A 576,716-nucleotide genomic window follows, 5' to 3' on the forward strand; every position below is an offset into this window, starting at 1 on the left:
GCTGCGGCTTCCATTCGACAATCTGCTGGTTTGGTGATGAACAACATGCTAGTGGTCATGGTTCCTCATGCTGTGGATACACTCATGAATCGAACCAAGACGCAACACCTTACCAGCGCTAGATTATCAGGTTATGAGCTGACATTGCTAGCTAGTCATATTCAAATCAAAAGATGCAATGTATTGAATCCAGCAACATTGTTGCCGACTAATCAAGAGTCGAGTGATTCTGAACCCCATGATTGTTGTTTCAGAACCGAGGAAGAGACTAAAGGACGAATTGATTTGAAAGACACTCCGTTGTCAGATCCAGATGGCACGTTGTATGTTGATGGATCGTGCTTTAAATTGGAGAATGGTGATGTGTCTGCTGCCTATGCAGTAACGACTTTGAGTACAATTGTGGAGACTGCAAGAGTGAGTCAGAATTCTGCCCAAGCTGCAGAATTAATTGCTCTAACGAGAGCGTGTGTTTTAGCAAAGGGAAAGAGAGTAAATGTGTTCACAGATAGTCAATACGCATTTGGCGTGGCCCATAGTTTTGGCCGTTTGTGGAGAGAAAGAGGTTTCATTACGTCCCATGGGACTAAGATTCAACATGGTCAGCCAGTTAACGACTTGTTGGAATCTCTAACCTTGCCGACTGAAGTTGCGATTGTAAAATGCAGTGCTCATAAAGCAATCACGGATGATGTTGGTCGTGGAAATGCTTTTGCTGATGAAACCGCTAAACAGACAGCTAGAAATATGATGAGTAGGATGTATGTTGCAACGTCTGCAAGATGGATTTCCGAGTCTGGAATGTGCGAGGATACAGTGGAAAGTGTGAAAGAGATTCAAAAAGAGGCAACCGAGGAGGAAAAGCTTGCATGGAAAGAGAGTACGTGTAAATTGGACTCGAGTGGATGTTGGATTGATTTGTCGGAGCAACAGCGTTGGATGTTGCCTGATGCGTACGTGCTTGCAGTGGTAACAATGGCACATGGAGTAGCACACATTAGTTCTAAAGGAATTTGCAAGATGTTGGCTCCAGTTTGGAAGAATGATGGGATTAGTAAGTGTGCAGAGAGAGTGGTGAAAAATTGTATGGTATGCCTGATGCATAATCCTGGCAAGGGAGTCCCAACACCTGCTGGTCACTTCGCTCCTCCCTCTTGTCCCTTTGAAGTGATTCAGTTAGATTTCATTCACATGGATCGTTGCAACAACCTAAAATACGTCCTGGTGGTAGTTTGTGCTTTCTCCAGATGGATCGAAGCATATCCACTAAAGGACAACACTGCCCTATCAACTGCCAAAATCCTTCTTAAGGAATACTTCCCTAGGTATGGAATGCCACGGATTGTATGGTCAGATAACGGAAGTGAGTTTGTAGGGAAAGTTATGCAGAGTGTGTGTGCCGGTTTAGGGATCAAGCAAAAATTCCACAGTGCAAACCATCCCCAGTCTGCTGGTTTAGTTGAGGGTTACAATGGCACCCTGAAGCTGAAACTTGCTAAAATACAGGCATCCACGGGTTTGTCCTGGCCAGACGCGCTACCCTTGGCTTTGTTATCAACAAGAGCGACTGTACATTCTAGAGTTGGGATTAGTCCCTACGAGATAGTTTTCGGTCGTCCCGCTAACGTTTGGGGAGTGCCTAGGCCGAAAGAATTCTGTTCTCTGGAATATCCAATGTTGATTGATTACCTTTACGACTTGACTGCTAAATTGAGTCTTATTCACCAACAGGTTTGACGCATTGCCAAAGCCACCGGAGAGTCCAGGCCATCAGCTGAAACCTGGCGACCACGTCGTGGTACGGAACTTTGCGAGGACGAAGAACCTTCAACCCAGATTTGTTGGCCCCTATCAAGTGCTACTAGCAACGAGAACTGCTATCCGAGTGGCTGGACGTAAAAACTGGATCCACACGACGCACGTCAAACGTGTGCCCTTGCCGCTTCCTTATGACAACTGGGTGAAGAAGGGAATTGGTGCCTCTGAGTGTGAACGAACGCCCAGGTTTACCCCTTTCAGCGATGCCGAATTGATAACTGACACATCAAGCTCTCCTCCTGAAACTACTTCTTTGACTTCTGAACACCTGCCCTCTACATCAGAAGAAACTTTGCCTTCTGCGAACTTGAACATTGTAACCCCTGCTGATGAGACATTGTTTCCAGATCAAACAGCTCCTGCAAAACTGAGATACAATTTACGGTCTCGCAATATGGACAAATAAAGCAGGAAACTGCCTATTGTAATATTTGAACACTTTTGCCTTCAGCCAGGAAGTTTGCTATTGTTTCTATTGTTTAAAATTGCCTTGCCGTCTGGGTAGCCGTAGGGTCGTGGCTGTGTGCCTAGTTGAATCTGCGGGGGTCAGACACAAGGTCGATCTTTCTGTTAGTTCTGGGAACTCCCAGGGCTGATAGAGGCATTTTCATCTATGTACACATCATCAGTGGTCGCGAGCGGATTGTAGAAGATGGAGCTTCCTGCGCTGCAACGAGAAAATGTGATTTATGTTCACAGAAACAGACTGTACAGAATTCTCCACAGCAAATGCTTTTTGATGCAATGTGCTATTACATTTTTAATTGTTTTGATAACATTGGTGGGTGGAATCGTCTTTGGTGTAAATTTGATTTTTATGCCAGTAACTACAGTACCTCCCCTTGATCCTGCTACTTCTACTGTTTCTTCTATGCACTCTTTTCACTCGTTTCCTGAACATGAGCAAGCTCGACGCTCAGAATTCATTAATAACACTTTTGTACAGCTCTTGCACCAACACCAACTGGTAGTTAACACTACAGACTGCTGGGTGTGTGGCTTGATACCCCACACTATGGATAAAGGCATTCCCTATCTGGTGTTGCCTTTTAGCTATAATGGATCATTTCAGGCCCTTCAGACCATTTTTGCTTATGCCCTTGAAACCTATCCTCCACGTCCACCACGTTCCACTAAATATAACTCTGTCAACAAAGCTTTAGTTCAGGGAATTATTGACATGATTAGAGACGTCAATAATACTCCATCTTACCCTAGAGATGAATTACGAGTATATTTGAGTTGGAACTCTTCAGAGTATCGCCTTAGTTTGGGAGAAAGCAAGCGTAAAAGCTCAACTCCAATCTGGGTCGTGCCTCACCGAGGTCAGGTCTGTTTGCAAGGAAATGGGAGAAATCCGAGAGCTCAGCTAGGGAGGAGTGAGTGCGTTGAGACTTACGTGTTTCCGTCTAACTCTTCCCCTGCTTTTCTTACTGCTAGGGGTACCTACTTCATCTGTCAAGACAGAGCGTATACATGGTTGCCTGCTGACTTTTCAGGTTCATGTTATATTGCTCGATTGTTGCCTCCAACATACACTGCTTCGTCTGATTATCACAAGACCAGAGTAGCAAGAGGTGTTTTCAGTAAGGAAGATACCGCTGGTCAGGAAGCTGGAGACTTCTTCAAAGGTTTCCTTCCGTTCTGGGGGCCTATAGCCAATAGTAGAAACATACGTCAACTAACACGGGTAGTTGAATCTACTATTACCGAAACTGCTGGTGCCCTTAGCAACTTGACAGCTGAGCTTCAGGCGGATCGACTCATGACGTTGCAGAACCGTATGGTTCTTGATGTAATACTTGCAGATCGAAGTGGGGTATGCAGAATGATCCAATCGAGCTGCTGTGTCTTTATTCCCAATAATGCTCCAACCGTTTATGAGGCGATCTCTAAGCTACACAAGATTTCCGACTCTATTCATGTAGACAAGGGAAACTGGTCCTTCATGGAGTGGTTTTGGACTCTGATATCAGCGTGGGGATGGAAGGTTCTGATGGTCATTGGTGTCATCCTAGTATTCCTGTTCTCGTGTTGCCTGATTATCCAGTGTGGTCCCGCTCTGTGTAGTCTTTGTGCTGCAACCTGCTTTAGAAAACCACCTGCGTTTGGAGAAAAGGCGCAAGAAAGGATGATGATACAACAGCATGTCATTGACCTGATGAGCATAGAACTAGATTCTGACATAGACTGAGTAATTGCCTATGTAAGGGCAAAAGGAGGGTCTGAGGTTCCGTGACGATTTTCAACATTGTCGTAAATACATAATTTTGGTATCAGTGAACCGCAAATGGTCCATTTAGCATATCCTGGTGTTTTCGCTGTGCTACGAGCAAGAGTACTCCTGTTACAAACACATTTTCGAATCTACCCATGGCATTCATCTTAGATAATGGCAGCCATTTTGTGTTTCTTGCCCTCACATACGCAATGACCTCTGATTACTTCATTTCGATTAAGGACACGTAAGCTTAGCCAGAGATTCACCTCTCTAGTGACACGTGCACCTTAGAACAGAACACGCTGTGGCTGCATGACTCGACAAAGGCTGCCTCCTCTGCCCGAGGCCAGTCCTGCTATACTGGTTCTCGTGTTCGTTGGCCTGATCATGATTAGGCGGCCGAAGCTGGTAGCCTTGCCCATTTACAACCCACAAACATCTCTTATCCTGCTTTTCTATCTCCTACACCTGGCCCTGTTTCTTTCTTTCTGGACCTTTATTAGGGGGGAGGTAACGAAATTTACGATGAGGCGGTCCGGCTCTTGAATGAAATGTTGACACGGGATTGTGATGGAATAGTGGGAACCCCTCTTCGTAATGTTTGACACCAGATATTATCGACGATTCCTGTGCAACGCCAAATATTTATTGTTTAGGACACAAAGGTTTGGGAATGTACCAGCATGTAAAGAATTTGCCTGAAGGCCAATATTTAGTATATAAGGAGCAACCCTTCTTGTACAAATCGAACAGGCTCCTGGTTACTGCCCGTGTGTAGTTTCTGTGACTTCTGTGTCCCTGCAGTAATAAACCTTTGGTCTTTGACGCCACCATCGAGAAGCCCGTGTTTCTGTTTATTTGTGCACCGAGACAGGTATAACTCCGGGGTCTTCGGGTGTTATCCCTGACACCTCTGGACGGAACCAAAAAGTCCAGAACTCCAGGGTTGGCCTAACCATCAAGGCCAGCAAGTTCCAGATTGGACAGGGATTTGTCGTCTACCTGGGACACCTGGCCGGCGGGGGTAAGGTGCAACCCCTCCAGGCCAAAATCGAGACCATCTTGGCATGGGAGCCCCCTAAAACCCAAACTGAGGTCCGGGTTTTCCTCGGCCTCACGGGTTACTACCGTGGGTTTGTCAAGGGCTATGGAACCATCGTAGCCCCTCTGACTGAATTGACACCCAAGAAGCAACCACGCAAGATCATTTGGACAGCTGCCTGTCAAGAAGCTTTCGACACCCTCAAGCACGTGATGTGCACTGCTCCGGTGCAGAGGACTCCGGAAAATAATTCATTGTGCAGATAGACGCCTCTGAGCAAGGCATTGGAGCTGTGCTCTCAACTGAATGAGGAAGGCCAAGACCAGCCAGTGGCCTTTATCTCTTGAAGGCTACTCCCTAGGGAACAGCGGTGGAGTACTATTGAACGCAAAGCCTTCGCCTTGGTTTGGGCCCTGAAGAAGCGGTGGCCATACCTCCTTGGCTCTCACTTTATTATTCAGACCGACTACTGACCCCTTCGCTGGCTCATGCAGATGAGAGGCGAAAACCCCAAATTGGTGTTGTTCAGGGTATGGACTTTAGGGTGGAACATCGACCCGGAGTAGGCCAGACCAACGCTGATGGTCACTCTCGGTTTTTCCGCCTTAGTGATGAGTACACCCTAGAGTGGGTAGCTCTCCCCACTTTCGGCTAGACCTGTCAACCCTAGGGTGGTCTTACCCATCATTTTTTCCCTTTGCGTCTCATTTTTGCCACCATCTTTTTGTTGGACCTAGGCATCTGGGCGCCTTACCACTGCCAAACAGTGCTGAGGTGCAGGTGCTCTCTCTAATAACATGGGTGCCACAGGCCCCTGTTACTGCGGAGTGACCATTGAACATACACTCACCAGTAGTTAGGTGCAGGCTGGGACATACTGCTACTGACTGAGCTTAGGCCCTGCTGTACCCAAGATAGCTGAGGGATTCTGCCAGCCTGCTGACCTTGGCCAGTGAGGGGGAAACCCAGGATACCAACTTCAGTGTGCTGTCCCCAGGATGCTGCAATCAAAGAACCTGTAACTAAGACCTACCAATAACTAGCGCTGGGTCTGAAGCGCTGGGGACCCTGTGAAAAGGTGCTGCTGCTGCGGGATCAACAGGTAAAGCGCTGTGCCCACCTAGCGCTATATTGCCAGAACTGTGCCCTTTGAGGTCTGTTTGCCCCCAGATCACAGCTGCAGCCCAGGACTTGGCTGCACTGCTGCTGTGCCCCTGCATGCTGAGATTCAAGCGCTGTGAATTCCAAGGGCTATACCACCAGATTCCTGCTAATGCTCCCGAGCACGGTGCAGGCCCAGAACTCCCACCTACTGCTGGGCGCCGTGATCATGAAGCGCCAGACAGCCGAAAGCCTGCAGGTGTCTCTAAGCACTGTGATAGCGCGTTAATGGCTAGGTACCTGCTATCCAGCACTGTGTTCAAAGTAGCGCGCCTTGGGCCCAGGAACCACCGCCGCGACCCAGGCGCCGCGTTAGAGGAATCCGCTGAGTGGCCAAAATCACTGCTGAGGTCCCAGGCCGCCACAGGAGAAGAGCGGGCAGTCTTTGGCACCGCCGAGGCCCACGTAGCAAAGGGAGGGCCGCCGCGCTTGCTGGATAGGCCGCGCCTGGCCTTGGGAGCAGCCGAGGAGCATTGCGGGGCGCCAGCAGCATCATAGGCCGGGCCCCCGGTGAGCCGCGCTAATGGTTGAGGCTGCCGCGCCCCTTAAGGCCGCGCCCTGATTGGTTCCCCGGCTGGGGACGGCGGGTGAAGGCCCAAAGATGGTCCAGGCCTCAGCGCGGGGGCTCTGAGAGGAGCGGGAGCCCCCCACCTCACCCAGCCCGGTTCAGAGTAAGTGGAGGCCCGGAGTGGGAGCGCAGAAGCAGCAAGGGCCTAGCCATGAATGAAGCCCCAGGTAACCCCCGGGGAGGGAGGCGAGATCTTTATCAACATCAGGGCTGCCGGGGAGCGCAAAGAGAGAGGGGTGGCAGCCCCGTAACTCTGAAGGGAACGGAAAGGAATTTAACTCTCTTCTGGTCAGACTTGACGTTGTGTGCCCTGTTGGAACTGCTAGGGGCTGGGCCATCATTAAACACCTGACTGCCCATAGCCAGCCTGAGTACTAGTATTAACCTTCTGCCACAAGAGATAAGATGTTGCTGGTACCTATATTACTCACCTGCATAGGAAATGTTGTGCATGTTACTTTTATGACACCCAGGCCTAAGATCGGTTACCTAAATGCATCATACCTAGGAAATGTTTTGATGTTATACTGATGCCCATGAAGTGTTCCATTGATGTTCCCTATGCCTAGGAAATGGTACTTGAATGATTTCCCCCATCTGGGCAATGTTTTGAGGTTGTATTCATGCCCCCAAAGTGTTGCCTTATTGGGGAAGTGCAGTGGGGATGTTGCCTGTATTAATGTTGCATAAGAGATGTTGCCTATATAGTCCCTGCACAACAGAAGTGTTATTTTTATTGAATTTATGTCTGAGAGATGTTGACCCCATTAGCCTAGTATCCAAGAAGTGTTACCTGCCTGAACTAAAAATTAGATAAAGAGTCTTGGTTTATAAAACAACCTGGTGTGGTGTCATTCTATTGCTTGAGAGTTACTGTCTCAGTGCGAGTGTGTGCTGCATCACTGCTTTACACATTGCCTTTGGATGCCTTCCTGTCTCGCGCCAAGCTACCGTTTCGGAATTGGTCAACCCAATTCTAACAGTATGTATCCTGCTTGAGAAAGTATCTCCAAGGGCTTGGAAGTGGAGCATGCCCCCTTTTCAAGAGGTCTCAAGAACAGCTAAGACCTCACACTACTACTGGGCACCATTTATGGAACCGCTGGTTTCAGCTACCGCATAAGAAAGGAGCAGCCGACTGTCACAGAGTTGGTAGCTGGTTTCCATGTCATGAAGGCACCTCAGAAGGCCCGCCGTACTTCTCACCACATCCTTGGTCTCACGGACGCCATCTGGACGATTGTCACCGAGCCGCTGCTTGCACCTCGTCCTATGGGCGCCTCACTCCACACCGCCTCGCCTAATCCTGCCTAGACGTCACGGACAATGTCGCTGCACGACCCAAACACTGACCGGCTCTGCCATCTGCACCGCAACCTGCCAGCACAGCATCGAGCAAAGCATCACCCGCACCATAAGCCTTGGTCTCACCTACGCCATCCAGATGATCATCACTGGACTGTTGCCTGCACTGCGTTTTGCAGGCACCGCACCCTACACAACTTCCAGGTAGCCACGACTGACTCGTACCATGTCAGCCGCAATGAGAAAGGTACTGTCCATGAGTTTGTCAATGCTTCAGCTGGTCCATACTGATGCAGTCGTCTGGAACTGTTAGACTCTGTTGTTTTCAGCATAGCGATAGCCCCAGATGGAGCTACCGACTCCGAAGAACTGTGTTTTTCAGCTATATCTGCAAATTAAAGGTTATATTGCATAGTAACTATTTTTACAGTATTGTATGTTGGATTTTTGTAGTATTTCGTCTGGTTGGTTTAAAGTTTTGCTTATTTTTCGAAACTGGTGTGGTGGCCATTTGTAGTGTTTTCACTGTGTTATTGTATGCATGCCCAAATGCTTTACAAACTGCCTCTGAGATAAGCCGGTCAACCAAGGAGGTGAGCAGGCGTTATTTTAGAAGTGTATTCCCCTTACCCTGACTAGGAAGAAGGGTCACTACTTGGACAAAAGGTGCAAACCATTGGCAACCACCATTTCTAAAATCGACCTTAAGAAAACTCCTTATTTAGTTTAATCTCCCCCCTCCTTCTGGTGGGATCCTTGCCATTCCTTGTGGTGATTGCCTCCCCTCCACCCCGTTTCCGATACCTTCAGACAGTCCAGCTCCATGGCAAGCTCTCTGAGGTCAGTGTGTTTGCTATCAATCAGGTGTCAGTGCAGATCTGCAAAACAAAGACTGAATATGTGCTCTCTTGCCATCAAATTGTACAGCCCCTGGCAATCTTTTACTTCATGGCCCTTTACCTAATCACCCACTGCTTTGCAAAAAGAAACCACACAATCCACCCAGGACTGTTGGGGCAGCTTCTGACTGTCCCTAAACTTCTGCCTATACTTCTCTGGGATGAGGTCATACTTCCTGGCAAGAGTGGCCTTCATGGGGGAATAAGTCATCCAGGCCCCCTTCTCTAGTGCCTGTATGGCATACCACCCTTCACTACGTATTTGTCTCCAGACACTGCCCTCCTCAATCCTCCTCATGGAACTTCTTCATCTCCAGAGCAACCACATAGGTTTCAAACCACGTCCTCCGCCACAACACAGGCATCAGATCTTTTGGAATGTGAATGAATGGATGAATTGTGTCTTATACCGCGCTAACTTAGCCCAATGGGCTTCAAGGCGCCTACATCAAATAAAGGAACTAGCCAGGTCAGACAGCAGTATCTCATTGGTAGGCTCTGATGAAGTACCAGGTTTTAAGGGCCTTTTTAAACAGGTCGATGGAGGGTAAGGTTTTGATCTCCACCGGAAGGGAGTTCCAAAGCGGAGGAGCGGCAACAGAAAAAGCTCTCGCTCCCCATCTGGTCAACCTAGCGCGGGGCACTACCAATTGGTGTTGGCCGGCCGATCGTAGGCATCTCGTGGGTACATAGCGGGTGAGCAGGGTACCAAGTGCGTCCGCAGGGACAGCCGCAAGTGCTCTATATGCGAGACATAGGAGCTTAAAGGTGATTCTAAACTGGATGGGGAGCCAGTGAAGATTTCTCCTAGCAATGGTGGTGGATGATGCTATGGGAAGGGCCAGGACGAAGCGCGCAGCGGCGTTCTGTACAGTTTGCAGTCGATGGATAAAGCCCTTGTTGGACTCCACATAAAGAGAGTTACAATAATCAAGCCTGGAGCCAACAAGAGCAATCGCAATCTGTTTGCGCGCCTGGAAGGAGAGATAGTGGAGAATTATTTTTAAGATCTTGATGACACCCCAGCAAGTGGCCACGGTCCTATTCACTTGGAGCGTCATGGAGAGTGAAGTGTCAAAGATGACGCCGAGGTTTCTGGCTGATTGGGAGGGAGTGGGGCAGGTGCCGAGAGATGAAGGCCACCACTCGCTCGACCACACGTGTTGGTCTTTACCGAAGACCAAGACCTCTGTCTTGTCGCCATTCAGCTTTAGGGAGTTAAGGATCATCCACTCCACCACACGCTGATGCATGACCTAAAGCTGAATGCGGATGTACTGACAGAGTGGGCCAGCGACACCATGACTTGGGTGTCGTCAGCGTAAGACACCACCTCCATCCCCTGCAAACTTATTAGTCTAGCAAGGGGGGTCACATAGATTTTGAATAGGGTCGGGTTAAGGGCCGACCCCTGTGGCACCCCACATTGCAATGATTTGGCAGGGGAGAGGAAATCTCCGAGCATGACTCTCTGTTCTCTGTCATGGAGAAAGGAGTTAAGAAGACTCAGGGTCGGTCCAGTAACCCCTGCCTCCTTAAGCCGAGATGTTAAAATGGCGGGAGACAGAGTATCGAACGCAGCCGTGAGGTCTAATAGGACCAGCACTGTGGTTTGGCCAAGGTCAACTTTGCGGCAAATGTTATCCACCACAACAGTGAGAGCGGATTCGGTGCTATGATGTTTTCTGAATCCGTGCTGCGAGCTATCAAGATACTCACTAGACTCAAGAAAGGTGGAAAGATGTGTATTAAGGTGCGCTTCTAACATCTTTGCCGGGGCTGGAAGTAAAGAGATCGGCCTAAAATTCTTAAGGAGGCCCGGGTCCAGGGTCGGTTTTTTAAGGAGAGGCTTCACTGTAGCCTTCTTCCACACCGGCGGAAAAGAACCCTGGACAATAGCCCCGTTCATGATTTCAAGCAGAGGCGGAAGAATGCTGTTTCTGCACTCCTTTAACTTTTTTAGCGGTACAGGATCCATTGGGAAGGAGGATTTAGTCCTGTCTAGCAGGAGATTAAGTCCTTCCAGTGAGAGTGCTGGAAATTGGGTGAAGGATTCGGAGGGGCCTTCAACCAAAGTATCAAGGTTGGCTATAGTGAGAGGAACATCATCGTCCAGGGAGTGGCGTTGAGCTTCTAAGGAAGTGTGGATATCCGCGATTTTACTATAAAAGAAATCCGAGATGTTATTACAGAGATCTTGTGAGCTCACCACTGGATCTGGAAGTTGGAGAGAGCACAGTGAATCAGCAATTTTGAAGAGTTCTCTAGATGAAGTTAGAGAACTTGTAAGATTGGAGAAATACTCCTGCTTTTCCATGATCACTCTCTGTTTGTATTCCCGGAAAGCGGACTTGTGTTCCTCCCGGTCCTTCATATCCCAAGATTTCCTCCAGCTTCTCTCCTTACTCCTACAGCTCTGCCTCAGAAGTCTCAGATGTTCAGAGAACCAGGGAGCAGTGGGCTTCTGCCTCGCCACATAGCGGAGAGAGGCGGGGGCAAGCTTCTCAACTGCAGTAGTAATGGAGTCCGCGAGTTCTTGAGCTGCCTCACCCGCCTCCCTTGAGGAGGAGGGCTCTGTGGCCCGAAAGTAAGGGGCAAGAGCTTCGTCGGTGATGTTTCTATAATTTCTCCTGAGAGCATATGTGGTGGCGACCTGGTTAGCCGTGACCGAGGCAGGGAGAGCAAGTTCTAGTGGCACTGCAAGATGGTCTGACCAGACCAGCGGCAAAGGGGGGCCAGTGGATAATCTTGAGTCACTGGAAAATACCCCGTCCAGAATATTGCCAGCCTTGTGTGTTGGGCTGTTCACCATCTGAACGAGGTCACAGGCTTCAAGTGACTCAGTTAGTGTAGAGGTGTCCTTTGAACCAACTTTAACAAGGTGGAAATTGAAATCGCCCAAAATAGAGAGACAAGATTTTCCGAAATAGGGTTCAAGGATTCTAAGTAGATCTACACAAAAACTAGCTCTAGGACCAGGCGGTCTGTATATAAGTATCCCGGTGAATGAGACAGATGGGGCACACAGAATGCAGAAGTATAATGCTTCAAAACGGTCTTGGGGCATCGATAGGGGTTTGATGGTGCAAGAAAGGGAGGATTTATAGAGGATGGCAAGTCCTCCACCTCTACGGCGCAATCTGTCCTGCCTGTGGAGAGAATAGCCATCAGGAATGGCCAGAAGTAAGTCATGACCGGAGGAGTCCGAAGCCCAGGTTTCCGTCACAAAGACCCAGTCTGGCTGTCTCTCTTCCACGAACTCGTGGAAGGCAACATTATTTTTAATGAGCGAGCGCGCGTTTATTAGGAAACCCGTTCTAGGAGGGATGGTAAGATGTTTTCCAAGGCGCGAATGGGGTCTTTTAGGAACGGGAGCGGGGAAGCGAAGGGGGGCTCTGCATGTAAGACAAAAATTGGAATGTAATATCCCCTCTGGAGTGAAGCAATAATAGCAAGAATGCGCTGACGGTTTAAGAGCCAACAGCTCAGAAATAGAATATTGCCTAAGTACCTCAAAAGATGGAGGAGGAGTGTAAGCCGAGTCCAGCCCGTCCTGCAGCGAGTCCTCAGCGCGGACGGGCGCAGACGGGCTGAACTCAGGCGTAACTCCGGCCGGATATCCGGCAATCCCGCTGAGCGATACCGCTGCGGGTCGGCATGGCTTGTATTTATGTTGGTCTAGCCTCCTAGTGAGAACTAGACCGCTGGAAGCCTCAACCCTCACTCAAGATAGCCGCCAACGAGACGGGGCAAGGGACCCGCAAAGTGCGGTGTTCTTCCAATTATAGTGCAGGTGAGCGGGTCAGAGGTGCAGGTTAAGCGTGGCCGGCAATTTAAAACCAAGGAATAAGTGATACAAAGTAAAAGTAACCAAGACAAAACGGGGAATTTTAAAAATTCACAAGAGCTGCGCAAAGGTACAGCGGTGTCTAGTAGTGCGCCGAGGCTAGTAGGGGCGCTCACCTGGGATTTGCCTTGTATTTATGCTGGTCTAGCCTCCTAATGAGAACTAGACCGCTGGAAGCCTCAACCCTCACTCAAGATGGCCGCCAACGAGACAGGGCAAGGGACCCGCAAAGTGCGGTGTTCTTCCAATTATAGTGCAGGTGAGCGGGTCAGAGGTGCAGGTTAAGCGTGGCCGGCAATTTAAAACCAAGGAATAAGTGATACAAAGTAAAAGTAACCAAGACAAAACGGGGAATTTTAAAATTCACAAGAGCTGCGCAAAGGTACAGCGGTGTCTAGTAGTGCGCCGAGGCTAGTAGGGGCGCTCACCTGGGATTTGCCTTGTATTTATGCTGGTCTAGCCTCCTAGTGAGAACTAGACCGCTGGAAGCCTCAACCCTCACTCAAGATGGCCGCCAACGAGACAGGGCGAGGGACCCGCAAAGTGCGGTGTTCTTCCAATTATAGTGCAGGTGAGCGGGTCAGAGGTGCAGGTTAAGCGTGGCCGGCAATTTAAAACCAAGGAATAAGTGATACAAAGTAAAAGTAACCAAGAAGACAAAACAGGGAATTTTTAAATTCACAAGAGCTGCGCAAAGGTACAGCGCTGTCTAATAGTGCGCAGAGGCTAGTAGGGGCGCTCACCTGGGATTTGCCTTGTATTTATGCTGGTCTAGCCTCCTAGTGAGCACTAGACCGCTGGAAGCCTCAACCCTCACTCAAGATGGCCGCCAACAAGACGGGGCGAGGGACCCGCAAAGTGCGGTGTTCTTCCAATTATAGTGCACCCTCTTGTCTCCAGAACACACTGTGGCTATGCTGCCATCATTATTGCTGGGCTCTACTCGTTTAGCTTCGATGCCCAGCTCTGAGACTTCGCTCATGTGCCATTCCCCTCTCCACCATGGTAGTCTCTTTTCCTCCAAAGTTGTCTCAGCTTCGTCCTTTTCTTGCTGAGGCTCTCTCTGCCTCAGGCTTCTCCTTCTCCACTTCTATGGCCAGTTTCCTTTCCTACATCTCAAGCTCAGCCATTTGCAGCCTAAACTTCCTGCCTGCCTTCCGGTCCACCAGCTCTTCTGTGGACAGGCCTTGTGAAGATACACTGCTCTCCGCTCTAGCATGGTTTTCTAATTCAGGAGACAAGTCATCCTCCTCGCCTGAATGCTGCATCTCAGGGATAATATCCAGGTACTGTTCCTACTTCTCCATACTCCCCATCCTGGTAATCTGTGGCTGTCAGTCTATGGTGACCTATCAGCCAGGCCCTCAGAGCTTTCTGATGTTCCAACTTCTTGGAGCCTTTCATTGTTATAAGTCCACTTTCCTTACAGAGCTGCTGGAGTTCAACAATAGTGTAACCCTCCAGGTTGATGAGCTCACATCCCATTCTTCCAAGGGTAGCCACAGAGTCAGGTAGAATGAGAGTAATTTAGGAAAAAGCAAAAGAGTTTAACAAGGAGAATGGAAAAATATGTTTATCAAATTATTTATCTGGGATTTTTAGTGTAACACAAATTCACTAAATGGCACTGCACAAAAACGTCCTAATCTCACCACTGAATACTAATGTTGGAAATTGGGATACTGTTTGAGGGGGGGAGAAACCCTACTCAAGCAGCAACCACAGTCTGTCAGAATGAATCACAAGCAAACTACAAATTAATCTGTGCTTAACCCTCTGGTAGCTTTGCACAAAAGTAATCAGATTTAACTTAGAGGCAATGTGTATTTATGCAGCACTTACAACACTAAATGAGCACAAAACACAAGAAAATGTTCACACCAATTTAGAAATAGAAAGTAAAATCTAATAAATAATTTGAAAACAAAGACAAAAACTCCAGGCATTAGAATCAGAGATTTGCAAATTCAAATCTTTAAGTAAAAATAGTGCCTGGAAGCAAACTGTGGTTATCTGGTCACTCAAGACCAGGACAAATACAAACGTTCAGGTTCATCACGATGGAGAGCGGGCCAAATACAGGAACCCAGTTAGGCCATCTGAACAAAGAACCTTAAATCCTGGTTTGTTGAGCATTGCATGACCCGCGTTGAGAATGCGCTGTGCAGCAGTCTTTCTGAGGAGCAACAACGCTATGATCCGCAAGGATGCTGTTGACAAAGGAGCTTGTGATGCAAAGTCCTGTGACGAAGATGCATCGCTCATTGGCGGTTATGAGGAATCTGCAGGGCTGTGATGCTGAGCCCAGAGTTGTCATTGAGGATGCAGTTGACGAGGGACTTGCAATGCGAAGGCCTGTATTGAGATGCGTTGTGCAGCAGCAGTTCAGAGGAGGTTGCAATGTGAGGTTCAGCATCTAGGATACAGCAATTGTAAAGCTGAGCTGTGTGAAGATGTGTTGAGCTGGACCTGTCCTGCCCACTAGACCACAGCTGGGCTGGCAGAGCATGTTCAGACCCACTTCCAAGGGTATAGGCCTGAGGTGGCACCACCTGAGGGTTAGGACTCACAGCTGGTAGAATCCAGGGGGTGGGTGCAAGACAGTTGGAGCCTTTACTGTCCCCAGGCTCTGATTAGGAGGCCAGTCAACCAGCCCTTGTAGTCACTCTGGTGGTCCTGTGTTGAAGTGATGGAGTGCTCAAGCTGCAGGGCAGGTCTCGGGGGTTTAATGGCATGCTTCTGGCAGCAAACCAGTCCTATTTGCAGCAAAGCAATCTTATGGAGTACACAGCAGGCCAGAGCAACAGGCAGTCCTCAGATTCCTTCCACAGATCCAGAGAGTGAACTGAAGAGTGGGTCTGATGGTCCCTTTTTTATATGTGGTGCCTTAATGAAGTAGGATATGTTTCTTGAAAAATCCCTTTGAAGTGTTAGAAGCTTCCTGACTTCCCTGCCCAGCTCTAAGCTGACCGCAGGTCCAGTCCTTTTCACTAAGGCAGCAGAGTAGCAGTCCTTCTTGCAGAGAGGCTTAGTCTTCCATAAGTCCAAAAGAGTACTGAAGAGTTGGGTCTAGGGGTCCAAAATGAATACCTGGTGCCCACTTTGAATTAGGAGAAGGTTTAGGAGGTTTCCATTCCCAGAGGTGTCTGGAATTTCCTGCCTTCCTACCCTGGCCCCAGCTTGCCTGGGGTCACAAAGTAGTATCAAACCCTTTGCTAATGCGTCCAGGCAGAGTCCTTGACAATCAATCAGTTTTATATAACGGTGCTCTTCACCCCTTAGGGTATCCGGGCGGTGAGGTATAGTTGATCTCAGTCAAAGACCCAGGTCTTGTGTTCTCTTCTGAATTCCGCCAGGGAGAACGATGTTTGTAGGTGGAGGGGCGAATCATCCCAGGCCTTTGCAGCAATGTCGGAGAAGGTGCAGCCCCCACTGTGGCTGCAGCATATTTGGGGGTGTGGGCGAGGCCAGATCGGTGAAGCGCAGGTGTCTGGTGGGTTGGTGGAAATTCATGCAGTGGCTGAGGTAAGCTGGTCCCTGGCCATGGAGGGCTCTATAGGTTTGAGTCAGAAGCTTGAACTACCATTTCTTCTGGATGGGTCTGCTGCGTTCTGTATGGTCTGGAGTCTTTTGAGGTGTTGGGTGGTGGTGCCAGAGTACAGCACATTGCTGTAGTCAGGGCTCGAGTTGGGGGTATATGAGACTGGACGGCATCCACCCACTCTTTTCACAGGATGGATGCAGTCTACCCTGCCAAGAAGTTGAACCCCACTCTAAAATATGCTGAACTCGTCCCGGTGTAATTTGAGACACAGGGATACATTCAGCAGTGGCCGCTTGATATCTGCTTTCCTTCCGAGCTGTAACATGTAGAAGGGGAGGGAGGTTGTGTCATTCAGCTGAGCCATAACAAAGGCCGAGATGAAGGGCCCATTTGGCCTTTTGTCCAAGTATACAGGCAGGGGGCTACCTGTAGCCTCACACCTAGATGTAAATGCAGAAGAAGGGAACACAAGCAGCAACTTGTTAACACTTCAACAGCGCATAAGAGAGGAACAATGTTGACTTACATATTGTTGAAAAGTGGATTATTGGTAGGGGCAAATGAGGTTCTGCCACTGGCAATAAGGCCACTAACACGTGATAATACTCAGCATAGGTCTTAGAAAATTATTCCCATGCTCAACCCTTGGTAACGTGGTTGCGAACAGACAGGCTTAACTTCAAAGACGGGTATGTAAAGCATTTTAAAACACCAATTCAGTAAATAATTAAGACACAACACACAAAATAAATCCAACACCAATTTATAAAAAGAGGAAATATTTTTATCTTTAAAATTACACCAAAACAACACAAATCCAATGTAGGGAACTGGAGATATGAATTTTCAAAGTATAGCACTTCGAAACATATAGCGCTTTATTGGGATATCTGGTCACGATAGACCAGCTCAAAGTCAAAGTTGCAGGCCGACCACGATGGAGCTCTGAGTGGCTACCACTTGCGGGAGGTGCCGGTCACAGTTTTTACCTTCGGACTTAGAAACTTTTCTGGAGCTTTTCTTCCCGTGGTCCCTCGAAGCTATCAGCCAGTGCGGATTCGTTGAGGGTTCGGCAGATGGCCTTGCGATGAGCTCCCGGTCAAACTTATGGAAGCGGAGCGTTTCAGCAGGGCAAACCCAGGATCCAGGCCGACACACTGTTGAAGGCAGGCGGCTTGGTTTTCGTGGTTGCTCCCAGTCACCTTTTCTTCGTTCGGACTTAAAAAATTTTACTGAGCTTTTTCTCGCAGGGTCCCTCGATGCTCTGCACCAGGCCGGATTCGGTGAGGGTTTGCCAGCCTTGGCTTTCTTCTACTTCCAGTCAAACTCTGGAAGTGGGACCTACGGAGCTTTGAGCGGGACGAACCTGGATAGCATGGCCAGCTCGCAATTGAAGGCAGGCGGAATGGCTGGCCAGGTTGAGTCGGTCCCCTTATGGAGCTTTTGTTCAAAGTTGCTCCCAAGTTCTCCAAACTTCTGGAACTTCTTCCTGAAGTACCCCAAAGGGTCCCAAAGTGTCTCAAGCTCACTCAAACGGGCTGCAAGCTCCAAGATGGCTCTTGAAAGTTGAGGACCTCAGTTTCCACAATCCACTTGGACAAAACCCTTACAAATCCACTGGTATTTCTCCAGGTTGAGGATCCTTGGTGGTGACGGTCCAGGTGAGCTCTGTTAACCTGTAGCGAGTCGACTCTTTAGTTGTTTTACAGCAAGGTAATCCACAGGGCTGTAGTTTCAGCTGGTACAGTAATCAGAGGGCAGGCCTTAGAATTTGCACCCCAACTTCTCAGCATGGCAACATCTTGCTTCCTTAAGTTCCAAGCAGCAGATCTGAGAGGCTCTGCCCTTCTCAGATACGTATTCACAGTTCTCTGGGTCAAGCAGGAGGTCACTGCTGACCAATGGGAGTAGGGCAACTCCAAGAATATAACCACATTTTGTTGAGTGTGGCAGGATTTTGTCCCAGAATGCACCAAATACTCCAAATTCATAATGGCTGATTTTCCAGCAGGGAGGTAAGAGCTGGCTAAACATACCCCTAGGATGGCTAATTTTCATAAACTCTCCCCCTTGCATCTGTGCATTCTTTCCATGAGCCTAGTTCTGACTGAGGTGAAAAGTTTAGAGTTGTAAATGACACTAATGCCTCCTCTTCTCTTTGAAGACCATGGTTTACGACTCCTCCCCCTGCTCTGGCATTCCTGTGTAGCAGCACACTGCTCTCCCAGCAGAGGTGGTTAACCCCATGGACTCTACCACCTTTTCAAGGCAGCCTGGCTAATCCACTTAACTCTGACCAATCAGGACATCCATTGGAAGGCTGAATCTGGACTTACAAACAAGAAAGTCTAATAACTTCTTGAATGTACACTTTAAGAGAAATTCAAAACATCATATTCCTGAGTTTATTACCACCATTCGGGGAAGACTTTGAATGGTACTCGTAGCACTCTTCTATCAAGAGTTAGAAGTTAATAACTTCCTGCTATGTTAACCTATGTGGCAGGAGATTTGCAATGGGAAAAATGACTTGGGCCATTTTTCCAGCACCAGGTCTTACAAAAACATAACTTTGCTCATACGTACACGACCCCCAGCCTATGGGACAACTAGCAGAGACGTAGGGGTTCTGAATCTGTAGAAATATTGCAGATCCTTCCTCCATAGTGCTCCTAGCATCAAAGTCGAATTTGGGCAGCACTTTATCACAATGTGGGAAGTGAAATGTGAAATTTCACTTGACCCAGGGCACATAAAACTCATTTTAGAAGAATCTACCTTATAAATACATGTCCCCCACCTGAGGGACACCTAGAGGAGACCCTGGGGGTTCCTAATATGCCAACGCATGGTCGGTTATCCATTTTTAAGTGCCCCAAACCCCAAAGTCGAGTTTGAGCACAATTTCCTTGTTAAAAGAAGTCCTGCCACCCAGGGCTACTTTTAAAACTGACCTCAGGCTTCAGCAGTGCGCAATTGCAGAAAAGCTGCTGGCCTCCAAACTGCCATGCCCTATTGATACTAGGGTCTGCTAGGTAATTTCAATCCCCCTGCCCTAATATGCACTAGGGCCCTAGGATGTAGGTCATGCAAATCACAGGGGTACCCCATATCATAGTGTACCCTAGTGTATGTAGGTGCTTTCACTGTATTCTAAATGTGTGTCTTTCAGCATAGCACTGGCCCTGTTTAGGCAGAGCCCAGGGTGTCAGAGTCAGTTACCACCAGTACCATTCAGCAAAATGTTGTGGGGTGCCCAGGGCACATGGTGACTTTGCAACACATATATAATAGGTATTCATGCACTGTAAGAATGTCAGATGTGTTACTCTACCTCAGTGCAAGATAATTTAAATACCAGTATTTATTTGTTTTACAGCGCTATTCATCCCAATATAGGGTGTCACATCACTTTACAGCAAGCATACACAATATATTGACAATAAATCACGCGTTTGTAAATCATTGCACGCGATGTGTTACATAAGACAGTGAGGGTTGCTGGGTGGAGGAGTCACATATCCTTCAGAGCTCACTCTGCTATATTAGGATTACAATGCAACTGCATGCACCAAAAGGATTTCTGTGTTCAAAGCAATAACCCACTTACCCATCAACATAAAATACAATCTTCCATCTGCATGTTACATGATGTGCTTTGCAGGAGGCGCATTAACCCTGTATGCTACTTTAAGTCAAAACTAGGAGTAGATAAAAACAGATCTTTCCATTAGATGTGCTAACCACCAGGCAGCTAAAGCAATCACCTCTACATGGAAATGTGCTGCACATGGAATAATACACCGGGTGGTGTAGGCTGACAGCAGAGTTAGTTTGTCAATCCTTGGGCAAAGGAACCTGTCATGCGCAGTGATGTCACCTCCTGTGATGTCACTTCCTGCAATGCCACGCACCCTGATGTCATTTACTGCGATACTACCCAACTTGGAGAGTTCCCGCTCTTCTTTTTTTAGTACTTGAGCCCTGACTGTAGTTGAGCTGGCTGGTGACAGTTTTTATAGTGTGGACAGGTATCCATTTGAAGGCTTTGCAGAGCATGTGGAGAATGTGGAAGCAGGAGGATGCAATGGAGTTAATTTGGCACTTCATGATGAGTCTACCTAAGTTGTGGGTGTAGTCTGTGGGTGTGGGTCCCAGCAAAAAGGGCCACCAGCTGTCGTCCCATGGGGATGTGTTCTTCCCAGCACTTCAGTTTTGTCCTTGTCGAGCTTCAGGCAGTTTGTCCTCATCCATTCAGCAACGCTGGTCGTGGCATTGCGGAAATTTGTTCTGGTGGTGGAGGGGTCTTCAGTGAGCGAGAGGACGTGTTGTGTGTAGTCTGCGTAGGATATGATATTGAGTCCGTCTGTTCTGATGATTTCTGTGAAGGTTGTCATGTAGGTGCTGGACTGAGGGCCAAATCTTGGCGACGTTACAGACTATGTTCTTGGGTTCTGAGGGGAAGGGTAGTAGGCGGATTCTCTGAGTTCACTCTGTGAGGAAGGATGCACTCCATTCGAGGGCATTTCCCTGTATCCCAATCTGGTTGAGTTTGTTGATGAGCATGTGATGGGATACAGTGTAGAGTACTGCTAAGAGGTCGAGGATGATCAGGGCTGCTGTTTCTAGAGGGGATCTGATGTAGTCAGTGGCAGCAATAAGGGCTGTCTCTGTGCTGTGGTTGGCAAGGAAGCCGGACTGAGAGGCTTCAAGCAGGTTGTTTTGTTCTAGGTGTTTGGTGAGTTTTTTGTTCATGGCCTTCTCAAGGACTTTGGCGGGGCACTGAAGCAGCGAGATGAGGCAGTAGTTAGAGTTCGCTGGGGTCGGCAGTGAAATGCAAATGTATTAGGTGAGAGCTCCTCCCCCTCGTCTGGCCATCCTGCCAACTTCCAGTTACACTTAGTCATATAACCCAGGATGCTAGCTATATAGTCACCTAATGGCTAGGACAAAAATTGCAAACTTTCTATAACTGGCATTTTTAAAATAGTGACTTAAAATCAGACTTGCCTATTAAATTACAATTCCTTAGACACCCAACTCTATATTCCTACCTGCTCCTAATTGAAAGCTATCACTTATTGAAGGTAATAAGCTAACCCAATGTTATCCTATGGGATAGGTAGGCTTCACAGTTCAAAACTTAAAAGTACATGTCTAATTTATCAACTTTTTAAATACACTGCACCCTGCGTACTGGGCAGTTTAGGATCCATCCTAAGGGTGACATATGTATTAACAAGAATTGGCAAAGCATCGGTTTCACCTATGTAATGAATAAAGAGCTGCTTTCATCAATCATTATCAAAGAGAAGGAAAGAGCTCACTGACAGATAACATAGGAGTGGAGAGGATGTGGCGCAGCAGGCAGAGCGGCTGACTCGAGTGCTGGGGATCTTGGCAGCATCGCGCAACATCCTGTGATTCTATGCAAATCACTTAATGATAAATTGTTATATAAATATTCAGCAATTGAAAAGGGCAAAGCATTAAGAAAATATAGTTCCACCAAAGCGGATGTTAACAGTATTTTGGCGTCGGGGTACTGATAAACGAAGGAGACGGGGATCATGGTACATGCAGAAAACTGCTAGAGCCAATAGAAATGGAGGTAAGGTGGCACTCACATAAATCAATAAAAAGCGAGGAAAGAGAGAAGTCCTTTTAAGTTTATACTATAAACAACTGATTTCTCAGAAACCTAAAAAGGTAGGTTTCGGCCTTTTCAGAGACTTATCTTGCCAGGACGAAATGGCAGTTTAAATCCTCTCACACATGTCTGAGACACGTTTAAAGGGCTACTGAAGTGGGTTGCACAATAAGTGCTGAAAGCTCACTAGTAGTATTTAATCAACAGGCCCTGGGTCTATGTATTACCACTATACTAGGGATTTATAAGTATATTTAAGATGCCAATTGGGTGTAAGCCAATTGTACCATGCTTCAAGGGGAACACAAGCACTTTAGAATTGGTTAGAAGTGATAAAGTCTGCAGTCTTAAGGCCAGCAAAAACAGGAGGATGGAACGTATAAAGTCGGGGGAAACCACGCCAAAGATGTCAGATTCAACTGCACCTTTCCCAAATTCTGGCTCTGGAGTGTGGGGCTACAAGCTGGTAAAAGCCTGCAGGATGAGGAAAATGGAGTATGTAGGTGCATCCTTGGTGTCATTCATAAGTCTACAATGTAAGCAGTCGACAAAGAACTTGGGCTGCCCTACCTTGAGGATCGTAGTAATATGACTAGTTTAAAGTTGCGGTGTTCATTTTGGGTTACTTTTAATAGGCAGATAATTGCAAATTGCCCTTCATGTGATAGGTGTCATTTTATCACTTCATTAAGATATATTAACAGGTCTGTAATCAGTTCGAGAGACTCTATTTTAAATCCTGGCAACATATTCATTTCACACAAATACTAGCTTAAACCAAGTATTATGGAGGTCAGGAAAGGGGAAAGAGAGTGGGTTGAATTTTGGAAGCCTATTAATAAAGAGTACTTATTGATCCAACGGTTCAAAAGTTGGGGCTGTATTGTGCCTGGGACAAAGTAGTCCTGACCAGATCTAGGTTTGATTTAATTAGTGGTCAGTGCTCCTTTCCCTTGTGCCAATTTGACCCAACAGCTATCCTTATCTGCCACTTCAATGAGCATTCCTTGCAAACTCTGGTGCACTTTGCTTTTTTTTTTTTAAACATTTTATAATAGTTATACCAAAAGGTTTTTAATGACATTACTTAGGAGTGCACTGGTGGCTTGATGCATCCCGGCATTATTGTATTTACAGATGCTCCCAACACCGGATGTATGTAGAAGTGTTTCAAGCTTTCTCAAATTTGCTCTTCGACAAAGACAGTGTTATTTTAGATTACTAGATATCTATTGTGAATGCATTATAAATGTACTATACATTTGCTGTTTATCTGTTTATATCATTGTGATGATGTACTTTTATGATTATTTCTGTTAATGATTAAATAACCTTATTGAATTAAAGTAGCATGGTGATTAGCAAGTAAAAATGCAGCAAACAATTATGCATAGTTTTATTGGATATAATAATTTTCCTAACAAGTTTACTGATGTGTTTGATTTCACTTGTTGGGAATAATTCACTTACAAATAAGATTAAAAAGTTAACCTCTACATATAATAGTAAAGCAAACACAAACTTAGGTACATAGGTGGCTTTAAGGAAATTCACATTTATTTTTAGAATATGAAAATATTAAGATAGTTATTAATGGTTACATTTGGCTGTTGCTTCCACCTTCGGAGTCAGAGGGGGTGACTTACTTGCCACTTTCATTAACTATTTATAATACTGCCATGCCTTTGTCAATGTTTTCATTGACAAAGAATTTCTAGCGCCTCATATTGAGAACTACAATGCCTCCTAAGAGCTCTTCCTGAAACTAGAGGTTTGAAGTGTTATTTATTATCACTTATTATACATTCTAATGTGAAATCTGATAATACCAAAAACAAGTTTGTGTGATGTGGAGTGTGAATTTATTAGAGTACGAGAGACAGGTGAGAATTAGCAGACATTGGGAGGAAATGAGGGACTAAATTGCAAAAGGCTGAAGAGAAATTCAGATATTAAAAAGTGCATACTAGTCCAAGAGTAGAGAAAGACGAAATAAGTAATGTATATCGTGCATGAGAAATCTCAGTCATGAGTCAGTTGAATTTGTTAGGAAGAGTGAGTGTAATGTGAGTTATGTAGTTGAACGAAATCGGAGAGAACTTATGTTTGTGGTAAGACTGCATGTTTTTTTAAACTCCCACATGATTGGGTAGGAAACTGCTGTCTTGCCTTAGGCTTTCTGAGCATTCATCATGTGCATGAGATGAATGAAAGGAGCTATATGAATGTAAAATAATGACAGGTACTATAACATGTATTTGGTGCTTTGATTACTCCTATTCATGTGGCATTGAATGATGTGCAAATTATAAATTTGACTACACCAGTGGATCACTTAGCAGCTAATACCGCTAGTGCACTAACTCATATAAAAGAAGAGTTAATGGCTGTGCGAGCAATCGTTATAAAAAACTGCCTTGCATTAGATATTACTCTGAAAGTAGGCAAAGTATGTTGTGTGTTGAGGGGTTCAACAGGACTCCACTTTCATTCTTGAAAATAGCTAATTAATAATTGCATAGGTAATATCATTAATATTTCATGTGAAGCAAAGGTTCTTAAAGAACAAATGTTATGGATTCAGTTGGCATGTGGTTCGGTGAGATTGGAAAGGGGTTCTCAAATATTGGTGAATGGTTTGATAGTATTGGTGGGGGAGGAGTATTTAAAAAATACACTATTATTTATAATTTTCTTATGTGTAATTTGACTTAGTCTTTTGCTAAAAATGGACATGCAAATGGGCTCACAAGCTTGCTTATATGCAGACTGTAGAAACTGAGTGAGCAATAGAATACAATAGGTGTGAATGTGAGGATTCCTGAACAGTGTGTGAGCCATGGAGAAACCTCGAGTCAGGATGGGCACATACAAAAGCTCAGATGCCAGGATGGCAGCTCAGAGGATGTAGCCTCTCTCTCAACTTGCATAGGAAGCCATGATGGAGAGAGGGATTACTGTTAAGGCGGTCAAAGCAATAGCAAAGTCATTCAGGGACAGTCACAGCAGTGGGTCAGGAACTGGCACTATCAGTCAAACTGCTCAAATGGCAGGGTCCAGAGATGGTGTCATTCTCACCATAAAGTTGAAAATGTCAGGGACAATGGGAAGAGTTGCTACCTTGTGTACAAAAACGGAGCAGTTGGGAACCAAAGTACTATGAACAACAGAAATGCAGGAGGGAAGGCAGGGCAGTGCAATGGGAATTCGGGCCTGCCCCAGGTTTCCCCACACCTTCACAGAGCATTAACTCTTTGACAGCATAGACAGGCCAGGGATCTGGAATAGCCTGTGAGATGCTGAATCAGATGGGGTCACCAACATATTGTAATCACCAGGACAACAACCAACGGTCACAAAGGTGGAGGCATTAGCCAGCATAACAAACAAGTTACTTACCTTCGGTAACACCTTATTTGGCAGAGACAGGATTTAACTGCAGATTTCTTATCCAAGAATCCTCACTAGGCATCAGAATGGATCCGTAAATTTCTTCAGCAGTAACTGAGTCAGAAGAGGGCATTGAGCGACTCTGTAGCAATGTCGTCTTCCAAATGTGATGCAAAGGCGTCCATATAAGCCCTCGCCAAACGCGCCAACATCAGTTTCTTCTGTGACTATTTTCGCGCCAACAACACAGAGCTACTTAGAGAAACAGTCTCCGGAAACAGTCTGCCAAAAGGAAATAACCGTAGTAGTATGCAAAGAGGAGATCTTTGAGACAACAGGGCCTCAGTTCACAGAGGGAAGATGGGTGCAGTGATAAGGAATCTGTGGCTAAATCTGGTCTATACCAGATAAGGCATAGCCGAAGGCAAGTAACTTGTTCATCTGATAGTGACATCTGGCTGTATATTTCTTATTTTAGAATCCGATACCCAAGCAATACCATCCTTGGAGGAGGGGTTGCAAACTGACCTCACAAAAGAACCCCAATAGGAGAAGTTGGTCCGAAAGAAGGGACTAGCCTCTCCAAAAACAGTGATAGGTGAAGCAAGATGCTCACCAAAACGACCAATCTCCATGAAGGACTTTGGGAAGCCTGTAGGGAGTAGAAACCTATAAGACTGAGAAACACGGCACCGAATCAGAAAAAAGGTAAACCCAAAAAAAGATGCAGCCTAAGATCAGGCAATGCAACGGAACCAAGGATAAAAGTCTCTAAAGTCCAGGCTCAAAACCAAATGGAAGGTGAATACCTTGTGTGCTCAGCAGTAGCTAACACATAGAACGAATTAAGAGCACCCACCAATCACTAAGGAAGCTATCCTGGGCAACAGGGACCTCCAATCATAGAACGATGGAGAAAAGTGAAAGAGAGCAATAAATGCTAAAGAGCATGGCTAGAAAACAGCAGAAACAGTAAATGAAACTGCTCTTATAGCGAGAACCTTGATAGATTTATAAAGCATCCACCGGAATATGTACCGGAGACACTTATTGAAGAGAAGGAAGTAAATAGACAAGTACAATAAAAAAAGGTTGAACCAGGTCACTAAAATGGCTGTAGGTAAAATGCAGCAACATACACCATATAGAAGGCCAGATGACCAAAAGTGCAAAACACACACAAATATATACCTGAAGTAAAAGACGTCTACAACAGATCCATTTGAGAGATAGGTATATACATGCAGAGAGATATACATGACCGATAAATGTATACAAGGATCAATATGTATATAAAATCATGGATATGCCCATAGAGACACATGTCATACAGGGTATAACAAAAGTATATCTAATCCTCCGAAGGTAACCCAAGCCCTCAGCTAGTGAGGGGGCGGACGAGAAGTGGAGGAACGAAGGACACTCCAAGAACAGAGGTAACCAAGGAAGGACAGCGATGATACAGCCAGCAGTTGTGAAAGAAGTTACAACAGTAACGGAGGTGGAGGCAGAAAGACAAGCTGGAAAAAAGCAACACAATGCCACATAAGAGTAGGAAGGAAACAAGGGCAACCGTCCAAGAACCAACACAACCGACTGAGGAAGGATGCCAGCAGGTGGTAACAGGTTAAACAAAGAATAAACAGCATGTGAAAAGTCCTCCATGAAGGAGAAGTCGACCGCCAAGGTGAAACAAAGGGCTGGCGGAAACTAAGGGCAACAGATAGTTGATTTTGACAATCACACATTCCAACACATGGAAGCATGAGAAACACGTAAGAACCTGACCAACGCTCAATGGAAACTTGAGAAACGGGTAATAAGCCTAACCAAAACTGTAGTCCAAAACAGAGTATGAGGGGGAACAAGCCCCAGGAAGGGGAAAAAATCCCTCAACATTGGATTACAGTGCAGAAGCAGCCGAAATATGTAGTTGGAGAGAAGATAGGATATGCCAAAAGAAAAAGTAATGAAATACCCTCACCAAAAAAGGGGGTAAACAAACCTCTCCCACAGAAAAAAGGCACCACGAAAGGCAGGAGTGGCATACAAAGCTTTGAGAGAGAGAACAGTATCCCCACCAACAAAGGAGGGGATGGAGGAAAGACAGGGATACCTAACCTCCTTTGAAAAAAGGATACCAAGACATGGATTCAAGCAATCAAAGGGACTGGTGTCCCAGGGGAACAGGGCTGAAAAGAACAGCAGACAACAGCTATCCCACAGGTGCAGAAGCAGATATGTATAACCCTCCCCTGCAGGAAACAACAGCAGTAGCTGCAACTCACTTAGGTAGGTAAGAACACCTACGGGTAAAAACAGATTCAAGAACACCAAACTATTTGAAGATACACAGCATCAGGAGCAAAGTAGAAAAAAAGGCTTACACAAGAAAGCGCTACACAGGCGCAATGCGAACTAATAGGCCAAAAAGATGCTGATACAACAAGGGCATTAAGGAAAATTAATACACTGTAAGGGGGAGGGTGATTCATGGGACCCAAAACCGATCCAATAGCAACACAGAGATGAGTAGGAGAAAATCTGTGTGTCCCACAGAGTAAAACAGAACAAGAGAAGGTCCACATCGAAGAAGGTCTTGAACTCTTTCTGCGACATCATACGGAGCTACTGATTGACGAGGCCTGCCAAATATCGCGCTCCACCCAGGATATCCCAACTGAGAGGATCTTTCAGCATAAACTAAGATAAAGAAATAGGAGACTATCTCCTGCTTATCTATCGGGGCAACGGACCTCGTTTTTCTTGAAGCCTCGAGGACATCCCGCCTCCATTCCATATAAAACAGGAATTACTTACTTGAGATGAGCTTACCGTCCTTAATCTACCTATAAACACTGAAACTGATATCCCTTTTCTGCCTAAGTCCAGCCACCTGCGATATAAACCAGTGAACCCTCCAGAAATTCCCTTGAATTGTGAAAGAACACCCAAAGCCTGCTTGGACCTGCCTATAAATGATGCAAGGTCACAGAAATTGTTGTGAATCAGAATCCACGTAATACGACCCCACCTGTTCTTGGTTTCATAGTGTTGTTCCCCCTCCCACAGTACCTCTTGGCCCTGATGAAGGTGTGGCCTGACCTGGCCGCTTCACCGAAACGCCCATACGCGTCTATGGTGTTCAAGACCAAGATCCTTAGTCATCTTTTGGATCGGCCTTTTTTCCATCTGATTTAGCCCTCCTGTATTCAAAGTGTATTTCCACCTGACCTTCTATTCAGGCATTTGTGTACCACGGCTTGGTTTTTAATTAGAGCTATGAAGTATGAATGATGTTGTATGATTGGGTCTTGAGTGAGGATTGACGAGGTATGAGTGGTTCTGTGTGGGACTTCACATTGAGCTATGAATTTTCTATGAATTGTAATTTTGTATGATAAAAGTGTTGAATATGTTTACTAAAGACTAAATTAATTGCACTATTGTGTGAACCTAACGACAAAAAAGTAAAGAAAAAAATAAAGAGAAATATGGACTCTATACAAATGTGGTAATGGTCTCCCTTGGCATTGCTCTCTGGTCCATTAAGGTATCTAAATATACAGGACCCTAGTATAGGGCCCTTTTATCCACGGCAGGGTTCTCCTTTCTCGTACCGGAATAAAAGCTACCCAGGTCTGCCTGTGGTACCATTATCGCCTATATGAACATAAGGAGCAGAGAAAAGATGAAGTTGAAGACTCTATAAGGGATACTAAGTACATAGATAACTCACCAAATGCCCCCAAAGCATATAAAATAAGGTCCCCGAAGAACGGGGAAAAAGGTTATAGTGCATCCGCACAACAAACAAAAAACCCATGTTAGAGTAAAAACTCTAGTAGAAAACAATCCAACGGCAAAAAAAGCTGTAAGAACAGCCACCCACAAGGTTGTAAAGTAAGATATGTTCCAGATGGCTGGAAACTAAACCGGTCACTGACAGCATAAATTAGAAGAAAAGCACCTGCAGAAAGCCGAAACACCACACCGGGTGTAACCTTGGAAGAGGGAGAAGTAGTCCGTACTTTGAAGGCTGAGAAGAACCTAAACAAGGGGAAAACAATTGTCACCAACAAACTGAATACAACAACAGAGTTAAGACTCCATACCACCATGACTATCTCTGAACCGGCCTAAAGCAGAGTTAGCATGCATGCCAATAAGGGAGACACCATCAAAAGGCATGTCAATAAAAGTAGTTTGAACAGCCTCCGAAAACCTAGAAGTACACAACCATGCACACCGACGTAGTTTTGAGGATGTAAAGTCTCCTTCAAAGGACGTAATAAATGGTTCACTCCTGAGTTCTGGTACGCAAACCTCACAAGACATCTTTGGAAAGGCACTAGAAAAAGAAATGTGTAAAATGATCTGAGGTACTTTACATTTTTATCATGCGTTAATGGAAAGCGCAACATCCCTATTAAATTATGACCGAAATTTCAAAGACCCCCTTCCCTCAAAATGAATATATCCTCAAGAGATGTTAAGATTATTGCAGATCCTACCTTGAAGCCCAAGAAGATTGAATACAGGTCATATATTTAATTAATGCACTCTTAAAAGCATTAGCATGATGACTGTCTTTGCGAAATGTATATACAATCAAGGAATACAGAGTTAGATAATTCACCACTGCATGGAGTGTGTACTCTGCTACTTACTTGCTTCCTGATGTTACGTATGACTGAAGATACAAATGTGTAGATCTATTTTGGATATGAGTGTTGCAGCTCATGCCTGATGAATAAGCTTTGTTAACATACACCAACATAATGATATTGGATATAATCATGTGTTTTTAAAATATTCTCAACTCTGTCGATCATTCATAATAATAATAATAATAATAAAATATAGGTTTTTTATTCACCCTAAGTCAATGTTGTTGTGAGCCGTTTTTATCTAAATAGGATAATAATGTTTAAGCTTTGAGTTGCCGTGGATTATTGCACATTACTTTTTTTGGTCCTGCCTTAGGAACTCAAACCATTAGCGGGGGTCCCCTTCTTTCTGACCTGCCCAAGGCAAGGAGAAATGAGGAATTAACATGGCAGAAGGTGTGCTGCAACAATTCAGTCATTAGACTGTATTTATATTCATAATTTATAAAAATTTATCAGAGTTGTGGCGTATAATTTTCTATAGATGCTGGAATTGGAGAAAAACTGAAATTAAGTACAAAAATATTAGATAGCAATCAGATAAAAAAAATTGTAAAGAAAGACGAAAAACCACGATTCGCTCTATTGAGGAGTCACCAAAGAAAAAATAAATGATGAAAAACAGTTGAGGCAAATGTTTTATTGATCTTAATTTCCAGCATAAAATCGTTTTAGCTGCAAACAGGTCACATTTCCGACTATAACAGACCATACTATAAATGGGGCTGCTGGCTATTCACAGATTACTTAGTTAAATAAAGAATGTCAGTGTAAAACAATGGGACAGATAACCTGTTTTATAACCGTCATATGCATTACATGCTGTAATGGACAAAATTTCAGTCATTATAAAATCATCTACAAAGAAGCATAAGAAATGTTCTGCATATAAAAATAACTCATTTTTCCTCAAAAATTCCCTCTGTGAAACTTTCTATTGTAGGCATCTGCATAATGCATTAAATCTCAATGTAAATAAAAGGATGGTTGTGTTTTTCATAAAAATATAGGCATTTGTCAACAAATATTCATATGTCTCCACAAGTTGTGGAAAAGGCTGCAAGGAGTCATTGACGAAGTGGGGTTTGGCTGTAAGGGAACAAAGCAATGAGTAGGCCTATGGCTATCCCAGTACAGGTATTAATTCTTCCGAAGCTCCATGCTTCATATCACCAAAAGTGGATGTTTAGGTCTCATAGCAACTGCATAACCTAGTGGATATCTCAGATATTACATAAGGGTTTAGGTAGAAGGGTTCATGAGGGGATACTCTAGTTATTGCACCATCACAAACAAAGATCCCTGGTGGACATCATTCCTGACGAGTAACCTAGTTATTACATTCCCACTATCAAAGCTTACTGGTCAGCATCATCAATAATAAATGCATAAGTATCTTAAAAAGGCGATAACGGCAGGATGGATGAAAGAAAGTGCATAATCATAGATATTATACATGGGCCTTACGTAGAACATTCCTGATCGATATCCCACATCCCCACCGCTTTATAATAGATATCACTCGTACAAATCACAAAACTTCGAGGAACACAATCCAAATGCTGAAAGCCAGTGTAAGCCCAGTGCCCATTCATGGAACTTTAAATAAAAAAGAAAAACACTGTATGTAGGGGAGTCATCATGCCGCTGCCACCTATATACAAACACGAGTCAAAAAGAATACAGTACAGAGCAGCAATTACATACTGAAATGGTGGAGACAAAGTAAAATATATACAAAAAATGCAGAAAAATGTGCATGCCCTTGGTAAAGTACTACATATTCTCTCAATACGGCATTAAAAATTAAAAATAAAAATAAAACCTCCTTAAAAATCTTTAAAAATCTTTTCCTCACCCTCGACAGGGTAAAGCGAGTCAACTTCACACAGGCACCAGGACCCAGTTTAAGTAATTGCACAGATGCAGTGCAATTCTACATTGATCAACAAGTGCTACCCTTTGTAAGTGCAAAACGCTGGGTCAGTACTCGAAATTTTGGCACTGGCTGATCAGTGCAAAGTGTGCATACATAATGTGCTAATACAGGTGCTTAACTCAGCGGTACTGTTGAAGGTTGCCCACTTTCAATTCTCTAGCATACCGGACCTGAGAGCAGGATTGATTTAATTCACTCAAAAGAGAAACAAGGGGCAGTATTGACTTTTAGCAGAATATACTTCTAAATATATCCCTCTTCTCAAAAACTGTGGCTGCTTCATGTGGAGCTGACGAAGCAAAAGCTCATGGACACTTTTGAATACATGGGTAGAGGTATTGGCTTACCCAACTCTCCCCTGCTCGCTGCACTCCCAGCAGCACCCATAGGTGCTCTCTATGCAGGATTACAATCTTCTCCTGGGTCCAAGGGTTGCCTAGATGCACAGATAGTCATTCCTCTCTCTCTTCTCGCCATCCTGTGCAGAGCCTGTGCTTTTCTTGCGTTGGGTGCTACTGGTCTCCTGGAGACTCCTGCTCCCCTCTGAGCTCCTGCGCGCTCTCCTTTCAGACCCTCTATTGTCTCGAAGGCTTCCACCTTCCCTGGGGTATCCGCTCTCGATGGCACATAGCGGTTCTCTTGGCTTCTCTCTATCCCTTCGTCTCCTAGCATCTTTAGGGCTGCCCGCATCTCTGCAGCTCCCACTCTTCCTTGCAGGACTTCTTTTCTCCCGAGAAGCCTCTGCGTCATTAGTGTTTCCGCCCCGGGGGCTGCCCTTCTCTCTGGTGCTCCCCTTGTGAGAAGATCCCCGTTTCCCTCGGGTACCCTCTCTTTCCCTATGACTCCCCTTCTTCCGTGTTGCCTCCTTCTCTTGGGTGCTCCCTTTGCCCTGGCAGCTCCCCTTCTCCTGCATGTCCCCCTCTTCCCGACTGCCCACTTGCTCAAGAGTGCAGCTATCCTCTACAGTGCACTCCTTCTCCAAGCAGCTACCCTGGTCCCGGGTATCCTCCTTCTGGTGGATTATTGTGCCTTGTCTGTCCTTCTCCCGGGAGTTCTCCTTTTTCTTGGTGCTCTTTCTATCTGGAAGGCTCCCGGTCTCATGGAAGCTAGTCTCCTGGGGGGTACCCATCTCTTGAAGGCTCCAAGTGTCAAACATACTTCTTCTCTCATTTAACCCCCTAATATCCTCAAGACTCCCCATCAATTTCTCCACGGCAAGAGGACTCCCCATATCTAAGGGGCTCCACATACCCTGTGGAGTCCACATTTCCTCAATTTTTTTCACCCCCAAAGGACTTTTAGGTGCCTCAGCGCTTCCCACTGCCTCAGCGCCCCTGGTTAGGTAATCCACTTGTAGATCGCTTCTTTCAGGTACTCCTTTTTTGCTCTCCATCACTGGAGGTTTCTCTTTCTCTGGAGCTTTTGAAGGGTTGCTGGACTCCTGCTTTTCGACTGGTTTCTGTACCCAGAGGCTCTGCAGCTCTCTGTACATCTCCTCGTGGTCCTTCTTCCAGCTTTTGAACGTTTCAGATGTCAGTGCTGGGTTATTCAGGACCTGCTCCAGGACTTGCAACTCAGACTCTTTAGCCTAAAACAAAACAATATAAAAGACAATATCATATTAGAAGCAAGATAGACAGAGTGTTGATCAGCATACATGCCAACCAGCCCATCTTTATCCTCATCTAAATCTACCAATCTGCAAGTTTAAATGCCCACATTCAGAATTGTAAATATCTGTGTTGGTTAAAACAATCGGTGGCAAGTGACAGACTGCAGACAATCTCAGATGCTAGCGTACAGTGAGAATGAGACACTCAGTGTCGGAAGCTGGCTCTATACCAAAGTGAGGTATAGTCTGCAAAGAGTCCAGTGGAACCCCAAAGGTAGGCAGAGGTAAAGTTAGATAGCACCTCACTCTCTATTTGTAGTAGTGTGGTCGAGCAGTAAGGCAGTATCAGAGGACAGTGTTGAGCATTTGTAGTACCCACTCAATCAGCAAATGATTTCATACACTCAAAGACTGAACTTCAAACCAATTGTTTTTGTATGAACATTTTCTTTTAGTTATTTTATTTTCTAGAATCAAGCAAGCCTGGCACAGGTAAGCAATACATACTTTGCATTAGTAATGCAGTTTGCAAAACAGTTTGATTTGTAATTGTATATGCACTTTGTTTTGACTTACAGGATGGTTGCAGAGAAATGCAATACTTTGTAAAGACAGTACCGGGCTTTTCAGTAAAATACCAGGTAAATTACTTTTTAGTTTACTTTTCTTACTCAGAGTAGTATACCTGGATACTACTCTGTCACATTTCCTGTAAACAAGTAAGTGAAATCGCTTTAGTTAAATAGTAAAAATGTTAAGAAATTCTTTAGGTTTTCAAACACCACACTTCGAAACCTTTCAATGAAAAACAGTCAAAGTTATCCTATGGAGGAAAATAGTGTTATTGGTTTTCGGGTAAGTATTCGCTAATGCGAGTTAAGGTTCTGGGGTAGATTCATGGGCCCCCCAGGGTCAAAGATGCACTCTTGGTACACCCTCAACGGCACTAGGGCGGCCGGGTGCAGAGTGCCAAGGTTATCTAATGGGGGATAGGGGGCCTTCGGTTGGTGGCTGCTGACTAGCAGGCCACAAGGTTGTAGAAGCCAAGCTCCTGGGGTTAGGCTCAAGGCAAAGGGTGATCCGGTTGAGCACAAAAAGTGCACCCGCAGGGGCACCGGGGCGGCTGGGTGCAGGGTGCCGTTTTGGCGTCGGGTGCACTGTTGTTTTCAATGGGGATTTTCGGTTTTGGTTTTCATCTGCAGGCTCGGTCCAGAAAGACTTCCGGGAGGAACCAACAGCTGGGAAGGTAAGTTGGAGGGCTCAGGGACGGAGGTGCATCTCGGATTCTTTTCTCCAGGGTGCAGGGCGGCTGGATGCAGGGGTGTCCTTTGAGGTCAGATTTTACCTTACAGAGCCACTCTCGATTGGTGGGAATCTCTGTGCAGAGGCTGCAGGCGAGGTCGGGGAGTCATGGAGTGGTCAACCCACGGTGGAGTTGGATTCTGGCACGCTGGGGTACCTCACTGGGACCAGTGGGCCACTCGAACTCAGGTTGCAGGTGCAGTGGTGGTTCCAGGCGTCCGGTTTCTTTTTCCTCAGCAGGCTTGAAGTGTTTCTTTGGTGTATCTTCTGAACAAAGCTGCTGTTCCAAGGAGATCTGGTCTTTGTTGAAGGCAGTCAATCCTCCCAGGGTTTCTGGAGGTCGTTGGCTGCAGGACAAGACTATTTTTGGCACAGGATCTCAGGAAACTACAGATGGGCAGGTAGAGCTGCTGCCAAGTCAGTTCTCTGTAGTCTCCTCTGCTGGTTGTCTTCTTTCATCCTTTTCCTTCTTAGCTTGCGGGTATCTGCTTTCTTGGTTCAGGGCTGCCCCCCAAATACTGTATTTAGGGTCTCGAGGTCAGTAGCCAATGCGCTACTGACCTTAAGGCGACTACACCCTTGGTGTGCTCACTCCACATGGGGGATTTAGCACAATCCCTAATCCTGATTGGGAGGGGTGGAGTTGGCAGAGGCTGGCACACCTTCTGTGCGGTCTACTTTTTCCCGCCTGTCGAAAAGGAGGAGAGACCGGAAGGTTGCCTGCTCCTGATAACAGGTGAGGTTGGCTGTCACATTACAAAGGCTGCCAGGCCTTTGAAGCTCCCCTGCCACAGATGGCTCTTCCTGGCATGGGGGAGATGTGAATCCCTTTGCCCAGGAAAGGCTTTGTTTCTAGGCTCAGGGAGCAAAGGCTCCCACCCTAAGGGTCCATAAACATGTCTCGTGGTGGCAGGCTGGTGTGTACCAGTCAGGAAACCCACCAGAGACTGGTCGTTTTTCAGGGGGCCTCTCTAAGATGCCCTGTGTGTGCATTTTTCATTAAATTCCACACTGGCATCTGTGTGGGTTTAATGTGCTGAGAAGTTTGATACCAAACTTCTCAGTTTTCAGTGTAGCCATTATGGTGCTGTGGAGTTCGTAATGACAAGCTCCCAGCACCATATATTCTTAATGGCAGCACTGCACTTACAATATCTAAGAATATACTTAGACACTGTAGGGGTACAGGGCTCATGCACCTGTACCCTCACCACTGGTACAGGGCACCCAGCTAGAGAGGGTACTGATCTATGCCAGGGCAGTGGGTTGTAGGCATGGCACACAGGGTTGTAGACTCTTCACTTTGTTCTGCACCAAAACACGCAGCCTGGAAAGGCAGTGTGTGTGTGTGTGTGTAAAGGTACAGACAGGGACTCTAAGGGTGGCACAATAAGTGCTGCAGCCCTTAGGCGTCTTCCCTGGTCAAAGTACCCTGGCTTCCTGTGGTACCATTTACCAGGGGATGACCTGTGGCCAGAGATGCAATTGGGTTAGTTTTGGGGAAAGAACACAGGCCCAGGAAACCAGATTGGCAGGGACCCAGGGCACAAAGTAAAAGTGTATCAGTAGTCTGGCAAAAAGTGTGTGTGTGGAGGGGGGGGGGGTAGGGAGGGGTACTGCAACAGAAACCAACTTTCCTACACTTAGGATGTCTTTGCCACATGTGTTCTTCTGAATACCTATGATATTGGCCTCCTCTGTGTGACCACATGGAATAGGCACCAAGATAACGTGTTCAGAGAATGCAGGCTAGGTTTATTGGTTCACTCAGGGTTTATTTTGTGCCAAAAATTCAAATTACCAGCATTTCACATTACTAAGCATCCTAATCCTTGTCGCCTTTGTAGGGACGTTTTTCTGAGTGGAAAGTCAAGGCAAGAACCTGCCCCAGTGGTTAAGACTGTAGTGGTTTCCAATTATAGTGCATTTGGAGGCGTTTGCCTCAACGGGTGGGAGCCAATCATTTGTGATTAACAGCCTTGGTCCTAGGTGTGTGCTTGTTATGTGTGGTGGGGTGCAGTTTTCAGGATTAAGGAGTCATTGGGGATGCCTTGGGAAACGAAAGTCTCCAAGAAGTCTTAATGAACAAAGCCGTGACCTAGATGCTGTTTAATGTTACTTTGATACCTTGACTGATAGAAATAGGTGATAAAAGCAGTCAGTTTGAGGAGAGGGACAAAGGAAGAAAAGAACAAGAAGAAAGAAAACAGGAAAAGGAATAAAAGATGAGGATAAGAAGAAGAGGACAAATGGAAGAGGAGAAAAGAGAAGGTACAGGAAAAGGAATAAAAGATGAGGATAAGAAGAAGAGGACAAATGGAAGAGGAGAAAAGAGAAGGTATAGAAAAGGAGAATTAAAAACATAGGAGGCAAGAGAGGAAGGGAAGGGAAAAACTAAAAGGTGTACAGGAGAAGATGGACAGAGAAGTCAAAGGGGTCCTACGAGAAAAAAGGGAAAGGAGAAGATGAGAAGGAGAAACTGCGATGGGCAAGGCTAAAGGGAGAGCAGAAAAAAATTAAACAAATGGGGCTTAGCTAGGACTAAGGTAGATGAGGTATACTTTTTTTGCATTGCAATTTACCGGTTTGATAGAACAACTTAGAAGTCATCTCTTGAATAAACAAAAAAGATCTTACTGAACCCTCCTACCTACCACTCCAGCATTACAATGACGCAAGATCTTGGAGTATGTAAGTGTGCATGCAAGTGTCTTCCTTTAAGATAAGATTAAGACCACTTAAGATCACTCAACATTCTGGGTACACTTCAGAGGATGGGAGGTGAGATACAAGATGGGGCAGGTGGAGACTAGCCACATGGGTACTAAAAGATAAACAGCTCGTGCTGAAATTGAGAGAGGAACCAGAACAATACTTCATAGAAAATACAAGCTGAGATAAAATCCCAGGTGACACTGTGGAAGGCCTTTAAGACAGTCATTAGGGGACAAGCATTGTCACTGACTGACAACAAGAACAAAGCCAGAAAGGAGAAGGCCCACCAGAGAGAGAGGGCTATTCTGAGGCTGGAAGCTTAGCACATCTCAGTGAAGGATGATCACAGAGGCCACAAATGAAACCTGAAATCACATTCTGTCCATAGATTTAGGACTTCCGGAGTAAGGAGGGAAGGCTACTGGCTTGGCTATAGAAAAAGGATCAGGCAATAGCTGGATTTGTATGCCTTCTGACACTCTTAACTATGAACCCAAGGACATGCTAATATAGAGGCGGTATTTGCGGAGTACTACAGGTACCTCTATCAGATGAAGGTCAGGGCACAGGACAATGAACCCCAAGCCTTTTTCAAGGATAATAATTTACCCAGTCTGCATAGTGACAAAAGGAATGAGCAAGAGGTTGCAATTACTGAAAAGGAAATCTGGGAGGTGGTAAAAGAGCTTGAGGCTGGGAAGATCCGGGCCGAACAGTCTGGCAGCATAGGTCTATAAATGCATGGCAAGTAAATTGACTACCCATCTCCAAGATATATGTTTGAAAGGGCCAGGTCTGATGGGAATTTGCCCTATGATCCCCAATTGGCAACAATAGTTACAATCAACAAAAAAGGAATGCTCCTGACAGATCAGAGTCACACAGGCCTGTTTCACTATTAAATGATGAAACAAAATTCTTGCAAAGAAGCTGGCCTCTCGACTAAGAAGGGTGATTAAAACATTAGTACATTGGATCAATCTGGATTTATGCCCAACAGCAGTACCCAACTTATGCTGAGGCTTCCCTTTGGTTGCCTTGACATATGCAAGCGATGTGCAGGAGCCAACTGCTGTGTTGTCACTATGCCACAAAGGCATTCGTTAGCCTGTAGTGGCCATATATGTTTAGAGTGCTGGCTCAGTTTGGATGTGTTCCACAATATGAAGCATGGTTGAAACTGCTCTCTACTGAGCCAATGGCCAGAGTGAAGGTGAATGGGACCAAGGTTGGATCTATTTATATTGCGCAGAGGATCATGGCAGGGATGTCCGTAACCTCAAATGTTATTTGCTCTGGGGTTGGTGTTGGCTGGGTAAGTTGGGTGAGAGGTATACAGTGGGAAAACACGTGGGATGAGTGGATTTCAATGTACACAGGTGAAATCCTTCTGCACATAGTGGAGCTGTAGGTAAAAATTGGCTGCCTGCTCCAGATATTCACATTACTTGGAAGATACTGGGGTATCACAGTAATGGGAGGGCGGGAGGGGTAGGTATTGTACCCCATATACTATTGGCCACCAGCCAGAGCATTTTGGCGCCCAATTATCAGTTTTTAGATTCCTTCCAGTAGTTGGGCATTTATATTACATGGGATAAGGATGGGTTTTTCAAAAGTAACATCTATACAGTTTTTCATAAATTAAGGGAGGATGTGAAACACAGGTGCACACTGCCGTTTTCCCTTTTCAGATGGGCAGCAATATAGAAGAGGATTGTGCTGCCAAATTCATATATTTTTCAAAACACACAGTATTGTTTCGCAGAAGTTTTCTTTAGGAAGGTAGAGGCTGATCTGTGGTTGCTCCTGCGAAAAGGGAGGCCAATGTGACTAGCATTCGCAAAGTTATTTAAGGGGTATATGAGGGTGGAATCGCCCTGCCTGATATTCAGAAATACTATTGGGCTGCTCACGTAGTGGTGATAAATGAGAGTGTTTTAGATCGTTGAATAAGCCTCCTTTAAGAATTTATAGAAAAGCGATGGAGCTGAGAGGTTACCCATGGCCTGTATTAATAAAGAAACACAATGCCTTTCCTCCACCACAATCATCACTGAAAACATGGGAGGAAGCCACCAGATACCATAAAATTTCAGAGTTGAACTCTAATGAAGGAAATGCCGCTATGGAACAGCCACTTAATGAGAGAGGTGGGCAGAGAATGGGGATACCAACATGAGCTAGGACAAAACATGCTTCTGTCACACTGCATGGACGCTGCTCTCTGGCTACCCAAGGTAATTTAAGGGTGGAGGCGGACTACAGTGATATCTTGAGTTACACAAGTTCGGTCTGCTGCTTTCGTCACGGTCGACCACTCCCATTATGATGGATCATCTACAGAACATCAGGCTCTCTTGCCACTTCCTGAGGTGGTTCAATGTGTTTCTATTATCTGGATTCAATAGTTCATGCCCACCTTTTCTCCTGTGTGGTCTGTAGCTTGAGTTTGGGGTTCCTCAGGTATCCACCTTGTCTCCTCCCTGCTCCTTATTGTATGTTGATGAACTTCTGGATGAACTTTTATGCCGCCACAACATATGCTTCTATATGTATGGCAATGAGACTGAGCTGATTATTCAGTGAGGCAGAAACTATCAGTCAGACAAGTGTATTTATCTTTCCTTAAAGTATGTCAGAGTGTGGATGGACAGCCACTGGATAAACAAATGAAGTTCTCTCCTGAAGACAAACCTTTCTTGGCGTACTGTTTTTTCATTAAATATGGCATTTAAGATCCTACATACTGCACACAAATATGTTAATGCTTGCTCTTTCATTGAGAGCCAGATTCAAACCTACACCCCTTCAGGATCCCTTAGATCTTTCTTTCTTCGCCTGTTGAAAATGTTCTAATTAAAGCGTGCATGAAATTATTTTCTTGCACTCACTGTCTGGACATTCCTTACAGTCAGGGTTCATTCTGTTGTCCAACTGTCCAGTTTACACAAGTCCTTGAAGACCTGCCTTTCACAGCAGTTTATTAAGTCTCTGTTCTGGATGCCTTTTAATCTCACCGAAGCACCACAAAATGTTTGCAAGTACACATGCACTATGAAAAGGTACTATAATATAACAAAAGTGAGGGAAGACAAAGGACAGGAGAAGTAGGAAAAGGAGAATGTGACAAGGAGACTGGGGAACGGAAAGGCAAAAAGGTATGGGGAAAGGGGGGGGTGGAGTCTAAAAGCAGACCAATACAGACCAGCGTTTCTTCACTATAGAGCACATGGAGCAGACGAATGAGGACCAGCTGTGCTACTAAGGCAAAATGATAAGTGAAGCTGAGCAGGCTTGTGTAGTGGCCCTGCCTCTTGGAAAACCTTACACTGTACAGACAACACTACTATTCATCTCCACCCAGGACCTCTACCTTGAAACAGAGCAGAATCCCTTTGACAACCAACCATAGACCAGCAGCACCCATCCCCACCCCAAAAATGTAGGGACACTCTGCCACAACTAGCATAGATGATGCACAAACACTAGCTTAAGGCCACTTTACGGACCAGAGCAATATTTTGTCAGAGTGCTAAGGTGGGTAACAGGGTATTGGTGAATAACAAAACCGCAAGTAATTTATTTTTATTGCAAAAATGTCATTTTCTTGATCGATCAATCAATCAATCAATCAATTTATATAGCGCGCTACTCAAACGCTAGGGTCTCAAGGCGCTGAAGGGGAGGGGTCCGTTACTGCTCGAAAAGCCAGGTCTTGAGTTGCTTCCTGAAGGAGAGATGGTCCTGGGTCAGCCGTAGGTGGATGGGGAGGGAGTTCCATGTCTTGGCCGCCAGGTAGGAGAAGGATCTTCCTCCGGCAGTGGCTCTGCGAATGCGTGGTACGGTGGTGAGGGCGAGGCTGGTCGATCGCAGCTGGCGGGTGGGCGTGTAGAAAGTGAGGCGGTTGTTGAGGTACTTGGGGCCCAGGTCGTGGAGAGCCTTGTGTGCGTGAGTGAGGAGTCTGAACGTGATCCTCTTGCTGACGGGGAGCCACTGCAGGTCTCTGAGGTGGGCGGAGATATGGTTGTGGCGGGGGATGTCCAGGACGAGTCGCGCGGAGGCGTTCTGTATGCGCTGGAGTCTTTTCTGTAGCTTGGCTGTGGTTCCCGTGTAGAGGGTGTTCCCGTAGTCCAGTCGGCTGGTGACTAGTGCCTGGGTGACCATCTTCCTGGTTTCGGTGGGGATCCATCGAAAGATATTTTGGAGCATGGGCAGGGTGTTGAAACAGGTTGACGAGACGGCGTTTACTTGTTTGGTCATCGAGAGGGAGGAGTCCAGGATGAAGCCCAGGTTACGTGCGTGGTCCGTTGGGTTGAGGGTGGTGCCCAGGGCAGGGTGCCACCAGGAGTCGTCTCAGGCGGAGGGGGATGATCCCAGGATGAGGGCTTCCGTCTTGTCTGAGTTCAGTTTCAAGCGGCTGTTCTTCATCCACTCGGCGACGTCTTTCATTCCTTCGTGGAGGTTGGCTCTGGCGGTGGTGGGGTCGTTGGTGAGGGAGAGGATCAGCTGGGTGTCGTCGGTGTAGGACATGATGTTAAGGTTGTGTTGGCGTGCGATGGCCGCGAGGGGGCTCATGTAGACGTTGAAGAGGGTGGGGCTGAGTGAGGAGCCTTGAGCTACGCTGCAGATGACTTCGGTGGCTGCGGATTGGAACGGGGGAGGCGGACTCTCTGGGTTCTTCCGGCGAGGAACGAGATAATCCACTCCAGTGCATTCTCTTGGATTCCGGTGTTGCTGAGGCGCTGTATTAGTGTGCAGTGGCAAACTGTGTCGAACGCTGCAGAGAGGTCCAGGAGGATGAGGGCAGCTGTTTCCCCGTTGTCGAGCAGGGATCTGAGGTCGTCGGTGGCTGCGATGAGGGCGGTCTCGGTGCTGTGGTTGGCTCGGAAACCGGACTGTCAAGGGTCGAGGGATCCGTTCGGCTCGAGGTAGGAGGCGAGCTGTTTGTTGACGGTCTTCTCGATGACTTTGGCAGGAAAAGGGAGGAGCGAGATGAGGCGGAAGTTCTTGAGGTCGGTGGGGTCCACTGTCAGTTTCTTCAGGAGGGCGCTGAACTCTGCATGTTTCCAGCTCTCCGGGAAGGTGGCGGTGGTGAAGGAGATGTTGATGATGTCCCGGAGTTGGGGTGCGATGATGTAGTCGGCCTTGTTGAAGACGTGGTGGGGCAGGGGTCGGTAGGGGATCAGGAGTGGCTGGTGTTCATCGTGCGGGTGGTGGCTTCGGTGTGGACCGGGGTCCAGTTGCAGAGGGTGGTGGTGGGGGGGCGTTGGTTCGGTGGTTGGGTGCGTGGGGTGTGCGCCGAAGCTGTTGTGTATGTCAGCGATCTTGCGGTGGAAGAATGAGGCGAATGAGTCGCAGAGGTCTTGCGAGGGTGTGATGTCATTGTTTCCGGCGCTGGGGTTGGAGAGCTTTTTGACGATGCTTAAGAGTTCCTTGCTGTTGTGGGTGTTGTTGTCCAGTCGTTCTTTGAATGTTGTTCTTTTGGTGGTGCGGATCAGCTGGTGGTGTATGCGGGGGGTTTTCTTGAGGGCTTTCATGTTTTCTGTAGTCTGGTCGTGGCGCCAGGCTTTCGAGGGTGCGGCAGTTTTTCTTGGATGTTTTGAGTTCGTTGGTGAACCACAAGGCTTTCTTGCTGCCGGGTCTGCTGGGTGGGTTCTTCAGAGGTGCGAGGTCGTCGGCGCAGTTGGTGAGCCACTGTGTGAAGTTGCGGGCCTCTTCGCTGGGGTCCGTTGCGCTGGCGGGAGGGTTCTCGCTGAGGGAGGTGGTGAGCTGGTCGGCGGTGATCTTGTTCCAGCTCCTGCGGGGAGCCTGTTGTGGGTGGTGGTGGGTCGTGGTTCTCCAGAAGTTTAAGTGGACGCAGCTGTGATCAGTCCAATGAAGTCCGGTGGAGTGGCTGAAGGAGATGTGCTTGATGGAGGAGAAGAAGGGGTCAAGCGTGTGGCCGGCGTAGTGTGTGGGGATGTTCACCAGTTGCTTGAGTCCGAGGTTGGCGAGGTTGTCCAGCAGGGTGGTGGTGTTGCTGTCATTGTTGTTTTCTAAGTGGAAGTTGAGGTCCCCTAGGAGGATGTAGTCAGAGGAGGTGAGGGCGTGCGGGTTGATGAAGTCTGCGATGGCTTCGCTGAATTGTGTGCGTGGTCCCGGGTGTCTGTAGATGAGAGTGCCTCTGAGTGTAGTCTTGGGGTCAATGTGTATCTGGAAGTGGAGGGGCTCGGCGGCAATGAGGGTGTTGTCTGAGTTGGTCGTGATGCGGATGGTGTTCCTGTGGACGATGGCGATGCCTCCTCCGGTCTGGTTGACGAGATCCCTCCGGGTGATCTTGTATCGGTCCGGGATGGCTATGGCGATGTCGGGGGCAGAGGAGGCGTTCATCCAGGTTTCCGTGAGGAAGGCGACGTCTGGTGATGTTGTGTCGAGCAGGTTCCAGAGTTCGACGGCGTGTCTGTGGATGGAGCGGGTGTTGAGCATGATGCACTTGAGGTGGTTGTTGCTGGTGCCTGGCCTTTCAGGTGCGGTGCAGGTGAAATTGCAGGCTTGGCAGGTGAAGGGTCCGTGGGTGCGTTTCGGGGTGGCTCGGTAGCAGGCGGGGTTCCGGCCGGGTTTGAGTGCGTTGAGGGTGGCGGCGTCAAAAGTCCGTCGTGTGGGCTTACATCGTCGGGGGCCAGGGGTCCTGGCGCTGGGAGCGGTCCAGGCGCGGACGGGCGCAGATGGGCTTGCCTTTGGCATGCCTCCGGCGCGCCAGTGGCGCGCCCGCTGCGCGGCCTGTGCAGCGGCATGCATTAAGAAGGGTGGAGGGAGGGAGGAGCAGCAGCTGGGAGGCGGGTGGCGAATGGAAGAGGATGGGGGCGGGGCCGCAGGGAAGGCAGCGGTGGGAAAGGAGAGCGGGGGAGGGCGGGCGGAGAAGGGCACCAAAAAAAACAAAAAAACAACAGCAGTGAACAACAGATTGAGAGGAAAAACAGGCAGGCTAAAGGCATAAAGGCTTATGAAAAATAAAACGAGCAGAGGTAAAGGCAGAATACAGTTAAGAGGAAAAACAGGCAGGCTAAAGGCAGAAAGGCTTATGAAAAATAACTCGAGCAGAGGCTAAAGGCAGAATACAATTGAGGGCAGTAGACAGGCAGGAGGAAGGAAATTGGAAGAGAGAGACGGACAGAGGAAGAGGTCAGACTTGATACTTACCGCCCACCACTGGGCCACCAGGGATGAGGCGCAGGCGGGAGCCTGCGTGTGGAGGAGGGCCTCGAACCTCCAACAGCAGCAGCGGCGAGGGCAGCAGGCAGAGCACCAGCAGGGAACGCTGGCGCGGTGGTGGAGTGGACCTGGCCTGAGAACAGGTCAAGGTTCGCCCAAAACCCCCAAAACAATTGATCTCTTCTACTAAAGTGCGAAATATTATTACACCCATAATAGTTCTGGCCCACTGGCATGCAGGACTAAACAGTAGTAATGTCTCAGCTGAAGACCAGAAGAATGAGATCTACACAGATGTCAGGGTTCGAGGGCTACTGATGAATCATTAAAACAGCCCTTACATCAACATAGCCCATTCATTCGTAGGTGATAGTCACAGATTTGACAATATTATGCTCTGTTAAAATCAGTTTCGATTCTCCAAGTTTGTGAAGAGATAATCTGGATTTCATTAAAGACACGGAGGCTGGCATTATGCATGTCTTTAATTGCCAGCTCCGTGAAGCACTTTAAAGTAAAACAGAACCAAACACAAACATTTTAGAACACCTTTGTAGTGTATATAACCCTCTTTACAGCAGCCATCCTCCTCTTTTTCAGTGGCTCCATTCCCATAACCTGAACCGCTTTGAAAACTTACGATCAAAACCATTGACCAAACTTCTTTTTCCTTATTGCGCAACTGAAAAGTAAATAAAGATATGGCCAATATACATTGTTCTTTCAAATATTATTCTTAACATGTTTCAGATTCTTTTTGTATTACACCATGTACGCTCTCCCTCCTCAACATTTACTCTTCCTGGGATTGAGTGATGGATACTGCCAGCCTCCATGTCTTTAATGAAATCCAGATTCTCTTCACAAACTGGGAGAATCTACATTTTATGTCACTACCGGAGGCTGGCATTGTGCATGTTTAAAGCTGTGACAACACAACAGATGAGATGTTCGATAGGCTTCAAATAAAACCTTGCAAACACATCAGTGTTAGACCAGTCAGCTACCCTCAAAATCTCTTCCAAATGACCACTTGACGCAAAAACCTTGCTTGCCATAGCTCCCCTTACAGAATGTGCACCAAACCTCTGCATATCAACACCTGCTTAAGCATACAGTACCTCACACAATGAGCTATTGTTGCACAGCTTACAGGATTATAAGCAATACCATAAGAAATCAACAGGTGACTTACCCCACCTCTTCTGTACTCATCATTCTGCTGTTATGCTTCTTCAAAGATCTTACCACACAAAGTTTCCGATGGATTTTCATTGTCCTCATGCCTCAATCTGAAAAACCACTTCATCCAGATAATACAACCTATTACGTACCTCCAAAGCTCTTAGATCTGAAACTCTTCTGAAAGGGATGAAGCACAACAAAGTTGCCATCTTACCAGACAACTGTCGTAAAGTTAAATACTTATTTGCCGTCCATCCTTCAAATAAATTCAAAAGCAAATTGACCTCGCACAGATAAGTGTACCTAGACGTCAGCAGTCTCTGTATCTCAATCCTTTTCATGACTCTACAAATTAAAGGACCTCTACCTGTAGAACAACCTCCTACAAGACCATAACCCACAGCTGCAGTAGACCTGTAACAATTTGTAGTCCTATTACTCAAACCTCTCTCAAACAATAAAGACAAAAAAATGTGAAAGCTCTATGGCAGATGTCCCCATGGGATCCAAATCCCTCTCCAGGCACCCATTTCTTCCATGCGCCGACATATCTCTTCCTTGTGGCTGGAGCCCAAGATTCTCTGAGCAACTCCTAAGCCTGTTGTGAAAGCCCTTCGAATTGGTTTCCTCCCCTGAAATCTTCCAAACAAGAAGGCTCAAAACCCCCTTCTACAACTAAAGGATGCAACTCTCTCTCTATGGCTCTCTGAACTATCGGACATCTCGGCTACCTGACCTTCAACAGTACCCTCTGAATCATTGCAAATGGGGGAAATGCATATCCCGGAACTACCTTCCAATCCTGTTGAAATACATCCACCACCTCTGCTTGTGGATCCGGCCTCCAACCGTCGTAGCAGTCTAACTGATCAGTCTGTAATGACACAAACAAATACAACACTAGGGAACCCCATATTTGATCTATTCACTGGAATATCTGTACATTCAACTTCCAATCGCTGTACTCCCTGAGATATCTTAAATTCCAATCTGCCATTGTATTGTCCAGCCCTGAAAAATACTCTGCCTGTAACCCTATCTTCGGTTCTAGAAAAAACTGCAAATTCGCCTCACAATCGGAGTCAGATTCCTTGACCTGCTTCCCCCTAATCAGTTTATATACCGTACTGCTTAACAAAACAAACAATGTTTCCTATCCAAAACGCTAACATAAAAAGTCCTGCTCTCATTTTCAACCCATTTATGTGTTCTAAACTCTCTTGCCAAGACTACCAGCTCCCGGTCTCCTGTTGGCCCAGACAAGACCCCCAACCAAAAATGCTCACGCCTCTCTCCGACACATAATCTGAGCAGATTACAAAAATCACACAGCCATTCCAAGCATCCAGATTGTCTAACCACCATTTCAATTCCTCTGGTACTTCCTCGAAGGGATGCGTGCAATCTCCGCACCACAAACCTTTCCTCAATCCTTCTGCCTTTAATTTATGCAAGGACCTGTAATGCAACCTACCTGGAAAAATGCCTGTATTGAGATGGAGAACAATCCCATTACTCTTGCCAATGCTCTCATGCTTATATACTGTCTTTTTTTAATACCCCTCATTTCTGTCTTTATCTTCACCACCATAATCTCCGGAAACCTAAGAATTCCAAGATCTGACTTGGTTCTTACACCAACTTCTCTGTTGACCAAAACATCCAGACACTCACAACAGAAATATTACCAAATGTAGTTGCTCTCTCAACTCTTCCGGACTTTGAGACATCAAAAAATCATCCAGATGACCCGTACAGACCAATCTTGGGTTGCTTTGGGAGCGATCAGTGCCAAACTAAACATGGCCCAGAAGTGGGGCTAGAGATATACCAAACCTAGGTGGGTGGGAAAGATATATGGATAGATGTTCCTGCGTTCCGTGTTGTCCGTGCCCCAGCCGACTCCGACTTTTTCTACGCACGCGGAGATGGGCCTGGATTATGTCACCGACAGGCTCAACCTGGCGCCTTTAACATTCTGGCTTAAGATCTGGCTTAATAAGGAACTAACCCTCAACCACACGATTCTAGCTGATGTAATGTCCTTAGATAATTCCCATAAAGTGCCCTGGTTGGAGTACCTGAGAAAATATTTTGAACATCTGGGACGCCCGGATCTCTTCTTGTCACCATCCTGTATCAGGAAGGCGGATGTGAATTTGGTCAAAAAACTGTTTATGGAAAGGGCCAGACTAGCTAGAGAGGATAGGGAACTGTTGAAACCCACTGTGCGATCCCACTATATGCTCTTAGGTTCAAACTCACTTAAGCATTACCTTATAACTGTCACTAAGCCATTTCATAGGTTTTTATTGGTAAAGTTAAGCTTTAATTCGATCCATTTTTATTTGGGTAATCACCGAACATGGGTTAAACCAGATCTAGCAACCCCTTGCACTTGTGATCAATTTTCAACCCAAGACACAATGCACTTTGTAGGCTCTTCTCCGACATTAGAAAAAAATACTTGCGGCCTATTTTGAAGGAAGCCGGCTTTACGCAAGTGAGAACGGCATTGGTTTTCCTTCAGTCTTTGAGTAGCATTCGCACCACATTTTGCGTGGCTAATTTTTTAGTGGCGGCCTTGAGGATTAAATTGCATAATGCCCCACGGTCTGTGACACAATGAATTTTTATCATGTTATTTATTTATGTGTTTTTACTCTTCTGATCTATTGTATCTTATATACTGAAAATGAATATGTTTCAAATAACTTTATACGTGTAATCAAAAATGTTTTTATACCTTTCATGATTTTCATAAATCGAATAAAGTGTATTTAACTGACTGTATGATACCAGATACAGAGGTTTATAAAAGTAATGGATGTCTGGAGAAATGGGTCCAAATATGGGAGAAATGGATACACATAAGTGACATGTGCGTCTCCCCCACAAGTGAAATTAACAGGGGTGGCACTGGTAGGACTGTGGGGAAGTGAGATGATTAATACGCACGAGAATCAATACTGGCTCAGATTCATGCAAACTATGCTACCATTGTAACATGTTGCCACATACTAAATGCAGTTCTACTTTGCCTGAATGCTGTATGACTAAACAACCTTTAATAAAAAGATTTAACAAAAAAAAAAGAAATCGTCCATATACATTATCATCCATATTCCTCTATCTCTGACATATGCCGCTACTGGTCTTATCACCTTCGTTAAACTTCAAGGTGGTGATACCAGCCCAAAAGGAAGGCAAGTGAAATGATAAAGGGCATCTAAACACCTGAATTATAGAAATTTGTGATAATCCTCTGCTAACGCAAATGTAAACTATGCATCTTTTAAATCCAATTTTAGTAACCAATCGTTCCTTTGCAAAATGCCTATTAATAGATGGATGTGTTCCATCTTGAAATGTCTAAACTAAATACCTATTTAGCTCCTTCAGATTTTTCACAGGCTGACAGGCTTGTCCTCATTTTTGACCAAAAATATTGTACTTATACAACTTTGTTCCACTTCCAGTACTTTCTCTATAGATACTTTAACATTTCTTGCACTTCCATCATCCCCAAAACCTGAAGGTCTTCCTGGAAAGCCATCAGTCTTCAACTGTACTGAACTACCCTGAAGTCTATTGCATAACCCGGAACCGTGATTAATACCCATAAATCCCTTGCTAACATCTTCCAATTGCTCACATAAAAATGTAACCTTTCCTGGGGGAAAACCAAAATGTTTCCTCATACCTACCTTGAAACCCTTGTGTGAATTGCGCCTTTCTTCTGGGCTGGCACACTCTGCCTGTTCATAATCTTCAAAGATAGAACCCTGCTGCAGATTGAAATACTCTAAAGGCTGCACATCCTTGTGGTTGGTAGTGGGACCTTTTGAATGATCAACCAGGGAAATGTCCCCTTGCCCCAGCCCAATCAAACGTACACTCCACAAACACTTCTCAGGGAGTATTGCGCCTTACCCAGGCTGGTGAAGGTGGAAAATCACTTGCCCCTTCCAGTCAGTAAACCTTCTCCAAATAAATACCAGTTTGAGTCTTCCGTAGGTTCTTTCTTTGCAAAATCCCCCGATGTAGGGCCAATTCTTATTAATATTACCTGATGCCTTTCTTCCATCAAAGCCACATTAGCGTTATCCAGCAAATAAACTGTCCTTTGAGACCAATCTTGAAATAATCATGATCCATCTATACCAATTTTACTCTTGCTTTCTCTGCCATGTCCAGGCCCCATAATATCCAGTAACCTACCTTGGCACTGTTAAATGCCCTTTCAAGTTAATTTCTGGGGTCACCTCCCATCTAAAAAGAAAAACTGATGAGGTCAGGATCTAAATCAGGAGTTGCGCAAGCTTGGTCTCCAACCACTGGGCAAGAGAACTTTGCCCTCATGACTACCTTAGCTTCCTTCTCTAACAGCCTTTTCACCCATAGCTTAATGAAATTCGCTACATGAGGAAGCGGCCACCAATCGGCACTCCTGGGATGTCTAATCATCTCTGGATTAAATATATCCTCCCCCTCTGTGTCCATTTACAATTCCTCTTACTTTTCTTTCTTTCTCACTCTTATTCCAGCCATCATTGACAGTCATCCAGGATGAACTCGTAATAATCATTCCCACGGTCATGGCTATACACATCTTCAGGAAAAACCTGCTTCTCCTTTGAGCCTCTCTGGATACAATCTTGGGCACCCCCTTCTACTGTGCAAAAACAACAGGTGATGGACCGAATGTGGATCAATGTCACACACTCACCCCAGTCCAAAGATCTGGGCCCAAATCCATCGTTTTTTTGCACTCCACACCACCCTGGGTTAGACAATGGCGATATGCAAATCAGCTCTGACCCTGTGCCCCATGGGAACAGTCCAGTCCGAACTACAAAAGCCATGTCCTTCCCAGAACGGAATCAAGCATCCGAGGACCGGACCGGTTTCGAGGTAACACCTCTCATCAGCCCGGCTAGCTTGACTCCAGTGGTGTGGAGTGCCTGGGACCCACGTCTGGGCATCCCCAGCGCACTTAGGGCGGAATATGCAAAAACAACAGGTGATGGACCGAATGTGGATCAATGTCAAACACTCACCCCAGTCCAAAGATCTGGGCCCAAATCCATCTTTTTTTGCACTCCACACCACCCTGGGTTAGACAATGGCGATATGCTGTGGCACTAGTTTTAACTTTTTCATATGACAGGAATCTACCACTAAGCTCAACATTTTTTCTCTTCACATTTCTTTTTCCAAATCTTCTCTCCTTAACTCCTTTGTCCTTATCCATGGAACAATACTCACCCCTTGACACATCCACTAATTTCCTCTTCCTTCTCAATACTGTTTCCAAAACCTCCTTAACAGAGGCCCTCCTATCGAACCATCTTCCTCAAAGATGTGCCCCATCTCCTCTTGAACTCACATCTATTTCACTCATTGTTATTTTTTTTAATACGTTTTGTAAATTACCAAACCAATACTATTGATTCCCTTCAAGTAATGGCCAACTTTTTTTTTTTAAATGGTTTTCCACTGTTGCTTCTCACACAAATTACCCTGTCAAAATCGCTGAAGCAAAGTACGCCACCTGATTTGATGGTTTGCCTGCGTATTTACTGAACTAAAATGGGGTCTACCATGAGACTGTCGCATAAACATGTGCGGTGATGCCAGAAATACGAGTACAGAAGCCCCAGGGGAGCAAATATGCTTTCTGATGCTACGTCTTCAGATTCTATGAAGACAGCCTGCAAGGCCCTCGTTGTGACGCCTCGTTCACATGAGCTAGTATGCAAATCAAACGAATGTCTCATGCAACCACCCGCAGCAAACGTTGCCCCATGTGAGCCCCTAAGGTAAAATTAAACCACAACCTGTATACAATAAATACCGCTTACATCTATAACATAAAATCCTATTTCGAATCCCATAAAATTGTTTATTTTTTTACACACCTATTACTTACCATCTGAAACCAAATATGCCTTATTAGAACATTGGAATGTTGAGAGGTCCATAGAAGGCAATGGAGTGCTCATGGAGTGCTCCGGGTTTCTAATGGCTAGTAAATGCCCGGAGCTCCAACATTCCTGTTGCTGTGGTCAGAGGCCGCATGGAGCCAGAGGGGATTTCAATCCCCTCTGGCTCCAGGAGGCCTTTGTTTTATTTATTAGAACATTTTGCCCTCTAGTGGTGAAATGTTCTAATAGACTTACAGTCCTCCATAGCTAGGCTGTACTGGCATTGAAGTCCCGCTCTCTTGTTAAAGGCCCGAGTCGCTGGTATAGCCGGCTTCGGCGGGCTAGAAGGCTATATTAATATTTATACAAACTGCAATTCCTTATAATATTTCTACCACTACCGCACTGACTCAAATTATGAAATATCATACTGAATATGCTCTCTCATGTCTTTAACCACAGCAAATAAAACAGGATGATAGCTGCAGTGAAGAGGGTTATATAGGCTAAAGAGACATCCTAGCTCTGGAATCTTTGTTTTTGGTTCTGTTTTGCTTTAAAGTGCTGCAAGGATCTTACAATAAAAGACATATGCATAATGCCAGCCTCCGGTCTTGACATGAAATTTTGATTCTCCAAGTTTGTGAAGAGATTGTTTGGACACTGAAGCCTCTAGTTTTCACTACAGTTTTCATTTTACTGCTCTATTAACCCCATGTAAAACCATTTTGTCTAAAAGAAATCTCTTTGGCAAGCACTGACTTGTACAGCTGTGATAACCTGTGCTTTTCTGTGCATTCGGTCCCAGTCTTTGCACCACCTCCAAAAGGTAAGCAATGAATGATCCATAGCAGCTACCACTGCAGTCGAGAAAACACAGGGTGGTTTGGTAGACATTTGAGCTGTAGTATCCAGCATCCAGCGCCAGAAGAAAGACTAGGCAGGTTCCCCTTTGACAATGCTAAGTGCTCGCAAAAAACATGCCTCTGGAGACAGATTCAAAAATCACTCTGGTAGTTCTATACACTTTCAATGGAACTGCTGTTATTGACCTTATCAGCCAGTCTGCAAACACACCTTGTCAGTCCGTGATAAATACACACAGTCAGTTCATATGTAAATAATCAATTATCCTTAGTTTCCTTTCTGCTTCGAATAATCCAGGATGGCTACGTCCACATGCACAGACTGCATATATGTAAACACAGGCAGCCTTACCAGTTATGTCTCATGTGTCTCGGGGCAGTGTGTCTTTCTGCTCCTATGCTGCTTGATGTTGTATAGTCAGTTTGTATGTGTTGTGCTTACCTTGAGTGTGCTCTTCAGCGTTCGCACCGCATGCGCTCTATCGTTTATCTGAGGGTCCTTGTTGCGTTTGATAAAGGACTGGCGTAACTGCTCCCTGGTGAGAAGCCGCTCCTTCCCAATGAGGGAAACTCCACCCTGCTTCAAGCACTGGAAAAGCACCTCGATGTCATCCACTGGTGGAACTGCAATACAACAAAATGCATCAGGGAAGGGAGCTGAGAAGAGGCTGAAAATATGAAGCCGTGGACTGCAGATCCAGAGGCTATAGAGAAAGTTAGAGGTTACTAAGTCTGTCTCCCTAAGAGGAAGTGGAAACCAGATACCTAAGAGGGTAAGTCACCAGAGAAATGTCAGAGAACAAACGAAACTGAGAGGAGGCTGAGACTGTAGGACTCATTAGTATGCAACACCAGAGGCATATGTAAAAGAGGTGCAGCATGGTGGAAAGGAGGCCAGGCTGAGAAATGGTGTGAGTGTGGTTCTAGGACCAAAGGATCCAGGAAGAGGACCAAGGACCACATGTTATAAGATGGTGAGTGTAGGGGTGTTGGACAAAATAAGGATGCAGACACCATAGGTGCAAGACTAAGCAGGCACCTGAGAGGACACTAAGGCTCTCTTTTGTCAGTGGCTCATAAAAAATCCCCATTGTTTCCTTCCTCACGATTATGCTGTTCGATATGGAGAATGCTCTTGTTAATATTGAAATGGATGCATGCATCAATGTAAATGAAACCTCATCTTTATTAACAAAATCACCTTGTTTCGCAAATATGTAGTCAAGCAGGCCCTGAGACCAAGGCCCGCGATTGCTGATTGATAGGTCACTGGTGGGAGGGTGTGTAGTTGGGAGGCAAACATTTGGGCAGGAAACTCAATCAATCCCACAGATAGGTGCAGCAACATTGCAAGGGTCACGGGGGATTGCAGCAATAAACACCCATGAACACAGGTGGTAAGGGCCCCTAAAACACCATAGAAAGTCAGATGCCATATGAGTTATGAATACATAGCCAATCAGGACCTAGCATATGTAGTGATCATGCACTCCCATGCCAGACTTCTGGACACATTATCTAATAGCAACATTGGGTCCATGAATGATCGAGACCCACCTGTGGTAACCATTAGACAATTAATTTAGGACTCCCAAGGGCAGCAACCAACTTACCTCACCATATATGGTATGCAGGAAACATTAATAACCCATCATGTTTTGTATAAAAGAAGGACGCATACTGATTGTAAAATGACAGTCCTCGGGCCTTGTGCCTGTAACTGTTCTCCTGGCTGTAATGTTTAAACAAACTGTTCCTGTTTTGCAAAATGCCTCTTGTCTTCTGTTATTTAATGGCTTTCAAACTCAAGTAACACTCAATATCACGGCATTGGATAGTGATGCTATTCCAAGGGAACCTTAGATAGATATCGAGACACCAATGAATGTCAAGACATGTACCAAATAGAGTCTCTGCCCCCCAGTTCTCAGCAAAATAAAGAACTGAAGCAGAAATTAGATCAGCCAGTCACTTTTCTAATGAGCTACGTAAAGAGGTCACGGAGCTCTCCAATCCGCCTGCTCAGCAACGTACAGATATTTCACAAGCTTTCTGTGATAAATTAGCCATTTTTTTTTTTTTAGAGGTAAAATTCTAAATACATATTCAGAATTTAATCACTTTGATGTTCTGGAGGACCTTTTTGAGGCTCAGCATGTTTCCTCTCATTACCCTATGCTTCTTGCTTTTTCTCGCATTTCAGCTTTTCAAATCAAGGACTCTCCAGCATATCATTGCTCTCCCAAAATTATGCAACTTGCAGAATACCTGCAGAAGATTTTCAATCATATATTGGAAACATGAATCTTTCCTAAACCATGGAAAGAAGACATTGTCATCCCTTTACCAAAGAAGCCAAACGCTGGCCTAAATGTTTCAACCTTTCGCGTTGCTGCCCAAATCCGGCTAAAAGTCTAGGCAAGTATAATAACCAGGAACTGGTTCAATTCATTGACACCCAGGACCTCTTGGAAATCTCTCAGAATGGATTTAGGATTGGACATAGCACTGAGACTGGGATTATTGCGGCAGGAGACTGTATCTAAGACAGTTCGACCAGGGTGGGGCGACTATCCCACTGATGCTGGACTTATTGTCCGCTATCGATACATTCTTGCCCTTCCGATTACAGCATGTTGGAGTGGACTGCCTTGGATCTTTACTTCTTTACAGACAGGGTTCAAATAGTAAGCTGCAGAGAATTCAGGGCTAAACCTTTCAGCCTGCTGTGTGGTGTGCTGCAGGGAGCCTCTCCCAGGCCAACCCTTTCATCCTTTTTGTTTCCACCATGTAGTGCTTGTGCGATCCTTCGGCTTCCAGGTTCTGTCTTATGTTGATGACAAGCAAATTATAGTGTCCATTACTGATAACATTACTCTGACGGCAAACAAATTTAAACCCCGCATTGCCAGCATTAGTATCTGGATGAATGACAACTTCTTAAAGTTAAACACGGACAAAACTGAGGTCCTCGTGTTCAGGGCCAAGCAAACCACCTAGTTCAAACTGTGGTGGCTGGTGGCATGTGGCCTGCTACCAACCCATGTGGAGTCAGCCAAAAATCTTGTGGTTCTCTTCGAAAATGTCCTTCATTTTGATTTGCAGGTTAGTTGTATTACTAGCACATGCTTTTAGATCATTGGAACTCTGAAAGAAAATCTTCCCTTTTATTCCTGCTAAACTTCACAAATCAGTAGCCAGTGCTTTGATCACTTCACGCTTAGAGTACAGTAATGCACTTTACCTTAACATTAATAATTTCACTTTGAATAAACTTCAGGTTATTCAAAATGATGCAGGTTTCATTTCAAACACCCCAAAATATCTCACAGTGAGAGAAGGCCATTGGGCTCTTCACTGGTTGCCGGTTAGAAAGCGAGTGATCTTCAAAACTATATGGTCTGTCTTGCTTTACAACATAAAGGAAAACGGCACATCAGATCATCTTTTCTGTGGTACGTACCAAGCAGATCACTCAGATCAGCATTTAGCAGGAAGTTGATTGTTCCAAGAGTCTGCAAAGCTAGATGGTGTAGACGCTCTATTTCAGTCGCTGTGGTGAAACTTTTGGAACATTCAACCAGCTCATGTTTCAGAAACGGAAACTTTTTAATTGTTCCAAAAACACCTTAAAACTTGGCTCTTTTCTTCTTAATTCCCCCAACAGCAGGCACATTTCTATTGATTGGCTTAAAGCTTTGAGATCTTCAAGTTTAGCGTGCTTTATAAATTCACTTTTCATTTCATTTCACCAATGTCAGTAATTGCCGGAGGGGGAGATAATTGAGATTATGAGTTTTTGTGGAATTACTTAGGAAATTGGACTTACTGTGCTAATTTCTGCATGCTTTGCCAGGTATTTCACATGGAGAGTACGCCTGCTTGCAGCAGGTAAAATCTCAGCATGGAATACCACTGTGCAGCTGCGTACATGATAAACTTACATTTTCAGTACACTTGATAACTGTGGTAGCTAGGCTCATCTGAATCAACAACCCACATGTACTGAGGGCCTAAGGGGCTTTGGGGGCACGGAAGAAAAGGAAATTTCAGGGCTTTAGGATGAACACACCTTAACGTCTGGTTGTCAATATAGAGTTGGGTGACGGGTGTTGGGAAGGTGAAGTCTGAAACTAAAGGGAAAAGTGAAGGCGAGGAGATTGTGAGGGCCCAACTTCAGGCTGAGACTTTCGTGGACCACCATGACAATGAGAACTGTGACTACGGGGGAAGTTTTAAGTGGCCATGAAAGCAGTTAAACAGTGAGAAAGAAGACTTAAAGGGAGAGAGAAAGGAAGAGAATTTAGATTCGAAGCAGACTGACAAGCGTTCAAAACTCACAAAGTGGAGGGGAAGAGAGAGTAATGCCACAGTGGCTGAAGAGGGTCAGTGACCATACTTACAAGAGTTCGAAACCTTTCAGGCACGGAGTAAAAAGTAAATTGTGTCTGTGGGACTTGGCCCTTTTTGGCTAAAGTTCCCTAAACATTTTGTTTTTCCCATAGACCTTTCTTCTGACATGTCTTGCCAATTTAGATGTTTTGGACACTTTGCCACTGCTAAACAGTGTCAAAGTGCAAGTGCTCCATGTGTACAGTGTAATGGTAATTGGTTATCCGTAATTGGTATGTTGTATTACTAGTGAAGTCCCTAGCAAAATGCACTATGTGTGCCACGGCTAGTAATGCAAATGCTACTTGTGGGCCTGCAGCACTTCTTATACCACCCACTCAAGTAGCCTTAAAAAGTGAACTCCGGCCTGCCATTGCAGGGCCTGCGTGCAGTTTGTGAAACCAACAGACCTTACCCATCCCTTTCTATGCACCTAAGACACCCCTATGAAAGGTCTAGGGTCCCCCCTGGACAGGGTGTAGTGCATATGGAATGTAGGGCATGTACTAAGGTGTGTGTCATGTCCTGACAGTGAAATAATCACCATTTCGTTTTCCCTGTTGAAAGGCCATCTTGCCAATTAGAACAGAATGGGAAGGCTGTGTAATATGTTTTCCAGCCTATCTTCCCAAAGGCTTAAGATGGAAAGTTGAAGTTTAGTGTGCCTGAACTCACCCTGCAATAGCACATATTTTTATGAAGTTGGTTTTTGCATTATGTATTTGTAAGCCACTCTTTCAGAAGTGGCTGGGTTTTTGCGCTTTAAACATTTGTGTGTGTGTGTCGGCCTGGTTGTGGATTGACTGTCTGGATTTGAAAGAGATAGGATCTGGGGAATGTCTTGACCCAGGGGAGGGGGCGAGACAGCACAGGCTGACCTGCATCTGGAGTGTAGGGGGAGGAGAAGCCCCTAGAGGTGAAGAGGCCTGGGATGGTGCTATAAAACAATTGTCCCATCTTCTGCTGAGTGATTGAGAATCCAGACCCCCACTAATCAAAGGAAGAAGGTGTCACTGGTTTGAGCAGGGGTCAGTGCCCCCTGTAACACAAAGACTTCAAAACCATTAAGGGGTATAACTATGCGAGATGAAGTCCCTGAACTTTGGAAAATGGCTTGATCAAGTGTGAACGAGACTGGAGCTACTTCGTGGTCAAGAGGACCTTTCCCAAGGAAGAAATCACTGAAAAGACTGATGGATATTACTGCTCTTGCTGTGTGATCTGGGGCTAGCCTGCAGTTTGCGGTTTCATCCAAGGAAAGGCTAAAGGGATTTTGCTGTGTCCCCCTGCTTGAAGGACTTTGCAGTGTGCTGGGTCCTGATGCAACTGTCCCCAAGGGCCTGAGGTGAGCTGGCTCCCTGTTCGGAAACACAGGAACACAAAGGTTTCCAGAGAAGACTGAGACGCTGTGTGCATGAGCTCTGTCTAGCCTGAGACCTTAGTAAGTTGTGCCCTGCGATTTTGGGCACGTGGAGTTTCAAATGAGACTCAGTGACGCAGTGTGTGTGTGGCTGGTGCAACCAGAGTCCTTCGAAAGGATCGTCCTGTGAGCATGTGCACCGGGAGGCCAAGTAAGTCTCAGCAACGCAGTGTGCTTGGTGCAGCCTGAGACTTCCACGTGGATTGGTCCGTGATCGTGCACACCAGAAGGGCAAGTGTTTCTCAGCGAAAGCTGTGTGCGTGTGCTGTTTGCAGCCTGAGACTCTTGCCAGAGGTGCCCTGTGATCGAGGGCACCCGAAGATCAAGCGTGTCTCGAGCAACACTGTGTGTGTGCTGTTTGCAGCCAGAAACCTGCACAAGTTGTGCCCTGTGATCGGGGGCGCCAGAAGATAAAGTGGGTTTCTGCGACGCGGATTGCGTGTGCTTTTTTACTGCCTGCTGCACAAGTTGTGCCCTGTGATCGTGGGCACCTGAAGATCACTTGTGTCTCAGGGACTCTGCATGCGTGTGTAGCCTGAGACCCTCGTGATGAGTTGTCTGGTTATCGTGCACCCGGAGTCCAGTGAGTCTCATTGACTCTGAGTGTGGGTGTAGTGTGCAGTCTGGGATCTTCCCATTGCCCAGAAATTCAGAGAGATTGCATCGGAGACCCAAGTTGCTGGACAAGGAGATGAGTGGGTTCGCGCCCCCCCCAGGTAACGTGTGTCGACTCCTGGGGTGGGGCGCAGGCTCGGAAGGAAGACGCTCTCGGCCTCTTTCTCTGTCCTGCAGCGCGAGCCTCTACTTCGGCGCGGATCGCAGCTCGTGTGCAAAGGGAGTCGAAGCACCAGGACCAGAGTGCGAAGCTGCATTTACTGTGTTATATCTTACCCGTTTGTATGGGGGGGTGGGGTGGGGGGGAAACTGTGGCCGGAGACTAACCTCTAGCACGAGTGGTGGAGTGAACGGTGCTGGAGTAAATTACGTATTGCATTAGTCCTGCATAACAGAGTATCTGATGATTGTATGACGCCGTGCCTTATTTCTGCACAACCAACTGTCTATTGGTCGTATAACCCATTGCATCCGTTTTGCATAACAAACTGCCTGATAGGTGTGTTATGCATTGCACTAGTTTTGCATAACAAACTGCCTGATAGATGTGTTACGCCTTGTCTTAGTCCTGCATCACGAACTGCCAAATTGTCGTATTACACATTGCATTAGTGTTGCATACCTGCCTGATAATGCAAATGCTACTTACCAGTATGCATCTTTTCTTGGCATGTAGGGCTGCTGACATTCATATCTGTGCATAGATCGCCGCCTAGTGTTGGGTCCGGATGATTGAACATTGTTGTCCAGGAAGAGTCTTCGAAGTATCACGAGATAGGTGGCTCCTCCCCTGGACTACAGTGCGCATGGGCATCGCCTCCATCCCCAGATTGTTTTTAGCCATTGGCAGAGATGGAGTGACATATGTGAGTGATGCCCTATGCTAAGAGTATGAAAATATGTGTAAAGAAAATACTGCAGCTGCTACAGGCGCCGGGGAGGAGGGCGGGCGATATGAATGTCAGCAGCCCTACATGCCAAGAACAGATGCATACAGGTAAGTAGCATTTGCAGTTCGAGGCATGTGGGCTGCTGAATTCATATCTGTGCATAGAATACATAGCAGTCCCTCCATTAGCGGTGGCCGCCCGTGCCAGCTGCAGCCGTTTGAAAAAGCGTTTTGAGAACAGCCTGGCCAACAGCTGCCTGCTGTTTAGAGTGCACATCTACACAGTAATGCTTAGTGAAAGTATGCGTGGTAGACCATGTAGCTGCTCTACAAATATCTTCTACGGGAATGTTACCTAGGAAAGCCATAGAGGCCCCCATCTTTCTAGTGGAGTGGGCTCTTGGTGGAATTGTGAGAGTGCGTTTAGCTTTAGCGTAACAGATCTGAATGCTTTTCACTATCCACCTAGCGATCCCAGCTTTGGAGATAGCATTTCCCTTGTGGTGTGAGGCAAAAGCAACAAAGAGTTGCTTGGTCTTACGAAAATCTTTAGTTCTGTCGACGTAGTACATCAAGGCTCTTTTAACATCAAGGGTGTGGAGCATCCGCTCCGCCAGTGACTCTGGGTTTTGAAAAAACACTGGCAACTCAATGGTTTGGTTCATGTGGAATTGAGATACAACCTTGGGTAAGAATTTAGGGTTAGGAGGAGCACCACCCTGTTAGCGTGTACTTGGAAGAAAGGTTCCTGGATGGTGAGCGCCTGCAACTCGCTAACCCTCCGTAGCGATGTAATTGCTACTAAGAAAGCAACCTTCCAAGTCAGAAACTGAAGCTCACAAGAGTGCAGTGGCTCAAAGGGAGGACCCATCAGCCTTGTAAGAACCACATTGAGGTTCCATTCTGGAGCTGGTGGTGTCCGCGGTGGAATGACCCTTTTGAGTCCTTCCAGAAAAGCCTTGATAGCAGGGACCTTAAAGAGGGATAGGTGTTGCCTATTCTGAAGGTATGCTGCCATCGCAGACAAATGAATGCGGATGGAAGAGTACGCCAAATTGCATTGGTACAGGTGGAACAGGTAGCAAACAATGTTCTGAATGGAAGCGTCCAGTGGGTCAATATTGTGGTTTACACAGTACATGACAAAACGCTTCCACTTGGCTGCGTAACAAGCTCGAGTAGTGGGCTTCCTTGCCTCCCGAATGATGTCCATACAATCGGGGGGAAGATTGAGATAGCCAAACTCTAGGACTTCAGGAGCCAGATCGCCAGGTTGAGCTGTTGCGGATCTGGGTGCTGAATGTCGCCATGGCTCTGCGTCAGAAGGCTGGGGGTGAGATGAAGCCTTTGATGCGGTACCACGGAGAGTTCCAGAAACGTGGTGTACCATGGTTGGCGAGCCCACGTTGGAGCAACCAGGATGAGAGTCATCGAGTGCTGCCTGAGTTTGCGTGCCACCAGCGGTATCAGAGGTGCTGGGGGAAAAGCGTACGCAAATCTGCCTGACCAGTTCATCCACATCGCATTGCCCTGTGATTGCGGGTGTGGGAACCTGGCGGCGAAGCTTTGGCATTTTGCGTTCTCCTTTGTGGCGAACAGGTCTATCTCTGGATGACCCCACCTTTGGAAGTACGGTTGGAGTACTGATGGGTGTATCTCCCACTCGTGCATTTGGTGGCTGTGCCTGCTGAGCAGGTCCGCCATCTGGTTGTCTTTGCCCGGGAGATGCTCCGCCATGAGGAAGATGTTCCTCTGAATGGCCCACTTCCACATGCTCTGAGCCAGATGAGACAGCTGCGGAGAGTGTGTGCCTCCCTGCTTCTGGATGTAGTACATGGCCGTCATGTTGTCCGTCCGGATCAACACAACCTTGTTGGACAGATGTACTTTGAATGCCTTTAAAGCCATGAAGATTGCCATCAGTTCCAGAACGTTGATGTGCATCTTCCTCTGCTGTAGTGTCCATAGTCCCTGCACCGTGTAATGGAGTACATGCGCTCCCCATCCCTGGAGAGAAGCGTCCGTCGTCAGGATAATCTGTGGCACAGGCTCCTGGAACGGTCGGCCCTTGCAAAGGTTTTGTGGATTCCACCAATGCAGAGAGTTGTACGCCCGACCGCTCACCAACACTAGGTCTGTCAGTTGCCCATGAGCCTGAGTCCACTGACGTGCCAAGCACTCCTGAAGCGGACGCATATGTAGTCTCGCGTGCGGGACGATGGAGATGCAGGAGGCCATCATGCCTATCAACTGCATGAACACCTTCGCTGGAAGCGAGTGCTGAGGTCTGAATCGTTGGATCAGAGTCTGGATGCTGGCGATTCTCACTGAATTTGGCTGCGCAGTGGCTGCCAGCGTGTCTATCGTCGCGCCCAGATACTGCCGTACATGGGCGGGCTGGAGATGAGATTTTGGATAGTTCAGCGAGAATCCCAGATCGTGCAGGAGATGAATAGTGCGGGACATGTGGTCTGCGCACTGCTGTTCTGTCCTTGCCTGAATGAGCCAGTCGTCCAGATAAGGATAGACGTGGATGTTCTGGCATCGCAGATGCGCCGCCACAGTCGCCAGGCACTTTGTAAAGACTCTTGGCGCTGTGGTGACCCCGAACGGCAGAACCCTGAACTGGTAGTGCTGGTCTAGGATTGTGAATCTGAGATACTTCCTGTGTGAAGGATGCAGGGGAATATGAAAGTATGCATCCTTTAGGTCCAGTGTGGCCAGGAAGTCCCCCTGTTGAAGCAGAGGGAGAACCTGCTGTAACGTGAGCATATGGAAGTGCTCCGAGAGAATATACCAGTTGAGGGGCCTGAGGTCCAGGATGGGCCTGAGGGATCCGTCCTTTTTGGGGATCAAAAAGTACAGGGAGTAAACCCCTGTTCCCCTTTCTTGCAGTGGAACGAGCTCGATTGCCCCTTTTTGCAGCATGACTGTGACCTCCTGCTGCAACAAGTGCAAGTGCTCGCCGGACATAGGACGGCTTCTTGGAGGAATGTTTGGTGGAGTGGAAGTAAGTTCCAGACAGTAACCGTACTGGATAAGAGATCTCACCCACCTGTCCGTGGTGATGGATTTCCACGCGGGCAGGAACTGCTGGAGTCTCCCCCCGACCGGTGTTGAGTGGTCGGGGGGCAGTGACAAGACGTCACTGCTTGTTGGCGGCGGTGGACCTGGAGCTATTGTTTCCACGTCCCCTGCCCTTGACATTGTTGCCTCTGTAGCCACCTCTACCCTTGTTGGTGTATGAGGTCTGGGTATTGCCTTTATAATACTGGGTGGATTGCGATGCTTGACCCCTGGAGGTGCCTCTGGAATTGGAGCGGCGAAAGGAACCACCCCGAAACTGCTGAGATTGGAGGGCCCCCATAGATTTAGCAGTGTCTGTGTCTTTTTTCATTTTTTCCAGTGTCGCATCCACCTCGGGGCCAAACAGGTGGTCAGAATTAACTGTTTGGTTGAGTATGGTCGTTTGGATATCTGGTTTAAAGCCTGATATTCGAAGCCATGCATGTCTTCTCAGCAACACACTAGTGTTGATTGCCCTGGAGGCAGTGTCAGCCACTTCTAGCGCACATTTGATGGAAGCGTTAGTGATTAGCTTGCCCTCCTGAATTAACATCTCCCCAGCCTCCTTGTACTGGTCAGGTAAGTGCTGCAACAGTGTCTCTAGGGTGTCATAGTGAGCCCTATCGTAGCGTGCAAGTAGGGCCTGCGTGTTAGAAATACGCCAGATGTTAGCTGCCTGCGCAGCAATCCTTCTCCCTGAGGCCTCGAATATTTTCGACTCTTTGTCCGGGGGAGGAGCGTCACCAGTTGTCTGTGAATTCGCCCTCTTCCGAGCGTTGGATACAACCAAAGAGTCCAGTGGCAGGTGTCCCTTGATATATGTTGGATCCGAGGGCGCTGCCTTATACTTTTTATCAATTCGAGGATTGATGACACGCGCCCGAGTGGGCTCCTTGAAGACCTCCGGCGCGTGCTTTAGCACTCCTTTGAGCATTGGCAATGTCTTGACCGACTTCTCGGCCACTGAGAAAGTGTCAAACAAAAAGTCCACATCCACAGGATCTGAGTGGAGCTCGACATCGTGGTTAGCTGCGGCCCTTTCAATCAAGGTGTTGAAGGCTGCAGAGTCCTCCGTCGGTGAGGTCTTTGCCGCAAAGAGCTGCGGTTCCTGACCCGATTGCAGGTCGTCTGGGTCGGCTCCGGCCGACCAAGGTTCATGTTCCTCCTCCGGATCCGAGTACGCCGGATAGTTGTACTCGACCTCCTCTTCATCGTCACCTTCCCCCACGTTAGAACGCGTTGGAGAACGTTCCACATGTTTGGGAGACGAAGGCTCCATAGGGGCCGAAGCGCACGTCGAGTCCTTCTTATTCTTAAGAGGAATCCGAAAATGTTCTAGCACCGGCTCCGTGGTGATTTTTCTTTTGAGGAGGGACAATTTCCCAGTATTGGCGTCGATGATGACCTCTCGGCGCTCTTCCTCTGCGAGTGGCTGGAGCCGAAGCTTCGACGCCACCAACGCTGCCTTGGACGTCGATGTCTCCTTCGAGGGCACGTCCGCCCCCTGCTTCGGAGCGAAGGCCTTCGGCGCCGACTTTGGCGGCAGGGTGTAGCGAATAGGCGTCTGCGCCTTCGCCGGCTTCGATGCGGGCTTCGGCTTCACTCCCTCTGGTTCGGGAACCTCAGCGTTTCGAATCCGTTGGAGGGATTCAACGACCTTCTTCGTTAAGGCTGGAGAGGGCTTGACTGTCTCGAGCGATTTCCCTGAGTCGGGAGTCGAGTCTGCCGGGGGCAGCGTCTTCGGAGTCGACACCTTGCCATCCTTGGCCCCGACGGTCGGAGCCGGCACAGCCAGAGCCTTGGAATCGCCTTGGCGCTTTTTTGGAGCCTTCTTTGGGTCGTCGGCCTCGACCATCTTCGGCGCCGACGCAGCCGCGTCGGCCACCTTCGTCTTCGGCGTCGACCCCGAGGCTTTGGGGTCGGCCATTTTGGCGTGGCCTTTCAAGTCGGCCATTTTGACTTTTTTAGGTCTTGACGCCTCTAGAGCCTTCTGCCCCACCAGTGGAGCTTTCACTTTCGGTTTCGAAACCGATGGTGTTGATCCCGATGGCTTCACTTTCGTTTTCTTCAACGGGAGTGGCGCCTCAGAAATGTCCGCGGCCGGGCCGAGAGGCAGGGCAGTTGGACTATTAGCAAGGTCTTGGGTAAGGCCCGAAGGCGATCCCTCGACCTGGGCCGTATGTTGGGGATCGACCCCTGAGTCAGGTTGGGGGTGCTCTTCCTCCGAGCTATCCCCCACGGTGGCAATGGCCCCATCGTCGTCCCCTACCTCGTCGCCGGCTTCATCAAACTCCTCATCTTCTGCGTCGTAGTCCTCTCCCTCCGACGCAGGGCTAGAGTCGGAAACCTGAAAGACATTCTCGTTGTCTTCAGATGCTTCAAAGATGTTGTCCGGCGGGGGTTCAGGGGGCGCCGACAACTGGGCCTGGAGTCGAGCGGCCCGACGATGCTTCAGGGTCTTCTTGCACCGGAACTTTGAGCAGGCCATACACCTGGCCTCGTCATGGTCCGGTGATAAACACTTGTTGCACACAGGGTGCACGTCGAGGTGCGAATACTTGGAGGTGCACACCGGGCACCTCTTGAATGGAGTCCGTTCCATGTTCAGGAACTTGGAGCGTCGAGTAGGCCCGTCCGCGCCGAGAGCACGCGGAGGGGCAGAGAGCGTCTGGAGCTGAGAATAAGATAACCCGAACGAAACAATACCGACGCCTAGCCTAAAGACCTTTTGGTCTCAAGTAGAACGTAAAACTACTATCGGTTCCGACAGCGGGACCCGAAACATATCCGAACCCAATGGCGGAAAAAAACAATCTGGGGATGGAGGCGATGCCCATGCGCACTGTAGTCCAGGGGAGGAGCCACCTATCTCGTGATACTTCGAAGACTCTTCCAGGACAACAATGTGCAATCATCCGGACCCAACACTAGGCGGCGATCTATGCACAGATATGAATTCAGCAGCCCACATGCCTCGAACCTGTATTACACGCTGCATTGCTTTTTCCGAACAGAGTATCTGAAGGGGACCGTACGCATTGCATTACAAGGGCATAACAGTTTACCGCGTTGTTGCATTACACATTGCATTACAGTAACAGTACAAATCGCCAGATAGCCGTACTACGATCTACATTACTCTTATGTTATGAAATACCGCATAACGAACTGAATATTACGACATTAGGATTACATAGGATTGTTTAGTTTAGCTCAATAGTAATAGGCCAGGAGGAGCTTTACCTCGATGCATATGTTGGTTTAGTATTGTGTGGTCGCATCGTATATCTTTTTATAAACATATACTTGTTTTCTATGAAACTCGTGTGGAGTCTATTGTAGGCGTCATCATTGTGTTGCTGTGAGCGTAATTGCAAATACTTTACACATTGGCCTTGAAGATTAGCCTGGCTTCTCCTGCCACGCTACCAAGGGGGTGGAGCGGAGGCTCTCTCTAGAGGCGACCAGTCTTTCCCTAATGTTGGGGGTTCGTGGGTCCCTGTTTGGCCTAAGGTACTTACCCCAGCCAATAAGGGACCCGGGATTCTAACAGTGTCCGTTATAGGAAATGGTCAGTCTTAAAAAACAACTCCACGAATTTGGAACAAATGTATTTTTTTGATCAGCAGCCCTGTTCTATTTTTTACTTTTTCCACACGAAGTGCAACAGCAGAGAATGCATGCAGTTCAAGGGCTGTGGCTGACCTTCTCACAAATCAATTAAAAATTCCCTTCAACATAGACCTTAAAAATAATCCTAACCTGCAATTGATGTCATTAAATAACACTGTTCTCCCCAATTAAACCATCTGTGTAAACTAACCTGGAAAAACACTTTGAAGCAAATAAAGCTTCTGGGCGTGGAAGAAGGTAAATGTAGCACAGGCCTCTATAACTTATGGACACAAATCACACCAATTAATTGCTTCCTACTAATTCCAGTAATTAATGCACCTGTTAATAATACAGATCTCAGAGAAAAAGACTGGTCAGTATAGCTTGGTGCAATGTGAGGAGTAGGTAAAATCTTGTTATGTTAGGAGGTTCTTTTAGAGCGCACGGTCACCGTGAGTTTCCTGGCGCTGATTGGGGTTCTGTAGGATGGCAGATTAGAGATTAACCAGATTGGGGGAAGAGCCAAGTTTTGAGAGACTTGCGGAAAAGGATGAGTGAGTTGACAGATTTGAGAGAAAGGGGAAGAGAGTTCCAAAGTGTAGGGGCAAGATGTGAGAAACTTTGTCCAGCACTATGAGCCAAATTGGTTACTTTCCCTGCAAGAGTAGCTCTGCAGCCTGCAGAATTGTCTTGTTTCTGTTTGCTTCTCTTCATGGACTTTCTCTAGTCAGGGATTCTGAGGTTCTCAATAGATCCACTGTGCCTCTGTTGTTTCTTAGCTTTCTGGGCCCTTCAATGATACTCTCCTTGGTATATTTTCTGATTTCCTCTGAATCAGAGCCTTTCCCCTGGGACAACTCTTTCCTCTGGGTCTTCCTCCTTGGTCAAGAGGTCTGGCTTCTTGAGTGATGTATGCTTCTGTTCCCTTGCCATGATGTAGTGCACCCATGTGCAACCCTGCGCATGCATTGCACCTCTCCAAGCTGTGGTCCTTTAAGAAACATAGGTTACAGACCTCATGGCTGTCTTTTTAGGTGAAGTTGTGGTGATACTTCAGAGAATTTGTTTTTTCATTCTTGGACCCATGCTGTCGATGTCTTCTTAGGAAGAAAGCCTCTGGCTTCAGTACTGTTCATTGGATTAGCATTTTCCAAGAGCTGTGCAGTCGTCTTCTGTTATTCTGTGATTAGATGTCGTTCTCATGGAAACAAATAATTGCTTCTACATTCACTTCGGGGCTCTCACCAGTGCTTCCAGATTGAACAGCGGAATAAATTATCTGAAGATGGCATCCACACTGAGGGGCTTCCAGTGTGTTGATCTATGCAAGGAAGGTACACCACCAAGTTGTTAAGGACTCGATTACTATCACTAGGCAAGAAAAGAAAAAACTGAAACAGACATTTCTGGAACGAACCGCTAGATGGCAAAATAATGCACAGGGCATGAATCTAGAAAGATGCATGCTTCGAAACCAGGATATCCATAAAGGAACACAATCAGGCCTCCAACCAGGTGCCCTTCTTTGCTCTTTCAATGACTGACTGGCCACTTAAATGTATTTGCTGCACACAGAGTTATATATTGCCCTGCATGTTTATAAAGGTTACGAATGAAGGGTGGATGCAAGGATACAGTCCCTCTAGTATTAGTGAGAGGGGAAACCATACATGTTAGTACAAGGCTTGGACAGCGGTGTCCCCGTGCACGACAATGCAGTCAGCTTGTGCAATGAATGTATGGGTCTCAGCATTAGGTTCTCAACTGACCAAGCTTTATTTAAACAGTGTTTCGATGACAGAATCTAGCAAAATGCATTAGGAGAAACAAAGCAGTGGAGTTTTTTCCTTGCTCGCCAACCTAAAGATGGTGAGCGCACAACAAGGAAAATCCAATGCTATACCACCTCCCAGTGAGATTTTTCAACGTGAGCAGTCACGGATGGTCACTACTGCTCACGTTGAGAAACCTTCCACTCATGTTGAGGAAGCTGCTGATCGAGTAGAACTTCTACTCAAGTGGCAGAAAGAAGCAGCACCTTCTTGTGGTGCGTTTGTGCTGATTTTACAGGGCAGGACAAACAGCTGTGCAAAAAATGAGTGCACTCCGCCGCTTGCGGAACTCCGCGTAGTTTGGCAGATTTTTTTTTGTCACTTGCAAACTCTGCACAGACTTCATAAAATCACAGGTAAAATCACTTCTTGTGACATAGTTGCACAACGTCTATGCCAATTACTGTTTAGAGTGCGTGCCATTTGTATTCATCCATGTGAAGCAAGGCTCAGGAATAAATGAAGCTGTGGGTCAAATCTTCTCATGGTAGAATAAATCTTATGTACCGCAAATGCAGTGGGGGCCCGGGTGTGAGGTACCCAATGCAATCCAATTAGAATGGTCTTTTGCAACCCAATCTGAGACAGTTGGCAGGGGACTATTTTTCTAGCTTACTTACTGGCATATTTTCGATGCCACTGATCAATCTGTAGAACAATCCCGAACTAACATCTGTCCTGTCTTGGCCAGGCCCTTCAGTGGATCAATGCATCTATTTGGGAATCCTTCGCTCACCTGCATAAATTGGATCATTTGTGAATAGGATCTGTAGAGAGGACCGAAGTTAGAAGGATTCTGCTGTTCCTGTGTCTGCCTGTATGAGCATGGGATCTGCCACCTTTCAGTTGAAAGCCAACAAGAGGCAAGGGCGGTTTTAGGGTGGCGCTACTGATGCGGTCTGCACTAGGCCCTGACCTCAGGGATGGCGTAGCAGGCATGTCCCGTGCAGGTAAGGGCAGGTAAGGGCGGTGGGGTGGTGTGGGGCGGGGAGTCAACATACGATAACTAGGGAAACTTAAATAAAATCAAAGAAAAAAAACACTTACTTGCCCTCGCTGCATTGCACAAGGTAAGTGGTGGACACTGCATTTAGCAATAACGTACAATTTAAAATCATCTGCTGCAGAATTCCTTTTACATCCAGTTTTCATGCAGCAATAAAAATGTTAAGATTACTTGTGTGAGATCTGTATTTTATGTGGATAGCTGAGTGGATTAAAGCTAGCCTTTACCAGCACATTAAACAAAATACATTTGTGTGAGGAGGGGGGGGGCAATGGAGAGAAGAGAAACTTTTGCCGGGCAGTAGCAAGGGAATCAGAGTAGGGGGTTTATATGGGAGGGGGACCAAAAAGAATGTCAGACCAGGCGCCACCAGCGCTAAAGCCAGCCCTGACAAAATGCATTCAATATTTTTCAAACGCAATTTCAGATTCATCCAAGTTCAAGTTCAAAAATGTGTATAGCGCACTACTCACCCAGAGAGTCTCAAGGCGCTTGAGGGAGGGGGGGTATTTTACTTATCGAATATCCAAGTTTTTAGTTGCTTTCTGAAGGAGAGGTGGTTCTGTGTAAGGCGGAGGTGGGTGGGGAGAGAATTCCAAGTTTTGGCGGCTAAGAAGGAGAAGGAAGGATCTACCTCCCATGGTGGATCTATGGATGCGCGGAATTGCGGCGAGGGCTTGATTGGACGATTGCAGTTGTCGGTGGGGGTGTAAAAGGCATTCGGGTCCTAGGTCGTAGAGGGCTTTGTGTGCGTGGGTGAGAAGACGGAACGTTATTCTCTTGTTGACGGGGAGCCAGTGGAGGTCTTTCAGGTGACCGGAAATGTGATCTTGGCGAGGGATGTCTAGTATGAGTCTGGCAGAGGCGTTTTGGATGCGTTGGAGTTTTTTCTGTAGTTTTGCTGTGGTTCCCGCGTAAAGGGTGTTTCCGTAATCCAGTCCGCTAGTTACCAGTGCGTGGGTGACCATTCTTCTTGTTTCAGTGGGGATCCAACTGAAGATTTATTTGAGCATGCGTAGGATGTTGAAGCATGATGATGAGACGGCGTTGACTTGTCTGGTCATCGAGAGGGAGGAGTCCAGGATGAAGCCCAGGTTACGTGCGTGGTCCGTTGGTATAGGTGCGGTTCCCAGGGCCGGTGGCCACCATGAGTCGTCCCAGGCAGAGGGGGATGAGCCTAAGATGAGGACTTCCGTTTTGTCAGAGTTCAGTTTTAAACGGCTGTTCTTCATCCACTCGGCTACATCTTTCATTCCTTCGTGTAAGTTGGTTTTGGCGGTGTTTGGGTCTTTGGTGAGGGAGAGGATCAGCTGGGTGTCATCAGCGTAGGAGATGATGTTGAGGTTGTGTTGGCGCGCGATGGATGCGAGGGGACTCGTATATGTTGAAGAGGGCGGGACTGAGTGATGATCCTTGTGGTACGCCGCAGATGACTTCGGTGGCCTCTGATCTAAAAGGGGGTTGGCGGACTCTCTGGGTTCTTCCGGCGAGGAACGAGATGATCCAGTCCAATGCTTTTCCTTGTATTCCGACGTTGCTGAGGCGTTGTATGAGGGTGCTATGACAGACTGTGTCGAAGGCTGCGGAGAGGTCAAGTAGGATGAGGGCAACTGTTTCTCCGTTGTCCAGTAGTGTTCGAATGTCGTCTGTTGCTGCGATGAGGGCGGTTTCGGTGCGGTGTTTGGCTCGGAAGCCGGACTGTGAGGGGTCGAGGGATTTGTTGGATTCGAGGAAGGCGGCGATCTGACTGTTGACGGCTTTCTCAATGACTTTGGCAGGGAATGGGAGGAGCGAGATGAGGCGGTAGTTCTTAAGTTCAGTGGGGTCTGCTGTGGGTTTCTTCAGAAGGGCGCTGAGTTCGGCATGTTTCCAGCTTTCCAGTAAGGTGGCGGAGTTGAGGGAGCAGTTGATGAAGTCTCGGAGATGGGGTGCGATGGAGTCTGCTTTGTTGAAGATGTGGTGGAGACATGGGTCGGTTGGCGATCCTGAGTGGATGGAGTTCATCAGGCGGATGGTGTCTTCAGTGGTGATTGGGTTCCAAGCGCAAAGGTTGTTAGAGGGGGGTTTTAGTTCGGAGGTGGGTGGAGCGGACTGGTGTCCGGGCTGGTTTTCAAAGCTGTTATGTATGTCGGCTATTTTGTTGTGGAAGAATGAGGCTAGGGAGTCGCAGAGGTCTTGGGAGGGAGTGATGTCGTTGGTGCCGGCGGTGGGGTTGGTAAATTCTTTGATGATGTTGAATAGTTCCTTGCTGTTGTGGGCGTTGTCGTCATGTCGATCCTTGAATGCTGATTTCTTGGTGGATCGGATCAGTTGGTGGTATTTGCGGGTGGCGTTCTTGAAGGTGGTCAGGTTGTCAGTGGTTGGGTTTTTTCTCCAGGCTTTCTCGAGGGTGCGACAGAACTTCTTGGATTTCTTAAGGTCATCGTTGAACCAGGGGGCTTTTTTGCTACCTTGCTTGAATTGATGGTTTTTCAAGGGTGCTAATTCGTCTGCCCTGTGGGTGATCCATTGTGTGAGGTTGGTGGCAGCTTGGTTTGGGTCCATTGATTTGGCAGGAGGCTTTTGGTGGAACGATGTGAAGAGCTGGTCGTGGTAATTTTGTTCCAGTTTCTTCGGGGAACTGGTTGTGGGAGGTTGTGGACTTTTTGTAGTTGAAGTGAACGCAGCTGTGGTCTGTCCAATGGAGAGCTGTGGTGTGATTGAAGGAGATGTGCTTGCTGGAGGTGAAGATTGGGTCGAGTGTGTGTCCGGCATAGTGGGTGGGGGTATCAACAAGTTGTTAGAGTCCGAGGTTGGCCAGGTTGTCCAGGAGGGTGGTGGTGTTGCTGTCGTTTTTCTTTTCAAGGTGGAAGTTGAGGTCTCCCAGTAGAATGTAGTCCTTGGAGGGGAGGGCGTGTGGGCTGATGAAGTCAGTGATGTCTTCGCTGAATTGTGTGCAGGGTCCTGGTGGCCTGTAGATGAGGGTGCCTCTGAGTGTGGTCTTGGGGTCGGTGTGGATCTGGAAGTGAAGGTGTTCGGCGGTTGTGAGGTTGTCGTCGGAACTGGTCGTGATGCGGATGGTGTTCTCATGGACGACGGCGATGGCTCCTGTTTGGTTGGTGCGGTCCTTTCGGATGATCTTGTAGCCGTCCGGGATGGCTATGGCAATGTCTGGAGCTGGGGAGGCGTTCATCCAGGTTTCTGTAAGGAAGGCGACGTCCGGCGATGTAGTGTCGAGTAGGTTCCAAAGGTCAATGGCGTGTCTGTGGACCGAACGGGTGTTGAGTAGGATGCATTTCAGGTGGTTAGTGTTGGAACTCTGTTTGGAGTTAGTGGATTTGGTGTGGGTCCTGATGCTGTCGAACTTGCAGGAGCGGCAGGTGAAGGGTCCATGGGTGTGTCCTGGGGCGGCTTGGTAGCAGTTTAGGATTCGGCCGGGGTTAAGTGCTGAGAGGGTAGCGGCGTCGTACGTTATGCGGGCGGAGTGGAATTTGCGGGGAACAGGGGGTCTGGCGCTGGGCTTTGTATTAGCAAACAGTGCAAATCGCAAAATTCAGAAAATGTAGCAAGCATTTTCAAAATACTCCTACCATCACCTCCAAGTTGATGTTAACCATGTGCAGATTTTAAAAAATGCACAAAAATGCATTTTTGTACGTCTCATGTAGTGCACACATGAACCTAGGGCATGTGTGCGTTTTACATGTGCACAATTTTGTTTTTTGGCTGTGCCTCAGGCACCCGGGCACCCTTGACTTTGCAGTACTTTATTTGCAATTACTAATTAGGTAATCACAAATTATCTAATGCAAAACCATTCGCGCCTTTAGGTCCATAGGAACGAAAGGAGTCGTATTACCTAATAGCGATTACCTATTTACAGAATCACTATTAGGTAATATTAAGGAACTGCTAAATCTTTTGAGATTCCTTATATACATAGCATTTTGAGATAACCTAACAGCGATTTGATAAAAATAGCTATTTGGTAATTGCAAAATAATTTTTTGATACATGTGGCCCTTTAGAAAGGGAGCAGCACATCACCAAAGGACAGCAGTTTTGCTTGAATTATCAGGGATGACTGAACAGTACCTGCAGATGCTGCGGCATAGCTCTCGGGTCTCTTTACGGCAAGAGGGCTTTTTGGAGGCACCTTTTCCTTACTTCCCGAACTCACTGCAGTTGGCAGGAGATTCTGTACTTGGGTGAGAGGCTGAAGCATCTCCCTCTTTGGCTGCAGAATGAGAAAACATTGTGATTAGAAAATACTTTTCATGAAAGACTCCCCATGGGTAAAAACACGATTTAGTCCTCGGCTCATTGACCAGAGATGCAACAACCAATGTGTTGTAACTTGCCCCTTGCCCTTTCCCCACCCTGTGCCCTTTACCCCCTCCCTTATTACTGTACTTGGTATGTTCCTATTGTCAAGCGGCGCTCGCTCTGGAATGTTGACAGAGCAGCGCCACCGAGTGAAGACAGCTGACGACATCCTTGAGCTTTACCAAGAAATAAAGAACTCACTTACCTTCAATGTAGTGTTGTCCATTACTACATTCTTTGGCGACGAGGACCGGGAAAGCTGTGCCAGGGACAGCGGATGTCGTTCCCCTGGTGAAGTGATTGCTGTCATTTGAAGTGACTGACGTCTTCTGGAAGATTTGACGGAGACAAGCGTTGAAGCAGTGAACTGAGGCACCACGAGCGATTGATGAGACGACTCTTGTCAATTTCAAGTAAGAGCGTCGGTACCCTCAGAGTCAGCCCCTGCGTCAAATAGGGTGGTGGGGACCATTGTCGGGTGTCGGGTCGGGCACCGGGATCCCTCCTCACAAGTCTAGTGGGGCTCTTGCTTTCAGCGCGTTAAGGGTAAAGTCGGGTGCCTGGTCGGGCACGGTCTAGCGCGCAGGCTGTGTTTGGTGAAAACAGCTGCTTCTACGAAGAATCCCTCGTTTTCAGATAGCGGCGTGAGGGAAAATATTAACATCGCGCTGTGTTCAACACGCTCCTCAGTGTCAGCGGAGAGAAGCGGAAAGTGAAAGCAGAACTCTCTGTCAGGGCTGCGAGGTGTGGCAGTTTGATTCCCTCGTGAGAGACTCACATCGCGCTGCATTTCCTGTCTAAGCCTTTGGTTCCGAGCCTACGCTACATAGAGCTATGTGCACATTTAGGGGAGAAGCTCACCTGCCTTTATAACGAAATTTCACGAGCTTGCCGGTGGACTTGAGAGGATTGTGAGGAAGGAAGTCTCCTCAACAGGAAGGTCCCGCCAGTGGTGGGGGGGGGGGCCAGTTACCTCATTGGTCTGAGGAGAGGCAGTGTGAAGAAGTAGAAAGGGGACTATTTCTACAACCTTCATAATTGTTGTTTTCTCTCACATATTTTTGTGTTGTTTACAATGTAGAGAGTCATTAATATTTATCGGGGACACTCTGGGGATAAATTGCAGTGTTTTCATATTATTATTTAGATTTCCTCTGCATCTCTGCTGTCTGTTTATTAGGCAAGTTTTTCCTTCAGGTATACCTCACCTGTATGGCAATGGCGGGGGCGGGCATGAGTCAACCTCCCCCCTTTCTAAATGAATTAGGTGAACCTGACATTCCATGGAGAAGGTGGGAAGGCATATTCAAATCTTATCTGATTGCCATAGGCGGTAGCAATTACACCAATATACGCAAGCAACACATACTACTCCACAACTTGGGTACTCATGGGAGAAAGATCTATGAAGACATAACAGGGAGGCTAGTAGATGATGACCAGGAGGAAGTGGAAGAAGGTGTCAATGTATATGAAAGTACACTCAGGGAACTGGGGGCACATTTTAAGGAGAAGATAAATGTGGTAATGGAGAGGCACAAGTTTTTTAAGAGGGTGCAGAAAAGGGAAGAAAAAGTGAGCAATTACGTAGCGGTACTGAGAGGGCTGTCTGCCACGTGCGAATTTGGGCAACTCACCGACTCTTTAATTAGAGATCAACTGGTGCGATGCACCAATGACACTAAGACGCAGGAGGAGTTACTCACCAAGAATCCGAACTTAGATGAAGCTGTTAACATAGCCAAGGGCCTAGAACATACTGCGAGATGTATCAGGGAAATGAAATTAACTGAGGGGGCGAGTAAGGAGAGGACGGAAAACAAGTCTAGTTCTGAGGGAGAGACCGTCTGTAAAGTAGGGGACAAAAGTAAAGAAGGGGGGCGTAGTAAGTCAGGCCCCATCGTGTGCTTTAAATGTGGTAGTCCCAACCACCTGGCAAGTAACTGGAAGTGTCCAGCTAGGAGTGTACAGTGTAGGAAGTGCAACAGGTGGGGGCACTTCTCCAAAGTGTGTAAGACGCCAGGCAAGTCAGTGAATGTCATTGAAGAAACCACCCAAGGGGAGGATGGGGAGAGATCATATGTTTTTCAATTGAGTGGGGATGAGGAAGATGAAGTGATTTCGTATCCCAAATGTGATGTACTCCTAGATGGAGTCAAATTTAGCATGTATGCTGATTCTTGTTCACCCTACACCCTGGTGGATAAAAATGTTTTTGAAGAAAAGTTTGCCAATCACTCTGTAAAATTGTTACAACCTGACATCAATCCCAAGGGGTACAATGAGGGGAGAATACCACTGGAGGGCATGGTGACGATGAAGATTTCCTTTAAGGATAGACACACAGTGGGAAAGGTGTACGTATCCTCCAGGGGCTCCACTTTGTTGGGCTGGAAGCATCAGAAACAGTTAGGCATCACCTTAGATCCCAATAACTCAGAACAGGTGTTGTTAGTTGATCCACTGGGCATAGCAGGTAACCTCATGGAAGAGTTTAAAGAGGTTTTCAGTGACAATCTAGGGGTGTTTAAGAATTATATGCACAAGATCATTCTCAAGGAGGGGGCAGAACCCGTGGTGCATAAGACAAGATCCATACCTTTGCGCATGAGAGAACCCCTGGAGCAGGAACTTCAGAGACTGATTTGTCAGGGAGTCATCGAAGAGATTGAAAGTTCAGCTTGGTTGGCCCCGATTGTGATCACGGCGAAAGATGGAGGGAATACCATTAGGCTCTGTGTGGACCTGAGGAGCCTTAACGCCAACATCCTGGTGGACAGATATCCACTTCCCAGAATAGGCGAAATGTTGAGCACTATTAAGGGAGCAAAATATTTCAGTGTGCTAGACTTATCGTCAGCCTATTATCAAATCAGACTACACCCGGACTCTCAACTGCTCACTGCATTCACTACCCCGTTTGGAAACTTTAAGTTCTTGCGCATGCCATTTGGTTTGGCGTCGGCAGCTGCGGCCTTCCAAAGAGTCATGCAACATGTACTAAAGGACTGCATGAACACCCTTTGCTTCCAAGATGACATACTGATCTATGGGGGCAATGAAGTGGAGCACAACGAAATGGCGAAGGAGGTACTCAGGAAATTGAGAGATGTGGGGTTTACCACTAAACCTTCTAAATGCAAGTTAGGTGTGTGTGCCGTAGACTACCTAGGTCACACCCTCTCTGAAGAAGGGATCAAACCCAAGAGTGACCTGATCAGGGCGGTGAGAGATTCTCCTACTCCTAAGTCTAAAGAGGACATTCTGTCATTCCTGGGGCTGGCTGAATACATGGCCAAGTTCATTAAAGATTTTGCGATGGTGTCACAGCCTCTAAGAGACTTGATTAAAAAAGACAGTGTTTTCAATTGGGGCAAGGATCAAGAGACGGCAATGAAAGACATCAAGAAGGCCATCATCGAAGCCCCATTCATTGGGAAGTTTGACCCAAATGGAGAGACTATCATCTTTACGGATGCCAGCAACCGGGGGGTAGGGGCCACCCTAGCACAAAGAGAAGGAAGCAAAATCAAGGTGGTGGCCTTTGCATCCAGAACTCTCACGACATCAGAAAAAAACTACTCTACCATAGAGAAAGAAGCACTAGCGGTCTACTGGGCGGTCTGCCACTACAAATTCTTCATCTGGGGAACTCCTTTCGAAGTGCAGACTGACCATAAACCGTTAGTCTCTTTATTCACAAAGAAAGATATGGAGAGTATGACGCCGCGTATAGCCAAATGGGCTGTAGGATTACAAGCTTACAATTTCAGAGTGACATACATTCCAGGACAGCAGAACAGGGTAGCTGACTTCCTGTCGAGAGCGCCGGCGGAGGAAGAAGCGGAGGAGAAGATTAGAGGTGACCCAGTCCTGGAGTTGCGTTTAGCAGCCATAGAAAAGGACACATGGAAAAGTCAAATGGGTCAGGATGAGACTCTGAAGAAAGTAAAGAGGTTCATACTCATGGGCTGGCCGAAAAAATGCAAAGACATGGAGAGCGAGATCCAGCCATATTGGAACGTGAGAGAGGATCTATCAGTGGAGGGAGACTTAATATTGAAGTCCGGAAAACTAGTTCCTCCAGAAACCCTGAGAAACCAAATAGTGGAGCTGGCTCACGAAGGTCACTTAGGAAGGAGCCTGAGCAAAGCCAGACTTCGTACGGACTACTGGTTCCCTATGATGGACAGTGAGATGGAGGACAAAGTGCGTGATTGCTACGCATGCAGCTTGAGCGACAAGTCCAAGACCGTGAGAAGAGCACCTTTGGCACCTGTGGAGGTACCTGAAGCCCCGTGGAACAAGCTCGGCTTGGACATAACGGGGCCAATACAGGGAAGAGGGTCCCAAGACTGGTACCTCATTGTCATGGTGGACTACTATTCTAGTTGGGTGACCTACAAGGTAGTCCACAACGTGAACACCCGAACGATCATTGAGTTCATGAGAGAGGTGTTCTCAAGAGAAGGTGTGCCCGAGACTCTGGTGACGGATAATGGCGTACAACTTATATCTGAAGAAATGAAGGAATTCCTCAAGGACTGTTCCATTGCACATGTCCGCACGCCACTGTACTGCCCCAAGGCCAACGGCAAGGTGGAAAGAGTAAACCGCATGGTGAAAGAGTGCATACAACTGGCAAAACAAGCGGGACGGAACATTGAGGAAGCGTTAAGGGACATGCTGTGGGCCTACCATACCACACCCAAGTCTACCACAGGATGCACACCCTTCGAGCTACTGAGAGGAAGGAAAGCAGGCACTAAGCTCACACCTAGTTGGATGGGAAGAAGTCAAATAATGGAAGCTGACCCCCAGGTGATCAAGAGGAAGATTGAAGCCAGCCAACGCAAATACAAAGATTGGTATGACAAGAAGTGGGGAGCCAAGGAGAGAGGATTCCAGCCAGGTCAAAGAGTGTATATAAAAAAACCGGAAAGACTGAGAATTGGAGGAGACAAATTCTATGCCCCCAGCACTATTAAGACTCTCAACAAGAATTCAGTAGTCATGGAAGATGGAAGAATGTGGAGCCAGGATAGGGTTGTGCCAGCAGGGAGAGAGGTTTCCAGGCCACACACCGCTAGGTATGAGGGTGGAGACATCAGAGGGGAGACCAGAGTGGACAGGAGAAGTGGTAGGCAAAGGCACGCCCCCCAATGGCAAAAACAGTTTGTAATGAGATAGCTACTTTAGGTCTCTGTTTAGGCCTGCATAATTTTCCCTTTCTATTGTCTGTTCTATAGGGAGGATGAAGTGTTGTAACTTGCCCCTTGCCCTTTCCCCACCCTGTGCCCTTTACCCCCTCCCTTATTACTGTACTTGGTATGTTCCTATTGTCAAGCGGCGCTCGCTCTGGAATGTTGACAGAGCAGCGCCACCGAGTGAAGACAGCTGACGACATCCTTGAGCTTTACCAAGAAATAAAGAACTCACTTACCTTCAATGTAGTGTTGTCCATTACTACACAATGCTAATGGGATTAGTGCAGGGAAGAAATGGGGACTGCCAACTGAAAATAACTATACTCACTTGCAGAGTTGACCCCCTTATCCCAACGAATGGGTGAACGGACATCGGTGAACAGACATCAGTGAACTACCAAACAAAACCTTAACATGTAGAAGAGGAGCCATCACCCAACCACACACGCAGAGAACTACCAGCATTGATAAATGTCACAATGAATATTAAGGAGATACGTTAACAACCAAAGATACTGAATAGGGACATACATATTCATCAAGTAAATAGCTTTCCAACAAATTGCAATGATAGGTTAAGCACTTTAAAAATTCCCTACCAACTACTGCAAGCATCAATTTCCAACATGTGAAAACATATTATTAACCAAAACGTACAGACGAGGTAGCAACTTTCCCAAAGAAAATAATCAGGGGAAAGACAACTACAAAGAATACTTGCCCAAACTGATGACCTGCTTTGAACCTTTATCTCAGAAGCAGTGATGACAGAATTGAAGTAGTTGGTGCCCATTAACTTTCTTTACATCTGTAAAGATGAAAATGCTCTCCATAGCGGATTTCTTTTATTTGTGTGCCCTGTGTGTTTTTTTCTAGTGAGTTGACAATACTACACAGCCCTTGGGATGTGTTCCCTTTAATGTACAGATTTGCTGACAGACAAACTAGGCTCAGATGTCTGCGACTCACTCAAATATGCGCGCTTTTTTGTGAGAGTAGCTATTGCCCTCTCTATCCAAACTATGTGGAGACTGTGGCATAGCGCTATGCTGGCCAGAAGCACAGTTCTTTTTTTTCTGTACCCCTAGAGATGAGCTGCATCAGCTCCCCTCTACATAGTCACTCAAATGGGGTTGCCTGTCCTTCACCATGATGTTTGAGATATGTATGAAGAGCCCCTTGAGCACTTGCAGTGGGGATTATGCACTTGGACTAGAGAGTGCTGAAGTCCATTAGACTTCATGTAGCTATGCTGCACAGGAGGGTAGTCTCCGTGTTTAGCTGCCAATGTCCATCTTGGACAAAACAAAATACTACTACGTTTGAGGAGGACTAGCAACAGTGTATCTGGTGGGTGGGGCAGGTGACAAAGCCACATCCTTAATGAGCCCAGGGTTCCACTGCTATAGTGAAAAATACAGATGTACAGTTTGTGAATCATCTTTATATATTTATTTATTTTTATTTTACAGACTTGTAAAGTGCATGGCTGCCCATGAGCGTCCCAGCGCTAATGATAGATCAGAAAAGATTGAGAAGAAAAATGGGTTTAAGGGAACAACCAAGTCTTAAGTGCCTTGCGGAAAGGAAGAAGGTTAGGCTGGGCTCGGATGTCTGGGGGGAGAGCATTCCACAAGACAAGGAAACACTCCTCTACACCAGAGCTAGGACAACCTGGTCTTGGCATAGCCACTGGGATAGGAAACCTTGACAGTTCTATATTACAACATGAAATGAAATGAAACGTAAACTTATAGAGCGCGATTGCTGCCCGGAGGCGTCCAAGCGCTTACTAGAGAGTGGGCCACTTTGTCAGAGGTGATCAGCCAGGGAATTAGTAGTGCGCGTTAAAAAGAAAAGTCTTTAGTTGTTTAAGAAAGGATGTTAAATCCGGGTTAGACCTAAGTTGGAGGGGAAGGGAGTTCCAGATTTTGGCAGCATTAAAGGAGAACATCCTTCCACCAGCTCTCGCTCTTTTAATTCTGGTAACTATGGCTTGAAAGGACTGGCTTGAACAGAGATGTGTTCTGGGGTGGTACTGTGTAAGTAGTTGGCGGCTAATTGCCGGTCCTTTGTGTCAGAAGGCTTGGTGAGATATGTAGGGAGATGCATTTTCCGGATCAGAAAAGCTTCCTAGATGGCTGAAGGATGTCACCTTGACCATCCTCGGAGTAAAAGTACTGGCCACCTCTGACACAAATTTAACTGTATTGACTAAACAACAAGGAGGAGGCCTGTGTACCAGGACTGTACCAGCCAGGAGAATTGACCAGGCTCCACGATGGAAAGGATGCGAGGATACATATCGACAGAATGAAAACTGCCCCAAAGCCACAAAGTTACCCCATTAACGTTGGCCAAGAGAATGCATGTTAAAAACTGTGTTGAGAGTTACTTCTTCCTGAACTGCACCAGCCTCAACCATCCTGTACTTATCACATGCCTTTTGCATGCCTTCTCAATACACAGATGGAGGGGGAGGCACCCTGGGGGTAATTTAGAGTACGGAAGAACAGGAACACCAGGGTATAACAGGAGTGCTGAAGATCCACCAAATTTACAATTTTCATGCCACATTTAGAGCCAGAAGAGCTACTGGGTTTGTCGATGGTGCCTTGGCTGACTAGGTCAGTGGCAACTCTTGATCTAGTGGACCATTGAGTCCTGAGGTCACTATGACAGTGCCCCCATCCTATTGAGGGCAAAGCAACCATCACTTGATTTCCCGACAGGGACCACAATGCGAAATACAGCAGGTCTTGGAAAGATAAATGAAGTAACAACCTCACTGTGCAGGCAGAAAACTCCCTGCACATCAGGGTCGTTTTAATAGGCAAAAAAAACTATGATAGATGATACAGTATCAAAGACTTCACAGATTGAATCTGCGGTCAAGTTCCCTTTCATGCTGGTCAATAGGTATCAACTACTAGACCCTCTATTGCCAATTGTAAGTTCTTCAAAACTTTGAGAGTCCGTGCCACCATACAATTTCAACCCCGAATAGTAGATCCTATAAGCAAAGCCAGAACCCCTACGCCAATGCCTAAAAGGACTGCACAGCTGGCGGGTACTGGCAAACTGGCCAGCCACTATCTAAAACAATTTCAGGACCCCAGTTCACTCAACGTCAATGACCAGATGCCAGACATCCAAAGAAACCCCAAGGACCCCTGTGACCACCTACATTAACCTGCAATGGAAAAGCCAAAAGATATTGGTCTAATGTGACAATGCAGGCAAGCAGAAGGAAAATGCTACTTACGAGTATACATCTGTTCTTGGCATGTAGAGCTGCAGATTCATACACTTAGCATTAGATCGTCACCTGGTGTTGGGCTCGGATGATTACAGGTTGGAGAAGTCTTTGTAGTCACGATATAGGTGACTCCTCCCTTCGACAATACTGCGCATGGGCATTGGCTCCATCCTTAGAATTTTTTTCGGTTTGATGGGAAATGATTGAGTTAGTAAAGATACAGTAAGAAAAAAAGGATGTCCATGCGTGTGCATCTAAGTAAGATGAGAACTGGAATGGATACAGGTCGGGGAGGCGGGAGGGCGTGTACGAATCTGCAGCTCTACATGCCAAGAACAGATTCATACTGGTAAGTAGCATTTTCAGTTTGAGGCATATGAGCTGCAGATCGTACACTTAGCATCGATTGTACAGCAGTGTCTACTCTAGCGGTGGTCGCCTGTATCCTTTGCAGTAGTCTGAAATAATGTTCTAAGGACAGCCTGGCCTACTGCAGCTTGCTGCTTAGCTTGCAGATCAACACAAGTGTTTATTGAAGGTGTGTGGTGTAGACTATGTTGCTGCCTTGCATATGTCCTCTAATGGAATATTTCCTAAGAAGGCCATAGAGGCTCCTAGCTTGCGAGTGGTGTGTGTGCTCTAGGAGCAACTGTTAGCATGCGTTTAGCTTTCTGATAGCATATCTGTATGCACTTAACAATCCACCTGGCAATCCCACCCTTAGAGATAGGGTTGCCTTTGTGTGGAGGAGAGAAAGATACAAACAATTGTCTTGTCTTTCTAAAGGAGTTGGTTCTATCTATGTAGTATAGCAGAGCTCTTTTAACGTCTAATGTGTGTAAGGCCCTTTCTGCTACCGAGTCTGTGTTTTGGAAAAACACAGGTAACTCTACAGATTGGTTTAAATGAAAAGGTGTGATAACCTTTGGAAGAAATTTTGGATTAGATCTGAGAACCACTTTCTTAGTATGTATTTGAAAAAATGGTTCTTGTATAGTGAACGATTGTATTTCACTTACTCTTCTGAGAGAGGTGATGGCAACCAGGAAAGCAGTTTTCCATGTGAGAAATTGCAGTTCACATTTATGCAGAGGCTCAAAAGGGGGTCCCATGATTCTCGTAAGGACCAAATTTATGTTCCATATTGGAGAAGGTGGCAGCCTGGGAGGGATTATTCTTTTTAATCCTTCCATAAATGCTTTGATTGCAGGTACCCTAAAAAGAGACAAGTGTGGTCTGTTTTGTAAATAGGCTGCAATTGCTGCCAGATGTAGGCGTATGGAAGAGTATGCTAAATTAGACCTTTGTAGATGTAACCGGTAACAAATGATATTTTGGATGGAAGCATCCAATGGATCAATGTGATTATGTTTGCAATATATTGCAAATCTTTTCCATTTGGTGGCATAACACGCTCTAGTAGTGGTTAGTGATATTCATGCAGCCTGGTGGTAGGTTAAAATAACCAAACTCTAAGACTTCAGGAGCCAGATCGCCAAATTCAGTTGGTTCGGGTCTGGGTGTCTGATTTCTCCATGGTTCTGTGTTAACATCGAGGGTGTGAGCTGTAACTTTTGATGTGGAACCAGAGCGTTCTAGTAGCGTGGTGAACCACGGCTGACGTGCCCATGTGGGAGATACTAGAATGAGCATGAGAGACTGCTTGAGCTTGCACACCACTAGTGGAATGAGGGGGAGAGGCGGAAAAGTGTACGCAAATCTGCCTGACCAGTTCATCCATGTTGCATTGCCCTCCGACCTTGGGTGTGGGAACCTGGTGGCGAAGGCTGGGCATTTTGCATTTTCGTGGGTGGCAAACAGGTCTATGTGTGGCTGTCCCCACTGTTGGAAGAATGGTTGAAGAACTTGTGGATGTAGTTCCCATTCGTGAATCTGTTGTGACTGCCGACTTAACAGATCTGCTATCTGATTGTGAACTCTTGGAAGGTGTTCTGCTAACAGATATATGTTTTGAGGAACGGCCCATCTCCAAATGTTCTGTGCGAGCTGGGACAGTTGCAGAGCGTGTGTCCCCCCCCGATTTTGTATATAGTACATTGCTGTCATATTGTACGTCCGGGTTAAGACAGCTTTGTTCTGTACTTGAAGTTGAAAGGTTTTGAGTGCTAAGAATATTGCTAGCAACTCTAGATGATGGATATGCAACAGCTTTTGTTGGTTGTTCCATCGACCTTCAGTCATGTGGTGTAAGAGATGGGCTCCCCATCCTGTGAGGGATGCGTCTGTTGTGAGCACTATTTGTGGAACAGGCTCGAGGAACAGCCGTCCTCTTGTCAAGTTTTTGGTGTTCCACCATTGCAGAGAGCGATGCGTACGGATGTCTACCAACACCAGGTCTGTGAGCTGACCGTGAGCCTGATTCCACTGTCGTGCTAGACACTTGTAATGGACGCATTTGCAGTCTTGCATGTGGCACTATGAAGATGCAAGATGCCATCATGCCTATTAATCTCATGAACACTCTTGTTTGGAGAGACTGTTGGTGTTGAAAGGTTGAGACTAAGGCTTGAATGCTCTGTATCCTGGCTGGACTGGGATACGCTAGAGCTGTAGATGTGTTTATGGTAGCTCCTAGATACTGATGCACGTGCAAAGGTTCTAGGTGCGACTTTGTGTAATTGATCGTGAACCCCAAGTCGTGCAACAGTTGAATTGTCAGCTGAGTGTGTTGTACACATTGCTGGAATGATTTGGCTTTTAAAAGCCAATCATCCAGGTAAGGGAAGACGTGCATTTGTTGTCTTCTGAGATGTGATGCTACTACTACTAAGCACTTCATGAACACTCGTGGAGCTGTAGTGACTCCAAATGGAAGGACTTTGAACTAATAGTGCTGTCCTTGTATTACAAGCCGTAGGTACTTCCTGTGAGCAGGATGTATTGGGATGTGAAAATAGGCGTCTAAGTCTAGTGTTGAAAGGAAACTGTCTTGTTGCAACAGTGGGAGCACTTGTTGCAGAGTGATCATATGAAAATGATCTGACTGTATGTAATGGTTGAGGGGACTGAGGTCGAGAATTAGTCTCGGTGTCCTACCCTTTTTGGGAATTAGAAAATACAGCGAGTAAACCCCCGTCCCCTGTTCCTCTAATGGGACTAGTTGAATAGCATCTTTTTGTAGAAGTGCTAGGACTTCTTGTTGAAGCAGAGTCAGGTGATCTCTAGACATAGGACGCTGCCTGGGTGGTATGTTTGGGGGGGTTGGTGTAAGTTCTAGGCAGTAGCCATGTTGGATAATCTGTCTCACCCACCTGTCTGTTGTGATGGAGTTCCAGACAGGCAGGAACTGTGTTAATCTGCCCCCCACAAGAATGGAATGCTATTTGGGGAGCAGAGGGAAGTCACTGTTTAGTTGTGGAGGAGGAGCGATTGCTGTTGTTACCGCGTCCTCTTCCTTTGTTATTATTGCCCCTGTATCCTCCTCTAAAATATCCTTTGTTAGAGGATGTTTGTGTTTGGGTTTTGAAAGATGTTGTAGTGTCTGCTCCAGTCTGCTTGGAGCCTCCTCTATAAAAGGAGCGACGAAAAGAACCTCTAGTCTGTGTGGATTGTAGACCTCTCATTGACTTTGCTATACCTGTGTCTTTTTTCATTTTCTCCAGTGTAGTGTCTACTTCTGGACCGAATAACTGGTTTTGGTTAAAGGGCTGGTTCAAAATTGTGGTTTGCACCTCTTGTTTGAACCCGGAAATGCGCAGCCATGCATGTCTCCTGAGTTTCACACTAGTATTTACAGCTCTAGCAGCTGTGTCTGCGACATCTAGTGCACATTTTATTGAGGCATTTGATATTAATTTGCCTTCTTAAATAAGCTCAGTTGCCTGATCCCTATACTGATCTGGGAGGTGCTGCATTAGTGTTTCTAATTGGTCGTAATGAGCCCTGTCATAACGTGAGAGAAGGGCTTGTGCATTGGCAATGCACCATATATTTGTAGCTTGTGCAGCAATCCTTTTACTGGACGCATCAATGACTTTGGATTCCTTGTCAGGTGGGGGCGTTTCACCAGAAGTCTGTGAATTCGCTCTTCTTGCATTAGACACCACCAATGAGTCTAAAGGAGTGTGTCCCTTAATATAGGTTGGGTCAGAGGGTGCAGGCCTATATTTCTTTTCTATCCTTGGATTCAGTACCCTAGCACGCACAGGATCTTTGAATAATTCTGGAGCGTGCTTAATGACTCCTTTGATCATGGGAAGAATGTGAGTGGATCTGTGTGATGGCTCAAAAGTATCTAACAGAAAATCCTCCTCAATGTCATCAGAGTGCATTGTAATATTGTGGTAGATGGCAGCTCTGTGTAATAGGTGATTAAAGCCAATGCTGTCCTCTGGAGGAGAGGGCTTTGATGGGCATAACTGTGGATCCGGGCTATCAGGCACATTATGAGGTGGAAAAGTATAGACATCCTCATCTAAAGGATATGTATTTGGGTCTGTATTCGGATCCTCCCCACCCCCTAGGTCATACTCCTCATCAGTTTGTGGTTAATGTGAGTATGCAGGAGAGATTTGAGGTGAAATGTAAGGAGGGATAGGAGAGGAAGGAGATACAGGAGAGGGAGGGTGCATAGGGGAAGTTGCACAGTCCTTTTTGGCAGGAACCACAGGTGTAGGTGGTGTTTCTGCTGGGCTCTTCTTATGAGGTATAGCACCCACATGTCGTGTCTTTGGGTTTATGTAGATTTTCTTTTGTTTAGGGTCTGGTCTAAACAATTCTTCCTCTTCATCCTCTACAACCTTCTTCGGCGTCTATTTTTTCGGTTCTGACAGAGGTTGTTTTTGTCGTTTTGCCTTGGGAGGTGTTACAGTGTCCTGTGGCAAAGTTCCTGGTGCTGAAGGTGTTACTTTCGGTTTGACAGGCGTGTCCGAGGGCTTCGGAACCTCGGGATCCGGCCTTGCGGGTGTTGTCACCGGAACGACAGTCTTCAGAGTGGAAGCGGACTTTACCTCTTTATCTTTGGAAGTCGACGGCTTTGGAACCGAAGCGTCTTTTGACTTTGGTACCGAAGGGTCTTTCGTTTTCGGCGTCAAAGAATCTTTTGGTTTCGGTGCCGAAGAGTCTTTCGGTTTCGGTACAGAAGAGTCTTTCGGTTTTGGTGCCGAAGAGTCTTTTGGCCTCGGTGCAGTTGGAAGTGGTGGGATCGGCACGTGTGGTTTGCTCGGTGCCGAAGCACCTGAAGGCGTAGTTGTCTTCTTAGGAGCCGAGCTCGAAGTCTGGGTTTTAAGAGGGAGCGCTTGGTCTCGACTGGGCCCCTTGGGCGGAGTGCTGACCTTCGCCTTTGGCTTGGGCAGTGCATGAGGTGCAGGGGCAGAGGTACTCACGTGTTGAAGTGATGGAATCGAGTCGTCCGAGTCCTCTGCCTCTGATATGATTTGGTGATCCGGTGAATCATCTTCTGGAACGAGCGGAACCTCGTCGTTTAAGATATTGTCCGGCGCTGGGGCTGATCTCCATTTGTGTCGACGGGCCCTCCGATCCCGGATGGTCTTCTTCGATCAGAAGAACGCACAAGCTGTGCAAGTCGACTCGTTGTGATCCGGCGATAGACAGAGGTTGCAAACCTCGTGATGATCGCTATGCGGGAATTTTGCTTGGCATTTCAGGCATTTCTTGAACGGATTTCTTTCCATGTGGTGTAGGCCGCACGGCGTCGATAGGCCTAACGGCCCACTTCGATTACCGGAATGGAAGTTATGTCATCGAAAAGCCTGGTCTTCGATGTCAAAGGTAGTTTCTTGAAGTTTGTGGAAGTTGCTGGAAAAGTTTTTCTAGCTGGAGCGGAGAAACTTTCATCCGAACCCAGTGGCGGAAAAAAACAATCCAAGGATGGAGCCGATGCCCATGCGCAGTATTGTCCAAGGGAGGAGTCACCTATATCGTGACTACAAAGACTTCTCCAAGAAGACAACAACCTGCAATCATCCGAACCCAACACCAGGTGGCGATCTAATGCTAAGTGTACGATCTCCAGCTCATATGCCTCTAACACAATCTTTCTAAGTGATAAATAAAGCTAGATCTACTTACTTTGCCAGTGCTTAATAGTGGAGCCTGTGACGTGGTATTGTTGGGGTGATATTTAGAGTTGGAGGGCATTCACTGGAGTAGTAATATTGGTGCTGCAGATAATGGTGGTATTTTGATGATGGTACAGGTGGTGGTAAGGGGGTTTTGCAGCTTGCATTGGTGATGGACTAATTGGTGGTGGTGTAGGCGGTGCTGATATTGTGCTGGTGATTGTGATTGGAGGGGATGGTCCTATGGGGGCTGCGGGGTACGGTTTGAAGTGAATCTTCGTCTTGATGATGTGGTAATAGTGGTGCTGTGGTATTGTTGGTTGTGCTATTTTGGTGGTGTGATAAATAAAAAGCAATTACAAGGCCAAGCTAATATCAGCACTGCATTTGAGTCGATACCAAGGCAATAAAAAAAAATGCCTGCTGAAAAGGATTGCGTTCAGAACACATGCACTCAGAAGGAGGTGGAATATCTTCTGTGGTGGTACAGAAAACAGCCAAGAACGTTCCATGAGAAACTCACATTCCACAAAATTGATCTAAAATGTGATTAATAAATGCCTTAAAGCAATGGCAGAAAAAGGCTTCAAATAAGCCAACAGTTGAAGTGGGCTGACACAAAGCCTACTGCGTATGTTATAAGCAATATATCTTGCAGACAGCTGCACTGTCATTGTAAACCTAAACATTGTATTTTCAAGAGTGGGATCTTGCTTTGTTTAGGTGGTGGCATTCTAGTCTGACAGCTTTGTTTACTTTCCCCAGATTATGATCACTGCCATCGACTCAGCAGACCAGAAGCCTGCTCCATTTAATAAACTAAAACCTTGGAACATTAAAACTGTTGGTAGTATACCTGAAGCATCTTAGATTGGTTAACACCTTGGCTGCTAGGGAGATTTTTCTCCTGTGCTGGAAAATCCCTGCTGCCATATATTCATGACGAGCTCAGCTCGTCATAAGCACACAACCAGTGTACTGCATGACGAGCTGAGCTCGTCATGAGCAGGGAAGGGGTTAATAGTAGGCCTTAGGTCTCACAGTTGTCTTTAGCCCAAGGGAGTTATAAACCCATTAGGGGGTGTTACCATGGGCCATGGAGATGCTAGGGTCTGGTTTCATTAGAAATCATAGGGGTTTGTTTTATTTGTTTTACCTAGCTGATAGTAACATGTTTTTCTTAAAGTAAAACACTGACTGGAAATTTAAGTCCTTAAGTGTGACCTGTTATTGCACTGTATTCTGAGTTTTAGAGTATGGATTTACTGCACACAATCAATGTCATGAAAGAATGCAGAGCTAAAAGGCATTACATGGCCATTTCAATTGATGCACAATGGTACTATGGTCCTGGGGCACCAGTGGTGAACAACAACAGCCGTACTGGCTATGCCCAGACTACTCCAATGTCCCCTGGACCCCAAGAAAAAGTCTCACACAGCCTATGCTCTGAAAGAGTTTGCATTGACTCAGACAAAAAACCAAATGCCACAATGTTGCAGCTATGGGTGATAAAGGATACAATTCAGGAGAACTAGGTGCTCAGGATGCTTTCCTGCAAGGCGCATTACTGCGCTAAGCAAATAACTTTTCTAGTCCAATGCTTGCAGCGGCAAATCGATGTGTCTCTGTACGCTGATGACATCACGCTTTATGTTAATCACCCTGAGTTGCACCGTAACCCCCTACTCCGAGAATTTGTTTCATTCGGCAGAATGTCAGGTGTACACATTAATTGGTCCAAGTAGCTATTTTTCCCTTTAACGGAGGCGGTTGCCGATTTCCCCCTCGATTATCCGCTGGAGTGGTGTCGGACCGATCTTCGATACCTGGGGATACAAATTTCCCGAGATAGGAGCGAAACACTACGGTCCAATTATGGAGTAGCAATCACTAAATTAAGTGCCACAGTAGACCGTTGGATAACCCTGCCGCTTTCCATGGCCGGAAGGGCATCCCTAAGAAAAATGGTAATTCTCCCCCGCTTCCTCTATCTTTTCCTTAACATTCCCTATTTTCCTGGCGCTTTTTTCTTCAAAACCCTGAAGTCGGAACTGCGTCTGTTATTCTGGGGGGGGGGGGTAAGAACCCAAGGTTGAAATGGTCCACGCTCATCCTTCCATATGACAAGGGAGGCTTTGATATCCCTGATTTTGAAGCGTATTATCAATCTGCACAAGCGCAGTTCGCCTACCACTGGCTGGCCCTTACCCCCTTCATGCCTCACATTGCAGTGGAAGATTGGATCGTACATCCTATTCCGCTCAATGGACTGCTCCACTGCCCGGAATCATCCATACCTACATCGGACACCTCAGTATCGTGTACACTTGACGCATGCCGTCGTATTGCTAAGAGCTTGTCCTGCCGCCTGCCATATTCGCCCAAGCTACCGCTTACTTTTCATCCTGATCTCGCCCTGCTGCAGGAACAGAGCTTTTGCACGCTATGTACGAGGGTACGGATTGCTTGCTGGGGCGACCTATTCTCGAACGGTCAGTTTAAGTCTACAGAGCTGTTCTTTGCATCTCATAGCCGCACCCCGCTTGAAGTCTTCTATTACATACGCCTACGCGCGGGGATGAGGGACATCCTGCCTGATGAACCTGAAATTCTATTTCCTATTCATTTGCTGCTATGCTCACAGGATGGAGCACATCTGATCTCTGGTCTTTACCGTCAGCTCAGAGCTGCGGCTCCAATGTCTGATGCTGGTGCCCGGATACATTGGAATGCTGAGCTAGCTGTTGACCTCACTGATGAGAAATGGCAATACTGCTGCGCCCTCACGTCTCCTATCTCCGCAAGCAGTAGACTGAAAATCATACATTACAAATTCCTGCAACGGATGTATTATACGCCAGTGCGGAAACACAGATTCGGCTTAGCGGACGATGACCGTTGCGGGCGCTGCCATGCCGAACACGCAGACTTTCTGCACCTGGCGTGGGGATGCCCTCTCGAGCAGCACTACTGGCAGCAGGTAACGGACGCTCTCACAGCAATGACGAAGAGCATCGTGCCTATGGACCCATTGATGGCACTTCTCGGGCATACTCCGCATATCCCTAAATCCTGTCGGAAATGTATCGATACTGCATTGCTCTTGGCTAAGAGGAGGGTGGCGTGCCGTTGGGGCTGGAGCAGAACGCCTAAATTTAAGGATTGGATAGCAGACTTGACCTACTGTCAGGAGCAAAACAACAATGGTCCTAGACCTATTGATTATAAAAATGAATCAAATCAATACTATCTATAGTTTTTAAGTAGAGCAACCACAATCAGTCTGCTCTGTTGCACTAGAGAAAAAGCTTTTTTTACACACCAATAAACCTAAACCACCAAAAAGAGAAAGATTATTTTTGATTTATTCGCTTATTTATCATCTTTACTGTTTTTTGTTTTAACAGTTCATATTATATACAAACATATCATTTTCAAATAGATAAAAACAGAGGTTGCCCAAGAGAAAAAGTGTGCAAAAAGGGGGGGTGATCAAAAGAGTGAAAATAAGTGAACGAAAAGGAAAACAAATCAGTGGATAGACAGATTATTATTCACATGATTTTCAAAACAATACAGTACTTTATATTTAGCTGTATTAGGACCCTGGCCAACGTATTTTTAGTTTCTGATCAGAACATTTTTTGAATGGACATGTATCTGAAAAATGATTTGCACTTGATAAGGTTCATTGGTTGGTCCAAGGGTGATTAGGAAATGCTGTCGACGTTTCGACTCGTCTTACGCCCATAAGGTAATTTAAGCCTTGGGATTGCGAGTCTTCATCAGGACTGGAGAACACAAACGTAGGCAACCAAGGGGAAATATTAACCCTAAGAGAGATAAAATTGGTGATTACTAACTAAAGGTGGATAGGTTTTTAATTTACAAGGCCGTGGCACATAGCAAGTATTATATTCTTACCCTTCACTAGAACGAAAAACACGAGGAAGTGGTCCTGACTTCCAACTTTCCTTATAATATTCTGTAAGACAAATGGTGACGCCCAGAATTAATCTAGGTCTGTACGCTACTCTTTCCACATACATATGTTACAGTGGAAGAAATGGTTTGATCATTTACCCTTATCTTGTGGGTTCCATCCTCACCACATCCTGGTAAGGGAACACTACTTCATGCAGGCATCATGGTGAATATTATCTGTAATCAATTTTACCGATATTAATATGCAATTCACCAAAGTTTTTTAATTAAACAACAAAAAATGAAGTTTTTTGATTTACCTTAGAGGATTTTACTATTCTGAGTAGCTCCAGTGGATCAATCCGGTAGCTACAAAACGAGACACAGGGTAGTCTCACTTAGCATATATTATTCGCAAAAAGTGATTACATACTGTGACCCAAGGAAAACGGAATAGGCATTTACCTTATATGCGCGTTTCCACTGCATATAATGGGAGTGACTGTACCTCCAATCGGGATTCTATGGGAGGAGGGGGAAAGAGACATAGAAAGTTTATTGTCTCCTTCAATCTGTCTCACTACGTGGCCCGAATGTATGGAATTGAAAATCATAGCCAGTCACTTCTTACCTATCTACCGATTCCCGAATCGTTTACTGCAGCCAAGCCTCGCATTCTTCGAGGACGCCGCCGCCATTACTGCTCCAGCGCATGCGCGTTTTGTTTATACCCGTCCGACTCTCACAAAGCTGGATATAGAGAGCGGACTTCATCTTCACCGTAGCGCCATGCATTGTTTGTTGCCCAGTCTTCTATACTCGGCCAATGTAAGCTTAACTGTTAAGCTTAAGCTTAGCCAGTAAGCTTAACTGGCAGAGGTGCACGTATGCTAAAATGAACAGGTCGACATAACCCATGTGATTATCAATTATAAAGTACTCAAAGAACCTTCAATTCCAACAGCTTAGAAACTGCTACAAATGAAAGTCTAACAAATTATAAAAAGGGTGGGAATAAAACAGATGGGGCTTCTTTTGTTTTTATATTGCCTTCCCACATGCATCATATATTTTTAAATTTTATGGTTTGGGGGGAAATTTGTAATCTTCTGACTGTTGTTTTAATTTATAGGCTTGGTGCTTCTTTCTCCACACTGCACTGTTCTGAGGCAGGTGACAGATTAGGTGCCACTTTATTTGTGCCGCTCCCTCCAGTAGTTGACACTATAGTCTTATGCTGTGGTAGGATCTCCTCCCAGCTCCTAGCCCACGCATAACAACATGGCTGTGGTGCAGACATGATGGTAAACAGATTGGGCTTCTTTTATTTTTATATATTGCTTTGCCACATGTATTTTAATATTTGGATTTGATGGCCTAGGGGATATTTTTAATCTTCAGTTTTTTTAATGTGCTCAAGGCTTCCGTCTGCATTGCGCTGTTCTGACACGGGTGGCAGATTAGGAGGCCATTTTGTTTGTGCTGCTCCCACAAGCAGTTGATGCTCAAGTCTTTTGCTATGGTGGGATCTGCTTCCTGCTCAAGGACCATGCTCTATAAAAACAAGGTTGTGGGGCAGAATCACTGTTGAGCAAGCTTGTCTACGCACAAACAGGCACAAGGGCCCGGAATACTGCTTCTTCCCCATTAGACAGAGAGAGCTATTTAGTCACTTAACTTTGAGCTCTGCGTCATGCAATGTAAACAGTCTGTATATTCTCTATTGCTCCCGATATTCACCCTTTATGCTGCTGTTACTGTGATTTTGGTGGGGTTGTTGAGCCTGTAGTAAGGGGTAGTTGCTTCCATTCCACAGTTTCTAGTAGGAGCTTTGTAGGTGCTCATCAGAAGGACATTAGACGTACTACGCATTGTTTTTAAAAAAGATAAATTGTTGTCTCCGGCTAAACATCATATGTTTTTAGGTTTCTACTAGATTATATGCCAGATGTGTTTTTTTCTGGCGTAAACGTGGCTATGAAGATTCTACAATTGACATTCTACACCTAGAGCTCTCTTTAGTCAGTTCATATTCCAGAGGGATCACCAACATCATAAGATGGGCATATAACCTTGTACATGCAGAACAAGGCACCTTAAGATCTTTATTAAAAGCAGATACTTTCGACTTTGGATAACCAAAGTACGTTTTTAGTCAAAACGTATCCACTGCATTCAAATTAACGAAGGTTACACTTGATCTGTTGCAATCCTGTACTCCTGCACATCTGAAGCTCTTCCTAAAACATTTAACACCAAGGAGAAGTTATGAATTTGATATTCAACATTGCACTAAATTGCATCATTATGAAATGTATGCCGAGACAATAGAATTAAAGAAATTGCAACAGTATATTCGTTTTAACTTAAAGCATGGAGTCAGGTGATGCATAATATTACTTCGGCTCAGGATTCTCCCTCTTAAATCTTTTACTTCTAAATGGACTTTTAATGAAATGCCAGCAGTTCATGTGACCTCTGCAACGCTAGTGTGCAAGACTTGAAACATGTTTTGTTGGCCCCAGCTCGACAGTTGTATATGCTAGAAAGCGGTTCTTGAAACCAATCCAAACAAAATGTAATAGCACAACTGTTCAGAGCTTGATCTTGCTTCTTAAGTCATCTCCTAAGGAATTCTTGTGTTATAATATTTACATTTTTAAAAACTTTATTAAAACTGTATTAGAATGATTACCTAGTAATTAATCAATTTTTAATGACATGTATTTTTATCCTTTTATAAAAATGTGTTGTTCTCATTAGAGAACTAAATCAAATAAAATAAAACTTGAAACTACACTTGGCATTATTTCCTCTCTACCAACTGATTATTGGCAAGGCATGACTGCACGTAGAAGAAGGGAGGTGGGATTTGGGATCATTTTTAGTGTGCAGTACCAATATAAAACTGGTAATCTGCCACTTCCAGGCTGAGTGTATTATCTTCTCATTGGATTTGACAAAGAATTTCACTTTTTTCAGTTTTTATTTACTGTCCTCCTGGGCCTGCAGGAAGATTGTGCTCATTACTGGCAGAGGTTCTCACTCCTTTTACACCTAAATGCCCCAATTTTAACTTTTTAGGTGACTTCAATATTCATTTTAAAATATCATAATTGTAGCCTTGCTTTTTCTCTTGTATGCAATTTCAAGGCATTAGATCTACATTTATTAGTCAATTTGCCTACTCGTAAAGCGAGCATTAACGGGATCTTTTTTTTTCTAATCTTAGGACAGCATCAGTAGTTTGCCCTTTTCCTCCTATCTGGTCTGTTCACTTAGCTTTAACAAATTTAATTTCAGTTGCTACCTGTAGGGAAGGCCCCTTGGTCTCACCACCTTTTTCCAGAAACTGGTCTAAACTCGATTCCGCAACTCTTCACAAGACTATGCCAGGGTTCGGGGGAAAGTGGACTCCCGACTCCAAAGTTATTGGCAACTAGCTGCTTTGATCCAGTGATCAGTGCTTCCACTCAAACCTCTTTTTAACTCCTAATCCAGCACCTTCTCCTTAGTTTAATGACTCATTACTTGGGAAAAAAAAATAGTTGCCAAAGGCTGGAGCGGGCCTGGCACAAAAATTACCTCAATGAGGATATAATTGAGTACAAGCTTGCTCCCAAAGCATATCTGGGGAGTTTACCAAGAATTTCATGTGTGCTCTAGGGATGAAGTTACGGATGTGGAAATGGGTGAGGCAGCACCATAACTATTGTGATGAGTAGACGGCTGAATGCACTTATGGTGTATGAAATTGCGAATGTCGTGGTGTGTGGTGCTGCAGTAGGTCAGGCAGTTGGTCACTGCTTGCACCTCCATGCAGCGGTTGTCTGCTGGGGCACCCCTGAGTTAGTAGCTACAGGCGTTAATGTGCCTGAAGTTAAAAATGTCTGATTTCCTACTACATGTCACTTATGCTGTCTGACCTACCCAGACTCATGCCATACTGAATGTGAGCCTGTATTTGCTTTTGTGACCTTTGTATCCCACCAGTTAGTATTTGGACATTAAACACTGTCTGGTTATTATACAAAATGAAGAAGAAAAAAAGACGAACTAAGTGGCTATGAGGGATTATTACAAAACCTGTCATTCTGCTGGGCCATTTGCTACTCTGACAAAATTACTCTTCATCAGAATCGTCCTAAGGTTCTCTCTCAGATTGTTCAATTATTCACAAATAGTCAACTTTTTGTCACCCCCACGCCCTTGCAGATACAGCGTCTTGATTTAACACGCTTTTTTTCTCAAGAGGAGGAAGGTGGTGTCACCTCTCATACTCCTCTGACATGTTCAATAGGGATTTTTTCTTCTATTGAGACCCCTATGTTTGTATTTCTATTGGACACTAAAAGTTGACTTTGAGCAACTGTTGACCTCTACTCTTTTCTACTGTTATTAATCTTCTCAACTCTTCATTACTTGAGGGATTAGTTCCTAAACCTTGCAAATATGCAATGGCAGTACCATTACGGAAGAAACCTAACCTGGGCATCCCCAACTGGGCTGACTATCGGTCTATTTCTATACTGCAATTATTTGCTAAGATTCTTGAAAAGCAGGTCAATCGACAGTTATCCGACTATCTGTAATCTAATAATCTCCTACACTCTTTGCAATCTATATTTAGGGCTGAGCACAGAAACAACCTTGGCAAATGTTACTGAATAGCTTAGATAGCAGTTCGACAAGGGAGGCACTGCTCCTCTCATCCTGTTAGAACTAAGAGCAGCTTTGTTATGTGCCCGAGTTAGGCCAATGTAGCAACACTGCACATTTTCTTATATGGTCCTCTTTCGTGCACAATAACATTATTGCTGTGACCTTTTGCACATATTCACATGTGAGACAAAGTTGAATGAATTTCTCTGAAACTGCTTTGTTTATACATCTTGGCTTCGCACAACATTATCATGATGCCTTGAATACAGAGTACAAGGTCTTTATGCACCATGTACAAATGTTGTTCTATCTTCGGCGACAGGGCTATCTACATATCCATAACGAATGCCAATATGCGTGAACATCACAAGGATGCTTTTTATTATAAATAAGGAGGCATTTCCCAGGGTTGGCAGAGGAGAAACCTCTGCGGACATCAAATGGTTCTGCATGTTGTGGCATCCCCGAGCAGCTGCCTGACATCTCCATGGAGGGTGTTCAATTCGTGACTGGGTCCTACATTCTGTGATCTTCTTGTGGAGGGAATTGTAACTCTGTACTTACATACACTCTAGACATACAGAGTTGGGATTACATTGTAAGAGTATGCCTGATCACTACCTTGTATTATAAGCCCACATATATAAATGGTTGAACTTTATTTTCTATTTACTTTTTGGGTAATTATAATCACTCAAATGATTCAGTCTACTGATTATTGTAGCACATGTATTGTATTCTGTACAAGAATAACGTTGGTTCAATAAATATATTGAAAACGTCCCATTGTGTATTCTCTGAGAATGAGAGAGCACGAGTGACTGAGCGGAAGGGATCTGATCTGTTACCACGATGCCGGAGGAGTCAGGGTTGTCATGTTAATCGTTTGCCTCAATCCATTCACTCCCTGTTTGAGTTAAGGGGGGCTTATGGCGGCACTGTGAGCTAGCTGGTCTTTAGGCCAACATAACCTGTGTGGGTGCTTGGACTCACTCTAGGCACCTCGCCCAAGGTTTATGTTGTCCACAAACATGCAGGTCCTATGGATTAGTGGAAACTACACAACAGCTTTTGATTCCATCTCTCACAAAGTGGTTCTGCAAAGACAGGAGGATTTGGCTATTTAAGCATTGGATTTGGCCGTATTACACTAGTTTCTACAAGCTGTTCCTTCCAAGACTGCATTAAACCACACAATTCAATCTCACACATATTGCCCTTGGGGTGCCCCAAGGCTTTGCCTTAAGCACCACTTTAACACCTATGAGCGGCCACTGGTAGACGTAGTTGAAGGGTGCAGTCTCACTTTGTTCTCCTATGTGGATGCTACACAAATTAGTGTATTTGTATTTCCTAATAAAAATCAAAGATTAGGTGCTCTAAACTCCTGCCTTACTAGTGTGGTGACTTGGATGAACCATAATTCCTTAAAGCTAAATATGAATAAGTCTGAAGTCCTATTGACTCCCAATATACTGCCTTTTTGGGGCCCTCACTATTGGCTAATCAATCGAAGAGCTGCTCCTACCCCCATCTCAGATAGTTAAGCATTTGGGCGTCTGGCATGACACCATCCTTACGATGAAACAGCAAATCACTGAGGTAGCTTCCTCTTTTTTCTGTATCCTAAGGTGGCTAAAGAAAATACTCTGGCTTCTTCCCATTCCAGCTCAAAGGACAATTAAACAAGCTCTGATCATTTCCTAACTTGTTTATGCTAACATTCTTTATCCAGCTACAAATAAAACTGCAATTAGTAAATTACAAATTGTTCAGAATGTGGCGCCGGCTCGTTGCTATACCATCTACCTAAACACTCTTCAGTCTTTCACAATTTTCAGGACCTACGTTGGCTCTCAATTGGCAAGTGTGTCCAGTTCAAGGCATTCTGCCAAATGTACAAAGTCTTGTCTAATTCAGGACTGCGTTATCTTAGGTCATTGGTGCAGCCATGTCGTCCTAATCGGCCTCTACGATCTAGTAATCTGAATTAGGCCATTGTTCCTCTGGTTCACATGCGAGGCAAGGTGGAAGCTGCTTTCCTATCTGGACCCAACACTTTAAAGTTACCTGCCTGCCTGGCTTCGGCTCAGTGATTCTTTTGATAAGTTTAAAAAACGTCTGGAGACGTAGCTTTTTTTATGTAAGTATTTTATCCCTTCCTGTTGTGCCAGCGTGGGGATACCCCATTGGTAAATCTGTACAATGATGATAATAAAAGAAAAGCAGCCGGAAAAAGCAAACTGAACACATTCCTGTTTACATTCTACAGTGGAATAGAAGGCATATAGGTGTGAGCCTTGTAAGTGATATCTTGGAATATGGCTATGTCTTGGGTCCACCTTGAGCACAAAAGAGGACAATGTAATAAAATGTGCAGCGGTTCTACATGGGCCTAACTTGGGAACATAAACAAAACTACAATCCAAGGCTTAAGGTTTTTTGCTTAATGATTCCACTCCACTGTTATTGTTGCCTTCAAATGGCTTGGAGTAATTTAAAAGCGATTTGAAGGAGCGAAAAGATTGAACTGCAGAGCCTCCTTGTTATTGGAGATCTCCACATTGGGTGAAGGAGGAAATAGTCTAGGCGACACAGTTGATCACAGACTCATTCATCCATTTGTACTGCTCTATGGAGCTCACCTCATCAAGCATAGACAAGAGTCTGGGGCTTTCCTCCTCTGCATCATCGGCCTCGGACTCACTGTAACAATCTGAGGATGGAAGGAAGAGAACATACGCTTGAGGTCAAATGTTAAATACAGTCAAAGGTTATGTGTATGAGTGTAGAAGAGATCCCTTTCAAAAAACAAGAGGGAGAAGGACCACACAGGAGAAATGTTGTGATTATACTAAAACTTTTTTTAAAAAAAGCTCCAAGCACAAATTGTATATTCTTTACATCATTTCAGCTGTCCTTACTGATAATTTAGTTAATATATGATAAATATCTGCCGAAACCGTAAATTTTCAAAGCACTTTATTTTAAGAAAAGGTACAAGGGAACAGAGTAAACTGGAAACCTGCAATTCGGCTGCTTCCAAGAGTTAATGTTGGTCTCCCATATTTCTGTCTCCGATTTCTGGAAAAACTCGGATGAATATATTCACTGTGTATTACTAACAAATCTTCCTGAGAAACTAGATATATAAGCTCTTTGAAATGGGGTCTCTAGTTGGCAGTGGTTTGCATCCTGTCCAAGTAGAGACCCTAACTCTAATCAGGGTAAAGGGATCACACAGCTAAGGTAACCCCTGCTCACCCTCTTGGTAGCTTGGCACAAGCAGTCAGGCTCATCTCAGAGGCAATGTGTAAAGCATTTGTACATAAACACACATTAACACAGTGAAAATACCTCAACATGAGTCCACGCCAGTTTAGAAACAGCCAATATTTAGCTGAACAAAACTAGACCAGAACAGCAAAATCCAACACACAAAACAAAGATATCACTTTTCAAAGATTAAAGCAGTTCAGTCCATTGAAATCTACGGATGTGTCACTTTAAGCACAAAGTACCTTGGATATTCAAAGATAAAACAGGCACAGGGGAACTGAGGTGCTGGAAAAGCAAAGCGATGCACAGGTTCCTTACTCCCATGGGAGGTGATGCGTCAGTCAGTTCCTTACTGGAAGAGGAGGTGATCCGTCTATCTCCGGACACGCGGCCACGGCTCCTTACTGCTGGGCAATGTTGATGAAGAGACCTCGTCGTAGTACAATGCGTTGAAAATCTAGACACGCTTTGTCAATGTGGTGACAGAGAAGCAGGCACATCGTTGATTTTTCAGCCACAATTGAATTGAATTGAATGAATTTTTTGTAGAGCGCGATATCTACCCTGAGGCGTCCTAGCGCTGTGGATTGGCGCATGAGAATTAGGGAGGAACTGAGTTTATTTATTGAATAATGAGGTTTTTAGCTTTTTACGGAAAGATAGAAGGTTGGGCTCTGAACGAAAGGGGAAGGGGAAGGGAGTTCCAGAGTCCTGCTGAGTTGAAGGAGAATGCATGCGATGCGTCGGTTCTTCAGCCGCAAAGCAGAGGCTGCATCGGAGTCAGAGCGGTTGCCACAGATATTGGTGACACAGTGCTCGGGACTCTGACTGTGGTGATTTTTCAGCAGCACAGCAGGCGCTGCATCGATTCTTCAGCCACTTGCAAGTGCAGTGTCAAGAAAACAGGCGCTGAGAGCCAAGCGTGGATTTTCTCACCAGTTTGCATTTCCAAGTGCCCAGGAACTAGATTTGGCACTATGTGGCAGGTCAGGGATCTCAACAGAAGACCCCAGGCACTGGTAGGTGAAGTCTTTGATGGCCCTGAGACTTCTTTACAGGAGGCAAGCACACACAAGTCCTTGGAGAACCTAGGAAGCAGGATGTAGAAAGCAAAGTCCAGTCCTTTTCACTCCCAGGACAGAAGCAGCAAGCAGCAGGCCAGCACAACAAACCAACAGGCAGAGTTCCAGTCCCTCCTACAGAATCCAGCTTGCCTTGGGGGCAGGATGTACTTTAATCCTGAAGTGTTCTGAAGTTAGAGTGTCACAGCTCTAGCCCTTATACCAGTCTCTGCCTTTGAAGTAGGCAAACTTTGTAATGAATAGGACCTTGCTCCAGACACACTACAGGTGGGTGGAGACAGCTTTGTGTAAGGACAGACACAGCCCTATTCAGGTGTCAGTGACCACTCCTCCCACCGCTCTAGCTCAGGAAGACCCATCAGCCTGGTGATGGGCCATCAGGATATGCAGAGACCGTCTCAGCACCCTTTGTGCGAGTGTATAGATTGCAAGCACAAACATCCCAAATGTCACCATCCCTCAGATGTGGATTCCACAGGCAGGCAGAGGCACAGAATGGCAAACCAAGAATATGCACACTTTCTAAAAGTGGCATTTTAAAACACTCAATATAAAAACCAACTTCACTAAAAGATGCATTTTTAAATTGTGAGTTTGGGGACCCCACACTCCAAATCTCTTTTCCCATTTGGAAATTTCACTTGTAAGACTGTACAAGACAGCTCCAATGATAACCAACAGGAAAGATAGTGAAACATGAAATTAGTAGTATTTCACAATTTCAAGGACTATCGGGACATGTTAAACACACCAGTACATGTCCTACCTTTTAAATACACTGAACCCTGACCATGTGAACACCTTTGGGCCTAACTTTGGGGTGCCTTACGTGTAGTAAAAGGTTAGGTCTGGGCCTGGCAAGTGGCTGCACGTGCCAGGTCAACATGGCAGTTCACAACTGGACACACAGACACTGCAGTGGCAGGTCTGAGACATGGTTGCAGGGCTACTTCTGTAGATTGGCATAATCAGTGCTGCAGGCCCACTAGTAGCATTTGATTTACAGACCCTGGGCACACACAGTACAATTTACTAGGGACTTACCAGTAAATCAAATATGCCAATTATGGATAATCAATTACAGATACAATTTACACAGGGAGCACTTGCACTTTAGCACTGGCCAGCAGTGGTAAAGTGCCAAGAGTTCTAAAACCAGCAAACCCGAAATGCAGAACACAGTCAAAAACAGGAGGTCAGAAGCAAAAAAAAAATGGGGAAAAACACGCCAAAAATGACATGTCTAATATCATCACTAAATTATTTCACGTTGTTATGCAAATCACTGCATATGCATTACTTATGATTGGAGAAGCTATAACAAAAAGATAAGTAAATAAAACAGCTGTAAAAATTAACTTCCACCTTATAAATGTATTAACCATGAAAATGATTCTAAACAGTAAGTAGATGGTGGGACCCTGTAGGAAATCGGGTTCTTGATTGAGGAGGGTGAAAACCCTACTTAAGCAACAACCACAATCCTTTTCAGGGTGTTTCACAAAAGTCAATAAATTAACCTGTGCTTAACCATCTGACAGCTTGGCACAAAAGCAGTCAAGCTTAAGTTAGACGCACTGTGTTAAGTATTTATGCAGCACACAAACAGTAATAAAGTGAAAACGCAACACAAAAGATATGCCACACCAATTTAGAAAAATAAAGTAGAATGTAACAAATATCAGTAGGACAGAAGCTATGCAATTTTAAAGGCTGAGTAAAAAAATAGTGCCAAGAACCAGAACACAGAATTGTGGGTTGCGGCAGCGCTAGACTGGGCCAAAGTTACAAGTCCTGACTGACTGGGATGGAGTGTGGGCACAGGGACCAGGTTAGTCCTGCTGAAAAAGTTACCTTCTCAAAGTCTGGCACACAAACTTCAAAGCGTCAAGATATTATAGGAAGAGATCAATTGATGCCAGCAAAGGGTCCAGGACCTTAGGATGCATATCTTTGGGATCAGGAACTCACTCCAGCAGAGGCCATCAGGGCTCCGCTAAATCCAGCTGGAGGTCTAGTTCAGGTTAGTTGCAGCAGTTCAGATGGGCAGTTGCAGGGAGGCCTCTAGAGCTAGTTGTGTTCCTGTAGCTCAGAACAGAAAGTCAGCCAACTGAACCTTGGAATCACTCCGGTTAGCCGGAGATGAAGGGAGCAGGTGAAGTTTTTTTTCTCAGCCAGCTGGACAGGCTATAAGCAGCAAGAACAAAGCAGGCCTCAAGCAGCACAGCAGTTCTCTGGGGAACAAGGCATGCCTCAAGGAGTGGGGCAATCCTCTGGTAGCAGCAGGGTCGTCCTTTGAAGAACAAAGAATGTCTCAAGCAGCAAGGCAGTCCACTGGGAAACAAGTCAGTCCTTCTTTACTGTCCACAGGTCCAGGAGTGTACTGATGAGGGGCTGAGGAGGTCCAATATTCATACCTTGAGCTACCCTTTCAAGTGGGGGAAACTTCTAGTCTATCCCTACACCTGGTACTGGAAAGTTCCTTTAATCCTCTTCCAACCCCTACCCCGGTTCCAAGAGGTCAAGTGTGACAAAGGGCTAGTGTTGAGTTTTTTGGTGAGAGTACTGGGGGCAGCCCTTTGAAATTTAAGTAGGACAGGGAACAGCTAGGTCCTTCTCATGCAGGCAGGATGGCCCTCTCCCTGCTACACCCAGGTTCTATTGTTCACTGTCTGAGCACAATGCGCATTCCTGACGGGGGAGCAATTAGCAGCCTCAGGCGGCTGGAAGCTCGTTGAAGGCCTCAAAGTTTAAGGCAAGAAAATGGCAACTTTCTTAAAGTGTCATTTTCAGATTTAAAATCTAAAATCAGACTTTATGATTAAAGAGTATCTTAAATTACAATCCTTTTGAGTACAGATGACATTGTACCTACTCACAATCAAAAGTTAGCACTTATGAAATGTAATACGGTAGCCCAGTGCAATCCTACAAGAGAAGTAGGCCTTACAGTAGTGAAAAACAAATTTAGAAGTATTACCAGGACACACAAAACTTAAAAGCACATGACCTACTTTTCAAAAAAAATGCACTCTGCCTCTTTGGGCTGTTTAGTACCTACTTTAGGAGTGGCTTATATGTATCAAAAAAAGAAGGTTTAGGCCTGACAAAAGGTTTAAAACTGCATTACATGCTGCAATAGAAGGCCTGAGATACGTTTTTAAAAGGCTACTTTTAGGGGGTGGCACAATGAGTTCGGATATACACTAGCAGCATTTAATTTGAAGGCACTGGGCACCCTTGGTACCATGGTACAAGTAAATAAATGCACCAATAGGGTATGAGCCAATTGTACCATGTTTTAGGGAGATACCACAAGCACTAGTTTCAGTGGAAAAGTTCACAGAGCCCTAAAAGCTAATAGAAATTAGTTTTTAAAAAACACAAGGGGTGAAGGCAAAATGTTTGGGACTGGCACTTCAAAGAGGACCAAGTGCAACAGACCCAATATTAGAAATATCTAAATTGAAGAGAAGGGAAGCAGCAAAACATTAAGAATGTCTTAATGAAGTTATTTGTAGACATAAAAGGATTTGCCTCAGGGGTGAAAGCTCACAAACAGTAGGCAGTGAAAAGATTCTGGAGAAGCTAAATGTTAGAAACTGAGGTAGTGCTAGTGCGACCACATGCAGGAGGAAGAGAATATATATGATATGGTGGTCAAGGGGAATCAGTGGAAAGAACTATCGGAATCCGTTCCGCACGTGCAAAGTGCTCTTCGTGCAGGAGGGTTGGGAGATAGGGGAGGCGCCAAGAGCTGGCATGGTGGCCACCCTTTACATCGGCTGCATTGGGCATACAAGAGGCACATTTTTCTCCATGCCTGCCACTGAAAGTAAGTTTCTGAGACATTAGTGGAGTTTTCTGTGACAGAGTGGCATGGTGTCTACTTTGCTTTTGGGTGAATTGTTTTTTACTGGCGAGTTGAGAGTGTAGAAGCTTTGGTAATCCTTACACAGTAAATTTCTGAGCTTTGATGCTCTTCTCCATGGCAATTTGAACTCTGAGATACAACACACGTTTAGGTTTAAGGAGGCTGTCAGGAGTCTCCACCCAGGTAGAACCGCTTGGGCAGGGAGCCTTCAAATCATGGCTGCCTTCAGATAGCAGCAATTGAAGGAGTGTCAACAGCAATCCTAGTGGGCACATTGCCCCCAGAAAATACAGAATGTAAGATACCCCAAAAAAGGGAGTGTGGGGGGGCAACATCTACTCACCCCCTCCTCCTCCCCCAGTGGTACAGGCCGAGACCAGCGGTGCAGTGTCAAGTGCAGAACTTTTCTGGACCAGGATTTCCAGCAGCACCCGCGTCTTGGATGAAAAGGTGAGCCGTGCGGTCTCTAAGGGTCCTGGTGCAAGGTGAGAGCAAGGTCGTAAGACTTCAGCGGCCAAGAAGAAGTTTGGTGAGAGGGCTCTTGTTGGTACCACCCTAGGTGTGGGGAAGGGAGAAGTGGAGGCGGAGCTTGGCAGCACAGCAGCACCTTCGAATGGGTCCCAGAAGAGGATTGACACATAGGCAGAAGACAATGGAGCGAGCTCTGCAGGTGCAGACCTCCCTCAAAGACAGTTAATTTGTTCCTGTGGCTCGGGTAAGGGTTGAGAGGAGGGAGGGGTGCAATTAGTTCCTTTGGCTCGGGGACGGGCTGAGCGGAGAGCAGGGTGTGGTGAACATGGTGATGTTGTCATTCTCCAAACCAAAGGCAAGCAGGAGCTGAAGGGCCCAGAGCGTGTGGCCGGCAGCAGTCCATGCATTATTTCATCATGGAAAGACCCCAAAGGGGTCTGAGTTTGGCAAGAAGTTCTATGCTTAATGACAGAGGCCCTGGGGCAAGCTCTCTCCAAGAGGGGAGTTCATGATTCTTTTGTTGATCACTTGGCCATGGCAGAGGTAGGAAAGTCCATTTTTAAACTGGAGGCATTGGAAGGGCCACAGGTGAGGAGCTTGTGTCAAGTACATCAGTAAAGGTGGTGGAGAAGTCAGATTGGCGTTGGTGAAAATAACGGAACCGGTAGCGCTTAGAGGGGCATGCTGGTGGCGCGACACAGTGCCAAGTGAAAAACGAAGTATGGATAGGCAGCCCTCAGGAGGTGAAGAATGTGATAGTGAGGAAGCTTCTCCACCTTCGAGTTGGGAAGGATCAGATGCAGGCGCTGAGGGGGATATCTGTGGGGGGCACAGATCCAAGAAGGATTGTAAGGGAGGTGAACCCTCACAGTGGGTAGGGTATCCCAGAGGGAGGGGCAGACAGCAGGGGAAGCGGCATGACAGGGAAAGGTGACGAGTAGACCGGTAGCAAGACAATGGAAAGCGGTATAGTAGAAATGAGAACTGGCGGTCTAGGAGGGAGGTACTTGGAAGCAAGTATTATGAGATATGGGCAGAATCTTTCAGGGAGGAAGGGAGCTGTGGCTGCGATACATGATTTCAAATAGGCCGGTGCAGGACACACATACTGCAAGCAGTCTGCCTATCCACTACCAACCCTTTCCATAAAGCCCACCCAAGAAGGTGTGGGGAGTGCAAGGAAGAAGGGAATCATGGGGGCATGCTGGAATATTTAAGGGGCATGCTATAGGTGCCCCTGGAAGTTTCATCATGACTTCAAGTGTGGAGGTCAGCATTCCTTATTGCAGTGCATATCGAATATGCTACTTACCAGTATGCATCTGTTCTTGGCATGTAGGGCTGCTGACATTCATATCTGTGCATAGATCGCCGCCTAGTGTTGGGTCTGGATGATTGCACATTGTTGTCCTGGAAGAGTCTTCGAAGTATCACGAGATAGGTGGCTCCTCCCCTGGACTACAGTGCGCATGGGCATCCCCTCCATCCTCAGATTGTTTTTCACCATTGTGGCAGAGATGGAGTGAAATACAGTAAGTGATGACCATGCTAAGAGTAATTCTGAGTGCTGCAGCTGCTACAGGCGCCGGGGAGGAGGGCAGGCGATATGAATGTCAGCAGCCCTACATGCCAAGAACAGATGCATACTGGTAAGTAGTTCAAGTTCAGTAATTTGTATAGCGCACTACTCACCGAGAGGGTCTCAAGGCGCTTGAGGGAGGGTGGGTGCATCATTTATCGAATAGCCAGGTTTTTAGCTGCTTTCTGAAGGAGAGGTGGTTCTGTGTGAGGCGGAGGTGAGCGGGGAGAGAATTCCAGGTTTTGGCCGCTAAATAGGAGAAAGATCTTCCTCCCATGGTAGATCTGTTGATGTGCGGGATTGTGGCGAGGGCTTGATTGGATGAACGTAGTTGGCGGGTGGGTGTGTAGAAAGATAGTCGTTTGTTGAGGCATTCGGGTCCTAGGACGTAGAGGGCTTTGTGTGCGTGGGTGAGGAGACGGAACGTTATTCTTTTGTTGACGGGAAGCCAGTGGAGATCTTTCAGATGACCGGTGATGTGATCTTGACGGGGGATGTCCAGTATGAGTCTGGCTGAGGCGTTTTGGATGCGTTGGAGTTTTTTCTGTAGTTTGGCTGTGGTTCCGGCGTAGAGGGTGTTTCCATAATCTAGTCGGCTAGTGACTAATGCGTGGGTGACTGTCTTTCTTGTTTCGGTGGGGATCCAACGGAAGATTTTTTTGAGCATGCGAAGGATGTTGAAGCATGAAAATGAGACGGCGTTGACTTGTCTGGTCATCGAGAGGGAGGAGTCTAGGATGAAGCCCAGGTTACGTGCATGATCTGTAGGTATGGGTGCTGTACCCAGGGCCGGTGGCCACCATGAGTCGTCCCAGGCGGAGGGGGATGTTCCTAAGATGAGGACTTCCGTTTTGTCCGAGTTTAGTTTTAGACGGCTGTTCTTCATCCATTCGGCTACTTCTTTCATTCCTTCGTGTAGATTGGTTTTGGCGGTGTTAGGATCTTTGGTGAGGGAGAGGATCAGCTGGGTGTCGTCTGCGTAGGAGATGATGTTGAGGTTGTGTTGTCGCGCGATGGATGCGAGAGGACTCATGTATACATTGAAGAGGGTGGGACTGAGTGATGATCCTTGTGGTACGCCGCAGATGACTTTGGTTACCTCTGATTTGAATGGGGGGAGGCGGACTCTTTGCGTTCTTCCGGCGAGGAACGAGATGATCCAGTTCAACGCTTTTCCTTGTATTCCGATGTTGCTAAGGCGTTGAATGAGGGTGTTGTGACAGACTGTGTCGAAGGCGGCGGAGAGGTCAAGTAGGATGAGGGCAACTGTTTCTCAGTTGTCCAGTAGTGTTCGGATGTCGTCTGTGGCAGCGATGAGGGTGGTTTTGGTGCTGTGTTTGGCTCGGAAGCCGGACTGTGAGGGGTCAAGTGAATTGTTGGATTCAAGGAAGGCGGCGAGCTGACTATTGACGGCTTTCTCGAGGACTTTAGCTGGGAAGGGGAGGAGTGAGATGGGGCGGTAGTTTTTAAGTTCAGAGGGGTCCGCCGTGGGTTTCTTCAGAAGGGCGCTGAGCTCGGTGTTTTTCCAGCTTTCTGGGAAGGTAGCAGAGTTGAAGGAGCAGTTGATGACATCGCAAAGATGGGGTGCGATAGTGGAGTCTTGCTTTGTTGAAAATGTGGTGGGGACATGGGTCTGTTGGCGATCCTGAGTGGATGGAGTTCATTAGGCGGATGGTGTCTTCAGTCGTGATTGGGTTCCAGGAGTAAAGGTTGTGAGAGTGCTGTTTTGGTTCGGAGGTGGGTTGTTCTTCGGACAGGTTTCCAAAGCGGTTATGAATGTTGGCGATTTTGTTGTAGAAGGAGGAAAGGGAGTCGCAGAGGTCTTGGGAGGGAGTGATGTCGTTGGTGCCGGCTGTGGGGTTGGTAAATTCTCGGACGATATTGAATAATTCTTTGCTGTTTTGGGTGTTGTTGTCGAGTCGATCCTTGAATGCTGATTTCTTGGTGGATCGGATTAGTTGGTGGTGTTTGCGGGTGGCGTCCTTGAAGGTGGTCAGGTTGTTAGTGGTTGGGTTTTTTCTCCAGGTTTTCTCGAGGGTGCGACATAGCTTCTTGGATTTCTTAAGGTCATCGTTGAACCAAGGGGCCTTTTTGCTACCTTGTTTGATCTGGTGGTTTTTCAAGGGTGCTAATTCATCAGCGCTGTGGGTAATCCATTGTGTAAGTTTGATGGCAGCTTGGTTTGGGTCCGATGATATGGTGGGGGGGGTTTGGTTAAGCGATGTGAAGAGTTGGTCGGTAATGATTTTGTTCCAGTTTCTTCGAGGAATAGGTTGTGGTGGGAAGTGGGTCGTGATCTTTTTGTAGCTGAAGTGAACGCAGCTGTGGTCCGTCCAATGGAGAGCCGTGGTGTGATCGAAGGAGATGTGTTTGCTGGAGGTGAAGATAGGTTCGAGCGTGTGTCCGGCAAGGTGGGTGGGGGTGTTAACAAGTTGTTTGAGTCCGAGATTTGCCAGGTTGTCCAGAAGGGTGGTGGTGTTATCGTTATTCTTTTCCAGGTGGAAGTTGAGGTCTCCCAGTAAAATGTAGTTCTCGGAGGTAAGGGCATGTGGGCTGATTAAGTCAGTGATATCTTCGATGAATTGTGTGCGGGTTCCTGGTGGTCTGTAGATGAGGGTGCCTCCAAGTGTGGTCCTGGGATCGGTGTGGATCTGGAAGTGAAGGTGTTCGGCAGTTGCGAAGTTATCGTCGGAGCTGGTCGTGATGTGGATGGTGTTCTTATGGACGATGGCGATGCCTCCTCCTGTTTGGTTGGTGCGGTCTTTTCGGATGATCTTGGCGATGTCGGGCGCTGATGATGCATTCATCCAAGTTTCTTGTAAGGAAGGCAACGTCCGGTGATGTGGTGTCGAGTAGGTCCCAGAGTTCAGTGGCGTGTTTGTGGACCGAGCGAATGTTCAGCAGGATGCACTTCAGATGGTTAGGGTTGGAGCTGTGTTTGGAGGAGGAGGATTTGGTGTGGGTCCTGATGCAGGCGAACTTGCATGAGTGGCATGTGAATGGTCCGTGGGTGTGTCCTGGGGTAGCTATGCAGCATTGTGGGGTGCGTCTGGGGTTAAGGGCAAGGAGAGTCGCGGCGTCATACGTTAAGCGAGTGGGGTGGGTATATTTGAGGACCAGGGGGTCTGGCACTGGGCGTGGTCCAGGCGCGGACGGGCGTAGACGGGCTTACCTTTGGCACGCATGGGGCGCGACCGCTGCGCGTGAACGCTGCGCACAAATGCATCTGTCATAAATGGATGGTGGAGGGGGGGGGGGGGAGGAGGGCGAGGGAGGGTCAGCTGGGAGGCGGAGGGCGGGGTGGAGGTCCGGGTAGGGAGGCACGACAACAAACTACAAGATGGCAGCAGGCCAGAAACGAAACTGGATTGGGGCAATACCTAGAAAACAACGCTATGCAATAATACAGTGAAATGATTTAATTTAAAGGCACAATGAGATTCCACTGACTGCGCGCTTGTTAATTGTAGCGTTGCGGTAATTGAATTCACCCGACAACAGACAGCCACTAATGCGCGTATACGAGGCTAAATTATTTAAATATTAAATTAGCAGCAATGAGAAATAAAAATAGCAATGCGAGGAAAGGCAGATTGCAATTGTGAGGCGCTACGATACCACTGCAGTCGGGGCGGGGAGCTGCGTGGGGAGCGACCACTTCTGGAGGATTCACGACGGTCACAGAGAAGATGCCGGAGGGTAGGGCCAGTTGTATCAGTGGGAGGGAGGGTCCGCTGGGAGGCGGAAGGGCGGGGTGGAGGTCCGGGCAGGGAGGCACAACAACAAACTACAAGATGGCAGCAGGCCAGAAACGAAACTGGATTGGGGCAATACCTAGAAAACAACGCTATGCAATAATACAGTGAAATGATTTAATTTAAAGGCACAATGCGATTCCACTGACTGCGCGCTTGTTAATTGTAGTGTTGCGGTAATTGAATTCACCCGACAACAGACAACCACTAATGCGCGTATCCGAGGCTAAATTATTTAAATATTAAATTGGCAGCAATGAGAAATAAAAATAGCAATGCGAGGAAAGGCAGATTGCAATTGTGAGGCGCTACGATACCACTGCAGTCGGGGCGGGGAGCTGCGTCGGGAGCGACCGCTTCTGGAGGATTCAGGACGTCAGTAAGTAAGTAGCATATTCGGTTCGAGGCATGTGGGCTGCTGAATTCATATCTGTGCATAGAATATATAGCAGTCCCTCTATTAGCAGCGGCTGCCCGTGCCAGCTGCAGCAGTCTGAAAAAGTGTTTTTAGAACAGCCTGTCCTACAGCTGCCTGCTGGTTGGAGTGCACATCTACGCAGTAGTGTTTGGTAAATGTGTGTATGGTAGACCATGTGGCTGCTCTACAGATTTCCTCTAAAGGAATGTTTCCAAGGAAAGCCATGGATGTCCCTAACTTTCGTGTTGAGTGGGCTCTTGGGGGAATTGTTAATGTGCGCTTAGCCTTGTGATAGCAAATCTGTATGCACTTAACAATCCACCTGGCTATACCTGCTTTTGAAATGGGGTTGCCTGTGTGTTGTGGTGAAAAGGCAACAAACAGTTGTTTGGTCTTCCTGAAATCTTTTGTCCTATCTATGTAGTACATTAGAGCTCTTTTGACGTCTAGTGTGTGGAGCATCCTCTCTGTCACTGAGTCTGGATTCTGGAAGAACACTGGCAGTTCAATAGTTTGATTCATATGGACCTGTGAGACTACCTTAGGCAGAAACTTAGGGTTAGTGCGTAGTACCACCCTGTTGGAGTGAATCTGTATGAATGGCTCTTGGATAGTTAGTGCCTGAAGTATACTAACTGGTAGCGATGTGATCGCTATTAGGAAAGCCACTTTCCACGTTAAGAATTGTATCTCGCATGAGTGTAGAGGCTCAAAAGGTGGACCCATCAGCCTGGTAAGGACCACATTCAGGTTCCATACAGGTGCCGGTGGGTGTCTGGGAGGAATAACTCGTTTGAGTCCCTCCAGAAAAGCTTTGATGGCAGGCACTCTGAAAAGTGAGAGATGCTGCCTGTTTTGGAGATATTTACAACAAGGGGTGGTGAGGGACAGAGTCTCTGAATTAAACAGAATACTCTCACCCAGTCAAGAGATCAGGGCTAGATCCAACACCGTTTTTTAGCTCACTGCACCATCCCAGTTTCAGAACCTGACTGTATGCAAATTAGTCTGTTCCTGTCCCAGTACATGATGGGTGGTCTGCTCAATTCAGACACTCTGTTCATCACCACCCCCTTTTGTAAATCGATTTTGGCCACTATAGGTGTGGCAGGGTATACTCAGACATGAGTCCCTTTCTCACTGCTCCATCAGGATTCAAGCAAGCCGGGCCGAAGAGGCTGAAATGCCAGAAACCGGTCCCTGGTAGCTTGTCTCCTTTCTGGTAAAGAATTGGCTTGGTAGTTTAGTCTGCCCTGTTCCCATGATGCACTGGGCCAGGGACAGACTGATTTGCATATAGCCAGGTTCTGAGCTGGGATGGGGCAGTGAGATAAATAACGGTGATGGATCAAGCCCTGATCTTTGGACTGGGTAAGAGTGGTCTGCTCAATTCAGACACTCTGTTCATCACCACCCCCTTTTGTAAATCGATTTTGGCCACTATAGGTGTGGCAGGGTATACTCAGACATGAGTCCCTTTCTCACTGCTCCATCAGGATTCAAGCAAGCCGGGCCGAAGAGGCTGAAATGCCAGAAACCGGTCCCTGGTAGCTTGTCTCCTTTCTGGTAAAGAATTGGCTTGGTAGTTTAGTCTGCCCTGTTCCCATGATGCACTGGGCCAGGGACAGACTGATTTGCATATAGCCAGGTTCTGAGCTGGGATGGGGCAGTGAGATAAATAACGGTGATGGATCAAGCCCTGATCTTTGGACTGGGTAAGAGTGGTCTGCTCAATTCAGACACTCTGTTCATCACCACCCCCTTTTGTAAATCGATTTTGGCCACTATAGGTGTGGCAGGGTATACTCAGACATGAGTCCCTTTCTCACTGCTCCATCAGGATTCAAGCAAGCCGGGCCGAAGAGGCTGAAATGCCAGAAACCGGTCCCTGGTAGCTTGTCTCCTTTCTGGTAAAGAATTGGCTTGGTAGTTTAGTCTGCCCTGTTCCCATGATGCACTGGGCCAGGGACAGACTGATTTGCATATAGCCAGGTTCTGAGCTGGGATGGGGCAGTGAGATAAATAACGGTGATGGATCAAGCCCTGATCTTTGGACTGGGTAAGAGTGGTCTGCTCAATTCAGACACTCTGTTCATCACCACCCCCTTTTGTAAATCGATTTTGGCCACTATAGGTGTGGCAGGGTATACTCAGACATGAGTCCCTTTCTCACTGCTCCATCAGGATTCAAGCAAGCCGGGCCGAAGAGGCTGAAATGCCAGAAACCGGTCCCTGGTAGCTTGTCTCCTTTCTGGTAAAGAATTGGCTTGGTAGTTTAGTCTGCCCTGTTCCCATGATGCACTGGGCCAGGGACAGACTGATTTGCATATAGCCAGGTTCTGAGCTGGGATGGGGCAGTGAGATAAATAACGGTGATGGATCAAGCCCTGATCTTTGGACTGGGTAAGAGTGGTCTGCTCAATTCAGACACTCTGTTCATCACCACCCCCTTTTGTAAATCGATTTTGGCCACTATAGGTGTGGCAGGGTATACTCAGACATGAGTCCCTTTCTCACTGCTCCATCAGGATTCAAGCAAGCCGGGCCGAAGAGGCTGAAATGCCAGAAACCGGTCCCTGGTAGCTTGTCTCCTTTCTGGTAAAGAATTGGCTTGGTAGTTTAGTCTGCCCTGTTCCCATGATGCACTGGGCCAGGGACAGACTGATTTGCATATAGCCAGGTTCTGAGCTGGGATGGGGCAGTGAGATAAATAACGGTGATGGATCAAGCCCTGATCTTTGGACTGGGTAAGAGTGGTCTGCTCAATTCAGACACTCTGTTCATCACCACCCCCTTTTGTAAATCGATTTTGGCCACTATAGGTGTGGCAGGGTATACTCAGACATGAGTCCCTTTCTCACTGCTCCATCAGGATTCAAGCAAGCCGGGCCGAAGAGGCTGAAATGCCAGAAACCGGTCCCTGGTAGCTTGTCTCCTTTCTGGTAAAGAATTGGCTTGGTAGTTTAGTCTGCCCTGTTCCCATGATGCACTGGGCCAGGGACAGACTGATTTGCATATAGCCAGGTTCTGAGCTGGGATGGGGCAGTGAGATAAATAACGGTGATGGATCAAGCCCTGATCTTTGGACTGGGTAAGAGTGGTCTGCTCAATTCAGACACTCTGTTCATCACCACCCCCTTTTGTAAATCGATTTTGGCCACTATAGGTGTGGCAGGGTATACTCAGACATGAGTCCCTTTCTCACTGCTCCATCAGGATTCAAGCAAGCCGGGCCGAAGAGGCTGAAATGCCAGAAACCGGTCCCTGGTAGCTTGTCTCCTTTCTGGTAAAGAATTGGCTTGGTAGTTTAGTCTGCCCTGTTCCCATGATGCACTGGGCCAGGGACAGACTGATTTGCATATAGCCAGGTTCTGAGCTGGGATGGGGCAGTGAGATAAATAACGGTGATGGATCAAGCCCTGATCTTTGGACTGGGTAAGAGTGGTCTGCTCAATTCAGACACTCTGTTCATCACCACCCCCTTTTGTAAATCGATTTTGGCCACTATAGGTGTGGCAGGGTATACTCAGACATGAGTCCCTTTCTCACTGCTCCATCAGGATTCAAGCAAGCCGGGCCGAAGAGGCTGAAATGCCAGAAACCGGTCCCTGGTAGCTTGTCTCCTTTCTGGTAAAGAATTGGCTTGGTAGTTTAGTCTGCCCTGTTCCCATGATGCACTGGGCCAGGGACAGACTGATTTGCATATAGCCAGGTTCTGAGCTGGGATGGGGCAGTGAGATAAATAACGGTGATGGATCAAGCCCTGATCTTTGGACTGGGTAAGAGTGGTCTGCTCAATTCAGACACTCTGTTCATCACCACCCCCTTTTGTAAATCGATTTTGGCCACTATAGGTGTGGCAGGGTATACTCAGACATGAGTCCCTTTCTCACTGCTCCATCAGGATTCAAGCAAGCCGGGCCGAAGAGGCTGAAATGCCAGAAACCGGTCCCTGGTAGCTTGTCTCCTTTCTGGTAAAGAATTGGCTTGGTAGTTTAGTCTGCCCTGTTCCCATGATGCACTGGGCCAGGGACAGACTGATTTGCATATAGCCAGGTTCTGAGCTGGGATGGGGCAGTGAGATAAATAACGGTGATGGATCAAGCCCTGATCTTTGGACTGGGTAAGAGTGGTCTGCTCAATTCAGACACTCTGTTCATCACCACCCCCTTTTGTAAATCGATTTTGGCCACTATAGGTGTGGCAGGGTATACTCAGACATGAGTCCCTTTCTCACTGCTCCATCAGGATTCAAGCAAGCCGGGCCGAAGAGGCTGAAATGCCAGAAACCGGTCCCTGGTAGCTTGTCTCCTTTCTGGTAAAGAATTGGCTTGGTAGTTTAGTCTGCCCTGTTCCCATGATGCACTGGGCCAGGGACAGACTGATTTGCATATAGCCAGGTTCTGAGCTGGGATGGGGCAGTGAGATAAATAACGGTGATGGATCAAGCCCTGATCTTTGGACTGGGTAAGAGTGGTCTGCTCAATTCAGACACTCTGTTCATCACCACCCCCTTTTGTAAATCGATTTTGGCCACTATAGGTGTGGCAGGGTATACTCAGACATGAGTCCCTTTCTCACTGCTCCATCAGGATTCAAGCAAGCCGGGCCGAAGAGGCTGAAATGCCAGAAACCGGTCCCTGGTAGCTTGTCTCCTTTCTGGTAAAGAATTGGCTTGGTAGTTTAGTCTGCCCTGTTCCCATGATGCACTGGGCCAGGGACAGACTGATTTGCATATAGCCAGGTTCTGAGCTGGGATGGGGCAGTGAGATAAATAACGGTGATGGATCAAGCCCTGATCTTTGGACTGGGTAAGAGTGGTCTGCTCAATTCAGACACTCTGTTCATCACCACCCCCTTTTGTAAATCGATTTTGGCCACTATAGGTGTGGCAGGGTATACTCAGACATGAGTCCCTTTCTCACTGCTCCATCAGGATTCAAGCAAGCCGGGCCGAAGAGGCTGAAATGCCAGAAACCGGTCCCTGGTAGCTTGTCTCCTTTCTGGTAAAGAATTGGCTTGGTAGTTTAGTCTGCCCTGTTCCCATGATGCACTGGGCCAGGGACAGACTGATTTGCATATAGCCAGGTTCTGAGCTGGGATGGGGCAGTGAGATAAATAACGGTGATGGATCAAGCCCTGATCTTTGGACTGGGTAAGAGTGGTCTGCTCAATTCAGACACTCTGTTCATCACCACCCCCTTTTGTAAATCGATTTTGGCCACTATAGGTGTGGCAGGGTATACTCAGACATGAGTCCCTTTCTCACTGCTCCATCAGGATTCAAGCAAGCCGGGCCGAAGAGGCTGAAATGCCAGAAACCGGTCCCTGGTAGCTTGTCTCCTTTCTGGTAAAGAATTGGCTTGGTAGTTTAGTCTGCCCTGTTCCCATGATGCACTGGGCCAGGGACAGACTGATTTGCATATAGCCAGGTTCTGAGCTGGGATGGGGCAGTGAGATAAATAACGGTGATGGATCAAGCCCTGATCTTTGGACTGGGTAAGAGTGGTCTGCTCAATTCAGACACTCTGTTCATCACCACCCCCTTTTGTAAATCGATTTTGGCCACTATAGGTGTGGCAGGGTATACTCAGACATGAGTCCCTTTCTCACTGCTCCATCAGGATTCAAGCAAGCCGGGCCGAAGAGGCTGAAATGCCAGAAACCGGTCCCTGGTAGCTTGTCTCCTTTCTGGTAAAGAATTGGCTTGGTAGTTTAGTCTGCCCTGTTCCCATGATGCACTGGGCCAGGGACAGACTGATTTGCATATAGCCAGGTTCTGAGCTGGGATGGGGCAGTGAGATAAATAACGGTGATGGATCAAGCCCTGATCTTTGGACTGGGTAAGAGTGGTCTGCTCAATTCAGACACTCTGTTCATCACCACCCCCTTTTGTAAATCGATTTTGGCCACTATAGGTGTGGCAGGGTATACTCAGACATGAGTCCCTTTCTCACTGCTCCATCAGGATTCAAGCAAGCCGGGCCGAAGAGGCTGAAATGCCAGAAACCGGTCCCTGGTAGCTTGTCTCCTTTCTGGTAAAGAATTGGCTTGGTAGTTTAGTCTGCCCTGTTCCCATGATGCACTGGGCCAGGGACAGACTGATTTGCATATAGCCAGGTTCTGAGCTGGGATGGGGCAGTGAGATAAATAACGGTGATGGATCAAGCCCTGATCTTTGGACTGGGTAAGAGTGGTCTGCTCAATTCAGACACTCTGTTCATCACCACCCCCTTTTGTAAATCTGTTTTGGAGATAAGCTGCTATTGCAGATAAATGTATACGAATGGAAGCATAGGCCAGATTGCATTTGTATAGATGTAATAGATAACAGATGATGTTGTGAGTAGATGCATCTAGCGGATTAATGTTGTTGTTGGCACAATAAATGACAAATCGCTTCCATTTCGCCGCATAACATGCTCTAGTTGTGGGACTTCTTGCCTCCCTTATGATATCCATACAGTCAGGAGGCAAGTTGAGGTAGCCGATTTTCTAAGACCTCAGGAGCCAAATCGCCAGGTTGAGCTCTTGCGGATCTGGATGCTGAATGTCGCCATGGCTCTGCGTCAAAAGTCTGGGTGTGAGTTGTAGCCTTTGATGCGGTACCACGGAGAGTTCTAGAAACGTGGTGTACCATGGTTGGCGTGCCCACGTTGGAGCAACCAGGATGAGAGTCATCGAGTGTTGCCTCAGTTTGCGTGCCACCAGCGGTATTAGCGGTGCTGGGGGAAAAGCGTACGCGAATATGCCTGACCAGTTCATCCATATCGCATTGCCCTGCGACTGTGGGTGTGGGAACCTGGCGGCAAAGCTTTGCCATTTTGCGTTTTCCCTTGTGGCGAATAGGTCTATCTCTGGATGACCCCACTGCTGGAAGTACGGTTGGAGTACTGATGGATGTATCTCCCACTCGTGCATTTGGTGGCTGTGCCTGCTGAGCAGGTCCGCCATCTGATTGTCCTTGCCTGGGAGGTGTTCTGCCATGAGGAAGATGTTTCTCTGAATGGCCCACTTCCTCATGCTCTGAGCCAGATGAGACAACTGTGGAGAGTGTGTACCTCCCTGCTTCTGTATGTAGTACATGGCAGTCATGTTGTCCGTCCGGATCAACACTACTTTGTTGCACAAATGTACTTTGAATGCTTTCATCGCCATGAAGATTGCCATCAGTTCCAGAATGTTGATGTGCATCTTTTTCTGCTGTGTCGTCCATAGTCCCTGCACTGTGTAGTGGAGTACATGAGCTCCCCATCCCTGGAGAGATGCGTCCGTTGTCCGTATTATCTGTGGTACAGGCTCTTGGAACGGTCAGCCCTTGCAAAGGTTTTGTGGGTTCCACCAATGCAGAGAGCTGTATGCACGACCGGTCACCAACATTAGGTCTTTCAATTGTCCGTGAGCCTGCTTCCACTGACGTGCTAAGCACTCCTGAAGCGGACGTATGTGTAGTCTCGCGTGCGGGACTATGAAAAAGCAGGAGGCCATCATGCCTATCAACTGCATGAACACTCGTGCTGGAAGCGAGTGTTGTGGTTTGAATTTCCGTATCAGCAATTGCATGCTGTTGATCCTCACTGAATTTGGCTGTGCTTTGGCTGCCAGAGTGTCTATTGTTGCGCCCAAGTACTGCCGTACGTGGGCGGGCTGAAGGTGGGACTTTGGATAATTCAGTGAAAACCCCAGATTGTGAAGAAGGTGAATGGTGTGGGACATGTGGGTAGCACATTGCTGGGCCGACTTTGCTTGGATAAGCCAGCCGTCCAGATAAGGGTAGACGTGAATGTTCTGTCTCCGTAGGTGTGCAGACACTGTCGCCAGGCACTTGGTAAACACCCTGGGTGCTGTTGTTACTCCGAAAGGGAGGACTTTGAACTGATAATGCTGATCCTGAATGGTAAATCTGAGATACTTTCTCTGTGACGGGTGTACCGGTATATGGAAATATGCATCCTTTAGATCTAGTGTTGCGAGGAAATGTCCCTGACTGAGTAACGGTAGAACCTGCTGTAATGTGAGCATGTGAAAGTGTTCTGACAAGATGTATTGGTTCAGAGGCCTGAGGTCCAGTATGGGTCTGAGGGACCCGTCCTTTTTTGGGATCAGGAAGTACAGCGAGTACACCCCTGTACCTCTTTGTCCTACAGGCACAAGCTCTATGGTTCCTTTTTGCAGCATGCGGACTACCTCCTGCTGCAATAACTGTATATGCTCTGCGGACATAGGACGGTGTCTTGGGGGTATGTTGGGTGGAGTGGATGTTAACTCCAGACAATAACCGTACTGGATAAGCTGCCTCACCCACCTGTCTGTAGTGATGGATTTCCAGGCCGGCAGGAACTGCTGTAGTCTCCCCCCCACCGGTGTTATATGGTCGGGGGGCAGTGACAAGACGTCACTGTTTGTTAGTGGCGGAGGATCGGGAGCTGTTGTTTCCACGACCTCTGCCCTTGGTGCTGTTTCCACGATAGCCACCCCTATTGTTCTTGTTGTAGGTGGTCTGCGTGCCTCCTTTACTGTACTGTGTCTGCTGGGACACCTGGCCTCTGGAAGCTCCTCTATTGTTGGAGCGACGAAAAGAACCACACCTGAACTGCTGCGACTGTAGAGCCCCCATAGACTTTGCAGTCTGTGTCCTTTTTAATTTTTTCTAAGGTGGTGTCCACTTCTAGGCCAAATAAGTAATCAGGGTTAACTGGCTGATTGAGTATGGTGGTTTGTATCTCAGGCTTGAAGCCAGAGATTCTCAGCCAGGCATGTCTTCGTAACATAACGCTTGTATTAATAGCCCTGGCTGCAGTGTCTGCTGCATCTAGCGCACACTTAATAGATGCGTTGGATATAAGTTTCCCTTCTTGTATTAGCATTTCTGCTGCCTCCTTATACTCATCTGGCAGGTGTTGTAACAGGGTCTCAAGTGTATCATAATGAGCTCTGTCGTATCTGGCTAAGAGTGCCTGTGTGTTGGAGATGCGCCAGACATTGGCAGCTTGAGCTGCCACCCTTTTCCCTGAGGCTTCTAGCACTTTAGACTCCTTGTCAGGGGGAGGAGCATCACCCATGGTCTGCGAGTTTGCTCTTTTACGAGCATTTGAAACAACCATAGAGTCCAATGGCAACTGTCCCCTGATATATGTAGGGTCCACAGGTGCTGGTTTATATTTTTTCTCAATCCTGGGGTTTACCACTCTTGCCCTTGTGGTCTCCTTAAAGATGTCTCCAGCGTGTTTCAGGACACCTTTTAGCATGGGAAGAGTCTTGACAGTTCTCTCTGAGGTTGCGAAGGTGTCAAATAAAAAGTCCTCTTCAATAGGGTCAGCATGGAGCTGGACATCGTGATTTTTTGCTGCCCTCTCAATAAGCGCGTTAAACGCAGACGTGTCTTCTGTAGGTTGGGTTTTAACAGGATAGATATGACTTTCAGGGGCATTTTGTGGCTCCCCTGGGTCAACAGTGTCTGCCCAGGGTTCAGTGTGGTCTTCTGGATCAGTATCTACAGGATAACTGTAATCCTCATTGTCACCATCCCCTACTTCCATATCTGAATGTGTGGGTGAAAAAGGAGCAGGTTCTTGTCCATATTGTTGTAGAGGTTCAAAAAGAAGGTGATGTCGCAGAATCCCTTTTTTTCTTTAATGGAATTTTATACGACTCCATAGGCTGTTCTGGGGCGATCTTTCGCTTGTAAATGGAAAGTCTACCAGTCTCAGCGTCGATGAATTGCCTCGACTGATATTCCTGTAGAGGTTGGCGATGCTTTGTGGCCCCTTCAGTAGTTGAAGGCTTTTGCCCCATGGACACCTTTTTGGTAGCCTCAATGCCCGTCTTAGGGGCGAACGCCTTAGGTGTTACCGGCGGCGGCAGTACAAACTTAATCGGTGCCGACGCCTTTGGAGTTTTACTGACTGTCTTTGGGGGTGGAGTGACCTTCGGTCCGACAGCTATAGCTTTCGCTTTAATGCGCTGCAGCGAGTCCGACACCCGCTTTGATAAAGAGGCGGATGGTTGTGTTGACTTGACGGGGTCCTTAGAGCCACTGCTTGTTTTGGGCTCGAGGTCTTTGCTGGCCTTTGCTTTGTCGAGTCGAAGTTTAGGATCGAGAACGTTCTGTGTGTCGAGTCCTTTGTTTGTGTTGACGGTCTTTGGCGCTGACTTTTTTGGGTCGATGTCCTTGACGTTCTTCTTCGGTGCCCCGGTCTTCGGGTCGACACTCTTTAGCGACCTCTCCAGGTCGATAGCACTCTTTTGTTTCGTCGGAGCCGATGCTTCAGAAGCCTTCGATCCGACCAAAGTAAGTTGTACTTTCAGTTTCGATTTTGTTTCCGGTGCTTTCGGTTTTGTAGTCACCGATGTTTTTGGTTTCGATTTCGATCGATCAACTGATGGCTCTTTTGAATTGTTCGTAGCCGGGCCTTGAAGCGAGGCTGTAGAACTATGCGTTTGATCTTGGGTAAAGGCTTGTGGCGATCCCTCGACCTGAGCCTTATAGAGTGTTTTAGTCTCAGCCCCCATATTAACGGTTGGGCCTAGCTCCTCGCTCGAGCTATCTTCTACGGCCCCAAAGGCCTCATCGTCGTCTCCTACCTCGTCGACGACATCTTCATTTTCGACCATCTCTTCATCCTCTGCGTCATAACTGGAGTCAATCTCCGATGCAGGATCCGACAGGTTCCCTTGAACCTCCTGCTCGACTCCCTCATCTTCTTCAGCATCGAAGATGTTCACTGGGTCAGGTGCCGTCTGCTGGGCTTCCTTCCGCGCCGCGCATTGAAGGCGAAGTGTTTTTTTGGATCGGAACCGCGAACAAGCCATACAGCTGGCTTCATCGTGATCCGGAGACAGGCACTTGTTGCACACCGAGTGGACATCGATGTGAGGATACTTGGAGTTGCAAACGGGACAGCTCTTGAATGGGCTCCGTTCCATCACTGATCGTCGATAAGGCCTCTGGCGTCGACCGGGCCTTAGTGCTGAATAGCCACGCGGCTCTTCTTGACGTCCGGCTCGAGGATTGAGCTGGAACGAGTACTCCGCACCGATCGCAAAGACAATACCGACGATACCTAGAGGCCTTCAGGCCAAATATAAAGTTTTCTATTGATTCCGAACTTGAGTTAACAAATATACATCCGAACCCAATGGCGGAAAAAAACAATCTGAGGATGGAGGGGATGCCCATGGGCACTGTAGTCCAGGGGAGGAGCCACCTATCTCGTGATAATTCGAAGACTCTTCCAGGACAACAATGTGCAATCATCCGGACCCAACACTAGGCGGCGATCTATGCACAGATATGAATTCAGCAGCCCACATGCCTCGAGCCTGTGTTTATTCAAGCTCCGCCAGAAGGGAAGAGGCAGGGGCGGACAACAAGGGAGCGGCAGCTAAGGTCGGATACTCCAGTTAAACCAGAAGCTATGCTAACTTGGTTGAAAATGTGCCTGATTGTGCGACAGCAACTTTCTTGTGAGACAGTTTTAATTTCTGTTTTCAGATACAAATATGGGTCCTTGTGCAGGCCAGCAGGCAGATAATTTATGGTCTTGCAAGGAAATTGAGAATCTGATACGGTAAAAACTGGGGTAGAAGGTGTCACGGGGTAGGATTTTGGGAACGTTCCTAAATCCCCCTTTGAATGACCTGGTGGTATCCCCATTGCTGCCAGTGCCAAAGAAGTCAGAAAGGGAGTACAGGCTGATACACCATTTGTCATGGCCGCAAGGGGCATCGATGCACGATTTCAATGACTAAGCCGAATGTTCTGTGTCATATGTCAATTTAGACACAGCGATATGGCTAGTGCGGCAATATGATGCAAGAGCTGAGATGGGCAAGGCATCAGTTGTTCACCTCCTACCGGTGCATCTGGTGGATTTTCCCTTGTTGGGAATACAGTGCTAGGATGAGTATTTTGTCAACAAGTTTATGCCTATAGAGTGTTCACTGGAGTGTTCAGTGTTTGAAAAGTTCAGTACCTTCTTGGGATGGGTAGAAAGGTTGGTAGCAGCCTAAGAGCAGGTGTTGTATTACAAAGGTTATATGTTTAGTGTAAATAGGGGCGGGCTGTGAGGAGCGTGCACTGCTGATGAACAATAGAAGCAGCAAGGGACAGATCTGAAGTTGTCTTGAAAGCACAAAAGAGAGAGGGCCCATCGACCCAGTTGACATTTACAGGGATAGAGTTGGACTCCATGGCAACAGTGACTAGGCTAACGGGCAATACGTTGGGGGTACTGAACAGTTTACTAAATGAGGTGCTGCAGAGAGAGAACAGTGATAGGTGGTTGATGCAGAAAGTGGTAGGGCACTGTAACTTTGCATGCCAGGTGAAGGCACCGGGGCAGGCTTTTTGCAGCAGCTTTACATTTGCATTGTGGGGGCCAGTTAAACTTCATCTAAGGATACAGATGACCAAGACGGTGAAGGAGGACCTGAGGATCTGGAAGCATTTCTTGGCTGGGCATGGGTGGCCATGTAGTTGCAGAACAACCCATTAACATAAAAGTGAAAATATACTCCGACGATTGTGGTGCGGGGGGTTTTGGGGTATAATAGGTGGCCTTCATCTTGGAAGGCCAAATGCCACAGTATTGCATTTCTGGAGTTCCTTCCTTAACTGTTGGTGGTGGAAGATGAGATAAATACTATGCAATTGATGTTTGTGTCAGACAAAGCAGTGCAGGTGGTGAACATGAGGACTGCATCGGATAATTGGGTAATGGGGGTCCTAATAGAGTTGGTGGTGTTGTATTTGGAAAAGGATATTCTGTTTCTAAGCAAGGCACACTGCCAGGTTAAACAGGGTAGCAGAAGCACTCATTTGCAGTGGATTAGGTTCCATGGTTTGGCCCCAGGAGCGATGAAGGTGGCCCTCCGCAACTGGATGACTTGTGGGACATTATGCTGTGAAGGAATATTTATTGGTGGAACATTCTATATGGTATGCTACGAGAAGGATATACCAGCAAGGTTGGAAAGAGTTCTTGGCTTCCAGAGCCAGGTGACGAAAAAATTACATCAATAGCATGGTGGAGAGGTGGGAAGATATTGAGAAGTTTGTGCTGGGTCAGATTTATCCTCTGTGACAATTGGAGGAACATCAGCAGGGCCAGACTTCCATAGTAAGATGAGGAGGGGAAATGACCCATGTGAAGGAGAGCTAGGCAGGAGGCTTCTAAATGGCTGGCAGGTCACCAAGGCTCAGGAGACCAGTCTCTGTTGGAATCCCAAGGGTGTTGTTCCTGCAGGCAAGCGTTGCATATGCGTCCACCAGGGGGGCACAATTGTTCTGGGTACTATCTGAGTTAATTTTTTTCGGGGAACCTAGGGTTCGGGACTGGGGATATGGAAGTATGGCTGGATTAGCCCAAGACAGACCTGAGGGGGAGAGGCAGAGGTGTGCTTTAGGGGATTGAGTGAGGAGAAAGTATACCTGGGGATTAAGCTGCAAGAGTTCTGGGAGTGGAGGGACTGTAATACAAGAAGGGCTTTTGGGCACAAGGACAGATTGGCGTTTAGAGCAGGACAGATTCTAGGAGTCCTGTGAAAATGCCAGAGGGCAGCATTCTCCCCATGAGGGAGTTTGGCATTTATTCTTCCTTCCGCATGGGTGTGAACTTGGAAGGTTGGGGGCAGACGGGCATCAGTAGATGAGAGCCGCAGTGTGTGGAGTTACATTTGGTAAAGACTGAACTAATCATGATTTGCTTTATTTGGCAAGTACTCCTCACGCAGGGTTTACTGCTGGGACATAGGGATTTGTGGGTACTCCTTCGTGAAGTGGGCCGGGGAGGAGGCTGGACAATAGTTTGGAGTTCACCAGCTGGGGCTGGATAGAGAAAGAGTGCTGTTGGTGCTGGCCTTCTGGGAGTACAAGGCAAAAAAGTGCAGGTACATTGTGGTAGTGGTTAATCTGGGGTATAATGAATTGATGCAGTCCACCAGACTGATACTGATGACGTCCATGTATTGAGACTTGTAGATACTGAAGGTCAGCTTGGTGAAAACGGAGGTTTTCTAAACACAGTTGCTGCGTATGAGGGTTTAGAAAGGGGTACAGAAGATAGCTGTGATCAATAGAGTCAGGAAGGAGTTAATCAGGGAGATGATGGGATTCTGCAAGGTAAAGGGATTTCGGGTGACATCGTACAAGGGCAGTGTTCAAATCTCCGTCCTTGTTCTGCCATGATGGGGTACTTCTGTCCGAGCAGGGAACAATTTATATCTGAAAGCGCTGACACAAGCATTGGTTGAGTCGATTAAAGAGATCAAATGGGTCTGGATGTTGGGAAGGGGAAAGAATTTACAATTCTGGGGAGGGTCTTTCTGGTATAGGAGGAAAGCAACACTGTGGCCCCGATTAGGTGAAAGCTAGGTGTGTAAAGGGGAGTAAAGGACAATGGAGACAAGGTTTGGGGCAAGGAGGAGGGCCTGGTCTAAGTGAGGGCAGGCAGGATTGGCATTAATCTTGTGGATTGCGGAGAGAGGGACAAAAGAACTTGTTGAATGGTTAAAGGTTGTGCACAGTTTCAGTAGTGTTATGGGGGTGGGATGTTGGGGTGAGAGTAACATAGAAGAGGCAGGATGGGTTATAGTTTTCGGGTAGTTTAGCTAGCATGGTAGTTTGCGCAGCTCCGCCGAAGGGCTGGGAACTCTGCTTGCCTCAATAAAGCGCCATTTCACACTCAAAGCAAGTGGAGTTATGTGATCATTTCCTCCCAAGTACCAGTGGTCATAGGCACCGTCAAAGCAACATAAAGGTCAACAGTTACATGTCGTTGTGAAACCAAAACCAGATTAGAGATTATATGCAGTGCACAGTGGTGCTTCAGGCAACATAGAAATCAATAAAATGTCACATTATTTGTTTAGAAGGAGACACCACTGGAGTTGTAAAATCACAACCTGCATGTGCTGACTGAGCCATAGAGGAGCATGGTGGGCAGCGCACCAGCCCATAATCTTCACAACAGTCCAGTAAAGGAAGAGTTGTGCCAGGGGACAGGACGGTCAGTGCTGCTCTCCTGATTATGAAAGCCCATGCCTATATTGGGGAAATGAAATCATGGGAACCTGATGCTCCTGGCATATGAACATACTGGCTAGAAAGCCCTGGAACATTTGGAAAAGAGACAAGAAATGCTACTCCCTTGCTGCCTGATCAATGTAATTTCTACTGTGAAGCCTTGGCAAAAGTAAATGCTAGTGTTTTCAACTTGAAATATCACATTAACAAGAAGCTCAGGAAGATTTTTGGGGAGGGAGGCAGTACTAGAATTGTTTGCAGGCGATGGCCAGCATACATACGGTCCACTTGATGGCAAAAAAAGCTGTCAGCACCCAAACATTACTTTATGGATCGAAAATTACCAGGTACCAGGACTAAATATCTCGGTCTCTGGTGGCACAAAATATTAACTGCCTGAAACTAGTTCAAGCATAAACTCGTATGATACAGTGAACCAAGTGCTTATGTAATGACCTCACAAATATTTACAAAGATGGGCCATGATGTAGTTCTTCACATTGTTTTTTCTACATGCATAGGCTCCGGACTTCGGCCCAGTTAAAAAGAAGCCAGACAAGTCATTAACATGAGGAGTCAATGCTAGATTAACTCAGTCCAAACAGTTCTACACTAATTACCAGGAGCAAGAAGAATTTCCAAGTAATCGATGGGACAAGACCCATCTCCCTAAAGTCTAAACTTCCACTGCATGGTCATGGACAAATTTCAGATCCAAAAAGACTGAACTCTTAAACATTCCTTATGTCTGAAACACACTGTAGAAGCCCCCTTCTCTGTTCACTTTTGCATCACCGTTCTTTAGCCCACTCTGCCACCCCAGTTCAGACATGGCTATATGCAAATCAGTCTGACCCTGTGCCTCATGGGAACAGTCCAGCCCGAACTGCCAAGCCATGCCTTCCCTGGACCGGAAACAAGATTCCGAGGACCGGTTTCTGGCGTTCCAGCTGTCTTCAGCCCGGCTTGCTTGAATCCCATGAGGCACAGGGTCAGACTGATTTGCATATAGCCATGTCTGAACTGGGGTGGCAGAGTGGGCTAAAGAACGGTGATGGATTAAACCCAGATTTTTTGACTGGGTGTGAGTGTTTGATTGATTCAGATGCTCCGTCCATCAACACCCCCTTTTGTACCGCTTTTGGCCACCATAAGTGTGGCAGGGTATGCTCAGACGTGAGTCCCTTGCTCACTTTGCCACTGGATTCAAGCAAGCCTGGCTGAAGACGGCTGGAATGCCAGAAACCGGTCCTCGGAAGCTTGTTTCTGGTCCAGGGAAGACATGGCTTGGCAGTTCGGGCTGGACTGTTCCCATGAGGCACATGGTCAGACTGATTTGCATATAGCCATGTCTGAACTGGGGTGGCAGAGTGGGCTAAAGAACGGTGATGGATTAAACCCAGATTTTTTGACTGGGTGTGAGTGTTTGATTCAGATGCTCCGCCCATCACCACCCCCTTTTGTACCGAATGATAACTGAGGCGGCTGCCAGATTGAATAAGAAGTAGCAGGTCTCAGTAGGATTCCTTCCCCACCAGCTGTTAACTTTCAAATGCGTGGTTATGCTTGCTGTAAGCCAGACAGTCATTGTGGTATACTGTGCACAGTGCTAGGCCCAGGTCTGGGGAAAAAGCAGCAGAGTCACGGTCCTGAACAGCAAGGGAGATACAACCAACATTGCAGAGGCAGCATGCTGTCTGAGAAGCGGGTGAAAAGGCAGCACCAGAAGCAGTCACTTGCATGTCTAGAAGAACAGAGGACATGCATGTGGACAGACCAAATGCTGAATAGTGCAAAGTGACACACTGTATTGAGCCTGGATCAGAAAGCAGAAGGATGGCACATGCTTGAGTGGGGAAAGTGACTGGGATCAGCTCTGTCACCCTACAGGAAAGTGTAATTGTTGGTGAATAGTGCAACGGAACTGATCCACTATCTCCCGGAGCATGACCCAGTAAGTGCAGAACAGACATCATACTGGCAATTCGCAACCAATGTGGGGTTCATCTAAGGGTGAAAAGCCAACAGGGGCATAAGAATCCCAAGTGCACATGAATGCACATCCAGGGGAGAGGATGTGGCCTAACGGGCCCGAGTTCGAGTGTATGCAATAAAGCTCAACATCCTGTGATTCTGGGCACATCACTTATTCTCCCCGTGCCTAACAGAAACAAAAGTGTCCTTGTGTAACGTAACTGGCGCTTATGTAAAGAGCTCCGATACCTTAGGGTCAAGTTTGTGTTATATAAAACTCTGGGGAAAAAAATGCCATAAGAGAAATGCATAGATCTTATAATGATCCCTGGTCACTTGCTGAACTCTTTTCCATCTCACTCTGAATAAAGTGCTACCAAGTTATAATGCAAACTGAGAAACACTTGAGGCCTCTGCTTTTTGTAGAAATGATGTGGGGCACTAAATCTAGCTAACAACAAGATGACGGACGGAGTGCTGTAACTTTTCACTCACACCAGTGAAGGTTTCGATTCAATCAATCATTCTTTTGCTCACTATGCCACCCCAGTTCAGACCCAGCCATGTGCAAATCAGTCTTGACCTTGCATCCCATGGGAACAGTCCAGCCCGACCTGCCAGGGCAGGTCCTCCCTGGGCCGGAAACAAGCCTCCTGGGCCCGGTTACTAGACAAGAAAAGCATCAAATGTAATGCGGCGTATTGGCAGGTTCTTCACCTTTCACCTTTCAGCTGATTGTTGTATTCAGGTGTTAAACAGTACTAATGAGACAAAACTGAACTCAGTTATAATTAATAGCTAGAATGACAAAACACAAATAATAATGCTACAGCTTGTGCCGCATAATGCGCTGTTGCTTGAAGCATAATTTGGTCAACAATGTTGCAAACCGTGGTATTCCACTGCAGCATAATTCCTGTGGATATGCCAGTAAGAGCCAGAGGCAGACTGATAATTATAATGGGATACATAGGTGATACTAGATGACACAGTAACCATATTTTCACACTATGAGGCATTTGATTCACATGGACAAGGAAGGGTTTATTCCTGGGCAGAATACTACCTATCTCCTTCGACAGCTGGCACATGTCTGGCATGCCTCTAGCCTCGCGGACTCTGATAGTGTGTTGGTCTCCCTGGATATTGAGCAGGAATTAAAATCTGTGGAGTGGCCTTCCATGTGGCAGGTCTTTAAGGGCGTGGGAGTTGGAGAGCAGTATCTTAAATGGGCACAACTGCTTTATGCTGCCCCAACGGCCAAGGTGTGGCAGGGCAGAATCCTGTCGAGACAGATAAAATTGTTAAGTGGAACGAGGCAGGGATGTCCACTGTCGCCCCTACTTTTCGCGATCGCCTTGGAACCATTGGCAGTTTGCATACGGGCAGTCATGAATAATTGTGGGATACAACTTGCTACTACCAACCATGTCATCTCGTTGTATGCAGATGATACGTTATTATATCAGTGTCAGCCAGAAACATCCATCCTGGTGCTTATACGTGAATTGGGGCACTTTGGTGATATCTCCGGGCTGTGTAATAATCCTGGTAAATAGAGGGTGATACCGTTGGGTAGGATGACCGCCTGCCAGCCGGAAGCACGACCACACATAAGGCCGCTGAAGGGGAACAATACCTGGGAATACGCCTAGCTTACTATGAGGACACCTTTTATGCAGCCAACATGAGGCGTGTACAGGAAGGGTTGCGGAACTCGGTACGCTTTTGGGCTGATCTACCCCAATTGCTTTTGGGTCGTATAGCAATTGTTGAAATGATTATTTTCTCTCGGTATCTAGATCTCTTCCAACAATCTTTTCATGTGAAACCGAGCTCATGTTTTATCACCCTGCATGCCTTAATTGGCACACTCCTGTGGGGGAAAAAAGCGAATAAGAGTCAGACTAGCAAAATTACAGAGGACATGGGAGGGAGGAGGCTTAGACGTGCGTTTTCTAACAACTTAAACATATTGACAACTTCAACTTCCTCTACACCTTCCAGTTGGGTTTCAGGAAAGGTTGTAGCACCGAAACAGCAATGCTCAATTCTCGATGATATCCACAGAGCCTTAGATGAAGGTACTGCCTGCCTCCTCATCTTTATTGAATTATCAGCGGCATTCGACACAGTAAACCATTAAGCTTTACTTGAGACTCTGAAGAGCCGATGTGGCATTAATGGCACAGTACGAGAATGGTTCACTTCCTTCCTCCAGCACCGTTCGCAACAGATTAAAATGAACTACTGCCTCTCTGTACCAACACGAGTCAAATTTGGAATCCCGCAAGGATAGATCCTATCACCATCCCTCTTCAATCTCTTCATGGAACCTCTTGCAATTATTTTGAAACAAGCAGGGGTTCATTACCACCTATATGCTGATGGCACACAAATATACTATAAAATAATATCGTCCAGTGACGTCCGACACCTCAATGTCACTCTTGCCAAGATCCAAACCTGGTTTAACGCAACCCACTTAAAACTGAACCCGGACAAAACAGAATTATTACTGTTCTCTCCGAAAAGTAACCACCAACCAATTCAAGTCTGGCTCAAGGAGCTGGATGCTCTAAACTGCTCCCTCATCCTATCGGACTCAGTAAAGTCACTAGGCATTACCCTGGATAAGAACGTGTCCATGAAGGACCACATAAAGAACTCTGCAATAAGTGCGCTTTACTCCCTAAAACATCTAAAGAAAATTAAACCTTTCATTCCTCAAGATGATCTCAAGACAATTGTACAATCCCTAGTCCTTTCTAAACTGGACTATGGAAACGCCATCCTAACAGGGTCACCAAAAGGTCACCCAGCCCCACTAAGGTCAGTCCTTAACATAGCAACCAGACTCATAACTCATGTAAAAAGATTTGAACACATCTCACCAACCCTCTAAGCACTCAACTGGCTTCCCATGGAAGGTTTATGTATTTTCAAACTGGCCTGCATCACTCACAAGACCCTTCACACCCAATCCCCAAACTACCTAAACAGCAACCTAGTAGAAGCAGGGAAATCCATAACTCTGAGAAGCACCAACTCACTTCTGCTCATCCATCCGAAACTGACAAAGAAAACAACCCAGTACGGTCCTTCTCTGGCAACGTACCCAGGAGGTGAAATGCACTCCTGATCGACCTCAGATGCAACCCCTCCTCCTCTTGCTTCAAAAAGGACCTGAAACTCTTTCTTCTCAACCAATACTTTACCGACCAAGGCAGCCGTCCCAGGCATCAATAACCTAGTAGACTCCCTGCTCTCTTTGACCTTCAAGGATGGCGGTTTTCTGACTGCGTCAGCCATCTGAGTCCTTCTCCCCTCACTGGATACATAAGTATTGTGCCTTTGCTTTTGTCTTTATGCATCCTCATGTACAGCGATGTTAAACAATTCTCTTTCTTTTCCTTTGTGTATGTAAAGCACTCCGATACCCACGGGTCTAGCTAGCGCTATATAAAACGTTATCAATAAAAAACAAAATAAGAGGTCCCACGGTTGGACATGTACTAAATGGTGTCTCAATTACAATACGCTGTTCACTGGTTAGACAATGGAGATAATTGGGAAAAGACTCTACTGGCTGGAACATATGGAGGAGAGTCGTTGACCGCCTTATTAAAGATGGGATATTCGGTCCCTGACAGGTACCCTTATGTCATACGACATGTGGCAACGGTATGGGAGCAGGCATTGCATAGAATAGTCCAACATGCCCCATTGGCGCCAGACGCGCCTCTATGGGCGATTCGACCATTCGCAGCAATAGCGGATTCTATGTCAGTTCGCCTCTGGAGGGAGGGGGGATGTCTGCTAATGGGTGACCTGTATACAAATGGCCACTTCATTACCCGAGAGGAGGCCCAAACTGAATTCGACCTAGGTTTGGGCAAATTTTTACAATATGCCAAGATATCGAGGTTCGAGAGCTTTGGCAGACTTTTACGGAGGAGACACCAATTACTAGTATCCTTAAAACTATGCTAGAAATGGCTCAGGGAGGCTGATTATTATCCTTCCTATAGAGAGCCTTAAATGATGACCTCCCAAAAGAGCTGCTGCGATGTAAAAAGAAGTTGGGTGATGCACTAGAGGAAACCCTGAAGGAGGCAGACTGGCAGAAGGTACATGGGGGTGGTCCGTAGAGTTAGCACAAATGCTAGTTTTAGGTTACTCCACTGAAATGTCATACACCAGGTATATCTCACCCCACTTACTCTACATGTCATATATCCCGATCTGGAGGACTGTTGCCCTGGATGTCGCACACAGGGGGTGGAATTCATCCATATGATTTGGATTTGCCCCACATTGCTGCACTAGTGGGAGGGAATACTAGGAAAAATATAAAAGACCAGGGCTGGACCGTCACACAGGATATCAGGACGGTGCTACTGGGCCTACCGCCAACTCCTAAAAATAAAAAATTAAGCAGACGATTTGTAGACATGGGGCTAGTGTTAGCCAAAAGACGGGTGGTAATTGCCTGGATGCAAAAAACTCCCCCAAAGCAATCAGACTGAAAATATATATATATATATATTTTTTCTTTCAGTCCGATTGCTTCGGGGGAGTTTTTTGCATCCAGGCAATTAAATATATAAGTCTGGGATCTTCGGTCCCTGATCGGTACCCTTATGTCATACGACATGTGGCAACGGTACTATCTATCTATCTATCTATCTATCTATCTATCTATATTTGTTTTTTTTTTCACTCCTGCCTTCCGTTGCCTGCACAATGTAAAGCAACGGTTAAAAGCTCTCAATGGACCAAAACCCTTTGGTCCTAATACACTTCTTACAAACGGATGAAACGGCAAACCTCACAGAGACTGAACCTTCTTATTATTTCACCACAGGCTGACTATCCAGTTTGCCCCTTATCCTGTATGTTTTGGTTGAACAGCAAGAAAAATGTGTGGACGGCAATTACAAAAAAAACAATGTTTAGCAATTTTTTTACACTGGACTAGCTTTAAGGGCTTGAGCAGGGCAGTCCCCCAATCCACTCTAGAGATTGGAAGTGCAGCCTGCTGGTGACTGTTTGAGCCTTATAATCGGAGTCTGACCCAAAAAATAATTCTAGTCAACTGTATCCCACCATTCTATCATCTCTCATCCCTCTTACTCCAGTCACCAGTTTTGCAGCTCGACTACTACAGCCCTTTCACCAGCACTACAGCACCTTGATCACTTGTTCTTGTTGCAGTCACACAAGACACATTTTAATAAGCGATACTTGTATTCCAACTAGACCCACTAACTAGTTCAGTGTGTATTTTTATCACAATGTTGCACTTTGATAGGTGGGTGACCACAGTAACCATACCTAGATGGAATGGCCACAGTACCTCTTGCAATCAACTCCTTAAACATTAATGGATGCATCCTACGTAAAAGAACACCTACGCAATCCAACCCTAACACCAATGGCAGAAGCATGATGGGAGACCATTTAGCATGTGAAGGATTACTCATCTGACCGAGGAAAGGATACAACTTTCTTTCTTGCATTCATGGTACCACTCTGAACTAAATGCAACCAGTTACAATGGGGTAGCTGTTTGGCTGCCTGCTGGGGTTCGTCTTATTGCCTTGTCTAGCACCAGGAGACCCTTTCAGGAAGCAGCACACTCAGTCTTTTTTAATAATAATAATAATACAAAAGAAGGATAGAATACTTCCTCCCTTTTTTTTCTTAACCCCTTGTATCTCCAAATGTGAGATACTTGAAAGGTCCCTCTCAGATCATGCATTAATGATAATAAAGCTAGAATCAGTTCTGGTATTCTACCATCCTGTAAATCTTATCAGAATGTCTCACAACAAACTACCTGCTGAGTAAAACCTACTGAGATACCATAAACAGACTTATCCATACGACTACTGGCACTCAGTTACATCCCCTTAGGTTCTATGGGCAGCAGGGATTGGGATTGAGAACAATGAGGCTCCTGCTGTTTCATCACCGCAGGCAGAGTCAGCCCACAATGTTTCAATACTGTCTTCAAATTCACCATGCTTTGAGGAGCCAAATATTGTTCCTGGGTCTAGTAGCTCAAGCCCACCATCTACTTTAAGTTGGAATATTGCTGGTGTATGTTCAAAGATCTTACTCCCAGAGTGGCAATCGTTTATAAAAACGTATGATATTTGTTATTCCAGGAAAATTGGGATATTGCCCCTATTGTTTGAGGGTTTTGCAAGTTTTTCTCAACTTGCATCACCATCTATGTCTGGCAGATCAACGGGGGGATTTCTTTTTGGATACATTCGCTACTAAAAGGTGGAAAAAAACTTTTCTGGCTGTATTCGATCATATCTCCACCTTAATGGAAACAAGCATTTGCAATGCGATAGGTCTCGCATTAATTCATTTTGAGCTATTGGCATTGCTAAATATTGCAACACCAATTCAAACAAAAGTCTGTAAATTGTAGGCCAAACAAATGTGTATTTATTTTTGTAGCAATGGTGGCATGCTGCGCTTTAGATGAAGATGTTTAAAAGAAAAGTGCGCCATACTGCGATTGCTACAATAGTTAATTGTGGATGCGTTAACAATTGATGTGTGCACTGATGGCTGGTGGTATGTGTGCCTGGTGGAAGCGTGCACGGACGGCTGGTGGTGTGTGTGTGTGCCTGGTGAAAGCGTGCACGGACGGCTGGTGGTGTGTGTGTGCCTGGTGAAAGCGTGCACGGATGGCTGGTGGTGTGTGTGTGCCTGGTGAAAGCGTGCACGGACGGCTGGTGGTGTGTGTGTGTGCCTGGTGAAAGCGTGCACGGACGGCTGGTGGTGTGTGTGTGCCTGGTGAAAGCGTGCACTGACGTCTGGTGGTGTGTGCCTGGTGGAAGCATGCACTGACGGCTGGTGGTGTTTGTGCCCGGTGAAACTGTGCACTGACGGCTGGTGGTGTTTGTGCCCAGTGAAACTGTGCACTGACGGCTGGTGGTGTTTGTGCCCAGTGAAAGCGTGCACTGACGGCTGATGGTGTCTGTGCCTGTTGAAAGTGTACACTGACAGCCAGTGGTGTGTATGCCTGGTGAAAGCGTGCACTGACGGCTGGTGGTGTGTGTGTGTGTGCCTGTTGAAAGTGTGCACTGACGGCTGGTGGTGTGTGTGCCTGGTGGCAAAGCTTGCACTGACGGCTGGTGGTGTGTGTGCCTGGTGGCATAGCGTGCACTGAAGGCTGGTGGTGTGTGTGTCTGGAAGCGTTCACTGAAGGCTGCTGGTGTGTGTGCCTGGTGGAAGCGCACACGGACAGCTGGAGGTGTGTGTGCCTGGTGAAAGCATGCACTGAGGGCTGGTGGTGTGTGCCTGGTGAAAGCGTGCACTGATGGCTGGTGGTGTGTGTGTGTGCCTGGTGAAAGCGTGCACTGATGGCTGGTGGTGTGTGTGTGTGCCTGGTGAAAGCGTGCATTGATGGCTGGTGGTGTGTGTGTGCCTGGTGAAACCGTGCCCTAATGGCTGGTGGTGTTTGTGGCCAGTGAAAGCGTGCACTGACGGCTGGTGGTGTTTGTGCCCAGTGAAAGCGTGCACGGACGACTGATGTGTCTGTGCCCGGTGAAAGTGTGCACTGACGACTGATGGTGTCTGTGCCTGGTGAAAGTGTGCACTGACGGCCGGTGGTGTGTATGCTTGGTGAAAGCGTGCACTGACGGTTGGTGGTGTGTATGCCTGGTGGCAAAGCGTGCACTGACGGCTGGTGGGGTGTGTGCCTGGAAGCTTGCACTGAAGGCTGGTGGTGTGTGTGCCTGTTGGATGTGTGCATTGACGGCTGGTGTGTGTGTCTGGTGAAAGCGTGCACAGATGTCTGGTGGTGTGTGCCTGGTGGAAGCGTGCACAGACGTCTGGTGGTGTGTGCCTGGTGGAAGCGTGCACTGACGGCTGGTGGTGTTTGTGCCCGGTGAAAGCGTGCACTGACGACTGGTGGTGTTTGTGCCCGGTGAAAGCGTGCACTGACGACTGATGGTGTCTGTGACTGGTGAAAGTGTGCACTGATGGCCGGGGGGTGTATGCCTGGTGAAAGCGTGCACTGACGGCTGGTGCTGTGTGGGTGCCTGTTTAAACAAGTTGGTTTGGCCGATTCGAAGTACAATATCTTAATTATAAAACAAAAAGTAAACAATGGCAAACCCTTATCTTCCGTAACGTTTTGGGTTTGAATTGAGTCTGAAATCAACTCTGAACTTTGTAGGTCTGAAACTGCTGGCTCATCATGGGCATCGGATTCCTTAACCCCTTCCATGCTCATGACGGACCCCAGCCGTCATGCACTACGGTGCTCGTGTGCTGATGATGGCTGGGGTTCGTCACGGCCCGCCCCTGTTCGTGCTGTTTGCAGCACACCAGGGGAATCGCGGCCGCATCGAAGGGGTTAAATGGCCTGCTTCCTGTTTGTGCTGTGGTGATGTGAGGTTTGGCCATCAGGATGCAAGGAAGGCAGTGTGGTGATAGGTCTTATTTTTTTGTATTTATTTTAAAAGATTTGTATAGCACGAACATGACACAAGTGGGTCTCAGAGTGTCCATCGCAGTTTTATTTTACAGTCCACTGTGAAGATGTAAATATGTGTAAACTTGTTTCAAATGAACAATCGCTCCAAGTCCACTAAATTGCAAAGGGTGTGGGGACAGTGATGTAGCCAAGTTAAATAATTTGTGATATCACAAAAGACAAGCTTAGATTGTGCATTGATGTCACAATCTATATTTTGGCCCGGGGCCCGACAGCACGTAAAACAAAGGCGAGGAGTAGGCAATGGTAGTGTATACAAAAATTAGGGGTCGGAAATATTAAAATATAAACAAGCAGCGAGGGGGCAATAACATCAAATTAAACGTGTGGTAGGGTGGGCAAAGATAACATGTAAGTAAGTGTGGAACTGGCAATGATGCCGCAAAAAACAATTAGGAATCGGGCAATAATGGCGCATAAATCAAGGAGTCAGTGGGCAATGACATCACATCCCATCCGTCATGAGTGGGCGATGACATCACATAAAGCAAGTGTAGGGAATGGATAATAAAAAGACAAAGCAGCAATGAGACTACATTGATATCGAAATATAAAGCAAGCAAGGAACATGCAGTGACGTCACGAATAGGAATCTGGATTTGGATTTTGATGTTGCATGAGGCGGGAGGGGCGGCGATGGCGATTAGAAAGGAAACGTGAAAGATGAAGTCATGTGCACAGGGAAGATGAGCAGCAAAGAGGGCCCTTTGGTATAATTAATTGGCGATGCAAGGGTACAGGCAGCATTACACGTTTCAGAGAAAGTTGAAGCTTCACCGTAGGAGAGGCTGTGATTGCTGGGACGTGTAACTTTAGAACAGATAGTTGAAAGCAATATCCCTTCTTCCCCAACTCACCCTCTTCGGGCAGGCGGGGCAGAGTGGGGAAGCTTCCTCTGCCGCACTCGGGCTGTGGAGGCATTGCTGCGGGGCAGGATCTCGCGCTCTGCCCGGGTTCCGCTGTCTCGCGCCGTTGCCCTCACCAGGTGCAGGCTGGCGCGTGCGCTTGCGGTCAGAGCGAGGGAAGGAGGCGGCGGGAGCGCGCCGTCTCTAGGACGCGACTGCAACTTTCTCTGTTCCTGTAACGGGTCAGGAGTGGAGCCGCGAGCGCGCGCCTGCCGGATGGACTACTGCGCAGGTGGGGAGTGGAGCGCGTTCGCTCGAATGCTCAGGGATAGAGGACCCTCTAGTCCGCTTGGATTGATGAGACCCTGTAGCAGGTATGGCCATACCTGGCCACCGAGGAAAGCAGTGGCGTAACAAAACCTGAGGGGGCCCCCCTGCAAGGTACCTAGAGGGGGCCCCCCCAGACTCCATCAGGCAGAGGCGGCTGGTGGATTTAGAAAGTGGTGAGACGTAAACAACGTTTTTGATTCTGACTAAGCAAGACAGCAAAGAGAATAAGCAAAATTGCTGGGCCATATATATGGTGGGCACTGGGAATTACAACAGACTTTCCTTTAAGTTGACTAATCGTATTGACTTCTGACGGGAAGGTGAATGTTAAAGGCAATGTTCCCTAGTAGGTATAGCTGCTATACATGCAACACTAGGAAGTAGTTTTGAATCTCAGAAAATCTCCTTGTGCCTAAAAATGGAGCATGGCCTGTGTCTTTGGAGAAGTGCACTTATGTCCTTCGGCAAAGTTTGCTGTCTTTAAATATGCTTTTACATAGGACTTTTATGTATTGGTCTTTAATCAGAAAAATGGCCACTGAAATGGGTGTGATAGATTGGTGTACTGAAATGTGTTAGTCACAAGTGACACAATGGTCTATGTTGTGTGAGCTAGTGGTATGCTGAAGTGAGTTAAGGCAAGAGTTCCCTCATGGTGTATGGTGAGATGTATTAAGTGATGCTGTTGACCATGTCTCTGCAGTGTTGAGTCATGTGCCGAAGTGTGAAGGCGGGTGGTGTTCTAGATGTGGAGTTTGTATGATATGCTGTGACCTGGGTTGTATGCCATGGAATATTGTGGTACTCTAAGAAGAGAAGACAAAGTAGGCACCAGGGATGAAGTCGCCGGTGAGTTTTATTTGGAAACTGAGTTTTAGTGGTGGTGTGTTGTTGAGTAAGTGATGGTCTCGAACAGGTGTGGACAGTGAGCAGGAGAGTGAGAGGCAGGAGACGGAGCACAAGAAAGACAGGAATCAATCCACAGTAGAGAGTATATTGGCCAAATGCAGAAGTATCGTATGGTTATGTGAGGTGAGATCATAGGAAATGGTACAATGTTGGGTGTATTGTTGTGTGGGAAGTTCCAATGTGGAAGATGGCCAGAAGCAATGTATAGTAGTTGGTGGTGGGGGAATTGGGGAGTGTGGGGGACAAGAGGTTTACAACGGGAGGGAAAGTTGAAAAGAGTAAAGAGAAGAGAGGAAGGGGACCTTTTAGTTAAATGTGAGCGGGGATGAGAGGAGCCAGCATGAGGACGTGAAATAATAGGCAGAGTGACATGAGGGTGGTGTAATAGAGAGGGTTTCAGATGATGGGTGTGAGCCGTCTGTGATGCTGCGACGTATCCACATTCTCAAGAATATTAGACTGGTGGACAATTTATTTTCAGGTATGCAAGGAATTTAGGTGTGTGGAACTAGATGTGCTTTGAGGCTCTGTTAAAGAGATGGGAAGTGCATTAGGAGTAAATGTAGGGAGAAGAGGAAAGATGAGCCAAATTGTGAAAACTAAAAAAAGAAAATGAGGGAGAGCAAATGAGGAGAGGAAAAATAGAAGACATGAAAAGGGGAGAGGAGAAAAACGTAGAGAAAGGTGGACAGCAGAATGAAAGAGGTGGGAGAAAAGTGGATGGAATGAAAATATGAGGATCATGTAAAGAAAGTGAAGCAAGAGGAGAGCAAACAAAAGGAGAGGAGAGAAAAAGAGAGATAGTTAATATTGAGATTATAAAAATGTGAAGAGTGGTAATGGAAATGGGGAAAATAGCAAGAAGAAGAGAATAAACAGTGCGAGAATAAAATAATATAAGGGGAATATAGAAGGGAAGAAAGGAATGAGGAAAGCAGATGGGAAAGAGAACACGCAAAAACAAGGAGAGGGTGTGAAAACATGAGGGGAGAGAAAGAAAGAGGAAAGATGAGGAGAGGAGAGAAAAAGTAAAAGAGGGAACTAGAGATGGGATGAGTTACGTGAATATGAGCGGTAAGAGGACACGAAATGATTGAAAGAGGAAAGAAAGAGTAAAGAGGAGATTGAAAGCAAGAAAGTGAAGAGGAGAAAGAAAAGAGCAAGAAAGAGAAAGAGGAAAGGGAGGACAATGGCACAACAAGGAACATGAAAGAGAAGAGAACTGGCAAAGCAACATAAACCGGAGAAAAGGAGTAATAGGAGAGGGAGAAACAAAGGAAAGGAAGAAGCTGATAGCAAGACTAGCCTCTCCAACTTCGTTCCAGTTATTTTAACACACATTTTGTGCTCCATGAACGCAATTCCCTCCTGATGCTCCCCCCCCCACACACATATCAATACATTTTAGTGTACATTTATGACACAGAATAAGTAAGTACACTCCTTCGAAGTATCTATTTTCACATTGTGGATCTGCTGTGTTTGTCAGTCCTTCTGTTTGGGGCAATTTCTAGTCCACGCTTCACTGGCTTGTAATGGCCTTTCTTATCATCCTAACCTATATACACCAACAATTCTGTAATAACGTTCTATTTTTATAACCATGTGCAGCACCTAAGTCAACGATTGGTAAATTCAAAGGCCATTCCAATCAGACACCTTAAACTGAAGCTGAGGCTGCAAATGGAGTTTTTATGTTGAGCCTGATTGCTACGTCACCTAGGATTACATTTCAATGAGGCACCCGATTCTGCTCAGAACTACAACCAGATTTAATTGTTCTAAATGCTGCTTGTTGAAGTGGAGCTGTGCCATAGATCAGAAAATAACAAACATTGTGAAACTACACTTTTACACATAAGAAATGTAACGGTGTCAGAGTTTTCTATTTATGTCTGTAGCATTCCATATTAACCGGATATGTATGACCCTTATCACTGCTACTGACTGTCTGTTCTACGTGGTGCATGCATCGGCAGAATATTTGGGGGGGGGGGCGGGGTAGCGTTTTAAATGTTTTTTGTAGCTTCCTGAGAAGTTATTATTTGCACCTTGAATACACTTCCGGGGTGAAAGGGCGAGGGGAAGCGACGCAGGTAGCATTGCCACAAAAAACATTTTTTTAAAGTATTCTGATACAATTGTGTAAAATCTCACACATACACACATTAAAATACACATACACAGGTGCAGGCTGGCAGACACATGGAAAAAATATGCACATGCTTTCAGACATAGACATAAGTGAAACTTACCCGAGGCAGTCCTTGACATGTACTTCATGAATCACGGTTCCCAAGTGCCCAGATTCAGTCAAAAGTGCGCCAGAGCGAGGCTCACACCCTTATGCCCAATCAGAAGCTCAGATAGGACGGAAGGCTGTCCTTTTCCATTATCATGGCTTCTGATGGGTCATAAGGGCGTGTGAGGGAAAGGACCTAATTCACCATTTTCTGACATACTGCACTGCCTGAGGCTAGTGCAGCATGTCGCCCGATAGTATTGTCTCTTTGAAAGGACGGGCTGGAACATAGCGTTACAGAGAGGCAAAGACAGAGGTGAAGGACTAAGAGGGCAGAGGATGAAGACAGGAGGAAAGAAAGAAAGGAGTGTGCGCAAGAGAGGATAAGATGGAGAGAAAAAGATAACAGGGAGAGAGGGATTGATGAACATGAGAGAGCAGGAAGATGAAGGCGAGAGATTGGTAGGAAAATAAAGAGAGAGGGTAAAAAGAGGAAGAGAAAGAGGGATAGAATTAGAGAAAGGGAGCAGAGGAAAATAATAGACAAGATGAGGATGAAAAGAGATGGAGAGAGCTAGAGAGAGAAACGTAATGAGAGAGAGCGAGAAGAGCAGCAGACGAGAGGTGGACAAGTGATAAGAAAGCGAGTGTAGAGCTCTAAGGTTGCTTGATAATTGTCTGGTAAAGAGAGTGTCTAATTTGGCACGGTCGCTCCTCTCTGAGCTCTTGAAAGAACGAATCGCATTTAACAGTGTTGATGGTAGTTTCGGCCTTTTGGGCTCTGCAGTAGTTTACTTAAAATTGCAATAATCTACAGTGTGCCATTTGTCATTTTGCCTTGTCCACATATTATAGCTCAGGGGTGGGCAATCTGTCTGAGATCTTATCCCGAGATAGCGCTGTGCTTAGCCCTGCTACACTCATACACAACAGCTTACGGGAGCACGAGCAGCATGAAAAATAAATGTTTACGGACTGTAAACAATAATGCAACAAATGCATAATTATGGAGTGCAACATTCAGTAAAACGTGGCATTATTGCTAAACCAAGTTACCTACAGGCATCAGAGTGCTGCTGGTGGATTCACATTCGTTCAATATTTCTGATATTCATCTATTGCCCTTGTCTTCATTGCTTAATTTTGCTTGTAACAAAGTGTCACGCATAGTCGTTAAAAGTTCAATCATGTTTACCAAGAAATTATGAAAATGTTACACACAGTAATCTGAAACCTTGGCAGCTTTGAATCCTCATGAATAAAAACTCGCACTGGAGCAATCCTCACGGTCTCTGTCTGGACTCGCAGAACGGAACCGAGGCTTATGTGACGTTTCGCTTTTAATGCCGGTCCGGCCGCCCGCCCCACCATGCATCCCATACCATTCCACCCTCTGACATGGACTCCTTGCTTGCTCCTCGGACATGGATGCATAGACAGACTCACCTGCGGGCAGAAATAATTCAATTATGGCCTGCGGGCTGCGGCCGCATGGTCCCTTTTAGTTATCTCTGGCCTCTTTGATGCCTCTGCGCCTCGCCTCACCAGTCACGCTTGCGCAATGCGCATGATAATGGTCACCAGGCCAGCCCCACCCTATGGGAGAATACTGCGCAGCCGCAGATGGCGAGACATCCATGCTCACCAATATGAAGAGGCCACTGCGAGGACCAGGTGCTGGTGCAACGAACGACTGTCATGCACGTAACGATTTCATTAGCAAATACCTGACTATATATAGTGCTTACTGGGCTGCGGGGGCCTGTGTTACGCCCCTGAAAATGGGCAGAGGCTGTCCAGGGACCGGGAGGCAAGCTGCTCTGTGAGGCTCGCAGGTCGGTCCTGGTTGTGGAAGGAGAGTACGGGGAGAGGTGCCAGAGTGAGGACGAGAAGGGCACGGTAAGCGTTAATGGGCGAGGGTGATCTATACTGCTGAGGAGGGGTAAATAGAGGGACATGACGGCTGAATACAAGAAGACAGCGCTTCCCGGGCTTGTAGCGTGCGCATTACGAAAGTGAAGCTTGCGACCATGAAGGGAGCTGTGCACATGCACGTGTTCACGGGCGCGTCCACAGACCATAATCTGCGTGTGTGCGCGCTGTCTGTGTGTGCGGTGTGGGGCTTAGTTGTAGGGGGGAGGGGGTGTGTGTCTCTGTGCGCTTGTGGGTGTGTGCACGCGTGCGATTGAAAGGCTGACTGGCTGTGCACAGTTGGAGCAAGAGATGTGCACGGCTGGGGGGGGGGTGGGGGGGGAGGGTGGGCGCCTGGGCGTGCGCGTCCACGATGTGCAATCGGCGCTCGTCCACCAGTCTAGCTCCCTTGAGGAGCAACTCCGCGACAATAGGTCGAGAGAGCTCGACCTAAAAAGGGTAAATGCTGGGCTACAATTCTATGTTGCCTGGTGGGGGACTTCAACGCGGAAAGTCCCCATTAAAAGTAATGGTAATATTGCAATGGCTGAAGTGGGAGGGGACATACGGGGCGAATAGCTAAAGGTGTTACTCAATTTATCAGATCGGCATAATGCTTTAGAAAAAACTGGTAGGGACGGCGAAGGGATACCAACGTTTCGAAGAAAAACTGCTCAGACAGAAAATTATTTGTTTCCTGAAATATTTTAAATTGTTTACGCTCCATCATACCCACCCAATATGGTGATCATAATCCTGTTGTAGTAGCATTTGATATCTCAGCCACAAAGACTCCAAATACGACCATCTACTGATAATTTGAGAGTATGTTGGAAAATGTTGGACTCCAAACAATTTCTGGAATAGGTCACGGCGAAGAACACCACTTTAGCATTGAGCTGCTAAGGAGAGCATTCAGAACAGGGAAAGGTAGTTGGGGCCTCTTAAGGCTTCTGTGAGAAGATCCAAATACCTCTTAGCAAGCCCTATAGACCCATGCTACAATGTCCACATTGGCTTGATGATGCTTGCTTACTTGCTAATCGATCATTCCGTAGAGCCCTGTGTAAAAATAAAGAGATAATGCTGAGGTTGCTCGCATGAGGAAAGAATAGGACACTGTGGTCTCTCACAGAAGAAATGAGGTGATCACTCAGCAGTGGAAAGTTTATCTGATAAGGCCCACACAAAGGACAGTAACTTAATCTGGAAAGAGGTGGCAAGCATGCACTCTCTTCATCAGTCATCAACTACAATTGCCGCCATACAGAGAGCAATGCTTGGGTGGACCATTTCTCTAAAATACACTCAGATAATGGCAGGAAATCTTTGTTTTTATTAGATCAGGATCCAATTTCTTTTAAAGCTCTAAATCTTACTATTGATGAAGTCACAGAGTGCAGGGTAAATCACTGGTCCCCGATGGAGTTCCCATCAACCTAATAAAATGCAATTTGGCCGTATGGGCTCCCCCGTTGACAAATGTTTTTAGTAGCACAACGTCTTTTTCAATACCAAGTTCCTGGGTGAAGTCTATCATAGTTCCTATTTTTGGAAAAGGCGATCCTGCCAGCCTAACTGTGAACACCCAATTTCTTTAATTGTTATACCGGCCAAAATCGTTGGTTGTGTTCTTTATAACAGGATTGGGTATGTGATAAGAACATCCTGGGTCCATGCCAATACAGCTTTCTCACTGGTATTGGTACAGTGAGCAGTGTTTAAACCTAAATTTGGTAACTAGCAAGCATACAGTAGCCAAACAGTCTACTTTGCATCTGGGGTCATGGATTTATCCATGACCTTCTATTATGTAAATTGAAACAAGATGTGGCAGCATCTCCAAGGCATTGGACTTGATAGGACCCCTATTCATGTACTTGCTGTGCTTTATTCTAATACCTCAGCAATGGTATGACATGGACAAAAAGGGGAACTATCCGATATTATCGAGACACATTGTGGAATTCGGCAGTGAGGTGTCCTTGCTCCTTTATTATTTATTCTCAACAGTAACAATTAATCTGAGCACCCAATTGGTAGCTATCAGTCTAGACGTCCCAAAGGTAAATGACACTCCACTCCCGCACTTCTGTTTGCAGATGACGAAAAGCTCTAAGAATGTTAGTTCAGACTTTTGTGGCGTTTACGTCAAACTTGGATTTAATTTTGGTAAATCTGATAAAATGGTATGTGGGACCAAAATATCTGTGGACCTCACAATTGCAATTGGTCAAAATGTTTCAGAAAGCACAAAAGCGTTATCATATTCGGGGGTAACTTTAGGCACAACAGGATTTTGTACCGCAAAGTAGGGCAAAACTGGCTAGATCCTTGGGTTCACTTTTCGGCCTCCCTCGCCCCTCTAGGCGATGGCCTTTGGCCCCGGTGCTACAAATCTACACTGCACAATGCTTCCCTATAGCTTCTTATGGGGCAGGAGTTTGGAGTTTTGCTGATTGTCCATCTTTACATAGGGGGTTAGAATAACTTTTGCATGAGAGTTTTGGCCATCCCAGCAGCCTCATCAGATTTTATTTTCACAGTGTACGGAGGCTCACTTATTTGAGTGACTTTATACATATTAAACCAACTATGCTGTAACTATTTGGCGTAACGAGAATGCCCCTCTATCAATGGCCATATTAGAGATTGCCTGAATTACGACAAGAGCAAGTCAATCCCATGGTTGTACTACGTGAAAACACCACTTGATCAGGTTGGTTTATCACACGCCTTTTCCGATGCTGCCTGGTATGCATCTGTCAATAAAAGACAGATGTCCTCATTGTTATTGGCACAATTGTAGGACAAGAGGATTGAGGGGGAATCACGGAAAACAACCATTGGATAGTATCTGTCCCTGAATATGGAGGTTACATCAGACAGTTACATATGGAAACCCAGGAGGGCCTGGGAGTGCTGTCTGTTATTTTGGTTTAGAGCAGAACCCGTAAAGTATATAGTTTGTTTTCTATGAGGGTATCAGGCCAGCTTAGACGCAATTGTATGCCTGTGTAGCAATGATCTCACTCAGTCTATGATTCACTTCCTCCTCTTCTGCAAATTTTATGTATTATATACCAAAGGTTTCTTCGTTCCACTAATGAGATCTAGAAACTTGACACTGTGTCCAAGCTCATCTTTTTCTCAGATGTTTTCCAGATGAAGAAACGTGTTGCTGTAACTCACTTTCTTTGTGCTGCTGTCCGATCACGTAGAATTATGCACTTTACTTAAACTATGTGATGCTGCTAGTCTGCTTATTCTTTGTACATAGAGTCTTACCAGTTGGTTCTGCACAATATTCAAAAATTACAAATGTGTTTTTCAAGCTTTCCTATGTTTTCTGTCTCAGTCTCACTTTTATGGTTATATTATCAAGCTATTCTGAATTGAACTGGCCTGAATATCTGAGGTTAAAGCCACGTTAACGTAACCATTAACAAGGCGGACCATTAAGCAGGTTTTTGTTTTTAGGTTTAAACAGCCATGCTGCTACTTTCAAATTTTTCTGTTTAGCCATTGGGAGTGGGTACCAAGCCATGTGACTCAGTTTTACATTTCAATATATTAACTGCATTGTTTTATTGTGTAAATTTATGGTTTTCCACATGTAAACTGAATAAAGATGAATGAGGAGGATGAGGATAGTTGATACACTTATTTACAATTGAGGATTATTGCCCCGCATCTGAATGTTATGAGCTCTGATCTTACCAGCAAGAGGTGATAGATGAGACCTTGAAGATAAAAACCATGAACTAAGTTATAAAGGAGAAACGTTTCACCTCATTTGCTCCACACTTTAATTTGGGTTACTGGGCAACTCTGGTTATTCTGTAGTGGATAGGTTGTTCCCCTTTAATCCTTAGTTTACTTCAGTACATGAACTCAGTTTCTGAAAGTTTGGTTTTCAGCTGCAAAATTAACAACATGCCCTGTGAGACAACCACTAATATTGCAGATCTTCTAAGACAATTTAATAAAGAACTGAAAAAAAAATAAAACCCAGATTTGGTGAAGATCCAACAGTGGATTAACTTGCTGTCAATCTGCCTGTGAAAAAAAAGCTTTCCTTTGTATAGAAGACCTGCATGTCTGATATGTCAGGGAAGCAAGTCTATGGTGGGCCCAAGGGGATATCCTGGACAAGAACTCACTAAGCGCACGGAACTGGACTATTGATAGTGGCCCCTTGGAAGAGAGCGCCTTTGAGGAAATTTGTATAGGACCTGTGGAACTGGACTTTGTCGTGCATCCTTAGGGCCCAAACCAATCTCTCTCTTCCAGGGGCAGTAGAACTATCTTCCCCCTACAATTCAGAGCCAGGTCAGTGGTACAGGTTTGGGCAGGGAATAGTATTGAGAGTGATGCGATAATTACATTACCCCCGCTGTTTTCCCTGACAGATTTCGCAAGTCTAATCTGCAAAACTTTGAGGGAAAAGGCTTAGAAAAAATGCTACATGTGGAAATCCATGCATTGAATACATTATTTCCCTTAGAAAATATACTTTCTGCACATGGTAAATCTCTTACTTTATAACATGGTATTAACAGGCTGCGGATAACACCAAAATCCCAACGGGCCTACTTGCAATTGGAGATGGAGTAGAACTGAAGCAGTTTAGTGTACCACATACAAAATAGGTGTCACTGCCTGGGCTTTTCAGCTTTTGTGAAATTATGAGCAATCTAGTCAGCTAGTAAATGTACTCCATTTTTAGATTGAGAAGAGCTGCAGTAGTCACTTCTCGGAACATGCGTAGACTAAGATTGATTTTTACATCACTGTTGTTGCTTACGTCGTTTTTCTAACATTTTCTCAGAAGTCCAAACGTACAGTTCCTTCCATAATACTTTTTCTGGTAGATACAGTATCTACCAGCAGATTCCTCACCTTTTTCAATATCCAGGTACCAGTCAGGATCCAGAAATGTTTCAAATAGCTGTTCCAAACTGGTAAGGCGGGCTTGCTCAGTGTTATGTTAGGTTAAAAAATATTTATTGAGCGCACTGCCACCGATTGGTTTCCTGGCGCTGAGAAAAACAAAGAGCGACACCTGGGGACGTGAAAAGATGGCAATTTAGTGAAAAGCTTGTCTGAAGAGCCATGTTTTTAAAGCTTTCCTGAATGACATGAGGTCCGAACAGGCCCTAATCTCAAGGGGGTAGGTGTTCCATAAGCGAGGTGCAAGAACAGCAAATCTGCAGCCACCGGAACGTTTGCGATTGAAAGTGGGTGTCTGGTGAAGGAATTGGTGAGCAGAACGCAGATTACGAGAGGGGGTGTGCCTGACGATGAGGGGCGTGTCTGCTTCGTACCCGGCACTCCGTGACGTCACTGAACCATAGAGGGCACCAGCTCAGTCAGTCTGCTGACGTCAGTTACCATCCTGTGTTGTCTGCAAACCATTTGCAAATCTCCCCGAATAAACAGACTAGGTGAAGAGGCATTTGAAGAATAAAATTAGGACCACCACTTCATGGGATTCAGAAAAACAACTTTGGCTACCCCATTCAATCTCCAGGCATGTAGGTGGAGGCTCTGGATGTTGGGGTGTAGAACATGCCCCTGATACAGACGATCTTCCTGGAGAGCACAGGATGAGATGACCAAGGTCTGCATTCCACACCCTTCATGGATGGGAAGATTAAAATTACTTGGGCCCATCTAGGCAAATCTTCCTCAACAATTGAGGAATTAAGGGCATGGAAGAAAAAGCATACATTAGTGGAGCAGTTTAACTGAGGTGAAATAAGCCCCTCAAAACTTCCTGTAAGGATTTGGGAGGGCACAGTATGTCGGGTAGTGAGTGTTTTCTGGTGAGTCGCAAACAGATCTACCTGCGGAATCATCCCAATCGGGAGGTGCCCTACCACTACCTCTACGCGAGGACACCGCTTATGGTCAGCAACCAGACACTAGTTGAGACTGTCCACTCGCACATGGAGTACTCTAGACAGGTGATTTGCTACTATGCAAATCTAGTAGTCCTGAGCCCAGGAAGACTTGACTCCATCTGCCGATGATATACATGTGTGGTGCAGGACGCGGCCACCTACAGGTCTTTGACCCGAAATGGATACCCCGCAGAAACAAGGTTTTGGCATTAGAATGACATTTAAAGCACACCAAACCTAAAAGCATAACGGCAATATTGACGACATCTAGGAGTCCGAGTTTTTCTGTTTTGCATAGTGTTACCATTAGTTGGAATCACTTCATACATCAATTCTTGTCCTTGTCCCAGGAGAGACACATTGTTCCGATCACCAATCCTTATTCCCCTACCACTCACCTTCAAATTCGTTAATGGGTGACCCTGATGAAGGGGGATAAAACTTAGAAATCTCCACCGAAACGTACGTTGACATAGTTGCTGTGAAATTCCAGCCTACAACACATAATAATAATAATAATAATAATAAGGGATTACATAAAGCGCCTGGTTACGCCATGTTGGCGTGTCCCCGCGCTAGAATAAGTGGGAGAGGCAGAACCACAAAACCTAGGACAACGTCCAAGCATAACTATTAATGTGAGAACAGGTACGTTTTAAGATCCTTCCTAAACTGCATCTCAGATGATTCCAACCGGAGGTTAAGAGGGAGTTTATTCCAGCTCTGGGCCGCCAGAAGCCGAAAGGACCTACTACCCATCCTGGCCTTCTTAACCTTACGGACCAACAGCAGGCCAGTCACACTTGATCTAAGAGGCCGTATAGGAGGTAAGGAGACTCCGCAGGTACACAGGGCCAGTGCCCTGGATGATGCAATATCAGAACACAAAAACAGTGCCCACACCCTCCTTATTACTTATGACTATATTCTTTCATTTGAGACCAAACGATACGTCCTTATTACATCTGGTCAGGTACTTTTATTTATACCAATCATTTTATCTTTTTTGGCAAAATTTCATGTAGATTTCTAGGTATAAAAGTGATACATATTTACAAACACTTAAATCACTTTTTACACATATATATATTTATACAGTTTTATACAACACAAAATTATATGTTCACAATTCATACAACAGCACCAGACGTCGCCTTCTTCACGGAAATCTGGATGAACGCCTCCTCGGCCCCCGACATTGCCATAGCCATCCCAGACGGCTACAAAATCACCCGCGAGGACCGCGTCAACAAAAATGGAGGAGGAATCGCCATCATCTACATGAACACCATCAGTGTCGCAACCAACGCCGAAGACACTCACCGCCGCCGAACACCTACACTTCCAGATCCACACCGACCCCCAGACCTCCCTCAGAGGAACGCTCATCTACAGACCCCCGGGCCCATGGACACAATTCAGCGAAACCATCGCCGACTTCGTCAGCCCGCACGCCCTAGCATCACCAGAGTACATCCTCCTAGGGGACCTGAACTTCCACATGGAGAAAAACAACGACAACACACCACACAACCCTGCTCGACAACCTCGGACTCAAGCAACTGGTGGATACGCTCACCCACCTCGCTACGCACACGCTCGACCCCAACTTCTCCGCCAGCAACCACGTCTCCTTCAGCCACTCCACCGGACTACACTGGACCGACCACAGCTGCATCCACTTCAACTTCAAGAAGACTACATCCCACCACCACACGCTACAGATCCCCGCAGATGCTGGAGCAAAGTCACCACAGACCAGCTGTCCACATCGCTGAGCCAGAACCCACCTGTCGACACCCCCGACACCAGCGACGCAGCACACAATCTCACACAGTGGCTCACCAACTGCGCTGACGACCTGGCTCCACTGAAGAAACCCCCAGGCAAGACTGGCAACAGAAAAACCCCATGGTTCACAGATGCCCTCAAAGTTGCAAAGAAATCATGGCGAACCCTCGAAAAAGCGTGGTGCCACAAACGGACATCAGAAAACATGACAGCCCTCAAGAGCGCGAATACCACCAGATGATCCGCACCACCAAAAGGACATCGTTCAAAGAACGGCTGGACAACAACACCCACAACAGCAAGGAACTTTTCAGCATTGTCAAAGAGCTCTCCAACCCCAGCGCCAGCAACAACGACACACCATCGCAAGACCTCTGCAACTCCCTCGCCACATTCTTCCACCGCAAGATCGGAGATATACACGACAGTTTCGGACCCCAGACTCAGACTCCACCTCCAGCCACCAAACCAACGACCCCCACCACCACCCTCAGCGCATGGAACCCCATCAGCACTGAAGACACCACACACGTTATGAACACCATCCACTCTGGCTCCCCCTCCGACCCATGCCCTCATCATATCTTCAACAAAGCCGACACCATCATCGCACCCCACCTCCGGAACGTCAAAAACAGCTCCTTCACGTCAGCCACCTTCCCTGAAAGCTGGAAACACGCAGAAATCAACGCCCTTCAGAAGAAACCCACAGCGGACCCCAAAGACCTCAAGAACTTCCACCCCATCTCTCTTCTCCCCTTCCCGGCTAAAGTCAGAGAAGACAGTCAATGAACAGCTGACTGCATTCCTCGAAGCAAACAACTCGCTCAACCCATCCCAGTCCGGATTTCGAGCCAACCACAGCACCGAGACCGCCCTCATCGCAGCCACAGATGACATCAGGACCCTGATGGACAACGGAGAGACAGCCGCTCTCATCCTCCTGGACCTCTCGGCAGCCTTTGATACAGTCTGCCACTGCACCCTAATAACCCGCCTCTACAACACTGGGATCCAAGGAAAGGCCCTGGACTGGATCACATTGTTCCTCTCCGACAGAACCCAGAGAGTCCGCCACCCTCCCTTCTGCTCCGCGGCCACCAAGATCATCTGCGGCGTACCCCAAGGCTCCTCACTCAGCCCAACCCTCTTCAATATCTACATGAGCCCCCTTGCCACCATTGCACGCAAACACAACATCAACAGCATCTCCTACGCCGACGACACCCAACTGATACTCTCCCTCACCATAGACCCATCCACCGCCAAAACAAACCTCCTGGACGGAATGAAAGATGTCGCAGAATGGATGAAGCACAACAGTCTGAAGCTCAACTCGGACAAGACGGAGGTCCTCCTCCTCGGACAATCCCCATCCGCCTGATAAGACTCCTGGTGGTCCGCGGCGCTAGGCACTGCACCGACACCCACGGACCGCGCACGCAACCTGAGATTCATCCTGGACTCCTGACCAAGCATGTCAACGCAGTCTCGTCCTCTTGCTTCAACACCCTGCGCATGCTCCGGTAGGTCTTCCGGTGGATCCCCACCGAAACCAGAAAGACGGTCACCCAGGCCCTCGTCACCAGCCGACTGGACTACGGGAACGCTCTATACGCAGGAAACACAGCCAAACTTCAGAAACATCTTCAGCGCATACAGAACGCCTCCGCATGACTCATCCTCGACATCCCTCACCACAGCCACATATCCGCCCACCTGAGAAACCTGCACTGGCTCCCCATCAACAAGAGGAGCACATTCAGGCTGCTCACCCACGCACACAAAGCGCTCCACAACATGGGCCCGAATACCTCAACCACCGCCTCTCGTTCTACACCCCCACCCACCAGCTCCGCTCCACCAGCCTCGCCCTCGCCACCGTCCCACGGATTTGCAGAACCACCACCGGAGGAAGATCGTTCTACCTGGCAGACAAGACATGGAACTCCCTCCCCGCACACCTACGACTGACCCAGGACCATCTCACCTTCAGGAAACACCTCAAGACCTGGCTATTCGAGCAGTAGCAGCACCCCCCCACACCCCGCTTCATCGCCTTGAGACCCTCACGGGTGAGTAGCGCGCTCTATAAATGTCACTGATTGATTGATTGATGCAGAGAGCCTTGAACATCACTCTCTTCCTAACTAGGATCCAATGTAAGGTGTTTAAGGCTCTTTTGGAGGCAGCCCTCCTGGGTTGCATGAGGACCAGCCGTACTGCTGCATTCTGCAGAATCTGAAGTCTGTTTAAACATTTAGCAGTGGTGCCCAGATATAGTGTATTGCATAGTCTAAACGAGAAGGAACAAGGGCATGCACCAGCGTCTTCCTGGCCTCTATAAGGAGGAGATCCATGGTTTTTCATAGGCCCTTAAAGACTCCAAAACACGTCCCCATTACACATCTAGTGTGAGGTTCAAATGTAAGGTTAGAATCCAGCCATACTCCCAGGTTCTTCGCCTGGGTGCACGGTATAGGAATGGAACCCAGGCTTGAAGGCCACCACGCCGACGACCACACTGACGGACCACCTCCTACCACAAGCACCTCGGTTTTACTTCAGTTAAGTTTCAGGCAGTTATTTGCCATCCAGGAGGCAAGCTCCTCCATGCATGCTCTGAAATTGGAAACCGCCGAATCCAGTGCCTGCGATAGGGACATCACCAGTTGGGTATCGTCGGTGTATGACACGACCCTGATTCCAAAGCCCTCCACTATTTCCGCCAAAGGGGATACGTAAAGATTAAATAGGGTGGGACTCCGGGCTGAGCCCTGTGGCACACCCTGTTCCAATTTAATGGCCTTGGAATAATTGACGCCCTGTCTGACCTGAAAACTGCGCCCTACCATAAAGGATTGCAGCCATTTTAGAGCCGGACCTGAGACACAGCCCTTATTCAGACACTGAAGCAAGGTGTAATGAGCCACAGTATCAAAGGCGGTGCTCAGGTCCAGGAGAACTAGAGCCATTGTTTGCCCATCATCTGCTCCCTGTCTAATGGCCTCTGTGGCCATAAGTAGAGCGGACTCAGTAGAATGTTGAGCCCGGAATCCAAATTGAGAGGGATGCAGGAGACCGGCTTTCTCCACATGAGCCATAAGCTGTTGCTTTACTACCTTCTCTGCCACTTTAGCCAGATACGGCAACAGCGAGATAGGTCATAAATGTTTACATTTGTCGGGCTTGATATTCGGTTTCTTCTGTAGCGGAAGAACAATTGTATTTTTCCAACTATCAGGCACCGTATACGTTCTAAAAGATACATCCAAGAGATATCTTATGTATGGCTCAAGAGAGGCAATACTCTCGCCATGCAATTTAGGTGAGGCCGGATCTCTGGGCGAGCCAGACTTAATGCTTAGACAGATTCGGCTAAGCAGCTCGGGGGAGGGATGGTGAAACTAACCAACCTCATACTTTCCCCCGATCCTCCAATCTGCTCCACAAATTCTGTACCCGTCTTCACAGTCCCAGGAAAGGAGGAATAGATTTTCTCCACTTTCTCTGAGAAAAAGGCTGCGATACGGTTACATGATTCCACCGAACCCTCCATTGGAGCAGCTGACGCTGCCAAGGAGGAGATCTCCTTATAGATCTTAAATAGTTCTTTGGTGGAGTTTCCTGCTGCTCCAATTCGGTCCACATAGTGCACAGCTTTGGCCCGTCTGATAAGCCCTTGATACTTTTTACGTTTTCAAGATATTCCAGTTTGCCCTGACTTGAAAAACCCTTTCTCCATTGTCTCTCAAGGCGTTTGCACTCTGTTTCACCCAGACGCAAATTAGAGTTATACCAAGGTGCTGATTTCTGTGCCCTGCCTGAAATTTTATTAGGTAGCAGCGGGGCCACACTATCTAATGCTTTGGTTATGCGCCTCTCTAAATTGAGGCAGGCATTTTCAATATCAGTGCCCCCAGGAGACCCACCTAGGGCCAGGACTTTGTTGAAATTGTTACGTGAGAAACCCGCCCATTTACGGCAAGGACGGTTCAACGCGGGTTGTTCATGGGCTCTAGGCTCTGAAACCTTCACCATAAAGGGGACCAAGAAGTGGTCTGACCAAGGGACCGGAAGGGGGGTGGTAACTCCTACACCCTCCCAACTGGCAAACACAGGATCCAATAAGTGGCCATGCTGATGGGTAGGAGCATGAGATTTCAGACTTAGCTGTAGCGTCTGAAGTTCCTGGCAAAGGTCAGCAGCCCCCATATTCAGGGGATCCTCCAGATGGAAATGGAGATCACCCAGCAGTAAAAGTTTGTCATTTCGTAGGGCTATGTGCGTAATCCCCTCCAACAAACTGGGCACAAACTGTGTTTGTGGGCCAGGTGGTCTATAAACCAAGAGCCCCTTCACCATAAGGTTAGGACTGACCTTAATCGTGAATGAGCCCACCTCACTATCGGCTATAGTGATAGGTTTAAGAGAGCATCTGAGCGGGTGTTTAAAAATGATGGCTATCCCTCCTCTACCTATCACCCTATCAATCCTAGTTGGCATATACCCAGAAGGAAATGCCTCTATGATTTCTGGCTCAGAGTCAGAATCTAACCACGTCTCCGTGAGAAACAAAAGATCGAACTTCACATCAGCGAGCAGGTCAAAGATGTCCAGTTTGTGCTTGCAAAAAGATCTGCAATTCAGCAGACCACAGAACAGCCCTAAGCTCCCTGGCTGCAGCTTTCTTACAGTATTATAGCTAAACAAGCAGTTCTTACAACCACCGTCCTTGCTAACCGTCATGTTGTGTCTACGCGCACTAGCTATCATGGGGCGCATATCGTGTAATTGTGCCGAATTCTGCTGGATTCTTATCCCTGTGTGAACAGGGGCTCTGGCCCTGGTCCCTGTACGTCCGCGGACGGGCGCAGATGGGCTTGCCTTTGGTGAGGCCACTTTCGCATGCGTCCTTTATCCCTGTTCTCCTTAGCCACTAGACCGCTAACCGGCCCACCGTAAGTGCCTTGGCTCTCCCTTCCTCGCCCTCCGCGCAACGGCGCTAATCGTCGCGTCGGACCGGGCGGGAAGGAGGGAAGATTGAGCACAGGCCACAAGAGCGCACAATAAAACCCCCACACTCAAAATAAGCGGGAGGATCGGCGTAGCAAAAGCCCCCAAGTATGTTTTTTCTTTTTTTTAAAGTGCAGTTAAAATTAAAACGCATCAGGTAGCATGCACTGTGCCAGCAGTTTACGGCTCCGCCACCGCCCACTCACCACAGCGCAGCCGCTTTCGCATGTGACCTTTATCCCTGTTCTCCTTAGCCACTAGACCGCTAAGCGGCCCACTGGAAGTGCCTTGGCTCTCCCTTCCTCGCTCTCCACGCAACGGCGCTAATCGCCGCATCGGACCGGGGCGGGAAGGAAGGAAGATTGAGCACAGGCCACAGGAGCGCACAATAAAACCCCCACACTCAAAATAAGCGGGAGGATCGGCGTAGCAAAAGCCCCCCTCCCCCCCACCCCCCCCCCCCCCCCCAAGTACTTTTTTATTTTAAAGTGCAGTTAAAATTAAAACGCATCAGGTACCATGCAGTATGCCAGCAGTTTACGGGCTCTGCCACTGCCCACTCACGTATCAATAAATGTTGGCTGTTTCCACCGGTCTCGGCCACGTGATTACAGCTGCTTAGGTTACCAAACTGCCAGTTCAACGTCGCGCAACCAATCAGGCGCCAGCTGCCACATGCGTGCGGTCGCGCGCGCCTATATAGCCGAGAACTTCCTCCCGTCCGGATATCATTTTAAAGTGCTCTCTCCGTGATTTCCACCAGTGTATGCAATTAAGGCTGTGCAGATTATGTATACAATGAGAAAGTGTTGGTGTGTTGTTTTTGAGGTCAGAATGGTTGTGTGGTAGGCAATTAAATGTTATCATACATGTATCATTTCTATAGTGCAATAATGTATTAATGTAACTGCTACACGTATTTCCAGACTGAACAATTTTATAATGCCACTTATGAGTTTTTTATAAACATGTTATTTTCATTTTGTACATTTAGAGAAATTAAAGAAAAAAAATCTGAAAACATTTAAAATATAACAAAAAGACAAATAATAGCATGAGTATGTGTAGGATTAGTTATACCAGAGTAATGAGCAGCCATATAGCTCTAGTTAGCCTATAGGAAAAATATATAGGCTGTGTGGGAGTTTGTTCTTTTTTGCTTCTCATTTTCTTCCTTCTTGCTCTCAGACATACAAATTAATTTGAGGGGGTACCATCATAATTTTAGTGAGTCCTGACACCAGGACCAGAGTCTTCGAGATTTTCTGCACAGAAGAGACGGTCCCACTCCCCCCTGCTAGTTGATTTACAACATCAAAGTAGTGTTGTTCATCAAGATCTGGACAAACCAACCAGAAAGGGTGGCCTCTGATCTCCACTTCTTCCAGATGAGCCCCCTACCCCAGGGAAGAGGCATCCATGATCACTGTGGCCACCGGAGGAAGAGAGTGAAACAGCTTCCCTTGAGAAAGATTATTGCTCACACTCCACCACTGTAGATCCGCTGCAGTGTTCTTTGAGATTTTGATGCAAGCTTGGAGATCTTCATTGTGTTTGAACCACTATCTGCAGAGGCACCACTGAAGGGCCCCCATGTTCCAGTGTGCATGTGTGACCAACAGAATGCAAGAGGCTAGCAGACCGAGCAGGTGCAAGGCAATCAGGATTGGAATGAGCGCTCCATTCTGAAACATCAAAATTATAGCCTGAATGCCTTGAACCCTCAGAGGTGGAGGGAAAGCTGGATTTGAAGCAGTATCCAATAAAGCCCCTGTGAAAAGTATGCGCTGAAAGGGCACAGGGTGAGAACTGGGCTTGCTTATCAAAAAGCCCATGTCGTACAACAACTAAATTGTCTTCTGCAAGTAGTAAGGCACCATCTGTGGAGACCCAGCTAGAGCAGCTAGTCGTCGAGGTAAGGGAATACAGGAATTTCTTGCCTTCAAAGATGTGCTGCCATCACCTTTATGCATCTCAGAAAAAACAAGTGGTTCTGTTGGGCTGTATGCAATTACTTAAGAGTACTGTTACAATACTACGGAAAATAAAAAATTTTTAAAGAAAGGGCACACATCGATGATTTCCAAAAATAAATTAATTCTGAGGCCGAAAAAGCAAACACACACACAAGGATATAATACTCAATAATATATTCTGAGTGAGCATCCAATGCTATAGGCTGTCACAATTACATATACAATTGTGTCAAGAAGCAATGAGTGACAGTGGTGAACAAGTGACATAGTGGTTGAGTGATATAAACAGTACACTATATACAAGACAAGTACATGTGTAACAAATGGGGGAGGGGAGTTTGACAAATGTTTTTGTCCCATCTCTTTTTGCACATGAACGACGAGATCTAAAAGTAAATTACAACGTGATCATGAGGGCTGTGCGGACATATATGGCATGTCGTCGACGTTTCGACCATGAAACAGCGCAATTCTGGGGTGCGTCAGGGCTGGTTTCTTCAGGACGGAGCGACCGGTAATTCCTTAGCTTGGCTGTGTTTGAAGACAAAAGGATCTGGCTGTTATTATGTTCTCCTTGGACCTTTCAATTGCAGAGTCCGCCTTGGCTTCAAAGAGACCAGAACCATCAAAATAGAGGTTCATTAAAGTAGACTGGATAATCTAGTCGAATCAGGGTTTCAGAGCCAAGCATGGTCATGTGCCAATAGCTCGATCCACAGAATCAGCCGTGCCCAGGCCTGATTTAATGACTGCTTGGCAGCAGCTTGCCCATCTGCAATCAGGCCAGAGAAATGTCCTCCAAGATGGACTGAGATGTTGGGGGTAACTGCTTGTGCAGAGTCCAGCAAAGAATGTACATATATTCTTAACAAGCAAATGATGTTGATAAATTCTAAAGCAATGCTTTGAGAAGATTTTCTCAGGATAGTGATCCATTGTCTTAGACTCCTTGTCCACAGGTGTAGACAGGACTGATCTTGAAGTGAGCTTTGAGAAGTAAGAGTCCTAGACCATAAAACTTTCAGGATATGGGTGGGCTGAAAGGAATGTAGAATTTCCTGGTGCTGGTTTCTATGGAGGTAGTTGGTTTTTCCCAAATTACCCAAATAAGTTCAGTCAGGGTATGGGAAAAGTGGATCAAAACCATGGGTAGTGTTTTGCAGGAACTCCATCAGAATGTTAGACAACTTCTGTAGATAGCTGTAAGTCCAACATATCTGCAGCTTTTCTGACCATTGCACAATAGAAGGTTATATCTGGGGTAGAAATGATAGTAGGAGATAGGGACCCCCAGCCTGGAGAAGTGTTCATACCACTGGATCTTTCAGACCTTAAAACTGAGGATCTAGACTTGGCTGGTCATAATCCCCATCATTAACATCTTGATTTCCCAGAGGACCAGTCTTGCAAAGAAAAACATTAATTTTTCAAGAAGCCACTGCCCTTCTCTTCTTCACCTATGAGGCATCATAGGAAACCCTCCGACTAAGGCCATCATGGAGGAAGGAATCATGGCCTAATTTAACTTCCTGAACATGGTATCCAGAAAGGCCAACTGAACCATCCCCGGAGCAGGAACATCAGGGTACGGAGTACCAGAATGGGGGCACCAGATCTGAAATTGGCATCAGGCCTGTGGAGCCGAGGGTGCAGAGTCAGTCAGAGACAATAACGCCTGATCTTCTTCCAGTGGACTCTTAAAATCAGATTCTGGAAAAAGTGAAATCAAAGGTCTTTGAGATGGCAACTTAGGGCTCTCAATGTCATGCAAGTGTCCTCTTTAATTGTGTTTCTTTTGGGATGACTTGGAAGTTGGGGGGGGATGGCGATCTTGATCCTGGGCATAACGTGCAAGATCCACGCCATTCTTGTGGTTCTTGGACTATAAACATCTTGACCTTTCTTCCGCGGAGCACTTTGGGATGCATTCTCTGGCAGGAACTGCATGCCTCAATATCATTGTCCAAATCTATGCACCAGAGACAGGTTTTGTGATAGACATCTGACCCGCACAATTTCTGCACAGCTTGAACCAGAACACTTCGGAAAAGACATCACGAGAACTGCACAAATATAGGAACAAAACGAAGAGAAATTCTTAAATAACTAGCACCCCTTTTTCTGAGGAAAGTTAACTTTAGAACGTGTTAATGTAGAGGAAAAATGGGAACGGATGTCAGCACGCCGATGAAGGAACTTTATGGCTCCAGCTACGTAACATGGTGCCACTGCCACCCCATACCGGCGTGGGAGAGCTATTTGAAAAATTTCCATATCCAGAATGGTTCCTGAGATATTCAAAAGGAGAGAAATATGGATAGATATATCCATCAGAACTATTTGATTGCCTTGCCCAAGATTTTTCATTTTAATTGTTTCATTTTTTAAATTCTTGTTCTTTTTACCAAATTGGCATAGGAACTTTATTGAATAGTTCTGACTTTAATAATGTTTTGGTGTTGCTGTGGCAGTTACTCAAGTTCCTCTGTGGAAAGGCGTGTTGCTTTGCATCCTCATTAACATGGATAATCCAAGTTTATTTACTAAAACAATTTAACTAACAAGGCACTACATTATTACTAGGGTTGGATCCTCATCCCAAAGTTAAAATGTCTCTTACAGGTAGAAACACTATACATGGTTTATGAAAATGGAAATGTTGTAAATAAGGTTTTAAATCTAGAACAACCAATGGAAATGAAGGACAATGATGCATATAGCTACTTCATATGAAAATTACAAAAGGTGGAGACATGGACTCCAAAGTGGAACACGCATCTCTCCCCATAGAACTGAAGCAGTTACTCTAGTCCGAGTACCAGAATTTACATGGCAAGTGTGAAGAAGAAGAAGACCGAAATGGCCGGCGAACAGGTAAAGACATTCACAAGGAATACAATGGAAGAACACATTCATGAAATAGAGCATGTAAGATATTTTATTGAAGTTACCATGATGACCGTAAATTTAAAAACCAATGCCAGGAAACGCCCTTTCTCTTAAATGGGGAAGCAAATTGCATTCAAATTGAAGAATAGTGTATGCAAATTCTGTAGTTTAAAATTGTATTGTGTGTTTGAATTGATTTGCGCTTCTGAAGAAGGTTTAAGGATACAAACAAAACTTGTCAAGTTAGAATCGTAGAACAACTTTTGAAGAGGCATGAAAGAATATGTAAGAAACTTTGAATGAATTTATTTCATAAAAATTATGAGAGTATATTCTTAGCAAAAGCCATTTATGCGATACGAAAGCAGTCAAGATTTATTTTTGTTCTACAGATAAATCCTATCACCCACCGTATGTATGGAGCACCAGAAATCTTTGACAGGCATTAATTTCAAGGAGTGGGAGTGCAGTGATTTCAATTTAATCCTGCTGAGCAGGTGTGAGCCAGAAAGGGCATAGGTAAAGGGTGAGCTGTGCATCCTCTAGTCCACTCCATCAGAGGAAAGACAGCTTAAATGGAGGCTTAACATCAGAAACCTTGTGTCTATTTCAGATCCTGCTATATCACTCTCTGTGCAGGTATATCCCTTGGAGGCTTCACACATTCCTCAAATGTAATAAGCATACGTTACAGTCACTTACATTTAAAGGAAGGAAGGGGATCAAATGGTTCACTGCACCACCACACACCTAAACATTGGCCAAACATCCCCCAAGTGCCTCATGCCCCTATAGTTAAACCGGTCTCACAGCATTGGTTCAATGTTGCAGAGCATTGGTCCCATGTTCCCAATAGTTGCCCCCATATTCTTTGCAACTGTCTCCATGGGTTAATTGCCTTCTACACCTTGGAGTTCTCCCATGTGCTTCAAGTAAGCCCCCTAGGTCTCTTAGCGCGGACCATACAGTCATCAGAGCAGTGCTCTCACCTTCCTCCTTGGGGTGATGTGACTTTGATGGAGAGGTGTACTTTGTGACAGAGGTGATGAGACGAGTCACCCACCTATAAAACAAAGAGCATCGAACAATTGTAATGTACAATGAGACACCACTTAGGGAGTTGACTAATTAGATTACATGCGACATGATAACGGTAACATTCAACAGCTAGAAAAGGACAAGGCAAGGCCAAATGGGTATTACAGGGTGAATTTTCTATATTGTATATGCAAGCCTATGAAGTGCAGAACACAAAATATGGAGATTCATTACTCACATGCTCATTTCAGCAAGGCTGTCTGCTGCAAACACAAATGGTTTGTACTTTTCATGACAGAGCTGGAACTCACTGAAAAACAGGAAGGGATTCAGATACCCACACATTTTCCACAAACCGCCACTTTAAACCTTAATGCAAATAACTATTTTAAACTTCTCAAACCAAAGACACATAATTCCCTCAAACCCTCCCAGAATGGAGTGCAAATGTCTATAACAAGCATTGGCAAAAGCAAGATGTCTCACCTTTACAAGAGCTATTGTCTTTGGCAATGTTTTGTGTCATGTTGCACACCAGTGTGGCTGCGGTTAGGCATTGCTAAATGTTAGTGGTGAATAGTGACCTAGAGTGAAGTGGGAGGGGGGGAGGGAGGGGGGGGGGAGTAGAGTGTCAGACTAGATTTGTTGTCGTACAGTGGAATAGGGGGTGGAGTGGAGTGTCTTAAACTTGAGTACAGGGGAATAGACCAGTGGCAGAGTGGAGTGGCAGAGTGGAGTGGAGTAGATTGAGGTAGTGGGGTGCATTGGGGTGGATTGGAGAATATTGGAGTGGGTTGGATTGAGTGGAGTGGGTTGGACTGCGTGGCGTGGATTACAGTGGGTGGACTAGTGTAAATTGAATTGGGGTATGGTGGATTGAAATGGGATGAGGTGGATTACAATATTTTGACTGGGATGGATTGGATTAGAGGAGGGAGGTTTGGAGTCAGGTTAATTAGCGGGGAGTGAATGGGGTTGACTGAACTAGAGAGGGTTGAATTGGGGGGGATTAGATTGGAGTGTACTGTATTGGAGTGGGGTGGTTTGAAGTGGGGTTGATTGGACAGGAGCCGGGTAGATTTAACTGGAGTGGCGCTGATTGGAGTGTGCTGGGTTGGATGGATTGAGTGGGGTGGACTGAACTTGGGTGGGGTTAATTGGAGTAGAGTGGGGTGGACTGGATGTAGTTGGAGTAGGGTGGGATGATTTGGGCCAGCGTGGACTGGATAGGGTGAATTACATTGGAGTGGGGTGAATTGGAGTGAGGTAGACTGGATTGAAGGGGGTGGAGTGGGGATGGAATGGAATAATGAGTGGTATAGATTGGGGTGGAGTAGATTGGAGTGGGGTGGACTGGATTGAGGTGGATTAGATTGTGGTTGGATTGGAGAGAGCTAAATTGGATTAGAGTGGATTGGATTGGTGTGGGGGGACTAGATTAGGGTGAGGCGGATTGGATTGGGGCAGAGTGGAGTGAAGCAGATTGTTTTGGTTTGGAGGGGGAAGATTGTTTTTAACTGGAGTGGGGCCAATTGCTTTGGATTGTAATGGGGCAGATCAGAGTGAAGCAGATTGTTTTGGCTTGGAATGGGTCAAATTGGTTTGATTTGGAGTGGGGTGGATTAGATTAGTGAGGTGGATTGGATTGGGGTGAATTGGGATAGAGTGGGTGGATTGTGGCGAGGTTGATTAGATTGCAGTTCTGCGGATTGGAGTGGAGCGGGTTGGAGTGGGGCTGATTACTTTGGATTAGAGGGAGTAGATTATTTAAAGTTGGAATAGGGAAGATTGGAGTGAGATGGACTGGAAAGGGTGATTTGTTTTGGATTGAGGCAAATTGGAGTGGGGCAGATGGTTTTGGATTGGAGTGAGGCAGATTGGAGTGGGGCAGATGGTCTTGGATTTGAGTAGGGCAGATTGTTTTGGATTTGAGTGGTGCAGATTATTTTGGATTGGGGTAGGGCGGATTGGAGTAGGGAAGATGGTTTTTGATTGTAGTGGGGCAGATTGTTTTGGATTGGAGTGGGGCAAATTATTTTGGATCGGAGTAGGGCAGACTGTTTTAGATTGAAGTGTGGCAGATTTGGAGAGGGGCAGATTGTTTTGGATTTGAGTGGGCGGAAACGGGTAGGGAAATTGGAGGGTGGTGGATTGGATTAGGGTGAGTGGGTGGATTGGATGGGGTGGACTGGATTGAGTGGGGTGGACTGGATTGAGTGGGGCGGATTGGCGTGAGGTGGTGTGGAATAGCGTGGATTGGAGTTGGGTTAACTGGAGTGTGGTGGACTGGGGTAAACTGCACAAGTATGTGTTAATGAATCATTTCAGAAATTACACATAAAAAGCAATGTCGCTTTGCAATAAAATAATCCTCATCTTTCGAGAACTGCACTCACGAGCAAAAGCAAAAGAAGGTTTGTTGTAAGCAATGTGTTATTATATATTTGCCTGAATAACTGACACCGTCGCGAATCCAGACAGCAGAAAGTTTGAGAGTGAAGAAGAAATATCAACAGCAGCACACTCCTTTCACATAAGTAGCTGGATGACTGGAGTTAGATGCACTTCTCAGGTTACTGCCGAACCGCACAAATGCATAAATATAAATAAATCCTCAAAATCCTGTGATTCTGAGCAAATCACATATTCCCCTGCCTAACAAAATAACAGAGTCTGTGTGGAACGCAACTCAGAGCTCGGATAGCCTTCGGGTCGAGTTTGTGATATATTTACACGTTAACTTAAAAATATCTTGGCAAACAGCCGAAGCACACAACAATTCGAGAACACAACCAAGGCAAATGGAACAAGCATTTGAAAAAAAGCACAGCGGCATTCTGCTCAATTAGTAACCTGATCCACAACGAGAAATGCAGCTGCCACCCTACACGCCGCATTGTCAGAGGTTCCAATGAAGTCGGATCCACTGAGCCTTTCATCCTTACGAGGTCGATAATATCAGTACCACTTAGTTGGCTAGAAATAAATGTTGACATAACAGCACCAAGACACCTAAGGCAAAGGTACGCTTTACAAATACACACTATGCTATTATATTATTTGCTGTTTTAGCTATGACTTGTACTTTCTCCTGCAGCAGCAGGCATAACCTGTTAGAGGAACCCAAGTAAAAGATTACTTTAGCACAGACATACCCCGATTAGCAAGCGTGCAAGCTTCAGCATGTGAAGAGCTCCAGAAGAAATGCACTGCTGCCTGCGTGAGGTGTGGGTTCAGCTGCAAAAACGGGCCCCTTCTGTAACTCATATTAAGGAAAAAACAGATTTGTGTCCGCGCTGGTCTCAAACAGGAATCATCTCTATGGCAACTCCGCTCATCCAAGAAGTCTGTGCAATTCTTAACCAGTCACCCTGACCACACCTTCCATCCTTCCAAGGCAGATAAGAATGTGAATGGGCAAATGACTTTTCTCCCCTGCCTAACAAAATGAACGAGTCCATGCGGAACGCATCTCAGCGCTCCGATAGCCCTCGGGTCGAGTTATATTTACACGTTAACTTAAAAATATCTTGGCAAACTGTGTTTAAAGTTAAAAATACCATCAGATAAGCACGTTTGGTTCAATCAGCCGAAGAACACAACAATCCGAGAACACAAACAAGGCAAAAGAAACAAGCATTTGGAGAAAAAAAAGCACAGCGGCGCATTCTGTTCAATTAGTAACCTGATCCACGACTAGGAATGCAGCTGCCACCCTGCGCGCCGCTTCTCGCTCACGAGAGCAAAACGCCGTGGAAGTGAACATTGGAAAGGAGGTGGGACATGCACCCACCTTTGGCCATTTGCCTGCTTTAATATTTAGAAGACACACACAAAGGCCAATTCAATGTGTGGGAGGAGTCAGCCCCACACTGAAGGTTAGAATGCTCACAAGAAGCCTCCCATAGTGCAGCACATGCGAGCTGCTCTAGGCTCAACCTAAAAAAACAGCCATCCACAGATTTAACAGAAATGGACAGACTAGAGGTGTACAAAATTGTGTATTTTTGCAAAATTGGATAAAAGTGAACAAAAATGTAATTAAATGAAATGCTTAAATGAAAATGCAGGATACTAGAAAAAGTCTCCAGAGTGATTGGTACGAGGGTGATAAGCAGAAAATGTCTCTCCACGCATACATTTTCAGCACAAACCAGTCTTTAGTTAAAAAAAAAAAAATGAAAGAAAGCATAACAATATTTCTAGACATTCTGCTAATTTCATGGAATACAGAATTCATGTGAATTTTCCCCGAGAAATTTAAATTTCACCCATGCCAAATAAAGATCATGGTCACTACTGGCAAGTATCCCATCATTACAGGCTGTAATATGGGTACAGATTTAGCAGACAAAAATTGTTTTACTTTCAGGCTTGGCAGTAAGTGACGACATTACACTATGAGAAATAAATGTATGGTACTCACTACTTCTTCTTGGGTTCCCGTGCACTCTCTAGGTAGTATGTAGACACATTGATGAACCCAACGGCCTTCTCATCCTGGAAACAGACAAACACGGTTAAAAACTCGCTCATTGGCATTATTAATATTTTTGACGATAAGTCTCAAAAACCATTATAGCATAATTAGGAAAACATTTTTGACAATCTATAATCTGGCTTACATCAGGCATAACTGAGAGGAAGCAAAACCATTGTTTTTTTCCTTAGTCTTATCATTGCTTTCTAGCCTAATGCAGTCTCAACTTACTTCACAAATATTTCAGCACATGACGTCTAAAAGCACAGATCTTCAGAAAACTGAAACAATAGCAGTGTTTCTGCTAAATTTCTTAAGTCATAGACTAAGATTTTGGATAATGTGACTAAAATTTAAACCAAGCCAATCAACCAACCAAAGGCGAGTAGTTGACCTCCAGTGACCATGCGTAGTTATGGACTGTCAGTTAAGAATAGAGTAAACTCTTTCAAAAATTCTAGATTTCTTTTTTGTGTGGCATTACTTTCTTCAACTCTGTTAATGAAAGTTGTGACAAACTCCTGATCCACTTGCCTCAAAGCCTTAGCAGAGTTTATTTCCTGCGCTCGACAACCTGTAGATTGCATCCAGCAATGGCCCTTGTTATTCAGCTGAGTTTATTTTACATCAATAGAACAGTGAGTTCTGTAAATGTTAGGGGTTGAGCACCAAGTAGGACAGGTTGCCTTTGAACTTTAAGGTAGCTTAATTTGTTGAACTTAAATTGACATTTGGGGCAGAGTTTGAGGATATCAAAGGAGGTGTTTTTTGTGGGTTCCAGTTATCTAAAGAGTATGTCTGCAGAGTCAATTAATTATTCAGTCCTATCGCTGAAGCTTTAGAGAACCCCTTCTTTGGTTAATGTCCATCGTCCAGGATTGGGACTGGTGGGTTTAAGATGGGATAATTTAAATGTTCTAAGTCTGCGTCAGCTTTCATGATGGTGTGACTTGTGTAGGTGGAATACAAGAGGGCTTAATAAAATACTGTTTAGGTGTTTTGTAAATGGTCCAAACTGTGGGAGTCAAACTTTCTACGACGCTTAAAGGATTAAGCCTAGGCACTCATGCCCTGAATTCGATCATTAAGCCCTTCAACTGATAAAAAGGAGACAATAATTCAGTCACCTTCACAGTATAGAACTTGATCCCACTCTGTCTGAGAGTGGACCCCAGCCCCAGTAATGCCAAGCTTGCTTGCTTCCCTCCCATCTCTGTATGTGGGACATAGTTCTTGGTCCTCATCTGAACAAAGCCTCAAGTTTCTGACTGGCATCACTGCCCAACAACTTGCACCAGATAGACTAGTCCTACTACACAATGCGTATGGTAGTCTGAAGTGAGGGGGGGAGGGGGAGAGCTATGTGATGATAGCATTACTTCAGTTCTTACTGAGGAAGCAAGAGGAGAAATTTTTCAAGAAGGATTGTAACCACATGAAGGGAGTAATTGTGAAAGGATTGTTTACTATTGTGGAAAAAACTTTCAATATAGTTACAATCTTAGCTAATAACTGGGGTAATTTTTTGAGTGGCTGAATACCAGTCCCTGCATTAATGGACTGGACGATCCTTCCAAGGTAGGAGTTTTGCATGCCCTGTGAATATTTATTTTGTGGTAATATTTCAACACTAATTTATACTCTCTTTTATCAAAGTAATTTTGTTAGGTTAGGCAGAGGTTTTCACATTTGGGGTCTGAGTTACCCTTCACAATAGAGATCATGGAAATGAAGTTAGTGAAATACTTCTGAAAATTGCAGAAAGATGAAGTGTTAGTCAGAGCCTATGAGCATCGGCACAGAATACAAATGGGTTACTGTTCACAAACTGTGGTGGTTGAAGCTGTATGTCACTGGTGTCCAGGGCGCCGCTTTGCAATCTGAGCAAAGCAAGCAGTCCAAGGTTCCTCAAGAGGTAATGTGGGAGGAGCGAGTTCAAAAGTCAACCAACAACAAACACAAACCCTCCCCCACCACACCACCATCATCATTTTGCCGGCAGAATCAGTCTCAAGACTTCACACGTGAGCCAGCACGCTGCAGTTTCTTGGTCCGGACTGCAGGCAGAGACCTACTGTACTTGCTTGTTGTTTCTTTCATGTTCGATAGGAGGTGTGGCGCAGTCTGTTTCTTCAATGTGACTAATACAATTGGGCTCATTTGGCATACAGATCCCAGCAGATTCAGCAGTTGCAGACATCTTCAGGGTATGATGCTGGCAGATCCTTTGGAAACAGAGTTGTAGCGCTCTTCTGGGCCGAAGCAGACAAATTCTCAATGAAAACCATGGGAAGGGACCAGAGGGTCCTCTTGCAGCATGGGTCGCCCTGGCCTACTTACTCAGACATTGCAGTTTTTCTGGGTGTCTCTTAAATTAGGAACAAGCTGGTCCTCTCCCCTTGAACAACCTTTTTTCCAGAGCCAGGCAAACCCATCCAGCTCTAACAGGGCAGGCAGGCGTCTAGGCACTAGGCAGGCCCTCCACTTCTACAGCAGAAACTACAGACTTAAGTTGATGTCGCCCATCTTTGGGAGACTGACACACACAACTAGCTCTGGTCACTCTGGGAAGCGCTCCTTTCATTGGTAATGAAGAAACTGGGCCTGGAGCAAAGTGGGGTGGCCCTACTTTTATACACATTTTCGACACAGGAGATTAGGATCCTTGGTCTCAAACTTCAGAACCCCTTTGGCATAGTTTTCTTGCATACGTCTTCCTCTGGCAGCTTTTCAGACACAGCCTTGTTTAAGGTAATGCCCATCACAGTAGATAGCACAAGGGCTGGCTCCAAGCAATAGCATCAATAACATGGGCAATGCAGTGAGTTTTTGCACAATGCTGTCATCAGCCTTCTTAAGCAGTAATCGGACAAACAAAAGGACAAGCCCTAATCTAGCCTATAAACTTAATTACCTTGCACAATAAAAAAAACCGCAGCCCCACCCATCAATCAAATGGCAGTGCCCGGGAAGAAGTAATCAGTGGGCTAATAAACTCATCATGGAATTTCTAAAGGAAGCCTTTTCTTGATCCTCCTCACTTCGGTGTCTGGATTGCCACCCTTCAACTCAGCAATGTAGGGAATATACTTCAATTATCTTAGGAAACTGTCCTTATACTCAATCTTGCGCTGTGCCAAACCAAAGGCATCCAGAACGAATCCCACAGGATTCAGTTGCCTGACTTCACAACAGGCACAGATTCCTACTACCACAGTGTATTACACACATACTATGCATGCGAAAAACACAGGATGTCTGAACAAGGTTCTGAGTTTCACATAGTATCTGAACTTTACAAGAGAGGGGTCAGGAGGCCTCACTTTCACGGACAGATAAAAAGGTCTGGACAAACTAAGGATTCGTCAAACAAGATACACTGCCACTACTGCTTTATGTTCTCCACTTAGTACTGGACGCATGTGTTGCAAGTTGCTATTCTTCAAACTATAGTGTTCAGTTTCACTTTAACTAGTGACGGCTCCCTGAATCCTGAAATGCACCAGGAGATTAGAATCCACTTTAGATTGTGTTTTTTCCATATAAATGTAAATACATAGGTGTAGAGATGGGGAGCAGCTTAGTCTAGGTGTACTGGTAAGTAAATATGTGTATATTGTACCATGAAGCTTGCCTCACTGGAAGTGGGGCGGAGGGTGTTGCATGTGAGTTTCCAGCACTACAAGATGCAAACCAATTGTTACAAGTAATGTTTTACATTTGCTGAGTGTGCTGCTTTAGATCTAAAGCATGATCAACATAGACTGAAAAGCAGTACTATCCTCCCCAAAGTCGTCTTGCGGGCAGGCATGGCAGACATTTGGAGCAAAATTTCAAGTACAGTTAGCCCAAATTTTGACTAGTTGAGCACGAACGGCCAGAGATTTCTACTTGTTAAAAGTGCAGGTGGTGAACCATTATGAACCTTTTTTATATGCCTGCAAGCTGAAGTGTGACTAGCCAAGCCACATAGCCCATAATTGACCAAGAGCAATGTGTACTACCCATGGAGTGTATTGTGAGTTTAGCTTTGGCACAGAAAACAAATAGATCTGACAAGTTATCAGGCAAAGCCAGCTTTGGAAACTGGTTTCTAAAGAATTTGGGATAGTCAGTGTAGTACATAGGGGCTCTGTAAACACATAAAATGTGTTTGGCCCTTTCTACAACAGACTGAGTTTGGAGGGAAAACCTTGGCAAATTCAATAGTTTGATTGACTTGAAAAACTAGGATGTGTTCTTAAGACAAACCAACACAAGTGTAACGGCCCAAATGGTGGCCCCCGTGAGCGGAATAAGAACAATTTCACTGTCTTATGGAGGGACTGGAGGAAATATAAGAGGGATCACCCTTTTAATGTCTTCCATAAAGGGCTTGGCCCAGGTATTTTGAAGACTCTGTTTAGCTCACAGGTAAGCTACTATGATTAAATGTGCGTGTAGGAAGCTGGCACTTTACACAATATACCTCTTTTTGGTATATTATATAGAGAGTCCAGGTTATCCTTATGAGTGGACAGGGGCTTGCTTTAACAATCTCAATGTGATCTTTTTGTGGTACTGTGGTTGAGTAGCCTTAGGCTTATCAAGGAGGAGAGTTAGACATTTGTTGCATACACACAGTCAATAAATGACACACAAATACTCACTCAATAAGGTAATCCACATCATGTTAAAGAAATAACACATTATATATTTTTAGGCCCCAAGAACTTAATTATTGGGCAAGTACTTTATAAAATACAATTTTTGAAGAAAACATGAAATCCACTTGTATTGTCCGTCTCTACCTAAAACATGCGTTCAGCTGATCTTAGCTCCTCACTGCCGTCACTTGTTGCTCTCAGCTAGTGTCGTTCTCTAACACAAACATTCTGGGAAAACAAATCAAGCACCTGTGTGAGATGGAACCCAGCTGCTGTGAACCCCACATGGTTTGGGAAAGTCAGCTTTCAGCACACTGCTATAGGAAATCTCTTCACAGAGATGCCAGGAATTAAACTATGGGCATCAACACGTAACTCCTCTTCCACATCGGTACTTGGCAATGGCTGGCGGGGGACAGTGCACATTACCAAGTGAAGCTGTCCATTAGTTGATGATTTTGCCTAATGATTAAGTAGGCGGGAGGTGCCACTTTGCGATGAACTGCAACCATGTGGTAATGTCATCGTATGGGGAAAAACACATATACTGCATACAGGTACTTAGCAGCAACTTACAGGCCAATCTTCTGGAGTTAAGGCAGGGTTCTTCAAAATGAGGGTGGGCCCCCATAGGGGGCCTCAAGAGATCCCAGAGGGGCAACAGGCTCTGGACTAAAGAAGCATTAGGCTGATAGCAGTGCTTTGTTTTGTTTTTTGTAAACAAATTTTATTGTTGTCCACATTCGAAAAAAATATGCAAGGCACAAACCGCCAACATGCCCACGCAGGGGCCCATAAGACAAGGAGCATTGCATGCAAAGCGTAGCCAGGTGAAGGGGCAACCATTAACAACGACTCAGGGCTCCCTTGGGTCATGCATAGTGAGTCTATAACAATCATCGCTCAGGTTGCCAGGGTCGAGTCACAGCAAAATCCAGACGGGAGAGTCCCCCAGCGCCCTGGCACAGCACAATACCTCTGCGTAGACCAGACCAGCCCAGCCACACCTTTCTAGCCGTATCAGTGAGAGCCTCAGGCCTGCTCGTGCTCCCAGAGCGCCCAGACCGCTAAAGGTGGACATTTTAACCCCAACTCACGGACCCCAGAACCTCAACAACCCTCCCCTCCCCCTTCCCCCCCAACACCCTCTCCCACAGTGCTTTGTTTTAAGCAGGGGTAAAAGTGGGCAGCAGTGGGCCATCAATAACATTTTTTGTCATTTATATCCTAGCTGGGAGTATGTGTCAAAAGGGAAGGGACTCTACATATTCTTCAAAACCCCCACCCCCATTTCTGATAATCACACTGTGGATACTTCTACATGTCAGTAAGGCCTGCCTGACCAGAATAGTATGTTTGGTAATCATGTATTTGATTGCATTTTTAACAGAACTTAACTGCAATTTTTAAATACGTTTAGGCATATGTACACATTGCCAATTTAATAGAATTGAGAAGATTTTTGAGGGCCTCAATGATTTTTATTTTCTCACGGGGCGCAGCACCAAATGTTTGAAGACCATGGAGTTAAGGTAAGTTCGGGGCAATGTCCACCAACAGGTCACCTTGGTAGGCTCGGGCGCGTCCCAGTGCAGAGGTGCTTTTCGCAGTCAGGTGCCCAATTAGTATCAATAGGAAATGGGCCTAGGAAAAAGAAGCTTCAAGCCCCAGGGAGGCAGGTCCAGTTAAACCCAAAGGGGGGGTCGGTCCTTGATACTCGGTAACGTAGGGATCACATTGGTCAAGAGCTCCTCGGGCTGTGGGGCTCAGGTGCAATGGTGCTTTTAGGCATTGGGTCCATGTTGCAGGAGACACTTGCGGTGAGGGGATTTACACGGAGAGGCTGCACGCGGCGACTGGGAGTTCAGTCTGGGCAAACCCAAGGTGGGTGTTCCCCCCCTGGCGGGTCTCAAGACCTTGTTGGCACAGTTGGCCCACTTCAACTTGGGCTGGTGGGTACTGGTGCAGTGGTGGTTCCCGGTGTTGGGTTTTCGCAGTCCAGAGTCCTCCCGTATCTTTTGGGTGCTTGCAGGGAAGTAGCTCCACTACTCCGCTGAAAGTGCTGGTTGCTCCTCGAAGGGTGTTACTCCTACCAGGCGTTTGGAGGCAGAGCAGCTGCAGGGCAAGTCGTCTTTGGTGCAATTGTCGAGGACAGCTGGCGGGCGGACCTGCCGGCAAGTTTGGCGCCAAGTCAGTTGCTGCTCTTCAGTTCTTGGACTTTGCGGCTCTCCGTTTTCCTTAGGGTGACAGAATGGTGCAGTATCTCCCTTAAATGCTAGATTTAGAGGTGTTAAGGGGAGTGAAGGGTGGTAGTCAATGGGCTACTTACCCTTGGGGTCACTACACCCCCTATATGACCACTTCCTGTGGAAAGTGGACATAGCCCTGCGCCAGAGTTCCTAATTCTTCCATAACCAAGATGGTGGAATCTTTCTAAGGGATGTGGGGGGTAAAACAGGCAGCTCACCTCAGGGGTGTGACTGGCCTGGTAGTGCACCACGCCTCCCTGCATATCTAATTTCCTACCTGTCCTGGTGCCAAATGGGCACAGGGCATGGGGTTGGCATTTCCCCAGTCTGGGGAAGTCCTCCTCACATATCAAAGGTGGCAGAGGCCTTTAAAGCCATCTGCCTTAATATGCTGATAACTTAGCCATTCTGCATGGAGGACATGACAACACCTCCGGCCAGAGGAGGAACCGTTTCTGCCCTCAGGGAGCATAGGTTTTCACCTGCAGGGGGTTAGAAACATGTCTGTGGTGGCAGGCTGGTCGACATCAGTCAGCCAGTACACTAGAGGCTGAGAGATTTTCAGAGGGCACTTCTAAGGTGTCCTCCGGGAGCATGTATTAATAAATTCACCATTTGAATCAGTGTGGGCTTATTAATACAAGGTGTTTGAAACTAAACACCATAGATTTCAGGGCAGCCATCATGTAGCTGGGGAACTCGTTTTTACCAGTGTCCATCACACATACTTAAAATGGCTTCCCTGTTCAATGGTGATATCTAAAACGGTACATTTGCTCATGCAGATATGCCTAGACATGTAGTATAATGCACCCTGCCGTAGGGTTGTGTGGCCTGCTGTAGGGGTGAACTACCTATACTGCATTCACTGTCTGCAGGCTTGGCACACAGGGATGTGTGCACTGTTGCATTTTCAGTTTTATCTGCACCAAGACATGCAGCATGTAATGGCAGTCTGCATGAGGTAGATGAGGGGTCCCTTAGGGTGGCACAATACATGCTAAAGCCATTAGGGACCCTTTTCCTCAGTACCAGGGGTACCACCTACTAGGGACTTACAAGGGGTGCTAAAGGTATTGTCAATTGAGGGAACAACTTTAGTTTAGGGAAAGAGATCTAGCATTGGGGACCTGGTTAGCAGGAACCCAGTGCACTTCTGTCAAAATTGCATCAGCTATTAGGCAAAAAGTGGGGGTGACCAGGTCAAGAAGGGGCACTTTCCTACAGTGTGGAGTAGTAAGCTTGTCCTGCCTTATGTGGGAGATGTCTTGAGCCGAGGTCTGCCTGCAAAGGCATCTAACAAAGATTGTTACAAAAGTAGACATCTCTTTTACATTTGGTCATACAAAATGCTCTTGGAGTGAGTTGTTGGTGCTTCTTCCATATTTACATGTATTTTTATATAAACTCTAAACCTTAAGGTGCCTAAACGCAAGGTTAAGTGCCCTGGGAAAGGGGTGTTGCAGCTAATCTTGGTGCAGCATGATGTGTCTGTTGAGCAGGCCCACAAAGTCGCTGTTCGCTCTCGAAATGTGTTTGTAGGAGAGTAGGATCTGATTACTATGGTTACCCCCACTTTTTGCTGGTGTTTCACTGTTTCTCGACTTTAGTCTGGCTGGGGCCCTGCTAACCAGGACCCCCACCTAGCTGCTTCCTCTCTAAAATCATTGCAGCTTGGAAGCCTTGGTGAGTGTATGCCCCCTTGTTTATGCAGATGGTATGTAGTGGCAATGTTGCCTGCATGAATGAGCACGGTCTAGCTGTAAACTCCTAGTGGAGCACTTACTGAGCTGCCTTCCATTTGAGAACGCTGATGCACAGGCCTTTAGGCTTGGAAAACATTGGCTCTGCATTTTGTGCTAGCCCATGTGTACTCCCTCACTCCCTGTGAGGATGAAGTCTGAGTTGAGGGTCAGTTGCGGCTAGGGGGTCGAAAAATTACTTGTCCGTAACACGTTCTAGGTGTTCCACTATTTCAGTTTGCACCCTGGGCTCCACCCACCCTGGATCCTCCTAATGACCAGTCATTTATAACCACTGCATCGCAGGACACTCTTGCAGAAGATGCATATGAATACAAGCATTTAGTCCCATCTCAATACAGAGATGCAATAATCTGCAACAGTTAAATTATCTTTCTCACTGTTAGAAGACACAAAGTCTGATGAACAGGAAGCCGCATTTAACATGTCAGCACTCTTGATTCAGGTGTAGGCTTTGCCGGTCACTTTTGACAATGGCTTCCAAGAACCATTGTGTCTGGTGGTGGAAAAGGTGAGATAGTTTGGCACGGAATAGGAACCCCAATGTACAGAGGAGTTGAGAGTATTGTTGCATCTGAGTGAGGCATTGCAATCCTCCGATGCTTGACTCACTACTCCAGTTAAGAAATTACATAAATGCTGTTGTGCCGAAGATATGTGGTGAACACTCAAGAGACTGTGACACCAAATGGTAAAACTTTTCTGAACTAATAACGCTTTTGGCTTCCGCAAACCTTAGGTGCTTGTGGTGTGCCAAGAGAATGACAATGGGAGAGCAGGTGTCTTCGAAATCAAGGGTTGCCATGTACTTCCCAAAACAGTAGTGGAATGAAGTCTGGAAGAGTTATTGCCCGGAAGTGCCCTAAAGATGTATTGCTGGAGTGGTCAGAGGTAGATTATTGGCTGAAATGGCCTGTCTTTCTTGGGGAATGAGAAAATACAGGGAAATACATTTTTGGTTCTCACTGGTGCGGTGGAACAGATAGGACTTCCTATTTTTTGAACAATGTGTGCACTTGTTTCTGTAGCATCCTTTGGTGATCTTGACTGCTGTAGTGCTAGTGTGGTGGAATATTACTTGGTGGGTGTGAAACTCCAGGTAGTAGCCATGGGGGGACAATGGAGAGTACCCACTTGTCTGACATTATTTACTTCCACTGGGGAATGTAAAACTGAACACTTTCAGGGGGTGCTTGAGTGGTCGGGGGAAATGAATAGGTAGTCACTGCTTGGAGGCAGAGATGCTCCTGGTTAGGGCAATTCTGCCTTTACAGAAACTATTGCTCCAGAGGTCCCCTCTAGAGCATCACTTGAATGACAGACTCTCCTGAAAGGGCTTCTGTGGCTTGTAGAGCGGGTGTTGCCTCTATCCTAGCTCGTGTGCATGCTTGCTGCTTAGAAACACTGACTTTGGAGGCTGGGTTTTGAGTAAACCCATGGCTTTTGCCATGTCCACATCTTGTACCTTGAATCCACCTGTGTACCGACAAGGTGTTTTCGAACTTAACACGGACAAGATGCTGTTGTACTTGTAGCCAGGTATGAAGGAGAATGCGGATGTTTGTTTCCCTGGTAGCATCGTCAGCTGTGTCAAGGGTGCACGGAATGGTGGCATTAGAAATGATTTGTCCTTCCTGTATAATCTCTGTTCCACATATTTTCTAAACAGCTTTACTAACTTCTCTATCTTCTTCCTGTGGCATCTGTAATACATTGAACGCAACCCAATAGAGATGACTGAACCATTGTGTAGTGGCCACCACTGTTAACTGCATGCCTGCAGCATCAATTTGCTTTCATTGTCGGCTGGAGGGGTGTTCAGTGTATCCTGAGCGAAAGCCCTTATGAGTGTTATATTCAGTATAAGTGAATCGGATGGGACAAAGCCTCATGAAAGCCTTATGTAGATGGAGTTTTCTAGCATCGATGTGTACTACTTCGAGGCTATGTGATGCAACTCTCGCTTTGACTGAGTCTTCTTATTCCATTTAAAGCTTGCCTTTCTGATGGTCTGCCACACGCTGGATGACTGCTTGCTATACAACAGTAAATCAGTTGAGGATGGCTGGCTTCATAAGACACCGCCCCAAAGTTGAACCGCCTGGCAGTTCCAGATTGTGTTGGGCATCCACGGTTATTGGGTCCTCATAAGGGTCTGGCAGATCTGCAGGGGAATCCTGATCGGAATCTGCATGAACTGTCTGTGCTGAGAATAGGGACTCAGAATGCGGCAGTGCAGGTAGTGACATGGGGTCCCTAGATTATGTCTTTTTGGGAATGGGCTTCAACAAGATTGCCAACTAGAGAACCCCAGATCTAACAGGAGGCAATGGTATACACCTTTGTCCAAATAGGGACCCTTGCTTCTAAGTCAGGATAAGGGAAATACACTACTGGATAACTCTGCTCACCCCCTTGGTAGCTTGGCACGAGCAGACAGGCTTATCTCAGAGGCAGTATGTTAAGCATTTGTGAATATACACCGTAATACAGTGAAAACACTACAGATGGACACAACACAGGTTATATAAAAAAAGTATTCTTTATATTGACTTAACACAAGACTACAAACGACAAAAATCCACAATACTGTACTTAAGATTGACTTAAAGATGGTAAGCGTTGGGGGCGCTAGAGGGCGCACACGCGGAATGGCTGCTTAACGCTGCAGCTCCCGCACCTTGGCCATTAATCCTCCATTCTCCTTTGCCACAGAAGTCTGACATCGCCCCTGCTCCCGCCATTCGAAGCGCAACACAGTCCCCTACAATCCTCCCGGAGCTCGTGTGGCTGTCATCGCCGGAGACCTGGCCTTGTGAAATCAGACCGGTAGGGGCCCTGGTTGCTGCCGGTTGAAGCGGCCGGCTGTGAGGCCCACGCGAGGTCGGTGCTCGCCATGCGGCCTTAGGCCTCGACTGCCCCGGAGTTTGCCGCTGTGAGCCCCGACTGACCCGTGATCTGGGGGACCGCTGCCGAGCTACTAGTCCCCCACTGCAGGCGGGTGCTGGGTGCGCCTGCATCGGACGACTGGACGAGAGACACCCCCGAGGAGCTGCGCGGCCTGGCGGAGCGGAGGCCCACCACTGGCGGCTGCCGGAGACTGCCGCCGCAGCCCCGACCTCGGTGAGTGGCGCACCCCCTGCGGATCCTTCCTCCCGCGATTGCCCTGCATCTGCTGCCTGCTGCGACCAGAGAGGGTTGTGGGCACCCGCATCGCTTTTGGGCTGGGCTGCTCTTGCCCCGGTGTCTGCCAGTCGGCCTGGTCCCCTCCGGGCGCTTGTGGGGGCCCTGGACGCACGCAGCTCCACTGCTACACGGACTCTGCTGCAGTGACCTACATACCGACCTGGCCCGCCTGCTGCCCACGTTACACGATCCCTCGTCCCACTGCGGGCCCCGTGAGTCACATATACTACCCTATGCGTTGACCTTGCACCGGACCTACCTCCCCGGGGAGCCCCCGCGCTGCGGCAGCCCTATCTGCGCCTGTTGGTGCTTCTGCTCCATCAGCACCGCGAGCCAGACGGCCTGAACCTCCGGCCTGGACTATCATGCTTGCAACCACTGAGACCCCGTATGCTGCATTGCCCTTCTACACCGCGGCTGGACACCTCTGCTCATCGGTGTTTGAAGTGACCTTCTCCACGTGCCTTGACCTGCTTACTTGACCAATACCGGCTGGTGCTGTATTGGTGTTACCTGGACGGGTGGTGTCACAGATCTGACAAGCCAAGATGGTCCGCCCGAGAACCGCCAGACGAAGATCAGCTTTGACGGCGCCAAGAAATCCACGAAGGCGGTCCCTGCTGACCCTAGCCCCGGTGCCGCTTCCACCTCCACTCTTTCCTCTCCTGCCAAGGACCTTGACTTACACCATCTATTTCAGGAGATGCGACAGGGGTTTGCCACCGTGGTGGAGAAGGTTGATGGTGTAACCGCTAGACTTGACGCCTTGGCACATAAGGTGGATCGGCATGAGGAACGACTCACGGCCACGGAGCAACGTATCTCCGATACAGACTATGTTACTCCCACTCATACCACTCAACTAGCCCACATGGCCAATATTCTCAGGATTATAGCAGCAAAGAATGAGGATTTGGAAGCCCGTAGCCGACGCAACAACATTCGCGTCACGGGTGTTCCGGAGTCCACCAACACGGGCAGGATGGAGCTCTACGTCGAGAAAATCCTCAAGGGGTCCATAGGCGAGGATGCCTTATCTCCACAGTTCATAGTTGAGCGGGCACACCGGTCGCTTGCGCCTGTCCCTAAACCTGGCTTGCCACCCAGGTCAATCATCGCTAAATTGCTGAATTACCGCGATCGAGATGTGGCACTGAGAGCTGCCCGCACTCAGCGATCCCTCCAGTACGATGGCGTCACTTTTTCTATCTATCCGGATTTTACCCCCATGGTGCAGGAGGAAAGACGTAAATTTCTCCACGTGAAGAAAAAGTTACGCGAAGCGCAACTGGACTATGCCCTACTCTATCCAGCGAAACCGCGCATCACGCACCAGGGGAAGCAACGTTTCTTCACAAACCCCCAAAAAGCAGAAGACTACTTGAAATCACTCCGCAGGGCCAGAGGAGGCGATCATGCTGCTGCTGCTGACTCAGGGTATGATGATCCTTCCGCTGCTGAGAACGAACATTGACCATGAACGCTTACCTGAACTAAGCATTCGACTACCTAGTGCAGGTTTGCTGCCTGTTTACCCTACGTGCTCTGAAGCGAATGCCTCTTCAACAGGACATGGCGGTGTTTGGACGCTTCTGTGGTAATGTATACCAGGATCCGCTTGCCTAGCCTCGGCCTCCACCGAGGGCGGTATAGTTGGAGGCCACTGGCGGGTACAGCGGTTGTGCGCCCTTGATGTCGTTACCCCATCGGGTGTACCCCACGTTGACTGTTGCTATGTTAGAATTGGATGTTGGGGAAGGGGGTGGGGGGGAAGGGTCTGAGGGGGGGATTGGATGGCTGCAGGCGAGTTTGGGACGCTGTAGTGGGTGGGGGGGTGGGTTTGTTGGGGGGTGGGGGAGGAGGTCTACACAGCGCAAGTTGTTTTGCACTATGTCCTCTCATGTTGCTCACATGGAATCGAGTCATATCGGAATGGCTGCCTCACTCTGCTCGAGAAGTGATGTCTCCTTACACTACACTAAATGGCGGTCTTAGGGTCTGCAATGCAGATACATTGTATGTCGTGGAATGTCCGTGGGCTCAATAACGCTAGGAAATGTCGTGATGTTCTTGCATACCTTACCAGACATGTACATGTAGCCATGCTCCAAGAAACGCACTTGTCATCGCAAGTACGGGCCACCTTTGCATGTAAATGGGCTCACACCCGAACCTTCTCCTCCTATTCCACGTATGCCAGGGGGGTTGCAATCCTACTCCGGAGCACTGTCCCGTTTCACAAGTGCGGGGAACTGGCCGATAGGGGTGGTCGTTACGCCTTACTTTGGGGACGAATGGGCCACGACACAGTCACCTTTGTTAATTGCTATGCCCCTAACGTAGACTCGCCCGCTTTCTTCACTGCTCTTTGGGGTAAAATCCTTGACGTGGGCTCCCGCCACATCATCTGGGGTGGGGATTTCAACTTGGCATTGGTGCCCAGCATGGACAGAGCGGATGGGGCTGCCCACTATAAACCCAAGGCGAGGGAAGCACTCGAGGGCATTGTCACTGAAGGGGCCCTAGTAGACATTTGGCGGTCCCTACAGCCGGCAAGACGGGAGGGAACACACTTCACATCACAGACTGGCACTTGGGCACGGCTAGACTACTTCCTTGTCACCCCTGGAGTTGTGCCTGGAGTGTCGACAGTTACACACCTGCCTAGGACGTACTCTGATCATAGCCCTGTCCTGATGCACACTGGCCTACCTGGGTGGGACTGCCCTAGACCTCATTGGCGCCTACAACCAGCGGCTCTTTTGGATGCCTTGTTCCGTTCTGAGCTGGAGGAGGAAATCATGGATTTCTTTCCGAGGAACAAGGGATCGGTCGATTCGGTGGAACATATCTGGGAGGCTTTTAAGGTAACTGTCAGGGGGTATTGTATAGCTAAGAGCTTCGGGGTCCTCCGGGACATACAGGCCACTATCCGTAGGCTGCATGGGGAGCTGCGATCATTGGAGACTCGTATGGTGGCTGAGGATGACCCTGCATTACGTGCTGAGTTCAGGGTCACATTGATCAAATATGAGGAGGAAGCTGACAGGGAGGCGAAATTCAAGGGGAAACACTGGCAGGCTCGGAGCTACTGTGAGGGAGGCCGCCCATGTAGGGCTCTTGCTGCTTTAACGCGGGTCCCCCATGATCGCAATGCCATTCTAGAACTCATCGACGATCAGGGCCACACGGTTAGGGATACCGAAGCGCTACTTGCCACCTTCACTTCACACTACCACACTCTTTACACCACCAACGCCACAGCCGAGATGCCCTACGCTGACTATCTGAGTGATGTAGCCCTCTGTTGGCTTAGTGATGGGGACAGGGCTTTCTTGGCTGCTCCGTTTGAATTGGACGAAATTCGGGAATCCATTATGTCCCTTAAAAATGGCAAGGCGCCCGGGCTGGACGGTATTCCGGCCGAATTTTATAAAACATATATCGACATCATGGCCCCGGTCCTTCGTGAAGTATACGAGGAATCGCTTGCCGATGGCATCCTCCCAGGCACTATGCGCGAAGTAGTTATCACCTCCCTCCTTAAACCTGGTAACGATCCTGGATCTTATGGCTCCTACCGCCCTCTTTCCCTCCTGAATTGTGACGCAAAGATCTTAGCCAAGGTCCTAGCCACTAGGCTATCCCTGCTCATGACCAGAATTGTACTGCCAGACCAATTGGGGTTCGTTCCCGGTCGCTCCACTTCTCATAACCTACGCACCTTATTTTCGCTCCTCCGCGCGGTTCATCCTGACCTCCCAGTCGCTGCTGTCTTTCTAGATGCTTCCAAAACATTCGGTCGAATGGCCCTACTTATTTTCAGTGCTGTCGAGTATGGGTTTCCCCAAGCTATTCCTCTCCTGGATACAGCTCCTCTACACACGCCTGACGGCAAGAGTTCTGATCAATGGACGTCTCTCTCATCCGATAGGCGTCACGAGGGGTACGCGTCAGGGGTGTCCTCTGTCCCCCCTTCTTTTTGCGATTGCGGTTGAACCTCTGGCGTGTCGGCTCTGTCAGCTACATCGGGAGAGTGCCGTACAGTGCCTGCAGCGCCAAATAGATGTCTCACTCTATGCAGACGACATCACTATGTTAAATATCCTCAACTTCACCTCAACCCTTTATTGAGAGAATTTGTGGCTTTTGGGGGCATGTCGGGGATACACATCAATTGGTCCAAGTCCCAGTTCTTTCCTCTTACCGACTCTATTGTTGACTTTCCCCTTGACTACCCTCTCAAATGGTGCCGTTCAGACCTTCGGTACCTAGGCACACAAATCTCGCGAGATCGGGAAGAGACCCTTCGCTCCAATTACGGAGTGGCGATCACTTCCCTTACTGCCGCAGTCGACTGTTGGATCACACTGCCGCTCTCCACGGCTGGTAGGGCTTCCCTCATCAAGATGGTTGTGCTGCCCCGCTTTCTCTACCTCTTTCTCAACATCCCGTATTACCCGGGTGCTTTCTTCTTTAAGACCCTGAAGTCGGAGCTCTGCCGATAATTCTGGGGGGGCAAGGTCCCGCGGCTAAAATGGTCTACACTGATATTGCCCTACGAGGCCGGAGGATTTGATGTCCGTGACCGTGAAGCCAACTACTTCTGTGCGCAAGCTCACTATGCATTTCATTAGATGGTTCCCACGCCCTTCATGCCACAACTCGCGGTGGAGGACTGGATAGTACATCCTATACCGCTCAATGGCCTACTCTTTTGTCCAGAGTCGATGATTCAGACCCCGAACACGTCAGTCTCCTGCACCCTAGACGCTTGGCGTCGCCTGGCCGGGAGACTCTCCGACTCCTTCCCTTACTCTCCCCTTCTCCCTCTGACATTCCACCCCTCGCTCGCGCTCCTACAGGAACGTGGCTTCCAGCGGCTTTGCGACCGGCTGCATATTGTCACCTGGGGTGATCTTTTCGCGAATAAAGTCTTCAAATCCATGGAAATCTTCTTTGCCACTTATGAACATTCCCCACTCGACGTCTTTTACTACCTGCGCCTCCGACAGGGGATGAAGGGTATCCTTCCAGATTATCCCCATGAGCCGGACCTCCTGTACCCTCTACACTTCTTGCTAAGCTCGCAAGATGGGGCACACCTGGTCTCTGGCTTGTACCGCCGGCTTAGGTCAGATATTGCCCCTTTTGAGGCAGGCGCTAGGGCGTCCTAGAATGCAGACTTGCTTACTACGCTCACTGATGAACAGTGGCAATACTGCTGCACCCTGACAGCCAGGATACCAGCAAGTAGCAGGCTTAGGATGATCCACTATAGGTTCCTCCAACGGCTCTATTACACCCCGGTCAAAAAACTCAGGTTCCATCCTGCCGACACGGACAGATGTGAACGCTGTCGAGCTGAACATGCGGGCTTCTTGCATCTTGCTTGGGAGTGCCCGGCCGTACAGGCATACTGGCTGCAGGTGACCGAGGCCCTCACCGCGATGACCAAGGTTACTGTAGAAGCGGAACCGCTTATCACTCTGCTGGGACACACGCCGCACTTTCCGAAACCAAACAGAAAATTCATTGACATTGCCTTACTCCTGGCTAAACGACGTGTGGCATGTCGCTGGGGCCGTGGCAAGGCACCTAAGTTCAAGGACTGGCTCTCAGATATGACTTACTGCCAGGTCCAACACGTCACCTATTCGGAACTCTTACCACTCCCGAGCAGGCCCAAAGACATTTGGGATCCACTGGTTTCCTACCTGCTGAGTCAGGATGACGGAGACAATACCTCGACTTGACTGCTGGGGAGTGACCAACCGGGCCCTCTCCCCAGATGCTTGAGAGACCTAAGCTCCTGTTGCTCGTATACTCTGACTCCACGATCTGCCATGTGTCTTCCCCTTGCTATACTGCTTATGCCGACACGTCATGTAGCATGAATAGCTGATTTTCCACTTCCCAATGCACCCTGCGCTCCCATCTTTTCCTCAAGACTATCGCCTCATTGAGAAACAGCACATGACCCTTATCCTACTATTGTACATGTCCAACGGATACCACGACCACCACCAATGTCCCATGTCACGACCTATGAATGTCATTCCGTGAGCAGCCACACTGTATCGTGCTTTTGTTCTTACCTCACTCAGGTGTGTGCACAAGGCCCTTTCTTCTTTTCTTTTTTTTTTTTTTTTTCTTGCTTGCTAACTGTTCCGGGTTGGTAAGAATTGGGGAGAAAATAATGAAAAAAAAACTGTTCTACTGCTGTTGATCCTGAATTATGTACGCCTCCCCTCCCCCCCCCGTCCTCCCCGTCATCCTCCCCCTCCTCTTATTCTCTGGTCCTTTTTCTCTCTCCCTCTCCTCTCCCCCCTCCCCCCGTCCTATCCTCTCCCTTGCCTTTCCCCCCTCTGCCGCATGTCCTCGCATTTCCTTTTATTTCAGCATGGTTTTATCGCCGCCGGGCCTCTGGGATGCCGGTACTAAGGCTGTGTTTACCACTATCGCTCTTTTATCCTGTGTTAGTTATAGCTGCCGGCCCCCGGGTTGTTGGCATACATAGCAGTGTAATCTCCTACTTATGCAATAAAGCAGTTTGAACACCAAAAAAAAAAAAAAAGATGGTAAACGTTACTTAGTTCAAGTTGGTGATAAGTGCGACAAAGTTCTCATCAAAGTACCTGGATGCGTAACGCAAAATGAACAAAAGGCTCTCAAAAGGGGAGATGTGTCCATTTCGTGATCCGAGGAAGATGATGCGTCGTGCCTCAATGCTTGCGCAGAGTACGGGATGCGTCGTGATCCTTACCGGTGCGGGGATGATGCGTAGGTTCTCAGCCTGTGGTCCAGTTGCGATGCGCAAGATGCAATTGATTGCCTTGATGCAATGCGATAATCCTGGTGCGATGCGAGAAGATGGCACCCTTGATGAGACGATGCAAAGACGCTGCGATGACGATGACGATGCGTAGGCGCCCTGGCAGCCTTGCGACGCCGACTGTATTTTGGAGCAGCGACAGGCCCTGCGACACGCATCTCCGGCGATGCGATGGCGACTCTTTCGATGGAGTCACGCTTCTCCAGTGATGCGTCAGCAGGCAGCTTTCGACGAAGACACGCTTTCTGGGAGATGCGGCGGCGGCACGCTTCTCCGGCGGTGCAACGATTTCAGCTGCTTCTTCTCCTTGCATTGTGCTTCCAGCAACACGCAGGCTTCTGCAGTTAGAATTCCCAGCAAGGAAATTCAGAGGGGAGCTGGAGATTAAGTCTTTTGTCCCTGAGACTTCAGCAGGAGGCAAGAACAAATTCAAGCCCTGGAGAATATTCTGTAGATGATGAAAGTCCTTGCAAAGTTTCTTCTCCTTTTCCTTGGCATTAAAGAAACTACTGCAGGCCAACCCAGCAAAGAGCACACTGGCAGAGGGGCAGTCCAAACTCGTGCAGCTTCCTTGGTTTTTATCCTTGGCAAAAGGTTTCTTTTTCCCCATAAGTAATCTAAAGTTCTTGGGTCAGAGTACCAATATTTATACCCCAAAATCCTTTGTTCTCTGAAGGCAGAGAGGCCTCTGCCTAGTCCAAACCAGTTGCCGAGCACTCTGTTTACAGGGCTCCTTCGTTCCTTTCACAGTGCAGGGGAGAAACATCAGACGCCCCACAGGAGGTGGAGCCAGCATTGTGGAGGGAAAGCACAGCCCTATTCAGGTCCCAGGTGCAACTCCTCCCTCCCATCTAGATGCAGATCTCCCTATTCACCACTGGGCTGACTCATTCTGTCTCTTGGAATCCCCCAACCCTGTCACTCAAACTCCAGACAATAAATACACAAACTAGCAGAGTAAGGCTTTGGATAGTTTGACAAGAAAATACCTACTTTCTAAAAGTGGTATTTTCAAACACAGAATATTAAAGCCAACTTTACTAAAATATGTATTTTATAATTCTGAGTTTAGGCATATTAAATTCCACTTTCTACTACGTTCCCTGAGTCAGTTAGGATTATAAGCTGTAATAATCTAACTGCCCATTCTGGCCTATAGAGAACAGGAAGCCTTGCAAAAGTGAAAAACGAAAATGGCTGTAATACACTATTAGGACAGGCTACACACACGAGGGCATGTCCTACCTTATACTTACAATGCACCCTGCCCTTGGGCCTACCATAGGTTTGTCTGATATGAAGCAAAGGGAAGGTTTAGGGACTGGCAAGTGGGTGAACTGGCCAAGTTGACATGGCAGTCACAGACTGCACACAGACCTTGCAATTGCAAGCCTGAGACACACTTTACAAGCTGCTTCTGCGGGTGGCATAACCATTGCTGCAAGCCCACCTGCAGCATTTAATTTACAAGCCCTGGGCACGCATGGTGCACTGTACTTGGGTCTGACAAGTAAATCAAATAACCCAATCATGGAGTCACTTATTAGTACATCAATTTAACATAGGGAGCACTCGCACTGTGGCACTGAATAGCAGTGGCACAGTGCCCGAAGCATATAACTAGCAAAAACATATCAAAAACAGAAGAGGCAATACGACAAAATGGAAGGGAGACTCACGCCAATGATGCCAGGTCTAACACGTCCTCAATAGTGAGTTAATATTTTTTCATGTGAGGTTGACCAGTGGAGTTAGACATGCTATAATGTGACCAGAGCCATTAACCTGCTCGCTTTAGTCTTCTGCTGGTGTTGGTTCACTTGGCATCAAGGCCAAGTTTGGTATCAGGGCTGCCTTTGGAGTCTACTTGGTTCAAACATGGGCTGTGTAGACTGTGGGGCTGAGGTGAGGAGTTGCTACATCGAGATTCAAATTCAGGGTCTCCAGGCTGTTCTAGAGGCAATGTGGTCTTTCGTAGTCCGGATGGCTCAAGTGCAGTGGCCAGTGCTGACTGTTGAGGCCTCTTTGGCGGTCTATAAGGGCTGATGCATGCCCTGGAGCTAAACCAAAGGGGATGATGGACAGAGTGTTGAACATTGCAAGCACTCAACCCCAGTCAACTGATCTGGGTATAATCCATCACCATTCTTTAGCTCACTCCGCCACCCCAGTTCAGATATGGCCATATGCAAATCAGTCTGACCCTATTCCTCATGGGAACAGTCTAGCTCAACTGCCAAGCCATGTCTTCCCTGGACCGGAAACAAGCATCCTGGGACCGGTTTCTGGCTAATCAGCCGTCATCAGCCAAGCTAGCTTGAATCCAGTGGCAAAGTGAGCAAGGGACCCACGTCTGAGATAAGGCTCTATTTAAGGTCGAATACCGGAAGTAAGTTAATCTAAATGTGGTATCTGAGAAACATGTGTTGCCTTTGTCATGGGCATGGACATCAAGGGCCCTAGAGCAGGACATTCACTGAAGCTGGATTTACTAGAAGATACACGTTAGACCAGTCAGCCTTACGGTGGTCTTCCTGCAAACTATTTGCCTTACTCCTCTATTTTTGCTGATCTTGTTGTTGATGGACATAGGACTATGCGCACCGTAAATTAAATGCTACTAGAGGGCAAGCAGCATCTACTATGCCACCAACTTTAGTCGCTTTTCAAACACGTCTCAAGCCTGTCACTGCAGTTTTAAAATGCCATTTCTACCTGGCAAAATAAAACTTTTGATAAGCCTAAACCTTTTCAAATATATATATATATATATAGGTCACCCTTAGAGTAGTCCCTAAACAGCCCTTATGGCAGGATGCAGTGTATTTAAAAAGTTGTACAAAAGGGGGTGGTGATGGACGGAGCATCTAAATCAATCAAACACTCACACCCAGTCAAAAGATCTGGGTTTAATCCATCACCGTTCTTTAGCCCACTCTGCCACCCCAGTTCAGACATGGCTATATGCTCCGTCCATCACCACCCCCCTTTTGTACCGCTTCTGGCCGCCATAAGTGTGGTAGGGTATGCTCAGATGTGAGTCCCTTGCTCACTTTGCCACTGGATTCAAGCAAGCCGGGCTGAAGACAGCTGGAATGCCAGAAACCGGTCCTCGGAAGCTTGTTTCCGGTCCAGGGAAGAGCCTCCTGACACCTCTGGGGGTAAAAAGCTGTAGAAAAGTCTCCCCCATCAATGCTGGCACAAAGTATAAGGAGTATATTACTTACCTTGTAAGCATTTATTCATAGCGTGAAGTGCTGCAGATTCTCATGCTATGCATACTCCTACCATTTAGTGTTGGTTAGGACTCATCAACTTGCTTTTCTTGAAGAAGTCTTTTTATTGTTGATGTGATATTAAGACTCTTCCCCTTCGAGAGAATGTGCATGTTCAATGGCTCCACTGTTCATTTTTTCCCACCATAATCGTGAGTAAGAATGGAGCTAGTGAATATATTATTTAAGAATGAATGTGTGTAATAAACTTAAAATATGTAAATATTTATATAATGTTTAACACCTTGGCTGCTTCGAACGTTCAGCACCCAGTGCTGAACGTTCGAATAACGAGCACTGGCCCATCGGCCAACGGTCGTGCGCAGCACTGGGGAGGTAGCGCTCGTGACGACCGCTGGCCGACGGCAGCGCTTAAGGGGATAATACATGTCAATCTGATACCGGCATATGCCATCCGGGGAGGCGGTGGGGTGCATATGACTCTGCAGCACTACATGCTACAGATAGATGCTTATAAGGTAAGTAACACTCCATTTGTGGCGTTTGTTAGCTGCAGATACACATGCTATGCAGAGACTTGAAAGCAGTACTCCTCTCGCAGTGGCTCTAGGCATCAGATGGTGCAGATGTTTGCAATAGTGTCCATTGGATTGTCTATCCCACACGAGATTGCCGACTTGCCTGGACATCTACACAATAGTGTTTAGTGAAAGTGAGTGTTTTCGACCAAGTAGCTGCTTTACAAATATCAGCTAAAGGGGTCTTACCAAAGAATGTCACTGTAGCACCTTTCTGTCTAGTAGAATGTGCATGTGGAACTGTTGAAGTTCCATTGACTTTAAGAAGCAAATTTGAATACATTTCACAATCCACCATGCTTTGGAAATCGCTGCAACCTCATGCAGGGGGGTATCTGAGAGGTCCATGGAGCCCCTTTTCTGTCCCCCAGAGGGCTGCGTTTAGGAGGCACACTGAAAGTGTGCCACCTTCTTCTGGCATGTGTGCCTCTGCATCCACGTCGGCAATAAACTGCGGGCTCAGACAGAAAGTGAGTCCCTCATTTGCATGGTGCCACACTCCCATGGAAATGATGGAACGTTCGCTCATGATAGTGATAGCACAACATGTGTGCCAGGGCGGTCGCTATTACAGCTAGGGACGCACTTCCAAATGCGGCCCCTTCTGTAATACCTTTGGGCCTCTGGGATGCTAAAAGCGGGCATACATGCCGGTTGTGCCCCCGGGGCAAAATGTATAATACGGGCTCTGAACAAAGACTAACACATGCAGCAATCCAAATGAGGCAATCACAGTGTCAACAACAAATCCTTTGAATACTCCATACAATAGAACCAGCGTAATTTGCCCCTTTTTCAAGAATATTTACAACGAAGTTCAGAATAGGAACAAAAGCTAGCATTCACAACAAATGTATATGCAATGCAACACCACTTTTTGCACAAATATGGATAAAATCCAAGGAAAGGTTCATCAAAAGAAAGTAATAAATCCACTAACACTAGGAACAGTCCCAATATTACAAAACCTACATTGGAAGATAAGCACTTGATAGAACATTTATGCATGGTGGGAAAATGGTGCTACAGACTCACGTGGGGATGGTTGTACCAATACAAGGAGTTTCCAGTAAGGTGGCACCAGCATCGTTTCCAGCGCTGGGACATGAACCCAGGATTCTCTTTCTTCTTCCAGAGCCATCCATCACAGTCAGCTTGGCCTAGGTCTTTACAGGAAACACGGCGTCGACTCAGCCGGGTTGCCACACCTGCAAGGCAGGAGGAGCAAAGAGGAGTAAAGATGCCTTACAAGGCTAAGCAATTGGTATGCACTGTTGACCAGGGAGCAATCAGCAGAGGTGAGGGCCTGGGCCAGACTATGTTGACCTTAACAGTACAACATGAAAACTAGCACATGAACCGCAGGAAAAGGAGTACAGGTAGTTCAGATGTTAGTCAGTGAAGGGAATGGAAGCGGCAAATAGGATAATAAGTAAGGATGCACTTCTCAATGATCTAGTGCAAGAAGCACTACTATCAGAACTTTAATGAGGGGGGGGGGGGGGGGGGTCGGGGATAAACATTTGGAAAATGGTGGGCCTGAGATGATATAATCTGGAGAAGGATGAGGGATTTCCAAGATGGGTATAAATCGGAGACCCAGTGCAAGACGGGCGTAAGGGATTCTTATGATATGGCGGCACAGGCTTTATCATTGTGAGGATTATGAAATTGACAACATATGGTAAGGGCAGAGCCATGTGTTGCAAGTGGGTACTAATGTGAGGGAGGGGAAGTCCAGGTATTTTTCTTACATTACATTGAGGACTGAGGGAAGGGAGAGTTAATATTTAATACCACAGTGGGATCAAGGATTAGGTCACAGTTCATAGGAAATCTTCAATGTTATCTGACATAGATTTGCAGCACAAGGAGTAAGGATAATGGTACTTACCCGGTAAGCATCTGTTCTTGGAATGTAGAGCTGTAGATTCACATGCTTTGCATACTCCTGCCATCTAGTGTAGGGTCCGGATGTTTGCAAGTTGTTTTTCTTCGAAAAAGTCTTTCCTAATCACGAGGTAAGGTGATTTCTCTTTTCGGTGATAATGCGCATGGGCATCAACTCCACTGTTCAATTGTTTCCCTGTAAGAGGCTGAGATTGGAGTAAGTAAGGGTGGTATAGAGATGTCCATGTGTATAAATATATAACTAAGAACTGTAACAACTACTTGTACCCAGGGAGGGGGATGGCACATGTGAATCCTCATCTCTACAAGACAAGAACAGATGCTTGCTGGGTAAGTTTCATCCGTTCAAAGCAAGTGTGCTGTAGATACACATGCTTTGCATAGACTATAAAGCAGTATACTCCCAAAGCGGTAGCTAACCTGTAGATGTTGCAGTTGTTTGGAACAGTGTTTTAAGTATTGCTTGCCCTACATTAGGCTGTTGTGGTGCGAACAAATTTATACAATATTGTTTAATAAATGTGTGTGGTGGAGACCATGTAGCTGCTTTACATAGGTCAGCTAGATGGATGTTTCCTAGAAAACGCCACAGAAGCCCCTATTTTGCGAGTGGAATGTGCTTTAGGGGGTATTGTTTAAGTCCTATTGGCTTTAGCATAGCATGTTTGGATGCATTTAACAATCCATCTCGCAATACCAGATTTAAAGATAGGAATGCATTTAGGAGGTTGAGCAAATGCTACAAACATTTGTTTTGTGAAAGTCCTTTGTCCTATCTATGTAGTATGATAATGGTCTTTTAATGTCAAGTGTGTGAAGAGCGCGTTCTGCTATGGAATCAGGGTGAGAAAAGAAAACTGGTAACTCAACTGATTTGTTTATATGAAAAGCAGAATTTACTTTGGTAAGGAATCTGGGGTTGGTATGGAGAACTATACTGTCTTTGTGTAGCTGAAAGAAAGGTTCTTCTATCGTTAATGCCTGTAGCTCGCCAACTCTCCTCAGTGATGTGATAGCAATGAGGAAAGCTATGTTCCATGAGAAGAACTGTAAAGGGCATTTGTGTAATGGTTCAAAAGTTGGACCCATGAGCCTCGTGAGGACAATGTGATTCCATACTGGGGCAGGCGGTATCCTTGGTGGTATTACCCTTTCTAATCCTTCCATGAAGGCTTTAATTACTGGAACTTTGAATAGTGAAAGATGTCTCCTATTTTGTAATTATGCAGCCATAGCTGCAAGGTGCAAACCAATAGATGTATAAGCCAGTCCTGTTAGTTGTAAATGTAACAAACAATGTTTTTTACAGAAGAATCTAATGGATTGATTTTGCTGGTGTTGCAATATACAACAAATCTTTTTCATTCTGCAGCATAGCACGCTCTGGTGGTAGGCTTTCTTGTTTCTTTTAGAATATTCATACTGCCTGGTGGTAAATTTGAGTAACAAAACTCTGAACTTGATCGCTAAATTCAGTTCTTTGGGATTTGGAGGTCGGATTTGTCCATGGTTCTGTTGGAGGAGACTGGAGTTCAGGTGCAGTTTTTGATGTGGAACTAGTGGACAGCTCCAAAAGGGTAGTGTACCATGGTTGACGAGCCCATGTGGGAGCCACCAGAATTAGTGTGAAGGATGTATGTCAGCTTCCGAATCACCCATGGAATGAGCGAGAGAGGCAGTAAAGCGTAGGCAAATATCCCTGATCAGTTTATTCATAGAGGATTGCCCTTTGATCGCGGATGTGAATGCCTGGAGCCGAAGTTTGGGCATTTTGCATTTTCGGCTGTAGCGAATAGGTCTATATGTGGGAATCCATACTGTTGGAAGTACAGAAGGAGAACTTGGGGGTGAAGTTCCCACTCGCGAATGTGTTGCCTTCTACTGAGGAGATCGGCAATTTGATTATTTACTCCTGGCAGATGTTCTGCCAGAAGATAAATCTTGTGATGGATCCAAGTTCCAAATGGCTGGAGCTTATGTTGACAATTGGTGAGTGTGTCTCATCTTGCTTCTGCAGGTAGTACATTGCGGTCATGTTGTCCGTCTGGACAAGGACAATGTTCGCAATGAGAGGAGTTTCACAGCTAAGAGCTCTAGATAGTTTATGTGGAGAGTTTTCTGTTTGTTGCTGCTCCACATGCCTTTTATTGTGTGATCTTTTTGGTGAGCCCCCAACCTATTCAAGATCTGTCTGCTATGAGCACTATCTGTGGAACAGGGTTGATGAAAGGCCGGCCTGATAAGTTTTGTGGGTTTCACCACTGCAGAGAACAATGTGTACGGCCGTCTAGTAACACTAGATCGGTTAATAGACCCTGTGAAGGATTTCACAGACATGCTAAGCACTCTTGTAGGGGAGCATGTGAAGCCTTGCATGGGGTACAATTGCTATGCAAGACACCATCATTCCCAGTAGCTGCATGAACACTCTAGCTGGTAATTGCTGGTCGGGCAGAAACTGCTGAATGGTAGCCTGAATATTGTGTATTCTGGCTACATTGAGAAAGGCTAGAGAATTGACTGACTAGAGGGGCTCCTAGATAAGACTGCATCTATGAGGGATGCAGGTGACACTTTTGTGCATTGATGGTGAAGTCCAATCAATGAAGTAGATCTATTGTGATCTGTGTGTGCTGCTGACAGTTTTGGTGAGAGCTGGCTTTGATGAGCCAGTCGTCTTGGTAGGGGAGGACGTGAATTTGTTGTCTTCCGAGATGAGCAGCGACTACTGGCAGGCATTTGGTAAAAACTCTGGGTGTTGCAGTCACTCCGAAGGGAAGTACTTTGAACTTGTAGTGCTAGCCTGCTATCATAAATCTCAGGTATTTGCGATGAGCTGGATGAATTAGCACATGAAAATATGAGTCTTTCAAATCTAGAGTAGACAAAGTCTGCTGTTTGTAAAAGTGGGAGTACTAGTTGACGTGTAACCATGTGAAAATGCTTTGACAGTATGTAATGGTTTAGCTCTCTCAGATCTAGAATAGGCATTAGGGAAATGTCCTTTTTGGGGATGAGAAAGAACAAAGAGTAAACTCCTGCACCCTGGTACTCTTTTGGAACTGGCTCAATTGCTTGTTTTAGTAAAAAGGACTGGACCTCTTGTTTTAGCAAATGTATGTGTTCTGGAGAGGACTTGGGAGAGCGAGGTGGAACGTTTTGGGGGATTTTTGGTAAGCTCTAGGCAATAACCATGTTGGATAATTCCAAGCAACCATTTGTCTGATGTAATAGACCGGCAAATGGGGAGGAATTACTGATGTCTTCCCCAGACAGGTGTGGTATGATCTTAGGGATGCGTGGGAAAGTCACTGTTTGTTGGGGGAGGAGTGTTAATGGGGTGTTAGCCTTACGCCTACCCTTGAAGTTGTTGCCTCTATAACGTCCTCGGAAAAAAAACTCTGGAGGGAGGGGACTGATTGTTACCTTTGTAAGCCAAGGTATTTTAATATAGGGATGTGGTCTTTGACCCTTATCTGTAGAAGCAGTCTAAAGTGCTCCCATAGATTTAGCAACTTCAGTGTCCTTTTTCACCTTTTCTAAGGCCTGGTCAACTTTAGGACCAAATAGGTGACCCTTATCAAATGGTGTTTTAACCCCTTCCATGCTGATGACAGAACGGTTCCGTCATCAGCTACGGGTGAGCTGTGCTGATGACGGAACCGTTGCGTCATGAGCCCGTTAGAACCTTAGAACCTTCAGCACAGCGCGAAAATTCGCGCCGCGCTGAAGGGGTTAAGGATGGATTGTTGGAAATCCGGTTTAAAACCTGAAATCCTTAACCAAGCGTGTCTCCAGAGCAGGATGCTGGTGTTACTCTCTAGCTGCGGCGTCTGCAGCATCTAGAGCACACCAAATAGAGGAATTAGAAATTAGCTTACCCTCATTCACAGAGTCTTGGGCTTCAGCCTTAGGCTGATCTGGGAGATATTGGAGCAATTGTTCAATTTCGTCCCAGTTTGCTCTGTCATATCTGGCTAATAGACCTTGGGTATTCGCAATGCGCCATTGATTTGCAGCCTGAGCAGCTACAAGCTTGCCAGAAGCGTCAATTAGTTTAGACTCTTTATTTGGTGGAGGAGCATCCCCTGATGTTTGAGAATTTGCTCTCTTAAGAGCATTCAATATGAGGAGGGAATCCAATGGCACTTGTCCTTTGATAAAAATTGGACCTGTGGTAGAGGCCTTATATTTTTTGTCCACTCTAGGTGTTAAGATGCGGGCTTTGACTGGATCTTGCAAAATCTCATCAGCATGTCGCACCATGGCCTTAACATTGGAAGTGACTGATGACCTGTGTGTAGTTGCCAATGCCATGAAAAATCTTCTAATATTGATTCTTTGTTGCGTTCTGCCCCGTGGTAATGAGCAGCACTGGCAATGAGTTACTGGTGTGATGCACTGTCGTCTGGAGGAGATGGTTTGGCTGGGTAAAGGTCAGGATCAGTATCACTTGGGGGATCCAGTGTGTAATATGTCCATGGGTCTTTTGGAATATTCATCCCTCCATCATCTGCATCATCGTCATGATGAGATTGAGGAGAATTCTGAGGTGTCATTTGCAAAAGACTCTCAGGTGGTGACGGAAGTGCTGGAGGTGGAGGCGATAGTATATGAAAAAGACTTGTAGCTGCAGACTTTCTCTTCAAGGGGATTTTGTAAGTGTCCTCTTCTTGAAGCTTGCCTATCTGAGGTGGCTTTACGTGAATATGCCTGGTGTCAGGGTTAATAAGCAACCTCTTGCTCCGGATTGGGCGTTAATGGAATAGTGTCCAATTTCGGATCCAAAGGGGTCTCTGTGCTTCAGCGCTGAAGTTTTTGATGCCGACGGAGGCTGGCCTTTTGGCACAGCAGGTTTTGGCTCCGAAGGCTGCTTTGCTTTTGGCGCGAAGGATTTTGGCACCGAGCAGGACTTGTGCTTGGAACCGGAAGGCTTGACCGTTAGTTTCAGTGCCGGGTCCCAGAGGAGGGCCATCGGAAATGTCTCTGTGCCAACCTTGGTCAGGAGGCAGAGGGGGTGCCAAAGTCTTGTGTTTTTTCAGAGTTTGCACGGGCAAGGGGTCTACGGTACTCATGTCACCTTATCCCCGATGCAGTTCTTCGGCATCGAAGTCTATCTATAGCTCCAAGTCTGAGTCTTGTTTGGAGAAGGCTTCTTCCTCCTCTGCCACTGATGCCTCAATGTCTTCTTGGCTGGAGTCTTCACTGAAGATGTCGGGCGTGTTTGATGCTTTGGCGCTGCATCTCTCAACGTTGAGCCCATCGATCGAGAAGAGTCTTTCGATCGAAACAGTCTGTAAGCGTGGCAGTTTTTCTCCTTGTGCTCCAGAGACTAGCAACAGTTGCAAGGCTTGAGTGAGTCAGTGCGTGGATACTTCGCATGGCACAGAGGACAGAATTTAAACGGAGATCGATCCATCGACGGATAGCTGACCGGGCGCAGTTATGTCTCGAAGGCCATCCACAAAGCTTTTCGATCAAAAGTCTATTACGATGCCTAAACGATACGGGGAGAAATCTGAAACGCGTATGGAAACAATACCATCAACGGGTAGGGAGGATTGCGCGTCGAAGGCAACCCAAAGAACTGTTTTAAACTGGTGCGCAGCAATACAAGTCCGAACCAGATGGTGGAAAACAAATCTTAACAATTGAGTCGATACCAAGGGACACTATCACAGAAAGGAGGAGTCACCTTACTTTGTGACTAGGAAAGGCTTCTTAGAAGAAAAACAACTTGCAAACATCTGGACCAAACACTAGATGGCAAGAGCGTGCCAAGCATGTGTATCTACAGCACACATGCCTCGAACAGTTACTTTCAGCAGAGGGGTACATTAGGAAATTGACAGAGGTAAAGAACGGGAGCCTCAGTTTAATGCAAAGCTCTGATTTTCCCATCTTCAATCCACTAAAGGGATGTCAAGGTTTTGTGGTGTAATGGGAACAGGGATCAGTAAATCAAGGCATATAGGGCTCAGAGATAAACAGAGCACACAGATGTGAGGCAAGTATGGAGCAAGGGCTGTGAAATACGTAATTTACTGGAGAGGGGTCTTGACTAGGAGCAAGGTAATTTCATGACAGGGAGGTATTGGGAAAATCAGAAGTTGATTAAGGCTTTACAATATTAGAGCAGGCATGTGTAAGAGATGCCTGGGCAAAGAAGGAAACATATGGAATAATTTAGTGACTTTTACATGTTGTATTTCCCTCAGGGAGCCCTGTTACAGGAAAATGAGGAATTTGCAAAATAGGGTAAACCAGAATTTTCCGCAGGAGAAACAGGGAATCACAACACGATGAGGCATTAGGTGTACCCCTGCCCTATATAATGGTGGGTTGTTCCATTTTTAGGTCTCGTCTATTCCATCCCGTAGGGATGGTAGGCGAGATTTACAGTAAGGCTTCTGAAAAGTCTAACCAACTGCGGATCGCTACAGTTCATGTGAGCCAGGCGCGTGCACAGGAATTCGCTCCCCCTACCCCTCCCACAAAGCAAGACAAGACCATCAAAGCAACCGCGGCCACTTTGAATCCATTCGCCACCAGCCACTTCATAAACAGGACCATCTGCTTATGAATCGGAATGCTGGCATGGTTACCCAGCCCCCCTTCGAGCGCTGCCTTTCCTCTGCCATTTCCAATACGTCTTACTAAATGTGCACTTTCCCTGCTCCCTAACACACGCTTTTCCACTATAACCCTCTTTTCGTCAATTTTACTCAGCTCTCAACTTTAACCCAGCCCACAGACACACAACCCGCCCCCCGACGCGCAATGCTGAGAGCTTCACTGACACTTTCACTTTAAATTGGTTCTGTAAATGCAAAATGTGTTTGACTGTAACATGTCAAAGTATTTTAAGGTAAATTTCACACCGTTTTGTTTTAAAGTGGAACAATGCATGTGCCTAAATAGTAGTACAGCTTTTTCGGATGAAATTGGCGGCGAAAACTCTCAGTGAGAAAATTGGTCTCAAGAATCAAGAAAAGTTCCGGGGACGTCATTTTGCAGCACTCATTTAAAGAAAATCGTAAATCCTACTTGCTACAAATAAATATAACTTAATTTGAGCACGAATTGTTCTGACAACAACAATGCTTTTGCTAAGTGGAAGTTCAATGTGTCACATTACAGCACGCAAGAAAAAAAAATTTGGGTGGGGCGGGGGGGGGGGGTGAATAGTTGTGCAAGCACAAGGTGCCTAATTGACAGCGAGCGTGCTCTTACCGTGTGAAAGGAAACATAACATTTTGCAAACCCGATTTTGTAGGAATGTACGGAGTGAGCGCTCGGAGAACAGATGTCTCTCAGAATGACAGATGGCAACAGCATGGGGGAAATTCTCCTGTTAACTTTAAAACGGCTCTTGGGATGGCCTCCCGTATCATTTCATTCTATCGGACCTGAACCCGTGCCAATTAAATGAAAACAACTGCTTTCAGAGACACCGTGGCCGAACCTCACTCACCTCCCCTCACCCTCACCCCCCTACACCCTCCCCCCCAACCCCCCCACCCCTCCCCCCAAACCCCCTTTCACCCCCAACCCCCTCACCCCCCCTAACCCCCCTCAACCTCCCACCCCACTTAGACAACCTTAGAAAGCTCTCTAAGGGGTAGCTGTGGAGAGCAGCCTTTAGGCTTAGTCCAGAGCGAGTGTAAAGCAGCTTGTTTTATCAGAACGTAATCTTATAGGTATAGATTAAGTGAAAAAGAACCACACAGTGGATTTATAAAGAGATTAATTTATTATAAGACACTACCTAACACATACAGATATCTCCTACCTGGGGATATAACCAATGTGCACAGTACTTTGTAAGAAAAACAGGTAAGTAGAACGATATTCACAGTGGTAACCGGGAGGGGGGACCAAACCATATACTAAAATAGTGGGATGTGAACCACGACCCAAGTCGAGACTATACGAATAAGATGTAGAAGTGCTGGGGACACAAGAATCCACCCGAGGTAAGTAACCAGGAACCTCACGGAGGCAGTGTGCAGTGTGGGAACACGACTGCATGCTCAAATCAAGTCAAAGGGTAAGTCGCAGTAGCAATTTTAAAGATGAAGGAGCTTTCCCAGTGGACCCTGAAGAAACCCTGTGGAAGACAGAAGGTTGGAGAGCCACCCCGTCCGTGGATACCCTAGGAACTAGGATACCTACACGAGGGAGGCCAGGTGCATAGGTGCGAATTGGCGTCGGAAACTGCTGTCGAACCCAATGGAGGACTTCAGGAAGACGCCAATGAAGAAAAAGGTGAAAATGTCCGGTGGATCCCAAAGGTGGATTCAAGTTTAGAAGTACCTGCAAGGAGAGGGGACAGAGTCTATGACACTCAGGAATGACCAGGAGGCACAGAAGAAGAATTACCACCAATATCACGTGTTACAGGAGAGTCGACAATAACCTTGAAGCTGCAGCTGTGTGAACCAGGCAACGCTGTGGAAGACCAGGAGCTGTTCACAAGATGTCCCATGGTGAATGTCGAGAGTGGAGGGGTCGGTGTCCATCTGGAGTATAAACAAACCTTGCCAAATGCAAACAATGTGGGAAGCGAAAAAGGTGCAATGTCGAGACCAGCAAGGTCCAAGGGATTCACCACAAGCAGGGGAGTCAGAGTATGCAACGAGCAATCAGGGGAGCCTACTGAAGCACAAGAAGACCCTCGAGAGGACCCACTGGCCGGAGGCACTGGAGTCGCAAGAGGACCTTCAGCTCATCAAAGATGCAGGCCCATGGTGGAAGGGATGTGGTGAGGATGAAGATCTTGCTCACAGGAAATGATTGAGGTGGGGGCTATTTGGAGCCCGAAGATCTCGGAGGAAGATAGCCAAGAAGCCTTTGCAATGGCAAGTCAACGTGGTGCACAGGGGTTTGGTTCCTCCAGTTCAGACGAGGGATTCCGACGAGGGATACTGACCTCAAAACCGGTGACACGACAGTGCAGGCCTCGAGGGGTTGAAGAACTACCAACTGTGTTGCTGAGCCTTTCGGAGTCGGAGGGAGCCCAGAATCAGCAGACTTGTCAGCTGCGTTGCGGTGCCTGCAGATGCAGGGAAGTGACTCCTTCACTTCAAGGGAGATTCCTTCAGGTGTCTTGGATGTCCACAGGCCTTGGAAGGTTCCTGTATGGAGCACAGGCACGGACGTTGCAGTAGACTAGCAGGACAACGAGATCAGGAGCAGCAGGGGTCTTCCCAGTTGCAGTCTTGGTGCCCAGAGCAAAGTCCAGAGTGCCCAGACGGTCGAAGATGAAGTGGTGTCTTGATATGAAACTTGTCCCACGATAAATCTTGGGACCTACCCAGAGGTAAGCCATTAAGTACCCTAAAGAAAGGGTTGGAACGATTCAGGGTTCCCTCCCAGGGGAGGGGCTGGACAGTGGGGAGGATACTCCTGTGTCCTTTGTCCAGTTTTGCGCCAGAGCGGGAGCCAACGGCTCCCTCAACTGGTTTGAAGTGGACTATGCAAGGAAGGCACCAAATGTGCCCTTTAAGCAGTCTCTGTGGCAGTGACAGCACCCCCCACCCTGCCCCAATACACTAAACCCTGTCTAGGAGGTGGTCACACCAACCTGTTGCAAGATATCTATTGTTTTGCCTTCCCTTGCTGGTGCTTGGCTTAGCAGCAGGAGGGCAGAAACAAGTCTCTGGTCGGCGAGAGCCCTAGCTTGCTGCCCGGTTCTGGAAGACTGGTACTGGGAGCACTGAAGGCCTCCCGGAGGGGCTTTACAGTGCATGGAACCATAAGATGTTTGATACCAAACATGACCGGGCTCGTTACAGCCATTTTAAAGATGGTCATTGGGAATGACGTATGGCCCCTCTATTGGTTATATGACTGGTGCACTTATAATCCAGGAGTATGGACTGCATAGGTCGTAGTGGTGTCCCGCTTATCCCGGAGGCATCCTCACACTTCGAGCCAAGCACCCTGCCTTCAAGATTGAAAGGCCTACCTTACGGGTGCCTTATAGGTTTTAAGTGCAGTGACCTCAGATATAGGGAAACCTATGTCTGCTGTAAGTGATGCAAGCGCCAGCTTACACAGGCGGAAATGGCGGGCCTGTAGTCACAGTTTGAGTGGTCTCCCATGGTTGGCATAATACATGCTTCAGCTCATGGGGAACTCCGGTTGTACCTATGTCCTGGGTACCTCAGTACCAAATAATAGGGACTTATAAGGGTACACCAGTAGCCATTCTGGATGTACCCAAGTACCCACCGTAACCAAGCACAAAGACAGGGGTTCCTGATTAGCAGCATCCCAGTCAGAAAAAGCATAACACCAAGCAAAAAGTGGGGGTAACCATGAAAGCAGAGCCTGCTTTCCTACACACCTTAACTGGAAACTCAAGTTCTTTGATTTCGAATGGGATTTCGGCATTTGTACACACCCACCTGTATAGGGCAGTATGTGACTTATGAGATAGAAATGGGCCTTCAAAAAGCAGTAGCAGGCGCGTAACGAAGGCCCCTGTATCTCTTACAGTGCAGGGGGTCCCCAACATTTGAAACCCCGCTCAACCCTTCAGGGGGCATTTTACCCAAGCCCAAAATAACTTCGAGAAATGTAAGACTAAGGGACGACTTTTCACAGTTAGCAGGAGGGGCCCCATAATTTGTATTACTCCACTAAGCAGTAAGGCCATCTAGTACCCACACATAGCAACATATCAATGCCTGGAAAAATAGCAGCAAACCATTAGGAAAACTGGAAAAACCAAGACCAAATCGGAGGCCAAACAACCAAGAAAAAAATTACAATCATGGAATGAATTGAGCATGGGCGGAAAATCCGTTCCGCTCGCGGATTTTGCGGATTTTCAGTAAATTCGCAATCCGCGAGATTGGCAAATTTCCCGCAAAATCCGCACGCAGCGGATTTTTTTTTCTTGGTGATACAATTTTGCGGCGTTCACTTACCGTCATTCAGCGTTTGCCGGGTTGTTTTTCTCGATATTTTGCGAGCGCTGCGCCATTTTGGATCTTGCTGCGGGATCCCGCTGGAGTTTGGCGACCGCGATTACGTCATCGCGGCTTGCCACCTTGCACAGCAAGAGTTTGTCAACGCGAGTACGCCGTGATCACGTATCGCGGGAGTTCGCAATTGCGAACACGTAGATGCGGCGGGCAGCAACAATCTCGCACTCTCGAAAATACAAAATTTGCAATTCTGCAAAAGAAATCCACCAGCAAGCAGCATAAACCTACTGGAAATGATGATTTTTATCAGAATAACTCCTCAGGTTGACATTTGCCTAAACTCTTTTTTGCAAGGAGTCCATTTCGGGGGCGGGGGGGGGGGTTGGAAGTGCCCCACAGTCTCCAACTTTCTGTCCCTGTCTAGCAGGCTCCTCCCAGTGCTTTCTTCATGTGCTGGTCACTTTCATTCGGATTCTTCACCTGGAAGGATTACTTTTTGTGGATGCTGCTGGATATTTGGATTTGAGGCCTTTTTGACTTTCTTTGGATCACTTTTGGATTAGAAATTTCACAAGTAAGTTTGTTTGGGGCATTACAGTTGCTGCAACTACAATTTTGGAATTTTCGATTTTTGGGCTGTTGTTGGGGCCTTTTGCCCAGGGGTACTCAGTGGTGGGTGGACTGAGTCTTTCTGTGGGGTCTCTTTAATAAAAACATCATGGAGGGCCTGGATGGCTTGGGATTGTGCTGATTTTTCTGTGATTTTCGTTTTTTTGGGCTGTTGTTGTGGCCTTTTAACCAGGGGTAGTGAGTGGTGCATGGGCCTGGTCTTTCTGTGGGGTGTCTTGAATTTAAACATCATGGAGGGCATGGGATTGTGTTGATTTTTCCGTGTTTTTCGATTTTTTGGGGTGTTCATGGGGACAGGCCATGTGGGTGGGGGCCATTTTGAGTGCTGCTACAGGCAGGCCCTGGCCATGTGCTGGGACGCAGGGGGCATTTTGAATGCAGGCAGTGTTCTTAGGTCTGCCACCATTTTGCCTAGCTTTCAACCGTTATGCCCAGGGGTAATGAGTGGTGCATGGGCCTAGTCTTTCTGTGGGGTGTCTTGAATTTAAACATCATGGAGGGCTTGGGATTGTGCTGATTTTTCTGTGATTTTCGAATTTTTGGGGTGTATAACTGAACTGATGTTCCTCTGTCTTCCATTGCTTTTAGGTGCACAAGACTCAAGAGAACCACCAGTGCCAGGAAGAAGTCCTGCAGCGGTGTGTTTGTGCAGCATGACGTCACGCGACGTCACGTCTGGCCACAGACAACTCTGCAACTCGTGCAACTGCGGCCTGCTGTTCTGACCTGCTCTGAAGAAGATGGCCCCAAAAAAAGTTCCCCCTAGCTCCTCTAGCAAGAAAGTTGCCAGTAAGGAGCAGAAGAAGCAAGTTACCAAGGAGACTGGTGTGCCGCCCGCCACATTTTTTGGGAGTAAAAAAAAAAAGTACACCTGCAGCAGCAGCGGGATCTGCTGGGGACCAAGCTGGGAGCAGCACCCCCGCTCCATTGGGCTCAGTGCCACCACCACAACGCCAACTTAAGTCCAAGCCCTTGAGTGCTGCAGAGGCACTTAGTCTAGTTGTTCAATCACCATCGACCAGTGATGTTGGCTCATCGCAAGAAAGTAGCAGCAATGTCCCTCAATCAACACAGGTTGTTGTAACTCATCTGACGAGTGTTGAACAACCACAGCCGCAAGTACAAGCCCAAGTACAAGTGGAAGGAGAGGCAGCGCAAGGAGATGTGCAAGCAGAGGTGCATGGAGGGTCACAAGTGCCCACAATAGTTGTTCCTCCCGAAGTAGGGGCACATCAGGAAATCGACAATCAAGGCGAGGTATCATTTGAGGAAGCCACTCCTCCTGATGATCATTCATTGTCTTCCACACCCCTAGCAAGGAAGAGATCAAGGGTGGTGTCTACATCTTCTTCAAACACACCTCCTTCTGATGATACGGATCAAAATTGGGAACCAGCACCACTGCCGTCTGAGAGTGAGGCACACCATGAACTGACAAAGGTAGTTAAGCGTAAAAGGAAGCTCGTCCAAAGTCTCATAGTTATGGAGTGTGATGAGGCTCAACAAGAAGTGGCGGATACTGCTGCTGATGAATACTCTCACGACGACGACCCAGTCATCATAAAGGTCACTGCAGCCCCAGCGGGCATGCAGCAAACAGACATTTTGACCCTAGCCCGAGAAGCTGCTGAGCGTGATGATGATGTTGTCGACGAGGAGGCAGTGGAAACACCACAATCATTGGAGTTAACTAGTACACCAACACGTACCGCTTCCATATTTCTTCCTCGCCAGAAGGGACCTCCATCCACCTCGACTTCAATTAGTGGTGGTGAAAGTGCACAACGTACTAAAGTTCGGCAATCCACATCCTCCACTTCATCTGGCATTAGCAGCATGACCACCACCACCAGTATCGCCGCCTCCTCCGGCCCCCACAGACAATTCAAGTCCCCAGTTTGGGACTTCTTTAGTGTTTGCCCAAAAAAAGAAAACTTCGCCATTTGTAGCATTTGTAAGCATGCAGTTAGTCGTGGTAAGTTTGGTACCAACTATGGTACCGGAGGCCAGAGAGGTCATCTTAGGAGACAGCACGCTGCCCAATGGTTTGCGCACCTAAAGGAGATCAAGGAAGCCCGAACTGCAAGTCAAGAAAACATTGATGTTTCATCTGATGACGAGGAGGAAGAAGACGTGTCAAACACTTCACTTACACCCAGTACCCATGTCAGCAGCACACCCCATGTGAGCCACACTAATAGTGTGGGAGAGAGTGAGACACCAATGCGAAAAAGTTAATCAGCGAGTGTAACTGGGTCAAATAAATCATCATCATCCTGTAAATGCTTGGTCCAGGGCAACATTAGAAAAATATTTTTTTCAGACGCGCCATATGAACGCAACCACCCACTGACGCGTCTGTATAACACTAAGCTGGCTAAAATGCTAGCTCTGGACATTCTCCCTTTTTCTTTTGTAGAAGGGGTTGGTTTTCTAGAATTAGTGGCAGCGCTCTGCCCTAAATGGAAGGTTCCTACCCGGTTCTATTTTGCCAGAGTTGCGGTTCCAGCACTACATGAAGATGTGCTGGAGGTGATTGGGGCAGCTTTGCAGAAGAGTGCTGTTCTGTACATCTGACAACAGACATGTGGACCAGTGGCGCAGGCGCTGATTACATGCGCATCACTGCACACTGGGTCTCTTTTTCAGGGGTTAAAGCAAAGCTAAACGCAGGTGTTGACCCGGACCAAGTTTTTAAAGCTGCTCGGAAACATGCAACACTAGCCATGTTTGGCTTGGAGAAACGTCACACAGCAGAAAACATTTTGAATGAGTTTAACACAAAGGTCTTACACTGGCTGACCCCAAAAAAAGGCCAGATTGGTTATGTTTCCACAGATAATGGCGCTAATGTAGTTAAGGCCATGGAGCTGGGTGAGTATTTCAGAGTGCCGTGTTTGGCGCACTGGCGCACTGTATAAACCTGGTTGTTAAAAAAAATTCTTGAGTGATGAAGACAGTCCAGCATGCGAGTTAGTGGCCACCTGCCGAAGAATGTGCAACCATTTCAGCCATTCTTTTAAGGCCCGGAAGCATCTGAGGAGCCCGATACATGAACGTCGAATGCCAGTGAAAGAACTCATCCAGGAGGTGGCAACACGTTGGAACTCAACCTTCTACATGCTTGAGCGTCTGTATGACCAGTATACGGTACTCGATCACTATTTCTTAACAGTGGGTACAGCTCAGAAGGACCTGAGGCTAGATGCGGCGCAATGGAACCTAGTTAAAAGCCTGACAGACATGCTTTGTCCTTTAGAGGTCTTCACGCGTGCAGTCAGCAAGGAGGACTGTAATTTGGGAAAAGCTATCCCATTGTGGCGCATGCTGGAGCACCAACTGAAGACGGTGTCTTCTATGTTTCAAAAAGATGAAAAAAAGAAAGATGCTTTTCTTTTGGCGGAGAAATTATTAGAGCGCCTACTTGGTGATGAACGTCTTAAAATGATCCACTCAGAACAGCATTACATTTGTGCTACTATTCTGGATCCACGCTGCAAAAAGGCGCTGGAAGGCCAAGCATTCTTTCCTTTTGGTGATCAAGATGTTAAAAAGTACAAACGTTGGCTAGCCTTCTCAGCCAAGAGGTTTGAAAGAGAACGGCAGCAAATGGAAGGAAAAGGCAGTACATCAGCATCAGCAGGCCATCCCAAGTCAAAAGAATCCACTTCTGCACCTATGGCACAAGTGACCTCGCAGCCGTTAAAGACACCGGCAACCGGATCATCTGCACCAGACACAACAGTAACATTGGATGCAGAAGAGGATTGGCTAACTCGGCTTGGTTCTCAAAAGGTCACAGCAAAAAGTAAGCAAAGTGGAGGAACCGTGGAGAACCTTGAGTCGATGGTGCAGGACTATCTGAATGACTCAACAGAGGTCTATGTTAATGCTGACCCATTGGCGTATTGGCATGGGAAAAAAAGAATTGTGGGCACAGCTCTCCAACCTGGCTATAAACTACTTGTCTTGCCTACTCGCAAGCGTGTCTTCTGAACGTGTTTTCAGTGCTGCTGGTGGCATTGTAACTTCCAAACGGAGCCGCCTCTCGGCCAAAAATGTGGAGAGGTTAACAATGATCAAGATGAATCAGCACCTCATCCCACCAGATTACAAAGTACGCGAAAGCACGCCGGATGAAGACGAGGTGGACAGCAACGTAGATGAGGGAATTTCTTCTCTGTTAGGTGACACTGACCTCACCCTGCCTGAATTCGCAGAGTATGATGACGAAGCCTTATTCTTATTCCCCGACACCGAGCCCTGAAAATGAGACAATGAATCAATAACTTTCTTTTTCGTCCTTATTCACTTTTATTCCTGTGTGTCTGTCTTTCTTTGTTGTGCACAGTTAATATAATTCAAACTTTAATCACCTAAGCACAAAAACAAGCCCATCAGCAGAACTGTCTTCACTTGTTTGCTTATTGATTTGAAGGTGCCGCAGTCTGCATTCCTCAGGTTCACAAGTTCACAAGAACATGCTCCTCTATCCTTCTCCTCCAGACTCCTATTTCGCTCAAAGCAGAGGGCAGGATTACGGCCAATGAAGAAAGACCATGCACTTGTGGGGGTGTTCTACTTCTTTGCGGGTGAGTTGACGGCTCTGGGGCCATTGCTGGGAAGCTCTAATACCGGATAAAAGTGGTTTGGACCAAATCGGAGGTAAAATTTCTTTTGCGTTTTTGCTGACTTGCTTGCCTTTGAGGTGCTCTTTGGGGGGGTTCTGGTTGTTTGTGGGGGAGTTTTGGGGTCTGGGAGCACTGCTGGGACAGTCTAATCTTGATTGCATTTGCTTTTCAGGAAATCCGTGGTGGAAAACGGGAATTATGACCTAGCTGCACAGCGCGTTTGGACCGAAGGCCGATAAATATTGGAAGTATGAGATTTTCCTTTTTGGCTGTTTAGGGGTGTTGTGCTTTTTTGTGGGTGGGTTGGCGGGTCTTGGGGCATTGCTGGGAAGGTCTAATACCGGATAGAAGTGGTTTGGACAAAATCCATAAGGAAAAGCCTTTTGGCACTTTTTGTAACTTAGGGTTCGTTAGGGTTAGCCCTAGCAGCAGGATTGCATGTGTTTCGGGGTGTTCTAGATTTTTGCAACTGAGTTCTGGGGTCTTAGAGCACTCGTGGGAATGTGTAATTTTGGTTGCAAGTGATTTGAAGAAAATCCATGGTGGGAAAAGGGGGATTTGTCATAGTTAAAGAAAGCGTTTGCCACTATTCTTAACTTAGGGCTCGTTAGGGTTAGCAGTATTTGTATTGCATGTGTTTGAGTGGGGGGGTTTGCGAGTCTTGGAGCGATGATGGGTATGGATACTTTTGCTTGCTTGCAAGTGGTTTGAATATAATCCACGGTGGGTAAGGGAGTATTTGGGCCTACTTTTACTTTCAAAGTACGTTTTGTCACCAGTTTTCTACTAAGCCTCGTTTTTTGAGATCTGATTGGGGGTCTTCTACATTTTTGCGACTGGCTTTAGTAAGGGTCTGGGTGGGAGCACTGCTGGGAAGGTCTAATTTTGTTCTAAAACACAGTTTACAGTGCACCTAGCTTGAGGGGAAAGATCCGCTAAATTAATTTGCCCATACTTATTTATCCTTCAAAAGGAGACTCAGACAGAGTACGCACTTTCAAAAATATTGTACTGTCTATTAGGAAACTCAAAGTGTGACTTTTTGCACTACACAGCGTACATACCTTATATTTATTTATCAGTGGTGTTCTAATATCACTTCCTGTTTTTCCGTCAATAATTGCAGGCTGGGTTTCAGTCTTTGCAATGGGAAAAAAAAGGATGGAGTCAGGCTTCACATTAGCGAGCCGCAATTCAGCATCCGCCAGGCAGGCAGTGGACAGGGTGTCTTCTGGTCACCAACATTGATGGACGAAGCGTCAGCTGGAATGGAGGAGTGCCGCTAATAAGAGGAATTGTTGGATGCGTGCAACTTACTTACCAAATTCAACAGGACAACTACAACAACATACAGATACAGTATCCATTGTTTTCTTCTAGGAGTGTGACTGCATTTCTTGGATCTCTCTCTGCTTCTAAATTGATCCCTACAGCCATTCTATAGGTTTTACCTCGGCTATTTTTTAAACCTAATTTAATGTAAGAAGTGTTTCTCTGAGTGCAGAGATAGGCAAGTGAAAACGCTGCAGCCCTGTACTGTCGCATTCTCCGTCATTCATGGTTGTCGAAAGTACTACTTACTTTTCAGTAACAATGCATGCAGTAGTGCATGCACTTCCTTTATGTCACGTAAAAGATTTATGGTTAGCTTTGTACCCAAAGATTTCTTTATCTTCAATTATTGTTTGCCCATGCTGTGCTTTTTTTTTTCCTTCTCTCAACAAAACCTATCCAAAAAGAAACCCCCATTCCCATCCATTTTCCAAACACTAACCCTCTTCCCCCGGGCTGTGTGGTTTTCATTGATGTGTGACTAAATGACATCAATAATTCCACACACTTGTTGGGGAGGATAAGGTCATAGCAACAGGCTGGTGAAGGAATCCGAGGATATATTCTAGACTTACTCAGCTTCAGTACTATTTCTTGTAGTAGTAGCCAATGTCAAAGAAATTCAACGCAAGTACTAGTTATACTTTCAATACCTTACCGTTTGTTAGGCTACATTGTGGCAGTGTTCTAGTGTACTGTCACCTGCTATATTCTCTATCGTACCGTTGTAATGCTACAGTAAGGACAAACTAGGTTTCATTTTCTTTTTTTCCATAGGCATGCAACTGCCACTGTGTCACACCACTAGTACCACGGCAATGAGGACATTTCATCCGCCCAGGATTGCCAACCTTAATCGCCATTTCCGGTGGAGCCAGCCCTGGCCCTAGCCCTACTTTCAAACACAAATTAAAGGTAAGATAAGCGTTTGGTGGGAGGTAGTATTATAATGGAGTATTAGGAGAGACGAGAGATTGACGGTAGTACTACTAAAGTCTTAGCACTCTTTAATTCACTGACTCTGTGAGAGGACCTTAGTGTTGAAAACATTTAGCCATTTACACTTAAAGGAAGAAAATGACACAGACTTAAGTTTCAGGAACACAAACTTTCTGTTAAACCCCCACCCACCAGACTCAAAAGCAGTAAAAAAACAGGTATGCTCAGATAAAGTTTCAAAAAGTATATTTTTGTAGCCCTAACAAAATAATCTCCCGCAAGACCCTCCCTAACTCCAACGATTGTCCTTCAAAAGTCCCCAAAACAACCCAACTCCCAATTCCCACCCCCCAAAAGTCTCTGAAAAAGGGGCAAGGGACACTACGGCAGGCTGCTGTTCACTTTTGCGGCCAGGGCATCATACTCCTTGCGGAGGGTGGAATGGTCGGAGCGGAGGCCCTCCACCAAGGTCTTATACGTTAGGACCTCCTGCTCCAGGTAGGACACTGAGGCATAAGCGGTGCTGGCGTGCCTTGCGACTCCTGTGGGGGGCAGCTGCTGTCATTGCTGCTCGGTGGTGGCGGTTGGCTTTGGTAGCCCGGCTCCGTACCGCTGGAGCACTGCGCTGGCTGGCAGCCCGTGGGGGCCCGGAGGAGGATGCAGCTGTCCCAGTGGATGTTGTACCGGTAGACTGCGTGTCCTCCTCCAGGGCCACCAGCCGCCGATATTCGGCGACAGTGGCATCCAGCCTCCGTTGCCGGGCCATTCGAGTCAGCTCCTTCCTTGATGGTCTGTTTGATTTGGAAGGAGCAACTATATGAAGAAAGAAAGACATAGTCTGTAACCAATGCTCCTTAAGATTAACACAAAATGATTGAGCAGAAAGTTGTGCCACAGTACAAGTAGCAAATTGAAAGCACAGTACATAACTATTGAGGACAGTATCTATCTAACCTCCCACTTCTTCATCCTTGCTCTAACATTAGTGGGAGTTTAAGGAACAAATTCTACGAGCACTATGGACTTCCATTACAGTCGACTATGACAGTACACCAGTCTTATTCTTCTTCTTCTCTCTTGTTTAGGAAAATTGGTACGTTATCTTATGCAAGCCGGCATAATGCCAGCGCAGTGAACTTGCACCCGAGAAAAACAGACGCACACCATGATGAGTGAGACAGACTTGCGTTACTGTACCGGTCCAGTCCATGCAGGTGGTGAAGCTCTTACTTTTCTATTACGGGTGGCACTGAGAATACTCTGTTAAAAGGGCTACTGCTTAATAATTTAGCTTTCACCCTACAGTGCAAATGAGTACTAGAAAAGGAAAATGAAGAAGCTAAATAATCTGATTATCTATCACTTCACATGGGATGTATTTGATTACATATGCGATGACTTTAGGTGCTTTGCTTATTATTGAGTGAACAGTGATACACCCACACATGAATGACTTACTACTACTAAACTAAAGTTATTAAGAGAGGTAGGGAGTGTCCACCGTAAGAACCGGATATATGCTGTGCTTGCAGTTGCAATACAAACTACTGCTACTATTCATGGTAGTATTTGGACAAAATTACAACTTCTTTTCCTTGCCTTTCATACACTGGAACGGACGTGCGGGTGCGGTGTTACATGCTCTTCAAAGTAACACTTAGTTCATCCAGTGACCGTCTACTCTCTCTAGATACACATATGCTATCTAAGAGTATATGCTATCTAAGAGTCAGATAGTACCATGATCCAGGCATCCATCCATTCAAAATATATGCACACATACAGTTTGTTTCACCCATCCAGGCTGTTCTCCTTCCACCCATCCTTGCTTCATCATTCACCCAGCAATGCACCATACCATATTCTTTCCTTCCCAGCCATCTCGGGGACCAAGCAAACACATATCATTCTTCTTTGCCAGTCATCATTAAATTTCTCGCCCTTCCACACTTACTTACACCCTTCTTTCGCTTTTCGTTCATCCCATCCATCAAGCTCATCTCAGATCTGATTGGGATTCTTCTCGCCAAAAACTACACAGCTAAGTCGAAGTACATTTAGAGGAGGCTACTACCTGGTTGATTTATAATACACCCGTGCAGATAGCGGGCGCAGGCTCCTTGCACTTGCTGGTGTGCCCCCTCCCCCTCCCAGAGCCCCAGATAGCACACTCTGCAGTCGTCAATCTCAATAAGTAAGGAATATATAGCTTACCTCTGCCCGCCACCACCGTGTGAACCCTCACAGGCACATTGGTGTCGTCCGGCACTTGCACCGCATCCTCCCCAGAAGTGTTCCCCTCATCCACCACCACCACCTCCGCGCTGGCCCCGCCACCAGATGTTCCACCTACAAAGTACATTTAAGAATGTTAGAATACACCACTCACTACTATATAATATTTGGTCTAGGAATAAAGAAATGTTAAAAAAACAGCAAACAATTCAATAATTTGTGGCTGTCTACTCTAAAGTAACAATGTCCCTTTTTCCAGGGACGGCTGTTGTCTTGCTGCACTTTTTGGCACAACTGATGAATGCTTGCTTTTTATTTTTAACACGCACCACTTTTTCTCCTTACAGACAGAAGCTTGACTTCTAAGAACACGAGCAAGATCAAGTTCAAACCAGGTGAGAGCTCGGCTCGACCACAAGAAATGTGTCCAATTAATCGTCAGTACTAAGCACTTTTCCATTTTTAGTTAAACGTTTAGTTTTATGACAAACTTGATTTTAATAAATGTGTTTACTTTTAATAAAGCTTTTAAACTTAAATAGACTCTGTGGTATTTGGTCCTCCAGAATAGAGTGGCTGAGCTAAAGATTTTGGAATTTTTGCAAGCATGAGTCCGTGCCTCTGACACTTCTTGACTCCGACTCCGTACTCTTGTCCTGCGTTGGATAATCTAATCATCATTGGGGATCAATCAGTGACTTTGGGAGCTAAATGACTCTGCCACACTATCTAGTCAGTAAGGAGATTGGGGTTCAACTACAGAGTCTGTTATCACTGAGGTATGTGGAAAGTCTAACAGCGCCTATTATAATTGATAAGCTAAGCAATGCATTATTTAGTGTCCATAGTTCTGTTTGTGCAGATTTGTCCCTGCAACAGTAGTAGAATGGATTGTCCTCCTATCCAAACCAAAAGTAAAGTAGTATCTTGTTCTTTATTGGTGGTCATTCACCTTTTTATTGTTGGCAATTGTCAAAGCATAAACATTTAGAAGACTTGAAAAGACATAATGGATAATCCCAGAGGACTGCACTCAGTGCATAGAGCTATTGCTGACTAGAATGGGAGTCCAATGGAATTACCAAATGTGCAATCTTACTTAGCTACACAGACAGACTAATAAGAATAATCTAGTAATACCACAGGGAGTCATAGTCGAGGCAGGATAAGAATTTAGATACAGTCTACAAGAAGATCAAAGACGATTTAGAAAAAAATCGAATCAGGAACGCTAGGAAAAAATAGGTACTCTATATTAAAATTAAAACTTACCGGGGCCAGCAAAGGCCCCGATCCTGGCGAACAGCAGCCTCCTCCTCCTATGTCCTCTTGCCCCTGGGGGGAGCTGATGTACAACATTAAAGAAAGAAAGACCAGAAAACATGGATGATATTTGTCAACCAAATCAAACATTTCAAAATAACAATAACAAAATATTTTGGCGAAATAGCAAATAGACAACTATTCCACAGGATATATTGACCGATCTCCTGTGGTCTACTACGTTATTAGTATTGCTTGATTTGCGGACCGTCGACTTGAAAAGTTCTTATTTAACTCACTAAACAAAGTACTAAAAAGGTTTGCCTAGGATTGGCAGGCAGCAGTCCGCAGCACGCAAAGTGACAGCCAAAGTCCATCGTGATTGAAGATCAGCGACAACACTAAAGTTTCCTACTACATTCACCAGTCATTAAAATACTCAAACTATTAATCCACCACCACTATTTCTTCTTATCGCCATGTGTACAAAGGAAGGACTGGACTTGAGTCTGTAGGGGCTGACTTAGAAGCCCCTTGCGGCTCTTTTGCTCCATTGTTGCGTGACTTTTGTGACGCAGCGGCAGAACAAAAGAGGCGCCATGGTGCGGCGTATATTAACAACGTGACGCATATGGGAGATGCATCACGTTGTAAAGCCCTGCGCCATCAGGGGGCGTTCCGGCGCAAGGGAGGGCGTTCCTGCGCAGGAACGCATCCTAAAAGTGGCTGAGGGAAATCTACAAGATTTCAATCACTCACTTTAACGACAATGATGCGTGACTCAAACCCTGCGCCTGCTTGAAGCAGACTTACGGCTTGACGCAGCATTGGGGAGATAGGGCACCCCAGAGCATTGCTGGAGCTGCGCCATCGTTGCGACGCAACTCCAGCAATGCCCCGCCTTTACGGCACAGATGCGTAACGCTTTGGTGACGTTTTGGGCCTATGGTGTGCCGCATTGTAAATACGGCGCACCATGGGTGGTGGTGGCGTGGCGCACAATTACTTGCGCATCCCTGCTACTTTGCAGGGATGCGCCGGTAATTAAAAATCTGACCCTTAGTGTCTAGCATTAGGCAGTTCTTTAAACTACACTCATGCATAATTTCACAGGCAAATGAAATGAACACAAAATCGAAAACAAATAAGCATAGTAGCAGCGCTACTGAGAAGGAGAGCAGTGCACCTGAAATGCACAGAAGATTTTGAAATATAATTTACCTACAATGTAATCAGCAGCATTATTGCTCTTGTTAAAAGACAAAAATTTGCAAGATATTAACACACAGAGCAGGAGAAAACATAGTAAAGAAATAGCTACTACTAGTCACCAAGCCCGGGGATCTAAAGGCCGAGCAGGTCAAACAGATCGCGTTCCCTGTCCAGGAGATCCGTCCAACGGTGGGTGGCCTGGTTGTAAGTGCGTCGGACCCGAGAGTGTTGGTACATGGCCCGGCACACCTTCTCCCACCGCTTCCGGCGCTCCTGGATCCCGTACCCGATAGCGATCCTGCCGCCTGCCATGATGGTCCTGGGGAGGCGGCGCTGAACATAATAAACTAGTGCGGCCACCTCCTCCGGGCTGAAGATCTCCCGGGGTGCGACCTGCTCCCCCCTCAAACGCCCGCACGGGAGCTGGGCACGGGACCCTTCCCCTTCTTGGGATGCTTCCCGGCTCCTTTTACCATGGTCTGGGCAGAAAGGAAGCTAAATAATAAAGAAAATAGAATAGGGAAGAGAAGAAAAGAAAAAAAAGTTTTAAAAAGTAGTTTAAAATTAACCAAAAGTAGCAGAAAACACAAAAATATAGAGCTAGAAAAATAGAGGGATAGATAATAAGTAAAATAGATTAAAAAAAACTTCAAACAAGCAAAGGATGGCAGAGATTCAGGGGGGATAGAAAAGCATGCCCAGAACCATAGCAATGAATGAGAAACAAGATGGCCGCGCCCGTTCACGACCACGTGGGTAAATTCGCGTGAGATTTTCCTTGCGAACACACCCGAAATTGTACTAGCGAGCCGCACACTTTGCGAGATTACACATCGCGCCCGGAAACGGAAATACGTCATGCAAACAAGATGGCCACGCCCGTGAACGTCCGTGAGGGTAACTTTGCGCCGCTGCGCTACAAGCGGCTCGCTAAAACGCACAAAACCTTGCGAACTAACACGCCGCAAAAAAACAAATCGCATATTCGCACGAATTTGCGGCTTCCGAATTCGATCTCGCGCACATTCGCGCCCCGCGAATCTCGCGAAATTGTCGAAAAACGAGTTTTGCAAAACTGAAAGCAATCAGCAGGTGCAAAAGTTCCAACTCATCATTAGTAACCATTCCCTGTAGTGCTTCCTGACTGGGGCCCCTCCAGAGTTCAGTTGCAACAATTGTATGACCCTGCTCTGACCCTCACAGCAGGCTCACAGAATAGCTACAAGTAGGCCACAAAGGTCCTGGAAAAAAAATTGCACTGCAACAGAAAGCAAATTACAGATAAGGAAGCAGGTGCCAGACTGGAATTTTAAAACAGTGACACATTAATAAACCAACCCCAAATTAATTCATGTCAGTTGAAGCAGGGCAGGTGAGCTTGCTTTTCCCCCCCATAATCTACAGTGATGATGAACCAGAGGGTGGCATTGATGTACCAGAGGAAGGCATGGGTGAAACAGAGGGTGGCAGTGGTGAAACAGAGGGTGCTGGGAACCTGTGATGATGAACCAGACGTAGAAACAACATAGCCGCGACTGTTGCGAGCCGACAAGTAAGTTTGCAATTGCGAACTGGTACAAAACCCTTGCGAACTGGCAGAAACCCTTGCGAACACATCAAAAAAACGCAAGAATTCGTGGATTGCGAGTTCGCAAATACGCAAATTCGCGAACGCCAGATTCGCAAAATTCACCCATGCTTAGAATGAATAAGACTAGAGTATTAAACCACTGGAAAGAAAGATGTACAGAAAAAGGTGTGTTCTTTTCATGAACACAGCAGGAAAAACTTAGGCATTGAACCTGAAAAATAAAGGATGCGGACTGCATTTTTCACTATTACAAACTTCCTTTTCATGCCAACTTTTGTTCTATATTTGCAATCGGTTGGGGACACCTGTGTTTCTAGCTCATGTGGCCAGGTTTTCTACACCCGTACTTTCCATTCCTACTTTAGGTAGGTTCTCGCTCTTAAAAATCTCTGTAGTCTGTTTTCCTGTTATTCCTCCAGGCTACCTTGCTAATTATCGTTTGCTTAAGTTCGAACTGTGTTTTTTTGACGTTTTGCTTGATCACCAAGCTGTCAGGGTCATACTTTTGGCTTAGGTATTGCAAAAAGATAGGTTTTCCCCTCCCCCTCTGTTAACTTGTATAGCGGAGGAATCCTAGGGATGCACCTGTGTGCTTGGAGTGGTATAGAACCAGACAAACTGAAAGGAGATGGCTGGCACCTCCACCCCAAAACTGGATTGCTCCTTGCAGATGTGACAAGCATAACACATAGGTCCATAAATACCCAGCGCAGGCTGTGTCAACACAGGGTAGCAACCACTGGAGTGGAGTATCAACACTATTCAGGACTGCATTTACCTTAAAGATTTGGAAGGGCAGGTGCAGCCAGGCCTTGTGCTTCCCTTTCCCACGGTTTAAATTTATTTGGATGACAACCCCTAGGAATGCACTTGTGCACTTAGAGTGGTACAAAACCTGATATAATCAAAGATATGTGTTAAGCAACTGCAGTGCTTCTTGATGATGACTATCAATTAGGCACCATACTCATGAATATTCAGCAGAGACTGCAAAAAGACTGGGTGGCAAACGCTTGAGCCACAGTGACTGTCATAATATTTTGGGAGGACTGGTGAGAACTTTTGCAGTGAGAAAGTATGCCCTTCTACCACACTAAGAAAAGATCAGTCTTGCTTAAATGCACTCTGTTAAGTTATTTTAGTTTAATTTGTTGTCAGGGGTCATCAGTTCTTACTTTACTATTTGCAATAGTCATCTTAGATGAACTGCCTGTGAAAATATTGGGAGTGGATACAGAAGTAATCGTCCAGTAATCGTGTATAATTATGCTAGTAACTGTAAGACAGTTGGATGTAGGTGTGCGAAAGCTGTTGAGAAACATGCGCTAGAACCAGACCCATCAGCCCAACCTTTACGCTGGAGTTTACGTCATGTGGGGGTTTTCTGGTCATTCAACACCACGACCGGAACATATAGTGTCGGTGCGGGAATGAATGTCAGTACTCTAGCCATGTAGCTCATCGTGAAATGGTCGTTGACAAAGTGCAGTGCTCAAGTGGTAGTGATAGATAAAATTGACTACACAGACTCAGCACAAAGGTTCGAATGAAAGTCTATGTGTCAAAGTTAAAAACACGCCCAGTAGTAAGACTACCCGATGGCGCTGTGCACTTTGTCAACAACCATTTCACGATGAGCTACATGGCTAGAGTACTGACATTCATTCCCGCACCGACACTATATGGTCCGGTCGTGGTGTTGAAGGACCAGAAAACCCCCACATGACGTAAACTCCAGCGTAAAGGTTGGGCTGATGGGTCTGGTTCTAGCGCATGTTTCTCAACAGCTTTCGCACACGTACATCCAACTGTCTAACAGTTACTAGCATAGTTATACACCATCCCTAGACCTGGTCTGCTATGTTGTGTGTTTTGCATCTTGACATTTGGGGAGCGAGTAGACAGGTCGTGAAATATTCCCCTTGACCCTCCACACACATTTTTTGTTTTATTATCATCCAGTAATCGTCTAGTCAACAATCTTTGCCCTCCATAAAGCAAACCCTAGACCACTACAGTAGACTCCTATTAGTTATTGTGCTAACCGGTTACTTTGGTTGCCTACAATATAAGATGTATCCATTTCTTGCTTAGCCTTAGCTAACATAGCTAAAATCATATACACCAATCAGCTTCTTTCCAAACACATCATTTACCTAGCTCTTCTGTCTGGTCACCACCAACATGACTACCAGGTATTTACTCAAGGAAGGCAGAGATTTAGGGAACAGGCGTATGCCACAGTTCTTGATGATATGGTGATTGCGTGTATGCCGTACACCACCCATGAGCTATTGTGGTTCCCTAGGGAGAAACCAGGGTGATGGACATGGGCAGAAAGGGAGAACAGGAAAGAGGGATGGATGATGTAGGATAGAGGGAAGTCAGACATTTCCAACAGAGAAGGAATAATATGTCACTCTATGGGGGAGAGGGGGTAGGTATAGGTGGTTTAGTCACAAACTTATTGTTCACAGACTAATGGCACGGAGCAGGGACGGAACCACAGCGACAGCACAGAAAGATCCAAATAGTCACAATATGGAACCAGCGCTTTAAGGCATAATATATCAAAGATTATTGGCATTGGTGTTGGCAGTTTTGCTTGAAACGGGGCCCCATTTATTTGCAGGTGAGGATTCAGGAATTTTGTCAGCACAGAGGAATCATGGGTTTGCATCTGAGTACAAAGGTAAGGAAGGGCTAACAAGTGGAAGGACATGAATGTGTCACAGAGGGTGCACTAAGGAATTGGCAGCTAAAAGGAAAGATAAGCAGAACGGCAACACGGTGATGAAAACGTAGAAGTGGGACACCAAGGAATTCACTTCACTGGACACAGAAAATTCCTTACCTTTCTGCTTCCTTTTATTCACCACAGTTGCCTGAATAATAAAAGGACATAATGGAGATTAGAGAACAGCAAACTATTTCAAGACCAGCAATTGTCAACGCAAAATAAATTCTCTTGAGTCAGATGGAAAGAGGTAAGAAAGGGTCAATGTTAAGTCGGGGAATGCAAAGTGAACAGTGATTGATTGCTGTAGCTCCAACTAATAACAGAAGGGCAGAGCAGTATCTCATGAATAGAAAGGTGTGGTTATGGATTTAAGTCCACTTCAACACTGTATTTACATTAAGTAGTATCATGACTTAAGATTGTAACAATATGGTAACTCAGATAACAAAGAATTTCTTCACATAATAATTGGTCAAAGCTTCAAAAGCTGGTATGGGCAGAAGAGCAACCACCGGAGTATGGCCCACATGCTGATGAAAGCCCCCTGGCATAGGCAAGGGATCAACATTCCGGGACTTGCTGTAAGCAAGGCTCAGAGTCTGACACTAACTGGACACCTGGGCCCAAACCACTTATGGATTTCTCCTATTCCCAGACACATTCCTACCCCAGTCAGGTATGGGCAGGAATACATGATGTAGTGCATGGTTTGTGTGAGGCCTAAAGCCTGCCATGGGTATGGTCCAGAAAGGCAAAGATGGGTGTGGGCACATGCCAGACTACCAGACTCTCCTGTTGACGAGAAAAGACTTCAAGAACTTGTGTGGGCAAGTGTTGGACCTTTAGAGATTGAAATGTGGATATCCACTTCATAGAGCGATTTTGACGACATGTCTAGACTGCTCACCTCCCTTGATTCAGTAGGCTGTGGTCCTGGTTTGCTCTTGGCCTTGGGATGCGATGATTGTGATTCGTTGACAAGCTTAGGAGTCTCATGGGCAACGCTGGAAACAATAGAAATAACCTGGTCCTGAGCTCCATTAACAACATTCCTGCTCTTTAACGAAGGACTCCCAGAACCAACTGGGAAGATAAACAAGAGAAATAAGAATATAGACTCTGTTTAGAACAAGGAAATGCATAATACAAAATCATACATCAGTACAAATTTAAAGCAGATATCACTGAACCCATGCACACACCACCAAATTGTGACAGTGGAGGCTACTCGCCATATGTAACTGATTTATATATACACTGTGTATGACGCCACAAAAAAGCAAATACACTTGGCAATATCTTTAATAATTTTGTGTACCAGCAACTAACTAGTATTACTGTTCTATCAGGTGTAAAGGAGAAAGTGGAATTCCAATTATCCTACCTGGCTGGCTTCCAGTTCTATGAGGGGTGACATGATAGCCCTTGTCCAAAGCAGAAGCATTTCCTGAATCCATCTTCTCTGGAAATTCAACAGCAACCACACTACAGAAGAGGGACATGAATATCACAGAGATCAGGACTAAAATGGTTTATTAACATCATGAGGGTAACTCTCAGTGCGTTTCTATAACACAATTACTAAAACAAAAAATCAAATTTATCAATATCACAACGCAAACTCAAAGGAAAACATTCAGATTGGTCACTGCGGAATGCACATGGAAAAAACACACATGCACAATTCAATTCACAAAATGTAGAACTGCGAACCCATTTGACAGGAACCATATGATTCTCTGGGTTAGGTCATGAGGGTAATGTGACCTGGGGTCACAGAGGCTCTCCTGCTCCATGACAACAAGGCCACAGAGGTCTCCATTCCCACCGTTCACCATTCAATGTTATTGGTAAATGTCATGCCCCTTGAATCACTCGCATCTCTCCTCTAGTAGAGGGACCTTCAAATTCACTCTTCCCATATTTAAGTGCACTCTCAAGGACAACCATTTTTCATATCCAACGGACATGCACAGGTGGCCAACACTGACATCCATCACCATGACCTTCAACTCCACATCTCTTCTCTCAATTTCTTTCCAATTTATCACCATATATCTTCATCCCCCAACATAATCAATACGCTTTCGATGTTTTAACATACAGCCTTAATTCCCCATGCAACCTTTCTGATTGGTATATTTCAGAAGTTCTAAATATGTGGTCCGGGGGACTCTAGAGGTCCACACAGCCTACTCAGGGGGTCCATAACTGCTTCGAAGATAAATAACAAAAAGATTTAAAAAGTGTATATAAATAAAAGAAGCAAGATGTGCTTTTGAACATTCAAGTAATTTGAAATTGGGGCAAAAAATTATACTACCATTGATTTGTGGGAGCAGTGCAAGTGCACCAAACAAAATATAGCATTGACGAGGAGGACTCAATTTAATTTAGAAAAGCTCTATTTTTTTGTGTATTTATAGGAGGTTGAAATTGTGGAAAACGCTTAGGCGGAGGCTTCTGCTTTCCAGTAATGACTCAGAGTGGGTCCCGGTCCCTGGCTTCCAGTAATGATTCAGTGGGGGTCCACAGAAGTCAAAAAGGTTAAAAACAGGTGTAGTTTATTCATGCTTTAATGCAGACATTGTTGGAATTAATCACAAACTTTACTAGATTATTCATCAATAATCATAAAACTGCAAGTTTAAAAGGAATATACACATTGCACAGTTACATATATAATCAAAAACCCTTGCTATTAAATTAGAAAGGGAAAATGCTACTTACCAGTATGCATCTGTTCTTGGCATGTAGGGCTGCAGAGCCACACACTAGTGCAGAGGTATTCAAACTTTTCCAGGTTGAGCCCCCCCAGCTGAATTCCCCCAGATGTTGGGCCCCTCCCCACCACCTGACCGAAACCTCGGGAATCCGGGACACCACATGACCGCAACGCGCACACCACGGGCCATATCCGGCAAACAATGCTCAACACAACAAGAGTGCCTAGCAAACTGCAGGCCTGTGAGTGGGTGTGGCAAAACGACAGAGGCGTACCACACAGCTCAACACACAATCCTCCAAGGCAAAGGAAGTCATCACAACCCTCCCCATCCATCATGTACACCTTTTCATCCACCAACTCCCCAACCATTCATTCCTTCCCTCCATCTGTGCCCCATCCAAATCCAAACCACTTGCAAACCCATCCACCATCCATCCCTCCATCCATCATCTCACCCATCCATCCCTCCATCCACCCCCTCACCCATCCATCCATCCATCCATCATTCATCCATCCCTTCACCCAATCCATCCCTCCATCCATCATCTCAACCATCCATCCCTCCATCCATCCCTTCACCCATCCATCCATCATCCATCCATCCATCCATCCCTTCACCCAATCCATCCCCTCACCAATCCATCCACTCTTCCACCCATCCATCCACCCACTCATCCATCCAACCACTCACCCCTTCACCCAAGCTATCCTCCCATTCATCCATCCACTCCTCCATTCATTCATTCATCCATCCATCCATTCCTCCATTCATCCATCCACTCTTCCACCCATCCATCCACTCCTCCACCCATCCATCCACTCACTCTACCCATCCATCCAACCACCACCGTCTCACCCATCCAACCACCCACCGTCTCACCCATGCAGCCATCCCCCCACCCACTCATCCATCCACCCAGTCACTCATCCGTCCACCCACTCAACCCCCCACTCATCCATCCATCCACCCACCCATCCCTCCCGCTCTCCACCCTCCCCCCACTCATGCATGCACTCTGAACCATCCATCTCCATGCTCCTCTCCTCACCCATCTATGCACACACCTGCCCATCAACTCTGCCAATCATTCATCCATGTCCTCACTCATCCATCCATCCTCCCCCTCTCTCTCCATTCCCCCCTCACCCAGCCACCCATCCCTCCATCCACCCTTAACCCATCCACCCACTCATCCATCCATCCATCCATCCATCCATCCATCCATCCATCCATCCATCCATCCATCCACTCATCCACTCATGAATCCATCCATTGACTTCTCACCCACCCCTTCACTCCTCCATCCATCCCCTCGTCCATCCACCCTCCTCAATCACCCATCCATCCATCCATCCATCCATCCATCCATCCCCACATCCACCCCTTCACTCATCCATCCATTCATTCATTCATTCACCCATCAATACATCAATCCATCCATCCATCACCTCTCTCATCCATCCACCCACCCACCGACTCGTCCACCATCCACCCCCCCCATCGATCCATCCACCATTTCACTGATCCATCCATCCCTCCACCCATCCATCTACCCTTCCAACCATACACACATCCATCCACTCCCATCCATCCCTCCACTCATGCATCCATCCTCTCTCCCACCATCCATCCACCCCTTCACCCATCCATCCACCCCTTCACCCATCCAGCCATCCCCTCACTCATCCATCCACCCCCCCACCCATACATCCACCATGTCATCCATACATCCACCATGTCACCCATACATCCGCCATTCCACCCATCATTCCACCCATACATCCACCACTCCACCCATACATACATCCACCACTCCACCCATACATCCACCACTCCACCCATACATCTATTCACCCACATGGCAACATAACGGACGTCTAGTGGCCGGCTCCACCCGACATCCCTCGCTCTCCTTAGGTCTCCCTCTCTATGCCTCCCTCGCTCTCCCTCTGTCTCCCTCGCTCTCCCTCTGTCTCCCTCGCTCTCCCTCTGTCTCCCTCACTCTGCCTCCCTCGCTCTCCCTGTCTGCCTGTCTCCCACCCTCGCTCTCCCTCTGTCTGCATTTCTCCCTCTCTCACTCTCCCGGTCTGCCTCGGTCTCCCTCGCTCTCCCTCTGTCTGCCTCCGTCTCCCTCCCTCGCTCTCCCTGTCTGCCTGTCTCCCTCCCTCGCTCTCCCTCTGTCTGTCTGTCTGTCTCCCTCCCTCGCTCTCCCTCTGTCTGCCTGTCTCCCTCCCTCGCTCTCCCTCTGTCTGCCTGTCTCCCTCCCTCGCTCTCCCTCCCTCGCTCTCCCTCTGTCTGCCTGTCTCCCTCCCTCGCTCTCCCTCTGTCTGCCCGTCTCCCTCCCTCCCTCGCTCTCCCTCTAGCTGCCTCTGTCTCCCTCGCTCTCCCTATGTCTCCCTCGCTATGCCTCCCTCGCTCTTCCTCTGTCTCCCTCGCTCTCCCTCCGTCTCCCTCGCTTTCCCTCACTCTGCCTCCTTTTGTCTGCCTGTCTCCCTCCCTTGCTCTCCCTCTCTCTGCCTTTCTCCCTCGCTCTCCCTCGCACTGCCTCCCTCGCTCTGTCAGCCTCTGTCTCCCTCCCTCGCTCCCCCTCTGTCTGCCTGTCTCCCTCCCTCGCTCTCCCTCTGTCTATCAGTCTCTGTCTCCTTCCTCCCTCCCTCCCTCTCCCTCTTCATCTCACCATGCTTGTGTGTGCCCGGGCTGACAAAGCTTCTGGGCACACACACACTCAGCCAGCCAGCCGCACCTGAGCACTTCACACCTCTTTAAGAGACCAATCGCATGCTAATGAGCTTTGTTCAGCTCTTAGGCCCCTGCAGCCCCACTGACGGAAATCGCCCACCCTCACAGAGAGTCTCTAGATGTCGCGCTGCCACAGGGACAAAGGAACGGGCAGGGCACAAAAGGAAGATCGGAGTGGAGCGCGCGCCCCCCCCTGGGATGGTGCCGCGCCCCCCCAGGGGGGCGCGCCCCACAGTTTGAAGAACCCTGCACTAGTGCATAGATCGCCATCTGGTGGTGGGCCCAGATGATTATCCTTTGTTGTTGTCTTTGAAGAGCCTTTCATTGGTAGATGACTCCTCCTGTAGAGCGTAGTGCGCATGGGCATTGACTCCATCTTCAGATTGTTTTTCACCATTGGGGAAATGGAGTTGTAGGAGTACAGAAAAAGATGTCCATGTCTTGTGTATCTAACTAAGATATTACTGGAACAGATATAGGTAGCCGGGGTGGGCGTGTGTGGCTCTTCAGCCCTACATGCCAAGAACAGATTCATACTGGTAAGTAGCATTTTCCGTTCAAGGCATATGAGCTGCAGACCACACACTAATGCATAGATTGCATAGCAGTTTTCTCCTTAGCGGCGACCACCAGTATCTGTTGCAGTAGTTTGAAATAATGTTTTGAGTACAGCTTGGTCCACAGTAGCTTGTTGTTTTGTGTGCGCATCTACACAGCAGTGTTTTGTAAATGTGTGCAGTGTAGACCATGTAGCTGCTTTGCAGAGATCATCTAGGGGTATATTTCCTAGAAATGCCATAGATGCCCCAAATTTACGGGTGGAATGAGCCCTAGGGGGAATGGATAGAGTGTGTTTTGCTTTTTGGTAACACATTTGAATGCATTTAACAATCCACCTTGCAATTCCAGCTTTTGAGATGGGATAACCTTTATGTGGAGGAGAAAAGGACACAGCCAACTGTTTTGTTTTGCAAAATGGTTTTGTCCCATCAATGTAGTAGAGGAGCGCTCTTTTTAAATCTAATGTATGTAGAGCTCTTTTTGCAACTGTTTGTGGTTGAGAAAAGAATATTGGCAACTCAATAGATTGATTGAGGTGGAACAGTGAAATTACTTTTGGAAGGAATTCTGGGTTTGTTTTAAGAACCACTTTGTTGTGATGGAGTTGTTTGAATGGTTCTTGACTTATTAATGCCTGGATCTCACTTACTCTTCTGAGTAAAGTAATAGCAAATAAAAAAGCAACTTTCCATGTAAGGAACTGTAATTCACACTTATGCAAGGGTTCAAGTGGGGGCCCCATAATACTAGTGAGAATAATATTTAAAAATTCCATACAGGAGAGAGTGGTATCCTGGGAGGAATTATTCTTTTGAGTCCTTCTATAAATGCTTTGATGGCCAGTACTCTAAATCATGACAGATGTTGTCTGTTTTGAAGGTAATCTGCTATAGCAGCAAGATGTAATCTGATTGAAGACTACACAAACCTACATCTTTGTAGATGAAGCAGGTAACATATGATGTTTTGTATAGAAACATCTAGTGGGTTAATGTTTTTATAACATTCATGCAATCAGACAGAAGATTGAGGTATCCAAATTCTAAAACGTCAGGAAACAAATCGCTAAGTTGAGCTGCATTGGGTCCGGATGCATGATCTCTCCATGCTTCTGTGTCAGTAGATGTGGAGAGAGTTTTAATTGTTGGTGTGGTACTACTGAGAGTTCTAGTAGTGTGGTGTACTACGGTTATCTTGCCCATGTTGGTGCTATGAGAATCAATGTGAGGGAATGTTGCTGTAGCTTGCGTACCACTAATGGAATTAGTGGGAGAGGTGGAAAAGGGTACACAAATTTGTTTGACCAACTCCTCCATATCGCATTGCCTTTGGACAATGGGTGTAGATATCTGGCGGCGAAGCTTGGGCATTTGGAGTTGCGATGTATGGCGAACAGATCTATCGCAGGTTGGCCCCCACTCGTAAAGAAAGGTTGAAGAACTTGAGGATGAAGTTCCCACTCGTTTATCTGTTGTCTTTGACGACTTAACAGATCTGCAACTTGACTGAACTCCTGGTAGATGTTCTGCTAACAAAGATTTTTTGAGGAATGGCCCACCTCCATATGCTCTGTGACAGCCGGGAGAGCTGTAAGGAGTATTCCTCCCTGTTTTTGGATGTAATACATGGCTGTCATAGTGTCGGTATGGACTAATACAGCCTTGCCTGATAGTTAATGCTGAAACGATTTTGGAGCTAGAAAAATTGCTAGCAACTCTAGATGATTTATGTGGAGTAGCTTTTGTTGCAGTGTCCACGTGCCCTGTACTGTGTGTTCTTTTAAATGCGCTCCCCATCCTTTGAGAGATGAGTCTGTGGTTAGCACCACTTGTGGAACAGGCTCTATGAACGGCCGGCCCTTGGAAAGGTTTTTGGTGTTCCACCACTGCAGAGAGAGATGTGTCTGGTCGTCCACCACCACCAGATCGGTTATTTGTTGTTGAGCCAGATTCCATTGACTTGCTAAGCACTCTTGCAGGGGGCGCATTTGGAGTCCTGCATGTGGCACTATGAATATGCAAGATGCCATCATTCCAATGAATTGCATGAACACTTGAGCTGGTAGTGAGTGTTGTGGCTGGAATCTTTGTATTAAAGTTTGCATACTTTGTATCCTTGTTGGATTGGGGGGTGCAATTGCTTTAACGGTATTTATTGTGGCACCCAGATATGTTGATTCAGGGATGGTTGGAGATGTGACTTTTTTATTTATTGTGAATTCTAGCTTGTGTGGCAGGCAGATGGTCTGATGCGTGTGCTGCACACACTGGTTGTATGACTTGGATTTTATTAGCCATTCGTGTAGGTATGGGAAGACATGAATGTTGTCTCTTCTTAAGTGTGCTGCTACCACTGCTAGACACTTTGTGAAAACTCGAGGTGCTGTAGTTACTCGGAGTACTTTGAACTGGTAATGTTGACCGTCTAACACGAACCAAAGGTACTTTCTGTGAGCTTGATGAATGGGAATGTGGAAATAGGAGTCTTTGAGATCTGACGTGGCAAGGAAGTCGCCTTGTTTTAACAGAGGCTGAAGCTGATGTAATGTGACCATTTGAAAGTGGTTGGACTGTATGTAAAGGTTTAGGGGCCTCAGGTCTAGTATAGGTCTGAGGGAACCGTCCTTTTTGGGGATGAGAAAGTATAGGGAGTAAACTCCTGTGTTTTGATGGTGTTTTGAGACTGGTTCTATTGCATTCTTTTGCAGTAGAGATGCAACCTCTTGTTTTAGGAGAGTAAGATGCTCCTGTGACATGGGACACTTTCTGGGTGGTTTTGTTGGAGGAGTAGAAGTGAGCTCCAGGCAATAACCTGACTGAACTATTTGTCTTAGCCACCTGTCTGTGGTGATGGAGTTCCAGACAGGTAGGAACTGTTGTAATCTCTTCCCCCCAACCCCCCCCCCCAACAAGATTGGAATGGTCTGGGAAATGGGAGGGAAGTCGCTGTTTGGGAGTGGAGGCATTTGCGGTTGTTGTTGCTTCTACCTCTACCCTTATTGTGGTTACCTCTATATCCTCCTCTGTAATAACCTCTACTGGGCAAGGTTTGGGTGGGGGCTTTATAAGAAGAGGAGGTGTTGTCTATTGGAAAACCTTTAGAAGCGCCCCTGTAAGAGGAGCAACGAAAGGACGCTCAGTGGGTCGGAGTTTGTAAGGCTCCCATGGATGTTGCCGTGTCCGTATCTTTTTTTCATTTTCTCTAGTGTATTATCAACTGTAGGACCAAAAAGATGTTGCTGGTCAAAAGGTTGATTTAGGATACTGGCCTGTACTTCTGGCTTGAAGCCAGAGATGCGTAATCAGGCATGTCTACGTAACAGTACCCCTGTATTTATTGGTCTAGTCTAGAGGCTGTGTCGGCCGGATCTATGGCACAGCGGATTGAGGTATTGGTAATGACCTTGCCTTCATGTATTAGGTCAGAAGCCCTGGCTTTATATTGTTCTGGCAAATGTTGCATGAGTGTCTCTAGCTCATCTCAATGAGCTTGATCATATCTTGCTAACAAAGCTTGAGTGTTAGCAATTCTCCAGACATTGGCTGCTTGTGAGATGGTGCGTTTTCCTGAGGCATCTAAAAGCTTGGACTCCTTATCAGGGGGTGGAGCATCCCCTGTTTGCGAGTTAGCTCTTTTCTCGCATTTGAGACTACTAAGGAGTCTAATGGCAGCTGACCCTTTATGTATGCTGGGTCAGTTGGAGCCGCTTTATTTTTTTTTCTAGTCTGGGGTTAATTACCCTGGTTCTGACGGGGTCTTTGAATACCTCTGGTGCATGTATTACCACTCCATTAAGTATTGGTAATGTGGTTGTGGTTTTGTGTGATGACAGCAATGTATCCATAAGGAAGTCTTCTTCCACTGGATCTGTATGTAAATCCACCCCATGAAAAGTGGCTGCTCCATGAATAAGCTGCGTAAACCCAATAGTGTCATCTGGATGAGATGGTCTAGAAGGGTATGCATCATCTTGTGGCAGATCAGGTGGATCTTCATAGGGATCATCTGTATAATTTATTTGCTGCTCACTTTCTACCTCCTGTGAATAAATCTCTTCATCATCATCCTCTGGTATAGGACTATGCGTGGTGGATGGTGAGTGCGCAGGGGAAATGTCAAGGGGTGTGTCTGGCAATGGTGAAGGAATTCTTATGGGGGTAGTTTGAGCATGTTTTTTTTAAGAGGATCTGGAGGTGGCTTGGGAGAGTCCATTTTCCTCTTTTCAGGCACTGTAATTATATGTCCCGTCTTTGGACTAATTTGAAGAGTCTTTTGTTTTGGATCTGGGCAGAAAAGCTCTTCTGTGTAACTATCCTTTTTCGGCGCCGACTTGTCTTGTTTGGGACCGAATTGTTTGGAAGGTTTTACAGTGTCTATTGCAGTCTTTGGAGCAGATCTTGGTTTCGGATCCGAAGTCTTGGTGTTGTGTTTCTTTTTCGGATCGGAGCTTTTCGGACCCGGAATTATTGGTCCTGAAGCCCTTTTGGGATTGTCGACCTTTGGGTGTTTCGGTGCCGAGATGGGCTTCGGTTCAAGTTTTTTCGGAACCGGAGTGGTCTTTGGTTCGATTGGCTTGGGAATTGCCTTCGGTGCTGAGCTTGTTCTCGGCTCGACCCGTTCAGTACCAAGGGCTGCTTCAGTGCCGGAGTTAGTTTTGTTTTTATGACCTTTTGATTGTCAGGACCAACAGACTGACTCGAGCCAGAGTCAACTGGAGGCTTTTTGTGTTCTTCGCTTCCGAGCCAGAAGGCGGGGCATCTGAAGGTTTTGGTTGGTTTGCACCTGGACCTGGAGGTGGAGGTGGAACCGAAGCCTGTCCCATATGGGGGTGTGAAGAGGGTTGATGCTTGTACTCATGACCTATTGACCAGCTGGAAGAATATAGTCTTCTGATTGTCCCCCGGCTCCAGAAGCTGAATTCTCTGCTTCGGAAACTATGTCTTTCTGCTGTTGTTCTTCGGACTCTAGATCGATTAGAGCCTAGTCTATGATGAGGTCTGGTGTCGATGAAGAGGACTGTGCTATGACTCTTCAAGCTAGACGGTCTCTGATGGTTTTCTTCGACCGGAACGAAGCGCAGGCCTGGCAATCTCGACGCTCGTGCCTTGGGGACAAGCACAGATTGCAAACCTCATGTAGGTTAGTGTGGGGTAATTTGTGTCAACACTGAGTCACTTCTTGAAGGGTGTTTTCTTTCCATAAGCCAAAGGTCCAATGGCGCAGTTGGGCCCGACAGCCCCGACGAACGCTGGAATCGAGAAGCGCAAGCCTTTCTTTGATGCGGGTAACTGGAATCACGATTGAAGACAATACCGATAGTATGATGTAGGACTGGAAGTCGGAAGGAGATCGGTAACGGGACCGAACAATAAACCCATCCGAGCCCGATGGCGGAAAAAAACAGAAGATGGAGTCGATGCCCATGCGCAACACGCTCTACAGGAGGAGTCATCTACCAAACAAAGACTCTTCCAAGACAACAACAAATTGTAATCATCCGGGACCACCGCCAGAGGGCGGTCTATGCACTAGTGTGTGTTCTGCAGCCCATATGCCTCGAACAAATAGTTTTCAATGCCATGCAGAAGATTTAAGAAAACATTTAACCTAGTCATAAACCGTTCAAAAGAGGGAAGCTGGAGTCAAACTTAGCATTACAAATGCACCCTACAGTAATGCTAAATAATTTCAATTCATCCTCAACATCTTTATTCGCAAGTCAGAGACAATCATAAAAATGTAAAAAAACAGATAAACAAAAACACTAATCATTTGAAGACTATGGCATTCATCCTCAGAGGTTAACAATTGCAAACATCAAAGGGCTACTCTACATTGATTCAATTTATATACCCTTATAAGTGGTAACAAAAATAGATCTTTAAAAACACCATAAAATTTGCAGAAAAATTTGAAGTGAAAAGTAATTCAGTCATGGGGCACATACTTGCGTTCAAATCACAAAACTGTCCCAAGGAAAAACATAAAAGATGGCTGAACGTGACAATTTTGAACCTCAATAGCAACATACAAAAACCGCGTACAAATTTTAGATGAGGCTGCATGTCATTACTACCCTTTAAAACTACATATTGTCACAGCAGTTGCTTGCTAAGTCCTACACTTTCCCTTAATTTACACTGTTGTTCAAAAAGCCATGCTTAACGACTGACTTGTCCTTCTTGCACACAGAAGATGACTGCTCAAACAACTAGTGCCTGCTAGCTCCCAAGGTTCTGTGTAAGATATGCAAGCTACGGTATTTATCATCTGTGCTCACAAACAAATCTGATTATCCTTCATTTGATCAATTAATTTTAACCCTTTCGATGCTGATGACGAGCTCAGCTCGTCATCACCCACGGGTGTCGTGTGCTGATGACGAGCTGAGCTCGTCATGTAAACAGCAAAATGATCATTTGCAGCACAGCGCAAAAATCCCTGCAGCAGCCATGTGGTTAAGTATGAGATAGAGACGAGGAAAAGGAATATGCCCAAGCCAGACAAAGGAAAGGAATTGTGTGCATAAGAAGTTACTAAAATGGCAGAATAATGTTGCTCTAAAGAGCCCAAAAATTCGAGAAAGTCTGAGACCTTTAATAACACACTCAAGCTACATGGTGCTACTAGAAGTGACCGGGAAAGCAGCATGCTATTTATTCTGGGGCACTGGAATTATGCGGCAGGGAGGACCAAAATTAGCACATGGATTAACTAAATTATGTAAAAGAAATGGCTAATTATGCAATTTAATGTGGCACCTTTTGCGATAGTACCACTTTATTATTTTCGTAATTACTTTTTACACATGCTAACACTGAGTGTGCAAAGATTTCACATAAACAAAAAAATACAGCAATAAGTAACTGAAAGATGACCAGTCAACTTTTGCAAAGGGCCTTCTACTGCCTGGGAACACGTTGCCATTTTTTAATAACTTGATACGTTTGAGCTAAAAGTAATTTTGTTTTGTTAAAAACTACAGGTAATACAACAGATGATGAAATAAGAAACAAGTCTATAGTTCTGCTACGCTCAGATCTTTAAACGATCTACTGCACTTTAGGAAGGCCTTGAAGATTTGGCTGTTCCCCAAGTAACCATGTAGTCTTCTTGTGCTCACTTTTGCAGCCGGTGTGTTGCTATGAAAGCTTGCAGTGCCAGGATACCTGCAAGGTGACAGTTTGTGCTTTAGAAATGTTATAAATATTAAATAACTATTTGGAATACGCCTTAAATGCAGAATCGCTAAATTCCACAGGAACTGAAAATAACTGAGGCTGCTGAGGGTTTATAATGGCTAGCTATTTCCATCTCGGGCTTCACTATAAGCTAAGCCCGTTTTTATTTATAAATTTCCTTTTTTTATTAAGGTCTCTCTTTGTAGGTCATAAAGATTAATCTACCATGGTAATTTGGGATTAAGGTTCAAGAGATGACATTTCTAGAGTCTAATCAATCTTATGGGGCAACCAGGTCAAAGTACTTTGAGTAAACTTGTGGGATGGCTATCTATTCTTATCTATGCATTTTCTGAATTGTTGACTAAAGGTTAATTTTCATGGAAATACTCTAGAAAAAAATGCCTTATTCTAAACACCTCGGAGATCTCAGAATTTTAGCCAAGGCTCTTACACAAGTTGGTTAAAAATTCCCCATTGAGGTATGATACTTAGGCTGTTTCTGGTAAAGGGGATTAAAGCCAACATCAGATCTGTGGTAGCCAATTATCCATGTTTATCCCTTGTGACATTCAGTTTACAACGCTAGGGGCCCAAAAATACATGTGCCCAATAAAACTGCAGCAATGGACTCAAAACCAATTGACCTATGTAGAAATTCACTGTCAATGTATGCCATAAATATAACCAAGACGTTAATTCTGAAGACATTGAATACAAAGGCATACGCATATCTGGCTGGTGCAGTGCTGGTTTTGAGCCTTTTCACTTCCACAGACATGGAGCTACACTCTAGAACCCCAACAAAGTCTTACATGGGTCTGCTTGGTGTGTACCCCAGACAGACTGATTCTCAGTATCCAATAGGCATATTTACTTTTTGCCCACCTGATCACAACGAAAACTACAGAGCTCTGCCCCACCAGGCACTTGGGTGCCTTGCTCGCCAGTTTTGCTCCCTGACCCTTAGTTGTTCCTCCCACAAATTGCTAAAGGTTCGGCAATGTCATAAAGCAAGCCAGACAGAACTCTTTAAGCTCTGTAAGAATATACTTCAACAGAGACTTAAAAGTGGCAGCAGCAGCATTCTTGGGCCTAAAGTAATCAAGCTAAATTGGTACCAGCCTTCTGTCATGGAGAATGCAGTCTTCTCTTTTTGAAAAAAAGTTTACTTTTTCCATTCCACTGCATTACCTTTGTTTGTTTCTGTTTCTTTCGCCCAGATGCAGTTGGATTATTAGGGCTAACCCCTCCATTTTAGATAAGTCTTCTGTGGTAAATATTTGATTTACCGTCTTAATTTCTATGCAGGTAAGTACTTAAACAAAAATAACTCAATCGGAAAGAAAGACGCAGAGTCCGTGGTGTTAGAGTTCTTAGGGGTTTTATTCCTTAAAAAGGAATGGGTCAGGTACCGGATATCGGGTTCCTGCCACCACTGGGGTGCAGGAAGGGATAGAGCATACTTTATTGACATTACATTACTTTTATACTTATTATACACAATAGAAGTCAATGCAGAAGGCGTAACAGCTGAGCGAGACAAGATAAAGATACACACGTGTTAGCAATACGTAATCAGAAGGCGTGAACTAAGGCGTGTACAGAGGTGTGTACAGAGGTGTGTTCTAGAAACGTCACATGTAAGCGTCAGAAGTGGGTGGCTCTATGACAGAATAGTGCAGAGTCAGCAGGAATCGGTAGCTAGGATGCGCGCGCAGCTGCATAACGTGTGATTGACGTAAAGTTGGAGGGTGCAGGGGACTTGACATTTACACTAGAGGAAAGAGACAGAAGTCTGGCATGTCAGATCAACTCGTTCCTATATCATATCTGGTATCTGATGTTTGGGAACCATATTATCTAGAAGGAAAAAGGTCTCTCGGACAGAGGCTATTCTAGACTGACTGTGAGTGCGTGTATAAGCGTCTAGGTGTCTGCATGAGATGCGAGGGGGCATGGGCCTACCATGGTAACAGAGACTATGAATTACTTGGACAGAGACAGTGAGGCCGGGCCCTTTGCTCTGCAGCTGGAAGAATGTTTACTTAAACTAGTAGGCAGGAATGTATTTTTGAGGAGAGGAACAGATAATTCGAAGGTTGAATACAGTCTTGGCAGGCAACAGGCTGAGCTAAGCGCCGTGAGCCGCGCAGGGAGTAAGGCAGAGGTCACGGGTACAGGGGCCGGCCCGGGCTGAGGCATTTCAGAATCTGAAGGCAGGAAAAGGCTCGATGGCAGAATTCAGGGCCTACTTCGCCTGGGCTGGAAAAACGTGTAAAGTACACCACAAAAAGACGTTGGCAAGGCATACTTAGAAACGGACTATTCAACCCGTTCAGGGTGGGTCTGAAAGAGGACATGTTAACGTTGGACGCAAATGTGTTTGCTTCTTCATAGCTGGCACAGGAGGAAAGTTACATGCACTTTAAGTTCGTACATGGAGACGGTGGGGGGGTACACGTTAGGGAACATTTCTTGACCATAAAATTTATATTTCCTCATTCCCTCCTTGTTCCCTACGGACCCTTCATGATATATCGATCCTCATGAACCGATCAGTCTGTTCACGTAACATCATTTGCTCTTCTTTCTTCTTTTCGCGTTTTGCATGAAAACTGGAATGTGGAATACATGACGTGGCGCACAGACCACAAATCGCTGGCCCACATTGTAGACATAGGCAACAACTGAATACTATGAGAAGACCAATGCCTAGGAAGGATAGAATCTTCCATCCCCAAGCAGTCAATGTTGTCCAGAACCAACCGGACCAAGTCCAGGTGCCTGGATTCTGATGTATCAAACTTGCAATTTTATGAAGACGTGTGATAGCTTTATATACAGTTGGCGCGTTTTCTGGAATGAAAACACAGCAACTTGACCCGATGACCTTACAAGCTCCGCCTCTATCTGCCAAGATGACGTCAATAACAAGACGATTCTGAAGAACAACAACCCGCATGGCGGACTGCTCTTCTGTTAAGTTGCCTAGAGCGGAGGTAGTTTCATTCACTACTGCTTCGAGGGTTCTAGTTAATTTGCGTATCAGTTTACTATTGAAAACAGCACCTAAGTTGGGGAAGAAACCTTTATTAAAGTCTGTATATTGCTCCCATGCCGTTTCAGTATAGTCCACAATCGGGAGATCTCTTCTGAGTCTACTGTTTACTAGATTTGTATTTCTGTGATAATCGGGAGGAGCTAGGAAAACAGGGGGCAAAAGGAAGGCAATGTAACAGGTACCATCCCAATCTAGAGGTAAGCGTATGTATGCGGTATGGCCACAAACAAAGTAGGAATGACGAGTAGCTCTAAATGTAGACCTGCCCTGATCACTGAATTCGACCACAGTGGTACATTTACTATGACCTAAGTGTACTGAACCCTTCTTTCTGAGACATAAATCACCAGTGACTGGTAATACTGACATAGCAGGGAGAATTGGTGCAGCTTCGGATTCAACAGTAAGAATCATGAGGTTAATTGTGTAATTACCTAAACCATATACTTCATTTTCTAAATCAGTTCCTGTCCTAGTGGGAAGTCCCTTCTTGTCAGGGTAGCAGGCGTTAAGCAGAACTAAGTTCAGGTTTCCCCAAACCCAATTTCCTTCGAAAATAGCAATATCAGAATCTAAAGAATTAATTAATCTGAACCATGCACCACAGGAGCCATTGTGAGTGAACGGGTACGGAAAAAGAGGCAGAACTCCCTTGTATTTCTGGTAGGGAGGGAGTCGGCCACATATCCAACAGTTGGTGGCATTCTTAGTCTGATGGGAGTGATGTAACATACTAATGAATGTATTGTTGCGCAGCGCAAGTCTGTAAGATAACTCATGTAAGGGTAATTCACTAAAAGAATGTTCGGCAGAGACATTGTAAGCAGATTGTGTATGCTTGAAGATAGGATAATATACAGGCAGCAATATACTAGCAGCAATAATCATAAGGCTTAGAAAAAACAAAACCAATAATGTCACTATACAGTGACTACGGAGTGATTTACAATATGCACGTTTCTTGAATTGTCTCTCTCTCTCTCTATCTCGATCTAGGGGATACATGTCAGAAACTAATTTAACCGATTCACCTAGGGGAGGACTTAAACAATTAAACTGTCTGACTTGCTAGATCGTAATTTAGTTTTGTACTCCTCTTGCGGAGTTTTCTCTCTTTTGGGAACTTTAAAGTCACTAGATTCTAGGCAGTCCTTTGAGGGGGTGGAGGAGTCAGTTTCTGGTAAAAGTTCATTGCATTTTTTTATATGACTCGTATGGATCGACCCCTTGCGGCCTTCAACCTTGATAGCGGTCCTCGTGGTCAGAAGGACGAGCTTCGGCTCCTGCCAGCGGGGCTCCAGCGGACTCCTCCTATCGAAGTTGCGGATCAGCACTGTATCACCTGGACGGACATCGTGTGGCTTTACATCAGTGTTGTCGGGAAAGGCTGCGGCAACCTGTGAACGACATGATTGGAGTGCAGACATCAAGGAGGCAAGGTAATCTGTCAGCATATTGCAATCAACATCAGTTATTTTCTTAGGCATGGGCGTCCCCCACATATTTGGTGGCCTGCCAAAGACCACCTCATACGGGGATAGCCCTGATCTCGAATGAGGAACCATCCTCATGTAGAATAATGCAACTGGCAGGGCGACTATCCAGTCGACCCCTTTCTCTTTACAAACTTTAGCAAGACGGGTTTTCAGTGTCTGATTATGCCTTTCTACAAGGCCAGCTGCCTCGGGATGTCGGACGCAATGGAATTTCCACTGGTATCCTAGCAGGAGTGAAACCTGCTTCATGAGCTCGGACGAGAAGGGCTGTCCGTTATCTGAGTACACGATACGAGGCAAGCCGTACCGTGGGAAGAATTCTCGAACCAGCTGCCTGGCAGTGGTCGGAGCAGTGTAGTCTGGGACTGGATATGCTTCGGTCCAACGGGAAAGTGCACAAACAACTACGAGGACATATTTGAATCCTCGACATCGGTCCATCTGGATATAATCCATCTGGAGGACTTCAAAAGGGTGATCGGGAGGATGAAATCCACCTTGCTCTACAGGGACGCTTTTACCTGGATTGAACTGACAACAGATCATGCAAGTACGCACTTTCTGTTTTGCTGCTGCTCGTAAATGTTTGTTGTACCAGAGATTCTGTAAACTGTCTAACATGGCTTTTTCTCCTAGATGGGCTGGACTATGTGCGGTATTTATTATGACTTGAACCATAGAGTCGAAACCATGTAGATTTTCCCTTCGTCATCCATCCCTGATCTGTCTGAATCCCTCCTAGTTCAGTCCATTTCTTGATTTCATCTGGAGTGGCATGTGTCTGAATATCGATTACATCTAGTGTGGGATCCTTAACAGTCATACAATGTGTCGGTACTATAATCTTTGTCACATCAGTTGTCTGGGTGTGAGTCAATGCTGTATGTTTTGCTGTTTGATCTGCCAGGTCATTACCCTGGGAAACAGAGTCTGTAACTTTAGTATGTGCTTTACACTTCATGATAGATATGCCCGAAGGCAGATGTATTGCTTCTAACAGTGCTTGAATGAGGAGACCGTGTTGAATCTTGGCTCCGTGGGAAGTCAAGAAACCTCGTTCTTGCCATAACATTCCGAAGTCGTGTACGACTCCGAAAGCGTAACGAGAATCAGTGTATATGTTAACATTTCTGTTCTTGGCTAGTATACAGGCTCGGGTCAGAGCGATGAGCTCTGCTGCTTGAGCGGACAGTGTGTCAATACGATGTGTTTCTTTGACTTCAGTTTCAGTGGTTACTGCGTATGCGGCCACTAACTCCCCTGTACTTGTTCTCATGCATGAACCGTCCACATAAAGTGTCAGGTCTGGGTTGGTCAGTGGAACATCTGTTAAATCTCGTCGGGGCTTTGTTACTGCATTAATGATCTCTATACAATCATGCGGGGCTGAATCTGTTATAATCGAAGGTAACAATGTGGCAGGATTTAGAATGTTACAGCGTCTGATTTCTATATGAGGCTGGAATAGTGTCAATTCATAACCTGTCAATCGTGCTATAGTCAAGTGTTGAGTATGGGTTCGGTTTAGAAGGACCTCTACAGAATGTGGAACTTGTACTGTCAATGGATGTCCTAATACAATTGAGTCGCTCTGTCTGATTGCTAAGGCTGTCGCTGCAACTGACTTTAAGCACGCAGGGAGTGCCTGGGCTACTGAATCTAATGTACTCGAAAAATAAGCGCAAGGCTTATGTGAACCTGCTTGGTCTTGAGTGAGGACAGACAATGCTGTACCATCACGTTCTGTAACAAAAAGTGTAAAAGGTTTGCTGTAACATGGTGTCGCTAGAACTGGTGCTTGACATAAAGCTTTCTTTAATTCCTCAAAAGCCTGTGTATGTTCCTGAGTCCAGGAAAGGGCGGTCGAAGTCGCTGCCTCCTGTGTTGTCAACTGAATGAGTGGTTTAGCTAGAAATGCATACTGGGGAATCCATTGTCTGCAGTACGAGGTGAGGCCTATAAAGGCCCGCACTTCCTTTTGTGTCTGGGGTTGTGGCATATTTACAATTAACTGGATGCGGTCAGGAGTGAGCTGTCTCCCCACTTTGGACAGCAAGTGACCCAAGTACACAACTTGCTGAACACAGAATTGTAGCTTCGAAGGAGACACCTTGTGTCCCTTGTCGGCCAGAAAATGTAAAACGGTCAATGATGCTTGCTCACATTCGGGTTCACTTCGTGCGGTGATCAGCAGATCATCGACGTACTGCAATAAGGCAGTGTTAACTGGCATTTGGATACAATCAAGTTGTCTTTTCAGTGCTTGGCTATAGATGCTGGGGCTTTCTGTGAATCCTTGAGGTGCGCGTGAAAATTTGAAACTTCGTCCATTTAAACTGAATCCGAAGAGATATTGGCTCTCTGGATCGATGGGCACACTGAAGAAGGCGTTCTTGAGGTCAATTACAGTAAAGAACGTCGCTTCTGAATCAATAGCAGTCAATAAGGATGAGATGTCGGGAACCACAGGGTACTGTGGAACAATGCATTTATTCAGTTCTCGTAAATCAATCACCAGCCGATATACTGGCGGTGCATTGGGATCAGTACGTTTAAGAATCGGAATGATAGGGGAATTACAGATATTAGAGTCGGTTTCTACGACCACTCCTTGGGCAATAAGCTCTTCAATGATTTCCAGTAAAGCCACGACAGCATCGGGTGGTAACTTGTATTGTCTAATTCGGGGTAGAACAACTCCTGGTTTGAGTGTAACACGGTATGGTGTAATGTGCATGCAACCTACATCGGTTGGGCCTTGTGCCCACAGGTGTTCTGGTACATTTTTCAATCTGACATCAAAATCTCGTAATACATAGTGACCCTTGAAGTCACGCAGAAAAAGTCTAACTCCTGCCGGAGAACAACATATCACGGCTCCTAGAGCCTTCAGCGTCTTTATACCTAACAAGTTTTCTGGACATGATTTCGTTAGTAACAAGTCTGTAACACGTGATAATGGACCTACTGCTAGGGGGACGGGTTCTGATACTTCATTTACAATAGGCTTTCCTGAAAAACCAAGGGATACATTCTGTGAGCCTGAGAGGGGTGCCCCTGGGACTTCATCATGGCTGATTGTTGTGCGGCTTGCCCCTGTGTCAATTAAAAACGTTCTGTCTTTTCCCAATACCTGACTATGTACGTAAGGACCCTCTTGATCTACAGGAATCTCGATAAGGGGCAAGCCAACCTCCCTCTCTAGGCTGTTTCATGTGTACCGCTGATAATCGGGATAATCAGATTGGGCATACTGGTACATTTGCTGTGAAACTTGCTGAGTCGCGGCAATGGGCTGTGGCTGTGATACAGCTACGGTCTGGGCGGTGTGTGATGAAGCATGTATAGGCTGTGTGTTCTGTGAAGTCTGTGGCTGGACCTGGTCTTGTCTAGGCTGACGCGGTCTTTCTTTAGTTTTACCTGTCGCTATATTGTGTTTCAGGACTGGACATTCATTTACGTAGTGGCCTGGCTGCTTGCAATAGTTGCATGTCCCTTTAACGGGAGCTGCTGTATTATTTGTCTGCGTCCCACCCTTTTTCTGACCGTCAGCTGGGACTGTCTGGGCAACTAGTATTTTCATTTTCGTGTCTTTCATACGTCTTTGTTCATGTTCTTGTTCCTCTCTAATTCTGTTCTGATGATATTGTAACATTTGTAACATCTGGGATGGCGTATTTGCTTGCCATGTACTTTCGACTTTATATACACGATTCTTAACCTGTGTTAGGGAATTTTCTAGTAATTTACTTACAAAAAGGTGTGGGTATGACTCGCTACTTGGTTTCAGGCCACTATTAATAATGAAACATTTCTCGAATCTTGAATAGAAGTCACTAGTATCTTCATCGTGTTTCTGTTTACAGGCTGAGATCGCGTCCCAGTCTTCCTTTTTAGTTGTCAATAATCTTGGCAAAACCTGTACTATCAGACCTGGTAATGCTTTAGCTTTCTCCCCAAGGCCTAGCCCTGGAGTACGAAGTTTTTCCTCGTCCTCTATTTCAGCCCATATAATCTTTTTCTCTCCCACCTCCCATTCTTTTTCTTTGAGTTTCTCATAGATGCCAGTAGGCAACAGCACTTTTAACAATTTCATAATATCCGTATATGTGTAGTCTCCCATGAGTAACATATCCTTAAGTTCTCGGTGAAAACCTGCAGGATCTTTATCGTGACAGGGTACTAGTTTCTTCATTTCTAACAATTCTAACTTTGTCAAAGGTGTGTACACATACACGCGTTTCAGGGTATTATCAGTACCCATAACTGGGTGTACTTCTCGTAAAGGATTCTGTCTGTCCAAATGCTCCAAATGGAACATTTTTCTTTCTGGGGGCGGAGCTGAAACATGTTGAGGGCCTAAGAAAGCGTTATATCTGTGTCGTTGCTCTAGAATTATTTGAATCAACTTGGTACTTAGGCCTCTCCATCTATTCATAAGTAGTGCTTCTAATGTATCAGGTAAGGGACCTGGGTCCGAATGTTCGTTTCTGTATAACGTGAGAAGATGCTGAATCATGTATACACTCGCTAATTTCTGCTCGTCTGGGGAAAGGTTCAGAAATGTCTGTGCTACGGTATCATCATTGTATATGCTAGGATTGTCAGCCCATAATACTGCTGACCGGGCTAGTTCTTGTTCATCCATAGAATTGAGTACGTGGTACCCCATTCGTTCTTGAAGCATTTTATCGGTATCCTGAAACAGATATTCAGAAGAATTCGGTTTTGATATACCAGACAGAAAAACTCTCTTGCTTTCTGGGCGAATACCTTTCCTAAGGTAATTTCCCTTACCTACATACGCTATCATTTCTTTAGGTTGTTGTTCGGGTTCCACTCGGTCTTCCTCCTCGGAGGAATCAAGCCTACCGTTATCTGCTTCCCTTTCTTGTTTCTGTCTTTCGTGTATCTCTATTACTTCTTTCCTGATCTTTTTGTACATGCTTGCTATGCAATTCTGTTTATCGTGTTTTCCCTCGGCTATGTTCTGGCCCCATTTGTTTAGTGCATCCAATTCGTCCTGGTCTACCCCAGGCCTGTCTCGTTCTCTTATTATTTACAACAAGGGGTGGTGAGGGACAGAGTCTCTGAATTAAGCAGAAAGCTCTCACCCAGTCAAGAGATCAGGGCTAGATCCAACACCGTTTTTTAGCTCACTGCACCATCCCAGTTTCAGAACCTGGCTGTATGCAAATTAGTCTGTTCCTGTCCCAGTGCATGATGGGAACAGGGCAAACCAAACTACAAAAGCCAATTCTTACACTGGGAAGGAAACAAGCTCCCGGGGACCGGTTTCTGGCATTACAGCCGTCTTCGGCCCGGTTTGCTTGAATCCTGATGGTGCAATGAGCAAGGGTCTCACATCTGAGAATACCCTTCCACGCTTAGGGTGGACAAAAATATTTACAACAAGGGGTGGTGAGGGACAGAGTCTCTGAATTAAGCAGAAAGCTCTCACCCAGTCAAGAGATCAGGGCTAGATCCAACACCGTTTTTTAGCTCACTGCACCATCCCAGTTTCAGAACCTGGCTGTATGCAAATTAGTCTGTTCCTGTCCCAGTGCATGATGGGAACAGGGCAAACCAAACTACAAAAGCCAATTCTTACACTGGGAAGGAAACAAGCTCCCGGGGACCGGTTTCTGGCATTACAGCCGTCTTCGGCCCGGTTTGCTTGAATCCTGATGGTGCAATAAGCAAGGGTCTCACATCTGAGAATACCCTTCCACGCTTAGGGTGGACAAAAATATTTACAACAAGGGGTGGTGAGGGACAGAGTCTCTGAATTAAGCAGAAAGCTCTCACCCAGTCAAGAGATCAGGGCTAGATCCAACACCGTTTTTTAGCTCACTGCACCATCCCAGTTTCAGAACCTGGCTGTATGCAAATTAGTCTGTTCCTGTCCCAGTGCATGATGGGAACAGGGCAAACCAAACTACAAAAGCCAATTCTTACACTGGGAAGGAAACAAGCTCCCGGGGACCGGTTTCTGGCATTACAGCCGTCTTCGGCCCGGTTTGCTTGAATCCTGATGGTGCAATGAGCAAGGGTCTCACATCTGAGAATACCCTTCCACGCTTAGGGTGGACAAAAATATTTACAACAAGGGGTGGTGAGGGACAGAGTCTCTGAATTAAGCAGAAAGCTCTCACCCAGTCAAGAGATCAGGGCTAGATCCAACACCGTTTTTAAGCTCACTGCACCATCCCAGTTTCAGAACCTGGCTGTATGCTGGCTGGCTGGCTGTTCTCTTATTAGACAGTTTATGAAGAAGCGTAATATACAACCTTGAGTATCAGCTTTCTGGTAAGCCAGGGCCTCTTTAATACAGTCAGGATCTTCCCCAGTCTGGATAAAATGGTATATTCTATCTAGGTGATCAGTCATTCCTGGGAACAACGTTAAGTAATCTGTAACTTTTCGTAAGCGTAGAGATGCTAATAACATCCTATCGTCTTTACCGGGTACTGGATCGTATCTGCAAACTGGAAGGGGTTCTTTAAGCATGTCGAAATTTGAGGTTCGGGGTGTATGGTTCTTTAATATGTCCCTTATGTTTAACCTATGTTGTTGTGGCGGGGTCTGGTGACCTCCTGTCGCACCTCCAGAGGCGGAGGCTTGAGCATGACTTGTCTGTGGGGACTGTGTAAGTAACTGAACTGGTGTTTTTCCCGGGTCAGGCCCAAACGGATTCAGGGTATTTATCTTAGGTGAAGGAAGTGGTGGAGGAACAGGTGGAACAGGATTCCGGACGGGTGAACTTTGTTGTGGTACGGGCGGGACATTGTCTTGGGGTGGGTTGCCACCTCCGTCACCGTCAGCAGGTGGTACCTGGGCAGGTGGATTGGTGTAAGCGGGAGCTACATCATCTAGATAGGAGGCAAGGAATATGTCTTTTGTAGTCCTGTGATTTACTTTAGTTGGAACCAATGGCGGTGGCAGATCTTTCGGTATTTCTGAAGTGGCTTCAGGCGAACCCTCGGTCACTAAGTACATACCATTTACAAGGTTATTTCGCATGCGGTCTACTTGTTCTGCCTTTACTCAGATCCCCTCATTAACTAATTCGTTTTCTCGAACTTTATCCAACTCTTCTCTATGTCTGTCTTCTCTTCGGAGTGCTTTTTCGGCACGTTTATGTGATTCTTTACACCAAAATTCTATGGCATCTTTCTGAGATTGTCTGGCTTTCTTTTTCCATAGCGCTTCTTCTACCTTCAGGATGCACTCGGCATCCCATGTTCCTGTAACGGGCCATCTGTGTCTTTCTTCTAGGTGCTTAGTATAATCGGCCCATAAATCTAGGTACAGTATGGCATCTAAGCCATGCTTATGGTACATAAAATTTCCAGGAGTGTCCCTAGGGGGGATAGGAATTTCTTCCTCTAGCATTCCTTTCCTAGTTCCTATCTGTCTTAACTTATTGAAAAGCGGCATCTTGTTACTTAGTGCTGGATACTTGATACTTGTCACTTACTTCTGAACACAGCTAGTTACACAAAAACACGGTAATGTACACAAAACAGTCACTCATACCACGACATTAATCACATGAAATATTTTGAACAGTAATTACTACCCTTTATACTAGATGTACTGCTAAACAGCACAGATACACTGTCTAAAACAGTGCAGACCGTGTTTGCGTACCCAAACCCGTCTTTACCGGATACATAACAATGCACCCGTCTAGATGCGTCCCCAGCAACGGTACTCACCGGGAAGCACGGAACAGAAGGCCTCGGAAAACTTGACTGGACCGGACTGGACTCGACTCGACTCAATACGTGAATACTTCGGAACTTCGGAACTGGTGGGCCTCTTGACACCTCGGACCTTGCTTCTTTCGGCTAGGCTCTGGTCGGGATCCTCCGCACTCCTCACCGCCTCGTCTTGTTGCGTGCTTATCTAGGTTCCTGATCGATACTGTGACCTTATGCCCCTATTCGGCTATAAATCCATTTATTCCCTATATTCGCATAACCGTTCAAAGTGCGATTTTCTGAAAAGTCATCTCTGGCCTCACACGAACAGAGCCACATTCCAGCATGACTCTCTGCTACTTCCTTTGCGACCAATTAGTGCAATGACAGAGCAGCAGTCACTATCTGATATTCCTAGAGTTCTTCAACAAGATAAAAACTTAGCAAACCTGGAAATCCCCGCTTGCTATGTTTTGATTAGTAATGGAACTCTAATGAGCAACTGATAACTGTCACTTCCTAGTGACATCTTTAATTGACGTCTTATGTCCAGCAAACTTGCGTCAAACCCGGCACCTGTCAGGTATAAATATTACCAACGTTGCCTTAAGCAATGTTCGTTGCCTGTTGCTGATGCCAGCTGCCTGCATGACCCTGTGTTGGTAAAACTAGCACTCTGTCGCTGCAGCCTGCTATCCTGTGGTGGTGAAGCTGCTGATTACCATTATCGCCGCTACTGCGCGAACTATGGTGCAGTACGCTTAAGGAGCTGAACAGCCGTCCTCTGCGAAGACATCCAGCAGATTCCAGCTGCCCGCGGACGCTGTCCCCCCTCCTTCCTCGACGCGCTGAAGAGAGCCGCTGCCTTTCTCGTGCAGAGAAATCCAGTCCCGGCGCTTCCAGTTTACCCTCGCGGGTGACTGGGATATCGAGAGAGACCCCTGAAGGAGATACCAATCCTCCATCATTCTATTCAGAGGTATGGTGTTGACTAAACCCTTAGACGAGAATTCTTGAAACAAACCTTGGCAAAACCAACTTAACTTAAGCTACTTACTTACTTACTCCCCTTTTCACGTGTTAGGCTTAGGTCAGGCACACTGGGGTAGGCTTAGTTAGAAGCACCAGTTGAGTATGTTAGCCTAATGTATATATGACTGTATATATGTTTATTACTTTTAAACCATTGTATGGCTAAGAAACCATACCAATGCTTTTACAGTTCTATTTCGCAATACTTATCTTACTGTACGTACTTTTTATAATAACAGTTATTGCAATTGTGGCAATACATTTCTCTTGTACGAGAAGAAAGACTGTTCAATAAATGTTAACCCTTTATTGACAAACGCCCGTCTCTCTGTTCTCTACATCTCGTGAAAGTAAACTGCACTAGACTGACTGAGTGAAATACCTGTCTATTGTTTCACACGACCCTAGAGATTGACTCTTGATCTGAGGAGCAAAGTTGTCATGTTGCACGGTTGTTGGAAAACTGAATCCCTTCTTGTCTGTGCCAGGGAAGCTGATCACTTCCTATGCAGAGAAGAAAGTTTTCAGTGACCTCTGAGCTAGTTGGTAACACAACCTAATTAAGTTTAGCATAGTCAGTGGAGGCCTGGCATATCCGCAGTTCCACGTCGATACTACTGTTTATGTTATTCCAATGCGCAGGGCCTAGTGGGAAACTAGGAACTACACTACATGGCGCCCAAACGTTTGGTAAGGCGATAAACTAACGCAAGACTTATAGAGTAACTCAGTCGTGCATATTTCACAGACCCCTTTCTCCCGTAAATACTCCAATAGACGTCTGGAGTGGGTGAAAGGTTAAAATCCGCCCGACCTTAGTAGGAAGAGATTCCTATGTAAAGCTCCGGTTTATTCAACGTTGAAGGATACAGTGTTCCAAAATATTGTGCACCTAATCTTTGTCTCCTTGGAGACCTACTCTGCAAAGCCTGCATTTATAAAAAAAAAAAAATGACAGACAGTGAAGAAGAAAGGGAAGCAGTTAGACTGGCTTCCATTCTAATAGAGGAGGACTCGAGTCTCCTACAAGCAGACCCGGATGCTATTATCATCCCGGTTCACTTAAGAAGATCTATAACGTTAAAACTTATAGAAAACGGACTGACACCTCAGGGTGGTACAGTAATTTTCGTGATAGAGGCTCACGAGTATCGGCAGACAGAGGTATTCTATTCATGGATAAACTTTCCAGCGGCAAACGCTGCAACACAAGAGTTTCACTATTACAAAATAGAGGAACCTCCGGGAGAGTACGCTCCTTTCGAGGAGATTGAAATCCCACTTAAATTTCAAGAGCACCTGCTCTGGTTTAATGGCGCCCTAAAACACAATAATCGCATAACCAGGCTCGGTCCACTAGGTAGACCAGGAGCAACGTGGCCGGTTCTAGCCAGCTACACACCACATCCTGACATTGCAAGAATGTCAAGAGAAGAGCTGTTAGCACAGCTAAACACATTAATAAAAATACATAGGCAATTAGTCCAATATGTAATGCAGACTGCTACAGTCCAGCCAGCTGTTAATTCACACCAGCTGACCCCTCATCAGGGGAACACAAATAAAATTACACCACAGAACATACAGTCATGTCTGGGTAAAACACCCGTAAAACGGGAACAAATTCCTTTCTGGTTAGCACAGAAAATCACTCAAATAGAGGCAGTATTTCCTGATACTACCCCTATTGAGAAACACAGAATCTTGACCATCTGCCTTCCTATGGGAATCGCACCACACGTGGAGGACTGCGACACTTGGGGTACAGTCTTTGCTTCCATTTACACAAAAACACACGGTGTTCCGTCTATGGCGGTAATACCAGAAGTGCTAAAACAAATTCAAAATGAATTCGGTCCAGAGCCCGCTTTAAATCTAGGTATGAAATTACTGAAAGACTTCAAGCAGGTCACGGCTATATTATTAGCCAACATTAAAGGAGAAGCAGCATCTGTGGCGATTCGCCAGAAGTTGAGGGAAACAGATATAAAAGATCCTGTTGAGCTTGCAAAAATCATAGAAAAATGCTATGAAGAATTAGGTAGAGACAGCTTGGGTGGGAAACCAGTAAAGCCCCAACTGCTCGAAAATCCTGAAAAATTATTTATTAAAAATAATTTAAACACTCCTAAAAAGAGCTGGGATGGAAATAAACAATCCACTCCCAAGGAAAAAGTTTTCCAGTCCAGAGGAAGGTCTCCTCGACGGAGGGAAAGAACTCCGACTCGAGAACGCCAGTCTCCCCAACGGGAGCCCTCTGAGAAAAGATATAACCTTAGAAATAGGGATAATCTAAAAAAACCTGATAGATATCAAAGTATTGATACACGTCCCTCTCGATCTCTTCCACAGAATTCGGAAAGAAGAGGACGGTCAGACCCAGGAGAGCACACCAAGTCCAAAGACAAGGAACCTGCTCAGAGTAAAAAATCTCAATTTCCTAAAAAGAAGGTAGCCAGTATTAGAGTAATCAACCATGCCGAGGATACTGAGGACACAGTTGAAAAACGGGGAGTGGGCATTGACAATGTTGGACAGTGCAGCAGAAATCAGTATAGCGCGCAAGAACTTGATGAGTCATCTGGAGACAGTGGACACGAATGAATACATTCAGGTTGAAACTGCCGACGCCAGACTTAGCGAGCCCCATAAAATATACGAAATAACATTGCGTATAGAGGGTGATAAGACTAGGAAAATTAAGGGTCTATTTTGGGATAAGCTCTCAAAAGGCTATGATATTCTGTTAGCTGAAAAAGATTGGCCCCCGGAGTTTGTCAGGGAGTGCCCTCGTGGCGAAGAAGTGATTATGCCTGCCTTCTCGAATCACATACCGATTCATAAAAAATATACATATGCACGGAAATGGGCAGTAGCCCAGGCACCTGCATTGTATAAAAATCATGTAGGATGGGATGAGGACTCACCTCCTCACAAAATCCAACTAAAAAGTGAACCAACTGCCCAACGTCAGTATCCCATAAAGCAAGAAGCTAAAAAACAGGTCAGGGAGATCTTAGATCAACTTGAATACCAGGGGGTGATTGAAACATGCACCTCTCAAATGAACAATCCTTTGTTTCCTGTCTCCAAGCCAGACAATTCATATCGTCTAGTTTTGGACTACAGACATCTTAATACATGTTGCAAAACCTTTGCAGTACAAAACTCGCATAGTGCAGCCCTAATGAATAACATAGTTAGGAAAAAATATAAAACGACATTAGACATATCTAACGGTTTCTTTTGTCAAATCATTGCACCAGAAAGCAGATATTTGACCGCTTTCTCCGCATTTGGGTCGCAGAAAAAATTCTGTCGACTCCCACAGGGGTTCAAGAACAGCCCAGGACTATTCTCAGCTAGGGTAACAGAGTTACCACAAATCTATGATGATGAAGCATTATCTTACGTAGATGATATTTATCTCACAGATGACGACTTGGATACTCACTTGAAAAGAGTGAACACCATTATACTTGGGTTCGCAGCAGAGGGTTACAAATTCAACTTTAAAAAGTCCCGAATTGCCCATCTGACAGTACTGTTTTTAGGGTACGAATTATCAAGTGAAGGGAAAAGCCTAGCGGACAACTTCTTAGAGAAGTGCGCTGTACTCCAAGCTCCAAAAACGCTGAAGAATTTACAATCCATTCTAGGTTTTCTGAATTTCGGAAGAACTTACATCCTGAATTACGCAGAGAGGGTTAAACCTCTCTACGAACTAATTAAACCCGATTTTAAACAAATCAATTGGACTCAAGAACACACAGAAATTTTGAGATCACTGCAAACAGACATGTTAGCAAAAACAAAATTAGATACACGTGACAACACACGTGATCTTGTAATCCGAGTCATCCCAGGAAGATGCGGATTCACATACCTAACCTCTAATGAGGGAGAAAAGGTACCAATTTCAATTAAATCTCACTTGTACACACAAGCAGAAAAAACATTCAGTCACACAGAAAGAACTGTGAACGCAGTGCAAATCGCATTAGCAAATGAACGAGAACTAGCACACGGCAAAAGGATTAACATCCTCACAGCGGAATCCGCCTTCGAAGCGCTATTCAGCCCAGTAAACCTGCCTACAGTGTCACTGGATCCAAAATGGATACAGTGCATAGATTCTCTAGGAGCGGAAGACGTAAAATACTATTTCGCCCCGCAATACGAAGAACTGAATGATTTAGAGTATGAAGAAGAATATCCTCTGCCAATCGAAATTCTGCCTCTCCCATTATATGCCTGTATAATCTATACAGATAGCTCTGTACAGCATTTCAACGTAGAGAGAAAATCCTACGATGCAGCATGTGCGATCATTAAATGTCGTTGGCTGTGCGGTAAAATCAAACCGAAAATAACAAAAACTGAATCAGTAAAGTACTGTTCGGCTCAAAGAACTGAAATCAGATGTTTAAAGATGGCGCTCGAAAATGCAGAACGCGAATTCCCCACACTTATAGTGTGCGATTCTCATTTTTGCGTCAACTCTTACAACAATAAACTGCAGAGTTGGATCGAAAACAACTACAAAGATGACACAGGTGCCACAATAAAGCATAAAAAGCTCTGGAACGAGGTAGCTCTTTTATACAAAGAACTACAAAAGACTCACGTGATTCACGCACAGAGTCTTCGACGTGATGGCGTTCACGTTGCAGGGAATTCATTGGCTAATACAGCCACAGCGGAAGCAACTAAACCGGCTTCCGTAGCCACAAAAAAGCGTACAGATAAATACATAGACGGGGAAACCATGCTGGCAGTAAAAACGACCGTAAAAGGCGACTGTGCAGCACTACCCGTAAACTATCCACTCAATTATGCATACATAATCGATGCAAACTCCGTTCCTTTTGCTCGAATCCCTGGAGTGGGGGATAGAGTAATTCCAAACATGAACAGGAGAATATTTTTAATAGCAGACGCACATATGGGTTTGGGTCTGAGACACCAAACAATTAAGGAGTCACTGACTGAATTGCAATCAGTATTCTGGTGGCCGGGAAGGAGTGTAGAACACCAAATATATGCAAACAACTGTGAAAACTGCAATAGGGATCGCAGTAGCGAACCTTGCTACCGGCTACCAGTCAGAAAGAGCGTAACGCTGCCTGCACCCCAACCTGCGTCCTATTAATTAGTTAAGACGAAAAGCACTTTAAAAATGAGGCCTCCAGCACTCGGCTGATGCCTAGAACTGTTATAAAAGATTTGCGAGTCTTTATCGGCACATACGCAATTACCACGTTCCATTCTGACCAGGGTCCTGCTTTCAGCTCTCGAGCTTATAAGGAGGCCATGGCCAGCATGGGAATTGGGTTGCGGTATTCTTGTCCGTCGCATCCCGAAGGGAATAGTGTGGTAGAAAGAAAAAACCGTGACATAAAGCAATCTATAACAGCGAAGGTATTAGGTTCAGGCGCTGGGTGGGTCAAACATTTAATAAGTGTCCAGACTAGTCTTAACAACATGCCAAGAAATTCTCTAAAAGGTTTCAGCCCATACGAACTATTGTTCGGAATTAGAATGCGCGTTCAGGACCTCGATAGTCAGATGTCAGTGGTACAAGAAGAGACAACGCACTTTGATGTAAAGGATCGTTTGGCTGTTTTACAGGAACTGAATGAAACAAGAAAATCATTAAGCAACATAAAGTTAAAGCAACAGCCAAGTACCACTGACGAGGCACCACCCGCAACAGCCCCAGCAAGGCCTGTCTGGATTCCAAAGATTGGGGATCTAGTCAGAGAAAAGATCGCGGTTAAGAAGGAATTTGGGCCTTCTTACAGAAAAGCAGTACCTGTCTTAGCAGTCACCGGAACAAGATCAGTTGTGCTACCGCCCCTTGCTGGTAAAAAGGAGAACAGAGTCGTGTCCATCGATCTGGTAAAACCACAAGCATGTGGCCTATAATCAACAGTAGGCCCAGTGGACTCCCAAGAAACAACAGAATACCCAAACTTGCAACAATCCAAGAGGTTCAAACTGAAAGACTAATCACATTCGATCAGCCTGCAGTGCACAATGAAGGACTATGCAATAATGCCATGGAACTCGTGCCTCTTGAAACACAGATTGAAACAGTTCGTCAAGAAACAACACCAGTCTACAATGATGTGGCATCAGAAAGTGCTACCGAGAGACAGATTGAAAGAACAATCCCATCAATTGACAGAACTGCCTCTGGTTATTTCATCAACTTCGACAACTTCTCTGAAGATCAAAACGAGCCCGAAGTGATGCCAGAAATAAAAAAGTCTTTTAAAGAAAAAGCAACGGAACTCTTTCATCAACTGAAGGAAATCTACCTTGTTTCCCCTTGGCTAGAGTTCTGGTTCGGTCTAGGTGTATTTTTCCTCCTGCTTTGGCTCATCATGGTACTGTGTTTGGGAAAATTCATTGAGGGAAAATATATTACAATGGACACAGCAAGTCAGAACATCAACCTAGTCCTGAAACCACACAGATCATCCCACGTGAAGAAAAGAGAACTGTCAACAGTAAATGTCACAGCAATTCCAATACCTGGTGGGGTAGTATGGGAGAAAACAGACTATGAGATATATGGTCCGGTCGAAATCCTGAAGTATCCTCATCAACTAAAGGTTTCCTTAAGTGACTTTGTGACACCTAGTACATTCTCTGATGATTGGGACTTTAACAGTATTAATGACATGATGTCTGATTTAGTAATGTCAGCTAGATTCACAGATCATGATTATTTACAAGGTTCATCTAGTTATGAGCAGTTATTCTGTTACACCCATTATGGGGATCATTACTTGCATAAATCTGCACAGCCTAGAAATGTTTTTATGTATAATCAATGGGAACATTGTTCTACACCACCTAAAAGCAGTTCTAAAGCATTTTTTGAGAAATTCAAATACTTCTCAGGGTTTAACACAAGTAATGCACAAACGTTTTATTATAAACTGTTAGATAAAACAGGAATGAAAACAATGCTGACAAATTCTAAATTGATATATTCAGAAGCATTTTATGACAAAATGATGACATTTGGTTTTGATTATTAGAAAAATAATATTGAAACGAAAACAATTTGGGGTACAAAAGATTGGCAGGTGCAAGGAATAGAAGCACTATTTAGATCCTGCATGATACCAGAACAAATGTTATTTTTAAATGACACAATACACCAAACATCTTGTCTTGGCCTAGCTAAGAACAAAGACCTTAAAACACCGTCTATACCAAAGCCAATACCTGAAAATGTAACCGCAGATATTGAGTTAGACGTGTCACAAATTTCACATTTCAACAGAACACATCCTGATTGGAAAAAGTGGTTAATCTGGCCTACAGACACAAATAGCTGTCAAGATAGATTCCTGAACAAAACACAGGGTTTAAAAATGACCAGATTAGACCCTAGATACTCCCAGAGACAACATCCAGGGATTATAACAACATACAGTGTAGGGAAACTCTGCCTAGAATGGCTAACTTCATCCACACTGGCTGAAATTAAGCAACACTTGTCTTTACTAAAAGATGGTGCTGATTTGCGCGATTTCATTCTTGGACCACGCAAACAGCGTCAAAAGCGTTTCATAGCGACCAGTATCTATGCTGCTTACAACGAGGCTTGGAAAGTAAAGCAAATTGAAACTGCTGAAAAAATACGAGAAATTGATCGTATTTGGAGAAATCACTTTCTGTGGTAGACAATGGGTTAACGACTCTGTCTTCCAGAATATATTCGTTGGACAATATTGTATCCTCTGCCTTTGATGTGATAGACAGAGATTTGCTAATGTTACAACATGGCCAGTCTCAATTACGTTCTATTATAGAACTAGGCTGGACGCTGCAAAACCTTCGTTCAGGCTATGTGCCTTGGCGTTTAATCAACACAACGTCATTATTTTCCAGTTTTAACCTTACTGATAAACAGATCAGTTTGGCACAGAAAGGAGCAGACTATACAATCCTGAGCATCGAAAGACTCGAGAGATTACCATTGACAATGTCAGAGAGTCCTGTCATTGAATGGATAATACACGGAATTATCACAATTCCGATAACAACTTTCCGATTTAAAAAGTGCCTTGAGTACATACCTGCTGGCCAGTATGAACAATTGGGTAAAGGATATGTAAAATCCGAATGGAAATTACCATACACTCATTCTTGCTATAGTGACAGCGACAAAAATGTATTTCTTAGTGGTGAGAACTGTAAACATTCACTAAGCGGTATACTTTTGTGTCAGGGTATTAATTTACATGGAGCATGTGATGGGAATTCAAACAACCTTTCATGCCACCAGCTAGTCACACCTGCAACTCAGATAGAGCCCTTCTTTATGCAACTCGCGAACGGGAGTTACATTCTTAGAACGGATCACAGGTGTTGTGGCCTCGCGCCAGGGACAAGTTATCTAGTACATGTTACGTCCAGGGTCAAATGCTGTATGCAAGCATTGTTCCCGAGCGGGCCTCCAGACATAGTGACTCCCCTCTGGCCTCGTCTGAATCTCTATTCTATACGAATTGATACATTAAGCAAAGTGAAATCTGTACTTTTACAGACAACAGTGCCTATAACGTCATCTAAAGAGACGTATGATCTTCTAGTCGCAAGGACGGCTACTGAAGTCCATGACCTTTTATCAACAAATTGCCCCGTGCATTTCGTAGAAATATTCAGCCAACTCCTTAACATGTCTAGTGCAACAAGCATCCCAGGCATATTTAAGACAGTCTTTACGGGACTGCTAACACCCTTCCAGGCAATATTGGGAATCTTTCCTAATTTCGTGCACTCCATTTTTGGCGGCATACCATGATTTTTGGGACTCGTTGCAGGGATTCTATTTTTGACCCTCCTGCTACGTTATGGCAAGCCTCGGCTCAGACATAGCTCCCATGGGAATGGAAGAAACAATCCTAGCAATGCGCTACAGGGACAGGATAACTGACGTCCTCGGATTGGCCAGGCTGAGAGATCTAAACATGACCTGGTTCCTTTCATTCAGACCGATATGGCAAAATTGCATTTTACCTGTGCTACGATGTATGCTTTGCGGCGATGAATGCGTGTTGGACATCTGTCTTTCACTTCCATCAGCAGTACCAATGGACGTCGATACTTTGCTCAGTCCAATAACGGCTCACGCATTGTGTTGTCCCCAGCGGCTACCAATCCGGATGACGGCATTTGTGGAGACTCCTGTACTACAGCCAAGTGGTAACAGTGGAGCGAGTGACAAAAGCAACATCATCCAGGTACAACGTTCTGTGAGCATTGCTGGTCCTGCCTTCGATGACAGCAATCATTCTCACACCTGCCAAGTTACAGCGCTATCTAATTTGGTTGAACTATCACCTGAATTTGTAGACCAATTCTTTGAGAGCCTGTCTGATACGATGCTCTCACCCACAGAGAAACAATAACTTTTAGAAGCTTTCCGACACACAGTGTTCCCATGAACTCTGAATTCGGCCTTCAGTTTTGATCAACAAAAACTGCCAAGAGCTTTGGAAATCTATTTTCTTTGAATTGGACAATTTTTCTAATATTGACCTTTTTTGGCACGAACAATTCTTTGCTTAACGTAAAAACTATTCTTAGAGAACAGAAGCTTCACACTTCTATTCCTAAACACATCTAGAGACATAACAACATAACACCAGCCTCTAGCACACATGTTATTACAATGCATTTTTATGTGATGATTTATCTCGCATTTCTTCTGTCAGAGATACTTCATGTGTAATTCTTTATGCATAATCGTTCATTGATTTCATATGCAATAATTTTTGAATGATTTCTATGCTTTAAATAACGTACAGTACCTAAATTCCATGTATTACAAGTACGCCTATTTCGAATGCATTTATGTATTTTGGGGTGGGCAATGTTACACATGCATCTAATTGCTTTAGTTTTAGTAATTTTGATGGACATTAACCCGTGGAGTGGGTGTTGCGTGCTTATCTAGGTTCCTGATCGATACTGTGACCTTATGCCCCTATTCGGCTATAAATCCATTTATTCCCTATATTGGCATAACCGTTCAAAGTGCGATTTTCTGAAAAGTCATCTCTGGCCTCACACGAACAGAGCCACATTCCAGCATGACTCTCTGCTACTTCCTTTGCGACCAATTAGTGCAATGACAGAGCAGCAGTCACTATCTGATATTCCTAGATAACACTCCGAGTTCTTCAACAAGATAAAAACTTAGCAAACCTGGAAATCCCCGCTTGCTATGTTTTGATTAGTAATGGAACTCTAATGAGCAACTGATAACTGTCACTTCCTAGTGACATCTTTAATTGACGTCTTATGTCCAGCAAACTTGCGTCAAACCCGGCACCTGTCAGGTATAAATATTACCAACGTTGCCTTAAGCAATGTTCGTTGCCTGTTGCTGATGCCAGCTGCCTGCATGACCCTGTGTTGGTAAAACTAGCACTCTGTCGCTGCAGCCTGCTATCCTGTGGTGGTGAAGCTGCTGATTACCATTATCGCCGCTACTGCGCGAACTATGGTGCAGTACGCTTAAGGAGCTGAACAGCCGTCCTCTGCGAAGACATCCAGCAGATTCCAGCTGCCCGCGGACGCTGTCCCCCCTCCTTCCTCGACGCGCTGAAGAGAGCCGCTGCCTTTCTCGTGCAGAGAAATCCAGTCCCGGCGCTTCCGGTTTACCCTCACGGGTGACTGGGATATCGAGAGAGACCCCTGAAGGAGATACCAATCCTCCATCATTCTATTCAGAGGTATGGTGTTGACTAAACCCTTAGACGAGAATTCTTGAAACAAACCTTGGCAAAACCAACTTAACTTAAGCTACTTACTTACTACCCTTTTCACGTGTTAGGCTTAGGTCAGGCACACTGGGGTAGGCTTAGTTAGAAGCACCAGTTGAGTATGTTAGCCTAATGTATATATGACTGTATATATGTTTATTACTTTTAAACCATTGTATGGCTAAGAAACCATACCAATGCTTTTACAGTTCTATTTCGCAATACTTATCTTACTGTACGTACTTTTTATAATAACAGTCATTGCAATTGTGGCAATACATTTCTCTTGTACGAGAAGAAAGACTGTTCAATAAATGTTAACCCTTTATTGACAAACGCCTGTCTCTCTGTTCTCTCCATCTCGTGAAAGTAAACTGCACTAGACTGACTGAGTGAAATACCGGTCTATTGTTTCACACGACCCTAGAGATTGACTCTTGATCTGAGGAGCAAAGTTGTCATGTTGCACGGTTGTTGGAAAACTGAATCCCTTCTTGTCTGTGCCAGGGAAGCTGATCACTTCCTATGCAGAGAAGAAAGTTTCCAGTGACCTCTGAGCTAGTTGGTAACACAACCTAATTAAGTTTAGCATAGTCAGTGGAGGCCTGGAATATCCGCAGTTCCAAGTCGATACTACTGTTTATGTTATTCCAATGCGCAGGGCCTAGTGGTAAACTAGGAACTACACTACAGTCTGGGTGCTGATCGCAGTCTCCGTCACCTCCGTAGGCCTGAGGGAGATACAGGAAATCCTGCGGGTACGCGTAGGGTCCGTCACGACCGTGGCAGGGGACCAAGGCTGCAACGCACCAACCGGCGCGTGGGGTGGGGGAGGGGTCCCTATTCGGGCGCCAGAATAATGTGGTAAATATTTGATTTACCGTCTTCATTTCTATGCAGGTAAGTACTTAAACAAAAATAACTCAATCGGAAAGAAAGACGCAGAGTCCGTGGTGTTAGAGTTCTTAGGGGTTTTATTCCTTAAAAAGGAATGGGTCAGGTACCGGATATCGGGTTCCTGCCACCACTGGGGTGCAGGAAGGGATAGAGCATACTTTATTGACATTACATTACTTTTATACTTATTATACACAATAGAAGTCAATGCAGAAGGCGTAACAGCTGAGAGAGACAAGATAAAGATACACACGTGTTAGCAATACGTAATCAGAAGGCGTGAACTAAGGCGTGTACAGAGGTGTGTACAGAGGTGTGTTCTAGAAACGTCACATGTAAGCGTCAGAAGTGGGTGGCTCTATGACAGAATAGTGCAGAGTCAGCAGGAATCGGTAGCTAGGATGCGCGCGCAGCTGCATAACGTGTGATTGACGTAAAGTTGGAGGGTGCAGGGGACTTGACATTTACACTAGAGGAAAGAGACAGAAGTCTGGCATGTCAGATCAACTCGTTCCTATATCATATCTGGTATCTGATGTTTGGGAACCATATTATCTAGAAGGAAAAAGGTCTCTCGGACAGAGGCTATTCTATACTGACTGTGAGTGCGTGTATAAGCGTCTAGGTGTCTGCATGAGATGCGAGGGGGCATGGGCCTATCATGGTAACAGAGACTATGAATTACTTGGACGGAGACAGTGAGGCTGGGCCCTTTGCTCTGCAGCTGGAAGGATGTTTACTTAAACTAGTAGGCAGGAATGTATTTTTGAGGAGCGGAACAGATAATTCGAAGGTTGAATACAGTCTTGGCAGGCAACAGGCTGAGCTAAGCGCCGTGAGCCGCGCAGGGAGTAAGGCAGAGGTCACGGGTACAGGGGCCGGCCCGGGCTGAGGCATTTCAGAATCTGAAGGCAGGAAAAGGCTCGATGGCAGAATTCCGGGCCTACTTCGCCTGGGCTGGAAAAACGTGTAAAGTACACCACAAAAAGACGTTGGCAAGGCATACTTAGAAACTGACTATTCAACCCGTTCAGGGTGGGTCTGAAAGAGGACATGTTAACGTTGGACGCAAATGTGTTTGCGTCTTCATAGCTGGCACAGGAGGGAAGTTACATGCACTTTAAGTTCGTACATGGAGACGGTGGGGTACACGTTAGGGAACATTTCTTGACCATAAAATGTATATTTCCTCACTTCTCGAACCTAAGCACCAATGAGCTCTGCCAATAACCACTAGTCAGACCGAAGGTACTCAAGAAGTGAGCAGCACCCAGCTGGTCCACCAGCTTATCAGTCTTGGTCATCTAATTGGGTCTACCAAGTCGCTGACCTACTAAATTATCATAAATATTGGATCCATAACTTCCATCCCTTCAACCCACCCATTCCAACTACACAACACCCAATCACGCAATACACGATGAATTCAAGTCTCAAATGAAACACCATCCGCTCTTTTGATTTCTTTCAATCTCTGAACATACCTAGCTGGCTTCAGCCCAAATTGTCTGATTGGAGCTTCCTACATTCACTCATAGACCATTTGATCACCTATAGCTATTTTCCCAATGACTGCCGTACCTTACATATGCAAGTAACTCATTGAAGCTGCTTCCTTAAACACATTCAAAAACTGCATTCCGCAAGCATTCTCAAAGCTTACAAACATTTCCACATTAGCCTTGCCGTCCACACACAGATGTACAATCTCTGTTCTTGGCATGTAGAGCTTTACATTCACAAGCTGTGCACAGCCCGCCATCTAGTGTTGGGTCCGGATGTTTGCACTTAGTTTTCTTTGAATATGTTTTTTCCAGTCAAGGGATAGGTGACCCCTCCTTTCGTTGACAGTGCGCATGGGCATCGACTCCATTGTTAGATTGTTTTCCCGCAGAGGGTGGGAATGGAGTAATAGTAAAGAATAGAAATGTTCATGGTAATGTATGTAAATTAATAGAGAACTACAGCAATTACAGGCATCCGGGGAAGTGGGTGGGGGCATGTGCTTACTGGGTAAGTTCGAAATTTAGAAACTGATGCACAGCCTACTAGTCCTGTTGATCTTTTTGTTGGATGATTTCAATAAAAATAAACTTATTTTGCGGTGCTCCAAGGGTGGCATCTTCTGTCTCAGATGTCATACATAAGAAAATCAAAACGCGCTCCTAATGGCTCATTAGTTGCATCCCCTTCAGGCACACAGACTTCGATTCCTCGGATTTCAATAGACTCACATGGAACTCGAGGCAGCCATCTACTAAACATATTGATGCTCCCTGAGGAAGGGCTTATTAATACCCGAAATGCATTGGAGCCAGTAAAGATTTTGTGATGTCATGAAGGAATGAAATATTCTACAATAATGGAATGACTAATAAATTTCATTTATGAATAACTGCGAATAAAAAGTTAAGATTTACTCAATTCAATCAAACTTGTGGAGTCCTCAATTTTGGGAGGAACCTAAGCCTGTGTGCCTGAAGGGGATGCAAATAATGAGCCACTAGGAGCACGTTTTGATTTACTTACTGGGTAAGTAACATTATACGTTCAAGGCATGTGAGCTGTAGATCACATGCTGTGCGTAGACTATATATATACCAGTGACGGGCATGACTAATCAGTAAGGCTGAGTCCTCTAAACCAAAACAACATCCAGAATGCCAGTACTGATGGAAATTTCAAACAATTGAATGAATGGTGCAAAGATACTCAAACCATGCATCCAAAAGCTCATTAATAGCCTTTATTTTCAGTATTCAAAGAATACTTCCTTATTTGCAAAAAACATACAGGGAACATACTAATACATACAATACATCAAAAAAAACATATAACAGACCCCTTCAAAACATTACTAATTTCCATTACTCCCACAACATTTACAATCAAACTATCACAATCACTCCGTCTTCATTCAAACAATCACCATACTCACCACACACCACAGAGCCCTTTTGGGCCAATACAGCTTGTTCCACAACTCATGGAAAGGCCCTACCACCCACCATCATGCACCTGCGGCTGAGTTCATCCGCCCCGGTGTTCAGAGAACTTGCCAGGTGTTGAACCAAGGAAATGCCTTGATGTTCCACCCGCCCTGTTTGTTGCAATACCACATGGCAGTGGTGTTGTCTGTGAACACCTGCACTACTCTTCCCCGGACAAAGGGAAGGAAGGCCTTCAGTGCAAGACAAACCGCTCAGAGCTCCAGAATGTGGATGTGAAGCCCTGACTCCGTCGGACACCAAAGGCCTCTAATCTCGGCCTCTCCCATGTGGCTGCCCCATCCCAGAAGGGAGGCATCCGTCACCACAGTGTGGTCTGGTTGGGGAAGGGAGAGGGATCTGCCATTGACCCAATCCTGGTTCGTAAGCCACCAATGCAGTGGTCGAGCAGTGCCCTCGGAAATCTGGACGCAATGGGAGAGATTTCCCAGATGCTGCGCCCACTGGAACTTCAGGTCCCACTGCAGAGCCTGCATATGCCACCTGGCATGATCGATCAGCAGGATGCAGGAAGCCATGAGACCCAGCAGCCTCAGAGGTCAATCTGACCGTAACCCGGGACAGAGGCTGAAAGATTGGAATCATAGCCCGAAAATCCCAGTTCAGACAGCTCAGCTCACTGTTCGGGAGGATAGACCCGAAACTGTGTCGTGTCCAGAACCGCTCCGATGAAGAGGAGCTTCTAAGAGGGAATCAGGTGCGACTTTGGCACATTGATGGAGAACCCCAGCATATGCAGGAGGTTGGCCGTCGTCTGGAGGTGGGCAATGACTGCCTGGGGCGAGCCTGCCTTCAACAGCCAGTCGTCTAGATAGGGAAAGATGAAACCCCTGATCTGTGCAGATGAGCTGCGACCACCGCCATCGCTTTTTTGAACACCCGAGGGGCGCTGGTGAGGCCAAAGGGGAGCACGGTGAATTGAAAATGCTAGTCGCCCACCGTGAACCGCAGGTAATGCCAGTGGGCTTGCAGGACGGGGATATGGAAATAAGAGTCCTGCAAATCCAACAGTACCATCCAGTCTTGAGGGACGAGGGCAGAAAAGACCTGAGCAAGCGTCAACATCTTGAACTTCTCCTTCCAGAGGAAGCGATTGACGTCCATGAGGTCCAGGATAGGACACAGGCCCTTGTCCTTCTTGGGAACCAGAAAGTAGTGCGAGTAACAACCACGACCTACTTCTGGGACAGGAACGCGCTCCATGGCTCACCTGGCCAAGAGAGCTGTAACTGCCTGCTGGAGAAAGGCCAGATGATCCTCCGACATGCGGTGGTATTGCGGAGGCATGGCTGGAGGGGTAGTCTCGAAGGGGAGAGAGTAGCCCCTTGGACTATTTGCAAAACCCACCTGTCCGAAGTGAAGGTGCGCCAGTGGGAGAGGTGATGGAGAATCAAGCCGCCCACTGGCGTTTGATGGGCCTATAAGGTCGGACTAGGAGGGTTTGGAGGCTGCGGCAGAGGGGGTTGGTGGGCTGGCCCGCCAACTCGCCCCCTGAACCACGGCGTTGGTTCCTACGTCCCCGACTGCACGAATATATGGTAGCCGGTGGCCCTGGCTGGGAAGTAGCGGGGCACCCCTTCCATAGCCAAGAAAGGGGCGAAAAGCACACTGCACCAGATGGGAGGAGAGGCCCTAGGACTTGGCCATAGCCCGTGAGTCATTGAAGTGCTCTAAGGCATTGTCAGCTTTGTCACTAAAAAGGCGACAGCCATCCAAGGGCATGTCATCAAGGTGTTCTGGTCAACCCCTGAAAAGCCAGTGGACCTCATCCAGGTGTAGCGCTACCGACGTTGAAATGGTCCTGCCCAGAAAGTCGGCAGTGTCCAGCCCACAACAGATCATAAACTTGGCTGCATCTCTCCCGGCGGCGACAGCCTGGGAGAGAACTGCCCGGGCTTCCTCCGGACACGGAGGCAGCTCTTACGCCACCGTATCCCACACTGCCAAAGACACCTGCGGTGTTTACGGACCGCAGTCCTAAGATGGCGGAAGAGAAAAGTTTCTTCTCAAGATGGTACAGCTTCTTGGATTCTCTTTCATGTGGAGCGGTAGGGAAGGCGCTTTTGGAGGTGGAGGCTTGGACCGGGTGGGGCGGGGTGTTAGGAGAGGAAAGTGGGGTCGCCTGGAGCCGGGCAGTGGCTTTAGACGGTCATCCTGTCCACGGGAGCCCCTCTGTTGGCCCTGGACCAAGTGCCCAAAATAACGTTGGTGAGGGCCTCATTAAACAGAAGCAGGGGCTCCAAAGAGCTTGCCGCTGGTTGAAGCACCTCAGTCAGGAGGTTAGTCCTGACAGCCACCGTAGGAAGCTCAAGGTTGAGAGCCTCGGCCACGCTACACAACACCACAGCGTATGGCGTTCCCTCTTCCATAGCCACGGTAGGAGACAACTGCCAAGGAGGGTGAAGTGTCAAGATCATTGCCATCCCCCAGTTCCTCTCGCCAGTCCTGTTCTGCATCTAGCTGGTCAGTTAAAGGGTCACCTGACCCCTCCCAGTCCTCCTCATCTTCCTCTGGGTGCCACTGTTGTTGGAAAGGGACCCCAGGAGTGAACAGGGGCATGAAAACCCCACCTGGCACCGGATACGGCATCGGGCGACTCCGGTCTGGCTCCGTGTCCATGTTAGGAAGAAGGCTGGGGCCGACTCCGACCGGTTGGTCGGCTGGCGTCAAGCACGGTAATGGTGCAGACGGAAGCGAAGACCTAGGCCCCCCCAAACAATTCCACGGGGCCCGAAGGTATGTCGGCAGGGTTGGTCCGCCCAAAGAGGGCATGCATCCCCTCGTAGAACATACGAAGCTGGGCGGGGGTCGCTCCGGGTTCCGGAAAGGGAGGAAAGCTCGGAGTCGACCCTTCAGGCTCCACGCGCAAAGCCGCGGGAGTAGCACCACTCGCGCGTCGGGTCGGCCGGCCGACTAGTAGAAGTCAAAGAGCAACAATGCTTCTTCGACTTCTTCTTATGCTTCGACTTGCCCGACCCAGAGTGCGAAGACTTCGAGTCGGAATGATGGTGGCTCCCTCTCGACCGAGATTTCGAACGGCGCGGAGCCGACTGTCGTCATTAAAGCAGCTTTTGGGACCGCTCATGAAAAGCCTTCAGCGTCAACAACTAACAGTCGGAGCACGACTTGTGGTCGCGTTCCGGGAAAAAGAGGCACACGCGGTGTGGATCAGTCACTGACATAAATCGGGTACAGGAACCGCAGGCCTTAAAACCGGGGATCCCTTGTGCACCTGTTCGGAGTCTCGAAACATGACCGACAAAAGGCGAGAAAAACAGTCAAAAAATTACTGAGGTACCGCTCTTCCCAGATCTGCGCTGGGTAGTGCGGAAAAAGAAAGAACTGCCATCAGCGCGCGAGGGCGGCTTCTAAGTAGCTGCTGCGACGTCACCCAGGCGACCACGACGACGAACGCGGAACCGAGCGACGCCACCTTCCGACACGCAGAGGTACTGCTCAGGAAAAATCTTTCCAGATCCAGTCTGACACCTGGGGGTAATTCTAAGGTAAGGAATATATAACTAACGTGTTTCTTTCAAATATATAGCTGTCATGTTGACTGTACAAACCAAGGCAAGTTTGCCCTCCAAGTGAGTCTGCAACGCCTTGAGAGCTAGAAAGATTGCAAGTAATTCTAAATGATTGATGTGGAGCAACTTCTGCTGTTGGCTCTACTGGCCTTGCACTGTGTGTTGTTGGAGATGAACTTCCCAGCCAGTGAGGGAGGCGTCGGTTGTCAGTACTATCTGTGGAACCGGGTCTATGAAAGGCTGTCATTTTGACAACTTTTGTCTGTTCCACCACTGCAAAGAGGGAGGAGTACGGCCGCTTACTAACACTAGATCAGTTAATAGACCCTGTGACTGATTGCAGTGAATGACTAAGCATTCTTGAAGTGGACGCACCTGCAGCCTGGCATGTGGGACGATTACGATGCAAGATGCTATCATTCCCAGCAGTTGCATATAAACCTGAGCTGGAAGCCAATGACTGGGTTGTAACTGGAGAACTAAAGCCTGAATATTACGAATTCTGGCTGTGCAGGGAAACGCCAGAGCTTTTTGAGTTTCTAGCGTGGCTCCTAAGTAGTCCTGAGTATTGACTGGTTGGAGATGTGATTTTATCACATGGATTGTAAACCCTAGTTGATGTAGTAACTGAATTGTTCTGAAAGTGTACTGAAGACATTGCTGGTACATACTGGCTTTGATGAGCCAGTCATCCAAGTATGGGAAGACGTGTTTGCTCGGTCTGCTCAGGTGATCGGCTACTACCGCCATACACTTTGTGAAGACTCTGGGGGCAGTGGTGACTCCGAACGGGAGTACCTTGAATTGGAAGTGTTGACCTGCTACCACAAACCTGAGGAATTTGCGATGACCGGGGTGGACTGGAACATGAAAATAGACATCTTAAATCTAGAGTAGACAGAAAGTCGCCTTTATTTAGAAGAGGTAGTACTTGTTGAAGTGTTACCATATGGAAATTATCTGACTGAATGTAAAGATTGAGTTCTCCAAGATCTAATATTGTTCTGAGAGAACCATCTTTTTGGAGTATTAGGAAGTAAAAAGAGCACGCACCAGACCAGTGATGTTGTGGTGGTACGGGTTCTATAGCCCCTTTTAGAAGGAGAGACTGCACCTCTTGTTTGAGGAGGTGTAGGTGATCTGGTGAAAGTTTGTGTGACTTTGGTGGAATGTTTGGAGGAGTCTTGATGAACTCCAGGGAGTAACCAGAACAGATAATTTGTAGTACCCAATTGTCTCTATTGACTGCCAGATTGGTAGAAAATCTGAAAGTCTTCCTCTGACAGGTGTTAAGTGGTCGGGGGGGAAGTGTAGGCAAGTCACTGTTTTGTATTGGAGGGGGAGGTGCTTATGTTTGAATCCTTACCCCTGCCTTTGTCCCCTCTGAAGTAACCCCCAGAGGGAGAGGATTGGTTATTGCCCTTGAAGTTGGAGGTGGTGTCCAAGGAGGTATTTTTGGAGCCTCCGCTGTAGAAAGAGCACCGAAAGGAACCACAGCTTTATGTTGTTAGAGGGCTCCCATGGATTTGGCCATTTCAGTGTCTGTCTTCATCTTTTCTACTAGAATCTACCACTGGGCCAAATAGGTGTTCCTTATCAAAGGGTTTATTTAATATGGAGGTTTATACTTCGGGTTTGAACCCAGTTAAGCGGAGACAGGCAAGTCTCCTTAAAAGGACGCTGGTATATACAGCTCTAGCAGCAGTGTCGGCAGCATCTAGCAAGCATCTAATTGTATTGTTAGAAACAAGTTGTCCTTCATGCACCAGGTCTTGTGCTTTAGATGTATGTTCCTGGGGGAATAATTGGATTAATTGCCCCATCTCGTCCCAGTGTGCATGGTCGTATTGTGCTAGCAATGCCAGAGTGTTAGAGATACGCCACAAGTTTGTTGCCTGAGCGGCCACATTTTTCCCTTAAGCATCGGATACTTTCTCTGAGGGTGAGCATTTCCTATAGTTTGGAAGTTGGTACTTTTCCTTACATTTGACACAACCATGGAGTCTAATGGTAATTGTACCCTTATATATATTGGTTTCAATGTCAACTACATGCCTGATAATCCCTTTGAGCATGGGTAGTGTTTGTGATGTATTTTGCGGGCTGCTAATGGTTTCAAAGAGGAAATCCTCTTCTAGGGATTCTTTATGTACTAGCACCCCATGGTAGTTGGCAGCTCTACCCAGTAATTCAATGTAGCCTACATTGTCATCTGGTGGAGAGGGCTTCTTAGGGTACAAGTCGGGATCATTGTTTGAGGGCGAATTGATGTTGTAATCTTGCCAAGGGTCTTGTAGTGGCTGATCATCATACACATCCCCATAGCCATTCCTATCATCCTGGTTGTCAGTTGTATGTGGTGGTGACGGCTCAGGTGAAATTGGTTGAAAATGAGGGGAAGGAGGTGATGGAAGAGAAAGAGGAGGAGGTGATGGGTTTGTTCCAACAGTTATCTTCTTCAAAGTAATGTGACCTTTTTCTGTATCAGTATTTCTTTTTAAAGTCACTTTAGTGGTGAGGTTTCCAGTTTATGGATGAAGTTATAACACTTTCTGTTTCATATCCGTATTGTCAATCGGAGCATCAAAACTGTTTTTTTCGTGATTTCGGCACATCTGACTGTTTCATTGTCAAACGTATTGGTGCCGGAGTCTTAGGTGTTCGTGCCTTCGGATCTGAAGTGTGTTTCAGTGCCGAATGGTGAGGGTCAGAGCCGGACTTGTGTTTTGACCCCGAAGGTCTCGGATCTCGATTTGGGGTGAGTCTTTTCACAGCCGGAAGGCTTTTTAGTAGGCTTCAGTGCCGACCAGGGCCAAACGGCGCGTGTTGGACCGGAGCCTTCTTTTTATGTGGAGTTGGATCCTCCTCCTCCTCCTCTCCTCTCCTTCCCTCCCTCTCTCTCTCTTTCTCTCGCTCTCTCTCCCTCCAATGGCCTACCCAGCCTCTTTGTCCCGACTGTTAACCAAAGATGTCTGGAATGGAGCTTGTGTGCTGGCTCTTCATGTGAAGACGTGTATCCCGATGGTTATGAAGTGTTTTCTTGGAGCGGAAAGGCTGGCACGCATAGCAGTCCTGTTCTCGGTGTTCGGGAGACAAACACAGGTTAATGTGAGTCAGTGTGTGGTTATTTCGTGTGACACAGAGGGCAGAATTTGAAGGGGGTTTGTTCCATCGACTATGGGGCAGCCCGACGTGGGTAGGCCCAATGTCCTTACACGAGCTTTCCAATCAAAAGATAGTTTTAATAAGTAAATACAGTACGCGATTGAATGGGAAACGCAATTGGAAATAATACCGTCAAGGGTGAATGTCTTGCGCACGGAGGGGAAACTAAGGAACTGTGTCGAACCGGAGCGCAGTAATTCACGTCCGAACTCGATGCCTGAGAAAAACGAACAATGGAGTAAATGCCCATGCGCACTATTACCGAAAGGAGTCGTCACCTACCTCGTGACTGGAAAAAGACTTCTTCGAAGAAACAAAGAGCAAACATCCAGACCCAAAACTAGATGGCAGGCTATGCACAGCATGTGATCTACAGCTCACATGCCTCGAACATAATACTTAATGCCACAGCAAAATGAAATACCAGCCATACTCATGGGGGTTCAGTGAATGTTCAATATTTCCAACCAAAGGTTTCCGTTAAGCACAGCTCCACCTCTAATGCTCTCTTCCCAGTATCTATTGGGCCATACAAGATTGTTCTTTCTAATGAAGATAAGACATAGGCAACAGCTGGTACAGGTATGAGTTCATTAAGCTATCACCATGTTTAAGTAACCATAGGCCAGTTCAGGTGATCGAGTAAAAAGAGTTTATGCCGGCAACATTATTTCACTTTACTGCAGTCTACTCTTTATGTTCAACATAGAGTCTCAGTCTTTTGTTTCTATGATGTGCATTATCTGTTGGAAGTGGATGCAGCTGTAGCAGATAAAATCTGCTTGCTTGCAAGGTTTACGCTAGAGGAATCCTCGAAAGTAGTGCAAGATTACTCCGCTGAAGGCCGGCTCGATGGGTGCTTTGTCCTTGGTAGTTGCAGCCTCCATGACATGGGGCACGTGTTCGCCTAGGCAGTGATGGGGCAGGGGATTTCTCAGACTATGCGGCACTTTGGGTAGTGGCAGCGCAAATTCCTCTGCCTATGCTGTGTTGGAAAGTCCTGTGCAGATTTGGGTTGCACATTTTCTTCATGCAGTTTACCACATAAAATGTGTCAAAAAACTGGGTGACTCTTCATATCTTGGTTGGTGCAAGTTGTTCTCCTGTTGGAAGTAGGCTGATTCGAGGTGCACCACATTCCAGGAACATAGTGGGGCTTCTCTTGGAAAGTCTCTGCAGCTGTATGATCAGTCATTCATCTTCCCTTTCTGAGCAGACAGGCAGCTTCTTGATGCCAGACAGACCCTCAGATTTTTGCAAGTTGTGCAAACTGCAGATGATGTCTCGTCATCACTTGGAGAATAACGTAATGCAGACACCAGCCGTGGTCTCACAGCACTGCTTCAAGTAGTCCGTGGAGCACTTTTTTCCTAGAACAGGTGTGGATCCCATATCTAAGGCTGTCAAACTAGGTTGAGGTGGCTCCCTTTCAAACGTCATTTTCTGGCTTAAGTGAAGATGCAGACCATGTGCAAGGTGAGCTCTCACAAGAGGTAATGATGATTCTAGCTCCTATGAGAAGTATGAAAACTTGAGCACAATGAATTGTAAATTCTTCGCACCTACCTGTCAAAAAGCAGCAATCAGGGAAGATAAATGAACAGGCCCTGCCAAGAAACGTCAAGGCCCTTAATAGAAACTGCAAACTCTTCTTTAGCATCTACCAAATGACAGTGCTCAGAAAAATCTAGTCAACAATCCGTCATAGGGTTTCTAAAGACAGTCATGCCTCCATCCTCCCTCAATTAATTGTCTTGGTTGCAAGCCAGTGGAATGTAGGCAGTACTCTACCACCGAGTGTGAAAGATTTTTCCAGCACCATCTTGTTCCATGTTTAACCAGTGGCCACACCAAATGGATCCAACTTGTCCCAGCAATCATACTCGCAAAGCACAGAGTCTGGCTATCACACATGTGCCCTACATTCACCTTGCACACTATCTACCATACACACATGCTCTTGACACACACATTGAATGTCAGTGCAGAGGTCTGGGCATAACATTTCAGTGAAACTTTAAAATAATGGGGCCAGTAAGCCACACTTCTCCCTCCCTTAAACACGGGGAAATGTTATCTCTTTATGCTAATAACTCTGGACATGGACTTTAGACCCAGAGGGCAAGGTTGTTGAGCCCCCTCTAGGACTCCAAAAGCTTTATGGGACCTTGGCTGAACATGGAGAGGACAAGGCCTCGGAATGCACTCTATTATAGCTTGCTAGCAAGGCTAACAAAATAAATACCAGTTTCACATGCAGTCTGGTTGCTCAGGGCAGTGGTACATACCTCTATATCAAGAAAGGGACATTCCCGCCCCATCAGTATTTTCCAATATAAGAATCACAGACAATAAGTATAAATCATCATTATGGAGCAAACCAAATAAAAACAGTAGACTTAACTTAAAAAAATGCCTCTCACTATATCGGTTTGACCAAACATAGGCGAACAATCCACTAACAGCCAACATTGATATAGAGGTTTCTAACTGGAGAAACCCATGATCAACTTTATATTTCAAGAATGGCAAACCAGATCACACTTTTTGGGATCCACACTAAATTAAATACATTTTTCCGAATCTATTATTTTTCTACCCTCAACTTCAAGCTTTACCTCCTCCCTCTAATCACATTTACCTTTATCTGGATCTTGTTTCTTTGGACACTGGAAGAACATTTTAACACAGAAGATTACCAGGCTTTGATAGTATAGGTAGATAACAAGTAACCCTTAAATCCTAACTTAAACCACCATGGGAAATAGGCGCTAGAATCTTTCTACTCCCTTCTAAGGGGTTTCAAATAAACAAGACAATAACTAAATGCATTAAAAAAAAAAGTCAACACATTTGCGAACTATTTTTCCATCTACATAGGGTAATAAAAATGTTTAAACTGCAAATACTAAACGCCGAGAAAGATTTAGAGCATAACCACCCACACGATGTGCAGCCAGTAATTTATACTTATTTACCCGTGGACCGTTAGCTCAGCCCTCACCTCGGGGATGCAATGATAGAGATTTTGGGCGATTCGTCATTCTGAAAATTAGAAGCTGCCGCAGGACTAGCACAGCTGTCCGTAAATACCTACAAATGTAAACATAGTTAAAAAAAATCAAGGCATTTTCTGGGCAAACTGTGCAAGAAACAGGAAGCAATTAATGTAAACATCCAGTTATTCCTATGTCACTAAATACCGACAGTTAGCCAGTTTAAATGTGTCCCAATTCCAACAGACTGAGGAAAAGACACACCGAGAAAGGATGAGAACTTTGTAGATGACATAATTTGGTCAGTATTGAATCCAGACCTCTGGGCTCAGAGCAAACAGCAGAATTTCCCTACATCTTCTTTACCTATGGCATTTTCCGTGAAGACTGCAAAATGGTTGCTCTTTCATTACTCTGACCACTAATAAAAGGTATCATGGGGGCACTGTGCAGGGAAGCGGACAACTCACTATCCAACTACTCAAAACCCTTCATCAGAGGAGATAACATATATATATATATATCCATTCTCCCTCTCACTATAAAGGTGCACATTGTTCCCACCTCACCTGATATCACTTCAGGGATCACATTCCTATTGCTCATGAGAGACATACAGGAATACATCACTGAATCATATTTCTCTACTTCTGAGTGTGGGATACAGGAAATCTTAGGCAATATTGTATCCCCTTTCAAAGGAAGCCATTTGTGTTTGCCAGATATTCTGCCCTAATTCATAGAATCATCCAGAAAGGCATACCTAGATACCCCTGTGTTGTGACACTATAACAGTAATGGCAACCCAACCTTAGCTCATCCAAAGGTAGTGCACTTCAACACCTACTGCTTATTTCCAGCAAATATTTTTGTTGCTAATGTCCTCACTCACCTCAGACAGATGCTTCTTGGTTACAATGGCCTTGCTGGTTGACTGAAATAATAGAAAAGGAACCCTGTATCTTATTTAATTGGTACCTGCTTCCGCGGAGATGTTGGGGAGCTGGGCTGATCAGAGGAGGAAAGTGTCACTTTCTTCAACACAAGCGTCACCCCACTCGACCTCTCCAGCAGCTTCTTGACGAGGTTCATGCGAGACCAGCCAACCTAAAGAAGGAGCAACATCCAAAACTTAACATTTCTGAAAGGTTGGTTGACCAAGCTACTCTTGTTTTATGTTCCTACTGTGGTACAATGTCAAAAATCACTTGGTTTCTGCTTTCCCTCTGAGGTTAGATTAGAATCCAAACGTTATGCTTTCCTTTAATTCTCCGTCAGTAAGATCAAATCTCAGAAAAGAGCAAGAATAAAATCTCTAGGATCTGAGCCCTTCTGATATAACTACGGAATAAAATATCTGTAGTCCACAATCAGCCTCTCTTTGAAAAAAAGTAAACTGATATCTACACTCATCCAGATACAAAAACGGAATGTCATTTCAATTAATTCAGAGTCTTCCTGAGATTCTTCTTCCACAATTTCCCATCAGATGGGACAACGGGGATCCGCCCAGCACCCTTAAATTTGACTGCAATCTGATTGCTCCATTTTTATCTAAAGCCCTTAATGCCATATTGTATTCCACTTCTCTTTTAAGACCATTATTCATGTTTACTTTTTCCCTGATATTCTAAGTCACTGGGATTAAATCTCACCCTGTTCAAACGGAGGTCAAAGAGCTCCTATCGGAAGTGTGACTTACTGGGGCCTCTTTTTAAGAGACCTGAGGCCATCCACAACAGTACATGCTGACAGATCACAGGATCAAACTGCTCTTCAAAAATCATCACATGGATCATCCCATCCCACTCTTCTAAGAACTCAACAGATCCACAATTCTCATGGGCACTCATTGGACGAATCTCACATTGCACTTCTTGTTGGACTCTAGACGTTCACTGCTCCTCTAAGACCATCAAATTAATCCAGTCTCATCCATCTCTTAAGACGAATTGTTATTCAATCTCATTATCTCTTTGACACCCCTTCTGGGCCTGTACTTGCAAGATGTCACAGTGATCGAATTGACTGCAGCTCTAAGACATCACTTGGATGCAATAACTTCCTGCACTTCTGGGCTTGTAAACGGTGACAATGTGATTCAATTTCTATCAAATATTCTAAGGCATCTAAATGGTTTTATCTTGCCAGCCTCTTCCAAAACATCACTGTGACCCAATCTCAATACTGCGATCCAAATGAACCTATACCGCCTATTGCAATCACAGGAATTCCGTCTCATCCTGTTCTTCAAAGACATTTTTGTGTTGTTGCATTTTTTTGTATTTGATCTAATATCACACTGGCTATTTAAGGCAAATAGCTGGCATTCCCACTTATTTTACAAGTTAACTATTAGAATACAAGAATCTAGCCTCTTTTGCCCAGTTTAGGATAATGAGGCTGAGGGACATATCTTGAAATAGGTGTGCAGTGGCACCAGGACCCAAAAATCTGTCAGGCCCATTGACTCATTTATGGATGTCTTTTACAATGCAACTAGTGGGTTACTGGGCCATTTCCTTGCTTGGATCGGAGCGATGGGACTTTTGTAGCACCAATCCTGGCCTTTTATCTACTTTGGTTAACATGCTGATAAAAGTGTAAAATAGAATACTAATGTGCAAGAAAGGATGAGGAAGGATATGAAACAGTTGTGCCAGGTACTTACCACCACCTGTCCGTTAACTTGAATAATTTCATCCCCTGGAAGGACCTTTGCACTGTGTCCTGCTGGAGACTAGACAAAAGACAAGGAGATCAGTACTCTCAATAACAAAATTATCAAAGTGCTTGCCAAACCCAGCCGAGACTAAAGCAAAAGACTGTTTGATGGTCACTTCTTCCCATTTTTTAATAGGAGACACTTAGTGAAAATACAACTCTCGGGAAAATATTCAAAACTGAACCATCCCTCACATGCAAGACCCTGCATAACTATTCCTCTCCACGGCATACAACTTAAAGGAAAAGGGAAGACTTGGTATTACTTTAGAATGTAGTTAAGTCAGGAATAAAGGAATCCTTTATCTACTCCAAGAGACACATTGGATTTGCGAAGTGGATGGGAGGTGGCTCATGAATTAACTTCGCAAAACAAGCATTTCACCTCTCGTGTGACAAACATTAATGAACAATTGGTGTTTTTCCAAATCCCAGATTCCACTTCATAAACACCCCACTGCAACAACTGACACAGACAGGCGCACTTTCCAGTTCTACTGGAGATTCCCAGGATTAATCAGGGAGTCATAACAAGCATAATCAACGTCATTCTCATAAACATCTGCTTTGCTTATGTTATTGTAATGGGGTTTACACTCTTTCTGAACCCAAATTTTAATTTTCAACTCTGCAATCTTGGAAAGTGTGAGACATTTTCAGTATAGATGTACTCCCTGTAAGACAGCACGGTCAGCAGTGCGGGTCCAACTGAGGCGAGTGCACAGAATCCACAATGTGCCAAATACAGTGCTGTGTATTCACATTACTCTGTGTGCAACAGCATGGCTTCAAAGAAATACACTAAATACAGCTGTGTTCACAGCGACTATACACACATTTTAACATCTGCACCCGTCTACTTAGGCTAAATACATTGCGAATCCGACCTGGGCAGATAATTTTCTAATTCACAAATTCATCGCCTACAGCATCTGCACAGGTACAATGTATGCACAATGCAAGTAAAGCACAATGCATTACAATACATTACATATTGTACACGGTTTTCGTAGGCACAAGGCATCCAAGACAGCACTATGAAGTCACAATGAACTGCTCAGACAAAAAGCATTCAATAGAGCCCTGTGCACAGTACCTGCAAGCACACAAAGTGCACATCAAAGCAACTAAGCCTTCACAGGGATTTTATAGAGGTGTTGTCACTCACCTCTGCTAGAGTTCCTGACACAAAATGGAGGCCGAAGCTGGTAGATGTGATCTCAATGCCCTGTGGAGGAAGATGAATGCAGTGAAGTACATGTATGAAAATGTCCTCAATCATTTCGGAGAAACTGACCCCATATGTCCCACAGCAGAGGCCACCATCTTGATTCCCATCCTGCCAAAAGACAGTCAACTCACTCCTCTGACTAAATAGTGTAAAGTGCTAAGCAAAACCTTCTCCAGATCTGAACAAGCAGCATACTATATTTGTGAACATGACCATCAAAATTTGGCACACCTTTACTAGCAGACTGTGGTGACATTTACAGTTTTTTTGGTTGTAACTGTTCCTACCATCCAAGTGCTTCACACACATCGGTATCTCTCCACATATGGTCCTTATTTATCCAAAGGATGCTGTTGTGGCTGGGCTATTTATTCCATTAACCGGTCTCGTTTTGACCATAGTAGTTGGACTCTTTACCATCAATTCATGTTCTTGAGGTTTCTCCAAATTATGCACACACATTAAAACTCAGAAAAGCACTACAGTGGCGTACCCAGTAAACAGCAGCTCACAGCGACTGCTCGAGTCTGAACAGCAGTCTAGCACCATAGAATTAGCTGCCTAAAACCCAGTAGGCTTAATGTTGTACATGTACCTACTGAAGTTACGCTTGGTTGTGGTTTAAAATTCAATAAAAATCATTAGAAAAAATTTCTTTTGAAGAAGTCTAGTTTGTCTTTCATCTTGCAAACTATTTGCCATCATTAAGCCAGTGATACAAAAGGGGGTGATGGACGGAGCGCTTGAGCCAATCAAACACTCACCCACAGTCAACTGAACTGGGTTTAATCCATCACCATTCTTTAGCTCACTCAGCCACCCCAGTTCAGACATGGCCATATGCAAATCAGTGTGACCCTGTGCCTCATGGGAACAGTCCAGCCCGAACTGCCAAGCCAGGTCTTCCCTGGACCGGAAACAAGCATCCTGGGACCGGTTTCGGATTCATAATCCTCATCAGCCAGGCTATCTTGAATCCAGTGGCCAAGTGCGCCAGGGACTCACATGTGAGCATACCCTGCCAACTTAGGGCGAACAAAGCGATACAAAAGGGGGTGATGATTGGCTCAAATGCTCCGTCCATCATCCCCTTTTCCTTTGTTTGAGAAAAAAAATGGATCCCTGATCGCAGGATCACCACCAATAAATGGGCATCGACTAAGGAAAAAAAGATGCCCAGCAAGTGATCAACAAGCCACTTTTCAAAGACTAGCACAAAAATGTGTTCAGTATATACACTATTAACAAAATGCATCCATGTGTAAGTATGTCACACCTTGCAGATGGCACAATGGTAGTAATAAGTAAGTCGTAAATCAGACAAACTATGATGCAGCCAATTCACACAACAAAACAAGCAGTTATTTGAGCGAGATGACATTGTTTGTAATTAGGCAGTGCACCCAAGTTTTTAAATTATGGTCAGGGTAATCTTCACGACGAACATCTTTGAAGAAAGTGGGGGCCTCCTTATAAAAGAGAAATAAAAAATGGCCAAATTCAAGCCCAGAAAAGATAAAAGAAAAGAAAATGATGTGCAATTTTCCTGTTCTTCAAGCGATTATGCTGAATCTTTGGCCCATGACAAAAAAAATACAAAAGTGCATTTAAACTACCCAGCCACTGGCAAATAGTCTCTCCCATAAGATGGGCATGCACAAGAAGCAACTCCTTAAAACTAGAAATTATAAAGATCATTCATGAGTCAAGTATAACCTAAAGTAGTGCATTTTGACAAGCCATGTCGACGGTGCGAGAGGTGTTATTTTGAGGACTTACCAGAAACAAACTAGTGAAGAGCTATCAAAGTAAATGAAAAGCCATCATAACTGCTATGATTCTTACACATCCTCACCCCACACTAGCATTCACGGCAGGGTTGAACATTGTGGAGGGTTCTGGAACAACTCAAGGATTCACAGATAGGTAATTTAGCAGGTATCCACCATGTGTGAAAGCTCACATGAGCAAAGCCTAATGTAACAATAGTAGAAAGGCCCTATTGATCATCAAAGAATAATTTAAGAGGCACCAGAATCTGTCTCTATGGATGGAGATGTAAAAGCATGTACTGTGTTCCTGGAAATTAAGTCATGTGCTATCTTGAATTAATCATTACTAGTCTTTCTGTGATGCCTAAATAAAAAGTGCATACTTTGACAAATTAAAATAATTTTCCACTAGCTTGCATTAATTAGACTAAATGCTCTCCAGGGAATATATCTTGGGCAGTGCGTTCCTTTTGTAAAAGTCACAGATGTTTCGATTAAAAAACCTGCAGAAATTGGAAACCTATCATCTTGTAGAAGATACAGGGAATTAAATTACAAAATTTACTTTTGGCCAGGTCTACCACAAAGATAGATCACACTTCTATATGGAAATTCTGTGTGAAATGGGAAGACATGCCATTACAAAAGGGGTGTTGCAGCCAAATCCTAACAATTGTAGGCCATAGAATGAAATGTCTTTACATTTTATCCAGGAAGTAAGTACTTTTCTCTAAAAGAATTCAAAAGCAGTTTGCTAGTTGTAAACTGTTTTGTGTATACACATTCTGGTCTGGACTTTCTAACACTTTTATGGATTCTTCTCAGTATCTCCCATCATTCTCTTTTAAATTGCCAAAGGAAAAGATCAAATCAAATTTCTGAGCCTCTATTAATCAAACAAAGCATGGTTGGCCTCCCGTGGGAATAGAAAGTGGTCTCCTGAGCCGATTCCCTACCAGAAAGCATTTGACAAGGTGCAAGACTCTCCCACTTCAGAATTTTAAGTGAAGAACCAGCAACAAAACACACCAATTTTCCAGCTGAATTGCCTGTGGCAATGTTGAAGCATAAACATCAGTAGGGGTTAGTATAGAGCTGTCCAATTCGGAGCATGGAAGACAAGTCCATGCCAGGTTTGAGAAAATCCGTACAGCATAGACATACAATTAATTTAACAGGAATCAGGAAAATAGTCAGTGGTTATTCTAAAAATCAAGCATGAATCCTGCCCTTGCTGAACAAGCAACAAGTACCCCTGGTAAAGCACAAACCATTACAAGCTAAAACATGACAAAAACATTTAACCCTGCAGGTAAGGTATTACTACTTGTAGACAGTAAGGAGTAGTTTCTGTCCTGTAACTCCAGTTCTGTAGTAGGGGTATCTCTGTTATAGTCATAATCTAGTGAATAGTCCCGCCCATGTGCGTGGACCCCGGCAATCAAAAATAATCTCTTAAGTTGTCAAAATAATGCAGAAACTGCAAAGACACTTAAGAGAGAATTTAAAGACAAATAATGCAGCCTATATCCACAGGCTACACTGTCCAGTACTTCAACTAGAAATTCCACCAAAAATCACCACACACAGCCCAGCCTGCTAGTTTCTACCATAGAGAAACCTGCCTCCCCCAGTCAAAGACTCAGGAATGATAGAGAGGAAGGTAGGGACAGACAAGCCCCATAGGCTGCCATTATGCGGCTTAAATAGGATACTGTGCCTTCAAGAGAACTTTCCAGACTTCTCCCAGTATCCCAGAATGCATAGCAGGTCCAACTTACTTTCAGTTCTTTTTGAAGGCGTATAAAACGCCAGACCTGCAGCATTGTTTACATGAAGAATTCTCCACCGGGAAGGAGGGAGGGCGCTTATGACTATAACAGAGATACCCCTACTACAGAACTGGAGTTACAGGACAGAAACTACTCCTTCTGTAGTAGGGGATCTCTGTGTATAGTCATAATCTAGTGAATAGAATGGCAAGCCCATCCCCACAACTAAGCGGCGGTGGAGAGTAAATACATAATGCCACTATTGTGCGAACAAATTCCGCAGCGAAGCCTGTCCAACCTGAGCGTCTGCCCTGGCGTCAGTGTCCAGGCAGTAATGCTTAGCAAAGGTATGAACCGACTTCCAAGTGGCTGCCTTGCAGATTTCAGCAATCGGCACGTTACGGAGCAGAGCCGTCGTGGCAGCTTTGCCCCTGGTGGAATGAGCCTTAGGCTTACCTCCTAAGGTCTTATTAGCCTTCTGATAACACAATTGTATGCAGGACACAATCCACCTAGAGATGGACTGCTTAGAGGTCGCAAGACCTGTCCGATCCATAATTGATAAACAACTGGTCAGACCTACGAATATCTTTGGTTTTATCCAGATAAAATTTCAACACCCTCCTAACATCCAGAGAATGGAGAGACCTCTCCGCTGGGGATGAAGGGTTCTGAAAGAACGTAGGTAAAGTTATAGTCTGGTTGACATGAAAGTCAGAAATAACCTTGGGAAGAAATTTAGGGTGAGTATGCATAACAACCTTAGCAGCATGAAATACAGTATAAGGTTCATTACAACACAACGCCTGAATTTCACTCACCCTGCGGGCCGATGTAATGGCCACGAGGAACGCCGCCTTCCAGGACAGGTGCTGCAACGAAGCCTTATGAATAGGTTCAAAAGGTTCCTTCATCAATCTGGACAGCACCACATTCAATTCCCATGAAGGCGAGGGAAGCCTGACAGGAGGGAATACTTTCTTCAACCCTTCCAGAAAATCTTTGATCACGGGGATCTGGAAAAAGGAAGTCTGTGAAGGGCATTTCCTGTAGGCAGTCAATGCAGCCAGATGAACCTTAATGGAATGCACATTAAGGAAGGATGACATCCTCCTTACAGGTCGTAGGATCATGGTTCTTAGACTGGCACCAGATACAAAACCTCTTCCACTTGTAAGCATATGAAGTCCTAGTGGAAGGTCTCTTGGACTCCTTCAGAATGTCCATGCAATCATCGGGCAGATTAAGATGGCCATACTGCACTATCTCAGGAGCCATGCCGCCAAACTCAAAGACGAGAGGTTGGGGTGTAACATCCGTCCCCCGAACTTCGTGAGAAGGTCCGGCCTGCACGGCAACCGAATGTGAGGAAGGAGAGACCGGTGAAGTAGGTCCGTGAACCACCACTTGCTGGGCCACTCCGGGGCGATGAGTATCATCCGAGCCCTGGACCGGGCCAGCTTGATGAGCACCGCCGGAATCAGGGGAATGGGAGGAAAGGCGTACAGAAAGTTGTTCGTCCAGTCGATCCATAACGCATTCCCCAGCGTCCCTTGCTGGAAGTACCTGGAGGCGAAGTCTCTGCACTTGCTGTTTTCGGCGGTGGCGAACAAATCTACGTCTGGAGTTCCCCACCTTGCGAAGACTTCTCCTAGTACTTCGTCGTTTATGACCCATTCGTGGTTTTCCTGAAGCAGTCTGCTCAGTGCGTCTGCCTGAACATTCTGCACACCTGGTAGATGGGTGGCCGTTATCGTCAGTCCTCTGGCCAGGAGCCAGTGCCAGATCGTCTGCGCCTCCTGTGACAGAGTGCGCGATCTCGACCCCCCCTGCTTGTTGAGGTAATACATCGTGGTGGTATTGTCCGTCTGTACAAGCAGAGAGTTGGTCCGGAAGGACGGAAGAAAGGCCTTCAGCGCCAAGTGAACAGCTCTGAGTTCCAGGAAATTGATGTGATACGTGGCCTCCATCGGTGACCACGTGCCTTGAATCTGCAGAGTCCCGGAGTGCGCTCCCCATCCCAGAAGAGACGCATCCGTCACGACAGTCTGCGTGGGAATGTCCTTGTGAAAGGGAACCCCTCTGAGGAGATTCTCCGCCGAACACCACCACTTCAGGGACTGAAGAGCATGCAGCGATAGGCGAATCTTGTCGTCCCAAGATCCTTTCCTCTGATCCCACTGGTCCTCCAAGCACTCCTGCAACGGTCTCATGTGCAGCCGTGCGTGTGGCGTCAGGAAGATACAAGAGGCCATCGATCCCAGTAGAGAAGACACCGTCCTCACTGTTGTAGATGGAGTCGTCATAAGAGCCTGAGCCTTCCGAAGGAGTGATAATCGTCGCTCTTCCGAAGGAGACACGCTTGCTGACAGCGTATTGATGGAGGCTCCCAAGTACTGTATGCATTGGACCGGAGTCGGGACAGACTTGGCCATGTTGATGTGCAACCCCAGCTTGTTCAAGAGAACGCACGTCTTCTGGAAGTGTGCTCGCGCTTCCGAGAAGGAGGATGCCTTGATCAGCCAATCGTCCAAGTAAGGGTAGACGAACACCTTGTTCTTCCTCAGGTGTGCCGCTACCACCGCCATGCACTTCGAGAATGTCCTTGGCGCAGACTTCAGTCCGAATGGGAGTACTGTGTATTGATAGTGATTGGTGCCGACTTGGAACCGCAGGAACTTCCTGTGTTTGTCTGCAATGGGCACATGGAAGTAAGCATCCTGTAGGTCTATAGCGCAAAGCCAGTCTCCCTGTTGCAACTGAGGGTAGATCTGGTGCAACGACAGCATGCGGAACTTTTCTCTGCGAATCCACTTGTTTGCCTGTCGCAAATCCAGAATGGGCCTGAACTCGTTCTTGTCCTTCTTGCGAACCAGAAAGAACCGGGAGTACAGACCTCTTCCTCTCTGAGACAGAGGTACGTCTTCTATCGCCCTTTTCCTTAACAGGATATCCGCTTCCGCCTGAAGCTCGCGCAGCTGAAACTGCGAGCTGACCGGGGGAAATCGCTGGAGGAGGGCTGGTGAACCGAAGACTGTATCCATTGCAAACAATATTCAGCACCCACTTGTCCTGAGTAATTTTTCTCAACTCTGCCAGAAAAAGTTGGATGCTTCCCCCTACCGGAGTGGGTAACGGATCCGGGGGAAGTAAGTTCCTAGGGCCTAGACCCCGCCTGGCCCTTGGGCGCCGGAGCCGACTGCTGGCCTCCTCTGCCCTTCTGCCGCTTCTGGAACGGCTTACGGAACGGCTGCTGCTGTTGCGAGTGCCCCGAAGCCTGTCCCCGTCCTCGGCCTTGTCCTCCGAACCGCCGTTGGAAAGGGCGGTACTGCTTCTTGGTCTCCTTGGGCTTTTCCAGGCCCACAGCCGTCAGCGTTTCGGCCTCCGCCTTCATGCGGGCCATTTCATCATCTGCGTGCTTTCCGAAGAGGGTCTCCCCGGAAAACGGCAGATTGGCCACCCTCTGCTGCGCGTCCGGTTTCAGGGACGTCAGCCGGAGCCATGCGTGGCGCCGTTGGTTGATCCCGTGGCAGAACCCGTGAGCAGCCAACAGGGAAGAGTCCGCAGCCGCGCTGATTATCTGGTTGGCCACCAGCATCCCCTCACTCAGGACTTCCATGAAGTCTTCACGCTGCTCCCGAGGTAAATGCTCCGCAAAGCGCTCGAGGGAGTCCCAGAGGGCGCGGTCGTAACGCCCCAACAGAGCCATGGCACTCGCCGCTTTCATGGATGTCGCGGAAGTCCCACAGATTTTTCGCCCCGCCGAGTCCATCCACCTAGACTCCTTGTCCGGGGGAACCATGGAGGTCGGAGTGGTGGCATGCTGCTTGCGGGCCGCCGTGACGATGACGGAGTCAGGCGGAGGCTCCGCTCTCAAAAAGGCCGGATCCGAGTCGGGAGCCCGGTATTTCTTTAGTAGTCTGGACGGGGCCGCTCTCGTCACCGCCGGGGTGAGAAACAGCGCCATAGCCGGTTCTTCCAGGCCCGGCACCAAGGGCAGGAGGGGACGAGACATGTGCCTCTGATGTAGAGTCTCGAAAATGACGGACGTCTTCGGAGTAGGCACTGTCAGTGTAATGCCTAGCTTCGCCGCGCCCCTCAACAGGACGTCCTGAAAGGCAACCAGGTCATCTATCGGGGACACTCTGGTGTCCGGCGACCCCGACAGCGTAGGTGAATAGTCCCTGGTCCCAGATGATCTCGTGCGAGAGCGAGATTCGCGCCTCCTATGGCGGTGTCTCGACCTCGTGGAAGATCTGCGCCTAGAGCGAGAACGAGACCTGCCAGCTCTAGGGCGCTCCTTCGGTTTGCGAGGAGGGGTCTTCCGTGGTTCCTCACGGGGTCTCTTCGGATCCTCCCGGGGCTTCGGTTTCGGGGTCCCCTTGGGAGGAGCAGGCAGGGACGGCAGTGAAGTGGACCTCGGCGGAGGAACCACCGGCTACGGGGTGGGCCCATGCGGAGGGACCGGAGGTGGAGCAGGATCCCCCGAAGGAAGTGGTGGTATGGGCGGAGGGTCCTCCTTAGGTACAGGTGGAGGAGTAGGAGTCCTGGGTCGAGATGGAGTGTACACTTCCGAGTACACCGAGCCCGGTGACCCTTTAGGGGACGGGTGCGGAGATCCATCCCCATCCGCAGGCGACCGCTTCCTCTTGCGTCCACTGGAAGCGGCGTGACTCCTGGGGCTAGAGCCCCCTCTGTGTCGTTTTGGAGAGGGTGACCTACTCCTCGACGCTGACCGCTGTCTGCTGGACGCAGAACGACGCTTCTCCGGCGTCGAATGGCGCTTCCTGGACTCCGGCGTCGAACGTCGTCCCCTCGACGTCGACCCTCTCATCCTCGGCGTCGAACGTCGACTCCTCGACGTCGATCTCCTCTTGCGCGACCTCTCATGTCGCCCTCTCGACGTCGGGCGGTCCGCCCTCGACGTCGACCGCCGTCGTCGTCTTGATGTCCCCGACGTCGAGGAGCCCCTCGACGTCGATCGGCGGTGTCGCCTCGACGACGATCGACGGTGTCGCCTCGACGACGACCGACGGGGTCGCCTCGACGGCGAGCGTCGGTGCCGCTTCGACGGCGAGCGTCGATACACGTCCCTGCGCCTTCGGCGTCGGTATGAAGACCTTGACGTCGACGAAGACGATGACGTCGACGGCGGCTTCGACGTCGGCTTCTCCTTCGCCGTCGAGCCGTCACGCCGTCTCGACCCGGAGCCCCGGGGAGACGGGGAGCACGCCGTCGTCATCCCTCTCGACGCCGTCGTCGAAGCCCTCGACGTCGACGGAGAATGGGATCGTTGGCTGGACTTCCTGCCCCCGGGGAGCCCCCCAGGGGCCTCAGCAGAGGCAGAGGGATCCCTCCCAGGCTGCCCAGACCCACCTGCAGCACGTTGACGCCTATCCTCCAGGCCAGCCAGCCTGATCTTCAATCTGTCCCTGAGGGTCCTAGCAGAAAGTTGCTGGCAGATAACACACTCCTCAGGGCCATGATCTTCTGGAAGGCACACGATGCAGACATCATGGGGGTCGCTTTTGGCCTTCTTCCTCTCACATGCTGGGCACTTAACAAAAAGGCCAGGCATTTCGGAGCCCCAAAACGCCTAAAAAACAGCACAAAAGTGAGAAGAGAACACCAAGCAGTAACTGCAACACTTTTAAAAGTCAAAAGTGCAAAAACGAATTCAATAAACCCTTGAAAAAGGGAGAGCTCAATGCCAGGGTCCTGTAAGCAGGAGCCGGAAAAAAGAACTGAAAGTAAGTTGGACCTGCTATGCATTCTGGGATTCTGGGAGAAGTCTGGAAAGTTCTCTTAAAGGCACAGTATCCTATTTAAGCCACATAATGGCAGCCTATGGGGCTTGTCTGTCCCTACCTTCCTCTCTATCATTCCTGAGTCTTTGACTGGGGGAGGCAGGTTTCTCTATGGTAGAAACTAGCAGGCTGGGCTGTGTGTGGTGATTTTTGGTGGAATTTCTAGTTGAAGTACTGGACAGTGTAGCCTGTGGATATAGGCTGCATTATTTGTCTTTAAATTCTCTCTTAAGTGTCTTTGCAGTTTCTGCATTATTTTGACAACTTAAGAGATTATTTTTGATTGCCGGGGTCCACGCACATGGGCGGGACTATTCACTAGATTATGACTATAACAGAGATCCCCTACTACAGAATGTTTCATTCAAAACAGCCTCATATAAGCAAGAGAAACTCCTAGGTGCTTTGGTCTAATTAGAGCATATTAACATATCTCTATACAGAAACCAGTAAGGCAAGTAGTACTACTGATACCAAAACGTTCAGCACCCATGAATTTAAAAGCGACCAAAGGGGCTTTTGTGGCCAATCTAAGTATTTTGCTTGGAATGCACTTTATTCAAAAAGGGAGTCTTCCCAGAGCTACAAGAGTCTCTTCAATTTTTCCCCCAAATTTTAGGCAGTGTGTTACACTCCTTCAAACTGCAAGGATTTGGAACAGCATCCCCCTCGACATCAGATTAGCACCAACTCTCCAACACTTGAGAAAATCACTGGTGAAGCCAAAAGGTCAAGCCTACATGAGAACTATTGGCGTTGGCAATGTGTATTAGCCATTCTGTGCACCAATGTGGCTGATGATCAGCATGGCTAAAAGTTAGTTGGATGGAGTGGGGTGCATTGGATTGGGGTAAATTGTAGTGGGGTAGATTGTTGTAGAGTGGAGTAGAATGAGGTAGAGCATGGTAGATTGGGGTAAAGTGTTTTGGGATTAGGTAGACTGGAATGGGTAGAGGGGAGTGGGTTAGACTGTGGTAGAGGGGAGTGGGGTAGGTTAGGTAAGAATGGGGTGGAGTAGGGTAGACTGTGGTGGAGTGGGGGTAGATTGGAGTTTGCTAGATTGGTGTAGATTGTAGTAGAGTTAAGTGGGGTGGAGTGGGGTAGATTAGGGTGGAGTGCAGTAGATTGGGATAGTGTTGAGTGGGATGGGATGGATTGTGGTAGAGTGGAGAGGGGAGGCGATTAGGGTAGATTGTAGTGGAGTTAAGTGGGTGGGGTAGAGTGGAGTGGGGTAGATTGGAGTGCGCTGGAGTGGGGTAGAGTGTAGTATATTGGGGTAGCGTGTGGTGGAGTGGGGTAGATTGTAGTGGGGTAGATTACGGTAGGTTGTAGTGTAGATTGGGGAAGAGTGGAGTGGGGAAGATTGTGGTAGAATGGAATTGAGTGGGGTAGAGTGTGGTAGATTGGACTGAGGGTAGGTTGTAGCAGAGTGTGGTAGATTGCAGTGGGGTAGATTGGGGTTGACTGGAGTGGGGTATATTCGATTGGAGTGGGATAAAATGGGGTGGAATTGACTATATTGGCATAGAATGAGTGGGGTAGAGTAGAGTATGATAGATTGGGATAGAGTGGAGTGGGGTATATTGGGATAGAGTGGGGTAGATCGGTGTAGATGGTAGTGAAGTGGAGTAGAGAGGAGTGTGGTAGATTAGGGTACAGTGGAGTGGGGTAAACTGGGATAGAGTCGAGTGATGAATGGGGTCTAGTGGGGTAGAGTGGAGTAGAGAAGGCCAGATTGGAGTGTGGTACATTGGAGTACGGTAGAGTGGGGTAGTTTAGAGTAGAGTAGATTAGGGTAGATTGGAGTGGGGTAGATTAGGGTAGATTGGAGTGGGGTAGGATAGAGTGGGGTACAGTGGGGTAGAATCGGTTATGAGGGGAAAGAGAGCAAATATAGTTATAAGTGGGGATATTAAATTGTTCACGGCTTGCTTGATTGTTCATGCTTTCCTTAAGCTATGGAGGGAGCAGCAGGCAGGGCGAGTGGGAGGGGGCCAGAAATAGTACCATCACATCGGAGCAGCAGACGGCCACAGATTAAGTTTGATTAATCTGTGCTTGGTCCCTGCTCCACAGAAAGGATCCGAAATTATGTTTGGCTACCACTGGCCAATTAAGGTGACTGGGGGAAAAAAAAAAGAGGGACGCTGCAGCCAACAAACGGTACGCAATGGTAGGGCTTAGAGCCCTTCTTTGTAAACAATAGTTTTTCGAAAGCGAGACGCATGCACGAGCGCGTGCTCTGGCAGGCTCCACACAAAAAATGCTGAATACACAACTCTTCAAGGGGCATAAATCCAGACTCTACAGTCTCCTCTTTCATTCCCCCAATGACAATCATCCTGGGGACCCTGGCCCCCTGTACAGTGCTCTATTGCTCCCTTGCTAGATGCGTGCTCTACAAATACCAACTGATACATTCATAAATAAGCTTCTGAATATTGCCTTTAAATAAACCTTTCCATTGTAACTTCCCCCAATCCATAGGCTCATAGATGGTTTTGCAAAGGAGCCTGGGCTGCCAATCAAACCTTCAATGCCCAAAAAGTAGGAAGTGGTTTAAGGGTCTTCAGTGGATGAATGAGAAGTCACTTATGTCGATGTGGATTACTTACCAAGCTATCCTCCGGTGGCACCGGCACCAAGTGTACTGTTTCTACAGAGGCCCGCTGGTTCAGGAGGTACTCAGGGCTGCAGCTCAGGATGTTTTCACAGACCGCAGAAATATTCTGACACTTAAAGGGAAAGGGAGCAAAAAATACGAAATGTAAGAACGACAGAGGCGAATCAGAGTCATTAGTGCTGGCTACGTTTATATTCTCTCTGTATTCTGGAGGAGAGTGACTACAGATCATACAGAGATTAACCACTATTTGTATTGTATTGTATTGTATTGTAACTGCATTTATATAGCGCTTGCTGTCCCCGACGAGACGTCAAAGCGCTTTATCAGCGAGTAGCATGCTACTCCAGAACCCATAAAGGATTTGTGTTGAATTAGTGTAGTGAAATATGAAAGTAATTTGAGTGGTGGATAGGTTAGTCATTTATTTAGCCTATGTTGTTTATATGTACACATTATCTCAGGCACACAAAATGTGAGTGAGCACACCGTCCCCTATGCATGCTCTCTTCCGCTGTGTAGGAGAGTAGGGTCTGCTATCCTATGGTCACCCCAATTTTTGCTTTTTGCTTCACTGGTTTTCGACTTACTGAGGCTGTGGGCCTGCTAATCAGACCCCCAGCCTGCTGTTCTCTCTCTAAATTTATAATACATGTGCTATAGGTACATACCACAATTGGAAATTGACTCCTTGTCAGCCCCTGTACTATGCACTATAGGTGCTCAGGGCATAGGTGCCACCAAGGCCTACTAGGGGCTGAAGCATAGCTTTTGCCACCCCTGGCTGGTTCTTAAATTGACACAACTGGCTGATCACTCAGCTGGGGCAAGTGGGTGTACTCACCCCTTGCTTAGGTATAGTATACCTATATCTAAACCTATATCTGGACACATATATAGCCGGTAAGCCACTCCTATGGAAGGCCTCATCAATCCTGGAGGCAGAGTGCGTGGTTTTATGTGAGATGGAGCTCTGGCATGAGCTGAGCCTGTCTGCAGCTGTCGGGAACAACTCCCTAAGCTGATCCGGGATAATGCCATACCATATACTCTTAAGCGCCTTATAATCCTCGCGGTTATATAGCAACTTTGGTTTGGCTTTATCAAAACATGTTGTGTAAGGTGTCATACGAATTGGAATACTACCCCCTCGCCAGTTCTGGCGACGGGGGTAGCATTCCACCCTTCTAGAGGGATAAGACATGTTACTTTACTGAAACGCGGTTGATTTAAAATGAGCCTCAGATCCACAAAATGGATGCCTCTGCCACAGACACGGGTCTGGCCTCCTGCTGCTGACCGAAACTCAGCATATGGTGGCCTGGACAAAGAGTTTCCTGTCGCAGGGCGGTGTCAAACCACCCCAGACAGGAGATAGTGGATTGTAGTAGGGAGGTTTCAAAGAAACCAGACACTGCCTGGGGAGCACAAGGCTGCCCCTTGCATAATCCGGCCAAACCGGTTCTGGGGCCTCCCAGCCCCTGTCCCAGAGCGGCCTGGATCAAAGGAAAGGGGTGTAACCACCCCCTTCCTGGGTCCCACCCATAGGAGGGGACCTAGCAGGATGTCCAGCCCACCAGATTCGAATAAGAGTGGGAGCAGTGCCAATGCAACTCAGATCATCCTGAAGAAACATAAGAAACGAATTCTGGACCCTTCGACTTTCTACACGACGTTAGAAGACTGAAGAATCTCCCTTGTGGTCAAGGAGTGACCAGCCTGTGCAAACAGGCAACATCCAGCCCTCGACCCTTGCTTTGTTGCAGTTCCCGCCGGAACTCGAGCGACAGAGATCGACGAGATCAAGCTTGCCTGCCTTCTCCCTGCCCGATCCACAGTCCCTGCAGAGCTGAGACCAGTGGAGGCGACCGGAAGCGTGGGGCACGCCATCTTGAAAAGGCCACGAGACGCTGACCGTGCAGCCCACGAGTGACCCTCGAAGCTGTACACCGGGGTTTGAGAAGCCCCCACCCTGAGCTCCACTTGCACCAAAGCTCACCCCTCCACACTCGACGAGTGCTGCGTGGGGCCCTTCTGCTTGTGTTGGCTCGACGCGTTGGCCCGGTCACTTGCCAGCTGGCTTGTGGCCCCTGTGCCGACGAAAACTTGAATACGACTCGCTTTTCTGGTTGCTCCAGATCTGCACCAGCTCCTGTGAAAAGGAGTCCCCACTCTGACCCTCCTGGTTCGAGTGATAAGCAATCTCCCGGTTCCGCGTGGATTGCTTTTGCCAAGTGCTGTTTGCTGCAATCTTGAAGCCGACGGTGCTGACGGCGAGAGCCTACGTGGGACAGATCGTGACCCGCTCCTGGACGTCGCAGAGGCCCCAGAGCCCACGTGACAGCGGAGAGAAGCCTATCGACAACCACCTGATTGCGCCCGACATTGCCTGGTTCCGTCCTGGTTCCACCCTGGTCACTGCTGAGTGACCCAGACTCTGTCCCCTCTGCTTTCAGGTACTTTTCTACTTCGATCCACCCTTGGATCGCACCGGACACTTCTGCTTCACATCGCCTGCAGCTGCAACAGCTCCAAGCACCAAGAGCCTGCGTGTCAAAACCCGACGCCACTTCGACCCTGTGCACCCACGGCCTGTGGGTGAGGTAACATTGCAACGCCGGTGTTCCCACACTGGTACACACCTCTAGGGTCTGTGTCTTAAGTTTTGTTCCTCTAGGTTCAGCGGAAGCCTCTTTTAATTCACTTTGTGTAACTTTTACGCACCATTGACATTGCATTGGTGCAAGCCGCACTTTCCGTGCTGCACCCGTCTCCTGTGGGCTACTCCCGACTTCAGCATTGCTTGTCCTGACTGCTCCCAGCGAATCTCTAGGCCCTAGGCCTAACCACTGTTCGATTGGTATCTCTTATACCACTTTTTTAGTATATGGTTTAAGTGGCCACCGGCCCTTATCCAAAATTGTGCAACTTTGTATGTTATACTGTGCTTTTGATTTAACGCTTGTGCCCCTTTCTTCATAAAGAGTACTGGGGAGTAATTTAGAAATAAATACATATATTTTTATAATATATACTTGTGTGGTGTCCTTTCATTTGATTACAGGATTGTATGTGGTAAAACAGCTCGCTTAACACGACCTCTTAAGTTAAGCCTTTAAGGCTGCTTAGTCCATGCTACCACTAGGATAGCTTGTCTAACAAGGTTGACTTACAACCTGACATCTTTGGGGTTTGTTTGGACTGATACCCAGTGGTTCCAGAATTGGAAACACTACATATCAGGCCAACTTCTCACACGCACCTAAGTAGAAGTGGTGAGAATCCCAAATACAAAATTACTACTGACAAACACCTAATTACAGAAGCAGACACTAACACATGGACACATAACTGTTGTCAGAACAGTCAGGTAAACAGACAAACAGGTATGTGAAAACAGGCAAACAATACAACAGATGTGGCAGTAGACAAACATGAGCGGATGGACAGAGATATTGGTGTCCAGACAGAATACGGACCCAAAGACGGGCAAACTGACTCCTAAGGAATCAGTAGTACCATTTTATGCATTTCAGCAAAATACATTTCTCAAAGTTTACTCTGTTTCAAACATCAAATTGCAAAACCTTTAAGCACAGCCATTCCTGGTTCTCTAATTATCCCGGAGGTCCTTGACTTAACTGCTCAAGTTCATAGGATCCGATAAGACTAATTCATGAGGCACCTGAAAAAGATTTAGGAGACTGCATGGCTACTTCTACAGGGGAATTCATCAGTGTATCTTCCTATTGTCTGGGTATTTACTGAAAAGAATTCTGAAGTTTAATAAATTAATATGGCAAACTTGACAGACGGCGCAGTGTACTTTCTATCATGACATCCATCTCCCATTATGATTTCGACAAACAGAACATAGTTCTTATTTCTTATCTTATGGGGCTGTAAGACATTGATAAGTACCATTGTCTTTCAACAGCATGAGGCCTGGATTTCATTACAAGACCGGAGGCTATCATTATGCATAACAACTTTTATTTTATTTGCCACTCCTGCAGCACTTTAAAGAACCTCACTGTAGAACCAATACACTAGAATAGAACACAAAGTCCATAAGTATTCCAAAAACACCAACATTCTTCCTCTTTTATTGCTGCTCCTGAAAGAGATAAGTCAAACTTTTTTCGTTTTCCTGAATGAATGATGGATTTATTTTAAATAGTTTGGATGTGAAGGAGTTATAATTTGAGTTTGAGCTAGCTTCTAATTTATGAAAGCATGCTCATTTAGAATTTGTTTTGGAGTGAGTATTTACATTAGTTATATTTAAAAAAACAGAAAAGAAAATGAAGAAGAATGTTTTATTATTTTAACAGGTATTTATGTATGTGAGGTTTTTGGTTGATTCAGTTAAGCATAGTTTGAAGGAAAGGATTGTATATATTATTATCGTTGAATAAACAGTAAGGAGCTTAGTGCCGTTGAAATGATGCAATAGGCATGAGCTTATCTCATGGAGTGGCGTCTTTTGATTAACCAGGCAGGATTGGAAGTGCCTCACGGGAGGCTCGAAAGGCTCGCGGCAGACGGAGTAATGATTAAAGCGGATCACACGTCAGACGGGACGGCGTGATCACGCGAGAAAGGAGGCCATTTTGTATTGGGAGACGAGGCTGTTTGAGGATAGGTTTTACACAGGAAGAGAGATCGGTTTAACGATCGAATCCGGGACAGCTTGTGAGGAGCTGATTTTATCGGATAGAGAAGAAAGGAGAGTTTAAGGAGTTGGGGAAAGGAGAGTTTAAGGAGTTTGGGATTAAGAATATTAAGTTGGTGAGAGTATTTTTTATTCAAGAAATGGAAGGAAATATTGGGAAAGAATTGGATGTTTCAAGAGGAAAAATAAATAAAGAGATAGTAAGGAAATTAATAGAGTTTGAAATGAAAAGACAGGTAAAGGAAACTATGGATGAATATCTAAAAAGTAGGAAACGGAGTGCAAATGAGTCAGAAGAGTTTTATTCTTTGTATGAGGGTGAAGGTACGAGTACAGAAGAGATTGGTAAGAAAAAAATCTAAAAAATTGAAACATATTGAAGTATTGGAAATTATTAAAAAAGGAAACTATGAAAGTAATAACAAGAAAGGTGTCCCTTGCGGCACAATGAGAAGAGATGTCAAAAGCGGCACACATGGAGAGGATGCCCCTTGCGGCACACAGGAGGAAGAGAATTTTGAAGAAGAAATGCAAAACATATGGTCAGGAAAAGAGGATGATATCTTAGACAAATATGTTTTGGATTTGGAAGAGGATGACAGATTTGAGGAATTTGAGAAAATGGAGGTGGAAGCCTCAAGCGAAAGTATAAAGGATCCTTTTGGTGGAGAAATGTTCAGCCCAACTAATATGAAACAACCAAGAAGTGGTGAATGGTGGCCTTTGGACCGCATTGCAAAGTTAATTGAAAATTGGATTTCAAAACCCTTAGACAGAGAAGTAAGAAGACTGATGAGAGCAGAATGCTCCAGGCAAAAGATTGAGGAAACGGTCTGTGCTACTCCTAATTTAGATCCGGATCGGATTAGTTACTTATTTAGATTAGGAAGGGATCCTAGGAAAGGAATAGAGAGATCCTTGAAAATATGTCAAGACAAATTGTTGGACATGTCTGGTCCATTCGGGAGAATATTGGATATGGCTGAAGGCACATATGCTAATGAAGAGCAGATTGATATAGAGTTGTTGAGAGGTTGGAGCCAGAGGGCGGTAGAGCTTTTGGGAAATGCCAATGCAGGACTTCAAGAGAGGAGGAAGGCAATATTGATGAAAATCAATCCTAAGTTGGGAGACTTAGCACAGAAAGAAATATAAGAAGACAGGAAGGGTCTCTTGTTTGGAGATGGTTTAGTGAAGGGAATAGGTAAATATGTGGGAACGATCACAGCTTTGGATAAAGCTCAGGGGAATATGCGAAAGATGTTTGGTGTTTTTGGACGGGCCAGTAAAAGGGGACCCTTCACTGGCTGTGGCATGCAGAGGTCCCAGTACGGAACGCAGAACTACAATCAGTATGGATGGTAGAATAGAGGAAGGGGTTTTCAATAAAACCCAAATTTGTATTCGACAAGAGGAAGATATGGTAGAACAAGAAGATATTCGAGGGAACGAGGACAGAACAGTGGGGGACAAGGTGAGTATGGGGATTTCTTTTGGTTTTTCCCATTCAGGAGGAGGAGTTCGAAAAAAATATTTCAAGGAAGAATGGCAAAAAATAACGAAAGATCCTTGGGTCTTGCAAACAATACAAGGGTTTGTAATAGATTTTGAAAGTACTCCTTTCCAGGAAGTAGAACCAAAAGAGATAAAGATGACTCAGGAGCAAGAAGATATTGTGGAAAAGGAGATAATATCATTAATGGAGAAAAATTCAATAAAGGAAGTGGAAGAATGGGAGATTTGTTTTCTAAGCAATTTGTTTTTAGTAGAAAAAAAGGAAAAGGGGTGTCGTCCAGTGATAAATCTAAGAGGGTTAAACAAATTTTTGGTGCATCGACATTTCAAGATGGAGGGGATTCATTGCCTAAGGGATTTGTTAAAAGAAAAAGATTGGATGGCAAATTTGGATCTGAAAGATGCTTACTTTACAATTCCGATGGCAGAGGAATGCCAAAAATATTTACAATTCAGATGAAAAGGTAAATTTACCAATTCTAATGTCTTCCATTCGGACTATCGTCGGCACCTTGGTGTTTCACAGAGGTTATGAGGGTAGTAGTAGCATTTTTTTCAGAAAAGGGGAATGAGGATGATTATATATCTGGACAATATTTTTTGATATTATCGAGATGTCAAAAGGAATTGAAAAATGCTATGATGGAAGTAATGGAGATGTTGGAGAAATTAGGCTTCATAATAAACAAAGAAAAATCTTGTATGCTTCCATCGCAAAGGATAGAGTTCCTAGGTTTCATGATGGATACGATGACATATCAATTGAGTCTTCCATGCAAGAAATTGAAAAATATAAAGAGATAAATCAGAGTTTAAAGTAAGAGTTTATTTCTCTAAGTGAACCAGCGAGAATTGTAGGTCTTTTGAACTCATCAGTGCAGTCTATTTTCCCAGGTCCATCACACTACCGAGCTCTGCAAAGAATAAAAGGGAATGCCTTAATGAAAGGTTTGTGGTATGGAGCCAAGATTGCTTGGGATGAAGGAAAGAAAGAATTATGTTGGTGGTTAGACAACATGGAGGTATGGAATGGAAAAACAATTTTGAGAATGACTCCAGATTTTGTGATAGAATCAAATGCTTGGATGACGAGCACGTCTTGGAGATTTGGAAACAGGGGGAGCTTGGTGGAAAGAAGAGAGAATGAAACATGTCAATTGTCTGGAATTGACAGCAGGACTTTATGCCTTGCAGAGTTTCAATGAGAATATAATAGGGAAATCGGTTTTATTGAGAATGGACAATGTAACAGCTGTTACTTATATAAACAAATTGGGAGGAACACAATCCAGAAATTTAGCAGATTTAGTGAAAGAATTTTTTTTTTTTTTTAATGGAGCACAAGGTGGAAGTGAAAGCTGAATATTTACCAGGAGAATTGAATGTGAATGCAGACTGGAATTCGAGATATTTGAAAGATTACAGCGATTGGAAGTTGGATGCGAGTTATTTTACGAGAATAAATCTAAGATGGGGACCACTGGAGGTGGATCTCTTTGCAAGTCGATTAACTGCCCAGCTGAAGGAATATTACAGTTGGAGAGCAGATCCAAAAGCTTTTGCAATAGATGTTTTTCAACAAAAATAGACATGGAGGAAGGTTTATGCTTTCCCTTCTTTTGCGATAATTCAGGGGGTGTTGTTGAAGTTGAGACAGGAGAGGAGTCAATTGGTGTTAGTAACATCATTTTGGGTGTCTCAGGTTTGGTTCCCTTCAGTAATGGAGCTGGCTTGTGCAGAACCTTTGTTGATACCTGCCAGTAAGGGTTTCCTCAGGGGCGCAGAAGAAGAACATTCTTTAGTTTTGAGTGTGGTTTTGAACCTTCTTGTTTGGAAAGTATCAGGGGTTCCTGTGGAGTCAAAGGGCTTTCGTCAGAGGCTGCAGAATTATTGGAGGATTCATGGGCTCCAGGGACTAGAAGAAAGTACAGAGGAATTTGGAGAGTTTGGTCTTGTTGGTGCTTGTCCAGGGGTCTGGATCCCGTGGAAGATTCTGTAGTAGGAGTAGTTAATTTTTTAGCAGAGAAATTTAAAGAGGGTTTGGAATACAGAACTGTATATTGTTATAGGTCTGCAATTAGGGCTGGTAATTCATTAATGAATGGGAAATCAATAGGAAGAGATGTGATGGTGTGTCAAGTACTTAAAAGCATGAGGATCTGGAGACCTCCTAAGGCCCAATATAGGTTTTTAGGGGATGTAAATATTAGGTTATCTTTATTTCAGCAGTGGCCTGTTAATAGGGATTTAGACGTAAAAAGACTGACTGAGAAACTGGCCTGTTTAATTTGCCTTGTGTCGTGTAAAAGGGTTTCAGATGTAAAGGCTTTAGAGGTAGATAAAGTTGTAGGACGAAATGGAATCTTTTTTTAAATTTATAGGAGAAATAAAACGATGTCCAGTTCAGTTTTTTACCCAAGTTTTTCTGATAACAGGAAGTTGTGTGTAGTTGATTGTATACAAGAATATGAGTGCAGGGTTTTAGAAAAATAGAAGGGATGGTGATAAACCGCTTTTGATTTCATATGTTAAACCATTTCGTATGGTAAGCACTGATACTATTTCGAGATGGGTTAAAAATGTTATGTCTGAGTGTGGAATAGATGTAGGAGTGTTTAAATCTCATTCCCTGAGGGGTGCTATGGCAAGTAAGAAGTATTGGTCAGGCGCTTCTTTAGGAGAAATTTTAAAGGCAGCAGATTGGGCAAATGCAAGTACTTTTGCAAAGCATTCTTTTAGACAAATAAAGCATGTTTCAAATTTTGTTTTAAGGGGCTTTGAACATGCATAATGATAGCCTTCAGTCTTGTAATGAAATGGCGATTCTCCAAACTTAGTGAAATGAGAATCAAGATTTCATTAAAGACACGGAGGCTAGCATTATCCCTCCCTCCGCAACCCTTTGGTTAGGAGTTGGGGATAGGTTGTTTGTTTTAATCAAAATGTATCTAGTAGAACGAAGTAGTAAGTGATGAGAGATAAGGATATCTGTTTTCTTGGATTTTTGTATTTAATTGGGTGTTTTTTTCCTATGCAGAGTAATGGATGGAGTTTAACAAGAGGATGAAAATAAGTTTTTCCGGGAGGAGTTTTTCAGTTTCAGCATTAAATGAGGAAGAATGTTGGTGTTTTTGGAATACTTAAGGACTTTGTGTTCTATTCTAGTGTATTGGTTCTACAGTGAGGTTCTTTAAAGTGCTGCAGGAGTGGCAAATAAAATAAAAGTTGTGATGCATAATGCTAGCCTCCATGCCTTTAATTAAATATTGATTTTTATTTCACTAAGTTTGGAGAATCGCCATTGTCATCCCTCCAGTGACTTGTTCATATGGTTGAAGTTAAAGACTCGAAGGCTGAAGATGGTTGACATTTTGTAAGGGTTGTGGTTGCTGGATCTCAAAGCTGACGAAATGGATGGCTTCACTCCTCTGAGCAAATTATTAAGGGACTCATTATGAGTGCCTCTTAATTTCGAAGGGTCCGGTACCAGTAATTACGGACCTATCTCGAATGTAAAATCTGTGGGACACAGCTAAGATCACCAGAAAACTGAATGTGAAATAAAAGAAGAAATTAGGACTAACTAGGGGATTTGGGTGCAATATTTCAGATGCCGCAGATAATTTCTTATCTCTAAGGGGACGTTCAGGGTAACACTTGCAAGCCTCAATAATTCTGCACCACCAGCGTCAGTAATTGTCAGACCACCGAACTAATCTCCAGAATGACGCATCCAAGTACCTTCTTGAGAGGTTATTCGAGAATTCACTCTGCTTTTGCCCTTTCTGTTGTGTGTCTTAGCCAGGGCTGCAGCAGCTTCCAGGACGCACACATTTCTTCAGCTGATCAGTGCTGGACTGCGTTGGAGATGGGAGACTCATGGAGACCTCGTACAGAGTATCTCCTAGGTCATCCAGCAGTTCAGATGCATAAAAACACATATGTGAACTCTGATCCGAAGTGCAATGTAGGAGAAATGGGTAAATAAAGTATACGTTTACAAGTTTTTGTTGTCGTTTACCTTCATGTTTGTAAGTATATATAAAATAAAACGCTAAAACATTAAACAATTTATTTTTTAAATAATCTGTGGGAAATACATTTATTTGAGCAAGCTCCAAAGGTTAGTGTGCCAACTATGGAGGGGGGAATCACCCAGTCACATAACTAATTCCTGGTTGGGGTATCAGTAGAATATTGTCATGTATTTATAATGCTACGAGGTCCAAGCCTGTGACTAGAAGCACTGTGAATTTTATTACGCACACTATGAGAAAGATGTTGTAAAACGTGCTAAAAGATTTAGAGGCAGATTAAATAACTTTTCACACAAAGCAGTGCGCAAAATTGCTTTGCTGTGTTGCGTGAAAGGGAGAGAGCAGATCAGCGCAATATCTACAAAGAAATGGTGCTCTTTACTGCTCTCCCTGCGCGGACCCACTGTAGGCTGTAATGCAACCGTTGGTGCATCATAGTGCAAGAGTATGTATACTGTCAAGCCCAGGGTTTGGACTGGAAGGGTATTCTTGCAGTACAACAGACTATACTCATTCATAGTTTAACACTGTTTCCTATTTGTATGTATACTGCACAGTGTACTACAAATGCACAGCTGTGAAAGTTTGGACAAATACAAAATATTTTTCCAAGTTATAGCCAACCACAGTTACACTACAAGAATTAAAGATATATTTTTAAGCATAGGTAATAAGACCGTACTGAGTGCAAACCTTAAATATGTTTCCACTACAAGGATGCTCTCAAGAACGCAGCTCATAGCACCCTTACAGTATCTCTCGAAAAGAGTAGGCCTTTGTCACCATAAAGTCTAGAGTAACTACTTATAGATAAATTAAACCCATAAACTACCTCCCAAGTAGCCCTTTGATTTGCTGATTATCCAATTACACCCATTTATATTTCTTGCAGGCAGCGGCCACTGTGGCGAGAAGGCTTGCTTCCTGTTTCGCGGTCTGCCTCTCCCTTGGTTTCACCTAACAGGAGATCTACTCCCTTCCTTTCAGCCAGAGAAATATGGAGGTCCCCATTATCTGTTCTGGAGTGGTTGTTTTTTTTATGTTTTGTTGGACACAGTTAGTGTATAGTAAAATAAATTATGATCCCAATAGATCCTGCCCACTTCAACCACTGAGGTCATCCAAAAGTCACTAGCTGGTAGGGGAGGTTTTGGAACTGTTTTCATTGCTTTTTATGACTCATGGTGTTGCACTTTCTCTGCCTCATCAGCCCACATGAAAGGTGCCCTTAAAAGGAAAGAGCCCGGATTGGGAAAAGTGCGGAGCAGTAATCCTGTGTGGAATTCCAGGTCACGGAATTATAAGAGGTCAAGTGTTCCTGAACCCAGATTTATTGAGGGCAGGAACAACAAACCCAATGTTACAGACCAATAAAAATCCAGCAGGTAAAATGACTGTGTGAAAAGGCTTCACTGTAGCCCAGACCCCTTTCATGAGCCTTACCTACACATCAGATAAGGAATGGGGAAGAATGATATGCTACATTTTTCCTTCTTTCCATCACCCTCCCTCCACCCCTGCCTTAGCACAGCCCTCTGTACACTTTTACTACAGACCGGTATGAGCAGTTTACTCTTGGATTGTAAAGGATAGAAGGGTTACATGTTATGTTATGCCTAGAAAGTGAACGGGCATGTTCAAGTCTCTGAGGTTGCAATGAGTAGAATTCTTCTCGTTAAGCTAGGTCAAGTGAACAAACTGGCATGTTCTAGACTCTTCGGTTTTAACGCATAGCGTGCTTAAAGTTAGGGTATACCTAGCGAATGGATGATTATGTTCTAGACTCAGGTTGTAATGCGTAGAATACTTAAGGTTAGAGTATACCTAACAATTGACCGGGTATATTTTAGACTCATAGGATGTAAGGATCCGAATGCTCATGTGCTGGAATGAAAAGAATGTTCAGAAGCCAAGTTGTGGCGATAGAGAACAGGTTTGTTCAAGGCTGTTCTTAGGTTGGAACTCATTCAGCGATCAGAATGCAGGTTATGCAGAAAGTGAACAGACACATTCGCTCTGTGGTTGTAGTGGGTAGAACACAGGCTAGGTTATGACACGAGAAGGAATGGGCAGGATCAAGATCCTCTTAACCTGTAAAGTCATGAATCTTCAAAGTGGTGCATTCTGAGAACGGATAGATGTGCAGAGAGAGATGTAAAGGCACATACATAATCAGATGCACAGAGAGTCTGGCATAATGCCATATGCACGCACTCGCAGATTAATTGACCAGGAGGCATTTCCCAAACTTACAATGGGTAAAATTCTATCTTCCTTTTCTGAGACTGTGAGGTTTTCCTGAAAATACAAAGACAAAGAATGTTATGGGAAAGAGAGTACAGAGAAAAATGGAGTGAGATAAGTGGAAAGAAAAGAAAGAGGGAGAAAGATGAGAAGCAGGACAAGAGAAAAGAGGGAAGCCCTCAAAGGGAGGTAGTGTAAACAGACTAGAGGATAAAGATACAAAGCTATGCAGATAAATAGCCAAAGACTGTAAAGAGGGGGAAAGAAGATGGAGAGAAAGGAAACGGGAAGGAAGAAGAAGGACACGTGCAAATAAGACATAATACAAATGCTATTCTCTTAAGCTTAAGCATAGTTATCATACTGGCCCACCCCTCTCCTCAACAGCGAGATGCACAATCAATCAGCATGACAGGTCGACCCAATATTCATTTTAAACCAAGATAAAATTCCTTATAGGCTCTTCAAACCCTTGTGCTACAGGTGTCTAATCGAAGGTGTGCTACAGACCTTGTGCAGAGGCTCTTCACATTTCCCTTTGCTCTCTCATTTTGTCAAAATCTTGACCCTTACCTTCCTGGGCACCAGGTCCTAGAATACTTCTCTTTTCACACTTATTTTGGTTTGTGCTGGACCATTTATCTACCTTCCTGCCTCGGAGGCAATTCCTGAAGGGCTTCACTCTACCACAGTGTAACTTAAGCTTTGTCAAAAAGGACATTTGTCCTTTACAGGATCACAATTAGTGGAGACAGGTAAATCCCCCAGTTGGGCGATTTTCCGGCATTGTAAAGTTATGGCTGGTGGCAGAATAGTGAACACCCACTATTTCGCAAGTTTCTGCTGATCCACGAACATTTTGCTGATAAATTCCCACCCCGGAAACACATGCAAAATTACTCCTGTGTCAGGCACACGGAAGTGCATTTGATGAGTATTGATTGAACACTAAACTTCATGGGGTCCAAAAGAAAGGAATTTTCAACAAGAACATATAATATTCCTGTGGAGGAATAAAAAGTTGAAAGTGTAAATGCACACTTCAGCATAATCTACACATGCAGATTCTCTTCACAAGCAGTGCTCCTGGAATTCCACGAATGTCGCAGGACTAACCCGGTTATTCGTGGTGAATCTAAACAAGCCAGAAACCTTCCGTAAATTCAAGAGAAACCCTAGGGGAGTAGACCTGCAACTCTTTCCAGCAACATTTGTGACTCGGCCCCCAGTGCCCGAGCACAACTTAATGTTTCTCCTCGTCGTCTCTTGCCGCCTGTGTCTCACTCGGTTGCAAACTTTTTTCTTTCTCACTGGGTCTCCTCCTTGCTCTAGTCTTGTATCTCAATTTGACTCAAAATTATTCTTCCACGTCAAGTTCTCTTCCTCTCTATGTCTGTCCTATTTTCTTCTCAGTCAACAAAGTGAATATTCTTACTGCCGCAGTGTCAGTATCAGTGTCTCACATTGTCTTTTCCTCTCCAAGTTAAAACTCTTTGTGGCATAAACTAGTGCTCGAACTGGAAAAATGCACACTGGGAACCTATATATTGGGTGTCGAAGTGAGGCAGAGGAAAGGGGGTAGAGTCACGAGGGACAGAGTTTGAAATGCGGAGTCTAACATAAAAAATATACTTTGTTTTTTGTTTTAATCTGCAGCAAAAAAATTGCCAATATGGTATAACTAACAGAAAAGCTGTTCTTGTGTACTTAATTGGTCACATAGAGGCTGCATTTTAAAATATCTTACAGGGTTAATACACCTGCTGCAGAACCCAGCAATTTTGAGGAAAATATCATAGTGGAAAGTTAACTATAGTGGTTTACGCAGTTCTGGAAAAGTTTTGTTATATTGTGCAGTAACAGTTTAAACTCAAAGTAGCATAGAGGTTTAATGGGCTTGTAGTAAAGCACATTGTGTAACATATGCATCACATATTAGTATTTTATGTAGGAAGGTAAGTGAGCTACTGCTTTTGACACAGATCATTTCGCTACTTACAGTTCATAAGTTGCAACTCTTCTAATATAACAGTAATGTATTTACCAGCATCAAGGAGCTTCATGCAAATTGTAAGTCATGGGTTTAGATCCTTATTGTTATTTTCTCAATCTGTTATTCTAAGACTGCAAAGAAGAGTTCCATTAGGAAGTAATAAAGACTTGTTGGTACAGCAAACCACAATCACTGCGTTGCGTTTTATATCCTGACTGAGTTTATCGGACAATTCGCTCTGAGCATATGTCTACAAATATGGACGATGTGAGATTCCTACTTCTTACAACCCTCATTATCTTTATGTAAAATTTCTTGTACATATATTTACACGCTTGTATGATTTATTGAGTGTATGTGATGGTAAGCACTCTGGCTCACTAAACTCGCATGAGTAGCACTATAAATAAAAGAATCGTAGGTGCCATTTAAATTATTTGTGCAATTACTTGTACACTAAGATCCAACTCGCAGACTTACAGTGTAAGCGCAACTCTTATATTGGACTAAATCTTTGGCAAAAGCGCGCTCCAAGTTATAGTTTCTCTAAAGTACTTGTGAAGGGATACACTGTGTACCTTTGTTTCCTTCCACTGTATTGACATCTAGGTGTTAGGCTCCAGATATCTCCCAGAAACATGATACTTGAACAAAAAAGGGTTGATGGCCCTTTAAATCAGGCCTTTCTTTGGGGCCACGCTAGAAGTAAAAATAACAAATCCCCCTTGGTGCCTGCAGGTTTCTGCTCTGAAAGGAATGCAGACAAAGTGCAAGTGCTGCTTACTTATGTCAGTGTCGGAAAAAGGCACCAGGACAAATTCAGCATGTTGTTTCGATTGATCAGTAAGATCCCAGATCCGCCTTCAAATAGCAGCCAGGAATGGGATCCAGCAGGACAGCCCTACTCTCCAGCATTGGGCACAGCCCTCTTCATGCCTCGCATTGCCTTTTTTTGTCTCTCTGTCAGAACACTTTCTTCTCTCACACTGGTTCTTCCTCTTTCACATTTGTTCTTCCTGTTCCTCTTGTCTCATACCGTCGTACTTTCTTCTTCTCTATGCCTAATGTGTTCTCTTCCCTTTGTGTCTTACTGTGTCTCAAGCTCTCTTTTTGTGTCCCTACAATCTCGAAAGACAGAAAATAGAACTTTAGACACAGTCTGCCTGTGTGCCTGCACTCATTCTGTCTCACCATAGGTTTGCCGCTATTACTTGCACTCTCTCCTTGGCACGACATGTATCACTTCGACTCTTTGCACTGTTATGATTTTTAGCTCACTCTGTGCTGGTGTTGTACTCAGTTTTTAGGGCTGTGCTGCAGGACATATGGTTTACTATTCCGTGGGCTTACAACTCTCCCACTGCATACAAATAGCTGTTTTTCTTGGACACTTATTTGCAATCTTTTGATTTCTTTGGTCCCATAGGCCTAATTTCCTTTCTTGCGTTTACTCCTCCCTGAAGCATCTTGTACTTCCTCGTCTTAATTCTTCCTCGCCTTTGTTCTTCCTAGTCTTTTTGCACTACACTATTTTTATTTAATAAGCGTGTCTGTATTCTTCCTGGACATGCAATGTGCTTTCCTACTTTCAACACAGGCATAAGGCTTCTTATTTATATTGCTTTCATCCTATCTGCGGTCTCTATTGACGCTTTAGTTACTTACACCAACAACTGGACTACTCTACACCACTTCACTATGACACTCTACCCTATGCCACTCCACTCTACCCTATGCCACTTCACTCTACCCATGCCAATTCACTAACTGTTTTGCAATGCTGCTGTTCAGAATGGCTAAAAGACATTGGCAAAGTGAATAGCTCTTACATAGGCGGGGACTACTGGCTTTGCCAATGCTTGTTCTCCATCTTGCTCGGTCACTCTGCCTCGGTTTTTCCTATCCTGTCACACCGTCTCAGTGTTAGTTTTTGTCCTCATCGAAACAGAGTCTGTATCTCTCGCTCTGCCCTGGTCAGTCTCATGCTGTATTAAGGTCTATCTCATTCTTGCGCTCTGTACCAGACCGTCTTGCTCATACTGTACTGTCCCTTACACTCAGTCCTGGACTTTTTATCATACTGCTAGCCCCGTGTCTACCACACGCTGTCTCTGTGCACCGATCTATTTAGTTCCCAGTTGCTATGCCCTCCCTTAGGCATTCTCAGTCTCTCTCCTAGTCTGTCACACTTACGCTTCAACCTGGAGTCTCTACCTGTTTTGCTTGCTCTGTCCGACGCCTCTCTCCAACAAGTAGTAGCTTACTTTTTTTGCTCTGTCCTGCCCTTCCTGCTCTCTCTGGCTTTGTCCCAGTCTGTCTCACTCTTCCTTAATCAATTCTGCTCTTCCTGACTTTGCCTCACTGTATGCAGTCTGCTACCCTCCCTTTGCCTTGTTCCTGGTGTGTCTAACTCTTACTTTGTTGTCTCTCTTTTGGGTTCTATATAGGTGTTGCTCACTCTCTTTTGCTGTCCCCTGTTTCACTCTCTTTCTCTTCTCTGGTCTGTCTCACTCTCTCTCTGTCCAGTACATCTCACTATTAGCTGCTGTCTGGAATTGTTTCACTCTTGTTTTGTTCTCTTCTTGTCTTTCTAAAGTTGCCTTGCCATATGCAGGTCTGTTACACTGCCTCTTGATCTGTTCTTCACAGTTATACCATTCACTCCCCGGCTCTGTCCCCAAGTCTTTCTTGGTAAGTTTCACTCATTCTCTTGCTCTGCCCAAGCCAGTCCCTCACTCCGAGGTGTGTCTGACCCTGCCCCATTCTATTGCTCTGTCCTGTCAATTGCACTCTTCTCTATGTCCTGGTGTGCCTCACTCTCTCTTGCTCTGTTCTACTCAGTTAACCCTTGTGGTTCTGTCCCCAGTTCTGTCCAGTGTGAGTCTCAAGCAGTCTGACTCTGTCCACTCATTCTGGCTGAGTACTTGTCTCCCAAACTCCCTTTTGCTTTGTTGTGTTCCGTAACACTTGCTCATGCTCTCTTTTGGTCAGTTACACTGGTTAAGGCTCTGCCTGGGTTGGTCTCATTCCTTGCTCTGTCCTAATCTGCCCAACTCTCTCTTGTTCTGTCATGGTCTGTTACACTCTCTCTCCTCCTACTCTTCCCAAATGCGTTCTATTTGCAGGCTCTACTTGTTTTAGGCTGTCTAGCTCGAGTTCATCCCTCCCATTGCCCAAACCTTGTTTAGTGTATTCTTCCACGGACCTGCTTTCTGTAAACAGACCTTTAAATCGTGTTATTATCTTGTCACGTTTGCTGTACATTCAAAGACAGAGGTCAAACGTCAGAATGTCTTCCAGGGAGCTTGGTGTTTACTTTTCTTTCTCTGACTTCAAAGTGAGAGTATTTATGTGTCAATCATAATGGATATGGGGTTGGTGCTAGAGGAAGGCTGTATAATGTTTTTTTTTCTAGCATACAAGAAAATTTAAATGTTTGTAAATGAACTATGCAGATATTTCAAAATGTATCTGGATTAGAAAAGAACAAATGGAGCGCATTTTTGGGGCAATTCTGAAGTGTGGTGGAAACCAATATTATAATACAATCAAAACAAATCAATATTCTGGGTGCACACATTTCCAAACATTATCGGTTGTGCGCTGTATACTTTTATCAATAAAACTGTATGTCTTTGCTAATGTACCGGTCATTTCCATTTAAAATGGGTTGTCTGTATTTGCAGTGCCCTACCACACCATTCATACTCCACTTTACCCCACTCCACTCTAGTATGCACAACTCCACACCACTCTTCACTGCATCACTGCACTCAACTGTGCACCACTCCACATCACTTTGCTCTACGCCTCTCTAATCTATGGCAATGCACTCTACCCCACAATACTCTACCATGCACCACTGCACTTTGTGCCACTCCACTCTGCACCACTCCACTATGTTAGTGCTCTCTATACTTATTCATTCCACGCCACTCTAATCTACTTTGCACTCTGCGCTACTCTATGCCACTCTAATCAACTGTGCACCAGCGCACTCTACAGCATTGCACTCTACGCCACTTCACTCTATGCCATTCTACTCAAATCTGAACCACTCTACTCTGTCAGTGCACTCTACCACACACTACTATGCACCACTGCACTATTTGCCACTGTACTCTACACCACTCCAGTCTAGGTCACTTAACTCTACTCTGTTCCACTCTGCTTAACTCTACTCTACCATGTGCCACTCAACTTTATGCCACCTCACTCTACTCTGAAAAAATCTACTCCACGCCACTGCACTCCAAACCACTATTCTCCACTCTGCTCTATGCCACGGCACCCTACCTTGCACCACTGCACTCTACGTCACTTCACTCTACTCTAGAGCAATCTACTCTACGCCACTGCACTCATCTGTGTCACCCTATCCTGTACCCCTCTATTCTGCACTACACTAAACTACTGTACTCAACACCTCTTTATTCAAAATCACTGCACTCTATGGCAACTAATGCGCACCACTGCACTCTAAGCCACTGCAAGCTACGCAACTCTATTCTACTCTGTACCGCTGTTCTCTACACTACTGCGCTCTGCGCCAATCTAATCTGCACCACCTCACTCCTGTACTCTACTCCACTCCACTCTCCTATACTCCACTCTCCTATACTCAACACAAGTTACACAACTCTACGACACTATAATACTCCACTCTCCTTTACCCCTCTAATTCTTAGCCATGCTGGTATACAACATGGCTAAAACATATTGGCAAAGCGAATAGCTCTTGTGTGGGTGACACCTATTGGCTTTACCAATGCTTGCTTCCACTCTTTCAAACAATCACTCAATCAGTGGATTTATATAGCGCGGCTAATCACCCGGGAGAATTTCCTTAGTCTGTCCTGGACTTTCCAACCCCCTCATCCTCTGTCCTTGGCTCTTGTTATCTTCTGGTCGAGACTCTTCCTCTGGCCCTCTAATCGTTTACAGACTCTTGCTCTGCCCGTGTCAGTCTTTCACTTTGGGTTCGTTTCACTCACTCTTGCCCCGACCAGGGCCGTTTTGGTCTCGTTGGCTCCATCCTACTGTCTCACTTCCACCTGCTAAATCTTAGTTTGCATCAGACTCGTGCTCTGTCCTCATCTGTTACATTCAGGGCGTAGCCCGTGTGCAAGGAAGGACCTGGAGTGGGCACCTCAGGCCTCTGGGCCTCTGTGCCACTGCACCTGCCGCACCAATGGAAGCTTCGTCCCGGGTTACATTAATTGTAGCTCCGTGGCTCTGTCCCTATCTTGGTGTCTCACTCTGTGGGGCTCAAACAGGGGCGGCTCGCCCTCTTCCCCGCTGAGCTGCTCGTGTGTGTGCGAGGCTTCCTCCCCGCTGTCACGCGAGCTACCTCTGACCTTTCCAGGAGCGGCGCTGCAGATGATTCATGGGATATAAATGGAAGTCTCTTGCACAAGGGCTCCACATTCACCGGATCCGCAGAGGCTCCCCTGCCCTCGGAGACATGTCTTTTACTCCTCGCTGGCTCCCACAGCCAAAACAACAGTGCACCCCCACCACAGTACACCCCCCCCCCAAACTCACAAGTTGTCAGTGCCCCAGACAGCGCTCCCCACAGGCTCCCGCCGCCATGAGTTACATGCTTTTCACTTTCCCACAGGATTCAATAACCCTGTGACACAGGCTTTCCGTCCTCAAAGGGCCTTATTTCTGTCAACAACAGACTCCAACTGCCCGGGCATTAAGCCTGCCACGGCCTTAGCGCCAAACTCCTCACAGGTAACTGGCACCGCCATCCACGGGGTCTCCTCACATCTCAGGCACCAACTGCCACACACAAAACTCATGGCAAACATTCACTGCTCCCCCCCTCCCTCCCCAATCAGCCAGAGCCTGTGTACCCACCTGCACCAAGTCAAAGCGAAGGCTCCGACGATCGCCAGGCTGCCCACCCCAACTGACCTTAACAGCCGTTCACCTCCCAAACACCCTACCACCCCCGGGCTCTCACTCCAGCTCCCCAGGGGTAATAAGAGCCACCCTTCCTCGAGCATGCACTCAAGGCCTCAGACTGTCCCCCGGTGCAGCCGCCCTCAGTGCTAGCCCGGCCTCTCAACTCTCCCGCACTGGACTGGGGAGGGGGCGGGGGTGGGGGTGCGGGATACTCAAGGCGGGGCAGACAGACCCCTCCACTTACCCACCTTGTGTAGGATATCCGACAGCTCCGCACACAGCGCGATCACCTCCCGGCTGGCCGAGTAATCATTGAGACCAGTAAAAAGATACCTGCTGGGAAGACAGACACAGGCTGAGTGAGACCAGAAGGGGGAGACACAGACCTACCCAACGACACCAGGAGAGACATTCAGCGCTCGAGCCTAAACCAGCAGCTCGCAATCTGGACTGCTGCCCCACTCCGGGACTGGAGGTAGGGTTACAGACCGGACAGACCGGCTCAGGTGGCTGGAAATGGGCAGGGGCAGGAGATGGACCCAGGGCCCTGGAGGGGTCGTCTGACAAGGTGTAGTGGAGACAATAAGGACACCCCCGCTCCACTCGGCCAACACCCTACAGGAGGAAGCACACACCCCATTACAAGCACAAACAAACCCCCGACTGGGTTCAGAGGCTGAGTAGAAGGGATTGTGAGATAAACCACGAAATGCGGGGAGGGGTCGGGGTGTATGTAGTGAACGTGTCTGCGAGTAACGCACCGTAATCTCCAAAGACTTGTCAATATAAAACTGTATAGAGAGCTGAAGACATCCTGCAATAACAGGTGTCACCTGCAGAGGGATGAACATAACGTGTAAGGAGAAAGAGGACTCGAGCTAGAGTTCGAAGTGGCACCATAGACGGACTGGCCATTTATTCTTCGGGGATTTCCCCGGGTGGCTGGTGCCATAGATAGAAGGCCGGTTTTGAATGTCGTGGGCCGCCGGATCTGCACACAGAATTTATGGCAGCAGACAAAGGCGAGATACCTTAATGATTGGACAGGGGGACATCGAAGGGGATGGAGTGGGTGTGGTTTCAGCATTTTTTGCCATGGCTGCTCTGGTTCCCAGTCTGGCCGTGGGTGCCACCTGAAAGATCAGAGAGTAACCTATACAAAACTGCATCGATGTTGCAAAAACAATACTTGCCTAAGGATGCTCAAGGTCTGCAGTGGCATGAAGTATAACAATAAGAGTTGGCAAAACCAACAAGTCTATCGAACCTTTTCATTTTTTTTTAAAAACAGATTTTATTAGTCAAGTAGCATATATCGGGCAGCACCCTGCAATCCAGGGGCAACTGCAAAAACATTTCAGAACATTTACAACTGCCATTGACTTTGTTTCAAAGTCTTTCATCCCTCCATAAGCATCTGCCCCTCATGCAGGAGTGTGAAAAGTTACCCACCCACACCCCAACTCCCCCATCCCCAACTCCCCCCCCAAACACCCCCCCCACGGTCACACAAGTCCACAGTTCCATGTTCACAGTTATGCAGAATAGATTTATACAGTAAAGCACCCACTGTCCCCCCACCACCCCCTCTGCCCACTCCTCAATATCCTTATGAAGTCTCCCCACCTAACCTTGTAACAAGTGTTCGTCTGTCACAGAGGGGTCTAGCCACAATCCCCGATACTCCGCCCACCTGTTCCATATTTTATAGTGCTTGCATGGACACCCCCTGGCCACAAATATGGGTTGCTCGAGACCAATGCAGAAATCAAGGTCGTTTTTCCAGACCGCAACCGAGGGAGCTCTCGTCACCTTCCATGCCTGTGCAATATCTCGCTTTGCCAAGGTGAGCCCTAACAACAAGAGGTGCCTTTTGTATATGTTGCCCCCCACCCCCTCTATCACATGTAATAGGGCCAGCTGCGGCGTGCGGGTTAGCTCCCAGCCCAGAGCCTCCGAAAGACATGCAAAGACCCCCCTCCAGAAGCGATCTAATGATGTACAGTGCCATATCGTGTGGCTAAATGTGCCTTCCGCCTGATAGCAGCGCAAACATACCAGTGAGGAAATCATCCCCGCCCGCCAGAGGCACGCCCTAGTAAAATAAAGTCTATGAAGGTATTTAAATTGGACTAGACGAAGTCGCATTGCGATGGCCGCCCCAAGTGGAGACGCTGCGCTCCTCCCAGTTCTCTTCCTCAAGCTCGCCTACATCAGCCTCCCAGTCCCCCCCCCCCCGAGCTTCTGAAGTGTGGGGGAGCAATGTCTCACCGGGGTTTGGTATATGCACGATATCTTCCGGTCTCCTAGATCCCCTAAAAAGAGTTTGGCCTCTATAGGGCTGAACTCGGGAATGTCCTCCAGGCCCTGCAGACTAGGAGATAGCATGTGTCGCAGCTGTAAATATTGATAGAACTGTGTCAGGTGCAGCTGATATTCCTCCTGAAGATCCCGAAAGGATTTAAGAGTTGTATCGGCCACTACATCCCCCAGTGTGGATATGCTGATGGCATCCCACCCCCTGAGACCCGGTAAAGCCGCCAACTGAGGCAGCCGCCCGTTATTCCACAGGGAGGTTTCCCGTGTCAATACACCCCACCAACCCAAGCGCCGAAGCGCCTGGTTCCAGACCATGAACAACGCCCTTGTAGCCGACAGCAATGCACTACGTAATCTAGCGGAGTACAATATGGTATGCAGAGTGTGTTGACCCATTAGGCAGCGCTCTAGCGCGTACGCTGGGTCCCCTCTGTCTCCGTACCACAAGTCGTTGAGGACCAGCAGATGCGAAGCCTGATAGTAGGAGAGGTCAGGTGAAGTCAATCCCCCGCTGTAAGTAGAGAGGAAGCATGTTCGCACTGCCACCCGCACCCTCCTCCCCTCCCATAGGAACTGCCCTAACACTGAGTTTACCATTCAGAACCATCAAGCGGGAATCGGAAATGGGTGGTTCTATAATTGATATAGGAGGCGGGGAAGTGCCACCATTTTAAAAATCGCCGATCTACCGAACAGCGTCACAGGCATGCGAGACCAGGACTTAATATCTTCCCGCACCCTCTCCCACACAGGTGCCACATTACGCTCCTATGCCACTGCTGGTACCTCCGACAGCACTACCTCCAGGTATTTCAATCCCCCAACCGCTAACTGTACCTTGGACGCTCACGATCCCACCGTCGTCTGCCCTCCCAGGACACAAAGTGTTGATTTGCAGGGATTCGTGTAGAGGCCCGACGTCTCCCAAAAAAATCTACATAATACGCAGCAACCGTGGACCTGTCCTATCCAGGGCCGTTAAAAAGAAGAGTTTGTAACGAAAAGGAGTCTGGTCCTGGGACAGAGGGGCAGCTGGACCAATCTACAATGAACTAGGAAAAATTGCTAGCCCCCCACTCTGATTTCTTGTCTCAAAATTTAAGAACAAACAAATAAATTATCTTCTGTTTGTAGGGGTTATTTTATTTGAACCCTTTTTGGAATTTATCAATTCTTTTATGTACTTTCATGAGTGAGAAAAACACTTATACAAAACACTTATACATATATACAAAACTACTGCACATTATACATATATACAAATAGAAACAGTTTATACACAATCTTCTTTTCAAATGTAGCGGTTTTCTGTCCACAAGCCTGCAGGCACTAAAAGAAAGATAACAATAATTAATTGTTAATCACTTTGACTTTATTTTCAAAGTTGTTTTTTGATCCTTCTTAAAGAAATGTTGTTGCCGTTTTTGTTGCTATTTCACCCTGTGGTTATTGTAGTGGACAGGCTTTTCGCAAAGATTAATTATTTGTGGACAGAAAACCGCTACATTTGAAAAGAAGATTGTGTATTAACTGATTATATTTGTATATATGTATAATGTGCAGTAGTTTTGTATATATGTATAAGTGTTTTGTATAAGTGTTTTTCTCACTCATGATAGTACATAAAAGAATTAATGAATTCCAAAAGGGTTCAAATAAAATAACCCCTACAAACAGAAGATAATTTCTTTGTTCTTACATTTTGAGACAAGAAATCAGAGTAGGGGGGGCTAGCAATTTTTTCTAGTTCGTTAAAAAGAAGAGAATATCATCAGCGTATAGAGCAATTCTATTGGAGAGACCCGTGGCCCACTCAAACCCATGAACCTGTGCGTCTATGCGCATCCATGCCGCCAGGGGCTCCATAGCTAGAGCAAACGGGTATGGCGACAGGGGGCACCATTGCAGCGTGCCCCTCCAAATCTCAAAGGCAGAGGAGACCACTCCCGCAACCCTGACCGTTGTATACCAGTGTATAGCAATTTTATGTAGGAGAGGAATCGCGGGCCCAGATTGAGTCTAGGCAGTAGGGCAAACAAGTAGACCCAGCTCAGGGAATCAAACGCCCTGTCCATATCCGCCAGGAGCAACGCCGCTGGTTCCCCCAGCCGCCGTATCGCCGCAACCGCCACCTGCGCCCTTCTGATGTTATGTCGCGTAGCCCTCTGGGGCATAAATCCGACCTGGTCCGGGTTGTATCAGGAATGCTATGTATGGCAGTAGCCGATTGGCCAAGGCCTTCGCCAACACCTTGGCTTCCACGTTTAAGAGGGAAATGGGGCGATAGGACGCATGGCTCTCCGGTGGGCGTCCAGGTTTCTGAAATACCACCACCTCCGCATGTCTCCAGTCCAGGGGGAGCGCCCCTTTTTCCCAGGCCTCCTCCACCACAGCCCTGTAATGTTTGGCCAGCTGCAAATTGTAACGACAATTAAATTTACTCGGGAACCCATTTGGTCCAGGAGCCTTCCCAGACCTCAGTTCACCCAGAGCCACCCCCAGTTCCTTCTCTGAAAGGGGGACCTCCAACTGGTCCCGCTGGTCATCAGACAGCGCCCTGGGTGGCAAGTCGGCTATAAATTTCTCTATCATGGTAGCCTCCAGACACTCCTGAGGAGCATAGAGGTTGGCGAAGTACTCAGCAAAGCTCTCTGCAATAGCCAAGGGGTCTGTAATCCGGACCCCTGCCAAGTCCAGTTTTTCAAGTAGGGTCTGAGCCTGCAGGGCACCGTGGCACAGGCGGTGCAACATTTTCCCCGACTTGTCACCCCATTGGTACACCCTACTGCGTGTAGCCAGCCAGGCCTGGCGCGCTTCTTCCATTAGCAGGGCCGCACATTCTTGTCGGGCCAGAAGCAATTGCCTCACTCCCAGCTCGCTTCCAGACTCTCGGGTCTGCCTCTCAAGCTGCTCTATGTGAGCCTCTGCTCGAATCAGTGCCTCCCTTCGCTACCTACGGGCGGCTGCGCACCAGGAAATGTCTATCCCCGCAACGTGGGCTTTAGCGCCTCCCACGACGTGGCCCTGCTAGACACAGTGCCCACATTCTCTGTCAGGTACTGAGTGATGGATTCCCCCATATGTGTCGTATACTCTGCATTTAGGAGGTTCCACACCGCTAGGCGCCACCGGAATGGCTGCCTGTTCCTCCCAATGTCCATCTCCATGTAAATTGGGGAGTGGTCCGAGTGACCCAGAGGCAGTATCTCGGCCGCCAACACTCTACCCGCCCCAGCCCTAGGAACAAATAAGTAATCCAGGCGAGACAAGGACTTATGCACTGCCGATAGATAGGTGTATTCCCTAGCCGCGCCCGGCGCCATACATCAACCCAATCCATTCCCATCACCAAAGCATGCATTTTCGTGTGTAGGCCTCCTCTAGCCGGCTGCGTAACGTCATTCCAGTCCCCTCCCACCACTGACATGTCATCTGGCATCTCTGCCCAGAGCAACCTCAACTTTTCAATAAGATTCCATTGCAGCGGAGGCGGGGCGTACACACTACCCAATATTAAGGGGAACCACCGATCCTGCCCCGAATAAGCACACAGCGTCCCTGCAAGTCATACCATTGTTGTACATGTGTATATGGAACCCTTCGATGTATCGTTATAGCCACTCCCCGTGACCCCCTACTAAAGCCTGCATAGAAGATCTGCTGGAAGCCAAAGCGCTGTAGGCACGGGGCTTTCGTGCCCCTAAGGTGTGTATCCTGTAACAAAAGAATATCTGTCCGCAAGCGCTTCGCATGCTGAAGTATTGCCCCTCGCTTGACTTATCTAACGCCCCTCGGACATTCCAACTTAGGATACGAAGACCAACTTAGGATACGAAGACCATTTTGCAGACCATGTCCCCCCTCATTCAGGCTAGCCATTTGGGAGTCTCTCGTCATGTAACACGGACATTAAGCCTCGGAGATGTGAGTGTGAACCCCATAGTGCCTGTGGTAAAAGTGTGAGCTGGTTACCAGAACATCCCCAACCCAACCAACCCCCCTGCCCATACCTCAACCCCAACTCTGAAGTATCTGTCGCAGAGGAGATGAACCCTAGACCCCAACAGGAGGACTGGGCCCGCCCCAACCAATGAATCCCCAATTCAAAGCCCATAAACATGCAACAGGGCTCCCGCCAGTCCACTCCTAGCGGTAACACAAGCCCAGTTCATGGCAATCCGGTAACTGTTATATAGACTCTGCCGTGACTCATCAGCTGCCCCCATCATGTCTCCAAAGTCTGCTCCTATAGGGCCGGCCCCTCTCGGCGGGCCACCTCCCCGGACTGGGAGCGTCTCCTGCACCGCAACCACCAATCTCTGCTCCTTTACCGACCACTGGGACCCCTCCGGGGAATCTCCTTCGCCAAGGGGTCAGGATTTCTTCCCGGTGGGTTGTGGGGCCGCACCGTCTCGTCCGTCCATCGGAAGACTTCCTCGGGACTGTTGGAAGAAGTGGGTGCGCGACTGAAAGACCACTCGAAGACGTGTGGGAAACAGCAGGGCGTATGGAAGTTAAAGCGCCCTCAGTCGTGCCTTCGCGGCCATGAATGATGGGCGTTGCTGTTGGACTTGCCGCGTATAGTCAGGAAAGTTGAGGATACGAGCATTATTGTACAGTAGTGGTTCTTTGGCCCGGGCGGGTTTCAAAATCGTGTCTCTGTCCATATAGTGTAGTAACTTGGCAATAACTGGCCGCGGGTGGGCCCCCACCGGGGGTTTTTGCATGAGTGCTCTATGAGCCCGATCCACCACAAAACACTTCGACAGAGACTCTAGTGGCAGCCAACCCTCCAGCCAGGTAGTAAGGAAGCGCTCCATATTTCCTTCCTCGCACCCCTCCGGAAATAAAACAAAGCGGAGATTATTGCGGCGGGCCCGGCCCACCGCATCTTCTGCCCCGAGTACCAGCCCCTTCTGGACCGTCTCCATCGCCGCCACCTTCCGCTTGAGTTCAGTGACATAGTCTTCCACTCCCAATATAGGAGTTTCAGCATCAGAGATGAGGGATACTGCGGTCCGCAGATCCTGGAGCAACAACATGACGTCTGCCCCCACTGCGCCTATCTTAGCGTCCAGCATGTCCCAGGCCTGGGTGATGGCGGCCATGAGAGCCGCGTTGTCCGGCATCGTCCCCTGCTGGCCCCTATACGCTCCAGGCCCTCCTCCAGTGAACTTATCTATGGGCCCTTGTTTAGTCGTGCCGCGGCTCCCCTTATCCCTGGCCATATCCTCTTCACGGGCCCGCAGGCCCTGTCCAGGCCTCCCCATGTACTCCTAGTCCGCTGGCCCAGCCTCGCAATCTCTCGCTAGGCCCCCGCTCCACTCCAGCGCACCAGCCGGCCCACCCCGCTCCAGAGGGTCCACTCGTCACTCCTTCTGGCCAAGCCGGGCACCTGCGTGTATCTATGCCCAGTCTCGGGGAGGGGGTTAGACCCCGAAGAGGCCACAGCACTTCCCCTTCAGCTAAGAGGGGAGCGCTGGGGGCAGGATCTCCAGTCAGTTCCCCCAAGGGCCCCGCAGCCTGACTGCACCGCTGATCCCAGCAGCCACCACTAAGGAAGGGGCTCGCAGGGAGCCACGACCGCCGCCCCTCTCGCCGACTACCTGGCCCCGCTCACCTCGTCTGCCCCTGCCAGGCACCAGTGCAGCTCCAGGCACCGCTCCTCTCCGCCGCGGTCCGATGTAACTGCCGGGCCTCCGTCTTCCCCACAGTCCGCATACGTCCGGCTACAGTCACTCCCAGGGCCCGTGACCCCCGGGTAACCAGCCAGCCCCCGGCGCCTCTCCGGACTGCACACCACCCGCAAGGGGGCCCCTCAGCTCGGCCGACCGTTGCAGTCCGGATCCGCCACGGTCCCCACCGCCTAATTCGTCCGGGCCTCCGCTCATTCCCAGGCCACGCGGCCGCTGCCGCCAGATCTCAGCTCCACGGCAGTTCCCGCTGCTAGGAAGGGCACCGCCGAGCAGGGGAGCCCACACTGCACTCAGATCAGAAGGATTACAATGTCGGCAATACCGGATTACCAGGATAAATGTCGGATAATTTACGGGCAGGACGGAGCCGGCTTAGAAAATGTCCGCCATGTTGGCTACCAAGCCACGCCCCAGGCCTTTTCAGTTGTAAGCCAGATCTACTGGCTTCGCAAAAGCTGCAGTAAGTGCTGAATATGTATTTCAGGAGTGTCCCAGCGTCAAGAACAGGTAGCTGCTGGCAATGCGACATCTTATTAGCAGCCGAGCTGCACAATGTGGTTCCTAAGAATTCCTAATAGTCCCTTTTGTAATAGAAACAGTTCAACCAGTGGCATCCTTAGCGATTTTTTTTTCATAAAATGGACTAATATGCCTTTTAAAAAACAAAGATTGCTCTTTTTACAATGCATTTCAAAAAGCCAAGAAATAAAGTAACCAAAAGAGGGAAAACTGAATGTCCTTCCAAAAGTAAAATAGCCCCTCATTAAATACCCCCAGGAACCGGAGTATTACACCAGTCAACCAATAGAATGAGAGGGGGGGGGGGGTGTACTCCTCTGGGGTGAAACAACTTGTGCTTGTATGGTTTCAAAGCAATGGCTAAAGGGGGTGAACTAAAAACTATCCAATGGTAGAGAGGGGCTGGCCCACAGATTTATGTATATTGTATAAAATTATTTTTGCCGCAAGCTTCACTGTCAAACAAGACCTAAAAATGATTAACTAAATGTGACCCAAAGTAATAAACAATCTTTCCCTTGTTGTTCTTCTCAGTGAGTTACTTACTCTAAGTTGGACATAAATGCCCATATGCGAGTCCTGTGCTATGCTATAAGTCTTAAGATGCACCTCACAGATGAAGTCTAAGGAGGTCAGACACATTTGGCGCTGCTTATGTTTCACCACAGATTGCACGTCGAGGAGTTGTTAAGGCTGAGCAATCATTTTGGGGCAGGGCCAAGAGGGGCTTACATATGTTTGGTCGCTGTCCACAGGGGCACTTTGAGCACAAATAAGATGGTGGCTCATATGAAGTCAAGTATTCCACCCATCACGCTTTAGATCTAGCTACCGACATCAACACCAAAAGCATGCAGGAGAGACTCTGGCTCCACCTTCTTCAGCAACTGCTTGAAAAAAGTGGCATTCACTTTTTAGAGCAGGCCAGAGGGGTATTCCAGTGTCAAGGTTAGCTACTGGAATAGGTGTGTTGATTGGTCTGCATAGTGAGAGTTCCAATATCAGTGTATCAATACATCCATGCACCACAACGGATGCACATTTGTGAACCTGAAAAGGTTCTACACTCCTGTTTCAGTTGCACTAACAGTAAGTTGGCAGCAAAATGGGTTTTGCTTTTAAATATGAATTTGCTCCTAATGTGAGAACTACAATGCTACTTACTTTGCACCATGGTTGACTTGACTTTGCGCATAAATGGAATTTGTGTTCCTAAACGTTTTTCACAATTATGCTGATGTTGCACCACAAGTGATTTTACACCTGAATGTGTTGTTAAACTAATGATGATGCAGGCAATTTAAACCTATTGTGACATCTTTGGGAAATAACTTTAAAAATCAAATTTCGACTTGCCAACTAGATTAGAATTGCATCTTAGAATGTGTTTAAACTGCTGCAGAAATGTTTTGACATATAAAATGACACATAGGAAAATGTGCTTGCTTTATAACGCGAGAGAATCCTTTTAAAATCCATCACTAATGCTGTAAATAATTCATAAATTAATCACTCGTAAGAAAAATATACTTGCATAAATGTATATGAAATAACGTTAGGAAATTTTTTTTTGAACTTGGCTAGCATTCTTATATATGCCCCTTTAGTAGGCCCTAAAGCCTATTCTTTCAACTTTTGCTCCTAGCATAATAGACATTTGTTTAGAACATTTTGCCTAGCACCAGCATCTTACTTAAGTATGTGCTGACGTCAAGTTTGTTTCCTTAACCTCATCATGCCACTTTAGCTAATTTACCCTGAACAAAGAACCATGCTGTGACCTTTAGAATAAATCATGATTTAGGTATATTTTATGTATGCCTCTCCAGAACATTTTTACTATTTTTGTCTTAGCATATTCAACTCGCTTTTTTATTTACAGTGGGGATTGAGTGAACCTATTAGCTTAGATAGGAAAGTTCTCATAAGAACCTTCCTCCATGTTACAATGGTCTGCAACATTGTTTTAGAACATACTGGCATGTATGTTTATCGTGGGAACCGAGAGAAGAAGCATCAGAAGTTGACGACACCATCAGGAGAGCAGTTTGTATTGGAGGAGAGCTACTAAAACCTCCTAAAGTTTTGTTACATTATTGTGTGATTTTTATTATTAACGAGTGTTCCTAGCTAGTTTCACAAATTGCCCCCCCATGAAACTTCATCTAAAAACCCCTCATCTTTCTGACTCTGACCTCCAGCAGAGGAGCAAGCGAGGTAGCGAGGAGCAAGGAGGGGAGCGGGGGGAGCGGTTGCTCGCTATCTTACATCTCTCATCCGTGGTTTCGGGGGGGGGGGGGGGGGGGGGGGGGAGGGCGATCCATCATCATCAACTAACGCCATGAGGTCAGGAAAGGTCAGGGGCCCCCGGAGCCAAAACCAAAGCCCACAGCAAAATCGAACGAAACACCAGGAAATCGGAAAGGGCACAAGAAAACGAGGGCAAACTCCGCCACCGGCATAGAGCCGAATCTCACGACATCAGAGCAGGCATCGGGACCGAACCATAACACAACGGAGCAGGGATCAACAACGGCCCTGATATCAGAGATCGTAGCAAGTACGCCACAAACTACTAAAAAGCTTTACCAGCCCCAAATATACACAAAGTTTGAATTTCTGAAGGATGCGGGCTCAGCCATCTTTTCGAGCAATAGCCACCTGCATGGTCTGTAAACACCACTACTTCCCGCTGTCTTGAGTCCAGCATGTCAGCCAACATCTGTGCCTGTACCTATAAGCCCTTTGTCCCTAGGAAATCACACGTCAGACCCTATGCAAGGCAGCACCTTGAAGTACAGGAACAAAAGCACTCCTCTGGAGACCTTAAGCACAAGTGGAGAGACATTCGACTCTGCTGAATCCATTACCGGTCTATCCAGTGGGCATGGCCCCACGTAGCCGGGAAAATGCTTTACCAACCCCACTGGATGATCTCAATGCTAACGCGAATGAGATACTCACTTCAGCACAAAAATCAGCTGACAAAACAGACAGTTGCCCAACTGATAGGGCTTCCGGGGCAGGCCTACAGACACCAGTGCCGGTCTTAATCAAGGACCGGTACAAAAGGGGGTAGTGATGGACGGAGAATCTGAATCAATCAAACACTCACACCCAGTCAAAAGATCTGGGTTTAATTCATCACCGTTCTTTAGCCCACTCTGCCACCCCAGTTCAGACATGGCTATATGCAAATCAGTCTGGCCCTGTGCCTCATGGGAACAGTCCAACCCGAACTGCCAAGCCATGTCTTCCCTGGACCGGAAACAAGCTACCGAGGACCTGTTTCTGGCATTCCAGCCGTCTTCAGCCCGGCTTGCTTGAATCCAGTGGCAAAGTGAGCAAGGGACTCACGTCTGAGCATACCCTGCCACACTTATGGCGGCCAAAAGCGGTACAAAAGGGGGTGGTGATGGACGGAGAATCTGAATCAATCAAACACTCACACCCAGTCAAAAGATCTGGGTTTAATCCATCACCGTTCTTTAGCCCACTCTGCCACCCCAGTTCAGACATGGCTATATGCAAATCAGTCTGACCCTGTGCCTCATGGGAACAGTCCAGCCCGAACTGCCAAGCCATGTCTTCCCTGGACAGGAAACAAGCTACAGAGGACCGGTTTCTGGCATTCCAGCCGTCTTCAGCCCGTCTTGCTTGAATCCAGTGACAAAGTGAGCATACCCTGCCACACTTATGGCGGCCAAAAGCGGTACAAAAGGGGGTGGTGATGGACGGAGAATCTGAATCAATCAAACACTCACACCCAGTCAAAAGATCTGGGTTAAATCCATCACTAATAGCCAGAAACTGGTCCTTGGATGCTTGATTCCGGTCTAGGAAAGACATGGCTTGGTAGTTCGGGCTGGACTGTTCCCATGAGGCACAGGGTCAAGGCTGATTTGCATATAGCCATTGTCTGACCTAGGGTGGTGTGGAGTGCAAAAACACGATGGATTTAGGCCCAGATCTTTGTACTGGGGTGAATGTAAGACATTGTTCTGCATTCTGTCCATCAACTGTGTTTTTTGCATTGGTCTTAATCAAGGAAGCATCACTCAGCCCGGCGCTGGATACACAATCTATGAGCCAAACCCATAGCACACCTATCAAGTCTTACCTAACGGCTGGATGCGCTCCACTACCCATAGATCAGGAAACCTACGACCTAGCAACAAACTCCCTTGGCAGGGAGGCAGCCAGTCCACACGACTTCAGCCGTAAAGCAGAAGGCAGGGCAATAATGTTGTATCTCAATACACAAGAATGGGAAGACATGCTAGCAACTTACACACTAGATCACAAAGAGCCCCACGCCCTCGATCCACCTTTGGCATTTAAAAACACAAACAAGTCCGTTAACACCTCCAAGGAGAATGAGCGGGGTAAAGAACATAAAACCGGAACTTGGAATTCACTGCTAAATACAATTCAGCTAGCAGTAGATGCACTGCAATATCAATCTGACAAAATGGAGCTTCAACTCACTCTTCTCAACACACTGGCAGTTTTCACAGCTGGCATCGACGACAAGGTAGGCAACTTAAACAACTTAATAGTGAGAGCACAAACAAACATCTACCCGAGCTGCAATTGCAGCCAGGCACTAGACAAAGTAGCCACATTGCCCTCAATGCTAACTGACCTAATAGGAGACTTAAGGAATTTACACCGAGGAAATGCAACTATAGAAATGGGCCTTACTAAATCTGAAGGAGCCATCAGGTGTGAAGCATCCGGAAGCAAAGCAGAGCTAACTGTCCATCACGCTCCCGCACACAAAGAAACAACCCAGACGGGACAGGAGCTCCCAAAAAAACTCAACGCCAAACAACGGCGTCAACAAAAAAGAAAAGGGCGGAAGCAAAAACCTGAAACATCTACATCCAAATACTTCCCCATCTTCTTTGCTTCAAAGGAGAAATCTTCTCCCAACACAAACAATGCTCATTCCACAGAGGGCGAAGACCACTCGCCCTTCAGTTCAACTCAGCAGCAGCACAAAACAAACCGTAGCCTGCCGAATCAAGAAGGGCAAGGGCCCCAAGGATCACCGGCAAAAGATCAACTAGAACAAATAGACGCACATAGAGAGGTGGTAGCAAAGACCAAACAACTTATACAGTCAAACTGTGACAAGAACAAGATAACGAGGGCCCTCGACGGCCAAGCGGGAGATCCAACACCGCAAAACAAGGAGCCTCCTCTTCAAAGGGAAAGGGAAACATTCGAAGCAACTATCAATCAAGATACACCATCAATATCAGTAAGTAACCATCCACTCAGGTCAAATTGGAGGTGGGGGACAGGAATGGAACGATTGGCTCAACGCTTAGCCAAACCCATAAAGCCCAACTTAGAGATACACTAGTTACGACCACTCATTCGGATCCAAGACAAACTGAACATTCCCAAGCAAACCGGACTCCTGAAACACGAACATCAAAGCAAACATTCTTTTTCAAAGCAACAACACACATCGTCAATCTGCCAGGCGAAAACAATACCCCGGCATCCCATGAAGCTCCCCTAGGTCACGGCTAATCAGTTCAAACATATCACACAACAAAAAAATACCAGGAGGAAGGAAGCACCAAACCATCAACAGAGATGCTTGTCTTTCTTCCAGAATATACGTCACAAGGGCAGCACGACACGCTAAACCGCGGCAACATCCTTAAACTAATGTAATACATTCCCAGCCTCTAATGACTTGTTGAATTCCTGCCCGCTACAAATCCAAACACCCCGGAGGTGACCAAGATCACTTGGTCCTCTAGTAACGTTGCAGATTCAATTGTAACAGAAGCGGAGCAATTTAAGTCCTGGTGCATCAAGTTAGTTCCTTTATTAAAACCAGCTTATCCCTCACCTCTTCAGAGGAGGACAAGCTTAGAATCAGAGGCAAAACAGACAAACACCCTTCGCGTTCTCAGAGGTGCCTTGGGTAGCTCACCCAAAACAAGAGAGAACATGCCCTGGCAGCGTTCGGAACACAAGCCAAGGGTGGCAGATGGCTTCGAATTAGCACACACAACAAGTGTGCGATGGCCAGTGCCAAAGGTCCATCAGATCGGCACCCTTACCACGACTAAGTCCTTGAGAGGAAGCTCGCCAAACAAAAACACGCGTAGTCCCCGGGGACGGACAGAAGCTAGTATAAGGGGGGCTTCACACCAAAAACCAAGCATTAACAAGAGAAATATTGTCTCGAACGATCTTTTCACGTCCTGAAGAGGCCTGATGCCACCAACAAATAAGAGACGATACAAAGGGCATGGTGCCATCCATAGGCATTTGCTCTTGGAATATAAACGGTCTAACCTCAAAAATGGATGACCCGGATTTTCAAAAGTACATCTCTCTATTTGACATAGTAATGCTGCAAGAAACCTGGCTAACATCCACACAACACATTACGGGTTTTACTTGCTTCTCAACAGCAGCAGCCAGAACCAACAGATTTGGTCACCAGTCAGGAGGTTTGGCCACATATATATCCACCACAACAATTTCATCGGGAGTTCTTATGGACTCTGTCACATCCACAACCTTATCAGTAAATATAAAACTACAGCTCGGCAACAAAGAAGAAGAGATATGCCTGGTCAACGCATACGTCCACCCTAACCACAGAGTCAAAGACTCCAACACAATTTCCAACCAACTCGCGGAGTACGTCTCTCATATGGAAAAAACACTCTTCCTTCTGACAGGGGACTTTAACCAAAACATGCTTGGCTCTACAGCAGAAGAAGAGGCTCTGGCTCTAAACATAATCTGCACCATACCACCACAAAGCTCCCCGTCACACAGGAGAAAGCATCCAAACAAAACTTTACTTAAAGATCTAGAGCATCAAAACCTTCGGGCATTAAATGGTAGATTTACTACCGACTCTCCGCCAGTAGAAACATTCTACTCACAAACAGCCAGCTCCATCCTGAACTACACATTTGCCAGTCTGGCACTATTTCCCCACATCCTGGGATTCAGAATGGGGGACAAGGGCAAAAGCGACCATCGCCCCCAGGAATGCCATCTAATAGCAAAGACGCCTACTGCATTTAGGCCAGACAAAACGATAGGGCGATCTATTCCATTAATCAAAAAAGGATCAAATGTACGCCAACCAACCTAATAACTCTGGCCGAAACTACCCTCCATAACACACAAACACCAAATGCGGCAGGGCACATCCCTCATTGGGAGCAATACACTGGATCTCTGCTAAGAGAATTGGCAACCAAGTCCGCCCCAAAAAGCAATCTTCATAAGGAGGGCAGCAAAACCAACTTAAAAAGAGGATCGAGAGCACAATTAAGGCTGCATAAAAGACTAGTTAACTTGACCTTACGGAAGTTAAGATCAACCCCCGAAAATGCACATCTTCGGATAGCGCTGAAGAAACAAAGAGCAGAGCTCAAATGCATAAAATGGAACATAAAAAAAGATGCTGAAAACGAAACATGGGCAAAACTACTATATGATACCAAAAGCAGTAATAGTGCATGCTTCTGGCAATCAGTGAGCAGGATCTTGCGTCCACAGCATAAAGAACCAGGCTTGCACATTATGGAATAGCAACGGATCAACTATCTCTCCAGCCACTTCAACGACTACCCGGAACAGGCAGGAGCCTGATTCTATAAAGTCCTTGTCGGAGTCCCTGATCAAGAGAGAGCAAGGCCTACCCGAAAGCATTGTGGCTACAACAGCAAATAATATTAATAACAAAACAGATTCGCAAGGGTAGGAAAAAAGGTGCTCCAGGATCCAACGGTATACCGCCAGCTCTTTTTAAGGAAAAGAACACAGAATGGGCTACTATTATGCAACTGCTATTCTCGGAAGTCAGACTTCTAAATAAAATCCCAGAATCCTGGAGAGGGTCGACGATTGTCCCTATACACAAAAAAGGCGACAAAATGGACCCAAACAACTATCATCTAGTAGCCCTCCTTGATAATGAGGCAAAATACTTTACGGGAACCATCTTAGAGGAGATTGTGTCATGGGCGGACTCAAATCAGATCATACCATTGAACCAGACCGGTTTCCGGAAAAATACTGTAACAGCTACAAATATTCTGGCTATCTCTCTAATGATTGATGCAGCAAAAACAAAAAAAACTGCAGCTGCACATGTGCTACATTGAATTTAGCGCGGCGTTTGATAACATCGAGAGAGGCAGACTCTGAGGGAAACTGGCACAATGGGGAATACCCCAACCAACTCGGAGTATGCTGAAGCTTCTCCACTCTGCAGTTGAAGCTAGTGGAGCAGTGGGTGCAGGTGAAGCTAGGAGGGGGCACACATCTGTCATCTGAAGTTTGTACCACCAAAGGACTCAAGCAAGGGTGCGTGCTTGCCCCAATATTGTTAAATCTGTACATGGCGGATCTATCAGGCATACTAAACACATGTAACTCCCACTCCCCGAGGTTGGGAGGGAAATCTCAGAGTAATCTTCTGTACGCAGATGATGTTGTGCTACTTAGCCACACCTACATCAGCCTCCAGCAGCTTCTGAATCAAATGCACAGGTATGGCACGGAAAACAAACTAAAAATAAACCTGAGCAAAACACGCACCATGTCGATAAACACACATAAAAAGCTTCAGAAGTCTTGGGCCCTAGGCAGCCAAAAAATAGAGCGAGCATCTGTCTATAAATATCTGGGAGTCGTCTTTGACAGAGATGGTACATTTGCACAGCAAAAGCAGGAAGCAAAAAGGAGAGGGTCTTGCATTGCCGTCACATTAAAAAGCATAGCCAACCAACTGACGGGACCAATTCTGACCCCTTATCTGAAAGTCATCCAGGCTAAGTTACTCCCTTCAATCTGCTATGGTAGTGAGGCACTAAGCAGGAGAGACTCCAAGAACCTGGACACAACCCAGACAAAAGCCTACAGAACAATGTTTTCGCTCCCGTCCTATTCATCGCCCGCCCAGTTTAGGTTGGAATTTGGATTGCAAAAACAAGTTCTTGCAAGACAGGGAGCTTTTATCATCTGCTGCCACAAACTTTGTTCTGCTACTACCAACACTCTAAATTCGTTGCTATGGCAAGATATTCAAAGCAGGGATGTATCTCAGGCAAGATCTTATCTGAAGGCAGCCCTGGGGGCAACTAATCTATCTGCGATCTGGGACATGCAACTCGGGCACAATCTGTTAAAAAAATTGTTCTGGAAAACCGTCAAATCTCTTTCACTACTAGAGGATAAAGAAACATTTGCCAAAAGAAACCAAGCATGGATGACACTAAATTCGTATAAATCCCCGACACCACAATCATACTTCAGCCAGGGCTATCCCAAGGCCACAAAACTGAAGTTCTTGAAACACAGACTAGGGGTATTGCCTATCATAGAGCATTTTCCACCATGTCTCAGGAGCAATGGCCATGAAGCCTGCCCCTTTTGTAACACAGAGAAGGGTGACATACTTCATATGACTTGTCTTTGCCAAGAGCTGGCAAGCTCGCCAACAGCTCTTAAAGGACCAGCTTAAGCAGATAGAACTCGCACAAGAAGGCAAGCGGTGCTCGTCCTGCCTGAATCCTGCAAACATGAAACTGAACTGCAGATATGTAAAGTTCCTTGCGATAAATCGAGCAAAAACTGTTAAAAAACATTTCGACCATTGACACAGGCATTATATATACGGTAATCAGAACTCAAGGGAACGTGCTGCCCTGCCTCAAGATAAATGTTCCTGGACATTAGACTGGGCTTTTTACTGTATGCTTTTTTAATGATGAACCAATTTTCTTATGATATTTTAAAACTTTTTCTGTAAAACGTCTTGCACTGGTTTTAATAAACTATGCATAATAAACTTACCTTACCTTACCATAGATTCACATTACAAAAGACAGACAAATCTATCCGGTTCTTCATATGGGGTGAACATTGCCTGTGCTTCAAAATGATGAAGCTGTATGCAAACACCAAATCAGGCAGCCATTTTCCAGAAGTTGAGTCTTACTATAACTCATTCAATCTTTCGCAGGCGGCACAACTCCTGCTAGCTGAGCTAGATACCCATTAAGGGCAGCTTTAAAACTCAAGGCACCATACACCCACAAGGGATTTATTGGCCTATATACTCTGAGATCGCCCCATCATGCAATCTTTGCTCGCGGTATGGCACAAAACGTAAAAACATTAGGACAGGAACCCCCCCTTCTCCACCTATTGGCCACCTCTTGGGGTAATGCGTGATTCCTTCCAACTGTAATATTGAGCCTCTGGAGGGATCACTACAGCAGGCCACCTTCTCCTGGATTACCAAGTCAAATAGTTTGTACAACTAGGCACAGATTTGACCTACCCCAAGGGCAACCATGTTCCTACACTCCGATGATCCAATGCCTGATATCTTGTGAGAGTATGGTATTCTGGCCCCTCAAGAAGTCCCCAATAATAAACAGCACCTATAAGGAAATCGTAAGGGTCTAGTATCAGGCTTATACCAGACCATAGTTAGTGGCTTATTTTCCAGCCCCACTGCGACAGCCAAACACTCCTTTTGGTCTAATGACATTTCTTATGAATATACCACAGAAGACTAGGGTGCACTACTTGAATCACACAATACTGACGAGGTAAGATAGGGTCAAATTTAACTACTTCAAATGTTTTCACAATGTGTACTGGACTCCAACTACTCTAGAGTGTGGATCTTATTATGAATTATGATGCGGAGCTATTACGGTATATAGTGTGCATTTTGTGATCATGAAAACATCTCCACTTTCTGGACAGATCGATGAAAAACACCAATAAATCAACTGATAAACATTTGCCCCCGTCAACCTGTCTGGTCCTACTCCATGACTTCAATTTCGTCCCCTACAGTCTCCCACCGGACAAGATGGCTTGAGACCTCACTGGCAGAGGTCAAGATGCACCTCCACCAACATTGGCGACATTCAGCCATTCCCTCACATGCAGAATTTGTCACAGAAACGTTTAGAATGTCCTGACAGTAGATAGTCATTTATAAAGGCCAACAACATATTTAGTATGATCTGGTGCCAAATGTTGGATACAAATGATCAATCTTGACCTTCAAGCACATCCATCCATCCCTTATTCCGGTTCCTCTCCTCTTTGTAAAATACCAGACACACAACCAAGATTACAGCCCTCTGCGGAGGCTGTTAGCAGGATGGTTAGTGTAGCAGGCCTCATCCCTTTCGCCCCCCACCTCCCTTATAAGTGGGAGCTACATGAGTGGGAATTGCCAGAGTTCAATGAGCTGGGCAGGATAAGTGTTAGGGAAATGGCAATATGTGATGGCATGGTAAGCACCTACCCTTCGGCATCCATGAACAGCATGGAAGATAACTTTTCTGATATTTTCACCCCAAGACAATGAAGGCCAGCCAAGAGCAGGGCAGATGAAAAGGTACATCTAGGATGACCACCCAAGAATGGCATAGGTGCAACCATGGGAAGGTGTGGCTTTCTAAATAAGAAACCTGGTACCGATTTAGCCCCCCATAGATGGTTCACTCAGTGGAATAAGAACACCCAGGGAAAAGCACAACTCTCTCAGAAAGAAACCTTTTATAAATATTTACACCAGAGAATGGTGTTCTATCCCACCCAAGATTGGAGACGTTGTGACTAAGGGAAAAGACATCTTTCACAAAAAGAAACCTACTCAAATAATTTCACCCTAAAGACTATGTGGTCCACCAAGGAGTGGCATAGGTGTATTGAATACAGGCACTGCCTCACACTTTTCCAACAGTTGTATCCTACAGACTATACAGTGAAGAAAAGACTGGTATAAGTACGGATAGGGTAAGCCATAGCTTTCTCAGAAAGAAAACTGAGACTTCATTGTCATACCAGGAGCAGCATAGGTACATCTTTCTCTGAAAGAAATTTGGAAGGAACGAAGGGACTTTAGAGTTTGGCAGATGAGATACGACATCACAAACGTAGCAGATGTCAGTGCATTCTAGACTATGACACTTGTAATATGGTGAATGGGATATCAGTCATGTATAGACAGAATATCCTATCAGCCAATCTCTAAATAAGGATCGATGTGAAGTAATCAGGAATGGCGCAAGTTTAAACAAGGAAGGCACAGCTTCCAACTTTTCCAACAATTTTACTCTGAAGTCTAAACAGTGAACCACAGTCTTATGTGTGTAACTGTGAGAAAGCATAGCTCCGAGAATACCAGGTACAACAATCTTACACTAGAGACAGCATGGTCTAGCCAGCAGCAGCACATGTGAAACATTCTCTGAAAAAACCCAAAAGAGCAATTTTACCCTAGTCATTGGAATCCAACCTGTAGTGGCATAAGTACAACCAAGAAAGGCAGAGATTCCCACTTGTCCACCTATATTATTCCACAGACTATGCCGTCCAACCAGCAGCAATGGCGAGGAGACTAATGAAAGGCATGGTGCTCTCGAAAAGAAACCAGATGCAACCAAGTTCTCAGAAAGAAATCAGATACACCAATATCACCCAAAAGAGACTATGGTTAACACTCAGGAGCAGCGTAGGCTTGATCAGAAAAGCCACTGTTTTTCTTTTTCCAAGGTTTTGACCAATAGGAGTTATCGTGGCATGTAGATTTCACATCCTGACCTTGTCTGTGCAAACTGGAGATCGCCAGCAGAAATGTTTATGACTGGTATTGGTGATGGAGAGACAGTAACAGCCAGGGGTTCTTCAATTATTTTTTCAGATCCAGTCTCTACGATTACATCAGTGCCTGACGAGCAATAAGCCGGTCATCTGAAATTCGAACTCTCTCGCATAATGGACTTCCCAGGATGCTGGGCAGTCACCATGTGTCTTTTACTGGTCCAAACCAGGGGCATACATTAGTCAGAAAGGTTATGGGGTATGAGATTCAGGTTTTCCGCCATCATGCTGGCATATCATGTAAGATACGTTATAAGGAAAGCAGTGGCAAAGGGCAGTTTAAGAGCCAGTGGAAAAGGAGCGGACTGCAGATTGTAAGGGGTACTTAAAACACAATATTTTTTAAATAACCAACATTTAAGACATTTAAAACAGACTAGAGATTAAAACATAGATGAGAGACAGTGTGTGTGCACATGTTTTTGTCTGTGTGTTTATGTAAGAATTCCAGTTGAAATCTGACAAGACTCCTCATCGCACATGACTGAAAACTCCTGTACCCAACTATTTACTAAAAAATAGATTTATTTTGGGGGGTTTAGCACCGTAAACCCCCCTTCCCCATGAAGCTACGCCCATGGTCACAACATGAAATGGTCAGCATCAGAGTTTCATTGTCTTTGCTGACGAACAGGAACTTTATCTTCGCTTGTGAAGGTGACATTATGTGCATGTCGACACTTGTTTGCGTATGATTTCATTTTCCTTTTATGAACAAAGTCTTTCATGCGGGTTTCTTCCTCTGTATTTGCTCTTCTGTTGGTTCATTGGGGTAACTTGGTTGTCATGGTTCTCCCGAACATCGAAATTGTAAGTCTTTCACCTGTGATTGTGTGAGGGGCTGAGCGGTAAGCTCGAAGAGTGGAATTTAGAATAGCTTTACGGTCAAGCTTTTCTAGTACATCAAGCTGAATGTAACTTTGACAAAGCCATTGGCCTATGGCCACACAGGAGTGCTCTTTTGGTGCTTCACATTAAAATGACTAAGAACATTTTTGAATCCAGACATTTAAAAGGTGGGCCATTGTGAGACTTTAAAAACCACAGAACACCCCAGGTTGTGAAGATGCGGTCTAACCTCTCAATGACACGTTATTGAGTGATAGATGAGAGATCTTCGCTAAATGGAAAACGGGATCTTTCATCAATGATCACCATCAGGTGATGTCTTGTCAAAAGGACTGAAGAAGTCCACTGCAATTCTCTCATGCATGCTTTGGCAACTCTAACATGCTTAAAGGTTGTTGAGTGGTTTCTGATGACAGGCCGTTGCATTGACGATAGGCCTTTAATTCTTTTTCAACCTTCTTGCCAAGATGTGGAAACCAGTCTCGGTCTCGGTGAGTTCGTTTGGTGGCAACAATTCCAAAAATGTCCTTCATGGGCCACTTCAATTATCTGTTGTCGCAGACTCTCTGGAATGACAATCCTTTTTTTGGTTTTGGATTTCTAAAGATAGTCAATAATGCTTGCTGATCGGTCACAAGCTTGAAGGGCTTAAAAAACAAGAATAGGTGTAAATATTCACAAGCTCAAACCTTTGTCAAAATCTATCGGTCACATTGTGAGTAAGAATGTTCAGTTTGGGACGAGCTTCAGCAGGCATACACCACAATATGGCTTTGAGCATTTGGTTGTCTGCTGTGCAAGGATGGCACTAAACCTGACAGGGATAGCATCAACCTCAGTCTGAAGCTTTGGATCAAAATAAGCCATTTCAGAAGAGTTCTCAATAGCTTAATTGATTTTCTGGAGGCTGTGCTCGTATTCATGCGACCAAAGAAAATAAACATTCTTTTTAGTTCAGTCTTTTAATGGTGCACGGACAGTGGCAAATTCTTGAATGCATCTAGAGCAATAGCTGGCCAAGCGAAGGAATGAATGCAAAATGGAAACATCTTGTAGGGACGGCCAGTTGACAGCACTTGCACTTTAGCAGGATTCAGGCGAGAGAATACCTTTTCCCCATTCAATTGTGTTATGTCAGCAATGAGTGGACCTGGATGTCATTCTCTTTTAATGGCCTTGTTCACATGATGGCTATAGCTCCTTCACTGTCCTTTTTGAATGCTATCACTATGGGGGAAACACATGGAGTTGGACCAATGACATCGAACTGGAGTAAAGAATTAGGTTCCTTTTTAGTAACTTCCTGCACCTGCAAGTGAAAGGCAATTTGTCTGTGTCTTTGAGCAATAGGACGGATGTCCTCATTGATGTGTAATTGGACTTTAATAGTCTGGACTTTTCCCAACCCATGAAACAAAAAAATTGAATTGACTTACTATTTTGTAATGAGCATTCATGTTATAGTTCACGAATATCAGTCTCATATTAGTGGCTGTGCTGAAGCGGAGTAAACAGGCCCTTGACACCATGCCATTAAGTAAATGAATGGGAGCTTGTACTTTTGTTTTCTTAGGTTTCATTGTTGCCACAAATGAACCATGACATTTTAGAGGCATCGATGCAGCCCATACATCCACTTCAGTTTTCAATGCCCTAAGTGGGGCACTGGAGACAATTCAATATATTTCTCCTCAGGCATAGTATTTATTGATGCATTAAAAAGATTGATGGCAGTGGGTACTTAGTACCAGCCAGCACCTCCGTTTTGTTTGCACAGCAGTCAAATTAGAAAATGTTTTTGAAATTTAGGCGTGCTTCATTTCATTCCACCATGCCATCCACAGTGCTAGTTGTTAAATACAGAATCCTCTACATATAAACAATATTACAAACAAAATAGCAGAGTACAACCAGAGCACGTATATATTGGGACTTCTAGTCCGAAAATGATTTAATATACAAAGTTGCACGACATATACCACCAAGCATGTAAGTCTTCGCTCCTAATGCCTAGTTGTCGTAGCAATGATACAGCCGACACGTGTTTTGTCGTATTTGACGATTTGTTCAAGCCTTAAAAGTCTGTATGAAAGAGTGTCTCATACAATTGTAGTCGTCCTATTTTTTGAAGTCAATACGCAAAGGTTTGTAGAGGACATTGGTCCAAATTGTTGTTGCAATGTCAGTCGTGGCTAATAGACTCAAGTCTTACGAGTTCTAAATAATGTTCTTTTCAAAATGATATGCTTTAAAGACTTTCGTGGGCGCTCGAATTCTCGTAATGCATCAAAAGGAATTTCACATATTTAGTGAAGGTACAGTCTCACAATGATCACAGTAGTATCCCAGCGTTGTGTTTCTCCCGTAAGTAGAGTTAATCTCGTTTTGCTAAAAGTTGGAATTCATAGAGCTCCCCTCGTATCTCCAACCCACGTCACCGCCATGAATCCATCGATCCAAATCAGTCTGCCGGCTTCCTGCGTCAACAGGGTAAGTTTCACATTATTTAGAACTCGTAAGACTGGAGTCTATTTGCCACGACTGACATTGCTATTTTCAGGTCAGAAGCTTGTCGATCAGCACACTCTTCAGATCTGGCAGCCATGAGAACTCACACCAGTCTAAGTTTCTCACAGCATTCATTATCTGAACGAATCTGACAAGCATCCGTCAATCACTCTAAGGAGTATAGCTCCCTCATTATTAAAGTTAATGAACTTACAGTGTTTGATGAGGGTATCCAATCTCTCGACAACTTTTTCAATGGTCTTACCAGCTTTCTGTCTTTCCTGACTGAAGAATCTTTTGTAATCTACATTTGGCATTGGATTGAACTTGAGATTCAAGGCTTGCTGGACCTGGCCCTTTTAGCAGGTTTATTCCGACTTTTTGCATCCTATTTTTCTGACCCCCTTTTTGTTGGCTTTAGGACTCTGGGCACTTTACCACTGCTGATCGGTGCCAAAGTGCATATGCACTTGGTGTAAAATGCAATTCTGATTGATTGTCCATGATTGGCATATTTGATTTACTGGCAAGTCCCTAGTAAATTGTACCATGTGTGTCAGGGTCTGAATATCAAATGCTACTAGTGGGCCTGCAGCACTGGCTGTGCCATCCACATGAGTAGTAACTTATCTTAGGCCTGCTATTACAGTGTCTGTGAGTGCAGTTTTAAAATGCCATGTTGACCTGGCCAGTGCAGCTACTTGCCAAGCCCTTACCTTCCCGTGCTCTACATGTAAGTCACCTCTAAGGTAGGCCCAAGCTACCCCTATGGGCAGGGTGCAGTGTATGTGAAGCGTAAGACACGTACTGGTGTGTTTTATATGTCCTCATAGTGAAATACTGCAAATTTTGTGTTTCACTCTTGTAAGGATTAGCTCTCCCTTAGGCTATCATTGGAGGGGGCATGTAACATTTTACAAGTGTAACTTTCAATTTGGAACAGCTAGAGGCTTGAAGTTTGGGCTCCCTGAGATCAATATAAAAAAATGCATCTTTTAGTCAAGGTGGCTTTTTAAATTGTGCGTGTGCGAAATGAAAAATGCTACTTACCAGCATGCATCTGTTCTTCGCATGTAGAGCTGTAGATTTGTATACTTGTGCATAGATCACCATCTGGTGTTGGGCTCGGATGTTTGCACTTTGTTATTGTAAAAGTCTTTGTTGTCTCGACATAGGGGACTCCTCCTTTGGTTAGTAGTGCACATGGACATCGACTCCATCTTAAGATTGTTTTCACCAAAAAAGGGTGATGAGTTAGTAAGAAATAGAATAAGATGTCCATGTGTACTGTATCTAAGTAAGACTGTGCTGCAACATCAAACAGGTATCCGGGGAGGTGGGTGGGCGTATACGAATCTACAGCTCTACATGCAAAGAACAGATGCATACTGATAAATAGCATTTTCCGTTCGAGGCATTCGAGCTGTAGATCGTATACTTGTGCATAGACTATACAGCAGTTACCCAGTTAGCGGTGGCTACCTGTATGTGTTGCAGTAGTTTGAAAGTGTTCTAGTACAGCCGGGCCCACAGTAGCTTGTTGTGTTGCCTGCACATCTACACAGTAGTGTATTATGACAGTGTGCGGTGTAGATCATGTTGAGGCTTTGCAAAGGTCATCCATGGGGATGTTCCCTAAGAATGCCATGGATGCCCTTACCTTGATTGTGGAATGCGCTTTGGGGGAATGGACAATGTACGCTTTGCTTTTTGGTAGCATATTTGGATGCATTTAACGATCCATCTGGATATTCCAGCTTTTGATATAGGATTGCCCTTATCTGGTGGTGAGAAAGCTGCAAAAAGTATTTTAGTTTTTCTGAAAGTATTTGACCTTTCAATGTAGTAAAGAATAGCTCTTTTGTCATCAAGCGTATGAAGAGCCCGTTCTTCTACTGAGTCTGGTTGAGGAAAAAAGACAGGGAGTTCAACAGACTGGTTAAGGTGAAAAACCAAAACTACTTTAGGTAAGAAGGGTTTGTCCTAAGAACCACTTTGCTGTGATGTATTTGCAAAAAGGGTTCTTGAATGGTTAATGCCTGAAGTCCACTCACTCTTCTAAGAGATGTTATTGCCACAAGGAAAGCTACTGTCCATGTGAGAAACTGTAGCTCACATTTATGTAAAGGTTCAATTGGGGACCTATGAGCCTAGTAAGGACAATGTTTAGATTCCATACTACTGGAGAGGGTGGAACTCTGGGAGGAATTATCCTTTCAAGGCCTTCCATGGATGCTTTGATGGCAGGTACCCTAAACAATAAAAATTGTTGTCTGTTTTGTAGGTAAGCTGCTATAGCAGCAAGATGTAATCGTATGGATGTGTATGCCAGATTATATCTTTGTAGATGCAGGGGATAAATAATGTTTTGAATTGAAGCATCTAGTGGATTGCTTGTGTTATTGCAGTAAACTAAAAATGTTTTCCATTTAGCTGCATAGCATGCTCTAGTGGTAGGACGTCTAACCTCTTTAATGACGTTCATGCAGTCTGGTGGGAGATTGAGGTAACCAAACTCTAAGACTTCAGGAGCCAGATCGCTAGGTTCAGTTGAGCTGGATCTGGATGTCTTATCTCTCCATGGTTCTATGTGAGAAGCTTTGGGCAAAGGTGCAACTTTTGGTGTGGAACTACTAAGAGTTCCAGCAGTGTTGTGAACCATGGTTGTCGGGCCCACATTGGAGCAACCTGGATCTTTGTGAGAGACTGTTTGAGCCTGTGCACCAGTAACGGAATGAGCGGGAGAGGCGGAAAAGCGTACGCAAATCTGCCTGACCAGTTCATCCACATCGCATTGCCTTTGGAAAGTGGGAGTGGATACCTTGGAGGCAAAGATTGGGCATTTTGTGTTTAAATGTGTGACAAACAGATCTATGTCTGGGTGGCCCCACATTTGAAAAAAAATGGATGAAGTTCCCATTCGTGAATCTGCTGTTGTTGACGACTGAGCAGATGCGCAATGTGATTGTGTATCCCAGATAGATGCTCTATCAAGAGGTACTTTTTTTGAGAAATGGCCCATTTCCATATGCTTTGTGCTAGGGGTGAAAGCTGCAAAGAGTGTGTGTCCCCCTTTTTGTACATAGTACATTGCTGTCATGGTGTCTGTCCGGATGAGGACAGCTTTGCCTACGAGGTGTATCCGAAATGATTTTAGAGCAAGAAATATGGCCAGTAGCTCCAGGTGATTGATGTGGAGGAGTTTCTGTTGAGGTGTCCACATACCCTGAATGGTATGGTTTAAGAGATGAGCTCCCAAGCCGTTGAGCGATGCATCCACTGTTAGCACTATTTGTGCAACCGGGTCCAACAACGGCCAACCTTTGGAAATATTTTGTATGATCTACCATTGCAGAGAGCAATATGTGCGGCTGTCCACAAACACCAGATCGATAAGTTGCCCATGAGCTTGGTTCCACTGTTGAGCTAGACATTCCTGTAATGGACGCATCTGGAGTCTTGCGTAAGGGACAATTAAGATGCAAGAGGCCATCATCCCTATTAGCAGCATGAACACTTGAGCTGGTAGTGAGTGTTGTGGTTGAAATTTTGTTATGAGAGCTTGCATACTGGCTATCCAGGCTGGATTGGGGAATGCAAGAGCTTTGGAAGTATTTATTGTTGCACATAGATACTGTTGGGTGTGGGACGGCTGGAGATGTGACTTGGTGAGGTTTATTGTGAATCCCAAGGTGTGCTGCAGCTGGATCGTGTTGTGCGTTTGTTGTACACAATTGCTGCGTGACTTAGCTTTTATGAGTCAGTCGTCTAGGTAAGAAAACACATGAATGTGTTGTCTTCGTAAGTGGGCTGATACCACTGCGAGACATTTTGTGAAGACTCTGGGAGCTGTTGTGACTCCAAATGAAAGGACTTTGAACTAGTAATGGTGACCGTCCACTACGAACCATAGGTATTTCCTTTAGGGCTTTAGAGTGGCAAGGAAGTCGCCTTGTTGGAGCAATAGGAGGACCTGTTGGAGAGTGACCATGTGGTAGAGGTCGGATTGTATGTACAGGTTTAACCGTCTGGGGTCTAATCTTGGCCGCGTTCGTTTTTGGAATAAGCAAATAAAGGGAGTAATCCCCTGTACCTTGATGGTGTAGGGGATCCGCTTCTATTGCATAGTTTTGCGGTGGGGGAGTTGCAGGTGTTAGAACCACGTCCTCTCCCCCGTTATGGTCTCTGTAAGTCCCTCTAAAATATCCTTTGCTAGGGGAAGTTTAAGTGGGGCTTTTAAAAGTGGAAGAAGTGTTTTCTGTGCCAATTGTTTTGGAGGCGCCCTATAAGAGGAGCGACAAAAGGAAACTCTACTAGTTGTTGCCTGTAGAGACCCCATAGACTTGGCTGCTTGTGGCCTTTTTCATCTTTTCTAAAGAGGTGTCCACAATATGTCCAAACAAGTGTTCCTGATCCAAAGGTTGATTGAGGATTGTAGACTGCACCTCCTGCTTAAACCCAGATAAGCGTAACCACGCATGTCTGCATTGTAACACACTTGTATTAATTGTGCAAGATGCTGTATCCAATGCATCCAGGGCGCATTTAATAGGAATTATTTGTGATCAACTTTCCCTCTTGTATGAGATCATTTGCCTTGGGTTTATATTGGTCTTGAAGATGTTGCACAAGCTTTTCAAGCTCATCATAATGAGCCCCGTCATTATGATGAGCTTGAAAAGCTTGTGAATTAGCAATACGCCAAAAATGTGCCGCCGGTGACGCAAACTTTTTACCAGATGCGTACAATAGTTTAGAATCTTTGTCTGGCGAAGGGGCATCGCCTGTGGTTAGGGAATTTGCCAGCTTAGGGGCATTTGCCACTAGTAGTGAATCCAGAAGGAGTTGAACCTTAATGTAAGCTGGATCGCTTGGAGCTGGTTAATATTTCATTTCAATTCTAGGATTGGGCACGCTAGCCCCGACAGGATCTTTAAAACATTCAGGGGAATGTTTAATCATGCCTTTTGGATGCGAGAAGGTCTCTAATAACAAATTTTGTACCAAAGGGTCTGAATGGAGTTGCACCCCATTATATTGTGCACCTCTATTTATTAGTTGCGCAAACCCTATGTTGTCATCTGGAGGGGATGGCCTAGAGGGATATACATCTGGCTCAGGTACATCTGGGACATTATAATCATCCCAAGATCCATGAGGTGAGATACTGTGGGTGTCATCAACAGTATCATTATCATTTGGTGGGTCTACGTCCTCATCCCCACCCCCTATATCCTCATCATCGTCTTGTGGTGCAGGTGAAAGAAGAGGCACTGGAGAGAGTGCTGGAGAGAGTATTATGCTTGGAAGCTTTGGAGGTGGAGAGAAAGGCCTCATAGGTGAAGTGGTGGAGTCTTTTTTCTTCAACGGTATCTCAGGTGTCTTTGAGGTGTCCAATTTCCTCTTTTTAGGTGGTATAGAAGTGCCCTAACCACCGGTAACTGGGTCGATATGGAGTGTTTTTTGTTTGGGATCCAGTGGATCTGGATGAAACAGTTTTTGATCCACTGTCTTTTTTCAGCTCTGAGGACTTAGGCTCTGAGTGTTGCTTTGGTTTGTCGTCTTTAGCTTTAGGAGTGGTCTTAGTCTCCTTCTGTTTAGGTGGAGTTTGACTCTAAAATTTTGTTTGACTCTGAAGGTTTCAAATGTTTTTTTTGATCCGAAGCCTTGGATTGACTGTTTCGGTACCACAGGGTTTGGTGTTGACTGTATCTTGGGTTTCTGTTTCGGTGCCTAAGATGGTTTCTCAATACCATGGTGTGGCTGGTTCAATACCGAGCTGCCTGAAGGCTATGTGGACTGGAGTCGGGCCTCAAGGCGGGGTTTCTGAAGTATTGTCACGTGACGACCCAGACCCGAAGGTGAAGATGTTACCGGAGCCTTGTGTTTTTTCAGGGCAGGGGTGTCGATGACAGTACTTGCACTCAGTTGACCTGGAGTAATTGTCTGATCTTCTGAGTCGGATTCATCAGCTTCGGAGACGCTGGCTTGTTCATCTCCTGTGTCTGGATCGTCGGGCCTGCATCGAAGATGTTGTCCGGCGCCGAAATGGTTGATCTAGACATTTAGTGACGGCGATCACGTATGGTTTTCTTGCACCTGAAGGAAGCACAGGACTGGCAGTGTGGACTCTCGTGGAGAGAGGCAAATGTTGTAGACCTCGTGGTGATCTGTGTGTGGGAATTTAGCACCACTCTTGCATTTTTTAAATGGAGTTCTTTCCATATGCTGGTTTTGATGGCGTCGATTGGCCCAACGGCCCAAGTCAATATGGCCCGCGTCGACGATCGGACTCGAAGATTTTGTTGGCTCGTGATACGCGTGAGGGAGATTGCAATCGTAACAATACCGTTGAACGGTGAGAGCTTTGCACGTTGAAGGGGGATCAAATACGACACCGACCCAGAGCGCATCAAATCACATCCGAACCCGATGGTGGAAAAAAAAAAAACAATCTGGAGATGGAGTTGATGCCCATGCGCACTACTAACCAAAGGGGGAGTCACCTATCTTGTGACTACAAAGACTTCTACAATAACAAAGTGAAAACATCCGAGCCCAACACCAGATGGCGATCTATGCACAAGTATACGATCTACAGCTCATATGCCTCGAACATGCCACTTTTTAAAAGTGGGTATTTTTCTGCTTGACCACCCTGTGCCTCTCCTTGCCTGTGGAATCAACGTCTGGTTTAGACTGACACTTGGGTTATTTGTGCATTAACACAAAAAGGGAATTGAGGTGTGCCCTGCATATCCTGATAGCCCATCACCAGGCTGATGGGTATTCCTGAGCTTGAGTGGTAGGAGGGGTTATCACCGACACCTCAGTAGGGTTGTGTCTGCCTTTCACAATGCTGTCTCAACCCCATGTAGTGTGGTTGAACCAAGGTGGACAAAACTGGTTCTTCTAAGCAAAAGATACTGTCTTTGAAGCCTGCATACTTCAAAGGCTGAAAGTAGTAGAAGTAGAAGGGCTCTGGCCCTAGAACTTTAGTACACTTCTAGAATGAGGACTCTGCCAAGAAGAAGAGCTGTCAGGAGAAATACTGCCTATTTGCTGTATGTTCCTTTGCTGGGTTGGCCTGCAGTTGCTGCTTCTGTCTGTGGGCAGCAAAGGACCTGGAATTTGCCATTTTCATCCTGCTTTCCAAGTTTCCTAAAGGGCTTGTGGTTGCTTGCCTCCTGATAAGAAGTCTCAGGGACACAAAGATTTCATCAACAACACCTAGCCTCCATTGCTAGGAGTCCTGAACCTGACAGGTGGTGCCAATCCAAGTTCTAGGCCACTGGAGGTGTTTGCTGAGCTGTAAATACAAGAAAAGCCATCCCAGACGTAGTCACAGATGGGGCTGCCTACACCGATACCGTGGTCACCACACGCTGAGTGAGCGCAGCACCGACCTCTATGACATCGCAGCCCTGGTTTCACCAATGAGGTCTCATCTTGCTGAACTCAACACTGCTGCTTGCACAGTGGCCACCGTCTTGGCGCACTACATTAGACCACACTGCAACGTTGGCCTCACCGATGAAGGTGAATCACCCCTGTGTGCACTACAGCCGTGGTCACCACCTCAATGCACCACCCTCGTTGACACCGCAGCCTCGGGATGCTGATGACAATGCAATCGACTCAGACATCAGCGCTCCGCACAAGCGTCACATAGCTGCCTGAATGAAAGCCACGGATACAGCATTGTGAAGAGCATGAGGCACCGGCCACAACAATACCACAGCCGCAATCAGCGCTCATTACTTCGATCTCATGGAGGTCAATCTTCAACTCATGCGAGTTCAAGGACTTCCCCGACTTGCAGCACTGATGCCGGTGAAGCCTCATTGCTCCACTTCACTACAAGGTCCTCAAGGCCTCCAAGGGACTGGTTGTGGGATTTCACCTATGCTGTAGCTGGCACTCTACTCCATTGAGGTCGGACTGAACTGTTAGATTTATTGGTCACGACGCCTTGATAGCCCCGGTTAGCATTATCGACTTCAAGTAACTGTATTTTTGCTTTATTCTTAAGAAATGCATAACTTTGCTTGTGCATGTTGGATTTTTGTTGTTTTGGTCTTGTTTGAAATTAGATAAATATTGGCTATTCTTCTTAAACTGGTGATGTGTCCATTTGTAGTGTTTTCACTGTGTTATAGTGTGTGTTTTTAACAAATACTTTACACATTGCCTCTCAGATAAGATGACTGCTGGTGCCAAGCTACCAAGGAGGTGAGCAAGGGTTGTCTTAGGTGTATAATCCCCTTACCCCGACTAGAAGGAATGGTCCCTACTGGGATAGGGTGCCTAGCACTACCAACTAGAGACCCCAGTTTTTAACAAGTCTACTTTGATTTGACTGTATGTAATTTCTGCAACTCACTGCATATTCTTTATGACTTCTTTCCCACCTTCACCAGCAGGATTCTGAAGGTACTTGATAATTTTTTTTATCTGCTTCTTCCATCACATCAATGAAATCATCAAGTGGAGGAGGCGCTACTGGATAAAGAACGGGAGGCGACGGGAGGCGATGATTCCCAGCTGATCTCGACCAGGGCAGATCACGCTGCGTTGATGGAGCGCCTAAAGAACATTAACTTCGCGGCCCACTCCGCGCGCACTCACAACGCGGGGGACAAACCTGGCAGACTGCTATCGTGGCTGATACGGCAGGACACGCAGTCTGCGCCGGTCCTGTCGATCCGTACGCCCCAAGGCGTCGAGGTCTACACCCAGACACAGATCTACGAGGCGTTCGCGTCACATTACAAGTCCCTGTATAACACACGGCTGCAGGCCACCGTGGTGGAGATCGTGGACTATCTGACGACCCTGCAGCTCCCAACAGCTACTGCTGCCCACCAGGCGGAGCTGGGTGCTGCAATTACCGGTGAGGAACTACGGGACGTGATTTTCTCCCTTTCCAATGGCAAAGCGCCGGGCCCTGACGGGCTCCCGGCAGAGTTCTACAAAGCCTACTCACTGGTGCTAATACCAGAACTGCTGAGAATGTATAAGGCGGCATTGGAAGATGCTGAGCTCCCAGCGTCCCTAAACGAAGCTAACGTGGTCTCTCTGCTGAAACCAGGTAGGGAGGCGACCTAACTTGGCTCATACAGACCATTGGCACTCCTCAACACCGATTATAAAATATTAGCCGCGACGCTCGCCCGGAGACTTGCACCGCTGGTCCCCACGCTGGTGCACGCTGATCAAAATGGCTTTGTGCCCACCCGGAGCACGTCATACAATCTACGCCGGTTTTTTAAGATACAACGGTATGCAACCCCTACCTGGCCGCGTTCAGGGTGCATCGTGCTCGATCTGGAAAAAGCGTTCGACTCGGTGGAATGGCCGTATCTCCTCCGAGTCCTTGAGAAATACGAACTAGGCGAAGCCTATATCCAGATGGTGGGGCTCCTCTATCAGGCGCCCGAAGTGCGTGTCCGGACTGGGCGGTTGTTTTCCGACAGGATCCGCATTGGGCGGGGTACCAGACAGGGCTGCCCCCTCTCCCCCATGATATTCGCCCTGGCGATGGAGCCATTGGCGGAACTGCTCCGCACCTCCGGCGCCACATGGGGCATCCCACTAGCGGACGGCATACACTCGGTGTCTCTATATGCCGATGATCTACTACTGTATGTCAGAGATCTCACATGCATACCTGAGGCAATCGCGGACATCTTCCGTACATTCGGAGATATGTCGGGGCTCCGCGTTAACTGGGCCAAATCGGGAACCTACGCATTCAGTAGCGAGATGCCGCAATGTGAGGTGCGCATGATGGGGGAGACGCTCCGATGGCACCCGACGGTATTCAGGTACCTAGGGATCTTGATATATCGAGACCCCGTGGATCTCCTGGAGGGTAACCTGGTGAGGGCTATATCCACACTCACGGCCCAGGTCACGTTCTGGAACTCCCTCCCGCTGAATGTGCCGGCCAGAGTGGCACTGACCAAAATGATAATGCTCCCCCGGCTCCTCTATTATTATGCTAACCTGCCAGTGTATGTGCCAGCGCGCATATTCAGAGGGCTGGAAACTCTCACCAGGCGCCTTATTTGGAACAAAGGGAGACCACGGGTAGCGTTAAAGACTCTATATGCGGCCACGGACGCTGGAGGCTTAGCCGTCCCCAACCAGGAGTTATATTACTTAGCAGCCCAGCTACAATGGGTCGCTTACTGGCTGAGCGGCAAGAACCTGATAGACACGGCCACGGCTGATACCACTCTGTCCCCCGTGCAGGTGCTCACACTCTTCCACCCCCTAACGCAGGGGCGACACCCCACACAAGTCCATGTGGCGATCGCGAAGCGGTGCTTTGCGCGGGCCCTCAGACTTACCAAAGGTACAGTGCCCTACGCTCCGAACCTGCCACTACTGGGAACTCCCTTGGGCACTAGCATATTTTCCTCGACTGCGCTACGCAGCTGGACGGCGGCAGACCTGGACGACCTGAGCGGCCTATATAGCGACGGAGTGCTGCTGCCCTTCGAGACCCTGACCGCAGACACCGAGCTGCCAGTGGGTCAATTCCTGGCACACGCCGGACTCCTACATGAACTGACGAAGGCATGGGGTGACATGAGCCAAGAACCGCCCACTCATCTTCTCATCCAGTACCTGCACGTGATGGGCAATGGGTCTCCTATAGTGCACTGGCTGGCACAGGCACTACACACCCATACTCAATTCTCCTCCCAAAGGCTGAGGGGGAAGTGGACGACCGACCGAGGCTCCGACTGGACGGACAAACAATGGACCGCAATATTAGCGGGCGCTAGAAATGTTCCCCGAAACGCGCGATTTAAAACCATCCAATATTATATCATTCATCGAGCGTATTTGTCTCCTGACAAACTGAATCGCTACTTCGGACTCACTTCGTCGGCATGTCCCAGATGTGGCCTCCTAGACTCGGACTTCCTGCACGCACTCTGGAACTGCGCCCACCTCGCCTCGTACTGGTCAGCGGTCACTGACACGCTGACGGCGGCCTCGGGCGAAACTCTCCCCAAGACGTGGGAAGTATGCTTACTGGGGCTCTACAGGAGAACCAAGCAGACCAAGCTGCGGGCACGCTTTTGGGACTTAGGCCTCATTACGGCTAAACGCCTCATTACGAAACGGTGGAAAAACGCCAACCCACCGCGCCCTGCAGACTGGCGTCGCTCTTTTGGCAACTGGGCCAGTGCGGAGAGTGTGTCACTACACAGAGAGGAGACCACTGGCCTACGGAAATACCCGATCGCCCAAGACTGGGACGCTACCCTGATCGCGTACCACAGGGCATGCACCCGGGCCGGTATAGAATGCCAACCTGACGCGGAATAGAAGGGGCCCTGTCGCTTGCTGTCCATATAGGTCACGGAATTTGCCCCCCCCCACTACCGCGTCCCCCCCCATCCCCCCCCCGCTGCCGCGCCCCCCCCCCTCCCCCCTCATTCCCCCCCCGCCGCCAGCCCCGACTACCGAGCTCTTGCACACCGAGCGATGTCCCCTGCCGCCCCCCCGCCGCTGCCCTTCCCCCCGCTGCCTCCTCCCCCCCGCCTCCACCCCCGCGGCCGCAGCGACACCACATCCTCGATCACCCCCGCCCCTGCGCAGCCCGTACAGGGTGCACCACACACGGCTAGGATTCAAGACACACTACCACACGCACATGCACTAGTCCAGCAGTTGTTGAAATGTTTCTCCCTCCCCCTCCTCTTTTAATTCCCAGTTATACCTTTTGGTTGACACAGAGACTGTTGATTTTGTACACACGCTAATGCTCGACACCCCCCTCCCTGTTTCCGTATCATACAATGGCAACTGGGTGTTTTCATGTACAGGCAGCGGAAGCCCAGCGATCCATGTGACGACGGGGGATATGATCCTGCTCCAGCTCGCTACTGTACTGAACAGGGAACATAACTCAATGCAATGACTGTCGGATTTCTTACAGCACCCTGGTCCTAGCGCAGTGCCATGAGCCGCAAGCGCTGCGGCACGAGACATTTCCTAGCACCGCTGCTTGTGAACTAATGCATTACCACTGGCTACTGTTTATTTTCACTCGTATTTAATTGCCATGTCATTCTGTACTGACAGCCGAGTACCGCTTGTAGTAGTGGTTTATTGTTATGACACTGTGTGACTGCTGTTTAACTCATCTGTGAAACTGAATAAAGTTTGGGACCATTGGTCTTCAAAAAAAAAAAATCAATGAAATCATCAAATGTCTCTATCCAAACAGTCCATTTTTTGCCAATATTTAACTTTTGCTGATATCGAATGGTGGTGGTGGTTTCAAGAAAGCAGTAACATTGTAACCATTTAAGAGATTGGCTGAAATTGAGGGTAAAGTTCCTTCTTACACCATTGCTAGGACCTGCTGCATCCAGACCATCTCTATGGTCTTGTGGAACCTTGAACTCCCTCTTGCTCTCCATGAGAGCCCTTCGCTTTTAGGTGACCCATGGTGTTCTGAACCACCACCAAGCAGCTTTGATGGTGTGCAGCTTCCGGTATGGACAGCTCAATAAACACAACCTCTGTTGCTTCACTCTAGCGCCGGGGCACAAGGACTCTCTTCACTCTGGAATGGTAAGCAGATTACCTCTTCGTGTACCACTTTGCCTATAAGCATGTCTTTGTGCTGTCAGACACCTGGTTGATATCTGGCTCGCAGCACTTCTGCTCGCAGTGTTATCTTCCACTTTGTTGCTCTTTTAAAAACATGGTTGCACCCACCTATAGCGTTGTCAGTCCATATGAAAGTATGTTTTTGAATTCCGTAGTAGGTTCTTGGACACTAATGTGTAGACTTTTCAGTGATGCTAGTGTCAAAAGCTTTTTGTAGAACAGGGGCTGTGCTTAGATTCCATATACGCCAAACGTCGATTTTGTACTTTGATGGAGACACACATGGCATGCGCAAGCAGTTTGCTGGACTACAGCAAACTCTCTGTGAGGGCACGGTCATTCTTCGGGCTACTTCTCCCCCATCTCATGTCCAGTTGTAGCATCCTCCCCAGACTGGGTACTCGCCAATGACTACACTATACACGGAGCTTAGTATAATACGTCTAAATTCTTTGGCGTATAACCTCAAACCCAAAATTCTAAACCTGTATTCAATATTCTATGCTCTAATGCGCAAGTTCTGAAGAGTTCATCAGTAACCACAAAGGTTCCATCATTACATACTTACACAACACTACAGCCTCATCCCTGATTGGTAACTGAAACAAACAGTTAGCAAGCACTCAGGGCCGATATCACAGAATGAAGGGTACACAAGGCTTTGCCAATTGTTTTAAGGTACATGGATCATCATAATGGGGCATAAGTCCTCTTCCACTCACTATCCCCCGACGTCTAGTCTACTACAACATGCAATATGACCACCTCAGCCCCTTACCACCTGCCTATCCACCGATTGCAGAGCCAAGGAGAAATGAAGCCCTGCCGCTACTGGTTCTGGCAGTGGGATAGGAGGCCCTGCCAGAAGTAAGCCATCAAAGTGAGGCAAGAACCCTTGCGAGCTGCCATTTCTTGGAGTGAGGAAGGAGCACCTACCAGCTGCAGGGCCTCTAAGAGGAACAATTGGCTTTCCTAATGAGCTCATAATTCAATATACTCTTTTATTGTGCACCCACCTGTTCAACCAGGAGAAAAGGCTTCTTGCAGCTGAGACCAGCTGGATCACACATGCAAGGAGATCGGATGGGGGGCGCTGGACGGCTGTCCCATCATAGGCAGAGATTCTTCTGTGGCTCTGGATGAAGGTCCACAGTGTCACACACACATTCTTCAGTCTCTCCGTCAGAGAGCGCAGGCTGTCTGTCTTCAGATCATAGTTCTAGAAGAAAGAAAAATGCAAATCAGCTGCTCAGAGAATCTCATGGTCCAATCCTCTCTCCCTGAAGGAACTCTAAGTGATGTACGCTACCTGAAAGGACTTCCAATATAACCTTTCAAGAACTAAATTATTATGTGTCCTGTAGCACCCCATGTCATAATGGGCGCATTAAGGAGCCCAAAACTAAACTAGCCTCCTACTTCAAAACTGCCACTGAATACTGGTTTCTCAGCTTGATAACAAAGATGTGGTTAGGTCCCTGGGTTGGGCAGAATTTCCAATTACCGTAAAGCATCTTGGTGTTGGATCAATAGTGAAATCTACCTAGAGAAAACCAGATTCCATTAACACAAACTAACCTCTGCTAATCTGGTGAGGACTCTATACAATAAAGAAATATTGCAAATTAGATGAGCAAACAGGCATTTTCCATATCCTCTAGAACGCAGAAATAGCCCATAGCTTGATGTCCCTGGACTCTAAGAGTTTGACATCATAATAAATGATGTGTCGGGCCAGATGTTTAAACATTAGTGACAGTGTTTCAAAGGGCATAGGTCAGAAAGCAGGTGCGTGTCTTGCAAGCGGAGATCCCCGAGCAAGGATTTTTTCCCCAGCATGTTCATCCTTCTGCAAGGACCCTAATACTGGAGATCAAGTTTTTAAGTCTATTGCTCTTCTAAGCTGCATGCATTAATGGGTCTGCCATGTTTAATGTTGTTTGAAAGGAGAACGCCTTCTGCACTGCACTTTCATGGTGTTTGTCTTGCAACTATGAAGTTACGGTAAAGGGCATACATTCTAGGCTTGATGTCAGGCATCAGGGACAAGTCAAGTTCTGTCATCACTGGTCGAAAGAGATACGATGATAATGGGACAGTTTTGGTCTCCCAGGCTAAATCACTGGCCATAAGCACCTCTTACAGACTGAAATGTCACTGGGAAAGAGCTGGCTGTGATGTCAGTGTCTAGGGTGGTGTCTCCAGGCAGAGAGCTCATTTGGTATAGGCATAACCCACACACTTTGAAGTCACTTATTTATGACAATAGGCAGCATACCATAAAAAGGAACATAATGATCAGAGCAATATGGTCATCATTTAAAGATAAAAAGAGATATTGTTTCTCAACATTTCTTCCAGTGGTATGATTTATTATCTATTGTTTCTATACCATTCGACACACCCAACACGTTTTTCACCCAAGAAGGATCTTTTAAAAAAACACTTTATTTTCTTTTTATTTGCCCAGACCTTACCCGGACAACTGTTACAGTTCAGCAGCACTTCAATAGCCCAGCTCAGCAATATTATCACAAAGAGGGCGCGCTTACACTCTGCACTCCTGTTTCTGATTTTTCGACCAAAGCATTATGGACTGTCCAGCACTAAATTTAGAATTTTACCAATAGCAGCAAATGAACATACACACTATATTGGGTTTGTTTAATTCAACTAACAAACTACAATAATACGTTCTTACCTCTTGAGCACATGATGATGGCATAGGAAGTTCGAATTTGTTAAACCCGCACACTGTATATTTATAAAAATCAATTTATGTTGCTCGTCATAGAATGACTCACAAACCGGCACATTTTTCCTTTTGAGTTAAATTTTGCATTTAACTGTCAATTATATAGGTACTTCAAGCTTTGAAAAAGTACTCACTGGATAAAATAAAAGTTGGCTGTGAACAATACCTGGGAAACAACACCACATATATCACGTGAAGAAATGATTTGGAACACTTTCTCTTTATATGCTTGCATAATCTCCATTTCACTCTAATGGCTGTGTAGCATTAATGCTGTACTGCTTATCGTCATAAAACAATTGGCTATACTTTCTGGACTTTGTTATTCCTGTAAACACAGTGTATCATGTATAGGCCTTTCTTGTTTTCAGTGTCTATTTGTAGTGAATTTGGGTGGGTATTTTTCAGTTTTTTCCAATGTTTTCAAAATGGGAAAAAAAAAAAAAATATGTGATGATCGGGGTTTACTCTTTTTTTTTTAATCATAAAACTATCCGAATGTTTTTTTCAGGTGCTTATAAAGAACATGTCCATTTCCTCCCTCTCTCATATGGTCAATTTATTTCCATCTTTCCTGCTCCTAAATCCTGCCTCTGTGCATTTTCCTTAAATTTTCTCTTCAAAGTAAGGGCCTGATTTAGATCTTGGCGGTACCACTGTTGTCCGTTCGCGGCGTTGGTTCAAAGTAGTACGTCAAGCTGATGGCGGTCCCCCTGCCGTATTTAGATAATGCAGCAATAGAAAGGGTCCTGGTGAAGCAGTGGTCTTCTCAGCTGTTTAGTAGTACTCCGTCAAGCCAGCGGATTTACGCTGAACTGACTTGGATGTTCCCATTGTGCTGATGGTGTTCTGGTGGCTGAGTCCAGACTAAATGCGACGTCATGGTGGGGTGGAGATAGGTAAATGATATTCATCATTATCTTACTACACATATAGGTTGTGAGTCTGTCAATATGTAAATGTAGGTAATCTGAAGCACCATTTTTTACATATTGCATTGCACACCAACATACATACACTATTGTGTGAACACCCACAGTCACTACAAGCACAACACTCACCCCCCACCACCAAAAAAATATATACATGTGTCAATACAGGGGTTATCATTTTACCACAGTAAATTCTAAGAACAACACTTATTCAGGACATAAAAAATTGCATGCGAGTATTGTAAAAATACACTCCGCGATAGCAAGTGTTAACACACGACTGATCGTGAGACAAGTGGCACAGAAGGTCAATGAGGATATTTTATTTCGACATGCAAAATGTATTGTGTGGTGCTCTGTGCTCCTTTATTGCAAGATAGTATCACACTATAATTTTTTTGTCTTGCGATACAAATAAGGACTGAGCTAATAAACGTGACGGTAGCGTCAATTCTGGGTTTATTTTACTCAACCTATTTATAGTGAAGAAGTCTTATAAGAAATAATATGCATTTATAGTTCGCTACAGGGTACTTGCTGACTGCAAACGCAGCTGCTGTATAAAAAGCAGGAGGGATAGTAAAAGACACTGTAAAACGAATTACGGGGGTGCTGCAGGACTTTCATTCTCTTATACGCACAGTGACCTTTATTGCCACACACGGGAATTCAGAGCTCTCAGAAAAGCTCTGTTCTGATGTCAGTGAAGGAGCATGATCTCATGGTGGTGCTTCTTAGCCTGGACTGAGACCCTGCTCATAGTTCACTCTGCAACCCTGCTCACCACTATACAGCACTGTTCAACAAACAGGCCGATAAAGCCATTTGTGAAGAGTCATGCTCCCAAAACAGGAATGGAAATTGATCCAGGGAACCCAGGGACCTTGAATGGGGTCGAATGGTCAAAAGGGGCAAATTAAGTGGATTACGTTGCCAAGAGGGTCTATTGGGAGCATCCATTGCAGAAAAGGGCGTAAAGGCTGCACTTATGCTACCTCACATCACAGGGCACTGAAGCAGTAAAAGCGCAGCAAAAATCTGAGGATTGGCAGTTACAACTGAAAAACAAATATTCAATTTGGTGTGGTTTCATCACTTATCAGTTTTAACTGAAAAACTGATATCTTAATCATGTAAAGCACCCACATCAATGAGCATATTTTCAGTATTTAATTACTGACATAGGACTCTCAAAGAAGTGAACAATACTAGTTCACTTTTGAATGTACTGAGTCACTTCGGTCTCAGATTGTGACAGAACAGGAAAGGGGAATGTTGTGTCGTGTGAGTTTATGAAGAGTGGGTGTATATCGAATGCTGTTATGCCAGTGGGCCAGGCATGTGGCTACAATTTAACCAGGCATGATGTTTCCCATAAGCTAAGGGGTCACTGGTAAGGTACATAGATCCCAGGATGTTAGGTCGCTATGATGAGAGCTCATAGCTAAAGTTTGTAATTCACAGGTGGCACTCCCCAAGGATGGCACCAGGTAGGACTGACTGGCTGCACCGTTAATGCCCTATATGTTTAATTTCTTGATTCTTGAAGACTTAAATATGTTACATGACTCACCAGAGCACAGAGCTGCTCCACCGCTTCCAGAATCAGCTCCTGGTGTCCAATGCTCTTTACACCATAGTTCTCCAGCTCCAGGGAAGAGATGCGCAGCAGGTCTTCACCAGTCAAATTCCACTCCTCAAAGCAATACTTCTGAATCGTGGAATGGAGTCCTGTGACAAAGCAGGAAAGAGTCCTTTAACTAACTGCCTGTAGAGCACTTTACGCAGCAGGAAACGGGCCACTGAAGCAGCTTTATACTTGTCCGCCATTAAACAGCTGGGACTGGGTTACTGAAGAAGCTATTACAGAGCAGTGGATGAGCCCATGGAGCAGCTAGTACTCAACAGGAGCTGAGTAACTGAAGCAAGAACCAACACCTGAAACAACTGTTACACAGCAAGAGTTTAACCAGTTGTAATGGAAGAGCATTGACAGACCCCTGAAGCATCTCTAACAAAGCAGGAACCTTTGAAGCAGCTCCAAAAAACAAAGGCCACAAAGCCGCTCAAACAAATCTGGCATAGCAGGATTCAAGGCCCTGAAGCAGCATTTACAAAAACAAGACATAAGCCACTGAAGCAGCTCTAACACAACAAAAGCCAGCCCCTGAAGAAGCTCAGACATAACATGAGCAGCCACTTGTAGCAGATTTAACACAGCCAGTACCTTTAACATAGCAGCATATGGATCCCAGAAGCAACTGTAGCACAAAGGCAAGCAAACCTCTAGAACTGCTCCTAGCAGGAGCTGAACCCCTGTGAAGCAGATTTAACACCGCAGGAGTTGGCACCTAACGCAGCAATACCAGGGAGGGAGGAATTGGAGCGACTCAAAGAGCAAGAGATGGGCCCCCAAAGCAGCACTAAAGCTCCTTAATACCTGCAGGTCTCATGCCACAGCATAGGTGCCTGGGCTGCACCATCTCTCATCATTGTATCGCCTTGAGGTATGTGTGCCACAATCAGTATTTATTTTATGTATTTATTTTGCACATTTGTTAAGCGCACTGTTACCGGAACGGTGTCCTGGCGCTGAATGACCACTATGGTGCGTGACGGAGTGGAATTAGTGTGTGAATAGCCAAGTTTTCAGCACCCTTCTAAAGGGCAGCAGGTCGGAAATCTGCCTAAGGGCCAGTGGGAGAGCATTCAAAGCCCTAGCCGCTCCCAGGGAGAAACTCCTTCCCCCTCTGCCCCCCAACGGGCCTTCCTGACTTTAGGGACTAAGATCAGTCCTTGGTCCGAAGACCTGAGCGACCAGGTCGGTTTGTACCACTGAAAGAACGCAGTCATGCAGTGAGGGCCCAAACCCTTCATTGCTTTAAAAACTACACAAAGCGTCTTAACCCCTTCTATGCTCATGAAGGAGCCGCTCCGTCATGAGCCACGGTTGAGCTGTGCTCATGACGGAGCGGTTCAGTCATGGCCCGCTCGGCACGCCTGCGCTGCGCAAATTTCGCGCCTGCGCTGGACGTTCCATTGAGCGGGCGGGGCCATGACGGAACCGCTCCGTCATGAGCACAGCTCAACCGCGGCTCATGACGGAGCGGCTCCGTCACGAGAATGAGAGCGCCCCCTGGCCCCCCCATCCCCTTAACGCTGCGGCGAAATTACCGCCGCAGCGAAGGGGTTAATGGCTATTCTTTTTCGCACTGGTAGCCAATGGAGCTTTACCAGATCTTGTGCTACCGAAGAGAATTTGGAAGTTCCCGTAAACAAAAGGGCAGCTGCGTTTTGTAAGATTTGTAGTTTATTTAACAGCCCCTGCTGGGCATTTAAAAGCAGGCTGTTACAGTAATCTAGGCGGGATATTGCTAATCTCGTTACTACGGTCTTTCTGTGTACCATGCATGGGTAACCCTCCAACTCCCAAATGCGAGATTAAAAGCCTCGGTCTATCGTTAGACCAAAATCTCACCATGCACACCCAAGCAAGGAAAACGGCTGGAGTCTGCCTTGGACTCCTGCATTCCGCCCGTAAAATTTTACCACTGCTCCCTTTCCAATCAAGGAAACTCCTCATCCAGAGCCTCATTCTGTCAAGGTTGGATTATGGAAACGCACTGTACCTAGGCGCACCGCGGAAAGTAACAACTAAACTACAGGTAGTGCAGTATGCAGCCGCAAGGATTCTTACCAACACCAAGAGTCGTTGCTCGGCCAAACCGGCCATTAGAGCGCTGCACTAGCTACCCGTTTTGGAAAGAGTGCAGTTTAAGGCGCTCTGTCTAACGCACAAAATTCTCAACGGAAAAGCACCCCCTATCCTCAAAGATCTGGTGACTCCATACATCACCTCCAGACCCCTCCGATTACCTAACGCCCACCTAACCCTGCCACCTAAGATCAAGAGAGCACGATCAGGAGGTCGGCGTTTTTCATATAACGCCTCCGAACTGTGGAACTCCCTCCCTCCGGATCTCCGCGCACAGCCCAACCTTCTGACATTCCGAAAATTTCTAAAAACTTGGCTGTTCCCGTAAGCTTCCCCTCTTGATTCCACCTGTACTTGTTCAGCGCTGGGACGCTCACGGGCAGCCATGCGCTTTAGAAATCTCATAACATTAACATCAGGGATAAAAGGCAGCGCTTTTCGTATAGTTTTTAGGATATAGTGGATGGATGAAGACAGGGCGTTGACTTGAGGCCTGAAAGAAAGAGTGTCGTCCATCAGAACCCTCAGGTTTTTAACCTTAGTAACTGGAGAGGGGGGTAACCCCATTTCTTCGGGCCACCATCTTGGGGACCAAAAGTTATCTTTGGCCCCAAATAGCAGGACTTCAGTCTTCGCTGAGTTCAATTTAAGACAGTTTTCTGCCATCCAATTACTCACCTCACGCATACAGTCCCTGAACCTGTCCGCTGTGTCATCCACTCCACCCGGTAGCAGAGACACTACAATCTGTGTGTCATCTGCATACGATGTTACGTTAAAGCCGAAAGATCTTATGACTGGCGCCAGGGTGGAGACGTACACATTAAAAAGGGTCGGGCTCAGGGAGGAGCCTTGAGGGACTCCACAAGGGAGTACGAAAGGGGCCAATTCGTAGTCTCCCATAGCCACCACCTGTGTCCTGCCGGCAAGGAAGGCCTGCAAGATCTTAAGGGCCTTTCCCTGGATTCCGCAGACCCCCAACCGGTCCACCAACAGCCTATGGTGGACCGTGTCGAAGGCTGCGGACAGGTCCAACATGATCAGGGTGGCTCTACCACCTGCATCCATCACTTGTCTTATATCTTCTTCAGATTTTATCAGGGCTGATTCTGTACTATGTCCTGGCCGGAATCCGTGCTGAGATAGATCCAGACGTTGTGCTTTCCCTAGAAATGCGCTCAGCTGAGTGTTTATTAAACCCTCTATGATTTTAGCTGGTAACGGTAACCTAGCGATGGGCCGATAGTTATTAAAGTCGCCCACATCTAGGTTGGATTTCTTTAGAAGAGGTAAGATCGATGCTCGTTTCCAGCGCATGGGGTACTCACCACTTTCCAGCATGTTATTGAAAAGTGGAGTGCGTCTTGCTGCACTGATGGATGGGACAGTTTTTCAAATAGTGGCTGGGCAGGGGTCAACAGGGGAGCCTGATTTAATCCTTCGTATCCACGTCCTGACCTCCTCCTCGGTGATAGGGGAGAAGTTGAGTAATTCTCCTGTATGGCTGTCAGTCTCTGAACTGTCTGGGTTAGTCAGTGGAGGATTGACCTTAACTAGGTGATCAAGGGAGTAAAAGATCTTCTCGTCCTTACCCTGGAAGAATTTGGCCAAGTCTTCACATAATGCCCGACTAGGGGGAATATCCACTGTTTTGGGAGCTGCAAGAGAAGTCACTGTGCGGAATAATTCCTTAGAGGAGTTACTCGCATTCTGAATGCGAGTGGTGAAGAAAGCCTTTTTGGCTGATCGAATCATCTCTTTATAAACTCCCAACTCAGCGTTGAGTAGCTTTTTATCTGCCTCCTTGTAATCTTTCCGCCAGTTTCTCTCCAGTTTTTTACATTTCAGCACAAGAGATTCGTTACAAAAATCCCTTCTCAATCCTTGCTTTATCAGTGCTTCCTTCACCATTAAGGGTAAAACCACTTCATGGACTATGCATTGCATCTGTAGTCTACTGAATCCTTAAACTCAGGGTTGTGCGAATATCTATGTCCGACACTAAATTCAGCCTCTCGAGTAGTACTGCCTAGCAATTCTAAGGCCTAAAAGTACCGTGTGACCCCACCAGCCACATCAGCAGCCTTGTATCTCTGAACCTAGCTATGGAGAGAAGTGGACAGAGCAGGGGGGGGGTCTAAGAGCCTACTTTTCCTGTTCCACGCTGGACATCACGTGATAGGTTACATGCAGATGCAATACAACATAATTGTGTGGTTAACAGTTATTCTCTGGGCATATGAGGCCTCCCTCCATTGCAGCAGCACATGCGGCTATATTAGAGGAATATCCCGAAGATATTCAGTGAATCAATCGCCCCTGCATCCTTTGAACTCACATTTGTACTTCCAATTATTAAATGCTGCTTAAACCTGCAAACAGCGCTCCAGGAGGAAAAGAAAACAACAATAAAATAAGTAAATAATTCTTATGGGTCCTTTAATTAAATTAAAAATCTTTCAACTGACTTTTCAGGACAATTTTCCTAAACACAGGAGGAAGAAAAAGGCTTTGCAGATGTGCACTGGATGTTCACCAGAGATACTACTGTACAAAACAATGTGCAACTCTGAGAATTCCTGATTAAAAGAACTATGAATTTCCCCCCAATTATGATAGTGCAATTAACATTTTGCAAACTGTGGGGTATGGGACTAGGGACAGTGCATACATGTAGCACAATTTTCTTGGTAAACCATTATTTGGGGATTTTTTTTTTAATGCTCGTACCTTCAGCGGACACGCCAGAGGGAGGCCCGCTACAAAACAGAGGGCTTGCGTTTATGCCAGCAAAGATTTGATTGCTGGTACGAGGGATTTACATAGTCCAGAAAAGTGGTTTTACTACACCGCGCTGTCGTTCTTCTTGATGGATTAATGATTCATACACACAAGATCCATACTTAAGTAGACTTCTGGAATACACTAATTCTGGGCACAGTATACCCTGATGCCTTTTACTGTGTAATTATCACTGGAGGTCTAGAACACATTCCGGGTCAGAAAAACAAGCGGAATGAAGAGTTCATACAAAGATTATTGCCCTGAAGAAGTTGCGGTGCACAACCATTAAGCGCAACGAAACACGTTTTGGCTAAAGATTTCAAGATTAAACTGAAGTGACTGTTTCAACAGAGGAACAAGATTGTTTTTTTGTTACTGTATGCAAGGGATTGTTGTTTTTAAAATATGAAAGTAATTTGAGTGGGGGATAGGTTAGTCAGTTATTTCGATTGAGAAGGATAGTGAAGGGATAGAAGAGGGAAAAAGGTTTGCATTTATATAGCGCTTGCTACCCAGGATGAGGGTTGAAGCACTTTTTCAGCAAGTAGCATGCTACTCCGGAACTCAAAGGATTAGGGGCGAATTTGTATAGTGAAATATGAAATTAATTTAAGTAGTGGACATGATAGTCTGCTATTTGGATTGAAAAGGATAGCGGAGGGATAGAAGAGGGAAGGATTTAGAAATCTTTCTTTTTTTGTTTGTTTTGGAGCTCATAGCAGAAGGAGGAGGCTAGGAAGGAGTAAAAGGGATGTGGAGGGGGAAGAGTCAGAAGGAGGGTTTAGAAAGGCTTGTTTTCGGAGATCGGCATAGTAAAAGAGGTACGAGATGATGCAAGGAGGGAAGATTCTAGAAAGGGTTATTTTGGGGATCATAGTAGTAGAATTAGGATTTAGCTTCTTAAGATAACTATAACAGGTGAATGTCTGTGGTTTAGTATGTTCGAAACGTTATGTTGGCACTGAAATTTTCACCTAACTATAAAGCTATGTTAGCCTTTATATTTATTAACTGAATATATGCACACAATAACACACACAATTATCTTTTTTTATTACTTTTTTTTACCAGGAAAGATATAAGCACATGATGGTGATATTTAAGTGCAGTTTTATGGTCTTCTAGCTGAAGCGTCGACATTCATAAATAGCCTCAAGTCATAAATAGCCTCAAGTGGAATTCATTTTTGGCAGTTATGCAGAAACGTTAAGTGTGCTTGGTGCTCAATCATTTATGGAGCTGCTTACTTAGAGATATTCTTATATGTCTTGAAGGATTTGCCGTTTTGCTGCTGAGCTGACAATCATCGAAATTCTTTGGAATTTGTACATCCTTTTGTGAAATATTACGAGGCAGGTAATATCAGCATCCACTAGACGGTGCAGGCCTGGGCGAAGCACTACGCTACGCTCGCGGAGTTTGTGAAGTTTGCGCAACTTCGCACTACGCGAGCTGCACGTAGCACAGTGCGAACACGCGTAGTGCAGCGTAGCGTAGTGCAGAGCTAATTTTTTGCTTGTTCGCGGTCCTGAACGTCATGTTCGCGACCGCGAGCAAGCAAAATGACATCCCGGCGAGATTTTCAACGCGGGAGGTAAGGTTTCTCATTGTGAGTGGTTGCGCATGCTCGCGACCGCTCTCAATGAGAAACTACCAGTTCGCGTTGAGAAAGCTGCAGCTGAAGTAATAATCTACTCGAGCAGCAGAAAACTACAGCTCGCACTGTGCAAGATGCCGTTTTCCATGATTGCACAGTGCCGGATGCTTGTCCGCACTGTGCAATCATTGAAAACACTTCTTGCACAGTGCGAACATGCTACTACGCAGCTCGCGTAGTGCTACGTGAAGTTCGCGTAGTGCGAAGTGCACTTCGCGTAGCTTCGCGTAGCGCTACTTCACGAACTACGCCCACCCTTAGCTTTAAGCTGAAGTTGCCTCCAAATGGGTCTCAGAGCATTGTTCATATTGTGAATAGATTCTCAAGCCACCAAGAAACAAGGGAGGGGACCCGCCTGATGCGAGTGTCTCGCGAACTACAAACGCTACTGTCAGATCTGGTACGACTCGTTATGGCCACCACGGACATGAGTCTGGGTGGAACCCGAGGCCTAGGGATAAATACCAGGCTTGAGCCCCATCAGGCAGAAACGCTGCACTTCCTGACTAAGGACTACCTGTAGGTCGATACAATGTCGGGGATGAAATCCAGGGATGCAGTTCACGCGGGGGAGGGGGGGGGGGGTACATTTCCTTTGCAGGCATGATACCACACAAACTGAACTGCTGCTTTGGGACCACTGACGGCACATGCAGTGCCATCAACTGAACAGTTTATTCATAACACGGCTACTGTATCTGCACCTTGGTAGGATTGTGTTTATACAGCTGACAGTGTTTGTTCACTGCTTGTGTAATCTAATCTGCGCACTGAAGCCCTAGCAAAATGTTTTCTTCAAGCTTATTTACAAAACAATTAACCAGTAGTTCCGTGATGTTTTAAATTAGTTGTCATCTAGTATTTCTGCAGCCCCAGAAGACAAAGAACAAAACTCTTCGCCCCACGCCAAATCAAACGGAACGGGGAGGGACATTTAGGAGTTGTGAGAGGTTGGCTTTTTTCAGTCTTTCGACAGGAACAATGAAGAGAGCGATAGGCACAGATGGCAGACAACGGATATATACTAGGTTTAAAATACAGTGAGGGGAAGAGGTCAAGTAGGAGGTCAGCCCATGTTGTGCATGGCTTACGCACAACTCCTCTACCGCAGTGCAGTGGATTCATGTGATTGGTAAAAAAAATGTTATAGTTGCTTACATAACATCAAATATATATGGAGAGTGGCAGAGCCCAACACCTGAGAAAGATAGTGGAGTCCAAGTAAGCTCCCCAGTGAGCATGCACTTGCCATTTGGCAGGAGCAGTACCTGATTTCAACCAGACATCCAGAGGGCCATGTGGTCATCTGGCCAGTGGTCACTGAGAACGACTTGAACCACCAATTTATTAAATGACCAACCGCAATGGGCCTGGACACCACCATTCTCCCTCCCCCTTCTCTCAGTGAAGCATTGAAGTGGCGCACATCAGACTGCAGCCAAAATTAAAATAAGCTTTACCGGAGGTTAAAAAGATGTAGTGAAGTGTGTGCGCTGTACGCTGCTTCGGTGTGCAATCGTGGCCCCCGACACCTACGCTGTGAGACACCCGATGGAGTAAGTATAATAAAAAAACAGAGAGGACTGGAGGCAAGCCACCATATTGGAAGACCTGCTAGTCTTCTTAAACGGAACGTAAATAGCAAATGGCAAAACAGCTTCCTGCGAGTAAATAAGCAACAGGCACAGCACATACAAAGATTACAGCAGATTCTGCATGTGGCTCTTCTCCTTTTAGTATATTAATAAGGAAGGCACAATGGGAAACAGACCTCTCTCAAGGGCTTACATGCAAACAAACATGCATACCTTCGGTAACGAAAACGTGATGCTAAACAACGCGTAAGCTGCTATTAAACAAAGACTGTTCTGTTTGTGTAAAACTATTGATCTGGATGAAATAATCTTTGTATTGTATTTATGAATTGATGAACACTTTTGTTGGAATATGGATTTGGATTTCCTGACTTGATTAGAGGAATATTTTTTGGCGAAGAAAAACAATTTGAAAAGAAAGGAACTGACACGTACTTTAATATTTGATTGATAAAACTTTTTTTTGTGAATCAGACGCTCCTTCCATTACTATTTTTGTTATCTAAACAACACTGATCCAATCTTGCCCACTGGCATACAATACCTGTGTGGACCGTGAGACAGACAACTAGCCACACAAGTGGGGCATATAAAGAAAACACCCTATCAATGCAAACAGCTCCCTTGCAGGAGCGCAGATGACAAAATAGCCTTCTGGAAGTCGGCATACAGCCTGAGACGATAGTAACAAGCCCCACTACAATGCTCCATTGATGCACCACTGTCTCATACAAATAGAAGATGTGCTACTCTCCGTCTTAAAGCATCAATAACCACCACTAAAGAAACCACAACAAAAAAATCCTCAGAGCGCTCATCATTATGAACGAGCATCAAGATGTTTACCAACTGCCTACCAGCCAAGGAAGAAACACTTGATAAAGTTGAAAATACCATTACTAGAGCAGCGGACTGGGAGCAAGACCACTGACACATGCAGCAAATATCACAGAACTAAAAGATAGGAACAGAAGAACAAGCATTTACAATGCAATAGGTCTCGCAACTGCGAGTTTTGGAGCTATTGGCATTGTAAATGGCAATGCTTTTTAAAAAAATGCACAAAAATAGTTTACCGTTTCCGGAGTGTGCCCGCAGCATGCGTCCCCTTCCTGTAAGCCGTTTTACTGATATTGACATCCAACAGCGGCGCCTTGCTTTACATTAAATCATGCTTGTATGCACAGAATGTTCTATGGCGCAGGTGTTTGATCTTCAGAAATCAATATGCTGCCTTCCTTCCTGGTCATCGTTTTGGTGGCCATAAATATTTGCAGAAGGTGCCCATTTCCAGATGAGATGTATTATTCAAAATGCTGGCCTTGCTTGGTGACAAACTTAATAATTTTAGTTTGCGTGTGCAGTCAACCATGGGGGGTAAGTAACTTCAGCTTTTCTAACTAAAAGATGTGCGACTTCTTTTTGACAAAATGTGCTCCTCCACCACCCTGGTGGCTTTACAGCGGCGGGGTGCTTCGAGTCTGCATCGTCCGTCATTGCACTCAGTTTCGTGCTTTCCTCACTGTGCCCAGACCAGACCCTGCCCACACAGTGCACAAGCGCAGGGGTGCAGTCCTCCTGGACACCCCCTTCAACAGCGACCTCGGTGTGCGACTCGACTGACTTCGGTCACCACCTTCCTGCTGCGCCGGTTCTCAGGTGAATGCGCCCTTGGGCAGATCCGACAGATATGCAGCCAATCCTGTTATTCTCTATAGGCGGTGTGAACGAAGCTCGTTCTGCCATGGCGTTGCATTGTAGGTTATTGGGTTAATCAATGTACACATCATGTAAAGGGAAAAACTACCCCTCCCCAGAACACAGATCACTCAATCAAAATAAACTTTATTTGTTTTTTCACAAATAAAAACCATAAAAGTATGCTAAAACACAGCCCTACAGTACAGATTTAGTCATTAATACATCATATAAAAACAGACAACATATAATCGTTAGCAACCCCAATACATAATAATTGTACACACAATTTTTATTTACAGATTTAAAATCAAGACATAATTATAATAAAAAATTCATCATAACTGACCCTAGAGATAGCAGACTTTGAAAAAACGACAATAAAAAGGGACACAATCTTCGCTCAGTAGCTGAAGAAACAGGAGAGCTGGCCGAGCCTGTATAAAGTTAATCTTTTTTAAAACAGGAATTAAAAAGTATTTCCAGGGGACATCATAAAACTTACATAAAAACATAAAGTGTAAAATGTGGTGTGGGGACATCCCGTTCCAACCAAAGGGTGCTAAGTGTTGGCCTTTCCTGCTGCCCCTTGGTACAGCAAGCAGGAGATGAAATAGATCTAAACGAAATCTGGTCAACAGATAGCGATCATAAATCATAAGGGCCCCCAATAAATATGGCTCAGCCCCATGTGTGGTTTTCAGCATGACAAATTTACGCACACTAGGTTTAGACAATTCGATCTCCTCCCTTTCCTGTGATTTCAGAGTAAGGAAAGTTTCCTTAATTAATCCTATATCTTTTTTACAAATTGTGTCAGGGTTGCTGAAAAGATTTGGGCGAATACGTTTTCCCAGCATTCATTTTATATACTGAAACCACGGGATACTCGGCACGTTATCAAGTTTCATGCAATCTTTTAAATCAGATCACTCAATACAGTGGAGACTTGCACCGCTCCGAGAAGTCAGGGTCATCGATTACACCTCTGTGATGTATGTAATGAAAAGGCGAACCAAGAACAGCAATTTGAGGTTACACTATGTTAGCTTCAGTTTAGGGCTGGGATGTGGCAGACACTGAACAGTTCTTAAATAATCTGTACATACAGGATTCACCCAAGAGCCGAGTCTTTTGCAGGTAGTGAAAAACGTCCACCCAAGCCATACACTGAGGTGTTCCAGCAGAACAAAAGGACGTAGAATGCATCGGAGGGGCTATCCGTGGACCAGGGGCCAAGCATCCCTCGCATTACACCAGCACATTCATGAACAAAGCTGGGGTGGAAAGAGGCATTAACCATTTTGTGGAGTGGATTGATGGGCCACATTGTACACTGCGGGTGGTACAATACACATGGTCGACTCTTCCAATCAGGAGGTAGCCTATACCGTAGCATCTCTGAGCAATGTGAATTGAATTAGCTGTTGCCAAATTGCCTGGGCCAAACAGACGGGGCGAGGAAGGTGGTTCTGCTGAAGGGTTTAATGCGCACCTCTTGCCAGCATGATGTGCCTTGAATTATCCGCATAGGAAGTGAACACAGTGTTTACAGACTGGTTAGAGGAAACTGAGCTAGTCAAGATGGGCAGAGCCAAAAGGAGACCGGGCAGTCACCAAAAAAGCCTTGCTCTCAATCGGAGGCCAGCATTTACCATAAAAGATAACGCGCGCCAATCAAAAGCATGGGTGGAGCTTCCACTCCACTTCCAAAATCAACTCGACGACAATAGATCTCGCAGAGCGAAAACGGGCATGCACTGTGACGCTAGGCGAGACCTAATAAAACAAGCATTGGAAATGCCATAGGTCTCGCATTTGCTTAAGTAGAGCTACTGGCGTTGTAAATGAAGTTGTAAATGGCAAAGTCTTAACTATGTGTTATGGAGTGTATGTGGTGTGTAGAGGAGGGAGGTAAGGCTGAGAGTGGGAGGGAGGCGAGGCTGTAAGTCAGTGGGAGGACATGGTGTGGGTAGGAGGGAAGATACGTTTTTAGTGATAAGGGGGAGCCTTCCAGTAGGAGGCAGGAGATGCTGTCAGCAGGAAGGAGGAGAAGCTGTCAGTGATAAGGGCAAGCCTTTTAGCGAGAGGTGGAGAAACAAACAAAAGGGTGGCAGGTAAAGGGGATTTGGGGTCTGCACATGCGGGGGAAGCAGGTGTGATCGGCACAGTCACTGGAGACTCAAGAGGGGATATGTTATATGCTGCAGAATATTCAGAAAGAATAGTGTCTCACCAGCTCGTCTCCAGACAGTCTCAAACACTCCTGTTATGTTCACTCAGACATGCTTTCCTATCCACGTCTTGTCCATGTGCACATGTTAGATCATATTTCTTTCCTCTTTAGCACCCTCATTTCACTCTCTCCTGAATGCATTTCCTCAATTCACCGCCTTTAAACACACAACGCTGCCACTCACCTGTAAACAATTTCATTTTCTTTAACCTATGCCATGTCAATATTTTGACAACTGTATTCCTCATTAACACATTTGCACAGAAATCACAATTGGAACTGGAGTATGTGACCATCGTTAGGTGGACTGTGCAAAGAGGTCAAGGATTGGATGACCAGGAAGTCTGAATAAGTTTATGATGCGACACACAAAATTAGAACCTCGCACTGCATTCAGCATCATCCCGGAAGCTCCCAATTGTGGCCTTTTATTGACTTGAAGGCGACACGGTTCAAAGCATGCATTAAACAAAAGTAATATGCTACAAACAAACAAAATAATGCAACAGCGCAACACCTTGGAATTAGCAAACACTTTTAATGAATACAAGATTAAATAGAACATAAAAAGTAAGCAGGAACTAAATCGCTCACGTTGATTACTGTAACTTTTTTTTCTTTTCTTTTTTTAATCATTCATTGTTCCGAAGTCAATTGGTGTTTTTGCCATTACAGTTAAGGATATGAGTATATTGCCTCCCAGAAAGATTTGTTTCAAAGTTAATTTTTTAAAACTGCTATGTCTGATAACAGGAAATACACAACCCACATAAAACCCTGGGCACACCTTGGCAATGGACCGGACATTCAAATAATTTTCAAAAGAGCTCATATGGATCTAATTGGCAAAAAGAACTGCATACCAAGGGCTCGAACTAGCAGCCACAGCAGCATGGACCCCGTCAGCTGATCAACAACCAGCGCAGTCAGGCAGTGGGAGAAGGCATGCGACACACAACAGCTGCTGAAAGAACAGGGGAGCGCTTGTCACGAGCTCCCCATGCGAATATTACTGCCGTGGAGCTTCGTTAACCAAAAACATTTTTACAGACTGTCAAACAACGTACCAGGGTCCTTGAAAAAATGCATATAGAGCAACAACTTCTTTAAAAAAAAAAGTGCCTACCCAAAAATTAAAAGACTGTACTCCCGCCAGTAAAAGATCCAGTCCGGGTGGGCGAGGCCAAAAGTGGACAGGGCGGTAACAAGGAGGGACTAAGATGCCTCCTTTATAATTGAAAGCCAGCGTTTACCCTGAACTATGACGCATGCCAATGGGAATGAGGAGCGGGGCTTCAAGTCCCCTTCTCAAAGTGGATTGATAAGCCCTCGCAGAGCGAGGAGCGCATGTGCGCTCCAGTGCTAGGTCTGCGAGACCTAAAAATCCTCTGATGCTCAGAGTTCCCAGAACAGCTTGAGAGGGATGATGTGATCGCCTTCCTAAAGACTTTTTTCCAAGATGTTACTGGTTTAACGTTCGAGCCGATGTTAGAATTTCAGCATGCACACAGATTGAAGAAAAGCCTGTTGTTTTTAAGGTACCAATGAGTAAGGGAAACATTCCAGAGGCGAAAAGCAAAATGTCATTCCAAACATGGCCAAAAAGGGAAAGGCTTCCAAGCACTTGACTACGACTTCAGATAAAGGCTATTTGAGCCTCTCAAAATGTTGATAACATGTGGAGGTTTTACTACAGAGTTTACTGAGTAGGGGACTCTGGTTAGACACCTAAAAGAAAGACCTCTCTCAAGCATGGAAAACTCCCTTCCACTGTTGAATTTCCTGCTTTTCCCGGTAGCAAAGTAAACTGAATCAGGAGACGAAAAACAAACAAATAGACCGCTTTGAAGAAGTCACGCACCACTGGGCTTCCAGTGAGAAACTGACTCCATGATTCATTAGGCCCAGCCACCGGACTACTCCCATACTCAGTATTTCTACGTTATACTCCTATCACTCTCTGAACTACACTGAGAGGCACCACCATCCCATCAGAGCTTACCAGACTACAGCTCTATTTGGAGAACCCCTTCCCTCTATAAAGGAGGGGGTCTTCCCAGACAACCTAGTTCTCTCGAGTTGAAGTCCACACGTTTAAACTCTTAAACAAAAAGAAGTCCCCACTGACATACACAGGATGCCACTGGTAGTCTCATACCCCACAATAAAAGGTCGGTCGTTTCACATAATGTAAATGGGCTAATGCACAACATCAAATGGAAAACAAAAAACATTCCTCAAAATGCACGCACCCGATATGGTCCTTTTGCAGGAATCACATCTGGCACGAACTGAAACAGAAAGCGAAGAAAGAATTGGCGGGAAGGGTGCATCATGACTGCAAACCCCTGGCATGCAATAACCTTAACACAACTCAAACGCGAAGGAAAGGTGCAGTGGCTATTCTGCTCCACAAATTTCTCCCAATCCGCTTTGCCCAAATTTGGTCAGACTCTGCTGTTATCTATGTCTTTGTGAAATTTGATGTACAGCAACAAACAATAATAGCAGGGTTGATATATGCCCCAGTGGGAGACAAACGCATTTACATTAAGACTTTTACCATACTATTACATTCTCTTTCATGTAGCAAAATCTTAATAGGAGATTGGAACTTGGTCCTGGAACCCTGCTGGACAAGTCCCAATGCCATACAGACTCGAACATGCAGGACTGGCATCTATTGCAGGATGTGATCAATGACGTCACACTGACCAACCCTTGAGCCTGCCTACACAACAGAGTTCATGTTTACCTCATGCCAACATGGCGCACACATCCACTTTGACTACTATCTAACAACTACTTTACTACCGGAGTACAATCCACTGGCATCATACCATGTAGCATATTGCATCATGACACACAAACACCTTAGATCTAGGACTACAAAAAACACCTCAAGGCATGTGGAGGATAAACCTGTCCTATTACAAATCACTGGAAAATGATTGTAAAACATTTTTAAAAACACAATCATAATTGGCCTCCTGTTTGACCATAAATGAAGGCACAGTTACTTAACCGCAAATGCTGTGGTCAGTCGGAAAGGTTAGTATTAGAGGAGAGTTAATGAGGGATTTGTCCAGATGAAACAACAAAAAAAACCAACATGCTCTTCAAGACAAAGTCAAAACCCTCATACATACATATAATCAGGACCCCAACCAGGAGGCATTACAAGCCCTACTTCAAGTAAAATAGATCCATACCTCCCTAATGAAATCACAGACAGAAAATGTCCTATTTCACGATGGCAGTGCCACTACGAGAGAGGAGAGAAAGCGATCGGTCTTCAGGCCCTTCAACTTAAATAGGAAGAATAACAGCCAATACCTGCAATATACACAGTACAGAGGACATTATTGACACATCCAATCGATTTCCAACGGCCTTCTAGGACTTTAGTAGATGATCGAACAAAGAGGACACTAGCAACAAACGGGACTTGGAAGGTAGTGGTTTTCCTGCTTCCAACTGAAATCATTATCCCTAGAACTAACGCAAGCGCGGGAAGCAGAAATCTCCACTGAATAAATAGCATTAGGAATCGATGCCCTTGCAGCAATCAAAGTGATAAATTGTTTGCAGGCATAGCCCCGGACACACAGTCCCACCAGAATTCAGTGCCGCCAATATCTATCTTCTTATAAAACCAGACAAAGACCTATCAAGGTGCAGGGTATTCAGACCAATCTCCTTAATACACATAGAGCTAAAAATATATGTGCCAAAATACTGGCAACACACCTGGCAATATGTTTGCCGGTTTTGGTACCACCTACGCAAGTGGGATTTGCCCCTCATTGCTCCTCTGCATCCCAACTATGGTAACTTTCACATGCTTTATAGCAAGTCAAAATAACAAAGATGAGAAGGTGGTCGTATCGGTGGAAGTGAAAAAAGTGCTGGTCAGAATAAAATGGGGCTATATGTTCCAAAACTAGAAAGAAATTGGGATAAAAGTGAGTGCTCACCAAAATTTAAGTGGCTATACACTAACCCTACAGCCACAATAGTGGGTAATAGCTTTCACTCCCCTGCAATCAATATATCCTCGTTCTTGTGTTAGAACCGCTAGTCATGGCAATACGAAGAGATCCCCTCATTAAAGGGATACAAATGCCAGTAGGTAAAAATTAAGTACTCCTCTTAACGGACAACATCCTATTTACACTGTCTGATCTACAACAGTCGATACTAGTCTTAATAGAAAGGATATCAGATTTCTCCACATTCTCCAGGTACCATATTGACTGGAGTAAATGCAATGCTCTCCCTTTGACCTCCATAAGCACAAAAAATACTTTACGGTCCTCTCCTTTCTCCTGGACGTGCCATAATCTTAAATACCTGGAGATTCGAGTCAGAAGGGCACTGCATACAATGCAGGACAATCTCAAAGCACTTAAGAAGATCCAAAGGGACATCGCTTGCTGGTCCCAACTGAATCTTTCAGTATGGGGAAAAGTACAATGCATCAAGATGAACATAATGCCTTGCTTAAGCTATTTATTCGCAATGCTGCCACCACAAATCCCATCAACCCTGGAGTGTACGCCCTCTGTATTTGGAAGGCATAGTTGTGGCATGGAAAAAATCCCGACTCAAACTAGCCACGGTACACTCATCTACAGACGTGGAACGCTTTGGCTACCGCGGTTGTATGATGTTGCAACGCATGCCTTTTCCACGCATGTGTTACAACGGAATGCCATTTCCATCCATATGGTTTGCCAAGGCTTGTTGGCTACGATTCGAACTGCAGAGCACTCCAGGATCAGAGACTATGTGTTTACCCGGGTGCGTCAATTCATGTCTTAATGCGTGCCTAGACAAATCTGTCCAGGTGTCGACTGAGTAACCACTGGGAAGCAAAACTGAAAAGTATATAGGTGTCAGCCATGTTCCTTTCTGTACAATGGAGACAGCAATTTACCACCAGGTGGAATCCAATACAAATGTTAATTGCTATGGTCTATGATGAAATACTGGTCTGTACAGATGTGCAAGGAATACCCACAAGGGTGGCTAACCTGTTGACACACGGTGTGCCCTAAAAACGATGCACGTTGTATATTAGTCCGTCCTCTGACAACGTACTCTGAGGGTGAAAACTGTCCAGAGTAAAGACATTAATTGAAATAGCGCATAAAGCGTTATCAGCACTGGAGGCTCACTTTTGTTCATGGCTCTACAAATAGAGAAGAAGACCAGCAGAAACTCGATAATTTCGACAATTTATACGTTGCTACATGTATATATATATATATATATATATATATATATATATATCCATTTAAAGCGCAGCAGCCGCCGCACTCCGCTATGACCCCTCCTAGTGCAATTTATTTACAGTGCCACAGCCAAGATGATTCCTTCAATATGTTTCACCTTGTTTTCCAGTCTTTGTACAGAGACTATAGATTATAGAGGGAAATATGTAGTAATGTAACAAACAACTAATATTTATAAATCCATCTTATTTCAGAGTGTCTCACCGGACCACAGTTATTCAGAATAGGATAGGAATGGTTGATCTCTGTATACTGAGAGTAGATGTCTCATTTAACTATTTCCCCAGATGTACAGCCAATTCCTCTCCGCTGTTCAATCCCAGTGGTACGTTGGTCATGAGGTCTATAATGTACCTTGATTCTAGGCGTCTCAGTGTTTTAAAATCATGGATGGATTTGTAAATATTAGTTAAGTTTGTTACATTACTACATATTTCCCTCTATAATCTAAATCTAAATAAATTGCACTAGATTAAGCTGTAGGGATATAAGACTCGCCAATACATGGCTTGATGGACGGTTGGAAACCTCGAAAGGAGGGGGCTGTATGGCTTTACGCCCCCAAAAAATCTCCCCGGATGTGGCAACACGGGGAGCTATGCCGATACACGGCAATATTTATCTAGTTTTCCAATGTGTCTAATATAACGCATCAGGATGTTACTATGTATTTACATGTTCCAAGATGGCGTGACCTAGAGAATACTGAAGTCCGTCAACCATGTCTATGATTGTCTGTAGCTATTTCCCAAGCTAACTCGCACAATGTAATTGACACTGATGAAGGCGTAATGCTGAAACGCGTCTGTTAAACTTTGTGAATAAACCTTGATGGTGTGAGCACTGCAAAAACTTTGGTTCCACGAGTGCGGTTCTTTAGAAAAACGAGTTCTGAAGCTGAGCATAATATATATACGCACAAAAATTGCTAAAGTGAAGTTATCTTTTGCACAGGTTGCATATAATTTACTATGCATTTATATGGTACAGGTTTGGTTGTTTTTTGGTTACGTTTATTAGTTGTCACATGCACGATTCATTTTTGACCACCACACATGCACACACGGTGTACACAAATCTTATTAATTTTGTGCCAAAGCACGTTCAGCATGTTTGAAGGATTTCGTTTATTTTCCCCACACGAGGGATAGGACTGAATAGATGACCAAGGTATTTATGCAAACAGTGCTGAGCCATGATTATACAGAGGAGGACTCATCCGAACTACTCAAATCCCTTGGTTGATGCTTCAAACAAAAACAAAAAGTTGAATAATATTTTAATATTCTATAAAAACTGTCAAGAACCCTTTATTGTTCACGGGGCTGAGAGCATAATACTTGGTCTCACATCATGATGATTTTGCACAAATTGATGATTTCTGTTGTATGAAAACTGTATACAAGACCTACATTTTCGGATGAGCCAGAACTTTCCTGAATGGTACAAGAGATGCTGTCCGTTTTCATATTCATTTTGCAACTCATATGGAACTTATGATTATTCAGATTTTTCACATTATTTTGTATATCCTACCAATGTTCTCCAATATCTTGCTGATCTTATCAAAGGAATCAGCAAGGTCATCACAGAGCTCCTGCGATGGTGTGACTTCAAGCTAAACACAGGCTCGATTTGATCATTCCAAAAAGATAAAAATACTTTTTTGCGCCATTTGTAGCTCGTATTGCCATCGTAATCTGCCTGAGCTTTGCTGGCCACTCTTTTCTACTTACATAGCAAGGTCTTTAAGCATTTGTATGTCTGCTTCAGAGTAGATTTTCCTCCATTTTCTTTCTAGCATCTTGCACATTAATTTAAGTGTTTTAATGATTAGTTATACCAAGGTGTACATGGTCTGCGACGAGGTATCAGATTGGTGTAGGGAATCAATTTGTCCAATTTTCTAAGATCCCCAGCTCATGTGAAAGATAATTGACCTCCACTAAGTTCTTAGGGTCAAAGCTGTTTGAAAGGTTAAAAAGTGTCTTTATATTTGGTTTATTCAGTTTATACCAAACACTTCCTTTCCTTGTTGGCATAGTAGCCAACTTTGGCAAACATGGTTCCTTCATCACTTTATGAAATGAAACTAAGGCTTGGTCTGTCCAGTGTAGTGGTAAAATCACTTTAACAGAAATCATTCCATCTGGGGCAAAATAAGATCCAGAGTATGTCCAACCCAATCAGTGAGGCCATGTACTCGTTGTAGATTCAAAATCTCACAAGATTCTAGCAGTTCTTTAAAAAGAGCAACAGGTACCCCTCCGCTCATAAGCTGAAGTCCCCCAAAATGAAGTGTGACGGTGCAAGCACAATGCTAGAGAGAACTTCAATCAGGGGATATTGGTGTGAATTTGGAAGCCCTGGAGGTCCATAGTGGATGCCTGAAAAGGCACTACCCTTTTCTGTTTTGAGGGTAAGCCCCAGAATTTCAGGACCTCTTCAAGTGAGAGAGAAGATAATCAATTTTTCATTATATAAGACTCCTACTCCTTCTTCCTTTTTATTTACCCATGGTTTATGGCAGGCTTTAAACCCTGGAGGACAAACTAAATCTAAGTCTGCTACTAAGTTGGGGTTGAACAGGTCTCTGCTATACCCAGTACATCCCAGTCTCAAGACTCTGGTAGCCAAGGGGATTCTGTGGCATGTTTCACTAATGATTTTGCATTAATAGGTCACACCTCAGAAGTGCAGATTTCTTACCTTTGATACATGGAATGGGTCTGGCTCTACCCTACAAATAGTAGACCTTAGGGAGAGGTTGCTATACTACTTACCAACATGTAGCAGTTGGTCTCCTGTATAGCCATTCCTAGGTCCCATGCTGGTCACAAAAAATACCCCATACATATTGGGTAAAACCAGCAGCGTGCCTTCAGTTTGCTCGCTGTAGCATTGGCCTGAAATTGTCTTTCGGGAAAAGGAATACTAGAACATCACCCAAAATGGCCAATGAAAAAACACAACTCTCTAACAGGATTGGACAGGAAGCACATTCAAAATAAATATACAACACACTGGCTAAAACATATAAAATAGCTCTCTGGCTTATTTTTTCAATGCCCCCAAAAATGTGCAGTTGTATGAAGAGAAGGTGTGTGTGTAATTTAAGTTAGCAGAGAGAACCTTAATATTTTCAAGCGAAGTACCATAAAATAAACATCTAATGTAAAAAAATACATAACGGGGGAACAAGCAATATGGTGCTACGCTGCCATCTCTGGGTTCTGGTGACATTAACAATTCCTCTAGTTTGTGGATTTTGATGTCACCAGATCCACTTGATGGCAATATTGTGCCATATTAGCTGGTTTACTTTCTCTGCATAAAAAAAATAAAGAAACTGTTTCACAAACTCATATCCTTGTACTTAAATGCCCTTTGATGTAGCTTTTCAGGACCCTTCCAAGGTTTTAGAGCATTAGACATTGTATAGTTAAATCATACTCCCTCAAAGGATCTTATAGCAGCAGCCACTTCTTTTATAACTGAAATAAAAATATACAATCTGAAACAAGCCTTGCATTTGTTACTTTCTGCCCTGGGCTGAAAGTCTTAACTGATATAACTGCACCTACAACTGTTCAAGATTGTTAGCTCCTCTTACTGCGGACACCTTCCAAAGATCAGTCCAACAAAACATTGCTTGGGGTCCGATTTAGATGTCAGCACACTGCTCGTTGTCTAACAAGACTCGAGTCGTGGTATCACGCGGATGGACGGCGTTGCCCCACTTATTTTACCGGGTGGACGCCGTCCCCCCTGCCTAACTGCTGGACTTCACTCTTTGGCCTCTCTGGGACGAGGAGCTCAGAGCTCACAGCACGCTGATCACGCGAGGATTTCTCAGATGCAATCGCATCTAAGGGGTGAGCTAGGGGTGGAAATTAGTCTGATGGTGCAAGCCACATTTCGTGACGTCACTTCCTGTCGTGACGTCACTTCCGGTGACAGCGTCCCCCAACCTCTTTGTTCGGGACTTGTGCCCGGTTATCAAGGTACTGTGCAACTCATTTGTCCAATACACCAAGTGGCTGCTTCTCTAGTGGTTATATCCTACTACGATTTAACAAAGAATTAGTTGCCACATTCTTTTCTTTAGTGGTTATATCCTACTACGATTTAACAAATCATTAGATGCCTCATTCTTAAAAAATTCTAACTAGGACACAACTTATATTTCAAACCCAGGCCTTCAATTAAAAGACTCACGTGGCAGACTTTTTCAAAGCATGTTTTTGGCAGACAAAGGCACAATTGTGGTTTCCGTTCTGGATGACTCTCTGATAAGACTCTCACCACAGCAATACTCCGATCTTGCTCTTTCTTGGCCTCCCTTGTCTCCCACAATTTGGACACCAATGTGATCTGTCAACCACATTCCTCAATTGGTCCCCAGAGAAAATCCAAAAGTGATGTAGGCGGTTCTCATGAATCTGCTGTACTGTGGTAAAATTGTACATGCATGTACCCGATTTCCTAAGCAGCTCATTGGAGTTCTGCACGGATCTACACTTTGGTCATAGTGTTGTTCTTTCAATTAATGCGACCCTAATTGAATTCTTTAAAACCTTTAGCTGCTCCTCTTAATATGTTGAGGACACCAAGCTTTTGGTTCAGCGGTCACCTAAGTAGCTACAAAGTGCAGAAAACTAATTTTGTGCAACGTTGTTGCGCCCTGCTCAGTGAAGGGTACATGACTGATGGTCTAATAGGCCCTCAACGGTGGTGGTGGAGGTCATTTGACAGTGTTGGAGGCCGGACTTACTATGGTTCTGCAAAATGGGTCACATACACCCTTTCTGGACTTGACTCTTAAGAGTAATGAGGGCGAGTTATCCTAGGCATGTCAGTGAAATTTTGTGGGAAGGAAGGAGCTCAGATCTATTTGTTGCTGCTGGCAATAAAAAGTGCTGGGGTAGCAGCGGGTGGAATTAATAATAAATAAATGAATCTTATCCCGTGTTGTCTGCCACCTTGCGCCTCTGCTGCTTCCTGCTCCCAGCAGACCATGGAACATCATCAGAGACTCCCCAACCAGTCCGTGCTGCTCACATGCTGCATGAGAGGAGTGTGATGATTGGCCTGAGCGAGCTGGTTTACCGCTCGCTCAGGTAGTCTGTGCCAGAGTCTGTAGCATAGAGGTGGGTTGGAGAAACCTAACTGCGCATGTCTGTTTGACCACCCTAACTGACATGTGCACTTATAAATGCACCCCAGTCTACTCTACTACTCCTCCCTCCCATGGTCTGACCCCGGCCTCCCTGAACACGCTTGGCTCAGCCAGCAGCTGAAAAAGAGTGCAAGTCTGATTTTCAGAAGTCCTGCAAAGGTAGCACTACCATAGTCTAATTTAGATATCACAAGTGCTTAAACCACAGTTTTGACATCTTCTATGGGAAGGAAAGGTTTTAGTTTTCTAAAAAGCGTGTAGTTGATGGTTAGCTCCTCCGGTGAAGGCACTGATGTGATTAGGCATGGAGAGGTTATTGTCCAAGAATTTTCCTAGGGATTTACCAGAGTCCATGATGTGTGGGGCACAGCTCAAGGGACTGAGATGTGGGAGCCAGTTTAGGACACTTTATAATGGGTTCTAGTACTCACACATCACTCCTAGTCTTACTACCATACAGGTCCACACACACATGCGCAAGCTCTCGACCTGCATGCTGGATGTTAGCACAAGATTCTAGATTTCATACAAAAGAAGAATTTTGCACTAGAGGGTTCAGTAGACTGACCTCTCATCGACAGAGAAAATGGTTCGTCCACACACATTACCGATTCAAACATGGTATTCTGTCACCACTGCTCATGTGAAACACCCAGTGCAATGACAATAGCTCATTGCCTACTATAGAGGCATGTTTGGCTGCCCTTGTATTGTCATGGAAATGCATAGGCCTATGTGCACATGCTACATTCATGTGGCAATGAGGTCATAAAATAAGTTAATCAGTTTTGCTTGCAGTTCAACACTTATGGCAAGGTTATGCAGCGGTTTAACATCCAGGGGATGTTTCCGTCTCAACGAACATCCTCTTACGCGAGTGATGATTGTTTAAAGTGAAATCTTTCAAAAAAAGGGATCGCCTTCAATGGCCCAATGACCACTCTCTCACACCTTTCACTTTGGACAGCTTCTTTGCTTTGTGCTAGTCTCTCAATGGCAAAACTGAATATTTAGCCAAAAACAAACTGGAATAACAGAACTCCGCAGTCATGGAACAGGCCACTTCTAAGTGTAGGCCGTAAGGAAAGATATTCTGTATCCGGTCTATTCTCAAAGAGTTACAGTAGCAACTATTCTGGTGTATTCCCCTACAGACAAAGGAAAAGAAACTATTTACATTTCCTAAAATTCTCAAATCAGTGCCAAAATACTTTAGCAGCCGTATATTACTAGATGTCGGTCATAGGAGCCGGTTTCTCCAGTGCTAACACCACAATATGTACATTGCCAAAAACACTTTTTTGTAGGAGAGACAATCCATTGCTGTTTTCAAAACTGAAGCTGAGGATATTGATGAAGTAGGTTGAAGACGCAGGATCAACACAGAACAGCAAGTGGAGTTCAGGAACAGTTATTCGACCTCGGCCAATGCCTCCATAAGCTTGCTTTCTCAAGAACACAGAAAGGCAGGTGTGTGACTTTCTGGATTTCAACAATTCCCCTTTGGGGTGGGGGGGGGGGGGGGGGGGGTTGTTGAAGAGTCAATCCTAATACATCTGGGGCCATATTACAGATGGTGCCCCGGGGGTGCAACGGGCCTTTGCCCAGTTTTGCGCGCACCCGGGGCACTTTGTTATTATATAAGGGGACGCAGACGCTTGTGCGTCCCCTTCTATACCAATAGCGGTGGCCCACTTAAAGCGCCAGCGCTATCATCCGAGGGTGTTCTCTCATTTGCATAAGGGAGTGCCCCCAGCAAATTAGAGAATTCCTTTTACTCTGCGCCCGCGCCATATTACAAACGCAGGTGCAGAGTCAAAGAAGCCCTCAGTAGGTGCACTGATAGTGCGCTATTTAAAAGGTGGCACACTGTCAGTGCGTCTCCTCACAGCAGCCCTCTGAAGGGGGTACCATGGAGGCTCCAGGCATCCCATTGCAGGCGAGTGCAGTCAGTGACTGCACCAGCCTACAAGGGGATCTCGAAGCCCTTTTGAAAGAGCAGGCGGGTGCCGCCTGCACTGTGAAAACACAAAGTGGTGCTATGTGTTTGCAAATGAATGCGCTGCCCCCAGGGCAGCGCCAGTTCGCGGCTGCCCTGGGGGCAGAGCAAACACACAATAATGAGGTGCATTATTACCATTTGCGCCCAGTGAAACTTTTGAAATGTGCGCCGGGAGCAAAGAGTGATAATGTGTAATACGGCCCCGGATTGTTATGTTTCAAACATAAATTAGTGGAGAGTAGCACGAAAACCATGATGAGTAGTTCAGTGGCCGATGGAATCAAAATGAAAAATTGGTTTCATCAACAATAGACACAGAAACCCACCCTGTTGTCATTCTTTATGGGGTCTTCCTACTTTCCAACATAAATACACTGTTTGCTAAGAAAAACCGCACACTCAAGCATCTCAATGCTATCACACGCGGGTTACAAGGTGATCACCTCAGCCAGAATACAGAGACTCGCAGAGATTGAAAAAAGAAGGAGTTGGTTTTTATATGAAATAACATATTTCATCAAACTTCGCCAAGGCCAAGAGTTCATCTTTGGGGAATCATTGAAGCAAAAAGTGCCAAAATATAGATCGTTTCCGATTGGGAAGCATTTCAGCACAGTAAAAGGTGTCTTTGATATCACTCAGATTGTGGAAATTGTTCGAAAGATCCTCTTCTTAGTGCCTACAATGCTAAAGTCAACTTCCTGGTACCTATGGGTGCATCCAAGAGTAGAAACCACCCAACAAAAGCTTGTACTGTGCAGTAAAGGGTTTACTACAAAAGATAATAACAAAATTAAACGCCAGGCCAATCCTCGCTTTTAATTTTGTTAGACGCACTGTCAATTTGAATTTGAATTTTAAAATATTTATAGAGCGCACTTATACCAGAATCGGTTTCATGGCGCTAGATGGCAGAAAACCAGTGGGTGCGGAGGAAGGGTTATACAGCTACCGATCTGGAGAACAAGAAGGTTTTAAGATGTTTGCGAAATTCCAGATAGGAAGATGACGACCTAAGAGTAAATGGAAGTGAGTTCAATTGCGTCAAAAATACAGCTCTTCACATTATATTATTGGCCAGGTCTAGAGGCAAGGCAGTAACCACTTTCTTGAAATAAACTTTAAAACCTGGAATAGGATGAGACTTGTACTGCCTAAAAACTGCTGTTTATTTATGCTGTCCGTTTATGCTGTATATTTGCATTCTTATTTAAAAATACTGAAGCTATTTGATGAATTCTTTGAGAGAAAAAGGCATTTTAAAGCTTAACTAAAATAAATTGTAGAAAGATTAAAAAATACTGTAGAAGGCATAGCGTTCCTAGAAATTATTCTCTATGTTAATTACAATTACTAATGGTAATTTCTATTCAAATTTTTTTTATGATCTTTGACCAAAGGTCTTTTGGTTTCCTACAATATTAAACCGTGCTCTAATTCAATCCTACAGGGAGGAACCCTCTCAGAGTTGTATCATATCCCAACATTTCAGAGGTTGGCTATAAACTTACTGTTACACTACTAGGTTATACCCCATATTTCAGAGTTTGGTATTCCAACTCTTTTTGTTTTGATATAGGATACCGATGGTTCACCATTGCACAGCTAGGTTATTCCACCCATCCTTTTATAAATGGGTTATGCCCTCCCTCTATTCAAATTGGAGTTGATGCCACATCTTTTTTGGGATGGTTTATACCCTCAACCTTTCTTGGCTAAGTCATTCTTTTATAGATGGTTATACACTCATCTTCCTTTAAGAATAGGGCTATATACTCAGGGTCTCAGGAATTATGCCATTCTGCAGCACGTTCCACATAATTATGGACTTGTTGCTTTAGCCCCATAATCCACCATCTCCTGCATAATGTGAAGATTTATACAATGTATTTCTAGCTCATACAGATCAAAAGGTACTAAAATGCAGTGGTGTGAATAAAAGGCTGTTTCTATAGGTTGACTGGTCACATTTCAGTTACTTATTGCTGCCTTTGGGTGTTAAACTGCTACTAATGGAATGAAAGCTTTACCCAGACAGAGTAAACATTTTTAATAATATGCAAGTAATCAAATACTACTAACACAAAAAAGTGCTCCATTGCGCCACATAATTTGCCTGTTCTTGCTACATAATTCAGTCAACCCTGCCGCATAAACCTGCCATCACGTCGCAAATCCCAGTCTCCCTGGTTAAACACTCATCCTTTCATATTTGGTTGTATAGTCAAGGTTTCGGAGATGCATTATATAGTCGCGTTTTCAGCGCTGGATTTTCATGCATCCCACGTTTTAAGACTGGAGTTATACCATCCCCTTGCCAGAGTTGGGATGCGCCCGAGGCTCTCAAAGTTGGGTTCCATCCCGATCTTCAAAGTTTGGAACAAGCACCTTCCAGAACTGTGATAAGCCATCACTGTTTCAGAGTTGTATTACACTACACTCTTTGAAGGATGGTTTGATACTCTCTTCCTTTTAGAGCAATTATGAGAACTTTCTCCTTCAGAGCGGAGGTGCAACTCCTTTTCAGAGTTCAGAAACTTACCCCCACTTTTAGAGTCGGCTTGGACTCTCCCATTTTCGCCGTTCAGAGCGATGTTGGATTTATTATGCGCTCCCCCTTCTAATGTTGGATTAAAGTCTACTCCCAAGAATCAACTGGTGTAAGCCTCCACCCCTTTCACCGCAGGGTAGGATGCCTCTCTCGGTCTCTCCCCCCTTTCAGAGCTGCCTGCCTTTGATATCTTTCTGTGAACCACTACCACCCACGGCATTACCAGGAACTCCCACTCGCACTTTTAGAGCCAGTTCAGACCCCTCACCTCTGAGCCAAGCTGCGCTCTCTCCGGGGCCCCACCCTCGTATAGACTCCATGTCCCGGCTCCTGTTGTGGTTCCGGGAAAGACGAAGGGGCGGGGCTATCTCTTGGGGCGGAGCTACACTCGAGACCCACCGCACCTGCCTGTGGGCAGGACTACACCTGGGAGGGTGGGGCCTAAAGCATGATTGAAGGAAGCAGGGCATATCGCGGCGTAAACATGGTGGTAAGTCGCCGTGCCCTCAGCGGGCAGCGTCAACGCCCAGGGGTGGGAACACCGCGGAGAGGTAGGACTGGCAGGTAACGCCGGCGGGAGAAACTTTCTGACGCCAGCCTTCCTAGAAGGCTAAACCCTGCCAGAGAGGCGGGGCCCGAAACAGGAAGCAACTGAAAGGGGAGGCCTCTGTGCTTATCGCCCTCGCATAACCTCCTTTATCTGAGAGATTTGAAATTTCCTTTTAACTTCCTAATGATTTTCCTCTTTAAAAAAACGTCCTATTATTGGTTTGAAAGCGCTGTTTCTGAACACAAATTTCAATTGCCGGCCAATAATGGCTATGATACACGGCCTTACGGTTACCGTGCTGCATGCAGCCTACTGGCTGCTAAACCGACCTGGGCCTCTTACGTCTAGCCGCTAAAATACTACACCGCCACCAGAGAGAACTTTATTGGCATACCTCCCCAGATAGCAGAACCAAAATAAAACACCTCTACATTTAATGACCAACGACTTTCCACAATGCCTTTCAGCAATGTTTCTTTAAAACGATCAGGTTTTTGCTTTGCATTCTGGGAATTGTGGACCCAATTTTAGTAAATAGGTCTGCATGTCCCAAAATGCAAATTAAAATCCTGGATTAGATGAGGTACTCGTGCGCAGATTTGGAACTCTTGAGGGCACTGTCTCTTTATGGCTCTTGGTTCTTCTGGCGACAGAGAAGTATGTTGCTGCATTCCCTGTTTTTCGGATTTGACCTTCGTGGCTGGCCAGCGCCTATTCTTGCTGGAATGGAATGTGGAGAATGTGTCTTCCTCTGTTGTAATAGTAGGTTCGCGTGGACATCTTTAAAAGACATGGGACGTGTATAGTGTTGTTGGTTCAATTTTGTACCATCCACAAATAGTTTTAAATAGATTTTTGATTCTCTTTTTTAAAAACAATACTCTGATATTGGTATTTTTTATTAATTCATTCAAAATGTTTATATCGCGCTATAAGACAATTGTGGTGATGGGGCGCTTTACGATGAAAAACGAGAGTGAAAGAATGGCTTGCGATTGAGTGAGGCTAAAATTGTAAAGCGCTGGTAATCACCATACACTCTTTGGAGGCTGTCGAGTGGATATGACATCTGATGGCGATGGAAAGCAGCATGTGGGGATTACAATGTAAAATGACAGTGTTGTAGCGCGGCGGGGCCCGGGTCAGATAGGCCTCTAGCACGCATGCAAATTACACTAAGGAGACAGTGGTTATCGCTCGGCCGGAAGACCCCGAGCGGTCTTCAGCCCATTGCCCATTTATTTATACCCTCGGGACGAGCCCGCCCCGAGGGATGCGTGGGGTGCATTGCAACATTGTTGTAGAGAGTCTGTGTGGTTCTCTATGGCTCTCTACCTCCCTCCTTTCTTTTAGTTCTGGATCATTAACTTCTCTTGCTTCAGGGTGAGGCACATACAAAGTCTCTTAGCCGTTGACTCGACCCTGGATTCGGCCGGAGGCCATACTTCTGGCACCGGACACAGGGAGATGTTGCAACCCCAGCCGGGGTTCACTCAGCCAGCTCGGCAGCTGCTTCTTGGCCGGTCACACAGGTACTATCATCAGTTCCTTGGCCAGCTTGTCTCGGCGACTCTGGCAAGGCATTCCTCACCGTCTGCGATCCAGGGGGGGATAGGTTCGGCAAAGAGTCCTGATCTTCAGAGGTCTCAGGTTTCACTTCCGCCTCCGTTGTTTTCTTAAAGCTGGACACCTTCCTGGTGACGGATTGTTGTCCCTTCCTAGTGGTCACCATGGTCCCTTGGACATGCATGACAATCCATGCCTCGGGCTTGTAGGGCGTCCAGAACTTCCACCCGGGGTGTCGGCCTTTGATCACCACCCGGTCTCCCACACTGAGCTGCGGTTCCTGAGCTCTACGGGCCTCGCTTGCCTTCCGGTCCGTTTTCTCCCTCCTCAGATGGACGGCAGCATCACCCCGCTCCGTGGGCATCCACGTCGGGTCAGCCTGGATACTGTCTCGTGGTGCTCGCTTGAACAGGAGATAAGCCGGAGCACACTTAGAGGTGCTATGAGAAGTCTGACGGTACGCACCAAGGAACTGGTCAAGGGCCACTTTGGGATCTTCCCCGTGGCCACTGCAATGCGTAATGCACGGTTGATCGTCCTCACCAACCTTTCCACTTTCCCCTTCGCTTGGGGCCATAGCGGGGTGTTCTTCCTGTGTCTCAAAGCTAGGTTCTCGAGATAATCCTGGAACTCGCGCCCCTCGAAGGGGGGTCCATTGTCAGACTTTACTTCTTCCGGCAGCCCCATCATTGCGAAGACTCGATCCAGGACTCTCTTCACTTGTGGGAAGGCTGTTGACGGTATGACTTCGACGATGGGAAATTTCGAGAACGAGTCAACCATGACCAGCATGTGACAACCAACCAGGAAGCTCCCAAAGTCCACACTGAGATGTGTCCATGGAGTTATGCACAGTTCTTCCGTGATCACCGGTGCTGGCGCTGGGTCTCCCCCGGTGATCGTGCAGGCATGGCACTGCCTCACCATCTCCTCTACCATGGAGTCCATGGCCGGGAACCAAACCTTGTCCCTCAACCTTGCCTTGGTCTTGGCCATTCCCTGGTGCCCAACATGGGCCAACGTGAGGATCCTTCTCTGTAGGCTTTCTGGGACCACAATGAGATGTCCCCTCAGTACGACTCCTCCGTCCCCCACACTGAGTTCACTTCAAACCTGACACAATTGTTGATGGGCATGACTGACCTCCGGCCGGAGGACGCGGGCACCGTTCATGAAATGAGCCCAACTGTTGTTCTCCAAGGCTCCCCGAACTCGGGACAGAGTGGCGTCTTCCTGGGTGGCTTGGCCGATTTATTCAAGCGTCATGGCCTTGGGACACGCCCCTTGCGACACCATGTGGACAAACGCCTCCGTGCTGCAGACATCCGTAGACGGGCCAGCTGGTGCCGGAGATTCCGGGTGTTGAGACAGGTAGTCTGCGGGGTTGTGCGCCCCAGGGCGGAAGATCACCTTAAAGTTGTATCCCTTTAGCTGCACAGCCCATCGTTCGATCCTCGAGGGTGCTAATCGTGATGAGCCAGTAAACAGCAGGAACAGCGGCTTATGGTCGGTCACAACGCTGAATTCTTGGCCGCAAAGATACAAATGAAAATGCTGGCACGCCCACTTGATCGCCAACGCCTCTCTCTCTCTCGATTTGGGTGTATCTGGTCTCGGTGTCGGTTAGGGCTTTGCTGGCATAGGCAGCAGGCTTCCATACTTACGGACCATGTTCTTCAAGAAGGACTGCCCCAAGGCCCACAGGGCTAGCGTCAACGATCTGTTCTGTGTTGTAGATGGAAGTCGGCCATCACGGTCTTGTCGAGCAGGCCCGCCTTGATGTCCTGGAAAGCCTTCTGGCCGCTAATGTCCATTCCCATTCGTGGTCATGACACATGAGCACCCACAGTGGCTCGGACATGGCTGCCAGATTGGGAATAAACCGTCCACTGTATGTAGCCATGCTGAGGAAGCTTTTCACCTTGGTGGGGTTGCGGAGGGGGCAGGCTCGGATGGCTTCGGCCTTCTTCGGATTCACCAAGAGTCCATCACGGGTGAACATAGAAGTCAATGCTCTCCTGATGAAATGAGCACTTGGATTTATGCAGAGCCAGCCCGCAGTCTACTAGCCCTTTCAGCATGGCCCTGAGGTGCAAGTGATGCTCCTCGAGCGTGGCAGAGTACATAAGGATATCATCGCTGAGTTTGATCACCCCCTGCAGCCCCGACAGTGCCTCCCGGATTGCATTTTGAAAAACCTCGGCAGCTGAGGACACTCCGAAGCTGAGCCTTCTGTACCTGCGTAGACCCACATGCGTCGAAAAGGTGGTAATGTACCGGCTCTCTGGCTTCCTCCGCTCCTCCTCCACTTGTGGGCGTAACTTGAAGGGCACCCGACGGTGCCGGAGGGCCACTGGTCGCACAGAAGTGTCAATGTGGAGCTTGAACCTTTTGCCTTTTAGTTTCCCTAGGCTTTTGAAGAGCGCCGGAAAGTCCTTCAACATTGCCTCTGCATGGGACTCGTGTCCTTGGTTAGCAAAGAATTAAAGTCTGAGGTCTTCGGCTGTGTGACAGCTACGTGTAGATCCTTGCAGTGGATGGTGCGAGTGGAGGTCGCGGTAAAAGGCGGTCATATTGATCAGAGTTCATCACATTGACGGAGGCCCCAGTGTCGATGAGAGCTTGTACGTCAGTGCCTTCGATGGAGATGGAGCACATGGGGGGTGGCCTTCGACGGGTCCCCGTCCGGTTGACGTATGACACCACAAACACTTCGTCATTATCTTCGTCCTCATGCATGGGGCGTCGCTCCTGGGGCTGGTCATCTGGTACCTGTGATGGGTCATCCAGGGAGATTTGTCGAATGCGCTGTGACACACTTCTGGGTCTTGACATCGCCGATCGGAACTTCCCTCCGCGGCATACTTTGGCGTAATGGTTTAGCCTTCCACAGCGGGAGCATGTCTTTCCTTTTGCCCGCAAACGGCCGTTGTGTGGTGATCTTCCCCACAATAGCCACATGGTCCACCTGGTGGCGGTCTAGGCGTCTGGCGAGGTGTGGGGGCCTTCTCTGGATGGCATCCACCTTTTCCTCCTTGATCGGTGGGTGCCTGGGTGACGGTGATGCGGCGACTAGGGTGTGTAAGGCATCTCCTCTGCCCTGGCGTCCGACAATTCGTGGGAGCGGGCTAGGATTAGAATCTCGTCCAGCGAGATTCCTGGTTGCCGGAGGATGAGCTTCCCTAGGAGTTTTGAGCGGCATCCCAGGATGATCTGGTCCCGGATCTCATACCTTGGGTCCGGAAAGGGGCACGTGCTGGCCAGCCGGCGCAGTAGCGCATAGAACATGTCCACTGATTCGGTTTCGTTCTGCCACGCCCTCTTGAACCTAAATTTCTCAAAGTCGTGATTGAGCTGTGGACCGAAGTGCTTGTTGAGCGCGGCGACCGTCGCCTCGTTGTCATCTGTATCAGTATTGGGGAGCATCTCAAACAAATCATATGTGTTGGACTTGGCCCTTTCGGCAGGTTCACCCCAAAACGTTTTTGCTTTTGCCGAGCCTGTTTCTGTAACCTGGTGTTGGTGATTTTAGGTCTCTGCACACTTTTTTACTGTGGTCCAGTGTTTAAGTGCGTGCGCTCTCTGAGTGCGAGTGTGAGATTGACCTGCCCTCCCATAGGAATGCATGGGGAATATGTGTGTCCATGGTAGTTCCTGATGTGTGGGGAGTGCAGGGTCAAGTTTTGTATGTGCAAGCTCATGAGATTGAATGCTGCGTGATGATGTGTGCGGCTTTAATGTGTCTAGTGTAGAAGTGCCACTTCTGGAAGTTGGTGTGTCTGTGCAGTGAATGTGAATTGCCTGTCTGGCTTGTGATTAGCTGGAGCTGGCTAGTGTGCCTGGCTCCTGGTGTTAGGATGGGTCTGCCCCGGTGGTGAATGGGGAGATCTGCATGTTGATGGCAGGGAGGGGCTGCACCTGGGACTTGAATAGGGCTGGGCTTTCCCTCCACAATGTTGGCTCCGCCCCTTGTGGTGTGTCTGATGTCCCTGACCCACCCGGTGAATAGGCAGAGGGGCTGAGCAAAACAAAGTGCTCAGGAACCAGTTTCATCTGGTTCGCCCCTTGCCTGTACCTTTGGAGACAAAGGATTTGTGTGTATAAAAAGAGATTGCCCCCGCCGCCACTGCTGCAAAAGCGGAAGTCAGGCAAGGATTTGCCTGGTGGTGGGCGGGACTTCCGGGTTCGCAGAGGAAGTCCTGCGCATGCCCCGGCTGCCTGGGAGAGTCGCTGAGAGTGCCGCGGGCTCCCCCGCCCAGGCCTGTGTTCCCGGAGAGGCTGGTGCAAAGGTCCGTTGACAGGGCTCCCCTGTGATGAGGAGAGCCTGTGAGCAGTTCCCCAGCTGCTGCGAGACCGGAGGAGAGCAGAGTCCTCCCTGAAGAGTGTCCACCTTTCTGCGCATTCGTGTTCTAGAGCCTAGAGCAGGGGTCTCCAACCTTTTGTGTAGTCAGAGCTACTTCTGGCCTGTGAAAATCGTTGTGAGCTACTGAACTCGAATCAACTCTCGCATTTTTCCGAGAGACCCCCACACCCAGTTTCATTGACTTTAAGCCTAATTTCATCAGAGCCCATACTGTGGTTTGAACAAAATACCCAAGACAGGCCTGACTTAAGAGTTCCCTGGAACACCAAAAGGAATGACTCTGGATTTGTGACGCTTCAAGACATTTCAATTAATAGGTCTAAAATTAAGGTCCAAAATTAAGACCTTCCAGTGATAGTTGTCGTTGAAATAATCACCTAACAAACATACATGGAAAGCGATATTACCTTCAATGTGGAACTGATTTGTTCTTATGCTGCAAATAATCATTTGGAAACGTGCTCAAGATTCTTCTCTCCAGCTACATTTTATGTGTTTGTAATACAGGCCTGCAGTACACATTGCATTGTTCTTGTTCAAATAATAAAAAAGCTTTGCAGGGCGCTGAAGAATCTTGATTCTGCTCTGCAGCGACTTTAATCTTGGTTTTAATAATGAAACAGATTTGTGATTTCACCAGGAACTGTGACTGAACAAGTATTGATTACGACTGCATACAAATAATTTCAGTGAGAGACTTGACACTGCATGGTGTCCAGTAATGCCTTGTAATCTGGGGTGTTGCTTGAGAGGGGAACTATTATGGAGTCATTTAAATGTTCGTCAGTCAGATGTGTGCGAAACTTAGATTTTATGAAGTTCATATCGGAAAATGCAGATTCACAAAGATAGGTAGAGCCAAACAGGGAAAAAAGTTTCAATGCAGCTGTGTGGATGTTCTTAAACTTTTCTGCATCTACAAGACTCCAGAAATTAATGTCAGATTGCCTTGATTTCAATTCAATGTCATTTTGAAGTGAGACCATCTCCATTTCCATGATTTCAGAGTCAAGTTTCAGAAGAACACAAATTTTCTCTGAAAGGTCACTAACATCCACTTCTATGAAAGGGTTTGAAGTGAACATCACACAGGGCTCCAGTTGCTCAAAATCACTAAACCGGTCACTGAACTCTTGATTAAGCTTCACGAAGAGGTTACTGTATTTTTGTATGTCAAGGATCTCAGCCTCAGTTTTGTTTTCTGACAGGATTTGGAGCACAGAGGGAAAGTGCTGCATCTTTCTTTGGCTATTGTCTTGTTTTTGCCTTGCAACTCGTAGTTTAATACATTTAATTTCTCTGTGACATCTGTCAAAAAAGCTAAATCGAGCAACCATTCAGTGTTTGACAACTGTGTGGTATCTTCATTTCTAGACTCCATGAAAGCTTTGACTTCTGGCAATAGGAAAAGGAATCTTCGCAGTATTCTTCCCCTGCTAAGCCATCGGATCTGATTATGCAGTAAAAGGTCACCATACTCAGCTGAAAGTTCTTCAAGGAACAATTTGAAGGTTCGGTGCTGCTTGGCCATATGCACGAATTGAATGCAGGAGTCATCACATGATCAAACCCCATTACCTTGGCACATATTTCCTGTTGATGTCTAATGCAATGGTAGTTTAATAACGGAGGGAAATCTGGATCTGCTTTACAATTGGCAATGAAGCCAGAATGACGCCCTATCATTGCGGGTGCACCATCAGTTGTTATCGCCACTAACTTTTTCAATGGGATATTTTGTTTCACAAAATAATTTTTTACCTCATTGTGGATGTCAGATCCTCTGGTTGTGGTTTTCAGAGGCAACAGAGTTAAAATATCCTCTTTATAAGTGAAATCTTAAAAAAACATTCTAACAAAGATAGCCAACTGTGCAATATCGCTTGCATCAACAGATTCATCACATTGCAGGGAAAAATATTTACCTGTCTTTAAATCCCGCTCCAACTGCTCTATCATGTTGACCGATAATGCAGATACCCTTCTTACGATAGTGTTTGACCCCAACTGCACATCTGAAATGCCATACATAATTTCAGGGCTATATTTAAAGTCTTTGAATAAGGAGTGGGCCATTAGAAGCATTGCTTCCTTCACAATTGCTTCATCTGAAAATGTTGCTTTGTGTTTGATCAAGTGATGAGTAACTACGAAGGATGCTTCAGTTGCCGCAGTGGCTTTCTTTGTTGGCTTTGTAAAGAAAGATTGCTGTGTCTGCAATGCAGATTTCAGTTCATTTACTTTTTGTGACCTCAGGCTGCTTCCCTTAGGGAACTTTCTCTCAAAATGCATGTGCTTTGCTGAAAAATGCCTCTCAACATTGCCCTTTTTCCCCCCTGCAACTTTTGCTCCACAGATTAAACACACAGTTGTCTTTGATTTGTGTAAATAAAAATGTGTTCTCCCACTCTTGATGGAAGTTGTAAGTCTTCGCCCTTTTGGAGGGACCTGGCTCTTCATCCATCATTGGTTGTTGAGGCTGTAGCAAGAGTAAAAATGTTGATGAAGTCCACATCCAATCCATAAAAGGCAAGAATACCACATGGACACCTTTAATAATGCTGTAATGCAGACCATTATACCAAGGAAAAGACTTTCAACCACACACCGAAATGTTGAAATATCACATTCACTATTAATGGTGGACCTGGGAATGCGTAAAAAAAATGCTATGACACCCCAGGTGACGCGTAACAAGGAGAACTACCTTTATTGCTTCTCTTTTTCCCATAACTCCTATCGTGAGGCCATTAATGAAATGATATATAGGTCATAGAGCAGACCCATGATGCAGGAAGACCAGTGATTCCAACCTTGAGGGAGATAGGCATTGCTCTATTATTGATCATATTTTGGTATTTGAAAATGTCCTAAGATTGATAGAAACTTTGATGATGTCAGCAGTCAGCCCAGTGAACACCAGCCCCTACTATTGGTCCTTAGGATTAGGGGAGCAGAGGCAAGAAAAACAATCAGGGGGCAGAGGCAAGAAGCACAATCAGGGGGGCAGAGGCAGGACAAACAGCACTTGTAAATGCGAGACCTATTTCATTTCAAAGAAGTGGCTGTCACTTTCCCAGGCTGCTTGGAAAGTGAAAGCGGGCATGGCGCGCAGAATGTTGCAGGTGAGCATGTCGTGCCTGCAGTAGGGGAAACTCATCAAAGAAAATAGTATATACAGACTAAATAAGACATACTGTGCAACAACAGAAGTAAAAGGGCCAGTCTTCATGGGAGGTTCCAAATGAAGACAAGGCAGTACTAAGGAGGGACTAACAAAGCTAATAACGAATCAGAAGACAGCATTTACAAAGGGCAATGACGCAAGCCAATGAAAAACATGTGTGGAGAGTGGGCGGAGCTTCCAGTTCATACTGGAATACAACATGTACCCTCGCACAATTCTACATGCTGGTTCACTTGGCTGTTAGATGACAAGATCATATAACTACTCGAATACAAATGATCTTCCTTAACAATAAAATAAGGTGTTTCATGAGCAGGTGCCCAGTCTGGAACTTGGTGCATTGTCAGTAGTGAGTTGGAAATTCCAACTGTATATCTCATGAATCTCAAAGAGAACATTCTAATCATGAGGCAGAAGAGCACCCATCCATCCCTATTTTTCCATATTGATTTATAAAAAGAAGGTTTTCTTGATGGTTCCACCCTCTGGCAAACCATGGGTACAGAAAATGTGCACTGTAAGAATCATTGTCGACCCTCTTAGGAGAGATAGTATTTTGCTTTGCTATCAGTAGGTTTGTATACTTTTATAATTTTATGACTGTGTGCCTCATAGTTGCTTTGTGGGAAAATCTGAGAAATACAGAAGGCCTGGAGTGGTTATGGTGACAACTCACTGAGATCTGCTAGAGGCCTGATCAGTTCATTCGCTTCACTATGAAAATATATTTCAGATGCCATAGGTCTGATCTGTTTATTATGAAATGTTGTGATAATGACAGTAGGTCTGCCAAATTGATTGTGAGAAAGAATATGTTAAAGTCAATTGGCATTTAAGGAAGGGTTGTTATTTTATGTATTTAAGCTTATAGAAAGGTACTCTGCCAGCAGGTCACTTGAAGATCATGCTCACTCTCAACTCTGAAGGTTCCTCTTCAATTCCATGGACTTTAGTGCTCGCCTCGCCTGAAATCTTTGTGGTTTTTGCTTTCCATCAGTTGCTCCCAATACTGCCCACTCAACTTTAGGACCCCTAAGCTGATTTACCCTCTCAGTTCAGAATGTGGGGTGGGGTTGGGTGCTTGTGTGGTACTCTGCTCGGAGGCCACACTAAAGTCAATACAGTGCTTTATAAATCTCTGTTGCATTACATAACCCAGGACAGTAAACAGAGAATGTAGCATGATGGGATGCTCATGGTACATTTCTATACTAGATACAATATGAAGTTGATTGGAAACCCTCAGTACAGTTTTCTAAAAGATAAACCAAGCAGTGTGGTTGTGCTTGTGTAATATAACACCGTCATAGATTTAGCATTCATTTTAATGGACCATCTTTGGTGAAGGTAGGTAGTAGGTTTATGGTGCAGTGAGGAGGTGCACAATTGGTACGCAGCTCCACAACATGCACATGTAGTACAGTTCTACAGCAGATGCAGCACGGAGTGTGGAGGTGCACATGTAGGGCAGTGCCAAAATTTATACAGGAAGCAGCGTGGAGGTGCATGCGTGCTGCGGCTCCCAGTAATATGCATATTTCAGTCCTGATTTACTATAGACATCTGCGCCTTGTTTCTGTCCCAAAATTACAGATGGGCGCACTAGGTTACAGTTTCCTGATCCGTTACGCTTAAAAAATATTGAAAGTGCCTCCACACAACGGAGGAACTGTCTCTTTTCCAAGGGCAGTATGCCTTCCAACTCGCATCCTTTGGGGATTGAGCAAAAAGCTGTGCAGAGAGGCAGCAGTTGGGAAAAAACTTTTTTTTTTTAAGCTGAGTAACAAAAATTCCAAACAAACGGGAAGGGGGGAGCATAGACAGAAGAGAAACAAATGGAATTTAGATAGGCCCCAGCCTGCGCTCAGAAGTGACAGCAGTGGGTGAGAATTTGCAATTCAATCTTATGTTTTTCTATTGATACAGTAGATACAATTTATGAGAATTACTGCTATTAAAAACAGTCTGCTACAGACAACTCTCCAATTTCTTATTCCCCAGAGCAGCAATAGCGTATAAGAACATTCTGTTTGAGAGACCTCTTTTCAATATCACTGCCTGACCCTTGGCATAAAGAACATTCTTCGATAAGAACATCTTTCTAAATCGGCAGCTTGTCCCTTCTTGAACATTTTTCATCTGGGGCAGAGGCAAGAAAAACGGCACAATCAGGGGTGTAGGGGTACGAAAAAGTCACAATGAGGGAATAAAAGGCACGAAAAACGGCACAAACCAGGGGGCAGAGGCAAGAAAAACGCCACAAACCGGGGGGCAGAGGCAAGAAAAACGGCACAAACAGGGGAGCAGAGGCACGAAAAACAGCACACAATCCGGGAATAGAAGGCACGAAAAACGGCACAAACAGGGGGGCAGAGGCAAGAAAAACGGCACAAACAAGGGGTCAGAGGCAAGAAAAACGGCACAAATGGGAGCAGAGGCACGATAAACGGCACAATTAGGGAATAAAAGGCACGAAAAACGACAGAATCAAGGGGGCAGAGGCAAGAAAAACGGCACAAACCGGGGAGCAGAGGCAAGAAAAAAACTAACTTACCTGCAGTGGAAGGCACGTCTCCTGGCTGCTTGAGGCGGTGGAAGTCACGTCTCCTACTGCTCCGCACTGGCACCCGTCGCACAATGGCAGACAGTGTGATGCCAGCGCGTTTTCAGTAGACGATGACGGCAGACTCTCACGAGAGGAGTCTGCAGCTCCAGGAGAGGAGCGTCATCGCGTCATCTTCTTCGCCCGCCCCATTCACAGATTAGCTCCAAACCAAGCGAAGGGCTAGGCGAGCTACTCCTGGGGTCTCCGCGAGCTACCGGTAGCTCGCGATCGACCGATAGAGGGCTCCAACGTTTTGGCGCAGATGTGTTCTAAAGGGCCAGTGAGGGCGCCTATCGCTGTTTTGAGTTTCCAGCTGCCCAGCAAGTAGTGGGTAGCTGCACCGTTTAGGCCTTTCCTTTCAGGGGACATGTCTTTGCGAACCTAGGAGTTAGTCGCACTCCTTTTCGCCCCTACCTTGGCCTTCCACAGCTGCGCAGCACTTAGTGCCAGCTGCAGCGTTTAGGCCCTGTTCTTGTTTCCAGCTGCCCAGCAAGTAGTGGGCAGCTGCAACGTTTAGTCTTGCGCAGATGGCGCACCCCTGACTGGCGCTGCATTGGCAGCTCGCCCTGACATTCTGGACACCTGGCATTTGAGCCCCTTCATGAGATGGCCAGTTGGCCAGGGGGGCTGGTTTGTGGATAGGGCACAAGGCCCTAAATGTGATTTATGTGCTAGAGTGATGTGGTGCTAGGCAATGTAATGCATTTAGTATGTTTTGCGCACCCTGTGTTTTATACCTCTAAAACTGTGGTTTATGATTATGAGGATGTGTAACATATTATGGTTTATGCTAGAGAGATAATACTTCACTCTGTGCTTTACGCCCCTAAATGTGAGTTATTCTTAGGAGGCAGGGTCTAATGTGCTTAGACTAGTGAGAGATTGCATAATGTGTTTATGCTGGTGAGGTTGGCGCAGAATGTAATTCGCGCCTGAGGTGACTGTACATAATGTAGTTTATGTTTCAGGTTGAGATGAAGTACAGTGATTATGAGTAGTTACTGGTTGTAGGTTTATGATCTATTTTCTTGAACCAATTTCTGCTAAGTGTTGATCCTGACAGTGGCCCACGTGGCCCTGTCCTGTGTAAAAAATAATCCCTTGTGAATATTGCCCGTGCCAGTTGGCACAATGTATATTGTGTGATTACTATCTACTGAGTTTTGAGAATACAAAAGTTATTTTTATATAACCTTGTGTGGAGTTCCTTTTGTAGTGGGCCTGGGATGTTGTTGCTGTGTGCGTGCGCAAATGCTTTACACATTGCCTCCGGGATAAGCCTGTCTGCTGATGCCAAGCTACCAAGGGGGTGAGCAGGGGTTATCTTGGCGTGTGACTCCCTTGCCCTGACTAGAATGGTGGTTTCTGCCTGGGTTTGGCACAAGCCTTAGCCAACCAGAAATCCCAGTTCTAACAATATATCTCCGCCTCGCCGTAGTAGATGAGGAGTGATCTCTTGACAGTCCCATCGGTTTCACTGGTCCCTTTAAAGTAGTGGTTGAGCCACCCGACCCAGGCCTTCCATCTTGGCGCGGCGGTTGCGGGGTCCGCTACCTCACTCTAGGGGGTAGTGGTGCAACAGCCGTGTGCATGTGCACTGGTGGCGGAGGATTGGCGGCGACTTCTGGATTGCGTCCCCTCTTGCGCTGGGGGCTGTCCACGCTACTGGCGCAGTGTTGCTCATCGTGGCTGGGCACGAGCGTGTGTGGGCGCAAGGGCACGGCTTGTGTAGTGACGCGTGGCTCAGGAGTGTGCCTCAGTGCGTGTCCTCAGTATCCTGACTGCGCGGTGGCGCCTTGTGTCTGCAGGTGGGGAAGCGATGCACCCTCTTGCTCACTCTTCTGTGAGTGCTGGAGTGTGAGTGGATACAGTCCTCCTAGTGTGGTGCCCCACAGGGTGACTCTCGCAGCCTCAGCCAAAATGATTCCTTTCTTATCTGTGGTGTCTGCACACCTTGACTACTTGCAGCTGTCCCCGTGGAGTTGCAGCCACCAATTCTTGTTTTTTTTTGTTCTGCTTATTGTGCACTTCCAGGGGGGCACTCCTCCAGCACAGCATTCCACGGGGCCAGGGGATCCGGTGACACGGGGGGGCTTCCACACTGCATGTGGTTGTAGGCGCAGGCAGCGGAAGGGGCAGCCTCGGCCTGGGGCCTCGCTGCTCAAATGCAGGCACACCGGGGACTGGGCCTCACACAGGGCCGGCGCAGCAGGGCAGCAGACGCGGACTCCACCGTGTGGGATGAGCAGCTCGCGGGCACTCGTAGTAGGCACTTACCTATCTCACAGGGCGCCGCACCAGCAAGCTCTGCCAGCCGAACACGTTCCCAGTGATCAGGGAGGCACGTGGCCGAGCGCGAGAACAGTCTTGACTGGCAGCAGGCACCGAGTGGCGAGGAGCGAATCGGGTGAGCTCCGCAGCTTCTTCCACAGCACCACAGAAGCAGGGCAAATGTGGCTGGACACCGCGCTCCCTGACCGGAGCACTCAAGGTAGGTGGGCACGCGCGTGGTGCAACCGGCCTCATCACCAATGTAGCGCAGCGGGCCCAGGTCAGATAGGCCTCTAGCACGCATGCAAATTACTCTAAGGAGACAGTGGTTATCTCTTGGCCAGAAGACCCAGAGCGGTCTTCAGCCCATTTATTTATACCCTAGGGACGAGCCCGCCCGAGGGGTGCGTGGATGCGTGGGGTGCATTGCAACATTGTTGTAGAGAGTCCGGGTGGCTCTCTACAACTCTCTACAAGTGTGAGGTGATCTGAAAGGATGTGTGTTTGTGTAAACAAATTAATAATGCCTCGCACTATTTTTTTTTGCAATGTTTAAGTTGCGCTGGACCCCTTCATAGGTTGCTGTTGTTGCTCTAAATTAGTTAAGGAAGCGTACTCGCAGTACCCTTTATTAAATCGCAGATGATTTACTCTATCATATTTTACAAGGGATTACTTTACTGCATTTCAGATTGGTGCAAACAATTGCCCATAACACGTTCCTTTGCACTACATTGCAGAAACAAATTACTCCATTGAGATCACCACATGAGAATGAAGAAGTTTACTGCCACTACTTTATCCCTGCATTTGATTACAGATTGAGATTAATCTGAATATTCTAGCATGCCATATATGACAAGAGATTATCTGGTTACTTTACAACTTCCGGGATTACAGAAAGTGATTGTCCAGTTTTCATTGTTCTGCCTTAAACTGCAAAAGCTAATTGCTCTGATTAGATCGCCTCATTAGATAAAAAAAAGTTACAGTCTAGACTGGTTCGGGGGACAGAGGGCATGCAGGGGCGAGTGGGTTGCAGCTGTGTAGTTTTCTTGTTCTGTCTTTTGGCCTGACTTGCGTTTGGACAAATAACTGATTACCAACACTTGACTCTTAGGGCATTAAGGCAGAACAGTCCAAGACATACCCCAGGAGGTGGTGTAGGGTGAGAGACTCCGAACACAGTAGTTCATAAGTAACACGTTAAAAAGTCGACACCCTCCAATTGCTTTGTCTCATAGAAATAAAAATACTTTATTCAATTTCACAATGTAATACTATACACAGAAGCACACAGTTATGCTGTCGTGATGCACTATGGGACTCCTAGTTCACCTCTCTTTCTCAGGTCTCTACCCCCTGTGGTGGTCTACCCTTTTCCGACTTTCACGCCTTATATTCAAACTCTTTTCTGTGGTTAAATTGCTTTTGACAAACGTATGATTAATCTTTTCTTGTTGAAGCGCCCATACTGCTTATGTGTCACAAACAAAGTAAAACAACACAGCATGAAAACCTAGCAAAACACATGCCTACCTTCTTATAGTATTATTGTGAGGAAACAAGGGAACCCAAATAAAGTCAACCAGGGACCTTGGGAATTGAGCTAATATCGAGAACAGTGGTCCCTTGAGAAACACAAATAGGAACAAGGGAATGAGAATAGTCAAAGCGATGACGCAGTGTGTGCAGAATTGACCCATCTAATGATGGGAAACGCTTGGTGGTGTTTCTGTCGTAATAATTGAGGGAGCTGCAGCCACGTGCTCAATGGAGATAAAAGCCTAAGTCTATGTTCCTTGGTGGCAGGAAATGTATGACGGCTTCCGGGATGCGAGAAACCGTCATACATTTCCTACCACTGAGGAACCTAGACTGAGGCTTTCACGACAGAAACAACACCAAGGGTTTCCCATCATCGGATGGGTCAATTCTGCAGACAACGTGCCATTACCTTTGACGACCTAAGCAGTCTGGGTGCCTCCAATACTTCACCTTGAATTTTCACTGATGGTATCATCAGCCTCTCCTCTACCTATATCTACGCGAGACTCGATAACGCTCATTACAGGCTATTGTACACTGGCATGCTTATCTTAAATGTCCTGATGATGATCCATTTATTGTTTATATGGATCGAAGCGCCGTCAACACTCTAAAACGCCTTATACACTGCTCTGAATTGCCATTTAATGTGTAAAGGTGTTCTTTTGCGATTTGTTTGTCACATGAGAATTTTATGTTTAGCAAACCTACAGCTTTGCCTGATGCTCTTTGTGTGTGTCCTATTGTTTGTCCTGTTTAGTTTTAGTAGGATGCAGGCTTGTGTCCCACTTGAAATTTTTTGTTCATATTGTTTTCATTGGATTTAAAATATTAAATGTGAGACCTCTGTCTGACTGGACAAGTCTAACAAATATAGTACTGATTGGGTCTATATTCATTCCCTTGTTCCTATTTGTGTTTCCCTAGGGACCACTGTTCTCAATAATATGTTCTCAATAATACTTTCTTATAGTGTCAGCGAAAATATATTGAATACAAAACTATTGAATTAAAAACACAACTAGTCAAAATAATGACATGCAGTTCATAATGTATGATTTTAAAACAATCTTGAACAGGTGGACTGGGTTGTGGCTACAGCTGACAGGGTCAGCAGGTGAGCGTCGAGGGCTTGAAGTTGTGATTCGCCAAGAGAATGAATAAGGACAAGGAGGCCACTGGGGGGGACCCCAAAAGAAAAAAGGAGGCGGAGGCAGGTAGCACCTTCAGGAGCTGGAAATAAGAAGATCAGCTCTGTCATTGAACACTAGAGCCAGAGAGGGCCAGATGCATAGTGTCAGGAGCCAGCGACAAGCCCAGACCAGAAGGTGTACTAGGAAGGAAGGTGGTCTCCACCCATACCATAATCCTGACACCAAGAACATTTTTGTATGTTTCATAGCATCCACTCTGTTGAAAACACTTTTTTAATATCAAGTGAGATATTTTCACCAGAGCCTCTCCTTTGAGTGCCACGACAAGCCGTGACTCTGCGTTAAAGTTATTTTTGCGTTTTTATATAGCGCGTACTTTACCCGAAGGAGTCAGCGCTTTACAATAGCGCCAGTTACATTACATAAGTTCTTCAGAGTACATGAATTACATAAAATATACAAACAGATAAACTCTAAACTCAAATAAGAATGGTAGTAAGTGCATATGTCTACTACAAATACTCATGGTTAGAGTTTCATATATGCAAGTTTACTTACATAATAAAACAAGTATTTGCAATGCAATAGGTCTCGCATTACTGAATGTTTGAGCTATTGCTGTTGCAAACAATAATGCAATGCCAATAGCTCAAACTTTCAGTAATGCGAGACCTATTGCATTGCAAATGCTTGTTGTGATTGCCTCGAATATTTCAATACACGAGTAGGGAGCAGTTGAACATAACATCACACACAAACTACGTTCTCGAAGCTGAAGGCACATAAGTTAATGATTGTTGGAATTAACATCTTGTCTCATATAGTGTCACATCGGTTACTGTATTCCAATTTAGGAGACATCGCTAAAGAGCACCATCATCACCATTGCGCATGGTACTCATTTGTTAAATAGCACTTAGCAGAAGTGCTTAGCTAATAGGATGATGAGAATTTCACCCTGTACATTGTTATTTTTATCGTTACAGAGTGGCGATACTGGGGAAGCAGATTTAAAGAGGACTTAAACTAACACTCTCACTTGTGGATACAGTTGCTCTAACAAAACAGGTGGTATTGCCCACATTTCTAGACCTATTTATCAGTATCTGCTTACCTCTATTCAAGTCGTCCCCCTCCCCCATATTGTATAATACACTTTTGTATGCAATTAAACCTGGTAAACTTTAAACAATCCTGGGAATTACACAGCCTTTTTTTTTACCTTTATTTAAACTGCCAGATGCGCACACGCAGGGCACTACAGAAAACTAGAATCAGGGTTGACGTTCAATTAACTTTGCTGCCCCTCTCACGGATGAACAATCGCCATTCACCCCAGACAAAAGGTTGTGACTGTAGTGAATATATTGAACAGTAAAGAAATAAAGTTATGCCACTTGTTTAAGGTAGTGTATTCCAGAAGTTAGATCAGTTTGAAAGAAACGAAACAGCCTGCTTCTGCTCATATTGTGAACTCCTCTTTGGGGGGCCTCTTGGCCCGAGGAGTAAAGAGCATTTTCTGCTGTTCTCCTGCTTGGTAATATTTTCATTGTGTCTCTACATACAGGATGAATATCGGATTTGAAGTGTTGATGTTTACATCTATTCCAGATACCTACCAGTGATATGGAGAGAATTTAGTATTTCTTATCGGTGACTTCGTGGCTTCGCCAGCCTATGTCCCCTGTTTTAGAGTAGGAAAGATATTCCTTTCAAGGCCACCTTGCCCGGCCCTTTTTTTATTGGGTGGTCTTATTTACTTCATCCTTGTGGGCCCTGAAGATGGTGAGTGGTCCTTTGTTCACTAACACAGAAAAGCACATCAGCACCAGCACCTAAGCCTAAGAACACATACCAAGGATGTACGCAATACTAGACTTTCATTATATAAATATGGAAAGAAGAAAAAGTGAAATATATGTAAATATTGTAAACAGTGTCATGTGAGATACACGAAGGAGGTATTCTGATAATGCATTTACGAACTGGTTTTTGTGTTCTGCAATTGAGATCACAAATGGTATAATGTGACATCCAGTGGCTAAGCTGTAGGTACATGAGCTCTCCTCTTTATGGAGCCCAAAGTCCCATCTACTGGTCTTAAAGGATGTAAGTGTGTATTTCTAACACAGATCCCTCAAACTATAAAATCCTGCTTTGTTGCCAGTTTCTAAATTTCACCATCTCCAGCCTCGGTTTGAAATAAGTTAAGTAGAAAGAAGCTCCTTGAGGAATTATTTCAAATTCTTCAATTAATTTCTGTTATGTCTTTTATAAGTACATCAATTGGGAAAGGAACATAAGAAACGTGATATCTCAAATCAGTTTTATGTATTATTTGATAAAAAATTTTTGGCTTATCACAAAATTAGAGAAAGGTACATATGCTAGGCAACAAAACAACACTACAATACTCAATAAATTTTTTCAGTAGCGTAATATACCGTCGGTACAATATGTATTATACATATATATACATAGAGTGCTCCTGTAACAACAGTCAGCTAATCCTTCAGCTTTTTATACAAATCTTTTCATTGATGAATGTAAACCAAGCGGTATAAGAGCGTCGACGTTTCGGTCTTTAACGTACAATTTTCACCAAGACCATCCTCAGGACTATGTGTTGCACAAGATATCTACAAAAATATATACATTAAATACACATTAAGTACATAGGATCCACCTACTTATGTCCAATATACTTGATTGTCTGCTTACATTAAACTACCGTCACCACACCCAGTGTGACCATAAAGAAAACTATATACAAAACTATATACAACTATCTACACCATTTTAGGCCCAATAGGGCATTAAATACTCACTGGACAGGTCTAACTGTCTCCAATTTTCAATCGACCACGGCTTCACAAGGAAGACCAAGAATACTCCTATATAGATACAGGGTTAGGGTAAGTCCAGTCAGTATGTACATTCATAGTGGTCAAAAAAGAATCCACAAAGTACCGGGAACGGAGCTTACCTCCACAGCTATTTCAAAAGAGTATCTGTGATAACGGGCAGGGCTCCGCTTCAGAATAAATCGCATGCCATATAATCTGCAATGATATAATCTGGGGTATTCCTTGTAAAATAATCAATAAACCCACTATTGCACCTAACCCTGGATCACTCAGCGCTATCATTGCGGGACTTACTCGTATGCTTAGCCATCGACGGGAACGCTCTTCGTCAATCTCAGTTGGCGTTTGTTCGAGCCGCCAGTTGAACCACGGAAGACAAACTCTCTCAAAGTAGCGCACATGCGCACAAAGTCGCCGTGGGATACAGACATGTGGCGGCCATGTTGGAACGGTGTATACAATGATGTTAAAATCATGCCACAAAGGTAAAAACCTCCCAAATGGGTCGGGACCTCAACAAAAACAAAACCTAATAAATATCTAAAGGCGAACAATTATATATCTGAAGTCCCGTGGTATACCAAGTAGGGGTGTTCTTCTAACAGGGACCAGTCAAAGAATACCTGAATCAGTACAGTCTCTCCAAAAAGATTTACCTGAGCCAGGACTTACACAATATCATATCATGTTACAGGGTCGCTAAATTATGCCATTCCACACATTGGTTTAACCCCTCCCTGTCCAAATCCATCTATTTTCTTTTAATGTAAGCAGGCAATCTACATTGGTCCTTCTTTTTGAACCCTTAACGACATCTATTACAAACCATTTCATGTCTTTTGGACCATGTGATTGCTGAATGAAGTGTTCTACTAGTGGTGCTGTCAGTACCTTGCACCTAATGCGTGATTGATGTTGGGCTATTCTTTTCTTCACTTCTTGTGTAGTTTTACCTATATACATCAAATCGCATGGACATTGTATACAATAAATGACGTTCCTCGTAAGACAGTTAGAATGGTGTTTCAAAGTAATTTGCTTGTCATTTAGTATACAGGATTTAGTTACTGCAGTGGTATCGCATGCAGCACATTGTCCACATGGATAGTGTCCTACAATTGGTGCCAACCCCCATAGGTTATGTAGGTTATTGGTACTGGGCTCCCTATAGGTTTTCACCAGATGGTCCCGAAGATTTCTCGCTCTTTTAAATGCAAATCTGGGGAGGCTTAACTGCTGCTTGACTTTCTGTATCAGGTGCCAATTTTTTGAAATGATTTTCTTAATCTGGTTGGACTCTGTACCGAAGGTAGTCACACAGGCAATGGTGTTATCAGCCTTATCCTTCCTTTTATTCTCATCCAAAAGTGCGGTACAATCGTAATACCATGCACGTTTGAGAGCCCGTTTAACCAACCTATGAGGGTATTCTCTGGCACTCGGTTTCAGTTGGAGGATTTTCGCCTCTCTTTAAGAATCCTCCCTTTTGGTACAATTACGTTTGATTCTCAAAAATTGACCAAAAGGGAGGTTATCGCATATCAAAAGGTACCTTAGGTACATAGACGATGTCTGTTTAATTTGGGAAGGTCCAGTGGATCATCTTTTGTCATTTCATGCATGGCTTAATGAACAGAATAACAACTTACGTTTCACTATTGAATACAATAACCAGTCCATACATTTTCTTGATCTTAACATCAGAAACGACAACGGCTCTCTAGTGGAGGATCTCTATACGAAACCCACATCTCGTAATACCCTGTTGAAATACTTGAGCCACCATCCCAGAAATCTGCGAGATAACCTCCCTGTTGGTCAATTTTTGAGAATCAAACGTAATTGTACCAAAAGGGAGGATTATTTCAGAGAGGCGAAAATCCTCCAACTGAAACTGAGTGCCAGAAAATACCCTCATAGGTTGGTTAAACGGGCTCTCAAACGTGCATGGTATTACGATCGTACCGCACTTTTGGATGAGAATAAAAGGAAGGATAAGGCTGATAACACCATTGCCTGTGTGACTACCTTCGGTACAGAGTCCAACCAGATTAAGAAAATCATATCAAAAAATTGGCACCTGATACAGAAAGTCGAGCCGCAGTTAAGCCTCCCCAGGTTTGCATTTAAAAGAGCGAGAAATCAAGGGCGTGGCTTGGACGGCGGTGAGAATGGCCGCCTAATCTGTCTCCGCTCCGCACAGGGACAGAATCGGATCCTATTACAGTGCAGCCCAAGCGCCACTCTAATAGATGGCTTCTGCAGCCGCTTGATTTGGTGTACGGGAAAGGTGATCTGCAGCCCCGCTACGGACAATGGAAGGAGTGAATAACGTTTCAGGCTGACAGTCCGGGGAACCCGATAACCAGCCGCCATCTTGCCGCCATATTGCGATCGCAATCGTGGTCTCCGCTACTAGCTCGGAGGTGCTCAGAAAACGAAGATAGAGTGCGGTCTCTACAACGGAGGTGAGCGCTTGATTTCCCCATGCTCAGAGCAGCGCACGGCTGGCCCCGATGACTTATCACGGCATCGGGAGGCAAATCAACCGGTCACGCGCCACTATTGCCTGACATCAAAATGGCGCTTTTACAAGACCCGGCTAGGATCGCAACCTGCTTCCTCGTCATGCAATCCTTTTCGAGGCTTCTCGGGCTATCTAAGTGTCCCCATACATTGCTATGTCTGCCACGCCTTCTATCATCCTCCGGCACACACGCTAAAAGGGGCTCCCAGGCCATCACTCTGCACGTCATGCCTGACCTCAAGATGGCGGACCTATATTAATTTTGATACGGCGATTTTCTCCTTTGGCAAGTCACATTAACGTTCAGCCTCACAAAATCAGCCAGCTTTAGCCTATAACTACTCCTTTGCCCTAATATCGCCAGCAGCAGGTACACCATCCAGCTACTGAGAGGAAGTTACGCTGTACCTACACCATAACAACTGCAACCAGCCTACTGTGCAGTGTTACTAGTGCAGTGTTATTGGTGCATATAGTGGGCCAAGGAAGCAATACTACAAGAGGGCACTCCCTGCCAGTGAATTCATAAGCCTGACTCTGACTTTGCGGTTGGCCGTGATCCAACTACTATCGAGCCACCTTCCTACTGATTAGACACCTAGTAAATTCCGAAAATGGCAGACAGGGACCCAAAAAAACACTAAGAAGGTACGACCAGAAACATCAGTCTCAGACTCACCTATCAAAAACAGGGGTGACGTTGCTAGTACACTAGACATGATTTTGAGGAAGCTGGCGGACCTGCATGAGCTAGCCAAATCGACGAAATGCAACACCGACGCGATGCAGCTTGAACTAACCGCAATCAGAGCAGACATGAACTCCTTATCTCTACGCCAAGACGAAGCGGAGCAAAGAATTAGCGATATCGAAGACAAGTCCACGACGGGCGCTAAAATTGTGCAGCATCTCCAATCAACCACCAGCGATCTCAGACGCCAAACCTCGGAATTGGAAGATCGCAACAGAAGAGGAAATGTGCGAATCTTCGGGATCCCAGAAAACGCAGAAAAGGACGCTGACTCGTGCATAGCCTTTCTGGAAGCGTGGATTCCCTCTGTTACGGGGATACAGTTCCAGCACGGATTGGAGCTAGACAGAGCCCACAGAGTGCCGACCTTCACACACCGCACAATGAGAGGCCCTCGACCTCTCATATGCAAACCACTGAGGTTCCAGCACGCGGAAGCCATTCTAAGGTATGCTAGAACAAACCACAATATCAGCTGGGAAGGTAACAGAATCACATTTACCCAGGATTATTCAAGGGAAACTGTGGAAACACGGAAAGGCTTCCTTTCACTACGAGAGAAATTAAGAGCGAAAGATATTCAGTTCTCTTTTGCAGGCCCAGCGAAATTCAAGATCTCGGACCATGGCCGCTCCCATCTTTTCACCAATCCGCACGACTTAGCATGCTACCTAAGCGACAAACCTCAACAAGAAATGGACACGTTTGGGGGTCAATCCAATAAAAGAAAAACAGACGCCCAAGAAAAAGGCAGTTAGGACTACCTCTAGCCCTCGTCTTCATTGATCTTATTGACAGGTATGTCCGAATGTTGAAATGTGAATGCAGGCGGCCTGTCACTCCAGCTTTAACGACCTTTAACGACATACCCTAGACTCTCATTGTGTTCCAAATATGATACTTAACCTCACTGATCGGACTCTGTATTCTGTAAATATGGTCTTCTCTACATCCAGTGTTTAACTGAGTTGCGCCCCACATTAGTAATCATTGACTATCACTAGCAATAAATATATGGAATTCCTATGACCATCAGCTACTACTGTTAGCCTATTGACATTCTGTTGTGGATCTAAAAAAAAAATGTAAAAAAAAATGTTGTGGATCTAAAAAAAGCGACTTACGATATATGGTCTACATACAGTCACTTAGAGACTGGTAGGTCTGAACGCTGAGAGATGAAGGATAAGAGGACACCGGCACTACACTGCACTACTTACTGTGCTCATCTGTTTTAGTTTTACTGTTTTACAGTTCTCAAAGGTTTTAGTATACGTTAACTATCACCGATAACCTGAGGTGAGCCATTTGTAATACGAGGTTGATTTACCAATTAGTTGCTTTACTTACCTTTAAACAAGCGACACACGCTTGATTGTTCACACTTAGCCTTGCGCTACAATGTAACCGAAACTGTTAGCAATAACTCTAGCTATCATATGCAAAAAAAAGAGGGACTCTCTAAGTAAGTAGTTCTACAGCTACTTTGTAAATTTCGGCAAATATGGCGTTATTATGGACATCCTCCGGGTTGCCCTACGTACTAAGCCAAATGGGTAAACGATTAAAGTTGAATGTACTTAAGTTGCTTTATCTTTTAATGATATCAGAATTCTACCAAGATGTCTGTACACAAAACAGATCAGGAGGATACCGCACTATGGGTCATCTATCACCTTTATTACGCATGTCCCTGTGCGAGCGCCGACAGCACTGCTGTCGCAGCTCTTCATTTCGAGTTTTGGGGAGGGGGGTTGGGGTGGGAGTGGAGAGGGGTGCAAGGAGGGGTTGACTCAGTTGGGGTGGGAGGGCTCTAGGGTTGGAAAAAAGGTTGTTTCAGGTGTATCTCGGCTATGTACTACTCTTCATCTACTCTTTACTATTCTTTCTTTCCTTTCTTTATCTACTCGCACTTTCACTCCTTCCTCTTACTTACTAATTATTCCCTACCACCGCGATGTGTGCAACGCGTCCCAAGGCCTTAGTAGGCTTGCAGCACTATCTATTGGAGCTTCCATAGTACACGGACTCCCTGGGTGTGCGGAATTCCACAATACAGTAAGACCATATCCACACAAAATCTTGTGGCGGCCCATCACCACAACAATCCGAACAAATATCCATGGCTTCAGATAAGAACTTAGCAGGCTCTCTACATATTGTTTTGCTAAACGTTAAGGGGCTTAATCACCCAGTAAAGCGCAAAATAATCTTAAATTACTTAGCCAAAACTAAAGGAGATATAATGCTCATGCAGGAAACCAAATTATCCCAGATAGATGCTGATAATCTTAAACAAAACTGGATCTCACTAACACTTTGCTCCCCCGCAAATCAAAAGAAAAGAGGGGTGATCACCCTGGTTGCTAAAAAGGCAAACCTGTCCCTGATATCACACTCGATAGACACCGAGGGTAGACTGAGTATTGCACACCTTCAAAGAGACGAGGACCATATCTATGTGGCAAATATATACGGCCCTAATACAGACATGCCTGAATTTTGGGAATATGTGTCGAAAGAACTTGAAAATATTCCACAAGATGAACTACTAGTGGTCGGGGGAGACCTTAACCTACCACTAGATCCCTTGTTGGACAGGCAATCCAAAAGTACATACCACCCCCCACGAAGCATTGAAACGAATGTGTGCCAAATTCCACCTACATGACTCATGGCGCCTACAACACCCAGATGGCCGTGACTATACTTTCTACTCCCCTCCTCACAATTCTTATTCAAGAATTGATTACCTTTTGATATCCGACTCTCATACACACCTCATCGACGAAACGGATATAGCCCCCATATTGGTGTCGGACCATGCGGGTATCCATATGAAATTGGCAGGCTCCCATTCTCTTATCCCCCCCAGACGATGGAGATTTTACGATGAGATACTTTCAGTGCCAGAGAACAAATTAAGCATAGAACAATGCATACAAGAATTTTTCCAGATAAACTCACAACCAGAAACAGACCCCGCCATAGTATGGGACGCGTTCAAGGCCACATCAAGAGGTAAACTGATAGGTATCAGGGCCCGTATGAATAAAGAATTAAACTCTGAACTAGACTCTCTAGAGAAAACAATCAAGCAACTAGAGTTGCAACATTCCCGTGATCTGAACAATAAAGCTACCATCGACCAATTGACGAACCTGAAATATAAATACAACGCCATCCTTAGTAAAAGAGCAGGAGTATGGATTAACAAATTCAAGGCTTTAAGACTTTGTGAGGGTAACAAAGCAGGGAAACTCCTGGCTTCCTATCTTAAACACAAAAGGAAGCAATTCCACATAACATCGATTAGAGACCAATCCAATAACACCAAAACCAAACAGAAAGACATTCTTCACACATTTCAGTCCTTTTATGAGGAGCTCTATAAAAATAATAACCCATTCAACATGGAAGAATGTAACACATATTTAAACTCAATCCGACTCCCACGGTTAACCGAACCTGACAAAATCAGGCTAGGGGCTCCACTGTCTATAGCAGAAATATCTTCCGCAGTCAAAACACTAAAGAACAATAAAGCTCCGGGGCCTGACGGCTTCACGGCCAATTTTTATAAATCATTTGAAGAACAACTTAACCCAAGACTCCTTAAACTGTTCCATTCATTTTCACTGTCAAACAGAATTACCCCCACGATGAGTGAAGCGACAATAATAGTGATTCCCAAAGATGGGAAAGATCCCCTACTTCCTAAGACTTATAGGCCGATATCCCTCATAAATTTGGACTGCAAGATTTACGCGAAGGCTCTAGCATGCAGACTAAACGAAGTTTTACCCGCCCTAATAAATAACTCACAGGTGGGATTCCTGAAACATCGCCTTTCTAACAACAATACGAGACTCCTATGTCATGTACTGGAGAAATCGAAAATCTCGAATGCCCCCTCTGTAGCAATCACACTGGACGCGGAGAAGGCGTTTGATAGAGTGTTGTGGCCTTTCCTCCGCCAATGCATGCACATATTCAATATGGGTGAGACTTTTATTAATATGGTCATGTCATTGTACGCCTCCCCTTCGGCTAGAATTGCCATCAACAGTTCGTTATCAGAACCATTCCTTCTCGAACAAGGAACTAGACAGGGTTGCCCTCTATCTCCCTCTCTATTCCTCCTGGCAATGGAACCTCTCCTCCGCGACATACAACAGAACGCTGAGGTTAGTGGCATCAACTTCGGGGATAAAACTGTAAAACTGGCTGCTTACGCAGACGATATTCTGATAGTCACTGAAAACCCTGACACCTCTATAGCCGCACTGATGGAATCTATAGAATCATACTCTAAACATTCAGGCTACAAACTGAATCGAGATAAATCTGAAGTTAAACCGCTCAACATATTCACTAATAAAGAATCTTTAGGTTTATCAGGTCTAGTCTGGCAAAACAACTACATCAAATACCTGGGTATAGAATTTGGAAGCTCCATCATAGAAACCCTACTACATAATGAGAAACTCACTCTCGAAAAAATAAAAACTCAACTAGACGGATGGTCACCCCGCTTCATCACTTGGTGGGGTAGGCTGGAGACCATCAAGATGATGATTACACCGCTAGTAAACTATCTAATTACCATGCTCCCCTTAATGCTGTCCCAAGAATTTCATAATAAATTAGATAAAACTATCAACAATTTCATCTGGAAAGGGAAAAAAGCACGTATCAGCCTGCAAAAACTGAAACTAGATAAATCCATGGGCGGAGTCAACCTCCCTGACTTTAAAAGATATCAAATTGCCTTTCTAGCGAAACAAGGATCCTATTGGCTGTCCCCCCCAAGGGACTACTCGCCGGAGTGGTTGGATGTCGAAAAAGCGCTTCTGGAAGGCATGCCTCCCATCTCGATCCTCTCAATGAAAGCGAATCAGATCCCATGTTCTAAACCCATATTTACCAATACCAAAATAGCCCTGCTCAGAGTAGATAAACTGTTAGACTCAACGATAAGGAAATCTAGGTGGGAAGCGATCTGGAAAAACTCCTCAATCACCTACAAAGGTAAACCACTATTTAACCCGACCTGGATCAAGAAGGGAATCTTCTTCCCCCACCAACTCTATGACAATGGCTACCCTCTACCCTTTACGAAAATCCAATCGAACTTTGGGATTGATAGTTCCGACTTCTACATATTCCTCAACGTTAAAACTGCCATTTCAAAAGCGGGACTGACATCCATACACCCAGCTCTTCTCTCACTCCTCTCCTCCCTAAATAAAATAGGCCACCAGGTCTGAAGGCTATACAAATTATTGAGCCCGCAATCATCAACATTGAATACCAAAACAATGCAATTCTGGTCGTCAGTCGCCTCCTTCTCCATCTCAGAGCTGGAGTGGTCCACGGCGTGGAGATCTTGCACAAGCCATAAAATAAGCCCTACATTATCACAAGCCAAGTTCTGGCTCATGCATAAAGTCTTCTGGACGCCGGCTCGCCTATATGCACATAAACTCAGCCCAGACGCATTCTGCTGGAACTGTAAGCGTGCAGAAGGAGATCTAGAACACCTTATACTCCAATGCGACTGTGTTTCACTGTTTTGGGACAGGGTATTTAACTTCGTCCACAAAGTATTTAATATCTCACCTATCAAGGAACTCCCCTATCTTATTTTCGGATTTACTAAAGAGACCCAACTCCCAGAAATAGACAGGGCACTCCTTGACCTCCTCTTTACGGCAGCTGTGAAAGTCGTTCTAAATAATTGGAAGGACACCAAAAAGGCAAGCTATGCCTGCTGGCTAAACTGGGTGATTAACCTCCGAGGAGCCGATAACATCACTTTACAAAACACACCGGGGCGAACTTCACAAAGGAAACTTTGGAACTCACTAGATATCTACTTCGAAACCCACAAACCACCGTGAAACGACATGCTCCCAGTTTCTTCCTGCAGCTCCCGGGGGGCCGTTTGTACTTTTGCACAGCTTAAATAACCAGCCACTCGTAACCGGGACTGCTAAGCCGCATCGTGGTGGACATCTAACGTCCAACTTCTTACATCTTACATCTAGCTTCTTACCTCTTACATTTCACCTCTAACCTTTATTCTCTCTTTCCTTTTTCTCCTTCTTCCTCTTATCTACTCTGTTCCTTTCCTTTCCATCTCCAATTCATTTGTATTGTAGCCCCTCAGGAACCCAGCCTAGAAAGGCTGTTTGGTGGTTTCCCATATTGTCTTCAAGATCGTCCCGAATGACCACCACCATGGGTCATAATGCATTCCTATGCTGAATGAAGTGTATTTACAAGCATCGATTGTATGTACATTGCAATTTATGATTTGTATGTTATATAACCCTGAAACGTCCAATAAAAACTTTTGAAATGAAAAAAGAGCGAGAAATCTTCGGGACCATATGGTGAAAACCTATAGGGAGCCCAGTACCAATACCCTACATAACCTATGGGGGTTGGCACCAATTGTAGGACACTATCCATGTGGACAATGTGCTGCATGCGATACCACCGCAGTAACTAAATCCTGTATACTAAATGACAAGCAAATTACTTTGAAACACCATTCTAACTGTCTTACGAGGAACGTCATTTATTGTATACAATGTCCATGCGATTTGATGTATATAGGTAAAACTACACAAGAAGTGAAGAAAAGAATAGCCCAACATCAATCACGCATTAGGTGCAAGGTACTGACAGCACCACTAGTAGAACACTTCATTCAGCAATCACACGGTCCAAAAGACATGAAATGGTTTGTAATAGATGTCGTTAAGGGTTCAAAAAGAAGGACCAATGTATATCGCCTGCTTACATTAAAAGAAAATAGATGGATTTGGACAGGGAGGACAGTGGAACACGGGTTAAACCAATGTGTGGAATGGCATAATTTAGCGACCCTGTAACATGATATGATATTGTGTAAGTCCTGGCTCAGGTAAATCTTTTTGGTGAGACTGTACTGATTCAGGTATTCTTTGACTGGTCCCTGTTAGAAGAACACCCCTACTTAGTATACCACGGGATTTCAGATATATAATTGTTCGCCTGTTTTTGTTGAGGTCCCGACCCATTTGGGAGGTTATTACCTTTGTGGCATGATTTTAACATCATTGTATACACCGTTTCAACATGGCCGCCACATGTCTGTATCCCACGGCGACTTTGTGCGCATGCGCGCAACTTTGAGAGAGTTTGTCTTCCGTGGTTCCACTGGCGGCTCGAACAAACGCCAACTGAGATTGACGAAGAGCGTTCTCGTCGATGGCTAAGCATACGAGTAAGTCCCGCAATGATAGCGCTGAGTGATCCTGGGTTAGGTGCAATAGTGGGTTTATTGATTATCTTACAAGGAATACCCCGGATTATATCATTGCAGATTATATGGCATGCGATCTATTCTGAAGCGGAGCCCTGCCCGTTATCACAGATACTCTTTTGAAATAGCTGTGGAGGTAAGCTCCGTTCCCGGTACTTTGTGGATTCTTTTTTGACCACTATGAATGTACATACTGACTGGACTTACCCTAACCCTGTATCTATATAGGAGTGTTCTTGGTCTTCCTTGTGAAGTCGTGGTCGATTGAAAATTGGAGACAGCTAGACCTGTCCAGTGAGTATTTAATGCCCTATTGGGCTTAAAATGGTGTAAATAGTTGTATATAGTTTTGTATATAGTTTTCTTTATGGTCACACTGGGTGTGGTGACGGTAGTTTAATGTAAGCAGACATAAGTAGGTGGATCCTATGTACTTAATGTGTATATATTGTATATATTTTTGTAGATATCTTATCTTGTGCAACACATAGTCCTGAGGATGGTCTTGGTGAAAATTGTACGTTAAAGACCGAAACGTCAACGCTCTTATACCGCTTGGTTTACATTCATCAATGAAAGGATTTGTATGAAAAGCTGATGGATTATCTGACTGTTGTTACAGGAGCACTCTGTATATATATGTATAATACATATTGTACCGACGGTATATTACGCTACTGAAAAAATGTATTGAGTATTGTAGTGTTGTTTTGTTGCCTAGCATATGTACCTTTCTCTAATTTTGTGATAAGCCAAAAAATGTTTATCAAATAATAAATAAAACTGATTTGAGATATCACGTTTCTTATGTTCCTTTCCCAATTGATGTGCTTATAAAAGACATAACAGAAATTAATTGAAGAATTTGAAATAATTCCTCAAGGAGCTTCTTTCTACTTAACTTACGTTACCCAGTTCCTTGGGGATTACTGGGTTGCCCTATTTCTTGTGAACGGTTTGAAATAAGGCTTTCCACAGTAACAGGTGCCCGGTGATCAATAAGAGGTGAGCACCTTACGCTGTTTTAAAAAGTCCCACAACAACAGCATGGAACCCATTACTAAAGACGCACATGTTACTCCGCCGTTGTGCATTCAAAACCCACAGCACCCAAAATAGCCCACATATCAAAGTAAAATGCTCAGCACTGCGGTGGTTGGGGGCTTTTACATCGAAAGGAATAATACAATCTGTACCAATTCGCATGAGAGAGCCAATCCAGGTGAGAACAACTTCTCTCGCCGTGTCCAGACTCTCCTTTTCTAGTTACTGGCTACACAACCTGCTGGAGGGCAAACAACATTGAAAACCAATATATATGAGACTAATCTAATTAATGAAAATAGGTGGTGGAGCAAGTTTTCTTACTATCTCTAAGTCTATGGAAGAATTTTGCTTTTTAAGCGTATGGCTATCTAAAAAGAGGGAGATTTCACAAGAATGCATTGTGTCAATGGGGAGTACTCTAGACACTTGCTACTCACACTTTCCTTAAATCCATTCGTTCTCTCAATCAAGTGCAGTCTGCCCCATGACTGCGACGTGGGTCTGTCTACCACATTTCCTATAGGACTCGCCCAACCTTTGCTGATCCATTCTGGCCTACCAGTGCCAGAAATGACTTAGCTCAGCCAGTTTCTCGCACTCGGGCAGCCGCTGATCCACAGTGCTGCTGTAATCAAACTCCATCTTGACAATCTTGCCATCAGCACGCTCTGGCTCCTCCGCCGCCATAGCCGCAGCCAGCCCGATTCCACACAACACGAAAATAAACAGTAATGTCACTGACCACAACCGGGTATGAAGAGAAGACAGCGGCTTCAGACGACACTCGTCACGTAATGATGTCCGACGCACGCAGCATGTCCCAAAAGTATAATGTAAACACTAGACTCCTGATACAAACTAGATGGTCTCCGAGGCGTGCCAGCATGAGGAAGAGGAGCATCGCTGCTGCCACCGCTGTCCTGGCCATGGTGAGGAGTCCCGGGTCCGCTTTTCCTCCTTCTGCTGGCTGGAGCGGCTCCTCGCGGGGCTTGGTGTCTGCTGGGAGTTAGGAAAACAACACCATAAAAAGCCTGTGAGTGGTGCACGCGCGCTCCACTGCGAGCCATGGCCTATTGGTGTCTATTACGCGTACCAAGCATGTGACAGACACCAATAGGCCGTGGGAGGAGCAATGCGCCGTCCTCAGGCCAGATGCGCGCAGTCTTTTCCAATAAGACGCACGCAAAGGCCAATGGGGTAGCTGAAAAGGAAACGCACGAGCGTGTGCGATTCCTAGGTCAGCTTGATTTCCCCGTTTTTCACCCTCAAAATGTCTCGCGCGGTGTGAGCACTGCTGTGCAGTGCACCGCTAGGCATGATACCTAAAAAGCTAAAGTGATTAGGGTTGGTAAGTATATATTACATATTTACAGAGCATAATCTTCTCCCCATTGCTGAGGTTCTTGCTGTGCTCATTAAGCTAGGCCTTCAGGGTGCTTTTGCACTCATGGGCAGTGTTCTTGGGCCTGCAGGGATCCCCAAGTACGTGCTGGCCGTAGGGATAGAAGGCCGAGTGGTGGTGGGCAAAGGCAGCATGCTGGATACCGGGATTTCCAAGTGGGCCCTGACCGCTGAGAAGGGGCTCTCCTGGTTTTTTCCACTGCTTGCTGGTGTACCCGCCGCAGCCCCCAGAGGCTTCTGAGGCACTTCGTCTCTCCCTTAGTTCAGCTGAGGGGGAGGGCGCCCGCTCTCTGCCCAGTTCCATGGCAGATGATCTGGGGGATGATTGCCGGACTGCGGCAACCCCCAGGTACCTCTTCTTAGCACATGCCCTCCTCTGGTTTCTCCCCTGGTGCTGCCTGTGATCTGGCAAGGCGATGGGTCAGTCCTTAATAGACCCCTCTTGGGGGTGCCCCAGCTCCACAGCGTGCGTCCGTTGGCACCATGCTGCTTATACAGGCTCCTGAACTCACCGACACAGCCACTGCTGCATGCACCTGGGTTCAGGCCTCATCCGCTGATAGGCACTCAGTGTCGCTCGGAACTGCTCATTCGTCCGTTGCAGCCTCCGTCCTCCATCTTGGGGGTCGCGCGCTGTGCAGAAAAGTATGGCTGCCAGCCGCCCAGGCCACCTCAGTTCTTTGACTACAGCCCGATGATTGGTGGCGGGGGCCCCACCAGATACAGTTGGCTTACTAAGGCAACCTTCATAGTCCGCTGTTTAGGAACGGATGGGGAACCCCTGTGGGAGCCCCCCACCCGAGCATGTGCGAATTAAATCCGTTTTGAAAATAACATGGGCAACATGATGCTTTTAAAGGGGCAGGTGCTGTCCGGTACTGAGTACATGCACTTCGTCTTTATGAAAGGGAGAGTATCTGCACTTCACATCCCTTCTGTAATACGTTTAATGGGAGAGTACTGGCACTGCTGGGGAGCAAACAGGTTCTGTGGATTGTGAGTCCCTGCGCATCGGTATTTCCATATAAAGCCATGTAAACAAAGGCCACACACAACATAACCTCATCAAGCAATGGAACGGTAGATTCCTGGATTCCAATATCAAATTTCAGGACCAACGGTAGACCGAAGAAGGGAAGCTTTCATTTAAAAAGATTAAGTAGAACAGAAAAACAAGCAATGGCAAACCAATGACTTGAGTGTTCAGGTGCCGATGCGTGTAAAGACAAAGCATTCATTTTTTTTTTAATCTCTTTATTGGATTTTTGGTAGTTACCTCTTACAGTAACAGCTCATACGACAGTAAACCACATATCATCCGCTTCTGAGTACAACAGGTGCATATCTGATGTGTAGAATTCGACAAATGACAGTTTCAATATGAAGTCCGGATTGCCGAAGGCAATTGCCCCCTTCCCGTCTGTATTATCACGGAATTTGACATATATACTGTCCAGACATCAAAATAATGTTTTGGCCTAGCGTACATGGCAAGATTCTTGTTTATGTTAAGAAGAAAAAGTCAACCAAAGTGACCAACTTGGGATTACAAGTACAGTGATACACAACGGTGTTATTCCCCCAGCCACAACCAGCAGCAACCTATGCATGTTCATGATCATGGAAGTCAGTGCGACGTCACTCTCCCACATGTCTGCCACCAGTGACAAGGTGGCTATAGCTTCTAATGTCTTTGCTATCGTGGGACAGCCTTTACGTCTCCCAAACTCCAAACCTCTCCTCAATCGTGTGTCCTCATCTGGTACATGTATCGATGATTGGAAATCTTCCAGTATTGCGTCACAGTTTTTACCTACTGCGTATTTGCGTAGTCCTAGGGTGTCCTCCCCGTGTAGTGCTGTACTCTCCACCTGGTCCCACAGAATTAATGATTGTATCCAGGCCTTAATTAGGGGAGGCTCTAGGGACTTCCACTGGCGAGTAACAAGCCGCTTAGCAGTTATAAAGCCCAGGTCAAGAAATAGGGAAGTGATCTTCTGTTTTTAGGTTTCGCCTAAGTGAAAGGTGCGCACTGCGAATCCACTCAAAATGATTTATTTACTGGTCAGTTTAGACATAGTTAAAAGAGAATATGTGTGGAAAAACTACCACAGATTATGATGGGAGTGTCCACTTATAGTGGGGTCAACATGTTTCTTCCAGTATTGCGTCACAGTTTTTACCTACTGCGTATTTGCGCAGTCCTAGGGTGTCCTCCCTGTGTAGTGCTGTACTCTCCACCTGGTCCCACAGAATTAATGATTGTATCCAGGCCTTAATTAGGGGAGGGTCTGGGGACTTCCACTGGCGAGTAACAAGCCGCTTAGCAGTTATAAAGCCCAGGTCAAGAAATAGGTAAGTGATCTTCTGTTTTTAGGTTTTGCCTAAGTGAAAGCTGCGCACTGCGAATCCACTCAAAATGATTTATTTACTGGTCAGTTTAGACATAGTTAAAAGAGAATATGTGTGGAAAAACGACCACAGATTATGATGGGAGTTTCCACTTAAAGTGGGGTAAACATGTTTCTACCCTTACTAAGTGTAAGAATTACGTGGGCATTCGTCAGGTCCGTGTAGCGTGTACCTCGGCGGTATGGGCGTGCTAAGGCCCACCCTACCAGAGGACGTGAAAGTTAAAAACTGTGCTGTGTGTAAAAAAGGTGCAAAACAGAACACAAAACACAAACCACAAGTTGTGGGATTTACCTCCACTCAGAGGAACCTGTGTAGTTTGTGTAGAAAAAGATCCACGCCCCATGGGTCTCGGGAGCGGGGTGGAGGCGAAAATGGCACACCGCCCGCAACGCCCGGCACCCGCTCGGCACCTAGCTTCTTCTGCTCCGGACCCCGTGGTACAGCATTAGACATTTTTAACATCACTTTTCACATCACTGTCACAAAATCCAGCTCCGCAGTAATCTGGTGTTGTAGCACACCAGGGAGGAACTTGGCTTCTCCTGGTGGGCCCGTTGATGAAGCATGTCGCCAACCAGGTTGGTGAGTGAGGGCTTCCCACAAAACCCTTTAAGGTTTCCAATGTGTCTACAAGAGGGTATCTTTCTACAATCCTTTTTCACAGTCTTTGCCTCTGTGCCTTGACATAGACACCTGTGCATATGACACTCTTCTTTTGTTTTGCATACGTTTTGAAACATTAAACAATTGTGTGTGTGACTAAGGGGCGTGTGAGCGCGACTCTGGGGTCTGTCAGCTTGTGCCATGAGCACCACGGCAGGGTCACGTCCATGAGAGTGAGGGCTGTTGCCCACTACTGTTGATGTGACCTTATGACCAAAGCTGCCAACTTTGGGGCTCGGGCGTCGGCTCAACATTCAGTGGTTCTGAGGAAATCAATTAATCTCCCTGTTCGCATCGCATCCCCCCCTCCCCCCACCCCGAAAAAGCCTTGTGTAATGTAACCCAATGCTCTTTTAAAGCCCTATGATTCCTTTGGGCCAAGTTTGCGCTATATAAAACTGCAAAGTGAAGAAAAAAAAAATACATTCTTGAAGGTTTGCCAAATACGATGAAACTCTCACGTGGGGTCAACAAGCAGGGCAGATAGAAGAACTATTGTAGTCTTCCGCAAAAAGAGTCCACATACAAAACTGTCTAGATTTTTTTTAAAGGCGTTCCCGCAGTCCAAGCAGCTCTGCCTCGAAGCGGCCTGGGATGCTTTTCGCCAGCACACTTGAGGAGGAAGTAATTGTCTGGGGATTGATTCAATGTCCAGACAGACAAGAGCCCAGTCTGAAACCCAGACACCGTTCTAGTGCTAATGCCAAACCCTGTCTGGGTGCGAAGTGGAATGTTTTCAAACCTTCACCGCCCATTGCGCAGCAGCTGCTCAAAGTTGCATTGTTGCTTACCTCTTTATTTGTGACTGGCTCACTATATTTCTTCAACATCCATCCCTCATTCAAGTGAATTGCTTCTTCAGCAGAGGTAATAGCGCTTCAGAATGATAGCAGAAGGAAATGTTGCTAAAACACTTGCGTAATAAGGTCTCTTCATTCGCCATGTGCTGTGATCCTACGCAGGTCCCATGTTATGTGCAGCACCTTATACTCTTCCTGCTATTTTTCGATAGCCAATACCAATCTGCTATCAGGGATATGTATTTTTGTGTGGCAAATTATGGGTAAATCACTAAATCTTCCAGTGCCTCTAGAAAATATTCCTGTGTCCTTATATAATGTAATTGGTGCTCATGTAAAGTGTTCAGGTTGAGTTCACGCTATATAAATAGAACTGCAAAAAAAAGTATGGTCAAATCGCGATTGTTTCGAAAGCCAAGAGGTCATACTGCTATTCAGCCGCCGTTCTTCACACAGTTTGTTCACGTAGTCATTTACATGCCCAAGGTGCAGGGCTTTCATAAACTCTGCAGGGCAGCAGGCGCTTGGATGTTTTCAAAACAGTCACGGCCATGGTTTACAGTGAACAGACAACACAGAAAGGCCTGATGGGAAGCGCAGGAATAGAGAGCAATACAATTGGTCAATTGGTGTAGTACAAGGGCGTTGTCACAGTCAACTTTTCATGGCTGGTATTATGCGTGACTGGAAGGCTCTGTACCTGCCGGCATTGCAAAGGGGCCATGGCTGGTATTAACGAGTGCTGGTCGTCTGCTTGACTGGCACAGTGTAATGTTGTCTTTATTGCCACAAGTGTGCAAGGATAGCAGAGAGGGCTTAGAGCTGCACGAGCATTGGTGCACAAGGCCAAATTTGCACACAAATGTCACTAGGGCTGATGGTGTGAGGCAGCTTGAAGGACGGTCTGTGCAATGCAGTCTATGCAAAGCTACCTGTTGGCTCTCTGCCTAAGGCGATCTCTCTACATTTATCAATATATAACCACAATAGATTGTCCAGTGAAAAGCAAATAGGGAATAAAACGAAGAAACCCTCATTCGGGTGTGTATATTACTCGGTCAGTATGTGGTGTTTGTTTACATAAAGGACGCAAAGTCCTCAGTCACCCTAGCATGGCACGCTTCATCATAAGGCTGGCTCCTCACTCATACTACGCGCAGGAGATGTGCACTCCGTACGCGTGTACATCTCCTGTCCCTGGAGGCTGTGAGCGTGCGCAGCGCGTGCTTTCAGTTTCCCTTCCCCCGTCAGCTCTACGGAGCCAGCTTGTTATTAAACTTTCAGCGCAAGTTGTTTTTTTCAAAGACCATACACTGTGACTCCCTCGCGAAGCCGTTTTATGGATTTGTCTTTCACACTACGTCAAGTGGGTTATTTTTAAGGTGGCCCTGTCATATTAAGTATATACAGATTTTCATTTAAAAATACTTCTTTTCTCTACAGTGGATATGGTGCTGGAGAAGAGGTCCGAGGCTGCGTGGGTCTCAAAGATTAGAATATGGGCCGGCAAGGATGGCTCCTCGTTGACAGCCGTTTCATTATCTAGTTTATGATTATCCATTTGTACATGGCTCTGTCTGTGTGTGCGTGCGTGGGTGGCTCTGTCTGTGTGCGCGTGGGTAGCTGTCTGTGTGCACGTGGGTGGCTCTGTCTGTCTGTGTGTGAGTGGGTGGCTCTGTCTGTCTGTATGTGCATGGGTGGCTCTGTCTGTCTGTGTGTGCATGGGTGGCTCTGTCTGTGTGTGCGTGGGTGGCTCTGTCTCTGTGTGTGTGTGTGGGTGGCTCTGTCTGTCTGTGTGTGCATGGGTGGTTCTATCTGTGTGTGCGTGGGTGGCTCTTTCTGTGTGTAGGTGGCTCTGTGTGTGTGTGGGTGGCTCTATGTGAATGACTGTGTGGGCGGCTCTGTATGTGTGTGTGGGTGGCTTTGTGTGGGTGGCTCTGTGTGGGAGCAAATGCAATAGGTCTCGCATTTGCGAGTGATTAAGCTATTGGCATTGTAAATGACAATGTCATTTATTTATGTTTTCAAACCAAAAACATAAATAAAAATAATGTCATGAGCAATGCCAATAGGTCTCGCATTTGTGAGAGATTAAGCTATTGCCATTGTAAATGACAATGCCTTTTATTTATCTGTTTTCAAAACCAACACATAAATAAAAAGTTTGTCATTTACAATGCCAATAGCTCAAACTTTTGCAAAGGCGAAACCGTTGCATTGTAAATGCTTGTTTAGTTCTAGGGAATAGACCCAGCACACATGCCATCCACTTGTGTAATGCTGGACGTTCCATGCAGGAGGATAATCGGGTCGGGACATCTTGCCAGTAGGCGTGTAAGGAAGGGCAGTGCCATAAAATGTGGAGCCGGTCAGCCCCAACTAGTGCACATCGAGGGTCAGCGCGTCTGTCCGATGAAAATATCCATTAGTTTTGGCGGGGTTAAGGTATGCTCTATGTATGATGTAAAATTGTATGAGCTGGAAATTCACATTCTGTGGGATGTGTGTAAATCCTGCCAAGATCGTTGTCCACTTTCTATCTGTACAGGGATGATTAAGATCTCCCCCCCACCCCCCGCCCCCCAACGAGTTGGCAAGTGTGTCAGTAGAGGTGTTGTGTGAGTCAGCAATTAAGTGGTTAATTGATATATGACGTGACTATCCATCCCTATAACCTGTATTGTATTACTAAATGCGACTGCGGCTCACTGGTCATATCTCCCCACGCACATGCCAGCGCAGTCAGTAACGAGTTGTTTAGTATAAATTGCCCCAGGGACAGGTCTGTATTTCCTGCCAGGTTCTCATAGGGTAGCAAAACACCATTGCTCTACAGGTCTCCTAGTGTGTATATATAGTTCAGCCTCATGCCAAGTAGTAAGCTCAGTCCCAGATGTGATGGCAGCTTGTCTAAGTGTGCTCAGGAGGGGCAGCATAGGCGCATACGGGACCACCAAACGTGCCAGGTAAAGGATGCGTCGGTAGCACTTGTGTGCAAAGGTTGATAGCAAGGGACCCGGTGCTGCGGCTCTAGTGATCGGCAGAAATAGATGGTGGATTTGAGGCATTGACCAGGGTGGCAACGCAGTGGCTGTGTCAGTCAGTTCCAAGCCCAAGTGCCATCTAGCTACCCATTTCAGGTGGGCCGCCAAGCAGTATAGTTCCAAATTTGGTACTGTCAACCCTCCCCAATCCAGAGGCGCATACAGCCTCGCCTGATCGTCTGTGGAGCGATGATGCATACGAATGCCCAGATAGCGAAACATAGTGGGCTGCCAGAGTGCCACTGTTTCGTTACAGGCTAGGCTTGGATCCAGGAGGTCCAACACAAAAGGAAATATGCCGGACGTCCTCCAGTTTACCCAATGGCCCGACAGTCCCACAAATGAATGCAGTCTTTCGGATATCACACCCGGTACAGTGTGGATGTCCCAGTGGTATAACAGCAAATGGTCCGCATGTAGGGATACTACATGTAGGCCGTCGCCCAGCCATATGCCGGCGGTCCGTGCCCTGCTTGCATAGTTCTGCAGCCAGTGGTTTAATTGCCAGAGAGAATAGCAAAGATGAGAGAGGGCAATACGAGCAGAGTGGCGCTTGAGATAGGCGTACATAGAGTGTCTGTTCGCAGGTGTGTGAATGCCCATAACGTTCCAAGTAATATGTTAGTGGGAACCATTAGCATATCAAGGGGAGGTTCTGGAGTGTGTGTCATCTGCGGGTGAATAGAGAGTTGGCATATCGGCCAATACCTGGCGCGGGTAGAGGAACCACTGCAATAGTAGACTCGTGTTCACAGCTAAACATGAAATCATAATTAAAAAGTCATTGTAGGAGGCTGGCTTAGTATATGGTGCACACTTATTTAAGTTGAGCACCCTGAACTAATCCAGGCAACCCTTATGGTGATTTTAGTGGTATTAGGCAACCATAGAAGTCTCTCTAAGTGGTAGCTGAGGAGAGAAGCCTTCAGGCTTAGTCCAGAAGGAGTGTGAAGCAGCTTGTTTTACCAGTACTAATAATATGGTGTAGGTTAAGTAAAAAAGAACCATACAGTGTAGTTATAAAAAAATGTATTTATTATAAACACATTGCAATATCTCCTCCGCGGAGATATAATCACAATACACACAATACTTCAGCAATAGAACACGTAAGTAGCACAAATACAAAGTGGTTTCTGGGGTAGACTAAACCAGTTACTAATACAGCAGAATGCGACCCACGACCTAAGTCGAGACTGGACCCAGAAGACTTAGAAGAGCCGGGGACCCAAGGAACCACCCAATGTAAGTAACCAGAGTGGAAACACAACTACGTGCTCAATACAAGTCAATGGGGACGTCGTGTTTGCAGTTTTCAATAAAAAGCACCCTTCCTAGAGGACCCTGAAGAAACCCTGTGGAAGATAACAGGTTGGAGAGTAACCCCACCCGTGGATACCCTGGGAACCAGGATACCTACACCAGGGAAGTTGGGTGCATAGGAGTGAAGTGACGTCGGAAAACTGCCATATACCACAATGGAGGACTTCAGTAAAGATGCTGCTTGCGAAGAAGCTGAAAGAGTCCGGTGGAATCAAAGGGTGGATTCAGGATGAGAGGTACCTGCAAGCAGAGGGGACAGAGTCTATGCCACTCAAGAGTGACCAGAATGCACGGAAGATGAATGTCACTGATGTCGGAAGTTGCAGGAGAGTTGACTGTGACCATGGCTCTATGGCTGTGTGACTGTGTGGCTGTGTGGACCAGGCAACACTGTGGATGACCAGGAGTCGGTCACGAGTGGTCCCACATCGAATGTCAAGAGCCAGGGGGTCGGAGTCCGGCGGGAGCATCAACAAGCTTTGGCAGCAGCAACAAACTTGGCATACAAAAAAGGTGCTGTGTTGGAATCAGCAAGGTCTAAGGGACTCACCAAGCGCAGGTAGCTCAGAGCAGGTCCGAGCAAACAGGGGAGCCCACTGGAGCCAAAGAAGATACTCAACAGGACCCATGGGCCTTTGGCACAAGAGTCTCAAGAGGACCTCGAGCAGCTCACCAATGATGCAGGCCCACAGTACAGAGAATGCGGTAAGGACGAAGATCTTGGTAGCAAGAGAAGCGTGAAGCTGAAGCTTCTTGGATCATGAAGATCTCTGGAGAAGAGAGTCAACAAGCTTTGGCAACGGCAAGTCAATGTGATGCACGGGGGTACTGCTCCAGTGGGTCTGATGAGGGATACTGGCTTCAAACCTGCTGGAAAGACAGTGCAGGCCTCAAGGAAGTTGCAGAACAACCCGCTTTGTTGCTGAACATTTTGGAATCCATGGGAGCTCAGGAGCAGCAGTCCGGTCAGCTTTGTTGCAGTGCCTGCAGATGCAAGGGAGTGATTCCTTCACTCCAACTGAGATTCCTTCGAGTGTCTTGAATGCCCACAGGCATGGAGAAGAAACTGTATGGAGCACAAGCACAGATGATGCAGAAGACTGGCAAGAAGACGAGACCAGGAGCAGTAGAAGTCTTCCGGTGCAGTCTCGGTTCCCAAAGCAAGGTCCAACGAGGTCCTAAGTGCCCAGACGGTTGAAGATGAAGTGGTTTCGTATCTGAATCTTGTTTCATGATGAATCTAAAGGAATCACCCACAGGTAAGCCCTTAAGTACCCTAGAGAAAGGGTTGGGATGATTCAGGGGTTCCTCCCAGAGGAGGAGCTGGACATTGGGAAGGATACTCCCATGTCCTTTGTTCATTTTCATGCCAGAGCAGGAGCTAACTGCTCCCAGACTGGAACCAACTGCAGTATGCAAGGAGGGCACCAAATGGGTCCTTCAAAGAAGTCTAGGGCACTGGCAAGTGCCCCCACCAAGGCCCAATAAACTAAGTCCTGTCAGGGAAGTGGTCACCTCCCATTGACAGGAAACCTATTGTCCTACCTTCCCCTGCTTCAGCTTGTCTCAGCAGCAGGGGGCCGAAGTGTGTCTGTAGTTGGCAGCAGTCATAGCTTGCTGTCAGACTCTGGAAGACTGATACTGGGAGTACAAAAGGCTTCTCTGAGGAGCCCCACAGTGCATGGAATCATACCTCCAACAATGTTTATAAGGTTGGGATATGATTCGAAATGTTTGATACCAAACATGCCAGGTTTTGTTACAGTCAGGTTAGAGTTCGCCATTGCATAATAACGCATACCGCTCTATGTATCATAATGGCTGTTACTCCTACAGTGCCTGGAGAATGGACTCTGGCGTTTTTAGGTGTGTCTTTCTCATGCAGAAGCACCCTCACACTTATGACCAAGTACCCTGCCTTCAGGATCGAAAGGCCTGCTTTAGGGGTGACTTATAGGTTTTATGTGTAGTGACCTCAGATATAAGGACAATACAAGTCTCTGAGGCCCACTACTAACAAATGTCATTAGAGCTACTATTTGCGGCCCTTTGGCTGGTTTTTGGAGTGAGGCGATAGTGGTTCCGGTTTTTAAAAAGAGGGACAAAAATGACCCCCCTCCCAAACGTAAGAAGATGAGACTAACCTTGCCCAGTTGAGTCTTCATTTTCTAAGTGGAAATGTCTGGAGAGTCCATCTGGTTGGCATGGTTACTCCCAGGCCTATGTTCTACTGAAAAGTCAATCCCCTGTAGGGAAATGGCCCACTTCAAAAGGTTGGGATTTTTACCCTTCATTTGTTTAAGCCATAAGAGGGTCTTCTGGTTTGTCTGAACAGGGAAGTGAGTACCAAACAGCTATGGCCTCAACTTCTTCAAGGCCCAGACCACAGCAAAGGCCTCCCTCTCTATAGCTGAGCAACGTTTCTCCTTGGGGGTCAACCTTCTGCTTATAAAAGCTACTGGTTAGTCCTGGACCCTCTGCATTAAGTTGTGACAAAACAGCTCCTGCCCCTATATCAGAAGCATCTGTTTGGACAATGAAGGTTTTGGAGTGATCAGGACTTTGCAGAATGGGAGCAGTGCACATGGCCTGCTTCAGTTCATCCAGTGCCGTTTGACAGTTAACTGTCCACTGAACTTTGTTTGGCATTCTCTTGAAGGTGAGCTCATTAACGGGCCCCATACACCTTAACAAACCACCTGTAGTACCCAGTAAGGCCTAAGAAAGCTTGGACCTGAGTCTGGGTAGTGGGAGCAGCCCGGTCCACGATGGTCTGGATTTTGCTCTCCAATGGCTGACCTTGGCCTCCACATACTGGTGATCCAAGTATACAACCTTGCTCTGCCCTATCTGGCACTTGGTGGCCTTCATAGTGAGGCCTGCCTTTTGAAGGGCCTCCATAACATTTCTGAGGTGGACCAGGTTATCCTCCCAAGTGGAGCTAAAGACAGCAATACCATCTAGATTTGCGGAACTATATAGGCTTCCAGACCTGTTAGGACTTTTTTCACCAACCTCTGAAATGTGGCAGATGCATTCTTCAAGCCAAAAGGCATCACTACAAATTGATAATGTCCACTGGGGGTTGAGAATGCTGTTTTTGGCTTGGCACCCTCAGAGAGTTTGATTTGCCACTGGTCAGCAGCAGGTCAAATGTACTCGGATATTTGGCAGAGGCCAAAGTATCTATGAGCTCATTAAATTTAGGATGTGCACCAGTCCTGGTGACTGAATTGAGACCTCTGTAATCCACACAAAATCTAATCTCTCTCTTGCCACCTTTGGTGTGAGGTTTTGGTACAGGGACTACTGGACTAGCCTAATTGCTATCTGAAGGCTCAGTGAACCCCAATTCCAGCATCTTCTGGATCTCAGTCCTGCTGCAGTTTTTGATATGGCCAGGCTGTCTGTAAATTGTGTTCTTCACTAAAAGGCTGTCACCTGTGTCCCCTTCATGGGTACACCAGGTGGTTTGACTGGGTGTCGGAGAGAACATGTGGTTGAACTGATTGAGGACTTTCCTGCAATAAGCTTGCTGCTGGCCAGTGAAGCTGCCAGCCAAGGCTACTCCTTCATTAACCCATTGACAGGGGGGTTCTGAGAGAAGAGATCAGGAAGAGGGTCACTCTCTTCCCATGTCCCTCATTACTGGCCATGGGAAAGTTCATAACAGCCCTGTCTACAAAAGGTTTTAGGCGGTTTACATGAAGTACCCTGTAGGAACGTTTTGGAGTACGTAGGTCCACCAAGTGGGAGACCTCACCTTTTTTCTCAAGGGTTGTGTGGGGACCACTCCACTTGTCTTGGGCCACAGGTTCTAACACCCACCATTTTTGTCCTTGGTCATGCCAAGTTTTTTGAAGCTCTTGGCTGGCCTCAAGGTTTTTGCTTGACTTTTTCATGTACTTTAGCCTTACGTGAACCCTGGCCAAGGGCATAGTCCACAATATCCTGTTTAGGAGGCTTGAGAGGTTGCTCCCAGCCCTCCTTAACTAGACACAATGGACCCCTGACTGGATGCCCAAACAGAAGTTCAGATGGGCTGTAACCATCCCCCTTCTGTGGAACCTCTCTGTAGGCAAAGAGAAGGCAGGGTAGTAAGACATCCCATTTTTGCCTGAGCTTTTCTGAGAGTCCCATGAACCTTTCAGCAAACCCATTGTACCGTGGATGGTAGGGTATGGTAAACGTATTGTTTACTCCACACTCGTTCCCCATTGCAGTGATGTAATTAGACATGAAGTTGGTACCTCTCTGTCTGCTAAGAACTCCTTAGAGAAGCCCACCCTTGAAAAGTTTCCCAGGAGGGCCCTAGCCACCACAGGAGCTGTGGTTGTCCTTAGGGTATTAGCTTCTTGATACCCAGTGGCATGGTCCACCACCACTAGGATATAACTGTGTCCACATGCAGTTGGCGGGTTGGAGTGACCAACAATGTCAATCCCTACCCTCTCAAAGGGAACCACAACCACTGAGCGTGGAATTAAGGGGGCCTTTGTAGTGCCTCCTGACTTACCACTGGCTTGGCAAGGGACACAGGAGCGACAAAACTCCTTTGTGTCTTCAGACATATGGGGCCAGGGAAAATGAGAGACAATCCTATCCCATGTCTTGTTTTGCCCAAGATGTCCTGCTAGGGGAATGTCATGTGCTAGGGATAGAATAAAACCCCTGAACTTCTGACCTATTACCAACCTACTGGTGGCACCAGGGTTAGGGTCTCTACCTTCAGAAGACAGAAGACCATCTTCCCAATGGATTATGTGGAGCCCACTGACACTCCCTGCTTCCTGAGCTGCAGCTTGCTGTCTGAGCTGTTCAAGACAAGGGCAGGGTTTCTGCTCCAAATTCATGTCTGCCCTGGAAGGGCCCACTGCCCCAAGACCTCTGCCTGGTCAGGCCCAAGTTCCTTGGGAACAGTCCCTTCACAGTACTGAGGTTATCTCCCTCAGGGCACTGACTCTCACTGGGAGTTTGGGAGGAAGATAATTCCTTACTATTCCTGCTTCTTCTCTTAGGAGCAATCTGGTCCATTCTTTCAGGATCCAGTGCTCCTTCAGTGCTGAGCTGTTTGTACTGGGCCCTTGTGACTGCAAATGCACTGGGAGAGATGCCCATCATTACTGCATGTGTCCTGAACTACACGTCAGATGAGACTAGACCCAGAAGACTTAGAAGAGCTGGGGACCCAAAGAACCACCCAAGTTAAGTACCCAGGAACATCACGGAGGCCGTGTGAACAGTGAAAACACGACTGGATGCTCAAAACAAATCAAGGGGAAGTTGCAATTACAGTTTTCAAGAAGAACGACCCTTCCCAGAGGACCAATTAAAAACCCAGTGGAAGATGGAAGGTTGGAGAGTCACCTCGCCCGTGGATACCCAGGGACCAGGATGCCTACACCAGGGAAGCCGGGTGCATGGGTGCGAAGTGACATGAGAAACCGCTGTGGACTACAATGGAGGACTTCAGTAAAGATGCTGCTGGCGAAGAAGATGAAAAAGTTCAGTGGAATCCAAGGGTGGATTCCGGATGAGTGGCATCTGCAACAAGCAGAGGGGACAGAGTCTATGCCATTCAGGAGTGACCAGGAGATACGGAAGACAAATGCCCACAGATATCGAAAGTTGCAGGGGAGCTGACTGTGATGCTGTAGCTGTGCGGACCAGGCGATGCTGTGGAAGACTAGGAGCCGTTCACAAACTGTCTCATGTCGGATGTTAAGAGCCAGGGGGTAGGGTTCCGGCGGGAGCACCAACAAGCCTTGGCAGCAGCAACATACATGGCAGACAAACAAAGGTGCAGTGTCGGGACCAGTAAGGTCCAAGAGACTCACCAAGTGCAGTTTAGTCAGAGCACGCTCGAGCAAACAGGAGAACCCACTTGAGCCAAAGAGAACCCTCTAGAGGACCCATGGACCAACGGCACAGGAATCACAAGAAGACCTCGAGCAGCTCATCAATGAAGAAGGCCCGTGGTGCGGAGGATGCAGTGAGGGCTAACATCTTGGTAGCAAGAGATGCTTGATGCTGGAGCTTCTTAGGCCCGAAGATCTCTGGAGAAGAGAGTCAACAAGCCTGGTCAATGGGAAGTCGATGCTGTGAACAGGAGTTCAGTGGTTTCGACGAGGGATACTGGCTTCAAACTTGCCATTAAGATAGTGCAGGCCTTAAGGGAGTTGCAGAACCACCACCTGTGTTGCTGAACCTATCGGAGTCCATGGGAGCTCAGGAACAGCTGACCGGTCAGCTTTGCTGCGGTGCCTGCAGATGCAGGGTAGTGACTGCTTCACTCCAAGGGAGATTCCTTCAGGTCTGGAAAATACCCTGTATGGAGCACAGGCACAGACAATGCAGAAGACTGGCAGGACGACGAGACCAGGAGCAGCAGGACTCTTCCTGGTGCAGTTTCGTTTCTCAGAACAAGGCCCAACGAGGTCTAAAGTACCCAGAAGGTTGAAGATGAAGTGGTTTTGGATCTGAATCTTGTCCCATAATGAATATAAAGAACCATTCACAGGTGAGCCCTTAAATACCCTAAAGAAAGGGTTGGGACGATTCAGGGGTCCCCCCAGAGGAGGGGCTGGGTAGTTGGGAGGATATTCCCATGTCCTTTGTCCATTTTCGCACTAGAGCGGGAGCCAAATGCTCACAGAACTGGTTCCAACTGGAGTATGCAAGGAGGACACCAAATGTGCCCTTCAAAGCAGTCTAGTAGTTCTGGCAAGCACCCTCACCCTGGCCCAATACACTAACTCCAGTACGGGAGGTGGTCACATCTCCCTGTGACAGGGAACCTATTGTCCTACCTGCCCTTGCTTAAGCTTGGCTCAGCAGCAGGAGTGCAGAATCCTCTCTATGGTCCACAGCAGCCGTAGCTTGCTGTTAGTCTCTGAGAAACTGGTACCGGGAGCACGGAGGGCTTCCCGGAGATGCCTCACAGTGCATGGAATTATACCTTCAACACAGTTTACAGTGTTATGGTATGATTCCAACATGTTTGGTACCAAACATGCCAGGGTTCGTTACAGCCAGATTAGAGTTAGCCATCGCGTAATGACACATGGCCACTCTGTGTATTGTAATGGCTGATGCACTCACAACGCCTGAATAATGGACTTCAGCGTTTGTAGGGGTGTCCTGCTCATGCAGTAGCACCCTTAATTTTTATAACCAAACACCCTGCCTTCAAGATTGAAAGGCCTGCCATAGGGGTTACTTAAAGGTTTTAAGTGTAGTGACCTCCGATACAAGAAAACCTATATCTCTCGTAAGTGGTGCTAGTATATTATTTTAGACAGCGTAGAAATGCTCAGGATTCACCACTTCAACAGCCCTTTCAGCACCCACCCAGGCTGCTGCAGAAGAAAATAAAGAGTTAATTAAAAAGTATGAATAAAGAGCGTTGATCAAAGTCTGACAGCAGTTCTTTAATTTGAGCACAGCACTTAAATGTTGACACTGGCACTTATCACAGTTGCCACATGGTGGCACTGTTTGTATAATTTAGAAATGAGCAGAACAGCCATTGTTTGTTAATTCAGTATGCATTAAAACTATGAATATCTGCGCCAAAGCAATTTTTATAGCTTTGTGTACCTGGAATAGTTTGAATTGTCACTCTTGTAGCCTGGGCACAAGTCCTAAAAAAAGAAGTGGCTCAATCCTGTCGCAAAATCCGGGCCTCAACAAATACATTTGTTTAAAACACAAAGAATTTGGCGACAAGGAAAAGCATGGTAGTAGATCTGTTCTGCCAAATTGGTTGCAAAGTCGGCATTTTTAAATATTCAATGGGGTTAAGGCATATGCAGCAGAGGTGCCCATAAATCTCAGGGAATAATAATAATAATAATCGTGAGATACCTTTGGAGCTGAACACATTTGTTGGAGAGATCTGTGTTTTGTGTAGTCCCAAATTTGAATCAAAGTAGTGTAGAAGATCAAAGCATAATCACCCACTGTTGTGGGGTGGGGGGAATTTGGGGATTGTTGAACCTCCATTTTGTTGCTAACTTATTCGAGTTTCTTATTCATGTTATCTCAGCACACATGGTGTGGATCTTGTACACTGTTGTGAGCATAAATGTACCACTTAATTATGCATTAGTGCTCTGATATGTGTATGTTATAACATGTGCCAACTGAAAATGCAATCAAATGTTTTTTTTAAAGTTGTCTCCTGCAAAGCATGTCATGTACAATGCAGATCACAGATTGTTATTTGATGTAGTTAGGTAAGTGGATTACTGCTTTGAACACTGAGATCCTTTTGTTACTTGTAGTTAATACATTGTAATCCTTCTAATAGACCACAATGAGTTATGAAGGATATTTGACTCCTTCACCTTGTAACCCTGACTGTCCCATGTAACACATCTTGTACATTGATTTACACACTTAAATGATTTATTTGGAATGGATAATGTGTATGTTATGTAAAACGCTCCAACACTCTGCATTGGGATGAATAGCGCTATAAAAACATAAATAGTGCTATCTAAATTGTTGTGTGTGTAAATACTGGGACAGACCAACCCATCTGACATTCGTACAGTGCTTGCACTTATATGCAACCAAGTAAAAAGCATGCATCTTTTAAGTACCTGTGAAGAGATAACAAGCTGTGTGCTTTTCTTTCCTCGCTCGTGCATAGGCATTGTGAGGTTCCTGGACACCTGCAGTCCAAAAGGACGCCTGATGTTCCCTTAACTTCTGTCTTTATCTTTGCCCAGCTGGAGGTTTGAAAAAGCCCCCTGGCTGCCTGCACGTTGCTCCTGGGGATGGAAAGGAGACCATGTACAGACAGGCGCCTCTAAACCTGTCCTAATGTCTGAAAATTAAACCCGGACAAGTTGCGCATACTTCTGTGGGGCCCAACTTCTTGCCAGGGTGAACAGAGTCTAACCTGTAAAAATAGTAGGTGTACTCCGTGTGCCCACGTGGCACCTCCCACTCGTGATTAACAAGAAGAGGACTCAGTTGTTCCTAGACGAAGAAAAATAGTGATACGGTCAAGAGGGGAGGAAAATTGATGGGGGGGTAGTGCTCAGTGGAGTGCTCCCCTGGGCATCCCATTAGTTGGAATGAATGGCCTCACACACTCTTGCGAGTGTCATGCTTCATCATCGGCCGTTGCTCCTCGTTGGGCAGGCGGTGCAATGTCCAACAGGCTCACCTCTAGGAGGGGCTCTTTATCGGAGATCTTTTTTCCAACAGCCTGTGGGTGAAGTGCAAGTGAGGGGCCAGGTAAGAAGTGGATAGTGTAGGTGGGTGTGTTAAAATATAGCAAGGGATACCGGAGAGCAATTTATTCTGGTGGTTCCCCTACTATAAGTAAAACCAGTGGGTGGCCTATGATCGCCAGAAAGTTAGGTTCTGTATCACGATCTAGGACTACACAGCGTTACGTGAGGTCGACATGTTTCTCGCTTCTGCGATTATGCTGCGATTCTTCAGTACCTTATTTAAATTTTACATCTATCACAACGGGAAGACCTGAAAGTGTCAACCTATAAACATCAATTTGTAACCGTTGTACTGCCTGTGTATAACCGCTCTTGCCTATAGGTCAAGGAGTACAGGTGTCAACAGTACCCGGTAGGTGTGACTTCAAGGGAGAGAGCCAATAGGGGTTTAATGGTTCTCAGAGCCTCGGTCAGTGCTCTTTCGCCTACCCATCACTACCGGGATCCTCCCACTCGTGCCCTGCTTGTAGTAGTGTACTGGTTAGCAGCCAGTCTAAGTACCACGCATCAGGCGTTAGACTAACTCATTTCAGTGTGGTGGTCTGCGTCACCTCACTGAAGTTAGTCACGCATATTGGCGCCTATGCCTGTCAACCGCTGGGGCCAGAGCCTGAGCTGTTAATTATTATAATAAAGTAAAGTCGAGTTGCACAGGCAGGTAGGCAGCGCAAAGTTACTTACTGGGGGCTGCCAGCTGAGCTGCTTAATACTAGCTGAACCGAGATGGCCTTTAAGAAAGAGCTATGACGACGGAAGGGAACTAACTGTTGGCACATTAGTGCCATGCCTCCTTAGCGCTTTCTGACCTTGCTGGGGTTGTCTTTCTTTATCACCTCCTCCGAGCTAAGGCGGGGAACCTGCTTTAGTAACATATCCCACCACCCTGTTCCTTAACCATAGGTAACTTTTCCTGAGCCCTAAGGTCACCTCCGAGACATTTGTGGAAACCGGCAGGCCCCACCCACTGCTGCCAGAGTTAGTAGCCCCTCCTCCACACATGGCCATAGAGGGCACACTCACTGGCAGGGAGGCTGGCAGGATGCAGTTTGGGAAACCTCTGCAGGTCCTGCACTATATGCCTGCTTAGGCAGCCTTTCCCTCCAGGGGATTGCCGTGGCTCATCACCCTGGCCAGATAGATTGATAATAGTTACCTGCCCTCTATGTAGGGGCTGAGGCGACACATACTTGCAAAGAGGCAGGCTGTTTCAGAAGTGCCTGGAGCAGCACAGCTCCTCCTGGACCATCGGGAGTCACGCAGATCGACTGCCCCCTTCGCGGGTCTCAGGCCCTTTGAAAATGATACGTAGGTCTGGTTACCGGTCGTCTGGTACACAGCAGTGCTGCAGGGCTCAAAAAGAGCGTCTTCTGGGCTGTTTATAGCATGGCAAACACTGTCACACCACCAGCACAGGGGACACAGCCTGGAGTTGGCACTTGTGTGTATAGCAGTACTTCATCAATTTCTGTTTGTTTCGGTTGGCATTCTGCCTTGTGGCAAAATATACATGTAAGGAGATCTGTTTTGATGTTTGGATGATTTGGTTTCCATGTTCGTATGCTATTGTAGTGTGTTTTGTGTTCCGCTCATAATAAAGAAGAGACGACAGACAGCAACAGTAAGACACGTCTTTATTCTTCTTTCTGCATTACCTATTTAACTCCTCCTCTTCCGCCCTTCCCTCTCCCTGACATGCCTGGCCCTGACATTACATGCCAGGTCAGGCATGGTGACACTACATCTCCCCCCTTTTTAGGTCGAGGACCTAAAGGCTGCGCTTGCGCAGTCTGGGGTAGGAGATTTAATGTTTCTTAGTAGGGCTTTAGAACCCGCCTCCCTGGCCCGTCTCTCCTCCATTGGCTGGCTTCCTAAACGGAGGCCAGCCATTGGAGGAGAGATGCGTCACTCCGATTTAGCCCCGTCTTTTTCGGATTTGGGGGCGTAAGTTTTGCTGTTCTTTAGACAGTGACATCATGTGTCACTCAAAACAGCAAAACCACGCCCCCGATTCCGAAAAATTCGGAAGCCTGCGGCCGCCATTTTCTTTCCCCCGCAGTGAAGGTGAGCCTCGAGCCTCTGCCTCTGCCCTCGTTTGTGCCGTTTTTAGTGCTCCTGCACCCCTGTTTTTGCCGTTGTTCGTGTCTTTCACCCGTTGCCTATCACTGGTTGACTTGTTCCTCGCTTCATGGATACAGACAGACGACCGGATTACAGGCCTGTCCCTACTTGTGCTCACAATCAACTTCCATGCCTACAATGTCCGTGCTGAGCCTGGGCGGAGAGCAGACCCGGCGAAGGACTCCGGCCACAACACCGCCTGCCGCATCGCTGTTGCCATTTCTCCAGGAAAAGCGTGCTACCGCGTCCCCATTCCCCTAGATGCCAGCACCGCCTCCGCAGTGCTGCCCCCAGCCCGCTCCCGCATCTCCCAGTGTATTATCTGTCCGGTCCCACGCTCCATGTTCCGCGTTCCTGCACTTTTTCTCCCTTTCTTTCTCCCCTCTCAGTCCTCACTCTGTGTTACTTTGCCCTCTAATTGTGATTCTTACCCGCTTCCCCTCCTCTCACTTGCCACGTCAGTTTCTCGCACTTTTGTCCAACATTTTTACAATTCTCGATTTCTCTCCATCTCTCTAGTTTGTGCCGTTCTTAGTGCCCCTGCCCCTGTTTCTGCCGGTGTTTCTTGCCTCTGACTCCCTGTTTCTGCACCCCTTCCCTCCGCCCGCAGCTCTCCGCTCTCGCACCCCTTCCCTCTAGCCACATTTATTTTAACTCCTCCCACGCTCCCTCCCCGCAAACTCTCTTGCCTCAGGGAATTCAGCAACTCCCGCCTGCCCTGTTTCTTAACCTCACACCTGCACCTTGCCCCTCCACCCGCGGGAGATGTGTTTGCATTCCTCACAAATATACCTGCTCCGGGGCTCCTCTGTTCCCCTTTCCTCTACCTGCTCCATCTCCATTACTTCATCGTTACTTTTTCCTAGACTCCTATCTGCCTGTTGTCTCGTCCGTCCCTCTGCCACTGCCTGCTCTGCTCCTGTAGCTCCTTGCCTGCTCCGGCTTCCCTCTTCCTACCTCTCAGCCTGCTCCCTCGCGCGTTATCTTTCTGCCTGCTCCGGCTCCACCGGTCTCTCTTCTTACCTCTCTGCCTGCTCCGGCTTGTGCCTCTCTGCTTGTAAGGTCCCGTTTCTCTGCTTCTGCTTGTCCGCGGCGGGGCTCCAAAGATTGGGTCCAGATGTGCGCCAGCTGCAGGAGGGGTTCGCCTCCCCTCCACCCCCTCACAACCTAGCCAGCCCCCCCGCCACAGTCTCTGTCCTCTGGCCCGACCCGCCACTTCCATCCCTCCCCTCCCCACTGCTGCTCTAGGGGCATTCCTCACGCGACAGTGCATCATATAGGGTGAACATAGGATAACATCAAGTGACGCAGGATACATCACAGTGCAGAAGCGAATAGAAGGGGTTAGAAGTAACACATCGACGCAGAACAGAGAGGCGCACAGTATTTTAACATTTACATAGCGCTTACTACCCCTGTGAGGCGCCGAAGTGCCGATTCGGTAAATAAGGATTCAGTAATTGTATATTCGAATTACCTACATCTCCCCCCTTCCTATTTACCGACTCTTAAATACCAAATCGGTAAAATTCGGTATTTAAGAGTCTGTAAATATGAATTACCAACATCTGGCCCTATATCACGACTCACTCCCTCAAAGATTCACTACATCACTCTCTCACTAACTCACTCTCTATCTCACTACCTCACAACTTCACTCTCTCTCTAACTCACTACCTCACTCTCTCTCTATCTCACTACCTCACTCTATCTCTTTCTATCTCACTAAGTCACTTTCACTCTCTCTTTCACTACCTCACTCTCTCTCTATCTCACTACCTCACAAACTCACTCACTGTTTCTATCTCACTACCTCAGAACATCCCTCTCCCTCACTACCTCACTCTTTCACTACCTCACTCTCTGTCGCTCACTACCTCACTCTCTATCTACCTCTCTCTCACTACATAACTCTCTCTACCTCACTACTCCACTCTATCTATCTCACTACCTCACTATCTCACAACTTCTCTCTCTCAAAACATCACTACCTCACTCTCTCACTACCTCACTCTCTAGCTCACAACTTCACTCTCTCTCTCTAACTCACTACCTCAATCACTCTCTATCTCACTACCTCACTCTTTCTATCTCACTAACTCACTTTCACTACCTCTCTCTCTATCTCACTACATCACAACATCACTCTATGCTTATATCTCACTACCTCACAACATCCCTCTCCCTCACTACCTCACTCTTTCACTACCTCACTCTCTATCTCACTACCTCACTCTCTATCTAACTCACTCTCTCTCACTACCTCCATCTCTCTCTATTTCAATACCTCACTCTCTCTCTGCTAATGCAATAGGTATCACATATGCAAAAAAAAAGCAATGCCAATAGAAATGACAATGCCATTTATTTAGGAATACAAAAAAGATTAAAAAAATAATAAGCAATACCAATAGCTCTACCTATAATATTGCCGAGACCATTGCATTGTAAATGCTTGTTATTTTAAGTGTTCCATGACTATTTACTCAAGAGTTCTTCGATGAGCCGGACGGGTCTCCTGGTGATGCTCGGCGTGTGCCGATTCATTGTAGGTTCGGTTTCTTCTTGGTCTTCAGCTTCTCAGCTCAATCCGTCCATGTCCCATTCTGGTTTTGTCATTCGGGTGTATACTGCAGGGTTGCATTTCTTGTAATGCAACACATTTCATGTGGTTCTCTTGGTCTCAGAGGCGGCTGTAATCATAGTTTCTTTCGACCTCATCACTTGTAGTGGTTGAGTACAGTAACCACTGTCCGCCTTGGTCTTTTGTTCTTGTCTGACCAGCACCCAATCTCCTTCTTGAATGTCGCATGCCTTGGCGTGACGACGATTGTCTGCGTACTCTTTTCATTTTTGCCTTTTTGGTCCTGTCATGATTCACAAGTGTCCACAGTAGGGGAGTTGGACTGTGTGACAAGATCAGCAGTTGGAATTCTGGTGTATGGTGTTCTTCCGAGCATCAGAGTGGCCGGGCACTTGTTGGTAGTGCTGTGTGGCGTGGTCTATATGCTTGTAGTACATCATTCAGCGCTGGTTGAATGTCACGTTGAGCCAGCTCAGCTTGTTGTATCATTTTCTTCAGCGTGGCCATGAATCTTTCAACCATTCCATTGACTTGGGCCACATGGGAGTGATCTTCCTGTGTCTATAGTTTAGATGGCTCGCGAACTCTGCAAACTCATGTCTATTGAACGGTGTCCCATTGTCTGTTTTCACCAATGTCGGAATTCCCCATGCAGCAAGCGCTTCGTCGATGACTGGTATGACAGCGGCTGCTCTCGTGGTTTAGACCTGTTGTGCAATAGGGAATCTGGAGTACTCGTCCATGATGACGATGATGTATTTCTCAGACTTCAGTGAGACGAAGAAATCAACAGCGAATTGTTGCCACACACTGTCTGGGAGGTCCGACATTTGAAGCGGGGATTGTGGTCTTCATGCCCTACTAGCTGACATTGAGGGCAGTCTTGAAGTGTGGCTTCTACCAGGAGTTCAAGGGACGGAACCAGACTCGCTCCCATTAAGCTTTCTTCGTTGCACCATGCCTCTGTGTCCTTCATGCGCTAGGTTGGTGTGGGAGTGCAGGCTTGATAAACAGGTGTGGAGGCTGCAGTAAAGGTTTAACAGAAAGTGGTTTATTTATAATAGAGTGAGATGGGAAGGGTTGTAGAGGGTGGTCCGGTGGTAGTTCTTCTTCTTCTGATGATTCCTGGGATGAGCTGGGGGGAGTTGATGTGGGCAAAGGTGTTGTCTTGCTCTCTGGCTCCTCTGGACCTTGATGGTCTCCCCGGAGGCTCATAGGAGGATAAAAGAGACAATAGTGGAACCGTCAGAATGGGTTTTTAAGATTAGGATCGGTTATCCCTTCACCACACCGTTGTGCTATGTCTCAATCGATAGGTCTTTGTAGAAGGATTTGTGAGGAAAAAGAGATCCCAAAATAGTTCAGAATTAGAGACTCAGGGGGAGTTTGTATCTCTTATGTGCCTAAGGAAGATGATATAGCTTGCCGAAGGAAGATGATATAGTGTGCCAAAACATATAAAGGCCAACGACCAGTATACCACGTACACCTTAGATTCTTGTGCAATATCTTTAAAAATGACCTGCCACCAGCATTACACCTGTGGTGCCCCTCCCGCTTCCTTCAGCAAGAAAGGACAGTCTGTACACAATTCGCAACCTGCCCCACCCTCCTGTTTCTTCCTCCCCCGTCCCTCCTTGTGACCCCGAGCCGTTTACACTCACCGGCTCCGCCGTAACTCTCCTGAGTTACGGCCGCTCCCAAGCCACCTCCGGACACCACCAGTCCTCCGACCAGCTTTCCTCTCCGTCTTCAGGGCTCCCTGGCTTTCTGGCGTCTTCCGAATCGGGTCCCGCGTCTTCTCTGTCTCCCTCGGGTCCTGCGTCTTCTCGGTTTTCCTCGGGTCCCGCGTCTTCTCTATCTCCTTCTTCACTCCGGCGTCCTCTTCCTCCGTCCGCGCCAACTCTTCTCTCCGCCCTTTGAACCGGCGCGCCTTTCATTGGTTCGCACTCGTCTCCTCCGGGATGTGGGGGTGGAACTTCCGGGTCATGCCTGTGGTCTTCTTCTTCCTACGAAAACACTGCAGATGAACATGGACGTTGTAGTCCATTGAGGCGCTGTGGATAGCGTACTTGTAACCGTGGATCCCCCTCGGCGCTATACAGGTGGGTGTCCGGTCCTTCTCACATCCCCTTTCCCTTGCTGTCCTTTTTCTAGGGGTTATATATTGGGGTACCTAGAAAGGGTAATCAGTATTCCCTTGGTCTTTCCCTTTTCTATGTCTGGTAAGAAATCTATATGGTTGTAAGGAGAGGAACCACCTCAGGACCCCCTCGTTGTGACCCTTATTCCTTGCTAGCCATTCTAAAGGGGCATGATCAGTGAAAAGGATGAACTCTCTTCCTTCCAAAAACTACCGTAGGGTTTCTATAGCCCACTTGATAGACCGGGCCTCTTTCTCAATGGTAGCATAATTATTTTCTCGTGGAAAGAGTTTGCGGCTAATGTACAAAATCGTTTTTTCCCCTTGTGATGTTTCCTGGGATAAAACAGCTCCTAGACCTATGCCTGAGGCATCCGTTTGCAAAATAAAAGGACGCGAATAGTCAGGACTGATCAGGACAGACTCAGAAGTTAGGGATTTCTTTAATGACTCAAAGGAGTGCAACACTTCAGCAGGAGGAGATCTTAATATCTCTTCTGTTCGTATGTTTTTCTGCAGAAGGTCAGTCAGGGGTGCTACTGTTTGCGAGAACCCAGGGATAAACCTTCGGTAATAACCCAATAATCCCAGGAAGGCTCTTAAATCTTTCTTAGTTCTGGGGAAAGGTCAATGGCCGATAGTTTGGACGTCTGTGGACTTATGACCCCTTCTCCTAATAGGTATCCTAACTACCTAACCGTCTGAGCAGCCAAATGACTCTTGGCTGGGTTGATTCTTAATCCATGAGCCCCTAATGTTTTCACCACTTGGGAGAGGTGTGCCAAATGCTGTTCCCATGTATCGCTGTATATCACAATATCATCAATATAGGCCCCAGCGTACGCCTCATGCGGTCTGAGTATCATTTCATGGCTCTTTGGAACGTTGCAGGTGCTCCATGTAAGCCAAAGGGAAGCATTTTGAACTGGTATAAACCGTCCAGGGTGGAGAAGGATGTCTTTTCTCTGTCTTCTTTCTTTAGAGGTATCTGCCAGTACCCTTTGCATAAGTCCAGGGTGCTAATATACTTGGCCCTTCCTATCCTTGCCACCATTTCATCTACTCTTTTTTTTTTTTTTGAACCTTTATTAGTAATACAAGCATTTACAAGTATGGGCCTACAACCATCCCGGCCGGCCGCTAAACAAAGCAAGAGTACAGCAAGAAGTAAGAAAATTTGCAGCAGTTCGAATCCGGGGTCATAAGAATACCAGGACAGATCTTATAATCAGGTGCACAAACTTGAATCAGGATTTTAGAGGTTCATTTTCAAATAAGGAACTAAAAAAAAAAAAAAAGGGGGTGTCGTACACTCTTACACAGTCCTAAAATACTGCACGCGAATCAGGATATCTACAAACAGTACAGATACGAAGGAATATCGGGGGCAAGATACACAAGGCAGGAGAAATGCAGGCACAACCCCGGCGCGTAGCGAGTCTAAACCCCACCCCTCAAAACTAAACATATTGCAGAGACCATGAACGACGACGACACTAAAAAGAGAAGAAAGACTAAAGGGCCATAGAAACAAATACCAAACGAACGCCCACCCTCAACCCCCCACCCTGCACACCCGCAGAAGGCCATGGCCTACCCCCCAGCAGCGTGCCTGTCGCCCTAATAGAGACCCGAAATATAGAAAAAGAGAGAAAAATGATAAGCGGAGGAGTGCCCTCGGTCTTGCCGCCCGACCCCGCCCCTCACCCCTACACCCAGGAAAATCCCAGAAACGAAGTAGTACAGTAATGAAGAACATCAAGTCCCGGGCACAACAGCACTAAAATCCCGGTCAAACATACCCACTGCACCGTCTGTCAACAATAAGACCAATAGATTGTGAACCACATCATCCTTGACCCTGTCTGGCAATGGTACCGCCAGAAGTCCACTCGTCAATCGGTTTACAGAACAGCTCGGAAGGTCCAAACGATCCAAGCAGGTCAGGTAAGAGCGTAGCCATAGGAAAGTACAACAGTCCAAACCCATCCAAGTATCGACAGCTGAGATCCGGTAATATCGACATTGACCCCGGGAACTTCCCAGAGTTCACACACAGTAGTACCATCCAGGAAAGAAGAGTCACACAGTCCGGCAAGCGCCACGACATAGCTGGGACAGTCCAATAAGGAAAATGGTGTTTTATCCCCAGCTGCTAGTTGAACATGTGTCCCAAAGAGACACCCACATGTAGAACCATGTCGGCCCGAGCGGTAACGGGAACCGGGTCCGTCAGTGGCTCCCGGTACCTAGGCGAAGCTGGGACTCCCTCCGTGGACATAGCTGCAGGTTCGTCGGAAGTCCCTTGGGATCGGACCGTGGCCGCTAGAGACGGCGAGACAGCAATGGCGTCCATTCTTCTACCCAGGTCCTGTGTATGACAAATCAGGGTCTCGTGCAAAACCGTTAGGGCAGCCAATACGTCCTTGGATGTGGGCTCCTGCACACGTTGCAAGCATCCCGGCCCCATCCGTGTGACAGCCGTCCAACATGGACAGGGACCGTAGAGGAAGGCACCAGCCGCCATCTTAGTCAATTCGGCCCCGTCCCTCTTCACCTCACTCTGGGACCAGGCACCGGTGCGGGACGCCACGGGATGCACCACCGGAGTTCAAAACTGTGGGGCGGGCTCCTCGAAGGAGAGTCACCAAAAGGCTAAAATCCCTACCGCACCCCGGGAGTCGCCCGCCTATATCGGGGGCAATCCTTGGTTATGCCCGGGCAAGAAGTTTGGGGAGGGGGCAGGAGCCATGCGCCCCTTCCGATCCTGTTTCGCCGCACTGCCCCTCAAGGGTCACCGCCAAGTGGACCGGGCCTTCACCGCTATCAGCGGCCCTTCAAGTCAACGGCACCCTCCGGCCGGCTCCTCACCGCCACCAACGGCCGCTGTTGTTGTAGTCGCGGCCGGATGCACGTCCAGGTCAACGCCCCGGTCTCATCACCACGTGGGCCCCAGAACAGTCGGGGATAGTTCTCAGGGCCTGCTGCACGCAGGAGCTTCAGGAGCAGACGGTAAGTCCTCGTTCTCCTTCTCCTACTAAAGTATGCCTCCGTAGCTCAGGATAAACGCCAGGATATACCTTCATCTACTCTTGGAAGAGGATATATGTCAAACTCTGAGATTTTGTTTACTTCCCTAAAGTCAATGCAGAATCTCACTGACCCAGGTGGCTTAGGTACTAATACAATGGGCGAATTCCATTCGCTTTTGGACGGTTCTATAATGTCCATCTGCAACATCTTTTGTATCTTCTCCCTTATAACCTGACGGCGGGATTCCGGTATACGGTATGGTCTTAATCTAACCCGTTTACCTGGAGGGGTTTTAATTACGTGTTCAATGAGAGTGGCTTTCCCTGGAGACGTGGAAAAAAACAGGGACAGAGGTTGTAAGACCCTTGTCAGGTCTTTTTCCAATGCACAAGGCAACTCTGGATCAATACACTGTCGAAACAGTGGTGTTTGGGGTTCTGCGCTATTAACTGCCACAGGAACCTCCCATTTCTTCAGTAAATTCACATGGTAGATTTGGGATATTTTTTTCAGGGAATGTGTCTCTATCCGATAGGTCACTGGGGTTACCTGTTGAATTACTTTATAGGGACCTTGCCACTGGCCCAATAGCTTTTGGTCCGAAGAAGCCATCATAAGCAATATGAGGTCCCCTACTTGAAAAGACCTAGGCTTAGTCCCTTTGTCTTATTGCTTCTTTGTGCAATCTGTGCATTCTCCAGGTTGTTCTTAACGATATTTCAAATTTGTCTCAAATGCGTTTTCAGGTTTGAGACATATTCAGGAAGGGGTCTAGTGTCATCTTGTTCTGTTTCCCAATGCTCCTGGGCCATGTCAAGTAAGGTACGGGGCTTATGTCCATACAACAGTTCGAAGGGGGAATACCCAGTACTTTTCTGCTCTTTGCATCTGATGCCGAAGACAGCCAAAGGAAGAATATCTTCCCATTTTCGGGCTTCCAGGTCTAACAATTTTTTTAGGGTGGTCTTGATGGTAGAATTATATTTCTCAACCAGCCCGTCAGTTTGTGGGTGATAGGCTGCGGTTCTGATTTTGTTTTACCCCTAGCTGTGCGCAAATGTCTTTCATCATCTTGGAGATAAAGGGGGTCCCCTGATCAGTTAGGATTTCCTTTGGGAAACCCACCCTAGAAAAAACACTTATCATAGCTTTGGCAATATTGGCTGTATCGGGTCTGCGAAGGGGTATGGCTTCTGGGAACCGGGTAGCGTAGTCGACTATGACAAGTACATATCTGCACCCACTTCTAGACGGCAATAAGGGTCCAATAATATCCATGCCAACTCGACAGAAAGGTTCATCTATGATAGGAAGGGGAATCAATGGTGCCTTTGGAGGTTGATAACGACTGTGTTTTTGGCAAATTGGACATTCCCTACAGTATCTTTTAACCTGATGAAATATACCCGGCCAATAGAATTTTTCTAGGATGGTTTTCTCTGTTTTGTCAGCCCCAAAATGGGCCCATAACAGATGGCTATGAGCAAGATACAATGCTTTCTCTCGAAATGGCTCTGGAACTAATAGCTGAGCTTTCTGATTTGGGTTGCTTTTTCTATATAATATACAGTTTTTAACAAAGAAATAAGGACCTACATGTTGTGGGTCTTCTCCATCAAGTGCCTTATTCCATGCTTCTTGAAGGACAGGGTCCTCTCGCTGGGCAGCATGGAAGTTTCTGTCCGTCTCCCATAGATTTTCCACAGAAATAACAGGCACCACCAGGGACTCTCTCCCTTTTTTGGTCCTTCTCTGTTTTCGGCTTTTCCGTGGTTTAGACGCCGGCCATTCCCTTTCTGTCTCTGTAAAGAAAGGAGTGGAGGCTAACCACTCGTCTCCAGCCATAGAGGACTCCTGCAACAACTGTGGTAACTTAGCATAATCTTTTCCTAGGATAGCTTGTTCGGGCTATCGAGTTATCAGTCCCACAGTTAGGGAGGTTCCTGCATCCTTGGGATGTTGTATCAGTACCCTAGCAGTGGGATAGGGTTTGGTGTCACCATGTACAAATTTAATAGCCACCATTCCTTCTATCGGACCAATGTGGCTACCAAGATCTTGGGGCCTGACTACGCTGTGTAAACATCCAGTGTCCGCTACAGGCAGTAACGGGTTGTCCATTCATGGAGACGGTACACCTATATGGGGGTAACTTTTTTTCTAGAGGCGAACAAAAGTAATTACAGGCCATCCCTATCTCCATGGGTTCCTCTTTTTGGGGACAAAACCTGGCTATGTGCCCCATTCCCCCACATTGAAAACACTGGGGTCCTGCTACAGGTGGTGTGACAAACGGTATATTAGGCAAAGGGCCACTAGGAACAAGAGCAAGAAGTTCGGGCTTCTTGGCTAATGGGGGACTGGAAGGTTGATGTGGCGCATGTCCCCCGGTTTTCCCTGTAACTTCTTCTCTTCCTTTTTGGAAATCCTGTGCCCTATTATATGCACTGGCTATCTCCACTTCTGTTTCTAAGGTGAGATTGGCTTGCTGTCGGACCCAGCGTTGAATGGGAGGATGAAGGGACGTTAGGTACTGTTCTAGATAAATCTTAGCCATGATCCTGTCCTTGTCAGTAGTTGCAGGTTTTAGCCAACGATCCGCCATATCCTTTACTCTAAAATACAAGGCGCGAGGAGTTTCTTGAGGGCCTTCCTTCATTAGTCGTAGTTTTAATCTATATGTCTCATCATCTACTCCTAGCCTTTCCAAGATGCATTTTTTTATGTCCGCATAAGGGACTGTCCCTTGTAAGGTAGCTGCTTGGTATGCCGCTTGCAAATCACCGGACAAAAGAGGACCCAGATATTGGCCCCATTTTTCCGCGGGCCAGGATGCTGCATTTGCCATTCACTCAAAGTTACTAAAAAAGAAATCGAGGTCTTCTCCGGCCACATATCACTACGGATGGCAAGGTAGTGGAGCCACGTTGATGGCCTGGGCTTCCGTGAGTTTGTCCATGGCGGCTCCGTAGGTCTGACCTTGTCCGGTTATGGCTTGTTGGAACTTGCCTCGATCTTCCTCTACAACAGTCAAGAAACGTTCCATGACTTTACTTAGGTGTTCCTGATTTTCATCCATTTTTGCTTGGGCAGCCTCCATTTTGCCTTTCAATCCCACTTCTAACACCACTTGTGGGAGCGCAGGCTTGATAAACAGGCGTGGAGGCTGCAGTAAAGGTTTAACAGTAAGTGGTTTATTATTAATAGGGTGAGATGGGAAGGGTTGTAAAGGGTGGTCCAGTGGTTGTTCTTCTTCTTCTGATGATTCCTGGGATGAGCTGGAGGTAGTTGATGTGGGCAAAGGTGTTGTCTTGCTCTCTGGCTCCTCTGGACCTTGATGGTCTCCCCGGAGGCTCATAGGAGGATAAAAGAGACAATAGTGGAACCGTCAGAATGGGTTTGTAAGATTAGGATCGGTTATCCCTTCACCACACCGTTGTGCTATGTCTCAATCGATAGGTCTTTGTAGAAGGATTTGTGAGGAAAAAGACATCCCAAAATAGTTCAGAATTAGAGACTCAGGGTGAGTTTGTATCTCTTATGTGCCTAAGGAAGATGATATAGCGTGCCTAAGGAAGATGATATAGTGTGCTAAAACATATAAAGGCCGACGACTAGTATACCACGTACACCTTAGATTCATGTGCAATATCTTTAAAAAAGACGTGCCACCAGCATTACACCCGTGGTGCCCCTCCCGCTTCCTTCAGCAAGCAAGGACAGTCTGTACACAATTCGCAACCTGCCCCCCCCTCCTGTTTCTTCCTCCCCCCTACCTCCTTGTGACCCCGAGCCGTTTACACTCACCGGCTCCGCCATAACTCTCCTGAGTTACGGTCGCTCCCCAGCCTCCTCCGGACACCACCAGTCCTCCGACCAGCTTTCCTCTCCGTCTTCAGGGCTCCCTGGCGTTCTGGCGTCCTCCGAATCGGGTCCCGCGTCTTCACTGTCACCCTCGGGTCCCGCGTCTTCTCGGTCTCCCTCGGGTCCAGCGTCTTCTCGGTTTTCCTCGGGTCCCGCGTCTTCTCTATCTCCTTCTTCACTCTGGCGTCCTCTTCCTCCGTCCACGCCAACTCTTCTCTCCGCCCTTTGAACCTGCGTGCCTTTCATTGGTTCGTGCTCGTCTCTTCCGGGATGTGGGGGCGGAACTTCCTGGTCATGCCTGCGGTCTTCTTCTTCCTGCGAAAACACAACAGATGAACATGGACGTTGTAGTCCATTGAGGCGCTGTGGATAGCGTACTTGTAACCGTGGATCCACCCTCGGCGCTATACAGGTGGGTATCAGATCCTTCTCACATCAGGCAACTCCTTGCCTCAATTGTTGGGGAATGACGATTCTCCTGTTTCTCAATACCAGTCCGTTAGCACTAATCGTGAGCAAGTTCCTGCATGTTGACAGTGGCATAATTTGGTATATTCTCTAGGTGTCTCCAGCCCGTGCGGATGCGATGCATAATGTTCTGGAGTGTGGCATTCTTAGCGGTGGCATCTATGATGGCTTCTAGTGGGACAGCGGGTGGTCGTGCTTGATAGATGACAAAATGGAGGTATTCTTCTGCCAGAGAGCCTATTGACCACATCGAGGCTTGGGGGTGTCGCAATATTTAGTCTGCCGGATTCTTCCCTGGTTTGTGAATAATGGTGTACGTGTAGTCTTGGAGGCGAATCCCCAACCGTTCGATCCGTGGTGGCATCTTCGAGCGGGGATTTCCAAAGATTGTGAGTAGGACCTGATGGTTGGTGATCAGTGTAAAATGCTTCCCATAGACGAAATGGATGGAAATGCTTGCACGCCCACACAATCACCATGCTCTCTTTTTCAGGCTGCGAATAAGCCTACTTGGTGTCAGTAAGGCTGCGACTGGCATATGCTACGATATGACGAGGTTCTCCTTCATCATCATACTGGGCGAGGATGGCTCCAAGTCCTACAGGGCTTGCATCAACTGTTATTTCTGTCTGTCGAACTCCCGGCTGTTTTAATTTGACTGAAAGCATGTTCGCACTTGGCCGACCAGTGGAAGCTTTGACCTTGTTCTGTGAGTTCCTGCAGTGTGTAACTGATGGTAGCATAGTCCTTGATATATTGAGCGCATTCGCTAGCCACACCTAGGAAGGATCGTATATCACTGACATCCCGGGGGCATGGTGTGTCGGATAGTGCAGACACTTTTTCAGGGTCCGGTCGCATTCCGTGTTTGGAAAAGATGTGGCCATTGAATTTTAGGATCGACTTATGAAATTCACACTTGTCACTTTTGAGCTTGAGATTGGCAGTGAGAAGAGCATGACCCACCCGGTCAAGTTCTTTGTCGTGTTCTCTGCGTGTTTCACCAAAGACCAAGATATTGGCACTGTTGTTGAATGCGTTCGGAATGTGCTGAATGACATGCCGCACTGCTTCTTGAAATATTTCTGCCGCCGAGGAAATTCCAAAATTGAGACGCTTGTATCTGAAGAGTCCTGAAATTGGTGATGTATCTAGATTTCTCATGGAGCTCCAGCTGGTGGTACTCTTTATTCAGGTCTAGTTTGGAGAAGACTGTTATGCCATTCAGGCGAGTAATCATATCGCTGACATGGGGTCCTGGATGACGCTCCCTTTCAATGGCTGTATTTGGGACTCGCATGTCCACACATAGACGCACTTTGTTTGCCTGTCCTCGTTTGAGCACAACCACCACTGGTGACAGCCACGGAGTAGGACCCGTTGACCTCTCCATGATGTCTGCTTTCAGTAAATCTTATAACTCTTCATCCAAGGCTTGCTGGAGTTGGAAGGGAACTTTCCGGTGGTGCTGAGCCACAGGTGTCACTTGTTCATTGACGTGCAATCGGACTTTGATGTGGGCTAGCTTTCCTAGGCCGGAGAATAATTTCTGAAATTTGCTGATGATGTCAGGTGAATTGTCAACTTTGTTTTGAATTTCTACTGGCTTCAGCCGTTCTGCTGTGGGTAAACTCTGAACACAGTGGGCCGCTTCCGGGCCTTCTATGACATGTATCTGTGCGTGAACTGTCCTGTCTTTGTATGTCAGGGATGTTCAGAATTGTCCTGGACACAGCAGCGGTTCTTTGGACATCCACATGTAGACACGGTACGACGGCTGGCTCTAACTTTGGCTTTGGGTTCATCTTCCTGTATTCAGTCGTGCATATGTAATTGAGTGACGCTCCAGTGTCTAGAACGAACTTCGTGGGGTGTTTGTATGTGCAACCTGGGGTATTTCTTCAGCCGGTCCGGATCTGCTACCATGCATTCGTCACTGTCTTATGATATGGGAGTGAGGGCAGATGATTCTCTTGATGACGAACGTCGAGATCGGTATGAACAGTGCGACTGAACACTGGATCTTGAGGAGCTTGTGGATCGATCTCTTCTCCCTTGCACTGCTCCTGCATGGTAAAGGGGACCCGTGGTTCGTTTAGTTGTCAGGGACTTCTTGCAGTGGGTTTGGCACATCGTTTCTAAGTGATTGTCATTCAGACATGTCCAGGGGGAACTGTCAATTAGCACGGATGGTCTATTGCTAAGAGGGGGAGGATAGTCATTCCTCAGCGACTGCAACAAGGAATTATCAACTTGGCCCACGAGGGACACAGAGGAATAGTAGCCACCAAGAAAGCACTTCAGGAATGCGTCTGGTTTGCCCTTCTTGATCAAATGGTGGAAGCCACACTTAAAGACTGTGTCTCATGTCAATTAGTGGGTCGTGATGAACCGCCAGCTCCTCTACAGATGTCCGAACTACCAAAGGGTGTGTGGCAGCAAGTGGCTATTGACTTCTCCGGTCCACTGAAATCGGGCAAATATATCATCGTCATCATGGACGAGTACTCTCGTTTTCCCATCGCACATCAAGTACCGTCCACCAAAGCGACAGCCGTCATCCCTGTCATTGATGAGACCTTTGCAGCATGGGGAATCCCCACCGGAGTAAAGACAGACAATGGACCACCGTTCAATGGTCACAAATTCACTGAATTTGCAAAACATCTTAACTTCAAACATAGGAAAGTCCCCCCCTTATGGCCTCAAGCCAATGGCATGGTGGAACTCGCTCGTCGTGACATACAACAAGCCTTGAATGAAGTACTGCGAGCCTACCGCACCATGCCACACAGTACCACGAATCAATGTCCAGCCACCCTGATGCTTAGACGAGTTCCTCGCACACGGCTACCTACCTCAAGCGCTGTCATGCAATCTCGAACTGTGACCAGGGATCATGATACGCTGGTGAAGCTGGATCACGATAAGAAATTAAAAATGAAAGACTATGCTGATCAGCGCAGACATGCAAAAGAGACGGACATTCACGAGGGAGATTGGGTAATGGTTAAGCGCGACCGCAGAACAAAAGCAGACAGTCGATACCTCGCACACCCCTTGCGAGTCTCCAGTCGTAAAGGGACCATGGTTACAGCCGAGGCTGACAACAAACGAATAACCCGAAACATATCTTACTTCAAAAAATGTAATCCCTCTGCTCACGATCGAGCCCAGGCTTGGGACTCCAGCACTGATTCGTTGAGCCAAGGAGAACACAGTGACCAAGAGTATTCCAGCCCGACTAGGCATGAAGATGTCAGAGACTACCATCCTCCTGAACAGGTGCGGGCCAGCCACCCACGACGGATTACCAAACGACCTGTCTGCCTTATTGAAGAACTCTAAGAGACAGTAAGCCTTACTGTACAAAAGGGGGAGGTGTCGTGCCGCCTTGCCTGACCCTGATGTTGGGACAGGGCAGGCAGAGGCGGAAGGGGCGGGGACAGGAAGGGAGGAGAGAACGGGCAGTCGAGTGATGGCACAGAGGAAATAAAGAAGTGCCTTAATTGAGCTCCGTGGTCGAGTCTTCCTTGGGGGCTAAGGGGGCCACTACATGTTCCAATAAAACTTTATCTAAAAGGGTACTTTGGCCTATAAATGTCTTATATTTCCCAATAACAATTTGGCAGTGATCTAAGGGAGGCATCCATGAGGATAGACAGCACACAACCTGCGGGTCCTAGTGTTTGCTGTGTGGAGGGGAGGAGATTTACTTCACTGGGCGAGCCATGATATGGTAAGCAGTCTCAAGCGCACAAGGAAACAGTGCAGTATAAGTATCAATCAATAAAATCAGCCTTATTCAGCTGGCATGTGGCCATAAAAGTATGGAAATAAACAAAACAATGTATAAAACCGGAGAACAATCATAAAACAACTCAAACAAATGCAATTTTAATTAATCAAAATAGCCTGCATATAATATCTATAAGAAGCCCTACTTAACGTTGCGCTTAGTACAGTAAAACAGTACATTAATCTGATTTTCACCCTTACAGATTAAAAACCCACTTTATAAGTTAGAAAAACAACAGCTTAGTCAAGGTACATTGAGTGTCTAGATCGTACAGTACGATACCAAAGGGGATGATGGACCGGGCCGGACTGGGAACCAAAACCGCACCCTGGCAAAGTGCTCGGACGCCCCCCCCCACCCCCACTGAGGGGGTGGTAGGGGGGGGGAGTAGGAGGTGCAGCCGAGCTCTCTGCCGGGTCGGTTTTCGGCCGATTTTGTTGCAGGGCCGATTTTGCAGCTGTCCTGCAAAAACAGCCCTGTAACAAAATCGGTCCCCAGGGGCTCAAAATCGATAAAAACCACAGAAAAAGTCAAATGAAGCATTGACTGTTTAAAAATATTGTTACATGGCAAAAAAGTGATTCTAAACTGTGCTGAAAACCTGAAGGAAAGTGAAGTAAGGTATATTATTGTGCCTGCCCAAAAGAGTAAAGGGCATTCCCACCTTCCTCTCCCAGTACACAAATATTTGATTCGGTTATTGTGATGGTTCACTGAGAAATAAGCAGAAATGAAGGTTTTGGATATTTCCTTGCTCAAACTTTTGTCCCGGGCAAGTGTTAGCAATATAAATCTTTCTTGCTTCCTGCCCATAGTAGAACATGTTTCAGCCTCACTAAATGCTTGGGGAAGATCAATGGAAATAAATTATGTTTGTACAGATGCTAGCCATGGAATATCAAGACCTTTATTACAGGCTAAATCATCTTTTATTGTAGCTCTTAGTCGCTTAGTAATTTTTCCAAATCAAAAGCCAGAGGGCAAATTTTAACTAGACTGCATATATAGCTTAGTCCCAACTGGTAATGGCAAATGAGGTGAGATGAAGAGGCACAGATAAGAGCTTACAGCAGTTTTCTTCTGTTTGGACAGCTGATAAGTCCCTGATACCCCAGCCTCCCGCCCCCAAGTGTCAACTGGTACGCATTGCATAGAATAAATTTGTCGGAAAAGGAGAGAGTTTTCCCTGATAAACCCAGAAAGGACTGGGAAAAGTGTAACAAAAGGAGGATTCCTTTCTGTGGTTTTTACGTATAATTTTCTTTGTATGAATGTGACTTGTAAAGCCAGACACCTGTCTAAAAACTCAAATAACCTCAGTAACACATATGCCAACAGACCATAAATTATATCAAAATGTCACATTTATTAAAAAGAAAGAAAAAGTTTCTTATATCAAATAAATAAACAATTTCTTGCCATAAGATTACATCCATGTTATAGTTTATACACAAAAATACAATGTAACAACATATACAAACAATTTAAAAAGCCAGTGTTGTCGACGCGTTTCGGTGCTTAGATGGGTAGAACACCTTCCTCAGGACTATGATTAAAAACTTCATGAATCTAAAAAGTATATGGGACATTAGTTAGTGTACAATACATGCGGATTTGTTGAGTTTTTTTAAAAACAGAGGTTTTTTCTAGAATCACACAGGGTCATAGCTACAAGTATTCATAAGATCTTACTATTATGGCATTTTCAATTTGTGGTACCAGTCTTGATCCTGGAGTGTAGTAGTCTTTATAATGTTACGGTCCTCCGCTTAGTCGTCTAGAGGATCTATTTATAGAGTAACAACCATGTTTCAGTTTATAATCCAACTAACATTATAATGAATAATCTGTGCATTCTTGCTAACAAGAATAAGCAGCTTACTTTATGGTAGTGCGCGGAGTTTATATAGTATTAGAGGAGACTCTTCCAGGCGCTGTGTATGTAGCGGATTAGGTCACTTTTAAATCATCATATTCATTCCTCAGAGTCGTCAAGGACATTTCCTGATCGTCACTTCTTAATAGACTTGAAGGCGAACTGCACACCTGAATAGGCAGTGAAGGAAAGTTCGAATATTACGGATATGCCGATTTATGATTAATAGCAAGCATTTGAGAGAATTAGACTTACTCAGTAACTAATATGGGACTAAAAAAGGGGTTTTAACGAAGGGTCTAGAAAACATCCTTTGTTCAGAATTTTTTATCATTGTTAAAACGGGAGTGTTATGCTTTACTCATTCCCTCTCATTTGTGTGAACTCGACTTCATGTTTAAAGACACACACAAGAAAGGGGAACTGACACAGTGCAGGCAGAGTGCCAGTATCATTGTTAGAGCGGGAGTCTTATGCTTTCCTCATTCCCTCTCATATTGTGTGAACTCGATTTGATGTTTAAAGACACACAAGAGAAGGGGAACTAACAAAGTACAGGCTGAGTGCCAATGTCAGTTCCTATATTTTGTACTATATTTTGCACTAAATTTCACCTGGGTATACGGACGCTAACTCGGGCAGGAACTTAGAGTAAAAGTTCCGAGTTTAAGTGATAAAATGCGCCTTCTTACCTCAATCGGTGTATACACGAACCATCCGCCTGGTCTCCCCGGTCTCCAGAGTCGGTATGGAGACTGTGGCGTGGTGGTTCTATTTATATGTGTGTCCATTAATTTTAATTGAATAATGGCCCGCACCTGATCGTGTTTACGTATAATCTTTCCAAAAGCCGCGCCATTTTGGTAGTTTTTTAAACTGCGCTAGTTCGCATATTGTCCACATTCAAAAACGGACTCGTTTGTATAGAACATGAGCCAAACACGAGCGCCATGTTAGTAGTTTTCCATGCCTCGCTGGAAAAAGAGTTGAAAGATAAAAAACGGACCCATTTATATTTCATTTTTACCGATTGAAAATGTTAATATAAGTACTTCTTCTGCAAAAATGGCCCCGATTTTTGGATTTAAGGAAACCCCAATATTTATATATTCTAAGAAGCGGGGAATGGGTGCGCGATGGTATAAAAAACAACAATGTGCCATGGTGCAAATAGACCTTGTTCACGGTGGAATTTATGGCTATAAGTGCACTGGGTACTAATCCCGTATATATAATTGCGTGTAAATAGTTCGCTTATTGTGGTTATATAGTGTTTAAACCAGTCATTGGTCAATTTTAGAGATTTTGAAGGATAGGATAACAATTCCATGTTAAATAATGGGCTAGAGAACCACTGAAAGCTTACCTCTTGATATTTACTTTCAATAAATAGGATACATAGATATATGAGTTGATAAGAACGCTCATGTTATGTAGCCATGTAACTGTTAGAGACCTAAACCATAGTATCAATTGGGCAATTTTTTGGTGGGACCATAACATTATAAAGACTACTACACTCCAGGATCAAGACTGGTACCGCAAATTGAAAATGCCATAATAGTAAGATCTTATGAATACTTGTAGCTATGACCCTGTGTGATTCTAGAAAAAAACTCTGTTTGTAAAAAACTCAACAAATCCTCATGTATTGTACACTAACTAATGTCCCATATACTTTTTAGATTCATGAAGTTTTTAATCATAGTCCTGAGGAAGGTGTTCTACCCATCTAAGCACCGAAACGCGTCGACAACACTGGCTTTTTAAATTGTTTTTATATGTTGTTACATTGTATTTTTGTGTATAAACTATAACATGGATGTAATCTTATGGCAAGAAATTGTTTATGTTTAATTATTTGATATAAGAAACGTTTTCTTTCTTTTTAATAAATGTGACATTTTGATATAATTTATGGTCTGTTGGCATATGTGTTACTGAGGTTATTTGAGTTTTTAGACAGGTGTCTGGCTTTACAAGTCACATTCATACAAAGAAAATTATACGTAAAAACCACAGAAAGGAATCCTCCTTTTGTTAGAATAAATTTGTAACATGGGGCAAACACTCTACCCCTTGGAGGGAACGATAGGCTAAGAAGTGAACCAATCTCCCTAGATTCTTCACTCAGTATTAGGTATCCATGAGCAATTGGAGCTGAAAACCACCCCAGACAATAAAATGTATTAATGTTAACTAGGTATGAGTATACAGTGAAATGTATCAGTGCATTAAGGTACTGTAAGTGTGTGTGTGATTTGGCATTCAGGCACTTACCATTAGCCGATTTCGGGTCCTCCAGCATGCGCAGTTGGCAAGCCCGCCACCCTGCATGCGAGCATTGCGTAGCACCATCAGTGGACACCCTGGTGTGCACTGTCTGCATCGCACGCCCACCTAAGTCATACGGCCGTCTGCGTTATGAGAAAAGATCGGGGGAGTGAAATGCAGTGCACAGCATGTTACGTGGCACAATCTTGGAGGGGGAATTAACATGGAGAGTCAACCAAACGCTACATGTGTTACCGATGTGTAGTTTAGTGGCACGTTTATGTCAGCTGGGATCTACCTACACCCAAATAGTTGTGTCCATTACCAACAACATAGACGAAACAGCAGTCAGGTTTAGGAGTTGCATGGAAGAGGTCAACTACTGGATGCAACTAAACTGTTTATAATTAAACGATGACAAAACCGAGGTCTTGCTATTAGGGAGTAAGCCCAACATCTGGTCACAAAAGTGGTGGCCGGACAGCCTGGGCAAATACCCACTACCGGTGGATAAAGTTAAGAACTTTGGATTTGTTTTTAAATATAAATTAACATTCTCAGCCCAGACTAACAAACTTTCCTCCTCTGTGTGGTACGTCTTGAAACTGATAAAAAAGCTACTGCCGTTTATCCCGGTAGAAACCCGCAAAACCCTGGTAACCATGCTGGCTCCCTGACGGCTGAACTATGGGAATGCTCTGTATGCAGGGCTTAAAAACCAACTGTTACTAAAACTCCAACTTCTGCAAAATGCTGCTGCGAGGCTAGTTTTGCACATTCCCAAATCCGAACCGGTAACACACAGACTTAAGAGCCTGCATTGGCTTACAATGGAAAAAGGGTGCGTTTTAAGTCAGCTTGCCTGGCATACAAGGCCCTCCATGGGATAGGACCCCAATTCTTAAAAACCAACCTAAAACAATATGAACCAACAAGGAATCTTAGATCTAGCAACACGTGGCTGATCGCGACCTCGAGATTTAAACAACTGAGATGGGGGGAAAAGCTTCCTGCTGCATACAGCCAAGACCTGGAACCAGCTCCCACTATCTATAAAAAACAGTCCATCACTACTAGTATTCCGGAAAGCCTTAAAAACCTGGCTCTTCTCAGCTAGCCCGATTACCAACTCGGGCAGTCCAGGACTCTTGCATCTGACGCTTTAGGGCATTTGTGCGTTTTACAAATTTTTAAATCAATCAATCATTATTTAAGCTTTGTCTTTAATGAATATTGGTGCAGGCCACGCGGTGAGGCAGCATGACCATCACAACCCCAATTCCAGACAGTTGGAGTTTATTCCAGCACTTCCTCATCTCCAAGCACTGTGAGTTCATATTAAGCCTTGGTTTCTCTACAACATGCAGTGATTTGCACTCCTAGAAAGACAAAAAGCAGTTCAGGGACCACATTTGTGCACCCTTCATTAAGAAGCTTTTGGGTTTGCACACCTGGAAAAGTGTGTTAGTGACCATGTCCGTGCACATTTCATCTTGATCATTTTGGAGTTAATGAGAGTGGGCACACTGTAATACACTCACCTTTGGTGACAGTCTGTACATAACAAGGGGTGACATTTTTTGACATTAAATTACAATAAACGTGAGATGGCATCTCAAAGTAATATTATCACTCGACCTTTCTTTTTATCTTAGTCAGCTGTGCCTGCAGAAATTTGGAAAGATTGGGTAAAAATGTTGGAAAATTACATCACAGCAATAGATGGCCAGCATTTTTCACTGGCAACGAAAAAAGCATTACTACTAAGCTCTTTGGATAGCGAGGGTCATCACATTTTTGTTCACAACTATTTATTGTGGACACAGCGTTAAGCCTACAACCTCGTGTCGAGGCCTGCAGCGTATAAATAAAATTCGTTAGTTCGGCGTCAGCTTTGATAGCGGAGACTTTTTAACACAGCGCCATGCCTACAACCCTCCAGGAGGGGGCCGGCCGCGTGGCTTACGTGAGAACTGTGTAGGGTTTCGCCCTACGCGGGCGTGTGTCCATTTTGGGGATAAGGTGTGTGGCGGGCAACTAGCCCAACTGTCTCAAACTGCGCAACAGGGCGCAACCGTCTCGCTGAGAGTTGAGAGCCAGGGCGGCAAGTGGGAAAAAAGGAAGTAGGAAAGACAGAGAAGCCTAAGAGGAGTCAGAGAGAAGAAAAGGGGGTGATGAGCACGTGTAGCATGCAAGTAGAGTAGGTGCAGGGGGGTGCGCGCAGGTGAAGGACCATCAGCGGTGTCCATGGCGGTCAGGTACACAACCTAGTAGGATCCGCAGGGACGAGCGCGTCATCAAAGAGGTGTAGAGCGCGAAGTCTAGTGGGCATATGGTGTGTATATTCTATGGAGCAGAGGTGTCGCACCAGGGTCATCACATTTTTAAGCATCTGCCGGTGGCAATCAAACCTAAAGGTTAAGCCCATGGATGATGTTTACAAAGAGGCACTTAAAAGACATAAACAAGATTTTCTAAAGAAGTTAATCTAGTTATGGCAAGGTACAAATTTCACACACAACCACAGGCTGAAAATGAATCAATAGATGAATTTGTAGCTAGACTTAGGGAGTTATCTGTGTTGCTTTGGAGCAATGACAGATGAGTTGATTCTCGACCAACATATAGTGCAGAGTAAGGAGAAAAAGATACAAGAGAGATTTTGGGCAGCTAATGATCGATCACTTAAAGATGCTGTGGAGATGGCAAAAGAGAAATATGGTGGAGAAGTGGCAATCTTAAGTAGTGATAGACAGAGTCCAAAGAGAGAGCTGCCAATGCAGTCTCTAAAAGTACTGAAGGGGATACATTGACCATGTCAAGAAAGAAAGTGAAAGAGTGTACTCGATTTGGGAGCACATATCATACTTCTTATTTCAAATGCTGTTTTGCAGTGAATAGGACTGCAGGAAATGTGGTTGCAATGGTCATTATGCGCTAATGTGTAGAGAAGGCAACAAACCCAGTAAAGAGAATGCTAAATCCAGAGTAGGTGGCTGAAGAAGGTAAACATAGTGACAGGATCTGGATGATAGATGAGCGTAATGATGGCAAGAATTTTGAAGGAGACAAAAGAAGAATGTCAAGAGACCCAGCTAAATTTGGGGTATACTGCTGTAAGATAAAAGTGATGATAGACTCAGGGTCTATGTACACAATCCTTCTTGGAAATTTGTTTAGAACACACTGCAGGCATGTCACGTTGATATCCAAAGACATTGATCCTGGGGGTTATTAAGGTGAATCCATAGGTATCTTGGGATACATGGTAGGGTAGGTACTATACAGTTCGGGACACATCAAATAGATGGGAAGGTGTATGTATTGGTTGATGGTCCTTCCGTCTTAGAATGGATGCACCAATTTGATCTCAATATAATGATTAATCCAAGGGTACCCAGTCAAACTATTGTTGTGGAAGAGGTACAAGAACAAGATATATTGAAGGGTTCACAAAAAGTATTCAATAAAACCCTTGGATTTTTAAAAGGGTATGCACTTAAAGTAATTTTAAAGTAGGATGCTGTGCAGATGCAGCACAAACTGAGAAGATTGCCATTGTCAGTGAGGGATGAAGTCAAGAAATTTTTAAATGATATGTTTAAGGGAGAAATCATAGAACCTGTGTATGTCTCTCCATGGATTTTTCCAGTTGTAATTTCTCTGAAATCAGATGGTCGCTTGTGGTGTAGTGTGAATCTGAGATCATTAAACCATGATATTGTTGTTGATATATTTCCACTCCCAAATATTAACTAATTGTGATCTTCTGTAAAGTATGGTAGTTATTTTTAAAAGTTAGATTTGAGAACTGCTTACCATCAGATTAGGTTACATGAAGCTTCTCAGTCTTTAACAGCATTTATAACAACAGAGGCAATTCCAATTCACTCATATGCCATTTGGCTTGGTGTCAGCTGCGAGTGCGTTTCAGTGGATGATGGCGCAAACGTTTGATGGTATGAAAAATGTAAATGCAGAAAAAGGGAACCCCCTCTATAGGGTAACTGAGGTCAGGGAGAAAGAGGGGAAAAGAGAACAATAAATCAGGAAAAAACTCTCCTTTTACCTATATTACTTTGCAGAGCAGATTGTATCTAGTATGGGTATATGCAAAGTGACATGAACACAATTACTCAATGATAAGATACACACTTCATTGTTTATTTTTTCTATTTATCTTCAACTTGTTATTTATAGTAACTTTTTTATGGTTGTTTACCTTGTTCAATATATCATTTGAATCATCATACAACAATGTTTTTTGAATACACATTTTTTTCTTTTTTATACAAACGTCATTATATTTCTTTAAAAAAAATGTATACAAAAATACTTAACAAAGATACTGACCCCCAACGAGATGAGCAACACTAAACCATAAGCAAACACACTCATTCATTTAACACAAACGTTCATAGTCATTCAAAAACACTTATCTAAGTGTAAAGAGAAAACAAAGATGTCACAAGTTTCCACAAAAAACTTAGATGACCATATACATCAAGGTCTGGACAGATGAGGTCGACGTGCGTTTTGGTGGATTGAAACACGATGTGAACCACCTTCTTCAGGACCTTTCCCAAATGGCATAGGTATTCATACAATCTTTTGAAAGGGGATACCTATGGGGCATATAAACTATGTATTTATAGTAACCCATACGAAACATGATTTATCTATAAACAGTTGATTGAACCATCTCAAAAGCAAAAAATGAAGGGTGCACAGATTAAAAGTGATAAACCACTGCCTATAAATGTTTACAAACACAATAGACAGACGTTTAAAATCAGAGATCTGTGAAGCCTCTCTTACTTACTGAGAGAGGTACTACATGATACAAGGGCAAACAGAACGAAATTAACCTAGATCCCAATGGTGCGTTGTAAAAGTGAAAGAGGAAAGACATACCTATAGGAATGGTGAAAATATACACAAGTGCAGTCGTACTTCACATGTGTGAGTCATAGGATGTATCTTGTTAGACGGACCGGGAGGGTCGGCCGAGATTACGGGGAGAGGTCTCCAGGGAGAGCCGTCTCCAACGACTGTACAGGTAAGTAACTTCCCCCCCACAGACGGACACCACACAAGATTGAAGGTTAACGAGACTTTATATGCAATTCTTAGGTTACGTCGTTATGATACAAGGAGGTCTGGACTCAGGGGTCCCCTCGGTTCTGATCTCTGGTTGAGGAGAAAGGGTAGCGGGACAGTCTTAGTTACCAATGAGTTAAATAGCTCTCAATCCTCGAGCTCGGCGTGGTTGCTGATCGGGCCGTGGAGGAGCCAAGCAGGTCCCGAGATGGATGAAGGATGGTCGACGGGCCGTGGAGAAGCCAAGCAGGTCCCGATGAAGATGATGGTTACAACGGTCCGCGGCCTCGCCAGCAGATCCGGACGACGGTGAAGAATGAAGGTTACGACGGCTGTGGCAGCGCCAACAGGCAGGACGATGGTGCACAGGACAGAGCTACGGCAGCGCCAGTAGTCCGTCCAGGATGAGTTCCTCTTACGTCTCTCGACTCCAAGATACAACTGACTTCCTGCTCTGGAGCTGCCCCAGTTATAGGGCTGGCGTGCTTTGATGTCCGGACCCTCGCACTTGGAGGTCGGGAGGTCCGGGATGAGGGAGTCCAGACACCCAGCAGGGGGGTGGAGCCAGCGCCCGGGGAGGCGATGGGCGAGCGGCACTGGGCGGGGGGAGAGCCATCGGCACCTCTTTCTCCCATTGACTTGCCAAGTAGCCCGCTCACCTCCTGGGTGGAGGGTGGTGCCGGATTGTCTGAGGCTGGGCTAGGCCCAGGGTTGAGGTCGATCGGGGGCCAGGCGGCCTCGTGGCGAGGTGTCCAAGATGGCGGCCCGGGCTGGGTGCATGGGCCGGCAGTGGATCGGACCCACGAGGTTATCATGTTCGAGGGCAGGGGTCCCTGAGGGGACGCAGGGCGTGCAATGGTGGTGTGTGGTGCTTGCGTGACTGGGCTCGGGCCTGGTCGAGCCGGGGGAGAGCGGCCCGTCATGTGGCCTGTCCAACATGCGTCCCCCCCAGCTGAAGGCGGGGAGAGTTACCCATCCTCTTGGGGACTCTCTTCGTCGAGGCGGAAAAACCGGGACAGGCCATCGGCGTTGGCGTGGTCGGACCCAGGCCGGTGTTCGACTGTGAAGTCCATACCTTGTAAGGAGATGGACCAGCGTAGCAATTTTGGGTTTTCCCCCCGCATATGCATCAACCACTGCAGGGGTCGGTGGTCAGTCTGCACCCGAAAGTGGGTGCCAAAAAGGTAGGGCCGGAGCTTCTTGAGGGCCCATACCACAGCGAAGGCTTCCCTCTCTATGGTGCTCCAGCGTTGTTCCCGGGGTAGGAGTCTCCGGCTGATGAAGGCCACCGGTTGATCGAGGCCTTCGGTGTTCACTTGGGACAGGACCGCCCCAATGCCCTGGTCGGAGGCGTCCGTCTGGACGACGAACTCCCGGCTGTAGTCTGGGGCCTGGAGCACAGGAGCGGAACACATGGCGGCCTTTAACTGTTCGAACGCCGCTTGACACTCTGGGGTCCAGTTCACCTTCTTGGGCTGATTTTTTGACGTGAGTTCGGTGAGAGGCCCCACGATGGTACCATAGTCTTTCACGAACCTTCGGTAGTAGCCCGTGAGGCCCAGGAAGGCTCGCACCTCAGTTTGAGTGATAGGGGGTTGCCAGTTCTGGATGGCGGCAATTTTCAGCTGTAGGGGGGCCACTAGGCCGCTTCCCACCTGGTGTCCGAGGTAGGTCACCGACCCTTGTCCAATTTGGCATTTGCTGGCCTTGATCGTGAGGCCAGCTCGCTGAAGGGCTTGCAGCACTGCTTGGAGGTGGTGGAGGTGCTCGGTCCAATGGTGGCTGTACACAGCGATGTCGTCCAGGTAGGCGGCGCTGAACTCTTCGAGCCCCGCCAGGACCTGATTGACGAGCCGTTGGAACGTCGCTGGGGCATTCTTCATGCCGAAGGGCATGACCGTAAAGTGATAGTGGCCATCGGGGGTGGAGAAGGCAGAGCGTTCTTGTGCTCGGGGTGTGAGGCCGATCTGCCAATAACCTGCCGTCAGGTCGAAGATGCTGAGGTAGCGGGCAGCGCCCATTCGGTCGACCAGTTCATCTGCCCGGGGGATGGGGTGTGCGTCCGTTCTGGTGACTTCATTCAGGCCCCGGTAGTCGACACAGAACCGGAGTTCTGGTGTGGTCCCGGGGGCGGCTGCTTTGGGGACCAGTACGACCGGGCTGGCCCATGGACTGTCTGAGGGCTCGATGACCCCGAGCGTGAGCATCTTAGCTACTTCCGCCTGGATGCAGGCCCGTACCCGATCAGGTACGCGGTAGGCCCGGTGGCGGATAGGAGGGCTGTCTCCGGTGTCCACATCGTGCACACACCAGGAAGTGACACCCGGGGTGAGGGAGAACAGACTGGCGAACCGTGATAGGAGGGCTTGGCACTCTTGCCGTTGTTCTCTGGTGAGGGTCTCCGAGAGTCGGACCCCATCCACGGAGCCGTCTTGCTCCTGGGTCCGCAAGAGGTCAGGGAGAGGCTCGGAGTCGTCTTCAACCCCATTGTCTGTGGCCATCAAGAGGCTGAGTTCTGTTCGTGCAAAGTGGGGTTTCAGTCTGTTGGTGTGGAGGACTCGGAGCGGATTCCGGGCGGACTCCATATCGATCAGATAGGTGGCAGGACCCTTGCGCTCGATTACCTTGAAGGGTCCCGTCCATTTGTCTTGGAGAGCGCACGGTTCTGTGGGGGACATTACCCAGACCTGTTGCCCCGGCTCGAATTCAATGGATGAGGCGTTCTGGTCATACCATTTCTTCATGTCCTCTTGACTGGCCTCTAGGTTGGCTTTTGCTAGGTCTCTGAACCGCCGGGACTGGTTGCGGAGGGTGAGGAGGTACCGGAAGACATCTGGAGGACTCTTGGCCGGAGGCATCTCCCAGCCTTCTTTGATCAGGCTGAGTGGCCCCCGTACTGGGTGCCCATAGAGCAGCTCGAAGGGGCTGAAGCCTAGGGACTTCTGTGGGACCTCCCGGTAGGCGAAGAGGAGGCACGGCAGCAGCACGTCCCACTGGCGACGGAGGGGCTCTTCCAATCCCCCGATCATCCCTTTTAGCGTGCGATTGAACCGCTCAACAAGTCCGTTTCCTTGGGGGTGATAGGGGGTCGTGAAGCGGTAGGTGACCCCACACTGTTGCCAGAGGGACTTCATATATTTAGAAATAAAGTTCGTGCCTCTGTCACTGACGACTTCCCGGGGGAACCCCACACGGGAGAAGATCCCCATCAGGGCCCGGCCGACCACTGGGGCTGTCACGGTCCGGAGAGGAATAGCCTCAGGGTAGCGGGTGGCGTGGTCCACTAGTACCAGGATGAAGCGATGGCCTTGTCTTGTACGCGGGTCCAGGGGTCCCACAATGTCTATCCCGACCCTCTCAAATGGGGTTGTGACTACTGGAAAGGGTTGCAGGGGAGCCTTTAATTTGCGGCCGCTCTTCCCACTGGCTTGGCACGTGGGGCAAGATCGGCAATGCTGGTGCACATCGTTTCTCATTTTGGGCCAGAAGAAGTGGGTCACTAGGCGGCTGTAGGTTTTATCCTGTCCCAGGTGCCCTGCCAGGGGGGCATCGTGGGCCAGGTTTAGCAGGAAGTCTCTAAAGCGGAGGGGCACCACTAGTACTCGGTTGGCCCCCAGCTCGGCGATTCGTTGCTCGCTGTACAATAGATCATTGTCCCAGTAGACCCAATGAGTTCCGGAGGTATCCCCGGCGCTTTGGGCGAGCGCTTGTTGTCGGAGTCCCTCAAGGGAGGGACAGGTCTTCTGTTCCTGACGAAATTGTTCTTGTGTGGGTCCCCCTTCTTGAGCCCACTGATCAAGATTAGCGAGGTCGGAAGGTTGAGCAAGTTCGAGGGGGATGCCATGGTCGGGGGTCTCGGCGGGGGCGACCGGAGGCGGTGGCGCCGGCCATTCGGGTTCTTCCGGGTGATGGTTGGCACGGGCGGCCATGGACCGGGTGGTGACGCACGCCCAGTCTGGGACGCCCAACATCCCCAAGTGTTCTTTTCGCTCCACGGCTGCCCACGGGGAGCTTTCCAGGTCATTTCCGAGGAGGCATTCCACGGGGGCGTCGTCTCGGACCGTTACCTTCAACATGCCGGAGACCCCTCCCCACTCAAAGGGGACGCAGGCCATCCGACACAGACTTTCCGAGTTGTCGGCTGATCGCACAGGGCAGAGAACGTTCGGTAGATATTGTTCTGGGGTCACCAGATGACAGCGGACGGCTGTCACACTGGCCCCGGTGTCTCGAAGGGCTTCGGCCCGTTGTCCATTGATGCTCACCCATTGGCTGTACTTCTGGGTGTTAGCGGGTAGGGGGACCCGCGGGACCATGTCTCTTCCCCCTAAGCACGCGAGAGTCATGGCGGCTGGCTCCCACTCTTGATACTCTTGCTCGCCTGTTTCTTGTTCCTCGGAGATCTGTTCTTCCCCTAGTGCCGCGGCGGCCACCTGGCGGGGTCTTGGACTCTGATACTGCGGGCAGCTTGGGTCGTTTGCATAGTGGCCGACTCGTTGGCATCGGTGACATGTAACATTGGCTCTGTATCCCGGTCGCGCCGGGGTGCTGCCCCGGTTGGCCGGGGGGGTGGTGCTGGTAGCGGGGGCGGCCGGAGTATTGTCTCTTCCTCGTCCTTGGCCCCCTCCTCCTCCTCTGGGTCGGTAGTGACCATTGTTGTTCCTGTTCTGCTCGTAGGACCCATTCCGGCCCACTCTGGTGATCTCCCACCGGTCAGCTTCGGCTGCGAGCTGCCGGGGATCGGTTAACTTGCTGTCGAGGAGGTGTTGGCGTAGTTCAATGAAGCAATTGTTGGACAGATGCTCCCATACCATCAGATTGAACAGCTGCTCGTAGGTCGTGACGTTGTTCCCTCTGATCCAGCCTTCGAAGGCTCGGCTAAAGTACGTTACATAGTCCACCCAAGTTGTACCTGGAATGCGTGTGCAGTCTCGGAACCTCTGACGGTACATCTCGGGCGTGAGGCCATAGCGGGTGAGGAGGGCCGCTTTCATATGGTCGTAGGAGGTCATCTGGTGGTCTGGGAGCTGTAACAGAGTATCGCGGCCCTCATTGAGGAATTTGCCCCATAGGCCGGCTCCCCAGTCGGCTCTATCGATCCGGTGCGCAGTCATCGCGATTTCATAGGCCTTAAACCATTGCTGGATGTCGTCTTCTCGAAAATATTCTCGGACCACATCCTTGGGGATGTGCACTTTTTTCTCCGCGGTCCCTGGGGTGGACGGTCTGTCGGGCACCCCTAACTCTTTATTTTGTTTGCGCAGGTTGATCTCGGCTAGGTTCCGTTCGTGCTCGTACGTTAGTCTTTTTTCCTCGAGCTCCCTTTGCCTCTGTTTCTCCTCTCTTTCTTCTCGGAGGCGAAGGTGCTCTAAGTTTATTTTTTGCTCGGCCAATTTGAGTTCTATGTCCATCTTGAGTCGGGCCATTTCGAGTTCGTGTAGTCGGGCTTTTTCTCTTTCTTGGATCTCGTCTTGCGAGAGACTGGTTCTTTGCCCCTCAGGGGCCGTGTTGGTATTTTTCGCGGTGCTTTGCTCAGGGGCTTCGACATCCCCGGTCTCTGCCCAAGATTCTAGGGCATGCTTAAAATCGTCCTTGGTACTTAGTCCGGTGGTAGCGATACCTAGTTCGATGCAGAACTGCTTTAGTTCACGATGGCTGTATTCCTCTAGTTTTTCCATTTGGAACTTCTCAGTTGATCCGCTCTCTTTAGTCGACATTTGTTGTTCGTTGTGGGGTGAGCTACTCTCTGTACGTTATGCGGTGATTCGGATCGCGCCGCTGGCCACCAATGTTAGACGGACCGGGAGGGTCGGCCGAGATTACGGGGAGAGGTCTCCAGGGAGAGCCGTCTCCAACGACTGTACAGGTAAGTAACTTCCCCCCCACAGACGGACACCACACAAGATTGAAGGTTAACGAGACTTTATATGCAATTCTTAGGTTACGTCGTTATGATACAAGGAGGTCTGGACTCAGGGGTCCCCTCGGTTCTGATCTCTGGTTGAGGAGAAAGGGTAGCGGGACAGTCTTAGTTACCAATGAGTTAAATAGCTCTCAATCCTCGAGCTCGGCGTGGTTGCTGATCGGGCCGTGGAGGAGCCAAGCAGGTCCCGAGATGGATGAAGGATGGTCGACGGGCCGTGGAGAAGCCAAGCAGGTCCCGATGAAGATGATGGTTACAACGGTCCGCGGCCTCGCCAGCAGATCCGGACGACGGTGAAGAATGAAGGTTACGACGGCTGTGGCAGCGCCAACAGGCAGGACGATGGTGCACAGGACAGAGCTACGGCAGCGCCAGTAGTCCGTCCAGGATGAGTTCCTCTTACGTCTCTCGACTCCAAGATACAACTGACTTCCTGCTCTGGAGCTGCCCCAGTTATAGGGCTGGCGTGCTTTGATGTCCGGACCCTCGCACTTGGAGGTCGGGAGGTCCGGGATGAGGGAGTCCAGACACCCAGCAGGGGGGTGGAGCCAGCGCCCGGGGAGGCGATGGGCGAGCGGCACTGGGCGGGGGGAGAGCCATCGGCACCTCTTTCTCCCATTGACTTGCCAAGTAGCCCGCTCACCTCCTGGGTGGAGGGTGGTGCCGGATTGTCTGAGGCTGGGCTAGGCCCAGGGTTGAGGTCGATCGGGGGCCAGGCGGCCTCGTGGCGAGGTGTCCAAGATGGCGGCCCGGGCTGGGTGCATGGGCCGGCAGTGGATCGGACCCACGAGGTTATCATGTTCGAGGGCAGGGGTCCCTGAGGGGACGCAGGGCGTGCAATGGTGGTGTGTGGTGCTTGCGTGACTGGGCTCGGGCCTGGTCGAGCCGGGGGAGAGCGGCCCGTCATGTGGCCTGTCCAACATATCTCTACATGTAGTACTACTAACAACTGAACTTACAGGGTAGTTCTTCAAATTATTCCAATTCAGACACGGTGAGGATGCACAATTATGTATTTAGCTTTTGACAATATTACCCATTTGACTATGGCCATAGTCCACTATAAATGCTATTGGGAAAAATCAAACAACAGATGTCATATTCTGGGGGGTGTATCCACACTATGTAAATTGCCGTATGGGTATATTATGTAAGTCTTACCCTGTGGCCCTAAAATGAGAGCCTAAGTTCAAAAGCTCTTGTAGATATTGACAGTGATGTTGACATCACTGCCAGTATCATCCCTACTTTGGGTTAGATATATAATACACATACACCTTAACTGATGTGAGTATAAATGCCAATTGGTCTACTATTACACCAATTTAGGAACATAGCAGCATACTTAGAGGATATTTTGTCTTCCTTTTGCCTACAGGTAAGCTGTGATAATCTCTGCTGTCATCCGTCTTGTCAATATTTACAAAAGCCTTTGAACTTAGTGTTAGACCTGGCACCATTGGCGTGGGTCTCCCTTTCATTTTTCGCTTTTGTCTCCTCTGTGTTGGCTGGTGTTAGATGCTCTGGGCACTGTGCCACTGCCATTTAGTGCCGCAGCGTGAATGCTCCCTATTGTAAATTAACTGTATGAATTGGTATTCCCATAATTGGCTCATTTGGTTTACCTGTTAATCCCTAGTATAGTGCACAGTGCATGCCCAGGGCTGGTAGACCGAATACTGCTGGTGGGCCTGCAGCGCTGATTGCGCCACCCACAAAAGCAGCTTGTAAAGTGTGTCCCTGGCCTGCCATTGCAGAATCTGTTTGCAGTCAAGATCTGCTGTGCTGGCTGTGAAGTGAACCCACTTCCCAGTCCCTAAACCTTCCCTTGGCAACATGTAAGTCACCCCTATGGCAGGACGCAGTGTATGTGAAAGGTAGGACATTCCTTGGTCTGTGTTGCATGTCCTGATAGTAAATTACACTCCATTTCGTTTTTACTATTACAAGGCTATCTGTTCCCTTTGGCCAGGATGGGCGGTTTGATTACATTCTATACTCCTATTTGACCCAAGGAACTTGATAGGAAAGCCGAATTTAGTATGCCTGAGCTCGAATATTAAAGTACATCTTGTAGTGAAGATTATTTTTATATTCTGTGTTTGTATTGGCTGTCTGGTTTTGGAGGGACAGGGCAGGCTGAGCCCGACCTAAATTGAATAGAGAGATCTGCAATTGTAGAATGGGGAGGGGTGACCCTTTGATCTGAGCAGGGCTGTGCCTGGCAAGGTGAATGATGGCTCCACCTCCCACTGTGCGTCTGATGGCAGACCCCCTCTTCCTGAAAGGCAGGATGCACCCTTGTAAACAAAGTGCTCCAGGACGACACCAAACTGGTTCTGGCTGGGTTAAGAGGTTTGTGACGTTTGAGAACAAAGACTTTTTGGGGTATAAGTATCTGTGCTAAAACCCCTACATGGTGTGTTACTTCTGGATGTCAAGACGAACCTCTGTCAATGTAACTAGAGGGAAAGGACTTTGAAAGTTTCATCCATCTTGCTGAAGCAACAAACGAAGGGCCTGTTTTGAGCTTGCCTCCTGCTGAAGTCTCAGGGACATTAGACTTCACCCATCAGCCGTCTGGATTCCTATTTGAGGGGGATTCTATCGCAGGTGAGGCCTCTGTTGAGAATTCCAGAGCCTCTGGTTCTACTATGAGGAACGCGGGCTGAAAGTCATCACTATTGCAATTGTGGGCCGCCGCAGCTGGGGAGCTGTTGCTGCTCAAAGCCCGCATTTGCCTCTGTTACCAAAGTCATCGCTATTGTGGACCGCTGTAGCTGAGGAGCTGTGCCGCTGAGTGCCCGCATTTGCCTGTCCTACGAGAATCATCAATATCGCTATTGTGGGCCGCTGCAGCTGAGGAGCTGTGCCACTGAGTGCCCGCATTTGCCATCCTATAAGAATCATCGCTATCGCTAGTGTGGGCCACTGCAGCTCAGGAGCTGTGCCGCTGAGTGCCTGCATTTGCTGTACTATGAGAATCAACGCTATCGCTATTGTGGGCCGCTGCACCTGAGGAGCTGTGCCTCTGAGAGCCCACATTTGCCTGTCCTACGAGAATCGTCGCTATCGCCACTGTGGGCCGCTGCGGCTAAGGAGCTGTGCCGCTGAGTGCCCGCACTACTCACCACCTCGAGTATCTTGTTATCACCTGCGTGTGCCGCTGGGTACCTGCCTCTCAAGCCCCGTCCTAGGATTATCGTGAGTGCACGCCGTGGACCGCTACAGCTGGGATCTGTGGCTGCTGCAAGTCCACCTATCATCACCTTGGCTTCCTTGTGAGGCTGCATGCCGTGCCCCTTTAAATCTCAGGTACATTGTGCATCACCGGGTCGCGTGGACCCCGGCCTCAAACTAAGTTTGTTTCACACGCTTTTTGAGTGTCTTTATTGCTTTTGAAGTGAATCTGTAATTATGTGCATTGTGGCTTCTTGAGCGCTTTTAAGCCATGTGTTCAGTCTATATACAGATAATTATTTTTCTATAACTGCTTGTGGTGTTTGATTGTAGCATCTCCTTAGCGTTGTTGTGTATGGCCATAAATGCTTCACACACTGTCTCTGAGATAGGACTGTCTGCTCGTGCTACATTACCACGGGTAGAGCAGGGTTATCAAACGGTGTAGCCCCCTTACTCTGACTTAGGAAGAAGGATCCCTATTTGGACCTCAGCGCCAGCTGCTGCCAACTAGAGATCCCCATTTCTAATAAATTAGGGTCTCATTTTAGGGCCACAGGGTAAGACTTAAATAATATACCCATACCACAATTTATATAGCGTGGATACACACACCAGAATATGACACCTGTTGTTTGTTTTTCCCCAATAGCATTCATAGTGGGCCATAGTCAATTGGGTACTATTGCCAAAAGCTAAATACATAATTGTGTGTCCTCACCGTGTCTGAATTGAAGTAATTTTAAGATCTACCTGTAAGTTGAGTCGTTAGTAGTACTGCATGTAGATGCATCCTATGACTCACGCATGTCAAGCACAACTTCACTTGTGTATATTTTCACCATTCCTATAGCTATGTCTTTCCTCTATCACTTTCACAACGAACCGTTGGGATCTCGGTTAATTTGGTTCTCTTTGCTCTTGTATCATGTGGTAACTTCTCAGTAAGTAAGAGAGGATTCACAGATCTCTGATTTTAAACGTCTGTCTAGTGTGTTTGTAAAAATGAATGGACAGTGGTTTATCACTTTCAATCTGTGCACCCTTCATTTTTAGGTCTGGCCTACGCAGCGCGCATGTGCTGCATAGGAGGAGACCTTTAGGAATCAATTAAGTTTTTTGGCCAAAAATATGCACGCTTTGCCATGCTCTGGGCAACGCGTGCACGTTTGGCGATTCCCTTGCAGGAGCAAACTTTGAAACCATCTGTTTGTAATTAACTTGCAAACAGATGGTGCCCCTGCTCACTTCGGCAAGGGAAACACACCACTGAAACCCCTTTGAGCCCCTCGCATCCAATCTTTCATCTTGCACATGACAGAGTTGAGCCCCGCTCTCATCCTGCACAACGTAGCCTTTTTACCACCCCTTGTTACATTACATGTAAGACTGCAATTTCTCTTCTTCAAAGTACCCCACCAACAGAACTCCAACTTTTGTCCCCCACTCCACTGCAGGATTACCTCTGCACTGTCCTCGTTGCCACTCTCATATAATGTTTTGGTGTGCCCACTTGCACCGCGAAGACCAGTTTCATCCTCGCGCGTACCTCCCAGGATGAGCAGAGTCCACTGAAATCGCGGCATGGTTTAATTTTTTTTCTTCAGGACATGAAAATATATTTTTCCTCCTCCAAGAACAGCTTAACCGCCCCCTCTTTCAAAAACAAAAGCCATAATTAATGCTTGCTTACAGTTGATCCGGCAGCCTTCTACTACAGAAAGCTGATGAACAAAATGTTAATTATTTATAAATTGGCCCCAGTGTAATTCCATTCCTGCGGCCCCTGGGAAGTGGTTTCCTCCCCTCAATAGCCATGAAGCATCCTTTCCCGGCAATGGTGCAAATAAAAGTCCCCACGGATTGGTGGGCGGCAGTGCTGCATCCGATTGGCGGCTTTCCTCAGAGCTGCACATGACCGATGCGCTTTATCCTTCTCTGCTTGTAAACTGGTCGGCGGTAGGCTCCCAGCCTGGCTTTTCATCGATTTTTGGAATGTTGTTTGTCACTGGAAGGACAGGGGCAGTCCAAGAGGGGCTGTTTGGACGGCACCTTTTGCTTATTGTGTTTGACAGGGAAAATGCACAGCATTTTACAAACAAGCATATATCAACGTCCAGCACAGTGGAGCCAAGAGACAGAAATTCAAGTTATGGCTCCTCACTCCAGTGGGTGATCCTGGGCAGATCAAGTCACTCTGTACCTCGTTTTCATAATCTTCTAAAAATCAAGTCCTGTTTTTTCAATCAAAAGCGTGAAGGAACTTGTATACCCATACATATAATATATATATAAATAGTAAAAGTGAAGTCAGAAGCCTGAGCGTGCACTGCAAACCCAAACAAGCATTGGCATAGCCAATAGGTCTCGCATTTGGGACCTTATAAGAGTTTGGCCACGCAACGGTTGATGTTGTTGCACCAAGGATATTGTGCTGCATAACTAAATACTTATAAGGTCCCAAAAGCGAGACCTATTGGCTATGCCAATGCTTGTTTGCTTTTGAGATGGTTCAATCAACTGTTTATAGATAAATCTTGTTTCATATTGGTTACTATAAATAAATCGTTCATACCCCATAGGTACCCCCCTTTCAAAAGTTTTTATGAATACCAATGCCATTTGGGAAAGGTTCTGAAGAAGGTTGTTCACATCGTGTTTCAATCCACTGAAACGCGCGTCGACTTCATCTGTCCAGGACTTGATGTATATGGTCATCTAAGTTTTTGTGGAAACTTGTGACATCTGTGTTTTCTCTTTACACCCAGATGTATATAAGTGTTTTTGACTGGCTATGAACGTGTGTGTTGAATAAATTAGTGTGTTTGCATATGGTATAGTGTTGCTCATCTCGTTGGGGGTCAGTATCTTTGTTAAGTATTTTTGTATTATTTTTTTTTAAAGAAATATAATGAAATGATTAGTATTAAAAAAAAAGAAAAAATGTGTATTCAAAAAAACATTGTTGTATGATGATTCAAATGATATATTGAACAAGGAAAACAACCATAACAAAAGTTACTATAAAGAACAAGTTGTAGATAAATAGAAAAATAAACAATGAATTGTGTATCTTATCATTGAGTAATTGTGTTCATGTCACTTTGCATATGCCCATACTAGATACAATCTGTTCTGCAAAGTAATATACGTCAAAGGGGAGTTTTTTCCTTGTTTATTGGTATGAGAAATGTTGGATGTTTTTACGATGATGTACTGATAGTCAGTGAAACCTTGGAACAACACAAAGTCATTTTGAAAATGGTGTTAAAGAAGTTGGGGGGAAGCTAGTTTTTTTTAATGGAACAAATTGAATACTTTGGGTACACCATATCAAATGGAGGAATCAAACCAAAGCATTGTGTGGTGGAAGCAATTAAATTGGCCTCCTTTCTAAAGACAAAGATCAATTGAGATTATTGTTAGGTCTTATAGATTATTAAGCAACATTTGTGGAGAGATTTGATGACAAAACTGAGATCTTAAGGAAATTGTTACTAAGGGGGGAGGTGTTTTGAGAACATGAAAGACGAAATTTGGGATGTAGGTATTTTGACTGCTTTCAATACTAAATTGTAGTCAGTACTTATTATAGATGCCAGCGCAATTTGGTTAGGAGCTGTTTTGTCTCACGTTCTTGGGAAAAAGAGACAACTGTTGCGTTTCCATTGCGCGCCATGACGTACTAAAAAAAATGTTGTTGTAGAGCTTGAGGCTTTAGCTGCTGAGTGGGGAGGCAAGTTTTTTTGAGTGTACTTGTGGGGCTCGCAATCCATTTTGTGAACTGATCACAAATTAAATGAGGACAATTTTCAGAAATATAATAAAAAATATTATGGCGAAAACGCATATAACAAAGTCTGCAGTACTCAGAAAATAGGCATAACGTGGATGGCGAGAATAAGGGGTCATTCGAAAGAAATGACTGCTCATACTCATATAATGATTGCTGTTACTGGTAATCACCAGCAGAGTTCAGTGTTGTGCCATGATTTGCACATACAGAGTTTAGTAAACATTTGCCCGGTGTGGTTAACACACTGAATATGTTGAACTAATCTCAGGAGCATTATGGTAGATTCAATCCTAATCTTTCATTTAATTCACATTTTAATAGTTTGGACAGTCAAGTACTTGTCAAACCAGCGCAGGAAATCTCCTAGACTGTTTTTTGTGATTCTTGCCCGTCATCGGTGAAGTGCGTTGCTTTCATTTATAAATTAATTTACTATGGACAAATACCAAACAAACACGACAGAAGTGCGTCCATCCCAGTGACTCCCGTCCTGCTCAGAATTTCACAGGTGTGATTCACATACTGAACATGTAGAACTCAACCAAATGCATTATGGTCAATGCAGTTCAATCGGGTCCTTTTATTCACATTTAGATAGGTTTAATAGTAGTTTTAGATGTTACTATTCAAGTACTTGCCCCACCAGTGCTAGAAATCTCCTTTCAAATTGTTAGTGTCTCGTGCCACTTATTCGAGCAAACTATTCCTTCCATTTGAGTGTGCTTGCAAGCTGCTTGCAGAAGCTCTGAGGTGTGAAGCGAGCCAAACCCAGGGCTCTCTGTATGTTGAGAAGTGACACAAACCGAACTTGGCGGGAGGAACGTGGACGGACCATTCGGGGATTTTATGCACAAGTGAGATGTACAGACGTATGGTGTAAAAGAAAGCTCTGTCAACTGTGACGTGAAATTAAACACTCATAACTGTTTGAGAGGAACTCATTAAGGGTCAGATGTAACCCCCCAAAAAAACATGCTGCGGCAGCGAAAGTGGCCACATCACAGAATCGGCCGATTTAGGGACCCAAAAAAAGCATTTTGATATATATGAACCCCAAACTGTGATTCGGAACACATTACCGGATCGCAATTTGGAATAGGGAAAACAGACTGGAAGGGGCGTGGTTAGGGCGTTCCTTATTAATACCGAATATGAAAGCGATTTATTAATGTTTTGCAACCAAATCCTGGCACAAATTATTAAAAAATGTACTGACACCTCAAAGGAGGTGGTAAATCATTCGCAAATGGAAAGCCCTTTGATAATGTTCAAATAAATATTTTTTAAGACCGGAACCAATGCCTGCTCTTAACAAAAAAAAGCATGTGTTTCATTTTTCTTTTTTGATTGAAAAACTGGTTGAGCTTTAAAAAAATAAAGGCTTTATTGAAAAGCAATCATAGACATGGTGGTCTGCTGACCCCCGCAGGTAAGGTTGCAAAAATGTGCCCTACCTCATTAATATTCATGAGGTAGGTCAATTTTCCCACTAGAAATTGCTATGCAATAGTTGTACGTTTTCTTACATTAGGAATTGAGATTTCCTTGTTGCCAATCCGTAAGTATCGCAATTAGGAAATTGCAAATCATACTTTCTGTACATCTGGTCTCAAATGAGGTAAAATTAGGTATATACATAGGACCAGGGCTTTAAGTGGGAATAAAAAACGGGGGGTTCTCTCCAAGGGGCGTGGCAGTTGTAATTAAGGGCATGACTTAAAAACTCATAAGGTAAATATCTGTGCTTAGTATAGTGTCCCACCCGAATGGTATTTTGCTGCTTCTTTCATTACATACAGATATATAATACAACAAGTAACATTAAACCTACAACAAGCCAGAACTATTGACTTTGTCAGTGGTTGTTAGATGCCTAAGATAAATAAGCAACAACTATGTCTTCCTTGTGTAGAACATTGTAAGTACTATAAGGAGCCTCTTTAAAGAGACCTCAAAGGAAGTGAAGGGTGGTACTGCTATAGAGACGTTTTTTTGTGTCCATCCTGAGGGTGAGGGCAAAAATGGAGAGCCCAATATAGACCCGTCTCAGCACCTGCTTTTTAGAACTGCCGATACTGGGCACAGGCAGGACCCGGCCCACTTAAACCCCGGACACACGACTGTTTGAGGTGGGGAGAGCTGAATGCAGAATGTTCTCAAGCCCTACCAGAGCACTCGCTAGTCAGGGGTCCGCAGGACACTGTAGATGGATGCGTGCAGCGTGCATGTACTCGCACGCACAAACATGCTTTCTGACACCCTGCCTTCCCCTTCCGGGCCTCTCGCGCTCCACGGCGTGTCTGCCCCTTCTGCAGCGCCTCAGGGCCTCTCAATGTCAAACTTAATTGCACGTGTAGACTGCGGAGCATTCATAGCGCTAGCAACTCCGGACTTTGCCCTCCGCCCCACAGGCTTCTCACTGTGGCTCCGGAATGTGTAGCGTGTTTGCGTACCTCACCCGCAAGGTTCTGACTGCAGGCGAGTGCTGCGCTCCCAGATGAACAGGCGACTGAACCGGGCTCCGGACTGAGAACCCCACGGGCTTCAGAGGCACTGAGCACTCATTCTTACAGGACCGGATACTTAAACTTGCTGCGCACTGAATACCTCAGAGGCTCCTGGGCAGGGCTCTCCCACTCTCACAGGTACCTCACAGATTTCTCACAAGCAGCTATTAAACTCCCTGTAGCGCCTTACCTCTGCGAACTGGCGGGTGGTTGGAGATATTTCTATCACCGCAGGGACTTCTTAGGTTTCTCACTACCGCAGTGTGAAACCTTAGAAGTACCAGTGACACTACGGGGAAGCGTTTTGAGGCACTGGAAAAATTGCAATTGCCCAGGGTAACCACCCTCCAAGGGGCCCTCTGGTAAAGTGAGTGGTAGAGTTGAAATTCCTGCCCTTTATCATTAACACAGTTTCTTTTTAGGTCTCACCTGCGTGGGAGCAAGTGCACTGGCGCATGGGCTCTGCTTGCAAGAGACATTGTGATCAATATGGGGCTTGTAGCCCACACACATGGGCTTCCGCAGGGGGGGTGGGGGGGGGGGGGGGGAGGGGCGCTTGCCCCCCCTGGAGCGACCCTCCTTGCCCCCCCTGCGGACGCCCATGAAAACCGTGGCTTCAAGACGGGGTTCTCATTCTCTTTCCTCTCCTTTCTTTTATTTGCTTCCCTGTGAAATGGATCCAAAAAAGATAGACGCTTTTGCTGGAAATGTCGTATTTTTCTGACATTTTAATTCCAAATTGCAGCATTGGGAATAATAGACTACAAATATGAAAAATAGATAAATAACTAAATAAAGTAAGACAGAGTGGCAGCAAACTGGCCAAACTGATTTTATTCACACTGAAACACATTTGCGCCACTTTTACAGAGTTTGCCCGTGAAGCGCTATTTTTGTTTTCTTGTCTGTTTTCTCTGGACTTGGAACTAGTACACCAATCCTGGAGGTACCAAAATGTGTGGATTGGAAAACAAAATGTGTGCTGCGGCTCTGCGTCCAGGGATGTGGTCTTTTTACCATACTGCTTACGTTTCGTAAGGATATAAGCAATGGTCATTGAAATGGGTCCATTCAGGGCCCGGTAGTCGTGTCCTTAACTTTTCAGGCAAAAGCACTCACTGATTTCTGAATAGTGAGTGTAAAAGCATTAAGGTAACCATGTTGTTCCTGCTTACATTTCCCATGGTTTGCAAAATTTTGCATTCCCTATAAGTGTTTGCTTCTTGCAGGATGTTGTTCCTTTTTTTTTGTAGGCCGCACATTGCTCTTGTCTAGTGTGTCATTTAAATTGCGCATCCAGGTGTTTATAGCGGGCAACAATTGGGTTGTAGTTGAAAACAGTGGGAGTTTTCTTAGTGGGGCAGTACGGTGTTCAGTGGGGGAGAGTATGTGGCACTATGGTCAGAGCTGCTGAATTTGGAACTGGGAACTAGGTTCAGCCTTAATAACCAGCCCACACGGCCACTCTCCTGCGAGAGCACAATCACATGCTAGACTTAGAAGGCTTCGCAACACCTCAGAAGTCCTGGTGTCTTCAAGGCTTCAAGGCTTGTCCACCACTATCCATACTGAAGTTCACCTCCAGTCTTGCGGGCAGGCCTATGAAGCAGCACACCCTAGAACAACAGTCACTGTGGTCACAGAAACCTTAAGAAGCCTGCTCTAGGGCGGTGCAACCAGTGTGACCGCACCGGGTGCTGTCTTTAGGTGAAGGCATCATGTTTGCAAGTATATTATGGTTTGAAAAACGCTTGCTGCCTCTTTCCTGGCTTCCAGCAATTTTCGGCAACAATAAAAATGTCATGATGACTATGGTGATTAATGTTCTTCCTAGAGAGAGATCAGAATTTTGTCTAGTGGAAGTTTTGACCCATGGAAAGGTAGCTCAGATGGTTAATGTACCGGCTGCAAAGAACATGCGCCATGCAAATCACAAAGTGCACATAATGTAAATAGGTCAGTGGGTTACTGCTTTTGTCAGAGATCCTTTTGTTACTTGCAGTTTATAAGTTAAAGTCCTAACTTTGAACAGTGAGCTATTAACTGTCATCTAAGAGCTGCATACAAACTGCAAGGTATAAATTCAAGCGTTATGTTCCCCCCCGGTCCCCATTCTTTCATTATCCTAATGTCCCAAAAAGTGTTCTTTTGGACAGAAATCAATTCTGATTATTAAGGAGAACCCCCAACCATGGTATTACGTTTTAAATTCCGGGTATTGTGTTTCTCCAGACCAATCACTATAAAACTATACGGGCTACTAGTATGGTTGTCATGTGACTCCTACACCTTGTAGTCCTTCGTCTTATGCAACATTTTCTATACAGTGATTTACACACATATTTATTGTCTCTGTGTAATGTGTGTGATGTAAAGTGCTCTGACACCCTACAATGGTATGAGTGGCGCTGTAAATCAAATTAAATGCATCTGAGAGAGAGTGGTTATGGAGACTTGGGGGGCACAGTTAAAGGGTGGTAGTGAGGGAATCCATGGCAGAGGTGGTCATTGGGGGGCACTAACAAACAATAATGCACAGGACACTACCAGTGCTATGGCTGGCCCTGCCCTTGAGCCAGTCTGCCTCACCCAAAGGTACCTCCATTGGCCTTGTTTCAGCAGCAGTTGCTGCAATTCACCAGGGATTGGCAATGCAGGATTTGCACACATCAAACAAAGTTCGCAAACTTCACAGTCTCCCTGCTACATTCACAAGCACTTTTAACATGTGCTGTCTGCTGTGGGCCACTGGAATTAAGTATGCAGCAAAGGATGACAACATTATGCCGTAGTGTTGACTAAATTATGCATTAAAAAAAGGCTGCAGCGTAATGCAGTATATTTTCAGATATTTTATTATTTTGACGTGTGTACACTTGCTAACAGTCTCTGGAAAGATTTTGCCTTATTAGTACCAGTGTAACATACAAACGCAGCAGTGAGAAAGGTGACCAGTCAACCTTTACAATAGACCATCGATTCCGCAGCAACACAAGTCACATTTTATATTAACTTTTGATATGTTTGAGCTACAAACAATTTATTAGTTTAAATGGTCAGATCATGCAGCAGATCTTGCATTATGAGGCAAATATGGCAGAGCCATAATTTTAGAGAAAACATTCGCAAACTAGGATATTTTGCCATTCATGTTTGAACTGCTGTTGTTGAAAAAGGGTGAAGTGCTGATGACAGAAACTCCATGGCTCGGAGACAAAGTGCTTGTGTTTCCACATTTTATCGTATTTGGTACATTCTGTGATTAGAAGCATATCCCACTTTGTGAATATATTTTAATGTCAATAACTCATTACAACCTTAAATAATCATGTGCATCCATTGGTTGATTAAACTGGGCAGTGAAATGCCAAACAAATACTAAAAATTGGGATGTCTGTGCATTCTAGCCACAATTCTGGCTCCGCCCACAGATCCAATACTTGGGTTATTCCTGCCCTCTGATTCTCCGCCCACTGTTCCCCTACTTCTTTCCTTCCCCCCCCCCCACTTCGACCACTGTGTAAGACTCAGCATCCCTGGACCTGTGATGTGGCACAGCTGCGGGCGCCGCATGTGCCACACATTTACGGTGCTGGGCTTCCGCATAAGGGAGCAGGCAATTATTTTATCCCTAAACGTGCGCACGATGTCAGTTTGAAATTGACTATATGTAGAGGGACTCTAAGTTTCTTTAAAAAAAATATAGCTAACATTTGGACCTATACATTTTATTTTGTATAGATTAATTGAATGTGTGTAAAATTTAGCAATGCCCACGGAATTCTAGTAAAGGGAGTACCCACTGTCAAATCACTAGCATGTGTGATTGATGTATTATTTATTACTAACTTTGAAGTTGTGCTTTAACTTTGGATAAAAGTTATCATGAATTTTAGCACCAAGAAGCCAATATTGGTAAGTATGTGTGCTACAAATAATCCCTAACATACACTGTGCATACAGTATATTTAATCTGGTGCATTAATCATAGGCTGTTTTAAAGTATTCTGATAAAAATCGAATCGTGCTGAAGACAGCCTTGATTGGTGTTGGATTGAAGACCCAGAAGTCTGCACACCTAGCAGACAGAGATAAAGCACCTTGTCAGAAAGTTTAGCGTTTTCCCTACAGGTGGTGTTTGTTGGCCCGTGGCAGGGTCAGTCACATGTCCTGGATTCCTGGCATTTAATTGAATCTATCCTAATTCTGCGCCCCAGTGTTTTGTGTGCCCCACCTGGCACACATCATGTTGGAGGATGGTGATGACGTTAACATTTTGCCCCCCCTGGAAAAATTTCTGCGGACGCCCATGCCCACACATTGCTTACCATTTGTAGGCATCATTGTCACTCTCATTTGCTGCCTTTGAATTGGGCCATCTTCACTGCCTCTTCCTTCGGCAGGAGCACTGACCAAGTACTGATTGCTTCAGACGTATTAAGGTCAGACGCTGTTCGCTCTATGATTGTGGTACTGTTTCTTTTCTTGCTTCTCCCCCTCCCACCTCCAGTGTCCTCGCTGCTTCTTTCCCTTCCACCCGCCCCATCCGGGTTACTTCTAAGCCTGGCCCCTGCCCTCCATCCCTTTTCCTTCCGCTCTCACCTGCCTCATCTGTATTGTGTCTTACCCTGTGCATGTTGTTTCTCACCTCCCAGCATTAATAATGATTAAGACTGTATCTAGGCATAAGATTTTCTAGTGAAAAAGTATTCAAGTACAAATCCTATGCTAGGCCGGACACACACAATCTCGAAGGTTGTGCTTAGCTCAAGGTAGCCTGTTTGTGCGCCAGTGCAGGGGTAGTGAGTATGATCAGGACGTTTTCAATAAATGTGTCACTGTGCTGCTTTCTCCATGTGGCGCAACTCCCAGGTGTGTGGGGACTCATGGTGCAGGCGTGCTGCAGCACCCCAACAAAACTTGAAAGAGTTAAATGGAGAATGAACAATACAGGGGCCCTTCAAAGGTTATAATTCTGGCAGCATTTTTATGTTTTAAAATAAACATTGTTGAATATCCCCTAGGCCTTTAGTGCAAGATGTACCAAACCTTTTTTGAGATTGTAAATGGCCTGATTCGCAGGATCGGGCCTTTTGCGACTGCAAAAAATGTTTTTTTTTAATTGTACAAAAGCCAAATTGCGATTCAGTAACCTGTTATCACAATTTCGATTTGTGAATCGGTATTTGGAAGGAGCGTGTTTAGGGCGTCCCTTCCTATCACCGATTTACAGTGGTATGTATTAATGCTTTGCTACAAAATTACGATTGCGAAACATTCATCTTTTACAGACACATCAGAGGAGGTGGAAACCATTCGCACGGGACCCTTTCCCCATCTGAATGGTGATACAGATAATTTTTAAGAGCAGGCAGTAGCCGTATGGACCACTACCCTATCTTAAAAAAGGAAACTTAAACGTATCATGTGGTTCTTTTTAAACACATCACATTTTCCTTTCTTAAAAAATAATCACAGACCCAGGGATCTGCAAAACCCTTTCTTGGTAAGTCTCTCTACCTCACCACCTCTTCCTATTTTTCTATCTCACAGCTAATTCCATTTGTATAAAGCTCACCCCTCTCTATTTCACATACATCTCTCAATTTCCAATTTTCCATTGCACATTACATTTCTCCTTTACCCTGCACCACTCCGTCTACATTTCTGTCTCTCCACTACTGTCTTTACCTGACCAGTTTTTCCATATCTCTTCTCATCTTGCTCTAGCTACCTTGCATCTATAATTTTCCTCCAGTCTTTCGGTCTATATCTACCTCTTGCTGGCTTTACCTTGCTCTAATTCACCTCTATTTCTACATTACCTCTGTCCCTACCTCACTTTTTAGATTTCTATACTCCTCTCTACATTTCTTCTTCCTATATCTCTCTCTCTCTGCCACACTATAAAACCATACCTATCTTGGTATCTCTTTTTCTATACCTACATCTTCCTCTTTCTCTTCCTCTCCTTATCTTTCCTTCTGGCAAACCTCACCTTTCTCTATTTACTCTCCATCCCTTCCTAACACACACATCTTTCTACATAATCTCTATTTCTACCCCCTTTCCCTCTACTTCACATCTGTCACTATACTGTTCTCTTTATGTCTATGTCCATCTTTTGCATCCTACCCCGTCCTGTTTCTGTTACTCCGCAGGGTCAGAGGTAACTGCTCAGACAGAGAAGTGCACACATTAAAGGAGAAAAAGAGTGACAGGGCAGGGCAAAATAAATTTGGACAAAGGTATTCGTTTTTTAACCAGTGGAATGATGAAAATCCTCACAGAATAGCTTTGACTCGACCTGTTGCAGCAAGAATGCCAGAAGTGAACAGGGATATATTTGTGAATGTAAATATAGGCCAACTAAAGCTACAATTTCAAGTGCTATGTTCACATATCTTACTTTAATGGTCTAATGCATAATCCTAAACATGTAATAAGTCACCCTTAGCAGGTTTTCCCTACAATGGTAGTAACAAGCTGGATGGGCACCCAATTCCACCTAAAATGTTGTAATTACGAGAAAAACAAAATATAGATCCAAAATGAAAAAGAAATAGGCTTTATCAAAGTTTGTTCAAGCCTGCTTGTGGTACCATTGAGTAGCCGGATATCATGAAGCTTGATATTTTGCCTGTTTTTGTGTACTCCTGTGCTTGAAAGTTTAACATGTAATTCAATATTGTTTGTCATTACATGGGCTAGAATGAGCCGAAAACTGGTAATAAACTCAAAGTTCCTCCAAACAGGGTGACCCAAAAGATATCTTGAACAGGGCCCCACAAATTGCTGAGATGGCTGTCTTGTGCACATAGATCCATCACAGCCTCATCAGGGGACACAAAACAATGCACCCAGGCACTTCATGGGCTCCTTACCATTCGCAAAATGACCCTGTGACCATTGGTACATCACAGGCTTTTTTATAAGGAGGAAAAGGTCTACAAACGTGCCAGTAGGCATGCCAGTAGGCATGAATTTCATGTACACAGATAACTACAAAGACTTCCCATTGGTGGCCATGGTCCATTGTTCACTGCCCCACTGGATTCAACCTAGGCTGGCTGATGAGGGGTGATACCGTGAAACCGGTCCCAGAATGCTTGTTTCTGGTCCAGGGAGGACCTGGCTTAGCAGTTCGGACTCGACTGATCCCATGAGGAGCAGGGTCAAGACTAATTTGCATATTGCTGGGTCCAAACTGGGGTGGTGTGGTGAGCAAAAGAATGATGGATTAAACCCAGATCTTTGTGACTGGGGGTGAATGTTTGCATAGCTTAGCATTCTGTCCATAATTTGTTCCTTTTGCTTTTGCAGGGATATCACAGCATTCCTACATTGAGGTCTTGAGACCTCCCACTGTTTGTGCCTCCTTTTTCCAAGTATACTCTGTGCCACATTTATAAGGGTACTTCAAAGGCTCATAACGTGTTTGATCTTGGGCTCAGATGGTTCTGTCTAGTTGTGAGCTCAGTTACACAAGTGTCTTATTACATTGCCTAATTGGTGCTGGATTCCATTTGCACCTATACCTGGAAGGTCAAAGGGAAATTTTGACTGCATGCACAGTGGTGTCTTAGAGGTCCTCAAGAGGAATTCAGTCCCACACGTAGAAGTAATTTTCATACTTCTCAACATAGTTCCAGGCATTAAGTACCCAGGCCTCTCAAAGACATTTCACCATAGGCACCGTACCGCAGTCGCAAAGGGACCCCAGGCTTTTCTATAGGGGCTTGAGAACCAACGCACACTGGCAAGTGCAAAAGTAACGTAAACTTTGGAGGCACTGGTCCTTGAATCAGTAGCACGTTGCACAATCAGCACTAGCACGTTGCACAATCAGCACATTGTGTAACAGACTGTGCGATGGGCAAACCTCAGTATATCTCAAATCCATGAGCAAACAACTCAAATATAACAACAGAAGACTAACAATGTTTGTCACCACCAACCCCTAATCTAACCTAACATCCTGTAGGATAAGCTGACAATTGGCCAATTGCCAGTGGGACCACTGTCCTATAAACCTACAACCCAAGGGATCAGAAGCTCATGGACGACCCACCAACCTATTACCAATAGCCCGTAGCATCACCAGACCATGACAACTTATAAACTGTTTCACTGTGTGCAACTGCCAACCATGAGCAACTAAATAACGGTTAACCAACCCATAGCTTAAAAGTTTATGGCAATACAAGTAAAGGAGCTAACAAACTGTGAGACATTACCCTTTAAATTACATTTAAGGTGCAGCTCCTTGAAGCCCTCAATCCCTGAAGTGCAATATGTCTCAAATCTCATTCTAAGAGAATTTTACTTTGGATTTCAAGAAAGTTCTCTTACAATGAGATTCAACACCATCCCATGAGCAACCAATCTGTGGGAGCACCAGCACACAAAGCCACTTCCTGTGGGACATCCACTCCACAACATCAGCATCTGAAGTAACAAAAATGTGCCTGCACAAATTCTTTATAGAATAAATGTAATATTAAATTGTATGTCATTTTTTTAGAGCAAACTCAGCTACCACAGCAAATGCAAATAATACGTGTTTCACTCACTCACGTTTTTTCCCCAAGGATCATGTCTACTTCTATGTTGTGCAGTGGGGAAAACACATCAGAGGATCGCAGAAAAATGACTAACCTCTCCATATACTCTTGTTACAAAATGACAAGATACGTTTTTGAAATAATAAGTGGATATTCTAGAAATAGAAGGAGTTTTTGAAAATAAACAAACCTAAATAATACCCAAAACAGTTGGTTGAGTTTGCTCTAATGGCAGAGTTTGTCTTGGGAAAAACACAAATGAAACCACGTAACTGATGTATCCGTAAATTTTGACTTTCTGCAAACTAAGGGCCTGATTCACAAAGGTAAATTGAAACATAAGTCTAACTTTACCACTTTCGGTATTCACAAAACACATTTTCAAGTAATAAAATTAGACTTTTGTCTCAGTTTAACTTAAGTTTTGGTCTCAGCGCTGTGTTGAGTGGGATACTCTTGAAGCCGAAGGATGGTAGTGGGCGCCACTCTGACGAGGCAAAGGGAAGTGGCTGCTATTATTTTCAGATGGAGGGCGTTTCAGCAACAGGAAGATGACTTCAAGCTGTCTGAATGGGAGCTGACACAGAGGGCTTTGGGGATGGCGAGACTGTGCTTGAAGACGTATTTAAGTGCCTGGATGTGGGGATAGCAGATATCACTATGATTTGTGAGCTGTAGACAGGAGGTAGACAAAGGATGCTTGAGAGCAGAAACATGATTTTTATGTAGTATGCTGTGCTGCCCATTAAGCTACCAATATTGGTGTATTTTATGAGAACTGAATGTGCTTCTGCATTGCTTGAACAGGGTTGAGGGATGAAGTTTCGGAACTTCCCATGGATAGGAAACAGTTTAAGGAGATTACTGCAACGGTCCTTTACTTTGTACATGGAAATGAAGAGTTTTCTGGTTGTTTGGAAGAGGACTTCAGACTGGCTCCGCTGATGGTGGGCTGGAGTAGGGGTGTTGTTGGTGGAAAAACATGCATTGTGATTTTAAACATATGTATTATGTTCTTGGCAGAGGGTGATGGAAATACGATAACAGGAAACCCTAGAGAAAAGCTGATCATGACAACAACTAAGATCACGAGCCCATACCACAAATTCCTGTGGAAAATGAGCCCACCGTGAAGCATCCTGTATTGCTCCCAGCTAGTAACGTCCTGTGGTCTGACCATTACTTGAGACTGCCTATGAAATAACAATAACAGACCATGACACCACCAGACCTTTACTTAGCAACCTCTGGCCTTACCAGCACATGGCCCAACACCCCATGAGACCATTTGCCTATTGCCATAACACCTTTAGGAACATAAGCAGATCTGAAGGTTCATCAGTTAAAGAACTGGACCATCTGTTAATCAATTAACAACGCATAGAGACACCTGACCATAGGCTACTAAATCATGGGACTATCATACCATTCCCCAACTACCTATGACATCATCTGCCCATAACCAAAATACCCCTAAGACTACCAGACCATAACTTAAAATCCTCTAAAATAAAATTTTCTAAAATCCTCTAAATACACCGGTCCATTACTGCACAATCTCTAGGATTGCCAGTCCATTACCATAAAAATTGTGGAACCGGCCGTCTTTGACCCAGCAATCAACCGGCCAGTGACCTACAAACCTCGAGGACAGCAGCCTATGACTTAACAACTTGGATCATAAGTGAATGGCAAAGTGCAGGGCCATTCTATCTTTTATTGGTAGTTGCAGTCAGTCAGCCATATGGCCACTAATCTTGAGGTCACATTGTACAAGGACTCATCAACTGAAAGCACACATGCCTGGCAGCCCCATTTGCAGACAAGGTTGCTGCAGGGAGGTTAACAATGTTAGATGAAAGTGATTTTGCCACCACCCTGCAGCAGTGTAACTTGGGTTGCCAGCACCCCCCAACCCGTAGACCATTAGCACTTCCGGGTTCTCTTCATACTACGCCACTGCTGCTCTGTTCACTAGCCTACGAGTCACCATTTGTTACTTACAGGGACTATATTACACCCTTGTTTGTAGCACTCTAGGCTGATGTGTAGGTTCTAACTGTAGGATCCCTATTGCGTGGAAGTTCCACACTACCTGTTACAAGGCAGCGTGTGATGTGTTTGTGACTGTGGAAGATAATAAACAGGAAGTGTGTTGTGAAACATCTTCTTTCAGGACCTATGCTTACACTTTGGGAAGATCGAATAGCACGATGAAAGGTATGAAGCACACTTCTGAATCTGGCTATGCCAGAGTAAAGTTCCCCACTGCATGCCACAGAGCATCTTCAACTTCACTGTCGCCTGTTCACAGAATTAAGTGAGAGGAAATGAATGGAAACGTAATACCTAGTTCCAGTACCTTTTAGACAATTTTAGGAGTCCTGGTATGTTTTATTTGGTCAATAAAACCCATATCTCTTTCCACTTAACAATTATATTTGATACTTTTTGAAGCCATTCATGCATCTGATGAGTTGAAACATAACTCATCTACAGTATGGTCTGACCATTCCCGTCCCATCTTTCGGCATCCTCCCCTGCTGCTTTGACAGAGCACTGATCACAAGTAAACCATTTGTATTCCTTTAACTTCTCCCTAAAACCCTTGTAATGCCTGTTTTAATTTTGAAACTTTTCTCCAGCAGCCTTGGTGGGATCTAGCCCAGGAGATCTTCCCATATAGGCTGAATCCAGATTCCGATCTTTTGATTTCCGTTTCTTTTTTTGGTTGTATATTTTTATTGAGAAGTACATATCAGTTTATAAACAATACATAAAAAATATAGATACGTATAAACAAATCAAATTTGGACCACACAATAAATTACTATGAAATGTTAACATCTCAGATTTCTAAATACATAAAAGATAATACAGATCTCAAAAGATACAATATCTGAGATACTCATAAAATCTGGAAAAGAAGAAATAGGAAAGAAGGACTAGCGAGGAGATGATATAGATAGTATACAATATGTAGTAAACCATATATTATAGATAGTTGGAAGATAGAAGCGATAATATCATACATATATAATATTTCAAGTGGAGATATTCCCACTAACTCAACAATTTCCAATAGGTGAACAGTAAGTCCTAATTCAAATAACAGTGTTAATAGCCAAAGCATCAACAGTCCTAATGATAACATCAACACCACGAATATATAAATAATTATGGTAATGAATTAATAAGTGTCCCAGGGGGGGCTGCTCAGCTGGTAACTGCCCTTCAGATGCTACCGGACTTGGGGTAAACACAAAGATTGGATCCTTAATTAGTGATTTTAACGAGGGTTTTATTGGGATATATGTCTTCCTCTGCATAACAAACAGAGTGTTCAAGGGGGGGGGGGGGGGTTCAGTCTCTGTAAACGGGTAATAGTCACAGCCTACGAGGTTTTAGGTGATAAGAACAAAGTACTGGTAGTTCAGGGTACTGTCGTTGATCTAGTCCGTAGTTCCCTCTGACTTTGAGGAAGGTTTCCGGTCTTGGCAATCCGCCGGTAGCTGATGTCTTCCTCGTCGGGACCACAATACCCAGAAAGCAAAATGGAGAAGATAACGGTTACTGGGACGTCCAGTATAATCAGTGGAGGGGTAGGGGAAGTGAAGGAAACCAAGTGCCAGTGATATTGTCCCTAACGTCACGTAGTGCTCTCAGTGCTCGTGAAGGGAGGGGAACAAGGGACACTATTTACACTCGGCGGAGGCTTTCACTCGGTAGGGAGACTACTCCGTCCCACCCACCCCGCAACTCTGCCCCGTACCTTGTTAAGCCACGTTCCTCCCTCGGGACCGTGGCGGGGCGATGCACCGAAACGTTGGCCTCCAGGCTTGATGGTATCAGCTGGGCTCGTCTGCGCTTCGTCCTCCTCCTCCGGACACACACTCGCGTTGCTCCTTCTTCTCACCGCTCTGTCCACCTCCGGGGAAACGCCGTCCGTCGATGATGAACCACTTCCGCCTTTTGACGTCCCTCCGCAGGAAGGGGTCGGGGCTGCGCCGTCCTCGTCGTTCCACTTAAAGGAGCCAGGTCCCGTTTCAGGTGGTGTCCAGCAGTCCTGTTCCTCGCTCCACGTTTTCTCTGGCAGCTGTGGGGACAACGGGCAAGGTGAGAGAGGAGCGGCGGACCACCACTCTGGGTCGTTGCGGAGTTCTCCTAGGTCAAGCGCCCCGTCACATACCTCCCCCCCTGGCTTCTCCCGATCGGGGAGAGGAAAGACTCGGGACAGAAAGTCCGCGTTCCCGTTGTCTTTGCCTTTGCGATGCTGCACAATGAAGGAGTAGGGTTGTAACGACAGGAACCACCAAAGTACTCTAGGGTCTTGGCTACTGTTCTGGTGGATCCATCTCAAAGGGGCATGGTCCGTAAGGAGAATAAATTGAGTGCCCTCCAGATAGTATTTTAATGTATCGATGGCCCACTTGATGGCTAGGGCCTCTTTCTCGATAGTAGAGTAGTGGCACTCGCGGGGAAACAATTTCCTGCTTACAAACAGTACCGGGTGTTCAGTCCCGTCCTCCCCAGTCTGGGATAACACCGCCCCTATCCCCATATTAGAGGCGTCTGTAGCCTGTATAAAGGTTTTTGTGTAGTCAGGAGATAGCAGTACCGGGGCTGTGGTCAGAGAACTTTTTAAAACCTGGAAGGCTTCTACAGTCTCCGGGGAGGGATGCGTGAAATGTTTGAGCTGGACATCCTTTCGTAGGAGATCTGTTAGGGGGGCAGCTGTCTCGGCAAACTTAGGAATGAACTTGCGATAGTACCCTACCAGCCCTAGAAATGCCCTCATGTCTCTTTTATTGGCGGGGAAGGGCACCTTCTCTATCGCTCTGACCTTTTCGTTTTGGGGAGCAATGGCGCCGTCGCCCAATACATATCCCAGGTAGTTGACTTTAGTGAAGGCTGCTCTTGACTTTTTCGCATTAATATGTAGACCAGCTCTCCGCAAGGCTGAGAGGATGGTCTGCAAGTGTCTCAAGTGTTCATTCCAGTCTTTGCTGTAGATGACGATATCATCCAAGTACGCTGAGCTAAAGGTAGTGTATGGCCGCAGTACCTGGTTCATGAGACGCTGAAAAGTCGCGGGGGCTCCATGAAGGCCAAACGGGAGGACTGTGAATTCGTACTAGCCTTCATCTGTAACAAAGGCGGTCTTCTTCTTGTTTTCATCACGAAGAGGCACCTGCCAATACCCCTTCGTGAGGTCAATGGTGGTGATATAACGGGCGTCTCCTATCTTCTCCACCAGCTCGTCTACCCGGGGAATTGGGTAGGTATCGAAGTGGGACACCGCGTTTAGCGCTCTGAAATCCATGCATAATCTCTTCGATCCGTCTGGTTTGGGGATCATGACGATCGGGGAGGACCAGGGACTCTGGGACGGACGTATCACCCCCAATTGTAGCATCTCGGTGACTTCTTTTCTCACGGCTTCCAGTCGGGCCGCCGGTATTCTGTAGGGCCGTTGCTTCACTATCTTCCCCGGTAAGGTTTCAATCCAGTGTTCTACCAAATCGGTCCTCCCAGGAGTATCAGAGAACACATCAGAGAAGGGGGCCAGTATGTCCTGCAACTCTTGTTTCTGTTCGTTGGTTAGCTCTTCATTCACCACAAGTTGCTTTAAGGACTACTGGGAAGACGCTGACGGTATGACTAGGTGACCATCTTGTGGAGGGGGTCCCAACCACTCCTTTAGAAGGTTAATGTGGTAGGTTTGTGTTTTCTTAGCGGTTATCTTTAACCGGTAGGTGGTTTGCCCTATGGCTTCAATTACCTGATAGGGTCCTTGCCATTCACTCTTAGAACTGTTCCTGATAGAGGGTAGAAGGACGAGAGCCCATTTTCCTACAGCTATCCTACGTAACCTCTTCCCTTTGTCGTAGGTCTTTTTGTACCTCTCTTGTTGATGGTCCAATGAGGAGTGTGCCAACTCCCTGAGTTTCCCTAGTTTGTTTCTCAGCTGGGTCGTGTATTCCAGCATTCTTTTTTTGTCCTGCTCTTCCTCTGTTTCCCACATTTCTTTGGTCATTTCTAACAGTGACCTGGGAAGGCGGCCATACAATAATTCAAATGAAGAACAGCCTAGGCTGCTCTGCTTTTGGGAACGGATTACAAAAAGGGCCAGGGGTAACAACCTGTCCCAGGAGGGTCCTTCCGCACTCAACATCTTCTTCAAGGTCATCTTTAGGGTTTGATTGTACCTTTCGACGAAACCATCCGTCTGAGGGTGGTACACTGAAGTCTTCAGATGTTTGATGTTTAAGAGACTGCATACTTCCTTCATTAACCTGGAGGTGAAGGGGGTTCCCTGGTCTGTGAGGACTTCTTTCGGAAAACCTACCCTAGAGAACAATTCGACAAACTTCTCAGAAATGGCTGAAGTCGTGGTGGTACGTAATGGGAACGCTTCCACAAACCTGGTGGCGTAATCGACGATGACCAATGCGTACAGGTGTCCTCGGGGTGTCTTCGGTAGGGGTCCTATGAGGTCCATGCCAACCCTTTCAAATGGCGTTCCTATTGTCGGCATCCGCTGTAGAGGGGCGGCACACGGTCTTTGGGAGTTTCTCTTTTGGCATCTCTCGCATTTGGCACAATAGTCCTGAACATCCTTGTATATCCCGGGCCAAAAGAAATGACGGAGAATGACATCCGTGGTTTTCTCTTTGCCTGCATGCCCGGCTGTTAGATGAGCATGGGCAAAGAATAAGACCTCTTCTCTAAAGGACTTTGGCACCAACAATTGGTGATCCCCGTCACACTGCGCTTGGCGATACAGCAAGTCCTTCTTGATCAAAAACCTAGGATATGTCGGGGCGCTGGCTACTTCGCTAGCGTGGGCGCTTTCCCAGGCATTATATAAGGTTCTGTCTTCACCCTGCGCAAAGCGGAAACTCTTATCTATGACCCATGGTTCGGGGGAGAGATAGGTGGATGGTATGTTGGCTTTGTCAGAGGGGGATGGGGTCGGGGTTTCCCTAAAAAGTGAAAGGAATTCAGGGTTATCGCTCCACAGAATCATGTCCTCGGGTAAGGAGTCCACCACCCCCACCCTGACCTGGCAAGGATCTCTCTGGGGCAGATACAGTGTTAGTTCTGCTACCGGATAAGGTTTTACATCACCATGTACGCAGCGGATGTAAACTGTGGCAGGGGTAGAGAGCTGTTCAGGTTTAACAAAGCGTTCCTGGATCACCGACTGTCGGCACCCGGAATCTAGGAGGGCTTTAACCATGAGTCCGTTAAGCTTCATACTCACATAGAATGTGCTACCCAATTCTGCCGAATACAGCACGGTCCTTGGGAGGTAGCCGACTTCCATGGGCTCTTCGGGTTTTTTTTTCCGGGGGCACATCCGGGCTATGTGGCCCCATTCCCCGCATTCGAAACATTGGGGACCCCTGGTCATGGGGGATGTCATCCCGGTTGGTCAGGACCGAATAACTTCAGTCCCTATCTTGGGTTTCTTCTCCAGCTTCCCAGGGATAGTCTGTTTATGTGATTTTTCACTTTTGTCGGTATCCCATACTATCGTCCGGGGCTGGGCTCGGGCGTAATGAGAGGCCATCTCAATGGCTTGGTTACCGTCCAGACTGGCATGCTGACGTAACCAACGCTGGGTTGCGTAAGGCAGGGCCTCCATAAACTGTTCCAAGTATACCTTGTTCAGTATCTCCTCTTTGCTGCACACATCCGGTCTTAACCACTTATCGGCGGCCATCCTTAATCTGAAGAAGAGGGTCTTCGGGTTCTCTCCCGGGGCTCCCCGCTCCTTCCTGAATTTCACCTGATAGGCCTCCTGATCAAGGCCCAAATGATCAAGGATGACTTCCTTAATTGTCTTATAGGCGGTGTTCCCTAGGGGGTTCGCGGCTTGATAGGCCGATTGGGCCTCACCAGTGAGGAGAGGAGCCAAGAAAAAAGGCCATTTTTCTTCGGGCCATCCCATAGCCCGGGCTGCCCTCTCAAAATTAAGGAGGAAGGCGTCGGGATCCTATTCGGATATGTACTTTTGTAGGGCCACACCTGCGTGATGAGGGGCGATTTGGCATACTTCTCCTGTGATGACTTGTGTGGGAGGCGGCACATTCTTAAGGCCTTCGAGTTGGGCTGTAACGGTGGATTTAAACAGGTCCCTGTCTGCTTGGGCGGACTGTATCTGTTGCTGTACTGCCCATTCCAACTTTTCCTGGCCTTTAATAATGTGGTCAATGAGGGCTTCCATCTCGGGGTGGCAGATGGTTGGTGTTTCTGATCTCACTTCTGACACCAGTTGTCCCAGGGGGGGCTGCTCAGCTGGTAACTGCCCTTCAGATGCTACCGGACTCGGGGTAAACACAAAGATTGGATCCTTAATTAGTGATTTTAACGAGGGTTTTATTGGGATATATGTCTTCCTCTGCATAACAAACAGAGTGTTCAAGGGGGGGGGGGGGATTTCAGTCTCTGTAAACGGGTAATAGTCACAGCCTACGAGGTTCTAGGTGATAAGAACAAAGTACTGGTAACCAGGGAGTTCAGAGTACTGTCGTTGATCTAGTCCGTAGTTCCCGCTGACTTTGAGGAAGGTTTCTGGTCTTGGCAATCCGCCGGTAGCTGAGGTCTTCCTCGTCGGGACCACAATACCCAGAAAGCAAAATGGAGAAGATAACGGTTACTGGGACGTCCAGTATAATCAGTGGAGGGGTAGGGGAAGTGAAGGAAACCAAGTGCCAGTGATATTGTCCCTAACGTCACGTAGTGCTCTCAGTGCTCGTGAAGGGAGGGGAACAAGGGACACTATTTACACTCGGCGGAGGCTTTCACTCGGTAGGGAGACTACTCCGTCCCACCCACCTCGCAACTCTGCCCCGTACCTTGTTAAGCCACGTTCCTCCCTCGGGACCGTGGCGGGGCGATATACCGAAACGTTGGCCTCCAGGCTTGATGGTATCAGCTGGGCTCGTCTGCGCTTCGTCCTCCTCCTCCGGACACACACTCGCGTTGCTCCTTCTTCTCACCGCTCCGTCCACCTCCGGGGAAACGCCGTCCGTCGATGATGAACCACTTCCGCCTTTTGACGTCCCTCCGCAGGAAGGGGGCGGGGCTGCGCCGTCCTCGTCGTTCCACTTAAAGGAGCCAGGTCCTGTTTCAGGTGGTGTCCAGCAGCCGTCCTGTTCCTCTCTCCACGTTTTCTCTGGCAGCTGTGGGGACAACGGGCAAGGTGAGAGAGGAGCGGCGGACCACCACTCTGGGTCGTTGCGGAATTCTCCTAGGTCAAGCGCCCCGTCACAATAAGGAAATGAAAAAGGAAGTGATTCCCTTATTTTAGTTCCTAATTAGAAGAAAAATCTTGCAATATTACCAGAAATATTATCAGAAATAGAATATTTATTATCTAGAAAGGGGTTCCAAATTTGGATGAAAGTTCCAACATTGTCCTGCAATATAAATTAGTTTTTTATATAATGCTATTTTATACATTTCAATAAGCCATTCATCATGTGTATGGCATTGTGGTGTTCTCCAATGTCTTAATATACATTTTTTTGCCTACAGTGAATGCAATAGCTATCAATCGTCTTGTATGGTTTGTGAGATTTGATTGATTTCTGTTTCAAACCATTGCCATCAAGTTCATTACTCCAATTGATTCCATTGAAGCAAATAAAGACAAGTCCAAGAACGGACGGATTAGCTAAATTTAAGCAAATAACCTGCAAAAAAATGAGCAATGTAGTAACTCTGCGATCATCAATGTTGTGTCCAGTAGATTAACACAGAGCTAGGTTGACCGCACTTTTCAAATGTTTGGCACACTGATGCCATTTCAATAAAATCTAATATGTAATACTGTTTTTATATAGATGCAACCTACAGCACTTCTACCGTTTCTAAATGCTGTAAATAACAGATGTTACTATTACCCAATGTATGTCCAGATTTCAGACCTCGAAAGGATTGAAGGCTTTGTTTGCCTACATAGAATTTAGTCTTGTGAACTACAGATGGGAGCATTATTCACAACATTTGCCAGCAATAGATTCAACTAGCAGAGCCATCCTGCTAGCAGCAGTAACAGAAACAATGTAACCACTTTCCTCACCTTTCACGAGATAACAGGAAGTGACATCACGTGACTTTTAATCCTGAAGAAACTATGTCTGTCAATTAAAAATGTACACTCTTTACAGCTAATATGATCACATTCTCACAGTAGCAGCTAGAGCGCTGGTGTATACACCACGTATTAATACACAAGGATATTTGTTAGTATTTGAGCCTCAGATCGCTGGGGTTTTAGTTCCCTGCTACTTCCTATGGAAGAAGGATGGTGTTTAAAAATTCCAATATATCGGGGTGTGTGGATGCTGGAGAACCTGTGTACAGCTCACCTGAAAAGCGGGAGTCATTGTAGCACAGGGGAGCATAACAATCTTAGCTGTGACACATGGTGCCTCCTACATGTCACTTATGGTGGGTTGCAATGTTGGCCAATCAAGTTTTAAAGTTCTCCCTTTTCCCTCTTTGTGAAGGTTACAATGATTCCCAATAAACATTGAGCAAATCAATGTTTTTTTCATGTTGCAGGATCGTTTTTCACTCAAATCGAGTACTGTTAATTGGAAAAATATTAGGCCTGGGCGTAATTCTCATCACGCCAGCGTACTGCGGCATAATCTCAGTCATTTTGAACTGCGGAAATTACACATAACGCCTGAGAAAATGTCATCTTAGGTAAACAAAATGCATGTTCTGGGAAAATATCCAGTTGCAGGACCTCAGAAAGAAAACAATCAATGCACATCAACTAGAGCAACCAAAAGATGAGTAGTGTTTCTTTAACCTGGGCACCAAATAAGTGTAGAATGTCTCTGCTTTAACTTTTCTTTCAGTTACACAGATGAGGTGCCATAAAGAGTGAGGCTACTGTAGATACAGTATCAACTTCCTCTTCCTGTCCTGAAGGATTCTTCCTTTACCTGCGATCTCTGCTGTATCATCCACCCTTGAAAGTTGGAATCTTTATGTTTTTTTAGAGAATCAAGTTAGTTCAGTGCAGTTCTTTGCAAAATGTTTTGTTGTGCATTTTCCTTTTTTGGTCTAGACTGCTGTAGGCCTTGGAAGTATTTTTAATTTATTTCTTCATATTCTTACTACTTGTGTGTTACAGATATTTTAATTATTGTGGGGGCTTGTGGATGGCTTTTTACTCATGCTGACTTTATTTTATTTTGTCTGCATGTACATGTTGGTGGCTAGAGCGGTCAAAGTGACTCCAGGAGTCCAAGCCCATGTAGCCAGACTTGTTATAGAGATTTGTAGAGTATACGATTCCCGGGAAGAAATACTAGTGCTGAGACATTTTCTTTTACTCTTCCACTTGTGCTTGCCCGCCATTTGAGTGTCTGTTTGAAATGGTTTAAAAACTGTTTTTCTTCACCTTTTAAGAGTATTTTGCGTGGTATGTGTTGCTCTGTGCTATTTGTGTTGGTGGCATCTTGAATTTATTGTTGCTGTTTTACCGGTGGTATACTAGACCCACAGATAGGCCCAGTCCTATTTTGGGTGTATATTTCTACTATTGTTTCCCTTTAATCCTGCACGGCTTTGTTGGTGGAGTGGGAGGAAGGGTCTCCAGCCAGGATAGGGCAGCCATGTTCATTTTGTTTTCCATGTCTCCTTCCTGGCTGGCTACCTGGTGACAGTCAATTTGTAGACAGAGTGTGTGTAAGTGTTTGTCACAGGCTGCCATTGTGTCCTTGTAATGCATGCCGTCTTCTTTGCTGGCACTGCGACAATGGTCATTTTGTGGAGCCAGTGTATGTTTCATAGGCAGCCATTATGTCTTTGTCTCCAAGTCTTCTTCCTTGCTGGCCATTGCCAAGTGGTGATCAACCACCATTTTGTTCAACCAGTGGGTGTTTCTGATTATTCAGAATACACAAAGAATAACCTGCAGTCTTGTGCCAAAGGATGACGAATAACTGACAAATACCAAGACTGATCAAAAAAATACAAAAATTTGTACGGATTCCCATCACTCACCGATCCGGTGACATGCTTCATCATCTGGGTCTCCTTTGAAGGGCTAACACTCCACCCTAGTGATGGAGGAGCCCAAGGATGTTTTCAAAATTGAGGTTTATACAGATGTGAGCACGTAGTATGTGCAAAAGGTGTATGGGAAGTAAAGTGCAGTGCAAAGAAAGTGATGAGAATATAAAATTGAAACGGAATCAGACAATAACTTTATTCGTGTCTGATCCGAACAAATATTAAAAACAGTGCAGAAAGGCCGGATTTAACAAATAACCGTCCATTTATAAGAATTGGTCAACATGTTTCAGCACAACCAGGTGAAAAGTAAACCAAGTGCTTTCATCAGGACCTCTTAGATATAAAATGCTACTGCAAAACATGTTTCAGTGAAGTGAAAAATAATAAATATAAAGGATACGCTTTGTGTGAAATCTTCAAACCACTCCTCTTGCCTCTTGGAAAAATCTATAAGAGATAAATGTGGTACATAATACAGTCTTGGATCACAGTATACGCAGCCTATTGACAATCTTTTGTGGCTATAAATGGCCATCAAATAATTTTCATTTAATGAATATATCACTCCAATGAGCCTTACCTCAAGGGTATGGAGGAATCGCCTCGCCCCACCTGGCAACAGCTCAGGGTGAAGGAGGCACCGCTCTAGAGGGGAGACAAACAACACCAAGTATTTGTACGGTGTTCTGACTCCTCTATACATAAAAATTACAACCTAAACGCATACTAGATTGATGTGAAACTCTCCCTGCTCCAATAAAACAATTCTTTCTGCTGTTATATAAATTATCAAATGATGTTATGGAGGTATGTAACATCAAAAGGCACACTTAATATGTGCCAGCATCACTATGCAGTATTATCCCTTTCCATACTTAAAAGATTTAAGATTTATGATCAAAGAAAAGGAGCCCCGTAATCCGAAGTAACCCTGGATAATCTCACGAGGGTCCCTCTGCAATCAACCGAGAGTCCTCTCTTTCATAGTAAGTATACAAAAACAAGTACATGAGTAATCAATTCTCTGTTCCTTACAGATCAACTAAATCCATTAGCCACTCACCTAACCGTCGGTACCTCTGGCGGTTGTCTGAGCCGTCGGGAGGTGCCGAACGGGGGCTATCCTGTTGCTTATATGCATTCCCCATAACGAAAGCTACTCTTTCTCAGACACCGGCGTTCCCGGAAGTCGAGCGTGGTTTTGTGCGACTTCTCGCGAGAGTGCGCTTGGAACTACAGAAATATCTTGTGAACATGGTATATGTAGTTCCGTTAATGCAACTTCATTGCGAAAAAGCTCAATTGTTTATTATAACGTTGAGCTAGTCTTCTGGAAATGTAACTGTAATGTAACCATAATTATCACAGGGATCCCGGGCTCGTGTCACTTAGTTTTTAGACCCAGTAATTAGAGGAATATGTGGAATATAATTAAGTAATCTCAGCAGAGGGTTCCATTGCTAAAGTAGCATATCATGACGTACAGTATCAGCTCTCAATTGAAAAATAGGCTAGTTATATGATGTCACTATAGACTTGTCCAAGGGATTGAATATTTCAATCCAGCAGTATCACTTTTTAATCTGAACACCCATTTCTGTTCCTTAAGTAAAAGAAACTTTGAAATGTCAGAAATGTGTTGTGGGATGAATGGTTGTTCCAATATGGTCCAAGTCATATCTTCAGGACGATGATTTAGTTCGGGATAATGTGCTGTAAGGCGTGTAGCTTGTTTTTTACACCTCACCATACTCATGTGTTCCATGATTCTCAGCTTGATTTTGCGGGTCGTCATCCCTACGTATTTCAAATCGCAGGGACAAGTAATCAGATAAATCACCTTTTCACTATTACAGTTGGTAAACTGTTTCTGGGCCCATGGACGATCAGTCCTGATATCCACTGTCTTGGATTTGTTGGTTAGAGGGCATACCTTGCATGTACCACAGGGAAAGTGACCCTGAACTGGTGGTAAGTCCCATCTTGTTCCTGATGTCTGAGGGATTGCACAACGTGGTCTAGTGTGGACAAGTTTGTCCCGCAAGTTGCTGTTTCTCTTAAACGCAAACAAGGATACAGGCAGACTGTCACCTTCAACATTCAGAATTTTCCAATGTCGTCGCACGATCTTTTTAATGTCATTGGATGCTGTGCTGAATGTGTTGACAAATGTTAATCTCGATGTTGCATCCTTAGAGATTTTAGGTTCCAAGAGGCTATCACGATTGTTGTTACCAACGTGTTTAGCTGCACGCTTAACCAGTTTGATCGGATAGTCTCTTTCGACTAGATGAGACATGAGGGTATCTACGTGTTTCTTGTATCTGTCTTTTGTAGAACAGTTCCTGCGTAGACGCAAGAATTGGCCATACGGCAAATTATCTTTCATTGCTCCCGGAAGGTGGCTTTTGAAGCTCAAGAGAGAATTCCTGGCCATCGGTTTTGTATATAACTCTGTCTGGAGCCCAGCAGGAGAGGCCATGATCAGTAGATCTAAAAATACAAGTTTGTGTTTATCAACTTCAACTGTAAATTTAAGGTAAGTGTTCAGACTATTCAACCAGGTAAGAAACATGTTTACACTAGTTGTATCACCGCGCCAGATGACCAAAATATCATCTCCACAGACGTATCGATTCACGGTAGGGATTGGTTTCAGTGAGTACATGCTCCTGTTCAAAGCCATGAACATAGAGGTTCGCCAAGCTGGGAGCAAAAATGCTCCCCATGCTCGTACCAGATGTTTGGAGGTAAATTGTGTCCTCAAATTTGAAATAATTGTCTTTCATGGCAATTTGAGCACAGGCCATTATGAAATGTACTGGCGTTATTGAATTGAGATCCCGTTGTTCCAAAAGTATGTTAACAGTGTCCAATGTCTCATCTTGGGGTATGGACGTGTATAGAGACTCCACGTCAAATGATACAAGCAGGTCAGTCTCATAAACATATTCAATATCCGGCAGTAGCCTCAGCACGTCTTTGGTATCTTGCAAAAAGGTGGGCATTTATTTTACAAGAGGGTTAAGAAAGGGTTAAGAAAGAAATCCACAAAAGTAGAGAGAGGTTCAAGAAGTGACCCAATGCCTGATATAATTGGACTCCCCACTGGTGGTCTAGTGGGTTTATGAATCTTAGGAAGGACATTAAAGTATGGCATCACAGGGTGTTTAGTTTGTAAAAAAGCCCCTTCCTGTCCAGTAATCCAACCTTCACTGAGAGCTTCTTCCACTATGGTGGAGATGTTCTTTCTAATTCTTTCAATGGGATCTTCTTTCAAAGGGCGATACGCACTCCTCACCCCTAGTTGTCTGAGGCATTCTTCCCGATAGGTTTCTATGTCAAGGAGGCCTTTGTCAGCCGGTTTAATGGTGATATTAGAATCAGACATTAAGCCTTAAAGCGCTAGCTGTTCTTTTCTCGGCAAGTTGGAAAATTTCTTCTGTTCTTTACTCTGAAGTGCAGATAAATCATTATTTACGGCTTTTTCGAATGTCAGCACCTGAGGTGGAACCAAGTGAGTTGGTGGATAGAAAGTGGATTTCTGTCTTAATCCCGTATTTGTGTCAGTAGGTTCTACTGCTTCATCTTTATTTTTGAAGAAAAAATGTAGCCTCACTTTTCGGAAAAAGTTTGCCATTTCCCAGTTGATCCCAAATGGGTCTCCAGTCGTGGTTGTCACAAAACCAAGTCCTCTATTGAGAACTTGTACTTACTTCTGCGCTCAGTGTCCTGGAACTCAGATTAATCACTAATCCGATTCCGTGCTCGGTCCCGCTTGCGCCGCCTGTGTCCCTTGCTTCTTCTTCAAAGAGCTCCGGAGAGTCCGTGGCGAAGGTGGAGGGCTCCAGTGGACCTGAGCTCTTTGATTCTTGCGTCTGCCCCTTGGGTTCCCTTTGCCATACCCTAAAAAAGGTTGGTTCTGAAAATTACCAAAATGATTGGGTTGGAAGTGACCCATTGGTCCCATAGGGCCCGGAGGGAAAGGAGGTTGCCATGGGTTCGGTTGCCACCAAGGAGGATACTGATTTGGTGGACCCCCACGCCATCGTTGCTGAGAACCCCTTCCTCTCCATTTACCACGTTGGATACCTTGTACCGATGTATCAGAATCACTTGAGTTGTTTCCATCTGAAGAAGAAGATCCGTAAGTAGATCCTAGTTTGTGTTCTTTACTGTTATATAATGGAGGGATATAACTCTCACTCGTGTAGGGGTACACCTTTTCAAAAGAAAATCTATCCAAATCCTTCTTAAATTTTTCGATTTTTGTAAAGAGAATGTGATCTTTGAATTCCCTGTTAGTTTTGTTTGTTTCATCCTGGTTTTTCTTGAAAGATGTGCTGATGGTAGTTTTAATTTGTGTCTCAAGCACTTTCTTTGCACTGCACTTTACTTCCCATACACCTTTTGCACATACTACGTGCTCACATCTGTATAAACCCCAATTTTGAAAACATCCTTGGGCTCCTCCATTACTAGGGTGGAGTGTTAGCCCTTCAAAGGAGACCCAGATGATGAAGCATGTCACAGGGATCGATGAGTGATGGGAATCCGTACAAATTTTTGTATTTTTTTGATCAGTCTTGGTATCCGTCAGTTATTCATCATCCTTTGGCACAAGACCGCAGGTTATTCTTTGTGTATTCTGATTTGTCTAGAATGGGTCTGTATATCCTGCTGTGTCTGTAAAATTTTGGCCTCTGACCCTACCTCAATTGTGTTCTATTCCTGTTTCTGATTATTCCCCAATTTATTCCTCATTTCAAAATATATTTTCATGGAGCACTGATTCTAGAAGAAGCCCATGTCATTTTACGCCCCCTAAATGGCCAGTTCCTGTGGGAAGTGGGCATCACCCTGTCCCAAAGTTCCTAATTCTGCTATCATAAAAATGGCAGACTCTGAAAGTTCGTGTTCACATCAGGTAGCCTCTCTGATTACTAACTTTCCCACCTGTCCCGTCATGTGGGAAGTGGGCATAACCCTGTCCAAGAGTTCCTAATTCTGCCATCACTAAGATGGCAGACTCTGAAATTTTGTGTTCACAACAGGTAGCCTCTCAGACTACTAACTTTCCTGCCTGTCCAGGCATTAAATGGGCCTTGGTTTGCATCCAATGGCAGCTGTCTCTTTAAAGCCCCCATCCTTGGAATGCAAATTTATAGGTCATCCTTCCGAAAGGGGGTGTAAAACACCCTCTCCCGGAGCAGGCTTTGTTCCTGACCTGAGAGCGTTGGCCCGCACCCCTGGGAGTCACAAACTCATCTGTGGTGGCAGCCTGGTCAGGACAGGTCAGATAGCACACTAGCAGTTGGTAGGTTTTCACAGGGCACCTCTAAAGTGCCGTCTAGGTGCATTTATTAATAAATCCATCACTGGAATCAGTGTGGGTTTTTAAATACAAGATGTTTGATACAAAACATCTTTGGTTTCTGTGAATCCATCATGTACCTGTAGAACTCGTTTTCACCAGTGTCCAGCACACATACTTTAAAATGGCTTCCCTGATCACTGGTACAGGCAGTAATAAAACTGGCCAGCACAGGGTTGTATCTGCTCATGCTGATATCTCCACACATGTAGTATAGTGCACCTTACCATAGGGCTGTAAGGCCTGCTGTAGAGGTGACTTAAAAACACTGCATGCAGTGTCTGTAGGCATGCCATACAATGCTGTGTGCCATGTCGTGTTTTCTCTTTTGTCTGCACCAAGACACACATCCTGCAGTGGCAGTCTGTATGTGTTTGGTGAGGGTTGACTTAGCGTAGCACAATACATGCTGCAGCCATTAGGGACCCCCTTTTACCTTCTTGCCTTAAGTATTAGGGGTACCATTTACTAGGTACTTACAGGGAGTATTAAAGTTATTGCCAATTGGGGAAACAAGTGTACAGTTTTAGGAAAGAGATCTGGCACTGGGGACCTGTTTGACAGGAACCCAGTGCACTTCCAATCAAAATTGCATTGAATAGTAGGCAAAGAATTGTGGTGACCATGTCAAAAGGGGGCTCTTTCCTACAGTGTCATTTTGGATTGGTTCATTAAATGGGCAATTATCAGCCGTTCCACAAGCGGCGAGGTTTTTTGTTTGTGGTATCCAAACTTACTACTGTTTCGGGAGGAGAATACTGTGCAGATTTGTAAAGAACTCTGAGAATCACCTAATTTTGATTGTTATCGAGTAGTCTCCTCTCCTGGGGCATACTTGAATTCTGCAGTGAAGCCTGTTACTCTACACCCTGTGTTTTAATGATTCCTCCTGTTTAATGACACTTATAGTAAATTTGTCAAGGCATATATTTGACTGTGGTTTCTTTGAATTTGCATCCTCTTCAACCATTTATGATTATAGAAGGAGAACACATCATGAAAAGAGGAGAATGGAAGGAGTACTTCATTACCTATTTGTCTGCGAAAGATGATGAGATTTTTCTCCTAAAAGAAAGAAAAAATACTTCTACATTGCATTGGTACGGAAAGTTTGAAAGTGTATAATTGCATTGAGAAGAAATCAACATCTGGCAATGTAGGAGATGTATTTATGCAGGCGTTAGAGGATTTAGACACATATGTTTACCTACTGTGTGTAGTTACTGACCAATTATTTGTACAGAAAACAAGGATCCAACCAAATATTAGATGAAAATGTTTCGATTATTGAGGAAATTGGTCCTCATGTGTAAATTAGGCAACATGCATGATGACATGATCAGGAATCAAGTCATTATTCATTGTAATATTACCACTATCCAGGAAAGACTGTGGGTCAATGTGGAGGCTGAGTTGATTGATGAGATTGCAATTGTTAGGAAAGCGAAGATTACATGTAGATGTGCGAAGGCAGTTCTAAGGGAAAGTGGTAGTAACAATGCAGAAACTGTAGTAAAAGCCCTCACTATTAAGAAAGAAAGCATAGAGTTCAGACAAAACTTTAATAGAAAGGATGTTAGGAAGCAGGGTAATAAAGGTAAATGTTATGGATGTGGAAGTGTTGACCACCTAGCTTACGATAATAAATGGCCTGCAATAAATCAAAGTGTTCCTTTTGTGGTGTTAGGGTCCATTGTGGCGGAAGAAGAATTCTTCAGTGGAATGTGTGTGCATGATTGCGCACAGAAGGATGAGTTTTTTAATTCAGAGAGCAGAGATATGCAGGTATCATGCACACAGAAGGAAATACTGGGTGTGAGTGGTACAGCCAGGAAGAAACCTTTGTGTGAGGTTACAGTTGGTGTAGTCAATGTAAAGTTGGTGGCAGATTCTTGTTCTCTCTATATTTAATAGGAAGTTATGGGAAAAATATTTTGTGTCTGTGGTTGGAGGTGAACACAACAGTGCTGATATTACTCCACTAAGTTTTACTAGTGAACCTATTGGGCTTCTGGGTTATCAGAAAGTAAGGGTGGAATTCAAGGACAGACATGCTAACTGTAACATGTATGAAGCAGAGAAGGGGCTCCTCTGTGCTAGGGTGGTGGGATTAAGGTGAGTTGGGCCTGTTACTTGATCCCAACAGTCAGGAGCCAGTGTTGTTAGTGGATTGGGATGAGAGGACAAAATAATGTGTTTCCAAGTATAGTCCTTGAGTTTCTTTGCTGGGATAAGAGAACGTGTAGTGTTTGTGCAAAAACAATATTTTTAAGGATGATACACAACCATGTGTGCACAAGGAGAAGGAGTGTTCCTTTGACAAATAAGGAGGAAGTAGTTGTTGCATTAAATACTTTGGAATAAGCTGGGGTTATTGAGCAAATTGAGTTTTCTGATTGGATGGCTCCTTTGGTGGTGGCAAGGAAAACCAATAGATGAATAAGGTTATGAATCGATTTGAGGGATCTGAATAAGAACATCCTTGAAGATAAATCTCCCATACCCTGCATAAATGAATTGTTGGTTCTTACCAAGAATATGAAGTCGTTTTCTACAATATATTTAACTGCGCATACCATCAGGTTCCTTTACATAAGGACATTAAACACCTTACTGCATTTATCACACCAATAGGGTGTTATCAGTTTAGGAGGGTTCCTTTTGAATTAGCTCTTGCTGCATGCAGCACTGCACCAATACCTCATGCATTCATTGTTTAACAATGTGAAAAACGATGATATATTAATTATGGGACAGAGCAAGGAGAAAACTGATAGTACCCTTACGGTTGTCTTGCAAATTTTGTAAAAATATGGCTTGACTGCTAAAATTTACAAATGCAAGTTTACTAGAAAGAAAGTCACTTATTTGTGGCCACCAAGTTAGTAGTTAGGGAGTTTTGCCAAAGGAAAGTCTGGTAGAAGCTATTACGCTGGCTCTCAAACTATGGAACAAAGATGAAGCATGTGCTTTGTCAGAGTTTTATTCAAAGTTTGTCAATCATTTCTCCGGAAAGACATTCCACGTTAGACAATTGCTGAAAAATTGACATACATTTGAGTGGTTTCAGGAGTGCCAATTTGCATTTGAGAATATCAAGAAAGAAATTTGTTAGGCTCCATGTTTACAAAGGTTTGATCTTAAATGAAAAAGCATAGTCACTACTTGTGACTTTGCTGATCAGGTATGATGTACACTTTTGTAGGTGGACACCTTGCACCAGTCCAGACAACCCTTATGGTTATTTAACCCCTCCCAGGCTCGTGATGAGCTCAGCTTGTCATGAGCCACGGTTCCCGTGTGCTCATGATGAGCTGAGCTCGTCATGGCCGTTAGAACGCTCGCACGCGGGGATAATTCCCCTGATGTGTTGAACGTTCTATGAAAACGGGTGTGGCCGGGATGAGCTCAGCTCGTCATGAGCACAAGAGAACCGTGGCTCATGACGAGCTGAGCTCGTCATGAGCACCGGGGCGCTGTGCGCGCCCCCGCCCCCCAGCACAGCAGGGGAAAATGCCCCGCAGTGAAGGGGTTAAGAGGTCTTTGACAACCTTAGAAGTCTTTCTAAATGGTAGCTGTGGAGAGCAGCCTTCAGGCTTAGTCCAGAAGGAGTGGAAAGCAGCTTGTTTTACCAGAATACAATCTTATAGTATAGATTAAGTGAAATAAACCACACCAAGTGTTTATAAAAATATGTATTTATTATATAATACTCTGTAATATGTTTGAATATGTCCAACATGGAGATAAACATAGTGCACACAATACTACAGCAAGAAACACAGTAAATAGCATGTACTACACAGTGGATCCCAGGGGGGACCCAAACCATACACTAAGAAAGTAGTATGAGATCCACGACTCAGATCAGGACAGTTTCGAGAGTGCGTAGAAGTGCTGGGGACCCACAGAACCACCCAGGGTAAGTAGATAGGGACCCCACGGAGAGCGTGTGCAATGTGGGAACACGACCCCATGCGCCGTACAAGTCTACTTGAAAGTCACGGTTGTATTTTTAAAGATTACGGACCCTTCACAGAGGACCCTGAAGAAACCCCATGGAAGACAGAAGGTTGGAGCGCCACTCCCCCATGGATACCCTAGTACCTAAGTTACCTACACCAGGGAAGCCGGGTGTCGGAAACGGCTATCGTTTCCAATGGAGGACTTCAGGAAAGTGCTGCTGCTGGAAGAGGAGAAAGTGTCCGGTGGAATCCGAAGGTGGATTCTATATGAGAGGTACCTGCAAGCATAGGGGACAGAGTCTATGCCACTCAGGAGTGACCTAGAGACTTAGAAGATGAATGCCTTCTGATTTCAGATGTTGCAGGAAGGATAACGAGGACCTTGACTCTATAGCTGTGAGGACCAGGTGACACTGAGAAAGCCCTGGAGCCTTGCACGAGCTGTTCCATGTCAGATGTCGATTACAGAGGGGTTGGTGTGTCCAGCGGGAGCACCAACAAGCCTTTGCAAATGCAACCCACGCAGAAGTCAAATAAGGTGCAAAGTCGGAATCAGCAAGGTCCAGGGGACTCACCAAAATCAGGGGAGTCAGGGCAAGCCCGAGCAATCAGGGAAGACCACAAGAAACAAAGTTCACCCTAAAAGAGATCCACAGGCCAAAGGCACTGGAGTCGTGAGAGGACCTGAAGCAGCTCACAAAAAGAATGAGGCCACAATGCACACGATGCGTTGTGGCTGAAGATTCTAGTCACAGGAGATGCTCGAGGTTGGGGCTACTTCTAGCCCGAAGATCTTCTTGGAAGGAAGCCAACAAGCCTTTGCAAAAGCAAGTTAGATGCAGTGCACAGAGGTTCGTTTATTGCAACCCCCATGAGGGATACTGGCCTCAAACTTGGTGAGATGGCAGGTCTCAGGAGCTGTGGAAACCCACCACCTGTGTTCCAGAGCCCACGGAGTCCGGAGGCGCTTAGGATCTGCAGACCGGTTGACTTGGTTGCGGTGCCTACGAATGCAGAGAAGTGACTCCTAAATTCCCAGGGAGATTTCTTCAGGTGTCTTTGATGAAAGCTTCCTTTATAATGCACAGCTGATGCAGCAGAGTGGAAGGGAGACAACGTCAGGCCCAAACGAAGTCCAGCCAAGTCCAGTGTGCCCAGACGGTAGAATCTGAAGTGGTGTCTGATCTGAATCTTATTCCACAAAGGATCTAGGGACCTACACCCATGTAAGCCCTTATGTACCCTGGGGAATAGGTTGGGAAGATTTAGGGGACCCTCCCTGGAGAGTGTCTGGACAGGGGAGAGGTTACTCCCATGTCCTTGGTCCAGTTTCATGCCAGAGTGGGGACCAACGGCTCCCAGGATTGGTTTGAACTGGACTATGCACATGGACACAAAATGTGCCACTCATGCAGTCTTTGTGGTGCTGGCAAGCGCACCCACCCGGTCCCAATACACTAAATCCTGTCTGGGAGGTGATCACACCTCCCCGTGACAGGATGCTTAATGTTCTGCCTACACCTGCTCAAGCTTGGCTAGCAGCAGGAGGGCAGAAATGTGTCTCCTGTCAGCAGCAACCATTTTGTGCTGTCCGGGTTTGGAAGACTGGTAACTGGGACATGGAGAGCCTAATGGAGTTGTGTGTGGGGATTGTGACACTTCAATCAGTATGTATGGGGAACCAGAGCGCTGTTGCATACTGATCATAAGCCTTTAACTAGGATGCTTACCACACACAGTTTTACAATGCTACTGCTAGGATTGTGAGACTATCATTTCAATTGTATTTGGATTACAATTATGATCCAAAATATGTGCCTGGGGTGAAGACTAAAGTGGCTGATTTTCTCAGTAGAATGCCACTACCTTTGAAAGAAGAAATCAAGAGTGAGTGGGAAGAGTATTTGGTTGCTGGCATGTCTTGAGAAGAGACTGAAGGTGTGAAAAAGGAGGATTGAGAGTGTGAGTTTCTCAAGTACAGTGTTTCAGGCAACATCAGGATTTGCAGTATGTGAATGGCCTGAGAAGAAAACATTGGATAAAGGTTTAATTCCATTTTGGAGAGTTGAGGAATGAACTTTAATTTGAGAATAAAGCATTGTTGAGAGATGGACGTATCATACCCCCTGTTTTGTTACACACCAAAATTATGACTATGGGCCATGAAGGACACTTGGAGATGGTCAAGACCAAGAGTAGGTTACACAGTTTTACTAGTGGCCTGGAATGGACAAAGAGCTGGAAGGGGTTGTACAGGAATGTGTGAAATGTTTTAATTCTGATAAGTCACGTGTTGTGTGTAGACCCACCTTGTATCCTATTGTTCCACCACATATGTCATTAGAGAGCATTGGATTGGATGTCTTTGGACCCGTTCATAATGTGGAAGGAGTCAGTAAAGTGGTCACTGTGGCAGTGGATCACTTCTTGAAATGGCCATGCGAGAGCAGTGGTAAAATATTTGATGGAAATTTGTCATAGAGAAGGGCTCCCCAAGTCTATGATTACAGTAAATGGGGGTCAATTTGTGTCCAATGTGTTTTTGAAACATGGTTTTTGTACAGGACCACTTCTTTTTAACACCCTGAAGGGAATGGAGGAGTTGAGCAGTTCTAATAGAGAGATTAAGCTTATTATAAAATTGGCAAATAGTATTCCTTGACCTGGCAGAGAGAGATGGAAGAGTTATTGTGGGCCTATAGAATAGTGGGTTGTGATGCCACTGGTTTCAGCGCATTTGCTCTGATGAGAGGTAGAACGCCACGCACTAAGGACAATGTGGTATCGATTCGCAATACGAATGTGGTGGTGTGGTCTTTGGAAAGTGTGAGGAAAAGGAGAGGAAGAAGGCAGACTAATTGTACAAAAAGGTATGACAAGGCACACAACATTAGGGGTGGAGCTTCAGATTGGAGATGAAGTAAAGAGGCCAAGACAGGAAGGTGTGTGAAGAAGGGTGAGAGTAATTCTTCTGCTCCTATGACTATGAGGAAGATTTTGTGCAATGCAGCATTGTTGAGTGATGGCATGGTGTGGCATGCAAATTCTTTTTTGTTGTTCAAGATAGGTGGTGTAGGAATGAAGGAAGTTGCAAATAGTGATTCAAATTTAGAGTGGTTAGGTGATGTGTTTGGTACAGATAATGTCAGTTCTTGGTCTACTTTGCTGGAGTAAGTGTTGAATGGCGGAGCAGTGTATGAAGAGTGTGCTACAGGAGACATGAATCAAAACAGGACAGGAAAAGGGGGTAACCCAGAATGCCCCAGAAGGTAAGAAAGTAGGATTGTGAAATAAAAACACCTGAAGAATTGTTATCATCTAGTTAATCTGTGTATAGATTTTAGTTGTGTTTTCTTTCTGTCATTGGGTAAGCTTTTGTTGTCTTGTTGTTTTGTTTATTGTAAAGTGGGAAGCTGTGCTGGCAAATTTGTTCTATGCGTGCACTTTGGGTTTTGTGCATGTGTTGGGGGTTCTGTTCAGAATTTTACTGGAAGAGGATTCTGTAAAGAGTTGACTACTACTTGGTGAATTGGGAGTAGTGTGTTGCTTTTGGACTTGAGATTGCAATAAATCATGCTTCCAGCGTTACTGCATTGAGTGGTAATTTAACCGAACACTAATCTGGTGGGGTATCCATTAATTTAAACCACAGGGAACAAGTGATATACACATAGGAAGAAAGGTGATCAATTGGGGGCTGAGCTTAGAAGCAAGGAAGGAAATAATACTTTAACAAGAACGGCAGCTGTAATTGAGAACGGAAATTGACTTGCCACTCATCCCAGCAGCAGTGGCTTCCTCCCCTTATCCTCCATGTGTTGGCCTTGGTCCCCATGGTGCCCCTCTGCCATTTAATCCTGGGTAGGTTCTGTACAAAAACAAAAGATACTTATTTAATAATATTACTACCAATCACAGTATTTGCACACGTAAAAAAAACACACATCTTCAATTTTTGCTAGCCAAGTAGAAGGGATTGAGGATGAGAAATGTAAAAGCGAGGAAAGAAAGAGGTTGGTGCCACATGAAGAAAGAAAGAGAGGAAAGAAGGAAATAACAAAAATGAATATGGCTGCTCAAACACAAGGCATGCCCCTGACTAGCATATTGAACTTGCCTATAAGTCCCTGGTTTATAGTATCCACAGGGTACCCAGGCCCTGTAAGTTAAATGTCATCAGTGGGCTGCAGCACTCATTACGTCACTCACTGCCGTGACAATGCAAATATGACTGCAGTCCTGCCCCCGGTATACTGTCTGTGCAGGTTTAAACTCCAAATTTGACGTGTCAAAATAACCCTTTTGCCTAAACCTTCCTGATAAGTATTAATAGATCATCTCTACGTAAGCCTAATACAGGATGTATGGAATGAGAAAATAGAGCATGTAAATGTTTTGTGTTAATTAGAACATTGGAACGATCAGAGCTCCATTGAAGACAAGGGAGTAGCCCCGGGCTTATAATGGCTGGTATAAGCTTGGAGCTCCAACATTCCAATGTTTGTCTTCATGTTTCTCACTTTTTATTTTAGAACTTTCTACTCACAGTGGTTGAAATGTTCTAATAGCCTTATAGCCCTTCTGCATAGGGCTATACCGGCTATACCGGTTGTTAAAGGCACTCTCCCTCATTATAGGACCTCCTCTGTTGCTCGGGCTTATAGCTCTGGTTCAGGGCCCTTAGCGACTGGTATAGCCCTTGGCAGCTTGCTATAAGGCTTTAACATGTCCTTACAGTGAAAATGCAGACAAAAGCTATTTTCACTCTAGGAGGTTTGGCTGTTCCATAGGAAAACACTTTGATGCAATATTAAATACTAATCCTGGAGCTCGGAAAGGGACTAGCTAAAAAAATAATTAAACAATTATTTTGATAGTTCTCAAAAATCCACTTCAATGATGAATTCAGAGTTGTTCTTAATATTAGGGAAGGCTAACTTTTAAAAAGTTATCTTTGCCCTGCCTGATATCCCTGGAAATGAAATCTCCATTTTCTTCTCCCAGTCGGTCTGCCAGCAATTTAACATTTACATAGGTATGAATTGGGTGTGAATTTGCACGCAGGAGGAAAACAATAAGCTGATCTGAATGGACAGAGGTGACCCCTCTGAACCTGACAAAATATCCAAAGGGGGGTGGGAGGGTCCTCATTGACATTAAATAGCCAAATCCTGCTTGACAGAGCTCCTGGAGCTTTTCATATAACACTCGGGACATGCTTCAAAGAGACCTCCCCTGTCACATGCAAATGAAAGCTGACATTTGGGCAGGGCCCTTTTCTTGTCCTCCCTGCCAGTCGGGCCCCAATTACAATGGTACTCTCTTTGATATTCCAGTGTCACATACTGTTTGACTGGTCTTCTGGGTTTCCATATAACATATGGGGAGTAAGGAGTTCAATAGAGATGACTATCAAACATCTTGAAACAGATATAGCGCTTTTTACATAAACAATACAAAGACAGGTTGTTTCGAGGTCGGGGAAAAAGTGTTTTTTGGGGGGAGTAAATATTTATTTTTGGTCAGATATACATTTTATTTAATAATGGCTTCTTTATTAGTGATAATCCTTGTCACTCAAAACAGAGTGGGCAACACATGTTTTGCGACTAATGTGTGATACAAATGTCGCTTCTTCAGGGCCAACAGATTAATTATTTGTAACAGCTAGCAAAATGTCATAATAAAAAATAACCAAATTGAAAAAACTGAAAAATTACATCAACATTCGAAAGAAACTGGGACTTTATTTATTGGCCAGTGCAGTGTGAATGATCTCCAAAACAATCATGAATTCCTCAGCCAAATGGTGTACCCGAATCACTGTTTACCAAGCTGGCAAGTATATATAAACAAAATGATTCTACCCTATTTTTAGGTTTCGCCTGGCGAGCAGCTGCGCAAGCAGCGTTTCGCGCAGGCGAAAATTTTGTTTACCAGTATGGACAAAAGTCCCGCCTCTCTGTTCCATTGGCTAGCTCCATAAATGGAGGCTAGCCATTGGAAGAGAGAGGCGTCCGTCATTCTGAGAGGCGACTCGTGGGCGTTCCTGAGATTTTTTCTCATCCAGCCCCTTTTATCACTTCAGTGCGGCGGTGGGCGGGGTTTATTTTTTTGTTTGTCCAGGTTTCTTTTAGTCATTCCACGGCCGAACACCGCCGGAGGAAGTCCAGGTCCAGGTGAGTGCTGGCCGTTCCCGCTGCCCCCCCCCTCCCGCTGTCCGTGCTTTTCCCGCCCCCCCCTCCCGCTGTCCATGCCTTTCCCGCCCCCCCTCCCGCTGTCCGTGCCTTTTCCACCCCCCACCCGCTGTCCGTGCCTTTCCCGCCCCCCTCCCGCTGTCCGTGCCTTTCCCACCCCCCTCCCGCTGTCCGTGCCTTTCCTGCCCTCCCTCCCGCTGTCCGTGCCTTTCCTTGTTAATATTTCAGTCAAGAGAAGCAGGCAGGTTCAGGCACGGGACAAATCACCGAATAGCCTGCTCCCCTCCTTTCCGTTATCTTTAGCAGGTCACGATTTTAACACAGGCACGGTGCTCTAGGAAGTTTACCAGATGCTCTCGGACTATCGTAAAGTGCAATGTACTACTTTTGTTAGCTATAGAAGTCTGAGCTAAGGTCAAATTGATGTAAAATACTGCTGTGTATTCTGCTCATGTATTAAGTGTGTATGATCACTCCTGATACCTCCCTCACAAGCAGTGCTGTGAGAAATTAGGGTAGTAACTTCCCCTTTAAATGTGTTTGTTTGCACGGAAAATACCCAAGCTCACAAACATTGAATAAATACTAGTAAAATGTTAGATCTAGTCTTGAGACTGCTTTAAATGTGGCATATGGGACCGAAGTGTGTAAAAGCACCTATATTTCGCAAACTGAGGCATCAATAAAGTGATTACTCTCCAGTGATACTTTTGGGTAAAGGTTGGGGTGTGCCGGGACTACAATCAATTATTTCTCCTTCCCAAATCTGTAATTTAATAACATTTCTTCTCACCTCCTTACTCATCCCCAACTGTCTCCATCCTCCTTTATTTCATCTCTCGACTTCCTTCTATTGTCTCTTTTCTGGAGGTCCTTCTCTTACTTGCATGATAATTACATTAACTTCTTCTCTTTACTAATTTCTTAATTGCTCCCCTCCTTTCCGTTATCTTTAGCAGGTCACGATTTTAACACAGGCACGGTGCTCTAGGAAGTATACCAGATGCTCTCGGACTATCGTAAAGTTCAATGTACTAATTTTGTTAGCTATAGAAGTCTGATTGCATATGGGACTAAAGTGTGTAAAAGCACCTATATTTCACACACCGAGGCATCAATAAAGTGATTACTCTACAGTGATACTTTTGGGTAAAGGTTGGGGGGTGCCGGGACTACAATCCATTATTTCTCCTTCCCAAATCTGTAATTTAATAACATTTCTTCTCACCTCCTTACTCATCCCCAACTGTCTCCATCCTCCTTTATTTCATCTCTCGACTTCCTTCTATTGTCTCCTTTCTGGAGGTCCTTCTCTTACTTGAATGATAATTACATTAACTTCTTCTCTTTACTAATTTCTTGATCAATCACACTAAATTAATCCGCTCTCCCTGTTTGTCTCAGTTTTTTTATATTCTTCCATTCTAACTTTACTATTATCCCCTTCTTCATTTTTGCAAGTGATCAGAAACTACTTTTGTCTCTGGTCTTTCTCTTCGTGCTTATTCAAACCCGCCAAACTACTGTTCTCATGTCGGTTTTCTAAATTTGGCCCTTCATCTTTCTTCATCCCTCCGTATATTTTTTTTTTAATCTATGCTCCTACATTTTTTCGTTCCTTTTCACCAGTCATTTCTCCATTCCCTCCTCTTTTCCTTCCTTCCATTAACGGAATGCAGAACATTGCAAAGCGTTGCTGCGTTTAAAACATTTGGGCCCGCTACAAAGGCATTTATCAAAGACTGGAGTTTAATCTCCATTTAAGTCATACTGATCTTTTGCCCTGTTAAAAAGTCAAATCAAGACCAGTCATAATATTTATTTTAATGTGCACATAAAACAAAAGCATGTGTGTTCTTAAAACTACAGTAAGCCAACAGTAGAGTGTGATACCTTTCGCTAAATGTCATTCACCCACCTTAATTTGTGTAGTTATTGGTACTGTGAGAACTATGTTTCTTCTTCAGGGATGCAGAAGACGTATATGGGCGCGATGGCTACGACTGTGACTGCAGAGTGCTAGGGAGTGCAGAGTGACTGCAGAGTGCTAGGGAGTGCTAGGGAGTGCAGAGTGCTAGGGAGTGCAGAGTGACTGCCGAGTGACTAGGGAGTGCAGAGTGACTAGGGAGTGCAGAGTGACTAGGGAGTGCAGAGTGGCTAGGGAGTGCAGAGTGGCTAGGGAGTGCAGAGTGGCTAGGGAGTGCAGAGTGCAAGGGAGTGCAGAGTGCAAGGGAGTGCAGAGTGACTGCAGAGTGCCAGGGAGTGCTAGGGAGTGCAGAGTGACTGCAGAGTGCTAGGGAGAGTGCTAGGGAGTGCAGAGTGACTGCAGAGTGCTAGGGAGTGCTAGGGAGTGCAGAGTTACTGGGGAGTGCCGAGTGACTGGGGAGTGCAGAGTGACTGGGGAGTGCAGAGTGACTGGGGAGTATTAGGGAGTGCTAGGGAGTGACTAGGGAGTGCAGAGTGCTAGGGAGTGTAGAGTGCTAGGGAGTGCAGAGTGCTTGGGAGTGCAGAGTGACTAGGGAGGGCTAGGGAGTGCTAGGGAGTGCAGAGTGACTAGGAAGTGCTATGGAGTGCTAGGGACTGCAGAGTGACTGCAGAGATTAAGCTAATGACAATGTAAATGACAATGCCATTTATTTATCTGTTTTCAAAACCAACACATAAATACAAATTTTGTCATTTACAATGCCAATAGCTCTAACTTTTCCAAAGGCGAAACCATTGCATTGTAAATGCTTGTTTGTTTTTGTATTTAATATGTTGTGATACACAAGCGAGTGTTGCTGATCCCTGAGATGTCAGGGAGAAGCACTAAGTGTTTTTAAAATACCCCATACACACTAAAAATCCAATAGTGTCATGCTTCATCATAGGGGTCTTCCCGTCCCTCTATGGGGCGGGCGTGCTTCGATCTACGAATATGCGGGAGCACTTGACTTTATGTAAATAGGCTATATGTGGTGTGGGTAGTGAGAGTGGTAGGGAGTGAGAAAGATACAAAAATAGGGGCTTTTAAATATTCCCTGGCTAGTGGAAAAAACACATTTTATTCACTTCCTTAGCTGGAAACATTAACAAGCATTTACAATGCAATGGTCTCGGCAATATTATAGGTAGAGCTATTGGAATTGCTCATTATTTGTTTATCTTTTTTGTATCCCTAAATAAATGGCATTGTCATTTGTATTGGCATTAGCTTTGTTTTTTGCATATGTGATATAGAGAGAGTGAGGTAGTGAGATAGAGAGAGCGAGTGAGGTATTGAAATAGAGAGAGAGTGAGGTAGTGAGATAGAGAGTGAGGTAGTAAAGAGTGAGGTAGTGAGGGAGGGGGATATTGTGAGGTAGTGAGATATAAGCATAGAGTGATGTTGTGATGTAGTGAGATAGAGAAAGAGATAGTGAAAGAGAGTGAAAGTGAGTTAGTGAGATAGAAAGAGTGAGGTAGTGAGATAGAGAGTGATTGAGGTAGTGAGTTAGAGAAAGAGAGTGACGTTGCGAGGTTGTGAGCAAGAGAGTGAGGTAGTGATGTTTTGAGAGAGAGAAGTTGTGAGATAGTGAGGTAGTGAGATAGAGTGGAGTAGAGAGTTATGTAGTGAGAGTTAGGTAGATAGAGAGTGAGGTAGTGAGAGACAGAGAAAGTGAGGTAGTGAAAGAGTGAGGTAGAGAGATGTTCTGAGGTAGTGAGATAGAAACAGTGAGTGAGTTTGTGAGGTAGTGAGATAGAGAGAGAGTGAGGTAGTGAAAGAGAGTGAAAGCGACTTAGTGAGATAGAAAGAGAGAGAGTGAGGTAGTGAGAGAGAGTGAGATAGAGTGAGGTAGTGAGACAGAGAGAGTGAGGTAGTGAAAGAGTGAGTTAGTGATGGAGAGTGATTTTTGGTGGTTGTGAGATAGAAACAATGAGTGATGTTGTGACGTAGTGAGATAGAGAAGGATAGAGAAGGGAACCAAAACTACCTTACAGCCCCACTTGATCATCTACACAAACCCGAAACCGCTACCATTCAACCACCACACAGCCCATTCGTAATTACCCTGCGGAGTTACATCGAGTCACCAAACACATCCACCGGAGTATTTCTATCGAATTTATAGGGGTGGCATTATCTAACAGCTAATCAATCTCTCCACCCGAACCTCTTCTTCAAGATAATCGTAGGATCAAACACTTTGTCTCTGATCTATACGCTCACATTCAGCGCATCCTGTACTCACATTTCCCTAATCCACCCCACTTATAGGCTAGGCCCAAGTCCCAGTGTCTACCTCGACACCGACTGCCTCAAAGCACCCCTACTCGGACGACACAAAGCAAGTACTGCGTCCCAGGCAGGGACACTTAGTCCACCAACACCACTGTGAGGATGACACAAAACAAGCATGATGTTCTGGCCGGACATATGAGTGCTGCTGAGGCGCGAGGGTCTTAAAAGAGGCGATACACCAGATCCACCCCCTCCTTTGTGAAGCGAGCCCGTGCTCAGCACCACCACAAAGGAGCAGGCGCGAGACACCATCAGCCGCGCGCAATGCTTCCTGCTTGAATGACACTTCAAAACACGTGCTAAATCACCAGGCAGGTGCTGGTTGGTGGGTCCCGGTTAGGATACCCTGTGACACTCCGGGGAGGACATGTACCTCGCGGTGGAGCAGGGGTTCCCTCCCCTTAGCATCAGGCATGGGTCACTGTCCTCAGATAAGGTGGCCTCTGTTTACATATAAACACCATGCGTGGAAGGTGTGCGTCCCACGCCTCTTTCGTGCTGGCTTGTTGCTCCGGCACCCATAATCGGCATAAGTGGCTCATGCGACCCCCCTACCAAAATAATGAGACCCCCCAAGTGGTTGCTACCCCAACAAAATACGGAATGCTGAATTCTACTTCCAGGGTAATAATAACAAGCGAGGGTTCGTGGGTGGTAGAGTGTGGAAGTGGCTTCACACACTGAGGATAACAGAAGCTTTTTCCTGCTGTTTTGCCGCTGAGCAGGACGTGGTTTACAGTGGACCCCCGATAAGGCAGCCAGGCGCCCACAGCAAAGAGAGGCACGGGTTACACCTCGCGTCCGACCCTCCATGCATTGAATTTATTGAGGGGGTTGCGGCATGTTTTCTACGTTGGGCACGACGCGGTGCAAGCCAGCCAGCTATGTAGCGGGGGCACACCAGCGGCTTTCTAAAACGTACAAAGTGCGGGTGGTGGGGTATGAGGCCATGTGCGAGTCATACTGAGGAGCGAGTGCAGGGCTCTTTTGAGAACTGATTCCTGGAAAGAGTTTCTGCCTGGCTGCGCGAGCCTGCCTGGCGGTGGTCGGAGCTCTGCTTGGGTGTGTGTGGTCGGTCCCCCCTGTCCTTCTATAGGTTCCTGTCGAACAGGCCTCTCAGAGACAGAGACTCGACGACGGACACGGAGGAGGGCAGAGGGAAGGGGGGAGGCGAGCAGCTCCTGAAAGCGCTGTTTGCTCACCTTCACTGCGGTGCTGCGAGGAGGAGGCTCTCCTCTGCACTTGAAGACTCGGCGACGGACAGAGAAGGATAGAGAAGGGAACCAAAACTACCTTACAGCCCCATTTGATCATCTACACAAACCCGAAACCGCTACCATCCAACCTCCACACAGCCCATTCGTAATTACCCTGCGGAGTTACATCGAGTCACCAAACACATTCACCGGAGTATTTCTATCGAATTTATAGGGGTGGCCTTATCTAACAGCTAATCAATCTCTCCACCCGAACCTCTTCTTCAAGACAATCGAAGGATTAAACACTTTATCTCTGATCCATACGCTCACACTCAGCGCATCCTGTACTCACATTTCCCTAATCCACCCCACTTATAGGCTAGGCCCAAGTCCCAGTGTCTACCTCGACACCGTCTGCCTCAAAGCACCCCTACGAGGACGACACAAAGCAAGTACCGCGTCCCAGGCAGGGACACTTAGTCCACCAACACCACTGTGAGGATGACACAAAACGAGCATGATGTTCTGGCCGGACATATGAGTGCTGCAGAGGCGCGAGGGTCTTAAAAGAGGCGATACACCAGATCCACCCCCCCCCCCCCTTCGTGAAGCGAGCCCGTGCTCGGCACCACCACAAAGGAGCAGGCGCGAGACACCATCAGCCGCGCGCAAGGCTTCCTGCTCGAATGACACTTCAAAACACGCGCTAAATCACCAGGCAGGTGCTGGTTGGTGGTCCCGGTTAGGATACCCTGCGACACTCCGGGGAGGACATGTACCTCGCGGTGGAGCAGGGGTTCCCTCCCCTTAGCATCAGGCATGGGTCACTGTCCTCAGATAAGGTGGCCTCTGTTTACATATAAACACCATGCGTGGAAGGTGTGCGTCCCACGCCTCTTTCGTGCTGGCTTGTGGCTCCGGCACCCATAATCGGCATAAGTGGCTCATGCGACCCCCCTACCAAAATAATGAGACCCCCCAAGTGGTTGCTACCCCAACAAAATACGGAATGCTGAATCCCACTTCCAGGGTAATAATAACGAGCGAGGGTTCGTGGGTGGTAGAGTGTGGAAGTGGCTTCACACACTGAGGATAACAGAAGCTTTTTCCTGCTGTTTTGCCGCTGAGCAGGACGTGGTTTACAGTGGACCCCGATAAGGCAGCCAGGCGCCCACAGCAAAGAGAGGCACGGGTTACACCTCGCGTCCGACCCTCCATGCATTGAATTAATTGAGGGGCTTGCGGCATGTTTTCTACGTTGGGCACGACGCGGTGCAAGCCAGCCAGATATGTAGCGGGGGCACACCAGCGGGTTTCTACCGCTGAGCAGGACGTGATTTACAGTGGACCCCTGATAAGGCAGCCAGGCGCCCACAGCAAAGAGAGGCACGGGTTACACCTTGCGTCCGACCCTCCATGCATTGAATTAATTGAGGGGGTTGCGGCATGTTTTCTACGTTGGGCACGACGCGGTGCAAGCCAGCCAGCTATGTAGCGGGGGCACACCAGCGGGTTTCTAAAACATACAAAGTGCGGGTGGTGGGGTATGAGGCCATGTGCGAGTCATACTGAGGAGCGAGTGCAGGGCTCTTTTGAGAACTGATTCCTGGAAAGAGTTTCTGCCTGGCTGCGCGAGCCTGCCTAGCGGTGGTCGGAGCTCTGCTTGGGTGTGTGTGGTCGGTCCCCCCTGTCCTGCTATATGTTCCTGTCGAACAGGCCTCTCAGAGACAGAGACTCGGCGACGGACACGGAGGAGGGCAGAGGGAAGGGGGAGGCGAGCAGCTCCTGAAAGCGCTGTTTGCTCACCTTCACTGCGGTGCTGCGAGGAGGAGGCTCTCCTCTGCACTTGAAGACTCGGCAACGGACAAAAAAAAATGGCGTCCTCAAGCTTGCAGAATTTTTCGAATTCGGGGGCGTGTTTTGCTGTCCTGAGTGACGGACGACGTCACGAGCTAAAGAACAGCAAAACCTACGACCCCGAATCCGAAAAAGACGGGGCTTGTTTGGAGTGACTCACTTCTCTTCCAATGGCTGGCCTCTGTTTAAGAAGCCAGCTAATGGAAGCGAACGGAGCTGAGAGGCGGGTCTAAACTGCCCTACTAAGTCACATTAATTCTCCGGACTGGAAGCTGCTTCGCAGCTTAACGGTCCCTCAACCTAAAAAGGGGGGGATAATGTAGGGGGTGTGTATTACGCCCTACTTGGTCGACATGTTTCGTTAGCAGTCCCCACTGCTTTTACTCATCAGGACCTAATATGATCCCTACTGCACTCCCAAAAAATTTATTTATATGTAGTATGCCTATTTTTCAAAAGACAGACCGCAAAAAAAGGCTAGTCTGTTGACAGGGGGTAAATTTAGCCCCTCAGTAAAAAAATAACCAAATTGGTATATGAAAAGAAAAAAGCACAAAATTAACCACCTATATGGTTGCCTTCACAACAAATCACCGTAACGTGGAATAACATTTGTTCCGGAGAGGTCTAGAGATATATTTTTCATAGGGTAATGCACTGTTACCATATCATCATTGGCGAATAGTTTGCCCATTATTTATGTGCCTTTGCGATTTCTATTTATCACACTTAAAGTAGGCAAAAACATTTAGAATACATATCACATGAATTACATGCATTCATACATGAATTCTACTCTATGAAGTATTGTTGGATGGGGACTGCCACACTCATTTAAGCGAGTTCAAACAGAATGCTGTATAGTGGTATAGTTGATAGTTGACATCACCTGAAATATGGAAATTTTTAAATGCTGTTCTTAGATCGTAGTTGTAACGTATGAAATGCCACTGAAAATAATACATACACTTTTTTGATTGGTGATCAGGCCCCATAAGCTAACACCGAAGGGGAGGGTTCCTTAATAATAGTCACTGTTGGTAAAACGGGAGATCGGGTAGAAGATTAACTGACCTCGCCGTGGACTATTTAAACATAAGTTAAAGTTAAACGAAGGGTCAAAGAGCCGGGATTTAAAGACTTGGCTCAAGTCTTCCTTACATGACAATGGATAGTCCCTCACCCATAAAATATCTCCGTGCTGCTCCGTGGGTCTGTTGATGGAGAGTTAGCACTCGGTATTACCGAAGAAGCAACATTTGTAGCACACATTAGTTATGTTACACATATTGGCTACGCTCGTTTGAGTGCCAAGGATCATCAGTAAATAAAGAAGACAATATTACATAAAATGTATGTCTGGCAAAAAAACGTTTTTACTCTTAAAAAACTCCTTTTTTTCCTGACCTCGAAACAACCTGTCTTTGTATAAAATTTGGAACCTACTTCAAAGGAAGGAAACAGAATTGCAAAACACTTTGGGGCCGATTACGATCTAGTTGAGGATGGGCTCCGAATCAATCAGATTCGGGCTTGCCGAATCCAATTCAGAAGCCTTGTTTCCGACCGTAACTTACCCAGTTCCAAAAGACCGATTACGATGCCCGGAAACCATAAGGGCTGTCCGAATCCGTTCCTAAAGGCATTCGGACAGGTCGAGCCTTTCCGGAACCGAATTGTACAGCTCTATGGACTATGTTGCCGAGCGAGCAATTATGATGACCGATTCGGACAGTCGTTCCGATTTGGTTTACCCGTAATTAAACAGCTGTCAGAGTCGGTGTTTGAGGGCCCGTAGCAGGCCCCCCTTCACCCAGGGCCTCCCAAATTGGGCCTGTGGGAATACCCATGGATCCTCACTTCCCAACCATGCACAATGTGGCAGGCACCATGGGGTGCCCGCCACAGGCTGCACGTTTTTCCCCTTTCTTCAATGGGAGCCTGTGTTCACGTTTGAAACACAGGCTCTCATTGAAGTCAATGGGAGTCCGACCGACTCGTATCCAGAAGCATCTGGATGCATCCAAATTGCTCGGTTGGACTCCCCCAATCCGAGTCATTCAGAAAGCATTCCGGAACCGATTCAGTCGGAATGCTTTTCGAATTAGATCGTAGTTGGCCCCTTTGTGTGTATCCGATGTCTGGTTGTTGAAAACTCAGCTTAGATTTTACCAGACTTCTGTCCTTGAGTTTGTTGGGAGTACAGGATCAGCCTAAAACTGGATTTTAGGTTGTGTTACAGGTGGTATGAGATTAAGATTACCATAATACACTTCCCACACACACATCAAGCCCTCAGAGCCCAGGTTTAGTGGGGCAGAATATTTCTGCCATATTGAAAATGCCCAAAGTGGGTAGGATTAGCCCAGCAAAACTTTACCCCATTGGATAGGGCTTCCCCAGGAATAGTTCCCACCCACTAGCTTGCGCCAGGCACACATTTGGCACCTCTAGGCAACCACATCAAAACACACCAGGACCTCTGAAAGATCAGAAGATGAAATCTGCCCTCTGACAACTGAGAAGGGCCTTTACCTCTTGTACCCAATACAAGAAAGTTGACTCCAAGGTTCAAAGACTAACCTCCTGTACAAGCTACAGGGATAGAACAGGCTACAATGGCCTTTTCCTGCAGCTGCCTAGCTGACCAGTGTAAACTGGACCTGGACTGTACTCTCTTACTGGCCTCTGATGTCCAACCTGTGAGTATCTAAGTGCCTCCTCTGATGTGCTTGGGACCTTTTCAATTGTATTCCTGTGGTGGATTAGGACTTAATGTACTAAAGTCAGAAGGATTAAAAATCCAAAACATTTTTAAAGCTGCTCTTTGAACAACAGTTCAAACCAAGTTGCGGAGCTTTAAAGCTGTTAGTATTTCCGTTGAACCAGAGGTCATTTGCTGCTGTGACTCTTCTTTCATTAGTCATTTTATTTTGGTAAAGCTTTTCCTGGCATCACTGTTAGTATCCAGTCTTATGTGTTGGTTAGGTTCCTACAACAATACTGAGGTATAAATATCGCCCAGCTAAAATATTATAGCCAGAATATCGACTACCACAATATTATGAAGGTACCACTACATTGATTTATCTAGAACATATTTGCACCTTCAAGCTACCTAGATGTGAAGTTAAAAATAGTACACCTATACTTACTTATACATATATACTTTCATTAAATTATATTAGTCAATATTCCTAATATGGTATTTTGGCATGATGCAATGTTTTGTCACTTTATATTATGAAATACATTTAGATTGCTGCTTGCAATCCTGCAAGGTGCAGTTCCCTTTGTGATCGCATTTGATGTGGTCACTGCTGCAACAATGAACAAAGCCATTAGTATCTCAGCACTATTTACATTGATCCTTATAGAAAACGTTGGAGATCCCTGATTTAGATATAATATGAGGTTTAGCACTGTAAAAAAGAAACGCTATATTGTCTACATTGCTAAACATTAAGGGCCGCTCAGTAATTGGCCGCTCGGTTCACTTTCGGACCACTGCATTACAATATATTCTTGGAGCCCGTCACCCAGTCGGAGCCAGCTCGTAATCCCAAATGGCAGGCCTTTCTGCCCTTGTGATTACGATGCACGGTTTCTGTCATGTTTTCCATGCCAGCATGTCCGACATGGAAACCATGTCGGAAAGCGTCTTTGGGGGACCCATGAATGGCCCCCTTGTGTGTGCGGCCTCCAGTTGAGGTGCCTGCCACAGGGTGCAGGGATGAACAACACCTCCAATTTCTCTATGGGAGCTTGTGTTATGCCGTAACATAAGCGCCATTGAAAATTGGGAGTATGCGACCGTACAGTGTTCGGTCGCATTGTAATTAGCTGGTCGGCTGGTCATCAGTGATGTCATTTGAGATGTCATCAGTGATGTCATGAGTGATGTCACTGACCATGTCATGAGTGATGTAGTATGTGACATCATCAGCAGTACATTGAGGGCGCACAAGTTATAGTTAGCTGAACTAACTATAAAGGGGGGAATTTCAATGGTTTTGTATGAGTGAAATGTCCAGCTAACTATAACATGTGTGAAACCTATGGTCTTTTCAGTGAATTTCTAATGTTTTTTAAATGCTAATTCCTAACTATTACGTGGCTGAAAACTATGGTTTTTTCAGTGAATTTCTAAGGTTTTTTAAATGCTAATTCCTAACTATAACGAGGCTGAAACCTATGTTTTTTTCAGTGAATTTCAAAGGTTTTGTAAATAAGTTTTAAAAGTATTAATTGTTATATTTTTTTATACTGATTTACTACATTGTTTTAAAGCATTTATTTTTAGATATTTTATTTTTTTAATTACATTATATATTTTTAATATAAATTGAAAAAAAAATGTTTTAAATATTGAAATTGGGAGGAGGAGCTACGTCAGCAAGCAAGATGTCTGCTTAGGCTCCCGGTTCCGTCGACCCTCATAACCCGTCGCGATATCCTGCATGTTATCCTGACTTAACGCCTATTCTCTGTGTGCATGAACTGTCCCGCACTCCGATGGTGAAATCCAGAAACTTTTATCGGCTTGTTTGACGGAGTAGCATCGAGTTTAAATTTTCGGCCTGCTCCAGCGGTGAAGCAGGGGCCTGGAGTAGTTTCACAGCCGGGCTGTAGTGCAACAACATCGGCCAGGAGACTCAGGCTGGGCCCGGTCGACCGGAGTGGAGGCTTTGTTTCAGCCCGGATTTGGTGGCAATCGTTTTCATTGCTCAGTATCGACAGAGGAGTGAGTCTGCGTGCTGCTGGCTGCGGGTGGGGGCCCCCGTCCCGCGGACCTGGTTTCCGCCCGCCGGGGTTCGGTGGTTCGGGGTCACCGGCATGTGGCCTTAACTGGGTTGACCGTGGTTGCGAACAAAGACTGGTCACCCTTCGCATTTGCACGTTCGAGATCCTGTCTGTCCCTCCCGAGGCTGCCGGATTCACCCGGGGAGGTGATAGTGATTGATATCGAGCACGAGAATATGGATCGAACGGTGCATGAGCCATCGCTGAGGTTAATACTGGCCGAACTTTGAGCATTCCGCTCACATGTGGATACTTTGTTGAGCAAATTGGACACGCGCCTATTCGAAATGCTCCTGGTGGAACCGGGCCCGGCCTTCTTGTTGAAACGGGATTCTGCAGCCATTCAAAACGCGGCCATTTTGACTCCGTGCGAGAACCCCGTGAAGAAACAAGTACTGGAACCATCGGATGGTGCCCTGGTGGACGGTGTTTCCGAGGATGGCATGGTATTGCTGACCTTTCCACCACTGCCGGCTTTGGAGATATCGTCAGGCGTTCCCCTCCCGGAGACTTTTGTCTGTGACTTTCCATCCATTTTGTGGTCATCTTCTCCTTTCCTGGCGACGCTACGACTCCTGTTCAAGACACATTGGGACTGTTCATCTCGGAGGGAGAGTTCGTCTGCATCTACAGTTCCTGAGGACTCACTGCCTGCTGGTAGCCATGGGCTGATTTCTGCTGACTCTTTTCTTCTTTATTGCTTCTTTGTGTGCCTTTGGGTCTCGCTGGAAGGGGTTTGTGTTTTAGTTCGGAAGGGCCAAGGTTAAGATCGGCTGGATCTGGTATGGGTTGGCATGGCTTTTACAAGTGTTGGACCTGCAACTGTTTGCTCTAAGAGGCTGGGCGGTGTCTCACGGTACCCTCTAATTTCTCTACATTGCTGTCATAAGTTTGTCTTTTAGTGATAGGGGGTGGCTGTTTCAGGCGGGGGGTCTAAAGGGGCTGGGAGCCCACATGGATATGCCCTCCTCCGTTCTTTTTCCTTCCCTTTGGGATTTTAGTTGTTAGGGGCGACAGGCACGCTGCTAGTGGGGTTAGGCTGTAGCCATTTGCAGGGGTGCAGGGTGGGGGGCTGGAGGTTTTTTTTATTTTTTTTATTTTGCCTTTTTTATTTTCTATGGCCTTCCTTCTTTCTCTTTCTTTCTCGTAGGGTCAGTATAGCTGCAAATCATTCGGATTCTTATTGTATGCTTGTACTTCGTGCTTTTGCTTTTATGATATCCTGATTTATGGGCGGGCAGGACTTGAGTATTTGTGCAACATGGAAATGTATATTGTGTGTTCTTTTGTACCGACCTATATTTATAATGGTCTTTACATGTATATCCTGTTTCTCATCCTGCCCCCCGCATTCTCCTGTTTGATTGTATGGCACCTGATCCTCTCTTATATAATATAAAATGAAACATCTGTCTTATCCTGAAACCCAGCTATGCATTCCAATAAAAGTTTTACTCTGAATCGCTGCCGGACCTTTGGGTTGTCGGCTGATGAGCTGTGTCGTATTGTGATATCAACGAATTTTAATTTGTCTAGCGGCCGGCCCCCGGGGTTGTAGGCCCATGCTGTATTTCTACTGAATGCTAAAATAAAGGTTTAAAAAAAATATATTGAAATTGTAATGTTTTTTTTTTAAATATTTTTTTTAATTTATATATATGTTATATAGCAGGCAATGATATCCTATGGAAGGAAACTCAAGTTACTGGTAAGTACGGTTAAAATTACTTTTCAGGGACAGTAGTGAGCTGAAAGATGCAGCACCGAGGTCTCTCCTGATAACAGGTGAGTAAATCAGAATTCGTAGTTCGACTGATTTTAGAGGAATTTTTTAAAGTTCCAAAACTCCACACTTAGAAGAATTACCAAGTGAAACCAGTCAATGTTAACCTATGGAAGGAAATTCAAGTTGCTGTCAGTATGGTTAGAATTACTTTTCAGGATCAGTAGTCAGCTGAAAGATGCAGCACTGAGGTCTCTCCTGAAAACAGGTGAGTAAATCGGAATTCGTAGTTTGGCTGATTTTAGGGGAATTTTTTAAAGTTCCAAAACTCCACACTTAGAAGAATTTCCAAGTGAAATCAGTAAATGTTAGCCTATGGAAGGACATTCAAGTTACTGTAAGTATGGTTAGAATTACTTTTCAGGATCAGTAGTGGGCTCAAAGATGCAGCACTGACGTCTCTCCTGATAACAGGTGAGTAAATCGGAATTCGTAGTTCCGCAGATTTTAGAGGAATATTGTGCTCAATAGTGAAGGAAGGGGGCAGGTCCTGAGGTGACATGTGCGCAAACATGCCCTGTGGTGCGTTTTAGATTGGGGAATTTATTACTCTTCAATCCTGAGGTCCCCTGTTTGCCAACTAGCCCACCAGGTACCTCCAGTATGCGCCAGGGAGCTGCGTTGCAGAGAGGTTTTCAGAGGGCACGTCCCCTTTTTACAACACTCTGCAACGCAGCTCCGTGGCGCTTACTGGAGGTATCTGTTGGAATAGTTGGCCCCTAGGGGACCTCTGGATTGAAGAGGAATTAATTCCCCAACTTAAAACGCGCCACAGGGCATGTTTGCACACATATCACCTCAAGCCCCACCCCCTACCTCCACCACTGTGCAAACGCTCATTGCAGAGAGGTGTAAAAAGGGGCGTGGCCTCATTACCCCTCTCTGCAATGCAGCCCCCTGGTACGTTTGCAGAGGGGGAACTAATTCCCCTTGCATACTGAAGGTCCCTGGGAGCCAACTAGCCCACCAGGAACCTCCAGTATGCAGCAGGGGGCTGTGTTGCAGAAAGGTGTAATGAGGCCCGCCCCTTTTACACCTCTCTGCAACGCAGCCCCCTGGCGCGTTTGCAGAGGGGGAACTAATTCCCCTTGCATACTAGGGTCACTGGGGATCAACTTGTACCACCAGGAACCTCCAGTATGCGCCAGGGGGCTTGTTGCAGAGAGGTGCGATGAGGCCATGCCCCTTTTTACACCTCTCTGCAACGCAGCCCCCTGGCGCGTTTGCAGAGGGGGAACTAAATCCCCTTGCATACTGGGGGTCCCTGGGGGCAATAGCCCACCAGGAACCTCCAGTATGTGCCAGGGGGCTGCATTGCAGAGAGGTGTAAAAAGGGGCATGACCTCATTACACCTCTCTGCAACGCAGCCCCCTGGCGCGTTTGCAGAGGGGGAACTAATTCCCTTTGCATACTGGGGGTCCCTGGGGGCCAACTAGCCCACCAGGAACCTCCAGTATGCGCCAGGGAGAGAGGTGTAATGAGGCCACGTCCCTTTTCACAACACTCTGCAACGCAGCTCCGTGGCGCTTACTGGAGGTACCTGGTGGGCTAGTTGGGCCCCAGGGACCCCCAGTATTCAAGGGGAATTACCCCCCCCACTTCTTACATCACGCCAAGGGGCTGCATTGCAGAGAGGTGTAAAAAGGGGCATGGCCTCTTTACACATCTCTGCAAGGCAGCCCCCTGGCGCATACTGGAGGTTCCTGGTGGGCTACTTGTCCCCCAGGGACCCCCAGTATTCATGGGGAATTATTTCCCCCTCTGCAAGTGTGCCATGTATATATATACATATATATATACACATATATATACATATATATATATATTAATGTGATCAAGGTCCAGGTCGGACCGGAACGCGTCATGGCGGCATACTGATGCGTGGCGAAATTACTTTAAATAAATAATGAAAAGCACGAAAAAATGGGTCCGCGTTTGTCTATCTGAGTCCTGGCTGGTGATTGGATTCTGAAGGATAGAGTACTGGAATATATATATATATATATATATATATATATATATATATATATATATATATATATATATATATATATATATATATATATATATATATATTCAATGAAAAATCCATAGGTTATAGTCCATATATAGTTAGGAATTTGCATTTACAAAACCTTATTTTACTCGCATAAAACCATTGAAATTCCATATATAGTTAGATGCGCTAACTATATATCGCGCACCCGCAATCCACTGCTGATGATGTCACATATTACATCATTCATGACATGGTCAGTGACATCACTGATGACATCACTGATCACAACATCCAGTGACTGTATGTTTCTGTAAAGTTAAAATATGTCTTACATATTGAAGAATGAGTGGATGTATAAGTGTCTGGATGAAGGATTTAGTAGGTGCATGACTGACTGTATGAGTGAGTGATTAAATGTGTCTCACTGAGGGCATGGGTTAGTGACTAAACTGTCTTAATTTGTGCATCATTATGTCTGTTGTTCTATAAACTGCTGCATGTGTTGATCAGTAGCTATATGAGTAACTATATGGGTTATTCATTGGTTGCCCAAGTATTTGTATGGGACACTGAGTGTGTGTGTGGGTGGCTGGGAGGTGTATGACTCTCTGCATAGATGTGTGAGCAGTGGATTCACTAGATGTATGGTTTCAAAAGTGCGCGAACTATAAGCGAACCAAAAATTTTTTTTTTTAAAAAGAACAGTAAGTATAAGGAAAGGAAACAGACAGTTATGTTACAAAAAAGACAGCTATAGGGAGTAAAGAAAACATACTGTTACCCGCAATTCACTTCTGATCATGTCATATATTACATAATTTTTGACATAGTCAGAGACATCATCAGGAGTGGATTGCGAGTAACAGTATCTTTTGTTTACTTCCTATAGCTGTCTTTCTTGTAACATAAATGTCTGTTTCCTATCCTTATACTTACTGTTCTTGTTTTAAAAATTTTTGGAGATCATTCAGAAACAGTAACATTAATAGAGACAGAATTAGTGAATAATAATGAAGAAGTATGAGAAGAGAGGGAGTGAAAAAAATACTGGAAGGAGTAGAATAATTAAGTAATAGAGAAAGGAATGAGAGAAGTAGCAAACACAGGAAAGTAAAGATTAAAGAAATGAAGCAGGAGAACTGATAGATGTTAAATGTGATAGACTAAATGATTGATTGAGGGTCACGATAAGGTGTGTCCTCTCTAAAAGTTTGTTTAAAGTGAACCGTACTCAGGGTTGCATATCAAAATTAATGCTTGTTGAAGAATACAGAGGAGATAATAGCTGTCCAGACCTACCATTGTAGTAAAACATGCCCACTTCTTACATCATTCATAACATAGTCAGTGACATCATCAGCAGTGGAATGCAGGTTAAAAAAGTACAAAACATTTACCTTATAATTCTTGTTAACTGTAAAAGAAAAATTTTCATACTTTCAATCTGTAAAAGAGAGAACAAACATTTCCAAAAATATTAGAACATGTATTTAAAAATTAGAAAAAAGAAGGGAAAAGGATCAAGAAGAAACAGTTTTTAAACAACTTTGACACTGACAGAAGCCTCTGCTTCTCTACGCCCCGTACACAATCCTAAAGATATATATTTTAAAGTAACAGTATCTTCATGCTGAAGAAATGAGGCCTATTTTGGAACATGGTGCTTCTTTTGCATTGCTAATGTCTCACAATAGTGATGCAATAGCAGCACAAAAGAGATGTAAAGCTATCATAAAATTGTGTCTAACATTTTAAATAATTGTTTCAGGATGCAAATAAGATGTGTCCTTTCAAGAGGTTTCTTTAAGGTGAGGCCTATTCAGTTTTAAAAAAAAAACAGTACACAGAAGTACAGCACTGTAAGCATTAAAATTGACACTTACAGAAGACTCAGTTTCTCCATAACTACCTCACATTTCTAAATGTATTTCATAAGTACAAAAAGCAGAATATTAATTATACATGTTAAATGGTTTATTTTTGCTGTTCTCAGAATGTATCAAATTTCACTTAAATCAGTGACTTGAAGGTATTCATCATGTAACAGCGGGGAAAAAAAAACACAATCAAAATGATTGTGTTTAAAAAACCCATACAACCTAAGAAATCTGAATTCAAAACTCCTTAAAATTAACTTACTTTCAATGACGTCGAAGGATCTCCTATGAAAAGCTTCCACTCTGTTGTGCTATAAATATTTTCAGCCCGCCACTTTCTGAAAGAAAACCTCGATCGATTCGAAAAATATGTTACATACAAGAAAAGACTTCTCTCATTCTATCACATGTTTCCACTAGGCCAAATCATGTTGCCGCGATTCGCAAGTCTTGTAATTCTTCCAATCAAATCCCGACATTTTCTGTTTTCGCAACTTTCAAAAAGAAAACATTTAAGATTATTTTCACAATCCAGGACTAATAATATCTTACCCTTCTTTGTCACTCATGTTCTCCTTTTCCTATGACACTGATACTGCTTACTATGAAGCAGACTTACTTGCATCAGGTTTATATAGTTGGATTTTTAAATTGACATTATAATTAAAACTTTTGCACCAATAATCTAGACAGCATTGCAGACTTACATTCCCTCTACTTCATGAATCTTTTGCAATTCTTCACAGGAAATCCCGAGATTCTTTCATTAAAATTTTGGTTTTAAAAACAACAGGTAAGAATTTTTAAGGTCAAACGGCAATTTTTTTTTGAAAGTTACAACGGAATCATTGCAGAATGACCAGCCGTTTCGAGCCTTTAAATAAGCTGTATAATGTCCTGATGTTGTTGAAGGACCATCGTGATAGATAATTGCTAGAGTTACAAAAGTCCTTCCTGATATTGAAAGCTGAGAAGCCACAAAATTTTTTATTAAAGTTGACAATTTTGACCCATCAGGCCTACATCGTTGGATCATTAAAATGACATACTGTCCATATCTACGTATAAATAATGTTGACATCATTTCAGATTTACATTGGCTACACTCCATGTTGTGATCCGCTGCATTTACTAGCTTTTTAAAGGAGACTGATTTACTGTCTGGCAAAGTTAAATATATAAATCTTTCTGAGTCTACACTAGTAGTACTTGATACCATACAGTTCTCGCAGTCATGCTGCCATTGATAAGAAACCCCAAACAGGTGATCTACATCTACACCCTCATCTTGCAATACATCAAGCATATACATTAAAAACTCCTGACAATCTTGCTGATTATTTTCAGAGAAGTCTGTTTGACCTGAACATTCATCTAACAGATAACGAACTTCAGACACACTTTCTACTTTTGTACGATCAGTGCTACATTTCTCGAAAACAGAATTCAACAAACAGCATAACATTTGTTCTGAATTCAACAGAATCTGTTCTTTTAAACTCTCTAGTGAAAAGAGAACATTAACCACTACATTTGCATAGCAGTTGACACCAGAACTGTTTTCAAATTGAAAACCGACAACATCTTCAACAGAATCCACTTTCTTTCTGCTAACAATTTTCGGTTCATCGACTTTTGGTCTTTTTACTACAACCTCCCTACTATTACTGATATTTCTACGTTTCCGGCCTACCACACGTTTCTCAAACAAAGGATATTGAGGCAAATGTGGCGCATACTCTCTTCTTAACCTATTGTATTCCTTAACACAATCTAGATCCGCACAAATGTTTGTGACATCACAGTCAATCAAGTACAATCCCGATAAAGTTCTAACTCGTGACAATGCCACATATGCCATACCCTCCTTGAACACAGAACTGTCAATATTCACCAATGCACTGTCTACACTTAAACCTTGCGATTTATGGATTGTTACCGCATATGCCAAGCAAACAGGAAACTGTTTACGGCGAACATATAAGTCTTTAACAAGCAAAAACCTAGCAGAACAACGACCAATTACCTGTACTTCCTCAATGCCATCAAATTTAATTTTTAAAAATTCAATTCCATCTCTACTTTTGTATTTCTCAAAATCAACAACATTACCCATTGATCCATTTACCAGACCTCTTTCAACATGTAAATTCCTTCTCAAAATGATACGGCAATTTAAACACACATTCAGAGTCTTTTCAAAACCCGCTGTTTTAGATATAGTCTTCTCTAATGAATCCAATTTTGATTTCAAATTCTCTGACAAAATAATTGTTGATCCCATATGCTCTATTTTGTCAATAGCTTCAAGTTTCACAATCTCTTGCTTTTCTAAATTCAACATTTTGTTGTTGAAGATGGCACATTCTGCAAGAGTTGGCATCAAACATATTCCGGATTTCTTCTCAGTAATTTTCTGAAAAATATTCTCTGCCACAATCTCTTGTCCGGGATATAAATTTGAAAGTAATCGTGCATTTAAAGCTTCTTTTCCATGCTCGGTCACTTTTCCAATTCTAATATCTTGTAGAATATTCTTGTAATCTTCATCTTTTGCCTGACGCATATTTTCATGCAGTTCAGCATAATTGAAGTTTAACCATATATTGACGTTGCCAATGCTCCCTAAGCACTTCCTGGTATCTTCATGCGTGAGTATTTTGAACACAGGTTGTCCTTTTACTGGTGTCAGCTGCAGCAGATCTCCGAAAACAATGATGTGTTTGCCACCAAATAACACATCATATTCAGTTTTAAGTACTTCTTGCATTCTCAAATGCACAAAGGCAAGCATGACATTGGAAACCATGCTTACTTCGTCAATGATAAGTAGCTTCATTTTCCTCAAGACTCTTGAAACTTCACAGCAAGCATCCCCAGATAACTTGTTGTATTGTAATTTGTTGTCATGCTCCACCGGCAGCATCAGTAGACGATGCAAAGTAATACCTTTAATGTTATGTGCTGCAAGTCCAGTAGGAGCGGTGACAACACAAGACAGCGATGACTCAGTCCTTTCCTGCAGATAGCATGAAATTGCTTTAATGAGGAAACTTTTTCCAGTTCCCGCTTCTCCACTCACATACAGTCGGACAGGCTTCAACGATGTACATGAGCACTCTTTCTTCTCATGACTTAATCCATGCTCAATTTGCTTGGTAACTTCATCATATATTTTCCTCTGCTCAACGTTGAGTTGTTTTTCCAAGTCTTCTACCTTAACTGAATCCTCCTGAGCATGTGCCATGGCGGTGTGTTACCGTTACAACGGAACTTTTACAACGTAATGCTGTTACAACGCAGCTATTACATCGCAAATACCATTACAATGCATGCCATTACAACGCATGGCATTACATAGCAGATGGTATTACAACGCATACCATTACATCGTAAGTATTGGTAAGTATTTAATTTTTTTTTTTATTTTATTTAATATGTTATTATTGATTTAATTATTATTAATTATAAAAAAATATTTATTTTGTTTTTAAATATTATAAATTAAATATATTAATTTAAGTATTTTTTAAAATAAGTATGAGTATAGGAGTATATGTTTTGGGGTACTGATGTATATGTTTTGGGGTGTTTGGGTATTTTTAGGTTTTAGGGCAGTGTTTGGGTTTTGGGGTACAGGGGTGTTTTTAGGTTTTAGGGCAGGGTTTGGGTTTTGGGGTACAGGGGTGTTTTTAGGTTTTAGGGTAGGGTTTGGGTTTTGGGGTACAGGGGTGTTTTTAGGTTTTAGGGCAGGGTTTGGGTTTTGGGGTACAGGGGTGTTTTTAGGTTTTAGGGTAGGGTTTGGGTTTTGGGGTACAGGGGTGTTTTTAGGTTTTAGGGTAGGGTTTGGGTTTTGGGGTACAGGGGTGTTTTTAGGTTTTAGGGCAGGGTTTGGGTTTTGGGGTACAGGGGTGTTTTTAGGTTTTAGGGTAGGGTTTGGGTTTTGGGGTACAGGGGTGTTTTTAGGTTTTAGGGTAGGGTTTGGGTTTTGGGGTACAGGGGTGTTTTTAGGTTTTAGGGCAGGGTTTGGGTTTTGGGGTACAGGGGTGTTTTTAGGTTTTAGGGCAGGGTTTGGGTTTTGGGGTACAGGGGTGTTTTTAGGTTTTAGGGTAGGGTTTGGGTTTTGGGGTACAGGGGTGTTTTTAGGTTTTAGGGCAGGGTTTGGGTTTTGGGGTACAGGGGTGTTTTTAGGTTTTAGGGTAGGGTTTGGGTTTTGGGGTACAGGGGTGTTTTTAGGTTTTAGGGTAGGGTTTGGGTTTTGGGGTACAGGGGTGTTTTTAGGTTTTAGGGCAGGGTTTGGGTTTTGGGGTACAGGGGTGTTTTTAGGTTTTAGGGCAGGGTTTGGGTTTTGGGGTACAGGGGTGTTTTTAGGTTTTAGGGCAGTGTTTGGGATTTGGGGTACAGGGGTGTTTTTAGGTTTTAGGGCAGGGTTTGGGTTTTGGGGTACAGGGGTGTTTTTAGGTTTTAGGGCAGGGTTTGGGTTTTGGGGTACAGGGGTATTACGACTTTATTTAAATTAAATTAATTAAATTAATTTTATTTAATTTAATTAAATTAATAACAATATTTACAATTATTAATTTAATTGTATTAATAAACGATTACAATTAAATTATATTATTTAAAAATGTTTAATTAATTAAATTCTTTTAATTTTATTAAATATAATTATATTATGTATTATTTATAACTTAATTAAATTATAATTATATTTATTGTAATTAATTGCGTTATATTATTTTCTATTTATAAATTTTTTATATATCATTAATTATATTATTTTAAATATATTAAATTAATATATTATTAATTTAAATGTATTAATAAACGATTATAATTAAATTATATTATTTAAAAATGTTTAATTAATTAAATTCTTTTAATTTTATTAATTATAATTATATTATGTATTATTTATAACTTAATTAAATTATAATTATATTTATTGTAATTAATTACATTATATTATTTTCTATTTATAAATTTTTTATATATCATTAATTATATTATTTTAAATTACTATAATTAAATTAATTACTGTTTTAATAATGTTATATTATTTTTATTATTTTAAATTAATTTAATTAACTTTATTACTTTTTTTTAAAAAAAGATATACTTACCAATACTTACGATGTAATGGTATGCGTTGTAATACCATCTGCTATGTAATGCCATGCGTTGTAATGGCATGCATTGTAATGGTATTTGCGATGTAAAAATCGCGTTGTAACGGAACGCGTTGTAAAACATCGCGTTGTACTGACACCAATCCGCCATGGCTCTTTCCACTTCATTCATAGCAGTGGCAGCTTCATTTTCGATAATAGGTCCTCCAAGTGGATCTTGACTCAATGAAACAGAACTCTGACTGTCCTGAGAACTGTCTCTGGCAATCTCGGCTGCAATCGTTGCTTCCTGCTCAATTTCCAAAGTTAGCATTTCTTGATATTTGTGAAAAGCAGGACATTCTATGGTCTCCTTAGCAGCAGTGAAAGAGTCTTCGTAACAGAGGAAATCTCCAAGCAGTTCCTCTTCTGCACGCCAAGGCTTGAAAAGTTGCAAAAGTGCTAAATAGAAAAACTCCTTTTTTTCTGGAGATTCGCCACTCAATTTTCGATGGTTTACTAATTGGCATTTTCTTTGCTTGACCAGGCATCCCTCACTTCCAATTACAGCATACACTCCTTTCTCAATATCTTCTTTGATGTTCCTCTTGAATATATAATTTTGTAGAACCTCATATAGACAAACATTCTCAAGGTGACTGCTTCGATTTGGATAATATGTATCCAACATGTTGGTCTTCAAAATGTCGGTACTGTTTGGTTCCTTTTCTGCCAAATATTCAATTTCCCGGACAGGTTTTAGAACCCGATTTCGCGTTGCAGCAAGACCAAGACTCGCCCAAACAATACTCCTGGATTTGGCATAGAGACTTGCTGAAGACAATCGATCTGAACATTCGTAAGCTCCGATTTCTCGATGCGACAACATCTTCAGACTGAAACTGTACAACTTCTTGCTGAGGCTCTTTTCATGGGAAATGTCCTCCCACATATCCTTCAGTTCTGTCTTTTCTTTTTTGGTGATGTAAGATGTCACATACCGAGCCACAGCCATACAGTTGTCACCCACAAACTGTATATCCATGTTAGCATTCCACATGGACAAAATCACTGGGTTGTAGTCATTGATGTACTTGGACTCTTCGTTCCTTTTCAAATTGTATGTATTTTTGGGTGATTTCCTCGTCACATTATGTCGTAGTGAAGACATCAAACTGTTCACTTTTCCTTTAGAAATCACCGGTCGTGGAAAGTTGAAACGACATTTGGTGTAGAACTTGTCCTTGTTTCTGAATTTACGACGACAGTACTTTCCACAACGATGGCTTTGGAAACGTAGAACTTGTTCTCTTAGGCTTTTCTTCTCCGTTGCGTTTGGAACAGCACACTTAGAATACTGTTCTATGAAATTCATCACTAAGTGATCCGGATCTGTTCCAAATTTAGGTGCATCCTTGATCCACAACAACATATGTATATGAGGAGCACCTCTTGCTTGGTACTCCTTTCTCCAGAAGAAATCCAACACCTCTCCAAGAGGTGGATTCTTCTTATTTGTGATGAAAGACATCATAGCTTCAAATTTATGATTGAAGTACCTGCATACATTCACAGGATCCAAAGAACACAGTTCTCCAGGTGTCTTGAATTCAATGTTTTCAATATTTCCATTTGCTTCTCGTAGAAATTCAAGTAAGTCTTCCCAGCCATACTCGGCACAGCTCAGAGTGAGGAACCATGTCGGAGTTCCTAAGTTCCTCAGCATACATTTTAAATCACCATGACGACGGTACCAGTACTCATTAGTACCACGCTGACACGCCATGAGATTAATTAAGTGAGAATCCAAAATACTATCTTGGACATTGACTTTATGCATAAAGTCCCTTGCCGAGATATTTCGCATCTGTATACCACTTTTTAAGATGTGGTTCACTGCATATGACAGTCCAGACAGATCGCTTTCAAACAGGAGATGAAACAAATAGGGAATGCATTGACGAAATCTAGGATCTTCTGCATACAATCGTAAAGTCCGGTATTCAGACGCAGGAATTTGATGAGATCGCTCATCATATCTTCCTCCTCGACCTGTGGGAAATAGCTGTGGGAAACACCGAGCTTCCAAACTTTCCTCCCAAACACTAATGGGACTCCCTTTGGCTTGTTTCATTTGAAACAACTCAATAGCATTCCCCATGACTTCCTTGGAATGCAAAGGATGAACACTATAATGTTCATATATTTCTTCACTTTTAGAGGCCTCTACTTTCTCAATTTGGCCAGCACACAGATCGCTATCCTCTTCATCACTTACTTCCTCTTCTGCAACATACACATTCTTATAATACTTATTATTTTTCTTCAAATACACTGTTGCCTTTTTCACTTTCCTAACATCCACTAAATCTTGCCATATTTTCTTATTCTTTGTCGGAACCCCATTAACCAAGATAACCAGAGGTTCCTCTTCCACTTCTTCTACTCCAATTGTGTTAATGTTTTTATTCAAATCTAGAGGAAAATAAACAACTCTTCCCTTTAATCCTCTCTGTAAATCTGCTGGAGGCAACTTCCCTGTCTTTGGCTCCATTCTTACAATAGCCTGAAAGGGATGGATACTTTGAATCAAAATAGATTCATAAGTATTTAAATCCTTCAATTCAGAAGGAATCTCAACCAATTCCAGATTATTATGAACTGCCCTAGCAGGCATCTGGTTTTGGTTTAATTTATTACAACAATAAGTACACACACGTTGATCCGATCCCAAATCAAAATAATTTTCTACCATCAAGTATGTGGCAAAATCCTTCCATTCACTATTATTTTCCCTTTCACTTTTTGCATATAAATCCACTACCTTAGTCTGATTCTTATAGTAAGTGCGTCGACAACATACACAAGTGAAATTAGGCCTCTCACTTGATTTCATCTGAAACGTGGCAATTTCTTTCTGAAAATTATCTGTACTGTAAACCTGTACATTATCTTCAACATTACTCTCTACTTCAGGGTCAATTTGAACATTCTCATCTTTACTACTAAAGTAACAAAACTCAATTTCTTCACAAATATTCTTCACATCTATTTCAGAACCATGCAAAAGAGCAGCACATAATTGTTTAAGCATAATTGCTGGACTCTTTGCATAATACAACATTCTCACAAATTTTCTCACTTTATTATGATGCACTGCTAGCATCCTGAAATGATGAAAAACACTCTGGCATACTCTCCTGGAAAGACAAGCCAGTGAATGACCACGCAAACCTGTCATTTGTCTCACTCTGCAAGGATCTAAATCTTGCAACAACTTCATTTTCTGCTTCAAACTTTTCTTATTAAATGTCCGTATAAAATCACAAAGCAAATTGATGGAAACCTGTCGCACACTGCAAATAGAACTACACTTCCAAATGTACACAGGACGTCTTCCTAAAACCTCATCACTTAGCGCCTCTTCTGTCTCTGTTGTCACAAGTTTTTCTTTTTCAACTGCACAACCATCCTTCACTTCATAAGCTCGACCACTGGTGTCAACTGCATGCACCAAATCATTATCCTGAAAATAACTCTCCTCATTAAAAAATGCCTCAGAACTTGAACTATGCATCCATTCTCCGGAAAAAACTTCACAAAAGTTGCTACGATTTACTACTCTCTTCCATCTACTGTTTGTTTTGAAATCAGAAATTACCTTGCTTAGTTTCCTAATTCTATTGATTACCAAAATAAACAACTTTCGCTTAATTTCAAAAGCAGGATCAATAATTTTCTCTACATTTTTCTTCTTCTTATAAAATGCCGCTTTCTGTTTGCATTTCTTAATATTTTTTATTAAATTAACTATTATCCTATTACGGAACATTCGTTTTCGAATCTCCCTAAACTGTTCTTTCCTTTTACTATCATGCACAGAGTTATCTCTTCCTCTACCAGTAACATTTTTCATGGGTCTTTCCTTTGCATTTAAATTACTCTTCTTTTTCTGAACTGAAACATTTTGGCGATAAATACTTTTTTTACTACAAATATTTTTTAAGAAAGATTTTGTGCTCTTACCCGGAGCTTTCTTGGTGTTTTGATAAGTATTTAGGGAAGAGGACTGCTGCAATAAAACATCACCGTGCTGTCTTTGACGTTTTCTAGCCTTTCTAATTCTATTTTTTGTAGGCATTTTCCAAACTATGAAAGAATCTGCAGTTGAATCTGTTGAAAAATATAATAAAAAATGTTAATAACCACTATTACCAAACAGTAAATGAATAACAGTCATCAAAAACTTAATGCCCTACTTATTATTTAACATAGCAAATCTTTTGCACCAGCACTGCATCACAAAAATGACACACAGTGCTACAAAACAGGCAAACAACAGTCATAAATCTCTCCCTAATATTTTAAATGATTAATTCAGAATAACGATAAGGTGTGGCCTATCTACAGGTTTATTTAGGCCCAGATCTTTTGACTGGGGTGAAAGTGTATCATTGATCCTCATTCAGTCCATCGCCTGTTTTGTTTATTTGAGGTAAGGCCAACACATGGTTGCAGATAAGATTTTCACTTAAGAAAACAAAGGAAATAATACATGTGAAGGCCTACCAATGAAGTAAGTCATTATTTGAAATCAATTACATTTCTGGATATGTACTGCTAAAGCTTCTTAGGTTGTTTTTGGTCATATTTATAAGGCATATGAGTGTGTATGATGTTATTTTTCTTTTTTAAATGGAAAGCGTTCTTCATGGTGCAAGTTTCTTGTAAATACGCTCCCACCTGCGAAACGGAACTTTGCAATGCGAAGCTGATTGGGTCCCCGGTGTCTGTCAACATTCTGAACAGTCCGGAGCGGCCGCCATCTTATCTCTCGGTAGGATCGAGAGGGAAGAAGAGGTCAAAAACGAAGGGGGAATTTAATGAAAGGGGGCAAGGTATACCCCTGTTGACCCCCTAGGAATGTTGTTGGGATTTTTAAAGGGTCCCCTGGGGAAAATAAAAAATATATATTTTTCACGGTAGAAGCGCTTCCCAAACACCGAACTGGGCCGCAAACTGCACGGGAATACGCCATTTTGTGCTTCGTTTTAATTAAATTACTAGGTATAAGGAGGTGCGGGAGACGTATCCTAATCCCTTATATTTTCTGAGGGTGGCTGAGGAGTCTCATATATGTTGATACATGTGTTCTAGCGGCTGTGCGTGAGCTTTTTTTTTTTTTTTGCTGCGTGACGTCTGTTAACGTTCGATTCGAAGGAAATCAGGAAGTGTTGACCACCAATTTCTCAGTGCGATAAAATAAATGAATCCTTATTGATAAACAATGTCTGCGCCAACTTGCCTTTTTTACAATGCCACAATTTTGTCATGCACGGCAGCCATTTTACATGCCAGGCTGGTCCCAGCCTATCACCTAGCCCTGCGAATGTAGGGAAATATTATCAAGCCTGTGCACTAAAATTATCGTCCCTTTATCGGCCGAAAACGGCCGATAAAGCGGCGATAATGGGCTTCATAATATGCTCTGTGGAATTCCAATCGAAGCCCATGTTAGATGTCTTCACATCTAACATGGGCTTCGATTGGAATTCCACAGAGCATATTATGAAGCCCATTATCGCCGCTTTATCAGCCGTTTTCGGCCGATAAAGCGACGATAATTTTAGTGCACAGGCTTGATAATATGCCCCGTAGTTTATGGCCCTAGCTGTAGAGAATCAAGACATGCCAACCCTCCCGATTCAGGCGTCAGACTACTGATTTCCAGTGGCGGTTTTTCTTTGAGGGCGTCGGGGCTCCGCCCTCGTTACTTTAGCTGACACTGGTCTGTCAAAATAAAGCAAAGTGTTGTGCGTTACTGTTTTGTTTTATAACGTATTCCCACAGCCTAAACATGTATCATTGCAGGTTTTTCTTTTCAGGACCGACCGGTGCTGCTAAACACTGCCTGCTACTCGCGGTACGATGTTACTGCAGTCAGGCTAACGCTGAGTGACAAGGTCTGCAGCTTTTGCCCGGCTGACGATCTCACAGCCCTGGGGCCTGTGATGTCATCAACTCGGCAAAAGCATTGAATTGCAGACCAGTCTCCACCCCCTGATGCCGTGGAGATAGAATCAGCCCTGGGCGTTTTACAGTGAAGCCCTGTAGCGCCAGGGCTTCACGTCAATCAGGGAGTGGAGAATTGGTCACCCCGCCCTTTCCCAACTCGTCACTGTGACGAGTTGGGAAAGGGCGGGGTAGAGGTTGCAAAGAGTCTGGAAGCCGAGAAATCGAGTCTGCGCAGACTCGAGGTGGCTGCCTATTTTCCTCTTTGAATCTCCAGAGCGTCACATGTGGGTTCATTTCAGAGCAGCCTGAAACCAACTCGTGGTCGGACCCAGGCCTTGTCTCTAGGGATGTAATGAACAGGCAAGTTTTAATTTTTCAGGAGTTCCGAGTTCGTATTATCATTGTTTTAAAAAAAAAAAAAACGTTTATTTCATTCAGATGGCATAGGGCACTGCTGGGCCAGGAGAGTGCCACACAGCGCCTCCCGATGCTTGCTGTGTGTATGGTGCATACTCCAGTGGTCTCTGGCTGTCCGGAGGCGGCAGATTCGATAGGTATCGGCACATCAAGTAGTGAGTCCACAAGGAGGGCATAACGTGATGGCATAAACAGTTGCATATCCATTGACTTTTAGAAATACACAGGTAGGCTTAACTTACGTGCGACCCAGTGTTCAGCACTGTTTTAGACTTAAAGCTGGCACCCATCCTGAACCCAGGCAAGAGCCACGAGGAATCATTGTAATTTTTAGTATTTTGCCCTCCGGCGCTTGAGAAGGGAGTGTGATGGGTCAGATGTTGTCCTCGGCTTGGAGTGGATAGATTAATGAGGCCTGGGTGTTTCCTCACATCAGGAAAACTGAGATGTGTTTGGCTTTTCGATCTGCAAACCCTTCCCTGTGTCTGAGTCTGTCCTTTGGCTTTTATTTGCTTCTCTTCCCAGTGCCTTTAATATGATGCAGCTGCACCTTGGAATCATGTCGACCTTAACGAACCACTGAGCGCTGGCTTTAGCCCCCGGGCTGGCAGCACTGAAGGTTTTATTCTGATGGATGCATAGTGCGTGCAAAGCACCGGAAACCAGGCAGACTGACCTGTTAAAAGCAACTAAGGTTAGGAGGAGCCAACATGGCAATGCTGTCAATAGAGCCACTGAGCAGGATAGTAGCCAGAGAACAACATGAGGGCTTTTATATTGAGTCCTTTACTGTACCCACCAGTCTTGGGGTCAGAAACCACAAAGGCACCAAAACCAGCCCCTGCCTGCTTCACATACTCATCACCTCAAACACCACTCTCTTGTTCCATAGTTAACGCCTGAAACATATCTAGCTACTTCCGACCCTGTGATTGATTTCTCCTTCAGTCAGTTGAACTCTCACCTCTGCTATTTGTGTTCCTTATCTAATTTCTCTCCCTTCACTAAGCTCTCAATCACCTTTTTCTTCAATTGCCTCCTGCCTAATATTTGCTCCGTGTGTAACCTTCAGGCTGTCAGTGACTTCCAGTTTAACGCCTAATGTGATATGAACCCATGGTCCATTATTAACTCCCTTTTGTAAATCCGGGGCCACTACAGTATACTTGTGTCCAAGATGTCCCTGTCTCCTTGTATACCTGTGTCATGACTACCTCCTGTACAAACTATCAGCCATCACAAGATCTCTGTACAACCCCTCACCCATCTCAAGATTCCACCAAAACCACCTTCCTTCCCTAACTTTCCTGTGAATGTCTCCAAGTGTCTTCATTCTGCGATACGTTTCAGGGCTGGAGTGCCCTATGTTAATGTGAGGACTTTCTGGGTTCATGTGAAGTACTGGGAGAAACACTTCATTTATCCTCTCTGTTATTAGTTCACCAGCTCATCTCTCGTCTCTGTGGCTTTGTACTTGTTAGGTCTAGCCTAGGCAGCGCTTGCGCTGTTTCTTCAAGACATGCTGTATTTGAGTATGGACTTGAAGCTCCGCCCAATTTCTGCCTAGCTTTTCAATTGGCTCCTGTGACTGTCTTTTCTAAATGGTTGCTTTTGATATGTGAATAGGCTTAGTAGTCCCTCCTTAGTACCGCCTTTTCTCTTTTTGTAATCTCCTATGAGGACTTGCCCTCTTACGTGTGTTGTTACTAGGTATGTTTTATCTGTGAGCACTATTTTCTTAAATGACTTCATCCTGCCTGCTGTTGCAGGCAGTACACACTCTCCTGCAACCCCTCGCAGCTTGTTTTTTTGTTTGCCTCAGCTTGTTTTTAATGCTTTCCTGCTCATGTCTTGCTTCAGCTAATCTCCACTTAATCTCCCCCTGCGGTGCCCTCCCCACACTACCACCTCCCACCCGTTGGTGCTTGTCACAATAACCCCACCCCCTTCACCCCTCCCCGCATGCTGCTTTAACCATTGTGTCAGTAAGCTCTCGTTTTTTTTCAAAGCCTTGGTGATTTCCGGACGTCCAGGCTTCTCAAATGCATTTTGCTTTCTGCGTTTGCTGTTCATTTCTTTACTTAATCAGAAAATGAGAAAATGAGCGAAGTTGTGTCTTGTGTGTGTTCTTGAGCTACCTGCAGTTAAGAGGGCTTTAAAGCAGACTGTTTAATGCAGCTTGCACGTAAACACAAAAGCGCAATATAGCTGACTTCTTAATATCGACAGCGGAGACTTTCAAATAATTTATTTTCAGAGTGGCGAGAATTCACCTGAGATGGCCACAAACTTTTGTCATCACGCTGCCGGTGTCAAATAGGTGAAGGTGAAACTTATATTGTCACAGCTCATGAACTATCGGCTGCATGGCCAGGCCAAGGGGGATGTGTGCGCTCATCTAAACTGGCAATAAAACTAGTTCTATCAGCGCGGCCAAAATTTATTGGTAAATAATCACTGAATTGCTGCATAATCTTATTTAGTTAGTGTTAAAGTTCCTCCATAAAAACGCCAACAAAAGAACGTTGCATAGATCACATTTAAAATGCTGGTTGCCAGGAGTGCAGTGGACGGCAGACTGTAGACTTTTGATTACAAAAAAAGACCACATTTATAACAGAATCAGTAAGCTTGCCTTTTACCACAATCTCACTTTTAGCATTCCATAATCCTGGACTTGTGCTAGGCTTTCCACATAGCGAAATGGCATCAAAAATTCAATAACGTTCTTCCTCCCAGTTAAATTACTTTCATTAGAGAGGAAAGTCGAAGTAATCACATTAGAGGAGAGACACAGCCAAGCCTGGTGGCTTAGTGGACTAATGCGTCCACTATAGGCGCTCTGTTTGACCACAGGTTCATATCCCGATGGGTCCACCTCCTTCTGAGGTCGATAAAATGAGTACCAAGGAGTTGGATAACAATAAGCATCTGTTATTCAGCACCAAAATACCCTTCATTGTAAACGTGTGCTTTACAAATACACGAAATGTCTGATGAGCCTCACAAGTGTAGTCTGTGTAACAAAACAGAAAGTGAAGCAATGCTTCAACCAATGACGACCTCTGTGTGACTCGATGACTGCAGAGGTTGTGTAGCATGGAATCATACATTGACTAGCTGTTCTTTCTGCAGGGACTGCTTGGATAGTTTTTAGGGTTTGCATTTTGTGCATTGACTAATAATGATTTCTATGAAATTGCATAAAAGTGTTTTTATTAATGTGCTTGAATTAAGCCACATTTCTATGCAAATTGCCTTCGTTGTGATGGTTGTGAGTAAAATGGCAAGTGCCCCATCTGTGATTGCAATGACTGGGATTGTTGAGTACCAGCAGAGATACAGGTATGCAGGTGTTGTTCAAGTTCAAACTGATTCTCCTGTTAAGGCAGTTGTGGTTGAAGAGCCCCCAGAAGAGAGAACTATTGATGTGGGGTTATCAAACACAGACCTTTCAGACCAGCCCTTCGGGCACAGCTTGATTGCCCAGCAGGCCAGTCGACCCTTTTAGTTACTGTGAGTCACCAAGTCTGGGGGAAAAGAGAACAGATGAAGTACAGGCACGGAACAACAGGGGTCCAAGTAATCCAGGGCCGAGAGGAAGGGCTGCAGATAAAGTGGAACCAAGCCCAAGAGAAACAAGTCCATCTGAGTTGAAATGTACTTATGGGTTTATTTTTATTACTTACAGAGTGGACACTACAGACATCAGTCTCAAGGCGCAGACGTTTGCTTTTTAAATGGATGTACGTTTTTCATTATTATTATGAAATCTAATAATCGAGTATCACTTCTTGCTTTTTTGTATTTTATTGTCTAGAACCTCTGATAGTCTGCCACTGTTATGGGCCAATGATGTGCCCGCTCGCAGTGAAATCGTTTTGGGGCAAACGCATACAGTATTTTCTCAGTAGATAACAGGTTCCAGTGCCACCTACCTTGCCCACACATGGCAGGACACTTGGTGTGAACTATCAGGAGAGGCCTAGAGTTACCGGCTACCTCACCTCAGTTGAACAAACTGTGTGATGCTAGATAATTATTTTATTTTACTGTGACACTTTTTCTTTCATCAGCACATTTAACAGCACCTTGAGCTACATCCGTTCAGGATATGTTTTGTGTGAGAAGTTGGCCTCGTATATGATGCTCACTAGTTCTAGTGATCACCTTGTACCATGCCAAGCAACCCTTATGATGATTGGTTGTAAGTCAACCTTATAGACCAGCTATCCTAGTGGTAGCGTGGACAAAGCAGTCTTAGGCTAAACTCTGAAAGGCATGTGAAGCAAGCTGTTTCACCATATACAACCCCCTTGAATACCAAATGAAAGGACACCACACAGATACATATTGAAAATATATATATTTATTAACTACAAATATCCCCTGGACTCTTTATGAGCACAGAAGCACAAGCGTTAAAACAAAACACAGTTTAAATATACCAAAGTTGCACAATATGGATGAGCCCTAGGGGCCACCTAAACCATATACTAAGAAAGTGGTATAAGAGATACCAATCGAAAAGGAAATAGGCCTAGGGCCTTGGGAATCACTGGAGCTGATCGGGACTAGCAGTGACTAAGTCGGGAAAGGCCTGCGTGACTCGGGTGCAGTGCTTAAAGTGCACGCATTCACCAATGCAATGTCTATGGTGCGTAAAAGTTACAAAGTTAGTTATTTAGGAACCTTCCGAGTGACCTAGAGGGATGAAACTTTAGACACAGACACTAGAGGTGTGTACCAGTGTGGGAACACCGGCGTTGCTGAGTTACCTCACCCACAAGACGCGGGTGCATAGGGTCGAAGTAGTGTCGGGTTTCGTCACGCTGGTCGATGGTGCTTGGAGCTGAAGATGCTGCAGGCGGCTCGATGTGAAGAGTTCCGGTGGATCCAAGGGTGGATCTGAAGTTGTGAAGACCTGAAAGCAGAGGGGACAATGTTCAAAGTCACTAGCCAGTGACTACCGTGGAACCAGGATGGAACCAGGCGATGTTGGGTGCAAACAGGCGATGAGGTGTAGCTTCTCTCTGCAGCCACGTGGACACGAAGAGGTCGAGGACGTCCAGGAGTCAATCACGAGCTGTCCCACATAGGCTTCTCGCTGTTGGCGGTGTTGGCAACTTGATTGGAGCAAACAGGCCTTGGCTAATGCAAGCCACGCAGGAATCAAAAAAGGCTTATCACTCGGACCAGCAAGGTCAGAGCGGGTGCTCCCTTTTACAGGAGCGAGGGCAAGTCTGGAGCACCCAGACCTGCAGTGTAGATTGTAGGTTTTGTCGCCAAGATGGCCGCTGACCACGTGGCAAGTGGCCGGGATGGCGCGTCGAGTGGCACATGCAAAAGGGCCCCATGCAGATCATGGAGATGCTGGGGGGCTGATCTTCGGTGCAAAGGCTGCTCGGTTGTGGGGCTTCTCAAACCCTAAAGCACAGCGTCGAGGGTGCTTCGGGTGTTGCGCAGTCAGCATCCATGTACGATCCCACTCTAAGGCATCCATTGACGCATCGTTTAAGACACTGGTGCATTAAAACATTCAGCAGTGTGTGTCCTTGCACCGTCTGTGGCCCCATTGTGTTGTGGCCATACTTTCCTCAATGGACCAGACTTACACTCGAAACAAAATTGCATAATGTTATGGGACTTGAAATTTGGCTTACCCTGATCCCAGCATAGCCATGACAATGCAACCTATCCCCAGATTTCTCTGTTTCATGGAGCTGGGGAAGCATTTGTTTTCTCTGCCTTCAAAATGGAGAGATAACGGCAATCAGCCATCTTTTCACACATTCATCTTTTCATCCATGCACACATGCTTTCATCTTTCCAGCTATGCACACGCTCACACGCATGCATTTGCACCCTCTCCTTTCAGCCGGTCAAACCCTTAGTAGCCCAATAGTCCAATTCCTCAATGCAAGGACCAAGACATTTGTAATTAATCTGCTATTTTTAGAGCTTACCTACAGATGCCTTTTAGGTGTATGTGCTTAAAAGACATTCTGTGAACCATATCAAAAACTTCCAGTGGACTTTGTGCCAGCCCATTGCTAATCATTGGTTGCCTGTCTAGTCGCTTGTTTGCTTGCTTCTTACTTAATGTCTTTTTTTCCTCTTGTGTTTGTCATTCCCCTGGAAAATAGCTTCTTTACAATCCCTTTGACTGGATGACATCTATCCTTCCACTGCTCACACTCATAACTACTTTTTTTACGTCTCAGCCTACCAAACCCTGTAGCTGTCTGGTTTGCTAAAGACATTGGAGACATTCATAAAGTTGACCCAGGAATGCATTCCACCCGTTGCTTACCATTAGCTGTGTGGTTTGTAACTCACATTTTCTGTTTGCTGGCTTTGTTTTAGCTGTCTGGGTCGGCCCTTCCATTACCAAAATCTTGTATACTGTGTTTTTCCACAAACTCGCTTTCTGTAAACAAGCTTTTAAATATTGTTCTTATCTTGTCACATTTGCTGTGCAATCAAAGACAGAGGTCAAATGTTAGGCTTTGTCTTCCAGGGAGCTTGGTGTTTTTTTTATTTTTATGATTTATGTGTGAGTAACCTGTGCGTCCCAGTTTCCCAGGGCTCTCACGAAAAGCGTAAGCAAAGTATGTGTGCAGCGCTTTAAGTGGGATGAAAAACTGGGAGGGTCTCTCGTAGGGGCAGCCAATGTAATTATGAGCGTGGCTTAAAACTGTTAAGCAAAAAATCTGTACGTAGTGTGCTGTCCCACTGGTATTGTAGCCCGCACCCTGCTACAGATTCCACGGACCCAATCAGCCAAACCCGCACTGATCAGCTTACCCTGGCTCCCAGTGAGACAGAGAGTGGCGTTTAAGGCACTATGTATTGCCCATCGGGCCTTTTGGAAGTCAGGCCCAGTTATCATTGACAAACTAGTAACTCGATACCACCCAAAGAGAAACCTTCGTTCTGCAGAGGCTTTTCTGACCGTGGTGCCCAGAGTAAGGAGAGCCAGGACCGGAGGAAGTCTGTTCTCTGTAAACGCCGCTAAGATGTGGAACTCACTCCCCCTACAACTCCGGACCAATTCAAACCTACTCTGTTTCCGCAAACAATTGAAAACCTATCTGTTTGCCAGGTCCACCGATTCTTAAGCCTTCCGTCACTCCCAGCTCTGTCTTCATGCTTCAGCGCTTGGACGCCCCTTGGGGCAGCAATCGCGCTATATAAATAACAATACAATATAATACAATACAATTGTGCTTCTTCTGTCATAGCCTCCAGATATATAATACGAGTGACACTAAACCTACAACCAGCCCGGAATATAGGCTTCGTCAATGGTTGTAAGTTGCATAAGATAAATAAGAACAAACTGGAGCATTTTCATTATTATATACTATGAAAACATAGGTGGTTCACAGATGTGTTACAGGTGGGAAACACTTAGAGGGCCTGTTTCCGTTGGTTGTATGTGCTTGGCTTGGGGGGCATTTTGCAAGCAGATCAGTTTGAGGATTGGGCACATTTTTGATTTGATTCTAATGTTTTCTTCACACTTGTGCTTCAAAATGCTATATTTGGACCCCCCTTTTTTCAACAATTTGCAGTAAATATGTGGTGTAAAACCCACCATTTTAATCAATTTCTTTCAAAATTTTCTTGCGGGGGGAGAACCCCCCCGCACCCTCCTGTTGCTGTTTGGGCTCGCTCGCTTCGCTCGCTCGCTTATTACGTTGGGGTACAACTTTTTCCGCCCCACCACTTTCAAAATCCACCAGCCGCCACTGCTGATTTCAGTGCTACTCTCCCGCATCCCGATTCCTGCAAACAAAAACACGGGGGCATATTACCAACAACTAGCGATAACTTGTTTAGAGACAAAATTTATCGCCGCACATCTGCGATTTTTATCGTAGATAAACATTGCTATTAGCAAGGTTTATCGCAAATGCGATAAAAAACGGCCACAATGCATGAATATCGCTGAAAAGTCGGCGATATTCATGCATTATCCAGCAAATGCTCTTAACCATGTTATCCACCTCCCATTGGATAGCATGGCTAAGAACTCCTCAGCACCATTTTTTGGACATTATTAACATGGCTATGTAACTCCCATAATCAAAATCTAAATTTGCCAAGCACACTTGTGTTACTGCATGCCAGAATGCTACACCGAATATGCAATTACAATTTCGCAAAGTAACAAAATCTATTTCTATATCACTACAGACAAAGCCACAGTTTAAAAACACAGCTTTCTTCATCATTTTCTCCTTAGCAAGGTTTATCGCAAATGCGATAAAAAACGGCCGCAATGGATGAATATCACGCTGAAAAGTCAGCGATATTCATGCATTATCCAGCAAATGCTCTTAGCCATGTTATCCACCTCCCATTGGATAACATAGCTAAGAACTGCTCGCAAATGCGAAAAAAAACGGCCGCAATGCATGAATATCGCTGAAAAGTCAACGATATTCATGCATTATGCAGCAAATGCTCTTAGCCATGTTATCCACCTCCCATTAAATAACATGACTAAGAACTGCTCAGGGCCCCATGAGGAACGCTTTCCATTTAAAAAGGAAAAAATAACATCATAGAAAAGAATCGATTTTAAACACAGCATATAAATCAATTGTATACCTGCATTCAAGAGGAAATGACTGAAAATGTCCTTGAGAGACATGAAAGCGTTTTCTGGAATGCCCTAGCACCATTTTTTCGACATTATTAACATGGCTATGTAACTCCCATAATCAAAATCTAAATTTGCCAAGCGCAGGTGGGAGCGTATTTACAAGACACTTGCCCCATGAGGAATGCTTTCCATTTAAAAAGGAAAAAATAACATCAAAGACACTCAAATGCCTTATAAATATGACCCAAAACAACCTATGAAGCTCTAGCAGTACATATCCAGAAATGTAATTGATTTCAAAAATGGTTTTTAAAAACAACATATCTGTTTCAGCTTACATAAGAGACCATGGAATGGGCTTCATATACAACAATAACTTGAGTTACTGCATACCAGAATGCTACACCGAATATGCAATTACAATTTCTAAAAGTAACAAAATCTATTTCTATATCACTACAGACAAAGCCACAGTTTTAAAACACAGCTTTCTTCATCATTTTCTCCTTAAATCAAACTATTCTCTATCTAAAATAAATAAATCTTTTCTCACCTTAGCAAATACTTTTTGAGTTTTGAAAACAGTCTCAGAAATACACCAAATTGTCTTCAGCAGAAGAAAAAGGATGCATTCCAGAGGCTGCAGCTATTGAAAGCACAGAAATACAGATATTCATTTCACATATCTCTCATATTAGCCAATCATAACTCTTCCCTCACTTTTTTCAAATCAAAACCCTTCCCCCCTCTGCCCTCTCTGCCTTTTTTCCATAGCAACGACCTCCTGGAAGACCTCTCATGTTTGCAAATTCACACAACAATGTTTCAATTGAACTCTGAACTCTCAGTGCACCTGCGTATCCAGTGCAATCTTTCATTAAAAGTTTCTTCCTTGACCATTCAAATTACATCTTTCAAAGAACACATCCATGCACCCTAACTTTCTGTTTTCAGAAATGGAAATGCACCAATCACTGCTAATTAATCATTAGCATTGGAAATCCACAGTTTTTTTTCTTTACAAACTCCTACTGTTTCAACTGCCCTTTCATTACCACACTTCATCTGACTGCAGCCCAACCTTCTCCCACCATGTTTAAGGTCTGGATTGTTGGACATAGTTACATCCACTGGGCTCAAAGGTATGCTGACAACAGAAATGTACACAACCTCAATTTACAAGATGTGGAAATTAAATGGTTGGGCCAAAGAGGATTAAATGTCACCAATTGATACCATTGGTGAAAACCTTTATGCATTTGCCAAAACCTGACCTGTTAATAGTGCATTGTGGAGGTAATGATTTGGGCACTTTAACAGGAGTAGGTCTGGAAATGCTTTTAAAGGACACCTTTGAGCAATTAATGGCACTTTTTCCTCAAACTGCCTTGGTATATTCCAATATATGCCAAAGACAGAAATGGAGGTGGTCCAACCAATGTTGTCCACAAATTGAGAAAGCGAGGAAGCATGTAAACAAATCTGTTTCAGCTTTCATGAGAGACCATGGAATGGGCTCCCTGTACAATAATAACTTGCGTTACTACATGCAAGATATCTACAGAGGAGATGGAGTTCACTTCTCAGATGAGGGCAACAGAATTTTCATTCTGAATTTAAGACTGTGCATTGGTACCTACTTATAAGTACCTAAATGTACCATAAACCCAAAAGCTCTTCTCAGAGCTACCCTTCATCTGATCACTCACAATTAATACTTTTCTCTAACTTATTTCTGTAATTTTCAACAAACTACGCTCAAAGAGCGCTACCCGGTACGCGAACTGGAAGCTAACGCCCAAAATTATTTTAAAAATGTTTTTTCTCCGCACATATGGTCCTCCTCAGCCACCCTCAGAAAACCTGGGGGGTCAAAATACTTGTACCGTGTCCCCTTCTACCCTTTCTGAACATTATTTAACCTCCATTTTATATCTTAATTCGACCGAAACACAAAATGGTGGACTCCCGTTACGCTTCTAGTTCGCGGACTAAACCGCTTCCCGGGAAGCGGTCCAAAAAAAAGGTGGGAAAGTAATTCACAGAAAAAGGACTGGAGACACTCTCACCAAATATAGATTAGCTTATACTACATAACAATCCCTTTCATTTTCACAAATTTGATTGAAATTGCATTTAGCCATTAAGCCTGTAGACCTCTCTAAATACCTTGAGGTAAACTACTTCACAAAACACATCTGAAGTGTTGGAATTGACAACCAACGAAAATGTTACTTTCATTTTCTACTTTTATTACCTGATATTTGATTGGTTATATACCTGAATATATATAAAGGAAGAGAAGAAAACAGCCATTTTGACTACTACTTCTTGTTGTACATCACATTTCAATACTTACCTAAGACTTCAACTTGTTTCTGAAGGTAAGTTGTTATTTTTAAAACTGAAGTATATTGTGCACTATAACTTGATATGGTAGACTTTTTCTGATAGATATACACTATCCCTCTGTAGTAGTTATGGATTTAGATAGACTTCTCTGTTATAGTTATGAATGGAATTAGGCTTCTCTTCGTTAAATTACATACACTTTTTTATAGTCATATTTCCACTCTGATACTATACACTGCCAAAAGAAAAATTCACTGATAAAAACTGCCTATCTAAAATTAATCCCAACAGTACCCAATCTCTACTAATATATATTTTTTTATTCAAAATTTCAGGCAAAATGGAAGGCGAACAACAAGTTACATTTTCAATTGAACTGAAGGAGAGCAGCCAAGACAAAATTGATGACTTTATGGATGAAAGTAGAGACTACGAACTTCTACAATGTGTTGAAGCAGTGGACAACCTGCTTCAAAATGAAAAAAAGTTACACCCTATATTCAATTTTGACATTTCTGACAATGAAATATTAGAAAGTTTAATAAAGTATGAAACACAATCATAATAAAAAAAAAATTAAAAATAAAGAAAACAACAAAAAAAAAACAAAAACAACAAATAATTAACATACAGTATTAGAAAAGTCTATCATTCTTTTATCCTTATAGTACGCTGCCCAGAACGCTTCCCGGTTCGCGTACTAGGCGCTCACCACGCAAAAATATATATATATATTTTTTTTTTTTGCCCTGCAGGGACCTTTTACAACCTCCACATAAAACCTAGGGGGTCAGGGAGGATCTACTATGCCCCCTTATCGAAATTTCCCCCTTTGTTTTGGCCTCCTCTTGTCTCTCGATCCTACCGAGAGACAAGATGGCGGCCGCACCGGACTGTTTAGAATGTTGACAGACACCGAAAAGCCAATCAGCTTTCCGTGCGCAAAGTTCCGAAACGCGAAAAGTACGCGAACCGGATCGCTGCCCGGAGCGCTGTTACAGATATATATCTTGATTTAAACGTTAATTTCTCAAAATCCACTGAAGCACATATATTGAGACCTAGCAAAGGCACATCGGGCTAACAGTCCCTACAATTTTGCCAAGTTTCGTGGAAATCCATTCAGCCGTTCGGGCTAAAAGTGAGTCCAACCGCCCTATGGAAATTAACATGAGAAAAACGCGTTTTGGGACCCCCCTTTTTTCTCGGCCCCCCCTTGACAAACCCCCCCCAAATTTCCAGGAGCTGCTCAGAAACAAAATGTGCCATTTTCCTGAAAATTTCAGCCGATTCCGTCCACAAACGCCAAAGTTATTAGACATAGAATTTTCAGAAATCCCATAGGGAAAAAATCCTAACTTTATATACCTACTGGCGACCGCCAGTAGGTAATATATATATATATATATATATATATATATATATATATATATATATATATATATATATATATATATAATATGTCACCACCAACAACTTCCGATTTCAGAAATCTCACAGACACCTTGAATGGATTGCAGATAAATTATTCCACAACTGCACAGCAATGCGTTTTGACTTTCGTCTTGATCACGCTAACAAGACAGGCAGCATACACATCCTTATACACAGTCTTAATAAACATCAAAGAAAGACTTACAAATACACCAGAGTGAAAATAGTGGAACAATATAAAAAAGTGTAAAGAAGTTTGTGAGATAGAACGGCCATCTTAACACTATTTACAACTATAAAATGGTGTCTAAACAATGTTTATGTCATAAAATAATTCACATAACATGACCCATTTTGGTTAAATAAATCCCCATGAAATGTAAACCGGACAGTTTCAATGTTTGTACATGTTTTACAGTACATACTGAATATTTCATACTAGGAGATATAATCAATTTCTCCTTACTGTCATTTTATTTGTAAACAGTATAGGGGCATACTATTATCAAACTCTCAATCGATGCATTTGTCTAAACCTGTCTGATTCAAAACCTTGTGCTTTATTGAGCACGGGTCGTGCTTAACAAAACATACCAACTAATGCAATACGCTTAAAAGTATGCTTGAAAACAAGCAAATAGCAGGTCTCAATTCCACACATCGTGTGAATACAAATGAATACCCGGTTTAATAACATGGTTCCATGCATAAATCGCAGCGCGGTTTACGAATCAAGAATGCACAATTACGCCCAAGTGGGCAATTGCCAAATCAAAGTTATCACGATGGGTCATTAGATTAGAATAATTTTAAAAGTACACCAATAGTCCAAGTAGGCTGAGTGTTCATCCAGTGATATCGCTTGCCACATACCACAAACATGTGCCAAACCTAAAAATTAAATAAAATGTTAACAACAATATCAAGTTCAAGTTCAAGTTCAGTAATTTGTATAGCGCACTACTCACCCAGAGGGTCTCAAGGCGCTTGGGGGAGGGGGGGTACTTTATTTATCAAATATCCAAGTTTTTAGTTGCTTTCTGAAGGAGAGGTGGTTCTGTGTAAGGTGGAGGTGGGTGGGGAGAGAGTTCCAGGTTTTGGCCGCTAAGTAGGAGAAGGATCTTCCCCCCATGGTGGATCTATGGAAGCGCGGAATTGCGGCGAGGGCTTGATTGGACGAACGTAGTTGGCGGGTGGGGGTGTAAAAGGACAGGCGCGTGTTAAGGCATTCGGGTCCTAGATCGTAGAGGGCTTTGTGTGCGTGGGTGAGGAGACGGAACGTTATTCTCTTTGTTGATGGGGAGCCAGTGGAGGTCTTTCAGGTGGTCGGAAATGTGAGCTAGGCGGGGGATGTCTAGTATGAGTCTGGCTGAGGCGTTTTGGATACAAATTGCAATAATATTAAAGTTCAACTAATGGAGGTGCACAGACAATTCCTCGCTGGAATTTAATCCTAGCGGGATCATTGTTTCTAGGTCATTGATTTATTTTGACTCTAATTTGCAAAGTAGGAGTTGCCTATTCCCACCCCGCACATTCTCAGGGACATCATCAATAACAACCATTCGCAACTGTTTCTCATTCTGAAAATGGTGTTCATAGAAGTGCCGTGCAACAGGATATTGTCTATTGTTGTGCCTAATGGCCCTAACATGTTCAAGCACACGTTTCTTTGCATGATGTATAGTGCTGCCGATATAGGCTTTATTGCATTGACATATTAGTGCATACACACAATAGGTGGTGTTGCATGTCAAAGTTTTCATAATTACTACCTCCTTTTTCGTTCCAGAGATTGAGAGAGTAGTACAATCCACACTATTGCTACATGCCTTGCAATTTCTACACCGCTTGAAGCCACCTCGGCCTATCTTGTTACTTTTAACTACTTCAGTTACCGAGTTTGGGCTTAACTCATCCCTCAGGGATCTACTTTTTTTTAATGTTATTTGGGGCCTTTCTTAAGATGTTTCTCAAGGTTGGTGTCTGTTAACAAGACAAGCCAGTGCTTGTTCAGTATTTTGTGTACTTCTGGAGCCTGTCCAGAATACCTAGTGATGAAAAGCCGAGTACTCTTTTCTACATCCCGCTGAGCTGGATATAGTAGTTGTGTCAGAGTTATTGTGTCCACCTTCTCACAGCCTACCGCTATAGTTTTAGTGCTGAATCCCCTCTCCTTAAAACGCTGTACCATGATGTTTTTTTTCTTGGAGGTAACTGTTATCTGAGCTGCAGTTACGTCTCACTCTTAACAATTACCCATATGGGATACTATACACTAGTTGCCGGGGATGTGAACTCGCAGCATTCAAAATGCTGTTTCCAGCTGTACTTTTCCGAAAATGTCTGGTATGTATTGTTTGATCAACAACCTCAACCAAAATGTCCAAAAATTCGATCTTAGTAGAACTCATATGTTCAGTGAACTGTAAATTATACTCATTCTGGTTCAGCTGTGTTACAAAAGCCTTAGCAGATTCCATATCTCCATTCCAAATTAAAAAGATGTTGTCTATAAAACGCAACCACAGGACACAGCGATCGTAATCCTCCAATTGGGCGGCCACCCACTCCTCCTACCAGCCCATTACCAAATTGGCATTACGTCGACGTTGTATTTTGTCAATCCGTCCATCAAAAGTTACACCACAAGAACATTATAAAGTCATGTTTGTTGTGACTAATTAACTCAAGAACGGACTATTGTGTATTTCTGTTTCGTACTATTATATGTGAATATGTAATTCTTTCCTCCTTCATGTACGTATAGCACAGCTATCACTTGTCACCTCCAGTCACCCAAAACATCTCACACTGTATGTGATTTTATGTAATTTTGGTCGTTTGACAGCCTATCCCCTTTATGTGGATTGATACATGAAAAAAATTCGTAATAAGAAGGAAATTTCTTTCAAACTATAAGTGTAGTTGTGTGTCCTTACATTGCATACATGTTGTGCTGATTGCATGATTCGACTGAAAACAGTATTTATAACATAGCAAACGAATTGTTCTAATCCCGACAGAACCACTATTTTTTGTATAAGATCAGTCAAGTGGGGCAGAGAAAAAGGGGGTCCCAAAATGTATTTTCTGCATTCATTTTTCTGTAGGAAAATTGAAATCGATACTGCAGAAACTGTTCAGAAGAATTACACCAAATTTCGTTTTTGAGAAATTAAGGTTGAACATTTATGTTCATATCAAGCCACAGGGATCTGTGAATCCAATTGATCAAAAGATTTGATCGATTGGCAGCATCCCCATGAACAAAGTTGTAGCAGAAGCCATTTTGATGCATGGGGACTCAGTCACCGATCCTGTCAAAAAGTTAAATAAACATATAAATGGGGCAGGGTAGGTATACGCTGCCCTCTTAGGCCTGGAGGTTGACAGGTTTTATATTTCAAGGGGAATAGGGCATGGGACCTCCTCCCCAAGCCATTATGGGCCCCAAGAACCCCATCCCCAGGCCCAATTTCCAAACAATTGCTAGAGACACATGGCCCCCTCCCTAAGCCTTTTAAAGCCCTGGGGACCCCATTCCCTGCTGACAATTTTATTTTAGGAGAAGGAGGTGTGTAGCCCCAATCCCTTGCCTCTTAGAGGCCATGTAGATCAGCCCTGGGGACACCATCCCCCAGAGTCCATGAGTGCAGTGTCCCATGGACCCAATTCTCTTGACCACTGCTACATTCCCTGACCGGAAGAGTGCAGGCAGGGAATATAAACGTAATCCCTGCCCGCATTCTCCTTGGCAGCGAACACAACTTTGATCCTGCCCTACAGGAGCATAGAAATAAGCTGTTCCGCCCGGGCAGAAGCAAAGAAGAAGAGATGGCTATGGTACTGGCTGGGGAGCTGGCTGTGGTAGCCCCCAATGATTTAGGCAGTACTGGGTGCCCCAGGTGGGCACAGAGGCACCCACTTTAAAAGCAATTGCTGTCTCCTGCTAGCACCTCTTATGGGTGCTGGCTGGGGAGACAGCAGAGGAAGTAGGGGGCTTGTGCCCCCTGCCCCCCCCAAACCCCAGTGAATTAAACAATTAAAAAATGTGGGTGGACACCCAAATAATTTTTAAAAAGAATAATAAATGAGAGGCTTCATTATTTAATGCTCGACAAGCAATTTCCTATAATCCCCTAGGGGTTTTTTTGTATTATATTTCAAATTCCTGGTGGTGTCTCTAGAGGAGGCAGGGGCACCACCAACCTTTTTTTTAATGTTATTGAAGACTGATGGGAGCACAGCAGCATTCCTGGAACATTAAAAAAAAATGCAAAGTAAGTATCCCGGGCAATTGAATCCATGACCCCAAGAAAGATTCCCATATTTTCTTAAAGCTCTCCAAGCTGGAGCTCTATGCTCTTCAGCTGGAGTTCAGGGACCTCTTACGTTTGGTTCTATGGTTGCACTTTGTGTCCTAAAATTTTTTAAGAAAAGACTCAAAGATAGGTTTAATGTTTTTTTAATACTTTATTGAAAACATTTGATTACAGTCACTAATATTTAGCATTGAATACGTAAATCATACATTTTGTTATATTTATTGGTGACTTTTTGTAAAGCCAGTGGGTCTGCTTTATATATATTGATGTTGTTAGCCCAGTGGTGCATGTGTGCGACACCTGTGTGGCAGCCCATCCTGTGCCACACTTGGCCCCAACTCTCTGCAACGGAGTACCCTTTGCTGCACCTGCCACTTGCTGCCAACATGAGGGACCCTATGCTGCGTCAATCCTTACGCATGCTTCAAGCAAGCGCAGGGTTTTGACGCAGCATGGGCTCAAAAGTGATTGGAAGGCGTTCCTGCGCCAGAACGCACCCCCTGCGCAGGAACGCCTACTTCTGACGCAGGGCTTTACAACGTGACGCATCTCCCAGATGCGTCACATTGTAAATACCCCGCAGCATTGCGCATCTTTTGCGCCGCCGCTGCGTCACAAAATTGATGCAACTGCAGCGTAAAAGAGGCGCAAGGGGCTTGTAAATCTGCTCCATGTACTAACCCCTTTGTGCTTAGATCTTCTACAGTGGGTCTCCTGTGGCAGTGTCACACTTCCTGACCCTGCCATAGATGCGAAGGCGGGGTGGTTAACAAAAAACAACCACAAAAAAAAACAGGGGTAAAAAAAAGTAAACTAAACGCACAGTGACACGGAAAGGACACAAGAAAGTGACAGGAAAGTTGAAAATGGGAAAGGTGTGCAAAAGTGAGATGCATAAAGGAATACAGCTAAGGAAGAATGAGAGCAGGGTAGAGTTGGTGAGACTTCCTGTTCAAAATGGCTGTGCATAATTCCGTTTTAAGTTTTTCTGTTATGCAAAATACACCTTTGTGTTATTTTTGTGCGAGATGAACTTATGTGCAATTTCTCCTAATGTTTTAGAAATGTCATGTTATTACGCTACCGTAAATTATATACATTTTGCACATTCCTAGAGAATATATGCAGATTGTTTATCTGCTGTTTACCTTTTACAAATCTTTTCTATTCACAGTAACAAATGTTTTCAGATTTCTTTCTGTGCATGTTTACCATTCGCAGAGATTTTGCGTATACAATTTTATTTTACTAATATAAACTTTGCAAATTGTGTGGGTGGAAAACAGGCCAAAATGTTGGAATAATCTGGTGCACTGTACTGAAACAGCAATTCTCCTGGCTACGCCCCATTTCTCATAGAACTCATAATGGCTCTGTAGCTCTACATTTCCATGGTACCCATATTTCCTGGGATGAAAATATCAATATGCTTACCTTTCGAGTGTTAGGCCTTGATTTTGAGTTGTGTAGAATAAGGTGGTGTATTTGCAACACCCATTGAAAACAAGCACCCTAGGTTGAGGTACTCACAGGATGTGGCAAGCAGCTGGAGCGCAAGTTGGGAAAGAGCCAAAACACTGTGGCCAAAGACATCTTCAAGTCAGCCATAAGACAATATCATTAACAGATCCAGAACATCATGCGCATAGCACTCGTAGAGTGCATCTACACCAGCACTAACAGCAGCAAGTAAATCTTCTCGATCATCAAAGACTTCTCAATGCCCTCGACCACCTCCAGCAGCATCACCCCCTCACAAGAACTGTACAAAAAGCTCTTGGAAAACTTGTGCAACAAGATCACCTCCATATACTGTAACTTTCACTCTCAACCGGACCTCAACTCTCTTGCACTCGACTTCCCATCTCCTCTGAAGAATGGACCCTGGCCAAGTGGCCCGCAGTCACCACCACTGAGACCGTCTCCACCGTGGGATCAATCCCCTTCAGAGCCCCATTGTACACATGCCCCCACATGATAAACACTATAAACAATGTACGAGGGCAGAAGCTACGTTACTACATTACTACATTTGAACGGTTAGGTTGTATGCCTTCCACATGATAAACACAATAGGCAATTATGCCTAGGCATAAGTGTCACAACATCCATCTGCATTTGGCTGAGCTGAAAAAATGCAAGTATATAGTGTGTGGTAGTTGTAGCATTCAAAAAGAGTGGTGTTCGCATAAACTATGCGGGTACATCCCAGGGAGGCACTCCGGGTTGGTTCAAAACAAAATTGATTCCAATGTGTCAAAGTTAATTGTTTATTTCCATTTGAGGTATTTATTTATCTTTCATGATATTGTATTCATATCAAAGAAATTCCAAACTTGTACAATCCAATTTAGACAAACGGCTCCGATGCATTTCGGGCGTGTTGCCCTTTTTCAAGGAGCGTTTGGGCGTGATAACGTCATGCGTCTCTGCTAGGGTGGCTCACGAGGTAGTGTGCATTAACTTATGCTTGTGCTTATATATATCTATATTGAGCTTTACTCAGGTTTTGTGTTTCAATTATTATGAAGCGCCTTTGCCCTCAGTAACCACATCCAGCCCAAATACTTAGCCACTGGTACAGAGATGGTTAGGCAAGGATCAGGTCTAAAAAATCAAGTGCATTAGTACTGCTTCTGGTTCCCAAATTTTTACCAAGTGGCTTAAGCCATTTCAGCTGGGGAGACTCATAGCAGGGGTAGACAAACATGACATAGGCAACTGTTTTTGATTGAGCCAGACAGGCGAGGCACTGAGCGCACCCACCAACAGCCCAGGAAACTTGTAAAAGCTCACAGGGGCAACGTACCAACCCTTAATTGAAAGTACAACTTCCTGTCTAGAGGTACTGTGATGGTATCCCAGTATGGTTCCAGGAGACTGTCAAAGACAAACTCTGTACCACACGTGACTCACTTCTAAAAATCCTTGTCCAATAATTTGACTTGATTTTGTCTGGTGATGGTATAAGTCTAGCAGCTGGATCACTGGATTATCCCCAAAACCCCTCAAATCTATTTTGATGAGCAATGCTTCCGCCTGGCATAACCATGCTATCTTATGGAACTGGTCTACCACTAGAACGTCTCTCAATGCCACTGCATAGTGCTCTAATTCAGGGGAAGACCACACCCTTTTCCAATATAGAAGTGGGTGCAGTTTTACTTTGGACGCAATTTCTTTGCAGCCCTGGTCTAATATTAACAGCTTTAGCAGGGTACTAACGGGGAAGACAAGTTAAGGTTCTTAAAAACTCAGTAATGGTTAGTACTGCAATATTGGAAAAGCCCCACATTTCTGAGCCTTACAGGACAGAGCCTAAGGCCTTTGCATCATATAGTTGCAAAGCTGGGCCTAGTGGTTTAGTGCAAGAGCTACTATGTTCCTTCAGAATTGTGATAATTATTAGGCCTGGGCAAAATCTAGATTCCCCCTGCATAAATTGTGAAATTTCAGGAGTTTTGCATTACGATGGTTATGCAAAATTTCCAAAATTATGTCATTATGCCACTTTGTGTAATTCTGTATCATTCACAGTAAATATTTACAGGCGAGTCAGAGTAAAAAGCACTGGAACAACAGAAAACGAGTGGATTTTGTTCGTGGTGCTATTGTTTAAATGCATCCTTACTCTCAAAATTGAGGTAAGGACACATTTCGTGCTTTATTGTAGAGCGAATTAACAGATTTTAATTACACGTAATTACGTGCAACTGTACAGAAATTTTGCGTAATTATGCAAAAGCAAATTACGCACACCACCAATAATTATCCGACAGTTTATAATTCCAGTCCCTTAGCAAACTCTCCTGTTTGCAGAGAGGGTTACTACATAGCCAGTTTTTACCTGGGCGTCCTACTTTTTTAAGTGTCTGGTAAAATTATTGGGAAAAGAAGTGAAAGTTAGGTTTTTTTTTCTTCCTTTCTGAAACATACACCTAAAACAGCAAACACATAAAGAAATGTGTTACAAAGTATTTGAGCTCTGTCTAAATTAATTCAGAATGCATACGAGAGCAACTATAGGGATAAATAACTGTCATGATACAAAACAATCCAGACAATTTAACACGAATTCTTTTTATTCTCCCATCATTTGGCTGTTTCAGAATAGCACAACACAAAATATTACCAGCATTTCCTGCTAAGAAAAGTGGCAAATCTATTTGCAAAGGGATCAAAATTGTGCCAAGAACTTGTAATCAAGGCCTAGGAATGTGGGCATAGTGACAGACAAGTATATCTTAAGAAGAACCGTTTTGTCATATTAAATAAGCATATGGCCAACATGCATTTTTGCAAAATACACGCATTTTATAAAGACATGCAAAGCAAAAAAAGTTACACCCTTTTTAGATTTGATAGGTGCTTCTATGAACCTTCGGGGAAAAAATACAGAAATTCAAACAGGAACATGCTTCTATGGAGAGGCACAGCTACGACCACGTGACGAACACTACTAATTGGATCTGACAGAGTCGGATGCGGTCAGCATGGAGGTTTCATTCACACTGAGGCCTGAGCGGGTTTAAAGGGATTGAAATGAGTGTCTCGGCTTAAATGCAGGTTACACAGATGCTCTGAGGCGGGCGGGAGCCGGGTAGGGTCGCTGACGGGATTAAGTGGGCCTTCCCCGGGATTCACTCACTTTCTTCTCAGGTGTCGGGCCGCGTGAGCCACTGGGACAGGAAAAACAGGCTCCTTGCCCAGGGGCGATAGGGAAGAGGTGAATCCGGGCCCCAGCTTGCAGGCCAGGCACGCACATCGGGCGACTCAAGGTTAGTTACCAGCGGGAGCTCGCGGCACTCGGGGGCGCGTGGGTAGGGGTTAGGCGGTAGGAAGGGGGTAGGATGTGGGGGGAGTGGAGAAGATGTGCGGACGGTACCACTGCTTTTGCAGCCCATATCCAGGAAGGTGTCGTCGGAGGCTGTGGGAAGGGTGGAGGGGTGGGCAGTAGAGGCTCAGGCACAGCTGGATGCCAGGGGCTGTCGGCGGGAAAAGGTATAGCGGCTGTGCAAGAGATGCACGGACTATATTGCGAAGTTGCATTGCATGGGTGCTGAAACGGACGGTGCAGAGACTGGAATAGACAGAAAGGGAGCTCTCTGCCCCACAGACAGGCACGTCAAATAAATTAATCCGTATCATAATCAGAAGAGATGAAAGGCAGTTGAGAGGATATTAAAATCCACCGGGAAAGACACACTGGCCTGTGACAGCTGCCCCGTGTTCGAGTTCAGTTAAAGTGTATTGGTATAATTTCATACAAAACTATAACAAATATGTGTAAAATAAACTACTAAGCAACACTTAAAATATTCAACTTAAACAGCCCATTTATAATTGCAGCAAGACAATTTCTATGAAAACAATGTAGAATAGGGGGCTATGACTCAAAATACAATAATTTAATGTAGGCACAGAGGCCCTAACTTCAATCTACATTTTATCAACTCTACATAATAGGCCCAAAATAATTTATCCCCCCATTCCATATAAACGCACACACGTATCCCTGCAAGTCAGTGCTTAATTTGTAAAATAGTAAGTGCCAGGGTCCTGACCAGGAGGCCACTGCAGTATGCACCACCCATCGCCCTTGGCATTGCTGCCAAAACAACCACTAACCATCTCTCTCGCCTGCAAGTGCAACAGTTCAGATTATTCCAGGTCCCTAAAGCTAAATGAATGGCTGGGGAGGCAAGTATTAGTAACTTTTAATGTGTATTAGCATTAGTAAGTTTTATGTGTGTATGCATCTCTGAATTAGATGAGCATCGCCACCATGTTGCAGACTGTCATAAGTGCAGTGTTGGCAATTAGTGCTGATCACCGGAAACGAATTAAGTGGTGTTGCACCGGAAACCACCAGCTCAAATTAAGCACTGCTGAATGTACGTAAAGCTCTAACAAAACATGTTCTTAAATCTGCAAAAGACCCAGGCTGACATGAAAGTGACTCTGTAAATGTAACTAAACTTGCACAGACTTGATTATTGGCGGTTTGAAAGTACCAATGCTTCAGCTATGGTGGATGCAGGTCGACAGAATATAGGATACAACCATACATGCAGCTCACTAGCACTTCAAAGAGTGGCTTCACATAGCTGCCATGGTTTCAAATTGTTATGTGTGACATTTTCATAATTTCAATGTAATTATGAGTGACATTTTAGCAACTCCTGTTTTTTTAATGAAAAGTCCAGCACTACCATTAATGTAGCAGTTTCAGGGGCATTGGGACCAAGGGACTGAGGTGGCCGCTGTACCCCAAATATGACTGTCTTGCTAGCAGTATTCTCCATTCTAACCACAACAGGTTGATTTACCATCTCAACGACAAAGAGCCAAAACATATTGCTTGACAGCCTGTAACTCTTTCAAGTTGGACGACTGGAGTGTATCTGGCAGTAATGCCTCTCTGTGCTTCCATTCCATGCGATGGTGTTCTGAATCCAGGGACCTAGCATCGGCCATTATTATACTTGGAGACAAAAGTCCCTCAAATGGTTTGGGTGCAACCACTGTATCATCTTTCCCAGCCTGGGAGCATGTGAATGAACATGCCACACACGGAGCTCTGTAGCAGATGTCTTTATTCTTCAGCATACAACCACAAACTGCATACATTGCCTCATAACATTTATAACCACACCTGAACATCTCCTAGCAGGTTACTTAATTCCTGTTTTAGACTATGCTGAGAACCACAAGGGTCCTGGTGCACATAATGTCAAGAAACTATATCTCCCACATTGGTAAATAAAAAGTGCAAACAATATTAACATCATGTTTCCTCAGTGAGTCGTCAAGGCGCTCACACTGGTCTGCCAGATAGGGTGGTATGAGGTGGTTGCAGTGCTCTTTGATACCGCATCAATGACAGAGACTCAAAGGCTTGATCTGGACATTCAGGCGAGGTCACCTTACTTATGATCTCAGGAGCTGAAGAAAATTGAGGAAGATTTTTGAAGTGTGAGGAGACCTGTGAAATGGACTTTCTGGAACGATGCGCTGTCACCATGTGTCAGTTTGCACGTCACAAACCTCAAAGGTTCGACAGCAAACGGAGTGTCAGTTTGCTGATTCCATTTCTGTTTGAACTAATACCCGGTCCCTTTTGTTAATGACTGTTTCCTAATTGTGCTGGCTCTGATCATCATATATCTTTATTTTTCCTACTTTCAGAAGTGTTTGTGTCACAAACCTTATTTGAATTCATGGATCGGTCCAATGTCCATTGTGGTTGGTTTGGTTCTTATGGCTCTCCCGAATAGCAAGGTGCGTTCAACAACACCCTTTGCCTGGGGCCAAAGAGGTGTACTCTTTTGATGCTTGACATTGAGTCGAACACGAAACTCCTTGAACAAAATAGCGGGCATGTCCCACACTGCAAAGATGTCATCAAGCCGCTTGATGATTTTGTCATGGGATGTTGATAAGTCTTCTATTGAAGGAAAACGGAATATTTATCAATGACAACCATAAGATGATGTCCATTTCCTAGTGGCCCAAACAAATCAACTGCAACTCTCTCACAGGAAGGGCTTACATGTCAACGGGTGCTGCGTCCCATTGTGGGGAAAAACTTTTACAAAGGTGGCACCTTTTCAGTTCTTTCTCAACTCAGATCTTGGCGAGGGAACCCCATTAGACCTCTAAGGGCTCTTTTGGTCACTACAATACCACAATGTCCCTCATGGGCCAGCTCAATGACTTGCTGTCTCAGACTCTCAGGTGTGACAATTCTCAAGCTTCTCAATATGATACCTTTCGGGTAATGGAAGCTCATCATGTATTTTTCTCGACACAGAGCTCTGTAACAGACATCTTTACTCTTCAGCATACAACCACACACTGCAAGCATTGCCTCATATATTTTATAACCACACCTTAACGCCTCTCAGCAAGTTACTTAATTCCTATTTTAGAGTCTGACCAGAACCACAAGGATCCTGGCGCACATAATCTCAAGACAATAAAACCACCATTGTAACTGATGACACAGGTCCACAAGTACCTTCATAGTTAAGTTGAATTTATCTAACACTGGACACCTCACTCTGAGAAGTTGGTGAAATGCAAGCCCTTTCTACCAAGAACACTCTTGATGCCATATGGCTATGTACCCATAGCAAGACCCAGACATGAGCCATCTGTACACAAACTAGCGCTGTCACACACCACAGAAAAGACAGAGTTTTCATTCCTAGTAAGAAAACCTTTCTTTTCCTGGTCTGAAAGACCAAGACAATAAACTCTATTGTTGAAGAGGTAACCAGCAGAGATTTTAGGAAAAAGTATCAAGGACCTGTTTGTCATCAGAATAACACATATCATCTTGGTGCGTAGCTCTGCCAGATTGAAAAATAGTGCATATATCAACCAGTCATCTAAGGATCGGTGTTCCAAAATGTCCTCCCCATTGATCCCAGTGGAGCCAAAACTTTAGTGAATAACCTGGGGGCTGACATCAGACTGAAAGGCATGAGAGTGAACTAATAATGACTGCCACATTTGGCAAATCGGAGATCATTTTGATAAGGAGGTCAAATTAGAACTTGCAGGTAAGTATCATACAAATCCAGAGAAGACAGGAACTCTTGAGGTCTCACTATTGATGTAATATTCTGTAAAACTTTCATTTGGCAAGTGTGGAATGTACATAATATATAGATTGAGGTCCAATACCTACTGTAACTCCCCATTCACCTTTTGGATTACAAAATGATAGTCTAGAAGCCATGACCATGGCCCTTTGGGAGACCCTGCACCATAGGCCCCGGGAGTCATAACCATCAACATCTTGGGGGACCACTGGTGGATTTTAAAATTATACACTGCACACCTGTGGGAACACAGACAAAACTCACTCTCAAAAGGAATAATTACACATCCTTCAACACCTGAAGCATGCTCTTTCTCCTGCACAACCTCTGCCCTATTGGAATCTCTTAAGGGTCAGTATGCACTCAGAAGCACTAGGGTTAAGCGAGAATCATGGAAACAAATCTTATCTTTGCGCCCAGCAGGTTCAGGAGAACAACCAAAATTTCTCAAAGAGCCAGCACCATCAGATTTTGCCCCTGATAATTTGGAAGCAGAGGAATGTGAGTGAAACCCAGATTTCCAGAGTAAAGGTAAAGTAAATTATCATATTTGAAAAACCTTTCAAACCATATCATCCAGAAATTCATAAAACAGTTTAGAGCCAGCAAAAGGAATTCGAAGAAGTAAGGGGCATATTATCAACAACCAGCGATAATTATTGCTAAGCGCACTTAGCGGTAGGATAATTATCGCCGGCTACAGCTGGTTTCTATCGTGGAGATAGCGTGCTATCATCAACGTTTTTCTCCTAAGCGATAGAAATCAAGGCACAAGCTGCCAAATGTGCGATTATCGCTGGAAATCCAGCAATAATCGCACAACGTTTGGCGAATGCTTGCTGATAGGGCAGAGCAGACTTAGCCATGATATCCACCTTCCATAGGATATCATGGCTAAGTCAGATGAAAAGCAGGCCTAAGGAAAGTAGCGATAACCGAGGTTAGCGCTACTTTTCTTATCGCTCTGCAGGTTAGTGTGCGGCTAGATAATAAGAGAAATGTCGGTTAGCGACATTTCTCCTGTTATTCTGGGGAGGAACACCCACTTTGCATCTCATTAGAGATGCAAAGCTGGGCGGTAAGGGAAAGGGCGCTGGGGCAAGGTTTCACGCAATTGCGTGACCTTGCTAATAGGGTAATACAATTGGCTCTATCGCCCACACTTTTTGGCCAAGTCTGAAACTCGACCAGAGTGGCCTTCTGGTCATGCCAGAGGTTCATTACCTCCTGGCTTGATTCCAGGATCTCAGAGGCCTTCTTCCAGGAACATTGCATCTGGTTTCCAAGAGCCAACACGTAGCAAGGTACATCCAGGGGAGAGCTTTTTGGGAGCTTGCTCCTACCCATCCCCCACCAGAACAAGAGGTGCCCTAGCAGGGTGGCATATTAGAGCTCCAAGGGGCTGAATCCAAGTCCCTTCTGTGGCACCTCCCTATAAGTCTGAGCGTGATAGGATTTGGAGAATTGGTAAGTTATTGCACACTCATCACACACTGACTTTATGTAAGCAGGTTTAAGGTTTGTTTATTGTACAGTTAATAAAAACTCACAATTTTAAAACGTACAAATTTTAAAAAGTCAGTGTCTTCTTTAAAACAAGTAAGGTGCAGTAGCTCAAGTGTTAAAAAGTCTCAGCTTAGGTTGCATAAGAATCTGTGGAGTTTTCGTGGCCTTGATGCTTCCAAATGTAAGCAGACATGTAGTTTGTGCCCCTGTCAGAAACTACTTCTTTGGGGAACCCCACCCGTGTAAAAATCCTCATCAAAGCCCTAGCCACTGCAGGTGCAGTTACAGTTCTCCGAGATATGGCCTCCGGGTATCTAGTGGCATGGTCCTCCAAGATCAGAATACACCTGTTGCCTAAGGCAGTCTTGGGGGACCAACAATGTTGATGTCCACACTTTCAAAGGGTTTGCCAACGACAGGTAAGAGAACCAGGAGAGCTTTTAACTTTTTTATCTGATATCCCACTGGACTGGCAAGTGGGACATGACCTGCCAAATGCATTTAAGGCTGCCTTCATCCAGGGCCAATACAAGTGGGTGACAAGCCTGGCAAAGGTCTTGTTGTGCCCTATATGTCTTTCCAAGAGTATGTATGAGCCAGACACAGGAGAAAGCCTCTGTTACACTGGTGAGCCACAAACTCACAATTTGCCTCAGGCTCAGGAACCTTAGGCTTACTTTATAGGAGGTAACTCTCCTCATAGGTTAGGTGATCTTCAGAGGCGCCACCAGTTGCCTGGGCCTCAGCTTGCTGCCTAAAGCCCTCAAGACTGGGACACTCCTTTGGAGCTCTGTAGAACCTCTCCCTGGTTGACCCACCTCTGCTTGCGGTCCAACCAGCTAACGCAGGTTTCTCAGTGCAGCAATGTATTCCACTTTAGGTTCAAGGTCTTTGCTCTTAGGCTCAACCTCCTTCCAGACCGTGGGAGCTTTAGGGGCTGTTTTCCACACCCTTTGCCCTTCCTTTTTTTGGCAGCTACCTGTACCATTTTACCAGGCTCCATGTCTCCTTGACAACCCTCTCGGACTGCTATGAACTTTGTGGTTGGGCACACCCACTTAGGCAACCCAAACATATCCAAGTGAAATTGGAGCTCCCCCTCCTTCCAGAGGATGAGCTCCAAGTCATTCCCTAACAGTCAATAAACAGGCATAGCACGACTAACAGCTACTTTTAGGGAACTTGAGCACCCCCGATTCAAAGGGAAACAGAGGTACAGGGTAGTGACTCTCACTGTTGCCTGCTACTACAACCTGGTGGAAGGTATTGGGGATTACCTGCTCTTAGGACACCAGATGACTTTTTCAGTAGTCATATTGGCTCCTGTGTCCCTCAGAGCTCCACCCTATGCCCATTGATGATGACTCTCTGCCTAAACTTATAAGTATTTTCAGGCATGCAGGCTTTGGGCATCATCTCTTTATTACCCGGGTACACAAATCTCCTCCCCAAGCCCTGCACTGGCCAATCCTGGTGTCAGCCTGCTAGTGCAGGCCTTGCAATGTTGGAAATACTTATCATCTCCCTTCACGTAGCCATGCCTATTGCACTCCTTGAACTTGGGAATAAACATCCCTGACGTCTTACCAATAAACCCATTTGTTTCTGGTCATAACATAACATACTTAATATTACATGTATTTGTAACTTCAACCAGTAGGGTAGCTTGGTGCTGAATAACAGATGTTTATTGTTACCCAACTCAATTGTACCTGTCGGGATTTGGACCTGTGGTCTTGAGGTCGAACATAGGTCCCTACAGTGGATGCATTACTCCACTAAGCCTCCAGACCCAACCTGGTCAGGATGGACTGGTTATTCTTCCCCTGTGAACTGTTTTGGTGGCCTTTGATGAACTGTATACTTTTGTTTTGTCTCCCCCCTCTTTCTTTTGTTGGGGACCCATGACTTCCCCTCCTGGGAACGCCCAACAATACCTTTATGAACACTCTGGTGCTGAACCAGAAATTCGCCACCTTTGCAAGCTCCCTGTGGTCAGTAAGCTTACTATCAATTGGGTGTTGGTGCAACTATGTAAAGCAAGTACCAAATATGTGCTTGCTCAGAATTAGGTCATACAGCACATTAAAATCACTTTCTTTACTGCCCCTTACCCAGCCACTCAATGCATTTCTGGAGTAGTCAAATAAATCCACCCAAGACTGGGTTGGCAACCTCTTGCTACACCTGAACCGTATACTATATTTTTCTGGAATGAGCCCAACCTTCAGGAATAGGATGACTTTCATATTAGCATTCCTTATTTGGTCCCTTACCACTAGTGAAAGAAGAGTATTCCTCCAAACTGTAGGCATGTGCTTCCAAAAACTCCTCTCCTCCCTCCTCAAGTCCTCCTCTGGGACCCTATGCACCCTCATAGGCAGAAAACCATTCATCAATATCATCCACCGTCACATAACTACTCCCAGAACAGTCTGTAAAAAGACAGTCAAAAAAGCAGAATGTGATTGAGGTCCCATATCCAATTGTGGAGAAAAGTGAGGGATAGTCATGATCAACAAGGAAGAAAATAGAAGAAGAGCTTCTGGTCTGTGAAAGAGCAAAACACACAAGATGATGGGTGGAATGTTACCCAATGGGAAAACATTCACCCCCAGTCACAGATCTGGGTTTAATCCATCGTTATTTTGCTCACCAAGCCACCCCAGTTCAGACTTGGCCATATGCAAATCAATCTTGATCCTGTGCCTAATGGGAACAGTCCAGCCCAAACTGCCAAGCCATGTCTTCCCTGGACCGGAATCAAGCATCTAGGACCGGTTTCTGGCTATCAGCCGTCTTCAGCCAGGATAGCTTGACTCCAGTGGCTTAGTGAGCACGGGACCCACATCTGGACATACCCTTGCCACATAGGGTGAACAGCAAAACTTACAAGATGATGGACGGAATGTTGCACAATGGCAAAACATTCACCCCCTGTCACAGATCTGGGTTTAATCCATCGTAAATGCCTCACTATGTCATGAATCTAGCAAGGAAAGTGAAGATGTTGTAGAAAGGTCTGACACAGTGTTAGAAGAACATATAGGAAATTATATTTCAAGAAAAATGAGTTAAAGCATACATGACTATGAAAGCGGACTCTTTCTATTCACGTTGTGATGTGTGATCATAGAAAGAGCTCAAAATCAAACAAAAAGCAGCGGTAGTGAAAGGTGGAATACTATATCTATGGGGAGTTGATCCAACCACCCCTGAAGAAGGTGGTAGGAATACACAGAGGACATTATGCTTGCAGAGGATTTAACTTGAATGGCGACTTAATGCACCCTTGAGGAGAAAACACGTCTTCATGTGGTGGATATCATTAAAGAATGAAACTTTCAGAAACAATTGTACATTGTCTGTGCACAAGTAGATAAAGGTGCATGGGAACATCAAGGGTGGGGAATTTTTATAAAATATTTACTTGTCCTTTGGGACAGGTTGCTTCATAAACCTACTTGTCCTTTATCAAAGTCCACTTTTCCATTTGGTGCTAAGTAGTGTGACGACAAATTATGGCAGCAATCTCATTATATAAGAGCTCTGATAATAGCCTCTCTGATTATGCCAGAGCTTATAGCTTAAAATAAAATAATAAAATAGCGTATAGCTTATATTAAGCTTAGCTTATAGCTTATAGACATAGTAGTGTTTGAATAGCAGCAATTCCCTTATTTTGCACCTTTCCGCAGATCTACATACTGTTGGAGGTAGCTGTAAGCGATAGTTTCCCATGGTTGGAATCACTAGTGGCTTGCACAAGTAACACTGTGGGGCAGTGGAGCGGGGCAGAGTGGGTCTGGGTGGGGCGAGGAGGGCGGTTAGTAGAGGGTGATATGCGACGGTAAAGTCGAGAGTAAGGAAATAAATGAAAAAAAGTGCTTACTTTGAGCTTGCAACATCATCGAGTCGGCAGTGCTGCGAGCACAAAGTAAGTGTTTTTATTTATTTATTTCCTTACTCTTGACTTTCCTGTCGTATGTCACACCCCACTATCCCCCCGCCGCACCACCCCACAGCATTAACTGTGCGAGCCGCCACTGGTTGGAATGCCCTTCTGAGTCTATGCAAACCTACTAACTTGTTTTATGGGCTTGCATCAGCTCATCTGTAATATTTTTCCATACAGTGAATGGTTGGAAACTTCCTCCTGACAAGGGAAAAATTAAACTTCCTTCAAGGATGGGAAAAAGAAGTGGTTGGTGGAAAAGTGAACTTAAACAGATTTTTGCATGAGAAAATATACACATGCATATTTACTCGTGCTAAAATTTAGTTCAGAATTATTTTCTAGGAGTATGATTTCCAGACCTATTTCTGTAAATTCTTGTGAATTCATGAAAGCCGTAAATCGGCACTAATGCAAGGTTATACCATGGAACACTTTTGTGACTTTCTTTAAGAATTAGGCCCCTATTTAGGCCTCATGTTAACTAAGACCGTTTTTCTTTATTTTTAATTCTATCCCTCTCTATCTACTGGCTGACTTTGCGGTGAGTGGCAGCATTCTGCTCTTTCAGAAGGAGCATATTGGCACTCTAAGTAGTTTTGTTCAGTGCCAGGAACTACTGTGACATTGTGTGTTTTTTTAGACCAAAAATATGGTTGCTTTTGCCAATGTTAATTCTAATGATGAGGGCCCGGCAGCTCCCACAAAAATAATATTTTACAAAAACCATGTCAAAACAAGACACGCATTAACAAAACCAAAAGGCTGACCACCAATGTCAGGCCTATTAGCTTTGCTAATGCTTGTTTATTTTCATATTTCCTATAATTTTGTTGAAACTATTTACACTTATTTACCATTATGAATATTTTGTGAAATCCTAGCATGCAAAAACACATTTTACTAAATGATGTTTCAAAGAAATGGCACCTAAAACTTCACTGTAGTTAAGCAAAACTATTTTTATAAACATTTTATTTTGAAAGCAAAGAATCATCAATCTTGCTTTCAAGCTTTTGCATATATCTGCATCTAATCAGAGAGCATCCTGGAAGCATTATATGAAGCCTTACTTTGTTAACCTTTGAAAACGTGTCTACACATGTTTATACTGGAACCACTGTTAGTAGGTCAGTCTGAACTTACATTTCGGTAGAGCACTCACCCTAATAAAGGCTCTGTATTTATGAACCATCAATACAAGTTCGAACAACATTAATATATGGACACAAATATTACCTTAATTGCAGACAATGCCGTTCCCTGTTCCATAATGTGGTACTGTAATCTGACAGCCAAAGGGTTTGTTCCGCAGGTCGTCAGGTCTGCTTGTCCCAAGGACAAAATAAACATGAGAACTTGTTGCCCTTGACCCCTAACACTAAGTCCTGGGGGTCAGGCTAAAGGAATTCCACATCCCTGGGCAGTGGTCTCCACCAGCAACTCTATGCACACATCCAGTCAAGTGGAAGAGAGTGACCTGACATTGTACAAACAAATAGACATAAACTTCTACTTTGTGGACTTTTTAGCAAAAAAAAATGCGCAATTAATAAAGTTTAACCCCTTCCGTGCTCCCGTCGGCCAACGGCAGACGCAAGCACTACCTGGCTAGTGCTGCGCACGTCCGTTGGCCGATGCGGCCCTGCCCACTCGTTAAAACCGCGGCACCACGGTGAAATTTATGCCGCGGTTAAAAGAGCAGTCTAACCTTAATCTGGAAAGTCATTTGGTATTTGACTTTAACAATTTTCTGTCAGTTTTCATCACTAAATGTAACTTTTTTTTAGAAAAGTGAAAATGAAGTCCACCAATCAAAGGATCAGTGCCTTCATACCAATGATGTTATGAGGGAATAAGTAGAACTTATAGATACAGGAAATAAAATTATATTGTGAAAAAAATATTCCTGCATATAATGGCATTTGGTGGTGTGGGATGGTGGGGCAACTTTATTTACACCCAAAAGACTTAGTGCAGACTCTGCTGTGTTAATGTATATTGTGGAAGCTTTGGGTCAGGTGTGCTGGAGTATTTTTTAGCAAACACAAGATGATGGATGGAATTATGAATCTTTTCAAACACTCACCCCCAGTCAAGAGATTTAGGTTTAATCCATCGTGCTTTTGCTCACTATGCCACCTGAGTTTGGACCATATGAAAATCAGTCTTGACCCTGTTCCTCATGTGAACAATCCAGCCTGAACTGTCAGGCCAGGTCCTCCCTGGACCAGAAACAAGCATCCTGGGACCAGTTTCCGGGTCTCACCCTCCCATCAGCCAGGATAGCTTGAATCCGGTAGCACAGCGAGCAAGGGACTCACGTCAGGGTATTCATTTGGCCACTTAGAGCGAAAATATCAAACACAACAAGATGATGGATGGAGTGATGACATTTTTCAACCAATCCCCCCGTCAAGAGATCTGGCTTTAATCCATCTTTTTGTTTGCTCACTATGCCATCTCAGTTTGTACCCAGCCATATTCAAATCAGTCTTGACGCTGTCCCTCATGGGAACAGTCCAGCCCAAACACCAGGTCCTCCCTGGACCAGAAACAAGCATCCTGGGACCGGTTTTGGGGTTTCACCCCCTCATCAGCCAGGCTAACTTGAATCCAGTGGCACAGCGAGCAAGGGACCCATGTCTGGGCATACCCTTGCCAACTTAAGGCCTACACAACAAGATGATGAACACAGTAATGAAACTTTTCAACCACTCACCCCCAGTCAAAAAAATCTGGGTTTCATCCACTATGCCATCTCAGTTTGGACCCAGCCATATGAAAATCAGTCTTGACCCTGTTCCTCACAGGAACAGTCCAGCCGAACTGCCAGGACAGGTACACCCTGGACCAGAAACAAGCATCCTGGGACCGGTTTCGGTATTTCACGTCCTCATCCGCCAGGCTAGTTTGAATCCAGTGGCACAGTGAGCAAGGGACACACATCTGGGCAAACCCTTTGCCACTTAAGGTGAACATAGCAAACACAAGATGATGGACAGAGCGATGAAACTTTGCAACCACTCACCCCCAGTCAAAAGATCTGGGTTTAATCCATTGTTATTTTGCTCACTATGCCACCTCAGTTTGGACCCAGCCATATGCAAATCAGTCTTGACTCTGTTCCTCATGGGAACAGTCCAGCCCGAGCTATCAGGCCAGGTCCTCCCTTGACCAGAAACAAGAATCCTGGGACCGGTTTCAGGGTTTTACCACCTCATCAGTCAGGCTATCTTGAATCCAGTGGCAAAGCGAGCAAGGGACCCACGTCTGGGCATACCCTTTGCCACTTGGGGCCAACATATCAAACACAACAAGATGACGGACGGAGTGATGAAACTTTTTAATAGTTTATAGAACACTTTAGGCAACTTAACATTTTGTTGATGTTCTTAACTTGGACTTCCTGAATTATTATTTTTGATTAAAAGAGAAATGAATACAGCCGTATTTTCATTTGCAATGTGTGTTAACAGTTCTTATGAATGTGGAAATTTTTCTCAAACATGAGAACTCGGATCAGGGAAAAATCATTGGTTAAATCATAACACTATTGGTATTTACAAACATTTGTAATGCACACATTTCTTTGTACTTCCAAACTTATACCTATGCCACCAAGACATAAGTGTTGCTGAAATTGTGAAGAAGTGTGTGGAACAACCCAGTCCTAACAGTTGAACAGCTGAAGACAAGTCTTGACATGGAAAATTATTTGCCATGTTAAAAAAAAATTGAAATTTCACATTTATCCTATGCTTGTGTATTTATATTTTCCATAATGTGGACAATCTGCTTCTTAGGGATGGGATGCCCAAACCTCCTCAAGGAAGTTTACAAAAAAGATAATTTTACCTAGGGTACACTTTGTGCATTTGCAAGTCAGGATTGTAAGTGTAAGTCTGCTCGAAATATATTTATAGCCACAACCACTGGGACATTGCAAGTCTATGGCTGCATATTTTAACAAAATCCATTTGTTTCTAGTTCCAACATATTAACATTTCTAACAAAGAATGATTTTTTCGTTAAAAAATATGGCAACATTATTAAATGGATTTTGATGAAAGTTAAGAGCCAGAATTGGTATTATTTTGAAATATATATATTTTTCAAAACATTTAAATAAGCATATTGGTGAAGCTTTCACGTTTTAAAACAGCAAAAGAGGTCTCTCTCTTATCTAAAGTATTGGGCAGAATTTGGTTAAAAGGTCCGAAGAATTAAACTAAAATCAAAGAAATGTTTTGAAATGATCATATAGCAGCTATTGTTATGAACAAAATAAAGCACTTTTGGGGTTTAATAGGAACTGCCATTGGTAAAACCAAAAATAAAACCATACCCTGTATTACTGAAGCTGCATCTGTAAATACCCAGAATATTTGTATAAATTAAATAGAATAAGGTGTTATGTTCCATATAAGTACCCTGATACAGGCCTGTGTAATATCATAGACCTTCACCTACATTACCTCCCCTACACTATACAGTAACACGCATTTTAGGAATGAACCTTTACCTAGTTCTAGTCCTGGGCGCAGAAGGAGGGTTTTTCCATGAACAATAGCGTCCTATCAATAGACTCAAACAGTATGAGTAAATATTCATAAGGGTTCTTGGAAACCAGGCAGGAGCTACACCACCTGCATAATATCTACGTGCAAGGTTTATCCCATATGTCATCCTCAAATCCAACAATGGCTTATACAAGAAACAAGAAACAAGGGACAAAGTAACCCTAGTTACTTTCTGTATAAATACAGCACATCTTACTAGTGTTAGCTAGAGGAGACCAAGACTTCCCAGCCGACACACTGACCAGATACGCTGAGGCTCCTGTGTACAGGCGCTCCAGCTGACAGTGGTCTAACTCATCCCTCGTGGAGTGTCCAACTCAAGATCAGGACGGGGTCCCACACTCTCTCACTGCAGGTAAAGGGGTTAGACTAAATCCTATAGGGATTCTTGGCTTCACACCTACTCACATGCTAGGTAGCGTAGGAGGAAGCGCTTTCTTTTTATCATGCATTTTCTATTCATGTATGTATTCATGATTATTGCAAGATGGTAGAACTGCACTATTCTTTTATATTCACTGTACTGCTAATCATATATATCTGCTACTGTCTAACAGTTGTTGCAGCACATCTATTTTACACTAGAAGAATAACTGTGCAATAAATTCTTATTGTAACACGCCCACTGTTTCTTCTGTGTAACTCAGTGAGACCGAATAAGTAAGCACGAGTAACTGAGCGAAAGGTAGTACATTGTTTCCACGATTCTGAGGGCTCAGGGTTGTCATGTTCTGAGGTTGCCAGAAACTATTCTCTCCTTCATCAGAGGAGATTCTAGTGACACTGTGAGCTTGCTAATGCAAACAGGTTAACATTTTCAGTGGGGGTTATCCGAACGTGCAGATTCTGAATATGATATATAGGAACTACATGACAAAGGGACAGGTGCATGTGCCCTCTCTCAAAAATTTAACTAAAAGCCCTTATTAGTAAACCTTTGAGGCCTGCAGTGCTCAAGGCCAGGTTGGTATTTCCGTATATACTGAGGCAGCAAGATGAACTTTGGCCCATATTCTTGGAACCGCTAATAGCACAGTCGCTGGATATTGCACTATCCATGTAAAGGTTGAATGACACTGTGCAGAATGGGAGATAAGTCTATGCTTGCAACCTATAAAATGATTACCCTTATTGCTATTCCAGAGAAATTCTTTACTAATCATCTGCTAGTTTGTGTAGAAGTATGCGTTACACAAACTGGTAACTTTCTTAAAGTACAAGCGGATTTTAGAAATAATTTGTCAATAGATGAATGACTACTATGGAAATTGCTGGTGAAAAATATGCATTGCAAAATAGAATACCTGTGTATGTAGCTTCTTTCTACGGTATTTGGTTTGGTGGATGGAGATGTAAAATGATGAAGTGGGGCATCCCTGTACTTATTTTATAATAGTACTTCATAAAGGATCGTTAAGTTAACAAGGGTCAGATAGAGGGAAAATGGATCCCTATTGCCACAAATGATGACCCAAATGCTTAAAGGTGTGGATACATTCTAGCATCTCTGCTATTTGCAGTTTTGATATCAGATGCTCCAAATACACCCAGACAAGCCCACTGTGTTCCTAAATTTAATTTGTATGTTATACAGAGCCTTTTTAGGAAGATGATGCTATTTTATTTGATTTGACACTGATAGGCCTTCAGCATGTATTCGATAAGTTCAGTTCTTACTGTAAGGAAAGTTTCTAAAGATTAATACTGTTAGAACTAAAGTGATGATTTTTAGAAAAAAGTATTAAAAAATTATTGCACATAGAAGATGCATGGTTTACTATAGAGACTGTTTCTAAACACCATTATCTAGGTCTGACATTTATACACAATATGCTTTTCAAAGCCTATGCTAATTCAACCATATCATGAGCAAGAATGACTGCAGGTGCACTGTCAAAAGCAGACATGGCCTCAGGTTTTTGTTCAATAAGAAGCTCAATGAAAACATGTAATTGGTAAATTATGAGTATATTGTTGCATAGGTGTGAGCTACAAGGCTCCAATTTATTGGGTAAACCACAACAGGTATAGAAGATTATGTGAAAAAATTACTTTATAACTCTTAAGCGTCTTCTGGGTCTGCTTTAAGACTTGAACTAGGTTTAGTTAGCACATTGTATCAATACTTTGCTAGGGTTATTGTCATACATGCATCCCGTTTGTTTTGCAGAAAAAGTTTCTTTAAGATTTCTGATTAAGGGGCACCAGGATAAGTATACACGTCGGCTGTGGATTAGGATTTTTTAAAATTTAATTCAACTTTTTATTAGGTATTTCAATAAATAAAAAGTACAGTAACAATTCAAATGTATAGGAAAGACGAGAAGTAAAAGACAGTATAGTAAATTCCAATTAGCATCTTTGAGTTCGTTATAAGAGAGTAAGTATTGATACAACTGAGGATTATGAACCACAGTAGAGGGTAGGTCAGTGAGATATATTAATGAGCCAATTAAGATATTTGCAATATTGTCTTCAACTATCCGGTGGTCAGGAAGGGCTTTACTTCTCGTTGAAGAAAACGATGTAAGAAAAAGAGAGGACAGGAGAGAAGGAACAAAGACAAGGAAGAAGGGGGTAGTGGATCTGAAAAGGAGGGTGTCGGGAAAGGGGATATCCCAGTATACAGAAGAAGTGGTTAGTTATTGAGGGGTTCTTTCTTGTCCCTTGGTTTGTGGGAGTGTTTGTTTGCATATGAGTGTCTACGAGAGACAAAAGTAGTTGTGACTTACTATGATCAAAATTGTGGTTAAGGATGATATTATCTGCACTCTCAAGGATACTGAAATCCAAACAGTGGTTCAAGTACTGCATTAAAAGTGAGAAAGAATTTAAAGCATAAGGAACTGAATCCTAAGACGTTGAGTTGAGAGGAAAAAAGAAAGAACAAGAAAGCAGTGCTGGCCAACTGGTACACCACCCAAAACCCATGTACAAAAATTCACTATAAAATGTTATCATTTATTATCCAAAAGTCATACATGCAACAATAATGGCGCTCACACGGTTACACAAATAGTGTTACAATTATAAACAATTAGATGTGTAAACAAACAAGGCGTGAAAACTACAAAACAGGGTTCAGAGCAAAACTTAGAGAAACAAAACGATGTATCCTCTTCATTTAGAGCCACATGTTAGCGTCAACGGCATTTCGACCCGTACTTAATTAAAAGGTCATCATCAGGACAAAACATCCGAAATGAGAGCATCCACTGGATATCTATAAAATATCTTTTTTTTTTTTTTTTTTTTCCAAGACCTTTATTGTAGCAAAGTCATAACATTACACAGCTGGTAGCCTACAACCCTGGGGCCGGCTGCGAAGGTGGAATCCACAATAAACGCGCATTGTACACAGATACAAGCAGTCGGGACGGCAGTGTAAAACATACAGTTGGGTCTTGTAACGGTATTTGTGTTTTTTTTAGGAACCAGAGGTCGCAACCAGCAGACCTGGGTACAACATTTAACTGGAGACCATTACCCCTGAAGAAAAAAAGGAAATGATTAGTGCAATGCAAGAAACAACGGCACGCGCAGGCACCAGCGCTCACGTGAATAATGGCAATCGTTAAAGACATATCACCCAGGCGATAGCTCAGGGAGCCCTTGCTCCTCCTCTGCAGCCTGTCTTGCAACTAGAAAATCAGTGAGATAACACCAAAAGTCCTTAGGTCTGGACTTCGCCGGCAGGTCCTCCTCGTAGGTTCTGAGCCTATCTCTGCAGCTGGCCATGTCCCCCAGCCATCTGGCCACAGTTGGTTTCTTGGAGCTATTCCAGCATTGAGCTACTTGTCTCTTGGCCAGCAGCAGCGCGATAACACAGAATTTACGTTTAACAGCCTTAAATTGGGCCGTTATTCCCAGAAGACCCATTCTTATAGAACATAGTATGTCGGAGCTCAGCATGGCAGACAAAGCAATGAAAACCTCGCTCCAGTAGTTCTGGATCGCTGCGCATGACCAGGCTAGGTGTAGGAAGTCAGCCCCCTCCCTCCCGCATCGTTTACACTGGTCAACATCTAACAAACCATATTTGTGCATGCGAGCCGGGGTATAGTAGGCTTGGTGTAAAAACTTGAAATGTATGATACGGAGATTCCCATTGGGAGTAAGGATCTGAGTTAGCGCGCATGCCTGCTGCCATTCCTGTTCAGTGAGCGGATCGTCAAGTACCGTGTCCCAGCGCCCCTTGGCCCTGGCCGTGGAGTGGGGTAAGTCCGCCTGAGCTGAGGAGTACAGCCGTGACACCATATGGGAGATGTTTGGGGATGCAATCATCAGCTGTAGGGGAGACAGGGAATCTGGTTCCTGTGGGAAAGTGGGGTAGTGTTCCCGTAACGCCCTTTTCAGCCTGTAGTGTGTGAATATAAACAACGGGGACTTATTCTGTACAAACGTCATGTCGTCTAGTTCTATAAATTCCCCCTCACAGAATAAATCGCCGAGCGTGGATATGCCCACTCGTTGCAGTAAGGACATGCCCACCGATTCCCCAGTGACCGATAAAGCCTGGTGATGTGCCAACGGCAGGGAAGGGGCAAACAATGGTGATTTATGTGTTAATTGACTCAATTTGTTCCATGCTTTAACAGTGGTATCCACCGGATTGATGTCCTGGGAGTGAAGGGGAGGGCGCTTATGCGTGAGCATGGAAGTGAGGGGCACTGGCGCCACATCATCTTTTTCAATAGCTGTGTGCGTGAGGTAGGGGACCTCGTGAAACCAGTATGCAGCAAAGTGAGCTTGCGCGCAAAGGTAATATAGTAAAAAATCCGGGACACCAAAGCCCCCCTTGATATATGGGAGCGTCAATGTCTGCAAATCGATACGCGCCTGTTTACCCGCCCAAATGAGCTATAACGTAAGTGTTTTTATGCGACGGAATACCTCGCCAGGGGGGGTGATCGGAATGTTATTAAACAGGTAAAGGAACTTGGGCAAGACATTCATTTTGACAATCGCTATGCGATCCGCCAAGGACAGAGGGAGCTGAATCCAACGCCGGATTTTATCTTCCAACGTGGAAATGACAGTGCCATCGTTCGCCCTAATCACCACCTCCGGGTCTCTATGGAACATGACCCCTAAATAGCGAATTGGGTCCGTTTGCCAGACCAATGGATAGTCCGTGTGTATGGGGTCAGCCATATCAGTCAAGGGGATAATGTAGGATTTGGTCCAGTTGATGGCAAGTCCGGAGTGACCCTCGAATTTCACGTATTCCCGTAGAAGCGGGTTTAAGTGAGTGGCCGGATCGCGCACATACAAGAGCATATCATCGGCGTATAATGATATATGAAGGGGTCTGTCCGTGAAACGCAGGGCCGAGGAATTGTATTTTTGCCTGATCCTGCACGCAAGGGGCTCGAGGGCAAGGGCAAATAGTAGGGGGGACAGGGGACAACCCTGTCTCGTACCACGTCCTATAGGGAAATCGTTGGACACGTAGCCATTCACTCGCACCCTAGCGCACGGGTCGGTGTAGAGTAGTCTCACCCATTGCACGAATCTTTTAGGAAAGCCCATTCTGTTAAGTATAGTGATCAGGTAGCTCCACTCCACTGAATCGAACGCCTTTGCAGCGTCCAACATTATAGCTACCGCCCTCGTGGAAGGCTGTAGATAGTGGGATAATGCGAATAGTGTCCTGGTATTGTGCGCTGTGGACCGAGTGGGGATAAATCCTGACTGGTCAGGGAGCACTAAATTAGTCATTAGGGGAGTGAGTCTGACAGCTAGGATTTTGGCTAGTATTTTAGAGTCGGCGTTAATAAGCGATAGGGGCCTGTAGGAATCACATAGTTCGGGATCTTTGTGGGGTTTTAACAACGTGATGATCACCGCTTCCCTAAGTGTGGGTGGAAGTACTCCCTGATCGAACGCTGCACCGAACATTGCCACCAGATGCGGGGCTAGAATGTCCACATAATGTTTATAAAACTCATTTGTGTAGCCATCTGGCCCAGGTGATTTATTGTTTGGCAGAGATTTAATTATTTCCGTGACCTCCTCGACTGTGATGGGGGCGGCCAGATCCTCCCTCTGAGAGTCAGATAGCCAGGCGATGGCCACGTCCTCCAGGTAGCTGAAGATTTCAACAGGGGACGCTAAAGAACGGGAAGCGTAAAGTGCGCTATATGCGTCAACGAAACAGGACAGTATGTCAGTGGCTTGCGTCTTATAGTCCCCCTCAGTGGACCGTACGCGCAGGACGGTGTTTCGCTTTCTGCCCTCGCAAATTTTAGCCGCCAGTACCCCCCCTGGTCTCCCGCCCTCTCCAAATGCTCTGGCTGAGGTACGCTTGTCTAAGTATTTGATCTCATCCTCAACATAAGTGCTATGTTCTGAGTGCAACTGACGCAATTCGCCCAATAAGGAGATGTCCTGCGATGCTTCGAAAGCCTTTTCAAGCTCCCTCATTCGCTTTTCACGACTATTTATCTGGTGTCGTATATCTCGTAGTGTGCCTACTGTGGTGCTGATACAGACCCCACGAATCGTGGCTTTAAAAGCCTCCCAGAGCAGGCAAGGGTCGTCTGACGATGGCTCATTCAGCTGGAAGTATTCCACGATGGCCGTGTGTATAGTGTGATCATAATTGGTGTCAGTCAAAGCTCTAGAGTTAAATCTCCATTGGAAGGGAGGCGGACAGTAGTTCGGGATAGTTATTGAGAGCAGGACAGGGTTGTGATCGGAAAGTGTTCTGGGTAGGACACGTACTTCTGTGGCCCAGAGTGCAACGTCTGTCGAAGCGAGCCAGTAATCCAGGCGTGACCAACTGCTGTGTACCGCCGATATGTGTGTAGCACCAGCGGTGACCGGGAACTTATGCCTCCAGACATCCGTAAGAGTGAGATCGTGCATTAAATGATGTAGTTGTAGTCTAGCGTGTTTGTGTGGTTCGTGCGAGTTTGGTGACCTATCCAGCTCGTCATTCAAAGCTATATTCCAGTCCCCCCCACAGATGACATGCGCACCCCGATACTCCTGTAGTCTACCCCACAGGTCTCGAATAAATTCGGGTGCGTCTACATTAGGCCCATATACATTCAGTAGCACAACTTTTTGGCCGCGCAGTACGCCTTTGACAATGATGAATCTACCCTCGGGATCAGCAGTCGTCCCCAAATGTTCGAAATTCGTACCTTTCCTTATCAGTGTAATTACCCCTCTAGAGTAGGATGAGTAGTGTGAAGCGTAGGAGGATTCGGCCCAGCGAGCGCCTAAGGTAAGTTTAGAGTTGGGAGCGATATGGGTTTCCTGCAGGAAAGCGATATCGACCTCCCACCTTGTCAAGTAAGAGAATACCTGCCTTATCTTTTTAGGTTGTGTGAACCCCCTGACATTCCAAGTGAGAAGGCGCAGTTGTGTTCCGTATCTATTAGTATTCACAGTAGTCATA

The 576,716-nt window shown here is 45.7% G+C and overlaps 2 protein-coding genes across 6 annotated transcripts in view; one reads left to right on the forward strand and one right to left on the reverse strand.

Moving 5' to 3' along the window:
* Positions 1 to 30,740: 30,740 nt before the first annotated feature.
* On the reverse strand, positions 30,741 to 375,509 carry CNKSR1 (connector enhancer of kinase suppressor of Ras 1). 3 transcript variants are annotated; one of them, XM_086957647.1, is made up of 21 exons: positions 375,415 to 375,509; positions 348,006 to 348,163; positions 343,762 to 343,964; positions 305,774 to 305,858; positions 297,629 to 297,673; positions 285,141 to 285,260; positions 273,112 to 273,171; positions 271,891 to 271,959; positions 270,198 to 270,326; positions 269,228 to 269,316; positions 219,707 to 219,807; positions 219,230 to 219,405; positions 218,437 to 218,467; positions 189,937 to 190,109; positions 166,355 to 166,428; positions 162,167 to 162,238; positions 161,880 to 161,953; positions 99,737 to 99,807; positions 73,765 to 73,906; positions 53,298 to 53,479; positions 30,741 to 33,642 (listed from the first exon to the last, which is right to left on the reverse strand). In XM_086957647.1, the coding sequence occupies exons 1-21, from the start codon at positions 375,464 to 375,466 to the stop codon at positions 32,491 to 32,493; spliced, it is 3,258 nt and encodes a 1,085-aa protein (XP_086813773.1). In that variant the 5' UTR covers positions 375,467 to 375,509; the 3' UTR covers positions 30,741 to 32,490. The 3 variants fall into 3 exon arrangements, with proteins under 3 accessions (XP_086813773.1, XP_086813772.1, XP_086813774.1); XM_086957646.1 differs by having other exon boundaries at positions 305,774 to 305,861; positions 375,415 to 375,502; XM_086957648.1 differs by lacking the exon at positions 305,774 to 305,858 and having other exon boundaries at positions 375,415 to 375,483.
* A 14,376-nt stretch (positions 375,510 to 389,885) lies between these two features.
* Positions 389,886 to 576,716, forward strand: part of ZNF593OS (ZNF593 opposite strand) — a 222,916-nt gene continuing 36,085 nt past the window's right edge. The window contains exon 1 of one of the 3 annotated variants that reach the window (XM_086957649.1): positions 389,886 to 389,908. The gene's annotated coding sequence lies outside the window, so the exon portion shown is untranslated. Of the gene's footprint in view, positions 389,909 to 468,313; positions 468,595 to 569,638; positions 569,664 to 576,716 lie in introns of those variants that run through there. The other 2 variants (XM_086957651.1, XM_086957652.1) reach the window with 2 other exon arrangements.

Source organism: Lissotriton vulgaris, chromosome 2_1 (assembly GCF_964263255.1).
Source record: "Lissotriton vulgaris chromosome 2_1, aLisVul1.2, whole genome shotgun sequence".
NCBI classification, from domain to species: Eukaryota; Metazoa; Chordata; class Amphibia; order Caudata; family Salamandridae; genus Lissotriton; species Lissotriton vulgaris.

What these genes read in the sequence shown, in the direction of transcription:
- CNKSR1 (XM_086957646.1), bottom strand. Translation starts at nt 375,466, where the DNA reads ATGGAGTCTATACGAGGGTGGGGCCCCGGAGAGAGCGCAGCTTGGCTC. An exon ending in TGGAGCAGCTCTGTGCTCTG is followed by an intron (nt 343,965 to 348,005) that starts GTGAGTCATGTA and finishes TCTTTCTTCTAG; the next exon opens with AACTATGATCTGAAGACAGA. An exon ending in CAACATCTCCGCGGAAGCAG is followed by an intron (nt 269,317 to 270,197) that starts GTACCAATTAAA and finishes TTACATTTGTAG; the next exon opens with GTATTTACGGACAGCTGTGC.